General features: G+C 41.7%; 2 protein-coding genes across 7 annotated transcripts; one reads left to right on the top strand and one right to left on the bottom strand.

The window, feature by feature from the left end:
• Positions 1-222,139: 222,139 nt before the first annotated feature.
• Positions 222,140-547,898, top strand: KIAA1217 (KIAA1217 ortholog). Of its 4 annotated transcripts, XM_036844417.1 has the most exons (21): positions 222,140-222,209; positions 232,082-232,365; positions 378,300-378,498; positions 429,165-429,363; positions 433,305-433,398; positions 470,122-470,954; positions 497,399-497,503; positions 497,976-498,025; positions 504,470-504,636; positions 515,988-516,163; positions 519,669-519,799; positions 520,341-520,488; positions 523,021-523,450; positions 525,872-526,055; positions 527,948-528,111; positions 528,912-529,073; positions 540,060-540,179; positions 544,265-544,342; positions 544,455-546,050; positions 546,572-546,694; positions 547,404-547,898. In XM_036844417.1, exons 1-21 carry the CDS (start codon positions 222,140-222,142, stop codon positions 547,896-547,898), a joined length of 5,808 nt encoding a protein of 1,935 aa, XP_036700312.1. The 4 variants fall into 4 exon arrangements, with proteins under 4 accessions (XP_036700312.1, XP_036700313.1, XP_036700314.1 ...); XM_036844418.1 differs by lacking the exons at positions 497,399-497,503; positions 544,455-546,050 and having other exon boundaries at positions 527,951-528,111; XM_036844419.1 differs by lacking the exons at positions 497,399-497,503; positions 544,265-544,342; positions 544,455-546,050.
• Positions 433,441-445,875, bottom strand: LOC118890948. Of its 3 annotated transcripts, XM_036844422.1 has the most exons (3): positions 445,745-445,875; positions 436,058-436,276; positions 433,441-435,602 (listed from the first exon to the last, which is right to left on the bottom strand). In XM_036844422.1, the coding sequence occupies exons 1-3, from the start codon at positions 445,845-445,847 to the stop codon at positions 435,589-435,591; spliced, it is 336 nt and encodes a 111-aa protein (XP_036700317.1). In that variant the 5' UTR covers positions 445,848-445,875; the 3' UTR covers positions 433,441-435,588. The 3 variants fall into 3 exon arrangements, 2 of the variants coding, with proteins under 2 accessions (XP_036700317.1, XP_036700316.1); XM_036844421.1 differs by having other exon boundaries at positions 433,441-436,276; XR_005018865.1 differs by lacking the exons at positions 433,441-435,602; positions 436,058-436,276 and adding an exon at positions 443,132-443,275.
• Positions 547,899-576,716: the final 28,818 nt, after the last annotated feature.

The raw sequence follows: 576,716 nt of genomic DNA, 5'->3' as shown, positions 1-576,716 counted from the left end.
AGTGTTCTTCCTATGTTTTCCTCTAGGAGTTTTATAGTGTCCGGTCTTAAATTTAGGTCTCGAATCCATTTTGAGTTTATTTTTGTGTATGGTGTTAGGGAATGTTCTAATTTCATTCTTTTACATGTAGCTGTCCAGTTTTGCCAGCACCACTTATTGAAGAGACTGTCTTTTCTCCATTGTATATCCTTGCCTCCTTTGTCATAGATTAGTTGACCATAGGTGTGTGGGTTTATCTCTGGCCTTTCTATCTTGTTCCATTGATCTATATTTCTGTTTTTGTGCCAGTACCATATTGTCTTGATTACTGTAGCTTTGCAGTATAGTCTGAAGTCAGGGAATCTGATTCCTCCAGCTCCGTTTTTTTCCCACAAGACTGCTTTGGCTGTATGGGGTCTTTTGTGTCTCCATACAAATTTTAAGATTTTTTGTTCTAGTTCCATAAAAAATGCCATTGGTAATTTGATAGGGATTGCATTGAATCTGTAGATTGCTTTGGGTAGGATAGTCATTTTCACAATATTGATTCTTCCAATACAAGAACATGGTATATCTCTCCATCTGTTGGTATCATCTTTAATTTCTTTCATCAGTGTCTTATAGTTTTCTGCATACACGTCTTTTGTCTCCCTAGGTAGGTTTATTCTTAGGTATTTTATTCTTTTTGTTGCAGTGGTAAATGGGAGTGTTTCCTTAATTTCTCTTTCAGATTTTTCATCATTAGTGTATAGGAATGCAAGAGATTTCTGTGCATTCATTTTGTATCCTGCAACTTTACCAAATTCATTGATTAGCTCTAGTAGTTTTCTGGTGGCACCTTTAGGATTCTCTATGTATAGTGTCATGTCATCTGCAAACAGTGACAATTTTACTTCTTCTTTTCCAATTTGGATTCCTTTTATTTCTTTTTGTTCTCTGACTGCCATGGCTAGAACTTCCAAAACTATGTTGAATAATAGTGGTAAGAGTGGACATCCTTGTCTTGTTCCTGATCTTAGAGGAAATGCTTTCAGTTTTTTACCATTGAGAATGATGTTTGCTGTGGGTTTGTCGTATATGGCCTTTATTATGTTGAGGTAGGTTCCCTCTATGCCCACTTTCTGGAGAGTTTTCATCATAAATGGGTGCTGAATTTTGTGAAAAGCTTTTTCTGCATCTATTGAGATGATCATATGGTTTTTATTCTTCAATTTGTTAATATGGTGTATCACATTGATTGATTTGCATATATTGAAGAATCCCTGCATCCCTGGGATAAATCCCACTTGGTCATGGTGTATGATCCTTTTAATGTGTTGTTGGATTCTGTTTGCTAGTATTTTGTTGAGGATTTTTGCATCTATATTTATCAGTGATATTGTTCTGTAATTTTCTTTTTTTGTAGTATCTCTGTCTGGTTTTGGTATCAGGGTGATGGTGGCCTCATAGAATGAGTTTTGGAGTGTTCCTTCCTCTGCAATTTTTGGAAGAATTTGAGAAGGATGGGTGTCAGCTCTTCTCTAAATGTTTGATAGAATTCGCCTGTGAAGCCATCTGGTCCTGGACTTTTGTTTGTTGGAAGATTTTTAATCACAGTATCAATTTCATCACTTGTGATTGGTCTGTTCATATTTTCTATTTCTTCCTGGTTCAGTCTTGGAAGGTTATACCTTTCTAAGAATTTGTCCATAACTTCCAGGTTGTCCATTTTATTGGCATAGAGTTGCTTGTATTAGTCTCTTAGGATGCTTTGTATTTCTGCGGTGTCTGTTGTAACTTCTCCTTTTTCATTTCTAATTTTATTGATTTGAGTCCTCTCCCTCTTTTTCTTGATCAGTCTGGCTAACGGTTTATCAGTTTTGTTTATCTTCTCAAAGAACCAGCTTTTAGTTTTATTGATCTTTGCTATTGTTTTCTTTGTTTCTATTTTATTTATTTCTGCTCTGATCTTTATGATTTCTTTCCTTCTGGTAACTTTGGGTTTTGTTTGTTCTTCTTTCTCTAGTTCCTTTAGGTGTAACGTTACTTTGTTTATTTGAGATTTTTCTTGTTTCTTGAGGTAGGCTTTTATAGCTATAAACTTCCCTCTTAGAACTGCTTTTGCTGCATCCCATAGGTTTTGGATCATCGTGTTTTCATTGTCATTTGTCTCTAGGTATTTTCTGATTTCCTCTTTGATTTCTTCAGTGATCTCTTGGTTATTTAGTAACGTATTGTTTAGCCTCCATGTGTTTGTGTTTTTTACGTTTTTTTCCCTGTAATTCATTTCTAATCTCATCGCGCTGTGGTCAGAAAAGATGCTCGCTGCACTTCCTGGACTTGGGTGGCTATTTCCTTTCCAATGTTAGGGAAGTTTTCGACTGTAATCTCTTCAAATGTTTTCTCTGGTCCTTTCTCTCTCTCTTCTCCTTCTGGGACCCCTATAATGCAAATGTTGTTGCGTTTAATGCTGTCCCAGAGGTCTCTTAGGCTGTCTTCATTTCTTTTCATTCTTTTATCTTTATTCTGTTCCGCAGCAGTGAATTCCACCATTCTGTCTTCCAGGTCACTTATCTGTTCTTCTGCCTAAGTTATTCTGCTACTGATTCCTTCTAGTGTAGTTTTCATTTCAGTTATTGTATTGTTCATCTCTGTTTGTTTGTTCTTTAATTCTTCTAGGTCTTTGTTAAACATTTCTTGCATCTTCTTTATCTATGCCTCCATCTTCTCGGTCTATGCCTCCATTCTTTTTCTGAGTTCCTGGATCATCTTCACTATAATTATTCTGAATTCTTTTTCTGGAAGGTTGCCTATCTCCACTTCATTTAGTAGTTTTTCTGGGGTTTTATCTTGTTCCTTCATCTGGTACATAGCTCTCTGCCTTTTCATCTTGTCTACCTTTCTGTGAATGTGGTTTTTGTTCCACAGGCTGCAGGATTGTAGTTATTCTTGCTTCTGCTGTCTGCCTTCGCAAGTGTCTTTTTGAATTATGGTTTTTTCTGGGTATATGCCCAGTAGTGGGATTGCTGGGTTATATGGTAATTCTATTTTTAGTTTTTTAAGGAACCTCCATAGTGTTCTCCATAGTGGCTGTATCAATTTACGTTCCCACCAACAGTGCAAGAGGGTTCCCTTTTCTCCACACCCTCTCCAGCATTTGTTGTTTGTAGATTTTCTGATGGTGCCCATTCTAACTGGTGTGAGGTGATACTTCATTGTAGTTTTGATTTGCATTTCCCTAATAATTAGTGACGTTGAGCAGCTCTTCATGTCTTCTTGGAGAAATGTCTATTTAGGTCTTATGCCCATTTTTTAATTGGGTTGTTTTTTTCATATTGAGCTATACGAGCTGTTTATATATTTTGGAGATTAATCCTTTGTCTGTTGATTCGTTTGCAAATATTTTCTCCCATTCTGAGGGTTGTCTTTTCATCTAGTTTATAGTTTCCTTTCCTGTGCAAAAGCTTTTAAGTTTCATTAGGTCCCATTTGTTTTGTTTTTATTTCCATTACTCTAGGAGGTGGGTCAAAAAGGACCTTGCCATGATTTATGTCATAGAGTGTTCTGCCTATGTTTTCCTCTAAGAGTTTTATAGTGTCCTGGCTTACATTTAGGTCTTTAATCCATTTTGAGGTTATTTTTGTGTATGGTGTTAGGGAGTGTTCTAATTTCATTCTTTTACATGTAGCTGTCCAGTTTTCCCAGCACCACTCTTTAAAGAGACTGTCTTTTCTCCTTTTATATCCTTTCCTCCTTTGTCATAGATTAGTTGACCATAGGTGTGTGGGTTTATCTCTGGCCTTTCTATCTTGTTCCATTGATCTATATTTCTGTTTTTGTGCCAGTACCATATTGTCTTGATTACTGTAGCTTTGTAGTATAGTTTGAAGTCAGGGAGTCTGATTCCTCCAGCTCCGTTTTTTTACCTCAAGATTGCTTTGGCTATTCAGGGTCTTTTGTGTCTCCATACCAATTTTAAGATTTTTTGTTCCAGTTCTGTAAAAAATGCCATTGGTAATTTGATAGGGATTGGATTGAATCTGTAGATTGCTTTGAGTAGTATAGTTATTTTCACAATGTTGATTCTTCCAATCCAAGAACATGGTATATCTCTCCATGTGTTTGTATCATCTTTAATTTCTTTCATCAGTGTATTATAGTTTTCTGTGTACAGGTCTTTTACCTCCTTAGATAGGTTTGTTCCTAAGTATTTTATTCTTTTTTTGCAATGGTGAATGGGATTGTTTCCTTAATTTCTCTTTCTGATCTTTCAATTTTAGTGTATAGGAATGCAAGAGATTTCTGTGCATTCATTTTGTATCCTGCAACTTTACCAAATTCATTGATTAGCTCTAGTAGTTTCTGGTGGCATCTTTAGGATTTTCTGTGTATAGTATCATGTCATCTGCAAACAGTGACAGTTTTACTTCTTCTTTTCCAATTTGGATTCCTTTTATTTCTTTTTCTTCTCTGATTGCTGTGGCTAGGACTTCCAAAACTATGTTGAATGATAGTGGTGAGATAGACATCCTTGTCTTGTTCCTGATCTTAGAGGAAATGCTTTCAGTTTTTCACCATTGAGAATGATGTTTGCTGTGGGTTTGTCATATATGGTCTTTATTATGTTGAGGTAGGTTTCCTCTGTTCCCACTTTCTGGAGAATTTTTATCATAAATGGGTGTTGAATTTTGTCAAAAGCTTTTTCTGCATCTATTGAGATGATCATATGGTTTTTATTCTTCAATTTGTTAATATGGTGTATCACATTGATTGATTTGCATATATTGAAGAATCCCTGCATCCCTGGGATAAATCCCACTTGATCATGGTGTATGATCCTTTTAATGTGTTGTTGGATTCTGTTTGCTAGTATTTTGTTGAGGATTTTTGCATCTATATTCATCAGTGATATTCATCTGTAATTTTCTTTTTTTGTAGTATCTTTGTCTGGTTTTGGTATCAGAGTGATGGTGGCCGTGTAGAATGAGTTGGGTGTGTTTCTTCCTCTGCAGTTTTTTCGAAGAGTTTAGAAGGATAGGTGTTAGCTCTTCTCTACATGTTTAATAGAATTCACCTGTGAAGCCATCTGGTCCTGGACTTTTGTTTGTTGGAAGATTTTTAATCACAGTATCAATTTCATTACTTGTGATTGGTCTGTTCATATTTTCTATTTCTTCCTGGTTCAGTCTTAGAAGGTTATACCTTTCTAATAATTTGCTCATTTCTTCCAGGTTGTCCATTTTATTGGCATGGATTTGCTTGTAGTAGTCTCTTATAATGCTTTGTAGAGAAATGGAAACTTTAAAAAAGAATCAAATGGAAATTCTGGAGCTGAAAAGCACAATAACATAAATGATAAAAATCACTGGATAGGCTTAACTGCAGATTGGAGACAGGGTCTATTAACTTGATTTCAGAGCAACAAAAATTATACATCAGAAAGAAGAGAGAGGAAAGAACAAACAAAAATTAAATGAGAGAAACAATGGAGCAGAAAAAGTATTTAAAGTAATAATGACCTTCTGTTGTAATCCTGGCATTGAGTCTGAAACAAATAAAAGTATGTTTTAAAGGCATTAAACAAAAAAGAAACAGTGGCCCCCAAAATCCCTAAATTCATGAATAATATTAATTTACAGATCAATATATCTCAAGAAAACAAATTCTGATAAATCAAGCACATACACATACTTAAGTGCATCATAGTAACAATGCTAAATAACAAATATAAAATTCTGAAAGCAACTGAAGGACGGTGATACATTATATACAGGGAACAAGGGTAGACAAGAATCCTTACTTTCTCCACTTCTATTCATTTTACTGGAGACCTTGGCCAATGCAACATGCCAAGAATAAAAATATATATAAAAATATACACACACAAATATATACACAACTGACCCTTGAACAATGTGTTGGTTGGGATGCCAGTCTCTGTGCAGTTGATAATCCATGTATAAAATTTGACTCCCCCAAAACTTAACTACTAATGACATAAACCGATAACATAAACAATTGGGAAACACATATTTCTTATGTTATATGTATTATATACTGTTTTCTTAAAATAAAGTAAGCTAGAGAAAGAAAAATGTTATTAAGAAAATCATTAGGAGGAGAAAATACACTTACAGTTTAGTACTGTATTTATCGATACCATAAGTTTACATTTACAAGATAAATTGTCTGTCAGTACCTACGTCAATATTGTCTTATATGGTAAAAAACAGTGTAGATGTTATATGTATTACTAACACTAGACATCAAAAATGAAAGATAATGTGAAAAAAATTCTTATTTACTTACAGATATAACAATTCACTCATAGAAAATTTAGCAGCAGCAATATGATTGCTTTATGGTCACCTAGTGTGATTGATACAATCACAGTTGCCTAGCCTATACACTAATGAATGAATCATTATAAAATTTGTATGCCATACAGTATTATGTATTCATAATACAATATTGGAAACATTGTTACATTTTTAAAAGCCAATTACCTATAATAATAGCTTCTCCAATTGTGAGAGAGGCATATTGTATGGCAATGTAATTCTTTGAAAGCAGAGTTATAAAACAGCAAGAAAACTAACGCATTATTAATATTATATTAAATATCAGTCACCTTATGCCTGTGTAAGGATAGGCTAGCCACTTAAATATAAGTCTTGCAAGAGATGTTCTACATGTATGTTTTTGTATATTTACTGAAAAAAAATCCGTGTGTAAGTGGACCTGTACTGCTTAAACCCGTGTTGTTGAAGAGTCCACATGTGTGTATATGTATATGTATAAAGTATACGGCACTTCCACAAAATGGAAGTATAAGGAAAGTAAGGAAAAAATAAGAGTTAAAAACTGTCTATATTTACAGATGACATGATTTTTTTTAGAAAATCTACAAATTTTCTGAGCAATCTACAAATCAACTACTATGACAAATAAATTTACCAAGATCTCAGAATTCAAGGTCAATATATAAAAATCAATTGTGTATCCATCTAGTAGAAGCACACAATTGCAATGTGAAATTTTTTAAATCAAAAAACATAAGCTAATTAGGAATAAATTAAAGAAAAGTGGTGTAATACTTGTACACTGAAAACTATAAAATACTGCCAAAAGAATTTATAGAAGATCTAAATAAATGGAGAGATATACCATGCTCATAGGTTAAAAAGTCAATATTGTTAAGTTGTTGTTTCTCCCAAAACTCATCCACAGGTTCAGGGCAATTTTGATCAAAACCACAACAGGGGACTTCCCTGGTGGTGCAGTGGTTAAGAATCCACCTGCCAACACAGGGGACACGGGTTCCATCCCTGGTCCAGGAAGATCCCACATGCTGCGGAGCAGCTCAGCCCGTGCGCCACAACTACTGAGCCTGTGCACTAGAACACGTGTGCCACAACTGCTGAGCTCATGTGCCATAACTACTGAAGCCCACGTGCCTAGAGCCTGTGCTCCGTAACAAGAGAAGGCCCCATTCGCCACAACTAGAGAAAGCCCGTGTGCAGCAACGAAGACCCAATGCAGCCAAAAATAAATAAATAAATAAATTTATAAGAACATACACACACACAACAGGCCTTTTCTGAATAGAAATTGAGAAGTTGATTCTAAAATTTATATGGAAAAATGAAAGCCCTAAGTTAGTTTAAAATATCTGGAAGAACAAAGTTGGAAGAACCACACTATCTGATTTCAAGACTTCTATAAAGCCAAAATAATCAGCATAGTATGGTAGTATGATAAGAATAGACAAATAGAGATGGAAAAGAATAGTCCAGAAATAGATCCATATATATATATATATATATATAGGTGATCGATTTTTTTCTTTTTTACCAAGGCACCAAGGTAATTCAATAGATAAAGTCTTATCTGTCTTATCCACATATGATGTGGGGAAACTGGATACACAATGAAAAGCTAAACTTCGGCATCTACTTCATCCTGCACAGAGAAATTAATATTAGATGGATCTAATAATAAAAGCTAAAACTGTAAAGCATCTTAGAAGCCAACATAAGTCAATCTCTTCACTACCTTGTTTGGCAAAGATTTTTTTTTCAGAAAGGATACTAAAAGCTCTAAATGTAAAAGAAAACATTGATACATTGTACTTTATCAAAATGAAAAACTTCTGCTCATCAAAAGATGACAAGCATTAAGAAATGAAAAACTATATTCTCTGTACATAAGAAATTCTACAAAATAATAATAAAAGACAGAAAGACAGTGAAGAAGTTGGAAAATGAGTTGAATACATACTTTATCAAAAAAGGTATACAAATAACAAATAAACACATAGAGAAGTGGTCAACATCCTTGGTCATCAAGGAAATGTTAAATAATTCCACAATAAGATATCATTTCACACTAACTAGAATGGCTGAACCTAAAAAGATAGGTGACACCAACTGTTGATGAGAAGATGGAGAAATTGGAAGAGTCATGTATTGCTGATAGAGATACACATTGGAAAAGTTTGGCAGTTTCTTATGAAGTTAAACATACATCTACTTTATGATCCATTAAGTCCAGTTCTAAGTAATTAAACAAGAAAAATAAAATATACATCCACAGAAAACACTTCTACAAGAATGTTCATAACAGCTTGCTTCATTATATCCACAAATAATGCAATTTTCATCAGTAGGAGAATGGATAAACCAATTGTGATATGTTCATACAATAGAACACAACTCAGCAATAAAAAGGAATGAAATATTGATACCTACAACCACATGGATGATTTTCAAAACCTTTAACGAAAGATACTGGACACAAAAGACTGATTACTATATTAATCCATTAATATGAGGTTCAAAAGGAGCTTAGCACTAATTTGTGATGTAGAAATTTGAACAGTGGCTGCTTTTGGAAGGGGTGGGAATCGATTGCAAAAGGAGATAAGGAAACTTTCTGCGGTGATGGAAATGTTTTGTATTTCAATTGAGAAGGTGGTTACAGAAGTGTATATGGTCTTCCCTAGGTATCCATTGGGGGATTGGTTCCAGGGCCCAACCAAGATACCAAAATCTATGGTGCTCAATTCCCTTATATAAAATGGTGAGCATTTGTACCTGACCTACCCATATCCTTCTATATACTTTAAATCATCTCTAAATTACTTATAGTATGTAATACAATGTAAATGCCATGTAAACAATTGTAAATACAATGTAAATGCTAGGTAAATAGTTGCCAGCATGCTGCAAATTCAAGTTTGGTTTTTCGCAAATTTCTGCAATTTTTTTTCAAAATTTTGTTTGTATTTTTTACTGAAGTATAGTTGATTTACGTTTCAGGTGTACAGCAAAGTGATTCAGTTATATATATATATACATATAAAACTGAATCACTATATATTCTTATATTCTTATATGTATATATATAAAAAATGAATCACTATATATATATTCTTTTTCAGATTTTTTTCCATTATAGGTTATTACAAGATATCGAATATAGTTCCCTGTGCTATACAGTAGGTCCTTGTTGGTTATCTATTTTATATATAGTAGTCTGTATCTGTTAATTCCAAATTCTAAATTTATCCCTCCCCTTCTCTCCCCTTTGGTAACCATAAGTTTGTTTTCTACATCTGTGTGTTTGTTTCTGTTTTGTAAAATAAGTTCACTTGTATCATTTTTTTAGATACCACATATAAATGATATTCTATGATATTTGCCTTTTTCTGTCTGACTTATTTCACTTAGTATGATAATCTCTAGGTCCATCCATGTTGCTGCAAATGGCATTATTTCATTCTTTTCTATGGCTGAGGAGTATTCCATTGTCTATATATACCACATCTTCTTTATCCATTCATCTGTCAATGGACACTTAGGTTGCTTCCATGTCTTGGCTATTGTGAATAGTACTGCTGTGAACATTGGGGTGCATGTAAATATCTTTTCAAGTTAGAGTTTTCTCTGGGTATATGCCCAGAAGTGGGATTGCTGCATCATGTGGTAACTCTATTTTTAGTTTTTTAAGGAACCTCCATACTGTTCTTCATAGTAGCTGTACCAATTTACATTCCCACCAGCAGTGTAGGAGGGTTCCCTTTTCTCCACACCCTCTTCAAATATTTTTGATCCCTGCTTGGTTGAATCTGTGCATGCAGAACCCTCTGATAGGGAGGGCCAACTGCACATTTATCAAAACACAAAAAATTACATTGAAAATCTGTGCAAAGTAAATTTTATCTCAAAAAAAAAGAACAACCAAAAAACCCCCTCATCTCGGAACACTAAAGGGCTATCAAAATTCTTTTATTATGCCAGAGAGATTTTTAAAATCAAATATCTCTTCATTTAAAATAAGTGGTGCATTTGCTGAAACTTGTAAATGATTCTCCAGTATATTTAGTTTCTAATAGTGGTAATACTTATTAGTTTAAGGGTCCATTTCTGTAGGATTCTGCACATATGAAATTACAGGACTATTAGCAAGAAAGAAGTAGAAGGTCTGTTCTGACGTATAAAGGCTACCCACAGCTACAGAAGGGCTTTTCAAGTCTCTGTACCTGTTTTCAGCTCTCGGGTAACTGTAAAGTCTGGTTTGTACACCCTGAGAATATTTGGCTGTGGAACTTAGTCTCATGATTAGTAAAGGTGTACATAGATAATAGTTATAAACCACACAGAATTCTTTCCGGCCATACCCACTTCATGAAACACGGCTAACCCTTCTTCTGGGCAGTTTCCCATCCTTCTCCACAGGTTTTTGCCTGAAGAAATACACACAGGCTGTGTGCCTCCAATGTCTGTTCTATTAAAAAGAAAAAAACAAAAAAAAGTAAGGGAGCTACTTGGCAGGTAGAAGAAAATATCATGTAGAAAAACAACCTGACTAAAATCCCATTAAGGCTTCCTGATTTATTTCAGGGTCTCAGATTGTGTGTTTTTTAAATTATGTATGTATTTATTTTAAATCGAACTTTTACCCATACACACAGCCATGGTTGAGTTTAAATTCACCCTTCCCATAACAACAATTTTTCAGGCAAATGCAATTGACATCTTCACCTTCCAGAGAAATGAAAAAACTGTAACATAGAACAGCCCTGTGTAGAAATGATCACTGCTAAGTGTTGTTTTCATCTTTCTTTTCCTTTTTTATTATTCTAATACTTAACCTGGCAGGACTTTATCATCACATAAGAGTCTACATATAGACTCTTCAAGAGTCCATAAAAACCCATCTTTCTAATGGGTGAAAGGTTTGTGTAATATTCTGGTTTGAAGGGATGGGGGAGGGGGAGGAGAGAGTTTGAAAAAACCACTTTATTCCTAGTAGAATTAAAATGTAAAGATCAAATGTGTATGCATGTGTAATGAAACATTTGTGACTTGAAAAAAAATGTAGTTAAAAATATTTCAAAGGAGCCTTTGTTTTAGCTGCCCCAAATCTGTATTATGACTTTTAAGCGGTGAATATTGATCTCATTAGCTAATTCTCCATTTCTACGACTTGTAATTAGAGTAATCACATTATATGCAATCCGTAGATAAACATCCCAAGGTTTTTTTTAGCCAATCCTATACATTTCATCCCATAACAAAGCTTTTCACCTAGTTATTCAAAGCAGTAAAAGTAGCATTTTTGCATTTCATAATCTTTCCTCTCCTTCTCTCTTTTTTTCAACAAGAGATAGTAATAGGTGGTGACTGCAGTAGAGTTAAAATTGTAAAATTACCATTAAATTCCTTCATTCATTCATTAAGGTTTTATTGAGTGCCTTACCGTGTGGCTGGCACTGTTCTTGGCAAGGAGATAACAGCAGGAAACTAAATAGATAAAAATTCTGCCCTCACGGAGTTTAAACTCTAGTATTGTGATACGAACAAAGATAAGTACATAGGTGACATCATAGATGGTGATGATTAATAAGGGGGAAAGTTAAGAAGAAACATCTAGATAAGGGGAAATGTACCTAATCCAATTTTGGATAATTGAGAAATTACTGCATTCCCGTCAACTCCCAGCCATAACAGAGAAGAGGATCTTTTTCCTTAAAGCATCAACTCGGATCCTTCCAACACTGGTCATTTACTCAGTTACCTTTCACCCACTGCCACATGGAACAGAGGCTTTGCAACATGTCTGTGACCTAATCTGATCATCTTCTCCGAGTTCTATATACAAAAATATTACACATTGTCCATTTGTTTGCCTTCATGAGGTTAGTTCATGAGAGTGTGCTGCTGGTACCAATGGAAACCCAGTAGAAACATGGGAAGTTAGCCTGTCAGTAGATAAGGGCTCAGATTCTAGAGAAAACTGCCTTGGTTCAAATCCCATCTCTCGCCAGCTGTGTGACCACAGCAAGATACTGAACTTCTCTGTGTTTCAGTTCAGTTATAGAGTGAAGATGATAATACTTCATAGCATTATTGTGCTAATGTGTACACAAAGCACTTAGAACAGTGCCTGACACGTTGTTTATTAAATAAAACAATACAGAGAAGACCACTTGGGGTATTTGTTCAGCAGGGTTTCAAATTTAGGTTGGGTTGAATGTTACGTTCAATACCACAACCAAATGCTATTTTGTTAATACCTTGAAGTGATACTGCATTTAGTGAAGTTTTCTTCTAGACTTAAAGAGGTGAGAGATGCTGTATCTCTTAGTTATGTTGTGGTTTTGAAAAGAAAGCTGAGTCCCTGTATATCAGAAAAGCTTTATTTGTTCTTTACTCTTTACCGTCATTTTCCTTCCACTAAAAGGTAAGCTCCATGAGGGCAAAGATTTTATTTTTGTTCTGTTTCTGTTTTTGCTTTTTTGTTGTCTTGTTTTGTTTATAGGTGTATCCCAAGTGCCTAGAATAGTGTTTGGCATGTGGTAGGCATTTAATACATTAGATAAATATATGAACAAAAGAATGAAAGAATGATGAATGAATGAATGAGTGAATGAAGTACAATGTAAATAGAAGTCTGAGGAGCTGGGTTTAATTCTGGTTTAGTCACTAATCCTGATAGGGCTTTATTACTTATCTAGCTGTAAAATTTACTCATTTTTAGAACTTTTTTGAATGCCAGTCTATACAAGTTAATCTGCTAGACTGTGAGCCCTCAACAGGCTCACAGTTTGGGAGCATAGGTATGAAAGGGACATAAATAAGTAACACAAGGTAGAAAGAACTAGGTATTCTGAAAAGAAAAAAAAAGAAGTGAATGTAATAAAGTGGGAGAGATAACTGGAGGGGTCAGAGAAGATTCTTTACTGGCCTTTTATCTTTTAGGGATGGTTGGGCTGATTCGTGTGATCCTCCCATGAAGTCTTCTTAAATAAATCTTTTGAAAATTAAGATATTTGCCAAGTTCACAAACCCTGTGAAAGCCTGACAGAAAACACATGGGGAGTTCTAGTAAAACAAAATACTCTCATGTGCAAAAGTAAATAAGCAGTGAGAGGACAGTTGTTTTCTAGGGGACTCTGATGAGATTTTGTAAGTCTGATTATTTTTCGGTTGGTTCATATATATTTACACCTCCAGTTGTTTCGTTACTTCTCAGAGTTATTTATGTTATTTAATTTGTAGAAATACACAAGATTGTATGACATATGCAGAGTGAGAATGTGTTTCTCTGACAATGATACTTATATCCATACAGAATAACATTACAAATGCATTAAATCCAGATACCCCTAAAGAAACTGCAGCTATAATTTTCACTTACCAGAAAAGCAGACATCAACTTTCCTTTATTTTTTACTTTTCTTAGATTTAATCTTTATAATATCGAAGAAAAGATTGTCTAGTTTTTTTTAAAAACCACTCTGCTGAAAGTCATTTATGATCTTGACAATGAAGGTCCTGTGAATGAAATTTTTATTTTAACCAGTTGAAAAGTGTTCAGTTTTGTGCAGATAAAGCAATGGAGAAATATCAAAATGAGAAAATTGTAACTTCTTTTTAAAAAAGAGTACCTATCTATCTATCTGGCTGCGCCAGGTCCCAGCTGCAGCACGTGGAACCTTCGTTGCTGCCTGCGGGATCTTCATTGAGGCGTGAGGGGTCTTCAGCTGCAGTATGCAGGATCCTTGAGCTGCGGTATGCAGAATCTTTAGTCGCGGCATGTGGAATCTTTAGTTGCAGCATGCGAACTCAGTTGCAGCATGCATGTGGGATCTAGTTCCCCAACCAGGGATCGAACCCGGGCCCCCGCATTGGGAGGGTGGAGTCCCAACCACCGGACCACCAGGGAAGTCCCGTAACTTCTTGATAATTAAAATTCTCTGGTTTGTTTGCTAAGCCATCTTCAGTTGCACAGGAAGTGAATGCAGTGGGAGAGCATGACAATCTGGAATCAGAATAACAACAGTTAACGTTTACTGAGCACGTCTTATGTATTAGACACTCTTCTAAGACTAAATTTTTAAACTCATTGGATTCTTATAATAACCATGGGAGGCTGATGATTTTATGATCTCAGTCATATAGATTAATTAATCAAATGAGAGGCATTAAGGAAACTGCAATCTTCCAGGGCCACTAAGTGGCAGAGCAGAAATTTAAACCAAGATCGCACTGCCTTTAACTCTTTAATCCCTAAAGACTCTGTATCAAATGTGTTGACCCACCAGGCAAATAGTAGTTATGTAGTAGTTGTAATTATGGCAACTATCTAGCCTCTGTCTACAAAGTTTAGGACATTTTTCTCTATAAGATTATTAGGATTTTTTGGTAATTCTTACACTGAAGTGTTGTGAGAATTCTATGATTGCTTTATGAGAAGACAGCAGTTAAGATCAAGTTCAAGTGCTGAATGGTGGAGTATTTCAACATTTTTTCTTGTATGTTTTCATAGTGTTAGCTTTACATTTCATCATTTCTGATCCACGGAAGTTTTAAAGACATAAATGACAGGACTCAATCGCAGACAGGAGGATGGGGGGAAAGAAACATTTAATGAGCATGTAATTGGGCCAGGCTTGTGCCAGGGCCTTTACTGGTATTATCTCAAACAAAACACAAAGTAATTCTGTTATTCATTTATTCACTAATTCATTCACTGGGAATGGTGATGGAAATGAATTTCAAGTTGGAGAAGTACAGATGAAAGTGGGGTAGGGTTAGAGACTGGGATGGGGCTGAGGTTGGGTCCAAGAATACAGAAAAGGATAGGATGGAGATGGTTTTGTGTTGGGAATGGGAAGAGGTTGGAGACAGCATATCACCATCTGGCATATTATATGTATTACTTATTTGTTTATTGTCTCTTTCCCCCTACTAAAATATGAGCTCCATGAGGGCTCAGATTATTTTTGTGTTTTCTCTACTGTTGCGTTTCTGTGGTCTAAAACAAGGCCTAAGCTATAGTAGGCGTAAATACTGAATGAATGAATGAGTGAGTGAGTGAGTGAATGAATGAACAATTTTATAAATATTCATCTTGCTGTGCCAATACTGGAGTGTCCATGATAAAAGAAACTGCCTTGGCTCTTAATAAACTTACAGTTGAGAGATGAACACATAAACGGGATATTACCATTGATGTGAAAGGTATTACTGTGACAGGAGGAATTCAGGAGGCACCTCTGTGATCCCGTGAACCTAATCCAGCCCTAGGGAGGCAGAATGGCCTTCCTAGAAGAGACAAGAGCATCTAAGCTGAGACCTAAGGCAACATAGCAGTAGCCAGAAAAGCTAGAGGGAATGATATTTCAGTCAAAGGAAACAATAAGAAAAAGGCTGACAAGTAAGAAGAAGCAAGGCAGGTTCAGGGAACTCTTAAGATTCTCTTAATGTCCTTGTTTTAGTTTTGAGAAGATTGAAGGTCAGAAAATAAAATAATTGGCCCTAGGTCACAATGAATCAAGATTCCAACTCAGTTCTGTCTACATTCAAATGCCATAGCTTTTCCAGTCTGCTATATCCATATGACCTCACAGACCTGAATCTCTTAGTGTATCAAACGCCCTCTTCCTGTTCATGTAGCTATAGCTTTCCAAATGGAAAACATTAGTCTCATTTCTTACCATTTAACATATTCCTTAGAGAACCACAAAGCTAACTTTTCTGTTTTTTCCCATGCGATGCAGAGTGGGACCAAGCTAAACATATAGGGAGTTGTGTCCACTTACTTAGGACACTAGAGATTCGTTTTGTGGACTGAAATGTACATTTAATCAATGTAGCTTAAAGGGTTGGAAGAATTCATGCACCATCCAAAAAGGTTGATTTTCTCCTGGGAAATAGCTTGCACACAGGGAGTATCATCCTTGTTCCAGGAGATAATTGCTCGAATTGTTGGGCCAAACTCTGTAATAAGCAGAGACTAACTGATGGAAGATTGGCTTGTGTCCAGCCAGTACCATGTGCATTATGCAGCCTCATTCCACATCACCTGTTGGCTAGCTTTGCCTTCTTCTGGAGACTTCATTTGTCCTTACCCACAGAACCACACACTTCTGAGTTGGAAATGTTTCTGTCCTCTTATTTTACATTTCTGCTATAACCATCACCACCCATGTGCTCTAGACCTTTCTGTCTCCCCGTCATTTCTGTGTACTCAGCAGGTATCTTACAAAGGTAGGAACGTAGTGAGATTCAAGTCTGTAAAAGGCAGTCCTATTGCGATCTGTTCTTGAAACCATGGGGGCTGTAATAGTGTCCACTGCTGAGAGAAATTGCCCCCGACTGAATGCTACAAACAGGGCAGTTCTAAATACCTGGAGTCAGCTAGGGATTCAAGAGTTCTTCTATCATGGCAGTGTTAACAAGACTCTTCAATACTCTTCTGGGCCATTTTCTTCCATCTAGCAACAAGGTACTAGGATTTGGAAAATCTGAGTCTCAGCTTTAGCTCTGCCGTTTAGAATTCCATAGTCTTCATGAGCCTCAGTTTCCTAATCTATGAAATGGGGACAGTATTACTGGACTTGCCTACTTCCTAGTGTTGTCAAAAGGAACAAATGAGATAGTGTGTGTGAACATAACCTGTAAACCATAAAACATTCCATAAATGTAAGCCGTTAACATTATTATTATTATCCATGGGTTGCGATACAATTGGGTGTTTTTATTCAGCTCTTTGACTATGACCAGCCATCATTTCAAGCAAGAGGACTTGGCTCAATGATGTATCAATAGAAACGTATTGCTGAGTGTCGGTGGCACCTCCGAATCACTTGGACCTCCTGAGCTCACAAAGTGAGGAAAGGCAGCAACACAGATTTCAGGGATTTCACACAAGGGGTCCTATTAACGCCACTTCTTGTCTACTCTCTGGGAGAAGACAGTCGAGAAATTCTATAATTCTGTTTGATGATATCAAATATTATTGAAAGACTAATTTTAGGACTGGGCTCTTGGCAAACATGAGGTACGTGGTCTAGAAGGTATCATATCATGGCTGGAAATATGGGCTCTGATGTCTGCCTGATATTCTAACACAGTGTTTTAGTTGGGTTTGTACTTGCTTATGCTACAGGAACGAATTAATCTTGAAATACCCATGGGTTAACATACCGTAAGTGTATTGATCTTTTATGTAAAATCTGATGTTCCCTTCCATCTCCAGTGTCTCAGGAATTCAGGCTCCTTCCAGCTTGAGACATTGCTATCTCAACATGCAGCTTCCAAATTTGCCAAGAAAAGGGGAAAAGCTGGTATAAAATTGACACATCAGCTCTTGAATGCCTTGGCCTCTACGTATCACCCATCACTTCCATCCATGTTTCATTAGCTAGAAAAGTCTAATGGTTTTGCCTAACTACCAGAGTCTGGGTAGCATAGTCCTCCTGTGTTGCCAAGAAGTAGGGGAGAACCAATATGGAGAAGCATTAGGGGTCTCTACTGTACCCAGCCTTATCCCCTTCTTAGCCAAGTGAGTTTTGGCAAGTTAGGTTTCCTTATATATAAAATAGAAGTAATGATAGTTTCTGCCTCATGTGGCTATTGCACTGATAGATCAAATGAGATAATGAATCTAAAACACTTAGCATAATACCTGGCACAGACTAACTACATAATAAATGTTAGGTATTATTATTGTTGTTATTGATGAACTGATTGACCTAAGAGTTAATTGTATTAGGAGCTGACTTCTGAATTACTTGGTGGAGAGCCTTCAGCACAAGAGTCAGTTTATTTCCAGGAGGCTTTGAGTTTTTTCCCAACAACGATTAAAACATTATGAGTTTTGTAATTTCTAAATGAAACTCTTCTCTTGCTATGAAACCGATATTTTCTTGATTTAGGTCAGTTTTATCCAAAGGCCAGATGAAAATGCATTTGTGTGATAAGATGTCAGCTCTTTGAAGGGTTTGTCATTTTCTGCATCCATTGAACAAGGCTGTGGTGTGATTTTTTTTTTTTTTCAGGTGGCTATTTTGTTTTTATTTAAACCCATCTGGAGCTTTCTTCCTCTAGTAAGTCAATTGCCAGAAAAATTAGAGCAGGTATAATCAGCAGGCAGGAAAATTCTTATGCGTCCTGGCCACTGGTTCACTCCTCAGTGAAAAGGGAGGGAAAATGAACACATACTGACTACCTGCTCTGCACTGAGCACTTGATGTGTCATTTCAATTAATCATCACAGCACATTTGTGAGGTAGGTACCATCCTTCAGTTTACAGATCAGAAAACTGGATCTCAAGAGGGTCCAGTCACTGGCTCAAGGTCTCAAAGCTAGTAAATGGCAGGGCTTGGATTTGAACCATGGTTTGAGGGAGGGGGAAGAATAATAGAAAGAATGTACACTTTGCAGTGAGGAAGAGCTGAGTTTGAACCCTGGCTTTGCACTTACCAACACTGTATCTAGATTAAGTTACTTAATCAAGTCTATCCATCTGTATATAATGAAGAGAATAATACTACCAACAGTAACACCAACACATAGAGGGGTTCTTGGCAAGGATTTTTACACAGGGCTTACTATTCCAAGTTCTTTTAATGTGCTTCATGTATATTAACCCACTTAGTCTACACAACTGTCTCACTGAGATGGGCAACATTATTATCCCTATTTTACAGAAGACAAAACTGAAACATTCAAGGATTAAGCAACTTGCCCAAGGTCACATGGTTAGTAAGCAGCAGAGTGTGAATTCAAACCCAAGCATCCTGGCTCCCCTCAGTGGGGGTTCTTAGCTCCTAGCTGTCCTCCACTCAAGGTGATAACGTTGTGCAGTGCAAATAACAAATGAACAAATGAAGTGCAGTGCCCACCCACGGGAGGGCCTCAGCAAATACACATCATTATCACCATCACCTTTCCACTCTACAATCCTGAGATGATATTTCCAGCAGATGATATTTCCTCTGAAAAGGGGCGATCTGGTCTGGGGACCACTGACCATTGGCCCAATGATGAATGACTCTTCACTCCCTTTATCCATCAGAAGGCCCCTCTCCTGCCCTTTATAGTGTCTTGGATGCTGTCCTCCATGGACCAGACATTTACAGTCACTCTCACCATAGGGAAATCATGTTTTGGATGTCACTGTCTGGCCTCCATTATCCGTATCAGGCAGGTTGTCTGCCCCATGGAAAGGCTGTGGGTGATGACATGCAAGGAGATTAAGGAAGCAAAACATGGCATTTGAGACCATCCACCAAATGGCAAGTTAGCTGGAGAGTATAATTGCTTGGAGATTTTATCATATATTTGGCTTTTGCTAATGGAGAGCCTTAAATAAATACAGTCCTCTTAAATTGATTCGCCATTACTCGTGTTGTTAGCCTGGTAGGTAAGAATGGTTCCTCATTTCCTTTCAGCCCATTTCATCACAGAAATCTATGAGACGAGGAGAAATTCTGTTTTCAGATGAGCAGTTGAATGGACAGGAGCAATAAGAGAAAATGTGACGGCCTGAAATCTTTAGGTTAGATATGGCGTCTGATGAATTTGGAGGAAACGCTGAAAGAGGGAACTACTTGCTAGCTGAACAAAATGCTAATAAGCTATACTGACTACGGAGATCAGTCATAGTAAGTTACTACGAAAATATTTTCCAAACCTCCAGGCAAAAGCACAGACTCAGTGAAGACAAATAACTCTCAGAGTCGTTTTGTTAGGTGAATCCATAAGGGAGCTACAACTTATGAACAACTCTAATGGCCCCATTTTATCTTCTTCCTTTCTAACACGGAATAAAAAAAGTAAAAGTTGGGGTTAAGTGAGAGCGTGGCCTTTCTTGGTACTTTTGTGTTCCTAGATCTTTTGACATTTTTACCCCACATTTAAGACCTAAAAAATATACAGTACACACACACACACACACACACACACACACACACATTAGTCTTAGCATTATTGTATATCCTATGAATGGCTGTGTGTCCTTGGTAACTTAGGAGGAACATTACAGTAGTTCAATATACATCATTGCAGACATATTATGTTCAAGGCAGTAGGCTAATTACCTCACTGCATTAAGATAAGATGTCTTTAGCAGTCACCTTTATGCACCTTCTAATCAGTTACCAAATCCTGTGGACTCTACTTGGAGGACCTTCCCCACCCCACCTCCTCCCTGCCTTCCCTTTACCCTCAGGTCCTGCTTCTCACCCACCTCCCCATGCCTCTTCCCTTCCTTTGAACAGGCGCCTGTCCTTTAAAATGTAAATCTCATCATGCCCCTCCCCGACTGAGAACTATTCGGTGGTACCCAGCTGCCCTCAGCATCACGACCCTATTCACCTTGACCTTACAGGATCTGGCGTGTGCTGCCCTCACGTACCTGGCCAGCATCCGCGTGTTCCTGGTCCAGCTGCACTGTTCTCCAGTCTCACTTGCTCTTGGTCATTTCCTCAAATGAGCCCTGTCCTCTCCTGCCACATCTGCTGCTTCTGCCTGCGCAGATTTCCACCCTCACTTCACCTAGCTAACTCCTATACGCCTTTCAGGCACTCTGTACTGTACTCTGTGTACTCTGTGCTGTGACAATGTCGCCATCATCACAGTTTATTTGCATACTTAATTGTATAATTAAGTTGCAAGTCCCACAAAAACAAACTCCCAGACCTTCATGAGGAGGTGATTGATTGCTGTATCTGCAGCGTCTAGCACACCTCCCCACGCACAGAGATGCTAAATGTTTGTTGAACGAATAAATGAAATAACTTACTATTCTTGGAGAGCAAAAGAATATTTGCAGCTAACCTAACAGAAAGCAGAAAGAAAGCCACCTTGTGGAGTACAGATAAGATAGCCATTCATTCCCTGAGGTGGGACTGAGAAACTCTCCATAGATGAACAGGGACTTGTAAGGATGAGCAGAATTCAGATATGCCAAATAGAGGGAAAGTTCCTCCCATTCAGAGAAAAGCACGTGGCCAAAGGCAGGCAAGCACATGGTACTTTGAGGAATGACACGTCTAGTAGAGCTCAGATGTAAGGGGCTATATAGTGGCAGGTTGCTGGAAGGGAAGGTGGCATGGGAGATGGATGCCACACCAGAAAGTTGGGGCAAGTCTATAAATAAGAGACAGCCTTTACTGTCCTTGTGAGGGAGAATAGCATGACCCCAGATGATTTTAGCAACACTTCCTAGGTGAAAAAAAAAAAAGAAAGCCTGAACTTGGCTAACGGTGAGAATAAAGCAGGGAACAGATGCAAGAGAGAGTGCAAAAACTGAGATTTCTTTTCACATTGAAATCAAATGCAAGTTTCGCATAAGAATTTCTTGAGAACAACAGTGACTTTTCCCCTGTGAATGATTCATTTATTTGAAACAACTCTTTCTAACTTTTCTAGGAAATGAAAGAAAGAGAGAGATGGAGAAAGATTGGTTGGTTGTTTCGGTTGCAAGAGAGATGAACTTAACCCCACTAGTTTAGGCAAAATGGAGAATGTATTGGCAGCCTGTCGTGCTGTAGAAAGGCTAACTTGCTGCTGGAGACTCTTTTTACTTCTTGTCATTTTTCATCTTTGTTTTACTTTGGGTATCAGTTTTACTCTCTCAGCTACTTTCTGAGCTTTTTCATGCAAAAGTTGTTACCATGCTTTCTTTCTTTCTTTCTTTCTTTCTTTCTTTTTTTTTTTTGGGCCGCACAGCTTATGGGATTTTATAGTTCCCTGACCAGGGATCGAACCAGGGCCCTCGGCAGTGAAAGCGCAGAGTCCCAACCACTGGACCGCCAGGGAATTCCCCACCATACTTTCTTTAGATGTTATTCGAAAATTCCTAGAGAAGTGCTCTCAGTGACCTAGTTGGGGGCTGTACATGCACTCCTGGGGCCTAGAAGAGGTGTGCTATGACAGCCCCTCTCTAGAACCATAAGCTTGACGTTGTCTGGTGGAATGGATCTCTAAACGAAGAGGAGTTCCATTAAGGAAAGAAGGAAAAGGTCTGGTGAGACAAAACAGTAGATGTCTCCTACACACACTGTGGCATACAGCATCTGAAGTGCTGGATATTGTCACATATCGGGGTGCCAGAAATCAGCACAGCTATTCACATGTCTCTTCCTGGCATTCATTCACATGTCTTAAAATAATCGACAATACCTTCTCCAGCATGCCCTGCTTGCAATTTGAAGAAAATAGAAAAGCTTTTTTAATTTTACTCTCTTATGGATCTTGGGCTTGGTTAACGGAAAGGTTATGCTCTTCTTTTAATGAAGTTGGAGAGCCCTCTTTTCATTCCAGAGATAAAAGAATATTTGTGAAGAAAAGGAAATAACTGAACACAATATTTCTGCTGCTTCTGATTCTACTTTGTTTCATAGTTGAATAATGTGCTAGAGGGCCAAGGGGAAATAAATAAATGGAACCAATATTTCACTTAAGAAATTTAAACAAAGCAAAACAAATACCCATTAAAGCTCCCAGAACCTAACCCTGTTTGACCCATCCTAATGGGTTCATTAAGGCTTTATTCCCCTATATATGTTCAAAATAATTCATTTTACAAAGAACAGATGAATATGGGCTAATTGCTCAATAGCTCATCTTATATTTCATGTAGTCACTCTTACATTATTTATTTTATAATAGCAAAATAAGATTTGACAGATGTGGATTTGAACAACTATATCTGAGGGCAGATAATTTAAAGCACGTTATACTTAAAAGAGATATCTTGATATTCCTAAGAAGCCAAAACCACTAAAATATGAGATTACAATGCATTAAGAATGTTCAAATTATATTTTTTATGGTTTATAAATTGCAAGATTTTTTTCACAAAGCCTCCAGGGGATTTTAGAATTTGCATTGGAAGCCATTCTGTGGAATTCATAAAACACTTTAAAGATAGGAGTGTTCGTGGGTCACTAAGGGCTTCTGTAGGGCCCCATAAAAGTGCAGTTTCCATAAAATATCATATTAATACATTTAAATTTATTTATCTTTGTGCCTTTCCTCCAGCAGTAACCTAACAATCATCCTGTCTTTTACTTTTTATGTTATACTACCTTATGCTTGTATTCAGATACAAATCTCTACATTCATTATATTTCATATGGCCTTTTCCGGACCATGTTATCCAAAGATAATATTTGAAATGGCACTGAGAAACATTTTTGTGAAGCTATCAGCCAGCAGTGCTGTGGGTCGGGAGCAGGTTGAAATGAAGACTTTTAAACATTTCCTAATAAGAATATTATACAGCAACAAATTTCATGACAGTTTCTATAATTAAAAAAAAAAAATTCAGCAAGCATTGCATTCAAAGTTGTTCCCTATTCCCTCTGTGTGTACCATAGGTTGGCTGGTAAAAGGGCACTTTCTCATGTGTCCTCACACCTAGAAACTATCTTAAAAATAATCCCTGTGCTTTTTTTTTTTTAATGTGGCAAATTGAATGAAACATCTAATGAAGTCTAGGAAAATTATTCTTTTGAGAAGCAGCTGAGCTAAGATGGTGTATGAGTTTGCTAAGGCTACTATAACAAAGCATCACTGACTTCCTGGCTTATACAGCAGAAATTTATTGACTCGCAGTTCTGCGGGAAGAAGTGCAAAATTATGGTGTCAACAGGGTTGGATCTTTCTGACGGCTGTGACTGAAAGATCTGTTTCAGGCCTCTCTCCTTGGCTTGCAGATGGCTTTTTTCCTGTGTCTCTTCACATTGTCCTTCCTCTATGACATTGTATTTCCTGACATTGTATTTCCTCTATGAGTATCTGTCTCTGTGTCCAAATTTCCCCTTCTTGTAATAACGTCTGTCATATTGAATTAAGGTCCACCCTAATGGCCTCATTTTAACTTGATTACCTCTGTAAAGACCTTTTCTCCAAATACAATCATATTCTAAGATCCTGGAGGTTTAGGACTTAAACAAATGAATTTGGGGGGCACTCAGGTTAACTTGTAACAGGTCGGTTGGCCTGGCTATCTGACCACGTTGGCCTGCACTGGCCAAGGAACTTCTTAGGTGTTATTCTCGTGGAGAGTGGTTGAGAGAGTAGGTCCTGGAGTTGGAGGGCCTGGATTAGAATATTGCTTCTGACACTTGTTATCTGTCTGACTAGGGACTAATACTTAACCTCTCAAGATCTCAGTTTCCACATCTGTAAAATAGGGGTAAAAAAGAACCTGCCTCATTGGTTGTTCTGAGGCTTAAATGACATATTCTACAGAAGTGCTTAGTAACTGGAATAAACTCAAATATGGTACCTCCTCTTATTATTTTTATCATCATTACATTTTCTGTCTGAAGTTATGGTTGCCCTCCGTTATTGGAATGTTTCAATAATAACACCTTTTATAATTATGTTAACAAAAAAAGGAGGTCCCTTGGTCTATTTGAATATTTGTAGTTTGGATGTGCATCAAGGAACTTGAATGAAGCTACTGTGTACCATGCCTGCAATCTGATTATATTTAGAAAACTAGTGGCAGACTGAATGGTCCCCTCCTTCCATTCCAGCGAGTACATATAAAAGTTCTGATTCCATCTGTGACTTAAAAAAATTATCTTGCACACATAGGACTGGACTGAAAGTGAACTGGACTAGAATTTCTAGTCAAGATTCTGCTACGATCTCTCTGTATTTGTTTCCTCTTCCGTACAAAAGAGGATCCCTGACCTGAGGGTAAGATTTTGTCATTCAAACCTGAGCAGGAAGGGCTTCTCTTCAAACATGGCCACTAGTTGCCTATCATCAGACAGAGCACATGAGGAGGGGGGTGCCCAGGCTCAGATCTTGCTTCATTTGTGTTGGGTATTTTACAGACAAAATCTTAATAAAATATTAAAAAATTGAAAATCTAGAAAGGAAAAAAAAAGGGAAAAGATTTTCAGGTCCCAGGTAATGATCTTCTTAATTCAAGTATTGGGTTGAACTGCAGTGAAATGGACAATATTTGACCTTTTTTGACCCACAAAAGTAGCAGTTTCATATGGAATAGATGAATTCTCAGAGAAAGGAAGTGTTTCACCATGAACGAAGCTGATAGGTATATGCTTAACAGGGAAGGCTCTCCAAGAGGTACGTGTTGTTTATTTTCATTTCTTTATTCATGAAGTCTGGCTTTATGGAATTTCACTTCTGGAAAGCACCCAGAACGATCTTTTTTGTTGTGATTTTTAATAGTTTTATTGAGATATAATTCATATACCATACAATTCACTCATTTGAAGTGTACAATTCAGCACAACGTACTAAAAATTATATTCACAGAATTGTGCAATCATCACAATTGATTTTTGGCCCCCTGAAAAGAAATTCTGTAGCTCTTAACAGTTAATCCTCATTACCAACCAATTTCCTAGTCCTACACAACCACTAATCTACTTCCCATTCTATGGATTCACCTATCCTGGGCATTTTATATAAATGGAATCATACAGTGTGTGGTCTTTTATGACTGACTTCTTTCACTTAGTATAATGTTTTCAAAATTCATCCATCTTGTAGCATGTGTCAGTTCATTCTTTTTTTATTGCCAAATAATATTCCATTGCATGGATATACCACATTTTATTTATCTATTTACCAGTTGATGAAGATTTGGATTGTTTCTACTTTTTGGCTATTATGAATAATGACATTACAAATATCTGTGTACAGGCTTTTCTGTGGGTATATCCTTTCATTTCTCTTGGGTGCATACCTTAGAGTGGAATTTGGGGGTCACAAACTACGCTTAACATTTTGAGGAACTGCCAAACTGTATCCTAAAGTGGCACCATTTTACATTCCCATCACAATGCATAAGTGTTCTAATTTCTTCACATCTTTGCCAACACTTAATGTCTAATCTTTATTATAGCCATCCTACTGTGTGTGAAGTGATACCTCATTGTGATTTTGATTTACATTTCCATACTGCAGGTTAAGCATCTTTTCATGTGCTTATAGGCTAATTTGAGATCTTCTTCTTCATGTGCTTATAGGCTAATTTGAGATCTCGATGTCTAATGAGAACCTTTGCTCATTTTTCAATTGGATTATTTATCTTTTTATTATTGAGTTGTAAGGATTATACATATTTTTTTTTCTGGATACAAGTCTCTTATCAAATATATGATTTTCAAATATTTACTCCTATTTTTGTAGGTTGTCTTTTCACGTCCTTAATGGAATCATTTGCAGCACAAAAGTCTTTAATTTTGTTGAACTCCAAATTACCTGTTTTTTTTCTTTTGTCATTTTTCCTTTTGGTGTTGTATCAAAGAAGGTTTTATCCATGGTGACAAAGATTTACTGCTGTGTTTTCTTCTTAGAGTTTTATAGTTTTAGCTGTTATATTTAGGTCTATGATCCATTTTAAGTTAAATTTTACTTACGGTATAAGAAAGGGGTCCAACTTCATTCTTTTGCATGTGAATATCCAGTTAATCCAATACCATTTGTTGAAAAAACTATTCTTTCCCTCATTGAATTGTCTTGCCAGCATCACCTTCTGAATATTCTAGAATCAAATGTTGATCGATGGTCCATGAATTTTTTTGGTTATTTTGTTAAACAAGAATTTCCTTTCTTGTGAGAGAATTTACATAAAATTTACATTACACTTCATGAGAAAATTACCATGTAACGTTTTGTTACACTCCAGTTTTCATACACATTTGTCAGTATTAAGATTCTGCTTGAATTGAAAAGCCTCAGTTTGAAAGGCTATATACATGTCTTTGATTTTTCTCTATCATTGTAAAATTGTGATACCACTTTGTCAGCTGATGCTGATGAGTTCAAAGTTTTTTATGTCCTTGTTATTTAGGTGCAACGAGAATTAAGTATAGGAGAAAAAACAGCTCTAGAGAAAGAAAAGGGAATTACTAAAGAATGTTATTCTGATCATCATAATCATAGCTACCATTTATTGAGCACTTACTCTGCACTACGCATATTGTCTGATTTAATCCTTGAAGCAGCCTATTTTACAGATTAGGATCTAAGACTAGACAGATTAAGTGATGTCTCCAAAGTCATGCTATTTATAAATGGTAGAGCTGGGATTCAAAGCCAGGTCTGCATGAATTTAAAGTTCAAAGACAGCTTACTGCCCATTTCTGAAATGGTTTTCAGCCTCACAGAGGCTCATGCTGAAATCCCATAAAATGGCATCCTATATTAGGGCAACAAATTCATGTATTTGTCCAGATAAAAGACAGTTATTTTGCCCAGGTTGAGAAATACCAGTTAGCAAATTCATAACCTACTAAATATACTTCAAACAAGCACACCACTCGCTCCTGCAAAAGTTCTTCTTCATCACAGGCAATCAGAGGTAATGCTGAGAAACTGGCTCTTGTTGTGAGTCTGTTTGCTTCTGTCAAGTCTTAGATTTCACACCAATCTTGATCAGCAGGTTTTTTCCCCATGGGATCAACTTCTGATCAAGACAGAAAGTATGACTCAAAAACAACAACAACAACTCTTATTTCAGCTCAGGAAGGAAATGCGACCACGTTCCGAATGGGCTTGCATGTTCAACACTCTGGAACAATCCTAGAATCAGATGTTAACAAAGTAACCTCCAAATACATAACCAAGTTTGCCAAAGTTGAAAGTGAAAAAGGATGTGACTGATAGGGAAGGCAACTGAGGTTAATTCACTGACCGAAAGAAAGGAACATTCGCATCGACTGTGTATACCCCAGATTGAAAAACACAGCTTAAAAGGCTTAGCCCCTAGCTTTCTGGGGCTCATTATTAATAAGCTGCATAATGAAGGTTTTATACTGGGCAGAGGAGTAAAAGCCTGTGCTGTGAAGGACTGGGTTTGAAGTCTATGTCCAACAATTCCTAAGATGCTAACCTTGGAGAAATTACAGAGCCTCAAATTACAGTTTCCTTGTCCATAAAATGAGGATGCTATGAACTGTTAAATACGTAGCCTGATATAGAGATCAGGGACCTGGGCTTTGTACTTATTTACGCCAGGATCTAAATCCTAGTTCCTCTTCTTATCAACTGTGTGATGCTGGGTAAATAACTAGCCTCTCTGAACCTCAGTTTTTTCTTCTACAGATGGTGTTATTAATACAGAGGGCTTGTGGAGATTAAGTAAGATAACATGGATAAAGCACATAAAATTGAACTTGGCTCATATTACATGCTAAAAAATACACGTACCATCTGTTGTTTATTATCATCACTACTACTACTGTTTGTGCTATGTGAAACACCTAGTACAACGCCTACTGTGAAGAAGAGCTCACTATATATTACTCCTCTCTCCCCACTTCATAATTTGAAAGAATATTCATAAGCTTAATGATTATCCTTCCCTCCTATGGATGGGTATTTCCTCCTTGGCCATCATGTAAACACAGAAAACTTCTGTCTCCTTTTCGTGAGTTCTGGGTGTAGCTGTGTTCTTTCTTTCTCCTTAGCAGTTACCTTGAGAGATTTCGTTTAATTACTCAAAGCACATTGCAGAAAGCATGGCTTTCCTGGGTCAGTGGTGCACACAGCTGATACACACAGAAGTAGAGGAGCTGGGGTGATGGCTTGCTAGTGCCCCTTCTCCTTACATGGAAAATACGCATTTTCAATTAAGAATCTCTGTGGAAGCCACTGGCTCCAGACGCAGAGACTATTTTTATCAGGAGAAGCTGGTCCCTGAAACTTTCTTTGCCAGCTGATTTTACGGCACCCTCACTCCTCTTGTCTGGCTCCCTGCATTCCTTTAGACTGAAAGTGAGATCAGGTTTCAGGGAAATGCTTGGCAGGCAAGCAGGACACATTTTATAAAAAGCAAGTAGCTGAAATTAAGATTTCAACCTGCTGTCCCCACAGCAGCGTCTTCCAGCTGTTCGTTTCTACTCTGAAACAAAATTAGAAATACCAAAAGTTCCTTTGAAAATAAAAGGTAAAAGACGAAGCACTTCATTGGTTCTGATGAAAATGCACAGGCCAGTGCTTCCCTAACTTCCTTGTATGAGTCACATCACGAGGAACTTACAAAGAGGGACTCACATCACTTACCAGGGTAGAAGTGACTCCCCATGGAAGATGCTGCCGGTGGGAGGAAATGTGAGGGTCAACTATTCCGAGCTGACTTTGAGACCCCAGCGGTTATACTCAGAGCCTCACAGGTACAAGGGTCCCACCCTACCACCCAACAGCACACCTCCGTATTGGGTTGAGTTCCTGGAGATTTCTGATCCTCTTGCTGCCCTTCACTTCTGAAAATGTCACAATGGATCCTTGTAATAGGGGTTATTCATCTGGAAATAGAGATGTTTCCACGTGACTGTTACCATCCCATGCCCAATTCCCTTTTTGACCCACTGCACCTGTTTTCCAGACAGCTTATCTGGGCTGGCCACGCAGACAGTGAGGCACTCACCTGTCTGTGTACGGACTGCACCTAGTAGCAGTTTGTGCCTCTCTCTCTCTCTCTCTCTTTTTAATGTATTTTTTCTAAGTCTTTATTGAATTTGTTACAATATTGCTTCTGTTTTATGTTTTGGTTTTTTGGCGACGAGGCATGGTGGGATCTTAACTCCCCGACCAGGGATCAAACCCGCACCCCCTGCATTGGAAGGCGAGTCTTAACCACTGGACCGCCAGGGAACTCCCTGTGCCTCTCTTTTCATTCATCCTCCACAGATCCAGAATGAACTCAGAGACTCCCGGTTCAGTGTCAGAACTCACATCCACTCATTTTTAGATGAATTGAGTCTTAGGGAGATAAAGCAATTAATCTACAAACACCCAAGCAGTTTGTGGCAAAACTGGAGCTAGAAATCAAGACCTTTCTTCATCATTCCAGACTGCCCCGTTTCCTGTTACCAAGCAGTGGGGTAACAGGAGTTACCCCACTGAGTAACTGAGTAACAGCTTAACTGGATGTATTCTTCCTCTACAAGGTTAGAAATGGTCTAGTCTCAAAGGAACTGCGACTGTTACATCATTGATAACGACTTAGGCAATATTAAAATACGATAATTTGTGCCCAAAGGCACAACTGCTATTTCTAGGCAAATGACACATACATCTCTGCCAAAACTCTCCCTCTTGACTCAGGCTCACATAATATTTTGTACACAAGAAAATTATTCCTTAATACTCCATCAGCACAGATTTAATGAGTACCTTCAATTTAATGAGTACCTCTTCTAGGTGCTCTAGAGATTAGAGGAAAAGACAAAATTGTCAATACAGATTTAGAAGGAGTTTCCTGTGGAGGAAAGTTAGAAGGAAAATGTCCAAAGACTTTGGTTCCCAAAGACATGCTGCATCTGGAAATGTCAATGGCTGCTCGTGGGCAAGTACGGATCAGAGATTTTATATAAAGTCCCACTGAGGACAATGTTATATCACACCGACCAGGTCAAGGGAAAACTCTTGATGTTTCAAGATGAAATATACTTTGGTTAAATCAAGACTCTGTATGTGGGTTTAATTTGTTCTAAAGGGGTACAGGAGCAAAGTCAGTTGCAGCCAGAGAGCTAATAAAACCCCATGAGACACCACTCTCTTTCTCAGCGGAATAATAGCTAAAAGTTAAAGATGATTATGACTTTTAGTCTTCAAGCCTTTCTGCTGACACAGGTCTCTTTCATTATATACGGAACAAGGGGTACCCTTGAAAAAATGTTGCCTCTAGAATTAGGTCCTTCTTGGTTCCATAAGGATGATTTGCAACCCAAGGTTTGAAAAGAATTTTGATTTAGTTGAGAGAAGAAAAGCATGTTTTGAAATGGTTTCAAACTTTGTCAGACTTCTTTTCTTTAACCAGTTCTGTACCATCTTTCAACCCTAGTTTTCAGAATGTTATAAATGTATATAACTCTGAAGTTTATAAAACACTTTCATTTCCCTGCTTAGAGAGGAGGGAAGGGCAAGCATTATTTTTTTTCCCCCCTAGTAATCAGTACTATTTATTGAGCATTTACTATGTGTCAGGCACGGGTTTTTGTTTTGTTATTTTTAACATCTTTATTGGAGTATAATTGCTTTACAATTAGTTTCTGCTGTATAACAAAGTGAATCAGCTGTATGTATACATATATCCCCAATCCCCTCCTTCTTGCGTCTCCTTCCCACCCCTCTAGGTGGTCACAGCATGGAGATGGTCTCCCTGTGCTATGCAGCTGCTTCCCACTAGCTATCTATTTTACATTTGGTAGTGTATATATGTCAATGCCACTCTCTCACTTCATCCCAGCTTACCCTTCCCACTCCCCATGTCCTCAAGTCCATTCTCTACGTCTGCATCTTTATTCCTGTCCTGCCCCAGGTTCTTCAGAACCGTTATTTTTTTTAGATTCATATTTGTTTTTCTCTTTCTGATTTACTTCACTCTGTATGACAGTCTCTAGGTCCATCCACCTCACTACAAATAACTCAATTTCGTTTCTTTTTATGGCTGAGTAATATTCCAAGGTATATATGTGCCACATCTTCTTTATCCATTCATCTGTTGATGGACACTTAAGTTGCTTCCATGTCCTGGCTGTTGTAAATACTGCTGCAATGAACATTGTGGTACATGACTCTTTTTGAATTATGGTTTTCTAATACCATAATATTCTAATAATATGGTTTTCTATACCATAGAAAACCAGGGCATATGCCCAGTAGTGGGATTGCTGGGTTGTATGGTAGTTCTATTTTTAGTTTTTTAAGGAACCTCCATACTGTTCTCCATAGTGGCTGTATCAATTTACACTCCCACCAACAGTGCAAGAGGGTTCCCCTTTCTCCACATCCTCTCCAGCATTTATTGTTTGTAGATATTTTGGTGATGGCCATTCTGACTGGTGTGAGGTGATACCTCATTGTAGTTTTGATTTGCATTTCTCTAATGACTAGTGATGTTGAGCAACCTTTCATGTGTTTGTTGGCAATCTGTATGTCTTCTTTGGAGAAATGTCTACTTACGTCTTCTGCCCATTTTTGGATTGGGTTGTTTGTTTTTTTGATATTGAGCTGCATGAGCTGCTTGTAAATTTTGGAGATTAATCCTTTGTCAGTTGCTTCGTTTGCAAATATTTTCTCCCATTCTGAGGGTTGTCTTTTCATCTTGTTTATGGTTTCCTTTGCTGTGCAAAAGCTTTTAAGTTTCATTAGGTGCCATCTGTTTATTTTTGTTTTTATTTCCATTTCTCTAGGAGGTGGGTCAAAAAGGATCTTGCTGTGATTTATGTCATAGAGTGTCCTGCCTATGTTTTCCTCTAAGAGTTTGATGGTGTCTGGCCTTACATTCAGGTCTTTAATCCATTTTGAGTTTATTTTTGTGTATGGTGTTAGGGAGTCTTCTAATTTCATTCTTTTACATGTAGCTGTCCAGTTTTCCCAGCACCACTTGTTGAAGAAGCTGTCTTTTCTACACTGCATATTCTTTCCTCCTTTATCAAAAATAAGGTGACCATATGTGCATGGGTTTATCTCTGGGCTTTCTATCCTATTCCACTGATCTATATTTCTGTTTTTGTGCCAGTACAATACTGTGTTGATTACTGTAGGTTTGTAGTATAGTCTGAAGTCAGGGAGCCTGATTCCTCCAGCTCCGTTTTTCTTTCTCAAGATTGCTTTGGCTATTTGGGGTCTTTTGTGTTTCCATACAAATTGTGAAAATTTTTGTTCTAGTTCTGTGAAAGGGATTGCGTTGAATCTGTAGATTGCTTTGCATAGTATAGTCATTTTCACATGGTTGATTCTTCCAATCCAAGAACATGGTATATCTCTCCAGCTGTTTGTTTCATCTTTAATTTCTTTCATCAGTATCTTATAATTTTCTGCATGCAGGTCTTTTCTCTTCTTAGGTAGGTTTATTCCTAGGTATTTTATTCTTTTTGTTGCAGTGGTAAATGGGAGTGTTTCCTTAGTTTCTCTTTCAAATTTTCATCAGTAGTATATAGGAATGCAGGAGATTTCTGGGCATTAATGTTGTATCCTGCTACTTTACCAAATTCATTGATTAGCTCTAGTAGATTTCTGGTAGCATCTTTAGGATTCTCTATGTATAGTATCATGTCATCTGCAAACAGTGACAGTTTTACTTCTTCTTTTCTGATTTGCATTCCTTTTATTTCTTTTCTTCTCTGATTGATGTGGCTAAAACTTCCAAAACTATGTTGAATAATAGTGGTAGAGTGGGCAACCTTGTCTTGTTCCTGATCTTAGAGGAAATGGTTTCAGTTTTTCACCATTGAGAACGATGTTGGCTGTGGGTTTGTCATATATGGCCTTTATTATGTTGAGGTAAGTTCCCTCTGTGCCTGCTTTCTGAAGGGTTTTTATCATAAGTGGGTGTTGAATTTTGTCGAAAGCTTTTTCTGCATCTATTGAGATGATCATGTGGTTTTTATCCTTCTATTTGTTAATATGGTGTATCACATTGATTGATTTGCATATATTGAAGAATCCTTCCATTCCTGAGATAAACCCTGCTTGATCATGGTGTATGATCCTTTTAATGTGCTGTTGGATTCTGTTTGCTAGTATTTTGTTGAGGATTTTTCCATCTATGTTCATCGGTGTTATTGGCCTGTAGTTTTCTTTTTTTGTGACATCTTTGTCTGGTTTTTGATATCAGGGTGATGGTGGCCTCGTAGAATGAGTTTGGGAGTGTTCCTCCCTCTGCTTTATTTTGGAAGAGTTTGAGAAGGTTAGGTGTTAGCCCTTCTCTAAGTGTTTGATACAATTTGCCTGTGAGGAATAAAGGTGCAGACCTACTAGAGAATGGACTTGAGGACACGGGGAGAGGGAAGGATAAGCTGGGACAAAGTGAGAGAGTGGCATGGACATATATACACTACCAAATGTAAAATAGGTAGCTAGAGGGAAGCAGCTGCATAGCACAGGGAGATCAGCTTGGTGCTTTGTGACCACCTAGAGGGGTGGGATAGGGAGGGTGGGCAGGAGGGAGACGCAAGAGGGAAGAGATTTGGGGATATATGTATATGTATAGCAGATTCACTTTGTTATAAAGCAGAAACTAACCCACCATTGTAAAGCAGTTATACTCTAATAAACATGTTTAAAAAAAAAAAAGAATTCGCCTGTGAAGCCATCTGGTCCTGGGCTTTTGTTTGTTGGAAGATTTTTAATCACAGTTTCAATTTCAGTGCTTGTGATTGGTCTGTTTATATATTCTATTTCTTCCTGGTTCAGTCTTGGAAGGTTGTGCTTTTCTAAGAATTTGTCCATTTTTTCCAGGTTGTTCATTTTATTGGCATAAAGTTGCTTGTAGTAATCTCTCATGATCCTTTGTATTTCTGCAGTGTCAGTTGTTACTTCTCCTTTTTCATTTCTAATTCTATTGGTTTGAATCTTTTTCCACTTTTTCTTGATGAGTCTGGCTAATGGTTTATCAATTTTGTTTATCTTCTCAAAGAACCAGCTTTTGTTTTATTGATCTTTGCCATTGTGTCCTTCATTTCTTTTTCATTTATTTTTTATCTGATTTTTATGATTTCTTTCTTTCTGCTACCTTTGGGGTTTTTTTTGTTCTTCTTTCTCTATTTGCTTTAGGTGTAGGGTTAGGTTGTTTATTTGAGATGTTTCATGTTTCTTGAGGTAGGATTGTATTGCTATAAACTTCCCTCTTAGAACTGCTTTTGCTGCATCCCATAGGTTTTGGGTCATTGTGTTTTCATTGTCATTTTTTTCTAGGTGCTTTTTGATTTCTTCAGTGATCTCTTGGTTATTTAGTAGTGTGTTGTTTAGCCTCCATGTGTTTGTATATTTATTTATTTATTTATTTATTTATTTATTTGGCTACATTGGGTCTTCGTTGTGGTGCACGGGCTTCTCACTGTGGTGGCTTCTTTTGTTACAGAGCACGGCTTCTAGGCATGCAGGCTTCAGTAGTTGTAGCACACAGGCTCAGTAGTTGTGGCTAGCGGGCTCTAGAGCACAGTGTCAGTTGCTGTGGTGCATGGGCTTAGCTGCTCCGTGGCATGTGGGTTCTTCCAGACCAGGGCTCAAACCCGTGTCCCCTGCATTGGCAGGCGGATTCTTAACCACTGCACCACCAGTGAAGCCCCATGTGTTTGTATTTTTTACAGTTTTTTCCCTGTAAGTGATATCTAGTCTCATAGTGTTGTGGTCGGAAAAGATACTTGATACAATTTCAATTTTCTTAAATTTACTAAGGCTTGATTTGTGACCCAAGATATGGTCTATCCTGGAGAGTGCTCCATGAGCACTTGAGAAGAAAGTGTATTCTCTTGTTTTTGTATGGAATGTCCTATAAATATCAATTAAGTCCATCTTGTTTAATGTGTCATTTAAAGCGTGTGTTTCCTTATTTGTTTTCATTTGGATGATCTGTCCATTGGTGAAAGTGGGGTGTTAAAGTCCCCTACTATCATTGTGTTACTGTCGATTTCCCCTTTTATGGCTGTTAACATTTGCCTTATATCTTGAGGTGCTCCTATGTTGGGTGCATTAATATTTACAATTGTTATATCTTCTTCTTGGATTGATCCCTTGATCATTATACAGTGTTCTTCTTTGTCTCTTGTAATAGTCTTTATTTTAAAGTCTATTTTGTCTGATATGAGAATTGCTACTCCAGCTTTCTTTTGATTTCCATGGATTATCTTTTTCCATCCCGGGCAAGCATTATTACCTTCATGTTACAGATGAAGAAACTAAGCTTCAGAGACGTTAGGACACTTGCCCAAGGTTATACAGCTACTAAGTGGCAGAGTTAGATGAGGAGAGAGGTCTTTTCTGATTTCATCCAATGTTCCTTCTGTCACACTCCAGTAGCTTAGTGTAGAAGGAAGGAAGGGAGGGAGGGAGGGAAGGAAGGAGGAGGAAGGTAGGGAGGGAGGAAAGGAGGGAGGGAGGGAGGGAGGAGGAAGGTAGGAAGGAAGGAAGGAAGTTAGTTAGTTGAGGAAAGGCAAGGGTTAGGACTGATGGATACCTACTAAGGTAATCCAGCTTCCTGAAAAGCAAAACAGTTAGAAATGAAAATCCTCTCCATTTTTATATGTTTTAAAGCCCTCACCAGTGTCATATAGAATGAAAAATTAATGAACACCTGTAAAAGATTTTATTGCCCAGCTCCCTGTGGCCATGATTTAAAGGTAATGTTATTTTCTATATTAATAGCTGTTCCCAATGATGTTTCCTTTTACATTAATGCAGATGCCAGGTAATTTGGAAGAGACCAAATAGACCATGAGGAGCAACTCAAATTGCTCACTCAGCAGCCCTCTAATTTGAAAAGAGAGCTTCAGGAGCAGTTACTACCACTGGGACCACGTCTGGGGTCATTAGGTGCACACAAGCTACTCCTTAAGAATAACATCCCCTATTTCTTATCCTTCGGAAAAACTTGTGGTCTCCTAGTAATTGTGGACTAGAATTCCATTATCACAATACTCCCACTCATTTTCTCTGCCACTGCTCATTTCTCAAACATTTTCCTTAAACATGACTGCTTACCCCAGCACAGATAAGGGAGTAGGATGACACATTGTGCTCATAAAACGGCAATGATCATCATCATGGTGATTTCAGATGAAGAATGGAAACGTCCTAAGTCTGAGATCCAAGCTGAGTATTCAGAGACATCCTCAAAATTTTGCAAACTCTTAAGCCATGTCTTTATTCTGAAAGAGCTGAAGCTGCAGCACCTTCCTTTAACCTTCAGCCTGACCTCCCTCAAGGAAAGAGAACCTTCTGAATGTTCCCAGGTTCTTTGCTCCCCCTCTTCTGATCAGAAACGTATTTCTCTGAACAGGAAACAAAGGAAATGTATGGATGTCTTTTCTGACACTGGTTTGAAGTTACTCTGATAAATTAACCTAAATTAGAGTGGAATTTTTCAAGTATGGTGAATATTTCACGTTGAATTCATGTTGGAGGTTTGTATATGCCTTTGGCCTTTGAAGCACAATGCTATGGGGAATTAAGGGACTAGCTGTAGAAATAACAGACTCCAAATATTTCCAGTAATAGATGTACCTCCATCTATGTAGAATGTGCACATGTTACTCTACAAGCATGTACTAATACACAAAATGCTTTTAAACACACACATAGAAAATGCAGGCTGAAAGATGACATAACTATAAATAGGAGTTGTATTTTTTTCTTTACTTTTAAGAATCATCTTAAGTTCTTCCTTAGCCAAACTTTTAAAATCCTCTTATGAGGTCACGGGACTAACCATCATGTTCTATCCGCCATTTGCTCTCCAATTGTCCTGTGAGGATTTGGTAAGGAAAGCAATCTTAATGTACTTTACTTGAGTTATTTCTACTTGCTTGTTACCTGGGTAGCAAAATGAGCATGGCACATGGATGGTGGCACAGTTCCCAAATACCAGGAACATTAGGCAAAGAACAGTGGGGCAGAGACCCAGCTGCATCTTTCCCTCAAAGTCATGTCTCCAATGAATGACTATATGTCTTTGTTTTTTTTTTTTTTAATTAATTAATTAATTAATTTATGGCTGCGTTGGGTCTTTGTTGCTGCACATGGGCTTTCTCTAGTTGCGGCGAGCGGGGGCTACTCTTCATTGTGGTGTGCGGGCTTTTCATTGTGGTGGCCTCTCTTGCTGCGGAACATGGTCTCCAGGCGCGCAGGCTTCAGTAGTTGTGGCACGCAGGCTCAGTAGTTGTGGCTAGCGGGCTCCAGAGCTCAGGCTCAGTAGTTGTGGCACACGGGCTTTGTTGCTCCGTGGCATGTGGTGTCCTCCCAAACCAGGGATCGAATCCACATCCCCTGCATTGGCAGGTGGACTCTCAACCACTGCGCCACCAGGGAAGTTCCTGTTTTTTTTTAAAAAACAATTTTTTTTTAATGTGGATCCTTTTTTAAAGTCTTTATCAAATTTGTTACAATATTGCTTCTGTTTTATGTTTTGGTTTTTTGGCCTTGAGGCATGTAGGATCTTAGCTCCCCAACCAGGGATTGAACCCATACTCCCTGCATTGGAAGGTGTAGTCTTAACCACTGGACCACTGGGGAAGCCCCTATATGTCTTTTTTTTTTTTTTTAATTTATTTTTGGATGCATTGGTTCTTCGTTGCTGCGCGTGGGCTTTCTCTAGTTGCGGTGAGCGGGGGCTACTCTTCATTGCGGTGTGCAGGCTTCTCATTGCAGTGGCTTCTCTCGTTGTGGAACACAGGCTCTAGGCATGTGGGCTTTAGTAGTTGTGGCACGCGGGCTCAGTAGTTGTGGCACGTGGGCTCAGTAGTTGTGGCTTACAGGCTCTAGAGTGCAGGCTCAGTAGTTGTGGCGCATAGGCTTAGTTGCTTTGCAGCATGTGGGATCTTCCCGGACCAGGGCTTGAACCCGTGTTCCCCTGCATTGGCAGGAGGATTCTTAACTGCTGAGCCACCAGGTAAGGCCCTCCCTATATGTCTTGATTTAAATGCTCTTATATAAAATCACTTTGAACCACAGAAAATAGAAGAGAAAAGATATTACTCTTCCCAACATTCATTAGATTTATGGACTTGAGATTTCAGCGGAATCTTAGAAGTGATTTTGATGTTCTCACTGAGTTCCAGAGAAGTTGACTGATGTGCCCAAGTTTACATAGCCAGTCCCAGTGGGTGGCAGGTCTAATGCTCAAATCCTTCTCTGCTCATTCTCACTCTAGTAGAATTTATATTTTAAGGTGGAAGAGTGTTAATTCCCGGGGCATGTAAAATCCCACATTTTATGCTCCCTTAAAACCTTTTTCTCTTCATGCCTTTCCTAAGGGAAAATATATTGTAATAAAGTCTCCTATGTGCCCTTCTTTTTTTTTCTGATTTAAGCTAATTTTTTCCATTTTATTGTAAAATAAAACATAGATACAGAAAACCACACAAAACCCATATTTTTTGTTTGTTTGTTTTCCTAGGGAGGATTTGAGAGCACGGTTGCCTGACCCTCAGCAGGTTAGCGGTGCTGCCTTTCCCAGCCCTGCCCCTCTCCCCACACAGCTGTCCTCTCCCATCCGGTGCTCTAGTGGGGAAGCCAACTTACAGCATCACAGTAAACCCCGCTCCCTCCAGGGCCCGCCCATCCTCGTGTCTCTGGATGGGCTGCTGCAAGGCTCTCAACCTGGAATGTTCCTTTGCTGATATCAACTGATTTTCTATTTTAAAATAGGACTTCCCTGGTGGTCCAGCAGTTAAGACTCCACGCTTCCACTGCAGGGGGCATGGGTTCGATCTGTGGTCGGGGAAGTTCCGTGTGGTGTGGCCAAGAAGAAAAAAATAAATTATTTGTTTCTTAGTCCTCATCTCTTTGCCCTGCTTTCTGGAGGATTTATTTAACTTTATCTTCCAGCTTGATTATCATTGTTTAAGTTTTTAATGATTAACCTTTTAAAATGTTGACTATTTTATTTTCCAAGAATTCTTTTTTTATTCACTGATTGTTTCTCTTTTATGGCCTCCTGGGTTTATTTTATGGAGACAATATTTTCTCTATCTGATGATAGGGTTGAACATATTTCAAGTTTTCCTCTATTCTTTGCAGTTTCTCATTTTCTGATGTGATTTTTCTTCTTGGCGTTCGTCTTAGTCTGTCTCTTTCAGGAGGAGGCTTTTGTTCAGGGTCTGATGACCTCGGCCATCTGCCCTGTTTGAGGAGTGAGGGGTCTGAAAGCTAGATGGAGGGTTCATGTGGGGAGGGCTGGCTGTGCTGACAGGTGAGCATCTCAGGTGATCAGGGGACCGTACAAACAGGTGACAGATGGTGTTATCTGGAGACTACCTCTCTGAGGTCTTAAGTGTCTGCAGAGCTGAATCATCCGATTTAACTGGCTGGCAGCATTCTGGAAACAAGACCAGGGAAGGTGTCCAAAGATCCCACCATTCAACATGTAGAGTTTCACCTCATCTTGTTTTGAGTGCTTCTCTCCCTGGCAGTCTTCACTCCACCTGGTGCTTTGAGCCCTGGGTTCATCCAGAAAGAGTGCGTCAGATTTCCTGTAGGCAGAGTGTGTTGGGTGGGTAGAGAAGGAAGGGGACAGCCATCTGGTAAGGCATCAGAGAAGCCCACAACTCTTTCAACCATCCCCCTACTTTGGCCTTCTTCCCCTTCTAAACCCCCAGCTTCCTGGTACCTGGTGTCTCCAAGAGCTCTGCTTCCATCACTTCTGTAGGGAGAATCAGCTGGCTTACTTATTGGCCTGGTGGGCTCTTGAGCCATAATTCTGCTCTGCACAATCTGTTATCATTCCTCTTTCGTTTTCCTTTCCCTAATATTTGTTAAAACTTCTCATCTTTGCTGTTTACTCCATGTTTTCATGTCTGTATGGTTAGTGCCTTTTTAGGTTTTACAAAAGAGAGGAGATAAATGGATGTGGTTAATTTGCTATTTTAAAATCTGGTATTGGGACTGCCCTGGCAGTCCAGTGGTTAAGACTCCGTGCTTCCAGTGCAGGGGGCACGGGTTCGATCCCTAGTTGGGGAACTAAGATCCCGCATGCCACACAGTGTGGCCAAAAATAAAATAAAATAAAATAGAATAACTGATATCACTAGGCTTCATTTGCCTTCTCAATATTAGCCATTATCTCCATAAAGGAACTTCAGTTATATGGTCAATTGCTCAAGGTTACTTAAAAATTTTAAATAAAACTATATTTAGACCAAAGTATAACATGTCATTTATGTGCCAGGGGATCCTTTAAGACAACAGAAAATTTATCGCTTGCTCACATGGCAGTGATTTTAAACTGGCAGAAACATTTATCGATAGCATCTATATGAGATTTGTTTGGGTACTTTTTGAAATTATAAGGAAATTTAGTTTAATTCAGATATTCATTTCAAATTATAGCATTTTAGATTGAGTCTTCATTTTAGAGAAATTTTCCTGAAATAATTTCTTTGAAATTTTAACAACTTCATCTTAAAATTATAACCATAGCTTTCCTCTTTAGAAAGCATTTGCTAGATTTAGGCAGCCAAAACTTTATCTCACGCTCCTTGTTCAAGAGGAAGAGGTTTAATGCCAAACACATTTGACAGATCAAGAATGGGAGGCACATAGCAGTCACTAAACAACTGTAATTCTGCAGTCGCCCTGTGAAAATGTTGCCAGGTCATAAACAAGAGAGTGTTCCTTGACTGGTCCCAGTTCTGCTCCCTGGGAGCAGCCCCCAGTACGTGGTTCTCCATGGCTCTTGGCTCTACCTGACAGGAGGTCCTTCCTTTTGGATCATCTTTCGTGGCCACATCTGAAGAAGGTTGTATTGAATATATCCTTCCTGGTAGCTGAGCAGCTTTCTCTGCCACATCCCTGCCTATGGACTGTTGGTTCCCCTTAGGTCTTTTTACAGCCTAACAGTCATAGGTTCTTTTAACTAAAGAACAATATATAATTATCTCAATATAATTATCTCAAAAGCTTTGCAGGTTTTCCATGTATTTGATTCCAGTCAATTCCTTGTGTTTAAGCCACACCCACCATTCTTTTCCTGAGGCGGTGTCTTACCGACTTCATCTTTGATTTGATAAGAAACAGTTTCATTTCCAACCCAACAAGTCCCCAAAACTTCTGGGCTCTCTATTCTGTTCGCAAACTGGCCTTTTCTGAATTCATCTCTTTCTTACAGTACTTTACCAAAGGAACTAACTCATTCTGTCAACATTTTGCCTCAAAACTTTCTCACCCAACACGTTATTATGAATATTCTCTGTGCTCTAAATTATCACAGAGGACAGTCTTATCAGTTGGTTTGTCAGTTCCATAGCATAGGTCACAATTTTTCCATTCTCCTATAATGATTTCCTCATTTCCTGTCAGCTGATCTCATAGCCAATGCTGCAGTGATTTCTGTTGCTAGCACTCTACTTCTAGGTATCAATTTCTGTGTTAGTCAGCGTTTGCCATGTAACAACCAAAATCAAAATCTTAAGGTGCAAAACAGCAAGTATGTATTTGTCTTGCTCATGGTTCTTCAGGTTTGCTTGACATGGCTTAAGGCTTTAGGCTGGGTTCAAGTTGGCTCCCCAGGTCTCCTCATTCCCTTTGGACTAGTGACTACCTGAAACATGTTCTCATGGTGGATCACAAGAGGGGTGGTCAGAGATGCATGATGCCTTGTAGAGTCTTGGGTCAGAAGAAAGTCACTGTCACTTCTGCCCCAGCTCTCTTGTCCAAAGCATGTCACATGGCTAAGCCCCAAATCAATGCCTACTTTACTGCTCTGCAAGTCATGTGGCAGAAAGAGGAAAAGAGTTGAGACAAACAATCAATTTATCTTACATTTCATAATGTGCCTTTGTTTTAATATAATTGCTTAAATATTTACCCTGAAGACTTTAAGTAAAAGTGATATTCCAGGATTATTCCATGGCTTTGAACACTTCTGATAGTCTACCGAATGCCACCTCCCCCCACCTCCCAGTACATTTCGTCCAATTTAGAAGGCAGAGCTTCAAAAAAGTTGTGCCTCAAGCATTGGGATGGACGATGATCTTGCAGGTCCCTTCTGATAAGTATATTCTGATTCTGTGACAAGGGATAAAGGAGACACTGAATACTTCATCTAGTTCACAATTTTGCCTTAGGCTGGTTTGAATCAAATTATGTCACTTCTGAAATCTGGCCTCACATGCTCCCTTTTTTCCAGCAACAAAATTATGAGGAGTGAGAATGAATGCGAGAGAAAGCCTTCCTTTGAAAACATGTACAGATTGTTCAGCCTGTGAGCATTGCAAAAGGAACAATGCAAGAATACAATGTCCTTTTACTCATTAATTCATTCATCAAACACCTTTTACACATCTGTCACGTGTCAGATGATGATGCTGGTGGCTAAGGATGTGATGTTGCGGTGGTTAACAAAGTGGTCTAGGGATCCTGCGTGTCCCTGAGAAATTTCAGGTGGTCTTCAAAGGCCAAGCTATTTCTATAACAATCCTGAAAAGTTATTTGCATTTTCACTCTTGTTCTTAATATCTTAATAGAAGATAGAGAAGTTATCATTTATTATACCAGATACTTAAAAGATTTCCAAAAATATAAAACAATGCCACTCTTCTCACTACTTTTTGTTTTATTTTAGAAAAATATAGCCATTTTTCATAAGGGGTATTATATGTATGTTACTATGTAAAGATTTCATTATTGTTATTTTAAATGAATTGGTAAATTAACACTGTTAAATATTCACAATTTAGTTTTCCATTGTGGTAAATATTGGTAGATATAAGCCATATAAACAAAAGCTCTCATGGGTATCCTCAGAAAGTTTTAAGAGTGTAAAGGATCCTGCGACCAAAAAGTTTATGAACTCTGTCAGTAGAGAGAGTACAGGAAAGCAGGATGGGTCCTTCCTGTTTGGAGCTTGTATGGAATTATCTGTAGGCAGCCTCGAAACACTCCCTTCTACGCACCGCCCACTATCACGGGAGCTGGAAGCCTGAGAACTCATTTCCCAGAATCCCTTGCCAGGAGGGCTTCAGATTAGATTCTGCCAATGAGACACATTCTCACAAGATGTGGAAAATAGACCCAAGCCACAGCGCTACTCCATGGGCGGGCATCTGGGCTCTAGTAGATGTGAGATTTTCAACAGCTCTTGGTATTGCTATAATTACTGGTTTTGGTGATTCAGGCAGCTATGATTATCACCAATCATTTCCTGTACTTCCAGAAAGTTCCTGACTCTCTTAAAGCTAGTGGCAAACTTTGCTTGTCCTCCTCCCGTCATTTCAACATTTTTGTAACCCTTATTTTTATCTCCTTCTGCTTGGAATTACCTGGAGAAGTTCTGTTTTCCTGAACCAGCTTACTTTATAGCTGGAGAGTCAAAGACCAAATGAACAAATAAATTACAAAATGCATGCAGACTATAAGTACCACAAGAGAAATAAAACGAGTGCTGTAATATAGACTAAGAATGGACACTTTAGGTTAAAAAATGTGTACATGAGAACTATATAATCTGTTCATTTATGGTGCTGATTCGGTATCTGTTTTTTGTTTCCTAAGAAGGCATTCATTTTTTTTTAAAGTTTCAAAGCGTGAGGAAATAAAATCATAAAATTATATCAGAAAAATGACATTGACTTTAAGAAATTAATACCAGTGTTCCTTGTCACAATGATTTGTGAATGTGTTATAAAATTTTACAGACTCTTACCATATGGAAATGTTTTACATAGAAATTCTTGGGAACATAATTTAGAATCTTGTTACAGAATAGCTTGATATAAAACATTGATTTGGTGATGTGATTAATGAAAAGCAAAATTTCCATTAATTTTATTTTCATTTCTGAGAAAATTTCTACTTCATTAACTCTTCCAGAAATATCAGCACAAGCTAAGTCCTGTGAAACATAACTTCCAGTAACTGGAGAGAAAACTTAGATTGTAGCAACAAAATATATCATACCTCAGCTTTGCAGAAATAAGTGATGTTCACCGTCAGTAATTTATTTAATTTAAATATTTTGCCAAAGTTGGAAGGAAGACAGATGTTGCAATTATATTCATCAGAGAAAATGGATGCAGGGTGTTTGTCTGTGTGTGTGTGTGTGTGTGTGTGTGTAGTAGAACTAGATTTCCCTGAAATTTAGAGCTGTCTTCTTAGGTCTATCAGACAGAAAATAATGTGGCATGGAGGTACACACGTTTGTCATTATAAACAGTCTTAGAAGTCCAATACCAAATCAGTTCATTTTCCAGATTTCAAAACCCGACAGGGCTAGTGACTGTTCCAAGGGGACACCCAGAATGCAGCCACTGCCTCGATTCTAGAGCAGTTAGTGGAGCCCAAGATCCACCAGCCACTGAGAATTTTCAGAGCCAACTTTCTGGAATTTGTATTATGAAAACAATAGACCTTTAAACCTTTGTCTGAATATAAAATTTACTATAATATTTTAAATACTTTTGAATAACTCTGTCACCCTTCTCATTATGTCATGTATAATGAAGTTTAGAGATATTAAGGAGCTGAGTGTATTGCAAATATATTTATTGGGATTAATTCATTGATGATAAACGATACAAAGAGAAGGACTCTTTGATTAAGTGTATTGTCTCCTAACTTCAAAAGTGAATCATGGCACTTTTTTCCCAACTAAGCAGGTGCTATAAAAAGTCCCACCTGAGCCAAGGGATTGGATTTTCATAGTTTTATTTGTGAATTCTCCTTAAACCCTTTTCTACTTCCCTTTTCTACTTCTTTTCATTAAAGCCTTTAAAAATCATTTTTATCTCGTTCCAGTAAATATCAGTATAACTCCATCACTATTGTTAATATCCTTTTAAAAATGAGGTGGTTTTTTGGTTTATATTTAATTGCAAGAATCCACATTCTTTTCCTAATTCGGTTTCTATGGGTACCTTTCTCTTCTAATGATGAGTCATATCTGTGGGTGCTGAAAAGAAAGGAGGCTATCTAAAATATATTTAAGAAAAGCACACACTTTATTTTTTTTTCTGTGTTTTTTCCCCCAAAGGAGGCATATCTGTTTAAAGTACCACTAGCTTTGTAAAATCTAAATTACTATAGGAGGAATGACAGAACCATGATCAAATGAAAACTGAGGAATTGTGTTTTAATTATTTTTAAATTGCTGCTCTACATCATTTTTACAAGAGGTTCTGATGAACAGACAAAATGACTTTTTTACCTGGTAGCAATGGGTGTTACGGGTAATAAATTGATGAATAAGGTGAAAGTCAGAGAGAGAAGAAGGGCTAAAGAGAAAAGAAGTAGGTTATAAGGGCGTAGGTGCTGGAGGTAGAAAGAACCTTGCAGAACAATTTAATATTCCAAATCCCTCATTTTATAAATGAGGAAGTCGCAGGCAAGTGAGATAAAGTGACAATAAAACAGAGAACCTGCCCCTGGAGAATCAAGGGTTATCTGACTTCGTCTGTACGTGAAAAGCAAAGTGAGAAATGGAGACCCTTCTCTCTGCTAAAATTACATTTAGAACCAGAATCATCAAGTTGTGCTAAGTTGATTGGGTCATCAAACTACTCGGGTATTTTCCCGATTTCTACTAACAGTTGTGCTTTGCAAACCCAGCCTGTGTCTGTACAGGAAAGGAAAGGTCAGATCCTGCGACCCTGAGGCTACCTGGACAGCATTTAACGTCACATACAGCTCTGCTTTGTGCTGAAAAACGACCTTCCCGCAATCCTGTTTACATTGGCTTCTCTGCTATTTCCCATGTACTCCATCATCTTAGCACCCGAGATGGGCATAGCCCTGGGTTCAGTGCTTAATGGGAATATAAAAGTCCAAGGAGCTTGCAATCTAATTAGGGGAGAAATTGATGGGTGCAGAAGTGAAGTGACAGATCAGGTGCCTCTGTGTGTGTGAGAAGTTCAGCAAAGGGAGTGACTTCTGCACACTGCCCTGGATTTGAGCTGGACCAGGAAAAGTGGATAGATTCTAGGTGTATGAAGTTGATGGGAACTGCATTTGAGGGAAGGAACAACATGTGTACACACTTTACGTTGGTAATAAACACCATATATATCAGGATCCAAAAGGAAAAGTATCTGTAGGGGAATCACGGTTTCATAGTGAGGAATAGTTAGGCAGCTCCGTTTTACAAGGACTTGAATACCAAGCTGAAACACTTTATCTAGTTAAATACAGCAATCTTACTACCTCTTCATGGTGGAAAGTAGGAAAGATAAATTGCCTTGCGATCCATTAAAATAATGACATGAAGCCAAGTTGCATGATTTCCCAAAAACCCATCATTTCATGAGCTACTCCTCGGGTAAAATTACTTTTCTGACTGTAACAATATAAAAGAATACTCTCCAAACCACAGCATTGAAACAAGCTGGAGCGCTTTGGGTTGTGCTCCCCGGGTGGATTTATAAGTCTTTATTGCTTTTTCATTGTGGAAATTGTTTTGGCAAATATGTATTCAGAAGTGCATTCAAAAAGCAAAAGCTTACGAAGTGGAGAGACTAAAAATATAATGGATCTGACAAAGCAACAGAGAAATAGAAGTGACGGGGCTTGAATTTCCAGTAAATGTATCAGTATTTTGTGTGACTGAACCAAAAGGAGATGAAACACCCTGCTTACCCTATAATGACCTCTTAAATGTGAAAATGAGACCTGAGAGAAACAGGAAAGTGGTGGGGCAGATGGAGGGAGCCTCTAGAAGGAATCACTTGAATATGCTCCTGGCATGATGTGAGGGTGAGGATCCACCAGGATAAGGGATGGTCCCCATAAGATATGTTTATTTGGCAGAGAACAAACGTCAAGGGAACCAAGTTCCATCATTTTTTCTTGGCCGCCCTCATGCTGGGATGTCTCAGCCAATGGTCTGGAGGGAGCCTTTGAGGTCAGGATATGAGCTGTCACGGCGTCCCATCGTCCCCTATCACTGTGAAGCTCAGCATCCCTGTTGGTTCCTACAAATGGGCCAGAAGAGCCAGTTTGGGGGTTGTGGCTAGGTCACACAGCTTGTCCCACTCCACTGAGCTTGCAACTCCAGAAGGGACATATATGAAGGGGGGTGGTAGATGGGGTGGAGGAAGGGAGGGCAGACCCACTTAACCAGCCAGATCAATGAGTCAACGCTTCAGGATAACAGAATCAGTGATGTCACAGCCAGCTTTCACTTCACCCTTCTTTGTACAAACATGTCATTTAAGACACTTGCAGTCACTTCTTCCCATGGACTCTGATAGCTTTATTTTCATCCCCAGCTGCATACGTTGACTGAATAGCAAGCCTCGGGGCTCCTGCTGTGGTCTTCACTCCTTTCTTGTGCTGGGCTATTTGCTCAGCCCCTGGTCCCAGCTGGAAGCAGTCAGAACCTTCAGGACCTCCTTGTGAAGCTCTGGTGACCAGGCCACTGTCCAGTCATCTCAAGTGTCTCAGAGTCAGGAGCTTGGCTACGTGTGGGCAGACTTTTCTAAAGACATGCTGGCTGGAAGCAGGTCTTCTGAGTTTTCCTGGGGCTCAGCCCGGGCTCTTAGGCATTCAGGAGAACAAAGAAATGTTCCAGAGTTTAAAAGCCCTCCTGCTTCTCCCGGGTGGATGGGGTCCTACTCCAAGTTTAATGACTGCTTCAGCTCATGGTAGATTTGAGGATCCCTAGAGGAAAAGGGAGAGATGTGAGTGACAGAACCAGCTCTCTTTGAACTAACCTGGTAATGACTGTGTTGTATTCCTAACCCTGCCTAGCCTAGAGAAAGCCTCTTGTGGAAAAGCCTTCCTTGATTTTGAAACCACAAGTTCATGCGGCTGAAGCCAAACATGACCTCAGTGGTCCTTTAGCTGCCATATCACATACCTGGCTTGGGAGTGTGAGGGTGTGGGCATTTGAGGAATGGGGGGGTCAGGGACGCCGACAATAGGAAACTTCCTTTGCGCTGATTTTAGGACCTAGGACAGTCCCGCTATTCAACACCATCTCGCACATGGGCAGTCAGTGTTGCTGGGTTCGTTGAAATCCTGAATCTCCCGCACAGGGCAGGCTTTGGAGAAGTGGAGCAGAAGAGATGTATGAAAATTAAGGAGGGGCCTGAGACTAAATTTTTATAAGTCTAAACCCAGAAGGCTTTCTTGAAGGGGTTGCTGTGGAAGCCAAAGATCTGATCTGGGGTTGACCCCCAACTTGAGGACGTTTCTGAGCATCGTTGAGCATGGCACCACCAGGGGGCAGTGTGAAGCTGCGTCCGGTACTCATCATTTCAGTCTTGACCGAAGTCAAATCGAACCCACGCAACCCTTTCTGTCCCTGTACAGGAGCTTCAGAGAAAGCCCTCAGGTGGCATTTAAACTTGAAAGCTTTGGCAATGATTAGTAAATCTGACAGCATCATTAAGAGTATGCTGGATCCTCCCCTTGAAACCAATACCAAATTCAGTTTTACTGGGAGTATGTTGCCGTTCATTTTCTCGTCTAAAATGGCCATTTTTCGCTGGTTTCACTGTCTCAAATAAGAATGTAAATTTAAATAAGAATGCATTATGGAATGCTCCTGCCCTAGGTTGTAAAAAAGAAAATTTGCTTTCTTATGTCATGTAAAGCTTTGCTTCCAATCCATGTTATTAAAATTTAAAAGTCTCCAAGGTCAGTACGGTATACTAGAGACGGATTCACACTCAGATTAATGTTTTGTTCGGCTCTTGCCATGTGTCAAGCATTGCCCTGGGAATGGCATGGGGAACTTACGGCCTCCCTGGGCATCAGAACTTATGGCCTCCCGGGGCATCAGAACTTACGGCCTCCTGGGGCATCAGACGAAATAACAGAAGAGCCAGTTCCCTGGTACTCTGTTAGCTTTTAGGAAATAACTGGTCAATTTGGAAAATGAAAGAAGAAACAATAGAATAATTTCTGGAACCATCACAGCTTAGGGAACCTGACATGTTCATAATCTCAGATTTTGGGGTAGTAATCCTCAAGTGAATTTTCTACTCTATCAATTCCATCCCAGCCAAATTAGGGTAAACAGCTTTCCCATTATTAAGAGAGCCTTTCCCCTTTTCTTAAAGTTTTCATTATTTCCTCACTAGTATTAAGTATTTTCTTAGGGCAGTTTTGCAAATATATGATACTTAGGAATAGACACAGGTTGAGGTGGTGATCCAGGACTGTCTCCTAAAAGCTTTGAGAAGTTTGGAAGAACATTGAGTTTTTCAATTGAAACAGCAATGAAATAATGTCACTGTGTTATGAACAGGTGCTGCCTTCTTGCCTAATGTCTGTTAATTCTAATTAGTTAAATAGCAAAACTGAGCCCTGATTTTTTGGCAAGGTTAAGCTTATGGTTGAGTGCGCTCGGCACAGGATAGCAATTTACAAACTCTGAATCCTGGTCCCAGGTCTATTATTGACATTGGGAAAGTCATTTAACCTCTTGTTTCTTATTTCTCTGGAGTGAAATGGAAGTAATAAAATGGGCCTGGGAGGCCGTGATTAATGTCACAAATGATGGAAATATACTTTGCAAATTCAAATTGGTATCGCAGTGCTGGTGTGAACCCCTAGCAAAGGGGCATGTGTCCTGTTTCATAGACAAGGAAACCCTTTTCCTCCTTCTTTTGCCCACCTCTGTCCTCTATGTCCAGACACTCCCAGAACCTTACCCAGCCCTTCTCGCCTTTATGTGAAGCAAACATGCAATAATTTCGAAGACATTTAGAAAGCATCTCATCTTTACATTCTTCAGGAAGCAAGACTGTGAAAGTCAAGTTACTGTAGCTGTGCTTGCACCCCTTCTTGCTTCAGAGTGATGGGGAAGGGGTGGGGTTTGGGGAAGATAGGGACAAAGTGGCTTTATTACGTACCAGTACCTCTTGCAGTGGATTTGCTCTCACTAGACAGTGAGCATACAAACTAGAACCAGGCGATTTTCCTTTTTATTGTGTACCCAGCAACGGGCACAGTGCTTGACACAAAATAGCCACATGATAAATGTCTGTTGGAGGAAAGATGGGGGAAAAATCAGCTGATTCAGTTGCAATGCTAATAGTCACACCAAAGTGCTCAGAAGCTGCATTTTCCGTGAAGATCTAAATAATGATATTCTCATGAAATAACAGAAGTAATACCAGTCAATTTTATCTCAATGTATGCATAAAATAAAAATTTAATACATTAATAAATGAATTTTAACTTCCATCTTTGTTGTTTTTTTGGAGGTTTTTTTAGCAGTCAAAATTTTCTACAAGCCTGAGTGCCAAGAATACAAAAAAAAAAAAAAAAATGAAGAGAGATGCTAGTTTAAACTTACACTGTGGAATTTCCAACTAAACCTAGGTCACTCACATCGGAAAATGTAATTTCAGTCAGATGGATTTTATTCTTGTTTACTTCTAAGCATCCAAAATATTTTAAAAAGTAAAGGTATAAAGAGGAGATGCAAATGCCTTCAAAACCCGTGTTATTTCTCAGAAGCCCAGCGTTGCTTGAGAATTGAGAAACAGCATAGCTTGGTGGTCTAATCTTTTTCAAAAGTAGAAGTAATTCCCAGGTCTCACCTACAGATGATTTGTACTGGGATTTCAGCAGTTTGTTCTTTCAGTGTTCTCTTGAAAAGAAGAAGCCACATTTCAAGACTTTCTACCAACTCAGAGAAAGTTCTATCATGAAAGGAAAAAAGAACTAGGTATTATTTCGAGAGAAGAGTTATATTCTCTCAGATTACCGCGTGTCCCCAAAAAGCTATTGTTGAAGGGAAAATAGATGATCGCTTGGGAGAAAATGTAGGCTTAAAGCCATTTTCAAAAAAATGCTTTATTTTTTTTTTTAATGACTTGGATCCATATTCAATAAAGAGCTTTGCTAATCATTTTTCCTAATTACTTTGGCTAATTCATATTTGATGAAGAAAATATATTGTGAAGACTGCAGTAAAGTGTAAGTTGCTCTCCCATGTAATTAGTTTGTTCTGGGAGCTCATTTTTATTATGAAAATAATTTGCAGTAAGTAGTTATAAGGGAGGGGGCTCAAGCTGGAAGGCTTCGGGATAATATTTCCTGTATGAAACCTTCCCTACCATGACAATTCATTTTATTCCTTGGAAGTCAAACATCTACTTTACATCTAATTTCAGATCAACAGACTCAACAAGCTCAGGCCCTCGACTGTCTGACAACATTTCTGTGGCATTCCAGTTGTGAAGGGAATTAAAGGCTTCAGGCATCAGTGGCCGTGTATTTCCTTCCAGAGTACCTATTTCTGGTGTCCTGTTTCTCTTTCTAGCTTCTCTCTCCCTCCTGGTGCCAAATTGATTGCATGAAAGATACAGGGACTGATGGAGGATGGAGGGAGGGGAAAGCCATGCCCATACCTGAGTGACTACCCTTTGGAGACATTGAACACTTTTGTTCATGGTACCCTGAAGCCAGGAGGAAAAGGGGAGGTGCTTTCATTTTCTTTTCTAAAACCAATCTCTCTGCCACTGCTCCGGATCCTATCCATACCAACCCCCAGGAACTTTCTCTCAACTATTTTCAATTTTATCCTCCACTTGGCTCTTTCTCCTTTGCCTTCAAACATGAGTAAGTTCATTTGTATTAAAAAGAAAAAAGAAAAAAAAGACTTAATCTTACCAGTCTTCAAACAAATGTTCTTTCCCTGGTGCTTCTCTTTCTTTGTGATTCACTTCCTGACTTTTATGTACTTTGCAGTTTTGGCCCTATCCTGAAATACCTTTATTTCTAACGTGTTAACTCAATAAAATCAAACCTCAGTACAGAAAAGAACTCCAAGAGACGATCTGATCTCAATCCGTAACTTCAGGCATCGGTGGCCATGCATTTTTCCCCCAGAGAACCTATCTCTAGGACCTTATTTCTTTTTCCTACGTCCTTCTACCTCCCGGTGTCAATTTGACAACGTGGGAGATGGATGGAGAACGATGTTCTGCCTGTATCTGCAGTGATTCCCCATGTTTCAGATAAGGCACTGGGACCAACAGCCAGGGGAGGCTGTGTCTTTGGATAAATCTTAAGGTGTTGTCTCATGCTTTTCAGTCTTTTAACTATGTTTGATACAGTTGAAAGACCAGTTGTGTTTCCAGGACATGGTGTTTTGAATTTAATTTTGAATAATAGGAGAGAACTGGTTAAGGACCTGGACACTTATAAAAAGTCACAATAATCCTGTGGATCGATAAAGAACTACCATAAACAGAGGGCCTTCTATGAGGAAAACCACCGGCATGATTCTAAAAGAGAAAGATGACTGACTTAAAAACGATTCAGAGCTGAGTCATTGTTTAATTAGGGTTCTTTATTTAGACTCTGGAAATATTTCCAAGAGAAAAAGGGGGCACTGACTAAGTTACAGTATAAAAGACACTATGTTTAGATATGTATTCAAATACGCACAATTTAATCTCTTTCATTGGGATAGTTTTATAGTCACCTTTCCGAGAATAGTTCTATCACTAAAATAGCCATATATAATTTTTTCCTTTTTTTTTTTTTTGACTTTTCTTCTGGCCACTAATATTAAACAGTTGGTAAGAAAACTCTGCATTGCATCTTAAAATGAAAATATATATCAGTTAGATTGCCTTGTTGTATGTGTATTTGGTGGTGTTTGTTTTGGTTAGTCTGTTGAGTGATTCAAACAGGAAAATTGAGAAGAACAAGATGAAGGCTGTGTATTTGCTCTGGGGAGAGTTCCTAATCACAGGAAATTGCAGGAAGCTGACCTGGCCTAGGAGACTGAGGGTTCGCAGACTCTGAGCTGCTAAGGCCCATCTTGGACCCTGGGCAGAGCCAGCTGGGCTCTGACAATCAAGGAGCCGGAGCAATGTGACAAGGGCAAGGCCACTGACATCCTTGCCACTACCATTATATATAACCATCCCATTGTCTTTGAGTCATTCCCTTGGGGTTTAGAGAGGAGCTCAGGTCACCTGCCTGGGCTCTGGCTGCCAGGACTGCTGAAAAGTGTTGGGGGAAAGGGAAGGAAAAGATCTGAGAAAGATTACTCTTCCAGCTTCCTTAGATTGGAGGATGAGAAGACAGATTCTCTCAACAAGTCTGTACAGTGGAGAGAATTTCTCTAGAAAAGAAAGGGGCCTTGGATTTTGGACAGCTCCCCCTGCTACCCTCCCCCACCCTCAGTATTCATTATAGAGAGAAAATGTATTCGAAGACTCTGGCTAATAAAAATTCCATCTGTCCTCTGTTGATTTATTAAATTACTATAGAACTCATAACACTGTTCTAAGCGTGGTTAATATTGAATATATTGTAATAATTTCTAGCATTGTATACTTTTGTAATCCAACTCAGTTAAAAGTACATACCTTTACACAATTAGAATCAGGCATTGAGGAATATAACATGCATGTTTTAGGGGGTGATGTCATTTCAGCTTCAGCTTCAGATATCACCCTTGTTTCACATTAAACCAGCAATATCTAGCGAAGAGTTTAAATGCTTTATTTAATAGGAACTAAATTAACAAGATCCTCTGACCTTTATACTCTTCAAATAATATTTCTTTAACTCTGAATACCATCATTTCACATTTAGGAGAAATTTCATCTTACATTCTTGCATTCTATCTAGTGCAACCAGTTTGGATTTCTCAAATGAGAAAATTTCATCGTTAGCCAGTGGACCAGAGGGAGAAATTCAGCTGCAAAAAAGGGCAAGTTTCACAATTGCTTTTCTCACAAAGATTATGCTGGTAGAGGATAACCCTCTGATAATTAAAGTGTCACTCTGAATCGTAGAATGTTTTCCATAATTCTGCTACTAATAGTAATTTGCAGTATCAAACAATAACATTTCATTCATTCAGACTCAGTAGTTTCATATTCCTCTTATCTCTAAGTCTCTAAATTCTGAAATAATTTGGAATACAGCTGGTTTGAAATCAATATTTACTAAGCAAACTCTCTCTTCCAAAATCTTACAAACCGGGTAGCAATACTCAAAATGTTCTAGGGGCCTCTTTATTTTATTCAAAGACAAGATTTTTGGGTAGTACCAAGTATTTGTATTTTTTTTAACAACCAAATGATTGCAAATGGCTATTTTAGGGTCAACAATTAAAAATGTGTTTGTGACACATTTTAATTGTGTTCAATGAATTTTTTTCATAGTTTCATCCATGATTTCCTTTCCACTTAGCAGTGTGTTTCTCTGGTTATTAAGAAGGGTCGATGTAAACAGATTTCCATTTGGGGAAATGTTGTCCTAAAGGGTTGTACTGTTCTGTGTGCCCTCAGTTCACTGACATCAACTAAACTACCAGAACTTCTGGCAGCATAGAAATCTGCTGACTGTAGGGAAAGATGGCAAAGTCAAGTTCTACTTTGGAGGGTTCCTCAGTGATCCTGAAATCTTCCTCTGCAGACGAGGTGCCTCTTGATCTCATCCGTAATTTCAGTATCTTTACGTTGGGCAACTCATGTTCTTCGGTGGCCCAGCCTCCTGCTACGGGTCCTGAATCCCGTGGTTATTTCCCATTTGGTACGGCTGATGGAATCCAGGCATCTCTGTGCAGCAGGCTCTTGAAATAATCCAGCAATCAGAGCTGCCCATCACTCCCAACAAAGGGAGCAGAGAGGCCCATCAGAGGTGGCCCAGCCATTCATTCAGTCTCTCTGATTCTCAATTGGCCTTCCTGATTTCCTTCCGCCCCCAACTACACAAGCCTGCCCTTATTTTCATGGTTGATCTAGTTTAATATGTTTCCATTCTTTGGTAGTGTCTAACTTAGGTTTTGTGAAAAACTGGAAGTTAAAACCTCTGGCTTTGGGTAACTTGTACAAAGGCGTATGTGGGATTACGAGGCATTCTGTGCTACACATCATACATGTATACGTTGTACTCTTTGTTCTTCCTGTGTTTTTTTAATCAGCATGAATCTCTAATTACTCAGCAGTTGCTGGGTGGAACCATGACATTATTATTTGTATTTTTCAGATGGAGAGACTGAGGTCCTGAATTTGTACTGGTTGTCCTGTGCACTGTGTGTCCAGAAGACGGAGTTGGAGTCCCAATCCACAGCCCCTGGGTGTCGCCCCAAAAGACTGCGCTACTTATCGGTGGAGGACGCCTCCTTCTCATTTTCTTTCTAGGTAGGTCTATCTTTTTATTAAATCATAAAGCGAGCATTCATCATCTTGACAGTGAACGAATTATGAGCTAAAGGCCTGTCTCTAAAACTTGGCTTCTGTTAATTCCTCCCTAAGCCCCGAGGAACAAAATGTCTGAGTTGAACTGTTCACTTTTCCTCCAATGTGTATTTATTCTGATATGCAGCTGTTTTATTTTTTTTAATCCATTCTTTCTTTGAGCTTGCAGGCAGTGCCGTCGATATAAGTATTGCTTTTCAGGCTATGTTTTATGTTAGCCTGTCTTTGTGTTCAGACTCTGGCTTGAAGCCATCATGATGACTAAAGAATAAGAGAATGTTCAAACATCATGAACTTTTCGCAAACAATTTGTGAACCTCTGTAGGTATCTGATGACTTCGTGTCTACGGAGTGAATAGAATGAATCAAAAATAAGAACCCTTTTAGTCCTACCCCATGATATGATTTTGATCAAATTCAGGGTCCCGCAAAAGTGGCAAAATTAATTTGCCAGTTTCATTGAGGTTCTTTTACTTTGCCCAGATCAGCCTATGGAGGTGGACTTGGGTGTCTGGAATGGTGGGATGACCAAATTGACCTCCAGCTTTAGCTGTACTCATTTGGCCCAAATTCTGATCATAAATCCACCAGTTCAATACTTTATACTAATAAAAGCAATTTCCATTTTGAGTTTTCTCCCATTGCAGAGGTCCTCATAGAGCCCTTACCATTCCAACACCACACTGTAAAATTTTGATATTCGATCCAGAAGAAGCTAGGAAAGAGAATAGATACATACTGTCCCAGTACAGTCCTTATCAACTTGGATTTGCTTTAGTGAGCTGTGTGAATCAACACTCAGCCTCACTGCTTGTTATCCAAGAACATCATGACTTGAGAGTCACTGGCAAGAAGTCATTGAACTTAGTTTCAGCAACCTCAGAATCGGTAATTCATGGCTTCCATGTTTGTACCGGCTCTGATGCAGGAAATTCACTGAGTCATACAAGAGTCAGACTTACAGAACAGCTCCTGAATTCAGGCAACCAAAGAGGGCATTTCCTCCCCTTCTGTAAAGTGACAGTGTTGGTGGAGCACCATCAAATAAGAGAGAACCTGTGGATGCTGGACTTTGTACAGCTAGAGAGCTGGTTAGTAGGTCCTAGTTACTCTCAGCCAGAAGCTAAAGCTCAGAAAGGGAGTTCAGGAGTCCTCTTAGCTCCCGGTGATTTACTCTGATTTCCCTTCGTAGGCATATGGAGTCAATTTTCTACTGTCTCTATAAATACTGTTGTGTCTGTCTCTCTGCCAAACCAGCTACCTTCCTCACCCCAGGGAGAAGCCAGAGATCAGACATTCCTACACTACAGCCCCATTAGACATCATAAGGGGAGGGAGCAGATTTGGCAGTCAAAATGATGTGTGTATTTGAATCTTGAAAGAGCCAGGCTAAACTTAGAGTCAGTGGGCTCCCATAAATAACCTGTGTTCCTCTCTCTTTGTGTGGTTTGGACTAGAATGCCTTTCTCTTTAGAGTTGTACAAGCAGCCGGAGATCAAAGAGTCACCCGTTTATGGATGCGTAGTTCATCACAAAGTCATCATGCGCAGCGGGGGGACTCGGGCCCCAGCACTCATACTTTTCTCCTGTTACTATTTTGTTGCATAGATTGGGTCTGGAGGGCACTCAAAGAACTTGCAACTACTTTAAATAACTTTTTTTAAAAAGAGTACGATGAAAATTCACTTTCAAAGGAGGGTTAAAACTTAACTGGCAACTTTCTGGGCTATGGAATGTGGTAAGAGGGAAGAGGAAGTAAAGAAATTGACCCATTACCACATGGAATGTGGTTTAAAAAGAATAATAGAAGGCAGAACAGTATCCTGTGTAATTGACTTACCCTTGAGTCAACATTACGGAGAGCCTTTGATAAGCAAAGCAGAACATATACAGAGATTTTTTTTTTTTTTTTAAAGCCCAAACTAGATAATGTATTTGAAAAACAGACTTGGAACTAGTTTGCTAGAATGTGAAGAATAAACGTGTTTCAAAGTATAGCGTTGGTGATGTTAACAGTCCCCGGATTGTGGTTAATCACAGTGATTCAAACTAGTGACTACTATTTGTTCAACGTCTACTGTGTGCGTGTGCTGGGCGGTATACGTGGTATCTTTTAATCCTCCCAGCCACACACAGGGAGGTGTATTCTCCCCACTTATACACAGGGAAACGGAACTGCACAGAGTTTAAGTGCATTGCACAAGGTCACTCAGTCGTTAAGTGGTGAGCCCAGAATCTCTGGAATGAATCAGAAGTGGCGGCCAGTTAGCCTGTAGTTAGCGTTTCTGAATCCCCACGCCTCCTCTGGCCTCTGTTGCAGGAGTTATCGGAGCTCCTTTGCTTTCTGAGTTGGGGGGCTTTGCAGTCTTGTGCTTGCAGCCGTTCAAGCCAGGGTCCATCATCTCCAAGTCCTGCTTCCCTGCCTTCCCCATTACCTCACCCACAAGTCCCGCTCTGGCTTCTAGAACTACCACCAGCCACACGCAGGCCTCCTGCAGGGAGCAATCCCTTGAAGGCACGATGAAGAAAGTGCTTAAAGAAAATACTTTGTCAGGTCTATTGCCCTTCTCAAGGGCAATAAGGGATCCTTATTAGACTTCTTGTTTAATTTGTATACAGTATGTCAAATACTTTCTTTGAAAGACAACTCAAGATACTGAATGAGTCTGTGTGTTTGTCCACAGGCGGTCAGACTTGATCCCTGCCCCTCGTACAGCGTATTGCATAGCTAAGGTCCTTGATCTGGTGTTTTTGCATGAACAATCAGGGACTACGTATCTAGTAAAATAACTCCTATCACACGCTTGATCAGTTACAGTGATGGCCCGAAGAACATTTCTTCAAATGTATTCTTTTAACAGGAATCATGTTCTAGTTCCTTATACTTTCTTACTTAAATCTTAATCGAAGCTGAACTGTGTGAATCTAAAAAAAAAAAAAAAGTATGTGGTGTAATGCAAAGAACTCAATGAATAGAGTCAATACAAAGTCTCAGTGGCTATGAAATCTCTGGGAGCCTTGTCCTTGTCACAGGTACAACCTGCATCACAGAGATGCCACAAGATCAAATAATTCAGATGATGGGAAAACTACAACCCTCTACAAATGTTACCTTCTTTCTGTTCCTTTCAGTGTTATTACCTTTCGTCCATCCCATCTCTTTATACTGCTTTAAAAAATAGTTTAAAAGGGTCAGAAATAGAAGCAAATAATCAATCGATTCTTTTTTTACCAATTTAATTGAAAAGCAATTGAGAGCATCATCCAAAATCCTGTGGCTCTTCCCCCCTCCAAGTTTTCTTGAAAGATTTCACACGTGCAGCGTAAGAAATTGTGAGTCAGCCTTCTCCGATCCTGACTTTAAGAGTTGCAGAAATCATCTGCCAGGCAGCACATATGTTCTTAGTTCCATGAGAGGAAGAAAACACATTTGCTGAAAAGAAATGGAAATTTTAAAACCAGTTGAGTTGTAATAAAGACACTTCAAATTTTGCTAGCTTCTTTTTCCCTCTGGTGCCTGACTGCTTTCCTGGCCCTGACAGTTTCTCCTGCTCATGAGGCATCTGTCACCCCAACTCTCTCTCCCTGGGGCGTGGGCTCCAGTTGGCCGTGGAGGGAAGGCACAGGAAGTGCAGAATGACAGAAAGGTGGAATTATGATGCAGAAATAATAAGTCGACAGTGACTACTTCTTGAATGCAAGGCACTCAAAGGCTGTAAATCCATTTTCTTATTGAGATCTTGTAACAATTCAATGTGATAATAACCTTTGGTAATAAACTGCAGTCTGCAGTTAAGGGAACATGGCCGTAGCAGATGAAGTCACTTGGCCAAGGTCACACAGCTAGCGAGCCAGGCAGAGGTGAATCATAACGCCCCTCGGTATAACATTACATACGGGACCTCCAGACGTGGGGGAGGTATTTTCTTATTTTCTCCTGGGCAGTTGTCTTCAAGGAAGCATACTCATGACCCCGTAACATCCTAAAGAACCGACTGCTGGCCAGTACTATTGCCTCTATGTTAACATTGCAGAAACCAGATGCCAACAAGTTGTGGGTTTCTTTTGAAGCAAAAGAAATCAATTATAGGGGAAATGAAACTCTCAACTCAGTGCTCTACTTAAGAAATTTTAAATTCATTTTGTGATGCTTTTTGCCCTTCTTCACCTCTCACTGAAGCTGTTCTCTTCCTCGGTAATTTACTTGGTGGTTCTCGTGGATTGTCAGTCAGCATGTTTTTATTCATTAAAATGTGTGAGTAAAAATCGATGCAATGGGAGAACCATGGCAGCCTCAGCCACAGAACAAAGGCTTTTCTAAACCAGCATTTCTCCCATCACATCTGGGTAGATGTTTCATGTGGGTTTTCTTTCCCCAAGTATCCAATGGCATGATTGCATGTTTAGACAGAGTCGACAGTGACATCTTCTTCGACCAAAAAAAAAAAAAAGAAAGTAATGAAAAAAAAGGAAGAAATTTCTACATTTAACTAGAAAACCTAAAGGCAAGTTGAATAACGCTTTGAAAATTTATTTCCATTTTGTGATCTAAAGCAGACCTAAGGTGTTTCTGCAGACAGGTGGTACAGTTGCAGGTCTGCTGTGAGTCCTTGGGTAAAGGATTGTGTTGACTTTCTGAGAATATTTCAGGATTCACCATCACAAAGGACTTTGAAACATGGTGTTAAACTCCATTGAAATGGGTCACAGTGTAAATGTTAAAGAGAAAACCAACCCAGGTAAACCCAGGATCTTGGCTCCTTGTCAAACCTCACCATTTAAAACCCCAGCTCAGGGACTTCCCCGGCGGTCCAGTGGTTAAGACTCTGCGCTTCAAATGCAGGGGGCTCAGGTTCCATCCCTGATCCCACATGCCATGTGGTGTGGCCAAAAATAGTAGAAACCCCAGCTCAGCCTTCCAGAAGTCCTCCAAGGGAGCCTTCTCTAAGCCTGTCCTTGTCACAGACACCAGCCCTGTGGCTTCCTTGATCCCGCTGAAACTTAGCCAAGAAGCAAAAGCTCAGAGAGTGCCATTTTGCATAAAACTATCAGGCAGGAACGAGCACAGCAAGGGAGAAATTCCTTAGTCACAGAAATCCGAGGGGTTCGATGGTAAGACAGTAGTCTCTGTCTTTCAGATGAGTGGGGAAAATTCTCCCTTGTGCCTTTGAATGAGGGATTTCCCTAAAGACAATACTGAACTCTGTGTTTAGTTGCTGAAATTCTGCAGCCCTGGGATTTTTTTTTAAAAAGTCAGAGCTTTCGGAGGAATGTAATGCCCATTATAATGAACTGTAACTTAGGAGCACCCAGTAGATACAAAAGAATTGAAGGCTTTTTAAATACGGTCTTAACCAAAATATTTAAACTTTGGCTAGATCAAGCCGACACTGATTTCCACATGCCTCAGTGAGTAGAAAAATGTACCTTTCAAAACTAGAACTTTTTTTGGTCACTGATAGCATCTTAGCCCATAACATTTTTTATGATTGAAATGCAGTTAATCTTCATTATTCACAGAGTCTGTATATGCAAATTCGCCTGCTCACTAAAATACATTAAATCAATACTTAGGTGCTTTCACAGTCATTCAGGGACAAGTTGCCGAAAACGCACACACGTTCCGAGCTGAGGTGCACCCTCTGCCTCCCTGTTTGGCTCATACTGTAAGAAAGTGTCCTTTTCATGGCCTCAGTGTCACATTTTTCACATTTTTGTGCTGTGCGTTGATGACATCACCATTTAAAATGGCCCCCAAGTGAAGTGCGGTCGTTCTCCCTAGCGATCCCGAGTACAGGAAGGCTGTGACGTGCCTTACAGAGATAGTATGTGTTCGATATGCTTCGATCAGGCGTGAGTTACAGCGCTGTTGGCGGTGAGTCCATGTTCATGAGTCAACCAGATATGTTAAATAAGATGTCCTTTGACCGAAACACATAAAACAAGGTTATGTATTCATTGTTTGATGAAAACTTTGTGACCAGAGGCTCTCATGAACCGTACCCTGTATTCTCCCCTAGGAGCAGTGGTTTAGTACCTGCTAACTCAGTATTCCATGGATACTATAGAACATGAGTACTGCAAATAATGAGAATTGGCCGTATGTGACTGAAAGCTCTGTACCATCTGCTCACTTGAGTGGCTCTGTGGTGTGTAGATAGTCTTCACTTACCATCTCAGGTGGGACTCAGAAATGTCCTGCTGTGTTTGGGACGGGGGTTATGGAGACTGGATGAGAATCCAGTGAATTTTATACATGAGGCAAAGAAAGGGAAGCTGGTACTGGAATGTGGAGAGAGAAGAGAAACGTGGCCATAGGTCATGGCCAGGATTGCCATAAAGGAAGGGAGGTGGAGGTGGAGGAAGAAACTGAAGAGAGAAATCTGAAAGTAGAGGAAAAAATGCATGTGTTCATAGTGAAACTCAGAACTGGTACCCAAGATAATGCCATTAACCTAGGGATGTGTCATTGAAAGTGTTCAACATCCTCCTCCCACTGGACTATAGAGCAGGAACATTAATGTGCATAAGATGTCATCTGTTGTATTTTCTTGAGAAGCAGTAGGTGAGATACCGAGACATACAGCAGAACTTAATGACATCATTTTTACATAAACTGAGCTTTGTTTGTTTTTTGTTTTGTTTTGTTTTGGTTTTGCCTCGTGTAAGGTCATGACTCTTTGTTTCACGGCTATCCAGAAGAGACAATTTTGATTTTGAATAGATAGCATCTGTAGAAATGTTTCTCTTAAGCCAGGGGCACTTGGATGCACTTAAGGTAATGGAATTTTATAACCTATTTAATTCGCAATGGCAAGAGAGAGATTTTTACTAGCTAACTTAGAGAAACGACGTGTTCTCATATTCATGCAAAAGGTAATTTTTGTTATAGGCAGGAAATAGAGTTTACAGTTTGAAATAAACAAATCATTGCTTTAAACAGTGTAGGAGAAAGCATACTACTTCAGAAATTATTGCTTGTTTACGGGCATTTGCTTGTTGGAAACAAAAGACTGAAATGAGAGCCCCTGTATCATTAGTCTGCTATGTGAGAAATGAGAAAGTATATACAGGAACCCAGAACAGGAGAGAGAATTTCCCATAATCCCATGTGGACATGATAAATTGTACCATTTGGCCACTTACTGGTATATTAGATCAATACAGCATCTAACTCATGAGCTTCAGTTAGAAATCTCAAGTCTGATGGAAAAGTATTTTTTTGTATTTCAGGAAAGATTCTCAAAACTTTAGGAAAAATCAGTGCTGACGAAATATGGCCAAATTATATCTTCACATATGAAAAAGGTACTATTTTTTTCTAGGAGTTTGAAAGTCATTTTGAGCACTAAGATTTTTTTTAAGCAGTGTTAAAATCACATTGAACTGCTGCTAATGAGTTATATCATACTCATATTTTTTGAAAATTAAACAAAATAAGGCACAAAATATACAAGACAAAAATTAATACAAATTTTTCAGTAAGTATTAGCTATTATAATAATATTGTTGTTATAGTGAATGTTGACCCTACAATAGTATATAATTATCTAAGTGTCCTAAACCAAGTATCATTTTCTTTTGATTATCATGCAAATGACCTTGTCATTCTTGAAAACCCCTAGAACCAACAAAGTAAAAGATAGGAAATAATGAAGCAAAAGGAAATTTTGAGGGCTACTAAGATACTTTCCTGAATCCTCCAAGACATTTCCTATAAAAGACTATGCATTGATTTTGCTGGTCTGCATTCATATCTGCTTTGTTAGTCAGGGTAATTAAAACTCACTGCTATAACAAGCAACTTCAAAATCTCAGTAGCTTAAAACACTAAAGATTTATTTGTTGCTAACGTCACAGTTATGTAGAGTCCGGTGACTCCTCTGGGGGTTCTCCTTTAAATGGTTTCTTCCACCTTATAGCTTCCCCAGTCTCAGAGGAAGGGAAAGAGTTTGTACTGTCGTTAGGGAAGTTTAGGGCCAGGCCTAGACATAACAACATACTTTCCACTCACATTCTTTAGACCAGAATCTCATTCTAAGGCCACAACATAACTTCAGATTATTCTGGGAAGTGCTGTCTTCCTGTTTGCATGGAGAAAAGAAACAGGATATGCTTTACTGATTCTAAAGAGATACTAAAGGTTTAAACTTTCCAGTGTGCTCTGTTTATTTCTTAGCATGCCATTAAATAGGGTTAACAATTTATTATAAGGGCACCATTTGACATCATAATTTTTGTATCTCAGCATGCACAGTTGATGTTGGTCCAAGTCTTCCCTGAAGCTTCCCTGATCATCTCACCATGCCCTATAGTGACCCTCTGATCTATGCTGTTATAGTGACGTTTAGCAAATCATCTTTGTAGTCTTTATTCTTTCTACTTATTATACGTATTATCTTCCTATTAGACTCTAAGCTTCTTACATAGTCTAGTCTAGTCTAGTCTAGTATGATATAGTACCATATCATATAGTATTGTATGGTAGTTAATGACATGGTCTCTGCAGTCAGACTGCAAAGGTTTGAATCCTGGTTTCATTACTTACTAGCTATTTACCTTACCTAATTATCTAACCTCTTTGTACCCTAGTTTCCTCATTTAAAAATAAGCATAGTCACTAAAGTGCATACCTCATATATTTGTTATGAAATTGCACATGATAAAGTATGTAAAGCACTGAGAATAGTAAGCATTTAAAAACTCCTAGTGAGTCCTTGAGAAATGTCAAATGTAATTACTTATACAACAGAACTATCACTTTTTATTCTTGAATCCTCTACTGCAGCTAGCATATAGGCCTGCCCACAGGAGGTCACAAGAAGTGTTTACTAAGAGAAACAATGAAGATTTTTGATTGATGAAGTAGAGAGTCTTCTACTTCCACATAAGAATCCTTCCTCAATATATTGCCTCCAGTTCCACACAGATACCAACATTAAGGTATAATGTTTTTTCTTTATAATTAGGAATTAACCTTAAAATGGCTTTTTTTTTCACGTAAACAATGCAACGCACTAAACTTTAAGTGAAACACTTCCTGATATAGCATGTCTAAAATTCGGGATCAAATAAAACATCTAATTAATTTTCATGTATACCTGAGCTGTTATGAACATAAAGGAATACCTGCAAAGGCCACAGATTATATGAAAGTGCAATTCCACAGAAGTACAGAAATTCATTCTGAGATGTTTGCCTATTCCTTGTGACCTGGAACCTGGGTTCCAATGGTTACACACAGCAGATCAGAAACAAAGCCTAGGACAACAGAAGAGTAAGAAGATAGATCGGAGACATAGATAAAAAACAAGAAGGGGGATTAGTATAAAAAAATCCCACATCTCTTCGAGAATTAATAGAGATAATTGCTTGCCCCAGCCTTCATTCACTCTGAGAGGAGCAGGAGAAAGAAAATAGCCATCTTCAAAATGCCTAATCTCAATCCTACCAGGTAACCATTGTAGCCACCAAAAAAGGGCAGAATTTGAGTTCAAAGTGGCATCAAGTTGATAGTCTCCCAGGTACTTGACAGGAGAAATGCAAATCTTCTCTGAAAGAATGCATCTTAAACCTAAGCCTCACATTTAGGAAAAAAGTTTCCAGGGAACATGAACTCACACACAAAAAAATTACCAAACAAAAGGGAATAGAACACTATTAGCAAAAGCCAAGAGAAACAGCAAAGTGAAGAATTTCAAAATTGGAGTTTTTATACCAGGAATATGTAAGTTTTATATCTTTAGTACTCTCAAGAAACTAAAAGCATATAGCAAGTGTCAAAGTTACATGACATTAAACTGTGGAATTTGGAAAATATTAACTTTCTGGAAATGAGAGATGTAATAATTGAAATCAGAAACTGCTTTAAACATCAGGTTAGACTAATTGAAGAAAGAATGTGTAAACTAGAAGATAGATTAACAGTAATAATTAAGAATGCCATGTAGACAAAGAGGAGGTAAGCATGAAAGAGGAGTTTAAAGGTGAAGAAAATATAGAAGGGAAGGTAGAACACATGTCAAATTGGAGGTATAGGACAGGAGTGGGCAAATTGTTCCTGTAAAAGATCAGAGAGTAAATAATTTAGGGTCAGTGGGCCACAAGGGCTCTATCAACCCTGCCATTGTAGTGCAAAATGACACTCTGAGAAATACTCAACTCTGTCATTGTAGTACAAAGCACCCATAGATAATAACATAAACAAATGAGCCTGGTTGTTTACTTACAAGAAAACAGCATACTTGATTTGGTGCATGGATCATAGTTTGTCAACTCCTAGCCTAAGAAATAATAGAAAATCAGGGCAGAATAAAATTTGAGAAGATAGTGGATTACATCTCAACCAACATGCCCTCCCCCCAAAAGTAAAACAATTAAATCTCAAAAGAAAAAGAAAAGGTACAATAATGGCTGGGAATTTTCGTTAAATAATAGAACACAACAATTCTCAGATTCATAAGACCAAAAAATCCAAAGCAGGGTAAAGTTAAAATAAATTCACAACTAGATAAATTATTGTGAAACTGCAGGACAAGAAGGACAAAGAAAGATTTTAAAAGTCGCCATTAAAAATTATTAAATTCATTCCCCTAAAAAGATGTAGAAACTGGACAAAATTTTCAAAAATATATCAGGGCCCTGGAACTTGACCTAAGATAAACAATAATTGTGAAGCATTTATTCATGAAAAACTGCTAGAACTTTGAGCGAGAATGGTAGAAATCTGTGATCTTCATACCTGGAGTTAGTCCAGACACCCCACTACCAGCAGCAGCTTGGCTGATGCTATCTATAGTTTTACATGAGTGGGGTTGGATGTGAAAACCAGAAGTTTAACTGTCAGAGAGGAATGACTTGGAATGAAAGGTGAAAACCCACACTCAAGAGTTTTGTCAGTAAAAGTAGCAAAGTTGATAGGAAATGAATTGGAAAAATCTGGTGCTCTTCACCTTAAACTTGAGGTCCCATTTGAGTGAGCAATGGACAAGCAAGAAATTTAATAATGAGATCTTGAAAGTGAGAAAATCCCAAAGAAATGACAAAAAAATTCTTGGAACTAATAAGCAATTATAGCAAGGTAGGAGGATGCAATATATAAATAGTAAATCATATTAATATTAATATAATTATATATAAACTAATATCAATAATATATAATATAGTAACATATTGTATAATAATTATATGATATACAATTATTAATTGATGTGTTATTAATAATTAATATTAAATTAAGTTGATGTTAATCTTGATAATTAGTTATGTGTTATGCATTAATTACATAAATTAGTATTATTATAAATTAATTAATATTAAAAAGTCAATTGCTTTCCTATATACCAGCAATGAACAATTGGAATTTGTAATTAAGAACACAGTACCAGTTACATTAGCACCAAAAAAGTGAAATACTTTAGGTATAAATCTAACAAACTATGTACAGGATCTATATGAGGAAAAAACTGTAAACTATGATGGAAGAAGTCAAATATCTAAATAGATGAAGAGAGATTTCATATTCATGGGTAGGAGGATTCAATTTCCTAACCTGATCTATAGATCTGAAGATTTGCATCCAAAATGTACAAAGAACTCCTGAAACTCAACAGTGAGAAAATGAACAACCTGATTTTAAAATGCGTGAAGTCTCTGAACAGACATCTCACCAAACATGATACACAGATGACAGATAAGCATATGAAATGATTCTCAACATTATTTGTCACTAGAGAATTGCAAATTAGAGCAATAATAAGATACTATTAAACACCTATTAGAAGAGCTAAAATACAAAACACTGACAACAGCAAATGCTGACAAGGATATGGACCAACAGGAACTCTCATTCATTGCCAGGAGAAATACAAAACGGTACACTCACTTTTCAAGATAATTGGCAATTCCTTACAAAGCTATACGTGGGCTTACTATAAAATCAGCAAATGCATGCCTAGGTATTTGCCTAATGAGTAGAAAAAATTATGTTTACACAAAAACCTTCACATGAATGTTTATAGCAGCTTTTTTCGTAATTGTCAAAAACTGGAAGGAACCAAGTTGTCCTTCAGTAAGTGAATGGAGCAACAAATTGTGGTACATCCATACAATAGAATATTACTTAGCAATAAAAAGAAATCACCTATCAAGCCATGGAAAGACATGGAGGACACAAATGCATATTACTAAATGAATTAAGAGTTTGTAAAGGCTACATACTGTATGATTCCAGCTGTACAATATTCTGTAAAATGCAAAACTATAGACACTAAAAAAATCAGTAGTTGCCAGATAGGAGAAGGAAAAGGGAAGAGAATAGGGATGAATAGGTGGAACATTAGGAAAATTTTTAAGGCTGGGAAATTATTCTGTATGATACTCTAAAAATGGACACATGACATTATGCTTTTGGCAAAATCCATAGCATTGCATAACACAAATTGTGAACCATGATCTAAACCATGGACTTTAGTTAATCATTATATGCCAGAATTGGTTTATCAATTTTAAATGTACCACATTAATGCAAGATGTTAATAATAGAGAAAATTTTGTGCAGGGGGATAGAGGGTATATGAGAAGTGTCTGTACTTTCTGTGTACTTTCTCTATAGACCTAAAATTGATTTTTAAAAAGAAAGTCTCTTAGAATGTTTTTAAAGGGATCAAATGAAAATTCTAGATTTGAAAAGTAAAATAATCAAAATGTAAAATATTTTGGATGGTCTCAACAGCAGTTTGAGATGCTAGAAAAAATAATCAGTGAACTTGAAAATAGATCAATAGAAATTATCCAGTCTGAATATTATAGAGAAAAAATATTTTAGAAAAATGAACAAAAGCTCAGAGCCCTGTTGGACAACATCAAATATACCAATATGCATATAGTAGAAGTCCCAGGAGGAGAGGAGAGAGTCAAACAGGCAGAAAATTAATGGCCCAATACTTTCCAAATTTGATGAAAATTATTAATATACAGACCCAAGAAGTTCAGTGAACCCCAAGTAGGATAAAGAGAGAATCTCTACAACTAGACACATCACAGTTATTTCTCTGCTGAAAAAGCCAAAGATCAAGAGAAAACCTTGAAAGCAACAAGAGAAAATTAAGTTATTATGCACAGAGAATGACAAAATAATTAAAATATGACATCTCATGAGAAACAATTGAGACCAGAAGGTAGTGATGACATTCATTCAACGTACTGGAATAAAAAATTCTCAACCAGGAATTCTCTATCCAACAACACTGTCTTTCAAAACTTTGGGGAAATAAAGACATTCCCAGATGATCAAAGACAGAAAAGTCATTACTCACAAATCTGCCTTACAAGAAACATTAAAAAAAAAAAAAAAAAAAAAGAAGTTAGTATGAAAGAAATGACACCAGACAGTAATTTAAATTCAAAGGAAGAAATGAAGAGATCAAACATAATAAACATGTAGGTAAATATAAAGCCGGCTATATTTTTTTTCTGTTAATTTTTGTAAAAATCATAAAATTATATGAAGCCATAAATTAACACTGTATTATTGGGCTTATAACAGATACACATGCAAAATATATATGACAATATTAGTGCAAGGGTGGGGGATAAAGCTATATTGGAGAAAAATTGCTTTATTTTACTAGAATTTAGTCAATATTAACTTGAAGTAGATCATGATAAATTGGTATGAATCCCTAGAGCAGCCCCTAAGAAAAAAAACTAAAAAATAAAGCTTAAAAATAGTAAAGGGGGCCTCTCTGGTGGTCCAGCAGTTAAGACTCCATGCTTCCAATGCTGCGGACCTGGGTTCGATCCCTGGTTGGGGAACTAAGATCCCACAGGCTGCATGGCGTGGCCAAAAAAATAAAAAATAAAAAAAACTTTTAAATAATAAAAAAAATAATAAATTAATAGTAGTACACTGATGTTTCTTAAACACAAAAGGCAGTAAAGGAGGAAAATAGGAAGAAAAAAGACATGAAACATTTAGAAAACAAATGACAAATAATGTATAGGCATCTAACACCAAAACCCCAAAATACATGAAGCAAAAATTGGAAGAGTAATAGGAAAAATAGATAATTCAACAATTATAATGACAAATTTCAGAAAGAAATATAGTGGCAGATTTCACAGAGAAAAGATAAATCATCCAAAGGAACAACAATTTGACTATATCTGATATCTCAATAACAATGGGGGCCATACACAGTAGAAGTATCTATAAGGATATGAGGAAAAATAACTGTCATGCAAGAATTTTATACCTAGCAAATTATCTTTCAAGGATGAGAGTAGAAGGAAGACATTTTTTTCAAAATAATAAAAAAACCTGGAGCATATTTTACCAATAGGACCTCACTAAAGAGATGTACTGTACACATCAGAATGATAATTTGAGATACGAGTATTAAGATCTGCCTCTTTTAGTATGTGTGGCATACTTCAGTAATTTTTAAAGTCACTTATGTTTCCATATAACAGGAACAAATAAAAAAACTTGAAAATGATATCATTTTCAATAGTGCAATCAATATAGGCTATGTAGGAATACATCTAAAAAAAGGTGCATAATTCATAGGCTATTATAAAACATGATTAAAAGACTTTAACTCTTAAATAAATATGGGAATCAATCTAAACAAGCAACTATAAAACTGTTAACAAACTGACAATTAGACTGATGATGATGTTTAATTTATACTTTAAAAAAATCAAGGGACAATTAATCTTAGACCCCACTAGCATATAAATAAGGAGGGGATGATTGAAATAATATTTCCTGGGGCATTGCGATTGTTCTGAAGAATGGGGAAGGGAAAATATTCATTATTTTTAGAGTTATTAAAGATAAATATTTAAACACATAAGGTAAACATTAAAAATAGCATGTATCTTTCCAAACTTATAGAAGAAAAGGTTACAAGAAAGGAGAAGAAAAAGTCTAAGCAAAGAAAAAGGATCAAAGAAAAATCAAACTAAATAAAAAGGGCAAAGTATGAGAATACAAATAAATCTAAATGTATCAGAAATCACAACCAATATAAATGAACTATTAATGTAAATCATTACATTAACAGTTTAAAGGAGCAAAACTATGATTATTCCAAAAGATTCAAAAAGAAAAATAAACGAAAGTGCATGATAAAATTCAGCAGTCATTCATGGTCAAAATTTATAGCAACTAAAAACTAAAGGAAATATATTTATACTGAAAAAAGAATCTACAAAAATCCTACAGCAAATCTGACCATACTGAAGTATTAAAATAATTATCTTTATATTCAACAATAAGACCCAAATGCTTACTATGACCATTTTATTTCAAAATTGTACTAGTGAGCTTAGCCATCACAATAAGAATAGAAAAAGGAATAAAAGGTGTAAGGATTAGAGATGAAGAAACAAAAATGTCATTTTTTGCTGATTACCTACCTAGGAAATCCAAATGAATTCATATATTATTAGAGTTAATAAAGCAGTTGGTAAAATTGCTATATGTAAGATCAAGCTAAGTTAACGTTGTAGTTGAGCATATAAAGAAACTGGAATTCTCCTTCTTTGCTGAGTAAAGAGTAAAATTTTACAACCATTCTGACAAACTATTTGTCTTCATCTATAAAGCTAAATACATATAAACTCTGCAACCCAGAAGTTTCCCTTCAACACATACAGGTATAATTAAGGGAAATAAGTGCTTATGTTCTTCAAAAGATGTACAAGAATGTTTTTAGCTGCTTTACTCATAATATAAAAAAATGAAGGAGAGGAACCAAGATGGTGGAGTAGAAGGACGTGCTCTCACTCCCTCTTGTGAGAACACCAGAATCACAACTAGCTGCTCTACAATCATCGACAGGAAGACACTGGAACTCACCAAAAAAGATACCCCACATCCAAAGACAAAGGAGAAGCCACAATGAGATGGTAGGAGAGGCACAATCACAGTAAAATCAAACCCCATAACTGCTGGGTCGGTGACTCACAGACTGGAGAACACTTATACCACAGAAGTCCACCCACTGGACTGAAGGTTCTGAGCCCCATATCAGGCTTCCCAACCTGGGGGTCTGGAAACGGGTGGAGGAATTCCTGGAGAATCAGACTTTGAAGCCTAGTGGGATTTGATTGTAAGACTTCAACAGGACTGGGGGAAACAGAGACTCCACTCTTGGAGGGCACACACAAAGTAGTGTGCACATGGGGACCCAGGAGGAAGAGCAATGACCCCAGGGGAGACTGAACCAGACCTACCTGCTAGTGTTGGAGGGTCGCCTGCAGAGACGGGTGGTGGCTGTGGCTCACCGGGGGGACAAGGACACTGGCAGCAGAAGTTCTAGGAAGTAGTCCTTGGCGTGAGCCCTCCCAGAGTCTGTCATTAGCCCCACCAAAGAGCCCAGGTAGGCTCCAGTGTTGGGTTGCCTCAGGGAAACAATCAACAGAGAGGGAACCCAGCCCCACCCATCAACAGTCAAGTGGATTAAAGTTTTTCTGAGCTCTGCCCACCAGAGCAACAGTCAGCTCTACCCACCACCAGTCCCTCCCATCAGGAAACTTACACAAGCTTCTTAGATAGCCTCATCCACCAGAGGGCAGACAGCAGAAGCAAGAAGAACTACAATCCTGCAGCCTGTGGAACAAAAACCACATTCACAGAAAGATAGACAAGGTGAAAAGGCAGAGGGCTATATACCAGATGAAGGGACAAGATAAAACCCCAGAAAAACAACTAAATGAAGTGGAGATAGGCAACCTTCCAGAAAAGGAATTCAGAATAATGATAGTGAAGATGATCCAGGACCTCGGAAAAAGAATGGAGGCAAAGATCGAGAAGATGCAAGAAATGTTTAACAAAGACCTAGAAGAATTAAAGAACAAACAAACAGAGATGAACAATACAATAACTGAAATGAAAGACACACTAGAAGGAATCAATAGCAGATTAACTGAGGCAGAAGAACGAATAAGTGACCTGGAAGACAGAATGGTGGAATTCACTGCTGCGAACAGAATAAAGAAAAAAGAATGAAAAGAAATGAAGACAGCCTAAGAGACCTCTGGGACAACATTAAATGCAACAACATTCACATTATAGGGGTCCCAGAAGGAGAAGAGAGACAGAAAGGACCAGAGAAAATATTTGAAGAGATTATAGTCGAAAACTTCCCTAACATGGGAAAGGAAATAGCCACCCAAGTCCAGGAAGCACAGCGAGTCCCATACAGGATAAACCCAACAAGAAACACGCCGAGACACATAGTAATCAAATCGGCAAAAATTAAAGACAAAGGAAAATTATTGAAAACAGCAAGGGAAAAACGAAAAATAACATACAAGGGAACTCCCATAAGGTTAACAACTGATTTCTCAGCAGAAACTCTACCAGCCAGAAGGGAGTGGCATGATATACTTAAAGTGATGAAAGGGAAGAACCTACAACCAAGATTACAACCAAGATTACTCTACCCGGCAAGGATCTCATTTAGATTTGATGGAGAAATCAAAAGCTCTACAGACAAGCAAAAGCTAAGGGAATTCAGCACCACCAAACCACCTCTACAACAAATGCTAAAGGAATTTCTCTAAGTGGGAAACACAAGAGAAGAAAAGGACGTACAAAACAAACCCAAAACAATTAAGAAAATGGTCATAGGAACATACATATCAATAGTTACCTTAAACGTGAATGGATTAAATGCTCCAACCAAAAGACACAGGCTTGCTGAATGGATACAAAAACAAGACCCATATATATGCTGTCTACAAGAGACCCACTTCAGACCTAGGGACACATACAGACTGAAAGTGAGGGGATGGAAAAAGATATTCCATGCAAATGGAAATCAAAAGAAAGCTGGAGTAGCAATACTCATAGCAGATAAAATAGACTTTAAAATAAAGAATGTTACAAGAGACAAGGAAGGACACTACATAATGATCAAGGGATCAATCCAAGAAGAAGACATAACAATTATAAATATATATGCACCCAACATAAGAGCACCTCAATACATAAGGCAACTGCTAACAGCTATAAAAGAGGAAATCGAGAGTAACAATAATAGTGGGGGACTTTAACACCTCACTTACACCAATGGACAGATCATCCAAAATGAAAATAAATAAGGAAACAGAAGCTTTAAATGACACAATAGACCAGATAGATTTAATTGATATTTATAGGACATTCCATCCAAAAACAGCAGATTACACTTTCTTCTCAAGTGCGCACGGAACATTCTCCAGGATACATCACATCTTGGGTCACAAATCAAGCCTCAATAAATTTAAGAAAATTGAAATCATATCAGGCATCTTTTCTGACCACAATGCTATGAGATTAGAAATGAATTACAGGGAAAAAACGTAAAAGAAACACAAACACATGGAGGCTAAACAGTACGTTACTAAATAAGCAAGAGATCACTGAAGAAATCAAAGTGGAAATCAAAAAATACCTGGAGACAAATGACAATGAAAACACGACGATCCAAAACCTATGGGATGCAGCAAAAGCAGTTCTAAGAAGGAAGTTTATAGCTATACAAGCCTACCTCAAGAAACAAGAAAAATCTCAAATAAACAATCTAAACTTACACCTAAAGGAACTAGAGAAAGAAGAAAAAACAAAACCCAAAGTTAGCAGAAGGAAGGAAATCATAATGATCAGAGCAAAAATAAATGAAATAGAAACAAGGAAAACAATAACAAAGATCAATAAAACTAAAAGCTGGTTCTTTGGGAAGATAAACAAAATTGATAAACCATTAGCCAGACTGATCAAGAAAAAGAGGGAGAGGGCTCAAATCAATAAAATTAGAAATGAAAAAGGAGAAGTTACAACAGACACCGCAGAAATACAAAGCATCCTAAGCGACTACTACAAGCAACTCTATGCCAATAAAATGGACAACCTGGAAGAAATGGACAAATTCTTAGAACGGTATAACCTTCCAAGACTGAATCAGGAAGAAATAGAAAATATGAACAGACCAATCACAAGTAATGAAATTGAAACTGTGATTAAAAATCTTCCAACAAACAAAAGTCAAGGACCAGATGGCTTCACTGGTGAATTCTATCAAACATTTAGAGAACAGCTAACACCCATACTTCTCAAACTCTTCCAAAAAATTGCAGAGGAATGAACACTCCCAAACTCATTCTACGAGGCCAACATCATCCTGATACCAAAACCAGGCAAAAAAAGAAAATTACAGGCCATTATCACTGATGAATATAGATGCAAAAATCCTCAACAGAATACTAGGAAACAGAATCCAACAACGTATTAAAAGGATCATACACCATGATCAAGTGGGATTTATCCCAGGGATGCAGGGATTCTTCAATATACACAAAGCAATCAATGTGATACACCATATTAACAAATTGAAGAATAAAAACCATATGATCATCTCAATAGATGCAGAAGAAGCTTTTGACAAAATTCAACACCCATTTATGATAAAAACTCTCCAGAAAGTGGGCATAGAGGGAACCTACCTCAACACAATAAAGGCCATATACGACAAACCCACAACAAACGTCATTCTCAATAGTGAAAAACTGAAAGCATTTCCTCTAAGATCAGGAACAAGACAAGGATGTCCACTCTCACCACTGTTATTCAACATAGTTTTGGAAGTCCTAGCCATGGCAATCAGAGAAGAAAAAGAAATAAAAGGAATACCAATTTGAAAAGAAGAAGTAAAACTGTCACTGTTTGCAAATGACATGATACTATACATAGAGAATCATAAAGATGCTACCAGAAAACTACTAGAGCTAATCAATGAATTTGGTAAAGTTGAAGGATACAAAATTAATGCACAGAACTCTTTTGCATTCCTATACACTAATGATGAAAAATCTGAAAGAGAAATTAAGGAAACACTCCCATTTACCATTGCAACAAAAAGAATAAAATACCTAGGAATAAACCTACCTACGGAGACAAAAGACTTGTATGCAGAAGACTAGAGACACTGATGAAAGAAATTAAAGGTGATATCAACAGCTGGAGAGATATACCATGTCCTTGGATTGGAAGAATCAATATTGTGAAAATGACTATCCTACCCAAAGCAATCTACAGATTCAGTGCAATCCCTATCAAATTACCAATGGCATTTTTTACAGAACTAGAACAAAAAATCTTAAAATTTGTATGGAGACACAAAAGACCCCGAATAGCCAAAGCAGTCTTGATGGAAAAAAACGGAGCTGGACGAATCAGACTCCCTGACTTCAGACTACAAAGCTACAGTAATCAAGACAATATGGTACTGGCACAAAAACAGAAGCATAGATCAATGGAACAAGATAGAAAGCCCATAGATAAACCCACACTCCTATGGTCAACTAATCTATGACAAAGGAGGCAAGGATATACAATGGAGAAAAGACAGTCTCTTCAGTAAGTGGTGGGAAAACTGGACAGCTACATGTAAAAGAATGAAATTAGAATACTCCCTAACACCATACACATTAATAAACTCAAAATGGATTCGAGACCTAAATGTAAGACCAGGCACTCTAAAACTCTTAGAGGAAAACATAGGCAGAACACTCTTTGACATAAATCACAGCAAGATCTTTTTTGATCTACCTCCTAGAGTAATGGAAATAAAAACAAAAATAAACAAATGGGACCTAATGAAACTTCAAAGCTTTTGCATAGCAAAGGAAACCATAAACAAGACGAAAAGACAACCCTCAGAATGGGAGAAAATATTTGCAAATGTATTAATGGACAAAGGATTAATCTCCAAAATATATAAACAGCTTATGCAGCTCAATATTAAAGAAGCAAACAACCCAATCCAAAAATGGGCAGAAGACCTAAATAGACATTTCTTCAAAGACATGCAGATGGCCAAGACGCACACGAAAAGCTGCTCAACATCACTAATTATTAGAGAAATGCAAATCAAAACTACAGTTAGGTATCACCTCACACCCGTTAGAATGGGCATCATCAGAAAATCTACAAACAACAAATGCTGGAGAGGTTGTCGAGAAAAGGGTACCCTCTTGCACTGTTGGTGGGAATGTAAATTGATACAGCCACTGTGGAGAACAGTATCGAGGTTCCTTAAAGAACGAAAAATAGAACTACCATACAACCCAGCAATCCCACTACTGGGCATATACCCAGAGAAAACCATAATTCAAAAAGACACATGCACCCCAGTGTTCATTGCAGCACTATTTACAATAGCCAGGTCATGGAAGCAACCTAAATGCCCATCGACAGACGAATGGATAAAGAAGTTGTGGTACATATATACAATGGAATATTACTCAGCCATAAAAAGGAACGAAATTGAGTCATTTGTTGAGACGTGGATGGATCTAGAGACTGTCATACAGAGTGAAGTAAGTCAGAAAGAGAAAAACAAATATCGTATGTTAACGCATGTATGTGGAACCTAGAAAAATGGTACAGATGAACCGATTTGCAGGTCAGAAGTTGAGACACAGATGTAGAGAACAAATGTATGGACACCAAGGAGGGAAAGCCTCGGGGGGGTGAGGATGGTGGTGTGCTGAATTGGGGATTGGGATTGACATGTATACACTGATGTGTATAAAATTGATGACTAATAAGAACCTGCTGTATAAAAAAATAAATAAAATAAATTTCAAAAATTAAACAACAACAAAAACCCTGAAAACAGAATAAATAAATAGTAACGTCATATAATTAAATACTACATAACAATGAAAAAGCAACAAACACATACAACAACATGGATGAATCTCACGGACTTTATAGTGAGCAAAGAATATAGGAATGAAAGCATTCATAATATGTTATTCCATTTATGTGAAGCACCATAAAAAGGCAAAAAATAAATCTCTGTTGATAGAGATCAGAATAGAGAGTACTTGGTGGGGGAGTCTGTATTGGCTCAAAAAGTGCATGATAGACCCTTTTGAGAACCTGGACACAATCTACATCTTGAACCAAGTGATGGATGGTTATGCAGGTGCATACATGTATAAAAATCAATCACTCATAATATTTTTATTTTTAAAAAGGTAGATAGTTAAAATCTCCGGACCTGTATCTATTTTTATTTATTTTAATTAGCTTTATTGAATTATAATGCACAAATAATAAATTCACAATGTTAAGTATACAATTCACAAGTTTTGTTAAATATATGCAGTCTTGTAATCATTACCATAGCCATGATATAGAACGTTTCTACCATCCGCAACATTTCCATCCTGCTCTTTTGCAGTCAATCTCCTTCATCCACCTTGGCCATAAAATAAATGGAATCATACAGTACATAGGTCTTTGTTCCTGATTTCTTTCAGTTATATCAGTGCTTTTGCTTATCAGTAGTTTATACCTTCTATTTTTGCATAGTATTCCATGGACATTATTTTTACCCACTCAGTAGTTGATGGATATTTGGGTTGCTTCCAGTTTGGGACTTTTATGAATATAGCTATTATGAGCATTTGAGTACACGTCTTCATGTGGATGTGTTTTAACTTCTCTTGCATAAAAACCTAGGAGTGGAACGGCTTAGTCATAAGGTAACTGTCTATCACATTTTACCAAAAATTACTAAACTGTTTTCCAAAGAGGTTGTATCATTTCACATTTCCACCAGCAATGTATGAGAATTCCATTTGCTCTACATTCTCACCAACGTTTGGTATTGTCAGTATTTTTAATTTCAACCATTCTAATAGGGTTTTAATTTACATTTCCTAAATGAGCAGTGATGTTGAACATCTTTTCATGTGCTTATTTGCAATTTATAAATCTTGTCTGGTGAATTAAGTGTTCAAATATTTTACTTATTTCTAATGAATTTGTCTTTTTATTATTGATTTGTAAGAGGTCTTTATATATTGTGGATGCAAGTTCCATTATCAGATATATGTTTTGAAAATATTTCTCAATCTTTGGCTTACCTATGTAAGTGTTACTTTTAAGGAGGAATTTTTTAAAATTTCGATAAAGTGCAGTTTAACAGTTTCTTCTTTTGTGGTTCATAGTTTTTGCATCTTACCTAAGAAATCTTAGTCTAACATAAAGTCATGTTTTCTCCTAGAAGTTTTAAGCTTTTCCATTAACATCTATGATGCATTTTGAGTGGATATTTGTGTTTGGTGTGAGATTTGAGTCTTGTGTTTTGCCTATGATACCCAGCTACTCTAGTGTGACTTATTGAAAAGACTATCCTTTTCCCCATTAAATTGCCTCAATGCCTTTTCCAAAAATCAATTAACCTGACATTTATGGGTCGATATCTGGAATTTCTATTGTGTTCCATCGGTGTGTATGTCTATTCTTATTCTAAACACATTCTTGACAAATGTAGCTGTGTAATAAAATCTGACACTATGGAGAATAGGTCCTCCACTTCTGCTCTTCCTCTTTGAAATTGTGTTGGCTATCCTAGTTTTGTTTTTCTTTTTTACATTTCTATATATTTTAGAATCATTCTCCAATTTCTACAGAAAAGCTGGCTAGGATTTTGATTGGGGTTGCAATGAATCTACAGATAACTCAAAGCAGAGCAATAGCTAGCCTTTAATCCATGAATGTGGTATGTCTCTCTATTGATTTATGTCTTCCTTAATCTTTCTGAGCAAAATTTTGTAGTTTCTGGCATACAAGTCTTGCACATATCTTGTTAAATTTATCTTGAAGTATTTCACATTTTTGATGCTATTATAAATGGTATTTAAATTTTTTAATTTCCAATAACTCTTTTGCTAAAATATAGACATTCAGTTAATTTTATTTTTTTAATTTTTTTTAAGTTTTTATTTACCTTCCCTTATTCCTTCTTTGATACTCTTCCTTTCCTTATGAAGATTTGAGTTTCTGACCTGTATTATTTTCCTTATCTCTAAAGAACTTCCTTTAACACTTCTTACAAGACTGGTCTACAGGGAACAAATTCCCTCCATTTTTGTTTGTCTGAGAAAGTTTTTTTTTTTTTTTTTTTTTTTTGGCTGGTGCCTCACGGCATGCGGGATAACTCCCCAACCAGGGATCGGACCCACGCCCCCTGCAGTGGAAGCACAGAGTCTTAACCACTGGACCACCAGGGCAGTCCTAACATTCAGTTAATTTTATGTATAGATCTTGTCTCCTGTGACCTTGCTAAACTTATTGGTTCCAGTAGCTTTATTGTAGCTTCTTTTGGATTGTCTACATAGAAATCATGTCATGTATAAAGACAGTGTTACTTTTTTCTTTCTAATCTGAATGTATTTCTTTTTCTTGTGCTGCTGTACTGGCAAAAATACCTCAGTAAATTGCTGAAAAGAAATAAGAGCAAACATCTCATCAGAGAGAAAGCAGTCATTCTTTCACCATTGAGATGTTAGCTGTTAGTGTTGTTTTTGTTTGTTTGTTTGTTTGTTTAATCAATTCCTTTTATCAGATTAAAGGTGTTCTCTTTTATTCTTAGTTTACTAAAAGTTTTTACTGTGAATGAGTGTTGACTTTGTTCAAATGCTTTTTCTGGTTCTACTGAGATGATCATTTTTTTTTCTTTTTTTAATCTGTTAAAATAGTGAATTACATTGATTGATTTTCAAAAGCTAGAGTAACTTTGCATTTCTGGGTTATATCTTTCTTAGCATAATATATTATCCTTTTCATATAGTGCTAGATTCAAATTGCTAAAATTTTCTTAGAGACTGTTACATATATGTTCATAATAAAGTTTGGTCAGTAGTTTTCTATTCTGATAATGTCATCTAGTTTTGGTATCATGTTAACTTGGCCTGATAGAATGAGTTAGAAAATATTCCCTTTGCTTCTATTTTTCTGGGAAATTGTGGATAGAATTTGTGCTCTACTTCCTTAAATGTTTTTTTTTAGAATGAAACAATGAAGTCATCTCAGTCTGGAATTTTCATCATGGAAAGGTTTTTAATCACCAGTTCAAGTTTCTTTATAGATATAGGAATATTACCTAAATCTTCTTGAGTGAGTTCTGATAGTTTATATCTTTAAAGCAATTTGTACATTTCATCTAGGTTGTTAAATTTATTGGTAAAAAGTTACTCGTAACAATTTCTTTCTGTAGTGATGCCCTCGCCTCCATTCCTGATATTGATAATCTGTGTAATTCTTTTTTCTCAATTAGGCTGTCTAGAGTCTCATAAATTTTACTGATCTTCTCAGAGAATTACCATTTGGTTGCATTGATTTTTCACCATTACTTTTCTGTTATCTTTTTCATTGATTTTTGTTCTTCATTGCTTAATCCCTTTTTCTTCTTACTTTAGATTTAATTTTTTTCAAGGTTGAAGCTTAGATCATTGTTTGAGACCTTTTTTATTTTCTGGCAAAAATACCCATAATATAAGGCTATATATAATGCCATAACCTTCCTTTTAAGCATGCTTTAGCAACATCATTCAAGTTTTTTATGTCATGTTTTCATTTTCATTCAATTTAAAATATTTTATAATTTTCCTTGCTATTTCTCCTTTAACTCATGGGTTATTTAATATTTGGAGATTTTTAAAATAGCTTTCTGCTACTGATTTCTAATTTAATTCTGTTATGATCAGAGAAAATACTCCATGCATTTCCATATCTCTGTGCAGCACCCTCCTGTGATATGTTCCCCTAAAATGTTTGCCTTTGCTTCCCTGAACTTTGAACTCTGTCTCCTCAGCTCAGAGATATAGCTGGCCTCAGTTTGAGTGTCCCTTCCCTTCACTGTGGTCTGGAAACTCTCCCAGACAGTAACCACAGACATTTGTTGGGCACTCCTCATTTGTTTTTATTCTCTCAGCAATCACTTTCCTGTGTTGTGCATTGTACAGTGTCTGAAAACCATTGTTTCATATATTTTGTCTATTTTCCTAGTTGTTTGAAGAGGAAGGGTAAATCTGGTCTCTTTTATTCTATCATTGCCAGAAGCAAGCCATAAACTGTTTAAAGTCAATTGTGTTTCCTCAAAACAGCAACAAACAGAAAATGTAACTTTAAAATGATACCTTTTTCAGTAGCAGAGATAAGATAAGGTACCCGGAATATATTTAACAAAAGATGTGCAATTTGTAGAATATTATAAAATATGCTAAAAATAAATTATTTAATACCTGAATAAATGGATAGAAATATAATGTTAATGGATAGGAAGACTCAATCACATAAATTTATCTGTAGATCAATGCAATACCAATGAAAAAAATTTTCAGCTTTATTGAGGTATAATTGACATATAACATGTAAGTTTAAGGTGTACAACATTTGCATTTGATATATTGAAAAATGATTACCATGATAGCATTTCCTTTGCTGTGCAGATGCTTTTTAGTTCGATGTAGTACCACTTGTTTTTTTGCTTTTGTTGCCTTTGCTTTTGGTTTCAAATCCAAGACCCATGTCAAGGAGCTTACCCTCTTTTCTTCTAGGAGTTTTATGGTTGTAGGTTTTTCGTTCAAGTGTTTAATCCATTTGACTTGATTCCTGTGTATGGTGTAAGATAGGGGTCCAGTTTCATTCTTTTGCATGTGGCTGTCCAGTTTTCCCACCACCATTTATTGAAGAGTTTATCCTTTCCCCATTGTATATTATTGGCTCCTCTGTCATGAATTAGTTGACCATATATGCATGGGTTTTATGTCTGGGCTCTCTATTCTGTTTAATTGATCTATATGTCTGTTTTAATGCCAATACCATTCTCTTTTGATTACTGTAGCTTTGTAATATAGTTTGAAATCAGGAAGTGTGATGCCTTCAGCTTTGTTCTTCTTTCTCAAGATTGCTTTTGCTGTGCAGGGTCTTTTGTGGTTCCATACAAACTTTAGGATTCTATTTCTGTGAAAAATGCTATTGGAATTTTGATAGAGATTGCATTGGATCTGTAGATGGCTTTGGGGAGTATAGACATCTTAGCAATATTAATTCTTCCAATCCATGAGCACCGAATATCTTTCCATTTATTTGTGTCTTCTTCAATTTCTTTTATCAATGTCTTACAGTTTTCTATTTCTGATAGTTTGTTGTTAGTGTATAGAAATATAACTGATTTTTGTATATTGATTTTGTATACTGCAGCTTTACTGAATTTTCAAATTTGTTCTAACCGTTTCTTGGTGGAATCTTCAGAGTTTTCTGTATATAATATCATATCATATAAAATAGAGATAGTTTTACTTCTTCCTTTCCAATTTGGCTGCCTTTTATTTTTCTTGCATAATTGCTCTGACTAGGACTTCCAATACTATGTTGAATAAAAGTGGGGAGAGTGGGCATCCTTATCTTGTTTTTGATTTCAGAGGAAAAGCTTTGAGCTTTTTACCATTGAGTATGATGATAATTGCAGGTTTGTCATATACGGCCTTTATTATATTGAGGTATATTCTCTCTATACCCAGTTTGTTGAGTATTTTTATCATGAAAGGATGTTGAATTTTGTCAGATGGTTTTTCTGCATTTATTGAGATGATCATATGATTTTTATTCTTTATTTTGTTAAAGTGATGTATCACAATGATTATTTATAGACGTTGAATCATTCTTACATCTCTAGAATAAATCCCATTTGGTCATGATGTGTGTTCCTTAAAGTACTGCTGAATTCAGTTTGCTGATATTTTGTTCAGGATTTTTGCATCTGTGTTCATCAGGGATATTGGCCTGTAATTTTCTCTTCTTGTAGTGCCCTCATCTGGTTTTGGTATCAAGATAATTTTGGCCTTGCAAGATGAGTTTGGGAATGTTCTCTCCTTTTATATTTTTTTGGAAGAGTTTGAGAAGGGTTGGTATTAATTCTTCTTTAAGTGTTTGGTAGAATTTACCAGTGAAGCCATCTGGTCCTGGACCTTTCCTTGTTAGAACCAGTGAAAAATATAATAGCTTTTGTTTTGTGTGGAACTTAGCAAGATGTTTATAAAATTGCATGAAAGAGCAAAAGACTAGGAATACCCAGGACACTCCTTAAGAAGAACCCTTGCCCAACCAGATATCATGATTTATATGAGTCAGATTTGCACAATCTCTTTGGATAGATTGGGTTTCTAATCCTGCCTAGATACAATTTATTTCTCTGAGCCTCAGTTTCCTCATCCATGTAACAACAGTGACCACTTCACAGGGTAATGATGAGAAATAAATAAGTTACCATGTAAAAAGTACTTGGAACAGTATCTGACGTATCATACATGTCAACATGTATTAGCTATTTTATTATTATTTAGTTCTAATCATTAAGCCAGCAAAGACAAAAGGGTATTTGTCTATTAAGGGATAGACAAGTAGATAAACAAAACATATTCAAGAATTCAGAAAAGACTCACACAAAAATGGAAACGAATAAATGACAGAGCTGACATTGCAGATCCATGGGAAAGGATGTATTATGGTGTGGTGTAATTGATTGCTTGAGTATCTATGTGGAAAAAAATAAAAACGGATCCTTTCCTCACCCTAAAAACAAACCAAATGTTCATCAACTGCAGAATGTAATATGCTCCAGTCATGGGCCACTATATAAAGTGAAAATGGATGAATTACAGTTTGTCATGTACATACATATAGGAATCTCAAGAAACGTAGTGCTGAGCTAAAAGTAAATCACAGAAGCACAAATATTATTGAGGTCATTTATATAAAGTAAAAAAAAAGCAAAGCCAAACAATATGTTTATAGATACATGCACATTTGCAAAACTATGAAGAAAAACAAGAGAATCATTAAAACTTAATCCATCAAAGCTGTCACATCAGGGTCCAAGGGGCATGTGACCTATGGGAAGCACTTAGAGGATTTCACATTCTCCAAAGGTAGTGTTTTATATCTAAAGCTTGGCAATAAGTGTGTGGGTGTCCTTGTATTTTTTTTTTATCTTTACATTTTAGTATAGATCCTTTTTATATTTGCTGTATCTCAAAATTTTTAAAAATTATCTGAGTAGTACCTAAAAATCTAAATATCATTTATGTGGTATATCAATAGTTTCCCACTTCCATAAATAAGTGTTATATTTGATATTTTAAAATTTTAATACTGTGTAATAAGCTCTTTGCCATAACCTGAAAAAAAAAATTCTATGTTATAAATATCCCATGAAGTGCTTTTCCAAACAGCAGATTTTCCAGGGATTAGAATTAGGGGTCTCCTAAGGACATAAACAAAGACGTCAAAGAAACAGAAGTGAAGGAAGCCAAGGGCTGTGAAATGACGTTAAAATATAATGGAAAATGAACTTGTATTTCACAGTTTTCTTAACTGCCCATAAGTGGGTACATTTTTCGTCTATGATATATTTTTTAGGGAGGAAAACAATTATCTGAATAATCCTACCTTGGATTGGAGTTGCAAAACAATCCAAAAAGAGACCTTTAGAGCCTCATCGGTTTTGGAAATTAGAAGTGTCTAAAAACTGAGAAACACCAAACCTCTCTTTAAGATACATACTGCTCTGTTTCTCTGCATAAATATCTACATTGCCTTGTTTTTGAACATGGGTCTGCAGAGATATGAGGGTTATAGACTGTTCTTGCACAGCATGGCATAAATTCTTTCTTTCATCCACTCTAAAGAGTATTCGGTGACTGGGGTGAGCTTCTTTTGCTTCATAAAACAAATGCAGACTGCTCAGTGGATCTTTATTCACTCAGAAAAAAAGTGGGACACTCTGGTATAGGAGCTTCTATAATATAATTCAGGGCAAATTTTGGAAAGTTGAGGCCAAAGCATTTGCTAGCAAGGATTCTAAAGCCATGAGGGGAACCTCTCCCTCACTTCGAGGAGGGTGTGCTATTCCTTTCAAGAAAAAGAGATGCTCTCTAAGGAAAAGAAAGGACAGTGGCAGGGAAGCAGAGATAGGAGACAAGTTCTGGAAGGGTGGCTTTAGAGTCTTTCTGAGGCAAATCCATCTCTAGTCTTGCTCATTACCGTTAGAGTAGTCATTTGCATTTGTCTTTGTTAAAGTAAGGAAGAGAGAAGGGAATTAAATTCCAATTCCAAGGGCTTTGCATCCGCTGTTTGCAATGTGGCTGTGTGACAGTGCAAGGGGACTTGTTGGGTCTGCTGGCAGCCATGGTTTGGCCTCACAGAAAACAATCACATCTCTTTTCTGGTAGCAGAATGGCTCTGCGCATCTCCTTAGATCCATCTTGCGAAAACAGAATTTGCATCTAGGCATTGCCCAGGGACTACAGAAGAATGGAGAGAGGGAGAAGGTGGACCATTGTCTAGCCCTAGTTTCACAAGGAGAAATTACAGCGCCAACTGTGTACAAATCTGAATATGAATAATTTTTATTGTGATAAAATATACCACTTTGACCATTCTTAAGTGTACAGTTCTGTGGTAGTAAGTGCATTCACACTGTTGTGCTGCTATCACCACCATCCACCTCCAGAACTTTTTTATCTTTCTTAACTGAAACTCTACCCGTTAAACACTATTCCCCATTCAACCCCCTCCACAGCCCCTGGTAGCCAGTGTTCTACTTTCTTTCCCTATGTATTTGACACTCTAGGTGCCTTATATAAGTGGGATCATACAATATTTGTGTTTTTATGACTGGCTTATTTCATTTAGCATAATGTTTTCAAGGTTCATTCATGTTATAGCATATGTCAGAATTTCCTTCCTTTTTAAAGCTGACTGATACTCCATTGTATGCATACACCACATTTTGTTTACCTATTCATCTATCGATGGACAATTAGGTTACTTCCATCTTTTGACTACTGTGAATAATGCTGCTATGAACATGGGTGTACAATTATCTGTTCAAGTTCCTGCTGTCATTTATTTTGGGTATATATCCAGAAAGAGAATCACTGGAGCATATGGTAATTCTACGTTTAATTCTTTGAGAAACCACCAATACCATTTTACACAGTTGGCTGCTGTATTTCATATTCCCACCAAAAGTGCACAAGGGTTCCAATTTTTCCACATCCTTCCCAGTCCTTGTTATTTTCTGATTTGGGGGGATTTTTGTTTGTTTATTTGTAACATTAATCCGAATGGGCATGAGGTGATTTCTCATTGTGGTGTGTTTTTTTGTCTGCGTTGGGTCTTCCTTGCTGCACGGGGGCTTTCTCTAGTTGCGGTGAGCAGGGGCTACTCTTCGTTGCCGTACGCAGGCTTCTCATTGCGGTGGCTTCTCTTGTTGCGGAGCACGGGCTTTAGGCACGCAGGCTTCAGTAGTTGTGGCACACGGGCTCAGTAGTTATGGCTCATGGACTCTAGAGCACAGGCTCAGTAGTTGTGGTGCACAGGCTTAGTTGCTCTGCGGCATGTGGGATCTTCCCGGACCAGGGCTCGAACCCGGGTCCCCTCCATTGGCAGGCGGATTCTTAACCACCACGCCACCAAGGGAAGTCCCCTCATTGTGGTTTTGATTTGCGTTTCCCTAATGATTAATGATATTGAGCACCTTTTCATGTGCCTACTGGCCTTGAATAATTTTTAAAGGTGTGCAATCTTATATTCAAAGAGCCGTTTTTTAATTTCACTATGTCTTGGTGGCTGGTTTCTTTATTACTTTTGTGTAAAATTTACTGTGGTTTGAATAAAGAGAAAAGAGAATTGTAATCTTTAAACATTTAAAAACAACATTTGTGTTGTCTTTGGTTCTGGAGCACATCTCAAAATGTTTAATGTTTAATGGATGCACTTTCTCCTCATCTTGCATCAAAAGTTAATTGAATCTATTGCATATTGTTAATTTATTCACTTTTCTTATTCACATCATGATTTCTTGAACCCCTTACCACCATTAAATCAGAGCATTTTAAAGCCTATGGAAACCAGAAAGGATTTCTCTGGTATTTCAGAAAAGCAGCAGGTATCTGTTGAACTAAATGTCATTCTATATTTCCACAAGTGCCTGGAAGTTCTGAAATAACCTCTTCTTACTTTTTCCTTTTTTAAGATTTGGCTTTTACTAACCTGGAATATTCAACATGTTGGATGTTTTATAATAACTAAGAACATGAGCAAGATAATTTGAAATTATACACATGGAGCCCCATCACCTTTTTAAGTTACTGCAAGAATTAATAAGCTCATGTACTTGCCAAATAATCATTGTGTGTTGCTTGCCTCCTTCAAGTCTTCATTGGATTTATCTGGTTTTTTTTTTTTTTTTTTCTTCTCAGAACTATATTGATCTAGTTAGGATTCTTTAAAGGGAAGGTGGGCGGTGTCCTCCATCACCATTGCCTCATGTGCATTTTAGAGTAAGTAAAAGGTACTGCCCATTAGAATTACAAGTATTTTAAAACCTCACGGATGAATCTGAATACACTATTATTACCAATAAGTCATAAGAATAACTTTTAGGTTACTCAGTGTTTTCTAACTGTTATATTTTAAGTTATACTTTCAATAATATCACTGAAGTCCAGCCTAATAAGAAATAGCTTATCTTTACTTCAGGATTCTACTGTTAAATATAAAATTTTAACTTGCACTTAGAGCAGATATGATTCTTAAAATGGCACATGGGAAACCAACCGTCTGTAACTACTGAATTCCAGCCTCTATCACAACCTGGCCGTCTAACACATTTTTGGACAACTTTTTCAGGCTGCTTCCAAATCTACGCTTGGTTCCGATAAGTTGTTCTGCCTCCTCTGTATGGGAATGTTTTGCAATAAAAACCAAAAAAGTTCTTCTTGGCACTGACAATTTTATAACATACCGAAGCATGTCCTAAATAACTTTAAGTTTTTTTTACAATATAGAAGCGCAGATGGGTGACATCATGGTGTAAAGCAACTTTTATTGAGCTCATAAAAAAAATGCTTTTTAGAGGATTCTTAGAAATTAGAGTTGTTAAATCAAGAAATCTCTCTGTCACATTTAACTAGGAAATTGAAGAATCTGAACATACAAGCCTTTTTCTGGAATCTTAAGCATGAAAAATTTTACAAGGTACGTTCAGACCACAGACTCAGTTATTCAGGCATTCAAACTATTCCTCCGTACATCTAGCAACCTATATAAATTAACTATTGGTACAAAATGGCAAAGCATGGTAGAATCCAGCCGGCCAAAATGGTGGGTGTTACTCCTGGTCCTGTGTTTTGTCATTGTTAGAATCAATATTGGCTGTTCATGGAGACCATCGTGAGACTTACCTTGAGTCCCTGAATGTGATGTAAGGTCTAACTAGAGGGAGGTAATTTGAGAAATTGTTCACGTCTAGATTTGGAGCCAGAGCACAGTGTGTTCAGTTAGACGTAGAATGAGGCAAGGAATCCATAAAGCAGGTTTTAGTCAAGGAGACAGGACTCAGAATGATATTGTCATTCACAGACGGTTAATTGGCTGCTATAGAACAGAGATCAGCAAATAACAGGTAACTCTGTCACACCTGGTTTTTTTTTTTTTTAAGATTTATTGATTGATTGATTCATTGCTATGTTGGGTCTTCGTTTCTGTGCTAGGGCTTTCTCTAGTTGTGGCAAGAGGGGCCCACTCTTCATCGCGGTGCGCGGGCCTCTCACTATCGCGGCCTCTCTTGTTGCAGAGCACAGGCTCCAGACGCGCAGGCTCAGTAGTTGTGGCTCACGGGCCCAGTTGCTCCGCGGCATGTGGGGTCTTCCCAGACCAGGGCGCGAACCCGTGTGCCCTGCATTAGCAGGCAGATTCTCAACCACTGCGCCACCAGGGAAGCCCACACCTGTTTTTATAAATAAAGTTTTACTGGAACACAGCCTTGCCCAATCACTCATGTTTGGTCAGTGACTGCTTTCACACTCTGATAGCAAAGTTGAATAGTTCCAGCAAGGATCATACGGCTCTCAAAGCTGAAAATGTTTACCGTCTGGCCCCTTACAGAAAAAGTCTGCTGACCCGCTGCTATATGAAAGGCTCTGCTGGGATACCTAAGTAGTCTTCAGGAAGGACAAATAGGAAAATTCATCATTTACATCCACAAAAATTATTACCTTTAATTCATGTGTTATTTTACAATTGTCAAAGTGCTTTCATATTCATTATCTTACTTGATCGTTGCAACAGCCCTGTGATAGAAACAGAACAGATACTAGACCTTTTTCAAGGTGATTTGGCTGTGAGAGGTGAAGTGACTTCTCTGTGGCGACATAGCAAATGGGGGTGTTTCTGTAGGCAGGGTGAGCTCAGAAGGCAGACCAATCTTACCAAGTTGTTCTGCTTGACATGTGGCCAGAGAGCAAGATCAGGAGGCAGGGACAGGAAAGGGCAAGACGCCTGGGAGGCGCTGGTACCCAGGCTCCTCTCCTCCTCGGGAGAGCGCGCTGCCCCCTCAAGTTCCTTCTCCCCCAACCTTCTCCACGGGCTTGTTGGCTCCACCTCAGAAGCTCCTCACTCACACCTTCCAGGCGGCCGCTCTCCTGTCCGCTCCCCAATGCAGGATCTGTGCTTCCAGCCTGGAACTGCTTGACCCCCATGACTCCAGACTCAGGCACACATTCTCTGCGGGAACTCTTGCAGCTACGGGCTTGCGGTGCATTCAGGGGTTTGGCACGACATCTAAGAGGACAGAGGCACTTTTCCCAGGTCACCGCTGTGACTAAACAAGCACTGAATGTTCACACTTGCTGTGCAGTGTGAATTACAATCAGACTTTTTGATGTCTAGAGCTGAGGGCAGACTCTCAGGCCAGACTGCATTCAAATCTCAGCTTCGGTACCTTCAATCTGTGAGATTTGAGGTGAGTTTCTAGGACTCTGAGTGCCATAGTTTACTCATCTGTAAAATGGGGATGAGAACACACACCAAATCGGCCATAAACATGGTGGTCCAGAGACCAGGGATGTTCATGTTTGTCCGACGAAAGTGTTGCTCAGGAAACCCTAACATCTGTCATCAGTTTTCTCCACGTTCTTCCTCTTAGGGTGACTGTGAGGGATAAATGACTTAGAGCAGTGTTGTGTATATAAAAAATGCACAATAAGTGTTAACAATCACTATTAATGATCATTACTCTCTCAAGGAGAGCCAGGGTCCTGTAGCAGCCTGTAGTATTTTCATCTTGGGAGGCATCTCTATTGTCTTGGGGGACCTGTTGCCTTTACCCTCTGAATTGGACATGCATTATCATCTACAATTTCTCACCTACCCAAGGGACATCCTGCAGGTTGGGATAACTCAGTCCCTGTCTGCAACTCCAACTCCAAGGTGCACTGGGAAGACACTAATCATTCCAACTTCTGAGGCAGTGTGGCTGCCTGGGAAGGTGGCCAGGGCCGATGCAAGTCTCCAGATCAAGGGGAGAACCTCAGTTAGACAGGACACAGAACTCTCATCATGCAAGACGTCTCTTATGGATCATGAAGAAATGAGGGAGAGTATTCCCTTATGGATGATCTCAATTTCCATGTCAAAACAAGAGAAAGTTTGTTCAAAACCTATAGGAGGGATTTGGGTGGTTACAAAATCAGAATTCAGGAGCTATAGCACAGGGTCAGAGCCAGGAGGAAGAGAGTTCCTGGGAAGAGCTGGCCGGTTTACCCAAGCCCCGTTCTCCAAACATCATAATGATGTCTCTTTCGTGAGGAATTAATGTCAGCAGAATGTGGATTTTTAGGGGAGTGGGCGGAGCTAGAGGCACCCAGATGTGAAGCTAAATAAAGATATATGTGGGGAGGGGGTCTGGGAAGAGCAAAAGTACAATGAACACTAGTGATGAACTTTTAGTGATAACACTAACAATGGTTCAGTAAGATGTTCTCATACTGAAAGAGTGGCAGTGGCTAGTTTAAAATAGGGCATTTTAGAAAAGGAAGAAAACGTCTTTCTGAAGAGGATTATCAGTCAATCCCAGAGGTACTGACAGTGAGATTGTGAGACTCAGGGAGAAAATCTAGAGTGCCTGGGGGGTCAAGGTCATCATCAGTACATGTAAGAAGTTTGTTACAAAGAGTCTTAAGTAGAAAGCTAACATCAAGGTCCAGAGTGTTGACCAGTGCTGTGATTAGGTCATTGTGGGAAACAAGTAGGAATAAAGCCCAAGAATTCAAAGTAAGCCTGAGTCCAAAAACTCAGCTAGGGAATGATCTTAGTCTGGAAGTGTTGTTAGGATCTGGAGTAGATGGACAAGTTGCCTGTTGATCACAGGAGAGAAATTGTCTACTGTAGATTAAAGGAGCTTTCTTGGAACAAGCTGATAGATGAGTACTATTTCCCAGAGAAAGGGAAGGTTTGTTCTGTATGGGCTGGTCTTTGCCCTGAGGTCACTCACAATTCAAACAAGGATCCTTGTGATCCAATGGCAACTACCTAACTTTGGAATCAAACAATGATAAAATAACATAGACCACAAATTTTCCTCTTTCCCTTTTCCCTTTTGTGCTAGGAATCTCGGAGCCAAATTTGCTATCTGTCTGAAGCGTGGAAATATATTTCCATGTTCTGACTTTTCTTCCAGCCTCTATTATTATTTATTTCTTATTTTAACTTCACATTAACTTCCGTCTAGTAGTGTATGTATTTTGTAAGTCAACTAAGATCCTTTTTTGAAATGAGGCAAAGAGAGAAAAAAATTAATAAAACCTCTGCTCTTAATTTCCATCTTCCATTTTTATAAGGGTTTTGTTGGGCTGGTTTGGGGTTGCATGGGCAAGCAAATGCTTCTGTGTCAGCTTTCACTTATTTTCTTGGTTTAAAGTAAAAATATACCACCATTGTTGACCAGACTTTATGATGGCCTGAGGGTTTGATATATACAAACTGACAAAGCATCCCAGGACACTTCCAGTGAGTAGAGAGGAAAGATATTGAACCATGTGGTGTTCCTCAGTGTGCTTTAAAATATTGATCTTGTGGATGAACTAATGTTGTTGATTTTTTAAAAATAAATTTATTTATTTTATTTATTTATTTTTGGCTGCGTTGGGTCTTTGTTGCTGCGTGCGGGCTTTCTCTAGTTGTGGTGAGCAGGGGCTACTCTTTGTTGCCGTGCGCAGGCTTCTTATTGAGGTGGCTTCTCTTGTTGCAGAGCATGTGCTCTAGGCACACGGGCTTCAGTAGTTGTGGCACATGGGCTTAGTTGCTCTGCGGCGTGTGTGATCTTCCCAGACCAGGGCTTGAACCCGTGTCCCCAGCCTTGGCAGGCGGATTCTTAACCACTGCGCCACCAGGGAAGCCCCCTGATGCTATTTAAATGGATGCATTTTTCCTGCAGACATGTGAAGTCTATTGTCTGAGTGACAAGGTAAGACAAGTATTACAGCTGAAACCAAGTATGTTTACTGAAACTCTGATTACTTGACAAGTGAAATAAGTTTGGTGTTCTCAGACAGTTTCCCTGGAACCCCCATAAGGGACCCACCAGGTGACCTGCTCATGACAGGTGGTCTCTAAAAATGGAAGGAGCAAAAGGAGCAAACAGCCCTGCAGGTGGCCCTCCCCGCTGAGGTGCAGCAGCACCCGGAGGGCAGCCAAGAAAAGCGTGGTCTGGGCACAGGGAAGGGAGATGCCCTAGCACGGCTCCAAAGCCTGCTGCGCATCAGAGTCACTTGAGAATCACTTTTGTAAACTTCTTGGAACCCCTCCTGGGTGTTCTGCACCATTTGAGTCCCCTGGGCCTGAGATGGAGGGAGCCTCAGGGATGTACGTGTATATATATATATATATATATATATATATATATATGTCTGTGTGTGTGTGTGTGTGTGTGTGTGTGTGTGTATACACACACACATACATACACATTTTTTCTCAGGGGTCTCCAGAGAAACAGAACCAATAGAAAATGATAGATAGATATAAATATATACATAAATAAGATGTTTGTTATGTATATACACATATACATACATATATATGTGTGTGTATATTTAACAGGATAGATATAAATATATATATATATATGTGGGATGTATGTTTTATATATATATACACACACACATACATACTTATGTGTGTGTATATGTTTAACAGGATCGTTAGATACAAATATACATATAAATAGGACGTATGTTATATATATACAGATATACATACATATATTGTGTGTGTATATATGTTTAACAGGATAGATGGATAGATAGATCTAAATATATATATAAGTAGGGTGTATATTTTTTTTTGGGTGTATATTTTTTATATATATACACACACATATGTACGTGTGTGTGTATTTGTAATATGTTTAAAGGATAGATAGATAGATAGATAGATAGATAGATAGATGGGTCCTATTGGTTCTGTTTCTTAGGAGAACCTGACTAATGCAATCCCCGCCTGTACAAGTAGCCTGCTCCATAGTCGACCTTGTGTTTTCTCTCTCCTTCATAAAATGTGTCTAATTATACTGGGCTCTCCCAGAGAATGAAAGTGCACTGTAATGAGCCGTAATTCCATTCCTCAGAAATGCTTCTCTCCACGTTACACAGGTAAACCACCTGCTTCCAGTGGTGTTAGGATGACATTACGCGTCTTTGCTCGTCCTTATCCTTCCAGCCAGCTGCCCAGGCTGCAGTCACTGCCGTGCACCGTAGGTCTTCAGCATCCTTGTGCTTTGCACACCTCAGGGTCCAAGATATGTCATTGTTGGTCATGGTTCTGAGGTGTGATTTTTTTTTAATTAATTAATTTATTTATTTATTTTTGGCTGTGTTGGGTCTTCGTTTCTGTGCGCAGGCTTTCTCTAGTTGCGGCGAGTGGGGGCTACTCTTCATCGCAGTGCGCAGGCTTCTCATTGTCCTGGCTTCTCTTGTTGCGGAGCACAGGCTCCAGACGCGCAGGCTCAGTAGTTGTGGCTCACGGGCTTAGTTGCCCCGCGGCATGTGGGATCTTCCCAGACCAGGGCTCGAACCCGTGTCCCCTGCATTGGCAGGCAGATTCTTAACCACTGTGCCACCAGGGAAGCCCTGAGGCCTGTTTTAAAATGTGAGCCTGGCCTTAAGAGTGGTCACTTGGCTGGTGAGTGAACTTTTCTGACTGCCAGATCCTATGTCTCAACTCTGATGTTCTCCTCTTGACTGTCTATGATGTGGTCAGAGTCAGTTTCTTTATGAAATCTGTTCTTGAAAAAAAAAAGCTGACTGCTAGTGCTGGTGAAGAAAATGAAGAAACCCACAGAGGCCTAAGAAAGCAGTGTTCTCAGGCAGAAGTAAAAGATAATGTGGATAAATTAGAGCATGGAACTATCCTATTTGGACAGAATTATAAAGAGTAAAGGGGTCACTTAAATTTGGTAGTTATACTTTCTGGTATTTAAAGAGATGGATTTTATGATAGCACAGTATTTGCAAATGTAGTGAGTAGCTCATTTTGTTGACAGGACGCATTTCTCATATTATCAAGGGTCTTCTCTCACATTGCTTTCTTCCAGATCTACGGGTTGGAAATCAGGAATGTAATCTCACAGTGGTCTCTCTGGTCTGGGTCAAGGATTTGATTTTGTAGCTCTCATATTTTATAAGGCTGTACTAGACCTGTTGGGAATCATTAAAACTGTAAACTTTTAGAAGGACACAACAAGGAAATTCACAATTATTGGGTGCTATCATGTGCCAGACAGACAAGGTGCAGATTTGTCACTTTGGTTGAATTACTATCACAATTTTATTGATGAAAAAAAAAACAACTTGCCCAGGGCCAGGCCCACATTTAGAATTTAGAGGTAACTTTAGGTCCAATTGATTCCAAAATTTATACTCTTTCCAGCTCATAATTCTGCCTCTGAAAAGTGCTAAGTAGCTGAGCATTAATCAACTATAAATGGGGAATAGCACGGTATTTACACTGGGAGTGGAGTAGTGTGATCACATATTCCCAGAATCTTTTTATAGTTCATAGAAAGTTTGTGTAGACTCTCCCTAAGGGAAAACAGAATAATTGAGGTTGGAAACAGCTTAACCCCAGTCATAAAAATCTCTGACATGGGAAACTAAGAGGAAAATGGTTGCCCTTAGTGGGGAAAGGGTTGTGTGCCCCTGATACAGGCTGTGTGTTCAGTTGGTGGAAGGAATGTCTTCAGCCTCAGAAAATATGACCCCTTGAACACACTTTGTTTTTATATCACTACTATTGGTCTTTCAGAAAACATGGTAATTACAAGTATTCATTTGTTCATTAGAATGAAGTCTAAACTCTTTAAAAGGTAAAATAATTTATATCTTTTCCTCAGACGCCCCCCCAACCTCACACATACACACACGCACACACAGACACACACCACACCACATCTCACTGACACACAACTCCCCTTATCATGAATTAGTAGGTATCCCATGGCAGCCCAAACAGGTATGGAAATTACATTCTTCTGTTTTCTCTCTTTTCCATGGTGCTACATGAGTTCTGTAAACAGCAGAAGTAATTTGTAGGTGGGCCTTCATTATATGGTCAGCCCTTGGAATATAATATAGAAATGTGCTAAAGTAAGGAAATATTTGCTTGAACTAATGCCTGGAAACTGAACGTGGTATGCACTTCATCGTAATATAAACTGCATATCTATGGGGATATACGTATGCGTATAGCTGATTCACTTTGTTATAAAGCAGAAACTAACACACCATTGTAAAGCAATTATACTCCAATAAAGATGTTAAAAAAAAAAAAAAGAAAAAAACCCTGCACATCTGGCTTATTTTCATATATTGTACCTGAGTGGGTGGGGTGATATTTACATTCTTTTTCCACTTCTGAGCTGTCCGGTGTCATCCAGTCTGTGCATGCTAGGAAGTTGTGTGTGTGTGTGTGTGTGTGTGTCTGTTTTACATTCCCTCTTCCAGCATCTGCCGTTCACTCTGAGTTGGAGCATGTACCATTGCAAAACTGTCACCGGCATCTTCGAAACACACATGTACATTCCACAGGTCAAGTAAATGGGCTTTGTGACTGCATGATGGCTTTTTGTTTAGAAGAAATCCAGGTGGCAAGCCCAGCACTTTCCATCCAGCAGCACTTTATACTGTTAACTGTGGCAGCTGAAAAGTGAAGCTCAAAGGATTTTTTAGAAGCTGCTGCCCCAGCAGGTAGCATTCTGGGGTTGGTTCTTTTTATTGTTGTTTGTTTTTTTTTTTCTTCTGCTGTTTAAAATGTCCAAACCCTCTCGCTTGGCTAGACCTTTCTTTGCTAATGCAGCTTCTAAGCTGCCAACATCTAGAAGGGATGATTTAAACAGCAAACAGAAAAAAAACAGCTTAGGGGAGAAGATTTTGAAAACTGGAAGAGAAGGAAATTTGGTCAAACAGCAGCAGGTGCAAACGGCAGCCACTCCTGCCCAGCGGAAGACTTCGCCACACAAAGGTAATGTTTTAAATCAGCTGCTTTTGTCAGTTTAGGCTTAGAAACTTCTTTCTTAATAATACTGCCACGTAACTTGAGTGAGACTCTTTATGGTTTCAAAAACTTATCTGTGTGAGCGTGGCATTTTCTAAAATCCTAGAGTGCATTGCTAAAATAACCAATAATTAGGAAGATGGAGGTATTAGAACTTTCTTTCGTTAATTAAGGAATGATCAAAGAAAAACTGATTACTTTCCCTTCTCTTCGAGAATGAGAGATTTTACTCTTGGTTGTGTTTCAGTCTTTCTTAATCCAGTTATATACACATGAAGTTTCTTTTTTTATTGCTTATCTGTATGAAAAGAAACAAAAGAAGAAATAATACGTTCTAAAAACACATCATTAACTAGCAAAAGAATTTTTACATGCTTAGTTTTTTGCAGTCTCTTTGAAAAATGAACTTGTATCTGAAATGATAATCTAACGATATGGTTCCTGGCCAAGCATGACAAAAATCTCTGCTAACGTTGTTACCGGAAGCATTTAAATGAGTCTTCTCAGGTGATTATTAGAATGTTTCACTGAGCAAGAATATTGTTGAGTTTTTGACATGGAATTGAGAAATGGAGCAACCAAATAAAGCCATCTGTTGTTTTTGTGTATATAATCACAGAGGGCAATGAAATCATAGTTTAAAATATCATCATAATTTCCTTCATTATACCAAGAGCCACATATTCAATCACTAAACAACATTTATAATAGTTATTTTAATACATTTTGAACTCTCTATCAAAAATGTAATATTTTTAGCCCTGTGATTTTATACTAAAATAAAAAATTGTTCTAATATACTCATTCTTATAAATAGAAGTTTTTATTTTGTAGAAAAAAATAAGTTCATTGTATAATTTTAATCCTGACCTCTTCTCTATTAAAAACTGTTACCAATGAATATGCAGTTATACATTTTTGTGCCAGGTGCTATTTTAAGGATGCAAATTGCTGTCTGGAAATTTAAAATTTTTTCCTTGATGTGGCTTATTATTGGTTTATCCCCTGTGATCAATGAAGTGTTTGTACAAAAACTATTTCGTTAACCAAAATGCTTTATAAAAGACACATACAGTGAGCACTGAAGGACTTTAAAATGCTTAATAGGCTGAATTTCAGCTGCCTAAAAGGAAAGTTCTCTTTGATGTTATAATAGTCTAAAAAATTCTTCTAAAAAGGAATGTCAATCCCCTCAATCTGAAGAGTGTCCAAACATTTATATGGTATATATATATATATATCTGTGTCTGTGTCGGGTATACTGGGGAGGGAGTTTTTAAACAAACAATCTAAGGCTAAATGCTTATCCCGAAGATTACTCAAAATACTGACCTTCTTTCAGCAACCTATGGGGTTTGAATGGACTTAGTGCGTGAAAATAGTTTTTCTTTAATAACAAATTTGGTTTGGGGGTTAGTTAAAAGTTATTTGAAACCAAGAATGATTATCAAGGTACAAGGTCCATATAGATAATGCACGTTTTTGTAAAAAATAAACTGGGGGCCGATTAAAAAATAATATGGTGGTATTTCCTTTGAGTCTCCCTGAGAGGAGGATCCAGGCTGTCCAAAAGGAAACTTCAAGAATTTTGAAATTGGCAGCAGGACTGGATTATTTGGAACGACAATACTCATCAGAATGTATATTTGTTTTTCTTTTTAATCAGAATCCTTTTTTCATGGCCACACGTCATATCATACAGAACCAATAGAAATCTATAATTGTTGGAGAACAGGGCTAAGGCTCTCTTTATAGGATAGTCATGTTGTATTAGGCTTTTACTTAAAGTGGTTATTATAAGATCAAGAAATCCAAATAATAGTCATGCTGTCTTAGGTTGTGTTGAGTTGGTATGCATTCTTACCCATGGCGATAGGACCTTAGTGTTCGTTCTTTAGAATGTTTATTTCATGTGATCCACAAGGTTTAGTTTAGTCTCTTTATGTAAGTTCTCATGGACCTGACTTCCTTTTTTCCCTTGTGTAATTTGTTTGGTAATGTATGTGTATTCTGGTACCTTTTTAACTTAAAAAAAAAAAAAAAGTTAGCCTCTCATTTAGTTTATTCCTTAAATTAGTGCAGTGAGCTTTCCCTTTACTTCTTTTCTGTGCCCCCCTCTCTACCTCTTAAATTTTATCTTCTGTACTTTTGTTTTCTTATTAAAAAGGTTGATAACAGTTATTTTTTCATTATCATAATTCATGGTTTATCTATAGGCTAATTCTAAAAGTTGAAAATCAATAAAGTGTATAACTAATAAGAGTTCATAAATATTTTCATTGCTAAGCCAAAAAGTGTGCTGTCATCATTTTCTCTTACAGCCTTAAAACTCTTTTTAGTCTTCTCTCCTCAGCATTTCCGATTCTCCCAAGGACAAATGGATCTGATCCTGTTTATAAAACTCATTTTCAGATACTTGTCTCAGTCCTTTTGCCCTACTTTTTCCTGACTGATTTCCAGAACCCCTGGACAGGTCTCTCTTCTGGAGCACATTCCCGAAATACTTCCTAAGAAGAGCTAAATGGATGTAAACTTTCCAAGTTTTTACATGTCTAAAAAATATCCTTACTCTCTTTTCCCTCTTCAACAGTAGTTGGGACAGGCATAGAATTTTAGACCCAAAATAATTTTCCCCCCATAATATTAAAGGCTTTTCTCCATAACCTTTCAGGATCAAGAAGTGTTGATGAGAAGTCCCATGTCGTTCATACATTCCTTTGTAGGTGATTTTTTCTCTCTCTTGAAGCTTTGAGGATATCCTCTTTATCCTTGATGTTCTGAAATTTCTCTGAAGTATTAAAAAGTGTGGGGTTCTTCTCGTTCACTTTTACTGGATATTTGATGAACCCTTTCAATTTAAAAAGTAATAGTCTTCAGTTCTGGGAATTCTTTTTTATTATTACTTTGATAATGTCTTCCTCTGTATTTGCTCTAATTTTCTCTTTGTGGATCTCCTATGAGTTGGCTGTTAAATCTACTGTATCAATTTTCTCATACTTATCTTTCCCTTATATTTTTTATCTCTGTCTTTTTATGTTTTCTAGATTCTTTTCGACCTTACCTTTCAGTTCTTCTAAGTTTGATCATCATCATATTTTTAATTTCTAAGAAGTTTTCTTCAATTATTTTGAGACCTAAATACATGGGGGTTATTTTCTATATATAAGCAGTAGATCTGTGTGCTTTATTTACCTGATGTAGTTATCTTTGTCTGTTCCAGCTTGAAGGTACAATTCATCCAAGTTTATTGATGTGAGTAACCACATCACTGTGATGTTGGTGTGCTTTTCATTCTGAGCCAATAGTCCATATTGGCCCCTAGAATAGAAAAGCTTGGCAATCAACAGACTTTAGGACAACAGCATTAATATCTAATTTTCACCATGAAGAACTTTCTTCATTATGAAAACTGTCCACATGGAAGATGAATGTTGAAGTGTGTGTTGAGATGTACCAACAATTTTATTCAGAATCAGGGTACGAGTCAGCATCTGAGAATGTGACATTTCTTCCCGAGTTTTCTGTACTCCCCTGAATTCTGTTTAGGTATATTCCCTCAAATTGTCTTGTCCTGATTTTATTCATTTATGTAGCCTCTTAACTCTTCTAAATAAAGGAAAGCATTTTTTTCAGAAGTGGCAGGAGCACTGACCACTATCTTGGTTTGAAAAAATATCTTCTGTCTCCTGTACATTTGTAATGATGATGATGATAGACTTCAACCTTTATTGAGTTCATCCTATGTGGCCAGCACAGTTCTAAGCACATTATAAATATATTACCTCATATAATCTTTAAAACAATCCTCTGACATCCCTAGTTTGCAGATGATAAAACTGAGACAAAGAGTTTCAGTTATTTTCCCAAGATCGTAAGGTAGACAGAAAAAGGTAGAACCAGAATTCTGCTTCTAGCGCTTTTGACTCATGAACCTACATACTTCGCCACTATGCTAAAGCACCTTTCTAGACAGAAAAACAATTCTTTCCTCAAAGAAGTTATTAAAAATTAATCAAAACCTTGAGATTGGATGGACTGGTCCCTGAAAATAACTGTCTGGTGACATTTTGTAGTTCAGAATATGCTCTTCTGTTTTCAGCCTTTTGATTTGTTGCCCAGGGTTGCTGTTTCTCAGACAAAACAAAGAAATGAAGAGGGAAGAGAACAAATTTCAGAGTTAATAAATATATCACAATACTGTAAATGTTTTTCTAATATTGAGGCATGAAAGGATGCACTGAATATAGGACCTTGCAATCCCAACATGTACACTCTTGCCTACAGACTTGAGTGTGTATGGGTGCGTGCGCACACACACAGAAACACAAATACTCTGCGTACAATTCTAGAAAGGCTCTTCCATCTCATGTGACCTGGTGGTCCAAGTACAAGCCTGTAGGCCAAAAATCACTCAAGTCTAATTCTTTTCTAACACAGGCTACCGACGTGGCCTTGAGCAAGGCAATTATCTCTCCTGACTGAGTTTCATCAACCATTAAAGAATAATAATATGTGGTTTATGGTGTGAAGTCGTGGTGAGGATTAATGACTTAGTTAATGTGTGTCCAGAGCTTTCAAGAGCACATGTGCTGCGTGAATACTCTAAGTCAAGCACAATGGGGTCTCTGTTTACATTCAGTTGCTGTGGAACTGTATTTTTTCACAGATATCACACATGTACTCCCGCCAGGAAATCTCCATAATCAACCCCTGATTGCATGCCTTACGCTCTTCTGTATGAACACGGGGTAACCCCACGTGCATCTTATTTGCCAAAGCACATATCGACTGAGACTGTCTCTGGATACCTGGTGTCCAGTATTGTCTGCCTCTGTAAGTCAAAAAGATTAATAACTGGAGCACAAGTGTGTTTTCTCTCTAGTAGCGTTCAAATTCATTCTGGATACTGCTGATGACTACAGTGACATTAAGCCCTTGTACATTAGACTTTTGCACAGGGAAGTAATATGGAAGGTAATCACGTCTATAGGTAGGCAGTGTTGCTAAAAGGTGTCCTCAATGGACTGCTTTTACATGTAACAAGCTGATAATACCAGTGAACAGTCATCAACCACTGGTAGGGCCTGCACTTTGTCTAGTACCTTCCAGAAGCAGCAGTGGTTTTGTACTGATCGTGTATGTCCTTTATCTGGTTGCCTTTGTGACCAACACCTCTCACTTTAGAGGAGAGTTGAGGTCAAGTACACAGTAATTCTTCAACAAGGCAGTGGTAACATGCTCACACAGTTAACGGAAATCATACTTTTGGCTCTTTATTGATACCGTTCAGTCCAGAGTCATGCATTACACATCTGTATAGCTCAGTAAGTCTCTCTCCAACCTATCATTGAAACTCACATGGCCTACCTTGGAGAGTTGTTTTACAAATAAAATCTAAACATACTTAATGCTGCTTACCAGTACTTAATGGCATTTTTTCTTCAACTAGGCACAGTATGCACTATGACTGTGTGAATATTGAAAATGAACAATTTCTTCTAGAGTTCGCCTTACTTTCCTTGATTTATCTTATCTATATTTGTCTTCTTCTACCTAGTAAGATGAGAAGAAATATAACATGTATTCCCATATTTCGTTTGCTTACTTGATGCTGTTAAAATGTAATATGTCAGAAAAGGAGTATGAGACCACCTCTTAAAATTAATCTGGGATTTTCTTTGAGTAAATCTGTGTGTTATTAGTTACTTTGACATAGTCAATTTATTCTAGAGGGGTCAGTAACTCACAAGTCTGATCAAAAATGAAATGCCCCTGTACCAAAGAAGCATAGGCCACTGAGGAAAAAAAGAATTAACAGTCTCAGAACTTTAGAGTGGGATAAAAACTTTAAAATCATCTAATTTATCTCTCTCTTTTGGTACATATGGAAAAAGCCTAGAGTTACTTCTTTTGATCAAGACTGAAGGTGCACTGTTTGAGCCAGTGTCTTCCAACTCAGTGCTTTTTTCCCTTTCCTTTAGCCTACATGGAAAAGGCAAAAACTACTAGAACATCATGAAGTTTCCCTTCAGATGTTTGCTTCCTTGACATGGACTCCTTTTGACCTCTGATATGTAACATCTCTTGTGCTATGCAACCTACACTCCTAGTTCTCTGTTACTTGCTTCTTCCAAGTTCAAGATTACTGGGCAATGGTTGTGCTAATTCTTTATTGGATATTATATATGTAATTAAATTATAATCAGAGCTCATTTAATACTGAAAAGTTGTGAGCACTATCTCTTATTATGTTTATGTTTGATTGCTTATCTCTAATGAACCTGATAAAGAAATATATGTCTTAGCTTGATAAAGTTAGAAAATCATAAAATGATTTTCTGTCTCTCCTTTAGCTAGAGTTGAAACCTAAAGTAACAAACTATTTTTACAAATCTTTTTCTCAAATCTGTATTATTCAGTACCTTCCAAAATTTAGATCTGTGTCCCAGTGAAGTTTTTCTTCTATAAAAAGCTTAAGAGGTTGTATACAATCACAAATGAGAAATTTGCCAACCTCAATAGAATATTTTACTACCTGAGCTACTTTTTCACTTTCATTCCCTATACTCAGGTTTTTACTTTGTTGTGTATATTGCTTCTAACTTTGAGCTGTCAGGTCTAATGAGCCAGATTATCTTCAAAATCCTTCTATTCCATTGGGTCTATTTAAGCAATCAGAACTTGGCCATTTGAAAAAAAAATCAGAATTAATATAGATGAAAGAGTTTGTGGTTACCTTGCTATTTGGGGATATAGTTATAAAAATTCTTCCAAGCTAATAAATCATCTCTGTATATCATTATATGCCATATATGTTCTTAAGAATAGTTTCATTGATCGTGGCCATTTAGGAGCAAACTACCATGAATCTCTACTTGTCTGTCTGCCTACAAGGCACTTATCTCTTCTATAATCACATAATACCAAACATCTTAGCTCATGGCCAGATATGGGTAGGATGACTGTCTGGGAATTTGAAAACCTTCACAGAAGAAAGGCCTTCTTGGTGATGCTGCTATACCTGGTTAACTATTACAGCTTCTTGAGTTAATCATCTCTAGGGTCTTAAATTAAGTCAAAAACTCTACCTCTGTGTTTTTTCCCCGCCTTTTTGCAACAGGAAAAAAATCTCAAATGGGTTCAGGTTCATTTTATTTTCCATGTTTCCAAAGTGTACATTTACATTACCAAAATAAACTAGAGAAAACCACAAACAAGTAAAGAATCCTTTCTTATAGAAGAAATTTCAGTTGAATGTTATCTGTCAAGAATAGAATTTTTGTTATATTTTGTACTTCTTGATAATTCATCTTTACAAATACACAAGTTAGACTTTAAAGGAAATTAATTTTTTAAACATAAGTATTTATTCAGACCGTGGAATATTATCCTTATATTTGACATACTTATCATATCATGCTTATATCTGCATATGCTTATCATATGCATTATGAATATGTATAATATGCTGGTATATTATATGTATTCATTACTTTGAAATTAATAAACTTAAGAAGTTCCATTTGAACATATGTTCGATAGATAGACCTTTTTGAGCCAGTATTTGAATACTTGATCTTGGTAATTAGGTTGTTTTCTGATAATATAATTGCTACAATCCCTTTACTCACCTAAAAAAATAACTCACTGACTATCTACTCTATGTCTGGCATTGTGCTAAATACTAGAAAATTAAAAAACAAGCAAAACAAAACCTAAAACATGGTTATTGACTTTGAGGAAGATCATATTGAGATATCCAGGTTATCTGATCTAAATAGAATTCTCTGAATAGATTTATATACAACATTGAAATGAGTGCATGGAAAAAGCAGAGCAGGCTACTTCCCCCAGGTAATAGGAGTTTACCAGGTAGGGAAGAAAGGATTATAAAAGACCACATTGCATTTATAAAATGGCAAAGTAGACCAGTGTTGACGGAGTAAAACAGAACTGGGGGGAAAAGTGATGGAGGGAGGGAGAGGGCTATTCGGAATGATTTCAGAAGAGAAAAAGATGTTCATATTTCCATTCCTTCAGTAAACAATTATTGGGCCCCTACTATTTGTCAGGTGTTCTTCTACGCTCTAACCAACTTGAAGGCCATGATAGATGAAGGCTGTGTTTCCATAGGGCTTACTTTATAAAGTGGGTTCTGTGATAAACAGTAAACAAGGCAAAGTCACAGAGTAATGGGAAGCAAGGCAAGGAACTGAGAAAGTCAAAAGTTCTGTTTGTGATGTGAATGTGGACCGGCTAGTCAGTATTCAAGAGACAATGCCAGAAAGGAAATTAGAAACGTGGATCTAGAGATCAGGGCAGGGCAGGGGCTGCTGACACAGATAAGTGGATCACCAATATATAAATATTATTTAAAGCCATGGGACTGGATGAAATCACCTATGGAGGATGTAGAAAAGAGACTGTAGCCCATGTCTGAGAAGAGACGGTGGCCCAGGACTCCAGAGCACCCCAACATTCAAGGGTCAACACAGGGACAGGGGGAGGACCAAAATCTTAAGGCTCGTGTACACCAACTTGAGAACGTTCTTTTAAAACTCCAGGCCAGAGTATTCTAAACAATCTCTCTCAGCAAGACAAATGCATTCATGCCCCCATCTGTGGATACAAACAAATACCCCAAGTAGGAATTTTCTTTGAAATGTTTTATATTTAAAATTATACAAGCCTGAACTCTAGACCATGCTATTTTTTTTTGAAGATTTTTTTTGATGTGGACCATTTTTAAAGTCTTTATTGAATTTGTTACAATATTGCTTCTGTTTTATGTTTTGGTTTTTTGGCCACGAGGCATGTGGGATCTTAGCTCCCCGACCAGGGATCGAACCTACACCCGCTGCATTGGAAGGCAAAGTCATAACAACTGGACCGCCAGGGAATTCCCCCATGTTATATTTAATATAACATCATATTTAACTGAATTACCATGAGAATTAAAATGTTTTCGACTGTGTTTAACTTATAGCTTTAGGTATCCACAAAAGCCTATTACATATCACGGGGGTGCCCCTATTACACTTTAAGAAGAAAGATTCAGCAATGGGGAGCCATTAAGAGACTTTCAACATCATTTCATTCTTATTTGCAATTTAATATTTATATCACAGAATTATTTTATATGGCTTATTACTATTTGGCTGGCTATTCTTCATATATCCCTGAGAGTAGTGTTTTCTGTTTTTTGATTATGAACTTCTTTCTCAGAAGGTGAGGGTTCATTTGCTACTTCAATTTCTAGCACAACATAATGTGAATTTTTTTATGGTGAAACATCTATTTTCATTCTTCGAGATTTGTGAAGACACATCTGGAATATTTAAAGATAATACACTAGGAAAACCTCAAATCTGTTCTGTTTGCGCCCTATCTATTAATTTCACAAAGATTTTTAAATAGCTGTAACTAGAAGAATCAACAACAAGTAATAATGGAAATAGTACATAACAGATGTTCAGAGAATGCCCTCCCAGGAGAACAAAGCTAAAAACAACGTTTTTTTTAAAAATACCATGTATATCTTTTGTAATGCCTGGTTAATCTGACAGGAAAACAAAAAACAAGAAAGCTTCAATGCAAAGGAATAACTGAAAGCCAGACCCATCATTTGCTGTAATGGTGTCTGTCCATCCCTTGTGGCCCAGGAGATTTTAATAGACACCTCCAATGGAGAAGAAGTAAATCCTGAGTGCCAAGAAAAGTGGTAGTCATATTGGTAGAGTGGTAGAGTCATAACCTCTACAAAATCAGGTTGACACCATCAGCGGATGAACAAGGAAAATACCAGAGGGGGACCCTTGGAGAAAGCTCTTGACTCAACCTCAGCTCTGTGTGGAGAAGAATGAAAGAAAGGAATGTCCTGAGTATGTCTGACCTTGTGTCTTCACTCACATAGTCTTGGGGCCTAAAGTTATATTATTGTGGAGTAGGGAAAAATCCAAACCCTCTCCCCCACCCCCCCAAAAAGCCAAAAGTATTATATAATGGTAGCAGACTGGCAGTGTCCCCAGCTGCCTAGTGTCAGAAGACAAAAGTTATCTTGAAAAAAAGACACTTTATATCCAGGTATCTAAGAATTCCCACAGGTAAAAGTCCAAAAACATGAGCCCCCAATAAAAATTCACAAAATATGTAAAGGAACAAGTGACCATACGTAAGAGTCAGAAAGGGAAAAGAATTGCAGAATTTCAAAATCTACATAAATTGCCAATATTAGAATTATCAGATATAGACTATGAAATAAGTGTATTATATATATTGAAAGAATAGATTCTAACAATATTGACCTGTAACATTTGAACAATAGATTTTCTAGGAATGAAAAATATAATAACTAAAGAAAAAACCCAGTGGACTTGTTAAATGGCTCACTAGCATGATAGACTTTTAAAATTCCTAATAGTACAGCGCTGAGAGACAAAATGATGGAAAATATGAAATAAGGGTTAAAAATACAAACAATAGAGTGAGGAGGTCCAACATAAGTCTAATTGGATGTCCAGAAGAAGACCATATGGAGACTAAGAGAGACGCATTACTTGAGAAGATAATGGCTGAGAATATTCCAGAGCTGATCAAAAGACATTAATATCTGAAGTCAAGAAACCCGACAGTTCTTAAGAAAGATGCGTTAAGAAGGAAAACACTACCACACCTAGACAGAAAAATTATGATAAATAATTATTTAATTTTTATATCTATGGAGGGTTATGATCAAACAGCAGTTGATAGATCGGTATACAGCAGTTCATTAATTTTAATAAAATGTGTCCTCTGTAGATATGTCTATGGATAATACATTAACATGTAAGTTACTAGTTACTAGTTCTTGTTATAATTGGACCAAATACATTTGAGAGATGTGTGTTTTCTGGCCACATCTTGCTTTTTGACCCAAGCAGAAACACAATAGTTAAAACTCAACGTAAAGTGTAAGAGCTACCACCTGTTTTCCCATGGGGGCGGGGGAAGGAGCATCAGTGCTAATATGTTCAAGTTTTGCTGTAAGTGTTTTCAACTCATTTCCATTTGCATACTATCAGATGAGAGAAAGGTTGAAAAAAGGGGAAACTATATAGAGAACACTATGCAAATGGGCATTAGAAAATGGAATTCTAGAATGAATATAAATTGTTTTATACTCAGGGCATGTATATGCATCACTGAAAGCATGTCTCTATGGAATTCAACAAGTAGCCATGTCGCTTGGATGACATTGTAGTCTTGTTAATATTTGTAAGGATATTGCTATAATCATCATGTCTTGAGTATTCGAGAAAGTAGATGCTATATCTACTAAATAAATCACTATATGTGTTAACATACCTATTGAAACCGATTAAAGGGAACACCGTACCATCACTGAGGGAATTAGAACTTCCCTTAATGTATAATCCCCAATTACTGAGATATTGTTTCTTTTCCAGTTATCCATCTAAACAGCTAGAAATTCTAAAAACTGTGCAGATAATTATGTAATCCTCTTCTCTGTGAATCAGGAGTGCACAAAATATTGCAAGTTTTGTTTGTAAAACCTTCATTGGGGAAAAAATGGTTTGATAAGTACTTTTATACTCACTGGTTCATTTATACATTTAAAACTCTACCGAGGGGCTTCCCTGGTGGCACAGTGGTTAAGAATCCGCCTGCCAGTGCAGGGGACACGGGTTCAATCCCTGGCCTGGGAAGATCCCACATGCCACGGAGCAACTAAGCCCGTGTGCCACAACTACTGAGCCTGCCCTCTAGAGCCTTCGAGCCACACCTACTGAAGCCCGCGTGCCTAGAGCCCGCGCACCAAGAGAACCTACCACAATGAGAAGCGCGCGCACCACAACGAAGAGTAGCCCCCGCTCGCCACAACTGGAGAAAGCCCGCGTGCAGCAATGAAGACCCAATGCAGCGTAAAATAAATAAATTTATTTAAAAAAAACAAAAACAAAAAAAACTCTACCCAGCTGAACTTCATGCACTAAACATTGGTCGTCCTAAGGCTATCTTTCCTCTTTCCACTTGTACTCAGGTAATCTCAGTGTTTCTCCAGATCTGACCCTTAATTCCTAAGTGAAATCAGCAAAAATAGAGAAGAGGGGGCGTTTTAAAATCTTTCTTTATAACTTAATATTTTGTTAAATAGACACCTTGCTTAATGATTCCTGATTTTGAAGCACATGTTTTGGGAAGTCACGTTTCTGCTTTGTTGATCCTCTAATGCCAAAAAGTGAGTAAAAGATCAAGTATTGTACATACAGCCCGGTGTGGATTTACACAAGATGAAGAGCATATTTACACCGTGCTGAATGGTTAACTAAATGCCATCAGTTATCAGATGACTAAACGTGAACCATGAGTGCAGCCATAACCCTGAAAAGGCATTATTGCCCATCATCGTCAGAATGTAGGGAGGAAATGTAATGAGCATTGAGGAAGGAATGGGGAAGTATGGCACAGAAGGAGAGAGAGAAGCGAGATAAGGAAAATATATTTGGAAAATGACAAAAATAATAGAATATTATTTTGCTTATTATTTCACCATCTTTAAACTCAGCAGACAGAATCCTTGATTCAGAAGTACTTCCTGAGCATTACTTTTTACGAATGTTACTGAAAAGCAAAAAGGGAAAATGTCTACTCTGTTTTAATAATAAAATCCAATTCCAGAGGAGAGATATCTTGAGAAGCACTAATTTAGTAAAGACATCCTAAGTGGAAGATTGGTCAATTCATCAGGAAAGAAGAAATAAACATTGTTCTTTCCTAAATGTATAAGGTGAACATAAATCATAATAACACGATCATTTGTGTGCTGCTATTGAGATGTTTAATCTGAGGTTCTCAGTAACATGTTACCTTTGTAAAATTCATTGAGGGGCAGTGTGTGCTTCCTGACAAATGTGGTCAGATAGCTTCAAGGATCATTAGGTCATTCAAAGGTCAAATGACAAGTGTCATTATTAAGTAGCCACCACCACAGAAGCCTTAGCTGTGCTTCAAACACTGATAATTCAGCAGGACCTGGAAGACTGCTGAGAAGGGGGTGAGTGACATGATCAAATTTATGATATCAAGGTAACTTTGGAAGCAGTTTGGAGGATTGGGAGATGGAGATTAAGAACACGGACAGAACTAAAAATAGAATTACTAGATGATCCAGCAATCCCACTCCAGGGCATATATCCAGACAAAACTATAATTCAGAAAGATACATGCACCTCTATGTTCATAGCAGCACTATTCACAATAGCTAAGAGATGGAAACAACCTAAATATCCATCAAGAGATGAATGGATAAAGAAGATGTGGTACATATATACAATGGAATACTACTCAGCCATGAAAAAGAACAAAATAATGCCATTTGCAGCAGCATGGATGCAACTAGAGATTATCGTACTAAGAGAAGTAAGTCAGAAAGAGGAAAATCCTATATGATATTACTTATATGTGGAATCTAAAATGTGACACAAATGAACTTATCTACGAAACAGACACAGACTCACCGACATAGAGAACAGACTGGTGGTTGCCAAGGGGGAGGGGTCTGATGTAAACTTATAGAATGGATAAACAACAAGGTCCTACTGTATAACACAGAGAATTGTATTCAGTATCCTCTGATAAACCATAATGGAAAAGAATATTAAAAAAAAAGAATGTAAAAAAAAGAAAAGAACACAGATGGAGAGTAAGTAAACCCAACAAAGAGGGACAGGATCCGGGGCAGGTGAATCTTTTCTTTCACTCTCTTGGGGAACTTCTCCTGCCTCTAGGAATCACATTCGCTTTCAAGTGTACAGAGCAGCTCTTTCAACCTCCCTAACAGTCCCCCTTTACAATGAGGAAACTGAAGCTTAGAAAAGTTAAGTGCCTTATTGAGAGGTCTCAAAAGTTGGAGAGTTGCAACCCAAACTCAGGGTCCTCTCTCCCCTGTTCTCTCCTGTCCTAACCAATAACATACAATAAAAGCCTGTTCTCCTTATTATGCTAAGAGAATACTAGAAAAGAGGTAGAGAGACTTGAAATCTTGTGAGTTCAGAAATTTTTAAAAGGATGCTATTATACTCTCAGATGTAATAAGTTGAAATTACTATTTAAAAATTAATAGTAAAAATACTATTTAAAGGAGATTCAGATGTAAAGGACTATGAGGGTCAAGGGAAGAAGCATTATTTCGGGAAGAATTTGGCCCAAGGAATTGAACTGGGCCTTGGGGTTTGGGGACTGGCCACTATTACAGAGAGGAAGCCCAGATGGAGTGGTCCTCTGGGGACCCTGAGAAGTCAGGCCACCTGTAGAAGGAACGTTTGCTTTTTTTTTCTTGGCCGTGCCATGCAGCTTGTGGGATTTTAGTTCCCCAACCAGGGATAGAACCCAGACTGCCAGGGACTTCCCTATGCAGCTTTAACATACTAGCCTGGCAACTTTCTAGGATTTCTCCTCAGCAAAAGCCAAATCTATTTACTTTGAATGAACTGTTTTTCTCTCCTGTGAGAATCTTCACATTGGACATTCACCAGCAGTGCCAATGTGTGGGCAAGTACCTGGGCTCTAACATTGGTGTTTCCTACGACTAGCTGAGTGACCCTCTCTGAACCCCAGTTTTCTCGAGTAGGATGCAGGGCACAGTAGATCGTTGGTTTCTAAGTTTCCTTCCATGGCTTTCTTTTTTTTTTTTTTTTTTAAAGAAATTCACGTTCTTTTATTTATTTATTTATTTATTTATTTATTTATGGCTGTGTTGGGTCTTCGTTTCTGTGCGAGGGCTTTCTCTAGTTGTGGCAAGCGGGGGCCACTCTTCATCACGGTGCGCGGGCCTCTCACCATCGCGGCCTCTCTTGTTGCGGAGCACAGGCTCCAGACGCGCAGGCTCAGCAATTGTGGCTCACGGGCCCAGTTGCTCCGTGGCATGTGGGATCTTCCCAGACCAGGGCTCGAACCCGTGTCCCCTGCATTGGCAGGCAGATTCTCAACCACTGCGCCACCAGGGAAGCCCCATGGCTTTCTTATTCCATGAGAGTGTGGTCAGTGCCGTGGCACTTGGGATCCTCTTGCCTGTGGAACACACTGGAGGGTTAAGTTAACCCCCTTCATCCCTCCTTTGATGGACTGATTCAGGAAAGGATTTGTCAAGTGTCCATAATGGGCAGGGATTGTGGGAAAAGACAACTATGAAAGAGACATGAGTAAAGAAAACAAATACTGAAAGGCAGAGAAGAGGAGATGTCCCGGGATGTGTAACTGTGAGGTTTGGAATAGAGACAGAGTGTAGGGGCAATGGGAGAGCAGCAGTCACTTACACCCCCAAGGAGGGCATGTGAATTTATCGTAGGTCCATGAGGCAACTCTGAGCACCGGAGCTGGGTTTGGGCCCTTCCTGTCCACACCATTAAGCCCTCCTGACCCACTGTTTATCAAACGACCACCTCTTATCATTTTCTCTCTGTATGAGCGGGATAGCCATCTCCTTTTCCCTTAGAAAATAAATGGCATAATACCATTTTCCCCTTCATGGTATCATATTGTCATTAAAAAGAAATAAGGTAAGCCTATTTAAATACAAACAAGGTATCTGATTATTCCTATTCCTTTGAAATACTGAAACAGGCTTCCTGTAAAAGATCTATGGTTGCTCTTGGATAAGAGATTACCCATTCCTTGATAGAACGTTTTCTTGCACCCAGATTGATCTTTTGCAAAGGGGAGTGCCACTCCTGACACTGTTCATAGATAACTTTTGGGATGGTGGTGCAGCTCACATCTACATCCTTTTCACCCATAGATGTGGCCCCGACGTCTATAGTAATATTCGCATCCCCAGCGCCAGACTATAGGTGACCCTACTGAAATGAAACACTGATATAACAGATAATCTCTTCTGAAAATTTAGAATTGGATCTGAGAGATGATAGGAAGTTTCTGTTGGTACTTAGACCAAAATATCCTGGCACATCCAAGTTTGGCCCAGTGCATAGAGAATCAGAGAAAAACAGTTTACAGGGAGAAAAAAATAGAGACGTGCAGAGACACAGATGAGAGAGGCAGAGACAGATGAGACTGCTGAGTCCAGACTCTCCTGTGGTCCTTCTGTGCATCTCTGTGTCTTCTATGAAATGTTGCCGCATCCTTTAAATCTTTTCGCTTAAGCTAGCGTCAGTGGGTTTCTGTTGTGTACAACCGAAGGATCCCTCATTAAATATCTGGATTTCCAACGCTTTCTCTACCTTTCTTATTTTTGTTTAAGGCTTCTTGTAGGTGTGTCAGTTCTGGCTAGCAGGGTGAGAGATGAAAACAGGCTCATTGTACTAGTATTGGCTGTTGGCTATGCAGGCTTTTTCAAACTCTGATGATACTCTAAGCTGTTTGGTTGTTTATCCAGTGCTCCTGGGTCAATGTTTGTCCTTAGTTTTTTTAAAAAGGATGGAGGAATAAGCAGGGATACTCTGTCCTTGGCATGACTAGCATTGCTCAGTGGCACATCTGTTTTCCTAAGTCATTAATGGGTCCTTCCGGAAGCAGCCAATCCTTCCTCAAGCATTAGGTCAGCAATCCTGATTAGAATCGCATCAACCACCCATGAAACTAGAAGCTTCACTGTGATTTATTGTTACAATAAAACCTCACTAATTAATCATAATTAGGAGGAAAAGCCTGTCTCAATTTTAAGGTTCTGAAAGAAACAACATTTTAATTTCTTCCAACTTTACATAGTGATTTAAATTAGGTTAACAAAGTATATTTGACTTGACGTATAAATAAAAATTATTTCTAGATAGCACATCGACTTTATATGTGCATTTCTGGTATGTAAATGGTCTTTAAGGAACAGATTGTTTTTTCCAGGCAATTTAAACATTCTGCTTACACTTTTAGAGTATTAATAGTTCAGGAAGTGCTTTTTCCCATTGAAAGCACAATGGCTAACTTAATCTTAACACGACATGCAGAGAGACAGATGAGAGAGAGACAGATTATTTTTAAAATAATCTGTCAAAATTATTTTTAAACAAGTAGGTTCTGAATTGTAGAGATTATTGTTATTTTTGTATCAACATGACAATGATTAGGGGAACAAATAGGTTAAGTTAGTATCATGAAAGCCTGTTTGAAAGCTTTTCTATATTTTTCACAGGGGTTTACATCACAGTCAAAAATAAAGCTGATTTATTTAAGTCTAGTGGGATGATTGTGTTGTGGATGTGCTGAAAATTGTCTCTCCTGCCCATTTGATAACTCTGTGATCTTTACACTATGGTTCCAAGTTACAGAGAGACAAGGGTACGTGCAAATAAGCCTGGGACAGAATGTTTGGTGCCCCGTACGTATCATTTCCCCTGATTGTTTATTTGCTTTTATGAAGTCTAAAGAAAATGAGCTAGGAAGCCAAAGCTGATGCTGTGAATAGAGCTATCTTAAAAGCTATGCTAATTTCAAGCCTGCAGGAATGTCTCTATAGGACACCTGATGTGTGCTCATTGGGCTATCATGGCCCAGAGTTTTTATTTTCTGTTTGGGAAACAGATAAAAGCTGGGATGAGGGAGCTGGACACAGCATTTGGATTGACCCTGGGACCACATTTGCTGAGGAGTCCAGAGGACCTGACTTGTGCTGGCTGTTCGTCTCCTGCTGGTGCCCTCTCCCCACCTCCTCTTCCTTCCCGTTACATTGGATGCTGTCAGCTTCCTGCCTCACTTTTCACCTGAGCCCATAAAATTATCTGCACAGTCTAGTAGGTTGATGCATGCTTGAAAACTAAGGCAGGTTTTTAGAACTCCTTGGAAAACTGCCCACATGCTGGTGTTCCTTCCCCTAGGACGAGAAGCTGCAGCCTTGCCCAGTTGGGCCCAGAAGAGCATCTTCCGACTTCACAGGGTCAAGTCTGCCAGAGGTGTACCCCCCTTGGCAGATCTCCCAGGCAGGTAAAGACAGGGCTAAACATGGCCTTAACGTTGCCAGAATTAGTACAGAAGATGAAAAGAAGCTTTCTGTCCTTGAAAGCCATGGGGCTTTGTCCCCACTTGCCTCTGGACAGGAATGACTGAGGAGTGCAGGTAGCTTATCCTCCAAGGAATTTACTATGCTCGCTCAGGGTACCAGCTTCTGTCCCAGTTTTGGGGGGCTTCCACATTTTTGAGTATGTGTGTTATTTGTTTGCCACCCTTACTTCCTTTTTACAACTTTTTACTTTAGAAAAATAAAGCATGTGTGAGATACCATGATCAAGTTTTCCTAAAGAGGGACAGGAGGCAAGCAGGGCCTATGGCATGAGCACAGCCTTCCTTCCAGGGCCACACTGCGGTCTCTCTCCCTGCTTTCCTCCAGTCGTGGTTTCCTGATCACAGCGGGCACCTGGCCTAGAGGACGCTGCTGGCACAGAGCCCCTGAGCGTCAGCCTGCCTGGGCTCTAATCCAGACCCTACTATTTGCTATTTGCATAACCTCGGCAGACTACTTCTACTCGCCAGGCCTCGGTTTTATGAAAAATACAACTGAATGATATAAGAGGATGTGCTCAATAATCGCTAGTTAGCTTCATGACGTAAGAGTTAGGGTAATAGATGGGCCTTTATATATCCGGGGGGAGAATTGGTCTCCACATCTTCCCAAGCACCTCGACGCAGTAGAGGAATAGCACTTTACGTTTCCGAGTACTTGGACATACATCTCAATATTTTGTTCATCGACTATTAATTAAATTATGTTTGCTTAACTGGTGAGGTGATAAAGCAAATTTAAAGCTAAATGTAAATCTAAAATTACTTCGTTAAGAAATTGCAACTAGTTCCATAGAGGGGAAGGGGGAGGAGGGAGCTGAGGCTGCCCTGGGTTTCAGCCTCAGGTGGTGAGTGATGACGGTTCTTTTCACCCAGGCAGGGATCGCAGGGGAGGGCGCCACAAACAGGTTGATGATCATCAGTCTATCTGAAGACCTGTTGAGTTTCAGGTGCCCCGGGAACATCTAGAGGGGATGTCTAATTAGAGGCTGGACCTCGGGAGAGAAACCTAAGAGCTAACACGTTATAGTTACTAATTGTTTAGTCTTTGCATTTGCCTGCTTCCTGTCTGGAGCACTCTCTTCAGGAATCGCCACAGTTGGCTTTCTGTCTCCTTCAGATCTTTGCTCAACACATCATCCTTGCAGTCAGACCCTTGCGGGCACCCAGTTTTAATGGGCAAGTGTTTTCCACCCAAGCACTCCCTGTCCACCTTCTCTGCATCATATTTCCCCCATAATATGTAGCATTATCTAAACTACTGTATATTTTCCTTATTTTTACTTAATTATCTCCCTTACGATATTCTATTTATTAGAATGTAAGCTCCATGCAGGCAGGGATTTTTGTCTGCTTTGCTTACTTCTGTATCTGCAGCAGCTAGAATGGGGCCTGGGACATATAAGCTGTCAATAAATAGTTGCGTAAGAGAACGAGCCCTTCCTGTGTGCCTGACAGTAAATGCTTTGTATGTACTCTCTCCATCTCGGTGAGAGAAATAAATTTAGGAGCTACAGCTTTATAGTTAGCAATGAGTGCCATGAAAATGAATGAGATCTGCAGAGAGAAGAGGACCTAGAACAGAAAAATAAAGGACGTCATCCTTTCAGAGACAGGCAAATGTGGAAATGGACTACACATAGGAACCCAAGAAAAGTCACTCAGAGAGCAGGAGGAAAACCAAACTGCTGTTTTGCTGTCAGACCAACTGGGGGACCATTTCAAGAGGGAGGAAGTACCTGCAAGTGTTGGATGCCGCAGAGAGGTCGACTTAGATAAGGCACGAGAAGTGATTAAGAGGGATGAACCTGTAGAGTCTCCCCAGCTTGTCCGCTGCATCTGATTCAGATTCCTACTGACAAACCTCTTACCAAAATGGGTGGAGTTGTTTTTACTATCTCCTCTGACAAAGCATATTGCAAGGATATAAATGGCAGAGTTTACTTTTAAGCAAAATGTAGGTAATGATATATAGTTCAGTGGTTCCTAGACTGTGGAATATCAAAAAATACAAACATCTGAGAAAAAAAAAATGGGTCACTGAAATATTAGATTGCCTTGCCAATCATCTTGTTATTCTGCTCAGTGCATATCGGGCAGCCTGACCACAGGGAAGGAATAAATTCAGAATCATTTAGGAGACATGACACCCAGACAACAAGATCATTTCTGTTGGCTTGGCTTCTGGGCCTCAGTGTAAGTCAGAAATCCTTTTGGGAAAAGGGTATGGCTTCCGGTCCTTTGCCACCAACAACTCACCCTATTGCGGGCGCTCTCATTTGCCCTGCTGCTTCCTTTGCCTTTGCCTTAACTCACATCTGTGAAATTCTGGATTGAATCAGAGAAACAGTGGTTCCTAGAGGTGCCAAGGAGTAGCCTGCGAAGTCTTTAGCACCTTTGACCAGTAATCTCCATCAGTCTCCCCACCCCACAAATAAATACACAGCCATATAATCTCAGTTTTTAAGTGTATTTGTTATGTCACTTGAAGGCAAGTCCCCTGGCTGCCCTCACTGTCCCCCTACACACACACACACACATACACTGTCTCTCTCTCTCTCTCTCACGTGCACACACACACACACACACACACACACACACACACCCCTAGCACTGGGCAGGTGAGATTCTATGTGATGTGGTGGTCTGGTGCTGGTTGTTAATAGAGTGAGGCTTTAAAAGGAGGAAAATACTGAAAACAGGGCAGAAGTAACTCCAAAAAAGAGCCTTGACAAAGGAGGCTTTTTTCCAGAGGCTTTTGGCAGTAGAGCAAATTAGGCATTCCTTTTGCTTCTGACAGTATTTCAAACCAGTATAGCTTCCCTCATTTTTGGAGAGTACAGATACTCTTTCGTTATCAGATTGACATTAGCCAGAATATTTTAATGTCAACAAAGACACGTGAATGATTGTTCCCCTAATTATTTCTTATTTCCCCTTTAGAAGTTTCCATGTGTACAAGATTTTAAATAAGGAGTATGTCCAGATTAATTTTTTTTTGGTTCTTGTAAGAATCCTGAATTTTATCAAGGATGCAGTTTAAGTGAACTTGGAATAAAGCTTTAGTTTCATATTTTCTGGCTAATGTTCCATAAATGTCATAACTTTGCTGTTTAATGGGGAATGTGTTTTTTTATATAATAGATACGCCAAACATTAATGAAGGGAAGAGAGGGAATGACTGAGAAATGCCATCTCAAGCTCAAGAACATCAAAATTAGCAATAAAAATAGAAGTTTCTTATCACCAGGAATGGGAGGAAAATAGTCACAGACATTGAAACAGATACAGCTCAGTCCGTGCTCCCAGTTTCCCACGAGTCCCTCATGGGGTGACCTTGACCCAGCAGTTCAACTATCTCATGCCTGTATTTCCCTCATCTGTTCATCGGGGACTAATTGCCTAAAAGACACGGAGGTTTCCAGCTGGTGCAGGGGGGTTGTTACAGTGCTTCCATGACATGGACCTAGGTCACCCCACTGTCCTCTAAGGCCCTGGGTAGGGGCACTCATCTAATCTGGAGATTCATGCATGACATCCGTGGTCTCCAAACTCAGCAAATCTATTAATCCTTAACTGAAAGCCACTCTGCAGGAAAAGTTTTAATACCAACCATGACTAAGGGCAGCAGAAAAAGCATTGGTGTGATTTATTTGGAAGTATGAATCCTAGAAAAGCTTTAGGAAATGTAGTTTTATTTCTTTGACAGATTGATAGTAACTAGGATCAGGTTAAATCTGGCCTAATGGCAATTCTTTAACAAACACTGAGACACATTTTTAAGAGTGGTCTGCTTTTAATGTGTTTTCTTTGTGTGCTTCTAAAGGTACCTCTAAAGTGGGGGTCCTTGAAAATTACGGTCCTACATAATTTGCACATTCTTCTATGACTATATTTATGTTACTCTTTGGCTTAGTAAGTATTTATTTCAGTGTTAAATTTTACATACTTTCCAAATGAGTCTCAAATTGTTAACTAAAGGGGTCCAAATATATGAAGTTTTATTATTGTGATAGTTATCTTTTAGCCCAGATTTTCTCTGCTCATGCAGTGCTTGGCAAACATAATAAATGTTTGAATAAATGAATTAGTGAATAAATGAATGAATGAATGAATGAATGGCAAAAGGCCATAGATTTAACCCTTATACCCCATAGTTGGTTTCATGTTATTCCATTCTGCAGAGACAGAATCCTAATTCTGACCATCTATTTAGTGCCATCTGCAAAGTCCATTTGTACAATCTAGGCTTAGTTCAGGCTGCTATAAGAAAGTACCATATATTGGGTGGCTTATAAACAACAGAAATTTATTTATCAGAGCCCTGAAGGGTGGAAGTTCAAGATCAGAATGCAGCATGGTCAGGTTCTCGTGAGAGCCTGCTTTCTGGTTCACAGATGGCCATCTTCTCACTCCGTCCTCACATGGAGAAGGGTGAAGGGACCTCTCTGGGGTCCCTTTTATAAGGGCACTAATCCCATTCATGGGGGCTCCACCCTCATGACCTAATCACCTCTCAAAGGCGCCAACCTCCTACAGTCATCACATTCAGGATTAGTGTTTCAACATATGAATTTGGGGGGGACCCGAACGTTCAGTCTGTAACAGCCACAAAGGAGAGCATATTACAGCCATGTGACATGGGGTTCCATCACAGCAGAGCTTCTTGCTCATGGTGACAGATCTCAGCACGCTTCACATTTACACATTTAAGAGTAGGAGGGATTAATAGGGGTATGCACTTCCTGGATGCACAGGAGTTAGAAAGAGCACATTGTGAGTCATTCCCTCTTTACACCAGACCAAGCTGCATTAGGTTACCCAGGCCTTCCCTGATGGGATGTGAAGGAGCAGGGCATCTGCTGGTTTCCCAAACCATGTGAGTGGACTGTCCACTATTGACGAGGTAGCCCAAATGTCCCTGCTCTGGGCTCCCTGGTCCATTCCCATTCCACATCTCCCAGTGGCCCTAAAACTGTGTTGGCATAGGACAAACTTCAAGGATTAGGATGAGAATGGCTTTTCCCTGGAGAACAGGTTTATGGCTTTGGGACACATGGCTTTGCTTCAGCCAGGCTCAAGGAGTCCTTCCAAACTCACATTCTCCAAGTCTCTGAATTCTTTTTTTTTAAAATTTTTTTAAATGAAGTGTAGTTGATTTACAATGTTGTGTTAGTTACTGCTGTACAGCAAAGTGATTCAGTTATACGTATACATATATATATGTACATTTTTTATTATTCTTTTCCATTATGGTTTATCATAGGATATGTATATAGTTCTCTGTGCTATACAGTAGGACCTTGTTGTTTATCCATTGTATATACAAAGGCTCACATCTGCTAACCCCAACCTCCCACTCCACCCCTCCCCCAACCCCCTCCCCCTTGGCAACCACCGGTCTGTTCTCTATGTCCGTGATTCTGTTTCTGTTTCATAGATAGGTTCATTTGTGTCATATTTTACATAATTCAAAAAGATACATGCACCCCTATGTTCATAGCAGCACTGTGAACATAGCAGCATTATGAACATAGCAGCACATAGCAGCAGCACAATAGCCAAGACATGGAAACAACCTAAATGTCCATCGACAGATGAATGGATAAAGAAGATTTGGTACATATATACAATGGAATATTACTTAGCCATAAAAAAGAATGAAATAATGCCATTTGCAGCAACATGGATGGACCTAGAGGTTATCATACTAAGTGAAGGAAGTCAAATAGAGAAAGACAAATACCATACAATATCGCTCATATGTGGAAAAGTCTGTGCTGTAACGCCTCTTGGCCACTCTGCCTTGCTCTCTGCCTTCTCCACTGGGGACACCCCGATCACTCACTGATATTCAGTCTCTGTAGACGCTTTCTTAAACGTGTCTTCTCTAGACTTTCCAAACAGAGCTAAGCTTCCCTTTCCTGTGCTCCGCAATGACACAGATCACATTGGATTCTAGTCTCTCCTTTCCGAGGGCATTTGTGACAGGGGCGGGGGAGCGGTGGAGAAGTAGGAAGAGAGACTGTGAGCATTTTGAGGGGAGGGTCTCTCTCTCACCCACACCAGATCCCCAGCCCCCAGCATAGAGTGGCTGCTCTGGAGATTCTGGAGTGATTCAAAATCAAGCAACAACTTCATAATCACAGAGCTACTTCCTAACATTCTCAGCCCCGCTTTAATGGTGCTAAGTATTTGGAAGGAATTTCTCAAAGGTATACACAAATGTATTTATAGTATGGCAGGCTTGCAATATGTAACAGTGTGGCTGAGAAAATCAGAACAATAACCAAAAGTCATTAAAGCACTAGTCACCTGTGTAGATTATTTCGGGATTCACAGCCCAAGTTGCCATCTGCAGAATTCTTCCCTGGTTATATTAGACTTATGACTGTCTTCAAACCTTTTCCAAAAATAAGAGGTTATGTTTCCTGACGTTAAACCCCTCATTTTTTCAGGTACATTAAAATGAGATTACTGCAGCAAGTTCTTTTGTACAGAACTATTCCACAAAACATTTATTGGTTCCTATGAGTTTTGAAGGCATTAAATCGGATATCCAACAACTAACTGGGTTATTATCAGTCCTGGCTTACAAATTGCTCTGCTCCATCTCACAGTGAGGCTTTATGGAATCTGAGTGATTGGCTGGAGTCATTCAAATATCCCCTGAAGGTCTTAAATCCATCACTTCATCCACAACCTATCCAACAACGTGCATCATCATCATTCTGGGTGATAGAATGCTCTTTTTCTGAGTGGGTCATTCTTGTTACACTATTTTCTTTTTAAGGGTAGAAATAGAGGAGGAAAAAATATAGCCTGCTTTACTCATTAATGAGTCAGAGGAAAAGTCACCACAGCTTCGAATTATCAGGTGTCAATGTCAGGGTCTCTAACAAGGAAACATGTTTATTTTATCAAGAAGCCTGGCTAAGATGCCAAACTGTACAAGGTTAGGGGAATTTCCATGATCATGTCACCTGCCCCCAAGTCCTGTACATACCCAGGTCCTGTGACCTGGGGACTGTTTGGTGACTTGGTGGTTATTTGTGACATTGAGATCAAATTTTGAATATCAGAAGACTATTTTTATAGAAAATGAGGTGAAAACATACCTCTGGGGATGAATCTGTAGCTTTTCTTCTTTTCCTGGCACCTGCTTCATCACTGCTGGACAAGCAAATGTGACAGACTTCCTCCTCCAGAGATGGTGATTGGCTCTTAGAGAAGAGAGGGAGCATGATGTAATCATGAGACAGTCCGGTTGGGGTCAAGGGTTTATGTGGTTGGGTCGTTTGAAAGGTCTGACCTTGTCCTCTACTGTCCCCTGTGAGGTCACTTTAAGGTCAGACTAGGGCTTTGAAAGGCTCGTGGCTTTCCTGCTCTCTCAGTAAGACGGAGCGGGTACCTCCTTCGAATCAAAAGCCAGTCCCTCCCAGCCTCTCAGCAATCTTACTCTGCCCTTCTCCCCCACGCCCTTCTCTTTCCCTCATCTTCAGGCTCTCCCTGTCTGCTTTCTCCTTCTCACCGTCATTAAACACACGCAAGTCTTTTTTATCTTTGGGTTTTATCTTTCAAACCCTCCCTCCCATAACCTCCAACCACAGCCCTGTTCAGCATCTCCGTGTCAGTTAGAATTCTCCAGAGCCTTGCTTTCACTTACTGTATCCCCCTCCTCCCTTCTCTTCTACTTCTTAACCCTCTCCAATCCTGTTGTGACCTTACCACCTCTGCAAAACTGCGAAGTCTTTACAATACTCATGATCATCAAGTTAAACATAGCAGCTTTACTGTATAACTCAGCAATCACACGCCCAAGAGAAATAAAAACTTATGTTCAGGCAAAACCTGCATACGAATGTTTACAACAGCTCTATTCGTAATCAACAAAAACTGAAAATTGCCAACGTATCCTTCAACCTGCGAATGGATAGACAATTTGTGGTATATGTATCTGCAAGATGGAATACTACCCAGCAATGAAAAGGAATGAGCTACTGATTCATGTAATAACATGAATGATTCTTAAATATATGTTGCTATGTGAAAGAGGCCAGGTCCCAAAGGCTACATATGTATGATTCCATGTGACATTTTGGAAAAGACAAAACTCTAGGAGTGGAAAATAAATCAGTGGTTTCCAGGAGTGGGAAGAAAGGTTGAACTACAAAGGGATAGCGTGAGGAAATCTGGGGGCAAGGGAACTGTTCTGTCTCATGACTGTGGTGGTGGATACATGATTCTTTGCATTTGTCAAAACCCAGAGAACGCTATATAGCACAGAGTAAATTTTACTGTATATTAATTTTTTTAAATATCAACTAGGATATAGGGGACCAACCCAAATGGAATTCAAACTAACAAATGAAAAAACAACACTAAGGACCCCCATGGCCCCATGGTGCATCCAACACCTTGACAGACTTTCTGCCCTTAGCTTTCTGGGCAGTGCACCCTCTTACTTTCCCCCTGCGTAATCGGCTTCTCTTTCCTGAACCTCCTTTGCAAGCTCTTTCTTCTCTCCTCAGCCTTTCCATGTGGCCGTTTCTTGAGCCTCAGGCCTAGGCTACTCTTTTCTCACTGTACAGGGTCTCCCTAAACAACTTCATCCACCCCCATGGTCTCAATCACCAAATACACCCATGAATTTCCAATTTCTGTCTCACACTGGGACCTCTCTTCTGAGCTCTAGACCAATGTATGCTACTGCCTGCTAGAAGTATCCACTTTGGACTAAACTGTCCCAAACTCAGCTTCGCACCTAAGGCTTCCCCACACTCATACCTGCTTCTTCTCCCGGGCCCCCAACTCATTAAAGGCTAAGAACTTGGACTTCCTCCTTAACTTCCCTCCCCGTCTCTTCCTTCTCCTCACTGCTGACCCCGGCATCTCATTCTCTCTTGAATCCACATGTTTTCTCTGCTTCCACTGACGACCATGGTACCACCCTGGTCCAACCCACCCCATCTGTTGTCTCCAGTACCACCCCACCCCCCCATTTGGTCACCCAGCAGCGTCGTCTTCAAACCTTCTCCACTGTGTAGCTGGAGTGATCTTTTTAAAACACAATCGTTACATTTCTCTGCTTCAGACCTGTCTGTGGTTTCCCATTGCTTTTATAATAAAGCCCAAATTCCTCAACGCATCCTCCCAGGAGTTGCGTGGTCTGCCCCCTGGTGACCTTTGGCCTTTCTTTCCCACGATGCTTCCCCATATCTCTCTGCCCCCTTCCCTCTTCCCACAGATGCATCAGACTCTTTACCCCATCAGGCCCTTTGCGTACACGGTCCCCTTCACCTGCGCCTCACTAATTAATCATCATTCCCCCTTCAGGCTTCAGCTTAAATGTCATTCTAGGGAGGCTTTCCACGATCCAAGAGACCAGCTTTGCTTCCCTCGTTACGTGCTTTCGCAGTTTCTCTTTCTGAGCATTTATCTTAAATATCAGCCCCCTTCTCTAAAAGACAAGAAGGAAATGGGTCTGCCTTATTCATTTCCCTAGAGCTAAGGATAATGTAGAAGACACTGCAGGCACGGAACAAATATCTGTTGGCAGGAAATAAATGAGTTTAGTAATGCACAGCACAGTGCATTGCATACAGGTAAGGGTGCACCACTGAACGCATCGGTGCATGCGAAGAAAAGAGGAGAATGTGTCAAATGGTATTAATTTAGTAGTCATGGGCAGGGGCGATTGGGGAAACCTAAAACACAGAGATGACCATATGATAGGCAGAGTATGGGGTAATAGGATTCTGGGTTAGAATGGTGACAGTACGAATGGAGAGGAAAAAAGACATTATAGGATTGGATGACTCATTGTATTTGGAAGTGAGAAGGGAAAACATAGAATCAGAAATTAGGGTCTGGCGATTTTTTAAAAATAGTAAGACATTAAGAAAAGAGAACTAGCTTTCAGAGGAAGCTAATGATGTCAGGTCAGTAAATTGTCCTGGGGACGGTGAGGCTTACAAAGAAGAATTCCAAGTGGTCTAAAAAACAGAAGTCAGATTTCAAAGACTGTCTGCATGCCTTTTCCAAATCAGGACCATCTGCAGGGAGAGCTGGAGTGAAATTGTTGTTTATGCAGATCATTTTCTCCGCAAGTGGTCCCCTTCTCTTGGGCCTGGGGGGCGGGGATTGTGTGCGGCCATGGCCACCGCAGCGTGGGAGGTACCTGCACTCCCTTCCAGGGAGACTGCCTGGAACTGGAAGCCGCAGTCTCCATAGTCCAGGGCGTCCTACCCTCCCTTCCTCTTGCCTTCCCACGAGCTGCCACCGGCCTTTGGCATAGGGTGACGCAGAGGAAAGGCCAGAGAGCTCCAGACGATAACGCAGTGACCTGTGAGTGTGTGGGTTGTGGGCCTGGTAAACTCTGGCTTTCCGAGGCAAAGGGAGAGGAGTAGCCGTCACTAAGACACGTGGATTCTATGGAGACGGCGAAGCTGAGGGGGCCCTGGGCAGGGTGGGACTGGAGGAGAGGTTGCAGAGACCTGTCTCAGTGCAGGGGCTGAGAACTCACCCAAGTGCGGACGGGATGGGACTCTTTCGCCTAACTTAGAGTGAGGGGGGAGGATAGAGAGCGGTTTTAGGCTCCACAGCCTGGAGAAAGGAGATGTCTGAATATGGAACTGAGGTTTGCAAAAAACCAGTAGGGCCGGAGCCAGGACTGCTCAGCTGAGCTCTGCCGGGGTGGCTTCTGGCCTGGGAGGGGAGAAGGTTTTGCCCAGCTATGTCCTCAGAGACCAGAGGCCCAAGTTTAGGGCTCAGACACTCTAGTGGAGCAGGACCCATGCCAGTCACTCTCTGGCAGCTCTGGAACCAGGGGAAATTCCCTGAGCTCTGCGGGGAGCTGGGAAGTGGGTTTAACTTGGGCTCCATAGTGTCATTCTTTGTTCAGACTCCAGACTATTTGACTATCTAATGAGAGCAGTTTGTAGGTCTCATCTGTCTGAGTGAGAGAGAGAGAATGTGTGTGTGTGTGTGTGTGGCCGTGAGATAGAGAGAGAGAGAAAACACTTCTGTTTGAATTTGCCAGTGTCCGTCTTGGCAGGGGTTCAAGACCAGACTACACCCACTTGAGTCCAACCACGGCTGAAAAAACAACAGCAAGAAAAGCTTCAAGGCTCCCTCTCTGATCCCGCTCATGAATCCTACTCTTGTGTCGGCAAATCATTTCCCAACTCATAGGAGGAAGCCTTTTATCAATATTATCCACTGCAGAGGTCAAGTTTCCTAGTTCTGCCACTGGGGAGATTATTCCCACCTGCAACACAGCCAAGCTTCACCTTCCTGAAAAGGAAGACTTTATTTTATTTACTTGTGTCTTGTTTGCTGGCCAATATATCCTACCTGGTAGGAGGGTGATGGTAGCTATTAATACGTCATTAGGACAATCTATTTCTTTATTTGGCCTCCTTTTCGCTCTGGTCCTCACTCTAGCAATCACCCTGCAAGATCCGTGTGTCTTATTGCAGTGATCTTCAGATCTTTGAGGGTTTTTTCATCACTCCACCAGGAAACAAGGGTATGAGACTGCTGTTAGGAGAGTTATGTTGGTAACGAGCCCAAGTTGTTACTCTACTTGGCCGGTAACTTCTGAGGACACCAGGGTGCACGTCTGTCTCAGGGACTGAGAATAAAAGGTGTCTCTGCAGATGGCAGCCTTGTGGGTGTATGTTCTAAAGGTCCCCAGAGAGAAGTCTCTGTAACTCCTGGTACTGAGTCAGGGAAGCAGCAGTAGTAATTTGGAGAGATTTGTCCTCCCCCAAATACTGTATATTCCATACTTTGGGCCCCAAAATTATCAAAAAAAGAATGACAACAAAATAAACATAACTAAAAGTTGCCAGATTATAACATACACTTTCTCAAGTCTATCTACCGATCCTCAGCTTTTACCGTAACTAGGATGCGTTTTCACTCTTATATAAGGCTAGCACTTAATACATAAAGTGAATATTGCTTTTAGCAAGACTGTCATTTAGTTTGTGTCCTGGCCCAGTTTAGAGAGTTGCCTTAAAGGCAAGAAATATTATTAACTCTTCTCTTTCCAAACAATTCTAAAAGGATATCAATTTTTACAATAGAGGATATATTTCTAGTAGAGTGCAATTTGTATTATAAATAATCGAAATTATCCCAGATAGTTTGCTTCTCCATTTTCTTCCTTTTAGTATCAGTTTTAGGGAAATTGTTTTGTTGACATGTTTCTCGTAAAATGGGCTAGGAAAAAAAAAAATTAGCTCTGCAAGCCTGTTATTAACTGCTCTAAGAAAATACATGCAAAGAATATATCCAGGGGACCTAGAGGGGGTGTTCAGTAATAGGAACTTCCTGGCCATTTTGCTGGAAATTTTAGCTCTGCTAACAAGCATTTTTTAAGGTTTTATGATTTTTTTTCTTTTTCTTAAAAAAAAAAATGTTCCACATGTTACTATTGTCCAAAAGAACTAAAACAACAAACTGCAATTTGCTCACTCAAATCACAATAACAGTCAAGGTCAAGATAGAGTCACAGCTTGGAGAAAGCGGCAACCCTGTGTTGATAGCAGACACTCCTGCAAGAACCCAGCTGATAGGACATCTCAGGAGGAGATGCTAGCAGAGGGCACACAGGATTGGCACGAGTTCCATGTTTTTTTTCTCAAATGAGTGTTAATGGAGCTTTGTAATATGTTTATAGATTATTCATGAAATCCCCTAACAAGTTTAAATGCTGTAAAAAAAAAAAAAGTTTCATTAAAACTAGTTTTAAGTATTTAAGTAATAGTTAATGGCAACCGCCCAGGGCACCCATTCTTATGGAGATGGTTACACTGGAGGATGCTTAGATCCAGGATTTGAATGTGATTTGAAAACGTTTGCAGTTTTCATCGATTCATGTTTGGCTGCATAATATTATTCCTATGCCTGGGAGCTGATTTTCAGTTAAATTGAAGGGCTAGAGTCACCAAGATTTTCTGAAACAATTCAGTGATCCAAATATCCCGATGTAAATATTAGATTGAGCTGTATGAGATTGCCACCGTTAGGTCGTTTTGCCTATAAAAATGACAGTTGCATAGTGTTTAGCCTAGTATTTTTTCACTTGGAAATCAGTCATATTGTGCTTTTTTCCCTTCCAGTTTTATTGGAAATATAATTGACATACAGCACTGTAGTAGTTTAAGGCGTACAACATGACGATTGATTTACGTACATCATGAGATGATGATCACAGTACAGTTAGTGGACATCCAGCATCTCATATCAATACAAAAGAAAAGAAAAAGAAAACACATTTTTTCCTTGTGATGAGAACTCTTAGGATTTCCTCTCTTAACGACTTTCATTTATCACATACAGCAGTGTTAATTATATTAATCATATTATACATTACAGCCCTAATACTTGTTTATCTTATAACTGGAAGTTTGTACCTTTTGACCACCTTCATCCAGTTCCCCCTCCCCCTGCCTCTGGTGACCACAAATCTGATCTCTTTTTCTATGAGTGTGTTTTTTGAAGTATAATTGACCTACAACACTATGTTAGTTCCCGGTGCACAACATAGTGATTCAATATTTCTATGCATTTCAAAAGGTTCACCATGATAAGTCTAGTTACCATCTGCTACCGTACAAAGATATTATACTATTATTGACTGTATTCCCCACGCTGTACATTTTTTCGTCATGACTCATTTATTTTGTGACTGGAAGGTTGTACCTCTTAATTTCCTTCGTCTATTTCACTCACCACCCCCCAACCCTCTCCTCTGGCAACCAGCTGTTTGTTCTCTGTATCTACGATTCTGTTTCTGTTTAGTTTTGTTTGTGCATTTGTTGTTTAGATTCAACATATAAGTGAAATCTATTTGTCTTTTTCTGTCTGACTTATTTCACTTAGCATAATACCCCCCAGGTCCATCCATGTTGCTGTAAGGCAAGAGCTCATTCTTTTTATGGCTGAGTAATGTTCCATTTTATATATATATATATATATATATATATATATATATATATATAATTTTATACATATAATTATATATATATCACATCTTTATCCATTCATCTATCAATGAGTTTCCATATTTTGGTGATTGCAAATAATGCTGCAATGAACATAGGGATGCATATATATTTTCTTTTTAAAAAAAATTAATTTATTAATTTATTTATTTTTGGCTGTGTTGGGTCTTCGTTGCTGCACGCGAGCTTTCTCTAGTTGCGGCGAGCAGGGGCTACTCTTCGTTGCAGTGCGCGGGCTTCTAGTTACGGTGGCTTCCCTTGTTGCAAGCACAGATTCTAGACACGTGGGCTTCAGTAGTTGTGGCACGTGGGCTCAGTAGTTGTGGCTCTCGGGCTCTAGAACGCAGGCTCAGTAGTTGTGGCGCATGGGCTTAGTTGCTCCGCGGCATGTGGGAATCTTCCCCGACCAGGGCTCGAACACATGTCCCCTGCATTGGCAGGCAGATTCTTAACCACTGCACCATCAGGGAAGCCTGCATATACATTTTCAATTTAGTGCTTTTGTTTTCTTTGGAAAAATACCTAGAAGTGGAATTGCTGGATGTAACTATAGTCCAACCAACGAGATTGAAGTGGTCTGTTGTACAGGACTTCAGGAAAACATCTTCAAAAAGAGGGGGCAAGAATTTGTGACAACATGGAAATAAGTCAGACAACGGAGGACAAATACTGTATGTTTTCACTTACATGTGGAATCTAAAAAGCAAAAAATATATATAATAAATATAACAAAGACAGAAACAGAATCACAGCCATAGAGAACAAACTAGTGGTTACCAAAAGGAAGAGCAATGGGGGAGGGGCAAAATAGCTGAAGGAAATTGTTTTGTACAAACCACCAGTTATAAAATACCTAAGTTACAGGGATACAATGTACAGCACAGGGAATATAGTCAATATTTTACAATAACTTTGTATGGTGTGTAATCTATAAAAATGTTGATTTACTATGTTGAACACCTGAAACTAATGTAATGTTGTAGGTCAACTATAATTCAATAAATTAAAAAGTAAAAATTAATTAATTAATTAAAAGAGGGTGCACAAACATCTTCCTCCCTTTCTCCTTCCTAGAATGCAGATTTAGCAGATGGCACTCCAGCAGCCATTTTGTTCCAGGAGGTGACTTGGAGTCTGAAAGCCAGCTCTTGGATACTAGGTTATAAAGATAAAAGAGAACTGGGTCCCTGAGTATGTGTCTCTCCCATTCAAGCCCTGAAATGCCTATGAGCTGACTTCTTTTATATGACAGAATAAAACCCCTGTGTGTTTACGCTTCAGTCTTGGGGGTGGGGAAACTCACTTACCTTCAGCTGAATAATAAGCCAGGAAAAAGGTTCTCATTGAATATCTCAGCTTGTCTCGCCTTTCTGTTATCAAGAGTCTATGCCAGATGAACAACAGAATACATCTCAATCTGCTCTGGTCAGTTCACATATTTTTCTGCCTAAATGCACAGGATAGAACCAAATCCTCTTGCAAAGTCCCCATCAGCTATTTCATAACCCATATAAATATATATAGTATATCTTGGAATGTCTTGGTACACCAAATCTCCTAGCAATCAGAATCTTTTTCCTGATAAAAGGCCCTTGCACTCACAGAAGGGATGAAGAATATTGCTTAGTGTTGCGAAGGGGCAGAATAGTTCTGGCAAGGTGCTGGCTGTGATATCATTGATAAGTTACTTCCTGTTAATTGTGGAACTGATAAAGTGGAAGAGAAAAAAATAAATGAAAAATTCATGGTTTGATCACATTACTCTGCGACATGGTTGGTGACTCAGTGGAGTTGCTCACACAAAAGCAGGTCTGGGGTTGCACCTAGGAGAGGGTTCAGAGCACCCAGCAGGCATCTTATGTCAAGGCAGGGAAGAGGGGGTAGAGAATTAGCAGCCAGGAAGGTTCTGGAAGCCTCCAGATGTCAGATTTGACCTCTTACCCTAAGGCAGACCATCTTACTTTATCCACCAGTTGTGAGCAACTGTGTAACCATAGGGATTGTTTATAACAGAAGGAAACCACACATCTTCAGAAAAATACTAACCTTGATTGAGGCAGGGACAGAAATGCTAGGATTACCTCAGAGCCAAAATTATTTAGGTGGCAAAAATCAGATAAAGCCACCTGATAATCATGTTATTAACTAGAATTCAATGACTGAAGGGCTCTTGAGCTTAAAAATACATTGTAGGCTGGATAGTAAATAAGAGCTAGAGGGAATCGAAAAAATGTGGCACTTTAAGTTTTAAAAGATGTTAGCAAAATACATCTTAGAATTTACTGCCCTGAAAGCCTGGCTTAAATCTGTTGTGAAACAGTTGAACGAATATTAAGAGAAAAAAAACCTTTAAGCCAACTAAAGGTTAGAGAAACCTGGAGTTAGAAATCATGTTTTTTACTAACTCGATTGCTTTTTCATGGAATGATAAAATTAATGGATAAGGAGAATGCAATAGACATAATATACCTGAACTTCCAAAAAGCAGTTTTTGTGGGCTTCCCTGGTGGCGCAGTGGTTAAGAATCCGCCTGCCAATGCAGGGGGCACGGGTTCGAGCCCTGGTCCGGGAAGATCCCACATGCCGTGGAGCAACTAAGCCTGTGCGCCACAACTAATGAGCCTGCGCTCTAGAGCCTGTAAGCCACAGCTACTGAAGCCCGCGTGCCACAACTATTGAAGCCTGAGCTCTAGAGCCCGTGAGTCACAACTACTGAGCCCATGAGCCACAACTACTGAAGCCCGTGCGCCTAGAGCCCGTGCTCCGCAACAAGAGAAGCCACCGCAGTGAGAGACCTGCGCACCAAAACGAAGAGTAGCCCCCGCTGGCCGCAACTAGAGAAAGCCCGTGTGCAGCAACAAAGACCCAACGCAGCCAGAAGTAAATAAATAAAATAAATAAATTTATTTTTTTAAAAAAGCAGTTATTGCCAAGTCACTGAATTTTCCTGGATAAGTCAACTCAGACTTGCCAAGATCTAAATATGTCCCCTGGATTAAAAAGTAAATAGAAATCTTGGTAACATCTAATAATGATGATGGAGGTAGGGGGGGTTTGAAAAAGTAAAGAGCTCCCAAAACTGGCTATAGCTTGCATTTTACTTTATTCATCACTCTTTTCCTTAAAGATCAGAGAAATGGGATCAACACTATGAATAAAACAAAAAAAAACAAACAAAATGCCACTATGGATGTTTAATTTATTTAATGCCACAAATGGAAAGAAACGTACTAACTCTTTTGTCTACCTTCCCAGTGGCCTTTTTAATTTTTCATTGTGATAATTACCTTGCTTTATGTAGCTAGTTGAGTTCATTAACTTTTCAGTTGAATTGTGGTCTTTTTTTTTTTTTTTTTTAAACACTGTAGAGTTCACTGGGTATATTACTGGGCAGTATTTACATTGATCCACAGCTTTATGGTCTCTGGATGCTTCCCACTTTCTGTCAATCATTCTCTGTGTGCCGGAGAAAACCAGCCAAAGGGCGAATAGATGGAAATTGGGTGATGGAGTGGAAAGTAAGCTAAAGGGGATCTGAAATGAACAGAAATCCAGATGGACATTCAGGAGGAAATGAAGAATGTTGAAAAGGAGAGAAAGAAAGCTTAACAGTCAAAGGATGAATGGAATGCTGGATCCAGAAATAAATATAAAAAGAAACAGAATAAAAAGAAAATGATGAAAGATGAAGCTATGATAGAGGGTTTAGAACAATAGAGGATTTGGTTTGAGAACAGTTTGGACTTGGGGGTTATTGAAATAAAAATTGCATTTGATTGCAGCTGATAATTCATATGTTTTTTTTTTCATTCATCATTTTTTTACATACCCGTCAAGTGCAGAATGGCTCTGGTATAACTATGGTTGAAAACCGGACTTTGGGACAGTCTAACAGACTTGAGTTTGTACAAGAGAATTGTAGTTCATAATTTTCCTTCTCAATATTGGTAAATCAATTAATCTCTGTCTTCACATGAAGATGGACTAGTTGTATATTTTTATCCATCGTAAAAAAGTGAAGTATCAGCACAGATGTTCAGAGCTCTCCTTTCTCCATATGTAAAGTAGGATGATCTGTGATTTTATTCATTGGCCTCAGGGAGCAAAAGAAAAAAAAAGCGTAAAAACGTGAAGATTCATTTTCCAAAAGAGTTTGTATTCACTATTAGTGATTGCCATGATTGGGCAATAAAAACGTACAAATTTCAGGTTGGCATCCCTTTAACAGTGAAATGAAAGTATGTAATTATGCAGCTGGAGAAGAAAAATACATGTAGATTGGGGCATATATATGCAAAGTCCTGACCAATAGCTTTTTTCCTGTCTTCCTGTGGCTCCACCTAAAGCAAATAGATTATAAACCTTTGTTGAAAAGTGTTATGGGAAATAATTCATTAATAAATGTTAAATGTTACCAAATGGCAAAATGGCACAGGTTTTAAGTGCCTATTACGCCAGTAATGTTTCTGCATTGTAAATTTGAATTTTAAATTATCAGGGGATAAATAGTTAGGTTAGAACAATGCAAGTTTTAGTTTCCTCAAAGTGCATATTAAAAGTCAGGTAATTTGACAGCTATTCACCAAAACCTATTTTCAAATTATTTTTTTCAGACATGACATACTTTTAATACTTTTTTCTTTATGCATTCTATTAACTTAAATATTCAGCATGTTAATAGCTACGATGGGCATTGTATTAACATTTTTAGTGACACATTAATGTATGCCAAGAATGATTGTGTTATGTGGTTTGTTATACCAGTAGTTATTTTTGATGTTAGCTATTTGGTGCAAAATACAATTCTTACATGTTATGGGAACATAAACTTTATTGCTGTCTCATTACCATGCAGAGGCCAAATATGAGCAAAAGAATAGCATCCTATATTAATCCTCCAAAGATTGGTTATGGGTAACCCAAGTGATTATATTATAGTTTAATTAGTGGAATAGGAGGGAATGAATAGGTTCAGTGCTGCCTGATAAATGTAATTCTCTCATGGAAAGATTTGTACAGTGAAAAACAATAAAGGAGTGCTGATGGAATGGCTTTTTGTCTAGTTCAGTAATGCAATCATCTCTTCTATGCCCATAAAAAAAAAAATCTCCATCCTAAGGCTATATTTTGTAGTGTCATTTTAGGTATTCATTTTGGGGGAAAATACTTGCTTCTTCAACTTTAAAGAATTAGATCCCATTGAACTAGAAATAAAAAGCATCTAAAATAGCTTAAATTGTTTTTTGTTTTGGAAATGCAAAAAGTCATCACACTGTACATGTGTGAAGTGGTATTAGTTTCAATGACTGTGTCTGACATTTTTCTGCTCTGCACAAACACTTGTCCTTTGCTGATGGTCCTATGGAAATTTCCCCTGGGCAGAATAAAATCAGAGGGGTGCATTCATGGAGGAAAAAATTTAGATGAGGGGGTTGGTAGTTTTGAGGGTTTATTTGGGGTCAATTATGGGCATTTCCCTGTAACTTTAAGATTTTCTGACCACAAATGCATTGGAAGAAAGCCAGGCATTACTATGTATACAGAGTGGTGGGTACCTGTACGCATACTATGAGTGTTAGGATGTGTCTGAAGGTAAAACAAACTGCAGTGTCTTTCCCTTCCTTCCACACCAGTATGCTTACCTGTAAGTCTTTCTAACCTCATGTGTCTGTAGCTGTTTGGTTCAGCTGGCCGGGAACAAATAGCCATGAGGCCAAGATGTTTGACTTCTCTGTAGGCCAGATAGCCTTATTTTGTTCCATAGGCTGCAATCTGTACCCTGGTGGAGTGGGTTGAATAGTGTCCCCACAAAATACACATCCTCCCAGAACCTCAGAATGTGACCTTGCTTGGAAATAGGGTCTTTGCCAAGGTTATTAAGTGACAATGAGGTCATAGTGGATTAGGGTTGGACCTGAATCCAATGACTAGTATCCTTATAAGAAGACATGAGAACCCAAAATTAGAGAGGAGAAAGCCATGTACAGACCCAGGAGGCAGAGGTTAGAATAAAGAATGCCAAGGAATGCCAAGGCTTGCCAGCAACCACCAGGAGCTAGCAGCGAGGCATAGAAGAGATCCTCCCTCAGAGCCCCCAGAAGGAATTGATTCAGCCTCACCTTGATCTGGGACTTCTGGCCTCCAGAACGGTGAGCGAATAAAGTCCTCTTGTATTAAGGCACCGAGTTTGTGGTATCTTGTTGTGGCAGCCACAGGTCACCGAAACACCTGGACGGACAGCTTGTTCACATTCTACCTGTCACAACGGCATCCCGGTGAGACTGTAGGCAGGTATGCTTCTAGGTCCACCAGTGGGAGTCAACAGTCTACCAGTCAGGAAAAGAATGCATCTTCACAATGAAAGGGTGTAACTAATGTGCCCTCGTCCATCCCTGCCAAACAGCAGCTCCGGTTCTCTGCCTCAGAAACACCACGTCCAGAACAGGGAACCTCAACGTGACCGCTAAATTCTAACATCTCTCCAGTACAAAGTCTGATGGTAAAACACTGAGAAAGCTCTCTCAGAAGCCAGGCTTTTCCTCCAGGTGTGTCCTTAATGAGGGATTCGTATGGTTGAAGATAATGGAATCCGCTCTATTTTAAACAAAAAGGGAATTTTGCTCAAAAAATTGTTAGAGAGCCAGGGGATCAGGATCTAGGCTGGGCCTCAAAAAATGGCTCCTGAAATAACCCCCTCCAGCAGACCCAGCCTCCCTCTGTCACGACCAGGAAGATGAGGACCAGGGAGCCACCGTCCCAGCTGGTGACTCCTGGATCATGGCCCCTGAGGCAACATCCAGAGCACTGGAGGCAGTTGACACACCTGCAGCTCTGGGAACCCATGGCCCTGGCTTCCTGCAGAGTGGAAGAGGCTGACCCCAGGACCACTGGCAGGACCGGCGACGTAATTTGTATGGCCCAGCGCCAAATGAAAATTCAGGCCCCTCATTCAGAGTTAATTAAGAATCGAGACAGCAACAAAAAGCATTAAGCCAAGTGTGGGCCCCTCTAGACTTGGGCCCGGTGTGACTGCTCTGGTCACAGCCCAGGAAGCTGGCCCCAACTGTCGCCATATTGGCCTGCTAATCGCACCTGCAAAACAGATGCATCCTGGACCATTGCTCCTCCCCACCTACATCAGGACCAAATCCACGTCTGTGAGAGCGCAGAAGCCTGCAGAACCCTGGCTGCAAGGGCATCTGAGAAAAGCATCCTTTCCGGCGGTGCAAGCTCTTCCAGAGGAAGCACTCTAGGAGGAGCTGGGAAAGACGCTGTGAGCTGCTCTGCTTATCTACCCAAACGCTCAGACTCCAGAAGCAAAGATGCCTTTTGCGGAGCAATGTCTTCTCCCTCCGTTGTTTCGAGACCCCTCCTGCTCTGTTGTGGCTTTTCACTCATGACATCTGACGCACGGCTGACCGAATGGCACGCGTGCCTTCTCTGTGGGAGGCATGTGTTGGGTGCTGGAGATGCCGTGGCGATGAATGAAGATCAGGTCCCCGCTCACTGGAGTCTCCCTCAAGTGGGTGGAAATGAAAAATTAGCGCCTGAACAACCAAGTGGGATGACGTCAGGTAGCCATTTCTGGGGGGCAGAGTTGCTATATTCCAAAATACATCTCAAAGCCATTCTCTCCCCTTGAGCGTCGGTGGTACCATTTTATCCCAGCCAACACCATCTCTTAGCTGATCTCCTCATTTTCACCCTTACCTCCCTCCAATCCATCCACCACGGCGCAGCTAGGGAAATCCTTTTGAAAACCTAAATCAGATCATGGACATTCCCTCGCTTAAATCCTTCCCCTAGTTTTGGCCTGCCCTTGGAAAAAGTCCAGACCTCCTCATCAGTCCTACAAGACCACATGCCAGCTGCTCTCTGCCTGTCTCTAACCATCCCCCGCTTGCCCACTATGCCGCACCAGTGTCCTTTCTGCTTTTGGGGACATGCCAAGTTCCTTCTGACCTCTGTCTTTGAACTTACAGATCTTATAGTTCACGGGACACCGCAATCCTTCTCAGCTTGCGGCATTCAGCTGACGGGTCACCTTCTCAGAAAGGTTATCTCTGGCCGCCTACCTAGGGCAGAATCTTCACCCCACCCCACAGTTACGCTACAGCATGTGTTTCTCCCCAAGCATATCACAGTCTGAAATTATCCTGTTTATCTGTTTCTGGGTTTCCCCTTCCTCTCCATGAGGTCAGAGACGCTACCTATGCGATTCAGTCCTTCACCCCAAGCTCAGCACAGTGCCTGGCACATAGTAGCAGCTCTAGAAATATTTGTTAACGGGCTGACTTTCTGACAGATGGATGAGTGAAAGCATAGCTACGCTCACGGGGCCTGGAAAGTTGGATCAGCGCTGCTTATTTAAGGAGAAGGAATTAAACTTAAAACCTGAGCAAGATTTGGGGTGGCTGGAGAGTTTGGGAAAATTGAAGCAGAGATTTCAAAGTGACAGGCAGTAATCAAATCATGCAAGTCAGCTATTCTGGAAAAAATGCAGGCTGGCTTCGGGGTGAAAAGGCCAGGCCAACAACTGTCCAGTAGGACGGATGATCTCACACTTGTTCACGGGTTGTTTTCAGGTTATTCTCTTCCTGTGCACATGGTGCACGTTGTCACAGTGAAATCACTTGCTCACTGGAAACAGATGCCCTGTTCTTCTCCGGTGGCTCCAGTGGCCCCTGTAGCACTGGAGCGGCTCCCTGCTTCTTATACAAGCCCCCTAAGGACAGAGGGACTAAGTGCTGGAAAGGCCCAGCTGCCGTACTTGAGGGTTTTCTTTTCAGGTTGATTTCCCAGCTTTCTGCCCAGCCCCAGATTAGGGCAGACAACTGTCCAGATTCCTTGGGGCCGAGGAGGTTCCCGGATGCCAGGACCTTCGATTTTAAAACTAGGAAAGTCCAAATTGGGACAGCGGAGTCACCCTTCCACCAGGCCGCCGAAAGAAAGTGTCCAGCATCCTTATTTTTTCCTCAAGGTCTTAGTCCTGGCAGCTTGTTGCAGCCACTTCCCACTCCACATCCTGACTTGTGACTGATGTTCATTGTTTTTCCCTCCACTTACGGCTTTATGTGCTTCTCACTCTCAGCCCTGCTTCTTTGGCTTCCCTCCTTGATGGTGTCCGGATTCTGCCTCAAAGTGTGTCATCCTACACCACCCTTATATGGTCTGATCCATTTTGTCCCCCGGGAGCTCGGGGTTTCACCCCCTCCTTGTAACCCCAAGAAGCCCTCCTGCCACGTCTACTCTGGGAGGAGTGGGAGAACGTTTAGGGGCATTCCTTAAATACAATTATAATCATACCTCTGACTATACAACTCAGGGAAAAAAAACGCCTAAGTATTCATAGTAGTGACCCTCTGTCATATTAAAGATGGGTCTGCAAGCTTTTTCTGTAAAGCTTGCAGTAATCTTTTAAGCTAGACAGTAATCTTTTAGGTTGTGTGGACCATACAGTCTCTCATAACTACCGAGCTTTGCCACTGTAGCACGAAAGCAGCAAAAACAGTATATGAACCAATGGGCCTGGCTGTTCCAATAAAACTTTATTTACAAATACTGGCAGTGGGCCTAATTCAGCCCCTGGGCCATAGTTTGTGGATCTCTTATGTAGAGCATGCTTCCAGATAATTAAAACATTTTTTTCTTAAGTCCACAGAAGCTTTCTTTATCCCCACCACACAGATAGGCCATAGCTCCACGTACACCTTACACACCTTCTTCTGTATTCCTGTCTTTACCTCCTTTGATCATTCATGCCATCACTCAGCTGGGCTTATGGAAACATCTGTCCCACAAAGTAAATTCTTGCACAACGACATTGACATGGAAAGAAAGATCACGTGGAACTTACTTTTAGAGGATATTTGACGCCAGTTTGTAATATAAAAGCTGGATATGGAGTCTGAGCCAATAACTAGGATAATTGAGATTGCTACCTAGTTGATGCTTTGTCAATGGGATTGCTAGATTAACAGGGTAAAACTCCTCTGATGAGCGTAGTGTCCTCACCGTCACCCCAAATAGTGGCTTTAAAGGGAGGTTTTGAGATGTTCGCTGTTTCTGGTTTTGTTTTCCAAACTAAAGAGTATTAATCTGTGGGGTCAGGGGGCAGGCCTCTGTAGGCGTGAGTGGCTTACTAGAGCGCTGCTTTCATCATATGTGCAATTTGATATTCCTGAGCCAACCAGCATCTTCGTAACATATTTTGAGATGTGCTGTCCTTAGAAGTATACTTTCTTTTCATGTGCCCCTTGGCCATCTGTATGTCTTCTTTGGAGAAATGTCTGTTTAGGTCTTCCACCCATTTGTTGATTGGGTTGTTTGTTTCTTTGATATTGAGCTGCATGAGCTGTTTGTATATTTTGGAGATTAATCCTTTGTCAGTTGCTTCGTTTGCAACTATTTTTTCCTGTTCTGAGGGTTGTCTTTTCAACTTGTTTCATCACTAATTATTAGAGAAACACAAATCAAAACTACAATGAGGTATCACCTCACACCAGTCAGAATGGCCATCATCAAAAAGTCTACAAACAATAAATGCTAGAGAGGGTGTGGAAAAAAGGGATCCCTCTTGCACTGTTGGTGGGAATGTAAATTGATACAGCCACTATGGAGAACAGTATGGACATTCATTAAAAAACAAAAAATAGAACTACCATATGACCCAGCAAGCCCACTACTGGGCATATACCCTGAGAAAACCATAATTCAAAAAGACACATGTACCCCAATGTTCATTGTAGCACTATTTACAATAGCCAGGATATGGAAACAACCTAAATGTCCATTGACAGAGGAATGGATAAAGAAGATGTGGTACATGTATACAATGGAATATTACTCAACCATAAAAAGGAACGAAATTGGGTCACTTGTAGAGATGTGGATGGAACTAGAGTCTGTCATACAGAGTGAAATAAGTCAGAAAGAGAAAAACAAATATCATATATTAACGCATATATGTGGAATCTAGAAAAATGGTACAGATGAACCTATTTGCAGGGCAGGAATAGAGATGCAGACATAGAGAATGGACATGTGGGGTGGAAGGGGGGGAAGGGGATGGTGGGATGAATTGGGAGGTTAAGATTGACATATATACACTACCATGTGTAAAATAGATAACTAGTGGGAACCTGCTGTATAGCGCAAGGAGCTCAGCTCAGTGCTCTGTGATGACCCAGATGGGTGGGATCAGGAGTGGGAGGGTGGGAGGGAGGTCCAAGAGGGAGGGGATATATGTATACACATAGCTGATTCACTTTGTTGTACAGCAGAAACTAACACAACATTGTAAAGCAACTATACTCCAGTAAAAAAAAAAAAAAGCATGACAAAAAAAAGTATACTTTTTTAAATTGAAGTATAGTTGAATTACAATGTTGTGTTAATTACTGCTGTACAGCAAAGTGACTCAGTTATACATACATATATCTATATACACATTTTTTTTCATATTCTTTTCCATTATGGTTTATCACAATATATTGAATATAGTTCCCTGTGCTGTAAGAAGTATACTTTCAAATGGAGAAGGGGTAGAAGGGGAAAGAAAACACTGGTAACATTTTAAATTAATTTTCAGAATATGATCCATCAATCGCAAAGTGCACGTACATGGAAACTGTTTATCTCAGGTGAGAAATCAAGAGGTGAATGTGAAGAGACAGGGAGAAAAAAAAAGGGGAAAAGAAGCTTGTATTTCAGCAGAACAGGGTTATGTGCGTTTACCTGTCCCAGAGGTTGGATGTGATTGGAACAGGGGACTCTGACAAACAGGGCACTAACATTCTGTTGACCCTCTTCCTCCAAGTCCTCTCGGCTGGTGGGGTTATTGCAGAAGAAGAGAGCTCTCCGCAGAGCAGCAGCAGCCCATGTGGGCTCATTGCTGAGCAGATACTGCTGAGTCTAGAAAACGGAGAGCCTTAACAAGTAAATTCCACACCCCCTCGAATTTGTGCCTCGGTAGGGAAGCCTCAGCAGGAAATCCTCCATATGTTTTCCTTTACTACAAGGAACTTCAGAGAATGAGTTCATGCTCTTCCAACATCCTCTCATTGCTGTAAAACGGCACCGGTTGGATGATGAGAAATGTCACCAGGAACCCGAGAGGACGCCTACAAACGGAGATAGGGGAGCAGTTACTCTTCTGAATTAGATATTAGTTTGGGAGAAGTTTTATTTTTCCTTTGCTGCTTACATTCTGGACTTCGTGGGCTTTTTTCATTTTGGTTTTTTTTTTTTTAAGGACAGTCTTTTGTTTTTGACTGCTTCCTAGTAGAGCTTGGTTACTTGGAGAAATAAATATCGAAAGAAGATTTCTCAAAGATTTGTCCTATGGAGGAATGGAGCTTACCCTGAGGACCAAAGGATTACAGCTCAGATTAGCCTTTGCTCTTAAACAAAAAAGCCAAATTTGAAATTCAGGATTACTTGAAAAATATCACTGCAAGTAAGTACTTCGTCTTTGTCTTCTTTTCTTCCTTTTTAATCTCCTAATAAGCATCTTTTTGGCATATTGTAATCTCAGTGAAGTTAACAGTTGGATTCTAAATATAAGTAAAATGATTTTGCTGGCTCGTAAATTAATTGCAAGATGAGATATGAAGTGCTCTGCTCTTAACACTGTTTAGCAGGTAATATTTATAGAAATGTTTATGTTATCATGCCAAGAATCACTTAATTTCATTAACATTTCAAGTGAATATCTTTTGCCTCATTTCCTCCAGTAATATAAACTCTATTTTAGATTGGAAAATAAGCCAGTAAAAATGTCTTCTGAAAAGAGCATGGCTGCCCTAGTAAGCAAGTCAACTTTTGTTGACTTCTCTGGAATATTAAGGGAGATTTGCTGAAGGACCTGTAAATTTACAAAGTAAAATTTGCTACAACTCTGACTCTTGTGAACCCCTTTTGAAAATAGGATGAAATCAATGTAGCAAATGTGAAAGAAATCTTAGTGGCAAAAGGGCATTGAAACATTAAAATATTTCAGCTGCTATTACCTTTTCTTGATTACACTATTAAACTGAGCTCCAGCTGTGCATATGTTGTTACCTACTCAGGACTCCAGGAGTCAAGAGCTGTCAAGCCGATCTAGCAGGATGTGGTAGACGGTGCACAAGTCATCAGGGAGGAAACTAGAAGTGGCCAAGATGTCCTGTTTCCCTCCAGATTCCTAATTTCCACCACCCGTCCCTCTGCCCTCCCTTCCTGATGGGGTAACTGCATCAGTTTGTTAGGAGGTGTCGTGCTCCCTCCCTGGCAATCGTAAACAAAGAACTGGCTGCTTTCAAAGTCAAGCCATGTCTGATTGATCTTTGGACAAGAATGAACATAGGAATGATCTGTGCTTTCTCTGCACTCCAGTTCCCCCACTGCACCACTAAAGCCATCCTCCGGGCCTCAGCTTTCCATACACCAGCTGGTCTGAAACGATGTATTCCAAAGAAAGATAATCGTGAAAGTCCCTTCCATGAATGGAGCGTGTTGCACTCCTTCCTCCCTCCAATTTCCCCTAGTCTGTAGAGACTGTCTGCCTTGTCCTCTAAGAAACATGATTCCTGTTCATCACTGGTTGCCAAAGCCAAGTTCTCCCAGCACTGGCCTCATTACTGTGTAGCCTGTCAGTTAAAGATCATTATCTGCCAAGCCATCTGTTATTTTCCCTTAGGAGAGGGTGTTATTTCAGTTCTATGGGTATCCTTTCAATTTTCCCTGCATGTTGTGTAGCAGCTAAATGTAGTCCAAGGGTTAAGTCCTGTTGATGGCAATGGGAGTCTGTGTCCCACTTTTGAAAGTGTTAGCGGTAATGGTGTAATCTTGACTGGCCCAAAAGGGAAGGGTGAGCTGGGGACTGTGAAAAATGCAGCCAGATGAGAGGCTGGTCTTTGCCATCCTGGAAGGTTGTTGCTTTCATTTTATTTATTTATTTTATTTTTAAATTTTTTTTAGAAAATTAGCTATAGGTAGAATTGTTTGTTTGTTTGTTTATTTATGGCTGCATTGGGTCTTCGTTGCTGCCTGCAGACTTTCTCTAGTTGCGGTGAGCGGGGGCTACTCTTCGTTGTGGTGCATGGACTTCTCATTGCGGTGGCTTCTCTTGCTGCGGAGCACAGGCTGTAGGTGCATGGGCTTCAGTAGTTGTGGCACACGGGCTAAGTAGTTGTGGCTCGAGGGCTCTAGAGCGCAGACTCAGTAGTTGTGGCGCACAGGCTTAGTTGCTCCGCGGCATGTGGGATCTTCCCAGACCAGGGCTCGAACCCGTGTCCCCTGCATTGACAGGCGGATTCTTAACCACTGCGCCACCAGGGAAGTCCGGGTTGTTGCTTTTAGAGGAATTACTTGCTTCCTGATTTAGTTGTGCCTAAGGACTTGTGCTTCTTTTATGGGGCATCGTGTTGTCCTAACAGCCCCTGTTATGGATGCTGGCTACCCATCAGCCGTGGCAGTTTGGAGGCTTGACCCTTACAAAGGAGACCCATGAAGAATGTGAGCTTTCCTACTTGTCACACTCCTCCTTCACTAGTTAGGAAAAAGATTTTGCCTTCTTTAAGTGGTCTATGATCTATCTGCTAAGTGAGAGTGGACCTCTATAACTTCTCCGCCTCAATAATGGAACTTACATTGCTGAATTTCAAAAGCCATCAGGTCATCTATGCAACCTTGGAGAACTTTCCTTTGTAAAGAGAAAGTTTCCTTTGCTTTGAGCAGCTCTTTTATAAACTTACGTCCTGGACAAATCTGAAGTACCCTGTCCTGTGGTACTAGCAGGTGATGACGATGACGATGACGATAATGACATCTAACGAGTATTGACTGCCATCTTTTGCCAGGTGTGATACTAAATATCTATGACACTTATGACATTAAATCTTCCCTGCCTTACCTGTAATGCAGGTAATGTAGACAGCCTCCTTCACACATTTCAATGGAGGAGGAACAAAAAAGATCCAAGAACGTTCCTATCAACTAGCATCCTGTCTTCTTTTTGTTTGTTGTCTTTGTATCTTTCATTCAACTGTCTAATGACCAAGGTTATGCATTGTCCAGGTTCCTTTCTGTATGACTTTAATTCATGGATAACATTTCTGGCAGAACCTAGGCAGTGGACTGGGGTGGAGTGACGGGAGAAATTGGGACTTCAGCAGTGAGCTTTAGGACATGTATTGGAAATGGATTTCACTTCTTTCTGCTCTGCATTAGACTCTATGTAACATAAAGTGTGGCTTCACCCCACATCATGCTTCTCTATGCTTCACTTTCTGCAGGGTTATGGGGATAATTAAACTTTGTTGGCTTAAAAGCATCAAAATCCTGGGGAGAAAACAGCGCATTCGTGAGCAAACGTGTTTTAACTGCTCATGTTGGGCCAGGTTCTCATTGGGAGCAAATAATACACTTAGAAGATAGAACAAAGTCTTTCAAATTACCAGAAGGTGGGTAGTATGGAGGGAGAGGGTTCAGATTTTTTTTTGCAATCATAAAACGTATATTTTAAGTAAGGTTTACTATTAATATCTACTGTTATAAAGATTTTATTAACATATGACAAATTGGGATAAGCTGGTTTGTAGATGATGATTCAGGACAAATGACATCTGAAATAATCAATGAGTAAATGAATAAATAATACATTTATTAATTGGGAAATGGAAGTCATTGGGGATTTAATAATACTTTTTTTGCTTTTTGATATTGTTTCTAATCTGGGTCATGGAAACATTTTAAGATAATTTGCTGCCTTGATTACATCTTTGATTCAATGATTGTTTATTGAGTATCATTTAGGGTATCACTCTCTGGAATAATCCATGATTACATTTGGGAACAAATGTAGGGCTATAGGGTGAGTGAGTATATTAGATGAGGAGAGAGAACAATTGAATTCAGAAATACTAACCTCTCACAACTTCAGATTCACAGAAATTTGAAACTAGGATAGATTTTGGATCATCTTATCCAACTCCTTTACATTATATATGAGGAAACCGAAGTCAAAAACTGATTTACACATCACTAATTAGCTACAGAACTAGGATGAGAATTCTAGCCTCTGGCCTCCAAATCCAATAGCTTTTTGTTTACTTTTCAGTTCTATGTTTTTAATATATTATTTTTTTAATCATTCAAAAATAAAGGTATGCTCCATGATCATGCCAATTGCGTTGCTCTTTCGCCTTTTAAATATCTTAATGTAAAATATCTCAAACACACAAAAATAGTATCATGATTATCTGCAAACACACCACCAAGATTAAATGTTATTTTGCTATCTTTAGTTCAGATAATGTGTAAAATAAAATGAAGCACATTACAAATACAGTCAAAGCACTATCCCCACCTTTCCCCCCTCTTCCCTCCCAAGAGATAATTATCCTTAAATTGCTATATATGATTCCTATGTACTATACTTCAGTACTTTTACTATGTGTGTGGGTTTGTATATGTGTGAGAGGGTGGGTTTTTAGGTCCAGACATGGATGTATCTTTGTGAGGTTATATCTAACATCTATTTGTGGTTATATTATTGCTTTGTGTTCAAATTTTAAGATATATAAAGCATTGTCTTTATATATTTATATATTCTCTAACTTTTTTTATTCAAAGTTGTTTTGGAGATGTATCCATGTTGATACATAGGTATCTAGTTGATTTTGTTATAACTGCAGGTTAGTATCACATTGCATAAATCATTGAAGGTTGATTTATCCATTTTCTTACTGAGGGAAATTTGCATCGTCTCTGCAGTTTTGCTATCTAAACAGTACAGCAATGGTCTTTGTATGTATCTTCTTACACTTGTGCTAGGATTTCTCAAGAAGAGTTCAACCTAGAAGTAAAACTGTCAGGTCATAAGGGTACACATTTTCAGTAGAGATTGTTAAGCTCTTCTGCAAACTCTACTGGTTTATTTGACCACCAACAATGTTGAGCAGTAGTTCTAAACTCTGCCTGCAGAAAGAATCACCTAAGGAGCACTTTAAAATTACCAATGTCTAAGTCCCACCCCAGACCAATTAAACCAGAATCTCTGCAGATGGAAGCCAAGACAGTTTTCAAGTTCCCTGGGTGATTCTGATGTACAGCTAGGGTTAAGAACCACTGATTTAGCATTTTTCTGTTTCCCCTCATGTTTTCCAACATTTGGTATTATCAGACATTCTGTTTTGCTAATCTCTGGGTGCAAGGACTTTGTAATTACTGGTGAAGCTGAGTATATTTGTATAATTTTATTGAGCATTCCAGTGACTTCCATTGAGAATTATGTGTGGCATATTTCACCCATTTTTTTTCTCTTTAATTGTCTTTTATTATTGATTTGTAGGCACTTTCTTTACATTCTGGACAGTAATTGTGAGAGGGGGGCATGTAATTGCCAAATATCTACCCTAGTCAATAACTTATCTTTTCACTTATTTGTGCTACCTATCATATATAGAAGTTTAAATGTTTTAATATACTTAAATCTGTCAATATTTTCCTTTATGCTTTGTATGATGAGAAATCTTAAATACTTTCTACATGATTTTGTAAATCTATGTTTCTATCTTTTCTTCAAAAAGTTTTACAGTTATACTTTTTCCCAATGAAGTTTTTAATCTGTCTAGAATTTATATTTCTGTATGGTGTAATGTATTGATCAAATTTTATCTTTTTTTTGGTTCTAGTACAGTTTTCTAACTAGTCCATCTTTTCCCAGTGACATTTAGTGCTATTGAGACCTCATATGTCGATTTTTTCCATTCCATCCTTGTACCAATACCATGTTTTAATTATTACAATCTTATAATAAATGAACCACTGTAAACTATTTTTCCAAAAATGCGCATTGCCTATTCTTGAATATTTACTATACCATATGAATGTACATGCAACACCGTTTCAGGTTACATGAAAGACAGTGTTGTGATTTGGCTTACAATTGCATTGAATTTATAGATTATTGGGGGATGATTTCTCTATCTAAATTCGAGTCTCCCCATTCATGTACATAATTTAGCTTGCCATTTATTTAAGCTTACTTTCATGTCTTTCAATATATTTTATAATTTTCCCTACAAATATTTTCCAGATTTTTGTTAGATTCATGATTGTTGTTGAAGTGAATTATTCTTATTGTAAATTTTATTTTTTCCTGAAATGTTCTAACTATTGGCTGACGGTTCATAGAAACATACTAGATTTTTGTTTAACTCTTGTTTCCAACCATGTTGAACTCATTTGTTTTAAAAGTTTATCAATTACTTAGATTTTCTAAATAATCATATATACAAATAATAACAATTCTGTTCATTCTTGTAACATTGATATGTTTTATTTTAATTTAACTGAGTATAAATTAAAGATTTAATTAATTAATTAATTTATATTCTATATATATTTTTTTCTACTTGCTATCATGATTAGGCACTCCTGCACAAGGTTAAATAGAAGCATTGACAGCAAGCATCCTGTCTTGTCCTGAGTTTTATATAAAATTCCTTTGACTTTTTCACGATTAAGTATATTTTCTTGAGTTTTTACTGGATATTTTTTATCAGGTTAAGAAAAAGTTTCCTTCTAATTCTTCTTTGCTGAAATGTTTTATTAGGAAAGTATTTTGAGTTTTATCAATATTTTCTGCATCTGTAGAGATGAATTTATGGTGTTCCCCTTCTAATATGTTAATTGGTAAATTACATTAATAAGTTTTTCTAAAATTGAACCATCCCTGTATTCTGGGATAATGCCTACTTGATCATAATTTTTAAAATATTCATTCTAAGTTTGGTTTGCTAATATTTTGCCTAGAATTTTTATATTTATAGATGAAACTGGCCTGTAATTTTTCTTACTCGTTGTACATCAGTTTATCTTCTTATGGGTTAAAAAATGATTATCAGCTTATTCTATTCTATGGAAACATTTAAATAAGATTAGGATTACTTTTAATTTGAAACTTGATAGAATGTATCTGAAAAAATCCTAGGTCTGTGTGTGTGTGTGTGTGTGTGTGTGTGTGTGTGTACAGACTTTAGTGATTCCGTTTCTCTTAATATTGGTCAATTAAGGTTTTCTCTTCCTTCCTGAGTAATTGTTAGTTACATTTATAGTGAATTGACCATTTTGGCTAGATTTTCAAATGCATTGACATAAAATTGTTCCTGATATTCTCTTTTTTAACAATTTCTACCTTATCTGTAGTTGTTCCTTTTTTTCATACTAATATAGTCATTTGTGCTGTCCCTTTCTCTCTTTTTAAATCAGTATTGCAAGAATGTTATCAGTTTATTAGGTTTTTTTCAACTAATAAACAATTTTTGGTTTTCTAGGATATCTCTGTCATTAATTGGCAAATACCCTTGGCAGTCAAACCATAATTTAGTTGGGTATATTATTCTAGATCGGCAGGTATTTTCTCTAATTCATTTTATTGGGTTGGCCAGAAAGTTCATTCAGGATTTTCCGTAACAACTTACAGAAGAACTCAAATGGACTTTTTGGCCAACCCAATAAAATATTCTATTGATTTCTGTTACTTATCTTTGGTTTTGAAAGTCTACTGTGCCTATTGTTATCCCTTGGTGCAACTTATCTTTTCTCTCTGGATACTTTTAAAATCTCTTTTAAGATCTCTTTGTAGTTCTGCTGTTTCACTACAATGTATCTCATTGTGGGTTTGTCTTTTATTTATCTTGATTTCTTCTTAACTCATAGGAATCATATATTTAATCAATTCCGGGACATATACAGGCCTATATCTTTGCATATTGATGCTTTGATAATTCTGTTCGCTTTGTGAAATTAATATTAGACATGAATGTTTTGTTCATTTCATGCTCTCTGTCTCTTAATTTTATATTTATCCCTTTATCTCACTGTGCTGCATTCTGAGTTGTTTCCTTAAACCTGTCTTTCAGACCATTGATTATGTCTTCAGCTGTGTCTATACAGCTGTTTCACTTCTCCATTGAATTTCTCATTCCATAGCTATAGTTTTCATTTCTAGATAGTCTACCTACCATTATTTTAATACCGTGTTTTTCTTTTCATATGGCTTGTATTCCTTTTAGTGTTAGTCATTTAAAATTTATGTGAAATAATCTCTTATTTTGTTCATTTATCCAAAGTCCTTAGGGTTCAGAGTCTTCTATTTGTTGTGTCTGGTGGTATACTTCTTCTGGTGGATTGTTTCTTCATGTGATGAGTAATTTAGGACAATGAGCTCATCCTCAGTAGGGAATACTGTATAAAAATATGCAACCAGGGTGTCCCCTTCAGACATTTTGCATTTGTTTTTGCTTTTTGTGTCCTAGGATGAATCCTTAGGCTAATTTCTTGATTCACGTATTCCTGGACCACACAAACAACCCTGATTATAAATTCTGGCACTATCTTTTCCCTTCACTTGGTATCTAGATAGAGACAGACAGGCATCTTTACTGTGTCCATTTGCTGGGACTCTATCACCTGTCCATACCCTTACATAGGAATTTAAACCCAACCTTCTGGGTTACTGAGACGTGTAAGGTTCCCTGATGCAGACCACAATCTGTTTGTGCCCTTACCATACTGCTTTTTAGATCCACATGTCTTACACCCGGCCTTCTCTCTTGCATGCTCTTTCTCTCACTCTTGCTTTCTTTTTTTGCAAGCTTAGTAATGCATTTAAAAGAATAGTGTCTTTTTATCTGTTTTTTCTAAGCATTTCTAAGTGGGAAAGTTTTCAAATTTTCTTGAGAAAAAAATTCAGAACAAGAAGTCCTAGTTTGGCCTTTTTGACATTAAAAAAAAAGCCTAAGAATTTCACAAATCATATTCTCCATGCAAAGTTTTCTCACTAGCTTCTGTAGAAATGTAGTTTATCCAAAAATCAGCTCGAAAATTATTAATGCAACTCTGAATGTTTTGCTGTATAACTGCTGAGGAATTGCATTCCTTTGAACTTCTACGATAAACTCAGCCACAGCCTGGTGTGTTGAGAATGATGGGGTGAGGAGGGGCTATATCCTACTTTGAGAAATTTTTCAGGGAGTGTTCTGTAGAGGAACAAATACTGTTTTCTGAAAAAGTGCAAGCATCATTTGCTTTTTCTTAGTGAGAGACCAGAAGGATATATATTTTTAAAGGTTATAATGAAAACCCCAAAGCCCTTTCTGGCTCTATAATTCTGTGTTTTTTTTACTATCTTGAGAAAGTTTCCCAACAAATCTTACAGCCTGTGTGCAGCTTTGTAACCAAATCCTAGGAATCAAAGTTCCTTAATCTTCCCAAGATGCTCTCCTGTTCTCTCTGTCATTCACCATAGCATCTTAGCAAGTCCATAGATATGAAAGGGACTGGGTTCAACTTTTTTTTTTGCTGTTAATATTTTTTGAATTGATTTTTCCACGGGATGTCAAAGAATACATTGCCAAACAAAACAATTAGTTGACTAAAGAGAACGTTAATTATTGAATACTATCTAAACATGACATATTTCAAAGTATACACTGTTGGAAGTTTTCAAAACTTCCGTTGAACATGCTATAATTTTGAGATATTTTACCCCAAAATTCTCTTTGGAAGCAACAACTTAATAATAAGACACAGTTGAAATAAAAACAAAGGATTCATTTAAAAAAATAGCCAATGTTCTTTCAACACTCGATACCCAAAGTTATTTCCGAGGCCTCACCATATTATTTTAGATTAAATATCTAAAACAAATTATTACAAAAATAAACCCATCCCTTCGCTGGATTTCATTCTGTGTTTGGATTGGGGTGGAGTCAGTTGTTAGCTGCATGATCAGAGCACAGGCGCTGAGTCTTTTTATTTTCTTAATTATGAATTACCGTTTCAAGCCCTCATTGGTGGTTTACCATGGCAGCAATCCCTACCAAAGCAGTTGTTCCTCTAGATGCTAAGTGGTTTGCTAGAACATTAACCTCGACTTGACCCCTGATGGTCACAGGAGAGATATACAAGGGTCAATAATTCCAACTTCTAGAAAAGCTATCAAGGAGGGACTGCACCCTGAATTATGTTACTTGCCTTTAAAAATAATTATAGTGTGTTTGTCATTCAGAAGCCCTAGGATCAGCAAGACTAATGAAAATGTTTAAATCCTTATCAGTTGGAATGAAAAGGGCTGGCTCCAGAAAGTGCCGACCTTGGAATTTTTGCGCTGCCTGTGTTGATCCTGTGTGCTGATGCACATGACCCACTGATGTGTGGCTTGGCAAGCCATAGAGGCTTATTCACCCATGCTGGATGTGAAAGGGGCTTCCGGGCCGCTCCCTGTGCTGTGGCATTCCTCTAGTTCTCTAACAAAGCTTTCAACTGGCGTCTGTGACTAATGAGCATGCAGTCCCAGGAGCAATGGAGCATAGTTTTCCGTCACCCATTAAGACGAGCTCTAAGCCCCAAGCTTATCAAGCCTGAACCAGGAGAAGCTAGGGCCAAAGGCTGAAGATAAAACAGTCACTAATAGTTTCATAAACTGCGTGAATCATTCCGCGTTAACAATAAATACTGCATGTTTAGTGACATTACCTCAGCCCTTATAGCCAAGGTGCTCCCTGGCCCTGGCCATTAAAGGCAACATAGCTCTTTTCAGGAGAATCTGAATTAACCCTACTTTACATAAAGTTCAGTCTGAGGACATTTCTCCAAGTAATCTTCCCCCTCTTTGTGTAGACAAGCGACCTCATTCTGCCTGGGGTCACGTGGGATGAAGTAAGTGCTAGAGGTGGGCCATCCTGAGCTGGTGGGAAATGTACAGAAAATCCTGGTGCAGATGATTCTGCCTTAGGATTTCAGTTATTTTTGCATTTTAATTTAACCTTTCAATTATGTGCCTTGCTGCAGTGTAATCGGGGAATAAATAGATTAGAGGAGAAGCAGGACGAAAAACTACTCATAGTCGTTACCTATTATTTATTCTATTTGGTCAAGGATGTCAGAAATATAAGGTCATTAAAAATCAGTAAGTTGTTGGAAATGGGAATGATGGGGAGGGGAGTCACACCCCTTCCCTAAGACCTTAACACTGATGTTTGAAAGGACACTTGAAGATCCTATTTGGCCACTGGTATATTGTAGACTTCATACTTATAAGTGGCATAAGTTAATACGGAGACCTACTCAATAAAAATATTTTAAATGTCTTTAAAGTACATAATCATTAATTTTTAATTCTAAAGCTGTTATATTCTTCCCCACTCGCATTGGTGATCTTGATTTTACACAGCCATCCCTGTACTATATGGCTCTACTATTTTTTGTCCTATATATTTGTATCCTACCATTTCTACTTCTCTGTCTCATTTATTTCACAATTCTGTTTGAGAATCCCTGGAGACCTGGCTTAAACTTCCTTTCATCCTGTCCAGATTGGCCATCTCCTTCCAGTTTTTCATTGAGCTCTTCTTTCTTTCCTCTATCATGGCATTCCATTGGCCCATCGTTGCTCTTAATCAGGTCTGGATTCACGGTCACAGGTCTCATGGGTCTCTGCCCATATACACTGTTCCACGTTACCTTTGATGCCCCCTGCCTCCTTCTTCCTTCCTAATAGGACCTGCATCCTTAACATCTCCAGACTAGTTGAGAAACTTGTTGATCATTCTCTCCTGCCATCTCTCACACAAAATGTTTCTTTGCACATCCCCTCTGCCCTCAGTATATAAAGTATAACTCAACCTTTCAATGTAAACTTACTTGATTTGGGACTTTTGGGTATTTGAAGTATAACTTGAGCAACACTCCTTTCCTATGTTAAAATATGTGTGATTGACATGCATTGGGAAGGCTGGATTTGACTGGATACCAGATTATAGGCAATTGTAAGGCAGTCACTAGGTTTCATGTTCTGTAGCATCGCGTGTGAATCCATGAACTCTTAATTTGCAAAATCAGTATCACAGCAGCTGATGGTGGTGGTATCCAACCCCCTAAATGAACTTCTAGCAAATACATAGAGTTGGCAGAGTGCCGTGGAGTTCTAGCATTATTTAAATTATTTTTAAAAAAAGTATCCAGGAACCACCCCAAACAGATAAATCATCCAGATGCTTATAAAAATCGGAACAGTATCCCTTGGAATTACCTTTTCATGCACCTAGTGATGGGCATATACAAGTTCTCAATAAATATTAAATCTATCATCATTGGAATATGTTTTCAATACCATATGATTGATCACCATCATCAACTCTTCCAGCAATTTTTCTATAAAATCTGTAGCTAGTTTATGGTTACGTCAAGAATCCCAAAGCCACTGTGAAATCAATGCAGCAATTGGTGGTCACAGCTCCTTAAACTGAAGTTCTTTAACCTAAGGGTGCAAGCTTCCATCTTCCCTTGGTATGCCTAAAAGATACAAAGTTAACATTTTTCAAGATTGATGAAACAGTGATAACAGTTCTTCCTCATGGAAGAATGAAAATATACATCTTTAGATTACTACATGAATGATTTAATTCAAACATAAAGAATTATCACAGTTCAGCGTTATTAAATACTGAAACAGAAGTAGAAGATATGCAATCACCTTTCTTATATTTTATTAAAAATAGGGTAACACATTGAGATCCAAGGTGGATTTGGAGACTAACTTAAGCTCTACAGACCTAGGATTTTATACTTATCAATAATAGTTCCCCTGTTCTTTGATTACGTGTGTTTCTTTCAAGTTATTTTTAACTTTAGAACGCTGAAGCAAAGATGTTCAAATTCAACCTGGGAATTTAATACATCATCTCTTTCGCCAGAGACATTTCACTGATCCTGTGTTATTTAAAGGCCAAATGGAACTGTTATGGTGAAAATCTGAAAAGAATGTCAGAACTAACACAGTATGGAGATCACATTTTCACAGAAATAATGATTCCAAGTCTTGTAATTTAATTTGCATGGTTGAATGAACTTGTCTTCCTCCTACTCCAGAAATACAGCCTACCACATCCCGAACTGCAGCCCTTTCGAAAAGAGGCCAAGTCCCTGAGTTAGCATTCCACAATCATGCCCACTCCACAACTTCAAACCCAGTAACAATTTTTTAATTAAAAATGAATTCTAAGCCTACAAGCTTATCCTTTCTGAGAAAATGATGGGAGAAGGATGGAATTGCTCTATATTTCTTTTAACTAAAAATGAAGTCACTTAACCTAAAAATTTATATCTCAGGTGGGGGCATGCGAACTATCACAGAAAGGAATAGGTCGTGTTACCCGGAACCCAAGGACCACTGGTGGTACCTTCTCAGGACAGCTGACAAAATTCTTCCTAGGAGAATTTCCCTAGGTTGCTTTCATGAGTATATTATTAGAATCTAGCCCTCTGTGTTAGTGGGCATAGTTCTATAATAAACAATATCCACATTTCAGTGGCTCATCACTAAAATGTGTGTTTATTACTCACAACGTAGTCCATTGGTGTGAGGATGAACAAAGCGTGAGGGTTCTGCTCTAAGCAGTCACTCAGGGACCCAAGCTACTTACAACATGTGACTTTGCTATTTCTAGGACCCCTACCTTCTCTGCTTTCAGCCCACCAAAGGGAGCCAATCACAGAGGACTTCCTGGGAGGTTACCTGGGGCCAGATCTGAAAGTAGTGTATGGCTCTTCTGTCCTCATCCCATTGGCTGGAACTCAATCATACAACCCCATTTAACTGCAAGGGAGACTGAAAAATGAAGCCTAAACGGCTGCCAAGAGGAGACTGAAAAATGAAACCTAAATGGCTGCCAAGAGGAGAAAAAAATAGGATCTGATGAACACTGAGCAATGTCTGTCACATCTTTAGTAGTTTTGAGTTGGGGTTGATTAACGGGGTATGTGAAAATGGCCCCATGGTTGGTCTTGAACACTAGTAGCTATAAGAAAATATTGAACCAAGGGTGCCCATCCCAGGAAGCTGTAACTATATGTTCCCTACTAGGGAGGGTGCTCAATTTTAATGTTGTGAGAAATATAAGATGAATCAGATATTGTTTCTGCCCTCAGGCAGTATATAGTCTCCTAAAGGAGTAGGCTATCTGTATAACTAGCTGTGTTCTAGCTCGTATAACAGGATATTAAATTGGAAGTTTTTACTAAGACTCCTAGATCTAATAGACAGGAAATGCCAAAGTTAAATACCAGATCAAGGTTCAGATTTTCAAAGAGCTATCAAAAATGGGTTCCATAACCTAAAATTTTCTGAGCTACAAGTAGGATATAAAAGGTCTCTGAGACTGAAAGTTGAGAGAGGATATCCTGAGGAGGATTTCTGCTTAAAAAATAAATTAAAAAAAAAATTTAAACCATGCTGTGTTTTCACCCACATCCCTGAGGATGAGGGCTGGGGGCTGTCTGCCGCCTCACCTCAATTCTAGTAAGACTGACTTCTACAGAACCATCTAGAGAAGTTGACCTGTACCTCCTGAGGTTGGGAGAGGGGACACAGTAGACTGATGTCTCCCTCAATTCTGAGAAAGCTGGAGGGGGATACACCATGACTGGTTAGCTGTTCTGATGGCAGGAGCAAAGGGAAGTTGTTGCTGGGTTGAAATCAACCTGCATGGTGGCATCTTAGATTCTGTCCAATATGGCGGCCCAGGGGCGATGGGACCTCAACAGAGAAATGCTGGAGGTGGACCGCTAGATGTCCAGGGGCTAAGAAAGGAGCAGGAGGCTGGACTAGAGCTGCAGTGACTGAGTCAGCAAGTCAGGGGAAGACCTCAGAGTGGGAGAGTGAAGAACCCACAAAAGTGATCTTAGAGAAAAAGAGTCAGCTTTCAATATTGGCCACACCCTCTTATGATTCTATCAGTCAAATAGATCTTTCCTGTCCCTCTTATCTGTCTTCCATACTTCAACTGTGGGGATGGAGGTTGGTCAGCAAAAGCAATTAGTGGAGGAAGAAAGATGGAAATGAGGGACTTCCCTGGTGGCGCAGTGGTTAGGAATCCGCCTGCCAATGCAGGGGACACGAGTTGATCCCTGGTCCGGGAAGATCCCACATGCCGCAGAACAACTAAGCCCATGCGCCACAACTACTGAGCCTGCGCTCTAGAGCCTGCGAGCCACAACTACTGAAGCCTGTGTGCCTAGAGCCCGTGCTCCACAACAAGAGAGACCACCACAATGAGAAGCCCATGCACCACAACGAAGAGTAGCCCCTGCTCACCGCAACTAGAGAGAAAGCCTATGCACAGTAATGAAGACCCAATGCAGCCAATAGATCAATAAATACATAAAATTAAAAAAAAAAAAGAAAGAAAGATGGAAATGAGACAGATGGAGGAAACCAAATGCACTCTTTATGCTGAAGACACCAGCTTGCCTGCAGGCAGCCTTGGATGGGAGATGACGATGGTTCAGCTTTGAGTGATGGTTCACGGCTGATGAATCCCGAGCTGGGCATTCTCATTTCTGAATTGAGACTGTGTTTCGTAACCGGCAGAGAACGTAGAACTTTTCCTTAACTAGGGATGAAAAGTCATAGCTCTGCAGGAATTTTCATCTGGGGCAGGGGAAGAGCTAATTTCTTTGATTAGGCTTAAAGGGACAGTGACAGGCAAAAACAATGCTCTTTTTAAAAAAATTTATTTATTTTATTTTTGGCTGCATTGGGTCTTTGTTGCTGTGCGCAGGCTTTCTCTAGTTGCGGCAAGCGGGGGCTACTCTTCATTGTGGTGCGTGGGCTTCTCATCATGGTGGCTTCTCTTGTTGTGGCTCGAGGGCTCTAGAGTGCAGGCTCAGTAGTTGTGGCGCACGGGCTTAGTTGCTCCATTGCATGTGAGATCTTCCCGGACCAGGGCTCGAACCCGTGTACCCTGCGTTGGCCGGCGGATTCTTAACCACTGCGCCACCAGGGAAGCCCAACAGTGCTCTTTTATGACTACAGCTGACATAGCTGATTTGTTCAATGTGCCATTTATGTTTGAATTCTGGTGAAGTGCCCTAGGAGAAGTACAAGTAAAGTGCTCTGGGAGGCCGTATAAACAGTGCTTGCTTCTAGCTGGAGTGGAAGTGTGCCTAAGGTAGGGATGTGTGGAGAAGAAGGCACATGCAGCAGACCTTAAAAATAAAGGGATTTAAATGTGCAGAGATGTGGGATGGGCTAGGGAGGGTAGGTGGCTGTTGGAGCTTTGTTACAGGCATTTCTAGCAGAGCAAACAATAGAAAAAGCAAAGGATGTGTCAGTGTACATTCATCCTTGGTAAAAAAACAAAACAAAACAAAAAAGTGCCATCCTCATGAGGGATATTGATAATGGAGAAGGCTATGCATGGGTGGGGACAGAGGTATATGCGAAATCGCCTTACCTCTCTCTCAATTTATTGTAAACCTAAAATGCTCTTTTAAAATTGTCTTTTTTAAAAAAGGTAGGGAGACAGAAAAACATAACAGATGCCTATAGAATAGCAATTAGTTCCATTTGGCTGAAGCCAAGCATGGGGCAATAATAGAAAATAAGATAGAAAGTGTTGGGCTACAGCTTAGGTAAAAAGCATCAGGCAAGCTTGAAACCTCAGCAAGGAGTCTGCAGAAAAGGCAAGGAATCAAGGACGAGGCAGGCTACCAGGGCAAAAGGAGAAGCCTTGTAGTTGGGCTGACCTTCATGGTAGGCGGCCAGACGTCTACCTTACAGTGTCCAGCAAGGTACAGGGCATTAGTTTGTATCTACTAGACCACATTGATGTCCAAGGGGGGATAATGTGATAAGTAGGGTGTGAAAACAAGAACCTGTAGGCAATGAAGATGATAAATTCAGTAAGTTGTACCTGAAGGTAGGAATTTCATCTTGGATTAGGTTTGGGAATCAAGTCTATACAGATAGGAAAGGCTTCTTTTCAGAAAGGCAGCTCCAACACACCAGTTCTATGACCTCTGACCAGTAATCTAACTCCTCTAAGCCTCAGTTTCCTCATCTATGAAGTGGTAATAATAATAATATATGATAATTCAGTCCACACACAGATTACCCAGCATGGTGCCTGGCACATTTTTGGTGACCAGGAAAAACCAACTCTCTTCTCTCTCCCTCAAGAGGAGGAGGCTGGAGATTCCTAATAAGCAGACTGCAAATCAGGTTATGGTCCCCGTCTTGGTGAGGGAACTAGAGAAAAAACTCTGTAAGCCACAGCAGATGCTCCGTTTCATGGACCAAGCCAGTGGGGGGTGGGGGTAGGGGTGGGAGGGGGGCTTGAGAACAGTGGGTCTTTAGATTCCCTTCATACTGAAGTTAGAGCAAAGAGCACCCACCTTGTGGCAGTTCTCAGCCTGCTGGCCTTGGGTGGGATTGGCTGAGGGACTGGGTAGGGCTGAGTTTGCAAGTCTCAAGTTCTCAGTGTTTTAAGGCTGTCTGGGAGGCAGGAGAAGAATGGAGAGTGGAGAGCAGGTGTGCAAGCCAGGAAGTTTGAACATGATTCCAGTGCAATCTCCAGCTTTCAAGGAGGGCAGAGCTGGAAGAGGGGAAAGACCTGAGACTTCACATGTCCATGCAGCCGAGGAGATGGCAGGGTGAGCTGGTGGGGCGGCCCCAAGAGTGAAAACAGCATGGACCATGGCCTGGAGGCAGAAAGAAAAGTAAGAGTCCAGAGATGGGCTCTAGTCATGGTTCTGCCGCTAAGCTTTCTGAGCCTCGGTTTCTCCAGCCATCAAATGCGCTTACAGTGACACTTTACTTACCCACAGGCTGTGATCTGAAACTTCATCTATGCAGAATTCAGCCAAAATAGAAAAGTAAATTAAGATGGTCTTTGGGCAGTCAGTGTAGACATGATTACAACCTTTATGCTGAAAACATGAGACAGTACTCCTCTCCAGTTTATTCATCAAGGACTATATACTTAATTTGGACACAATTTTAATATGCTTGACATCCTAGTTACTCTTCCCAGGAAACTGAAGATGCAAACAAAGAGGGGGCATTAGAGTAGGAGAAGAACAGAGGAACAAGCAGGGACGGAGAGCCCACTGCAAATAGGAGATAAAAGGAAGTAAAGGAATTATTTTAGAGATAGCAATGTGGATCCACTCAGTACAGGGACAAACAATGTGTGTATCTCCATGTGCTCTGGGGACTATTCAGATTTGTGCTCTAGTTTCTGGAATCTGCAAACAACATGACTAATCTATGTTTGATAATTGAGTCCTCAAAAAATGGATAAATTATAGAAGAGACAGAGCAGGGAAGTAGAATATATTTTTAAAGTACTATTGAAAATTATAGAATTTTTAAAATTTGGGCCTTCCAAGGCCCAAGTCTTCATTATATGGATATATTCATTTATCCAATATTTGTCTTTTATAGATCTCAGTATTCTTATACAGACCCACTGTGACTATAAGATGTTCAGACTGCTTAAAAAAAAAAAAAAAGAGGAAACAGGTATACCAGAACATAGTCAAACGAATGGTCATATCGGGAGGCTATAAACTTACATTGATAATCCTACCATTAGGGAGAATTTTTTGTGTGTCATTTGTATTTATTGAGTATATATAGCCTTTTAAATAAGTTTATAATAATATAAGGCAACAGCTTCCTTACTTTAGAATCTCAAGTTATTATTTACAAAGAAAACCACCAATGACAACATATTTTAAGCTTGGTTCTTCTAGAAAACACTGGCTGAGCACTTTATGCCGTAAGGACACACTGGCTGGCCCTTGAAATTAGCTCAGAGTGAGGCTGAATTATTCATATTGTTCACTTTTTGATGACTTTCAAGACATTAGGCCTACCCTAAAGGTCAAAATCCTGCCACCACTGAAAAGATTAGTTTAAAGGTACCATAAACCCTAGTGTCAGGATCCAAAGTGGAGTGTCAAAGATGGTTTGAATGATGGTGGCATCATTAAAATAAGGTGACTCCTTTGAAGGGGACAGTGGTCATTTAGTGTGTAAGTTCTGGCATATTTGTTTTAAAAATGCATCCCATGGAATCACACTGGAGAAGGCATTGATCATTATTAGTCCCTTTACAAAAGTAAAAAGATTGTTGTCATATTGGACGCTACCTTGGAGCCTGCAGATTGCAGAGGCTCAAGTTCACCCTCATTGCTGCCGGCAGGATTAGAGTTCTCTGTCTGCCCCCGGCAGCTGGGCAGGTTGATGACTGAATCCTGCCAAGACCCAATGACTACAGGTGCCCGGGCTTGTAGCAAAGCATCCCTGGGCCCTCAGGAAAGTGCTTTCCCAGTGGTGATTGAGAACAGAGACCGACACCTGGCAAATAGCCTGCTGTTCCACCTACACCTGCTTTGAAAGGCCACACCACGTTTGAACGAACCTGCTTTTCCTGAAATGTCTAGCACCATGAAGGTGGGCCGAGAGCCAGAACTTTTTGCCCAGACTTTCTGTCAAATTGTTAGGAACTGAGTTCATTTTTTAAGCATGTAGTTTTAAAACATAGAGTAAGATCATATTATTACGTAAAGTATTGTAAGCCATTTATAACTCTACCAAGATGTGCCAAGCCTGAACCTGAAAACTGTGAAGATGGTTATGTTGTATTTGGAAGGTTTTAGCATCAAAAATACCTTGTTCACCCTAATGACTATGAAGCATTAAGGTTTAATTATCTATGTGTTCTCTGATTAAACTGATGTCATGACATCTTATTAAAAACACTTCTTGGGACTTCCCTGGTGGCGCAGTGGTTAAGAATCCACCTGCCAATGCAGGGGACACGGGTTCGAGCCCTGGTCCGGGAAGATCCCACATGCTGCGGAGCAACTAAGCCCGTGTGCCACAACTACTGAGCCCACCTGCCACAACTACTGAGCCTGCGCTCTAGAGCCTGCGAGCCACAACTACTGAAGCCCTCGCACCTAGATCCCGTGCTCCACAACAAGAGAAGCCACCGCAATGAGAAGCCCACGCACCGCAACGAAGAGTAGCCCCCGCTCACCACAACTAGAGAAAGCCCGCGCACAGCAACGAAGACCCAATGCAACCAAAAATAAATAAATTAAAATAAAATTAAAAAAAAAAAACCACTTCTTTTCTACTCATGGTCTTAAAAAGCCAGGTGTAAGTAGACATGTCAATTCATATTCGGCAATTCTTTCAAAAGCACAAATGAATTCTGTTGGGATTTTTTTTTTAATTGCAAAGGGCATTTGTTTTGCTTTAAATAACATAACTTAAAATATAAAACTAATATATTCTTAATGTAGATTTGAAAAATAGAAATTTAAAAAATCTGTAGATAATGACTATTAAAAATTGGACTTGATCAAAAATTAAAACTTACTCTGCAAAAGACACTGTTGAATGAATGAAAAGGCAAACTATGGACTGGGAGAAAACATTTGAAAATCAGACAGTTGACAGAAGACTTGAATAATGAACAGAAGACAAGAATAATGAACACTTAAAACTCAATAGTTAGAAAACAACCCAATTAAAAAGCAGTGTGTGACCACCTAGAGGGGTATTGTGACCACCTAGAGGGGTGGGATAGGGAGGGAGGGTGGGAGGGAGATGCAAGAGGGAGGGGATATGGGGACATATGTATATGTATAGCTGATTCACTTTGTTATAAAGCGGAAACTAACACACCATTGTAAAGCAATTATACTCCATTAAAGATGTTTAAAAAAAAAAAGAAGCAGCAAATGACTTGAACAAACACTTAACCATAAAGAAGCATTTATGGCTGGCACATAAGCACATGAAAAGGTGTTCAACTTCATTAGTCATTAGGAAAAGGCAAGTTAAACCATGATAAGATGCCACTGTTAACCTATTAGAATAGATAAAATTTGAAAGATTGACAATGCCATGTGTTGGTGAGAATGCAGAGCAAATGAAACTTTCACATACTGCTGGTGGGAATGCAAAATGCTGGAAAACAGCTTGGCAGTTTCTTGTAAGGTGAAACACACACTTACAATATGACCCAGCAATCCCACTTCTAGGTATTTACCCTAGAGAAATGAAAACTTGTGTTCACACAAAAACTACACAAATATTTATAGAAGCTTTATTTGTAATCTCCAAAAACTGGTAACAACCCAAATCTTCTTCAGAGGATGAGTGGGTTAAACATACTGTGATAAATACTGCTGACCTGAAACAAATAGACTGCCAAGTATTTCTCCAGCAAAGATGGGTTTATTTGGGATCAGCAGAGAACTGCAATCTGAGTCTGCAAGCCATGTGCAAGTCCTGGAAGGGCAAGGCAAGGAAAATGCTTTTACAGAGGGGAAAAAGAAGTTGGGAGGGCTACAGTAAACAAAAGTCCATGGCTTGTCATTGGCTGAACCTTGCCAGGTCTTTCTTCTTCCTGTTGGGCTATGGACACGGGGTATGAGAGCTCCCCCTTCTGGTCGCCCTATTCTATTTAACTGAGGTTTCTGTTTATAAATTGTTTTACAATACATATAGGGGAATAGTCCTCGACTATAAAATGGAATGAAATTTTGACACGTACTTGTGTAAATCAAACAACTTGTATAAATCATAAAATAGTTATGCTGATTGAAAGAAGCCAGACAAAAAAGTTTACCTAATACATGATTCCATTTGTATGACATTCTCAACAGCCAAAAGTATAGTAACAGAAGATCAGTGGTTAGGTATTAGGGAATTGTGACTGCAGCTGGATAATAAGAGGGAATTTGATGGGTTATAGAACTTTTAGGTTTCCTGATGGTGGTAGCAGTTACATGGAACTATATATGTGTTTAAATTCATAGAACTGTTAAATTCATAGAACACACATGCACAAAAGTCAATTTTATTGTATATCAATTAAAAAATAAATAGTATCATGAGTAGGCATAGGTACTAGAATTCCTATGAGAAAAATTAATTTTACTATTAAATTATCACAGCATAGATAATTTTAAAGTAGTTCCAGACTTTTAGTTGTCTTCAGACTATAGGCTACAGCATATTTGAGAGCAATAGCCACAATTTTGCAGAAAAAAACTGTCCTCCCCCACTTTTCCAACTTCGAAATCTTTATTTTGTAATGTTCAGGAGATCACAGAATTTTTCCAGTCATCCAGACTAATCTTTTTCATGCAGTCACTGAGCAGTGCTGGCATGTTAAATTTGATAATGGAAAGAGTTACTTGATTAAGAAATTGAATCTTTCTTCAAGGGTCTCCTGAGGATTTACTCAGTCATGGGAACAAAATGGTCCAAGGCACAAACAGGTAGAATGCTTGCCTTCCCAGACTGTACGCGGACAGGAGAGAGTGTGGGGGAAGTAGAAGACAGCCCCTTGGAAACAGGAGGAATGATTTCTGGGTCAAATATCCTCTTCAAGGTCCAGAGAGTTCCATTGTGTTGAAGAATAATCCTGCCTGCTTGGTACAAAATTGCACAAAAGGAAGTGGGGTTGTTTTTGGTGGGGGGATGGGGGTGGCAGGGAGAATCAGCTCAGGACTTAGTGAAACGCAAATTCTTAAATTGAAATGAGATCGTTTTCCTGCCCTGACTATGGATTCAAGCCCCCAGGTGTTCAGTGGGAGAAGGTGTTCTAATCTCTGCTGGTGTGTTCTAGCTGGAAGACTTGTTTGGAGGAGGCATCTGGGCTCCTTTCAGTTGTGGCTCTGGCACAGGTGACTCCACGCTCACGCCTCCGTGATCTGTGTTGAGGCTCTTGGGGTTTTTATGACTTCATGGCAGCCCCTCTGAGAAATAAGAACTGGGTGATTTCTTTAAGGGGATGTTGAACCTTTAGGTATGTGATTTTGGCAACACTTTAAAACAACAAAAATCTCCATGAGAAATAAACTTTAGATGTATTGTGGACAAGAATGAAAATGACTCTTTCTTCCAGAACAAATGGGTGGGGGAAAAAAAAGGGAACGGGGAGAGTTAGTGTTGATCTTGCAACAGCATTTAAATATTTGGGTTGGTTGGGTAAAGAATTTATGAGCAATGTTCTTCACCCTCAGATGGTTATTAGCACTGTAAATTAGCATTGTTCTTAACCCTCAGCTGACTCCATTGGAGAGGGTCAGATCATGACTCCAGAGAATTTCCTCCGAATTCTGAGTCCAGTCACTGGATTCAACAGCTGTGGTCTAATGATATTCAGCCACTGTTCTCTAACAAATACATATCTGGGGTCCATCGAACTTCTGATGCCAAAAAGACATAGATGATAAAAGCAAATTGAATCTGATCTCTACTTTTGATCATTCAGAAGGAGCCAAGATCAACACATACATATAGTACAAGCTTACGGAGCTGTTATATTTATTTTTTAAATGTTATTTTAATTGACTTATTAAAACTTAGAACCAAGTAACGCATAACAATGATGTTAATATAAATAATGATTAGATTCTTAGGCTATCCTTTGAGGATCTATTTAATCTATGACAAAGATGGACTATGGAAACTTGTCACACACAACCTTACTTCTCTTGGAAAATGAATTCCAATTTGAGACACAAAATAGGCGGTGCACATTGTTCCATCCAGGCAGCTAGAGAAGGACCCCTCTGCCCTCTCAGTGGATTCTCTGGTGGGCACACTACACATTTTCTTAGGGTAGAAACAAAGCAGAAACACTAAACTCCTTGCTATGGGGTGAATATTTGTGTCCCCCCAAATTCACATGTTGAAATCCTAATTCCCCAAGGTGATGGGACCTTTGGAAGGTACATAGGTCATGAGGGCAGAGCCCTAATGATTGAGATTAGTGCCCTGATGAAAGTACTGTTCTCAATACTAAAAAACCAGTATATATACAGGAAGAGAAAAAGAATTTATTACTAACGTCAAAGACCAAAACTACCATAATTCCACAGCAGGAGAAAGACATGAATCTACACCATACTGAAACTGTTTTCTTACACCATTAAAAAGTAGGGCAGAGAGGAGAAATAGTAAGGAGCAATTCTCTGGTTGTTTCAGGTAGATTCTTTAGGGTTGCAAAGGGCACAGTGATATGCACTTTACCTTAGTTGAAGAACATTTAAAGTTAAATAAAGAAATAAGGAGGGAAGTGTCTCCATAGCTGTGTGGAGACCTGGTGGAACAGGAAAGCAGTGCAGGATGCACCTGGAGTCTTGCTGCCCTCTGGTCACAGCAGCTGTAACGACCCGGTTATCTTGTCAGCTTGTAAACCTGTGCCCCACCGTGTTAGGGGCTCACTTACCTTCTGTTTCTACTTCTACTTATTTTGCTGCTGTAACCTACTAGTGAACCTTCCTTCTGTGCCCCATACTCGGTCTCACTAAGAACCAGGGTTTGAATGGTTCAGCCAGTCAGCCCTGAGATGTGGCGGTCTTCTTCACACCCTGGCCTCCTATGTGAGCAGGGAGCCTTTGGATGAGTAAAAAGTAATGCACATGTTGGCTGTCTGCATCATTAGACTTGAACCTACACAATCTAGACAGAGAAGTGAAAAAACAAAGGCTCCAGCAATAAATAAGAAACTGTAATAGAATTTTTAAAACTAAAAATAGAGTTGCCATATGATCCAGCAATCCCACTCCTGGGCATATATCTGGAAAAGACAAAAACTCTAATGTGAAAAGATCCATGCACCCCAGTGTTCATAGCAGCAGTGTTTACAATAGCCAGGACATGGAAGCAACCTAAGGGTCCATCAACAGAGGAATGGATAAAGAAGATGTGACATATATATATATATATGTATATGTGTATATATATGTATATGTATATATATATATAATAGAATATTACTCAGCCATCAAAAAGAATGAAATAATGTCATTTGTAGCAACATAGATGGACCTAGAAATTATCATACTAAGTGAAGTAAGTCAGACAAAGACAAATATTATATGATATCACTTATATGTGGAATCTAAAATAGTACAAATGAACTTATTTACAAAACAGAAACAGACCCACAGACATAGAAAACAAACCTATGGATACCAAAGGGGAAGGGTGGGGAGAAATAAATTAGGAATATGGGATTAACACATATAAACTATGACATATAAAATATTCAATAGATAAACAACAAGGATATACTATATAGCACAGGAAACTATATTCAATATCTTGTAATAACCTATAGTGGAAATAATCTGATATATATATGTGTATGTATGTGTGTGTGTGTGTATATATATATATATATAACTGAATCACTTTGCTGTACACCTGAAACTAACACAATTATAAAGCAACTATACTTGTTTTTTAAAAATCTAAAATTTAAAGGATCAGAAAAAATTTATTAAATAAAGAATTTTATTTTTATTCATGCATACACTCAAACTTTAAAGTATGGTACTTTTCAGTCTTCAGTAAGGGACTAAATTTTCAACGTATGTATCTCACTTTATCAGTCATCTATGACATATTGGTAATTCAGAAGCCTTTAATTGATTAATGTTAGGAAAACCGAGCAAAAGAATATTTATGTAGCATCTCTTGTAAAGCAAAGGCAAAAGGAAATAAAAGGAAAGATATGAAGCAAAAATAAATGTAGAGTGAGCCCTGGTGAGAGTAGAAGGGATGCAGATTTTAAAATGTGTTTGCAAGCCTCACATCTGCTCTACCCTCGTGCTTCCACGGTTGGTTACAAGGATGAGAGGGGAAAATGTTATTGACTCAGTTTTGTGATTCATGTAAATTCACAAAGAGAAAGCAATGTAACATGAGACTGACTTTTTAAAGTAAGAAATTAAGAAATCCGGGCGTTAAGGGCCACCAGTACGAAACAGGATATGTAATCAGTATCTTTACTGAATAGATAGGAAGGAGGTGATGTATTTTTAAAAGACGTCTTTTTATAGATCCAAACTGAAATGGCAGGATTTGAGTACAATGGCAGATCGAATTGCCCTGGGACGATTTCCTACAGTTCTGCTATATTTAGATGTTTTGTGCTTACTTCTTCCTTACGTCCTACCGTAGCCTGTCTCCAAGTTACTCCATGCATCTGCTTTTCCCTCTTAACCCCACCTCTCACATCCTTTATAATTTATATATCCTGCTTCTCCGTGAGTTTTCCAATCCTGGACAAAGAGTTATTTACAAGTGCCAAGTGGGCACAATGGTTTTGTAAACAGGGAACTCATTTGAGTTAATGATTATCATCTTATTTGGGTTTTCGCTGCAGATCAAAGAACACTTTGGAATTTGCTTTACTATGAGATTGAACATTGTAGAGGGTCTCTTTTGGAGCTGCACAGAGAGAAGAACGCAAGCAAAGTCTCCCTCCACGTGAACTGGCTCGTGTTCCCAAAACCTACCTCTGCGGTTCCTATTTATTTTATCTCTGCCCCATCAGCAGCAGTTACATAAACAGGTCTTGAATTGTTAGAAAATCGGGATAACAACCTTAAACAATTTGGTCAAGGTTAACTCTGTCCTATTCTTCCTTGTCTGCTTCACTGGAGTTTCAGGCCTTGCTCACAAACACATCCAGTGTTGATAATCTGAGATTACTCAGGAGCTTAAATTATAATTATTTTACACACCTATACAGGTGGACCTTTTGTAAGAGCTATTCTGGCCATTAATTCTTATAAAAGAATCATATAAACACGACTTCAAGAAAAGCAAAGCCAGAAAATATGCGTTGACTGAGTAACCAGCATATGTTTATGCTTTTTTTTTTTTTTTTTTCCTTTGTAAGAAATTCAAGGTACTTCCCTGGCAGCCCAGTGGTTGGGGCTCTGTGCTTCCACTGCGGGGGCGTGGGGCACGGGTTCAATCCCTGGTTGGGGAAATAGGATCCCGCATTCCGAGCAGCTCGGCCAAAAAAAAAAAAAAGAAAGAAATTCAACCTTCACCTTATGAAAGGAGACAAGCATCTACCTGTGATAAGAATCAACCGTTAAGTTTTGCATTTGTAGCATTTGGTCAGGAAAGATAGAATGATTGCACTCCCCCTGCACATTTTTCTGTTTTTTCAGCACCTCTTAAAGTATTTGGTGTGAATACCCTTTGATGTTTGAAGAAAATTCCAAAGTTGCCCATTATCATTTATAGACTAAGTTTCTAAGTTGTATAAGATTTATAATTTCTTTTTAGAAATTATCTCAAAGAGAATCTAAGCACTGTTGCAGGAACCATCAACTTGATCTATAGAGGACCTGCATCGCTAATTTCACACAATCTGATCATTATCAAGAATTTATTAATTCCCTGATTGAAATATCAAACAAGGTGAATACAGAAGCCTCATCCTTTGTCTGCTAAGCCCTGATGGGAGAAGATAGGCCAGGACGACCCACCTTTCTACCTCCCAAATATGGAGGAAGAAGGGAGTCACAAAACAGATATGTGTAAGAGAGAGAGCTGCTTGGAAAACACTTGGTGCTTCTTTAGGGATCTGAGGGTTGCTCTGTCTCTTCAACATCCTATGCTTTGGCTTACAAACTTCAGTGCACCTAAGAATCACTTACGCATCTTGTTAAAAAAAAAAAAAAATTTCCTGGAGATTCTGATTCCAATACAAAAAGATTTGGTGAGGTCCCAGGATCTGCAGTTTTAATTAGCCTTTCTCAGCAGTTCTGGAAGAGTCTGGGTAATAGCTTCTGCTGGTTGATAAATGTAGGACATCTTGTTCTGTTCTACCACTGTTTTCATTGCAGAGATCAAACAAGCACCCTGTTTCCTTTTGAAAGTTTGCAAACTTAGTTTTTTTATTTTTGTAATTCAGTGAGGATAGGGTGGGAGTGAAGAGAAGATGATCTTTATTTCTCTAAATACATTTTGTTTTCTAGGAAAAGAAAAACATTTCAAAGTGATCTATATTGTCAATTCTTAGAGAGCCTCCCTAAACCTTGAAAGCACCACGTTGGAAATTCTTGGAAGGGTCCAGTTAATATCAGAGTTTTAGAGAGTAAGTTGTCCAGCAGATGTGCTGTGTCTAAACAGGGGTAAAATCATCGTAATGTCAGAGATGTACATTGAACAAAGTCATTTAGTCATCCGCAAAATGAACTTTCTACTCTGTGACTAGATTCACTTTGCAATGACGTATTTTAGAAAATACAAAATAAAAGCTATTAAACTTAATGTATGTGTTATTGAAACACTGGTTTTTAAAAATATAAGGTTAAAATATTGTCTTAAATATAAATAGTCACTTTTGAGCATATAAGTCCAAAAGAGCTAAGGGGTTTTTTTTTTTCTCCACCTTCCTAAAAATAAGTTGCCTTTGAATAAAAACCATATATGGAATATTTATCCCTAAAGGAGATTTTTTTCTTTCTTTGTTTTAAATGACTAAAACTATTTTGCATTCTTAACTACAGCATTCATTCCTATGAATAGATTTGAATTTTTTCTTGCACATATTTGAACTGAGCTTTATAGAACACTATGTAGTGTTATGTAGAAGAACTGCTACTTCTGATGCTAATCTTTTACATCTAAACAGAAAGACACCGGTTTCTAAAGCTAAAAATAAAGTTAAACTTAGTATTTTTCCCACTTATATTTAATTGTACTAAGAAAAGATGTATACTTTTTTTATCTGAATATATATTTTCATTTCTATAAAATGTTTATTCCTGACCCTCAGACCTTAATCTCTTTTGTGTGTCAAAAAATAATATGAAAACTGCAGTGAGTTCTTATTGTTGTTGACACAGATAACCTCATTCTGTGCTAAAGTGAGAATCTTTGGGTTTTGTAAACCCCCTGCTTACTGCCTGGCATTGGGTTTCCCTATGACATCGTCCTTAAGGCCTCCTGGATTTTATAGATGCCCGGTGTGAATGATTTGATAGAACTGACCATTTATAAAAGGGTATAATATCAACAACAAATATTTGCTCCTCAAGAACAGTTATGTGTGTGTGTGTGTGTGTGTTTTCATGTAAGAAAATAGAGGTGGCTTGTTTATAAACGGATACTGGATTTCATGTGTGAGCTTGAAGTGTCTGGAGGTAAGAAGAAAAATTTAAGACAGATTTTCTTTTTCAGTAGGACTGCAAGAAATTCTGTATTTTTCTTAAGCATTTTTTTAGAAGGCAGGAAGACCTTGTTCACCAATGTGTCCCTAATTAAGAAGAGAGCCAACACTGAGAATTTGTTTAAGAGGATGGGCAAGTCTTGCTTCCATATCTTCAGGGACTGGTCTGATTCTGGGTCCACTGGAGAGTGTGGGCCCAACTGCGGAAGATCTATGGGGACGGAAGGGCTTGTTTAGAAGCAATCCTGGAGGTTCTACTGATTTTCAGGACTAGCTTTCCCTCCCTCCTTCTACTCTTTCATGCATTCTTTCAATTGTCTGCGTGGAGTTCAGCTATCAGATCTCTCTCACTTGCCAGGAGCAGAAATCAGCATAAATTGGCCTGGGGGTGGTATGAGGTAAAGATAATAATCAATTGATTATGCAACAAAATGACTGCGGATATATCAGCATCAGGCATGTCTGCCTCCAAGGTCACTGTCATTGGGAATCTCTTCCCCTCCCTCCTTCTCTAGGCTCTTCGTGTCTTTCGGTGACTTATTCTCAATAAGTGGATGATCTCCCAGAGCTGACGTCTTAAAAAAGGGCATACTTTTCCCATGAGGATTTCAGTAGTTGGAACTGGAGAGTGTTATCCCTACTGGGAGACACAGAGGCAAGACTGGCCTGGTCGGCAGCCTTGAGAATTCTGGATTCCAGCTCACACCTGAAATGGACAAGCATGTTATCCGTAGGGACCAGGAGTAAGATGAGCCAGGGGATGAGGCTTGGAAGACTGGAGAAGCTGAGATCAGACCTCCGGATCCTGGAGATGAAGCCAAATGTTCAGAAGCCCGTTGTGCCTGGAGCTGAACAGAGAGAGATGATAAGTCAGAAGGAGGGAGGCACACTTGAGGCAATTGCTAGAACTAAGTCCTAGAGAAATGTCCCAGTTCTTGTATTTGTGAGAGCTTTGTAAAGACAGACATCACATACTTTGCAATTCCACAGTAGTTTGTGCTACTCAGATCACATTTGGCATATTTTACCTGGTTGAATAAAAACCTCATGTTAAGGATCAGGAGACGGAAGCCTTGAGAGGCTAAGAAAGTGACTTGCCCAACGTCACTCTCCCCAGGCAGGGCTAGAATCTGGCCAGAGGAGGGATCTTCCTGGAGTTCATTCATTGAGCATGTAGCACGTGCCAGGCATGCTTTGAGATTCCATGATACAAGCTGGAAGAGAGGTGTCCCAACAATTCAATGCTGTCACATGTTTAAGAGAGGGATGGACCCAGTGCTGTAGGGAGTGGTGTCATCTGGGTGTGAGCGCTTCATGAGGACGTAAAAGCTCCCTGGAGAGAGAACGCTCTCTTGTCTCAGGAAAGAATACATCTGTCTTCCTCTCTACTTAATTTCCTCCCTAAATTTTGCTGAATGTCCCGTTGAGGGTCCTTTGCTAGATGCACTATTAGCTTTTTGTGTGGCTTTACCAGAGAACCATGGGCTTATAATGCTACACAGAGGGACTTCCCTGGCAGTCCAGTGGTTAAGACTCCAAACTTTCAATGCAGGGGTTGAGGGTTCGACCCCTGGTTGGGGAACTAAGATCCCACATGCCATGCAGTGCGGCCAAAAAAAATAAAATAAAAATAATGCTATATAGACCCAAGGGAAGGATTTAATCCAGTCCCCTCATTTTATAGGCTCAGGAACTGAGGGCCAGAGGGATGGGTGGATTACTTGAGGTCACACAATGGGTTAGTGGCAGTGCTCACACGTGAATCTAATTCCAAATTTGGTGTTTTTTCCATACTAACCCCAATCATGTAAGTTTTCAGATAAAAGTTAAGTCCCTTGCTGTTAACCAAAGTAGTGAAGTTTTGTGACCATAGGCCAGACCTGACATTTTAGGTTAGAACAACCTTTCTCTCTTATTCTGCCTCCTTCTTTCCTCCCTCTTAACTTCTTAACTTCCACTGTCGCAAGAATGCTTTGGTTCTTGGCTATGGATAATAAACTCTCTCTGTCTCTCCCTCTCTCAGCACTGAGTATATCATGCAATGAGTGTATGATTTTCTTCTGATGTGCTTTTATGTATTTTAAACTCTGGTTTGACTAGTGTGCATTTGCTGTAAATGCCCAGATTGCAAATGGTAGCGAGGAGCTGTAAAAATAAAACGCTATTATTCTGGTAAATATCCACAGCTAGAGACAGAGCACCCGTTCCCATTTCCTTTCCTTCTCATTTACTGGATAAGTACTTAGCCTTTTAAAAACCCTTCCTTGTGAATAAGTATGTAAAATATTTGCTGTATGTGTCAAAACTGGAAGTTAATGAATTACAAAAAATTCTTATTTTGTGAAATAGCATTTTCTAGCTCTTTCTGCATGAAGGATACAGAAATAGGCAGTGGCTTTCAGTGTAATGATGGTCTTTACAAAGGGGAGATTATGTTGCTTCTGTGAGACTTCACAATCCCCCTCAACATCCAGTAAATCTCCTTTTGGACTAAATAAGGCAGAACATATTATGCCTTTTTCATTTATTGTCTAATACTTTAAAAAAAAACAAACTTTACCTTATACTTCCTATTCCCTTTAAAAAGTACAAGTTCTCTTTGTCAAGAAAGATTGTATTGCTTTATTTTAAAAGCAATGCCAAATGTTTTAGCAAGAAGGGAAGACTCTTAAGTTTGGATTTTTTTTTTTTTCTCATTAAAAACAATCTCTTCCTAGAAATTGTGGAATGCTCTCAAGGTTCTTTATTAATGAATAAATAAGTTTCATAAGACCCGTAGAGAAAAGGAAACAAATTCATGCATGCTGGAGTTAAGAATAAACCTAAGAACAGTTTTGTTTGGAAAAAAAAATAAATTCTTGAATGTCAACAAAGCTGACTTAATAGGGTGCCTGCTGGGTGCAAATCCAGTGTTCTTGGACCTTAGGGCCTATTGTCACCTTCGTGAACTGTTACCCTAAAGTCAGTAGGCCCATCACAGGCAGGCCCTTTATCCTTTCCACCATGAGGTCTGGCTGCGGGACTGACTGTCTGGTTCACTCTGGGGTTGATTGACTACAGCTGGTCTTGGAAGCAAATGTTCCTTCATGTAACATTAAGGATTGCAATCTTGCACCCTAGGATCCACCAACAGCTGAAACAGCAACCGGGAAAGGGTTAGTTTACGCTTTTGAGGGTAAGAACACCACTTGTGGTTATGTCTGTCTGGAATCTTATTCTGTGTTTTCTAGAGACACTTCACTCTAAACATGGGAAGTAATAAAAACATAGACAGTGGTTACACGATATTATGCTTGTTTCAGGAAGAGCTTGGAGCTTTACACATTTTCTCGAACTCATTTTTATTTCACCTTGGTTTTAGGAATAAACCTAAGTAATATAAATAAACACACACACACACATAATTTATAGAGATGGGGAGACTGAGCCACTAAGGTTTTAGAGGCCTATTATAGTCTAATCAGGACTGGCAGTAATTCCACTGAGCTATATACTGTTGTCCATCTTCTGTCCCCACTTTGCTAGATCACTGCCTTTTCACTGACTGTGTTATTATCTGATTACAGTAATGGAAGGATTAGGGCTGATCTATGTTTCAATCCTGGCCCACGGATGTGGTAGTTGTGTGATATAGAGCTCCCCACTCAAAGTCTTAGTTTGTTCACCATTTTTTAAAAAAAGGATAATTTCTACTGTTTGGAAGGATTAAAGGAGATAATATAAGAGCACTTGGTACTGTATGATTCGACTTATATGAGGCACCAAGAGTGGTCAGATTCATACAGACAGAAAGTAGAATGGTGGTTCGCCAGAGACTCAGGGGAGGAGAATTCGGAGTTATTGTTTAATGGCTTCGGAGTTTAAGTTTTGCAAGATGAAAGGAGTTCTGGGGGTGGATGGTGGTGATGGTTGCCTAACGATGTGAATGCACGTAATGCCACTGATCTGCACCCCTAACATTGGTTTAGGTGGTATATTTCACGTGAAATGTGTTTTCCACGTGTAACACTCCATGCATTGCCAGGCCACTTTTGTTAAGCTGCCACTCCTGCACCCTTTCCTCGTCTTCCTTTTTGCCCTTGGCAGCTGGCTGACCTCACTGGAGATCTGATCAGGTGTTATCTGGAACTCTCTCAGCAGGGCAACTTGGGCAGATCCATGTAACCCTAAGTCGCAATGCTGAATCCACTCCTCAGAAGCTCAGAATCACAGATTGTCCGAGATGATGAGCTCAGAGAATATCTAAGTCCCACGTTTTCACATTAAACACAAGAAAACTGAGGTCCGTAGAAACGGAGTTTTTTGCCTAAAATGACACACACGGAAAATCAGTGGTGGAGCTGGATCTAAAACCCAAGAGTATAAATTCCTAGTCCAGTCTCGGGAATCCTTTGCTTCCCAAGAGATCATGGATCTGTGGACATCCCTAGACATCATTTGGGCCCCTCTGGTACCTCAAATCGGGGTAAGGGTTTTCTGTACTCTGATAAGATAACCTCGGAGACTAGGATGTAAAACATTACCTTGAAAGGCAGTTGTTCTAAACAGCTTTATGGAGGTATAAATGAGCTACAGAACTATACACATTTAAATTGCACTATTTGAGGACATATGGAATATTCAGCTCTTTATAAAGCCAAACCCATCTATCTTTTCCTTAGTGATATGTTCTCCCACTTTGAAATTCAGAAAGTCTTTGTCTACTGGAGTTTATCAAAGATTCATTTCATCTTCAAAAAATAATAAATTGTACAATCTGATAAGACTTGTCGTATGTATATACCGTGAAGCCATCACCACCATCAAGATAATGGCATGCCCATCACCGCCACAGTTTTCTTGTTCCCGTTTTTAATGTTGCTCCCTATCCTACCTTATTACCAGGCAACCACTGATCTGTGTTCTGTCACCATAAATGGGTTGGCATTTTCTAGAATGAATGGAATCATACATACTCTGTTTTTTCTCCTTCTTTCACCCAGCATAATTATTTTGAGATTCATCTATGCTGTTGCATTTATCAATAGTTTATTCCTTTTGTTGCTGAGTAGTAGTCCATTGTTTGGATATACCACAATCTGTTTATCCATTTAGCTGTTAACACGTATTTAGGTTGTTTTCAGTTTGAGGCTATTACATATAAAGCTGATATGGACATTCATGTAAAGTCTTTGCATGGACATCTGATTTCTGTATTAACCATGTGTTTCTGATGTTACGACATCTGGTGATCTTGGAGAGGCTGCCCCCAGGTCAAGTGTGCATTTCATGTCCAAGCTAATCAGTCCAGAGCACTTACTCCCCAATGCCTCTTTTTTGGTGCTCTTACAATCTGGGCCACTGTCCACCTGCACTAACTACCCCCAGGCCAGGTATCAGACAACTAGGAGCAACCTCCACACTTTGGAGACTGTTGAAATCATTCATACTAGCCAGTCCTGACCCCGCCTGGCCGGCTTACCCTGACTCGCTCATTCCTTCTCGAAAACACCACAGTAAAAGCTCTTGCCTTTATCTTCGCCTCGCTCCTTTTGCCTCCTGATTGAGCCAAGTGCTTCCTGGTGTGGTACCCCTGCATGGTGTGCCATGTCTCCAGTTTCTAGGCAAGTGTGAGTAAACCAGCTTCCTTCATGACAGTCATTTCTACGTGTGCATGTCTTACCAGACCTGATTAAAAACAAATCCCAGTTTCATTTTTAAACACTTTCATCGCTCTCGAGTAAATCCTAGGAGTGGAACGGCTGGATCACATGGTAGGTATATGTTTAAGTTTTTAAGAAACTATCAAACTGCTTTCCACATTGCTTGTACCATTTTACATTCTCAACAGCAGTGTAGGAGAGTTCTAGCACCTCCATTTCCTCACCAACCCATGGTATTATCAGTCTTTTTAATTTTAACCATTCTAAAAGCTGTGTATCTCATTGTGGTTTTAATCTGTGTACCCTTAATGAACAATTCTGTTGAATATTTTTGTATACTAATTTGCCATCCTTATATCTTCTTTGGAGATGTATCTGTTCAAATCCTTTGTTTACTTTTTTATTTTTTTTATTTTTTTTATGGTTGAGTTTTGAGAGTTCTTTATATATTCTAGATACAAATTCTTTATCAGATACATGGTTTGCAAAGATCTTCCCCCAGCTCCTGACTTATCTTTTTGTTCTATTAGCAGTGTCTTTTGAAGAGCAGACGTTTTCAATTTTGATGAGTCCATTTTGTCAATTTGTTCTTTTATGGATTTTGGTTTTGGTGTCAGATCTAAGGAATCTTTGCCTGACCCAAGGTCATAAAGATTTTTCTCTTCTGTTTTCTTTTAGAGGTTTTATAGTTTCAGGTTTCACAGTTAGGTCTATGATTTATGTAGCACTACTTTTTTATCTGGTGCAAGATACCAGTTGAAGTTTTTGTTTGCTTTTTTTGCATATAGATATCCAATTGTTCCAGCACCACTTGTTGAAAAGACTGTTCTTTCCCATAGACCTGCCTTTGTATCTTTTTCAAAAAGCGGTTGTCCGTATACATGTAGGTCTGTTTCTCAATTCTCTACTCTGAGATCTCTTTGTCAGTCTTTCTGCTAATTCCACACTGTCTTGATTACTATAACTTTACAATAAGTCATGAAATCAGATGATGTTAGTCCTCCACCTTTGTTCTTCTTTTTCAAAGTTGTTTTGGTGACTCTAGGTCCTCTCCATTGGATATACATGTAGAATCATTTTGTCAATTTCTACACAAAAACCTTCTGGGATGTCAATCAGAATACATCAATTTGGGGAAAACTGATATCTTAACAATATTAAATCTTCCAACCCACGAACACAATATATGTCTCTCCATTTATGTAGGTCTTTTTAACCTTTCAAGCAATATTTTATTGTTTTCAGTGTACATGTATTGCACATCTTTTGTGAAATTTATCTTTAAGTATTTCACATTTTTGATGCTATGTGAATGGTATTCTTAATTTCAACTTCCAATTAGAAAAAAACTTGTTATATCAAACTTGAATGCTCTCTTTCCATAGAGAAAAGTAAAACAATGGTTTCCCTGTTCTATTTTGGCCCCTATCTCTCTTTGTTCTATTTTGGCCCCTATGTGTCTCAAGAAGTTCTACAAATGGATCTTCCTCTCTGCCTTTCAAACTAAATGCCATGAGTCCTATCGTGAGGCTGAAAATGTAACCATATTGCCCAGAAGGAGCTAACTGTGCTGTCCTCTTTTGCAAAAGGAGCGCTGCAAACTGAGTATATCAGAAACACAAAGTTCTAGGACTTGTAAGAATTCTGTCAAGAGTGCATAATGGGGATAAATTACTCTTGCCGTGAGAACTTCAACTTTTGCACTTCCTGGCTTTACTATGGCTAAAATTGAAATACCAACGTGGTAGTACCCAAAGTGCTTGAATTTAATACCATTAATTACCAAGTCCCCACAAGTCTATAAATTCTTATTCTAAAATTCAACTTTTCTATTTGTAATTCCTAAGAGTGCTTAACTTTCAGCTCCTTACCTGTAAACTTTACAAAAAGTAAACAACCTCGCATCTGACATCAAATCTTTATAAGAAATGAGTGAGCAATTCTGTCTCCCCAACGAAACAGTTGCCCTCACAAGCTATCTCTTGGTCAAAATTTGGCTGACTCTTATCTCTTTCTTTTCCATAAAACTCTTACTCTCTAGGAGCCCTGAGGAAATGTGTTCTGGTAAACCTGTTCAGCATAACATATTAAGAACAGAGAGCTGGTTAATAATCCTAAGAGTATTTGCATTTCAAAAGACTATCACTGTAATGCAGACATGTATTGTAATCGTGGATTTCAGACATTGTGGGAGGGAAGGCTACAGAGGGGCAAGAAAGCTTCCAAGATTCCCTCATATCTCATAGTTAGTCATACCTTCGGGTAGTTCTGACCCAGCCTTCACCTCTGACTGTGTGACGGTTGGGTTTTAACTCTTGAAAGACGTTACTGATGCACACAAGACTTTTGTGTCCCTATGTCCCCAACTGTGTAACTAGTAGATCACGGATCTTCCTTCCTTCCCTCCCTCGCTCCCTCCTTCCCTCCTTCCCTCTTTCCTTTTCCCTTTCTTCCTCCTTTCCTTCCTTCCTTCTTTCCTTCCTTCCTTTCTTCCTTCCTTCCCTCCTTCCTTTTCTCTCTCTCTCTCTCTTTCCCTCACAGGAAAGTTGAGAGGTAGCACACGATATTCAAAGACACCCTAAAGAAAGTTCAGACCCAAGTTGAATTGCCATGATTACCATGATTCAACTCCTTCCTTACATGCCAGCCTCTCAGGCACTGGCACTATTTGGTGACATTTATTAAGCCCCCACTGTTCAAAGTCTTGAATGTCCTTCAATTCAGAGAATTAATGTGGGGAGCCGGAAAAGACACCCCCAGAGACAAACAGGATGTTGAACCAAGCTCAGATCTACTCAAGCGTGAGGACTAGTGGTAAGAAGGAGAAGGGTAAGAAATGATACTAACTAGATAGCATCTCTTTAGAAAAACTTTATGAATCTAGTGCGCTCAAACTGATATCTGAAGAAGGAAAGAGACATAGTCTAGCAGAGGAACAAGGGTAGGGTGACTCAGGTGCCAGGTGGTGCCTTTAAGACCCAAGGCACACCAGCATAAGTATATTCCATGCCCTAAATTGCAATTTTTAAGAAAGTATCCACATACCTGGAACGGGTTAAGAAGGTATGAAATTTGAGTTCATTGACATCTTCAAAAATCTTTTCCACCAAATCCAGGGCAGGGAAAGAGCAGCCTCTGGAAATTTGCAGTTCTCTGAAAGCGTGAAAATAGCAGCAAGACTGTGCATGTTTAAAGGAAGTCTGCCTAAAGCCATGCTTTATATTCCCTCTTCTCTGTGAACATGAAACTACTGCCAGGCCTTTGTTCCAGGTTTTCCAAGGGAAGTTGAACACCGGCTGACACCTGCCATGAGTTGTCCTTAAGGAGGTGGTGTTGGTGTTCGGCAGGACCCCACTCTCCCCTCTACATCCCAGTTGGCAGAGACTGAGCTGAGGCAGGTCCTTGAACAGAGCAAGTGTGTCTGTCTCTCTCCTGTGTGAGAAGGGCTGAGAAGATGGAGTTATCCCTGAGTAATACAGCCCATCACATGGTACTGAGGATGATTTAGAAGAATTGAAGCACTCTGCCTGTATCAGTTACCTTTAGTGGCACAAAAAGTGACCCCTCAAGATGTCAGCCTAAAGAGCAAATCTTTATTATCTCACAGGTTTATGTGTGTTTTTTGCGTTAGGAATCTGGAGCACTTTAGCTGGGTGGTTCAGGCTCAGGATTTCCTATGAGGTTGCAGTCAACCTGTTGGCTGGGACTGTAGTCACATGAGGCTGGAGGATGTGCTTCCAAGCTCATTCATGTGTTGCTGGCTATTGGTTGAGTATCTCGCTTGCTCGCCATGTGGGTCTTTCCATAGGCTGTCTCAGCATCCTCACACCGTGGCAGCTGATTCTCCCCAGAGTAAGTGAACCGAGAGAGAGACCAAGATGGCAGCCACAGTCTTTTATAACCAATCTTGAAAGTGGCATACCATCACTTCTGCCATATTCTGTTGGTCATCTAGACCAACCTTGGTATAATGTAGGAGGGGATTCTAGAAGGGTGTGAATATTAGGAGGTGGGGATCATTGGGGGCCATCTTGAAGGCTGCCTCCACCATAGTCTAACTGTGCTGAGAACACAGTTGGCCCTGGTGTTTGGTATAATGTATATCATGTAACATGTCTTAGCTTAGAGATCCTGCAGTGTAGTGGCGAGACTTGTGGACTTGGAGTAGAGGAGTTTGAATTCAAGTTCAACTCTGGCAATTATGAATGCTATGTGAATTTGGAATGCTGCTTAACATTCCAAATTGAATATCTGTTATCTCATCTGACATCTCAGGGTTTTCCTTAATAATGTCAAAGATATCTTTCAGCTCCAAAATTCCATGCTGCTAAGAAATAGGCTATTTGGGGCATGAATGTTATGAAGGCAATTTTAACAAAATGAGCAATTCTAGTGAGAGTTGTCTTATTTCAAAGTAATAAGCCAACTGGAGAAATGGCACCTTAGAGCTTTCTTGGACCTTATTTCTTTTTCATTCATGATCCATATTTTATTCTAGTAAGTAAGCCTTACAATAGCATATTTTTATTTTATAATGCTTTAAGATATAACATACAAATTTTAATGTGCAAGTAAATTCATCTGTAAACCCCATTGGAAGATATTAGGCATGGGAAACCTTATAGCTCTGTTCTTCCAGTTCCTGGTGGCTGATGTCTACGTGGGTGACAGTTTGGCCAGAGCTACTGATAAGGATGCTTCCTGGCACATGACCCAAATAAATGGATGGAATGCTCACTTATGAAGAAAAGTAAAACTTCTAAGTCTAAAGAGACAGCTGTAGTGGCCTCACGTATACAGGTGTACTAGGACCAGAATGAACAGTGGAGTTCTTTATCTCACGTACTAGCCTGGAGCAAGCAGAGGACAGGGAGAAGCATCTTGGGATGTTTAAGTCTAAGATGAGAATGGGAAAACCACCACTTGGCTTATCTTAAACTCCTTCAACATGCCAAACAAACTCTCCTTTCAGGGCCTTTGCATTTGCCCTGCTTGGGAATCATTTAGGTCCAGTTTGGTGATCTCCCCTTCAGATAAGCCTTCTCCAGCCACCAATCTTAAATGGCACCGTTCTCCTTGTAACCATTCTACCCGCATTTTACTATCGCAGAGCGCTTAGCACTATCTGAAATCATCTTGCGGGCATACCTGTTTAAGGTGTTCACCTCCAGTAGACTGTAAGCTGAGAGAGGTCACCCATCCGTCCCGCTGCTGCCGTATCCCTGGTGCCTCCAACAGTTCCCAGAGCAGGGTAGGCACTCAAGAGATATTTGTTAAATGGGTGAATGAACTGGGCAGTCTAGAAAGGCTTGTGGTTTGATGGAGGTCAGTTTCAGGAGATGTTTGGATTGGTGATATGAGAGAATATTAACTGGGCCTTTTTCCTCTTCCCTTGGAATCCATAACTAGGGACTGAATCTGAGAACACAGGCTCCAAGTATCCCACACACCAAAGATAACCCCCAAGAAGTGGAAGCAGACACCTTCCCCAAGGCTTCAGGAAGAACAGGCCCAGCTACTAGAAGCAACAACTGTGTTCCAGGAAGGGGAGAAGAGGAGAGAAGGGTTTCCTGTAGTATCGGGGACCATGCCATGAATGCATTGTGACAGAGCAGCCTCTCCCCTGGAGACAGCAGGGATGCTTTTCCCTTCTTAAAAGCCAAGGGAAGATTGACTTTGAAGAGAAGGGTACTGGCAACAGGGGAAGACTGGCACCCCTCTCGCTTGCCACCTCTGCTTAGGTGACAGGCCAGCCAATCAGCTTCTGTGCCTGGTTGACCTGGGGAGACGGAATAGGAGAAAGATGGCAGAACAAAGCAGAGAAAAGAACTGGCCATGAAACCAGTGGTACTTGCAGTGTGTGGGTGGCAAGGATGGGTAGGTTTCTTGCGTGGACCATGGGGGAGGGCAGGCTGGCGCCATCTTGAAAGTTCTCCACTAGCAGACAAGGCTCCCAAGTTTCTAAGAGGATGCATGTATGGGGCTGGGGGTGGGGGCGGGGACAGAGGCAGGGGAACGCTGCTGGTAGTGGGAGCTGGGGGTGGGTGGATGGAAGAGATTGAACAAGGGCCTGTTCTGCCATCTCCAGGAACTGTGTAGGCCCTGCAAAGTTAGCCAGAAGATTCAGTCAGGTGCTCAAGGGTCACATTTACACAGTAGATGCTAAGAGCTTGTCCGTGTCAGCCCAAGAAGCAAAGAAAACTACCCAGAGAGATTTCATCTGATCCCTTCTCACTGCCCCAAACCCACTGAGGAGTCAGATTTTGGAGGAGGTGGGGGGGGTAGAGGAGCCCAGAGGCAGACCGTGTCCTGTCCCCACGGGGTATCCCTAGAGCCACAGCCCAGCCTGTGCTGGGGGACAGAAGAGATGAGATTTTGATTGGATACGAGATTGGCGTTTTAAACTGACCTGGATTTTTTATAGGGGAAAGCGACCAGCAGTCTATAGCATCTAGCAGAGTTGTCATTAAGGGACAGGCAAAAGGTATTTGACAGAGCATGGTGGAAGGCAGGAGCAGGAAAAAAAGTAATATTGAATATTAAATTAAATATTAAATTTTCAACACTGAGTTCAAACTATCCAGTCGCCTAGTTACAGCAGGAAAAGGCAGTTCGATGGACCTTTATTAAGCGAGTTTCTCAAGCCTTTGCTTTTTCTTTGTGTGAACTATTGCTGCTTTTTGTCAGAGGCTAAGGTGACAAGACAGTTTATAAAATCCATGATTCAAGACACACCCTTTAGTACTGCAAATTCAGTTACCTTTCCTTCTTCCACGCACCCTCCCCAGGAGAAGACTAAATGCTAATTTTGTGAAAATCATTTTCCTACAACTTCAAAAGATTTTTTTTAGATCTTTGGGCAAATCATTTTTAAAATTTCAAAGATACTTTTTACTAAAATGGAGTGGCTAGGTTGAAAGAAAAGCACCTCACTCGTTCCCTCCTTGCTTGATAAATAAATCACCAGGAAAACCCGTCAGACTATTCCCAAAAGGGGGGATGTCCTGGGAAGGCATTTCCTGTTGCTGGTAAAAGCTAGTTCAAGGGAGGACCTACTGAAATCCATGTTCGGAACAGCCTGGGTCAGAGGCAACAGTTTGGTTGTTGTTAGCTGAAAGAGAAAGTTTTCTGGAAAGGAATGATAGTTGAAGAAGTTAAAAGTTAACTGTATAGCTTTGGGTTTTACATAATCTATTTTCAAAAGGAAAATATGTTTCTTGAATAGTTAAAAAAAAAAAATCAGAAAACACACTTACTTTTAAGGGGTAGCAAAGGTATCTGATGACAGTAAACTGGTAAAACTGTCTTGCTTGGACCTCTCTAATCTCTGCTGCCAAGAACCCCTTTCATCTTCCTGATAAAAAGCACTGAATAACACCTACACCTACGAGAGACATTGGAAAGTTTGTGTGTGTGTGTGCACGAGTGGGGTGTGTGTGTGTGTGTGTGTTACTTTAGATATAACAAAAATGTGAAGCAAAGCAATGCCCTGTGTGTGTCCTTTTCAGAATTTTGTGGAATTCGAAAACTTTGTCATGGTATTTGTGCAGTCGTTAGTTGGTTAACAGCCAAAAGTCAAGGTGTCTTTATTTTTCCTGCAGTTTATACGTGAAAAACCCAGCTTGAGATGGAGAGGCCCCTCTCTGCCAGGCATGGGATGGTGATCTTGTCAGGGGCCAGGTCCCCTGGCCTTCCCGCCTCCGAGACCCCGAAGCTTTTTCCACTCTGCCCAACACTGACAACTGTGAACTACTCATTGGCCTTCCGTTATATGATTATATCCATCAACAAACCCCTTTCCTCACTGACCCTACTCCCCTCCCTCACACAAAACCAATATTTTCTTGTTTTTTTTACGTGTTTTACTTCTTTTTATTTTAATTTTTACTTTATCTTGAAGCATAGTTGACTAAGAATGTTGTGTTAGTTTCAGGTATACAGCAAAGTGATTCAGTTATACATATACATGTATCTATTCTTTTTTCAAATTCTTTTGCCATTTAGGTTATTACAGAATATTGAGCAGTGTTCCCTGTGCTATACAGTAGGTCCTTGTTGGTTATCTATTTTAAATATAGTAGTGTGTACATGTCAATCCCAAATTCCCTAACTGTCCTTCCCTCCAACCCTTCCCCCCTGGTGACCATAAATTCGTTCTCTAAGTCTCTGAGTCTGTTTCTGTTTTATAAATAAGTTCATTTGTATCATTTTTTTTTAGATTCTGCATGTAAGTGACATCATAGATACTTGTCTTTCTCTGTATGACATACTTCACTTAGTATGATAACCTCCAGGTCCATCCACGTTGCTGCAAATGACATTATTTCGTTCTTTTTAATGGCTGAGTGATATTTCATCGTATATATACCACATCTTCTTTATTCATTCATCTGCTGATGGACATTTAGGTTGCTTCCATGTCTTGGCTATTACAAACAGCACTGCAGTGAACATTGGGGTGCATGTATTCTTTTGAACCATGTTTTTCTCCAGATGTATACCCAGAAGTAAAACCAATATTTTCTAGTCGTCATTTAGACCCAGTATAGGAACTAGGTTTTATCTCCTTTGATAGTTGCCATCTGTTGTTAGAGGATGCTGGGGGTACAGAGTTGAGAAGGATTCTGAGCAGGATTCCGGGCAGGACTCTGTGGTAAAGAAAAATGTGATGGACGGAAGAAGTCCTGGGGCAGAGAGTGGTAACATGTTTATGAAGCATTTGTCTTCCCTGATCTAGGCATTGTGTCTTCCCTTAAAACCTCGAACTTTGCTAATGGAGAGACCATCAGGATCCTGACTCTGGAAGACTTTTCCTTCTCAGACTGCTGCTGAAATTGAACCTTTGGAGTCTCTAGGCACATGTAACATAGGGACCTCAAAATTATAAGATTTAAATTGTTATTAGTAACAGTAATAAAAATGTTAGATGATTATTAAGAATAGTAATAAAATGAATTATTATTAATAGTAATAAAAATTATGCCCATCAAGAATTTTCTACTAGACGCTAGGTAATATGTAGATACGGATGTAGGTAAGGCTACAGGTACATAACTTCCCGTCCCTAAAGCCTACGTATAAGGAGGGAATTATTATTTTTACAGATGAAGAGACCGAGGCTTGCAGAAAGTATGTAATTTGCCCAAGGACACACGCGAGTAGGTAGATAAGCTGGGATTCAGTCCTGAGTTTGTCTGACTAGAGCACGGCCTCCTTCCAAAGAAAACTTTTCAGCAGGAGCTGAAGTACTGCAGGCCGTTTCATCTGGGCTGTGGAGACCTTTTGTGGAGGGGTGGGCATGCCGAGAAGTCTCTCCCTCTATGGGATCCCTGCATTTTCTTTTTTAAGAGAAACATGGCAGAGTGAAGAGCTGATTATTAAAGAATGAGGTTCCTTTCTGAATGGTACAGTGAGGTGGGAAGAAGGAGCCGGCTCGCCCAATATATCAGGGGGTTTCCTGACTCCCCCGCAGAAGCAGAAGGGGCTGCCCCCGTTCAGCCCGTGCCCTGGGCCAGTCTCGGGCTCTCCCTGGTCGCTGCCTGACATTGTCAGCGTTCACGTGTGTTGGCATCCAAGGACACCCTGCATTCCAGAGCACCCCACCTCTCAGTTGCTGGAGAAATCGTCCTTCTATTAAGCAAAGAAAAACCCCACAGTCTAAAGAGGCCGTTTTTCGTCTGGACCATCAAACAGCAGCTCTCAAGGTGTACATAAGTCCCCTCTTGGCTGTGCCTGCCAAGCTCACGATCCAGGGGCTGAAGGGGCATAATTCACGAGATTCTGGCTGCCAGCAGGGCCTGGAAGCAGGCAGGAAGGTTGGCCGCTCTAACCAGCTTAGTTAACTCTTCAGAAGCATGAGATACAGCAACACTTCCAAAGATCCTCCGCATATTGAATTTTTGTGCTGTGGCCACTTTTATTTTTAGTTACCTTTAAATTAGCAAGGACATTAAAACTCAGAGCTTTGGGGCAAGAAGGCTCTTGATGAATACACTACCGCTTCTCATCAGCGCGCAGCACGAAATTTACGAGACCCTCACGGTTTGGCCGGGGCTGGACCTTCCTGACCGTGTTCTACCACTCTCCCCTCTGTTCTGTCTTTTCTGGTCTCTCCTAGAGACTTCCATGGTGCTCTCTGTGTTTATCAGATATGCTTTGCCTCCAGACGTTTGAGTGTGTTTGCTGTTCCTTCTACCTGCAACGTTTTTCCTCTAGGTGCCAGCGTGGCTCCTTCTACTACCTCATGTAGGTCCCCGGAGCATCAGTGTTACCTCATCAGAGACATCTTCCCTAATCTCCAGCCCCTGCCCCCCAAAGCACACTGCCGTCACTCTCTACCCCTTATCCTGCCTTGTTTGGCTTCCCTGCTTGTATCAGTCCTTGTTTACTGTTGTCTGCGCGACCAGAAAGCTAGCTCCATGAGGACAGGGAATGCATTTTGTTCCCTACTATGTCCCAATGCCTAGCCATTATTTAATAAATTTTTTAAAAAATCATGGTGAATGAAGGAACGAAATACCGATCTGGAAAAGATGTTGGTACACAATCAGTCGGCAAGTCAGTCAGATTTTACTGAGGACTTAACCTATCCTGGGTTCACTGGGCCAGGGTCAGGCATCCTAGATTGCCAGGACTCTTCCAAGGGAGAGGGTGCTCCTCTTAGAAAAATGGGATTAAGTTTCTGTTCTCATTTTCGTTGCCATCTTATTTTCATGGCAGCCTGTACGTGGCGCTTCTAACGCTGAGCCATTTATAGGCAGTAAAGCACCCAATGCTTGTAAAACAGGGAAAAATCCAAGCTCACTACATTGCTATTTTGCAAGATAATTTACTAATATTCAAAAGGCTTTAAGGGATTTTTTTTTTCCCCAGAAACAAGCTATACTTAATAGCAATAGTTGAATATATTATGCCAGTTCATCTCTGCTAACCATGGAAAATGTACAGATTTTGTCCTAGTATCGAGGCTATTGGGTCTGGTTATCTGCACATGTTCATGCATTATACAAAATCCCAAACTAAATTTAGAATAACATTTTCCAGTGCTAGTTTGTTTTTGTCCTAAATACAACAGCGTTGAAAAGACTTTATTTCATTTGCTGCCCTTTGCCTGGCGGCAAGTTGAGACTTTAGAGCAGAGAAATGGAGTTGCTTCCGAAAGCAGAGAGGAAGGTGGGAGTCCCAGGGGGAACTGGCCTTTGTGTTTGGACGAGCGAGTCTTTTTCAGGTATCTCTGTTCTTTGCTTTTTAAAGGAAACAGAGGCACTCTCCCATCTGTCCCCAAGTCCATTGTGTGAAATTTGCCTCGTCTGGGGACTCCGTTATTTTCCTGGCTGTGAAATGGAGAGTCCCTGGGATTTGCAGGAATGTGCTGTCTGGAGACGTTCCCAGGGGAGATTCTTCTTTGGCAGCCTTCCTCATAGTACAGTCTGGGGACGAGCGCTCAGTAAATAAGCCCAAGTTCCATGACAGAGAGAGGACAAAGGCAGTGGTGAATGGATACAACAGTCAAAAGACGCTCTCCACTTAAGACTTTTTGTTCATATTCTTACCACCTCTACTGCTGTAGGTAACAAAAGGTTGAAGTTGTCACCATCCATTTCTATTCTGACTTGACTAAAGCTGTGTTCATCTAAAAGGTGCCATAAAAACTTGAAGAAAAGTCTGCAAGGTTTGAAAGTTAGAAAAAATTTTAAAACTAGTGTGGTTTATAGTTTCATGTCCTCTGGTTGCTCTGACTATAAAACTGCCTTGAAGGGGGGTCCCAGATGGACCTGCTTTTTTCAGGGTAATATCCGTGGAAAAGCGAAGTTCCATTGTTTTCTGAACACCCTCTTTTCTCTAACCTGCATCAGCAAAACTGAGCCTTACCAACCCGTTTAGGAGAGCTAGAAGCTTAGATTGACAGGACCAATTTGCCAAACAAGGCATAATGCAGTTCATTCACTCAGAGACTTGTCTTCATACCACTGGAATTTCAGAATTATCCTCAGCCAAATTAGGCACCGTTCCAATGTAAGTACTCAAAGAGAAAAGGTTTGTTACTGTCATCTTCATCACCATCATCATCACCTTCATCATCATTTTGTAGTGAACTTGTAACACCAAAATATACTGCCCTGACAAGAAAAGTTCCAAGAAACATTTTTGTTGAAAAGATCTCATGAGTAGGGGGTATAGTGTGCCTGGAAGGGACTTCGCTAGGCTAGATATTTACAAAAAGCTCAGAAATTCTTTTTAAATAAACAATCTTATTAAAATTTTTAATAAAAAGCATTTGAACTATTTAAAATAAAATACTGTTTTCCCTTCGATAATGATGATCAACATCATAATCCAAATCATAGCAAATAGCTAAGAGTTTTTGAAATCTTCCTACCAACCAGGAGCTGTGGGGAGCAGTTTACATGCATTGTTTTAATTTAATCCTCACAACATCCTCTGAGGTTGGTGCTATTTTTATCCCTATTTTACCAAAGAGAAAACTGAGGCTTAGAGAGGGCAAGTGACTTGACAAAAGTCCTATTGTTGGTTTGTGATGGAATCAAACTTTAAACCCAGAAGTGTTGGCTACTGTACTGAGTGTGTAATTCACACAGGCTGGTACAGAAAAGAATTGAATAAATTTGACATTCTGGGTTTTTATTGAGAGAGCAGCCATTAGAATGAGATATAGAGGTTTGTTGTGACTTGCCTTGAAGTGGTGAACAAGGAGAAAAGTTTTAAAGGAAAAGCTGTCCAATAATTTGTCTTTCCTAGAGGAGCTATTTTCCTACTGCTACTATACCAAGAAGGTATTCTTTCATGTCCAGATTCATAGAGACAGGATAAATAGCCTGCTCCAGGATTCTGGAAGTCAACAGCTCAGTCACGATTTTGAGAAGTCTGTGTAGTTCCTAGAAGAGCACAAACCCTGGAGCCAAACTCTCTGGGTTCAGGTTCTGGCCCCAGTACGTACTGGCTGTGTGACTTTGGGAAAGTTAGTCAGCCTTTCTGTGCCTCCATTTTCTCATCTGTAGAACTGAGACAATAACAGCACCTATTTCATTGAGATTTTGAGAGGATTTAATGAGTCAACATTTGTCCAGTGCCTAGAGCATACAAGGCACATAGTAAGTACTTAATAAAGGTTGGCTATTACTAGTGCCTACACGGGAATAACCCTTGTTTAAGGCCCAACAGTTGACCAAAGAGTTCAGTGCTGTTCATGATTCCCTATCTGTCCACAGGTTCAAACTCAGAATCTCTGTGCATCTTGTTCTTCAAGGTGTTTAGGGTCTATTTATTTGCTACTCTTTTCTCCCTTTGACATGATGCTTCAGACCTGCTTTCACCTTCCTGGCTCATTCTTAAATGAACATGGACTTTTCCTTTGTTCTGCCCCCAAATTAATGTGTCAGTGAAGTTAATTAACAAGATCATTCACAGAAGCATAAGACTCAAAAGTTACCGAGACTACTTAGATGATATCATAAGAGTTACAGAGGCTAAGGATTCCACTTCTAAACTGATCTGGTTCAATCCTCTATCTAAATGGATGGTTCAACTTTGTCACATTAAAATGTTCTGTAAGAGGTTAACCTCAAAGGAAGCAGGAGACAATTTTGGGTGAATGAGAATGTTTTGTATATTGACTTTGGGGTTGAACTGTATACATGTATCCAAACTGTCACTAATGAACACACTAACATGTATAAATTTTACTTTATAGAAATTGTCTTTAAAAAATAAAGGAGAAATGAAAATAGTAAAACAAAAAAAAATGTTCTGTAGGCATTCAAAGTGGAAACTGCTTCTAAAAATGGAATTTTTCCTAGATAATTCTAAAATTTAAAAAGCTTAAAATATGGCCTGGTTCATAGGAAATAATTAATAAATATCAACCAAATTATTGATATTGGTGTTAGCATTAGTTTGAGTAACTCAAGTCTTCTGCCTCCCAAGCCTGTGACTACAAGAAAGTCATATCACCCTTTTTTTTTTTTAAGGAATTCCTTTATTTTTTTAAAAAAATTATTTATTTATTTATTTATTTATTTTTGGCTGTGTTGGGTCTTCGTTTCTGTGCAAGGGTTTTCTCCAGTTGCAGCAAACAGGGGCCACTCTTCATCGCGGTGCGCGGGCCTCTCACTATCGCAGCCTCTCTTGTTGCGGAGCACAGGCTCTAGACGCACAGGCTCAGTAGTTGTGGCTCACGGGCCTAGTCGCTCCGCGGCATGTGGGATCTTCCCGGACCAGGGCTCGAACCCGTGTCCCCTGCATTGGCAGGCAGATTCTCACCCACTGCGCCACCAGGGAGGGAGGCCCCCGTATCACCTTTTAAATTTCCAGTATGAAGCCTGAGCTGTGTGGATTTGCCATGAGATTACCAATTTCCATGTACCCCTCAGGCATTTCTGAACATCCCTTCGGGGCTTTCGTGTACCCTCAGGACCACGTCCCTCGTGACCTACATCATGTTCTACTAGTTGTAGACACCGTGGCCTCAGCCTTGGTAGCACACCATGGAAATGTCCCATCTCTGGGCCTGGTTGCTCTTTACAAGGTCACTGTCAAGTCCACCGCTACCCTGCCTCTGAAGAAGGGACTCACGGCCCAGCGGGGGCAGGACCTCACTGTGAATGGAGACAGGCTTCCTGGGCATTCCATGGAAATGTAAGGGCAGTTCGATGAGGAGCACAAATTATTGTCAGTACTCCTGCTTAGAGCCCCCAGACCCAGGTGTTTCCAGGTCTGCTAGCTCCAGGCTTGCTGCCGTGTGACCTGGCTAGATTTACCCTCATCACAGGGTGTACACCAGGCATCTCCATGTCTCAGAGTGCGCACCAAACCACCACCAGAGCCTCGGAGAGAGGAGGACACCCCCATCCCCCCCAGCACCCCTCCATCACACACCTGCAGCCGCATGCACGCCCACACACCCAATTTCCTGTCACAGAAAATGATTCTCCCAGAAGACTGAAGAGCAAGGATTCCACTTCCTACTTAGTAAAACCACATCCTCCTAAGAAGACGGTGTTCTTGCCTCCCCCAAGCAAATAGTTTACATCAGAACATACTGTTTCAAACTAGTACATCTGGGTTACAGCTCTGCTAAAATATTTAAGTTGCGTAATCAGACCACTTAATATCTCACTCTGAAATATCTGCATTTGGGCATTTCTTTAGTACTACTTTTTTGTCTTTCCCTTGCTTACATTTCATTGGTTAAAAAGCCCATTGTCTGTCCCAAGGTTAAATTCAAGTCTCTAAAACTCTATAAACTGCTTATAACTTGAATTGATCAAATTAATTTGATTTTAAAGCTTAGTCTACAATCTCAGGGAATCCCTTGAGAAGGGACAGACAAATAGGTACGTACCGACCCACAAACGCACATACGCATGCAGAATAATTAAAAGTAGGGAGAGAATATTGAGGATTTGATGTGCTATCCCTTAAAAAGGAGTCACTACAAACTTCTTCACAGGGCGATGGGTTAGCGGGATCTTCCAACAGTTTATGTGGGAGGAGATGGTGACTTTGACGATGTGGAAGCAGTGGAGGAGGGGGAAGGGGTCACATTTGGGATATATTTTCAAGGTAATGTTAAAAGATGTTACTATGTAAATTGGATATGGGATGTTAGGAGGCAAGAAGTGATTTTGATTTTGTGGAATATTATTCAGCTATAAAAAAGAAGGAAATTCTGCAACAGTAACAGTATTGGGAGAAAAGGCTCACACGTGCCTTATGGGATCATCTCATAAGATCAGATCTGTTTGGAACTGTTATGGAAGATGTCCGTGTGCAGGTGAGTTATGCACCACAAGCCAAGATAGGCTTGGGGCTACCAGAAGCTGGAAGAGGTAAGGAAAGATTCTTCCTTAGAAGCTTCGGAGGGATCACGGCCCTGCCGACAACCTGATTTCAGACTTCTAGCCTCCAGAATTGGAAAGAACAAATTTATCTTGTTCTAAGCCACCCAGTTTGCTATAATTTGTTACATCAGCCCTAGGAAACTAATACAGGAGCTATAGACGTTTTGACATATTACACATATATGTGTAAATCTGTGTAATAAAGGTATTCTACTACTTTTACAAATATCTCAAAGGATGGCATTTTAAAAAATCTCAACTCAGAAAAAAAAATGCACAAAATCCAATTCAATGCCCGTATTTATTTTTTCCCCAAGTAATTAAATTTAAGGTGGTGGCAGAGGCTAGCTTCCCTTGATTTCCAGTGACTAGTGTTGATGAGTCAGGACCATTATATCTCTCAGAAAATGCCCTACAAAGCAAAATCTGAGTGTTGTGTTTACTAAAGTGATACCGTATGTCGGTTGATTAACAAGTTGTCAGAATATTAGAAATTCTTGTCTGATTGCAAGAAGGAGCATCTGTTTGCTAAATCTTTTATCTAATATGTGTACAGATATCAACAGGTTTGGCACTTTTCCTAAATATCAGATATAAATTTTTGCAGTATTTAGCCTTCAGAGAGTGACACTGATGTACTGCTGGGGTTTAAGATATTTATTCTCAGGAAAGCAAATGGAGTGAGGCCAGTGAGACAAAGTATACACTTAAGAGTATTATGAGTCATTCATAATTGTTTCACCATTTAATCTCACATCATCTCCTACAACTAATGTTTCCTTGAGTGTCACTTGCATAGTAATTAAGGAAAAAATAAAGATTACATCTCCTTTAGAACTATTTATTGCTTTATGTATTGATAGAATTTAATAATGCCTTCTATTTACAAAGCGACTTACAGTTTACAGATGCTTCAGTAAGGTTGCTCCCAACCCTGTAAGGATGGCAATTAATCGTATCCCCATTTCACAGATAGAGAATCTGCAGTTGAAATGAGGTAAATCAATCCATCTGGCTTGGAAGTGATAGAACCAGGACATGCAGCCTGGTCTTTTGGGCTCCACCCCTGCACCACCTGCAAATTCCATATGTAGAAGTTCAGGAGCAGGTTGTGGGTACAATAACAGGATCTAGTTAGGGTGAAATTCTGGAGTTTTCCTTTGTACCTTTTTACACCCCCTCCCCCGTTGATTCAATCAGCCACCATATAATAGACTGTTCCATTCTAATTCTAGCAAGTAGATTTTGTTGAGGAGGAAAAAAAGACTTTTCCTCTACCCTCTTAGGTTCAGTGTGTGGGGTCTGCAAATTTAATTGACAAAAAAAAACAGATTAAGAGGAAAAAGGAATATAAATTTTATTAATATTTTACATGCATGAGATTTCTCAGAAAAGAAGTGAAATTCAAAGAAGTGGTGAGGCTCAGGGACTTATATACCATTTTAACAAAAGCTTTCTTTCCTTTGTTTGGGCTTCGAGGGATGATAAATTGTGGGAAAGTGACTAGAAAATACATGGGGGGAACTAATGGAAGATAAGGGTTATTTTAGTAAGGTTTGTTGATGCAGACTCACCTCAGTGCTGACTGTCTCCAGTGATGAGAGTTGCTCTCCTCTTCCTGGTACAGGAATGGGGGACCCCTTCACAAAGGGAAGTTTATGCCCTGCTTTTAGGTTGAAAGGGGGAGGGCAGAGAGTTCCTCCTGCAGCTGCCTTTTCTCAATTGCCTTCAACTCAAAATAATCCTTATGCCAAAGTGGCATATATTGGGGTGGCATGTTCTGATTCCCTTCATTAACTTCGAGGACCTCTACAGTCAGGCCCTTCCCTATATTTCCAGTCATATCCCCAACCACTCTATTTCTGAACCTTCTTTTCAGCAAAGTGCTTCACTTCTTGCCCTAGACTTCCCTTCCTCTGAACTCGTGCTCCTACTTGTGTATCTGTCTACAATGCCGTTTTCCCTCCTCCTCTTCTTTCCAACATTAGCCATCCTTCAGCACAAGATCAAATTAATTTTCCTATTTTAATACCTCCTCTGACCTGCAGCCACGTCAGGTAGCTGCCTCTTCTAACCGTTTTGGGCTCTCGTTGTCTGAGGAATACATCTGACAGTCTGTCATTTAGTCCTTCAGATTTTCCGTGGTTGTTTGAACAGTTACATAAATCATCTCTTGTTATTTAACTTCTCACATTTTGCTCCCTTTTGTCTCTTTAACCTCAATTCTGGTTCTCTCCCCTTGCTCTCTGTATCCTGGAGTATTGCTTTCCAAAGTGTGAGCCCAAGACAGTCTGCATCAAAATATCCTGAGTTCTTGTTGAAAGGTAGATTCTGGGACTGACCGTGGTCTGCCGGTTCACTTCCCAGGTGATTCTTCTGCACGGTAAAGTTTATGAATCACTGATATAGAGAGCACGTCATTCATTAATGCATTCATTCAACAACTATTTGAGCACAAAGTAGATGCTAGGTACCTGGGATGCAGCAATGGTTGAGGCAGACAGGGTCTTTGTTATCTTGGAATTTCTAACCTAGTTTGGGAACTAGACAATGAAGAAGGACATAAAAGTATGATGTGGGTTACAAAGGAGAGCTGTAAAGACCTGTGCGGCTATCTAAGAGGGGACTTACAGGGGCAAGGGTCAGGGACTACTTACCCGAGGATGTGGAGTTGAGATCTGAAGGAGGAGGAGAATCTGGCTAGAAGAAGAAAGAGAGGGAGAAAGGCAGAGGCAGAAGGAATAGCATGTGTGAAGCTCTGAGATGGGTAAGAGTGTGGCCTCCTCTTTGGAGGGGCAGGGAGTGTCATGACTTGAGTTCTCGAGCACGAGGGGGGAGTGACAGGAGGAACAGCCCGAGAGTTACCAAGTGGCCAGATCATGCAGCACCTTAAGGCTAAGGAGTTTGGAACTTATCCTAAGGGCAGAAGGAAGCTATCAGAGATAACTTTTGTCTTTCAGATCGTTTTGGTTCTAGAATGGAGCAAGCGTGTACCTGCAGAGGCTGATTGGGAAGCTTCTGCGAATGTCTAAGACAGAGAAGATGATAGGTTTGTCCAGGGTGGTAGCGGTAGGGTGGATTCAAATGGTACTTAGGAGATGGATAAAGTAGAATTTAGTTATTAATAGTATACTGGGGTGAAAGAAAGGGAAACGTAAGGGATGTCCTTCATTTTTGTTTTGGTAACAGTTGTCGAAGACTTGTAACACTGGAGAGGACCAGGGCATGAAGATAAAATTACAAGTTCAATTCCAGGTATACAGATTTTGAAATACTTGTGAAATATTCAGGTGGTCCCTGTCATGTACTTTTTCATATTTCTCATGGAAGAGGTGGAATTTAAGTGGGCTTTGAGAGAATCGTGGAAATAATTAGTACCAGTGGGGATCCAGTTAGAAGACCACAAATATGTTTTTCCATCAAAGGGATTTCTTTGTGTCTTTCTTCTTACTTGGTATTTGGTGTTGAGCTGAGTTCTATATTTTTTCAATTCATCTTCAGAAGTGACTCATTTCTTCAAGGAGATTATGATGGCTTTGTTTATTTGCTTTTAATTTTGTTTTGTTTAGGAAGTGGTTTGGCTCTTTGCATGTATTTGTTCCTTTGGTTGAGGACAAGCTTAATAAAGGTGTGCATGTTCTTAAAAGTTAATCTGTAAATACAGCCTGTATTTTTCTTAAGGTAGCATATTAACCAGTTACAGATGAGCTCAAATATACTAGAAGATCTGAGAGAACTTCCATGAAGAGAACAAATGAAAACAAGGGGTCTGTCTTTTTGTACCAACATTGTAGTACTGCTGGTGAAAATTCAGGTCCCGTGAGAGATTTTAGGAGACTGTAAGAGAGAGCTGGTCTTTGATGTACTTCAGTTGTGCAATGCTTTAAATTTGATATGATTATTCAAATATAGCCTAATTTCCAAGAAAGAGAGGATAATGGAAGGCTGTGGATTCTCCTTCTACCCTCTGATCTTCCTCCCCTGTTTCTGTTCATCATTGGCTTCTCATTTATCTTCACAAAGAGAATAAGGAATAAAGAAACAATGGGGCTAAATTACTCTTTTTGTCTTAAAAATAATAACCCCCAAATCATTATTCTCTAAGTTTCAAAAATTACACAAAAGGCTTTAAACTAAGCATGCATGTAAAAATAGGTCATTTGGTTGGTCCTGCATTCCAGGATGAGAAATCTCCACACACAATTCCTGAGCAATGCTCATCTGGCCTCTATTTGGTTATTCTTAGTGGCAGGGAGCTCCCCCTCTATTTTAGGAATCAACCAACTTTGTTATTAAGTCCAATTAGACAGAGTATCTTTCCTAGAATGAATCAAAATGAGCCCACTTGCTGACACTGGTTCTGCACCTCACAGCAACACAGAGTAAATCTATTCTGTGTTTCGCGTGACAGCCTTTCAAATGTATTAAGACAACTGCCGTGTCTCCACAAGCCTTCTCTTCTGCAAACGAAATCGCTCCAATTCCCTCAAGTACATTTCTTGCAAGGCTCAGTTTCTACATCATTCACCATCTTTATAACAACGTCTCTCCTCTGGGCCCTCTCCAAGGGCAGTCACCCCCTTCTAAGTGACAGCCGCACTGACCAGGGACATGTCCGGCAGGACGGCTGCCTCTTTCTTGTTCTTGTGCTTATGTTCAATGACAGACGCTTTCGTTTTAAACAGAGGACAATGAGTAGAGACCCAGGGCTGTGTGTGATGCATGTTGTTTTTAGAACTCTGAGGCATTCCACGGTAGGTGGAATATTTATGTTTGGTTTATAACAGAGTGGTTTTTCATTTGTGGGACTTGAAATGTGCTGATGAATCCCAGTGGAATGACTCGGTAATAAATGGGAGGGATTTTAAATTCCATCAGAGTAAAATGGGAAGATATTTCCCTTTTTCACTTTTTATGTGGCAGTTGTACCTTAATCTGCTTTTAGGCACAGCTGTTATGACAGATGTTCATTTTAGATGCTATCTTTTTTTTTTTTTAGTATACCTAGCAAAATCCTTTTCATGAAGAGATGTTTCTGAAAGCCCAGATCTTTTTTCTAATGCAAATAAGCTTCCATTTGTATAGCATATTCAGTCTGTCACCCACACTGACTAAGCACCTTCCAACCTTCCTCCCTCCTGGCTTCAAGAAACTTTCAATGTCCTGACTGCTGTCCGGGCAGGCTTCCAGCTAATGAGGAGGTCACTGGCCAAAAGAGTAGACTTGATGGGAACAGGAAAGTTGGCCCCATAGCTGGGTGTATTAGACTCAGAGCCAGGAGCAGCATAACATTGTTCTTTTTCCTAATGAGCCTCATTTTTAAATTTTTTATTTTTATTTTTTTATTTTCATTTATTTATGGCTGTGTTGGGTCTTCGTTTCCATGCGAGGACTTTCTCTAGTTGCAGCAAGCGGGGGCCACTCTTCATCGCGGTGCGTGGGCCTCTCACTGTCGCGGCCTCTCTTGTTGCGGAGCACAGGCTCCAGACACGCAGGCTCAGTAGTTGTGGCTCACGGGCTTAGTTGCTCCGTGGCACGTGGGATCTTCCCAGACCAGGGCTCGAACCCGTGTCCCCTGCATTGGCAGGCAGACTCTCAACCACTGCACCACCGGGGAAGCCCTAGCCTCATGTTTAGATTTGGGGCCCTAGCCCCACAGATAGTCGTTAAAACAAGAAGGAAATCACAGACATGCTGGTGCAGGCCGCTCTTGGTTGGTGGAGGGGCGAAAACTCTGTTACCTCAGAGAAAAAAGTATTTCTCTCATTACCTACTGTATATAATGTAGATGCATGTACCATTTATAAAATAGGCGTTTCTATATGCAAAAAGAGAAAGAGACACGTGCTGTAATAGTATTTTTCAAATCACTGACCTAAAATGAAACAGGAGACCCTCAAGAAGAGGTTCCCCTTCTAACCTCTGGTCTCCATTTATTTATGATCTAAAAGGGGACATTCTTGGCTCAAGAGTAGACTCCTGGGATCACCATTTACCCAACTGTCACTAATGTGAAAGTCTTCACACTTGCACTGTGTGCCCATAAAACCACAGGTAAGATCCCAATTTTGAGTAATATCGATGCCCCCAGAAGATATGCCATGTGTTAACCCTACAGTATAAGGAATTCCAGTTGAAGTAACTTACAAGTGCATATACCAGGACACTACTCAGTTCCGCTCTTTGGTTGGTAAAATTTTAATTAGAATCCCCTCCAAGACATTCTCTCTTTAGCATTCTCCTTGGAAGTCCTGAAGCTCTTCCTTGTAACTGTTATTTATTTTTTATTTATCTTAAAAAGTAACCTGTAGTAACGTTATTCAGCCATGATAAAGAAAGAAATCCTGCCATTTGCAACTACATGTGTGGATCTTGAGGGCTTTATGCTAAGTGGAATAAGCTAGACAGAGAAAAGCAAATACTGTATGATCTCACTTACATGCGGAACCTAAAAAAGCCAAACTCAAAGGAACAGAGAGTAGAATGGTGGTTACCAGGCACTGGGATGAGGGAAATGAGGAGATGTTGTTAAAGGTACAAACTTACAACTAGAAGATGAATAAGTCCTGGTGATCTAATGCACAGCATAGTGATTACAGTCAACAATACCGTGTTATAAACTGCCAAGTTGCTAAGAGACTAGATCCTTAAATGTTCTCACCACAAAAAAGTAGTGATAATTATGTGATGGTAACACAATGGTGGTAATCATATTGCAATATATAAATATATCAACTCAGCACGGTGTACACCTTATAACTTACACAATGTTATATGTCAATTACATCTCAATTAAAAAATTAAAGAAAAAAATAACCTGTACACATGATTTTAAAAAATCAGAGTACTAATCCATACATCTATTACCTGATTTACTAGCTTTAAGGAATGCCTTTTGACCCTCGATGTGAAAAACAAAGAAATCAACATATGTACCCTAACTTCTAATCTCTCTCCCCTCCACTTTCCAATACATGTTAGCAATATTGTTAAATTCAGTGGCCGTTGTTCATAAAATTTATGTTCTGAAATTATAATTTTTAGTACCAGATGGATTCTGTCCTCAAGGCAGCTCTTTGACTCCGGTTTTTTCAATTCTCTCTTGGATGACTGGGGTTTGCTCTTCCAATATTTCTGCAAAAGGGCTTACAGAAGTTATTTACCTGAATTCTTAAAATTGAAAATCCTTTGCCTTTCTACTTGAATGACAGTGCTGAGTGTAAAATTCTCGAGTCACACTTGACATCTCTGAAGCCTTTGTGCTATCACCCTCTGCCTTCCAGAGTTGACTTTTCCTCTCATGATTTATTTGATATGCATCCGTTTTTTCCTTAGTCTACGTTTCAATCTGTACATTCAAGTCTTATTTCAGAAAAGCTTCTTAAATGATCTCTGGATAGAATTATACCTTTTTCTCCTCCTTGGTCTTCTCCAGAGATACCTATTATTTACAAGTTGGATCTCTTTGGTTTTCCTCATCTATGATTTTTTGTCTAATCACTTTTCACCCTTTTTTCCCCAGTTCATTTTACTCCGTTTTCTCAGCTCTACACTATGACTCAGATTGTGTTTCCAGCATCATAACCTCCTCCTCTTTTCTTCTTCCAGCGTTGTCTCAGTTCTAGGATAGCTTTATTTATGTGCCTTTGAAACTTTCCTCACAACCCTGACCTCTGCCCACTGTCTTTAGGATCTGTTCCTAAACAGTTTCTGTTTTCTTTTCTTTTTTAAAGAATAAGAAGTGGATTTTATTTTATTTTATTAATATTTATTTATTTATTCATTTATTCATTTATTTGGTTGCACTGGGTCTTAGTTGTGGCAGGCAGGCTCCTTAGTTGCGGCTCGCCAGCTCCTTAGTTGCAGCTCGTGGGCTCTTTAGTTGCGGCATGCATGTGGGATCTAGTTCCCTGACCAGGGATCGAACCCAGGCCCCTCTGCATTGGGAGCACGGAGTCCTATCCACTGAGCCACCAGGGAAGTCCCTGTAAACAGTTTCTGAAAACTTGATTAGGATCCATTTTTCACTCAGTTTTTCCTAACCTGAGCTTCCTCCGTAGTCACAGCATTGCGTGTTCACTAAGCCTCTTTCTCTCATTCTTTTCTCTTTTATATTTGCTCACACAACTTTTGTAGCTGACTGAGCTAGTCATAATTAACCTCTTCACAGTTCTTCCCCCGCCCCAAACCTCGCCTCCCAGGTCATCTATTTCCTTTCTCATTCTGGAAGGTCCAGCTTCTAGAAAATATCACTGTCTCTATGTGTCTGTCTCCCTTCACTAATTAATACATTCTTTGCCTTTTAGCTGTCCCTTCTCTAATTAATACATTCTGTACTTTTTAACTGTTTCCACCCAGTTATGAAGGAACCCCTATCAGCAGAGAAAAGAGAAGTACCCTTGGGAACTCAAGGGTGTAAACCCTGAGGAAGGTGACCTCATGCATGCAGTTTCTTTGAAGTCCAGCGTTTTATCTTAAAAATAAGGCAATATTTTTATTCAACTTCATAATATCTGTGTTTGTTTTCAATGTCTGTTTGAAGTGTTGTAAATTACTTCGCTATTAAATTACTTAATTCCCCCACCCCACCTCTAATCTTTTGAGTAAAATTGAAGCCTCAAAGAGACAAACCATAATAATAATAATGAGATTTCAAGAACTTTCTAGGATGCCACTGGGGGATCCCCAGGATTATGATGATCACAGCCATGAATAAATAACATGTTTAAAAGGGTCCCTCATTTGCATCTTTGAGTCCCTGGCCTCTGGCACAGTACCAGGTGCAGATTTGGCAGTCAGTAATTGTTTGTGGAATTGACTGGCATTGAAGTTGCAAGATTTCTTCACTCCATTCGGTAGCTGCTGCCTATTCTGGCTGGTTCTTGGTGCTTTTCTAACTAAAATGCAGTTCTCCTTTGTCCTGAAGGAAAGATGGAGGTGGGGCCTTAAAGAATCAGTTGTGACATGTGTTTATACTTTGATCATCAGGAGTCAGCTATTGAAGTAGGTGTTTTCTGGTGGTTCCTTCCAGCCTCAAGAAGACCAGACACTGTCTTGAGTACTTGAAGGAGTACAGTGGACTGTTTGGGAGCCTGGGCTCTGCAGTCAAATTGCCTGATTGCGAACCCTGGCATTACCCTGGTATCTGTGGGCTTCCTAGTTGACCTGTCAAGGCTTCATTTTCCTCAGGTGTAGTACGGGGCTGATAATGAGACCTACCTCATCAGGTTGTTGAAAGGGATAAATGACGCCACCTATGAAAACGTTCAACATAAATCCTGAGGCAAAGTCTGCACTCATTAAAAGGCAGATGTTCTTACTACTAGTTGACTGAAGGGGTAGAGAAGTCATAGGATGAGCCCAAAAGAGTTCATCTAAAAATACTTTGAAAAGGTGACCCAGAGACTAGGAAGCAGCTCTGGACAATAATTAATTGCCTTGGTGTAAAATTCCAAAATTCCCACGATGAATATAATAATTTAAAGTATTTTGGCACTCTCCACCCCTCTGCCATACACACATACACATACACTCTTCACCAGCAATAGTAAAATAGTAGGGGAAGGTTTTGCCTAATAGAGGAAGGTCTTACGCTGCAGCCATTTTTCATCCTTTTCTTCTAAAGCCGGAACTTCCCGGAACAGCTTGGTGTGCATGGGATGCAGAACCACCTAGCTCGTGGTAGAGTGGTGAGCAGCCTTGGACTCCCGCCGAGATTTAGAAGCTAGCGTTAGAGCTTTCCCGTGGCAGGATTGCCCTGGTGACAAACATAAGGAGCCCCAAAGTTTCTCCTACCCACAGATTTCCCCATTCCCCCATTCCCCCATATGTCCTGGGAAAGCCCAGCGCTATCTAGGAATTCCAGAATTAGAATGCGCTACTGAAGGTGTCATATTTAAGGGTAGGCAGGCTGCCGACTAGTTATATTTTTTAACATCTTCCCATCCTTTGGCATGTACTCCAGGAAACGCCAGCCAGAACTCTCTGATTAGCTACCATATGGATAGAATTCTATAAGAAAACACTGTATAATCTGTATCATTTAAGTGCTCTGGTGAACAGGTGATTTCATGGTAAGGAAAGGATCACAAGCACATCGGTTTGGCCTGCTGTCTTCTTAAAAAGTTATCAGGCAACCTTGCACCACTATTTTTTTCCTAGCACAGTTTTACTCTGTTGAATGTGATTTAAAGACCTGCATTTTTACCTGATTGATTGGGTCAGGAGTAAGAAACATTTAATGCACAGAATAGAAAAGTTTTTCATTCAAGAGAGGTATTTATGGTTTTGAAATTCCTGCAAAAGAAATCCAGATGGTGATCAAAGACCAAAGCAGTGAAATAGTCATTGTGACCTCATTTTCCAAAGACATCCCCACAAGGTTAAGTGCTTCACATCCCCCTGTTCATGGCCCAGGCTTCTAAGAGAGGCATATTGGAGACAGGTGACATGGGGCCATGCTAGGGTCCTCCAACCAGAGCTAAAGGTCACACCCAGATGAGGACTAGCAAGATCCCTAAAGGCCTGGAGAAAACCATAGGGTCTAATGAATTCATTCTGTGTTTGTGACCAGAAGTGATGTAACAATGGCTTGGGTAGTGCCTCCCTCAAGACTTTGGGAAGCTTACCCTGATTATGGCTAAACAGCTCTAGCTGCAAAAATCCCTCAGGTAACTTTCCCCTAGTCTCAAACAAACCTTACAGCTCTGGTTTTATTGAAATCCTGTGGATTTACCTTGTTACCAAATCAAACTTAGGTCTGCTCGTCCACCATGCAGCAAAGCCAATTTACTGACACCAGATTGTGGTGAAAGTACAGCATTTATTTCAGGGCCAGCAAGGAGTCTGGGCAGCTCACACTCAAAAGACCTAAACTCCCCAGTGGTTTTCAGGGAAGCGTTTTTAAAGGGAACATTTGGGGTGAGGGCTGCAGGGTGCCTTCTTCTGATTGGTTGGTGGTGAGGTAACAGGGTGATGTTCCAGGAACGTTAATCGTCAGCCTTCTGGTGCCAACAGTCTGGGGTGTAAGTGCTTGTGCTCAGCTTGTAGTCAGAATCCTCTACCTGGAGTGGGCCGGGAGGTGTCTTTGGTTCCTACAGAACAACTCAAAGATATCCTTCAGATTGTTATGTGTATCCCTTGAGGAGGAACTAGGACTCTCTTTTATCGCTGAAGTGTTGTCATTACTTTTCTTGTTTAAACTGCTTTTCCTTTGTTTCTGCATTCCCTCACTTCCCTAATTAGTTACTGCCTGTGCCTGCTCTTTGGAACTCAGGAAGGGCCTAGGAGACTAAAGCCGTTTTCTACAAACAAGAAATGGGGATATGTTGCAGGAAGGGGGACCCCTTCCAGGGCCTGAGAGTGGGCTCTTGTCTAACACTCGGAAATGAATTGTCTGAGGAGACGCACGTGCTGGCCAAGCAAGAGACTTTATTGGGAAGGGGCACCTGGGCGGAGAGCAGGAGGGTGAGGGAACCCAGGAGGACTGCTCTGCCACATGGCTCGCAGTCTCAGGTTTTATGGTGATGGGGTTAGTTTCCGGGTTGTCTCTGGCCAGTCATGTTGCTTGGCGCATAGTCTGACTCAGGGTCCTTCCTGGTGGTACACGCATCGCTCAGCCAAGATGGATTCCAGTGAGAAGGATTCTGGGAGGTTGGTTGGACATATGGACTGGCGTCTTCTCTCTCCTTTTGACCTTTCCCAAATTCTTCCGGTGGGTGGTAGCTTGTGAGTTCCGCGTTCCTTACCAGGACTTCCTGTTGTAAGATAACTCATGCAAGTGGTTACTATCAGGCCTGGTCAGGGCCGGCAGTTTTGGTCAGTGATTCCCCTAAAAGATAAGGATGGACTTTTGTACCCAGAGGGCCCTGCGGGGTCCTGCTTGTTTTCAATCTGGAGAGAGTATTGGCTATGAAGCAGTAGAGGTCTGATACAAGATTTTGTGCCAGTGACCAGTTTAAACAGCTCCTTGGCAGTGTCCCTCCAGGATCCAAACGCTGAGCCCTATGTAGACAGGAGGGTCTTGGCTGTCGTACGGATCGTCTTCTGTCCTGCTGGGTTATAAATACAGCATGAGAAACTCCTTCCTCATCTTCTCCACCATCAGGTCACATAATACTTGTCTTCCTTTAGCTACAGGCGAGAATTCTCTAAATCGTTGCCATCTAACCTGAACAAGAACGATGGTTTAAATTGTCTCTCCTTGAGGAAATAAGTATGCTGCTAGCTGCCCTAGTCCAGATAGCTCTGTCTGTGTCAACAGTAGATGAGAAAAAATGTTCTATCCTTAACATTTGAAGGGTGAGAGCAGATCTCAGCTCTCAAGAAAGGGCATTTCTTTTGTCTTGGTGGTTTCTCCCTCTTCTGTGTTTTCTTCACAAAAAGAATAGTCACATACGTGCACTTTGGTTTGTTGATTTAAAGAGAATTTTTAAACTTGGTTAGGAAAAAAATGAGAGGATTATACCACAAAAGAAATTTGAGCAGAGGCAGCATCGCCTTGAAGTAGTTTTTGGGCTCTACAGGTGGAAGTGAGCTTGAACGCCAGTTCCTCCCCTTCCTAAGGATGGGAGCTTGGTCGAGCTAATGAATGTCTTGTTTCCTCATTTGCAAAATAATAATAATAGTAATACCTTCTTCCTAGGACTGTAGGGAGGATTAAATATGAAAGCACTTTTTTAAAGAGTTTTTTTAAAGAGTTTAGAACAATGACTAACACATACTAAGGGATAGTTTGTGATTTTAAAAAGGCCCCACTTTCCTTACCCAAGTTCTGAACAAATTAAGTGTAAGACAAAAGGAGACTAAAATACTGGGGACTTCCCCAGTGGTGCAGTGGTTAAGAATCCTCCTGCCAGCGCAGGGGACAACGGTTCCATCCCTGGTCTGGGAAGATCCCACATGCCGCGGAGCAACTAAGCCCATGTGCCACAACTACTGAGCCCTCATTCTGCAACTGCTGAAGTCCGCGTGCCTAGAGCCCGTGTTCCGCAACAAGAGAAGCCACCGCAATGAGAAGCCCACACACCACAACAAAGACTAGCCCCCGCTCACCACAACTAGAGAAAGCCTGCGCGCAGTAAGGAAGACCCAACATAGCCAAAAATAAATAAAAATTAAAAAAAAAAGGAGACTAAAATATTAACTTGGTTCCTTGATAAAGTCAATGCTGAAATATAGCTGAGGGTTAGGGCAGCAGTGGGCTGTACCCCAGAATGAGGCTAACATTCTCACCAGTTCCATTCTCACCAGACACATGTGGGCCATCTTAAGCCTTCCCACATGGGGGCCCAGAGAAAGACTGAGAGACACAGTGTTAGACTAGACAAGCCCCATTCCTCTCTGGGAGAGAGGGAGGAGCTGGGGAGAGGGTTTGGGGGGAAATCCCACTTTCTGGAAAGTCAGGGAGTGGAAGAAGTGCCTCCCTGCCAACGTGATCATTTATTGTGAGCAATTATAATTCAACCGTGGACCCTTCACGTTTAATCTGCGTCATTATGTAGTTGAACTGGACATAGGGACCTCCAGACGATGCTTCTGAAGGGATCAAGGAAGGAGTGCTGTGCCTTTTGCTGTTTGTTTTTATTAAAAATCTCCAAGGAGACTATAAGTAATTTGCCATCCCTTCTAGGAGACCTTCCCCACCAATCCTGGCCTTTATTTTCACCCTCTTCTCAATTTCCAACCCAGGAGTCTGTAGGGCTCGCTTGGGCCTTAGCACAGGTGAGCTGTATTTGCATCGATTTCATATACCTGTTCTCTCTCTCCGCCCACCTCATCCCTCCGTGTTCCTCAGCGCCCTGTGCATTATGGGTGTTGCACCATCTCCCCAGATTTCGTGACATTTCCCGCTCCATGCAGAGGCCAGAGGGAGACCCTGGACATGTATCAGAGGAGATCAGAGCAGAAGTGAGGGCTGATCCATGGACCTTTCTGGACCACAGTGTCTCTACTCTTCACACTGTTTCTACCCCCAAATTGGTGAAGTTGCTACTTAATTCAACAACCACTTAATAAAAACTGGTGGTCAAGGAGAATGAGACAGGCCCTCCCCTCCCCCCCCCGCCCCCCACAGGGTCACCCTCTGGGGAGACCACACTCAACCAGGCAGCCCCCCGGAGCTCTCTCTCTCCAGGCTGCACGAAGTGCTCCCTCCTCTTGCTTTTTCAGGCCTAGAGAAGGTAAGCGTCCCCATGCTGACTGCAGCATCCCTTGTGGGCATGTGTTGGACCCTGCCCACCCCTATGGAAACACTGCGGTCCCTTTATTAAGCTCTCCTCAGTTACCAGGTCCGGGTGCCATCTCTTCTCACTCCAGACCCTGCCTGAACAAAATGTTAGGCAGATGGCCCGGGAGCACGTGTCCTTGTTTAAACTGAAACCGGAGTCGTCCTTGGATGGTGTCTCTGAGCCTGCCCGCTGCCCGGGACGTGGCACCAGGAGCACCAGGCTCTTATGCAGGCGGCGGCTGTGTGCCTCTGCCCCATCCTCAGGGCTCTCTGGGTGTCAGTTGTTGCTAAAGGGTTTTTTCCAGGGCATCCACCAACAGAAAGGCGGGTAAAAACAGAGGGGAGGGAGGGATCAGAGGGCAGCAGAGCCAGTAAGGTGATGTGTGAAAGTGCTCCCGGGAAAGTAGGGATGTTGGGAAGTCTGACGATTCCAAGGTGGGTGAGGAAGTGGCAGAGTGGGGAGAACAAATGAGGAGGAGAGGCAGCTAAGAGATAAAATGGGCCCAAAAGGGAGCCATGGGAGATATATATGTATATATATATAAAGAAGTAGGGCTTTGCTATTATATTATTTTAAGAATATGTAACTGTGTTGAGTTTCTGCGAGAAGCTGGTCTCTGTGCTAGACACAGAGGACCCAAAGATGAGCTTCGGACAGGATAGAGGCCTCGCCCCGGAGGGCTGGGCAGCCCGTGCCGTGGTTTCCAACCTTGCTTTTGCTTCCATATATAGGAACTTCCATATATTTATCCCCTCCCTTCTGGCCCCCGCTGAGAATCACTGATCCCCTGGCGCACACACACACCTACCTGAAGTGCTAGGCAGGCGCGATAAGCTACACCGCGCAGGTAAGCGTCGCCCTAACAGCACTGAAGAGGAAGCAAGAGGTAACATCCGAGCCGGACCTTGAATAAGGAGTGTGATACGGGTGGTGAAGTGAGCAGAGCATCCCAGACGGGGGAAGTGGTGTGAGCAAGGGCAGAAGAGTGAAGCACCCAGTAGGTCCAGGAAGAGCAAGCACCCTTGCACCCCACGCAGGAGGGGTTGCTGGGTTCAGTAAATAAAAATAACAGATTGTCCCCCAAATTAGGGCAGATTGATATTTTAAAAGTATTCATTGTTTATCTGAAACTCCAATTTGACTGGGCATCCTGTATTTTACCTGGCACCCCTACCTGACCCATAGGGCCTCTGGGCACACCTCCTGGCCCCTCTAAGGAGCATGTCCGGCCCCAGGGCTTCCAGGCAATTTGCACAGGAAGCCGCTCAAAGCAGTGGCCTTACTGAGACTTGCTTGGCCAGCGGTGGAAAATGTTCCTGACTGTGTTCTGGTTTCGTTTTTAAATTATGATTAGCACAAGAGGAAAGCATTGCCAAAGGTGGCTATTTCAAATAGCTCGGCGGTGAAATCATACTACTGTTCCTGCTGTACCAAGTACTGGGGGCTCTTAGTAAAAAGAAATGCTGCATGGGAAGCATGGACGTTTCCACCCTGCAAAGGGCAACGCTGACATCCAGAAGCAGGCTTTTGACTCTCTTGCCCTCTGGTGGCCGAATATCTACACAGGAATTTGAGTTCCTGCTCCTCAGTCTCTCGTGCCCTTGGACTAACTGCTCTATCTCTGCAGTAAGTGACATAATTAAGGAAGATGCAAGCAGTTGCAGGTCCAGGCAGATCCTAAGCCCCAAAGCCAGCCCGAGAGGTGCTTGGATCCGGGAAAGAGGCGTAGAAGGCTGTGTTTCTCTTCTGTAGCCTCTTCGTACTTCATGAAGCTCCTGGGCCAGGTTTCAGGCCCTGGGGATTGAATCTGCCCACCGTTGCCTTTACTTTCATTCATTTATCCGACAGATATTTCCAGAGTGCCTGTGATGGACCAGGCACGGTGCTGGGTGCTGGACGTAACATCTGGCGTATTTCATTTTGATGTGGAGTTAAACCAGAGGGTTGGCACACAGCTCTAGAAATCGTACTCAAGGCAAATTGAACACATCACTAGGCACAGGAATTTTAGAGTTGCAAAAGCACCTACATGACTAATACATTTTTCGTTGACTCCAATTTTCCTGCCACATCCTTCCTTTATAACTCATACCTACAGCATCTTTTTGATAAACGGTCCTGAGACTTCTTGGCAGCCATTCATAATTTGGCACACAGTAATCAATCAGACTGCACATAATGCAAAATTAATGCCATGTGATGTGCCTAGAGCTATTCCTAACTTTATGAAAAAAGAGGGTCTTGGCAGAATGTTGGATTTTTCCTCCTTTCCTAGAACATGCAATGCTCAGTTGCTGACAGTGAAAGAATGTACCAACAGAAAGCTATGAGAACAGTGAAATTGTTTTGGAAAGAGTTGGGTCTGTTTGTGGTCGTACTGACCCAACTACATCAGTGTAAAAACCTAGGTGGGATGTTGATACGTCACCTGAGTTTGTTCAGCTCTACAGGGTCACGTTCCCAACTTCTGCCACCCCACATGCAGTTCATCTTTACACCATGCCAATTTCACTTCCTATGTAGTTCTCCGATCTACCTGCTCTTGATGCAGATTAGTATCTATAGGATGGATAAACAACAAGGTCCTACTGTCTAGCACGGGGAACTATATTCAATATCTTGTGATAAACCATAATGGAAAAGAATATGAAAAAGAATGTATATACACGTGTGTGTGTGTATGTGTATATATCTGAATCACTTTGCTTTATGCCAGAAATTAACACAGCATTGTAAATCAACTATACTTCAACTAAAAAAAGAATTTTTTTTAATGAAAATTTGCCTTCAGCTTTCCCTTGAAATTTAAAGCACTCATGTTTCAAATCAATAAATACTTTCTTAAATGACCCAAAAAAAATCTACCTGCTCTTTTAATCCTTACTTCCTCCTTAGGTCAGATTCTTGCATCTTTTTCCCTGAACTGTTACAATAGACACTTTAGTGTAGTCCGTTTTCCTGCTTCTCTGAAATACATTCTCCACACAGATTTGTCTAAAACACAAATCATGACTCTGCAGCACTTACAGGATAAAGCAAACTCTCTGTGCATGGAACGCGTGGGACCACCACCTGTCTAGCCGCATCTAACATCACTCCCGCGTCCTTCCCATTACGTCCCTGCTGGGGTCTTGTAGCTGCTCTGAATTGGTTTGTGGACCTGTTAAACGAACATCCAAACATAGATACCTACTTCTGTGCTACATTGCTTAAGGGTTTTCTCCCTTATATAACCAGGTAGCCCTGAGGTGACCAAATCCCATTCTAACCATACTATGAATCTGTCCTGACTGTGTTTTCAGAGTGCTGTCATCCATGAGTACTGTGTTTGCCAGATTCCAGGCTTCCTGCCTCCCCCTCCCCTGGCCCCAGCTGTGTAGGATTCTCTGGCTAATTCTCTTTGCGTCCCCAGGGTTGCATGAATTGGATTTTGACCTCAACGTGGAGTAAAAATCCTTTGGTTATAAAGGCCTATAACCTTTTTTTTGGAAAGGTTACTGGTGGGGCAAGGGTGGGGATGCCCAGTCTCTCTAACTGGGGAACAAGTTTGTTCCTGGCAGGTGCTTCCTACACTAAATTTCAACGTGTTCTAACTTTCCCAATCAGTCTTGCAAACATAATGTCACTGGGCATGCCTCATCCAAATCTATTCTTGATATTTCCATTATGTTTAGATTACTGAGGTCACTGCATTTTATTTTTGTTGAGAGCGCTACAGACTTTGAAGAAAAATGCCAAAATAATTTCCCTGAATTTAGTAGAGAGGGAATAGCTACGTGTATCACCATGTGGGAATGACCTGATGAATACCAAGGAATCTCGGGGTTCTGCCCAGGAGCGTCACTTTCTACTTTGACCCAGCAGCCTTAGTCACCTGTCTGGCTCTGTTGGGGATCATGGCCCACATGGGGATGATAAAGGATGGTGTATCATGTTATCACTGAGATCGATAGCATTGCCTATCAGGTTCTATTTATTCATTTACCACGCTAAAATGGCACTTACGAGGTGCCGGGCACCGTTCTTCTTTTATCCTCATAACAACCCTGTGAGGTAGGTACCTATTATTATGTCCATCTTATTGGTAGGAAAACTGAAGTCACTTGCCCAGGTTGGCATAGCAAGTAAGGGATGGAGCAGAGACTCAGAGTCTGCGCTCTCTCCATGCTGACACCCCTGGAGAAATAGGAGCAGCTCAAGGTGACTAAAGCCACGTGCTTCTCCTCACCTTAGAGCTCAGTGTGTACCCCGCTCAGCCTCTGTGTAAAGACGAGGCCTCAAGAACTAGGCTGTAGCTTGTATGTGCAGACAGCGTGTGTACTCAAGGTAGAACACTGAGAATAAAGCATAAGCAACTCTCTGCTCCCTCCCATTAGTACAGCTGGGGCCCCGGAAGGAAGAGCTGCTTACAAACGAACAGGCTCCAGCCTGAGTTATTATCCTGCTTCCCAGTATGAGCCTGGGTTGTCTGCAAAAGCTGTAGTAGAAGAACTGAGATATTAGGTTATCATTGCGAGGGGTCTCAGAATTTATCCAGCCTAAAGCCTTCATTCTACAGGTGAGAAACCCCAGGGCCCAGGAGGTTAAATAACCACTCATCCAGGCTTCCCTGGTGGCTCAGTGGTTAAGAATCCGCCTGCCAATGCAGGGGACACGGGTTCAAGCCCTGGTCTGGGAAGATCCCACGTGCCGCGGGGCAACTAGGCCCGTGAGCCACAACTACTGAGCCTGCGCGTCTGGAGCCTGTGCTCCGCAACAAGAGAGGCCGCGATAGTGAGAGGCCCGCGCACCGCGATGAAGAGTGGCCCCCGCTCGCCGCGACTAGAGAGAGCCCTCGCACAGAAACGAAGACCCAACACAGCCATAAATATAAAAATAAATAAATAAATAAAAATTAAAAAAAAAAAGCAAATCAGCTTTATTAAAAACAAACAAACAAAACCACTCATCCAAGATCACACAGCTCAAGAGTAAGCGTGAATTTGCTTCTGTGTAAATTGAGAACCTGAATAAAACAGCACTTTGTTAATTACTAGTTTGCTGCCTCTGTTTTGTTATCTTTGGATTTTTTGTTCACCAGGCCACACTTATTGTTGTTGATTTTTTTTTTCTTATTGGATAAACATAGATGCTGATCTACGTAATTTCTGTGTCATAGTGACTCAGACTTGTGTGAAATGGATGAGCTTTTCCTTGGGAGAGTATTTAAATCAGAGTGGGCAGATCGCAGAGCATGTGCTCTTGTGAACAAATACGCAGAGAAGGCGGGAAGGGGTAACAGAGAGACATTGCCCATGACTCCAGCAGACACACCATGAAACGGTTCGTTTATTATAGCTCCTAACTAACTGCCCTGCTGCTCATCTCCCCCCTCCCCGCCACTCCATGCAATACAGCCTCCACTGTGCCAACAGAATCACTTTCTAAAGCACAGATTTGGTCCATTCACCCCTCATGGCCTACAGATTACAATTTTTTTAAAAAAATTATTTATTTATTTATTTATTTATTTTTGGCTGTGTTGGGTCTTAATTCTGTGCGAGGGCTTTCTCTAGTTGCGGCAAGCGGGGACCACTCTTCATCGCGGCGCGCGGGCCTCTCACTATCGTGGCCTCTCTTGTTGCGGAGCACAGGCTCCAGACGCGCAGGCTCAGTAATTGTGGCTCACGGGCCTAGTTGCTCCGCGGCATGTGGGATCTTCCCAGACCAGGGCTCGAACCCGTGTCCCCTGCATTGGCAGGCAGATTCTCAACCACTGCGCCACCAGGGAAGCCCTACAGATTACAATTTAAACTTCTCCTTTGAAATGCAAGAACCCTCAAAATGGCCCTTACTTGTATTATCAATCTTCTGCCAATCCCCATCCCCATCATCAATTTTTAATTTATTTTTTAAAAATTAAAAAAAAAATTGAACTATAGTTGATTTACAATGTTATGTTAGTTTCAGGTGTACAACATAATGATTTGATATTTTTATAGATTATACTCCATTTAAAATTATTATAAAATATTGGCTATATTCCCTGTGCTGTAGATTACATCCTGTGCTGTGTCTTATTTATTTTATACCTAGTAGTTTGTACCCCTTAATCCCCTTCCACTATCTTGCCCCTCCCCCTTCCTTCCCACGGGTAACCACTAGTTTATTCTCTGTATCTATGAATCTGCTTCTGTTTTGTTATATTCATTCATTTGTTTTATTTTTTAGATTCCACATATAAGTAAAAATATACAATATTTGTCTTTCTCTGTTTGACTTACTTGACTAAGAGTAATACCCTCCAGGTCCATCCATGTTGCTGCAAATGGCATTATTTCATTCTTTTTTATAGCTGAGTAACATTCCATTGTGTATATACCATATCTTCTTTATCCCTACATGTAATGATGGACACTTCGGTTGCTTCCATGTCTTGGCTGTTATAAATAATGCTGCTATGAACATTGGGGTGCGTGTATCTTTTCGAATTAGTGTTTTCGTTTTCTTCGGATATATACCCAGGAGTGGGATTGCTGGATCATATGGTGCTTCTATATTTAGTTTCTTGAGGAACAGACATGCTGTTTTCCACAATGGCTGCACCAACTTATATTCCCAGCAACAGTGCACAGGGGTTCCCTTTTCTCCACGTCCTTGCCAACATTTATTATTTGTTGTCTTTTTGATGATAGCCATTCTGACAGGTGTGAGAGATCTCATTGTGATTTTGGTTTGTATTTCCCTGATGATTAGTGATGTTGAGCGTCTTTTCATGTACCTGTTGGCCATCTTTATATCTTCTTTGAAAAAAATGTCTATTCGGGTCTTCTGCCCACCATTAATTTTTTAAAACGTCTTCATTTTCGGCCATTATTTGTCACCATCCCCTACTCCTCACACCCCCTAACACATACCCCACAACTCATGCTCTCAAGGCATTGGCTATTATTGCACTTGGGTTCCCTGAGTTGAAATGCTCTTTCCCCAGAGATTCGCCTGGTGACACTCTATTTATTCTTTGAGACCACATGGCACCCTCTCTCCCATCTTTCCTGTTCTTAACAAATATGGTTGCTCCTCCTTCCATGCCCCTGGTTTATATCTTTACTAGAAATCTTCTCATCTTTCTCTAATTAAGTCAACATAGATATTATCTTCTTAGTCTACGTGGTATCATCATTCCTTCATTGATCCCACCATGCAAAACATTTTCTCAATGTCTCAGTGGGCCAAGGGCTGTGGTACGAGCTGGGGATTCAAAAATGATCTAAAGCTATTCTCACTCCTTTGAGACCTTACAATCTCATGACAGAGGCTCACGTATGAGCAAATAAATACTGTGCAGTGTGATAAACATTCACAAATCTATGGCTTGTCTTATCAATTCCTCCATCCTTAACATCCACCAATGGCAAAGTAGTGCTCGATAACTTCTTGAACAAATGATGCTATGAATGAATGATGCCATGGATGGATTGGTCACCTTTAACCTAAACCAGTACTCCACACTGCAGTGTCTTATGAGGCGCTTTTAAGAGTTACACAAACAAAACATTTTACTTTTAAAAAGCAGTTATGTGTCTACTCTACTATATGTAAGAAAATGTATAATTATTTATCAAACCCATACTTCTAACAATATTATAGATGAGAAAAAGCTTAATCTTTTTGAGTCAATATAAAGTCCATACTAATATAATGTGAAAATTTGGTTGCAGAAAATAAATGGCTGAACTTTTAGAAATACTGCCTTAAGCAAGGTAACTTTCAGTTTCCTTTTTTCTTTTTTTCATAAATTTATTTATTTATTTATTTATTTATCTTTGGCTACGTTGGGTCTTTGTTGCTGCGCGTGGGCTTTCTCTAGTTGTGGAGAGCGGGGGCTACTCTTTGTTGCAGTGCGCGGGCTTCTCGTTGCGGTGGCTTCTCTTGTTGCAGAGCACAGGCTCTAGGTGCACGGGCTTCAGTAGTTGCAGCATGCGGACTCAGGAGTTGTGGCTCGCAGGCTCTAGGTGCGCGGGCTTCAGTAGTTGTGGCACACGGGCTTAGTTGCTCCGCAGCATGTGGGATCTTCCTGGACCAGAGCTTGAACCCATGCCCCCTGCATTGGCAGGCGGGTTCTTAACCACTGCACCACCAGGGAAGTCCCCACTGTTTGCTTTTCGTAGGTTTTGTTCTTTTCCTCAATCCAGTCTATATAAATTTACCTTTAGAATTTGGGGAACCTCTTGAAATCTTTTAGTGTAAAAACTTGCAACCAAGGGCAATTTAAATATTCAAAAAGATAGGACAAAGAAAATGTGTGTGTTGAAGATGTACCAAACCATATTTATATTATTTTATTTCAGAAGTGATTCTGTAAACTCTTCACTTGGTTGTCCTGATTTTCACAGGTGAGACCTGTTTAGATGACAGGGGATAGAACTACACATAGGCTGGGTTGAGGAGGGAGGAAGATTAGGGAATGGCTTTGCCAGGCATCCTGAGCAGTTGGACATGGTTCTCTGACATTTATTAGGTACAGCAGTAGCTACACGAGGATGAGGATGACAGCAACTCTGGGAAACCAACAGGGATCTGTCCTTGTCCTCGTACAGCTGTTTCATGCCTACCTGGTCTTTTTTTCCTGTGGCTGCTGCTTACTCTTTTTTCTTTTTTTTTTGGCCGCGTGGCATGTGGGATCTTAGTTCCCTGACCAGGGATCAAACCCGCGCCCCCTGCATTGGAAGCGCAGAGTCTTAACCACTGGGCCACCAGGGGAGTCCCTGCTTACTCTTTATTTCTCCCTTCTCTCTTCTCTCTCTCTCTCTCTCTCTCTCTCTCTCGTCCATGGCTTTTGCCTGCTAACGTCTCCGTTTGTGGGTCTCAGCTTTTCACCCACCATATGCTTGCATCTGGGGTGACTAACTCAACCCAAGTTCCCTGGGACTTCCCAGGTTTTAAGCCCCGAATTTCCACATCCTGGGAACACCCAGAGTCCTGGGCAAACCATCTCTTTTCTATATGGCTTATATTCAAATTCTGTAAGAAAGAAGAGGGAAGACCTGACTGGGTCTCTTAACCCCTCCCCAGCCCAGAGCATCTGAGCTCTCCCACCAGGCTCTCCCATCAGGGTGCTGATCCCTAGTGGCTGGACCAAGGTCAGGCTTGGGGGTGGCATAGAGAAGCTTCCCCAGCGCCTTCCTCAGAAGGCGCTTGTGAGCTGGGCAAGCCTGGAAATTGCTTTGCTGGTCCCCTTTTCACTGTACACACCAGTTTGTCATTTATCAGGGTCCTGGGGTTCTTATGCATATTGACTGTGGGTGTGTTGAATGGCGGATGTGTATATGTGAGGGACCAGGTAGAAACTACCTGTTATCATTTCATTCCTTTTATTTTTATGAAATCAATCATGGTACACAGATTAGACTCCTAATATAGTGTTATGGAAACCCTGGCCCAACTTCTAATTATGATCCCAACCCTGTCCACTCCAGAGAACGTAAAGTTTGCAAAAAGGTATGTTTCAATAGCAAAACAGCATAACCTGGGAAACGTCGAATTTTAAGCACATGGGGATGAACACAAAATCCCCCCCCCCCCCCCCGCTGGAAGGCAGAGAAGCTGAGCCGCGGAGTGGTTGGTAAAGGCCGGAGGTCTTCATCTCCCTCCCCAATTTCAGCACCCCACCAACCCACTTGGCCCCAAAAATTAGGTCGGTCCTTCATTATTAAACTGTTTTTCCCATCTGCAAGAAACAGAAGTTCTCCCCGCTTCTTAAATTCTACGGGCCGGGTTGGGGGAGAGAAAAATGAAATCGCTGTAAAAATACTTAAGTTCTGAAGCACATGATTGGTTTTCAGGAATTGACCATAAAACTAGAGGGTGAATACGCTGGAGGGCTGAGGCTCGGGGCGGGGCGGGGCTGCTGCAGCGTCCCGCACCCCATCGCACCCCCGGGGCAGCCCCCGTCCTAGGAGCACCCCGCGCCCTTGCAGCATCTGCAGCGCCGCACTCCACGTGCGGGGTGAACTCGGCCAGCTCCGCGCCATCCCGGCGTCACGGCGCGCCCCTGTCGCCTCCCCTCCCCCCCTCCCCCCCCACCTCGCGGTAACCGAAGGGCCGTGTATTTGCACTGACCTTTCCATTCTCTGCTGTCGGTGGCTCTCTTACAAATAAAGTTTGTGGCTGTTACTCACCAAAGCTAAGAACTGATGAGAAAACTGAAAAAACAAGTCTAGATGCATTATTGAAACAAAGTCTAGTTGAGCGCTTACTTGGCACTGAAGCATATGGAGACCATCAGTCCAGTTTGAAATGGGTTCCCCTGCCCTGGTAGGAAAGGTGAGGAGCTCTGAGTTCTAGAGGCAGGGGTGGAGGAGAGCAGAGGCTCAGGGGAGGGAGCAGTAAGGACCATCCCCTCCCCTTAGGGCCCCAAGACGCACGTCTGTAGACCTGGTTTCTGCTGAATCAAGGTCACCTCCAGGGCAGGCTCTCAGGGCCCCACACCCCACCCCTGTACTGTACAGGTGTGCCTTCCTGGCCACGCCTCCCCCAGCTCATCTCACGGGCTCTTTCCCCTACTGGCCATGTCCAGGCTCCTCTCCGGCACCTCTGATGGCTGGTCCCAGCCTCGCCTCCTCAGGGAAGCCCTGCCCACCTGGGACGGTCCATGGCGGTGCAGAACCAGCCCACCGGCTGGCACACACAGCACCCACCAGGTCTCAGTGAGCAGCGAGGACGCCATGCCTGATGCCGCGCGGCTTGTACAGCAGTGCTCCCCGAGTAATACCAGACCCGATTCTACAGTTGAGGGGAGAGGGATTTTAGAAGCTGGGTATAACCTCCCCTCTACCAACCCTGACCTGATTCTTCATTTCAGTAGAGCAAAAGGAATTAGAATAATTGAGAGACCCCCTAGGGTGGCCGTGAGAAAAGAGGATAAAAGATCCTAAGTAGGGGGGAGGGATAAATTGTGAGATTGGGATTGACATGTACACACTACTATATATAAAGTAGCTAACTAATAAGGACCTACTGTTTAGCACAGGGAACTCTACTCAATACTCTGTAATGCCCTATATGGGAAAAGAATCTAAAAAAGAGTGGATATATGTATACGTATAACTGACTCACTTCGCTGTACACCTGAAACTAACACAACAATGTAAATCGACTATACTCCAATAAAAATTAAAACAAACAAACAAACAAAAGATCCTAAGTATTCAGCAAGTTTAACAGGGCGAAGGCTGACCAGGGTACAGGAGAGACAGGACCCTGACTGGCATTAACGCTCCGGGCCTCAGTTTGCTCATCTGCAGAATGGGGGAGGCCAGTGGGGAGAAGGGAACCACAGGATCCCAGTCTTCTGGCTCTGTGATTGGCTCCCCTTAGTTCTTGTTCCCCCCCACCCCGACCCCCGACAGCTCACTGCAGCTTTTGAGGGAGGCCATGTGGAGAAGCCCAAAAGCAGAAATAGGCCAGTAAAGTCCCTTTCCAGTGAGGCCTCACTAAATACTCCATACTGAAAGGGTTCATAATGGTACCACTGGGAAAAGCGAGGAAGCCAGCAGGGCGCTTACGTCTGTGGAAGTTCTCACATTCCCGTGGATTCCATCCTGGGCCTTTAGGAATTCTGTGGACTCTGTCGTGGTTTAGTTCACTCTGGGAGAAAAGGCGTGATCATATACAAGTTGCAGTTTTCACTTAAAAGCTGCCACCTGGGATCCAGACCGGGTCTGCGGTGACCCCGCGAGAGCTCCTCCCGGACGTGCTGTACACATGGCAGCTTAGCTGCAGTGTTTTGCAGAGGTCTGTGCTCTCCTGTATCTAGCAACTTAAAAGAGATAAAAAGAAACCCCAATAAAAACTAACATCAATGGATTCTTTTGAAAAGAAAGCAAATCTGCTTAAAGCGTTAACACATTGGATCGAAGTGTGGCTCGTGTTTATAAACGCATGAGGAATTTGTTATGACGTAGGGGAGGAAAGTTCCAGGACATCGGAATAGAGAGATTTGAGTGGAGCGGGGGGCTCTTGGCCACCTCCCTTCTCCTTGGCCAGCAGGGTCTCTTTGGAGCAATTGGGATTTTAAGAACTGTAAGGAAGGTTGGTTATTCTGTGGAGAGATGCTGGAGCTATAAATGCTTACCTGGTCCCATCTGTGAGATGTTTGCCCTAAACACAGAAAGGAAAATTCTGTTTTGATGGATGAATCATACAGAATATCGTATTGTAGAATTTGTGTTTCTTGATGTGAAATTGTTGGTGGGGCTTGTAATACAGAGGTGAGGTTCACACCTTTAACTAATGCTTAAGTTTCTCTTAATGAGGTCTGTGTTGGGAAACTCAAGCAGCATTATTATGTTCATTTTGTATTTGGAAACCAGAGGAGTACGTAGGGCTTATCTTGGACTACACTTGAGTGACCATCTGTGCTGGTTTGCCAGGAACAGTCACAGTTTCTGCATCGTGTCCTGTTGTCATTATTAATGGTGTCCCCTTTCCCTATCACAAGTGCTCTGGTTTATATTTAAGTATACGGTCACCCTACCCAGCTGACACACAGCTGGCAACAGTAGGATTGAAGATCCTCCATTTCATTCACCAGATCACCCACTGAAGCAAATGTTTTCCCAGTTGTCAAAAGTCCTTTATTTCTGACTTACAGAGTGAAACACAACAGTGTGTCCTTTAGAAAAGGAGGTGGGTGACACATCAGACATGAGGTCTCTGGTTGAAACATTGTTGCTTGTTTTTCACTTTGTTTTGTTTGACTTTCACAGTTATCAATGCCTTGGAAAATTATATTTTATGACTTTGCCCAGCATTAATTATTTCTTTTGTGTCCCAGTGTCATATTTTAAGCTCTCATGTTCTTAATAGGGTTTAAAGTTAAAAGAAAAGAAAGAAAGAAAAGAAAACAAAAATTGAAACATAGCAGCACAATTCCACAAATGCTTGATTCTAGCCATGATTTCTCTCTTGAAAAACTTACACAAAGGAAGTTGACATGCTTTCCTCAGCCCTGTAATTAAATAGGCCTGCCGAGAAGTCATACACAACAGTTTGATTTTTGTGATTAATGCCCAGCATGGCAATGCCTGTTGAAATTCTATTATCACAACCAGTAATGGCCCAGTTGAGTCATAGGTTTGCTCTGAGTGCGAAATCACCATTTGCCCTTACATCACTCTTTTATCTCATCAGTTGTCTTTCCTTTTATTTTATTTATTTTTAAATCGTCTTTATTCAGATGATACGATTTTTTTTTTTTTTTTTTTTTTTTTGGCCATGCCACGTGGTGTGTGGGATCTTAGTTCCCCAACCAGGGATCGAACCCACGTCCCCTGCGTTGGAAGCATGGAGCCTTAAACACTGGACTGCCAGGGAAGTCCCATCTTTCCTTCTAAATGACACTTCTCTGTGTCTTAGCTCATTTTGAGTCATGAATTGCCAACATATGGAGCCATTAACCAAGAAATCGTCTTGCACCCTTCCTGGTTAACTGAAATGGAGTTGAAAATATAGCCTGCTGGTAACCTCTTGTAGCTCTCTATGTGACTGCGAGAAAATCACATGTCAAGTTCTTCCCGCTTTCCTTACGCCTTTCACAGCAAATTTCAAAGTCTGGTAGTAGGCAGATTGGTTTGTCCTAGCAACTTTTTAATCCAGAAATTAAATTAAACTGAAAAGCCTTGTATACATCTAGTTCAAATAGTGTTTCTTCCAGAAAGAACATCTCCACAGTAACGGCAATGACAATAATAGTGTGTTTCATGAAGATATGAATTACTAGACTAATGTAGATTGTAGAATACAGTTACTGTTTTCCAGAGACCCCTCTCAGAGAAACTGACAATCAACGAAAAGTTCTTAGTAAGGGCTGTGTGTTTTGGGGAGAGATGTATAGAATAGTGCCATGGCATTAACACAGAGCCTCTCAAAGTGTTTCCAGTTCCTGTTCTCAAGGAGGAGGAACAAAGGGCCAGTAATGAGTAGAGAAGAAGCTTTTCCCCACAGAATGGTCAGAAAGTTTGACTCCAGGAGAACATGTTTTACTGTAAATATGTCTAAATTTTGTGGTCCTTAATGATTTATGTTAATGATCTACACTGCTAATGCCTTTTTCTTTTGTGCGTTCCCCAGAGAATTCTGCTTCGAGGAATGTCTACAGAGGCAGCAGTCTGCTTTGCTTTGGGGGAGGGGAGGGTTCGATCAGCTAAGACACGTGGTCCCCCAAGGGGGTTCCTTGGGCTGCCAGGAAACTAAGCAGAGCTCAAGACGGTTGGGAGAGCTGCCCCCATCTTGCTTATCCGGGAATCAGCAAGAGGAGCTCATCTGCTCTCACACTTTCCAAACAGCCCCAGGCAGGCATAATCTGCATCTCAAAATGAATCTTTTCTGCCTGGATTGAGCTAGTGTGGAAGGGCCCCAGGTAGGGCAGGGTGCTGTTGGTTGTTGAGGACCGCCATTGTAGGTGCCTTGCTGTCTCCTTCATCCTGGGACCCTGTACTCTCCTTTGCCTCTGTACTGTGTCAAGTGACAGGTAGCAAGTGCCAGGAGCAGGCTCTGCACACGCCACATCAAGTCGGGTTGGTGTCCGAGCCCAAAACCCAGGGACGTCTGGTTTAGGCTGGTGATCTGGTGCTGCAGAGTTGCTGTCTCTCCCCGCCCCCATCCTTTCTGGCGTGAATCATCTGAAGACAAATACACAACATCTATACAAGGATCCGGATAATCTGGACCTGGGGGCCTGAACACAGATCCCTCCTTCATAAGCACTTTGTACCCAAGGAAATAGTCAGGTTAAAAGGAGATTCGTCTGGCTTTTGCCGCAGGCCACCAGTACAGAAACTGTTTAAGATTAGTTCCTCCTTAAAGCAAGAGTACCAGGTCATTCTGTTGCAAAGTCACGGAGTCCTTGAGTTACCTGCCCCTTCAAACCCAACTGCCTGCCTTCGTGCTACCAGGCTTGGCTTTAACTTTCTGGATGATCTACCACTTCTTGGGTTTCAAGAAAAATTCTTTTAGGAGTTGAGGGGTCTCTTCTTCCCTTCCTGATGTGACTTGAGCTCACTTCCCGGCAGGATGACTTTTCTTTGTCCTTTACAGCCTTCTGAATCTTTTTTCTCCTAAATGGCCAAAATATGTCCCCCACGCTGCCAAAGCACACAGGTGACTCAAGGTCAGAACCTGGAGGATAGGCCAGCCATTGTTCTGTACACATTCTTCATCTAAATTTAAAACCTTGCCTGAATGACCTGTAAACTGGGTCAAGTTATGGTCAGCAGCCTAACCACTGTGTTCCCCACCCCCCAAAATGATGGGGCTCCTACAGATTAAAATATCACGCTCTCCCAACCAGTGAGTGTGTTACTTGTCCATATCTGAAACAGCAGCACCCACATTGCTCAGATTATTTTCCCGTATTTTTTGTGTGTGTGTGGATACTGTGCCTCCTCTTTTCACTTTCTGGGAAATTTGCCAGTGTTTCAAGGACTGGGTAAAGAACAAAATAAATATTTGTAGGTAGTTTAAAGGGAGAATGAGTAAGTTGGATGTAACTCTGTCCCTTCCAAAGAAAAGCATTGAATCCATTCAAATATTTTAAAGTAATTAACTGGAGAGATTCAAAAGGTTGATTTTACTAGTTTAGTTTTCAGATTTGTGATCAACGTGTGTGTGTGTGTGTGTGTGTGTGTGTGTTGGGGAGAGGAAGAAGAGTCGAGAAAGTGTAGGGAAAGGAGTACAAACTTTTAAAAGTCCAGCTGAAGACATTGAAATTGATTGCGTGAAAAGTCAGCTGCCTCTTTGTGTCTGTTAATCAAGCTCTAAACAGTTGGTGCCGGGAAGTGTTTACTCAAGAACCTTCAGCATATACCCTGTCTTTCTCATTGTCCTTTTAAAATGGGATTTCACTGAAATTTGGGACGTTCCGCAGTCGGCTGTTTATTTCTCTGGATATCAGCCTATTGGGGAGGCTGATTCTGTGTCTGAGATTAAAGAGACGGGAGAACCGGCTTCCAGCAAAGGCTCCTGCCGGCGATCCTGGGAAATGTTTTCCTTCCTAGGCTGCGGAGTCGCCGCAGTTGGTGGCAAGGGCCACAGGCCGTGCGGGTCCCGGGCAGGAGAGCGCATCACCTGTTGGGGCCGACGGGAGCGCGCGGCGCGGGGCTGGCCGGGGCACAGCCCGCGTTCCTCGGGGGCCCGGCCCGCGGGCGGGCGGACAGACGGACGGACGCGGGGACGCGCGCGCGGGGGGACGCGGGAGGCCCGGCGCTGGAATGCAGTTTTCCCCGGCGAGAGAGACTTTGTACCGGAGTGGAGAGTAGTTTGGGGTGGGGTTTCGCACCGTCCCCTCCTCCCCACCCCCGGGCCCCCTTCCAGGCGCTTTCTGGGAGCTTTTTCAGAACTGCGCTCTGAAGTTTAAAGACCAGCGAAGGGCCTGGGCCGTAGGCAGGGACAATGGAAGAAAATGAAAGCCAGAAATGTGAGCCGTGCCTTCCTTACTCAGCAGACAGCAGACAGATGCAGGGTAAGTAACAGGCTCATTCAAAGATGGAGTTACGGTTCCGCGTGTCCCTCGCCGCTGCTGCTTTTAGAACTGCAGACCGGGTGCCTGGCACAGAAAAGGCGTATTTCTTGGGGTGGTGCGTTTCCCAAACTGAGTGGAGAGCTGTGAGCTGGACTTTATCTCTGGAAGGATTTGCTTAAGCAGCAAAAGAAGTGGCGGGGTGATGTCACGTTTGTAGCCCCGTAAGCCGTCAGTACGTGCTAGATCTCTAGGCAATGACAAATATATCGCTAAAAGCAGCTTTTCATACTCACTGCTCCAGCCGTGGGAGAGAGGAGCTCTTTCTGGAAAGCTCTCTCTGGGACGGCAACACTTCCATTCATTGGTTGGGGGATTCCATGAGGCAAAGGCACGTTGGATGCAAGTTTTGTCGTATTTGAGAGTTAAATCGCAGAGTTTGGGGCTGTTTTCTTTTCCAGATCGGAACAGCAGGGGTGCACTTGTCCAAGTGGGGGAGAGATGGAAAACTCGGTGAATTTTCTGTATGTTTTAATTCAAAAGTTGGGAGCTGTTAGATAATTTTGGTAAAATTTCTCCGAGCAGTTTCCCTTTGTGTTTATAATAGACTTGTGTTTTCCGTAGGGAATTTCCAGAAGCTTATGTTGTTCCAAAGAAATTTTGCAGTGGGGTTGGGTTGCAGTGGAGAAAGGACTCCTTTGCTGTCCGGTGTCTGACGTCTGTGATTCCAGAGCCTACCCTGCAGTATCATACAGGCAGCATGTTCGGACACCAAACAATCGAGAAGCCCCCAGCCCCCAGCCTACCCCAGGTTCATCCGGGGGCCAGTTAGTAATGGTGTTTGCGGGGCTGCTGTGATGTGCGTGGGAGAAGCAACAATGCACAGGGGAAAAGGTGTGTGTTTTTTAAAAAGGCAAAAGGGAAGTAACAAATGACTCATCCACACCGAAAATGCAAAACTAAGCCAGACAGAAGAAAATGCAATTAATTAGAAGAGATAGACACACACACACTCCCAGCCCCCCACCAGTGAAATGCAGGAAACCTTAAGACCAGTAAACCCTGGAGAATCCCAGTCGCGTAGCCATCAACTAGCCGGCTGTGTTTGTGCTTCCAAAGCACCACGCTCTCCTCAGTGGGGCTCCCTCGCCTCCCTTTCTCTCCCCATTTTGATAGACAGGATCCTACAGCAAGAATTCAACCTCTGCGCTTCTGTTGAAATAAAAATACTCAGAATCTAGAGGGGCAACAAGAGTGGGACCGATTTAAGAAACGACTTTCAAACAACCATAGCAATTCGAAGATACTTCAGCGGCTGGAGACGGTCAGACTGAGTGTGATCACTTTCTTTATTCATTCATTCAATGAATATTGAGCGTCTGTTACTTGGGAGTTACTGTTTTAGCTGCTGGGGATACAGCAATGACCAAAATAGACTAAAAACACTTGCCTTCATTGAATTTTTATTCAAAGGGCCAAGTTTGGGGGGAAGGGGAGTGGTGGAGCTAGACAATGAACAAATAAGGAAAATAGATGGCATATTAGATGGCAGGGTTACCAGATTTGGCAAAGAAAAATACAGAATGCTCAGTTAAATTTGAATTTCAGATAAATGGCAAATAATTTTTTAGTATCAGTATATCCCATGCAATATTCGGGACATACTTATGCTAAAAATTATTTGTTATTTATCTGAAATTCAAATTTAACTGGGCATCTTTTATTTTAGCTAGTAACTCTGTTAGGTGGAAATAAGGCCGTGGGGAAAAATAAGGCAGGGAAAGGGAGGATTGAGTGTGGGGAGGGGGCAGGGGGTGAACCCATAGTAAGGTCATTAGGGAGAACGTCACTGCTGTGATATTTGAACAAGCATCCCCGAAAGAAGTGAGGGAAGGAACAGGAAGAGCATTTTCAAAGAACAGAGTGGGGAAAGGACGGGAAGAAAAGAGGTTAAGAGATAATTCTAGGCCGTATCAGGTAGGGCCTGTGAGAGTGTAGTAAGGACTTGGGCTTCCGTTTCAAGGGAGGTGGGAGCTGCTGGCAGGTCTGAGCGGTCTCATAAAGGGTAGATCCTGGGTGCTGTACTGAGAGTCACCCCAGTGGGAGTGGGGGAGGGCAGGGAGCCCAGTTGGGAGGCTTCCACAGTAAACCAGGCCCTAGCTTGGACCAGCGGGTAGGGTAGTAGAGTATTGAGGATGAAACCAAATTTGCCAAGGGATTGGATGTGGGGTATACGAGAGACAGAGGAGTCAGAGATGAGTTCAGAAATTTTGGTCTGCGCCTTTGGGGAGTTGCCATTTACCTAAATGGGAAAGTGTTTGAGAGGAGTAGCTGAGAGGGTGTTTAATGGCTTGCAAGTGGGTGTAGAGCAGAAAATCTTATGGATTTGGTAGGATCGAGAGGCTTATCAGGCATCCAAGTGGAGATGTTGATTGCGATTTGGATATTCATGGCTGGAATTGAGGAGAGGGGACCGGGGATTGTGAAAGATGGATTAAGATTGGGTCCATGTGCAGAAGGAAAGGTCTCAGAGATGCGCCCCAGGGCACACCAGCATTTAGAGGTCAGGGAGGCTGGAAGTGGTGGCTGGAGAGATTGTGGAAGGGAGCTAAGTATCCCGGTTAGATTTCTAAGATCCGGTTGAGTCCTGGGTGAAAATGGTGCTGTGAAGGAGTGTGGCCTCATCTCCAGTTCTTTGATGCGCAAGAGGCCCACGCAAGGGAGGCCAGGCCTGTGATGCCCGCATCACCCGAGATACCACACGCCCATTCCTATCCTTGCACACTTGATCGTATTTGGCATCGTAATGCCGGTGGCAGTGTGGTGTTCGGGGGCAGAGAACATGCCTTCTTTGTCTTCACATCCCCAGCACCTAACTGAGCACCAGGCATGAGACAGGCGATCAAGAAATACGCGCTGAACTGAAGGCTAATTATACCACCCCCGGGCTTTGAGTTTATCAATCTACAATAGATAAGGATCCCTTGGGTGATCATGTAACTTGTTCAAACCGAGACAGTTTTGAGAGTGAAAGGGGGGAATGCTATAAATAATTTCGCTGGGACGACAGTTGTAACCCAGAACTGTTTGGCAAACTGGGCGCATATGGTCACCTCGAGAATAGCTCTTATAAATGAGGCTCCCAGGGCTAAATCGTCAGCTAGTGAGTAATAACAGTGTGAAAGGGTACTTCCAAGTGCAGAGAGGTGCTTAGTAATTAGCAGTTGAATTTGAATCTGACCGTATCACACTTCCTTTGGAGGCCCTGGGCGCCTCAGAGTGGTCCTGGGGGTTCCCGGGGGTGCACGTCTGCCCACAGCAGCCCTGAGGTGACTGCTTTCGCTCTGGCCTTCAGAGGTCTTGAAACCCCTGTGCAAGTGAAGTGCAGTCAGCCACCTGCTTACCTCTACCAGCCCTGATTCTCCCGTGTCTTAAGATACTAGTATTTACTATGGTGGTAATCATTTCACAATATATAAGTGTATCAATTCAATACATTGTACACCTCAAACTCAGACAAGGTTATATGTCAATTATATCTCAGTGAAGCCGGAAAAAAAAATAGTATTGGCAGCTCCACAGGGTGCAAGCTCGGGGAGTCCCAGGCATTTTGGTCTCTGCTCCGGTCTCCTCTGAAATTACCCCATCAGTTTCTGTCTCTTATCCTGCTTTACCCTTCAGAGCACTTATCGCTATGTGACATTTATATACACATTATCTGTTCGTTGTCTGTCTCCCTAATTATAATGTGGATCCTCTTTGAGGGAAGGGAATTAAGTCTGTCTAGATCGCCATTTCACTACACTTCCTAACCCCTTTCAGTGTTTGGAGCAGTCACTCAATAAATATTTGCAAAAACTGAATCGATCAATTAATCAGCAAACCAACCTTTGAGACAAGAATGCTTTCCTGGGTAGGGGAGGGGCTGTTGCTATTTTGTCTAAAATCTCTACCAGAAACCTTCTCTTTTTTAAAATTTCGTAAGGTTTTTAGAGGAATGTACATAATGATCTGGTTTCAGCTGTAATTTCTGTGCCAATTTGTCTCTGGTGGTGATCTTTATGATATTAGCAAGAGAGCTGGCAAACTGAGGAACCCTGTGGGCCCCCAACAGAATATGTGATACATAGGAGTCAGATAACCTGATTGCTGTAATGTCTGTGGGTTAGCATAATCAAGGTTAATTTTTTTGAACGCAGTGGAACGTGGACATTCTTGGCCGAGTGGATCTGCTGGATGGTTTACCTGCAGGCCACCCTGGGACCTAGGTTCCTTCTGTCTACTTATGACGCCATTCCCCAGGCTCTGGGAGGCTTCTGCTGGAGCTTTTGCATTTAACCGGCCAAAGGGGAAAGAGAAAGGGCACGGAAGATTATTCAGGAGGTCAGGGGCCAGGACTACTGGTGGCCCACGTCACTTCTGCCCACATTGCATTGACCGGGATTAGAACAAGGCCCCAGCTAGATGAAGGGGACTGGAAAATGCACTTTTCTTCTGTGTGCACAGGAGTATGTTATGGTTTGAATACACGGACAGACAAAATGTGGCTGCTGCCGTGGTAGATCCAGATAGATTGTACAGCGAGTCAAAGCTGCAACTCCCCGCGATGTTCCGATGCAAGAGAGCATCCCGGCACAATTGAAAAAGCGACACCTTAGAGACAGCTGACCAGCAGCCGCTGTGAAGCAGTGGGGGACTCCTTCCCTAGGAGGCCAGGGCCTGCCTAATCTGACCCAGGAATACAGTGTCAGGAAAGCCATCAGCCCTGTTCCTGGCTCTCAGGTAGCAGGCAGGCGTGGAATGCCTAAATGATGCCAGGTCCAGATCCCGGACTGCAGGTCAGCCGACCCAGCCCAGGCAACCCGAGCGGGGGCCAAGAAGCCAGTCTCGGCAGCTCCCGCAGTCTCCCGCCTGCAGGATGATTTGCTGTGTGGGTGTTTACCTTTGGATGACCCATCTTCCATAATCCACCACCTCCCCAGCATACCTGGTACATACCTGCCCCTCCCCATGTCCCCACTTTCTACTTTTCCTTTCCAGAAGTCTCCATCCCAGCCAGGAGGCCCTTTGAAACTCAGAAGAGTCTCTCTCTGGCACTTCTGCCCTCTTGATCCCCACCCACTCCTGCTTGGGAAAGGTTGGAGGGGCCATTCTCCACTGGAAGCTCCCGTCTTGCTCTTGGCCCTGCTGGAAACGAGCTGCTGGGAGGGATGGCTCTGGGCTGGGGAGGGGCAGGGAGGGAAAACTGGAAGCCTTGTCTTCAGGCTCCAGCTTCATTATTTGTTTGACACCGATTCCCAGAATAGCAAACAGCTTGACACACCCAGACTTAAATGTTAGCACCAAAGCGCACTGCAGGCAAGGTTAGAACTGTGTTTCTGTTTCCACGCCTTGGGCAGCATGTCCACGTGGATAGTGCGGAATGGGTGGGACTTGAGACCTCTGACTCCGCGCTGAGGAACTGTGACCACACACCCTCTGCTGCTCCCCTTTGTTTGTTTCCTGCTCGGCTGAAAGATCCCGTTCTCCCCGGATGACCGGAACGGGAGAGCCGTCTCCTGTCCCTCGGGCGTGGGAGTCGGTAGCTTCCAAGAACTGAGTCTCATAGTGGGAAAGGCTCCAGTGACCGGGAGGCTTCGTGTGGGAACGGCGTCGGGTTGTTATGGGTGCCGTGAAAGTGGAGCAGGGGCCTGGTGGGGCCCCGTGAGCAGGTGGGGCCCAGAGCTGAGTGAGGGGCAGGCAGGTGAGGCCGGGGAGGGAGTGGGCGCCCAGGGCAGTTAGATGTCTGCCCCGGGCTGTGCACTGGTGCCATTCGCTGCTGTCCTCCACCTCGCCTTAAACCTCCGTAAGCCCCTGGAGACATTTTAGAAGAATCCACAAGACAGAAAAAATGGAAAAGTAACCTAAGATTGACGTGACCTTCTTAGTGGGCAGTGTTAGGAAGGGTGGGGCTTGGAGGGTCACAGAGTCGGGGGCTGCTCAAAGGTGGACGTTGACAGATGGACTCTGAACTCCAGCTCTGCCCCTCCCCGCCCCTTTCCCGATTTATTTCAAAGAACGTGCAAAACTCTTTTCAGTCTCCAAGGGACTGCTGTTCTGGCTGTTTTGACCCCTTCTGAGGATCCTGAGATGAAACAGAATAGTTCTTGTGAGTCTGTGTGGCAAAGCAAGGCCGAGTGGAACTTTCTGCCCTTGTTGGTAGCTGAAGAACAGGAGTGTTTATCCTTATGGGTGGATGGGGATATTTGTGTGTTATTTCCAGGTGAAGAAATCACCTTCCCAGCGATTCTGTCCTGCTAATTAATCTAGGTGTCCTGGATGACTTTTAAAATATATTATTTTTATGATGTCAAAAGTAATCAAAGGCATTTCCTGGCGGTACAGTGGTTAGGACTCCGTGCTTCCAATGCAGGGGGCACAGGTTCAATCCCTGGTTGGGGAACTAAGATCCCACAAGCCGTGCGGTGCAGTCAAAAAAAGAAAAAAGAAAAAAAAAGTAATCGTAAAAATCCATTTGGAAGTCAGCTGTGTTATATCACGTATATAACAATTTTGGCTAATACAAAACTCACATGCACACACTCACTCAAAAAGATAAGGCTGAACCTCTTCAGATTGCCCACATATTTACCAACCTGAGATACGGCATTTTCTGCACCTGGCTTTATCCCGTAGATCCTGTTACCTCTGTGTCGTTAGAGAAGAAACCACAAATAAGGTAGCCATCACGTGAGCCCATATAATGAGAAGGTAAACTAAATGAATGGAATGATAGTTAATCTCCCAATATCTTTTTTTTTTCCCCAACCCGAAGGTCTTTATTGGATGCTTACTAATGATTAGCATGGGCTGGGTGCTAAGGGAAATTCCAAAGAAACACATGCATGAAAGCTCGTAATAAACAGTCGAGTTCTCTTCTCACAATTTTCTTATTGATCCTGCAGTATCAATAGCACAGGTAATATTATTGAACTCTCCATTTTGTAGGTAGGAAATCAAGACAGACAGACACCAGACGGCTTGGCTAAAACCACATGTGGAGTAGGCAGTGGAGCAGGGCCTAGTACTCAGGGCTTCTATGTAATTCCTACCGCCATCCCCTTCCCTATTGAAAAAATACTTCACTCAATAATTGCGTAACTTGAGGTGCTCCCATGTTCAAAGTGATTTTCAGTGGAAGACTCTTCTCATCATTTGAGGAAAAGGGAACAATTTCCACCCATTCTTCCAGATTTCAATTCCATTATTTCAGGAGTGAGTTGAGCCTCCCTGGTTTCTTACTGAGTCCCAGAGCCTTTTTATTTACTTGTTTTCTTTCAATATCTTTTAATCCAATAGTTCTGTCATTTCCCCTTCTAAACGTACTGCTGAAACTAATGAAAAGTAGAATGAACTAATTGGGCTATTTTTTTCCTTCGCTTTCCTCATCAGTATCTGATGGAGATGCTGTAATTAGCCATGTAATGAGAAGGGAAGGGTAAACGAGAAGAATTATTCCCAGAACACACATCTAGGGGTGAAAAACTGGAGCAGGACAACGAACCAAAGATTACAGTATTTTCTGTGCCTAAGCAAGGGCGTTGTACCTACAGTTCTAGACACAAGCATTTCTAGGTAAAGAAGAGGGAAACTGTATTAGTGTCATTGCCTCTGGAGGAGCTAGTTTATGTGTAAACTCTGGACACGTGTTGGTTTATATCACTGGCATCAAGATTTAGTTCTCTGAGACTCTAGTCTAGAACTCTTAAATATTGGGTGTATTTTCTGTACTTAATTTTTTTTTTTAATTTTTATTTATTTATTTATTTATTTATGGCTGTGTTGGGTCTTCGTTTCTGTGCGAGGGCTTTCTCTAGTTGCGGCAAGCGGGGACCACTCTTCATCGCGGCGCGCGGGCCTCTCACTATCGTGGCCTCTCTTGTTGCGGAGCACAGGCTCCAGACGCGCAGGCTCAGTAGTTGTGGCTCACGGGCCTAGTTGCTCCGCGGCATGTGGGATCTTCCCAGACCAGGGCTCGACCCTGTGTCCCCTGCATTGACATGCAGATTCTCAACCACTGCGCCACCAGGGAAACCCTGTACTTAATTTTTAAAGATAAATAATTAGCAAATACACTCTTAAATTGGAAACTTATTTTTTAAAATAATTTAGAGTATATTTATAATAAAAAAATTTTTTTTAAAATTTTTAAAAAGTGGACTTCCCTGGCAGTCCAGTGGTTAAGACTCCATGGTTCAAATGCAGGGGGCATGGGTTCAGTCTCTAGTCAGGGACCTAGGATCCCACATGCTGCGTGGCGTGGCACAGCCAAAAAATAATTTAAAAATTAACAAATAGAGAGTATTTAAAAGATTTAAATTTGCATATCTAATACCAGTTCAACCATGCTTATTTTATTAATGAAAACAGTGAGGCTGAGAGAGGTCCCGTTGTTTGTCCTCAGTCTAGGATTAAAGGCAGGACTCCCTAGACCCAGCCCTGTCTGTGCTTTTTCCAGGGAATTCAGTGGACAAGGATACCTTACTCTGCCTGCGTCTGTGTTACTGTATATGAACTGCTCTACATGAAGAGAACTTGCAAGCTTCTGAAGTACTTCAGAATGCTTATTACTTCCTCTTCCTATTCTGGTTTTTGTTCTGTTTTGTTTTGGGTTTTTTTTTAAGAAGTAACTCCTGGGACTTCCCTGGTGGCGCAGTGGTTAAGAATCCGCCTGACCTTGTAGGGAACACGGTTTCGAGCCCTGGTCCGGGAAGATCCCACATGCCACGGAGCAACTAAGCCCGTGCGCCACAACTACTGAGCCTGCACTCTAGAGCCTGTGAGCCACAACTACTGAGCCCACGTGCCACAACTACTGAAGCCCACTTGCCTAGAGCCCGTGCTCCGCAACAAGAGAAGCCACCACAGTGAGAAGCCCGCGCACTGCAACGAAGAGTAGTCCCCGCTCGCCGCAACTACAAAAAGCTCGCACACAGCAATGAAGACCCAACACAGCCAAAAATAAATAAATAATAAATAAATGAATTCATTAAAAAAAAAAAAGTAACTCCTCTTTCTCAGTTAACTGAAATATTCAAACCTGACACTCCATTTGCCATCCACTGAGAATGAGTGGAGATTCCCTATGCGTGGTCATTGCCGGCCTCAGTTGCTCAGTTCTAAGTAGGAATCACTTGTTCTTACCTGGCCAGCTCAGAGGCCAGGTGTCTGGGTCAAGACCTTCAAAATGCACCATCTCTCTTCCCTTTTCATTGAGTATTTCAGATAAAATCTGTTTCAAGTAAAACGTGTCTAAGCCTTTACATCCCCTTGATTATTACCTGTAATAATATTCTTCTGCTTGCTTGGTTTGTGATAACAGGGAGAAATTGAATTTTCAAGTGGTTCACATGTCCATGATTATAATGGCTATTTTTGGTCTTGGAGATAAAACAAATGTTTCAGAAACCACCTTCAGATTATAAAAATATAAAAAATCCTGTTACCAGGATGAAACTGTGTTTAAAAATAAAGAAATAATCAGAATCACGGAAGTTAACTTTTCTGTAATTACAGATGAAGGTGAAGGGTAACCCAAATTGCCTGCAAACTAGTCCGACCAGGGGTTCTCGTTTTGAATAACCTCAGGGAAAGAGTCAGAAATTGTAGAGATTTTGCTGCAACATCTTGATTTCTAAAGTGCAGTTTTGCATATTTCTTTCGATTGGTGATTTGCTCCCCTTCTTGCCACACACACACACACACACACACACACGCACAAATGTGCTAAGTTGCATTCATGTATTAACAGCTGCCACAAATGCTCTTGGTGCTCTGTAAATGAGATTTCTAGTGTGAAATCATTAATTGTGAGGTGTATCTTTTTTGTTTTTCAGAACAAGGAAAGAGCAATCTTCAGGTAGCATCCTTAGAAGATGCAGAATGTCGCAGAACCAAGGAACGCCTTTCTAATGGAAACAGTCGTGTTTCAGCTTCCAAATCTTCCCGAAACATCCCAAGGAGACACACCCTAGGTGGACCTCGAAGTTCCAAAGAAATACTGGGAATGCAAACATCAGAGATGGATCGTAAGAGAGAAGCTTTCCTAGAACATCTAAAGCAGAAATACCCCCATCATGCCACAGCCATCATGGGCCACCAAGAGAGGCTGAGAGACCAGGTACAAATATGCTGCCATTTCACTCTGCAGAGCTCATTCTTTTTTTTTTTTTTTCCTTTTTCTTCCACTTTTATTGAGATATAATTGGCCTATGGCGCTGTACATTTAAAGCATACAGCATAATGATTTGACTTACATTCATCATGAAATGATTATCACAGAAAATTTAATGAACATCTATCATCTCATTTAGATACAAAATGAAAGAAATAGAAAAAAATTTTTTTTCCTTGTGATGAGAACTCTTAGGGTTTACTCTCTAAACAGCTTTCATATATAACCTACAACAGTGTTATTACGTTTATCATGTTTACTTTACATCCCGAGTACGTATTTATTTTATGACTGGAAGTGTGTACCTTTTGACCACCTTCATCCGATTCCCCCTCCCCGTGCAAAGCTCATTCTTTAATGAACATGAGGGAAAGTAAAGACCTTCAGTTTAAAGGGGAAACAAATAGTTGAGTGGATTGTGCCCACTGTTGCGTTGTCCCAGATCTCTTTGGGGGGTTATGGGAAGGAGGCAGATTGGTTTGACCCGACGGCTCAGCCCTCTTTACCAGCAACAGTAAGAGAACCGGAGGTGAGAGAAGAGAGACCCGGAGAATATGCAGTTCCCCTAAAAGAGCGTCCCAGCTTCAACCACAAATACATGTAAAGTGCAGGCAATGCACGGGTATCACTTGACTGAGTAAAGCACGGGACCAACTAATGTGTACCCCGATAGCACTGAGTGCTGGGCACAGTGAATGAATGAATACATGCATACCTACGTACATACATTTTTCAGGCTAAAACAGAGCATGCAAAGGGGTAGACTTGTGATAAACCCCTTTTCCTTAAAAAGCTGACATTAAGGTTTTGTTTCCTGCTCTTTTTTCTTTCCTAATCGGAGATGTTTTCCTTTTGCATGCTTGGCTTTCTGCTGTCATCAGCTACCTGTTTTCTCAGGTTATCTTGACAGCCATACAGATATCACCCGCCTGTGGCTCAGGATGTTTTTGTTTCTTGTCTGTGTGTAGTTACTTTTTAGCAGACAGCGTGGGTTTGGGGTTACAGGAGATGGGGGGGGGGCACCCTCCTCTGTACCCCTCACAGATAGGCGTCTCCATCTGCGGATGGAGACCATGGTAACGGAAGCAGAGCACACTTAGCCATAGGACTGGTCGGGGACAAGGGCAGGCTGTTATTGATTTCGACACTAATTGAAATTAGTAGAGAGACAGGTAGAGACAAGCTCTGTGTTTTAAGTCTGCTCTCTTGCCAGTTAGTTACAAAAGCGATGTCTAACTCGGCTTTTGATCGTCCGTGGAAATGGAGATTGGCACCATCCTGAGTAATTTAAATCTATACTTTATCCTCAATCTCCTGTGCCCCTTTAAGTGGAAGCTTCTCTTCTATGAAATCTTTATCAGAGTGCCTAAAAATGTGAAATATGCCTCATGAACTGCATGTTGAAAAGTTCACATTCCCAAGAGGCAGTAGGCCCAGAAGAAGAGAAACAAAAGAAGAATCCGGGTTGATGTAGAGATGAGCAGATTAATTCTTCAGTAAATAAGAAAAGGATGGCCATCTTCATTTCAAGCATATATAGAAAATACCCCATTTTCTTTTATTTCTATTTATTTATTTTTTAAATTTATCTCCCCACCCCAGTTTTATTGAGATATAATTGACATATAACAAAAATACCTCTATTTTCTATTGATAGTTGGACACTATCCATTTAATCAATGGAGTTTGTGCCTCTCTCTGTGTCATAATATGTGAGGCATCGTACTTTATCCAGTGCTCTTCGGATTGAGGAAACTCAGGACAGTTACGATTATACAATTTGCTAAAGAAAAGTTGGAATTTGAATCCAGTTAAGTCTAAATCCTTGTTTATTCCACTGTTCTATTAGTTGAAAATCATTGCGTATAGAGCAGATAGTATGGTCTGTGTATGGGGTGTAAGGGACATGGGGTGTGTGTGTGTGTGTGTGTGAGAGAGAGAGAGAGAGACAGAGACAGAGAGAGAGAAAGAGACTATAGGGACAGCAATCTGGGTGAAGGAGGCTAGAGAGTTGATTTGTGTTGAGTGAGGAAGGCAAATGTATATTTTTGAAGTTAAAATGTATTATTTTGCAAAGAAATATAGAAATTAGTCTGTCAAAAATGGTAAATTTTCCATTTAAAAGTTTTTTCAATTGCTGTAACTGTTATTATTTGTGATGTCATAATTGTCGCTACTACCATGATGATGATGGCTTTGGATAAAGTTATTATATGGGGAGCCTAAAAATAACCAGAAGGTTGTAAAGGGCGATGGTGTCAAAAGACAGAGAGTAATGAGTGTGGCTGAGTGGCCTCAAGCTCCAATCTCGTGTCACTTGCATCTCCGCCATAATGTAGTCTGGCCATGGCTGGTCAGCTGCCCCATCGTTGGGTAATTTGAGATGAGTTCTTGTGTATTCCAAGCTGACTATCCAAAAGGGGAAAGGCTGTGACGCTGGATCTGTGTATACATTTTTCCTTCTGCTGCTGTGTTGCAAAGGAACCTTAATCAGCATTGTAAACAGCAGAGAGAAGCTTAGGTGACGACTTAGGAAATTCCTATGGACAGCACTTCACCTTCTGTCTTTTTCATTCTTTTTCTCCTACTGCCCATTTCCTCTTTCCTATCCTCTTCTCCACAACACCCTTTGTTCCTCCCTGACCTTCTGACAATGGATTATTCCAGGCTTCTTTTACAGGAAGATCACGTGACCGGCCATAAGGAGGAATGCAAATATCACAAGTCTGATGCACTTTCCAGATATGGAGTTTGTAAACACCACATACTCTTCTGGTGGCTGTTTTCTTGGTTTCTTCCCATAAAGGTGGCCTTAGTGAGAAGAGTGCCAGTGAGAGAAATCAAGAATAACGTGACGAAAATGCTGTATCCGGTACTATACATGAAATATCTTGGTGCTAAGGGAATCCAGGTTCTAATTCCTTGGTATCAAACATCAGGAGAATCAGAGCACGCCTTATGTTTTGAAATATGAATTCAAACACTTGGAAGATTCCTGGTTGAAAACTTATAGTGGAGACTTTGAAAATAAGTCAGTCAAGAATTTTCTTCAGTCTAAATTATTGAAAAGCACAAAGGTTTCCTTTAGTCTCTTCTACTATCTTTAAAAAATGCAGATGACAGTATTACAGGATAGAGCTTATCTGCATGTAGTAGACGGAATCTTTATTACTCCCCAGCATACTCCTGTGAGGCGGTCAGGCTGTGAAGCTGCATCATCTGGCAGTGAAAGGCTTGGCTCTGGGGTCCGGCAGGACTGGGTTGGAATCCACTCTCCACCATATGCTCGGTGTATGATTTGGAGCTGATGACTTAATCTTTCTGTTTCAGTTACCTCATTTGTCAAGGGAAGATAATACCTATATCACAGAGTATTGAGAAAGAAAATGATGGATTCTCTTCCTGTTTCAGTGGCAGCTCTTAGCATTACAGTATTCTGATTTGTGATGTCCAAAAGAAGAGTCTCGGAGGCTCTCATTTTCCAATTAGTGTTTAAAGTCATTTCACTTTTTTATCAACACATATTTGAGTACCTGAAGGTGTTAATTTTTCCCATTGTCAGAGCACAATTTTGTTATATTTCTGAAATTCGCTTGTATTTTTCCTTCATTAAAAGCTTCAAATTTGGATTTCTTTCACTTATTCATCCCATGTATATTTATTTGGCACCTACCATGGAAAAGGCATTGTGAGAAATACAGACAAAGAGGCACGGCCCCTGCCTTCAAGTCAGTAAAAGAAATAAGGCATTCACATACAGAGACTAATCTTTCCAGATCCAGCCTAAATGTCACACCTGCTGAGCTGGTCATAGCATCTTGCAGTACCTGTATTGTAGCATCTAATCGTGCCTTTATTGTGCTTTTACTTATGTTTCTTCTCCCATCTAAAATATGCTTTTGGAGCAAGAACTTTGTCTGAATCACCTTTGTAAAGTCAGCATTTAAGGGAGCACGCAACCAAAATTAGGCATGATTAATTTTTGTTGAATGAATAAATGAACGAGTGAATATTTCTAATACAATTAGAATGTGATGGGTACCATTTGTTTGGTACAGATAGAGAGCGGTGGGGAATCCAGGGGTAAAGAGATTGATGACAGTTTGGTCAGTCAGAAGGGACTGAGGCTGAGAAGCTAAGGAAGGCTAAATAAACAATTACCCTCAAGTCAAGAAGCCAGCAGGTCGGCCAGGGTCTGAATTTCCCAAGTCTGTGGTCTCTCCATTTGTTATTGACCTTGGTATTTGCTTCCTCTGCCTTTCATTTTTCTAAAGTTTTGATAACAAATTACGTAGCTCACAGTGGGTCAGGCAATAGAGACATTCATTCCATTGCCATTTCTTTAAAAAGAGAAATCTTATTCAGTTCCCGAGCATATGAGATAACCATAGAAAATAGATTCGAGTATATATTTTACCTTGACAGAAAGTTACTTTTTTGAAATAGCTCTGAGTTCAGAAAGGTCTGTAGTTCAGCCATCTCTCGCAGTCATCGTCACTGTGTCACTCTACAGTTTGGAAATGCTCTTCTTTCATGTCTTTTCTAGTGAAGAAACAGATGTCCAACTGGCCTCTCTCCTACAGAAGCCAGCTGTCCGCTCCTAGTCTCAGAAACCCTTCTGAAAATAATTTTTCAGTCCTTATTCCTAGTTACACACAGAATTTCTATTTAACTAACTAGGTATATAGTATTCTACAGAGTATTAGTTTATGTGTATTCTTATATCTAATGTGGTCAAATCTTTGGAGGAAAGAGGAACACAGTCGGCCCTCCGTATCTGCGGCTTTCACATCCTTGGATTCAACCAACCGCAGATAGAAAATATTGGGAAAGAAAAATTCCAGAAAGTTTCAAAAAGCAAAACTTGAATTTACTGAGCTCTGGCAACTACTTCTATAGCCTTTGCATTATATTTACAACTATTTATATAACATTTCTATTGTATTAGGTATTATAAGTGACCTAGATGATTTATGGTATATGGGAGGACGTACATAGGTTATATGCTAATACTATGCCATTTTATGTAAGGGACTTGAGCATCTTTGGATTTTGGTATCCGAGGGGGGTCCTGGATCCAATCCCCCATGGCTCCCAGGGACCACTGTACATTTTAACTTGAAAGTCTAATGTGTTCTTCCATTCAGTACAAAGAGTGAGAGAGCTATAAAGGTTATTTTCCTTTAACGTGAACATTGTGGAGGGTTAAAATAAGGAGATAAGTACATGAACAATGACAGTATCTGAAATGGGGTCCGTAAGTCCAGGAGGCATTTTGTCCGACCTGTCGCTGTCTCTGAGTGCCCCTCAGGTCTCCCTAGGTCTCTCTTGTGTGTCCGTGTGGAAATGACACTAGAGCTGTTTTCTCCGTTCCTGATGAGTTGGGCACCACTTCCACTGTCTACTGTATGTAGTCCAGCATATCTGGAGCCTGCATGTAATTATGCTGCCAACTGTGGAAGTGAAGATAAGGAAGATATCTATCAGTCTGTTTACTCAGAACCATCTCAAGTTCTAGTTCATGCTAGTCTTTTAAACAGCCTCTAAAGAACTTTATCCATTAGTGAAGAGCTGTACTATGGAACTTGGAACTAGAGTTTCAAGTTCAAGCTCAACATTATCCCTTCCTCCACTATGGAAGACAGTATGGAGTGTCCTTAAGAAACTGAAAATAGAGCTACCATATGATCCAGCAATCCTACTCCTGGGCGTACATAGGAAAAGACAAAAACTCTAATTTGAAAAGATAAATGTTCCCCAATGTTCATAGCAGCACTATTTACAATAGCTAAGGCATGGAAACAACCAGAGTGCCCATCAACAGTCAGTTGGTTTAAGATGTGGTATATATATGCAATGGAATATTACTCAGCCGTAAAGAAGAATGAAATAATGCCATTTGCAGCAATATGGATGGACCTAGAGATTATCATACTAAGTGAAGTAAGTCAGAGAGAGAAAGGCAAATATCATATGATATCACTTATATGTGGAATCTAAAAAATAATACAAATGAATCTATATACAAAACAGAAACAGACTCACAGACATAGAAAACAAACTTTTGTTTACCAAAGGAGAAAGGGAGGAGAGGAGGGATAAGTTAGGAAGATGGGATTAACAGATACAAGCTACTGTACGTAAAATAGATAAGCAACAAGGATTTACTGTATAGCACAGGGAACTATATTCAATATCTCATAATAACCTATAATGGAAAATAATCTGAAAAAACATATATATATAACTGAATCACTTTGCTGTACACCAGATACTAACACAATATTGTAAATCAACTCTACGTCAATTAAAAAATAAACATCCATTCCTTTGACTGACATCTCCTTATCAGATGGTATATAACTGATTTTGTCAAGAATCATGAAGATCACACAGTTAAAGACAGAAGACAAGAGAAGTCTTAACTGCATTTGAATCAGAAGAGCAGGTATTAAGAAGTGAGCACTGTTTCCAGGTGGTAGAATGAAGGCATTCTTACCCCTGTTCCTTAGTAACTCACTGAGAACAATTAAGGGTATCAACAATGGAAAGAAAGAGGGGGGAAAAAAAACCAAAAAACCTCTGTCTTGCAAAAAACAAGGAAATTATCAGGACCTATGGAATGTTTCTGTGAAGTATACACAGAATGTAGAAAGTGAAATAGTTTTTAAAAAGCAAAGTGTGCTACCAACTATTTGTATGATCTTGACCTTACCTTCAGTAGAGGAAGCTTTCTGGATGAAAAGCCAAGTTCATAGATGAGAGGAGGCAGTGTTACCAGATCAAAATACTGCCAGTCGCAGGGAGCCTGTGATTTCAAGGGCTGTGCTCTGTGCCTCCCAGACGAAGAATGAGGGTAACACGATTTTAGGGCAAAGCAAGTAACATACTATTGTGGGGAATGCGTTTGATGTCACAAATCACAGATGAGGGTGAAGGTTACCTCTGCTGACTTCTCCCCCCTGCATGCTAGCTTTCAGTAGCTGGCTGGCCCCATTCAAATGGGAGTTATAAAGAGAAAGGAGTCAAGAAGAGAGGTATACCTTACAACTGATGTGTTAATCAGGATGGTCTTGATTATGCTGCATAACAAGTAAACCCTGTAGGTTTTCTGATATGACACAAAAACGTTTTATTTCTCATGCACACAAAGTCAGTTATTTGCACACCTCTCCAGAGAAGCTGTCCTTGCAATGACTTTGTGGTTCAGGCTATAACCATGGTGTGGTGATGCCATCTTAACACATGGACTCCAAGTCACCATGACAGGGAAAGAGAGAGCCAATGGTTCTGCACAGCCTCTTAAATATGTTGGCCCAGAAGTGGCATCTGTCACTTCCCTTCACCATAGCATCTTGGTTCTAGCACCTACAGGGATATTTGGTTTATGCAGATTTTGGCTGTGGAATTTAGTTTCAGAAAGAAATCCTCCCCCACCCCAATTTCCTTATATTAGCTTTCCCAAATGTAATGAATTGTTTTATCTACTTTGTTGTACATAACACTTTATGCCTACCTGTACACTAGAATCAATCACATTTATATGTAATATAAATATATTAACATATATTTACATCTGCATATAATGGCACCTTTTTTCATTGAAGTATAGTTGATGTACTATATATATATATATTTGTTTTTTGGGTTTTTTTATAAATTTATTTATTTTATTTATTTTTGGCTGCATTGGGTCTTCGTTGTTGCGCGCAGGCTTTCTCTAGTTGTGGCGAGTGGGGGCTAACTCTTCGTGCAGTGCATGGGTTTCTCATTGTGGTGGCTTCTCGTGTTACAGAGCACAGGCTCTAGGCACGCGGGCTTGAGTAGTTGTGGCTCGTGGGCTCTAGAGTGCAGGCTCAGTAGTTGTAGCGCACGGGCCCAGTTGCTCCGTGGCGTGTGGGATCTTCCCAGACCAGGGATTGAACCCGTGTCCCCTGCATTGGCAGGCGGATTCTTAACCACTGCGCCACCAGGGAAGTCCCCTATATATATTTCTTGGCTGCACTGCATGGCTTTTGGAATCTTAGTTCCCTGAACAGGGATCCAACCCGTGCCCCCTGCAGTGGAAGCATGGAGTCCTAACCATTGGACCGCCAGGAAAGTCCCGATGTACAGTATTATATGTTACAGGTGTACAAGATACTGAGCCACAATTTTTAAAGGTTGTACTCCATTTATAGTTATTATAAAATATTGGCTGTATTCCCTGTGTTGTACAGTATATCCTCGTAGCTTTTTTTATCCATAATGGTTTGTCTCTCTTAATCCCCATGTAATGACATCTTTAGACTTATTTTTGATGAATTTCATTGTGTCATAGCAGAACTTCTATCACACTGGATCACGCCTCATGCCATGGCTTTCAGGCTATCAGTTTATACCTTGGGGATAGATGTAGTCCCTCCGTCATGTATGAAAAGCTCCAAATTAATCAAATTTTTGTCTATCCCATTTGTCTTAACCCTGATCAACCCAGATATGTGAAGTGTTCAAAATTCACAAATATGCATTGATATTCATGGATCAATGTATCAGCAAAGCCTGGAAGGGAAGGCTAATGGGAACTACAGATACACTAAGACCATAGACATAGTGGAGGGCTTGGGATCTGGTAAAAGGCTAACGTTGTAGGGGGATAGGTTTTGTACAATTATGCATGTTTTGTAAATAAATAAATACACAAATGAAAAGCTTATAAGTTATAGTAAAGGAGATAGACCCCCAGCTAAGAATTTCCTCTTTAGAGCTATTACTTTATCCTAATCCAAAGTGGAAGATGACAGTAGAATAGCCATGTTTAGCATCAGAAACATATTTAGCTGTTTAAACTAATGACCGAATTGGGGTTTACAGACCAATTTCTTGCCTAAATCTTAAGGGAAAAGGAAACAACTTCTTGGCAGTTAAGAAATCTAATACAGTGTATGCAGAGCAAATAATAATACCAAGTCAAAACAGGAAGAGGGAAGAAATACCCTTACACAGACTGCCGTGCACGTAGAGAATCTTAGTTAAATGTTCAGCTTTTCTTTAGCACTGTTTTCTCAGCTGTTATTTATCGTGGGAAAAGTGGAGAAGACTTACAAGGACTACAGATTATTGGCAGCCGCCAAAATTGTGACACCGTTGCAATTTACACATATAAGTATAGTCCATCCTCCCCCAAACCCAGTGGGGTAGGCATTATTTATTATGAACTTTACTTAACAGAATGGCACAGAGCAGTTAGATCTTGCCCAAAGTGACACAGCAGGTAGGTAGCAGCACCAGGACCTGGGTGTGGGAGCCTTGCTCTTATCCTCCAGATTATCCCATCTTTCTGATGGGTGACAGAATCCAAAGATACTCCAAAACATTGAAGAAATAAGGAAGGACTGGAATGGGGGAGCAGTTTGCCCAGCATCAATATGTAAGAAATTCAGTGGTGATCCCAGAATGGCTGAAGTACCAGCCTCCTGATTAGATCAGCCTTTAATCAGTTTGGGGAAGAAAAGGAATTTGGCACAAGAGAAGCAATGGCATCAATCATGGTGTGTATCTGAGAAAGGTAGAAATTGAGAAAATGTTTCTATTGCCAGAGCAGTGCCTCCAGATGAAAGGAGCACATGTCATAACGGGATTACACAGTGTATTTGGAGAATGTATATTAGTGTATGTGTGAGTATGTGTTTAATGAACTACCAGAGGCTTGTGAATAAAGAATATGATAGGACTGAAAGAATCAGTATAAAAACATTTCTTGTTCTCAGAAATTGCAAATACTGTTAGATATGTCAAAGGGAAACAATAGTCATCTAAAGTTGGATGTGATGGAAAACAACAGTAAAAAAATATGCAGAAGGAGCGCTGTGATACTTAACAGATGATGCTACTCAAGGGACCAGATGAAGGAGCTGGCCTGGAAATACTTCCCAGAAGACTGATATTTTGCATTGTGGCTTAGAGGGTGGGGGAGGTGTATTTCAGCAGATTTGGAAGATTACGTGGTACGATGTGTGGCACGGACTCAGTGAAAAAAGACTAAATTCAAGGGGGTGTAGTTTTTACTTGTAAACTTGACATCCAGTTTACATTAATCATACAGGATACAGAAAAAGAGAGAAAGAATACTGAATGTGGGGATCATTCATAACGCATGGCTTTTGATCCATGTTTAATTGGGTGCCACCAACCCCCGCGTTAGCTTTCATTTTAATTAGTGTTGTGGAAGAGCAGGAGAACACATCTTGAGAGCAGTGCTATATTAAGAAGGGCTTTCCGAAAAAAAAAAAAAAAGAATCAAAATAAGATTCTACTGGAAAATCTGCTGAAGGGTGCCTGGGAGTAGGTGGGAAAGTTGGGGGAAGTCAAGAACTGAAGTAGAGCTGTGCAGTGGCAGGAGACACCTGGGAAGTGGTAATCAGTAAAACCTAGAGAAAATTGCCACCAAATTAGATGGAAATTTTGGTATTGAGGAATCGGAAAAAGACCGGTGTGATGCAGTCCACACATTGATGCAGAAGTTATATTGCAAACGTCTGAATTGTCCTAACTCTCCTCACTCATCAAGCTCACTTCTTTGCCGTTATTCATCCTTCCCCCTGCAGTGTTTTCTTGGATTAATCCAGTCAAATGGTTACTTATCATGGTCCTACGCTATGAGCTTGGCATTGGGCAGTATGTAAAAAATACAAAACACAACACCTGCCCTGCCAAGTGTACATCGCTTTAGTGGAAAGAGTACCAACTTTCGGATCCGATATGAGTGAGTTGAAACATGCTAAGACACTCAGCTGTGTGACTGCAGGACAGTCAGTCCGTTTCCCTGAGGCTTTTTCTTAACCATAGAAATGAGACAGATAATAGTGTTGGGGTGCTGATTACATGAGATAATATATCTGTACTGTAGCAGGTGTTGAACGCATGTCAAAACTCTTCTCATCAAGGAGAGCATTCTCCTGGGGAAGTCAAGGCCAGTGCCATTAGCGCAGCACGAAACAGTGTACGTTCTCAATGGCAATGATCAAGACCAGCATTTTGTAAAAGTATGTTCTACAGAATCCTAGATCCCTGGGCTGTTAATAGCTGTTTGGGGAATGGGGAGAAAGTTTCTAATTTGGGGACATTCTTGGTTAACCACAGTTAAATGAATTTCTACATTGCAGGGCTGGTCAGATCTTTTAATATGCCAGAAGGCATTGTGAATCCCAGGTTGGAGATTTGGGAGCAGGTGGGTGAGGAATGAAGTAGGCAGTGTTTCCCAAACCTATTTGCTGAATACTTATTGTTGGGGACTCTTGTTTCATGGGACACATTAGAAAGTGGTGGAATGTTATGAGAAAGCTTGTATTCAGAGCAGTGGGAGATTTCAGAGAGGGAAGGTTTCATACAGGAGATCAGATGTTGAATGGAGTCTCATGGAATGATTGAGGGTCTTGGCGACAGGAGCCTATCCTAATTATCTATTTCCTCAATGCCCAGTATATAGTAGGTATTCAGCAAATATCTATGGCAAGGTTATTGACAGATTATGATCTGAATGATATGATGAAGATGTGGAGACATTCTGATGGAGGGGAGTGGCCAGGAGAGGCAGTGATGTGACAAGAATGGAGGTGGCTCCCTGGTGAGTCAATGAGTAGGCCAGTCTAAGTGAGGTGGGAGTGCCATTTGGACAAGGGGGGGGAGGTCAGTGGAGTTAAGTAAAGGGAAGTCAGATTGTACTGGACCTTGAATGTCCAGCAGAAAGCTCAGAATGGCAGGCACAGGGTACCACTGTAGCCTTGAACCCGGAACTGGAATAAAAGCCAAGTTTGAAGGTTAGCTTTCCAGTGCTATGCAGGAGGGACCATGTGAAAAGCCTGGGTGCTGGCTGGAAGCGGATGGAGTGTCCCGGTGGCTGTGATAAGGTCCAAGGTAGTGGCAGTAGGCATGGTACTCAGCCGGAATGGAAGGATGATGACACATCAGATATTCGAATGAAAAAATGAGAATGAGGACTTCCCTGGTGGCGCGGTGGTTAAGAATCTGCCTGCCAATGCAGGGGACACGGGTTCGAGCCCTGGTCTGGGAGGACCCCGCATGCCGCGGAGCAACTGAGCCCGTGCGCCACAACTACTGAGCCTGCACTCTAGAGCCACAACTTCTGAGCCCGTGTGCTGCAGTTACTGAAGCCTGCGTGCCTAGAGCCCATGCTCTGCAACGAGAGAAGCCACCGCAATGAGAAGCCCATGGACCACAGCGAAGTGTAACCCCCGCTCGCCGCAACTAGAGAAAGCCCGCGTGCAGCAACAAAGACCCAACGCAGCCAAAAGTAAATAAATAAATAAATAAATTTTTTTAAAAAAGAAAAGAAAAAATGAGAATGACTTGGCGACTCATTAGAGAAGGAAGAAGGTACGAAGAACTGCAGCGGTGTAGCAGAAAGGCAGGAACACCCAGGGAGGCCTGGTTTCTGGTTCCCAAACCCCAAGACCTGGTTTCTGGTTCCCACTCTTCTCCCACCTGTGCCAGCTCCTTGTGCAAGTCACTAAGCTGTCTGCATCCATCCATATTGTGTGACCCACTGAAGATCTAGAGAAGTACCACTGAAGGTTACAGCCACCATCACAAGAGGAATGGGGAGAAAAGGACACCAGTGTTAACTCTTGGGATCTGATGTTGGAGGTGGAATATGGGGGGGAAGATCTGGTCTGAAGCTCAGTGGATTTTTTGACACAATTCTATAGTGTCTTCCTTCTGAAAGGCTCTCAGATTTGCCCTCGCAGGGCCCCGCTTTGCACCAGCCTCATTTTGCATTCCCATCTCGGCATCTTTGTCGTGTCCGGCCTTTTCTTTCTCCTTCCCTTGCCCTAATCTGAGGTTTTCAGACCTTGCGCAGGTGTGAAGGTGAATCGTGAAGAGTGAGTTAATGTCGTGGGCTGTCGGATGGAGCTTTGAACCGAGGTGTTGATTTTGACAGAGTGTGGAGGGAGATGCAACTTACTGCAATTAAGTAAGAGGCCTCGCTCCATCTCCTGCTTGCACCTAAGATGTACTTAGGGGTTAATGAATGTGTGAGGACTTTGTTTCATGAGTACTTACTGAGACCACCACTGGGGCAGTCAACAGTTCTACTCGGACAGCACCGAGATGCTGAGGGGAGAGCAGGTGGTTGGTGTAATACTTTAGGTAGCGATGTACCTGAGAAAGGAGCAGGTGTATGCACTGTAATTACTGCGGGTGGATTCCATCTTTTGGGTCCTTCTGCCTCCCTCTATCCCTCCTTTCCCATTCCTTTGTTCCTTCTTTCTTTCCTTTTAGCTTTTAAACATTTCAGTTAGACCGGAACATTCTCATATATGAAAGAGTGCTGAATATTAAAAGTGTGAGAACCGTTGCTCTTCCAAGTCAGCCGTGTACTTGTCCTATCTCTGTGATTCTTTCTCCAGCTGCTCTGTACAACATCTGTTTTACTTCTGGTTAAGTACCAGGAAGCTTAGTGCCCATACAGGCTTCTAGAGAACAAATGTCATTTGTGTACTCTCTTGGGTTTACCTGCTTTATTCGTTATTTCAAAGAATCAGTTTGCATTTATTTTTCTTTTCCATATTATTTGTTTGCTATCTTGTTACTCTCAGCTTTTATTATAGTTAATGGCCTTTTCCTAGTTTTTTAAGTTATCATCATTGTCTTTTATACTTTCTTAGAATGTGTATTGAGTTCACTTATTTTTAGTATTTCTTATTTAATAATGAAGGCATTTAAGGGCAAATATTTCCTGACGCCAACTTGGGCCATGTCCTGCAGGGTTTTTTTTTTGTTTTTTTTTGTTTTGTTTTTCTTTTTGTTTTTGGCTGCACCGTGCAGCTTTCAGGATCTTAGTTCTCTGACCAGGAATTGAATCCCGGCCCTGGCAGTGAGAGTGTGGAGTCCTAACCACTGGACCACCAAGGAATTCCCTGTCCTGCAGTTTTGTATGAAATATTTTCTGTTTCATTGTTTAAAGAAAGGTGAAAATTACAGTTTTGATTTTTCTCTTTTATTTAAGGATTGCCCAGGAATATTTCATTTCCAAGTAGTTGAGATTGTCATTATTTATTTATAATTTCACTGGATGTGATCAGAGAATGCAGTCTGTAAAGTTCCTACTTTTAAATTTGTTTAAGGATTTGTTAAAAAACATTTTTTTGAATAGTCAAATAGGCAGTCAATGTAAGTATGCCATAAATATTCACGGAAAATTACCTATTTTATGTTTTTTATATATGCCGCTGCATGCACATATATATGTCAGGTTTCTTGTTGTTGTTTTGTTTGTTTGTTTGTTTTTTAGGTTTGTTGTTTTTATCACTCATTGTTTCTCAGTCCTTATTTTGTTATTCTACTGCTATTCAGTTTTAAACAAAGTATAATAAAATCACTCACTATACTTGTATTTTTATCCTGTTTTTGCATTCTTTTTTTTTTTTCCTGGTTTATTTATTTATTTATTTATTTATTTATTTATTTATTTATGGATGTGTTGGGTCTTCGTTTCTGTGCGAGGGCTTTCTCTAGTTGCGGCAAGTGGGGGCCACTCTTCATCGCCATGCGCGGGCCTCTCACTATCGCGGCCTCTCTTGTTGCAGAGCACAGGCTCCAGACGCGCGGACTCAGTAATTGTGGCTCACGGGTCTAGTTGCTCCACGGCATGTGGGATCTTCCCAGACCAGGGCTCGAACCCGTGTCCCCTGCATTGGCAGGCAGATTCTCAACCACTGCTCCACCAGTGAAGCCCCTGTTTTTGCATTCTTAAGAATTTTTGCTTTATAGTTTTTTAGTTGTTTTATTTGTTGCAAACAAATTTGCGATGATTAGCCCTTCTTCCTAAATTATGTCTTTTTACATTCTGTTTAGTGTGTGGTTAACTTTTCTTAATATTAACATTGTCACTCTTGCTTTAAACTTGTTTGCATTTGTCTGGTATGTTTTACCCATATATTTTCAAATTTTATTAATGAGTATGTATTAGAAATGACATATAACTTGGCTTGCTTTTTTAGCCTAATGTATCAGTCTTTGTCTTTAATGGGAAAATTCAGTCCTTTGATATCTAGTGTAATAACCAATGGACTTGATTATATTCCTTCATCTTAATTTGATAGCAAATATGTTTATTCTTTATTAAATACCATTCACACTCACTAATACTAAACAGTTACTCAAGTTTTAGTCTTGGGACTTCTCTGGTGACGCAGTGGTTAAGAATCCACCTGCCAATGCAGGGGACATGGGTTCGAGCCCTGGTCCGGGAAGATCCCACATGCCGCGGAGCAACTAAGCCCATGCACCACAACTACTGAGCCTGCACTCTAGAGCCCGCGAGCCACAACTACTGAGCTCGCGTGCCACAACTACTGAAGCCCACACGCCTAGAGCCTGTACTCCACAACAAGAGAAGCCACCGCAATGAGAAGCCTGCGCACCGCAACGAAGAGTCACCCCCGCTCGCCGCAACTAGAGAAAGCCCGCGTGCAGCAACGAAGACCCAATGCAGCCAAAAATAAATTAAAAAAAAAAAAAAAAAGATTTAGTCTTGACAGACCGCACTTGCCATGACAGTAGGAGCTCCAAGTGAAAATGACTGTTACACAGTCAGAGATAGAAGAGGACTAGGACCTGAGCCAGGAAACAAGACTGGACAGAAGCGTACTGGCAGTATCTGCTCGATTAGGGTTCTTCAGAGAAACAGAACCATAGGTTAGAGATAGAACAAGAGTGAGCATGAGAGAAAGAGACTGATTCAGTTTAAGGACTTGGCTCCCACAGTTGTAGGGAGTGGTAAGTTTGAAATCTTTAGAGCAAGCTGGGAGGTTGGAAATTGAGGTACGAGTTGATGTTGCTGCCTTGAGTCCAAGATCGGCAGGCTGGAAACTCAGGCAGGGTTTCTGTGTTACAGTGTTGAGGCAGAATTCCTTTTTTGGGAACTCTAAGTCTTTGCTCTTAAGGCAAAGGCTTTGACTGGATGAGGCCCACCCACACTATGGAGGGCAATCTGACTCAAAAGTGTGCTGACTTAAATGTTAATCACATCTAAAAATACCATCACAGCAGCATCTAGACAGTTGTCTGACCAAACAACTGAGCACCATAGTCTAGCCAAGTTGACACATAAAATTAGTCATCTCCTCAGTACCATAGAAAAAGCTGACTAAATGTGAATGGATAATTTCTAAAGCAAATGACATCTACAAACAAAAACAGAACCACAGATCAAGGACTTAGCATTAGGCAATTACCACAGTTGGTTTCCATTGTTTCATTAAAAAATCCAAGTGTTCTTAAGCTTTTGGTGATACTCTATAGTGTGCTCTTGATTTACAAAATGTATCCTTGTTTTATTCTTTTTAATGTTGGTCAGTTTTTCTTTACACCAGAACTTCAGGTTGAAGATGCTCTTTGAGAGTGGGCTGTTTTGTTAACCTTATCTGTTTCGTAGTGGTGCTGTTGGTCTCAGGGTTATGAGCTGTAACATGTTAATCCTGCTCCGTGAAGTCCTTGCAGGCCTCCACACAGCCCAAAGCTAAACAAATGCCACTGCTCCACCGACGCTGCTATGCTGATGGAGTAGCTCGGTCTGGACAGTTCCAGCCCCCATACCAGCTGTTGACTTGGTATATATGAGAGGACGTGCAGAGAGTCTGTGTTGCCGTTTACAATCCAGTATAGTCAACATTCCTTATCTGCGGGTTTTGCATCCATGGATACGGAGGGCTGACTGTACTACACCATTGTGTATAAGGCACTTGAGCATCTGCAGATTTCGGTGCCCACGGAGGTCCTGGAACCAGTCACTGGTGGATAACAAGGGACGGCTGTATATATTTTCAGATGAGTCTGCTAAATAAATCTTTTCAGCATAGCTTAGTTTAGTTACTATTTAATATCTCCAATTATAAGCAAATTTTTTTATTGGAGCATAGTTGATTTACAATATTGTGTTAGATTCAGGTGTACAGCAAAGGGATTCAGTTATAAATATGTGTATATATATATTTTTCAGACTCTTTTACATTATAGGTTATTATAAGATAATCAATATAGTTCCCTGGGCTATACAGTAGGGCCTTGTTGTTTATTTTGTATATGGTAGGGTGTATCTGTTAATCTCATACTCCTAATTTATCCCTCCCCCCTTCCTCTTTGGGAACCATAAGTTTGTTTTCTATGTCTGTGAGTCTGTTTCTGTTTTGTAAATAAGTTCATTTGTGTTACTTTTTAGATTCCACATTTAAGTGATATCATATATTTGTCTTTCTCTGTCTGACTTAGTATGATAATCTCAAGGTCAATCCATGCTGTTGCAAATGGCAAAATTTTCATTCTTTTTCACAGTTGAGTAATATTCCATTGTGTGTGTGTCTGTGTGTGTGTGTGTGTGTGTACCACATCTTCTTTATCCTTCATCTGTTGATGGACATTTAGGTTGCTTCCACGTTTTGGCTATTGTAAATAGAGCTGCTTATGAACACTGAGGTGCATGTATCTTTTCAAATTAGAGTTTTCACAGTTTCTGGATAGATGCCCAGGAGTGGGATTGCTGGATCATATGGCAGCTCTCTTTTTAGTTTTTTAAGGAACCTCCACTGTTTTCCACAGTGACTGTACCAATTTACATTCCCACCAACAGTGTAAGAGGGTTCCCTTTTCTCCACACCCTCTGCAGCATTTATTGTTTATAGACTTCTTAATGATGGCCATTCTGACCAGTGTGAGGTGACGTCTCATTGTAGTTTTGATTTGCATTTCTCGAATAATTAGCGATGTGGAGCATCTTTTCATGTACCTGTTGGCCATCCGTATGTCTTCTTTGGAGGAATGTCTGTTTTGGTCTTCTGCCCATTTTTTGATTGGATTATTTGGATTTTTTGATACTGAGTTGTATGAGCTGTTTGTATATTTTGGAAATTAAGCCCTTGACGGTCACATCATTTACAGATATTTTCTCCACATCTGTAGGTTGTCTTTTTGTTTTGTTTATGGTTTCCTTTGCTATGCAAAAGCTTATAAGTTTGACTAGGTCCCATTTGTTTATTTTTGCTTTTACTTATTTTGCCTTGGGAGACTGATCTAAGAAAACATTGCTACGATTCTTGTCAGAATGTTTTGCCTGTGTTCTCTTCTACAAGTTTTATGGTGTCATGTCAATTATAAGGAGTTTTATTAAACTAGGGATAGCAGTGCCTAGTGGTTAAGCACATGCGTTTTGGTGGGTTTTTTATTTTATTTTATTTTATTTTTTTGGCTGCGCCACGCAGCCTGTGGGATCTTAGTTCCCCAACCAGGGATCAAACCCGTGTCCCCTGCAGTGGAAGCGTGGATTCGTAACTACTGGACCACCAGGGAATTACCAAGCACATGAGTTTTGGATTCCAATCTTGGATCTGCCTGGATTCAAACCAAGATTCCAACCCTTAGTAGCCATCACTCAAATTACCTAACCTCTCTTAGGCTCACTTTCCCTTTCTCAACATGGGGATATCCATCATTCTTGCATCATACTACTGTTATGAGGCTTAAATGACATAAGGATTGGTTATTTTCATTATGAAAGTACTATTTTTTTTCTACTCAAAAGTGGTATTCCTTTTCTACGTGACACTTCTAACTCATGTTCTTAAGAAACAAAAATTCAGGCCATCAGTGGTGAAAGCCAATGTCTTTCCCAAGTTATTTGTGTTCCTATCTTTCCATGGACTTTTTCAGTGAGCAGTTTTCTATGTCTGTTATAAAATAGGTTTGATGAAACAAATTCAAGAGAAAGAATTTATATGCCATCCAAGTCCATCATGGATACCTAAAATGTTGCTAAATGTAGAAACAAAATAGCCCAGGAGTATGCATATATTGAGCTTTGACTGGGTTACTGTGGTGCTAAGTTGCTATCAGGCAAATCGCAATGCTGCAATGCTGTTAAAGCTTCGTCCTACTTGATGGTTTCCTCATTTTGGGGATGGTAGGAAAAATCAGAAACAGACTGGTCACCTTTCAGCAAATCTTGGCCTTTCTGCACAACCCTCACATGTGTTGTCCTTACTGCCGAGATTACTGCTCAAAACTTTCCCCACTCTAAATAGTTCAAGATTGTCACATATCATAATGATGTCATTGTTTGGGTTACAGAGTCTTCGGTCAGTGATGAATGAATGGGTTAATCAAGCTGCTTTCACATCTGAGTTATTTGTGGGACTGTCTCCACTTGCCTGACTTTCAGATTCTGACTCTTCTCCCTCTCTTTTCCAAGCTTGAATTCAGTAAGTAAAAGCTGAGCTATTGTCATTTCCTAAATAACCCAAAGGGAAGATCTGGCATAATTTATAAGCACTCTGTTGGCTCCATCAACTCTCCCATGCTCCTCTCCCTAATGGAACTTTGAGGAATAACCCTAACTGAATAGAGCCTCCACTCCATCTTTGAATTTCACCGAACAAAGCCTAGATCTGGTTATTTCTTGTTTTTGTTTGTTTCGCATTGTTTGTGCCCCACTGGGTAAAGCACGAGCGTGGCCTTCATCTGGATGTGTTTTCATCTCACAGAGGCAGTAACTGAATCTCTGACATAGTCTTGCCTCCGAGGAGTGTTCCAACTTGGGCTGCTATCTTAAACCCGTGTAGTTCTTGGTTCCCTTAGAAGGTAATGTCCCATCTGTGGACTGTGAAGGATGGCGATGCAAAACTCTCAGAAGAGTCAAGGCTGGGGATCCAAAGCATCTACTGTTCCTTCCATGCAAAGAGCCATTCTGAGTTTGTGAAGATGGTGCTTTTACCTATGACCCTCTCTGCAAATACCTGGGCGGCTTCAGCACGGGGCCGGGGAGTGGGGGGGTTAGTATTTGCTCTCTGACCTTTGAGGACAGAGTTCTTGAGCCTGTGTCAGTTTGCAGCAGGAGCTATGGCAGATTAGTGCAGACTGCCCTCCCAGCCCCTGCTGCTCCCAGGACCCTGCAGTGTTATAGTAGATGCTACTGGAAGCTGCCTTCAGGTGCTTCCCAGCTCCCCGCTCAGCCCCACTGAAGAATTTTCCATGACGGCATTTGACAGCCATTTGACAATATTATTATAAATTCTCACAGATTTGGAGGAAGGTCCCATTCAAACCTTTCTGGTATCTTGATATCATGGATCTTGGACTTGGGGGCATGTGGTGTGTCTGGGGTGAATTTAGAGGTGAGAAGAAAAGGTGCTGAGCCCAGTGTCACCAAGAGGGGTTGGGCACAAATTTGGGGACTCCATAATATCTGGGATAGTGAAAAGTGAATGAATGAAAGAAGGATTGAATATCTTAGAGTCTAATGACCCTTCCCAAGAAAAGTCAAGAACATGGATTTCAGTGCTATTGTGGTAACATATATAAACTAGGACAAACGTACAAAAGATGTGAGTATGTTAGGAAAGAGTTAAAAAAATTCTCAACACCTTCTCCTACCACCTCTGCAAACACAGAGGCCAAGAGAAAATGCACACACACACACACACACACACACACACACACACACACACACACACACACACACACACACACACACTCTCTCTCTCTCTCTCTCTCTCTCTCTCTCTCTCACATTCCAGCAAAGAACCTGTTTTGCAAGTTTTGCTGGTAAAAAGCAGGAAGGGGGTTGCTGGAGAGTGGAGTGGAAAAGCCTTAGAAGTATTCGTAGAAGGTTTTTCAAAACCCAAGTTTTCAACGTAACTTTATCCTGCAGAGAGAGGCACATGGCCCGCTGTAGGTTTTTCTTCAACCGATTAAGCGCATTGTTGGACAGGGAGGGGCAGATTAACGAATGCCTATAATTTTGATCATTGTTTTCTGCAAAACAGCTCAGGCTTTGAAAATGAAGCCATCGTTCTTGGCGGAGTTTCTGCCAACAGCACAAATTATACTGTACAGAGATCCAAAGCCCCTAAAAAGGTTTCATTAATGAACAATTTCAGATGATTGTTTAAGTCTTCGCCCGACAGGTAACGTTGGCATGTAAGCAGGTGGGGTTAGGGTTTCCGTGGAGATTTATGATGTCATGCTTGAAAGAGCATGTCAAGACAGCCAATTTAACAAGTAACTACTCAAAAAGTCCTATAGGCTGGAAGTAGCTTTTATGCAAATGACAAAAGAGTTTCACTGGGAAAAACTGCAAAAGAAAACTGTAGAGACATGGAGGGGGGTTTACCTGACAGCTCGGAAGGATGACCCCGGAGTCCATTAGAGACGAAAACTTCCAGAAGCCGAATTAGATTTTTCTGCTTTAACGGCCGCTTCACCTGTGGAGCTCCAGGTATGGGTAAATATGGGTTTTTTTTTCTTCTGAGTTATTGCCAAAAATTATTTGGAAACATTGAGGTCTCTTTCTCTGAATTGTTCTCTTGGCAGGAAGCACTGAATCAATAAGCATGGCTTTCCCACACTGAATATTGGAGTGTTCATGCTTCAGGGCTGTTTTTTCAGGGCTTTTTTATTGAATGAACTGAGATTTTTGAATAGAGCTGAAAAACAAGTGATGCATTATGCGTTATGCTGATTCTGCCCTGTGAATAATGCTGTAAAAATGCGTAGGTAAGGATTAGAAGGACGATCTGAGAATTGAGATACTATATGTATTTGTGGATTATTCCCAGATGTTGGTTTCTTTCTCTCTTTTTTATTTTTTTCTTTAACTCTTCGAACAGAACTGAAATTGGGACTGTGTATTTCTGTATTTTCAAGTTGCAAATTGCCAAAAATACAACCCCTGGAATATTACAGAAACAGGTTTATGAACATTGCACTTTTTTTTAAGTGCGTCTGTATATTTTTTCTCACAGAGGCATTTTATAAGACTAGAAAAATATCCTGTTTGAGATATCAGAGTTTCTGGACTTGAGGGAAGCAGGAATTGTAAATTCTAAGACAGATAAAGGCTTCTAGGGTGGGGGAATGTTTGATAAAAGTAGTTTTCAAAGCGTGCTTTCAGAAGGAAACCTTACTTTGGTGGTACGAGGTTTTCTGTTTGCATCAGTTACTAGCAAGACTGAGTAAACAGTCTTGCCTGCGATATGGATGTGATAACAATCGCTGAAGGTAGCTGTGTGTCTGCAAAGTTGACTTAAAGGGGTTAGTTTGGGGACATCAGGGTGCGATATGAGTAGTTAGGTCCACCAAGCTTAAAAGGCAATGAAAATCATGTTTTTTTTTCTCTTTCATACACTGCATAAGGTGAAATCACAGAGTTAAGAAGAAAGGTAATCTGTGCAATGGGAATGTGGGCTTTTGAAAGCAAAACTATTTAGGAGCACATGGACAGGATTTAAACTATTTTAAAAACTGACTAATGTCTGAGAATGAGAGCCTCCTGAAATTTGGCCGTCAGCTAACGTAGATTAGCACCTGCATTGATATTCATGTTACATGGTCGGGTTACCACAGTTACTGCAGAAGATTCGAGTGGCAGGGAATTCTGCCCCTAACATCAGAATGCCTGGGTGTTGAATCCACCTCCTGCCTGTGCAACCTTAGAAAAGTAAATTCATGTCCTTCAGCCTCAGTGTTCTACTCCGTAAGATGGGAGTGATCATTGTGGCGTGGTGAAGATTAAATGACAAAATACATATTGCACAGTTCTCAGAATACATGCTCCACGTGTTAACGATTGTTTTTATTTGCTACTTTTGTGGTCCTGGACTGTTTGTAAAGTGTTTGCATCTTTTCCTTCATCTTATCATTGTAACAGCCCAGTGGGATTAGCAGGATCTTTTCATTCCCACTTCACAGACCAAGAAACCCTGGTTCAGAGAGATACTGAAATATACAACACGATAAGCCGTCCTTCTACATTTCCTGCTATTGTTTTCTCCTTTTAGGGATCTCTAAAAAAAATTAATGTGTTCCTGAAATAACTCCCAGTGGCAACTATTATTTCTATAAAGTAATTAAAATACAAAATGTTAAGTGTGTCAAAGGAGCTAGGATATTCGCGTTTTTACATTAATTATATGTGACATTTTTTTCTTGACAGGCTAGAGAAGTGATATTAATTTACTTTTTACTGGCACCTACTGATAGGAGCTTATCACTTCAGAGACTTAGATGGTTAACTCTTACCTGCCTGTGATTTTTCTGGGCCCTGCAAGAAGAGTCAGGTTTTGCTGTTACCTGAGCAGGAAACCAAGTCACCAGGAGGCCGTGGGAATGGCCACAGAGAGCTCGGGGTCGGACACACTGTCTTTTCTCCTTTGTCTTCTAGACCTTGGCAACTCCCTCCCTTGTCTACCTCCCAGACCAAAACAGCCCATAATTATATTCTACATCCATTGTGTGTCAGAGACAAATATGTTTTTCATTGTGTTATTTTTAACAGCAGGGTTTCCAGCCAGAGAAAACACTCTGTTAGTTCCAGGGTTTCCTGATGACTTGTCCGACGTTACCAAGTTGTCCGCATCAGACCGTTCAGAATGGTTCGGGTTCCCCACTCCTAGAAGAAGGCTCTTAGCAGGAGTGGTGGGTAGATTCATCGAGTGGAATCCTGAAGGCGTTCTGATCTCTGAGCTGCTGAGGGCGAACTCATTCTGTCCCAGATAATTCATTAAATGTGGTCATCTGAACGGCAGCAGGCTGTATGGTGCCCAGTGCTGTTTTGGGACCCTGGGAAAAGCTCTGATTATCTCAAGGGCAGATCTCTGAGTCTGAAAGCAAAGATTGATTTCATTCAGAGTTTCAATTCCAAATATGAACCACCACGCTGCAAGCTGAAAGTAGAAACCAGTCATGAAATCAAACAGCCACAGGGTGCTGAAATTCTACATAGGTTCGGAGTCACTCATGTATATTCTTATAATTTTTTTTTCCCCACAGACTCTGTTTTAGAAGTCCATTAAGCTTTTTATTACACTTAATTGTTGTATTGCTCAGAGATTATCTGCTGACTCATAAGTAGTGATTGCATCTAGAAGCAGATTTTGCACCCAGTGGGGTTTAATAAAGATTTATTGAATCACAGGGACTGTGCACACAAGGGTTCAAGGGCCAGGTTTCCTGGGTTCGAATCTTGCCTCCATTACTTACTAGTAGCAAGGTTTCCTGTTGAAGAACATACGTAGGTCTCTTCATATTACAAATAAAATGTAACATCTGAATTTTAAAAGCCTCTTAGCGCAGGGATTAGTGATCTTTAAATACAGTTGACCCTTGAACAATGCGGGTATAAAATCCATGTATAACTTTTGACTCTCCCCAAATTTAACTACTAATAATAGCCTACTGCTGACCGGAAGCCGTACCGATAGCATAAACAGCCAGTTAACACATATTTTGTATGTTATATGTATAATATACTGTATTCTTACAATAAAATAAACTGGAGAAAAGCAAAAGTCAAATAACCATAAGGAGGAGAAGATACATTTACAGTATACATATGTATTTATTGAAAAAAGTGGACTGACCTAGTTCAAACCCATGTTGTTCAAAGGTCAACTGTATTACACTTTTCTCTTTTAAAAGCGTTTTGGAGATTTTTTCTTCAGAAAGAAAGGCACTGAAATCTCACAGTTCAGGAAGTGGAACCAGGACTTGCTCTGGGGGAGGTGTGCGTAAAGCTCTTCTGAGTGGGAGTGAAGCTAGACGCTGCTTAGGGCTCAGGCCCATGTCCTTGCTATTCATCAATTTAACTTTGTCAGAAACACTCCTGTTTAGAAGCTGATGGGGAGTTGTTTCCAAAAATCTATTTATTTAAAAAAAAAAAAAGTCCTCCTGGAAAACGGTGGCATCCAGCTGATGTTGCTTTTCTCTTCAGTGTGAAGCCATGAAGGGACCAGGAGGTAGACTGGGAAAGGCCTTCCCTCCTCCTCTCGGGTTTCTTTCCTTAACTTTTTCTTAAGCAGGAGAAACGTAATTCACTGGAAGCAAAAATTCCTCAGGGACCTGAGTTTGGGATTTGTTTTTATGATGAATTGTGAAACACCGTGGCCGGGCTCTGAGTATGAATTCTGGCCATTTTGTATTGCAGGGTGAAATTTCCTCAGAAATCATTCCGATATGGATTGCTTTCTTGTAAACTTCCCGTCTTGTGCATTTAACTTGTAACCCGATGAGAGAAAATATGGGAGAGAAGGCTTTTTTTTTTTTTTTTTTTCTGGAAGCATAATATCAAGGTAGACAGGATTCTGAGGTTACCAAATCTGCTGTCCCCTGTACAACCAAAACAAATCCTCCTTGGTTTGTGCAGACGGTTGTGTAACATCTGGGCACCTGGAGGCCTTGGGGCCCGTGGGTTGTGGTGGAAAGGATGGAATTCCGGACGACCTTAGGGAGGGAGGGACCAGAGGGGGACAAAGGTTGGAGACTGGGATGAGCTTTGTACCAATGACAGGAAGTTCTGCTGCTTTTGCGTCCAGACTTACAGGCAGCGGGAAGAATTTTGAACTACTCCTTTGTACGAATGGCAAGAGTGAATGTAAAGTATTACACGTTTGGAGAAATCCCTTCTCTAGAGATCTTCCAGAGAGGAGTGTACAGCTGATTTTATGGGATGACCTGAAGACAGTCAGTCCAAGGTAAAGGCAGGTGATAGCTTTTCTGGCCTCTTACAGCCCTAGGATTCTAGCCTGTGGTCTCCCCTCACACATGGTTCACTTCACGTCCACCCCTGCCTGCTTGCTCAAGACTAAGCAACAGAAGTGATAGTGGGTTTCCCATCAACATTTTCACCAGGGTTCACAAATGCAGGTGGTCACGTCAGTCCCCATAAACCCGACGGTGGCACCGTCCTCCAAGCTGTTCAGATGGCACAAGACAGAAAGCAAAGACCCCATCAGGGGGTGTTTTTACTGATCCATAGTGGGCACTGTGAACTTTTCAGAAGGGACGTTCTTCGGCCTTACTACTTGCCACTCAGAAGGAAAGCAGTCTGCTGCCACACACACTTTTTGGAATAGCTGAGAAACCAGATTCGGATGGACCCTTGGTCATTTTCAGTCTTTGACAATAAGAATGTTTGTAAACACCCCTGAGAATGTCACATGGACGTCAAGTCACGATAGGCATTAGTCGGGTACATGTGCCACCATCACGCAGCCTGCTGGTGCAGAGGGACAATTTTTTAAAATCATCCTGTTTGAATTTTGCACCAGGAAAGGTTGCATGGGCCCCCTTCAACTTTAACTGTACCTTTATTCGAATCCTTTTTCAGGATAAGTTTTAAGACTGCAGAAGAGGGCAGCTCCAGCCCATTGACTCATAAAGGACCATTTGCAATTTCTTCTTTAGGGACTTTGTGTGTGTGCTTCTGTGTGTATCTGTGTGTATATGTGTGCATTTACAATGGTGAGAAGAGCCCAGACTGATTTAGAGCTATTCTCTCTTCAGAGCAATGAAAGTAGTACCCTATAATCTATTAACTTGACCCTTCTTACTTGCTGTTTCGATTGCTTCTTTTTTCTCTCCCTGTTATGAACAGCACTGCGGTGACCTTCTATGTGGTTGTGCACATGTCAGTAAATCTGAAGCACAAATTCCTAGACGTCAGATTACTAGTTTTTTACTATTCATTTACAGGGCTTACTCACATTGAAAGGTATTGCCCAGTTTTCTCTCAAAAAGACTTACCAGTTTATTCTGTCAGTATGAGTGCTTGAGAGTCGGTTATGGTATGTTCAGATAATACAGTTCTCTGCAGTCATGACAGTAGATGAAATAGGCTGGATGTGCAGGTGTGGACAGGTAACCAAGCTATATTAAATAAACAGTATTTTTCACGGAGCAGTGTAGGTAGTGTGATCCCATTTATTTTTAAAAGGCTGGATCCTGTTTGTCTGGAAAAGCATATCCATTTTCTGGGTACTTATTTTTCCGTTAAACATTTCTAGAGTGACGCCTAATAAATCAGAAAGAAGGACCAGTGGGCTGGTGAGGACGGAAGCTTTTATTTTTAACTTCTAGACTTCTCTACTGTTTATATTTTTATCATGTGCATAATACTTCCCTGGAGGCCAGCCGTTTCCAGGTGGGCTGAGAAAGTGACTTTCTCTGTCTCATGCACCAACCCATGAGCAGATTTGTGCTTTGATGTAGTTGTCCCTTGAAGAAGGAGGTGATTCTCTTTTTTTCCTTCTTCTTGGGAGCAGTCACTTCTGATGGCACTAGTAGTCTTATTCCCAGCAGAATTTTCCCTAAACCATTTTATTCCAGTCGCGATCCCATTTATTTATTTATTTCTAAATAAATGCTGTTTGGGGTTCTGAACCTCAGGTGTGTTTGGATTAAATATGTTTAAGCTGCCTGAACTTGTCAACAAAAGCACTAAATTCACCTTCCCTTGGTCAAGTCATCCTCTGACCAATGGTATAAAACATTCACTTCACGTCCACATGAAAATACTTTACAACCAAACTTCACCCCTTGCCCGTTAGTGGGGATCCGTTTGGGATAAAGGGTACTTAGGCTTTTATGTTAAGTCTGTAACTGTATAACTATGATTCAGTTTCCTCGGTGAAAAAAGAAAAAGCCCTGTTTTAACATACAGAATATCTAGATTTGAAAAGATTTTTCTTTTACAAGTCAAGAGTAGAAAGCATCCTGTCAGAGGCTGCCTTTTAAAAGAAAAGAAACAACATTTTTTTATGCTCCCAAATCAGTGAAGAAAGCTTTAGACGTTATTTTAAACTCCAGCTCCTTTTTAATTCAGGTGCCCGGAATTCATTAAAACCGCGAGTGATGTCTGCATTCCTTTCACACAAATCAGTACAGATCTCCACTGTAATTAGGCTTTTCTTCCTTTCTCCTTCTCCAAAGCTACTTCTGAAACTTCACATTCTTTCCTGGATATATATCTTTTTGCTTCATAAAATATCACAGTTCTGCTGCTAAACGCAAATATTTGCAAAAGAGAACCGATATAAAATAAATGCCTCTTAATGTGGTAGTCTGTGAATAAGTGTATGCCTGGCATTAGTTGGTTAACCAAAGAAATAATGAGGAATAACTATGCTTAGAGAGAAAAGGGTAGGATAGTGGCTGTGATGTGCAAAACGAGGAGAGCTATAATTTAAGCAGTTCTGTTAAAGAGAATATAATTACTGTAGCCCCAGGGTGGTGGCAGGTCGCTCGTAAGCCTAACTGAACTTTTTCTGTATCATTAGAAAAATGGACCAAACTTTGGTATCATGGGGTAAATACAATATGTTCTTCCTCCAGATTTTAAATACCACTGGCTTTTTAAGACGTATACATCCAAATCTCAAATGCCTTTATGCATGCCAACATAATACATTAAAAAATTTCCCTGTATGTGTTCAAACCACTGCAAATAAATACATTCTAATGCCCGTAATTATTACTATATGCTGAGACTTTCACCCAAGTTATCTCATAATCCTCTAAATGTAAATTAGGAAACCAAGGCTTAGAAGAATCTAGAGAGTTGATTCTTTTTTTTTTTTAATTTAATTTTTATTTTATATTGGAGTATAGTTGATTTACAATGTTGTGTTAGTTTCAGGTGTACAGCAAAGTGATTCAGTTATACGTATACATATAGCCATTCTTTTTCAGATTCTTTTCCCATGTAGGTTATTACAGAATATTGAGTAGAGTTCCCTGTGCTAGACACTAGGCCCCTGCTGGTTATCTGTTTTAGATATAGTAGTGTGTGTATGTCAGTCCCAAGCTCCTAGTTGATTCTTTAGGCGACCGAGCTGGGATATGAACCCAGCATTTCTGCTGCAAACCTACAGCATTTTCCTGGGACCCTGGAGGTGTTCGTTATGAAAAGCGTTGTTCCTTTCACGAGGGTGTATTTCCAAACAGGGAATGATAATCACGCAGGGGATGATTTACCTCTTGCCTCTGTGGTCTCACATTCTCTTTTGCACCTCCTACCCTTTTTGCCATTTCAACATTACTCCAAAGGGTGGTCTTGGAGAATCTGAGGGGTTGGAACAGCAGTTCATTTTGTTACTTGTTAGCAGGTTTTCTGAAGTCAAGCCTGGAGCTGGCGCGTCAGGAATGCACTCTCGAAGCAACCTTCCTCTTGGCGTTAGAGGAAGAAGGCCTCCTGCATGCCTCAAATCCCTTCCTTCAGAAGCCTGCACTCTGTGTTCAGACCTTTAGAATTCACCCTAGAGGAAGAATAGGACCTGGTGGTTCTTAGAAAATGAAAATTTACAAAATGGTGTGGCTCACACCCTTTGCATAATAACCTGCCAACACTCTCTCTCCCATTGCCAGTATTTTTACGAGAGATTGCAAAAGTTCTTACTGGAATTGAAGGGACAAATTGGGCAACTTTCATAGGTAAATTCCTGGTGCAGGCCAGAATAAGTATGGGTCCCAGGCACCAGGCCTGGGGCCGGGTTCTCCAGACAGGCCTGGGCAAGGGCTTCTACAAATTTCGATAAGCCACCGAAACTTGGTAGAATCAGGGGTTTTTACACGCGAATCAAATTTCTTACATTAGGAGGGGAAAAGGAAATCAGATGATCAGTAGACACTGGACTCAAATTCCTTTGTTAAAATTTCTCCTAGAACTACGTTGCAGCTGTGCCATTAAGATGGGGGGAGGGTAACAGATCCTTGGGATCATCACAGCCCTCTACTTTCTATTTATTTTTTTTAATTTTTATTTTTAATGTTTGTTTATTTGGCTGCACTGGGTCTTAGTTGCAGCACGCAGGATCTTTAGTTGCAGCATGCAGGATCTTCAGTTGCAGCATGCATGTGGGATCTGGTTCCCTGACCAGGGATCGAACCCGGGTCCCCTGCATTGGGAGTGTGGAGTCTTAGCCACTGGACCGCCAGGGAAGTCCCAGCAGCCCCGTACTTTCCATCCCACACCTGTCTCCCTTACCTGCCTGACTCACATCGTGGATAGCCCCACCGTTTTTGTTTTGTGTGGGCTTGCTCCATGGGGCACTGTTGGTGGGAGGAATCTGGCCTTTGTTGTTGGACAGAGTTAGGCTTGGGAACTGGTTCTGCCAGTTATTCTTTGTGTGGTCTTGGGCAAGTCCCTTAATCTAAGGAAGCTTCCATTGCTGCATCTGTAAAAAAAAGGCTAAGACCTCCTACCCAGCCAGGTGGTTTGCAGATCAGAGACAGTGTGAGAAGTACTTACCCCAGTCCCTGGCATGTAGTAGATGCTCAATTCACAGAAACGACATAATGGAAACATCTCACAAAGCATTTTATAAGAGAGGATCAGTGTCTACCTGTCAAAGTCTTAAATACTCATAGGTTGTTCAAGGTGGGAGGGAGCATAGAGCTGCCTCACAAAACATCCTGGCTTTATGAAGAAGAACTCAAAGCTGGGAGTTGACTTGTCCCAGGTTACTCTGTTACTTCAAGGCAAACAGGTCCAGAGCCAGTGACTTGCCACTGACCCACACGGCGGCCTTAGAGAGTGGTTTTGAGGATTAGGAATGTGAAAGTGCTTCTTGAATTACCGAGTGTGAGAATAATAAGGTAGTTTTGATTAGCATGAAGATGCATAGTGACTCAGGATTGTCGGATTTAGGAAGAATGAACTGTCATCCTGTCATTCATTCATTCATTCATCAGCATGGATTGAGTCTCTCAGTTGGACCGGTCCTCTGATTACAGCAAGCGTGACAAGGCCACTGCCTTCAGAGAGCTTAGACTCTAAGGACCGGGTGGGAGGGGGAGGCAGAGGAGAAAACAGACACAGGGATGACTTCAGATTGAGAAAAAATGTGAAGGAAATAAGGAGGGCTGTGTGAGGAGGAGCCCGTCATGCAAACAGTGGGATGAGGCCCCAAAGAGGGGCAGTGACAGAGGGGCCCCAAGGCAGGAAGCGCCCTGTGTGTCTGAAGAACCAGGTGACCTGGGAGAGGTGGTTGAAGTCCTAGTTAGAAGGTTGGGCTTTATTCTTAGCGTAGTGCAAAGGGTTGTAATCAGAAGAGTACAGAATAATTTTAGCTTTTGTTCAGATGCTATTTTAGGCAGAAGTCCCTTTGGGGGAACGGGACTTTGAACTAAGCGAGTCTCCCCTGCCTCCGTCTCTGGGACTGTCTCCAAAGGGGCTTTTTGGCTCTCCAGAGCCCCTCATAACACGTGGTAGAGTCCCCAATGCAGGCAGGTTACAGAATCCTGAGGGTCTGTGACTTGCCCACCCAGGAGCCCTCGCCTGGTGTCCAGAGACAGGATTCAGTGTTCAGTTCTTGTCATGAATCCAAAGGCCGAAGGCTGGTACTTCTGTTCTTTTTTTTTGTTTAAATTTTTCGTAATTCTCAACACTTCTGTCAGTCGCACTCTCAGGTCACCAAAATGTCTCCCCCTGTACCACAAAAAAGGCATTAAGTCGATGAAGTACTGCCTGAAACAGGATACGTGCGTCATGCGTCCCTGAGTTTGGGTTTTTCCAATGACATTGTGATACATCAAACTTTTGCCCTTTCATCTGCTTTCAACTAAAAAAAAAAATCATTAGTTTGTATTTCAGTCCAACTCAGCTTTTTTGTTTTGTGATAGTTGATATGAGGTCAGACAGATATTATCAACAGCAGAAACCACCAGCTTCCACATGGAGCCCACCAGATGGCACCCAGGGAAGGCTGGCCGAACCGTGCAGTGTAGACAAAGTGAATCCCACTAGCACCTTTAATACGGGGCATTGTTCACTTTGGGTTTGTTTGTAAAAATTATGGAAATGCTGGAAAGGTGAGTAGATAGCATTCAACGCCCTCATTTTACAAGTAAAGAAATATTTAGAAAAGTGATGTGAATTGGGTTAACCTCACACTTTGTGGGGTCCAGGCTTCTGATGCCGAGTGACCCCTGCACACCAGCTCATGTGCTTTGGAGACCACATTCTGAGAATGGTCAGGTGGGGTGGAGGGCCTAACATAGGTCCTGCCATCAGGACATCAGGGGCGTGTCCTTTGGGTGGTTCTCAACCCGTGGGTATCATAGCCTCCCCACCTCTTGATTCTATCCTAGAAGTTCCAGCCTGGTGGCGTTTGAGGCAGATATGGCCAAAGATGAAGCATATTCACCATGACTGCACTGCCTTGAGCATGAAGCAATTTGATCAAACGCTGATGTGGAGACACTTGGCAGTTTCGGTTCTGGCTCATGATGGTAGAGAAGCTATAAATACATTTCCATGTGAACTAAGATCTGAAACTGCATCTGAACTTGCACTGTCCAATTGTGCTGATGATCTTTTTATTTATTTTTTTGATGTGGATCATTTTTTTTTTTTTTAAAGTCTTTATTGAATTTGTTACAGTATTGCTTCTGTTTTATGTTTTAGTTTTTTGGCAGCGAGGCGTGTGGGATCTTAGCTCCCCGACCAGGGATCGAACCCGCACCGCTGCATTGGAAGGCGGTCCACTGCCTTAACCACTGGACCGCCAGGGAGGTCCCATGTGCTGATGAACTTTAGATGATGCCTTCCCACTCCGTTCGACTCGAATTTTTTTTAATGAGTGGTGGGCAGGCCGAGCCCATTTGGCCAAGTGAAATTTATGGAAAAGAGGCCCATCTTGCCCTGCTTTTTGGTGTCCACATCCAGATTTATCTAAACCCCACCCAAGTTGCATTTGCGTAGCTATGAAAAACCGGTATTTTCTATCCGTGAATCACACTCCAAATCCTCTGTCTGTCAGACCTCTGTCTGTCAGGGGCGCGGCAGGCCAGCTTCCGGGAAGGGGGGCCACGGCCGAAGGCGAGCGGAGTGTGGAGCGAGCAGGTCCCGCTGCCCGGGGGTCGGGCAGGTAACTGCTGGTGTCTGCTTTCGGATCTGGACATAGAGCCATCCGTGTGCCCTCCTGTAGAAAGGCCAAGCAAGGAAGGAGGCGTCCTGAGTTTCTGCTGCCAGGGGCCCTGCCATGCAGCGGACAAGAGCGAGATACAGAAGTGGCCTGATTCTGGGGGTCGCCACCCCTCCCTGGGGTCTCTCCTCTGCTGTGTAATGCATTCCTGAGCACCTGGGCATCTCACCTGGGACTGAGCTCTTCCTGGCCACTTAGTGCTGGGAGAGAGCTGGAGAGGGTCATGGGTCACTGTGGTTTCTTTTAAGTTAAATTATGCTTCGGTGCCGAGGATGATTGCCCACAGCAGTTAAACCTTATTTAATGGTAATTAAATTTCTTTTCTTTACTCTGAAAAATCTCTTCATTTTCTGTACAAAGGCAGGAAGCGTTTTTCTTTGATTATCACAGGACGTCTGCAGGTAAGGTGTAATCCATCTTACCACACTGGACTCTGAAAATACTGAGTCTGTGGAATCCTGATTTGGAAATGCCACAAAGAATAGAAAACTGAGTGCTTCCGGTTAAGAATTTTCTCAGAAACCAGAAAAGCTGCTTTTTCCTCCTTCCTCCTCCCCCTTTGGTTCAAAGTTGTTAGGAGACTCTCAAAACATGCACGGCTGCTTCTAGGCCGGTCTGGATCACCTTTTCGAAACACAGAGGAGTTTTGGCGTGTGCCGTCTTGTTCCCTCCTGACTTAACCCCTACGCACAGGCAGTGCTGAGCTGCTGTGGGAGCCTGCAGAGCGTGGACAGTAGAAACCTCACCTCCTCCCACTGCTCCAGGAGTTGACCAGCTCTCTTCCCATGAGGAAAACGCCTTCAGGCCGCAGGGGCAGCAAAGAGACTTTGGCTGAAGCCCACATTTAAAAAAAGAAAAGAAAAAGAAAAATTTCAAGAATGAAAAGCCCTAAAGCAGGAATTCATTGGATGAGTGCTATCATTTCATGTGCCTGACTTCCCACTGCCAGAATCAAGGTGTTCTGAAAAGAAGCTTTAGGAAATGGGTCACGGTTACCAAGTTTGACGGAGGGATAGGATGGAAGGAAAAACTGACTTCTCATGAAGGAACTGAACCAACTGTAGTTTCAGAAACCCGAGTTTTAAGTTTTATTAGAAACGTTTGGCAATATGAGGATTTGGGGGCCTTGTGTGTGTTTTGCCTTGTGTTTGAGCACTGGAACACTTCGGTTCAGACTTCTGTCGCCCTCTCAGTCTTGGAGGTTGGTTCCCTGGCCCAGTGTGCCTTGTTCAGACGTTTTGAGCTGCTGGCAGCAGAAGGGCTGGGGATCGAGGTATGGGATGTCGGGCCTGCGGGGAATAATTACAGAGTAAGACGCACAAGGTCATGGGCAGGAGAAAGAAGATGCTAGTCATTGATGTGGAGAAGAAAGAAAGGCCCAGGAACCAAGGACCGTACAATTTGGACTGGGCAGAGCAAAGGAGTTTGAGTACATATAAATGTATTTAACCAAGATGGTCAGAAAAAACTTTTTTCCAAGAGGGTACGAGTGGAGTGAGGTCAGGGAATTCACAGTCATGGTATTGGTGGCATGATAAGGAAAGGTAGTGACTTGAGTTCTGCCCCCTTCCAGAATAGAGGATTCAGAGCATCCCGTTCTAGAGAGGACACTTCTGTTTCTACCTGGTTTTCTTTTGGCCGCACCTCGCGCAGCTTGTGGGATCTAGGTTCCCCGACCATGGATTGAAGCGGCGCCCTCGGCGGTGAAAGCGCCGAGTCCTAACCACTGGACCGCCAGGGAAGTCCCCTACCCGGTTTTCTAATGGCTTTTAAAACTTGGGTCTATGAGGAAATGCAAAGGAAGCTATCATTAGAGTTGGTTGGCCGGAAGTGGCAAGCATATTCTTGAGGGAGGATGGAGCGGTGTTCGGGGGGTGGGGGGCGGGCTTGGAACCACACTCCGAATTCCCCAAGACTGATCACAACCTGGGTCCAGCTGGACCCCTGATTCCCTCATGCAGCTCCAAGACCCTTTTCTTGTCTGAAACTAACTCAGAGCAAACTCTAACTCAGAGAATCAGAGAACACAGGAGCAGGAAGTTGTATCCAGCCATTTCGCAAGTGACACATGGGGTCACGGAAGCCAGAAAGCTTAGGTGACTTATTCAGGGTAACAGTTCAGCCTTCCTGAGAGTCTTGTGAGAATTTTACCCAGTTTATGACCCTTCTTGAGGAAGGACAGAAGGATACGGAGAAGGCAGGATAACTTGGGAGTCCCGGGTGGCTTGGGCACATACCCTGATGGCTCCCCTTTGCCCCAGCATCCTGCCTTCTGAGGCTCCTTGGCCTGATTCAGGCCTTGCCTCCTGACTCCGCTTCTGGCTCTTCCTTCAGTGGACCACACAGGGTACCACAAGAAGCTGAATGGTGGTCCCGCCCAGGCAGCACCTTTCCCTGGGCTTGTGCCTCTGTCTGTTAAAAACTCTGGTGACGAGTACTGTCTGTGACACGTGTTATATGCCACACAGTTTCTGGATGGGGAAAGGAAAATGATTGTAGGTAAAAGGGGAAACTATCACATACTTAATTTTTTTATGGTGTTATCCAGACCTCAAATGCAGACGTGCACACACACACACACACATAATGGGATGGGATGTTTGAAATCCTGACTGGCTTTGAAAGTCTGAGGCTAACAGTTGTACTAAGTGAAAGGTGACTATAAAAAGGCAAATTTGCAAGGACCTCTCAGTTTAGTCCTGAACAGGTTTTTCCTCCAATTGTCCCTCTACTTGTACTACTCAGTGTGTAAAGGTATATAGTTACACCACCCCCTCGATTTCCTCTAATTGTTTCATCTATTGTGCAGTGTTTAATACATTGCACCCTTAAAGCTGTCTGCCAATTTATCTTCATTTCAGAAGTCCGAACGTAGGGCCAGCATACACTTATGTTCAGTGTTGGTGAAATCTAAATGTAAGTAAAATAAAAATAGTATACCCATGTTAAAAAAGGGGCAAATTTGTGAAAGATCCAGGCTGAGAATAGGGACCTGTGACTCGGCCTACAGTCTGTTATTGAAGATGAGCATTATGGTGATTAAAACCAGAGCCAGCCCAGGTGCAAACAGCGCTCAGAAAATTCCTGTCATCCGGGGGCTTACGGTTTAATGAGCCTGTAGATACCTATCAGCGTTGTGTCATCACAGAGGTGATAGCTTTTTCCAGCAAGTGATTTTTCCCTCAAAGCCCAGGGCTCAGGGGCAGCTCTTCGAAGATAAAGCCCCGCCTGATTCTAACAGACGCACGTGAGCAGAAGTTAAGCTGCTTCTGCCCTGTTCAACTATGATGAGATTCCAGCTCAAGTCAGTCAGCAGGGGATTGTGTTTGCAGAGGACTCTGCTATTTTTTTAAAAAATAGAGGTATCTATCTGTGTGGCTGTGTTTGTGAGCGTTTCTTTTCTTTTCTTTTCTATTTTTTTTTTTTTGACCGCACCACATCTTAGTTCCCCAACCAGGCATCGAACCTGTGCCCCCTGCAGTGGAAGCACAGAGTCTTAACCACGGGACCGCCAGGGAAGTCCCAGCATTTCTTTCAGTAGGAAAATGCAAGCGCAGATTTTTCACAAATTAAATTGGGAGATTTCTCATAGTCTTTCCTAACTAAAAGCATGCTTGCCAGCTCGCTTGGAGTTACCCTAATAAGAACTTTGTCAAAATACTTGGACCCCCCTATTTGGGGTTCCCTTCTGGAAAGTCCTGAAATCTGTAAGTGAACCCTGTGTTTCCCCTCCTCACCCCTTCCAAGAGTCCAAGCACCCCTGAAGATGCCATACTCACAGGGTAGCCTGGGGATGGCTCCCTTGCTCGGGTCCCACCTCCAACGGCCCTGCAGAGGGGTCACTCCCAGGCATGATGGAAAATGTCCTGTCTCAGTGCTTCCCACCCCCCTCACTCTTTCTCCCCTAGATAGAGGAAGGAGGGTGTGAGAGGAAACGCAACAGACTTCTGTTTCCTTCCCTGCCCCCAGGCCCAACCCCCAACAAACACACACACACACACACACACACACACCTCCCAGGGTTGAGATTCTTTCTCCCGTGTAACTGGATTGTGAAGGGCCAGACCATTCCATCTGTGTTTTGGCTCAGTTGCTCAAACGAGCTCAGGTGTCTGAATCCAGAATTTTCCGATGGTTTTAAAATTTGGTCCTGCAGATCTGTCCCCACCACGGGAAACCGAGGAGCCTTCCTTGGATTTGTTTTTCTCACCCTGTAAAGAAAACAGAAAGCTTTAGACCTCGTTGGAAGAGCCTAAGTAGGAAGGAAAGATCCTTTGAATCAAAGCAGTCTCATTGTAGAGTCATAAACCTGGATTTCGTGTGTGCGGTGCCAGCCGGAGCAATGAAGACAGGGGTCGGACCTCTTGGATGGATTAGGAAGAGGATGCAACAAATGAGCAGTTGTGCTTCAGGCAGCGTGTTTTCATACATATTCCTTGCAAGGGCTCTCTCCAGCTGGATAGGGAACCTCTGACTAGGGAGATACCAGGAAAAACAAAACAAAGTATTTGCTGTATTCATTTGTGCCACAGTCAGCATCTGAATTGCATATTTAAAAAGACAATTTTGAGATGTAAAACGGTCTACTCTCAGCTTTATTGAGACTACCCCCTGTTCTCTAGACTTGATAGAAATTGTTAAATACTGGAATGTGACACTCTCTTGCCTCACCTGTTCTGTCAGTGGACAGAGGTGTGTGTCTGTTACCTTAGTCTGCCGGACTTCCGTGAGGAAAAGTGAAGTAACAATAGATTCACAGTGTTGGAGGTGGAGGCTCAAAATGCCTCTTCATAGAAGAGACCTCGTTACCGAGCTGTATGACAAAGTCACCGTTCAGTGTGTCAGTTCTGGGTAGTGGTTCTCGATGCCACAGAAACAAGGTACCGGGACCTCTCTGCCCTTATACTATACGTATGTCATTCCCCATATGATTGTTTATGGCTATAAGAGTGTATCTTCTAAGCTGGTTGTATGCTACCCACCTTTCAAATAGTGCTGTAGAAGTGCTTTTAGTCTACAAGTTAGCTGATCTCCAGTGCTCTGGTTTTTCTGTTGTTTCTGTGGGAAGTGGGTCCTGAGTTCTAATTCTGTACTGGGACTAGTGAGTGCTTCTTTCCCTGGCTGGGAGGTGGAGGGTGGGCGATGGGTACGTGAGATGGGAGCCGTTCCCCTGTGCTGGGGGTCAAGGGGCTGTGTTATGGTTTTTTGGTTTTTTTTTTCTCCATGACTGATTTTTTTTTTATTGGAGTATAGTTGCTTTACAATACTGTGTTAGTTTATACTGTACAGCAAAGTGAATCAGCTATACATATAAATATATCCCCTCTTTTTTGGATTTCCTTCCCATTTAGGTCACCACAGAACACTGAGTAGAGTTCCCTGTGCTCTACAGTAGGGTCTCATTAGTTATCTATTTTATACATAGTATCAATAGTGTATATATGTCAGTCCCAATCTCCCAATTCATCCTATCCCCCTCCCTTCCCCTTGGTATCCGTACATTTGTGCTCTACATTAGGGTCTCATTAGTTATCTATTTTATACATAGTAACCATAGTGTATATATGTCAGTCCCAATCTCCCAATTCATCCTATCCCCCTCCCTTCCCCTTGGTATCCGTACATTTGTCCTCTACGTCTGTGTCTCTATTTCTGCTTTGTAAATAAGATCATCTATACGAAATTTTTCAGTTTCCACATACATGCATTAAAATACGACATTTGTTTTTCTCTTTCTGACTTACTTCACTCTGTATGACAGTCTCCAGGTCCATCCATGTCTCCACGAATGACCCAATTTCGCTCCTTTTTATGGCTGAGTAATATTCCATTGTATACATGCACCACATCTTCTTTATCCATTCCGAGGGGCTGTGTTGTTGGTGAGGGCCTTCCTGGGTTGTATGCCAGGCTGGGAAGACGAAGCTTCTGCAGTGGTTCTGTCTCAGGAGGGGTGTGGGAGAGGGGAGCGGACTCTACCTGTGAAGAGGGATGGGTGGGGCTGCTGGAGGTTGGGGTGCACCTGTAAGCTTGGTTACCTGCAGCCAGGGCCCTGAGGAGAGACTGGGGCCAGCTGATGGCCAGAGAGAGTTGGAGGGCCTGCTGCCATTCATGGTGCATGGAAAGGACATTTGTCTGAGCTAAGCCATGGGAAAAATCTAAATTTAGAGACCTTAGTTCTTTCCAGCAACTAAGCCAAGACACAGTAGACAAAATGATTTGGCCTTTGAAAATCTAGTTTTTGATCTACAAGGATCCAATTTCATAGGAGAATGAAGCCCCTCAATGCTGTGTGCATATGAAAAAAAACAGACACGCAAAGATCATTGCAATGTGTGGGATCCGCATCACCGTGTTCAGCGCATTTGAGTTATCACAGAGGATTCAGGGAGGGAAGGGGGACAGATGACAAAGGAATGGGGTCATCTGTCACCCTTCCTATCTGTCACCTATTGAAGAGAAGGCTGCCAGTGATGTGTTTGTTGTCTGGGAGTATCAGAGGGATTGCTCTGGAGAAGATTTAGGCATCATTTCAAACGTCCAGAGAGTGCCACACAGGGAGGAAAAGACTTGAAGGCAAAATATTCGTTGACCCAGTTGGACAAGTTGCCGTGACAAAACATTGGCCTCTGTTACCAATTAGGCAGGTGGGCTATTGCTGTTTTAGAGGCTGGATGATTGTCTTTTTTTTTTTTTTTAACTTTCTTGGAGTATAGTTGATTTACAATGTTATGTTAGTTTCAGGTGTACAGTAAAGTGATTCAGTTACACATATACATATATCCATTCTTTTTCAGATGTTTTTCCCATAGAAGTTATTACAGAGTATTGAGTAGAGTTCCCTGTGCTCTACACTAGGTCCTTGTTGGTTATCTATCTCATATACAGTAGTGTGTGTATGTTCATCCCAAGCTCCTGATTTATCCCTCCCGCCCCACCCTCACCTTTCCCCCCTGGTAACCATAAGTTTGTTTTCGATATCTGTGCGTCTGTTTCTGTTTTGTAAATAAGTTCATTTGTATCATTTTTTAAAATTAGATTCCACATATGAGTGGTATCATATGATATTTGTCTTTCTCTGTCTGACTTTCTTCACTTAGTATGATAATCTCTAGGTCCATCCATGTTGCTGCAAATGGCATAATTTCGTTCCTTTTTATGGCTGAGTAATATTCTATTGTATATATGTGCCACATCTTCTTTATCCATTCGTCTGTCGATGGGCATTTAGGTTGCTTCCATGACCTGGCTATTGTAAATAGTGCTGCTATGAATAGAGGGGTGCATGTGCCTTTTTGAATTATGGTTCTCTCCGGACCCGTCTTAAAGAGTAAATATTCATGGGAGTCTCAATGTAAGGGGCTAGGGAAAATGGGAGTTCTTCCTGGGGTACCTTCTAAAGCACTCGTAACTTTATCATGGAGGGGGGTCAAGGTCCATGGAGGGGGGTCAAGGCCCATGGAGGGGGTCAAGGTCCACGTGTGAAGTGCTCCCAAGAGGAAGGCTCTTCTCTCTGTGCCTCAGCACCTCCTCGAGCTGAAGTCACATCAGTCTTCCTGCTTCTCCATCTCGGACACTCGTGGTACGTGAGTGTGTGCATGTGTGTGCTTGGGCCTCACCCAGAGCCTGGCACACTCACTCACTCTCTCCCTCTCCCTCTTTCCCACTCCGTCCTTCCTCTTCTCCCCTCTCTCTCTGTCTGTGTAAATGTCCATAGAAGATTAGCATCTATTTTTACATTTTCCAACTGTAGAGAGTCACTGCTACTCCTGTTTGGTGGTAGCTGGGAGGCAGGTGTCTACATGAAGGTGGCTTCGAACTGAAAAGGTGCAAAAATGCTAGGCCAATTTGGGGGAGGAGAAAAGGCTTGAAAAGAAAGGCTTAGGTCCTTTGGCTGTGCTGAGCTTTTGTGAGAAAGGCTTGCCACGCTGCTGCGTTGTCCCCGCCTGGGTTTCAGCCCACGTGAACGGTGTCTTTAATGTCTTACGGAAGGGATTTGGGCTCTTCAAGGCCAAAACGGGCTTCCCCTTCCGCCACTTCTGCCACCACTGACTCCTCTTGACTCTCAAAAGACATCAGAACCTCTGAATATCTTGTTTTCCAGCCAGAGATAAATTAGCTGTCTCCCGTTTGCATCTGGAAGACTGACCACTAAGCATTAAGTTCTTTAGGTTTGAGGAGCTCTTTCTTGGATGCATTGTTCTTGGCTGGCCTTGTTCCCCAATTGAGTGGAGTTATGTTTACAATTCTGTGGAGAGCCTCTAACTTTTTTTTTTTTTTTAAGATAGAAGTTACATTTTTTTATGTGAAAAAAAATAAAGACACCAACACATTGTGCATCACTAGACAATGTACACACAGCCTTTATGCATCATGGCTGGGATGACAATCTCTGGGTTTTCTATGCACTTTTTCCTTTCCTTGAGGGTGGATCTTTTTGCACTAAGTAACTCAGCCTCGAACTCAGCCTGATGGGCTGAATTTATAATATCTGCAGGTGGTACCATTTTTCCCTGGTAAATGAGGAGATCCTCCCCTATTGTCCAGCCGCTAGTTTTAAATTTAAATTAATTAACGTTAAATTAAAATTCAGTTCCTCAATCATGGTAGCCACAATTTCAAGAGCTCAATAACCACATATAGCTAGTGGCTACTGTATAGAGCCTCTAACATTTTTTATTTTAAAACTAATTTTTTAATCTATTGAAGAGTAGCTTTGGGAGGAGTATTTAAGGTTGTGTAGGGTAATCGTAGATTTCGTGGTAGATATACTCTGTCCATCATACACACACCTCAGATCCATAGAAGTGCAGGGTGATTTTTCTTTCTCTGCTCTGAGGCGAGCAGGCTGAGTAAAACATATGTAATAAAGGCCAGAGCTGTGTTAGGCTGCTTGAAATTCAGTCTTTCCCTGTTTTTGTTATATTTTCCAGGCACAGAGAGGGACAGGATAAAGATGCCTTATAAAAGGATCTGCTAGTGAACATATAACCAAATGGTAATTTGGGAAAGGGGTGGGCAAAATGAAACAAAAGCAGACAGGTTCTGATTTTATCAGGTTGACTCAGTTATGTAAGGAGATGGAAGATAAAGTTTGTGATAATGTGTTGAACTAGTAATACCAGGTTTAGAGTTAAAAAAGAAGAAGAAAAAGGAAAGCACAGACAGAACATTCCACAAAATCACTGAACTGTGGGTGATAACATGCTTCCTTCTTTTCCTTCAGAGATTTGTTTCAGAGGTTAGCTGGGGTAAGGACCAGTACTGTAAAAACAACACAGGGGATCTGTAAAGAACAGGGGAAGGAACTGTCTGACACGACATTGATTACCAGCAAAGTTTTTAAAAATTTAATCTGAATTTACTACAGCATTGGTCTTGATATCTCAAAGAAACTGGCCATGGCCTTCCTAATTTTCTGGACCTGAAGACTTGCTGTCTTCAACCACAAGTAATGCTTAAATTGGCCTCATCCATGGTTTCAGATCCACCAGCGTTTCATTCAGGTCAAATAACAATCATCTTGGTAATGCCAGTGTGGGTGAACGTGGTCCTTTAGAAAATATTAAAACATGGGAATTCTCTGGTGGTGCAGTGGTTAGGACTCCACGCTTCCACTGCAGGGAACACAGGTTCCATCCCTGGTCAGGGAACTAAGATCCCGCATGCCATGCAGTGCGGCCAGAAGAAAAGAAAAGAAAAGATTAAAACATCTTTTGTAACTGACAACACTTTCGCCCTCATGTTAGTTCACACTCCTTAATCCCACAACAGCATGCACCGTCCTATGTTCAGCCTTCCTCTTAGCTTTCTTTCCTAAGCTCATTTTCATCCCAAGACAGTGTCTGAACAAAGACTCTTCTTTCCTGAAGCAGCTCAGAGTGGGAAGAGTAGAAGGTGAAGAGACACTGGCCGTCCCACCATCGCTGTCTTAATGTCATTGTCTTGCAACCGTCTTCCTGTGAAAGTTCTCCTTTCCCTTTCCTCCCTTTTATCCTCCACTCACTGAATAAAAGATTGGATATCTGTTTTGTACTGGGCACTGTGCCAGACAGTGGTCATAACTCAGCGAGCAAGATGGACAAAATTTCCATCTTCTTAGCAGGGATTAAAATATTAAGTAATTACAAGGATGGTGAGTGTTTAAAATAAAAGATAAGAAATGTCAAATGAGGGACTGACATAGTCTGCGGGTAGGATTGAGGAGTCAGGGAAGTGTGAATAGGTAGAACCAGAGAGGAAATCAAAGACCTCTAAAATTTATCTTTCGAGGAGAGGAAGGAGAAAGCAATAGAATTCCAAAAGAAAAGGGCCAAAGATGCTTTTTTTTTTTTTTTTTTTTTTTTTTGCCTCGCTGCACAGCTCATGGGATTTTAGTTCCCCCATCAGGGATCGAACCTGGCCCTCGGCAGTGGGAGCACAGAGTCCTAACCATGGGACCGCTAGGGAATTCCCAAAAGATGCTTTTTTTATACAGAACATTGGAGGCTACATTACATTCAATTCCAAGTCTGTGCAACTGTGAAGACTGATCATTTTTTATTGGTTTTCCAGATACTTCATCTTTTCTCTTTCTCAGCTAACAGTACTTTTGACCATTATGCTACTCAACAAACAGTGTCCTCTGTGACTAGATGACAGGAATCCCGCTGCTCCCCCCACCCCCAAATCTGCCAGTGTGCTGCTGTGATCATGTGAGTAGCTGTCATTGGAGGTAAAAAGTTTGGAGTAGAAATTTGTCGACTTTGATTACAATGAGACTGAGTTATTTATTTTTTTATTTTTATTTTTATTTTTTTAACTTTTTTTGTTTGTTTTTATTTTTGGCTGCGTTGGGTCTTCGTTGCTGCACGTGGGCTTTCTTCTAGTTGCAGCGAGTGGGGGCTGTTCTTCGTTGCAGAGCACGGGCTCTAGGCACGCGGGCTCAATAGTTGTGGCACGTGGGCTCAGTAGTTGTGGCACACGGGCTCAGTAGTTGTGGCTCGCAGGCTCTAGAGTGCAGACTCAGTAGTTATGGTGCACAGGCTTAATCGCTCCATGGCATGTGGGACCTTCCCAGACCAGGGCTCGAACCCGTGTCTCCTGCATTGGCAGGCAGATTCTTAACCACTGCGCCACCAGGGAAGCCTGAGACTGAGTTATTTATAATTTTTTGTTTTTCCTCTTCATAAATATAACAAAATAAATTTTCATCAAGCATCCACCAAGAGCGAAGAATTCATGTAGCTGGTGGGAACATAAAGATTAATAAAGATGATTTGTGTCCTCAAGGACCTTCAGTCTGGTGGCAGAGACTCATATCTATAGAACTGACAGAATAAATCTTCTGCGGGGAATATGAATAAGGCATTATAGGAACCCAGAGGAGGAAAGATTTCTCCCCAAGGGAACCTGGAAGGACTTCAGAGAGAAGGAGGTATTTGAATTGGTCTTAAAAGAATGATAGCCTGCTAATACAGCTAGCCAGGCTTTTTTAAAGAGTCAAATTATTTTTGTAGTTAATATGAGTAATAATGCGGGTAGTAATGCTATAAAGAGAGAAAAAGCACCAATTGAAGCAGATCTGTTTTCTTTTCATCTAGGTGTCACACTTGGCATATGTTGGTCTAGAAACAGCTTGATGTTTTGCTCACTGCTACGGGTTTGCCTATCGTTGCACAATAGATGGAGTCTTGAAATTTGGGTGTCGGTTGAACTTTCATAAATCAAATCGCATTTCCCATTATCTTACATTTAATTAAAGAGGTGGTGTGCTTTCTGATTACCCTGTAATTGGCAGTGGTAGTTGTCTCTTTAACTCTGTTTTCCTGCCCTAAAGCTCTCTTCTCCAGCAGTTAAACATCACTGCCCTTAGACTAACAGCAAGTTACTAGGGGCGATGCTGTTAAAAAAAAAACAAAAAAAACTGTCAGTGATTCTGGTGCAAATCACCTGCTCCCTAGTTCTTTTGGGTAGAAAGGTCAGTTTTCTTATACTGGATTTTCATAAAACTGAGCAAACTAACAGTCCCCCATATCCAATATGTCAACAACATGTTATATTTGAAATTACTCTTTAAAATGAGGTATAAAACTGCACTACACTTTCTCCCTGTCCATTAATTTGACTTGCTAACCTCCTGCCAAGATTTGTCCATTTTAAACATGATAGCTTTAAACATTCATCAGAAAGCATATAGCAAATTATACTCTGGCAGAAACATGAAGGCTAATATTTGGATCTGACCAGCCACTCACTCAGGGTTTATCACACTGAAGGCAGAGTGAGTGGGGTCGGTTTTCTCTTGGAGGAATGTTGCTTCGGGACAAAGAGTTGTTGGTCTTTGTTCTGTGCAGTCCGCCACCATAGAATAGGTTTGGTTCTGTGATATGTTCAAACAATGCAGATATCATCAAGGGGCACTTTCAAAATTAGCAGAGTATCAAATGGTCCCCCTCACCTAAAGATTGGGGCCCCGTGCTATATAAAATCCTAAATAAACCTCAATTCTGTGGCTGTAAGAGACCGGGAGAGGGCCCCTCATCTCTTTCCAACATGTCACCACCTGCCGTAGGCTCAGGCCTAAATCAGCACAGGTAGGGAGGGCTCTCCCCCACCGTGGGAGAGAGCAGTGGGTGATGGAACCAGGACCCAAGTCAGATTGCTGAGTTCTGGGGTCAACCCAAGTCACTGATCTGGTCTGTTTCCCTAACTTGCCTAGGTGTTGGCAATGGAAAATGCTCAATACGCTCTTTGATTTCCAAAAGAGAACCATCAGTTTTCATCATCTCTCTCAGTAACTCTTTCCTGTTTACGATGATCCTGGACTGATACCCAAGATTGTTGTTGATGTAAAGAGTAACTCTGGTCACTGAGCACTGTCCCTTCCAGCTTGGTGACACTCGCATGCATTCTGTCCTGGGCAGCTCACGCTCATCCCCTTGTCAGGCTCTGATGACTCTTTTTTGTTACAAGCAGGATGTTAGATAAAATACTTACAAACCATCCCTCCATCGTTATAAAGGCAATTCATGTGCAGACACTCTGATGAAATAGAGCACACTGTCATTAGATTACATGAAGTATGACACCTTTGTTTTTTTCATCTTTTTGCCAATTAGCAAGCATGAAAAATAAAGGTGACGGGTTAAGCTACTACGTGGTGGAGAAGTGTAGTTTAGATTTCTTCTTTTTGATGATACACAAGAGTAATCCTGGCATGTGCCCCCCTTCCCATTTCCACTGTAGAGTAATATTTCCTTGAACTAAAACCCACAACATATAGTTCTCTATTTATTCTGCTGAAGGGAAATGGGTGAGATTGCCAGATTTCTCTGAGAATTACAGGGTTTTCAAATCATTGTGAAGAAAATTACTGAGGTTCAGTGTCAATGGAAAAAGCATATTCTTAATTTGCCTGTAATTTTTCTTTTAATTGGTACTTTGGTTCCACTTTCAAAGCACTTTTTTCTTTTCCAATTTGGCATCAACATTATTTTTAAAAACGCCGTTTCATTTTAGGATTATTTTCTATTTTGATTGACATAAAATATATCATTCTGAAGGGAAAAATATTAACACATTTTGGGGTAAGGAACTCAGATAAATTGAGCTTTGTAATCACTTTCCTAGGAATGCAGTTTCATGGTTATAGATATTGGAAAAACCTCACAATATAACCAACAAGCTGTTGGAATCTTGGTTGAGATTCCAGACCGTAAGTGCTAATTTCCGTTCTAACAATAACCATTTCACTAGTGAACACTGGCCTTTTACTAAGAGAGTAAAGAATAGGGATAATGAAATTGTACACACACAGGCCTTTTAACAAACTTTTCCCTTGTGCATAGCTCATTTTAAATATATATATATTTCTTGCCCCACCTCCTCACCTCTTCACATGAAAATCGTTTCATTCAAAAATATGACCTGGCCCCATACAAGATAAAGTAGCACTCATTGTCAGGTTCATGCAGAACTCACCTCTGTTTTAGGCTGGTCACAAGAAGCACAGAGGGAGCAAGGCCTGTGGAGATACTCAGAAGATCGAGAAATGTGGGCCGGAGCTCTGGGCTGGGGAGGCAACCTGGCATTGCTCTATCCTCCATCGTATGTCTACTAGCAATGGCATTAGAAGGTCCCTCAGGCCTCTCTCTCCCTTCTCTCCACATGATCAGGGTCCCATTCCTGTAACAGATGGCAATGTGTTTAGGCAGTAAAATGAGGTAAGAGGGAACCAGCAGGAGAATCACTATCCACTTAGGGATGGCAGTGATGCTCTCTACAGACCCCGGTTAGTGATGGAGCCGCAACCAGGAGGGCTCTGATCCAGCCTTGTCCTATTTCGAACGCAGTGTGTGACATCGGTCACTTACTTTCTTAGGCCTCGGTAATCTCATCTACTGGAAAAAGTGTTCGAATTGCGTAGATGATGAAATGATGTCTGAGGTTTCTTTCAACTCTAAAAGTCTTCAGGGAGAGACCATTGAAAAGAGTATAAATTCCTGAAGTCACACTCTCAGGAGCCCTACCTTCACCAAGCCACTCTGTCATTGTTGAGAATAAAATGCGGAGGTTGCCTGTCAAATTCTAGTCAAATTGAATGTACATACACAAAGTTTAGCCACCTTCTAGTGAAATTGAGATAGCTGTTAAAATAGTAACAGATTTATTTAATAATTGTCTCTGAAATTTTTCACTTATTTCTTTCAAGGTAACCATTAACAGCCATCCTGGAATTTTAGCAGAGATCTGCTTTCACATACTCTTTAATGATCCCTGTGAAATAAATCATATTGAAGGGTTTTTTTCTCCTTATGAGTTATTTGCCTGGAGGAAAAATTCTTAACTTTCTTTTTCTTCTAAATGCATGCTAGAATAAAGTGTCCTTTGAAAAGTCTTAATGAAAAGGGCAAACATGGGAATATCTTCCACCCCAGTTCTTTCTGTGGGCTCTAGGCTCTGAGAATGAGGTCTCTGACTGCAGGAGGAGTGTCAGGGGACTCCCACTGTGTAACAGTCCACACCCTTCTGCCCCTTAGACAGCTGGCCTGTTGACTACTTATGGAGAGCAGCCTTTGGGAAGAAAAAATATTAAAAATTGGTTCATTTTCTATGAGTTATTTTAGCCACACTAAATATACAAGAGAGAGGCTGGCATTTTCTATGTGAGATGCCTCTCCTCTTTCCCCAGCTCAGGGGAGAGAGTAAGAATTATGTTTAGAGACTGATAAAGCTTCCTGTGGTTACTATCAAGAGAGCAGAGTCTTACTAACTTTTGCCAAATGGGAACAAGGAAAAACATTTGAAAAATAAACATTAAGTTATTACTCTCTCCTTCGTTCCCCTTTCTCTAGAGATATTCTTAGGGAGTCCATGCTAGGCATTAACAGTCTTCTTTGAAGCAAAATATACCCTTGCTACTGTCATGTTATTTTTTATTTTATTTTTTTTACCAGTTCCCCCTTTTGGCAGAATCTCTCACATCCAGCTCACTATCCCAACCCAGTGAGGATCCCACAGAAAGGCCTTTTGCTTTCTTCTGTGTACAACTGTCCCACACCACATGCTTAATTAGAACCCCAGGTTATCTTTGAGAGGGTCATGGTGCATCCCTTCCCTATGTCGATTTGAGAACATGGATAGTACTCCCAAACTTAAACACTGAAGATCTGGGGCCTGACTAGAGCAGACATTTAGTGCCGCAAATTTTCCAATACAGTACCAATGAGTTAGAACTACATACGTTAAACAAGCAAACAAAAAACAACTGAAATCTCATAAATAATAAGATAATGGTTTCCATTCCACATCCTACCAGAGTCGTCCTAACAGCACACATACATATGAACTAATTTTATGCAAATTACTAGAAACATTTGTGTCAGGGGAAGACCTGAGGTGACTGGTACTTATTTTCAGATTGGTTCAATAGTAGTGGATAACTTGGGGGGGAATAACGTATGTGTTCTAGGACTTGGTGGTAAGGAAATTTAACTATTGCTTACTTAAAAAAATTTGGTCATAGATTTAACAGTGTGATACCCAAATCAGATGACAGTGGTTAGTTAAAACTGTGGTAAATAACTTTTACTTTGTCTCTGTTAAGAGGATTTGTCTGTTTTTATTCTAACAATCACGCTGTTGAAGCTGAGCTTTCCATAAAAAATAGGTCTTGGAGACCAGTGGCAATGTGATGTAGGCTGCATAAGCACTCCGTTCCTGAGTGGAAGCAGTGGCCTAACATTTCATATTGCTTTTGTTAAAGATCACCTTTGCAGAGTGAGCACATATTAGTCTTTGTTTGCAGAATAGGTTAAGATTAGACTTGAGGTCCTGAAGTCTTCACTCTCCAGTGAATATGAATCATACGCTTGTGAAATCCTCATTTCAAGGAAGCCCATTTTGCAGGTGGTTAAGAAGTGTAACCTTCTCTTTTTTAAGCTGAAAAATATACATTATGTTTATCAGTTAATCATAATAATTATGATTAATTGCTAATAAAACATCACAATTTATAGAGGACTACGTAAGTAGTAGCTGGCTATGTTCTCCCCAACGCAAGCCAGTGATCAGAAATTGGCAAATTCTTAAACCTGCAAAAAGTAGAAAAGAACCTACTACTTTGCTTTTTTCCTCCAAGTCCTGTTTTATGTACTTACGGCATTTTTGCTGTAATTTGAAAACACAGTTCATTCTTGTTATTCGCAGTAGTTACGTTCTATAAAGTTGCTACAGACACTGAATTAGTAAAAACTGAATTCATGAATATTGAATTTTCTAGGGGAAATTCAGGTTAGGTTCCTGTGAGCCTCTGGTCTCAACATTTTTTGTCAACTAGTCAACACAAAGCCTTGTGTGTGTGTTTCTGTCTAAAAACACCTTATGTAGGATATATTGTTGATTCATTAACATTGAACCCATGGCCACTGGCACTATAGTTCATGCCTGAAGGAAGCTTATCTAAGACACATAATTTTGTCCATAAAGCACGTCATAGCCTTCTTGTGCTCAGGACGCCAGACACTTCAGCAGGCATGGGGGCCTTTTTATTTTTTGGCCGCACTGCTTGTGGGTCTTAGTTCCCCGACCAGGGATGGAACCTGGGCCCTCGGCAGTGAAAGCGCCGAGTCCCAACCCCTGGACCGCCAGGGAATTCCCTCGGGGACCATTTTAAATAGTGAAATCACACACCAAAAAAAAGGCAAAAAAAAAAAGCAGAAATTGTGGCCCTACATAGCCTGCAAAAAAGGACACTTTTTTACAGTATGAGCTGGAACAAGAAAGCAGAGTGTAGCCTTGCTAGACTCCAGCTGGGACCACGCTCTACCTGCAACTCAAAAACTGTTCCCTGCTCTGTGAATGTTGGTAAATGACAGCAAAAGTGCTGGGAGTATTATTTGGGGGTTGCAAATAAATTTGAGCAGGTAGGTGAGTTTGTAAATATAGAATCTGTGAATAATGAGGATTGATTGTATAATAATACAGTGGTTTCTGGTATCTTTTTTTTTTCCCCATTGAGCTTTTGCTTGAGATGCAGGTGAATGAAGTACACTTTAAATATCTTACAATTTTATGGGTCAATTATACCTCAATGAAAAAAAAAAATGCAGGTGAAATTGATGCTGCTGGCTTGGTTGACTTTAGCATCAGTGTAATTGGCTCCTGATAGAATTTTCCAAAGTTGAGTCTACTCGCTATTATGGCAGCGGGAGTCCCAGCCATCACTTCTACTTTCTTGGCTTCTTTGATAGATGTTCTTTTCTAACCTGTCCTTTTTGGCTCCACCCTCCAGTGAACTTGGCAGTGTTGTCCTAAACGATGCAGCGCAGGCAGCCTGCCGCCCCAGTCCCCACCGTTTCTCTTTCTGCCCAGACCTGCTCAGAATGTGGAAGAGAAGTGGAATTTAATTCATAAATTCAACACCTTGAGTACTGTTGCTTTTGCTCTGATTTAGTGAGACGGTCAGTGAATTGGGCCGCAAGGTCATTGGAATCAGTGCTGTTTCATCTCAGATCATTTTACGTGTTATTGTTTTGATAATAGTGCGAACGGCGTTCCGTGCCGTTTGCTGATCTTTCATCTTCTTGATGTCATTAGGCAGAGCCCAGAAACACAAAGGGCATTTCAGCTTTGATGTCCTCTGAATAAGGAAGATCTTTTCAGAAATGTACAATTCCATCTAGTTCTGCCTGGCTTGAGAGCCTCCTTTCCTATTCCTGGGATACCTACTAAATCCTGTGGAAACCTGGGTGTGAGTTTTTCAAAAACTTTCAAATCTATAGTCAAATGTTTCGACTATACAATCCCATCCCTAGTTATGTAGACTGGAGATTCTCACTTTGTTCAAACCAAGTCTTAACTCTAACCTGATTAAAAGGTGGCAACTTTTCAAATACAGGCCGTGTCAGTTACTCAGCCTGGATTTGTTACTTGTAGAGTGTGGCTTTTTCAGAATTGCTGAATTTCCTTCCAGTAATTCAGATGTTTCTGAGGCAGACCCTGGAGTGGCTCTCACACGCAGTGGTGCCAGAAGGTCTGTGGCAGGTCGTCCTTCTAGAGGGAAGCCTCAGAGGCGAAGTGGGGGAGAGGCTGCCCTGAGTGGCTTTTGAAGAAGAAGACAGGAGGCTGTACTAGACTGGAGCTAGCTTGCCAGCCAGCAGCCAGGCCTGGAGGCCAGCCTCCCCCTGTGCTAAAGCAGTGTGTGCTGGCTTTGCTTTGTGATCCTTGTGGGTGGCAGCTGTGTGATTTGTGCCTTTTGTCCTGCGGAGGCCTGGTCTTGGCACTTCGAGGGGGGCGTCATGGGTGGGATGCTTTAAAGCGTGGCGACGCCGTCTCTTAGGCTCTGTGTGAAAACAGCGAGGAGAAGCAGGCCTTGAGGAGCCACCTGGGAGAGGGCCACGGGTGCCATGGAGAAGCACGTTCCAGCCACAGTGAGGGTGCAAAGGGTCAACTCAGCCACTGGCTTCTGGCAAGTCTTCATCTTTGAAGGACTGTCCAGTGGAAGATGGATTAGAGTTACTCTGAGAGGCCGATGCCTGGACCTCTGGTCATTGTGCTCCGGCTACCGGGAAAGGCAGTGCTCACAAGGAGTTGAGGACGTTTTGAAGCTACACAGACCTGGTTTTCAGTGCACATACGAGCTGCGTGACCTAGAGAAAGCTGTTTAATGCCCCTGACCTTCGTCTGTAAAATGTCCAAAAATAATACAGAGCTTGCCGAGTTGTGTGGCTAAGAGATAATCGAGTCCAAGCATCTGGCAGGTTGCAGGCTGTAGTGGGCGTTGGTCAGTGGCAGCCTCCTTATACTGGGTCTCATTTGTTCATTCTCTCAGTGTTTGCGTGCTGACTCGGGTCTGGGTGTTCTCTTCAGCACGGGAGAGACAAAAGGGGTAAGAGAGGCAGGGGAGCCTGGTGTTCACGGGCCAGCGGGGACAACCAACAAACAGGCGGCTAAAATAGCCTCTGAGAAGTGCTGTGATAACGGAAGTTAGTGACATGAGAGCGCAGAGGAGGGGCTCCTAACCCCGTACTTGTGGGGCTAGGAAACTTTTCCATGAGGCTGAAGCATCTCCCCTGAGCTGTAGAAGAGGAGCTGAGTTAGCTGTCCAAGCAGAGAGAGGGCTGGGCTTCCACAGACCAGCATCTGCGGAGACCTGGCGGGAAAAGAGAGCATACGTCTTTAGTGGAACTGAATTAAGGTCAAAGCACAGGAGCACAGGTATAACGGGGCGGGGAGGGGGGTTGGAAAAGGTAGAGAGAGGATGAACAGAGCCAGGAGGCCGTGTCTAGATTTTATGTTGAGGGCGATAGACAGCCATTGAAGATTTGCTTTTAGAAAGGCCACCGACTGCAGGGTGGAGATGGGATGGGAGTCCAGGGCTGTCGGAAGACAGCAGGCTAGTGCAGAAGGCCGTACGGGAGAGGAGGAGCGCCTGATTCAGGGTCGACTGAGTGGCAGGGAGGATGGAGAGAAGCGGATGGGTTCAGGGTGTATGAGGGAGCTGAAATCAACAGGACTTGGTGAATGGCGGAGAGGGTGGGGGAACAAGAGGGGGGAAGGGCGACTCTTCAGTTTCTAGTGCGGACATCAGGGTGGATGATGGTGTGTTTCTCAAGATGAGGGAGCAGTCTGAGAGCTTGAGGTAGATAAGGACTTCGGTGTTGGGTGCTGTGTTTGGGATTATAGAGCACATTCAAGGGGAGATGGCCATTAGGCAGTTAAACAACACAGGTTGAAGCCCAGGAGAGATGTGTGAGCTAGAGGGACCGATTTGTGGCTCATTGACATATATCTGTATGCATTACACATATCCATAGGTCACTTGAAGCCAAGGGGGTGGATGGGATGGCCAAGGGGAGTGGGCAGAGCGAGAAGATGAGGGCAGAGGACCACCCTGCATACAGAGGCGCCCAACCAGAAAAGTTGCATGCTCTGTCGGAGACTCCTTCGCATTTTACCAAATTTGATCGGCTATAACAATCATCTCATACGGGTAAACAGAAAGGTTTTAGGGAACTTTCTACATCTTTTGTTGGCTGATAACAGCAAAAACAAAACTGTATTTTAATAAAGCAGATTTTGAGAAGTTTAGGGAAGCAGTGAGGAGGACTTAACAGAGACAAAATATTCTAAGAAAGTAAGGGAAATTATTTACATAGATCAAGGCCCAGCAATAGCAAAACTGATGTTGAAATGCTGAAGGGCTTTGCAATTAAATGTCGTTCTTTAGGGGATTATGAATTTTCTCCCTCAGGGTGTAGGATTCAAGTCCTCCTAACCATGCCTCACTTTCACCTCTTTGCAAATAAAATAGAACAAAAAGAGTTCAATTCTGCAGGTAAATACAGTTGTTTATAATTGTATAAGTGTTCCCTTCAGTAACACGGAGGATATTTTAACTGAAATCCCCGAAGTTCTCCAGGTTTGCAGAAAGGGTGCTGGAATCAAAATGAATGTTTCAGATGCTTGGCATTTATGTTCTACTTTCAGTCTTGCGGAAGATTTCCTGTATAATTAGTAGTGAGGATAAGTTCTCTGTGTGCCCAAGAAGGAAGACTCCTTAGCCTTCACTGGTGTCCAGCTTAACATTTTTAAAAGTCCGTGCTGTGGTCCAGGTCAGGAAAGGCTTCACAAATACCATCCAAAATGCATATTGGGAAAAACGATGTTGTGTCTTTGAAAAACTTACTCTGATTTTATTATCTCTAAATTGCATTCCTATTTGAGGCACTTAAAGTAGTTTCTGTAGAGGAAATGGGCACAGAGGTAATGATCTAGATCTTACAGAAAGTAAGAATATAGAATGAATACATGTCCAACACACACTTTAATTTCTTAGTAAGGTAACTCAGACTACAAGGGGCCGCTGGTAATCCCCTCCTGTGCCTCAGGTTACAAGTTAACAGCACCATAACGTCAAGGGCTTTAACATCTCAGCTAGTTTACAGTGAGTGTGTTGCTTCTATAATTAGAGGTTAATAAACAGGTTGGAGATGAGGTGGTGTCACACACCTCATTTATGTGTGAGGTTCTGGTGACTAAGAGGCCATGCAAACTCTTTCTTGAGCCTGAGGGAACTTCAGGCTCCCTGCCATGGGATCCTAAGTTGTTTCAGGCAGCTTCTTGGTCGTCTCTAAAGAAATTATAGGTGGGAGCAGTTCCCGAATTATGTCTGTTTGGGCAAAATATTGAAATACTATGAACTTTGCTGAAAGCTTCTCCTGAAAGCGTTTTTCTTGAAAGTCTTGCCCAGCAACTGCCTGTCAGGTGAACTCAGGTTTTGCATTTCGACCTTCTCCACACTCTCTGTACCTTTTCATGCCACATCCTTTCTGTCCGGGCCCATTCCGCCCGCCCAATATAATACGCGTTTCAGAGGGAATGATTCTAAACCCAAGATTCAGTTTTGTTAGGAAAGTCATCACTAAGTTTTTTTTTTGGGGGGTGGCATCAATGCTTGTTAAATTTTTTATTGTATTCGGGGTAAAAATGTTGGAAAAATATGAAAAATACTCCCTCGTAAACCTACCCCCAAAAAGTAATCCCTGTTCACATTTTTGTTGATAATTTTCAGTATTTTATTGATGCAAAGATATTTTTAGACAAAAGTAGCATCTTTTGGTACACTCGAATCCTTTAAATTTGTCAACATTTCATGAGCATATTCTCAAGTTGTCAAAATACGGGATATAAATTAACTTCGCTCACATCCTCTTAAAACTGAAAATTCATCCTATTTCAGCTCTCCGATCCCTGTTCGGCAAACCCCATCTTAGAGGCTGTCTTTAAGCAGTAAATGTAAAATTACCTTGTGGTAACACCCTTAGAAATAATTATAACTCTTCTACCTTACTTACACCAAGATGTCAGGTTAACTATGTGAAGGGCAAGTAGAGTCCCTTCAGTTGTATTCAGTTGTAGAAAATCATTGCATTCCGTTGTAGAAAATCCCAGGCGGATGTGTAGCATGTCATAATTGTTTCCCTCTCCATCAGAAAGCATTAATTGATCACATAATTTACAAAGTATCCCAGGATCAATAGGAAAACTACACTGCATCACCTCAACCTTTAAAGACTTACTACTGTAGGCAAATGAGCTCCCAGTTTCCTTCCCTCAAACATGGCTTTGGCATAACAAGGGCCAGTATTGCTCCTGGCTCCATCACACATAGGTTGGCTACTGTAAATCACTGATGCCAGCTCAAGGCACAAGGTATGTTCCAGAAAATCAGAATTGTACCAAAGCACAACGGTTTTTGAGTCCACTAATTCCAACAGCCTGATATTCCTTGCAGAATGAATTGGGGGTTACCACCCCCATGCTTTACCACATGATGCTAGATAGAAATTTGCCTCCATCAAGTGGCCACTCATCTCTTTGTTTTCAAATAAAAAAGAGATTGAAGTAGAAGTAGAAGAGGTGAGACAGTTGAGTCTGCTGGGGTTGAACTCAAATTAATGGGCATGATTCGGGATAGGGCAGAGTAGGTATAAGGATGTATGCTTTCTTTCTTTTTTCTTTAAAACAAAGTATGGTTTATTTTGATGCACAAATGCAAAGTGGAAACTCAACAAAATTGAACTTAGTACCATTTAAGCAGGTTTCTTTGTAGGGACGTATGCTTTCTTTTTCTGGTCCTTTATGTCTGTGTTTTGTAGGTGTGTCCAAAGAAGAAAAGATTTGCAGGGTCCATCATATACCACAGTAGCATCCTTGATTTCAAAGTCCTCTAGCATTAATGGCATTTGACTCAGACATAATTGTCTTTAATACATCACTGTAAAATCTACCTTATTACACAAGGGAGGTGCTACCGTTTAACTGGGAGATGCTACTGATTAATGATTATATGTTAAATTTATCTAGAAAATGAAGTCTTTGTGAAAAGGAATGACGGATGTTTGCAAAAGAGTGTATGAGAAAGATATTATAAATCAAAGGTTTATGAATTCTGCATATTAAATATGAATAGCTATTAAAATATTTACTGTGTTACAATTAAAAAGAGTAATTAAATTAGAGCCTATCGTGAAGAATTTGGAATTTGTGTGAAAACTTACAAAACTTAAATGTAATAAATCCAAAACAGAAAAAAATTTCACCAACTGACTCCAGTTAAAAAAGCTTCCTGCTTCTTTTTGCAGTACCAGAGGGGAAGAATTATGTGATAAACACATTATTATGGGAAAAAAGTGAAAATAATATTACTAGTGGACAGAAGAAAGTGAGAGGTAGTGAAAGGGCTCAATTTCATCTGAAGGTTGCAGCTCTGATGTTCTAAGGAAGGTCTCGGTCATTTGATTTTCCAGGTTTAATGTGTGACTTTTTGAAAACTAATTTGAAATTTCACTGTGTACAGGGCTCAGGGAACTCATCTTGTTGAGGAAATGACTCACTAAAATAAATGAACGTGTGGGCCCTTGACCATTTTTAACGCCATGGAGGATAGGTTTGAAGAGGTCAGTGTTTGTCCTTTGTGCTCAGATTATTGGTGACGCTTCTCTAGGAAAGGAAGGTTGAAGTCTTTCACATGGAACCACACGAAATTGACACTTAGATATGTCAAAAATAGGCGAGTATCTGTAGTTTCATGTAGTTCATGCTAACAAATTCTAAATGGGACTAAGACCATGACTTGACTGAGTTGAAAAGGAAGGAGGTCCGTGTTTTAAGGACAAAACAACATTTGCAAAAATGTAATAGAAAATTGAAAGAAGTAAAACAGTTTTGCTTTGCTGGAATTTCTGGAATAATCTGGGGTACTAATGGTGGACTTTGGGTGATTACCATGTGTCAATGTATGTTCATCAGTTGTCACAAACGTACCACTCTGGTTGGGGTATTATAAAGTGATAACCTGCTGTCAGGTCAAATGGGAGGGTGCTGAACTTCACCGTTAATTTGAAATTTGCCTAGATTATAAATTGAAAATGACCTTTCCCCATCTGTAAACAAATTATTTCCTTTTTTTTTTTTGAATTTATTTATTAAAAAAAATTTTTTTTCCAAATTATTTCAATTAAAAACCTAATTTAATTATAATTCTTCAACTTAGGAGAGATATTTTTCTTTTTTTTTTTTAAGATTTTTTTTTTTTGATGTGGACCATTTTTAGTCTTTATTGAATTTGTTACAATATTGCTTCTGTTTTATGTTTTGGTTTTTTGGCCACAAGGCATGTGGGATCTTAGCTCCCCGACTAGGGATTGAACCCGCACCCCCTGCATTGGAAGGCGAAGTCTTAACCACTGGATCGCCAGGGAAGTCCCACGATATTTTTCTATTTAAGAAAACATTAGGTTTTTTTGTTATATGAGATACGCGAGAAAAATTTGTTTATTCTTAAATAGTGTGATCTCAACACATGTGAAGGTCAGTGTTCCTTAGATTGGTGTGTTGATAGCTTATTTCAAATCAATATTTTTTATTTATTAAAACTAGACTTCTGGGAATTCCCTGGCAGGTCCAGTGGTAAGGACTTGGCAGTGAAAGAAAAAAAAAAAAAAAAAGCCTAGACTGCCAAGGCACTATTCGGCAGAAAATAATGTGATTTTCAAAACTTCACTTACATATTTAAAATAAACTTTTTAATTTTAGAACAATTTTAGTATCACAAAGATCATTTAAAAGTTCCCATTTACCCCACACACAGTTTCCTCAATTATTAACATCTTGAATGGTACATTTGTCACAATTCATGAACCAGTATTGCTAGATATTATTATTATCTGCAGTCCATAGTTTATTCAGTTTTCCATAGTTTTTACCAAATGTCCTATTTCTATTCCAGGATCCCACAGTAGATTTAATTGTCGTGTCTTCTTAGGATTCTCTTGGCTAAGAGTTCCTCAAATTTTCCTTGTTTATAATGACCTTGACAATTTGGAAGAGCACTGGTCAGATATTTTGTAGACTTCCCCTCAGATGAGCCTTGTTTGATGTATTTTTAAAATATGTTTGTTATTAAGACAATATTTTTAGAGCAGTTTTAGGTTCATAACAAAATGAGGGGGAAGTACAGAGATTTCCTATATACCCCCTGCCCCCCAACAGACTGGTACATACGCTACAACTGACGAACCTACACTGACACATCGTAATCACCTGAAGTCCATAGTTTACCTTATGGTTTAGTCTTGATGTACGTTCTGTGGGTTTGGACAAATGTATAATGGCATGTATCTACCATTATAGTATCATATTTTCACTGTCCTAAAAATTCTCTGTGCTCTGGCTAATCACTGTTAACCCAGCCCCCAACCCCTGGTAACCAATGATTTTTTTAGTTTATTCTATTTTTTTACTGTCTCCATGGTTTTGCCTTTTTGTAGAATGTCACATAGTTGTAACTGTACAGTATGTAGCCTTTTCAGATTGGCTCCTTTTACTTAGTAGTATGCATTTAAGGTTCCTCCATGTCTTTTCATGGCTTGATAGCTCATTTCTTTCTAGTACTGAATAATATTTCACTGTCTAGATGTACTGCCGTTTATTTGCCATTCACTTACTGAAGGACATCTTAGTTGCCTCGAAGTTTTGTCAGTTGTGCATAAAGCTGCCATAAATATCCACATGCACGTTTTGTGTGGACATAAGCTTTCAGTTCTTTAGGGCAAGTACCAATGGGCACAATTGCTGTATCACTTGGTAAAAGTATGTTTAGTTTTGTTAGAAACCACCAACTGTCTTTCAAAGTGGCTGTACCATTTTGCATTTCCACCAGCAATGAATGACATCCTCACCAGTGTAGGTGTGTAATGGTGTCTAATTGTTGTTTTAATTTACATTTCCTTGATGACATGTGATGTGGAACATCTTTTTTATGCTTATTTGCCATCTTTATATCTTCTTTGGTGAGGTGTCTGTTCAGATCTTTTGCCCATTGTTTTTTTAGTTGGCTTGTTTGTTTTCTTATTGTTGAGTTTTAAGAGCTCTCTGTATAATTTCACTTATTTTTCACAACCGAAATACTCTACATATTTTAAGACACCTTAAGTGCTATCATCAACTTTCAATTGTACAAGATTTCTTATTAATTTAAGAATAAGGTTTACACTTCCTCTATTAATACAGGTTAGAAGGTTTATTTATTTAGTTTCAACAAATACATATTTGTACACATCAAATGAGCCAGACAAGGACCCTACATTTAGAAGTTTACAATTCAGGAAGAGAGAATCAAAGGGAGGTATTGTTATAGATTTAATTTGATGGGAAACAAAGCAGAAAGTTTCAAGGACAATTAACCCCTTAAGTCTTCCTTATCCTTGGCTGATTCTGGCTTTAGAGACTTCAGAAGTCTTCCCCAGACAGTTCTGTATTCTCTGAAGGAATGTTAAAAATCCTAATTCTGGGTAATTTTGTTTTACTCCAGACTCTGAGCGCTAAGGTTAGTTTCTCAAGCAAAACATTCTGTCCCCTCCAGGAATGGAAGCATTGATGAACAGAAAATATCCACCCTCTCTTGATTCTTCTACTTAGCAGTATTGGAATAACCACCTGGTCAGCTTTAAATCGTAATGGGGGGGGGGATGTGTAATTATGTTTGATTCAAGCGAATAATCCAAAATTCCCCAGTCCATGCCTATGGATTTGGGTTTAATAGCATCCTGTACTTTACCTCTCAGAAGCTTTTCTCACTTGTCTTCAATTAGGATGTTAGGTCAGTGAGAACTTTGGTGAGTTAAAAAGAACCACATTGATATTTGAGAAGACCTAGGCTGACAAATCAAGTTTTTAATGACAGGAAATAATCAGAAACTACTGTAGATGCAATTAAAGGCCTTTTTCTTTGGGGGAAGCTTGTTTGTCTTTTATATTTTTTTCCCTAAACTCATTATAAAAAATACTGTACTCTTTCATGCTTATAGCCTGAACTCTATAACTTCCTGCTGTGAATATGGAAATGAATTTTGTCGAAATCAAAGAAATTAGTTAATAGGATTTTTTAAAGCCTGTTAGTAGAAGTGGTTTAACATTTTTAAAGAAAATGTTTGCTTTGTTCATGATTAAACTGAACTAGACACCTGACCTCTGATAATCTCTCAAATCCCATACCTCTCTTTCTGTAACCAATGAATTGCTTTAAATTTTACGAGTTGAGAATTGATTAAATAAAACCATAATTTGATTCTCCAAACTGGTTAAAATTCAAATGTATAAAGTATAGCTCACTTAATAACATGAGAGTTTTTTTGGTTTTCTTTTTTTTTATAACTTTTTTTTAAAGTGAATTTCCTCCCGTGTACTTGTTGTTGTTGTTTTTTTAACATTTTATATTTATGTATGTATGTATGTATGTATTATTTATTTTGGCTGTGCCTGGTCTTAGTTGCGCCACAGGGGATCTTCGTTGTGGCATGTGGGCTTCTTAGTTGTGGCATGCAGACTCTTAGTGGCGGCATGCATGTGGGATCTAGTTCCCGGACCAGGGATCGAACCTGGGCCCCCTGCATTGGTAGCATGGAGTCTTACCCACTGGGCCACCAGAGAAGTCCCTTGGTTTTCTTTTTAAATGGTCACTTTGGCATTTGGTAGCTACCAGAGAAACACATGGGTTTAGAAGGGCATCTTAGGTCAATTCAAAAGCCTGGAGAAGAACTGAGTTGGCAGAATATAATCTTGCCAGTTGAAATTCAACCAGCCTTTGAAATTTATTCTCATCTGAAAAGTACTACAGGATTTCAAAATAATGTAGCAGACATGCTACTTAGAAGCCCACTTCCTAATATTCCTCTAATTACCCAGTTGCCAACCCAGCTTGTTTATTTGAAAGATATTAGGATGGAGGTTGGACAACATATATTATGATTACTTTTCTTCCTGTGTATATTTTAATTTGAAAATGTTAAAGTATATTACAGAGTATTTTCCTATTTCACAGATTTGTAGAACTAAGATTTTGATGGGCTTATGCTCCCAGGGCTAGATCTTCCTTTGGCTTTTTCTTCTATTATTCATTGCAATCCATACAAGGCAGCCGCCCTGTGAGCATTTTCCCGGCATCCTCCTTGTGTTTACATTCCTACTGCATTTATATACAGGCATACTGTACTCCATGTGGGTTTGGTTCCAGACCACTGCGATAAAGCAAACATCACAGTACAGCGAGTCACACGGATTTTTTGGTTTCCCAGTGCATATAAAGTTATATTTACACTACACTGTACTCTGTTAAGTGTGCAATAGCATTATGTCTTAAAACAAACAATGTGCATACCTTAATTTAAAAATACTTCGTTGCTAAAACTGCTGACCATCATCTGAGCCCCCAGCGAGTTGTAATCTTTTTGCGGTAGTAACATCACAGATCACTGGTCACCCTAACACATATAATAATCATGAAAAAGTTTGAGATATCGTGAGGATTACCAAAATGTGATACAGAGACATGAAAGGAGCAAATGCTGTTGGAAAAATGACCCTGGTGGACTTGCTCGACACAGGGTTGCCACAAACCTTCAATGTGTAAAAACAATGCAATAAGGTGAAGCACACTAAAACAAGGTCCGCCTGCATTGGGCAGCACCCACGTGGCAGACAGTGGAGCTGCACGTGTGGGCAGTGCTCATCCCTCGCCCTCAAGTCTCTTGGGGGAGGTGGCACAGGGTTGCTATGTAGGATGTAGGTGCTGACTCGAGGGACAGAACATGCAGTGGGACCTGAGCGGGGGACACCTCACAAGGAGATGAGAGGCGACCAGGGAAGGTTGCCCAGAGACGCTGACCCTGAAGCTGATTCTTAAAGAATGAGTCAGAGTTTGCCAGACACAGAAGAGTCAAGGGGAAACAAAGAGTCATGATGTGTCCAAGAAATGGCCTATAAGTAGTTTAATGAGCCTGCAACTCAGCGTGTATGTGGGGACTCCTGGGAAGTGAGGGAGCTGGGGCCGGATTAATGAAGTGCTTGGACATCAGGTCAAGAAGTCTGGATTTCATTCTGTGGACAATGGGAGCAAGTGAAAGATCATCCTTAGGGAAGCGATGTGATCAAATGTGCATTTTAGGCAAGTCCAATGAGAAGGGTTTGAGTTACATCTTATAAAAAGCAGCTTCTAGATGCCCTTCACACTTATATAGCTGCCATGTATTAATCCCCTACTGTGTGCCTAGGCATGCCCAAATATCTTTTTTTTTTTCCCCTATACTCTTTATCCCTTTCTCTCTACTGGCTTTTATCTGCCTCATCCCATTCCAAGTTTATAAACATGACTAAGTCCAATGTTATAAATAAAATAATGATACTAAGACATTAAGGTGAGGTTATTGCCATCGCTGTTGGATTCAGCAACGGTGAAGCCAGGCAACCTTGGAAAGAGCCGTTTCAGTTGAGGGATAGGAGCAGTGGGTCAGGAATTGCTTGGCAGGTCAGGAAGGCGAAGTGGGGAATAGAGATGCTCTTTCTGGGAAACTTACCTTGAAAGGAAGGAGTTAAGCATAGAAGATTGTAAGAAGTGTGTGGTACCCAAGGGAGCCTGGGAGGAGAGAGCCCGAAGGCACGAGAAAGTTGGTGGATGGATTTGTTTCAAGAGGGGAAAGAGGAGGCAGAGGAGGGATGGGAAGGTCTTTTCCACTGTCAGTAGAAGATGGCTGGAGGCTGAATGTAGATTGCCTGTGGTGTGTTGGAAGTTGGGCAAGTCTTACCACCTGCCTTCGATTTTTCCGGTGAAGATCTTCTGCTGAGAATGGAGAAGAGGCTGGTGAGAAAGGAATCTGAAGGGAATGGGCAAGGTTTGAGGGAGTGTTTGTGTGAGAAGGAGAGGGACATGTTGAGAAGGATGATCACCAGTGCCCTGCGGGAGCCCAGCGAGGTTGGGCACCACAGGCCGGATGGGGCGCCATGCAGCGAGGCTGGTGAATTTCCTTCAGCGTCATCAGCAGACCGGTGAGGGAACAGAGAAGGTCTGAGTGGAGGTTGAGGTTTGGTTGTGTGGGTCAAAGGAGGTGAAGGGTTTGAGAAGAGTGTGGAGACGTGATAGATAACAGCATCCAGTCCATTTAGGAAGAGATGCTTAACAGGGAGGAGACTGTAAGGAGACAAGACATAGTCAGAGGAGGCAATCGTGAGAACTGAAAGGTTGTGATCAGAAGTGAGGATAAAAGAAAGCTGAACATTTCAGACCCGGAGCAACAGTTGTGGGCTGAGCTCCAAGGGATGGCCGTGAATGTGGGTGGAGAGCTGGCAAGGATCCTCTAAAGCAGAGACCCAAGGGACTTCCCTGGCGGTCCACTGGTTAGGACTCTGCGCTTCCACCGCAGGGGGCACGGGTTTGATCCCTGGCCAGGGAACTAAGATCCCGCAAGCTGGGCTGCGCGGCCAAAAGAAAAAGAGAGATAGACCCAAGATCCTGGAGGCAAAGGTGTGCAAGGCTGGTCCTCAGGGCACTGGAGCACCCAGGGTGGTGGCAGAAATTAGAGTGAAGACAGAGAGGGGAGGAGAGCTCCAAGCATCGGTGAGCGATGGAGTCATTATCTGAAGGGGAGTAAAGGCTCATGTAACGTGGGGTGTGTCCCTCTGTAGAAGAAAGCTTCTTCCTCGCATTCAAAAAAATTAAATGTAACTCGTAAAATCTGATTTTCATCACAATTTCTCACAATGGAAACATGACCCAAAGTTAGCATCTATTGGAATTCTGGAAGTATCCTGAAAACCATGCCTGTAAACATCCCCTGTCGTTCATCTCTCAGGTGACGTTTTATAGGTTCCAAAAAAAGAGAGAGAGAAGGGGTAGTTCTTGCTCCTTTGCTGAGTTTCATCTTACTGGCAGAATACAACAGGAAGAAGGCTTTTCAAAGCATAATATGAACAGACATTTCTCCTAAGACCTTTTATTTTGAGAGGATTAAAATCTATCTAGTAGGGATAGCCAACTGTCCTCTCTTTTCAAAGCTTGGTTTCCATCCATCACCTGTATCGGTTGTTCTGTTTTATATTAAGTTGTTCAGTGCCACCGCTTCCACCTCGACTGCAGTTGGTGTTGGAATAGGAAGCATAGACCCTGAGATGGTCAAGGACAAGGGGATGCAGACTGCCTTTTCTTGCCACATACCCACTGGCAGCCCCAGAGCCCAATCCCCAGTGGGAGGGAAGTTCCTACCAGCTTTTATCTTAGAAAACCTTGACCAAACATCCCACTTCTTCTGTTCCTCCCATTCCTTCTTGGCCCGTGAGGAAACTTACTTTTTTTTTTTTTGGTTTTTTAATTTTTGGCTGCGTTGGGTCTTCGTTGCTGCACGTGGGCTTTCTCTGGTTGTGGCGAGCGGGGGCTGCTCTTCGTTGCGGTCAGCGGGCTTCTCATTGAGGTGGCTTCTCTTGTTGTGGAGCACGGGCTCTAGGTACGCGGGCTTCAGTAGTTGTGGCACGCGGGCTCAGTAGTTGCGGCACGCGGGCTCAGTAGTTGTGGTGCACGGGGTTAGTTGCTCCTCAGCATGTGGGATCTTCCTGGACCAGGGATCGAACCTGTGTCCCCTGCGTTGGCAGGAGGATTCTTAACCACTGGACCACCAGGGAAGTCCCTGCATGGGGACACTTCTAAGGCAGTCTTTGGGGACAGTGACATGTATGTTCCTGTGTACTCATGAACTTTTATCAGAAGTATGTTTTTGGTCAAACTGCAATGTTTATTTCTATGTACTACCACGGAGTTAGTATTAACCCATTTCATCTTGCTTTTCTACCCCCATTTGAACAGAATCCTACAAAGGATCATATATCCCTTGCAGATTTTTTAAATCAGGAGCTACTGTTAAAATGCAAGGGATCCCCAGAGTCTAAGACTGAAGGCTTTAGTTTCATCTACTGCATGTGAAATTCTCCCATATATATAGACAGGGCTTTAGGTAAATCATAGTTAATGTGTGTCCCTACTTCTCTGGCAACATTAGAGGGTTTTTGTTTAGTGGCTTAAACATTCAATAATACTTGAAACACTTGTCCAGGTCTCTAACGGAGATGCTTTGATGAGTCCTCCAGCGCTTGTCTAATCAGGAAAGACTCACGGGAGGATTAAGCAGCGCATGCGTGAGAAAATAAAACAGTCAAAGCAATGCATTATTCTGGGTATGAAGTGGATTATTACGATGGTATTAAAAAAAAAAAAAGGACCCCAAAGAATTAAGTTGATGCAGTTTGGAGTGAGGACTAAATTGTCACCACAGTTTGCTGTGGGCATTGGTTAACTGATGGAAGACTCCAGAAGATGGGTCCAGGAGGCACTGAACTGGACCCGTGTGGACCAATAACCTGGAGCTCAGTCGCAGACTCTGCCCCTCCAAGTATGCCTTCCTCTGCCCTGGCAGCTTGGGCTGGTCCAGCACACGTTCCCCAAGCCCCTCGTGGTTCTGGCGCTGGAGGAGGGTCTGCTTGCCTCCCTGGTCAGAAGGCAAAGGGTTTGTTCCATGAACTGCGACCAGGCTAGAGGGAAGGGTGGGAGGGCTGTGCGTGTCCCGACGGTTCATCTAGAGTTAAACGTACGCCATTAACTTCTTAAAACCCTGGCGGGACTTGCCCCAGACTATCCCTGGTGCGCTGCTTATCTGCAGCGGAATTACATGTGTAGTTAATGTGCTGGCTCCAAAAATGGGGAAAACCGTTGCACTGCTCTGTCTCCCTGATAAGGAAGAACTCCCAGGTCGTGGTTGAGGTGGACCGTCTGAAGAGATCAAAGCCTGAGTCAAGTTAAAATTCAGGACGTTAGCTCCTGAGTGGCAGACACTGCCTATTGCGATGGGGAGGGGATTCAGAGCACATCCTTGGGTTTAAGAAGAAACAAACAAACAAGCAAAAAAGCTGGTTTAAAATATTCTTATTTAAGTAATCTCTAGAAATATACAGACATCTAGGACTTTAGTTGCAGCAGCCTATGAACCAGAAATCTGACTTCTGCTTGCTGCAAGTTGCGCTTCAAAATGCATCTAACTGTAAGCTCGGAAAGTCTTTTTCAGTGGCAGTAACTAAATGAACTCTGTCTTGCCCTCTCTGCCCCTGAACTCACCGCCCCCCTCCCTGCCTTCTCCTCCCTTCCCTGTCACTCATCAGAGGAAAGCACCTGGCATTTTGCATCTTTCATTGTACCCACAGGAAATGACACAAATGCTCAGGGACTTTTCTTCTAACTTGTCACCAGGTGTGTTTGTTGGGCTTGGCAGCCATCAGGATTAGAGGGACTCAATTTAAAAGCTTCCACTGTGGATCTCCACCCCCAGCATGTGCGTGGGGCTTAGAGGTCCAGGATGTCTGGTGTGTGGGCTTCAGCCTCTGAAGCCCCCTGTTGTCTGCTCTTCATCAACTGCATCATCAACAGTGTCTTCAATTAATAGCTTCTCTCTACCAGCTGTCACCTTGGTGCCCATGAATGAAACTAACACATGGGACAGAGGAAACCATGCAGGGTCTGTTTTATGAGCATTGCTAGCACCTGTCGTGAGAGTCCCCACAACAGTCCTTTTCATAGTCTGCTTCCCCCAAGGGGAGGTGGGTGGAACAGGCCACCTTGGGGCTTCATCTCTGCCAGGTTGGTCCAGACGGTTTCCTCCTATTTCATGTACATTTCACTCTTTCCCTCCACTAGTTTGCATCCATTCAAGTTCTTAATGCAACTGTCTACTCAGATGAATACTTCTTTTAAGAGTCAATCAGTTAAAGACTCCAATTTTTTCTTTTTGAATTTTATTTTATTTATTTATTTTATACAGCAGGTTCTTATTAATCCATTTTATACATATTAGTATATATATGTCAACCCCAATCTCCCACTTCATCCCACCACCCCTCTTTCCCCCTTGGTGCCCATACGTTTGTTCTCTACATCTGTGTCTCTATTTCTTCCTTGCAAACCAGTTCATCTGTACCATTTTTTTAGATTCCACATATATGCGTTAATATACGATATTTGTTTTTCTCTTTCTGACTTACTTCACTCTGTATGATAGTCTCTAGGTCCATCCACGTCTCTGCAAATGACCCACTTTCGTTCCTTTTTATGGCTGAGTAATATTCCATTGTATATATGTACCACATCTTTATCCATTCGTCTGTCAATGGGCATTTAGGTTGCTTCCATGACCTGGCAAGACTCCAATTTTTTTATGTCAATGAGATGGAGACAGAACACTGACATGACACATTTTCCGTCCCTCGAGGGGCATGCCGTTTGCTGCTTCCATTAGGCAAATTCATGGCTGTTACACACTCTCACACGGAGGAGAAAAGAGACTACTGAATATGTATTTCATAAACAGAAATGCAGTCGGTGTATCTGTTTCCTTAATGTTAGAACGTAGTCCTGCTGCCCTGTACAATTCCACAAACTGCTTCAGGGCGAAATTATTCCTTAGAAGAATTTTCACATAATCGGCGTTCGGAAAGGAACATGGATACTTTCCGATCTCCATTCGCTTCGCTGCACATTTCAGGGGCTTCTGCTGTCTCTCGCTGAGAGGGGAAAAGAGTCAGTGGTCTGAAACTTTAAGATCCAAAAGGTAGACACAGTTTGGAAATTGTCCACATTACCGTGGTGTCAAATCACAAGATATCAAGCCTGATAACGTGGTAATTGGGGGATTTAAAGTTAGAATAATTTCTAACTTGGAACACCTTGCATCCTCCCACTCTGTAAACTAATGTTTTGGAGGCAGCCTCTTACTCTTTTTCAAAGCCAGACCCTTTTCTCTGGAAATACATCTCTTTCTAAGGTGACCTAAAACTAACAGAATGCCAGGCATGGGGGTCAAGGAAAATGTGGTTAATGACACTGAGACCAACTCTTCTGAGAATGAAAAATGACGGAGTATTTTGTGTTAGATGGGACATTATTCATTCATAACCAACTTAAATTTTAAGTCTCTAGAAAAAAAAAATGACAGCATTTCTTAGTTATTTCTGATATAACCCAGGAATGAGTGCTCCAAGACCATTATAACTTTTAATTCATGCACTTATCTGTTTTTCCCAGACCTTTTAAGAAATGCTTATAGCTTTGCTTGTCAAATTGGGAGAAGGTAGATCATTATTCAAAGGAAAGCCCAGTATAGGAAATTCAGATATAAATGGCTCAGCATTTTTTTTCTTGTCAAAGATTTATGACCGTCTCTATTTCAGACCTTCCTTAGCACTCTCTGGACTATTTCAGTAGCCTCTTCATTGGTCTGGAGCCTCTGTTTCTCGTCCTTCATCCCTCTGTCTGTCTCTCCCGCTGCTCTGTGGATAGTTGTCATGAGCTCGGTTCTAGATTTCCTGATTGGGTGTCCTGGGTGCTTCTCAGTGTTCTTTCAGCCTGGCTTTCCAACGCCGTCTTCCACCATTTTATTCACACCTCCTGTAGTCATTACCTCCTAACGGGGAAGAGACCTCTCCTTCCTCACCTGAGTACACCACACTTTTTGATGCTGTCCCTTGTTGGCCTTGGTCCCTCTGCCAGCCCTAGCCTCTCTGTGGCCACATGCCCAAGCCTACATCCACTAAGGAACCAGCCTAAATGCCACCTTCTTCACCATCCCTCCCCAGACACCCAACCATCCCCAAGTCAAGAGTCATTCTTTGACCTTGAATAGCGCCTTATGTGTTGTGTCACTCTTAGAGCAGGTAGCTCTTCTGTTTACTTGGAAGGTATATATATATCTCCTGACCTAAACCATGAGTGCTTAGAAGGCAGGGTCTGTGTTGGTTTATTTGATTCCCTAAAGCTCCTTGTTACTCAAAACATGGTCTGCTGACCAGCAGGGTCAACATTACCTGGGAGCTTGTTAGAAATCCAGAATCTCAGTCCCCATCCCTAATCTGACGAATCAGAACCCACGTGTTAACAAGCCCCCTGGGTGATTACAACACACATGAAATTTCAAGAAGCTCTGCTTTGTTACATTGCACAGACCCTGGTGTGAAGCAGGCACCCCGTGGATATTTGTTAATAACTGGGTGGCATTGAAAGCTGAGGTTGTTCTCATTGACTTATGGGAAGATTATCTCATAATCAGACGTCGAAAATATAACTCAGCATACATCATTTTTCTGTGGCCATTTTTAGTCTTAAATCATGGAGACCCTTTTCTCCTTTTAAAATCTTTGATTTGTTACTTTCAGGTCACCTCAGTCGTTGTTTGGGGGGTTTTTTTGGTGGGGGGGGCGGGTTGGGCTTTGGGTTTTTTTGTTTTTCATTAAAAAAAAATCCCCTCAAAGGGCAGTACTGTATTGGCCTTTGGTGAATGAGTATAGAAAGAAAGCTTGCTAATTGGGTCTAAATATAGATTATGTGCAAAAAATAATTGCTAACGTCTGAAAATAAGCATTCATATGGCGTGTATCGTGTTGTCATCTTGGCAGCTATTTCTTCAGGAGCAAGTCAGGGACAACTAAAGGCTAAGGGGATGCTCTCTGTCACTATGTCAAAAGCTGAGTGATCCATTTCACACATATTTGCTAATAACCACGGAAGAAGATACATGACAATATGATATGCTGGGATTTTTAAAGTGCTGAAGAATTTGATATTAAAGTATCCTTTGCTGCCTGGGAATAAAAGGAGAACAGGGAGAAACTTGTAAAGTAAGGAGGAGTATTGCTACAGCTTAGAGCAGTGGAAAGTACCACCCATTGCAAGGCCATCTCTACTTATCACAACAGCTAGAGGGTAGCATTTGCATGGGTGCCACCCAGGGATGCTAGATGCCCTGCAATGCATAGGATTGTCTCACGCTGTGAAGAATGGTCCCCTGTGAGGCCACGACTTCAGAACACACTGGCCAGATGTTTCGGGGAGGGGGTGTGAAAAAGTGTTTATATCACTAAGATCGAAACCTATTTTGTATATTTTTTGTATTTTTGTATTTTTATTTATTCATATTTCATATAAATAAATGTTTTATGTAAAATGTTTATATACATGTACATATGTATGTATAAAGCATCATATATTTGTATACGTATGTATACAAAAAGCATTTTAAATACATGCTGAATTTTCCAGGAACGTGGCCACTGTATTAATTGAGAGGATATTATTTTTTGTTTTATTTTTTTGTTTTATTTAGAACTTTCCTATATGTTTATTTCAGAAAGATCATGTCGCGGCTCCTGTCGGTCTGCATCGGTAGCTGTTAGATTGATACCGGTCTCACCTAGAGGTGCCAGCATCCTCCTATTTTTTATTTATTTCTTTCTTATTTTTGGCTGTGCCACGTGGCATGTGGGATCCTAGTTTAGGATTTCCAGTCCAGCAAATTTGTGACTTTCCCGTGGCAGCTTAAGTGTCATTGACACATGTTAGTTGTTGCTGCTGTTGTTTTTGAGAGTCACTACAATTTTATGAAGGATGAGGAGATGAGGAAAGGTATTTCCTCAGGCACTCTTTTCCTCCAGGTCTTCCTCAATCATCCCAGAACCCACTTGGTGCTGAGTTCTGTCCTGCAGCCACAGGGCTTTTCTCTCTGGATTCCACCTGTCACCTCCTTAGGAGACTTAACTAGAATTAAGTCTCCCTCCCACTCCAACTTCCCTGCCACCCCCGCCAAGCCATTCTTGGTTTCCTTCTCTGTGTACCCCCAGAACCTAGGCAAGCTTGGGTCCAGCAACAACTCTGCCTATAGATTTTTTCCTAGTTTGTTTAATTTCAGATATAAAAAGGGTGGACTTCCCAAGTGTTCCAGATCTTTTTAAGAGTGGCTTCACTTTTCCCTTGGGGGTGCTAAGGCTGTGCAAATAGTGATGCTTTGCTGCCTCTTCCCCTCCCTCGTCTGGAGCTGGGGTGGGGATTACTGGAGACAATGTGAGTTTCTAAGACAATGTGAGTTACTATTTTGCATTAAAATTCCTTTTTTTTTTCTTTCTTTTTTTTTTTAAATGAGGCTTTTTTTTTTTTAATGTAATTTTTTTTAATTTATTTTTTTGGCTGTGTTGGGTCTTCGTCTCTCTGTGCGAGGGCTTTCTCTAGTTGTGGCAAGCGGGGGCCACTCTTCATCGCGGTGCGCGGGCCTTTCACGGTCGCGGCCTCTCTTGTTGCGGAGCACAGGCTCCAGACGCGCAGGCTCAGTAGTTGTGGCTCACGGGCCTAGTTGCTCCGCGGCATGTGGGATCTTCCCAGACCAGGGCTCGAACCCATGTCCCCTGCATTGGCAGGCAGATTCTCAACCACTGCGCCACCAGGGAAGCCCTAAAATTCCTTTTAAATGATAATAACGAAATGAATCCCCTGCTTTGTAGAGAAAAGACATGGCTGCTTAGGTCACTTTGGGAAGAATTATTTCACATTTCTTTTGAAAGTTAAATGCTCATCCTTAGACATGACACCATGGCCCCTTGAGTCTATTCTGACCTTTCTGTCCATGTTTTTTTTTCTTCTCCACCTCTTTATTCACTTGTCACAATGTGTTCACAGGTTCCTTCTGTTCATGTCTTTGGCAAGATTGTCTTTGGTTAAGTGTGGTATAAATATATCCCTCTCCGGTCCCATTACAAAGGCTGCTCTTAGTATTTCAACTCTTGTCTGCGTTTTGGGTGACATCTACCTTCTTAATGCTGCTTCTAAGCTTTGGCATCTCAGCCAGTAAAATCCAGTGCATCTGGGGCAGATAATGCCCTCTGCTCTGATATTTCTCTTTGGTCTTGGTGTGTTAAAGTTAGACCCAGGTCATTATTTTTGTAACAATGACATTTTCATAATGCACTAAGTAATGAAGTGTTACGAACACCCAGAAAAAGCCTTAAAGGTGCCGAGAACATTTCCTGAAGCATTTAATATTAAGGCTATTAACTTTTTACATCTCTTTTTTAATATAAATTGATCATAAAGCATATTGAAAGTGACTTTACACCAAGGTATTCAGGATCAGGAAAATTGACATTTAATTGCAATCTGCCCCAGATCATCGCAGTCCCATGCCCAGCTCCGGCCTTGGTGCTCCAAGCACCTTCCACTTCGAATCCCAAATAGTCCTAGGTCTTCTGTCTGCCTCTCCCCAAAGCCCAACCCTCTCCACCTGCTGAAAACCCAGCCAGGTCCACGATCACCCTAGCTGGAAAGTGGTTTGCCCTTTTCCGAATTCCACAAGTCTTTTGCTTCCAAAAATGGCAACAAAGTTTCCACATTCACTGTTTTATAGTCACACTCTATCTTCCTGAATATAATACAGTAGAGACTCCATGAGGGCAGGCGATGACCAGTTGCTGTTTCACTCTACGGTGTCTAATACTCAGCTTGTCAGTCACTACACAGTGTGTTTTGAATGAGGAATCAAATAGACGTCTCTTCTGCACTAGCTATAGAGTAGCATGTGAATTGACTTTTTTAAACGGAATCCTTCAGAGAGAGAAGCTCATTGTTTAAAAGAAACTTCCAGAGAAGGCAAATGATCCTTTTTTTTTAGCATAATGAGTCCCTATCTAAATGAACTATCTTTGATCTGGCATTTCAACTATTATATACATGTCTTGCTTCTCTTATACCCTTTCATTTATTCAGCATGTATTTAATAAAAGCATATCACATACCACTGTGCAGGTGTGGGAACACAGTAGTGAACAGGACAGAGGACCCGCCCTCTCAGCACTAACTTCTCAGAGAAGAGGGGCAGGCAATAAACAAATCTAAGAAATGCCATGTGGTATAAAGGCTGTGTAGAAAAATAAGGTGGGATAAGGGAAATGGAGAGACAGGGGGTGCTTTTTATAGAGGAGGAATTTCAAATGAAGGGATAGTCTGAGCAGAGACCAGGGAGGACGGAGGGTGGGAGGCCCCCAGGCGGGTATCCGTCAGAGGAAGAGCCCAGGCTGCAGAGGAAACAGCAAAGGCCGGGGATGGGCAGTGGGCATCTGAGGAACAGGGTGCAGGGAGGCCATGTGGCTGATGTGGCTGAGGGACCGGTGTGGGGCGGGTCTTGAGACAGAGCTGGGCAAGGTCAGTAGAGCTAAGGGTGGTAAAGACTTGAGTTTTTAGTTAAGAGGGGCTGTCATTGGACATTTGGAGGACCTACATCCTTTTTTTATTTTAAAGAAGACTGAGTTCGGCTGCTGTGGAGAGTAGTCTGTAGAAGCAGGAAGACCCACAAGGAGGCTCCTGAATAGGAGACAACAGGGACCATGACTAGGGTGGTGGCCTGAGGGGTAAGAAGCCATCAGACCCTGGTTCTTAGAGGTGATGGGATCTGCTGCTGGTCAGACTGTGGAGGCCCATGAGAGGAAGAGGGAAGTCAAGAGTAATCACAAACAAGGCTTTGGTTTTAGCAGCTGGAAGATTCATGTTTTCATTGACTGACACGGGGCAGGTCTGAGGAGGATCGAGTTTGAAGGACACACTCAAGTTGGGTGTTAGACGGATTGTCGAACATCCCAGACTGTTGGCTGTGAGTCTTTCTTCCAAAACTGTGAGTCCTGGAATTCAAGGTCATGTCTTGGTCATCTTTGTGTTCTCCAGTTAATTTGCAGAAGTTCTCGCTCATAGGACCCCTACCACTTGTGTTTGAGTTCATGGAATTCAGATTTGCATACGTGGGAGTTTCTGAAAGTGGCCTGTGGTTTCACTTGCATTTTTGTATTCCTTTTCATCATAACCTGGAAAAGCAGAGAAGAGACAGTTGGAAAAAAATGCTGTATGAAACTTGCTGGAAACGGGTAGAACCAGAAATGATGCTGACAAGAGGTTTAGAAGTACAAAATAGAGAGTACTCAGACCAAATATAAGTAAATTAGCATAAATCATCAATCTCTGATTTCCATGCCTGTCTTCTCCGAGTTGGCTGACTCAACAGCTGCTTCTGTGACTACAGCTGTATAATTCCTCCACATTTCCTTTTTGCATGGAAAAAGTATTCCAGTTTGTCATTGCTTCATCATTTGCAATTTTATATTAGGTTCTCGTTTTTTATTTTTTGGGCCTGACCATATGGTTAAGAAAGTCATGCAACTGTTATCCATTCTGAACTGTTTTGTTTTTACTTGGGGTTTGGTTTTAGGTCCACTTGGGGTTTTATTATTTGCCCTTGGGGTTCTCCAGGCTTGGAAATGCTTCTCTCAGTAAACTTCCTGATCCCTGGTTGAAACTTGCAGGACGGTGGGGATTCCAGGTAGAGAAAGCCCTCACAGGCAGAGAGAAAAGCAAGGTGAGGGCAGGTGCCTAGTTTGTTGTGGTTGCAACATAAGCTTCATAGGGAGTGTGAAGAGAGTGAAGAACACGTGATGAGAAGGTAATAAAGGTCGTTACGGGGACTTCCCTGGTGGCGCAGTGGTTAAGAGTCGCCTGCCAACGCAGGGGACACGGGTTCGATCCCTTGTCCGGGAAGATCCCACATGCCGCGGAGCCACTAAGCCCGTGCACCACAACTACTGAGCCTGCGCTCTAGAGCCCGCGAGCCACAACTACTGAGCCTGCGTGCTGCAACTACTGAAGCCCGCGTGCCTAGAGCCCGTGCTCTGCAACAAGAGAAGCCACCGCAATGAGAAGCCCGCGCACCGCAACGAAGAGTAGCCCCCGCTTGCCGCAACTAGAGAAAGCCCGCATGCAGCAACGAAGACCCAATGTAGCCGAAAATAAATAAGTAAACAAATACTTTTTTTTTTTTTTTTTTTTTAAAAAGGTCATTATGGGCTATGCTAAGGAGTATAGAAAACGAGGAGCTTCAGACGCTTAGAGTCTGGAAGTACTGTGATGAGATTTGTATTGTAGGCAAAGCTGCTTTGACTGCCATAGGAAGAGCAGACAGGCGTGAGGGAGACAGGTAAGAGGTTCTGGTGATGAAGGCAAAAGATGATGAAGGTCTTGTAAAGTTCTTAGACCAGTGACTGGCACGCATTCAATAATATATCAGTCTTTATAAAATAAAATTAAACAAATGAAAGTAGAAATACTTGTGATGGGGAGGAGAACACCACATTAGAGAGACATCTTACAGGTGGAATGATTGCAACATCTACTTGGGTGAGTGGTGATGTCATTCCACGACAAGGAGCAGGTGGGGTTACGGGGAGCTTGACCAGGTGCCATGGTTCTGCCTGGACGTGCGTTCTCTTTGTGGAGCCCATGGAGCACCCATTAGACGGCTGGCAATATAGCTCTGGGACTCAGCTGAGACTTTGGCTTGGACGGACATGTTTGGGACATGTGTAGAAGTCTTCAACATCTTGATAGGAAAGAAAGAAATCACTCCAAAAAAGGAAATAAAGCAAGGAGAGTCTCTTATCATAGCAATGAAGTTAAAAAAAAGTTATCTCCAAATTCTGGTTGATATAACCTCTTATTAAGATTTTCTGGGTAACCTACTGGTACCTGTTCCAGGAAAATAGTACCTTATTATTATTATTATTTTTTTAAAGAATAGAAGCTACTTATTTGATCACCCTTCAGGCAGGGCTAGGTGGTGTCCCTGTCAGCAGCTTAATAATGTGCCCTTTCTGGTCTGAAGACCCACCACAACTGACCTGGAAGTGCAGTCTTCATAGAGGATCACTGCATGATCCAGCTTCCCCAGAGCACCGGGAATTTGCAGCTTTGGGCATGGCTGTCCCATTTCTGGTATTGTACCACCCTCAGTGGTACATGAGCCTTCTGGGATCTCAAGGAGTTGAAGCAGAGGATCATTTTGCCCCCAACCTAAGTGCCACAATAGAAAACTAAGCAGCCTCCTCTTAACCGCAGTGTAGATTCCCGAAAGATATGATGGAAGAATAATAAGTGCGTATGTACGTGAATTCTCTCCAAAACTCCGTGGCATGGTGTTTAAAGCTGCCTTTCTGGGCACTGGCGTGTCTCAGTGACTTGCAGGTAGAGTCGGCCTTTAGCAGGAGTGATTCTCTGAAGCCGTAGCGTGCATCAGGGCAGGCAGGACGCGTACCACATGCGCGCCTGGGAAACATTGCTTTCGGCAGCAGCATCTTCCAAGTGATAAAAATAACTTCGCTTTGGTCAGTAGCCCTGGAGCCAGGTGTCCCCTTTCACTTCCTGTTCTCTGTTGGGTCCTGCAAAGGGACATCTCGTCTTCCACAGCTTGGAATGTGACATTTCTGGTCTCGCCACTTTAACTGTCTCATATCTAGCTGTCTGTTCTCCTCTTGTTGTGTATTTTGAGGGTCCTCTCCTCTTGAACCTTTGCATTTTACATCCTCATGTGTACTGCTCATTCCTACAGGGGGAGATTGACAGCTCCTCCCTGCCAGACACTCGATAACCTAGATGTTTCTACTTTGATTTCTGTCATGTCCCCACTTTTTAAAGCCTAAGCTGTTTAATTACGGGGCAACAACTTTCCTGTCCGTGATTCTCTTAAGAGTCTTACTTTATCTTATTTCCCCGTCACAGAAGCTTCTTTCTGGTCCTCTGTTCTGATAATAGATGTATTTCCTGCACAATCTTGGATCGTCTTTTAGATTCTGAAGTTCTTCACACGTCTCCTTTTTGAAACTGTTGTTGACTCGCGAGTCTGATTTCTTCTTTTCCATGAGCTCCAGGTCAGACTCTCCTTCTCAAGAGTTCTTACGTTCTAAAGCCTTTGTGAGCTCGGAGGGATGGATGGTGGGTGTGATTAATCCCTGAAAGATGTGGCTGCGGGTGGGGTTATTTCTGTGTCAAGCTTCCCACTGTCAGACCTGGAAGAGAGCTGACGCTCTGGGGGGCCGCCTTCGTGTGGACACTGCCCGACCCCGTGCTCTCTCTCCTTCCTTCCCGTTGGGATAGAATCGTGTCCGTCTGCACCCAGCACGCCAGAGCAGGAAGGCCGTCTCACTCCCCGTGGAGAAAAACCTCCTGTGGACCTGCTAAAGTAACTGCTGCGTGGTTTTTTACTGCAGGAGACAAAGGATGGTTAAGTCTCCTGAGTCCTAGCTTGCTAGTCCGTAGGTTTCTCTGGCGTGAGCCCTAGAAAATTCCTCTTGATTTCAGCAGCCATATTTAACTGACCGTTGACATTTAAAATTGTAACAGAAAACTATAGCCCAAGATAATTGGATACAATAAACCAATTTATCTTATCTGTGAGGACATGTCAAAACCGTGGTTTGGGGACTGTGTCCTTTATTGCTAGGCAATGTATGGAGCTTTCCTTGTGCACCCCTGGCTCTTCTTCCCCATCATTTCCTCAGCCGTGTCCCTTCTCAGCCTCCTGGGCTAACTGATAGCACATGTGTTTCAGAATGGAACCTGGAAAAGGAATGCATAGGGCCTCGTATGGAAATGCCATTCCAGATTCCATACGCCAATCGATAATACACTGGCTAGACTGTCGAGAGTCACCCCAGAAAGGAGGAATTTGGATTGGAAGGGAATCAAAGGAATTGTGGACCTAGTATAATTGATTGCAGTGAAGCAGTAATGGGGTGGTCTGGACAACTGGACGCAGGCCAAGTTCAAAATCACAAGCAATTCCCCCTACCCTGTGAGAATGAGGTGAGGTCTACTGAATAGAGAACAGGGTGAGTCAACAGCTTTCTTATGGTTTAATTCAAACCTGGGCCCTGAGCTTTGTCTGTTGTTTTTTGAAAGGGACAAAGGTGTTGAATCCAGCCAGAAAAACCTGTGCTTATCCGTCCAATTACTTCTTTTATCCCCCCCTGCCCTTCTCTCTCAGAAACAGGATTCTAAAGTAAGTTCTCGGTTGTGTCTGATAAATGTCAGCTGATATCCAGGGCTCATTTATTTTCTTTGTCCCAGGCATAATGTCTAGCATAACATACTTTATAAATGAATGAATAGCAATGGTGTGAAGAAACAGGGAAAATGTTAGTGAGTGGAAGAAAGAGTGAAAACAAATCCTGGTGTTAAGAAGAAAGAGTTTGCCCTTGATGCCATGGTGGAAGCAAGATGGTATGACTGTGGGGTTACCAAACTCTATTCCATGGAACAGTAGAGCATCTCACACGCACACGCACAGGGGCTTCCATGATGTGACAAGTATTGCACACTATATCACACTGTGGGATCCACAGTATAGGTTTGCATACTGAAGTCTCTGAAAAGACCTGCAATGAAGACAACCTGGTTAACCTTTATTTAACTCAGCTTTTCTCCCAACATATTTGGCTGTGGAATTCTCTGCCTTAACATCTCCTTACATCCAGAACCCACCGAACACACTTTGGCCAACACTGGTAGAAATTTACAAAATCGTCATAGACTTGAGTCCAGCTGACCTGGGTTTGAATCATGGCTACCATTTTCTGTGTGATCCTAAGTCGAATTAGGTAAGCTCTAGTCTCCTGTTTCCTCATCTACAAGATCAGGATAATGTCCACTTCCTGAAATAAGAGAAATAAAGCAGATAATGCAGATAAACCATCTTCTGGGCACCTAGCACAGGCTGACTCCTTTGTGGCTGCTTATTTCCACACTGATGCACTGCATTTCTCTGTACCACGCTGGTACCCACGTACAGGGGCTTCTTAGGATGCAGCCTATTCTCCTTAATCCTTACAACCAGTGGCAGACAAATTGTTGTTTGCGCTTGTAAAATGTGAATAATTAGTCTTTTTTAAGAAACTGCTTTCCCAAAGGAAAATTATGGCAGAGAGTTCATAGTTACTTTTACATTTGTTGGTGCTATTGGCTCCTAAATTCTGGTATCATTATTGCCCAGTTTTTTTTCTTGGCTCTCCAGGTTCTTCTAAATTAGATATTAAAAAGGAAGAGTCTTTCTGGAAATGTCTTATTAACCCACCAAATAAATGGCTGTTCAAAAATTATACGTAACAAGAATACCAGCCATGAGCATTTGTTTCGCTTTTACCATGTACCAGGCACCGCTCTGAACTCTTTATGTGTATAACTCATTTAATCCTTACAGCAACCCAGCGAGTATGCACTGTTCTCTGCATTTTGCAGATGAGGAAACTGAAGCTTTCAGAGAAGTATGTCTGAGGCCACCAGGTAATAAAAGATGATGGTGACTCTGAGTGACTCTAGTTGTGCAGGTTAGCACAGACAAGGACCAGCTGAAGATTGGAAAGCCAACTCGTGGTCGACCTTGAGGTTGTTAATTTCTTGCCTAGTCTAGGTGAAAACTTTTCCTTTTTTTTAGGAAATAAAAGTTATGTATCCTATATTAGTCAGGGTTCTCCAGAGGAATGAGCCAACAGGATATATATATACACACATACATACACACACATACACATATATATAAAGAAATTTATTATAAGGAATTGGCTCACTCAGTTATGGAGGCTAAGATGTCCCAAGATCTAGAGTTAGTAAGCTGGAGACCCAGGAGAGACAATGGTAGAAGTTCCAGTGTGAAAGGGGTAGGTGTAAGGCCCAGGAAGGGCTGATGTTTCAGCTCCAGTCCCCAGGCAGGAAAAACTGCTGTCCCAGCTTAGGCAGAAAGGTAGGAAGAGTTTCCACTTATTCTTGTGTGTGAGAGGTCAACCTTTTTGTTCTATTCAGGTCTTCAACTGATTAGTTGAGGCCCACCCACACTAGGGAGGACAGTCTGCTTTACTCAGTCTACCCATTCAAATGTTAATCTCACCCAGAAAACACCCTCGCAGACACACCCAGAATAATGTTTAACCAAATATCCAGGCACCTTGTGGCCCAGTCATATTGACACATGAAATTAACCGTCACACAACGCATGGTTTTAAATCACAAATTAGACATCCTCCTCTCTTGTTTCTGTTTTCAAGCAGACTAGTTGAACCCAGTGGGGTTCTACTGAGTTCAGAGACCTCCTTCCAAAGGTTCCTCCAAAACTTTCATAAGACATGGATAATTGAATATTGTCAGATATTCAAATGTCAATGACTAGTAATTTAAATACATAAAGTTTGAGCAGGGGGTCTCCTTAAGTCAAAAGCTACTGTTTCCCATAATGCCAGCAATCATAATAGGGGACTCCAGGCTCTCTGGGGGGATCCATAGTGACCCCAAATTCAGAGCTTTGTGCTCTGCATGTGTAATGAAGCCCCAGGATCAGATATGCGTTAGGTCATAGCCTGTGCCCTGTGACCATTGGGAGAATGAGTGAGACTGATTTATGTTTGCAGAGGTGAGGAAGGAAGCTTTCTTTTGCCAGCTACTCTGCTGTTGTCTAAGCATCCTGAAGGCAGTGAACTGATCTTAGTTGGACATGTGTCTGAGCTTCACACCTTGCCTTGTACACAGGAGTCAAGTAGTAAATATTGGCTGAAGGTATCAGTAATTTTGTAGGTATCCACTGTAATCTTCTTTGATATTTGCTTGGGAGACGGTGATGAGAAAAAAAGACCGCGGGACCAGTACAGAGCTGTTTTCTGAGTGAATCAGTGACGCCAATTATGTTACATTTCTTAGCCCATGGTTGCAGCTGTATGTAACTATTTCTACCTGATTACCTGAAAGAATCACCTTCAAACCCTGATAACTGATCCCGTGCAGGGCAGTACTGCAGCGGTGGCCTCTCAGTTTGAGTTAGGGTTCCTTATATCTCACTAAGAGACACATATTCTTCTGGAGTCAGGGTGTTAAAAATCATTTGTCTCTTTTCTGTCATCTGGGAAAAACAAGACTCTTCCAGAAAATAAAAATGTCTCCTTTTTTACTTCCTAAAGGTGAAAAAGAAATGCAGTTGGAATGGGTAGGGGCTTTTTATAGACAAGAAAAGTGACCGACTTGACAGATGACTCCTGAACTTTGTTCAGCAGCAGAGACAGGAGGAAGAGGGCAGGAACACAGCAGCTTTTTTAGACTCACTGACCCTATGGCCCACTGATAAGAAGCTCTGTGCCCTGCAAAGTGGACTCTTCTTGCAGCGGAATCTTTTGTTCCTCCCTGGGCCGGTGTTGGATTCTCTGGATACCTGAGGTGACACAAGGAGAAGCAGATGATGTCAACAGTTTATTTGTGGAACCTGGGCCTCCTCTTCAAGGCCAAGGCTCTTCCTCCAAAGGAGGGAGACTTATGCCCAGGCTGCCTGCTCCCACACGGAGGCTTTCGGCACAAAAGCAAGAAGAAGATTCCAGCTAGTGGGGGCCAATCCACAAGTCATTTCAGGAAAAATGGATATAAATAGAAGCGCCTGGAAGGCTGAATATGTTTTCTGCTGTGGGAAGGTTAAAGTGGAACCCTAAGTCATAGATATTCTGAAAACCAGCATTTAAGAATATACCAGGTGTGGAAACTGGTAAGAGAGACTTGGTTTAATAACATGTGCAGGGAAATTTAGCACCACCAATGTTCTCCTTCCCTCCATCATCTCCTCCGATGAACCTCTTGATGAAGATCAACAGGAAACTGGGACATATTTTGCAGTTTTGCAGTTGATTTGCAGGGAACCTGGGAGGGTAGACTTACAAATGCTTCTCTGAGGACAGTGCCGGGGGCCCTGGTTGTCAGCAGGGCTGAGGGTGAAGCTGTCGTTCCGTCTGCTGGCAAGCACTGATATTAGCGCGGGATAGAGCGCTCTCGTTGGCAGGCGTGGGAAGAGTAGCCTGGTGATTAAATGCTCTCGTTACAGAGTGAGCGGTGTGACTGTGTTCAGAAGAGCCCATTAATGTTGAGTGTGAGGCTCATCAACAGCCCAATTAAGAGGAAAGGAAGTGGAAATATCAGTGGGTTGTGTTGCTAAAGCTGCCTGGGTTTAGAGCCAAATGGAACTTTTCAGTACGAAGTCGATACGAATCTCTGGTGTGTTTTCATGTCAGGTGCCCTTCTACAGAGGGGGGTAAGTTTTAGAGAATGATTGTTTTGCTTCTTTGGGTACCACCTGCAGAAATGTGTTTATTTTGACTATTTTGTAGAAACCTGGTGAAACAGCCTTGTGTGAGAGAGGATTCTTTGGATGGGGGTTTTCTCATCAGGTGACAATGCCCAGCTTGGAATTGCCACCAGGCTAAAGGTTATAGGCCGTGATACTGGAGCTGAGTGTTGGTTTACAGAACGGCTGTAATGGTTTTGGTGGGCGTCCTTGGGAACGATGGGGCCAACCTTATTCGCATCTGAAAGACAATCCTCAGCAAGGGAGCTTCAAAAACACCTATTATTCCATACTTTCATTTAGAAAATAAATGCTTATTGCCTTGTTAAGCCTTATGCAACTCCTCCTCTAGTTCTGTTTACATGTTATAAAATGAAGGGAACACACTGCATGGCTCTGCAGAGGACTAGCCCCATTAATCTGTGCTAACGTCTCTGCCTGGAATGTAAGCATCTTGATAACAGGGTGAAGACTCATGGGGCGGGGCAGTTAAGGAGCAGCTCAGGACCATTTTACAGAGGAATAACCCCTTAGCTCGGCAAAGTTGTGTCATCTGTCCAGGGAGGCACTTGCACAGGTGCTGCAAGCACAGTTTGTGTGTGGAAGGAGCCCTGCTACAGTTCCACTTAGCTCCCTTGGTTGTTGATGGAAGTTCAGATGTGTTATTTGATCACGTCTGCTATCTACAAAACAAGCCCATTGTTTACCCAGGAACCCACGTGTGTCTTTTGGGTGGCTCTTCATCTAGCCTTAATGTTGACCATCTCTAGCACTGAGGGTCTTCCGTGGGACCCAGCAATACCCAGAAGCATCTCTGGAAGGCTAATGCAGAGAAAGGAAGGGGTGTGGAAAAGGTTAACGGTGCGGGGAGGGATGCAATGTACAGGAACCTTACAAAGAGGAGAAGGTGGTACAAAGCAGTCAGGAGCAGTTGCCTCAGCTACTGATGTTAAGGATAACTGCAGAAAATCAGTGCTGCTATCTTAAAGAAAGGGAAAACCAAATTTGAGGCAGAGAGTGGGTGTTTTTCAAAGGTGAAAACGAGCCCAAGAGTTTCACAGGATTACCAGGACAAACAGGAATTCTTCTCTGTCTTTGTCAGATCTTCTGCTTCAAAAGTGGAAATCCTGTAGTTAGAGGAGATAGAACACAGGGCAAACTACATGCTTTTCCACCTCGTTTCTAGAGAGTGATCCTGGGTGTTGGAGACTATTTGAAAGGGAGAGGTGAAGCTGTGGTGAATCCTGAAAACAGCACTTCTCTGTTTTCACAGGGGGCAGATTTATTCGCTTCCTGCCTTGACTCAGCACATCAGCCGGATCTCCTGCCCCTGGGCTCTTGAGTCTTAGTATGTTTTCAAGTGAGATATCCACTGATGGAAACAATTGTCATTTTGTCTGTTGCCAGAATGGGAGTTAAGTATTTTAAAAACATGAACAGTGAAACAGTATCAGATTATACTAAACGCATTGTGTTATTTTCGATGATTTTAACTTTTGATCATTTAAACGGTAACTGCAAAGTTTATCGTGATATTATCTAATAGTGGATAAAAGGAGTTTAACTAAAAGAGATCTGATGTAATGATGACAGTAAAGAAGAGAGTTATCTACTGAACTGAAAATGCTTTCTTTAAACACTGTGGGTATCCCTTTCTACCTAAAGATGAGCTGGAGCCCAGTCTGGGCCATCTTCAGCTAGTGCTTTTCATAGGTTCAGTACACATCCTGATGATGTAGGAAATACCAGGTTTCCTTCATCTGCTTTAGGTAATGCGTCTACTCCAACAGGTATCCCTCAATCTGGGCTCTTCATCGGTTGCTGGATGGCTGTGATTGGAGGCACTTCAAAGTGAGGTCAGCTGCCAGCAGGAGCGATTTTATAGTATTATGTGGAGGGTAGAGTATCTAACTGCCCTGTCCCCCTCTGCCAGCAGAGAGGGGGTTCCCGGGACATGGGACTTCCAGTTTTCATACTGGGGAAGTCCTGGGCAAACCAGTATGAGTTGTCACCCTGTGTGAGGTAATGCATTTGACCATAAACTTCAACATTACACTTCAAAATACTAAACGGTTGAAATTCTGAATGTTCTTGAACTTACTTTACAGTACAGAGTGGACTTGTTCCCCAAATACCCTGTGTCCATGCCTAGCTGACCCCATCAACTCTTGACGCTCTCCTTCTAGAAAAGACCACCAAAATGGCTCCAGAATGCATCTCATTCCCCTTCAATGGCTCTTTGTTCTTGCAGACTGGGGCGGAGGGCAGCCTGAGAAGACAGGGAAGCCCCTGACCCCACCCCCTTCTTCAACCAAAATGTCATCACTTTTACCTACCAAGAGGAAAGCTTCCCAGCTCAGATTTTTAAAAAATAGTACATTTTCAGCACCATGAATGGACCTAGAGATTATCATACTAAGTGAAGTAAATCAGAGAAAGACAAATATCATATGATATCACTTGTATGTGGAATCTAAAAAAATGATACAATGATAGATCTGTGAGTCTATTTCTGTTTGGTAAGACTCACAGGTATTGAAAACAAACTTACAGTTACCAAAGAGGGAAGGAGGGGGGTGATAAATTAGGAGTTTGGGATTAACATAGACACACTACTATATATAAAATGGATAAACAACAAGGACCTACTATATAGCACAGGGAACTATATTCAATATCTTGTAATAACCTATAATGGAAAAGAATCTGAAATATATATATGTAGGTATGTATACATATGTATAACTGAATCACTTTGCTGTACACCTGAAACTAACACAACATTGTAAATTTTAAAAAATAATATATTTCCAAGCCAGTGACTAGATGCCCACATATATCCCTTCTCGCTCCAGTACTTTGTGGTCTTCCATGGAGAACTGCTCATTTTCCACAGGCTTTGAATGAAATGAATTTAAAGAAAACTGCCTGTTCCAATGGTTCTTATGCGAGAGATACTGACTGTGTGGTCCTTTTATTCTTAGCAATAGTGTTGGAAAAATCAGGTTATGTTTACTCTGTCTGGGGGGCTGGTGAGATTGTGTAGTCTAGAAAATGCTGGAATTATAAATTATTATAAATGTCGACCGGGTGGAGAAATTCGTCTATGAAAAAAAACTGTAATATACAAGTCAGCCTATAGGTTTTCCCCTAGTTCATTGTCCAAAAATGTATACATTGGCCAAGGAGAATAAACCAAGAAAGTACTTTCACAGAGAAATATAAATACGTTTCACTGTGCTGTTCTTTTGTCAGATGTGTTTTTACATCATCTTTGTTGCTCATCCCAAAAGCCCCAGTTTTGAGTTTATTTATTTCTTGCTGCCTTCGTTGTAAATCTCATAGTGCGAACTTGTTTTTCTATTAGATAAATACATTCAAACTGTAATACTTCCTGGTTTTTAACATTAATCAAATATTTTATGGACGTTCTCTGAGTTATCGTTTATTTTTAGCCTTTTGATGTTTGTTTTCACTAGAATACTGAATTTTGTACAGGGCTGCCTACTTCTTTAGGTATCTGGAGGGCTGATGATAGCAGCATTCACTCAGCTGGAGCCAGAAACCCCATTTGAATGGGTTCGCTTATTTTATTTATTTATTTTTCAAAATTTTTATTGGGGTATAGCTGATTTACACTGTTGTGTTAGTTTCAAGTATACAGCAAAGTGAATCAGTTATACATATACATACATCCACGCTTTTTTAGATTCTTTTCCCATATAGGTCATTACAGAATACTGTGCTACACAGTAGGTCCTTATTAGTTACCTATTTTATAGATAGTAGTGTGTATATATCAATCCCAATCTCCCAATTAATCCCTCCCCCCTGCCCCCTTACCGTTGGTAACCATAAGTTTGTTTTCTACATCTGTAACTCTATTTCTGTTTTGTAGATAAGTTCATTTGTACCCTTTTTTTAGATTCCACATATAAGGGTTATCATATGATATTTGTCTTTCCCTGTCTGACTTAACTTCACTCAGGATGATAATCTCTAGGTCCATCCATGTTGCTGCAAATGGTATGGGTTGGCTTCTTTTAAATGGCAAACCTACTGCCCTCAATGAATAAGAAGTTCCCCTCCTTGAGAGGGAAAAATCACATTGCCTTGGTGTCTCAGGAGTGCAGTTCCATAAATATTATCATGCATCATGGAACACATCTTTATTCAATAGAGCAGATATTGCCAACAAAAATGAAATAATAGAGGAAATAACTTCTAGTGGTTTCCAGCTTTAATTATGAGAAATAAGTGAAAAACAGAGTTTTCAATCAAAGTTTTCTGTACGGTGACGGTTTACTATCTTTCCCTCAATGATGCTTATGCTCTCGGGGGAAAACAGATAAAATGAATGTTTTGGTTTTGTTTTTTTCTTTTTTTCAGCATTTTCTGCCTTTGGTTTTTGCTTTATAAGGTCAAATGTTACACTTGTCTTTTAGGCCACCCACAGACTCAGCTCTTTGGGTGGGGCTGGGCTCATCACTAGAACAGAGGGAGGGCGGGGGCGGGGGGGTGGGTAGGGGGGGTGCTCAAGTTCATGAGTATGGGATGACCTCATCATGTCAAGACTCACTTTCATGAAATTTCTGCCTTCAGAATGTTTCACTAGAGGCAATACTTTAGAGTGTTGTTATTTTCTAAATCAAGGAGAATTTCCCTTAAAAAGAATCCTTATTTATCACCAGGCTGGGTACTGTCTCTAAACTATCTTGACTGCTTTTTCTAAATACGAAGACATGGAAGAAGTGAAAAATAAACATTACCCACTAAAAAATTATAAGCCCATAATTTGTGACATAGGTAAAAATCATTGTATTATACTGCTTCAGGAGAGTGCCGTGATGTGGGTGGACTGAATAGTTAATGCGGAGGAAGAGTGGTGAGGACTAAAAAATACTTTGTTGGAAGTCAGACTGACAGTCGATTTCGTGGAGGAAATAAGAAACTGAGTTTCGGAACATTTGAGGTGAGGTAACTGTGGAAATTCTCCTCTTTGGAATATACATGTATATTGACATGCATTTAGAACCTACATGTATATATATATATATTTTTTAAATTAATTAATTAATTAATTTTATTTTGGGCTGCATTGGGTCTTCCTTACTGCACGTGGGCTTTCTCTAGTTGCGGCGAGCGGGGGCTACTCTTCGTTGGGGTGTGCGGGCTTCTCATTGCGGTGGCTTCTCTTGTTGCGGAGCACGGGCTCTAGGTGCGTGGGTTTCAGTAGTTGTGGCACGCAGGCTCAGTAGTTGTGGCTCGCGGGCTGTAGAGTGCAGGTTCAGTAGTTGTGGCACACAGGCTTACTCCACGGCACGTGGGATCTTCCCAGGCCAGGGCTCGAACCCATGTTCCCTGCACTGGCAGGCAGATTCTTAACCACTGCACCACCAGGGAAGTCCCTAGAATCTACCTGTATATTGAAGTGCATTTAGGACATATGCATATTCACAAACATTTAGAATATGTGTGTCTGGATTTGGGGAATACAGGCTGGACTGCAGCCATCAATGTATAGGTGCGTTCTTTTTTTTTTTAACATCTTTATTGGAGTATAATCGCTTTACAATGGTGTGTTAGTTTCTGCTTTATAACAAAGTGAATCAGCTATACATATACATATATCCCCATATCTCCTCCCTCTTGCGCCTCCCTCCCACCCTTCCTATCCCACCACTCTAGGTGGTCACAAAGCATATAGGTGTGTTCATCAGCTTTTTCTGTTCACGATATTCTCAGTGCCCCTAGGCCAAAAGAAATACCTAACAGCTCTGTTCATTTAGGCAGTAGAGTCCATACAACTTAATTAGAATTTATGTCCTAACAATTTAGTGGCCGATGGAAAATATAATTGTACACATTGAAAGGAAATACATATATCTTTTTCATTCTTAAGTGATGGTTAATTTTATGTGCCAACTTGGCTTGGCCACAGTATCCATGTGTTTATTTGGTCAAGCACCAGTCTGGATGCTGCTGTGAAGGTCATTTCTGTATGAGATTAACGTTTGAATCGGTAGGCCTTCAGAAAAGCAGATTGCTCTTCATAATGCGGGTGGGCCTCATCCAGTCTCCCTGAGGCCTTAAGGGAACAGCCAGGATCTCGGGAGGAGGAGGGAATTCTGCCTCCAGACTGCCTTCAACACAGTGGTTTTTTAAAATTAATTAATTTATTTTATTATTTATTCTTGGCTGTGTTGGGCCTTAGTTTCTGTGCGAGGGCTTTCTCTAGTTGCAGCAAGCGGGGGCCACTCTTCATCGCGGTGCGCGGGCCTCTCACTATCGCGGCCTCTCTTGTTGCGGAGCACAGGCTCCAGATGCGCAGGCTCAGCAGCTGCGGCTCACAGGCCCAGTTGCTCCGTGGCACGTGGGATCTTCCCAGACCAGGGCTCGAACCCGTGTCCCCTGCATTAGCAGGCAGACTCTCAACCACTGCGCCACCAGGGAAGCCCCAGACTGTCTTCAGACTCAGCTGTGTCACCAGCTCTTCACGACGTCCCCAGCCTGCTGGCCTGCCTTGCAGACTTGGGACTTGCTCGCCCCTACAAGGGCATGAACCAATTCCTAAAATCAATCTCTTTCTCTCTGTACACACATACATACACACACACACACACACACACACACATTCTACTGGTCTGTTTCTCCGGAGAAAACTTAGCAATGGGATGTGTGTACCGTTGGATACTGCACAGCTTCTCAAGCATTGGAAACAGATGGGACACCGTTTCTTTTTCCACCTTGATTTTTGTACAGATCTTGCTTTTTATCACAACTACTTCTCAGGACCCCACTTTGCAAAGATGACATCATCCAAGGGAATGTAAGTGATCTCATGTTGAAACCGGGAGCTACCTCAAGCTCATATTTTGCACAGTGTTCAACAAGGGTTGAATATGGCTGTGTTTCCCTCCGAAATATAATGCATCCCACAGCGCATCTGTGCACTGGCTGTGACCTCAGGGCAGCTGCACGCACGGTTTGGGAACTGCAGGTACCAGTGTGGCAGTAGTCATGGGGATGAGATTAGCTCACACAGAGAGCAGAGATGAGCCCCAGAAAACACCTGCAAGGAAGAGGCAGTAGCAGAGGAGCTTTTGAGAGGAGAGTCTAAAGAGAGACTCGAGACACAGGAAAAAATTCATACGCTCTCTGAACAGAGCAAGGGAAATATGATCCCAGCTAAGAAATGAATCCAGGCGTAGGACGGAAGGCAGGAGGAAATATTCTCTGATTCTTACGCGGTTGGGGAGTTAGGGTGATGGGGCTGTGGTAGTGTTTTCACCTTTTTCTCTCTTTTCCAACATTTTTTCACATGTGTGTCTTCATTGTATAATGAAAAAAGATGTTTACAACCATAAAAAAAAAATGCTTTCTAGCTTTCCTATTACTCAACATACCCAGTCTTTTTTTTTTTTTCCTTTTATTCTGTTCAGTTCCAGCATTCAACTGCGTGTGTGTGTGTGTTCGTGTTCGGGGTGAGGGGGTGGGCAGGAATAGGTAGGAGGAGATAGTTAAATAAGGACGTAACAGAAAAAAACTTCGAGGTTTGCTTTCCTTCATGAAACATTCAGTAGAATTGGGGAGGTAAGATGTGAAGCAGGTTCACAGAAGTCCATACAAGGAAGCCACAGATAGAAGCCAAGGCCACGTGCAGTAGAGCAGGAGGTGGAAGGTGGGCAGGGCTGGAGCAGGCCCTGGGGAGGGCGTGAGAATCGTACAGGTGAGTAGAGCTGGGAGGAACGCCCTGGCTGAGCCTTAGCACTGCACTTGGGCAAGACCCCAGCAAGGGGCCTGAACGGATGGTCTGGGGCCCTGCTTTAATTCAAAGCCGTAGTTTTCCCAAGCCAGCATAAAAGCCATCCGTCTTTGCCAAAGCACTTTAAGTTTCTTGGCATTTATTGAAATTAATTTACCTGCAAGAAAATTCATGTATCTAGCTTTGTGAAGTATACATTCAGGGAAGTTTTTCTTTGCATTAGCTAAAGCCCATATTACTGATACAATAATGTGACACAACAGAAAGGTGATATAATTAAGCATATAAAACTCCAGATTTTTTTGGAATTACTATCATCTTGACACTGGTTGTTTCATCAGGTAAAAGTAGTGATTCCAAGAGTTATGTGGCTGGAACCAGTGGGCTTATTTTGCATATAATATGAAACTATTTGGCATCTATTTTTATTTTGAGGAAAGAATAAAGCACAAGAAAGCATCCTGTTCCAAGTCTCCAAGAAGGTTGTGATTTTAATTACACACCACAGAAAATGCAAAGAAATTTGTAATTACACTTCATGCATAGAGCTCTGTAGAGGAAAAATAAATTGGTACCCATCTACCCCAAATCCATAAATCAGACATAGAATGGCTAATCACAGATATGAATTGTATAAATTGTATGCTTGGTGCTGATTACTTTCTCCTCAGTCTGTTGTGGGCAATAAAGAATTTAGCTCTTAGGCTGGCTGTGCTGCTTTTGAAGTGTGACTCAAAAGCAAAAGTTCATTTTAAATTCTCTTAATCCTGGTTTACACTTTTCATTCCTTTTTGGTTGAAGTATTATCTTCAGGAGGCCCATATTAAACTGTAAGTACCAACTTGGGCTGTTTTCAGAGTTAATAGGATGGAAATGGTTCTAATGGGCCCAGCACTGGTTTTGCACGTTCTCATTCTCATCCCAGACATCCCGGAACATCTTAAAAACTACAGAATAAATGATGCAGCTGCTAGGAAAACAGTGTGGTAGTTCCTCAAAAAAAAAGTTACAAACAGAATTACCATATGACCCCACAATTCAACTTCATGGTGTGTACTCAATAGAATTGAAAGCTGGGACTCAAAGAGATTTTTGTACACCCGTGTTCATGGGAGGATTATTCATGACAGCCAAGAGGTAGAAGCAACCCATGTGTTTACCAGTGGAAGAATGGATACACAAAAGGTGGTCTGCACATACAATGGAATATTATTCAGCCTTAAAAAGTAAGGAAATCCTGTTACATGCTTCAACGTGGATGAACCTTCAGGACATTATGCTAAGTGAACTAACTCAGTCATGAAAGGACAAATAAGATTCCACTTTTATGAGGTACCTAGAGTAGTGAAATGCTTAGAGGCAGAAAGTAGAATGATGAGTGATTATTAAATGGGTACAGAGTTTCAGTTTTGCAACATGGAAAGAGCTCTGGAGATGGATGGTGGTGATAGTTGCACAGCAACGTGAATGTACTTAATGCCACCGAACCATACACTTAAAAATGGTTAAGACAGTAATTTTATATTATGTTTATTTTACCATCATTGAAAAACCAAAACCAAAAACGACAGAGGAGTGAGCTCCACCACAGAAATTCAGTTTCGGTTAGTCTGCAGCAGGGGCCAAGGTGCAGCGATTCGGGTCTAAGGCGTGGCTGGTCTCTGGAGTGGTGAGGCCTGAGTGGTACAGCCAGCAGTGGGAAGCCCACGCCGCCCTATGATGGGAGGGGAAGGAGAGAATGGAGCGCACAGGGCAGGGAGACCCCTGCAAAGAAGACCCTGCCTTGGCCAAGGAGTTAGTCCAGTGAGCGGAATTTCAGGCATTTTGGAATAATTTGTGCACATGGGCCAGAAGGGTCTTTCAGTCACATCTGAGCTACTGTCGTTCAAAGCACGCAGAGTGGGTGGGTGGATGTCTGTCGCGCCTCCAAGAAGCATCAGCTCTGCCCTGGGTCTCGCCTCACTGGCTGCTCAGGTGAGAATCTGGAAAATAGTGTATACGCATCTGCTCAGAGTGAAGCAGAGGTAGAAGGGAGGCCCAGAATGAACAGACCACGCTACGGACCAGCGACTCGTGACTGAATAAAACAACTTTTTTAGATGCTTCAGAGAGAGACGAGGTGATGTGCCTTACGAGTGGTCCTTCCCTCTTTCATTTGTGAGGACATGAACCTGGGGTCAGACCTTTGTTTCCTCATGAGCCTGGCCTTCTCCTGGCGCAGAAGCACTTTACTGAACATCTGATTAATGGAGTGACGTGTGCATCCATTCAATTAATACACGTGCTCAGGGAGTTTCATGCGTGCTGCAGCGGCTCACCAAATAAGACGAACCAGAGTTCAGTTGAGTCAGTGCTTCCATGCCAGGAGAAATCTCTGACAAGGCTGCATTTCTCCTTTGCCAGAGAATTTTATGGCAATCAATAATAGCTAGCCCTGGTGTCCCTGCCGAAGCCCTTTATTGAATACAATTCATTTTAAGTGACCTTTGCTTTTCTGGAACAGTTCTTTATTTGTGAAGTGCAGATTGCAAACAGCCTAATCAGCCCTCTGGCTTTTGGTTATTAGCATTCCATCTGCTTTATAATGCCGTTTAAAAACCAGCTGTGCTAGGGAAGAAAAAAGTACTGACTGAATCTTTTTCTCTGGAAGAAAAATTCGTGTGACATTAAGATTGCCAAATGGCAATGTCTTCTTTTGGGTGTGTATGTGTGTGTGTGTGTGTGTGTTTGTTTGTATGAGTGACTTAAGGTGTTTGTCATATTTCTTCTTAAAGGACCAGAGTTCATGTGCCCTAGTTAATGTTAGAATTATGAACAAAAATGTTTCTAGAAACCAAAGGAGGAATAATAATTTAAATAATAAAATGTTGTAAGTAATTTTATTATAAATGATACCATGTTACAAAGTTAAGTATTAGATCTTGGGCTGAGGAGCCAATGTAAACATGGAGAAGAAAATACGGATGAACGGTTGAATGCAGGGTGGGAGTATTATGAAGAATTCTTGGATTTTTCGTCCCAGGGTGTGGCTCATTAGTTGTTTATTTTGTAGTTCTGCTTCTTCAGTACTCTTTGTGTCTTAGACCGACCGTACTCTTTTAAAAGGTGATGTTGATACTTGTTTGTATGCTGGTCTTGTCAAGTCCTGCAAACTTGTACTGCTGCTGTGCTAATTGCTTGGATAGAAGCCTAAAATCATCATGTGTGTTCATAATGATGCTTATACCTGCTTTTATTCAGAGACTGCTTGAAAGAGCCTTGCCTTCCTGGATTGATCATGGCTTGACCCTCCTTCGCCCCCCACCCCCCCAGATACTTGAGTTGGGGAAGATATAAGCCGGTGATCATCAAGGTGCTGGTCGGGTGCCACCATCTCAACTTGAAATAATCCTAGAAATTCTCATTTCTGTTTATCAAGGAACAATGCCAAAGTCACCTGGAAATGAGCAGTAAATTGAGGCTCAGTTTTCTGACTGGTCTTCATTCTCCCAACATTCCCTCATTACAGACATGTGGGACCATGATTTGCAAGTTCTCTGAAGGTAGAGTCTTGCCTTTGGGATTTTCTTTTCCTTTTCAGGTTTGGAGCTTAGCTCTTTGATTTCAGGGAGGAAGACTCGGACAGGCTATGGCAGTTCAGCTCTGTCCGCTGGCATCAGTTCCTGGAGTTATGGATAAATTGGGAATTATTAGGGGGGGTATATGGAAGTGCGATGAGATGAGAAAGAAAGGTGTGTTTGGTCCCTGGGTGAGCATCTAAGAATGAGAGTGGGAGGGTCACCCTGGACTCAGCCCTTCACCTTACAGATGAGACCCCGGAGAGAACACAGGGTTCTCGACCAAGCTCCCAGATAGTTAATGGCAACTCAGCCACCAAACCCCTTACTGACTACATTTTACGCCACAGTATGGATGGATCCTCTTATACCTCTCAGACAAGACTAATTACAAGCAGCCAGTTGATCCTCTAATGCACCGATTGGTCTGGTCTGGCTATAAGATGAGAGAAGATTATGCTCTTGATGCAGAGTGAGGGAAACAATGATGTAATGGGGCAGAAGCTTTGGTCTGCACTTGGATCTGAGTGGACATGGATGGGCATGTATGTACACTTTGGCGTGGTGATGAAGAAAAGGCAGAAATCTGTTAATTTGCTAGTTTCTCTCCTGAATTCAATTTCAGTATTTTGTAGTCTTTCTATCCCGTGCTCTTTTCTTGTATGGGTTTGTGTTCTTTGCGTTATGTTTTCTGGGACTAGATTTGGTGTTCTTGTTCTTCAAATCCAGGGTTCTAGAATTATTTGAGCTTACAGGTGGGAAAGTATGCACTGGTTAAGTCACTTGTCCACTCTAGTCGGTTGCATTGATGGTTTACAGTTGTGGGTCTGTCGGTGACAAGGGTGGGTTACTGCCACCTCCCTCCTCAATACTCTTTTAGGTTACTCATGGGTCCATTGCATAACTTGTTAGACAAAATGGGCATGTTATTGAAAAATTGGCTCAAAATTCTACTCATCCTTTTGATAACAAAAAGAGTTTATCCTGAACATTATTCCCTACATTGGAATTCAGAGGAGATGGCATAAGGATGATTCTCGGATATGCCCTTCCCCCCCTTGTCCCTTGTCTGCAGTACCGGTCTTCTGCCTCTTTCTTTTGTAAGTTGTGCGCTGTAGCCTCTAGTCTCCTTTTCATACACGCTATGTATGTTAGCATCTTTCAGGATTGTCTCTCTACCAGGCATCCCGCGGAGGGCAGGCAGGTCCAGATCCCAGGCCTGCTCAGGAGGTTTCTAAGAGAACACCATTGTTGCTTTTTCCTAGACCCACCAACCCAGAATGAACAGAGGGTACCATTCCCAGCCACCTCAGGAACTTATCCTGCCTCCTTCTCAGAAGTTTTACCCACCATGGCATCCATGCATTTGAGAGAGGAGCCACTCTCTCTAAATGACCCCTCCGATAAATTTGTAAGGAAAAACCTCCTTTGGGAATGCCAAGTAATTACACTCAGATTTTTGTTTTAAATTTTGTTCATACTGTATGTAGTCTTGTTCCGTTTATGTGTTACATTGTCAATGAAATAGCATATTCTCCAGCTAAGTAATTTCCAGAAAATTGCTAGGTGTTCATGTACTTAGAGCTACTCAGCTAAAGGATAGGTCATCTTCGTAAGAGCTAAAATGTTTTGGTTTCACTTCATCAAATATATATATAACTATTGCAAATAGTTAGGTTGAACCTGTATTGATTTGCCAGGCTGGTGCAATGGCAGAAGAGAGTGTCAAGGCAGATGAAGATTACTGGCAAGGAATTGATCATAAAGTTGGACCACAGACTCTAAACTGGGTGTGGTGAAGTGGACAGTGGATTGGGATTGAAGGATAAGATCCATGTGGGTCAACGAATCGTTGGAAAGTGTTTTCGATGGTTTAATCATTATGCCTTCAATTTGTTATGACTGTGCATTGTTTAAACTATGCCCTGTGTGGCCAACTGTCCTGAAGTTGCTTGGTGGGGTAGCTGGTGGGGAGGATGGATGTCCGTAGGTCCAATAGCCAAACTCTCATATCAGGAAAAAACTAGGGAGCATGGTTTTTATTTAAACGACTATGTTAGCAATTTGAAAGATGATAAAAGTGGGTTTTTTTTGTTTATCAGCCTTTATTCAGTTTGAGGTTAGTAATTTTTTTAAAGCTCAGCTATTTTTTAATAGATTTTTAAAGATAGCTGTCCCTTTTTATTTTTTATTTTTATTTATTTATTTATTTATTTATTTATTTATTTATTTATTTATTTATTTTTGGCTGCGTTGGGTCTTCGTTGCTGTGCGCAGACTTTCTCTAGTTGCGGCGAGCGGGGGCTACTCTTTGTTGCGGTGCGCGGGCTTCTCATTGTGGTGGCTTCTCTTGTTGTGGAGCACGGGCTTCAGTAGTTGTGGCTCGCAGGCTTAGTTGCTCTGCAGCATGTGAGATCTTCCCGGACCAGGGCTCGAACCCGTGTCCCGTCCCCTGCATTGGCAGGCAGATTGTTAACCACTGCGCCACCAGGGGAGCCCCTGTCCCTTTTTAAAATTTCATTTTTACTTATTTGAAGAGTAAATCATAAGTAAAGGTGAGAATTAATATTTAGTCCTCTGGAAATAATTTTTTAAAGTAAATCACATCCATTATGGAAATTCAAAAAGTTCAAAAAGCATTTTAAAAAATCCTGTCCTACAGATAGACAGAAATGTCTTTCTGTTTTTTTGGCATATTTTAAAAATAGTAGTTTTTATTACCTAATGTCTTGTCATTTTATTTTTAATGGCTGTAAGATATTTGTGTTAATTTTTTAAATATATGAAATTATTATTGTTATTAGACATTGAAATCTTTTCACATACATGTATGATATGATGAATAACTCATCACTGAGCCCCAGAAAGGGACTATCTTAAGTTGTAAATATACCAATTAAAGGGGCTGTGACCTTCCCTGCTAAGGCCTTGCTGGGAGCACTGTTTCTATTTCAGCAAGTTCTAGGACTGTCTAGAAGAAAGTACCACTATGAAGACTTTGGATACCTGCGAAAGTAAAGAGACCTTACTTTATATCCAGTTTTTACTTCTTTATCTTTTCCATCAAACTCTTTCATCACTAGAGTACCTGTTGGTTGATGCTATTAGATGTTATAAGTTGTAAAGTTTCCTTCCTATAGGCTGTCATCTTACATATCTCCAGGATCTTGAAATTAACATCTTATAGGAGAAAACCTTAAATCACAAAAATTCTACTTGCTTCCTCTACCCCATCCCCCACTAAGAATTAAAAAGAGTGCTATTTTTAAAATTTTGATGACGGAATACTTTGGTCTAGCTCATGCAATGCAAATATTTGTGATAGCCTTGTTTGAGAAAAACAGACAAAAGCTCTTTATAACACAGGCATTGTACTTAACGAATTCATTTTTTCCAGCGTGCTCTAACATTTCTCAAATGTAAAGGTGTGAAGGGCATGGTTACCAAAAACAAATAGATGTGATCGGTACTGTGTTATTAAATGTCATGCTTCTTGATTTGTCGGTCATGTATTATCTCAAACAAAAATGGATTTTCCTACTCATGCTTTTGCAGTTTCTCAACTGGGCTATCCACGAACTGGTTTGTGGCATTCTTATTTTGCAATGAGGAATGAAAATATAAATTGCTTTGGTTCCTTTCCCAATTATATGAATTAATACTGGTTCTGAAAATTCTTATATATAAGAAAGGTACAGTTGAAGTAGAAGGGTGTTTTGTTGGTAACGAGGGAAGAGAGTGATGGAACAGCTGATGGTTTGTAAATGACGCTTAATAATTTAAGCAGAGTAAGGTGGTAAATTCTTGTCCACATTGGAAATGTTTTGTGCATACCACTTTTAGATTTCCTTTCATTGGATTATACTGGTTTCTTGGCATTTTCAAAAGAGAGCATAAATGTTTGGTTTTTGTTTTCTGGAAGATGAAAAGTGCAAAGTCATTGCATTTATATTAGAAAGGGTGCAAACTAGTTGTAGTCTTCTAAATTGGTTTCGCTTCTCCTTTGGTAAGAACTAGCCTGAGTATTGTCAGCATTTTAGAAAACCTTTCCATGGGTGTTGCCTTCAGAAGGCAAAGTAAGATGCCAAATAACAGATGTTTCAGAAATGTTAGTTCAACAGGCTAGCATCACTGTGGTACCCAATTTTGACATATCAAGAAAGTGAGATGTTCAACAGTCTTTCCCAAACTGTGACTACCTCTGTGATTTTTAGTGTATTTCTGCTCTTTTATTAACTGGTATAAAATCCCCTTTCAGTATAAATTTAAGGTAATTGCTCATTGAGTCCTCCATACTTTCCACATTATTATGTATTAATATCTCTCAAATACCCTTTGTTTTTATTCCCATTTCACTGATGAAGAAATAGAGGCAAAGAGGATATATGTAACTTTTCTGGGATCACAGCTAACAAATGGCAGAGCCAGGATTGAAGTTCTAGTTGTAGAGAGTGTAATCTTAAATCTGTGTATTGTATTTTTTCAGTTGCAGGATTCTGGGACCTAATGTGCTCTGTCTACCACATGCTATTGTGGTACACTCTGTTTTGGAATGTTAGTCATCTTTGTGTGTGACCTTGTGACTCTGATTGGGATCCAGACTGGGCCACTGAGCAGTCAAACAGCTCTATTAACAGAGATGGCAATGTCCTTATTTTGTATTTACTAAGAATAAATTAGTAATTGATATGTTGTTTTCAGATTTCCATGACTGTATCCCTCTTCTCCTCTTTATATCTACAAAATTTCCTAGGAACAACATAAATAATATATAGCTTTATCTCTTTATTTTTGAGACCCACACTTATATCTCTATTCATAGCTTGTCTTAGGATCCATGCAATTCTATGCACTGAACTGGTCACCATAGATATCACCGTGTAAGCTGGGATCCCAGTTTTATTAACTGAATTTGCAACATGGGATATGAAATCACTGTCCTTCTGTATGTATCTTTCCAAGTTTCAAAACTAATGGCATTTTTTGATAGGGTTCACTAGTAGCATTGTTATGATTTACACGATATTACATTTATACTATCTATCCCTTTGTGCCTGTTACTCAGAGGAAAATAAGAATTCTTTTACACTTAAGTAATGAAAAAAATCTCTTCTGTGGGTAAGACCCCATAGAGTATTCCCCTTGCTCCAGAGCCAAAGGAGAGAGGTAAATTGCCTTACGGTGTAAGTACATCTCTCGTCCTTTTACTGACCTGAGGGGGCAGCGATCCAATGTCCCCTCTGATGGAGCACATCAGTGAGAAGTTGAGTGTGAACACTCCTGTATTTAGTAAACCAGACGTTATTTAACTTCTCTGAGCCTTCATCTTCTCACCTGTTAACTAGGATCAAGAATACTTATCTTGGGACTTCCCTGGCTGTCCAATGATTAAGACTCCATGCTCCCAATGCAGGGACATGGGTTCGGCCCCTGGTCAGGGAACTAAGATCCATGCTGTGTGGCACGGCCAAATAAAAAAAAAAAAGAATGCTTATCTTACTGGCTTTATTGACATTTAAGTATTTCATATAATGTGCTTAGTACTGTGCCTCTCTCCTAATGTAGGCATTTAGTAAGGAGTAGTTACTTGATTTTTAAAAAATATTTATTCATTTATTATTTATTCTGTGGCTGCGCTGGGTGTTAGTTGCGGCACGAAGGATCTTAGTTGCGGCATGCGGACTCTTAGTTGCAGCACGCATGCAGGATCTAGTTCCCTGACCAGGGATCGAACCCAGGCTCCCTGCATTGGGAGCTCAGAGTCCTACCCACTGGACCACCAGGGAAGTCCCGTTACTTGATTATTGATTATTAGTAGGCTACCAAAAGGAACTAGAGCAGGTTTGGAGAATCAGTCATTAGCAAAGAAATCATAATGGAAAATGCACTTAGGCAAATGCACTAAGCCAAGTAAGTAGTGTTTCATGGGTTTGCCTAAAACATAGGAAATATAAAAAATAAAAGGAAAAATAGGGATAAAGGAATCTCTCCTGTTGACTTAAGGCCTTGTTTGACTTGTCTCATGTGTAATTTATGTTTAAGACTCCAAAGTGTGGACTGTTTAAGAATAGGTAGGACCTTGAAAAGTAAGACTGTGTTACCCTTTGCACAATTCTTTGGGTGACTTAAGAGGGCATAAAATGAGGTCATCAGACAGAAAGGTTGTAGTTTCCAAAGAAACACTTTAGAAAAAGCAAAGGGAACCCTTTCAAGGAATTTTGATGCCGATCTCTCATTTAAGAGAAGAGGTGGACAGGCTTTCTGAACCTCTGAGCAAGTCATAGATCTGGACGGTGTCAGGGATCTCCTTGCCCTCTTCTGCCTTATAGAGCCAAATCAACTCCTAGAGAAACAGGGTGGTCATTCTGGAGAAGAAAGAAGAAAAATCAAACAGGATGACTGGCCTGTTTGAAATTAACTATTACAAACGTAGGAATTAGATGAGTGTCTAATTGTGAAAGATATTAGTATTTCTTAGGATCTTCAATGACTAAATGTCAGCAGTATTACTAAAGTTGAATTTGTGAAAGAGGATTTCAGGTATTTACGAGGAAACTCTCACTTACAGAGATTGAATAGAAAAAGACAGGAGAATCCCAGTGGTCCTGACGGACCGCTTTAATGAAATTCGGTTACAGGAAACAATGAGAGGCCAGTCCAACGAAGGTAGGGAAGGTAGGAGGAAACCCAACAGGGTGAACAAAGAGCTGCTTGAATAGCTGAGACTTGATCAGGAATGCTGCCACAAAGCAGGGGGTTGGCAAAGGGCCAAGGAGGAGTACAAAGAAACAGCAACAGAGTGAAGCAGGCAAAGCTCTTGCAGGAAATGAGAAGCAACTTTCAGAACACATCAAGGAAAACCTTCTTTAAATACATCAGAAGCAACAAGACAGGGAAATGTCGTTTCTCTGTTTGGTGGAGGGAGTTGATTTTAAATGACAGTAATAGGTCAAGTTGTCTACCTTCCCTCCCGCCCCGCCCCCCCCCCAAAAAAAACACAACTTCTTTGTTTTAAAAGAGTCTGATAGTATTGGCTGGGAGTGGAGGGAGGCAACAGTATTAGAAGAGCTGGGGGAAGGCTGTTTTAGCAGACTGCTTATATTAAAATCTGTAGGCACCAATGGGTACTGGAATAATCGTTTAGAATGATAGCCTCAGAGAACACCAGCTGTAGAGAGAATATGGAACTAGGGAAAGAGCAGCATGCCATTTCCAGGTAACACAGAGAAGAAATGACCTTGAAATAACAAAGCCGGAAGCTTTTATGACTTGGAAGAAAAGGGGGTCAGGGTTGGTGGGGGGGAGACGTAGTAGGTATCATCACAACATTGATTTGGAAACACGCTGCAGACTGAAAGGTAGCAGGGGTACTAGTGTGATTTGAAAGAGACCAAGTTCTGTCAGCCTAATGCAGTCTCTCTCTGTGACACGGTGGCAGCCCGGTAGCTTGAGGGAGAGTGGAAGTGATCCAGTCTGATTTTAGGAAAGCTGACGATGCTCCTCCACTGGTCACACTTAACGGGACCTCAAAGAAATGATGATTTTTCACTACACCACTTTCGGGCTGAGCGGCTACCACATTGGAGCATATTGAAAGTGTGTTTAAATAGGAACTGATGTTCATGGCGAAATAGGTAAAAGGGTCATAGCAAGACATGTTCTAGAGTGATCAGTACCAGATCCAGTGCTTATTCAAAATGTTCTGTAACCTGTAGGATGTGCAAGAAACACAGAAAATGACCAGGCTGTTGGTGGGGATGGGGAGGTGGGAGGGATTTAGGTCAGAATGGTGTTGGCCATTTGGGATGCATGGTTGAAAATGAAGTAGTGGAAGGTGATGTCAGGGCAGAAGGGTAACACTTACATTTTCATATGTAAGGGTCATGATGATCATGATTTGAATGCACGCTCAGAAGGCATACATTTTGAGTTTATCTGATGGTTTGTTTTTTCCCCAAAGCAGTGTTGAGTTGGTTTCTTTCTGAGCCTTGTAAGTTGTTTTTTTCTGGGCCAACTACCCTCTAAGAATAGTTTAAGAGAAGATTGTATGGGTGTAAAGTTCAGAATCAATAGGCCAACCTTCAAGGTCGGGTAACAAAGTACCTTGTACTAAGTTCAGGTCTTAGTCTTGGGTAAACAAGGATCTAGTCTTAGCTCTACAAGAAAAGGAGTGGTTGAAGACGTTGAAAATAGTCACAAGGATGTTAAACAAATTAGGAAAAATAAGGCATCCAGGCAAAACAAAACTTGAATTCAGTGTGGAAGATGTTGAGTGATAAGTTATTAATGTTAAGTATCTGAAGGACTTTTTTTTAAAGTACATTTGTGATATGTTTTATATTTCTTCTGATGACAGAGAGGGCAAAGACTTACCTGAATAAAGGATTTGGAATAGATTTAAAGGAAGGACGTGTGACCCTTATTAAACTTTGAGATAACGTTGTGAGGAAGGATGTATGTCTCCTCCTAAGAGATCTTTAAAATTATGAGCAATTATGTTTTGGGGATGAGTACATTTGATGTATTTATAAAATGTTTGAGTTTGGACTTAGGCAGTGAAGGAGATGAGCCCGTGGATCGCTTTCAACTGTATGTATTTGTATTTTTTTTTAAGGACTTAGCCTTTTGTTAGAAAGTTTTAATTGCCATTTTCCTCTTCCTACTACAGCTGTGTGCTCAGCTGTCTTCTGATGACCGTGTCATTCCTTTATGGTAGTATTTATAAGCTTTTATTATATTTGTTTGCTTAATTAACAATCTCCTTGATGCCTCTCAGCTCTGTAAACAGACCATGTCTATCTTGTTCACCATTATAACTCCAGTTCCAACCCATTACCTGGCACGCAGTTGTAATATTTGTAGAATGAATGATAATGTTGAATGAAGCATGACGTAGAAGGTTGCAGGCTTAGAGGGTTGTCATTTTTAGAATGATTTGTTGGAGGCTAGAATATCGCTAAAATGGATTTCCCAATCTTGAGCATTTTGTTGAAGTCCTGTGTCATTTGAATGAAAGAACTTCCTCTCTAATCATCTTCTTTTAAAATGCAAATGGAATCCACACAAAAACTTGTACATGAATGTTCGTAGCAGCATTATTCATAATTACCAAAAAGTGGAAATAACCCAAATGTCCATCGATTAATGAATGAATAAACAAAAGATGGCATACCTATGCAATGGAATAATATTTGGCGATAAAAAGGAATGAAGTACTGATACATGTCACAGCATGAATATATTTTAAAAACACTATGCTGGTCACAGAGGGCCACCTAGTATATGATTCCATTTATGTGAAATGTCCAAAATAGGCAAATCCACAGAGATAAAAAGTAAACTGGCGGTTGCCTAGGGCTGAGGAAGTTCGGGGGAGATGGGATGTGACTGCTAGTGGGCATGGGGTTTTATCGTAGGATGATAAAAATGTTCTAAAACTGACTGCCATGGTGGTTGTACAACCCTGTGAATATACTAAAAACCATTCAATTGTACACCTTTTTTTTTTTTTTTTTTGCAATTTTGAAAACTCTATTTTTTGAAGTATAGTTGATTTACAATATTATATTTGTTTCAGTTGTATAAGATAGTAATTCAATATTTTTATAGATTACACTCCTTTTAAAGTTATTGTAAAATATTGGCTACATTCCCTGTGCTAAACTGTACCCTTTAAATGGGTGCATTCCTGGGGCACCAGGCACCCTGGTAATAGGCCTCTAGCAAGAAAAAGAGCATGAAGAACATATTCAGACAGCACAACATTCAATTTTTGTCTACTGTCCAGTTGTGCCTTTGGCTAAGGGTATTTAAGAATTATATTTGGCAAAAACCTTTTCTACAAAACAAGCATTGTAGAGCATTGCTGTTTTCCCTTAGAATATGTGCAGATCTCCTAATCTTGCCCTTAGCACAAAAGATCTTAAGTGTGGGTTTCTGTGTCTGTCTCACCCTTCACAACATGGACATGGGTATGTGATCCCATCCTGTTCAGCACTCTGTCCTTGTTGATTTACCCAGGACCTGGCTCAGGGTAGGAGGACCACATTGTTGCATTATCTATAAGTAATAGGTAAATATTAAATATAAAGGTCTGTGCAGATTTTGCTTTAAGATATGGTACAGACTCTGTTATGAGCTTGAGTTGCTTACTTAGAAAATGCTTTTTAAAAAATTATTATTTAAATGATTTTCAATAAGCATGCCAAGACTGTCCAATGAGGAAAGGACAGTCTTTCAACAGATGATGCTGTGGAAACTGAATATCCAAAACTTGGAGCCTTACCTCACACCATATACAAAAATTAACTCAAAGTGGATCAAAGACATAAACATAAGAGCTAAAACTATAAAACTCTTGGAAGAAAACATAAGGGAAAAATTTAATGACATTGAATTTGACAGTGATTTCTTGGATGTGACACCAAAAACACAGGCCACAAAAGAAAAAATAGATTAAATTGGATTCAAAATTTAAACATTTGTGCAACAAAGGACACTATCAGTAGAGTGAAAGGCAACCCATGGAGTGGGAGAAAATATTTGCAAATCATTTATCTCAGAAGGGATTGCTATCCAGTTTATATAAAGAACCCCTACAACTAAACAGTAACAACATTTTTTTAAAACCCAGTTTGAAAATGCGCAAAAGACTTGTAAAAGGAAAAACTCTTCCTTCTCAATACTTCACTTCCGACACTAGATATATGGGGTTTTCCACATCAAACAATTCTCCAATTCTCAGCAGACACCAGTTTCTTATCCTACAATTTAACTCTCCAGAGTTAGTACAGACCCCACAGATTAAGGGCTCAGTTCCACAAGTCTGCCTCCCATCCTGCTTCAGACTCCAGTCACAGGTAGTGGGTTCCAGGTGACCCGCAACTTCTGCCTGGCCTGGCTACCAATCGGAGGTTCATATTCCTCCCTCCTCAGGTTTGATAATTTGCTAAAATGGCTCACAGAATAGAAGGAAACAGTTGAATTACTATTACCAATTTATTACAAAGGATGTATTAAAGGATACAAATGAACAGCCAGAAGGAGAGGTGCGTAGGGTGAGGTCTGCAAGGGTCCTCAGCTCAGGAGCTTCTGTCCCTGTGAAGTCTGGCATGTGCCACCCTTCCAGAACATCAATGCATTCTTGTTCACAGGCCCAGAAGCTCTCCAGATTTCTTTGGTTAGGGTTTTTATGGCGGCTTCTTTGTATAGTCGTGATTGATTAAATCACTGGCCATTGGTGATAAATTCAATCTTCCTTCCCTGAAGGTTGGGGGGTGGGGCTAAAAGTTCCAACTCTCTAATTACAGGGTCGGTACCCCTGGCAACCAGCACCCTCATCCCATGGGCTTTCCAGAAGTCACCTCATTAACAACTCCAACGTGCTTGAAAGGGGCTTGTTATTAATAACAAAAGAGGCTGCTTTCACCTTTATCATTCTGGAGCTGTTGCAGGAGCTGGGGACAGAACCCAAATATTATAACAAAAGATGCTCCTATATCACTTAGGAAATTACAAGGGTTTTAGGAGCTCTAGCCCAGAGCAGGGAGCAGGGACCACTTTATGTTTCTTATTAGAAGTTGAATAAGCATTTCTCCAAAGAAGATATGCAAATGGCCAATAAGTACATGAAAAGATGGTCAATGTCATTAGTCATTAGAGAAATGCAAATCAAAACCACAATGAAATAATACTTCACACTCTTAGGATGGCTATTGGAAGGAAGGAAAGGAGAGGGAGGGAGGGAGGGAGGGAGGAAGGAAGGAAGGAGGGAGAGGAGAGACAGGAAAAGAGAGAGGAAGAGAGAGCATGCAAGTGTAACAGTGTTGGTGGAGATGTGGAGACATTGGAACCCTTGTGCATTGCTGATGGACTGAAATGCTGCAGCCGCTGTGGAAAACACGATGACAGTACCTCAGAATAGTAAACATAGAATTACCATCGGATCTAGCAAATCCACTTCTGTATGCATACCCAAAATAAGCAAAAGCATGGACTCAAACAGAAATCTGTGCACCCATGTTCGTAGCAGCATTATTCCCAAGAGCTAAAAGGTGGAAGCAACCCACCCAGTGTTCATCATTGGGTGAATGGCTAAACTAAGTGTGGTACATACGTACAATGGAGTATTATTCAGCCTTAAAAAGGAGGGAAAATTCTGACACAGGCTACAACATGAAAAACCGTGAAAACATTATGCTAAGTGAAATAAGCCAGTCACAAAAAGACAAATATTGCATGATTCCACTCATGTGAGATTTCTAGAATGGTCAGATTCTTAGAGACAAGAGTAGCATGGTAGATGCCAGGGGCTAGGGGGAGTTACTGATGAATGGGTACAGAGTTTCATTTGGGAAAGCTGAAAAGGATGATGGTGATGCTTGCACAACAATGTGTACGTACTTAATGCCAGAACTGCACCCTTCAAAATGGTTAAATTGGTAAATTCTATGTAATATATTTTACCACAATAAAAAATATTATTTTCAAATGAGGGCCTTTACGTATACAGACAGAAGTCTGCCATAGAAGTCCCATGTCACCTGTCCCAGCATAAGTATCCTCAGTTGCTTCTTCTAGAACATAGCAAGCACAGTAAGCATCGCCTCACCCAGATTCTTTCACAGCTTTTACTACAGAATTACTGAGTGAGGGACTTCCCTGGTGGTCCAGTGGTTAAGACTTCACCTTCCAACGCAAGGGGTGCAGGTTTGATCCCTGGTCGGGGAGCTAAGATCCCACATGCTTGGCGGCCAAAAACCAAAACACAAAAGAGAAGCAATATTGTAACAAATTCAATAAAGACTTTTAAAAAAATGATCCACATCAAAAAAAAAAAATCTTAAAAAAAAAGAGAAAACAAAATTACTCAGTGAACCAACCAGTAATTGACAACATTTTCAACAGTGCTTCATAGACTATTGTAAACCCTGGGATTTGTTAGTCATCACCTGGACCAAACTATGAGATTCCATAGTGTTGTTTTGTATTTGTTATAATTTTTCATACTAATTTATTCAATTCAGTAATTTAAAAATATATTTATAAGTAATGCATTTTTGAAAGATAATACTGCATCTCATAAGCTATTTCTTACTAGAAACCAAAGACTTCCTGATAATGATGGAATGCAATTTTGATGCTTGGAAAGGGGTCTGGAAAATGGATGCTGTGCACACATTATTTCTCCCATGACCTGTGGCTTATCATCTTGGGTTGGACTGTTCATGCATACCTCGCTTTGTGGGAGCAGGACGCATAGCAATTTGTTAATCTGCAGACTTAACATTTTTGCATTTGTCTTTTTCCTAGACTTTTTGCCAAGTTTCAGCAATGAATTGGACATTGTAATCTCTCAAAGTGTTTTCTAAATTTAACTTAAGTGAGTCTGAAGTCTAGAAGGCAACCAACAAATGCTGAATCCGGCATAAAAGTCACCAGAAGTGAGGAGTAGTCTCTGTCCCAGTGTGGGTTATTTTCTAGGTTCTTCTGTCAAAGATTCCTTCAGGAACCTTCCCAGGTGATTCTGGTATCTGAAGTTCAAGGCCTTTGGCTGTACCCTTCAGAATACTTACCATCCCATTATGGGACTTCAGCAACCTTCTTAGCCCGCATCCCCCAGTCCTGGGGGGTCTCACCTAAGTGGCACTGAAACAAATGACTTGAATGGCCCCTTCCTTCTGGAGGACAGACGGACTCTTCAAGTCCTGCAGGATGTGCACATTCTGGAAACAAGCTCATGAAATTATTGCCTTCAAGCTTGGCTAAATTTAATCCTTCAGAGACAGGCAGCTATCAAGTTTTTAAGATGTCGAGCATATTTATTTTATAATTTTGACCTGGATGCTCAAGATATTCCTCTGTGTCTAACCTAAAACTGGTTTGAAATGGGTTTTCTTTTCACATAATATAAATTATATATTTTACATGTTCCTTTTAAACAATTGTCAATTTTTAAGACATTTTATATCCTTGGTTCTTTTCTTGTGGCTTTGAAATTTAGACAGAATTGATTCTTACAATACAAATGACTCTTAAGGAATTGTAATTTCATCTTAACAGAATCATGTGGAAACTCTTTTAGAACGACATCTAGAAAAAAGTAAACTATTGTTTCTAGAATAAATTTTATTTTCATGGAGAAGGAAAACTTTGGGTCCAAGTGACACATTTAGATCCAGGTTTATGCCTGAACCAGCTTTTTAAAGCAAGTTTTCAAGCTTGGTTTCCTTATCTATAAATTGAAGAAACATATTTTTCTCATGTTTGTGTGAACTGAATAAAATACTACATGTGAAAGACCCTGATAGGAATCAGGTACACAAAGTAGCTTCTCAAATAATAATTTCTCCTCCCATACCTTCTCCATCTCTTCTTAACTTCTTTTTCTTACATATATTATCCCTTTTTAGACATTTCTTTATCAGCACAGAAAATATGTTTTTTTCTGGGTTGTAACATTGCAATTCAGTCATTGAATATATTTTTCCCCTTTTGGGTATTGCCACCCAATTTTTGGCCTTTCAAAAAAATCTTCAAATATAATTCATTAGTTATTACCCGAATCTAAAATTCCAACTTAAAGAAAATCAGCCTTCTAAGTGTAAAGAAATCCCGTGCCATCCTTTGTAAAGGATTTGCTTTCTTACTGTCAAAGTAGTGTGTTTGGGGCTTGGCCTTAGCCTTCCATGGACCTGTTGAATTACTAGGTCCAGAAGCTAGTAAACTCACAGGTAAGATGATAATCAGGAATTTTGGTACTACTGGTACCAATAACCAGGAACTAGATCACGTGCGTTATATGTGTTTCAATTCTAATCTTCCCAGCTCTCCAATGGGTATTATTATCACTATTTTACGGAAGAGGAAAGGAAGATCCTTAGAGGTCGGCTAACTCACTCAGGATGGCACAGTGAGAAAGTTCTAGACCAAGACTGCACCGGGTCTGCCTGAGACTTTTAGTATTTTCCACAATTTGATTATATTTAGGGGGTGTAGTTACGGGAGACATAGCCTAGCATGCGGAAGAGCAGTATCCCATCAAAGCCAGGGTTTGTCTCACAGGACAGAGTCTTTCCTGGCCTCTGACGCCGTCTTCTCTCTGCTGCCCCTTGCTTGCCAGGATAGCAGGGTCATAGTTGCGAGTGTGTTCATCAGTCTAGCTAATTCCAAGGACTGACAGTATCATGATGTCCTACTGCAGGCTGTGCAATTCTACATAGAAGGAGAATCTAATCAGGACTTGATCGCTAGGCCGTTTGGGATCAGGTAGGAAGGAGGACTGCCTGGTCTGTTCACTATCCTGGAGGAGCGTGAATTCAACCACAACTGCTGTGCTAATTCTCTCCCAACTCGCATCTCTCCCCTCCCATCCCCACGGTGCCCATCATGGGGCCGAAGCCAGGCAAGGCTCCCCTGACCCAAACAGACTGATTCACGGTGAAGTCTACTCCTGGGAGCCTCCTTTGGCCTTAAACTGCCATCAAAAGAACTCTCCAGACAGCTTCCTTCTGTCATTGAGTTGATTATCTCACATTTAGTTGAATGTTCTTTTCTTCTGTGATAGCCACCTCACAAGGAATCATAGGATTTGCTTGGACATTATTTTCAAGTTATTTTCAAGTAAGCAGAAATAACTCAGCATTCAATCCAGCTTTTTAATGGTGGAAATATTCTTTGACTGTGTGTGTGTGAAAATGTGTCTGACACATGTTATGTGGAGATAGTTCTCTGTCATATAATCCTCAAAATACACATCCTGTTCTCTGACTGCTTTGCTCTTCCCTTCCTTGTAGATAATTGTGTTATGCTCACTAGGATGCCACGTCCATATGGATTAGAGCTGCTTGTAATCGTTCTCCTACTCCGGTCAAAATAACCAGCCATCATTGTGCAAAAGGAAAACCAAGAAATGCATTCTTCCTGGGCTACCGTGGGACTCAGGGTCCCAGCTTGCAAATGAACTTATTCTTTCTTTCTAGAAGCATTCTGTCATCCTATGTAATAGGATTTCCTTTTTCATGTCTTCTGCATGTAGGCAAAATCTTTATCAAACCCCTGTTGAGATGACAATCAGGAGGTCACTTGGGAGATTGTCATGCCAAGGTGATTCCTACTCCTCTATTCCTGAAAAAGAGAGTTCACAAAGTTGTTTTTATTTAAATTGTATTTAAATCACTATGCAGAGTTGAGTTCTCCTTTTGCTTTCCTTTTCAGTGGAGACTTGATGTTTATCTCATTACTTCCACTTCTAGATAAGTATAGATTCTCCCTTATCTGAACCCAACACTCCTGGGAAAACTGTAGGAAATTGAATCAGGAAAACAAAGTATATTTCCTTTCATACTGTATGTCATATCCTATGGCTCTTTTAATATTTATTTTTATGAACTGAGACTGTAGTTTAGATTTCCTCAATATGGTTTTTAAAGCAAAAAAGCACAAAACTGGCATTCGGGAGATCAAGGATTTCCCACTGGCTCTGCCAGTTGCTAACTGGTGACTTCAGACGCGGCATTTAACTTTGGTTCCAGTCTCTTCAACGTGTGGGTTGAACTGGATGGCCTCGAAAATTCCTTTTAGTGTCAACATTCTGGGACTCTGAACTAAAGATAGTTGCATAGAGTAAAAATATCCTTTGTTCCTAGAAGATTGCCCTTTGTAATAATTAATGTTGCTTGAAAGGAGTGCCGATATACAGATCTTGGACAAATAATTAAAATTTAAGGAAGTCTACCAGACTGTTATTACGAGCATGAAATTATGCTTCAGGGCATAGCCCTGTGGCCTTTGCAGGAAGTCAGCTTGTTTTTGAGAAGCACCATCCGCTGTAGACCTGAGAGTAGCCGCTGAGCTCTGTGTTCAGATGTGTACAAGGTCACCAGCGCAGAGAACAGCAGCCACAAACATCTGGAATATAGCCATAAATTCAGATGTGGAGAAAATGATTGCCCCTACGCCTAAACATTTCAATTAGAGCGACAGCCACCTACCTTATACACTTGCCCAATTTCGTAGAAGGCTATGACAACAGAAAGATGGCAGCTGACAGCAGAATGGAGGCTAATTTTTTAAATTAAATGTAACATAAGTACATGGTAAAATCTTCAAATCATACCTGAAGCCCATGCATACACCCACAAATTAAAAGCTTCTACCCTCAATTCTCAGTCCCTCTATCCAAAAGTAACCATTGTTAATAATTTCTTGTTGGATCCTTTCTAAAGATGGTACATGCATGTCCCAGTAGATACATGCATAGCTTCTTTTTACGTTTATATAAATTATATACAGTTGTCCTATACTTTGCCTCTTAATGGTGCATCTTCGAGATATGACCACATATGACGATCTTCTGTATGACCACATCAGGTTATACAGAATCAACTCATTCTTTAATGTCTAGATTGTTTACTGCTGTATAGATTATCATAATATTAAATCAGTATCCTGTATAGAGTATCGTAATTTTAAATCAATGATCATTTCTGTGTTTCCACCTCTCTCAACCTGCAACACCTGTGTTTTGGTCACTGTTCTCATTCTGTTCATGTATCTAAGTCTTTTCCCCCAGCTGTTCTATAGGGTAAATTTCTAAAAGTGGAATTGATCAAAACATTTACAGATTTTTACCAGAAAGTTTGAACCAACTTAAATATCCCTGCAACATATAAGGATGCTGTTTTCTCTATTGTTGCTACCCTGGGTATCAAATTTTTAAAAATTCTGCAAATCTAATAAGTGAAAAAAAAGACACTCATTGTTTTGATTTATCTTTTTAAAATGAGTGATGTTGAGGTTGATTTTCCTATTAATTAGTTGATTTGTGTGTGTGTATAAGGTTTCAGTTTGTGGTTTTGCTCATTTTTAATTGGATGATGACTCTTCGTTGATTTGCAAGACGGAGTCATAAACTAAGGAATTAACTTTCTATCATACTTGTTGCAAAGAGTTTTCCAGTCTGTCTTTGGATTTTGTTGGCGGAAATTTTTTTCCCTAGAAATTTAAAAATTGCGTGTAATCCAATTTAGAAATCTTTTCCTTCATATGTCTGCCTGTAGAGTTGTGTTTTTAGGGCACCCCTGTTGAAATATGACATATTAAAAAATTGTTTGTGTTTTATTCTAGTACTTTTCTTTTTTTTTCAAATGTATTTTCCAGCTCTGTCTTTTTTTTTTTTTTTTTTTTTATTTATTTATGGCTGTGTTGGGTCTTCGTTTCTGTGCGAGGGCTTTCTCCAGTTGTGGCAAGTGGGGGCCACTCTTAATCGTGGTGCGTGGGCCTCTCACTATTGCGGCCTCTCTTGTTGCGGAGCACAGGCTCCAGCCGCGCAGGCTCAGTAATTGTGGCTCTCGGGTCTAGCTGCTCCGCGGCATGTGGGATCCTCCCAGACCAGGGCTCGAACCCGTGTCCCCTGCATTAGCAGGCAGACTCTCAACCACTGCGCCACCAGGGAAGCCCTCTAGTACTTTTCTTTAGAGTTTAACTTTCCTAGGTTGTAATATTTGACCCTTCTGAAGTTTGTTTTGAGGTAAGGAGTTTGATAGGCATCCAGCCTAATTTCTTTTTCCAAGTGGCTAATCAATGGCGCCACTACCACTGACTGTATAATTAATCTTTTCCCTGCTGATTTGAAATACCACCCTGTGAGAGCCAGATTCTGCTTGTTTCTGAGTCTGTTCCTGAGCTCGGTTTGGTTCCGTTGAACTGCTTTTTTTTTCCTTCTCCAATTCCAGTATGTTTGAGTTGCAGTAGTTTCAGATATGAGTCAAGCAAGGGGAAGGTTCTGTTCTGCTCCACTCATAGGCACCCCGTTTTGAGGCTACTTAATGAAGGGACCTCTGTTTTCAATTGTCTCTATTAACATCAGAACTAATGTTCATGCCGACATCGTGTCATCCAAAAAAGAATTAACTTTTGCCATGATACAAAGCTTAGAAAGATTGAGTGTATGCCAAATTAAAAATAAATAGGGTGATTTTTTAAAAAATAGCATCTAAAAAGATATTTTAAAAATCTTATCTGGAAATCTCACTTCTGTGGCAGTGTTCTGTAAATAAGACATTACTGTATCTATTTGCGCATTTGTAGATCAGCCAGGAAAGTATTAGTGTTTCTGTGCCATGTCTTTTAGTATGTGGCATATCAAATAGAGTTATGGGTTGCCCTGATCTCATTGATTTCGTTTAAAGGTCTTTTTTGGCAACGTTTGGGACCTCTTCACTCTCCGAGGTAAATCTTGCAGAGCAGGAAGTTGAGGTTTTGGGGTAGATTCCAAGAGTCAGTTCTGATCTTATGGTTGGGGAATGTGGAAACCTAACGCTTTACTTAATAATGTGAGTAGTGAAGGATCTTTTTCCCCCTGAGCTAATTAAGTATTTTCTAAAAGAGGGTGAACTTTTAATAATAGGAATATAACTTTTAACTTTTTATTTTACACAGATCTGTGCTTAAACGTGGTCAGAGAACAGTCCCTGCTTTAAAATCTCCTTATTTGTACATGTTATAGTTCAAAGGAGAGACCTTACCATTTATGTGGAGAGAAAATAAATGAGATTTCTTTCTATCTGTCTTCCATATGTTTAATGGTAGGATTTGTGTCTTGGATCCTACTTTGAGTTAAAACAGACGGTGGATTCAAAGAGTTGCTACAATAAAGAACTGTTCTTATCTCAGAATCGGCCCTGCAGACGATCTCCGAGAATCCCGTATCAACTGTCCAGGCGGTAGATCCATCTTAATCTGAACAGGCAGTTTGATTGCTTCTTTTCGATTAAACAAACATGGGTCCTTATTAGTCCCAGACCCCAGTCAGAGAAGCAGTGTGGGCGAGACACCAAGCATAGTGATTTCTGCACCGACAATTAGCACTGAAAATGAACACCTGTGTCTTCCTTCGGTACGTAAGAAGGGTCAGTGAAAAGCTATGGCAGATGGTACTTGAGAGACAGTTGTAGTGCTTGGCTTGAGTTCCCCTCAACCCAGCATGGAACTGCCCACTTGGTACCAATACGACAGTATTTGCCTGCACATCACACTCACCTCGAATAAGAAGGGCCGCATAGACTAAGCACAGTCTTACCTCAGCGAGCTTATCCAAAGGGCATCCATACATAGTCCAGCATTTGGGGTAAGAGCATGGTTAAATATCTCAAGGAATCAAAAGATTGGGGAAATACCAAAGGGACCATCAGGCCAAATGAAATGTAGCCAAGATCTTCATCGAACTTGATTGGGTCCAGAGCCATGTCCCTCTGGAGCAAGCCCTTAAGGTAAGACTTAGCTTTCACTAAATACACAGGCAAGGACTTGCTCCCACATCACAAATGATATGCTAGGAATAATTTGCCATTTGAGCCCTCCTTATATATCTAGATACTTTGTAGAGAACCCTGGCTAGAGGTTACTTTTTCTTGTTCACTTTTTTTCTCTCTCTCATTTTATTTATTTTGACAGTTGACAGGATTTTATTATTTTTAAAATACTTAATTGTGGTAAAATACACATAACACAAAATTTTTACCATCTTAACCATTTTTAAGTGTACAGTTCAGTAGTGTTAAGTATATTTACAGTGTTATACAGCTAATCTCTGAAACCTTTTCATCTTGTAAAACTGAAACACTATACCTTTTAAACAACAGCTCCCCAGACCCCTTCCCCAGCCCCTGGCAACCACCATTCTACTTTCTTTCTTTCTTTCTTTTTTTTTTTTTTTATTGCAGTATAGTTGATCTACACCGTTGTGTTAGTTTCTGCTGTACAGCAAAGTGAATCAGTTATACATATACATATATCCACTCTTTTTTAGATTCTTTTCCCATATAGTTCATTACAGAGTATTGAGTAGAGTTCCCTGTGCTAGACAGTAGGTCCTTATTAGTTATCTACCTTATATATAGTAGTGTGTATATGTCAATCCCAATCTCCCAATGTATCCCCCCCCTTCTTTCCCCCCTGGTAACCATAAGTTTGTTTTTTACATCTGTGACTCTATTTCTGTTTTGTAAATAAGTTCATTTGTACCATTTTTTTTGATTCCACATATAAGTGATATCATATATTTGTCTTTCTCTGGCTGACTTACGTCACTCAGTATGACAGTCTCTAGGTCCATCCATGTTGCTGCAAATGGCATTATTTCGTTCCTTTTTATGACTGAGTAATATTCCATTGTATATATGTACCACATCTTCTTTATCCATTCATTCCTCTGTCGATGGATGTTTAGGTTGCTTCCATGTCCTGGCTATTGTAAATAGTGCTGCAGTGAACATGTGAGTGCATGTATCTTTTTGAATTATGGTTTTCTCCAGATATATGCCCAGGAGTGGGATTGCTGGATCATAAGGTAGCTCTATTTTTAGTTTTTTAAGGAACCTCCATACTGTTCTCCATAATGGTTGTACCAATTTACATTCCCACCAACAGTGTAGGAGGGTTCCCTTTCTCCACACCCTCTCCAGCATTTATTATTTGTAGATTTTTTTTTAACATCTTTATTGGAGTATAATTGCTTTACAATGGTGTGTTAGTTTCTGCTGTATTGTAGATTTTTTGATGATGGTCATTCTGACCGGTGAGATGATACCTCATTGTAGTTTTGATTTGCATTTCTCTAATAATTAGTGTTGTTGAGCATCTTTTCATGTGCCTCTTGGCCATCCATTCTACTTTCTGTCTCTGTGAACTGACTACTCTAAGTACCTTACATAAGTGGAATCATAGAGTATTTGTCTTTTTGTGACTGGCTTTTATTTCACTGAGCATAATGCCCTCAAGGTTCATCTATATTGTAGCAAGTTTCGGCATTTCCTTCTTTCTAAGGCCGAATAATATTCCATTGTGTGTATAGACCACATTTCGTCCATTTATGTGTCAATGGGCATTCAGGTTTTTTTCATTTTTAATTAGTAAAATATACCCACACGACTATTACCCATGTGAATATGTCTGAATTGAAAAGTTTTAGAATCTGAAGGGACTTCCCAGTCAGACTTTTACTGTTGTCAGTAACTGTGAGATGGCTTAGTAAGTGTTCAGGCACAGAATAGGAGTCCAGATGATTGCTTTAAAAATAAATTACAGCAATCGCTCACTGGTCTCGAGACCTCAAGTCTCCCCCATTTCAAGTTCAGGCAGCCACGGGATCCACAAGAGAAGTCAAAGGACAAAAGTGGCAGCCACTTGGTGAGAGATGTTTACTTTCTTAAATTGATTTCCCTCTACCTGGCATCCAGAAAGGTGTGTTTTCCATGGACATTTTCAGACCTCGAAGCTTGAGATGTGGATTTATTTCCTCAAAGACACAGTACGTGATCTTTCTCACCAGACGCTCTTGAAGGCTCCACCAGATAAACACTCAGAGGTCTGGAAAATGGGAGGAAGGGGAGCCGTTTAGATTATTTCGCATCCTCTGCCCTGGAGTACTTGTCTTACTCAACACTTTCCTCACATTTCTCAGAGGAAGAAAGACATGGAAACTTGGTACATTTATTTTTTACATACGTGCCAGCTTTGACCGCTCTTGGCACTGGGTGAGCGGTAGATTAATGATCCGGGTTATGCCGTGGAAAAAGCCATACACTTTTACATCACAATTTTTGTTTTTAAGACATTTTGTTTTCATAGCTGGGTATTACTCTATTAACATGGGGGGAGGGAGAATGAAAAATATGTAATAGAATAAAAGAGAGAGTACTAATTTAAAAAAAAGAAACAAAACCCAAAGTACAAAGCACGCACATACACAAAAAGATACTCAATTTCCTTGTCGGTTTTGTGAAGAAATGCTGAGTTTTGAGGTGAATAAACAGGATAGGATCCCTGTGTATATGCCGTTCACATATCATTCCTTGACCTGGGGAACACTGCTATACAACTAAGAGGTAATTACTCACCCAGTGAACTTAGGGTATGATTATTCTTATCCTGAAAGGATTACCAATAAAGTTACTTCTAAAAGAGAAGTTACTCTAGTTCATTTCAATATTGACATACTAGACTCAAAGTTATTTTACAGCTGTACGCTAAATGGTGAAAATTTAACTGAAGATAAATTACAAATGAAAATAAAAGCATTGGTATAGTCCTAATAATTAACTAGTTAAGAAATGAAAACTATAATTCCATTAAAATTTGTTTGACTTTTATGCAACTTTGGGGGAACTTCCTGCTATATAACTTGATATACACAAGTAGCTAGAAATGTGTAAGTGCATGTGAATTGTTATTGCTCGTGGATACAGTGGCTTTAGAATAGTGTAGCAAATGGACATATATGTTGACCTTGAGTATATGCTCACAACAGATAGCTCTTTGCTTTATACTCTGTATTTATAAGAGTATAAATACTCTTTATTTATATGAGTATTTATATATCTTATTATATGTAAGTATATAAGTATTTCTATTTACTTATCTAAGTGTATCTTATTTATATGAGGGTGTATCTATCTATATATGTATCTATATATATATACACACATATATACATATATATGATTTATATAAGGGCATAAGAGATCTTTTAAAATTATTTTGTATTTTTGGTAAAAACTACCTAAGGATAAAGGGAAGTGATTACATTTTTTAAAAAATTAAAAATTAGTGAGAGCTTAAGAATTAGATCTTGGGGAAAAAAGAAATATCGTATATGGTCAGGAAAGCCACCTCTTGCACGTTCTGTAGGATCTTGTAGATAAGGAAACCAGAAAATCTAAGTTACGAGTAGATCTCAAGAATAAGCAGACCAAAGTCTCATACCCATTCCTTGGGAAGTGGGTTCAATGAAAACCAATGACTTTGGAGAGAAACATGGGGCCCCAGCAAGGGTACATGGTGCTCTGGGCAAGTTCCAGCTCACCAGAATAAGCTGGGCTCCAGTATTTCTATAGGGGGTTACACTGATTATCAACAGATACATATTCACTTAGAGATTTTGTGAAGAACGTGTAACCTTGGTCATTTGAAAGAAAAAATGACCGCCAGAATCAGCCAATGTGTAATATTGAAAACCACCCCCATAGCCTGGGGATCCCTTAAGATCTCTGTGTATTCTAGCAGGGTTTGTTGGAATGAGCAAAGCAAAAGTATTTATTGCACATGGACCATGTGCCAGGCACAGAAGTGATTCCATTTACTCCTCACTGAAACTCTGGATAAGCTACGTGGTGGTTTCCCATTTTGCAGGCAAGAAGACTGAAGCTCAGTCAGGCTAAGTTATTTGGTAGGCAGTGTATATATCCTGGACAGTCTGATTCCAAGCCTGTGCCCTTTCTTAAACACCCTCCTGCGCCACCTGGCCAGCTGGTTCTACCAGACGCACTGACGTGGCACCTTCCTCATATAACCTGAGGCTGTGTTACCTCCTCTGCTTGGAGTAGTGGAATTGTAAACGTTGGAAGGGGCATGCCAGTATCTGAAAGCCATTAAGGGAAAATGAGTCACTTGCTGGATGCATTGAACGTCTTTCGATTATGAGAGTTTCATGGAGAAAGAAAGCACCCAATGATTTTTCTTCTTAAAAAGAATTGAATCTCTCTCCTGAACAGAGATCGTTGGCAAGTCCATGTGCAATCATGGTCAGCAGAAAAGAACTTTAAGCAATAATGAAAAGCTTGTGGGCCCAGAATGCCTTTACCTCCTCCCTCCCCCAAACAGCGCTGAAGAGCAGGCCTTTGCGGGGACCAATGTTGAAAAGAATTCTGATCCTGGAGGAAAAGACAGGTAACAGAAAATAAGAAGATTAAAAGCAGGCATGATAGGTAGTTACTCATCACCCCTGGGTTACGTGGTGTACATCGCTTTGTTTCACCCCCTATCCTCCAAATATTTTTTTTATTGTTGTTAAAGAAAGAGAAGAAAATATTTTTGAGGTAACTCATTACCTTTTGGCTTTAGGCCTAGAAGCTTCAGAAGTTGAAAGTAATTTTATATGCTGCAGATGCTTCCTGGTTTTAAAAACTATGACCTGGCCTCCAAACAATGATGACATCAACTCAGAAGGATAATAATCTTCCATATCGTGTAACTCCAGTAGCAGCTGTGGGGTAGTCTTTATGAAATGAGAAGGAGGGGAGGCAGTCTGATTTAGATCATGAAATAACCGAATCAAAGTTAGTTAGTGTGACTTCTATTGTATGTAAAGATAATTTTTTATTGCATTTTCGTTCTGAGACAGTTATTTGATAAACCTATCTTGCCTGTTTGTACTTTTAAAAAGTCTTTTTATGGACTACATACTTTCGATGTGTTTTCACGATCAGTTCAGACTACCCAAGACGACCATAAAACACCAGTAATTAAGAAAAACTCTCCTTCAGAGAAGAATCAAGGAAACTCTGCTTCCATTATTTAATTTTTGACATCTCTGGAGGGACACAGTAAATTTTTTTTTAACCCATTAAGAGTTGACCTTGAATCAGGATGTGGATTTCCTCTGTAGTGCGTTAGTGAGCCTCAGTTTTAGTCTTGTTAGCATGAGGTTAAGTGTTAGAACCAAAAGAAATTTCATAAAACAGCTGGTTTCCAAATCCCATCCTCCTACATTCATTGGAGCTAGCTAACAGTAGATATGTGATGTTTATGGTTGATGAGACCTTAATGGGCCATATATTTCAACTGCTATTTTTTGGAAGAGTGAATATGTGGTTTGTAAATAGATTTTTGGAATCTAACCCTTCAAAGATTTCTAGCTGGCTTCCTTTCTTCCCGTCTAAGAGGCCTCATTTTCTTCCCTGCCCTGGGCTTCGTTGTTTTCTGGAGCTCCTGCCAGGCTCTGTAACTCTGCCCTTCACAGCACAGTCCAAGGTCAGCATCATTCATGTCTTCATTTGGTCGTTCACCATATGGGGGGTTGAAGCTGTGCTCTGCCACTGCCGGCAGGGGAGGGATACCAACAGTCTCAACCACAGTCTGACCCTGTTGCCCAGTGTAAGATGGGGAGATTCGTCCTGTAGCAGACGGGGAGATGGAGAGCCCGTGAGAATACTGGACTTTTTCCCACCTTGGGTCTAGGCTCGTGAACTCATGAAAAACAATGAAGAAAGGAATAGTTGCCTTTGCACCAGTGATTTCGTTTCTGGATCCCGTTTCCCGCACCTTACCAAAATCTCCTCTCAAGAAAGGCTCTCCTGAATTATTGACACTAGTTCTAACTATCTGATAAGGCTGCTGTCGTTTCTCTCCCAGTGGTATCTGGTGCTTTTAGTGATGGAGTCCAAAGCCCCTGCTTAGCTGGGCTAGGGATCTGCAGGGTTCTGCTGTCAGGTTGGTGGGGCATTCCTGGAACAAGATGATGGTTCCTTAGTGCCCACGAAATCACCCTCTTCCTCTCGCAACCCATCCACAAGCTACTATCCTGCCTGCTCATAGGGCAGATCCTACCCTTGTGGTTGGTGAACAGGACAAGGGTCCATATACACTGGTGGATGGTGGTACAATGGGGAAGAGCTGTGTTGTCCTGCCTGGGGGTGTAATGCAGCTCTGTGCCAGGAATGAGCCTCCCATCAGCATGACAGCTCTGTATGCCCAATGGAAGCCTGCCTTCCCCCTCTGAGCCAACGCTGGCGTAGGAAAGAAGTGAGCAGACAAATCTGCAACAGAGCTAAACACTGGATTCCACTTCATCATAAATCTTTTCATCAAAGATCTGCATGATGAATGGGGAGGAGGGTGGCTCACCAAGATAATCTTTTTTTTTTTAAATAAATTTACTTATTTATTTATTTATTTTTGGCTGCGTTGGGTCTTCGTTGCTGCGCGTAGGCTTTCTCCAGTTGCGGCAAGCAGGGGCTACTCTTCATTGTGGTGCACAGGCTTCTCATTGCTGTGGCTTCTCTTGTTGTGGAGCATGGGCTTCAGTAGTTGTGGCACACGGGCTCAGTAGTTGTAGCTCACGGGCTTAGTTGCTCTGCGGCATGTGGGATTTTCCCCGACCAGGGCTCAAACCCGTGTTCCCAGCATTGGCAGGCGGATTCTTAACCGCTGCGCCACCAGGGAAGTCCCAAGATAATCTTTAAAGAGTGATTGAGTCCATAGAAATTCTACCTTCTTTCCAGTGTTCCACATGGAGCAATCATGGGCCACATAATAGTTCTGCACTACATGCAATTAATTGCAAGGTGTGGTGTATATTTTAAGTAAAACTTAAAAACTATGCTTTACGCTTCTTATAAATGGGCGCTGATCTGCCTGTTGTAGATTATGGTGGCCAGAGCCCCACCATTCCCTTAAAATCTTTTTTTTTTTTTTAATTGCCAACGAATCAAATGCTTTATCTGCTTAAACTCTGTTCTCTGCTCTGGATTTTAAAGCTCTTCAGTCACATTTCAGAATCAGCTATGTTGAGAAGGTGAGTGTCAATCGAAATAAATGGAGAGTCAAGGTTATTCTTGCTCTGCAGTCTTGCCTTGAAAGAGTGAGTAGCTGTACCCAGAGGCAAAGGAACTGCCACTGTGCTTTAGTTGATGCTTTGCAAGTGGGATTTATTAACTTTGTGAAGGAAGTAGAAGGCCATCGTGATACTTGGTAAATTATGAGAGAGGCCAGTGGGTCAAAAAGAGGGGGATTCCATGCCAGACATCTTTGGCTAAGAATTGAAATACCGTGGAGCAAATAGTCTGAAAACTGTGAGTGACCTTCTCAACTTTATCCTAAACCCTCCTGCCTGGGGGTGCGAACCCATGGACGGAGTGTGACTTGGCCGGGATTTGCGGGAGGGGAGAATGGTGGCTGGCCAATTTCTTGGGATTCTCCAGGGAGTGCTGGAGGGTGAAAATGATGTTGAGGCCTCCCCGTGAGCCCTAGAATGACCACATGTGCCTACACAGCAGCCTAAGACCCACGGCAGCCTCAGACCCATGGCAGCCTCGTGGGTCTTCCTGGCAGAAGAGGAGAGACATTTGCACGCAGGATGTATTCAGACCAGTGAAGAGTACTCATCTCCATGGTGTGGTTTCCTCTTTGCTCCCTGACTGCAGTTCCCCCATCCCCTTTACTGCACCTCAGAGCTGCCAAACCGGACCTCCTTCAGAGGAGGGAAGAGAAGGCCACTTCACCCCGTGCTGTTAACATTCGAGCATTGCACCTGCCCAGTGTTCTCAAGGACAGGAGGTGGGGCAACCCAAGCGGATGGTCCAGATGGAAATGCCTGTGACCCATTTGGAGCTTATTGATGGTGAAAACCACCTTTACAGTAGCTCTGTATTTTGTTTGTAAGTCACAATTTCTGTTTTTCTTTCCCTTTCAACATATTATTCCTCATCGGGTTTGTTCCAACATATATTTTCAACATATTTCTGTGAAGTTTGGATGGGAGGAGTGTCAAAGGAGTTCTGCATTAAGGTTTTTGTGCCCTAGTTCTAGAAGGGTAGTTGGTAATCTTCTTAAATGATTTTTTTGAAAGCTTTTTAATGGCACCACCCAGTGTCCTGCTGATTGTGAACTGTGGTTGCAGCCCAGCTCACAAAATTCCATATTTACCATGATGAATAGGAGCTCTACAACTTTTACTTTTGCTAAAGGGCTCTTTTCTCTCCTCTGAGCACAGTCTGTCAGTTTTTCAGTGTAAGGCTAGAGGCTGTTTGTGTACTTAGAGCCTGTTTTCAACTTTTTACTTCTGCTATTTCCAAGCAATTAGGAAGGTCTGTTTAGAGTTGAATTGTTATGTGCACACATTCTATTTTAATTCATTGTAATTAGAGGGGCGCGTATTAAACTTCTTCAAGAAGAACTGCTAGGATCCAACCTTCTGTTTCAAAAGATTATTTTATGAGCAAAAATTTGACTGGATATTAAAAATGAGAGCCAGTAGTATTCACCCACCTAGAAGAATGTATGAACTCTACTCCTGTAATCTCAAAATCATACTAGAGAGCTACAGCTGGGGGTTTTTTTGTTGGTGGTGGTGGTGGTGTTTTTGTTTCTCCAAGGATTATTTACCTTAATTGCAATGTTAAAAATACTAATTTGTAATTATGGCCTCGATCATGTTGTATTTACTATAATGATGAGGTTTGATCACACACACTAGCTATTGATCATAGCCTGTGTTCCTTGTCTATTTAAGTAACAGTAATCCACTTCTGAATTTAAGAAATGGCATCACTCTCTTATTTGTTTGCTCTTAGCAGTGAAATGGAACTGTCAAGAAGAGTATTTGTATAAGAAGGGATTTTTCTCCCAGTAAAGCTTATTTGTTTTCACAATAATTTTCAGCCCCTATAATGTATTTGGGCTGTTTCTGGAGAATAATAGGCCAGAAGCTGGGAAATGAGGTCGGAGGCCAGCCCTGAGCTCTCAGTAGTGTGGGCTGGGTCAGGAAGGTTGGCCAAGCCCCATCCACAGGGCTCCACACACCCGTGGCAGCAGAGAACGGGAGATCCAACCAGGAGTTAGGTTGGGGTCGGGAAGCATTGCAGCTCCACGGGAAGATGGGTCTCGGGACCTCAGGACAGCAAGTCTCACGTCGCGGCCCAGGCCCCCAGCTGGGGATGGGGGTGCTGACCTCCGCCGCCTGGATTTTCATCTGCTCGTGAATTGAAGCTGCGCGTTGAAGGTCTTGTGTCCCTGCTGCAGAGCCAGCTGCGATGGGCATAGGCATAGCCAAACCTTGTCCTTGAGCAGCAAAACATTTTAGCAGCTCTTTTCTGGGAGCATGCCTCAAGCTCCTTCTCCTTAACAATAACACCGCTGCTTTATTATTTTTAGAGCCTTACAGTTAGCAGTGCTTTTGTCTGCTTTACCTCATTCGTGCTTCTTGGTGACCTTGTGAGGTCTGCAGGACGGCTGGTGCCGTTTTGCAGATGTGGAAAGGGAGACTCGGTTGGTTTAATGGGCCCCATACAAAACCTAATGTCGGGTTAAATCACTCCTTCAAAGTAAAAGAGTTAATGAGGGCAGAACCTTGGTCTTGAACCCAGGACCTTCTGACTTCAGGTTCTTCCCCCCTGCGTGTGGAGCTTTGGAGATGGAGCGCTTGCAGCTCTGGCCCAACATGCTAATAAGCCTTCCTTGGGAATGACTTGTGAGGGGCTCTCTGGTGTGACAGGGGTGCTGAGGGGCAGTTGCGTCTAGAGCTAAGGTCTGCCGTAGAGGTTGACTCTGTGCTTTACACGTAAGGCAGTTGAGGACCAGGCTGATGCTACCTTACGTTGCGTGGGCATCTCCTACTCTCGGCCCAGCGCTTTCTGGACCACTGAGTCATACCCCCGCCTCACACAGGGTACAGGACCCCCCTTGATAGTTCTGCCAGCCATCCTGGAATCTTCCAGAGTAGATGTGTGTGGAAAGGCCAGCCTCTGCTCACTATAGGTCAAGGAAGACAAGAGTCTCAGAGTGGTGTGGACGCCAGCGCCTGGGAAGGTGTGAATCAGCACACTTCTGACGCAGGTTTGGGGATCTGAGAGGTTCCAGACTCTGTGCCTGTTTTCTGTGGGAGAAAAAGGGGAATTAGAATTGCCTTCCCAACTGGCCTCAGTAAATGACCCCATTTCATACCCCACCTCCCCTCCCTATTAAAATTAAATTCTCTTACCTCTCCGCCCTATGAAAATTCTTTTTTTAAAAAATTTCTATAAGGTTTTAAATTTTTTTTTTAATCAGTCATCAATTTTATACACATCACTGAATACATGTCAATCCCAATCGCCCAATTCAGCACACCACCATCCCCACCCCACCGCAGTTTTCCCCCCTTGGTGTCCATACGTTTGTTCTCTACATCTGTGTCTCAACTTCTGCCCTGCAACCCGGTTCATCTGTACCATTTTTCTAGGTTCCACATGCATGCGTTAATATACGATATTTGTTTTTCTCTTTCTGACTTACTTCAGTCTGTATGACAGTCTCTAGATCCATCCACGTCTCAACAAATGACTCAATTTCGTTCCTTTTTATGGCTGAGTAATAGTCCATCGTATATATGTACCACATCTTCTTTATCCATTCGTCTGTCGATGGGCATTTAGGTTGCTTCCATGTCCTGGCTATTGTAAATAGTGCTGCAATGAACATTGGGGTGCATGTGTCTTTTTGAATTACGGTTTTCTCTGGGTATATGCCCAGTAGTGGGATTGCTGGGTCATATGGTAATTCTATTTTTAGTTTTTTAAGGAAAAGGTTTTAAAATTTTTTTTAATTTTTAAATTTTTCTTGGAGTAGAGTTGATTTACAATGTTGTGTTAGTTTCAGGTGTACAGCAAAGTGATTCAGTTACACATACACATATATTCATTCTTTTTTCGATTCTTTTCTCATATAGGTTATCACAGAGTATTGAGTAGAGTTCCCTGTGCTAGACGGCAGGTCCTCGTTGGTTATCTACCTTATATAGAGTAGTGTGTGTATGTTCATCCCAAGCTTCTGATTTATCCCTCCCCCCAGCCCCGAAAATTCTTACCTTTTGTCAGGTCTCGAGCCCGAGAAGGCTACTCCCAAGGCACGGTCCAGTCAGATCACGGCTGAGGCAAGGGCTAACTGGCGCCTGCCTTTCCGGCACAAAGCACAAAGCTGCTGCATCTGTTGCACTTTCCCGGACTGGCCCCTATTAAAGCAAGGGTGGAATGGATTGCAAAGCCTTTGTATAATGAGGGAGAAATGGAAACTTCCGGTTTGGAAGGCCTTTCTCTTCTTGAGGGGTTTGGAGTATTTTTGATTAACTTGAGTTTCGTGTTCCAGGGCAAGAGGGTTTTGGTGAAAATGGAAGAGAAACCCTGCCCAACAGAACTTCCGTATCAGATGGAGATTTTCCTCCTTTCGAGAAGGTGTGAGAGCAGCCGAGGAGCACAGAGCACGGGGGAGTCGGGGTGACGGGCTGGCAGGCTCTGATGGGGCATGAACGCCCTGATGGGGCATGAATGAAGCAGCGGTGGCTGGAGAGGCTGGCGTGAGTGCGCCCGAGCTCGCCCACCTGCCGGCTGTAGGCACGGCCCCTCGGGCACATATCTGAACTCCTCACACCCAGCGAGGTCATTGGGTCCAGGGGGAAGCCCTCAAGTCAAGAGGCTGCAGGAAGCCCAGGCACCCAGAGACCACCACCTCCTCTCCTCCAGCCTTCCATCCATTCATTCTAGAAGGGAAGTCTGAGCCCTGGAGACACCCTGCCTTCCTGGTGGTTACACTCGTGTGTGGGGCAGGGGGGCGCCGGGGAGACAGACAAGAAACCACCAAGGAAGTAAAATATCTAGTGTATCCGGTGGCATTAATGCTGCGGAGGAAAAGTCAGCAGGGTTCTCAAGGAGCCGGTCATGCTGGTGGCCATAGGCTGTCCCCGGTGGGGGGAACACCTGTCACCCTTGTGGAGATGACCCGGGTTAGCTCTTCCCAAACGCTCTCCACCTGGCAGGCATATTTCCAAGCCAGCTGACTTCCGTTTCCCTCTTTGTTATGTGGGAACGTGGAGGATCGGGAAGGGACTCGGAGATCTGTTCATGAGACACCAGTCAGTGTTATAAATAGCTCCCCGAAGCGTTTGTTATCCTACGGACACCTTTCATTTCCATGAGACTCGACTCTTTCAAATTCCTCATAGATATATTGCGTCACTTAAGGCTCCTGCTCTAGGAGGTGGGAAGGGTGGAGATTGAGACACCAAACGGAAGATGTGCGACCAGGGTTAGTCTTAGGACAATTGAGAGTCGCTGTGGCACAGGCTGTCCTATGGGAGCAGTGACCGTAAACCAGGGTGGTAGCTGATTCACTTTGTTATAAAGCAGAAACTAACACACCATTGTAAAGCAATTAGACTCCAATAAAGATGTTAAAAAAAACATGGTGGTGCAGCTCCAGGGAGAACTGGCTGAATGTCTGCCCTGCATGTGGCAGGTTTGCTTGCTTCCTTCACAATCTGTTTTTGCAGACAATGGCAAGGTCATAGAAAAAATTGTGTGACCCTGCAAACCCACTACTTTGAAGACCAGCACTCCACTGTATGCATAAGTATACTAAGTTTATTTGGGTTTTGTTTTTCTTTAAAGCAGACTCGTTCCCACCATTTGACTCATGAGAACACGCGCAAAGAGGGGTTAAGACACTTTCCTTGGCCCCATACTGGGTAAGAGCCATGGCAATCCTATTATTTATCAGGCTCTTATTAAGTCAGGTGCTGCCTTATTGTATGCTAGGCACTGGGGTTAGCGTTTTTCATAAGTTATCTTATTTCATACAACAAACTGTAATTTAAGTCTTATTATTAATATTTCTATTATCTTATGGATGAGGAAGCTACAACATGACCAAGGAAGGTAGCATTTCCAAGGTACATGGCCCAAAGTCTCACAGATATTAAGTGCTGAAACGGAGGCTCAAGCCCAGTTTTCTTTCCAAAAGAAAAGAAAAGTTGTTTTCCCAACCACTGTCCTAAATTCACTACAGAATTACTTCGGATTTTTAGTTAATTAGAAATTCTTAAGATTTCTTAAGATTCTTAGTTAAAAAAAAAAAAAAAAAATTCTTAGTTAATTAGAAATTCTTAAGATTTCTACCCTGAACTCTTTCTGTGACATGTTGCAGCCTTTTTTATTTGTGTGTTTATCCTTCAGAATCCTCAGACGTCATCCTACATTTTAAGCTTACGGTTGACCCAGGAACAGCATTGGGTTTGAGCTGCGTGGGTCCACTTATACGTGGATTTTTTTCAATAAATATATTGGAAAATTTTTTTGAGATTTGCAACAGTTTGAAAAAAAACTTGCAAATGAACCGCATAGCCTAGAAATATCCCCCCAAATTAAGAAAGAGGTATGTCATGAATGCATAAAATATATGTAGATATACATATGACATGCACAATATGTGTTAATCAACTGTTTATGTTAACAGTAAGGCTTCTTGTCAACAGTAGGCTATTAGTAGTTAAGTTCTGGGGAGTCAAAAGTTGTACATGGATTTTCAGCTATGCAGGGGGTGGGAGGTGTAATGCCTCTAACTCCCCAAGTTGTTCAAGGGTCAACTGCATTCTTATATCAATTATAAATCTTAGCATGACTTAGAAAGCCTCACACGTCCACCTAATTTGATTCCGTCTCTAATATTTTAAACATTTTTAGAAGAAGAATTATATTACACTTGGGTTTCTCAGTTGAGTAACTTTTTTTTTTCTTTTTAACCCCAAATAACCTGAAATTGCTTGGTCTCCAAGCTGATAGAACTCTGTGTCTTTAGGATAGAATTATTTCTAAGACTGTTTCCCCAACATTTGCTTTTGTTGGGCTCTTTAGTTTTGTGCCACAGTGGCTACTAATGTTAAATCAACTCTCTTTCCCTTCTGTCATTGGTAGCAGCTACACAAACGGTCAGCCCATTGTGGTTTCTTTCGAAGACTGGTTACGTACCTCCAAAGTGAGTTTGTACAGGGGACTCTGTGAGGTATACTGAAGAGGGTGAAGACTGACGAAAAGCAGTTAGTGTGGAGTGCGACTTGTTTCCTCCTAAGCTTGGGACGTCAGCTGCTTCCTTCCATCATGCTGGCGACTGTATTATCGTACTTGCTAAGTTCAAGGCGCCCCCTTGTGGTGCAACTGATACTAATCAACATGAGAAACAAAATGGCGAGATTACAAGTGATACAGAGGCAATGCCTTTGGATATAATCTTATTGCTCTCCTCATTTTTAAGGCTCTCAAAAGAATAAAACATTTTTTCTCCTTTTGTTTTAAATTCATCCGTAGCTATTCAACTCATATTCAATGCTAAGTTTTTTGGAGGTAGAAGCGAATCAGAAAAGCAAGCGCAAATAATTTGATGCCAAATCCCAGGTGACTTTTAAAAATAATTTCGTATTTTTTATTACAAAAGTAATACTTGTAAATTCTAGAAATGTTAGAAAGAACAGATAAAGAGTAAAAGAATCATTTACCCTCTCACAACCCTCATGGATTAACGTTTTGTTATGTATCTTTTTTTTTTTTCAGGCATATAGACTCAAAAGAAAACCAAACGTGCCATTTTTCGAACATGATTATATGTGTGAACTTCATTCTGTGTTGTTACAGAGTCAGCTACTTCATCATTCTTAGTGTTGCTTGATTTGGTTGGTTCCATTGTGTGCACACCTTAAAATATACAGACACAACACCATGTGGAGTTTTCTTGTAGGTTATTGTAGATTTCCTTATGATTAATTGCTCGAAATAGAATGGCTGAACCAAAACGGTGTACAAAATTTTAAGACATTTGACATTTATTGCCTGGTTATTTGTTAAAAGTAAGGCATCTTTTTGACAACGCAATTTTTTTTTTTTTAAGTTTCAAATTCCTAGCATTTGCCTTCTTAGTCTGTGCCAAGAATTGTGCATCGTGTTTTACATGCCTCAGTCTCAGTTAATCCTCACAACAACCATGCGACTTAAATACTATTAATGTCCCCACTTACAGATAAGGAAGGTCAGGCTTAAGGAAAATAAATCGCTGTCACGTGACTTCAAAAGCAGGAAGACAGTAGCAGGCTTTCAGAAAGGTGATTAAAAATAGCGCTTTGCATCCCTCGAATCTTGAACTAAGTGGAAACTAAGAGTGATAATTTTCTATTTGTAAAATAAAGACAGTAAGAGAGGAGGAAGAGGAAATGTGCTTCCATAAATTTAGAAACATGAATAAAAATCTAAGTTGAGGCTCTGGCAATTAGATCTTCATGTGAGAAGATATGGTGGACAACTTAGTGATTACTGTGTAATTACAAACTCTAGGGAACTCCTAATATAGACATGTTTTCACTAGATCTTTTCATTTTGTTCCTGAATGCATTTTCTTTAACCACAGTTAGTCTTCAGACTGGTTCAACCACTCCCAAGTAGTCAAAAGTTGACTAAAGGGAAAGTGGTATCAGAAAAATCTCCAATTTCTGAATGAAACCAGAACTTTTTTGTGAGTTCAAAGAATTTGGCAATCTCCAACCTTTTTGCAGTTCTTCTTCTCTCATTGTTGCTCACTAGAGACTTACATTTCACTTTTGCCACCTTTATCCATACTCTTTGATTTTTCTATTGTTATATAACTCTTTATTATAGAAAACTCAGACACAGCAAAACAAAGAAAATAAATATCCCCCATCAGTGTTACAGATACTGTGTTTATTGTTCATCTTTGGTTCTCTCTGCCACATCTGGGCGTTAGGCATTTGCCCAATATTTGCTATTCCTGGTCAGCTCTTCTTGGGCTCATCAGCATTGTTTTTATTCTTAAGGAAAAAAAAAAAACTGTTGAACCTGTTTTCCTTCCAGCTACACTTAGCCTTTCAAAGACATTCCAAGTACCATTCAGTATAAGAGCAACATCTGTAGTTTCTCTGCCATTTTCCTCTTCGGATAGCCATTGGATTTATTAGGAGTCTTTGAGGTAATTAAAGTGTCCTTCTGTTTAATTTTTACAGCGTTACTATTTTTGCCGCTCCAGCTGTTTCCTTGTGGTGGTAAGCTGTCGGTTTTTTTCCAGTTACATTTCCCTTAATCTTGATGTAACCTCACTATATTGATAAAGTACTTGACTATCATTATAATTCTCTGAAGTGACTTGCAGACACTTGACTCCTTTCCCACCCAGTCTTTTTTTTTTTTCTTTAAGAACAATTTTCTAGTTTATAGTCAAATCCATAAATCAGGCTTATAAGTTCTACGCATTGATTTAACGGGAGTATGTGAGTGGCCTAATAAAATCCACTTTTCTTTCTCTGCTTTCTTACTGTCGGGCTCAAAACCTGTAGGGCTCAAAATATTTTCCACGCAGATGGAGCCTGGCAAGAAGTGAAAAAGTTTCCTGTGAGTTTCATTTTGTAATCCTGAGAAAATTTATATCAGTGTAGAGATTAATGTTCCTGTGACCTCAAGTTCTAGACCCCTTTCTCTGTAGGAGCCATTGCATCTTCTGAGATGGACCCCCCCCCCCCAGCATCCCTGGGTCCTTCCTGCTCTGACACAGGGACACTCCTCCAGCTTTTTATTTATTTATTTATTTATTCTTTTTTTGGCTGTGTTGGGTCTTCGTTTCTGTGCGAGGGCTTTCTCTAGTTGCGGCAAGCAGGTGCCACTCTTCATCGCGGTGCGCGGGCCTCTCACTGTCATGACCTCTCTTGTTGTGGAGCACAGGCTCCAGACGCGCAGGCTCAGTAGTTGTGGCTCACGGGCCTAGTCGCTCCGCGGCATGTGGGATCCTCCCAGACCAGGGCTCGAACCCGTGTCCCCTGCATTGGCAGGCGGATTCTCAACCACTGCGCCACCAGGGAAGCCCACTCCTCTAGCTTTTGCATTTCCTGGACCTTAGTCAACGAAGGCAAGAAAGACGCAGCCACGGTTGGGTTTGCTCCAAGCATGGAGCGTTAGACCATTTATGTGATTCTCTTGCCCTTTCTTCCTTGGATTTCAGGTGATTCTCACCTAAAGGAGCTGCTGTAGTGACTTTCTTTGTCCCCTCTTGTCCAGCTTTTCTAAGCTTGTTGCAGGTTTCTCTGCTGAGAGTCGCCTTGCAGAGAGAGGTTGGGGGTCTCTGCCCCTCCTGGCAGCCTCACGGTTGGGGCGCTGGTCTCCTCCAGCCCCTTCTGTTCTCTGTCGCCTGTGTGCAGGGCTGTGTCCCCCCAGGTCCTCTGCCCTCAGCCCATTTTATTCCCCATCTCCTTGAGATGGAAACTCTGTGATTTTCTGTACCTCTTTCCCCCTTGTCTGTCCACAACAGCTCTTCAAATCTATCCTCCTGTTTGCATCTTGCACTTCTATTTATCATGCACCTACAGGGTGTTATTATTTGTGGTCTACACTGGGGTATTTCTTTCATAGTTGATGAAACCTATAAACTTGGGAACAGGAGAATCAGAGGTCCTACAGCAACCCTCACCTTTCAAAGGAGAATATATTCACCTCAAAAAGAACCTTTATGAGGTCAGTCTAGCTAATAGTTCTTCTAATGGTGTCACTCCCCTATTCTCTTAAAAGTCTCTTCAAAGTCTTTTCCTTTTTTTTTTTTAACCCCCAGGTGCATTCTGGGTAGAATATTTTAGTACTGTTCTTGTCTGGAGACCTGTCTTCTGGCTTTTGGAGATAGCTCTCTGAATTCAAGTGTTCTTTTTCTTGTGGAGATTTGTGTCTGATATGTGTGAGACTAGGTTCTAAATAATACAGAATTATTCAGAAATAAAGGACATACATGCATAGTACATATCTATATCTAAGTCTATCATGGTGGTATGAATCATGGATATTGTATAATTCAGTTATGATGGTATTTAGGGGCTCTGTGTGTGCTGGTTATCCATATGGATATATCTGTATGCATATGCAGTAACTTATGAAGTGAGCTGCCAAATCGTGACACCTCATTGGCTGATTTTTTTCTCTTTTTTGCCTTTTTCTTTTGAATTGTGGAAAAATATACATGACTTACAATTTAGCACCTTAACCATTTTTAAGTGTACAGTTCAGTAGCGTTAAGTACGTTCACGTCGTTGTACCGCCAACCTCCAGAACTCTTTTCATTTTACTAAATTGAAACTCTGCATGCATTAAACAACTATTCCCCAATCCCCCTTCCCCAGCCCCTGGTGACCACCATCCTACTTTCTATCTCTATGAATTGACTGCTGTACATACCTCACGTAAGTGAACTCATACAGTATTTGTCTTTTTGTGACTGGCTTGTTTCATTTTGTATTATGTTCTAAAGGTTAATCAATGTTGTAGCATGTGACAGAATTCCTTTTTAAGGCTGAATGTCTTTCAATATGTATAGACTACATTTTGTTTATCCATTCATCTGTTGATGGACATTTGGATTGATTCCACCATTTGGCTATTGTAAATAATGCCACCATGAACGTGGTGGTAGAGATATCTCTTTGAGACCCTGCCTTTCATTCTCATGGCTGATTTTGGATGCAAGAGTAAGTCATTCTTCTTGCATGAGGATTATGAAATTTTCATGTTTTAAAACACAAAACCATCTTTCCTTCATGGTTTTTTAAAAAAATTAAGTTGTCCGAAAGTTAGTCAGTGGATCAATAAGAATTGAAATGTTTGAATACTGGTACAGTAAGCATAGTAAATGGAAGACATCCTCCAGGGTCAGCCAGGTTCAGATGTCAGAATTTGTTCCCTGAACTATAATTCTGATCTGCTGTTCCTGTAAGTATTCACCTTGGATCTTCTCGTGAAGAAGTCTTGTCATCTGGTGTGGCACAGCCCAGGCACAAAAAGTCCTGCACTCTTGTCTTCATAGAGCAGCCCAGTGGCCAGTGGCCCAGTGGCCAGTGCCAATCAAGATGGCAGGCTGGGGCTCACCACCAGACTGCATTCTGACTGAGGAAGGTATTTCATTCTGGCTCTGGTCACCCGCCTGCAACCTTGAGACACCCTCAAGGACAACAAGGCAGTGTGACATATTCTCAAATGACCAGGTGAACTTAGAAGGGCCCCGCTGTAAGATATGTCGGGGACAACTCACTGCCAGTCAGGGCTGGCTTTCACCATATCTCTCTAAATCCTAAGGATGGAACTGCCACCTTTCTGTCTTTCTTTGTCTGGGGAGAGGGCTTCACGGTGCTGCATTCTCATCATGAACAAATAGATGATTCCTTTGGGTCAACTCTTCTTTTTCTGTTCCTGTTTTCACCCTTTTTCTTTTCTATTTTTTTTTTCTCTCTTTTTCTCCTGATACACAGGCTTTGCAGCACATGCTGATCTCTCTTCAGGCAGAACTTGACATTCAAAGGTACTTGATGAAAATTGAATCATCTCAGCGAGTTAGTACTTCACCTTTTCTTCTCTGCATTGAGTCCTACCTCGCCGCATGCCTTTTCGCTCAGCAGCGTGTGGCATTCTAATGAGTGTCAGCCTCTCCCTGTCCCCGTCTACCCGGAGCCTGGGTTTAAACCTCTCAGAGCCAAATGCTTGCAGCATTCCTAAACTTGTGCATTTTTTTTTTTAATCATGAGAGTGAATATTAAAAATGAACACTAATTGCATGCTTGCTTCGAAATCTGTCATTAACTTTTCCACAGTTTGAGTTGTGTGATCAGCAGTAACGCAACAGCAATTCAGAGATCTCTGCACAATCCTCTGAAAAGTGGGGCTCTGGCCGCAGCAGCTTGCTCAAGGCAGAAAGTTTCTGGAAGTGGAACAGAAACCTGTCCTTCTAACAGCCTCAGAGCTCTGGGACTCTTCCTTCGCTTGGCTCCGAAACATCCATTATGGGGTCCAGACCATTTCACTGGCATACATCTTAATAATAAAAATGATAGGAACAGACATATTTATATAAAATTTACTAGGCACCAAGCACTGCTCTAAGTGCTTTACAAGCATTAACCTCTCACACCAGCCCCATGGGGTAGGCATCCGATGGTCCCCATTTTATAAATGAAGAAACTGAGGCACAGGGAAGTTCAATACCTTGCCCAGGGCCACATAACAGGTAAGTTAGAGTTGGGACTCCAAGCAGTAAGGCCCCAGAGTCAGTTTCAATATATTATTTATTTCCCCATAGTCCTCAATGGCCCCTATTTCATAATAGGTCGGTTTAGAATGTTCCACCTGGAAGGGAGTGGAGAGTTTCCAGTACTTGGACACCTGGCTTGGCATTGGATACCTGTACCAACTGACCCATTGGCACACGGCCACCCGTATCCTTTTTGTCCCCCAAACGTGGCCTGTTTCTTTATTGACTCCGGAGCTTGCCCAGATGAGAACCATTTGGTCTTTACTGTGAGGCCCAAAGCACACTGTGCTTAGGAAGCATCCAGCGGTCTGGCTTTAGTGCATCTGTGACTTCCTGGCCATTCGGTCAGTCTTCAGTGACCTCTTCACCTTCCTTTTCTTAATCATCAGTCTCTTTGATCTTTTCTAAGGTCACAAGCTCAAATTAGAAAGTTCCTGCCCAAACGAACAGACATAGTAGGAAAAGTGGGGGGACATATACTACAGAGACCCATGGTCCTACTCCACACCAGCTCAGTTCTGATGAGGTGTTTACCTTTAATTTTTTCCACGAGTTCTTACTTGTTTTCACATCTGTATAATTCATGCAAAATAGAGCTGTCTTTATGATTTCTTTGCACACATATTGTGCACCAAATAGAAATGCAGAAAAGGAAGCATGGTGAGCTCTTCCCCACAACTCTACATGCTGCCATTATCTGCTCCTTTCTACTTTCAGAACAGAGACTTGACATCGTGATGTAGGGTTTTCTGCAGAGTTTGGGGTCCCCCTCACTGTTCTTTTAAAGCCTGAGATAAATTCTCAAGGCTAACTTTTATTTTTTGACATATCAGCAAATAATGGGATATGTGTGAATTTTTCAAGAGCTTTCTTTTTTAAGGCTTTAAACACAAGTTACAGTGACAATGGTGTTTTTTGGAGAAGGAGTGGGATGAAAGTTCAGGTGGGAAATGGAAGATGTTCTTTCTTCTCTTTGATAAAGAGTGACTCCCAGAGCCTCTGAGGATGTCACAGTCTCTATTTTGAAGTTGGAAGTAATCATTTACCGACTTCAGGCAAGGTGGTGGCAGTAAGAGGTCGGGTGTATCCTCTCCTCGCACACAGGACCCCACAAACCGTGGGACCTCCTGACCACAGCAGGGAGCCAAGCCATGTAGAACCATCCTTACGAGAATGTACTACATAAGAGCAGCTGAATGCTTTCCATCATTTATTGTTGACAAATTCCTGTGCGTTTTTTCCTCAGTGACTCCTCACCACAGTTATATCAAGCAGATACTCAGATTTTTTTTTTTATAAAAGTGAGAACTAAAGTTCAAAGAGCTTCCCTAGGGGATCGCACTGCCAGTGCATGGCAGGATTGGAGTCTGTGTTCTGCAAGAGCAGCGTGATAAAAAGACTAAAGTCCTCTCATTCTAAATCTTGTTTTCCTTCCATCTCTCCAAACTCTGGTATTTTTTCTTATAGCAGAACTAGAGGGAAAAAGAACCTTTGGCCTGAAAAGCTCATGGGAATTTTCACAAGGTGTTTTTTCATTTGAAAATCAATGCAGGGGGAATTGGGAGGGCAGTTGGTGGTGGTAATGGGCTGTGTGTGTTTAGAAACGAGAGTTTGAAAACTAACAGCAGCTTCTACTCCCAGGATGTCCGGAAAGGGTCTGGCCTCAAGCACTGAAGCTTGGTGACCTCAGGCACCACAGTATCCCCGCTGATACTGAAGGCCAGCTCCTTCTTCACTGTGAGGATGGAGATCTTCAAATCTCCCAGGACAGGCTGAGGAAGGGGGGCCTCTGCTATCGGGGAAACCTCTTTGGTTTCACAACAATGTAGTTAAGCTCTAGGGGCATCACCCCTGGGCCTGGGGTCCCACATCCTCTCCAAACTGAAGTCTGGGCTGCAGAGATGAGCTTAATAATGGCTTTTGTAAGGAGGCCTTCTAAGGTGCATATTTAGTACTAAGTGTGATGCTGGTTGTATTTTACTTGAAATTTCAAAGCCTGCAAGCAGGTCCCTTTCCTTTCATCTCTGTAATAACACATCCTCACGGGGACACCTATTATCCTGAAGCCTTTTAACTGCATTCCAGGCACTCTGAGTTGCAAAGGCACCTGCTACCTTGCTCAAGCCCCTCCCAATGCGGACGGTAGGAGCCAAAGCCTCGGAAACTGTTTGTTTGTTTATAATGCACACCGTCTTGGTTCACGAGTAAAAGGAAAGAGAAAGAAACGTATTGGATTGATTGACTTAAGGCAGCTCACAATAAAGAGACATGTGCCTTCAGGTGGCTAAACTAAAAGTCGAAAGGGAAAACCTCATAAGAGGAGGAGACAAAGTTATGAATATGGCTAACTCTGATTAGCTTGAACATTAAATTTAGCTTCGACTTTTCTGATATATGCTGTATTTTATATATATTTGATATACTTCTCATTATAGGACAAAGTAATACTTATGACTCCCTCACAAGGCAGAATTATTTTCCTTGTTTTAAATAATAAAAGAAACATTGTTTGCTCATGCCTTCAGAAAAGGGACATCCATCAACGTAACAGACAGGATCAACAGGAAAACAGCAGTATTCTTTCTTCATCTGGCCTTTTATTTTACATCAACTCCTTCAAGATGAAGCACAACACTAAATAATAATTGCAGGAACGTGCGTCTGAAAGGGGTGAGGGGCTGAGTTAATGAGATCCAGTTTTGGAACTTGCTGATGGTGTAAGTTTCTAACTTGATGGAAGGATGCTGAAGAGAGATGATGGCGAGCCAGGCCTCATCGTCTTTAAATATGATTTATCTCTTTCTGTCTTTGAAGGGAAGTCAGAGAGCAGCCGATTCAAGGTGTTATATCAGAAGCGAGTCTATGTCACATCCCAGGTAGGCCACCAGGCAGGCAGCTGGCAGGTTGACATCCAAACATCCTGGAAGTGGGAAAGGCTACACCTTATCTGTGGGTCAGCCCACTTTGGCCTCTTCTCCAGGCACAGTTAAACCTCTTAAAGGAAAAAAGAAAAAGAATCGCATCATCTACATATTATGAAGGGATTGGAAAGTAGAAAATATCCAAGAGATGGTAGAAAATTGCTAAAGTTCCAAATTTACCTGGAGTCAAATTGTAAAAGCCTTAAAATGCAGTTACTGTAAGAGTGTCGGAGCTCTGGATAGGAGAGTCTGTCTCCTTAAAAGGTGAAGTGCATGATCTGCATGTCCAAAAAAATTGAATTGATGGCTTTGGGCTCTTCTTTCTTAATCATTTCTTTTTTGAAAGTGGAAGTCTATGCAATTTTGGATTCCTGCAAAATTTTGCATGGCATGAAAATGGAAATGCGTCTTTGTTCCCATGTTTTCCCCATGAATTTGTGTCCTCATTTCAGGGGCCATCTATGAGGACAAACCTTTTACCTGGAATCTAATTGTAGGAAATAACACATGAGAAGCCCAGATGGGCATGGGTATCTTCAGATCACCATAGACAAGAATCCTTCTGGATTCTAAATGTTTTGTGAGAAAGTCTTCCCTTCCCCTGATCCACTCTATAAAAATATCATGCTTACCCAGTAAATCTCTGATTTGCAAAAGCAATATTATCCTCATTTTGGAGAAATAAAGAAGAAAGTATATTACTCATAATACTACTGTGTAAAAGAAACCAAGGCTAATATTTGGGTGTATTCCTTCCATTTCTTAGATTATGAAAAAAAAGTTCTTTAAAACACCTTGATTATGACTGCATAGTATTCCATAGTGTGGCTCCATTGCGATTTGTTAACCAGCCTTCTCAGTTGTTTCTAGATTTATTTATTCTATTAAAGATGTAATATGTACAGATTTGTTCCCTGACCCTCAACTATAGTAAGTATCACTCTTCTTCATTTTTGTATATCAAATTAATCTGGCTTGGCTTCAGCAGTTATTGAGAAATGTGTTCTCGTCACTCGGGGTCATAAAGAAATCCTAGGGATCGCATCTAGTCTGATAGAACTGGGTAAGGTTTCTGGGTCTCCTGGGACTCAGCAGATGGCCTCCTGGTGGTCTGTTTGCAGGTGGGCTCGCGGGGCTGTCTGCCAGGCTAAGCCAAGGCACGCCCTTCAGCCGCTCTGAGCACACCACACACCCCCCTCCACCCGGGCCACTCCTTGTAAATGGAATCCAGGCCTCCACAGTTTGAAGAACATCATCACCCATCACCACCACCAACAACAAAGCTAGCGTCCTCTTCCTGGCCCTGCAAAGCCACTCACCCCCCTCTTCCTGCCCAGCTAGCAACCTTTCTCCTCTCACACTGGGGGGGTCGGGGGTGGGCAACCCCAGACTCATCTTCCAGACACCTTTACCCTCTGAGCCCAATCTAGGGAGGGAGTCTTTGGGGCGGCCTCTATAGCACTGAGACACTGATCACAGCCCTTCCACCTGGGAAGACCTTGGAACACAAAGGCTTGGCAGTTGCCCCAGAAAGTTGGGGATGTGGGTAGATGTTCCATCATGTGTGTTGCTGACGGCCACGAGGACAAGATAAGTTGTTAATATCTCAGAAGAGTCGTCTGACGCACAGATACCTCGAAAGAGAGTGTCTGTGTCGTGTGATGCTTCTTGAAATAGTGAGGAAGCATCCTTGTCTGAACACAGGTGTCCTTGTCATGCGTTCCTTGGCATCTGCAGGAGGGGGCTTTGCATGGTGAGAGCGCGTTGGCAGAGGGACCCTGCCTGTCTCACTCGGCTCTGTGCAGTGCCTGCCTCGCCGCAGGGATGCCTGTGGCCGGCTCCGGCCGGGGAGGCGAGGGGAGCTGACTCCTCAGCCTCACGGCCTTTTCATCTTTCTGATCTGTTAATGAACTAATAGGCACAGTGAAGGAAAAATGGGGAAGCAAAAGACACAGCTGTACTTTGCTCAACTGCTGAATCGTCTGATTTTAGTCCAGACCAAACATCTTTTCTGTTTTCACAGGTGAAAATCATGAAAAATGTCTGGGTACCCTTTTGGTGGAAAGAGGGAGGAAGGGGTTGAAATATTACCCTTGAAGAAACAGGGTGTAAACTGAGTTTATCAAGGATAATTCATCGAAATAAATCCTAGAGAAAAATGTATCCCCTTTGTCCAAGCTGGGGAAGGGAAATACTGATTTGCAGAGCTAAACCTAAGTCCGTCTTTATGAGAATCTCAGATATGCACAGTTGGAAGTTGGTATTAGAATGGGAGGTGTGTATGCATATATGTCCTTCTTGTTATAAGGCCCAGAAATACCTGGTTACCGGTGAACCTGGCATGTGTCCACAAACTACTCCCATGAAGCACCCAGATACACATTCAACACTGTATCATGTGTGTGTGTTACCAGCAGGACCCTTTTGTGCTTGCACCCAAGTTTTCTATTAAAAACAAAAGCTGATTTCTTCTCCTCTGAGTCATTAGCACCAGGGCCACCCCAAAATTACACAGTTGTTACAAAACTAAGTACAGTTCTCTCTTACACTTGTATTCCGATTCTCACATCAATCTGTCATGTTCTAGAACCGGGATGTCCTAGGTCTTTTCCCCAATTGACCATCAGGATAAGACTGGCCCTGAGGAGATGTTGGCTCAGGTTTCGTTACTCTGGCCATCAGCCACGGAAGTTGTGAGAAGTTGCCAAAGAGCTGTGGGGAGACCCGGTCCCGCTGCTTTCGAAGCACCCCAGGGTGTGGGTCCCCGGGTGCACCTGAGAATGGCAGGTCCTCGGTGCTGCGGCCACCTGGATGGGTTTATGTAAGGATGGAAGCCCCAATGGGAGCTCTTGGTCTTCGCATCCCCAGACCCAAACCCAGCAGAGGCCTTAGACTCTGGAAACAAGGAGGGCCAGAGAAGGGAGCAAAAGGACTGCACTGTGGTTCTAGAAAGCACTCTGAGCAAATTTCAGAGCTTAAACCTTCCATGGCCACAATTTGTCCGTTCTCCTGAGGCTAGAGGAGTGCAAAGCGGGGATGGTAAAGAAAACTAAAGTCTGGGGATCTTCCAGTGTTTGTGAACTTCAAATATTTTGCTCCTTTTGTCTTTCATAAGAGTGCATAGCACCTAGAAAAATCTCTTCAGTTGACGTCACAATTTTGACTGGATTTTGAGTTGAAAGCTTCCCAAGTGCAAGAAATGGGGTGAAAGTGTCTGAATGTCATGATTAAATTAACCATGTCAATTAGTGAGTATTAAGATAATGAGTCATTCTGAATACATTTGCATTTGCATGTGGGAAGCTTTATTCTATTTCCGAACTCTCTATGGAAATTGGGCATTCATTAAAATGAAGTAAAATTTCAGTAAGGCAACTTTGGGTTTTCTTTTTAAAATAGAACATAATCTGATGCGACGCGTACGCCCTGGCTAATCAGACACCCCACTGTTGCCAACAGTTAGCGTCTTACATAAAGGTACATTTGCAGGCTTTATTTTCTGGACCTTGGCATTTCAAATTAGAGTTTACAGGGTCTGAAAAATGGGAATGACGAAACATCATCAATGCCTCCAGCTCTAATTTTCTTTTCTCTTTGCTTTTAGTCCCCAAATACAACATTGCGTAGAATAAGAACACATTTGATCTCCTAGCAGAGCATACTGCTTATGGTGAACACTTCAGCAAATGTTTGTTCATGACCTTATGCATGTATGGCAGCCTTTTAAAAATTAATGCTCTGCAACTGTGTTGCATGCACTTGAGGAGATAAATGCAGGAACCTGGATCTTGGTGCTAGCTAGCTACATATTTCTGTAGAGCAAATGCAGTAGGGGAAATCATTTGGGGGAAACCATTTGAAGGAATCTCAGTAAACTAAAGTTTTCTGGGTGACATGATTTTTCTTCTTCTTTGTGATGTGTATCTTAGAGTGATGAAATTTTAGTCCTGAAAGGACTAACTACCAACCAGTCAACCTCTGGTCTTACAGAAGAGGAAACTATGACTTAGTGAGATTGTACGTTGCCCAATTTTGGTACAAGCTGGCCGACAGACTCCTGGTTAAATGACTTTACCCCTGTCAGCTCTGGAATCCTGCAGACTTGGTCCCAGTTCCTTCTCTAGCTAGAATTTTCGGGCAAGTTGCTTCCACGATTTGTCTCCTCAGTGTAGCCAGTATTATGCAGTGGCAGTGAGGGTGAAATGAGATGACCACACAATCAATCACAGTGCAGCAGGCACTGAATTTGTGAGTTCCTTTCTCTCTCCCCACACCCCTTCACTAGGAAGACAGTCTTCCTAGAGAACCGGTCTGCACATGTTACGGATGAACCAGAGGAGGGATCTGCCTGAAGCCTCTTACCCCAGCATCCCTTGGTGATAGAAAGCCCTTTTTGAAGAAGTAAAGACTAGAAAGGATCAGTGGGGTTCAGGTGGCCTGGTTACACAGACTGCCCCTTCCTGCATGACCCCAAAGGACTTCCTGTTTGGGTGGTAGGTTTGGGATCACCTGATGATTTAGGGGAAACATCTAGAAGGTTGTGATGGAAACAGGGAGGTGGTCATGGGTGTCCATGAAGCACTGAAATCCAGCTTTCCAGGCCCTTGAGTCCTGCCCAGGTGGCTCAGAGAGCGTTTCCACCATTCTCTGCTTCCTGAATCTTCCCAGTTAGGGGCAGCTCTCCACTCAGAAGCTTAGGGCAGGGGCTCCAAACACCATGCTGTAGACGACGCATGACCAAGAAAAGGCTTCTCCTGAGCCAAAATGAGAACAGTAACTCCCAACAGAAAGACTTTTTTCTTAAGCCAAATCTGAATTGTGTGAGTATCCTGCCTCCCATTTTGTTGGTATTAAAATATATCTCCTTTCTCGTGGCAACATGGTACCATACAGAGGGAAAATTTCAAGAGAGAGGGCATTTTTGGATGCCCCTTACTTTGTAAAATAAAATCTTAGTAACCCTGTATTGTGCCCTCCCCCATAATTTTTAAAAGAATGTTTAATTTGTGAAATACAAAATAATGAGAACAAATGCTCCAGAGAGTTTAACTTTCTCCACAGTTATTACCAATGTTATAAACCTGTGAGCCTCATAGCTGCCCAGGCAGGGGAGCTGTTAGAATTGGTCTTTGTGATGGTTTGCTTGGAAGACACAGAGTCAACCTCAAACTGGTTCAAGTATAAGAATTGAATTAGTTGGAAGGAATAATTCGGAAAGGCCTCACCGTGTACTGGACTCAGGAGCTGGGATGCCTAGGGGCCCAGATAGCTGTTCTATCTTTTAGGGTCTCCCATTGGAGTCATGGGGGTCTCTTGTCTCCCTTTTTCTGTACAGATCTGCTTCATCCTTTCTCTGTACTCTTCTCTCTCTGTTTCGCATTCCCTGTGCATGTCAGCCACAGCTTCAAATGACCTCACATTTTAAGCTCTCAGTGGATACAGACTGAAGAACTTCTTTGTCCCAGGGCTCCATTTCCAGGAAGAGCATGTGATTGGTCCAGCCAGGTCAGGGGGCTACTGTTTGGTCCAGTCAGCTGCGACTGGGCTGGGAGTGGGTGACCATACACTGCATCACTCAAACCAGGATACCTTTGAGAGTGGAAGGGAGTTACTACTAATACTTACACTGGGACAATAGGTGCAAAGCAGAACGGTCCAGGGATGCTACAATGTGTATTTACCCTGGATGTGGGACATTGGACATCAGGAACTTATCCATATGGGCAGGGAGGAATTCCGCAGAGAGGGGGGCATTGTTGGAGGGCCAGAACCCTTTCAAAGATGGCTAAGTGTCAAGTCAAATAACAAAAGGGGAACTTTGTCACGTATTCACTGTTCCTGGAGAGGGGGTTGCCTGTACAAAAAGACGACTTGGTACTCAGCTGCTTCTGGATGGTGCATCTGTTAGCTCATTTGAGAGAGCAGAGAGGGACCTCAGAGTGGGCATAGGGGGGGCAACTCCTTTAGAGGCCACCAGCTGTCCCACTCCCTCCTCCCGTGTGCCCCCGAGTGCACACAGACCTGAGACCCTCAGTGGGTGACTTCGCTCAGACCAGCCCTAGCACCTCCTCACCTCTGCTCTCCGTCCTCTCCCGACCCATCCTGTAATGTCAGCGCTTATCCCCCAAACCCCGTCCTGCCCTGCGCTGTCACAGTGACACACCTCTTAGCGCTTCCTGTCCAACTGTTACACGTATATTATCCTTGGCCCCAAAAGATACCTTAAATGCGTTATGAGCTCAAGAACCACATACAGCACATAGAGCACCTCCCGAGCCTCACACCGTGCTGAGTACCAAGTCCCTGTTTCAAATGCTTTTTGACTTTTTTTTTTAATACGTCAAATCATAGGGTATCTGACACCAGTGTCAGCAATTTTCATTGTCTTTCCTCTGCCCTAAATGATGTCTCAGCCTCGAGCTGGCATCTGAGGGGAGAGCACGGTGTGAGAAGATTGCTAATATGCAGTGATAGTTTGCAATGAGAACGTGAATGACATAACAACGAGAGCAGGAGTTTATATTTGGAACTGAATAGCTGTGTTTAGGAAGCTTAAAAAAAAAAAAGAAGATTGAGCCCTTATATCTTTATTTTTATACATACTCCAGCCACGATGACCCTGAACAAGAAATAGAAATTTGATTTTGATTTTCTTCAAGGATTATTGCCTTTTGCAATGGAAAATGACAACTCATCAAATGCATTGCGTCTTCCGTGGGCTGCAAAGATGACCAAACACCAGAGGTTGTCATTGTAGCCATGTTGCTTCAAGTAATATTATTTCTTGGCTATTTTGCTAAACTGAATGTATTTTCTTTCTTTCTTTCTTTCTTTTTTTTTTTAAGTCAGGGATGAGGACATTTGAGCTTGATATTCTGCTGAGCGTAGTAACCAGCTATCTACTTCACTGAAGACCATATGAATTTACATAACTCTTGGTGAGCTGGGCAGTGATTTAGGGTTGGGTTTTTTTTTTAAGTCTGGTAATACTCTTAAAGAGTGCCAAAGCCAGATCCCAATCTTTGTAACACAAGCAGACTTTATGAAAAATAAACCTCTTCGGGACCTTGCACGGAAACATTAACCCAAAGCAAAGAGACAAGTTAACTGTTCATGGGTGTCCTTTCTGGCCATGATAATGGGCATGTCATCTGAGCTGAGAGTTTCCTGTGGAACACCGAGACTGGCCGCCTCCATGAAGGGGGTGCAGGGGGCTATGTGCTGACCTTACTCCTGTTTTCTTCTGTGCAAATGTCCTAAGAGGTGTAGCAGGTGTGGGTGTCTAGATAATACAGAAGTGCTCCTGCCAAGAGGGGTCTCCTGGTACTTTTAGCAAGAAAAGGGAAAGGAACTGATCATCACATCCTCAAAGGGCTCCCCTAGAACATCAGGCACACCTGGGGCATCCCTGAAAGAGTTCTGTAGCTGAAGCCTTGAGGCAGGACCGGCTATATATAATTCTTAGTGTACTTTGTTCCAAAAAATTATTAAGGGTTTCAAGACAGCCACAGCAGAGCATGAAACCAAGCCCAAAACACTTTTAAATGCTGGGTCGGTTGTACACCCACAAAGCTGGTCCTACCTTGACAGTTAAGTGTTTTTGTGTTTTTAACTTCAAAATGCATCCTTAGGAAGACTTAGAGGACATTAAGGAATGCAAACCACCCCCCCTCCCAAAAAAAAACTGGCTCCTGGGGACTGCCTGTGTCCCACCACCAGCCCATCAGCACCTTGGGCATCTTAGTAAGAGAAAACTCACCTGCTGATTAATTCAGATCAGTTTGCCCTCCAGAAGGTGCCTGGAATCATAATGAAAGCAGGGGCGGGCTTTGGACGGAGGAAAGCTGAGATCATGCATTCATTCAGCCTAAGCCCCCCAGTTTCACTGACTCCCTTTCTTTGACCTTCTACACGTATAATCTCCAGCCTCCACACAATAGCCCAAATGATCTTATGAAAAATGTATCTGATCCTGGCCGCCTCCCCCTTCTCCCTGCCTCAAAATACCTCAGTGGCATTCTGGTATCTTAGAGCCACATTGAAAATTCTCCCCTTGACGCCAAGGCTCCATGAGATCTGGGCTCTGCTGGTCTCCAGTCCCACCACGTCTCCAGTGCTTGCCACTTCTTTCTGCCTCGGGGACTTTGCACATGCTGTCCCTTCCACCTGGAATGCCTTTTTCTTTTCACCCCACCCGCTGGCTTGCCCCCTCCTCCCAACTTCCCTCATCCTTGAGGTCACAGTTTACTTGCTTTTCCAACTTTCCACCCACATACACCCCCTCCCCAGCCTGGGTTACACACTGTCAGTGTCTTCAGTGTCTGTCCCCTGACTCGACTGTAAGCACCATGAGGGCAGGATCGTGTCTCTTTTGTCTGTCGTCCTGTTCCCAGTACCTAGCATGTGCTAGCATGTACCTAGCAGGTGCCTGGAACATAGTAGGCACTCAGTAGGTGTCTGTTGAAAGGATAAATGGACGTACCACACAGTTCGTGGTTTAAACTTAATTATACATTATCTTGTGTTATTTGTTGTCCTTCACTCATTTCACCAATTAGTTTTGAAACTCATTCACATCAGGCAACGTGACATCTGTCTGTCTCTGAATCGCCCACAGTGCTCAGTATATGTTCAAGGAATGTTATTGACCAACATAGATTATGAGTGTTTTACACATTCGGTCCCTTGCCATTACAGTATAGATAACCAAGCGAGAAATTCAGTTTTGTATTGTGTGTGTGTAAGTTATTATGGATACTGTCTGTTGATTGGCGAGGTAAGTAATAACCAAAACTAGACATAATCCAAGTTATGGGATTTCTGCCTCAAAAGAAGAAAATCAACTGTGATAGAAATATCTCCCTCACAATCATATTTTACTGATTTTGGAAACAGTCTTAATAGAAGAGTTTAAAGAACTGGGTGTGTTCAGTTTAGTCGGGTGCGAGTGCATCATGCGTGTTAGGTGATACAAACGTGCACAATCCCATCTGCTGTGATCATAACAACCACTAGAATTTGTCTGGCCAAAGGAATTGATTTGCCATCGTTCTTTCCTGTAATGTGGCTTGTCCTCAGTGCCTTGCTTGAAATGGCATTTGCACAGTAGATGTCCAGTGATAAAAATCTTAAAATGGAATACTCAGGGACTTTTTTCTCTCACTAACTTTCACAACTGATACTTTGACCCACTGTGTCTTTATTTTTGTATCTAGTCCTTCCGATGGACTTTTTCTCGTTGCCATGTTGTTTTTCCAGATTAGTAGACCTTGATGGCATTAAAAATATCTTCAGCATAATTAATAATAGGCTATTTTCTACTTTCTTTCAAATGCCTTTTGCAGACAAGAAGCCCCAAACTGTCTCACAGTCCTCAACCTCCCAACGTGGGTGACCCAGTGGAGCATTTATCAGAGGCGTCTGCAGATTCTTTGGAAGCCATGTCTGAGGGAGAAACTCCAAGTCCTTTCTCCAGAGGCAGCCGGACTCGAGCGAGCCTTCCGGTGGTGAGGTCGACCAACCAGACGAAAGAAAGGTCTCTGGGTAAGCTTCAAAAGGCAGTTTCTAATTTTTATTACTGCATGTGTGTATGTTTATACTTCTGAACACATACCCCTGCATCCGGATGTTAATTTGATCTTGATTTGTAAACACACAAACTACTCAGAGACTCTGTTGATTTAACATCAAGCCTTGAGGAGTTACCTGCTGAAGAAGCAGCAAGTCCAACCAGTCTTTGGGGCTGGGCACATTCAGAACTGGCTGGGGTTAGTCACTCAAACAAGAGACTAGCAGTGCCTGTCGATATTCCTGGTATAAGGAACAGCAAGGGCCGGATTACAGAATGAGCTTCATTTCTTAGGGAACCTCCTCCACAGTTTCCCAATTGTGGACGGATGGGGTGTGAGCCCCATTCCACTGTCTGGCCGTCCAGGAGAGGACATGAATGGCTCCAGGACGAAGAGGTACAAGGTGGCCAACACCCCCATGACTGGTAAGGAAAGCCAGAAACACAGGGCTGTTTTCTCTGCCACCACATGAAACAGTGGAGGGGTTTGGCAAGAGTTTGGCATAGCCTTGTCTTTCAATAAGCTTTTAGGAAAAACAGGATTCTATCCTTCTGCCTTCACTTATCGTTTGCTTTTTCATATTGGATATTCACTTTGTATCTTGCTGTGCTTTTTTTCTTCCTCCTAGCCCCTTAACAAAAGGTACAGGCCATAAAGATTTAGACCTTTTTGCAAATTGTGCTGGTGTTTCATATGCTTAACCTGCCATCTCAAGGTTCTGAGTCGGTACCTGTGTTTTTCAGCTGTTTGTGGGCAGGAAAAAGAGGGGACAGAAACAGGGTCAACCCACAGAAAGCTTCAGGGTCTGGCCTCTGCAGAAGAGAGCTGAATTCTGCCTCTGAGCAGATGCCTTGCTTGAAGAAGACAAGAGAGGGACGTGGGGAGGTATCCTGATTTTGTTTCCTCGGTTGCAGATGATAGCCGGAGCAGATTGGGTTCAGACATTGTCCTAGCTCTTCTGAACAAAAACAAAAAAAGCAAACAAAAAAAAAACCCTGTTATTAATTTTTAACGTTCAACTTTGTATACTTCATCTTAGTTTAATAATCCAGGGTCGTCATTTTACAAATGAAAGATGAAAGCCCCAGAAAATCTGGTTTCTGTTTTTTGAGGTTGCAGAGTTAATTAAATGGCAGAAGTGGGAAGTCCCTCCAGTTCCTATTAACTCCATTTACCAATGAAGGCACGGGACTTGCAGGGGTGTGGTGCACTCAGGGAGCATACAGGGCTGGGGCAGTGTCAAGATGACACAGGCTGGGGCTTTCCATCTGGACGACAGAGCTTAGTGTTCTCTTAACCCCACTCATGCTTGAGGCAGGAGCACAGGAGCCTGCCAAGGAGTGGGATTTCTCCTCTGTGCTTTGCAGGAAATGAATGAGGTTCAGGTCTCTGTAAAGAGAGCCTGTGCTTTGCAAAGTAGAAGGAAAGATAAGAACAAATGCCTGTGCGCTCCCCCATACCTGGGGAGCAGCGAGCCTGTGGAATAACGGACCCTCCGTCTTGCAGGCAGGAATTTGCCCCACAGCCAAGTGCACTTGGCAGTGCAGGTAGATACTGGCTGCCTTTAGGAAGCAAGTCTCTGGGTGCAGGGGCTGCAGGAGCCGATGGCAGCCTTGCCCTAGGGATTGCTGAGGGCGGCTGCTGTTTTCTCCCGGGGTGGCTGCACTTGGCGAAACGCTGCTTTGCGCTGAGCGCACCTTGCTGGGAAGTTCTGGCGAGTCCCAGCGCATTCGGAATGCACAGGAGGTACTTATTCTTCCAGCTCCAGGAGAACGTTTTTGGCCAGTGATTGCCACAACTCGTGGATAGAAACAAAGGAACACAGGGAGAGGAGAGGAATGAGAAGTTTGCCCCAGCGAGGGGAGCGCCGGGGCCAGAAAATGAGGCTGGCCCTGGGCCGGCGGCTTGGTGCTGCCCCTGACCGCCTCTCTGTGGCCGATTTGCGAATGTCCTCGCGGCAGCACCTGGCCTTCACAGCATAATTCAGTTGAGCCGGGATGGGAAATAAACAGGAAAGTGTGAGTCAGGGAGAGTCTAAACACAATCTCCCTGCCAGGGGCCTTGCTAGCCTTGTGTTCGGGAAAATCCCCGTGCGCCTGGCTGTGTTTAACACACAGACGTGGGGTCCTGGGAAGAGCAGGCTCCCCAGAGAGCCTCGGAGTGGGAGCAGCGGGGTCCCCCAGCATCTCGGTGGCGAAGCGCAGCTGGGACCCCAGGCCTCAGAGGCTGCAGATGGAGACTGAGCTGGGACCTCCTGCACATCCACTCTTGGTGCCACCTGGAAGGCCAGCGTTTCCGCTGGGATCTGTACAATGTCATTTTATCTTTTTTAAAAATTCTATTATTTTTTTTATACAGCTAGTTCTTATTAGTTATCTATTTTATACATATTAGTGTATATATATCAATCCCAATATCCCAGTTCATCCCACCACCATCACTCCCCAGCCCCCCGCCCCGCCACTTTCCCCTCTTAGTGTTTGTTCTCTACATCTGTGTCTCTATTTCTGCCTTGAAAACCAGTTCATCTGTACCATTTTTCTAGATTCCACACATATGCGTTAATATACGATATTTGTTTTTCTCTTTCTGACTCAGTTCACTCTGTATGACAGTCTCTAGGTCCATCCACGTCTCTACAAATGACCCGATTTCGTTCCTTTTTATGGCTGAGTAATATTCCATTGTATGTATGTACCATGTCTTCTTTATCCATTCGTCTGTCAGTGGGCATTTAGGTTGCTTCCATGACCTGGCTATTGTAAATAGTGCTGCAGTGAACATTGGGGTGCATGTGTCCTTTTGAATTATGGTTTTCTCAGGGTATATGCCCAGTAGTGGGATTGCTGGGTCATATGGTAGTTCTATTTTTAGTTTTTTAAGGAACCTCCATACTGTTCTCCATAGTGGCTGTATCACTTTACATTCCCACCAACAGTGCAAGAGGGTTCCCTTTTCTCCACACCCTCTCCAGCATTTGCTTGTAGAATTTCTGATGATGCCCATTCTAACTGGTGTGAGGTGATACCTCATTGTAGTTTTGATTTGCATTTCTCTAATATTAGTGATGTTGAGCAGCTTTTCATGTGCCTCTTGGCCATCTGTATGTCTTCTTTGGAGACATGTCTGTTTAGGTCTTCTGCCCAATTTTTGACTGGTTTGTTTGTTTTTTTAATATTGAGCTGCATGAGCTGTTTAAATATTTTGGAGATTAATCCTTTGTCTGTTGATTCATTTGCAAATATTTTCTCCCATTCTGAGGGTTGTCTTTTCATCTTGTTTATAGTTTGCTTTGCTGTGCAAAAGCTTTTAAGTTTCATTAGGTCCCATTTGTTTATTTTGGGGTTTATTTCCATTACTCTAGGAGGTGGGTCAAAAAAGATCTTGCTGTGATATATGTCAAAGAGTGTTCTTCCTATGTTTTCCTTTAAGGGTTTTATAATGTCCGGTCTTACATTGAGGTCCTTAATCCATTTTGAGTTTATTTTTGTATATGGTATTAGGGAGTGTTCTAATTTCATTCTTTTACATGTAGCTGTCCAGTTTTCCCAGCACCACTTATTGAAGAGACTGTCTTTTCACCATTGTATATCCTTGCCTCCTTTGTCACAGATTAGTTGACCATAGGTGCATGGGTTTATCTCTGGGCTTTCTATCTTTTTCCATTGATCTATGTTTCTGTTTTTGTGCCAGTACCATATTGCCTTGATTACTGTAGCTTTGTAGTATAGTCTGAAGTCAGGGAGTCTGATTCCTCCAGCTCCGTTTTTTTCCCTCAAGATTGCTTTGGCTATTCAGGGTCTTTTGTGTCTCCATACAGATTTTAAGATTTTTTGTTCTAGTTCTGTAAAAAATACAATTGGTAATTTGATAGGGATTGCACTGAATCTGTAGATTGCTTTGGGTAGTAGAGTCATTTTCACAATATTGATTCTTCCAATCCAAGAACATGGTATATCTCTCCATCTGTTTGTGTCATCTTTGATTTCTTTCATCAGTGTCTTATAATTTTCTGAGTACAGGTCTTTTACCTCCTTAGGTAGGTTTATTACTAAGTATTTTATTCTTTTTGTTTCAATGGTGAGTGGGAGTGTTTCCTTAATTTCTCTTTCTGATCTTTCATTGTTAGTGTATAGGAATGCAAGAGATTTCTGTGCATTAATTTTGTATCCTGCAACTTTACCAAATTCATTGATTAGCTCTAGTAGTTTTCTGGTGGCATCTTTAGGATTATCTATGTACAGTATCATGTCATCTGCAAACAGTGACAGTTTTACATCTTCTTTTCCAATTTGTATTCCTTTTATTTCTCTTTCTTCTCTGATTGCCATGGCTAGACTCTCAAAACTATGTTGAATAATAGTGGCGAGAGTGGACATCCTTGTGTTGTTCGTGATCTTAGAGGAAATACTTTTGGTTTTTCACCATTGAGAATGATATTTGCTGTGGGTTTGTCATATATGGCCTTTATTATATTGAGGTAGGTTCCCTCTATGCCCGCTTTCTGGAGAGTTTTTATCATAAGTGGGTGTTGAATTTTGTCAAAAGCTTTTTCTGCTTCTATTGAGATGATCATATGGTTTTTATTCTTCAGTTTGTTAGTATGGTATATCACATTGATTGATTTGCATATATTAAAGAATCCTTGCATCCCTGGGATAAATCCCACTTGATCATGGTGTATGATCCTTTTAGTGTGTTGTTGGATTCTGTTCGCTAGTATTTTGTTGAGGATTTTTGCATCTATATTCATCAGTGATATTGGTCTGTAATTTTCTCTTTTTGTAGTATCTTTGCCTGGTTTTGGTATCAGGGTGATGGTGGCCTTGTAGAATGAGTTTGGGAGTGTTCCTTCCTCTGCAATTTTTTGGAAGAGTTTGAGAAGGATGGGTGTTAGCTCTTCTCTAAATGTTTGATAGAATTCACCTGTGAAACTATCTGGTCCTGGACTTTTGTTTGTTGGAAGATTTTTAATCACAGTATCAATTTCATTACTTGTGATTGGTCTGTTCATATTTTCTCTTCCTCCTGGTTCAGTCTTGGAAGGTTATACCTTTCTAAGAATTTGTCCATTTCTTCCAAGTTGTCCATTTTATTGGCACAGAGTTACTTGTAGTAGTCTCTTAGGATGCTTTGTATTTCTGTGGTGTCCATTGTAACTTGTCCTTTTTCATTTCTAATTTTATTGATTTGAGTCCTCTCTTTTTCTTGATGAGTTTGGCTAAAGGTTTATCAATTTTGTTTATCTTCTCAAAGAACCAGCTTTTAGTTTTATTGATCTTTGCTATTATTTTCTTTGTTTCTATTTCGCTTATTCCTGCTCTGATCTTTATGATTTCTTTTCTTCTACTAACTGGATTTTTGGTTTGTTTGTTTGTTATTCTTTCTCTAGTTCCTTTAGGTGTAAGGTTAGATCATTTATTTGAGATTTTTCTTGTTTCTTGAGGTAGGATTGTATTGCTATAAAGTCCCCCACTATTATTGTGTTACTGTCGATTTCCTCTTTTATAACTGTTAGCATTTGCCTTATGTATTGAGGTGCTCCTATGTTGGGTGCATATATATTTATAATTGTTTTATCTTCTTCTTGGATTGATCCCTTGATCATTATGTGGTGTCCTTGTAACATTCTTTATTTTAAAGTCTTTTTATCTGATATGAGTATAGCTACTCCAGCTTTCTTTTGATTTCCATTTGCATGGAATATCTTTTTCCATCCCCTCACTTTCAGTCTGTATGTGTCCCTAGGTCTGAAATGGGTCTCTTGTAGACAGCATATATATGGGTCTTATTTTTGTATCCATTCAGCGAGCCTGTGTCTTTTGGTTGGAGCATTTAATCCATTTACATTTAAGGTAGTTATCAATATGTATGTTCCTATGACCATTTTCTTAATTGTTTTGGGTTTGTTATTGTAAGTCCTTTCCTTCTCTTGTGTTTCCTGCATAGAGAAGTTCCTTTAGCATTTGTTGTAGAGCTGGTTTGGTGGTGCTAAATTCTCTTAGCTTTTGCTTATCTGTAAGCTTTTGATTTCTCCATTGAATCTGAATGAGATCCTTGCTGGGTAGAGTAATCTTGGTTGTAGGTTCTTCCCTTTCATCACTTTAAATATATCATGCCACTCCCTTCTGGCTTGTAGAGTTTCTTCTGAGAAATCAGCTGTTAACCTTATGGGAGTTCCCTTGTATGTTATTTGTCATTTTTCCCTTGTTGCTTTTAATAATTTTTCTTTGCCTTTAATTTTTGTCAGTTTGCCTACTATGTGTCTTGGCATGTTTCTCCTTGGGTTTATCCTGCCTGGGACTCTCTGCACTTTCTGGACTTGGGTGGCTGTTTCCTTTCCCATGTTAGGGAAGTTTTAGACTGTAATCTCTTCAAACATTTTCTCAGGTCCCTTCTCGCCCTCTTCTCCTTCCGGGACCCCTGTAATGCAAATCTTGGTGTGTTTAATGTTGTCCCAGAGGTCTCCTAGGCTGTCTTCATTTCTTTTCATTCTTCTTTCTTTATTCTGTTCTGCGGCAATGAATTCCACCATTCTGTCTTCCAGGTCACTTATCCATTCTTCTCCCTCAGTTATTCTGCTATTGATTCCTTCTAGTGTATTTTTCATTTCAGTTATTGTATTGTTCATCTCTGTTTGTTTGTTCTTCAATTCTTCTAGGTCTTTGTTAAACATTTCTTGTGTCTTCTCGATCTTTGCCTCCATCCTTTTGCCAAGGTCCTGGATCATCGTCACTATCATTATTCTGAATTCTTTTTCTGGAAGGTTGCCTATCTCCACTTCATTTAGTTGTTTTTCTGGGGTTTTATCTTGTTCCTTCATCTGGTACATAGTCCTCTGCCTTTTCATTTTGTCTATCTTTCTGTGAATGTGGTTTTCATTCCACAGGCTGCAGAATTGTAGTTCTTCTTGCTTCTGCTGTCTGCCCTCTCTTCTTTTATCTTAATCCACAGAATTTTAGGATCTCCCCCCCAAGTCCTGTTGGTTTTGTGTTTATTTAAAATGGTCCTAGTTGGTTCATCATGGGTTATTGCATTAATTTTGATTTTTAAAAATGTCTCATTAAAATATTATTTTATTTTGATTATTGAGTTTGGTGGGGAGGAGCCTTAAATTTTGCACCCAAGGAGAGTGCCTCACTCTCCTCACCCCAGTAGCTGCCTGTGTGTCACCCCAGGGACTTCACATCTCATGGGGTGACCTCCAGCCACAGAGCCCAGAAGGGGCAGAGTTGGGAAAGCCCAGCTCCCAGGCTTCACTTATGCACATACGCATTGTGTCACTGGAGCCGTCCCCCAGCTCTGGGAGCCACATCTGGACCAATCCACCAACCACTCCTGCTCCCTGGAGGGGATGCAACCTTGCTGTCTCTCTAGGCAGCCTGTGCCTGGAGATAAACCTGCCAGCTTAATCATTTTTCCACTTGGATAATCCCTCCTTTCTACTACTTTGGCGTAGTAGAAAGGGAGAAGCAGGGGGAGGCTGGGCTTGGTGCATTGCACAGAGGCTGTTAGAAGCCGTACAAGAGAGAGAAGGTTTAGCCCTAAGCTGCTGTTTAAGACAGAGAAGTTAGACATTGCTGGTGTCTGTATATATTCTTTCTCCGATGCTGTCCTGCATGCAAGGTGTGAGCTTCTCATTCTGGCACTTCAGGCAGGACCAAATGACAGCAAAACCCAGAAATCTTTCTGATGCTGAGGGCCAACTAGTCACTCTTGGAGATTTACAAAGCAGAAAGGTAAAGAAAGAATTTGATCAGTGGCTCTGATTTAGAACGTGACCGGGTTCCAAAAACCTATCACCTCTAAATCTTCACTTGTACAGAGTGGTGGGGTCCCCAAGCCCTCCACCCATCCAGAAACCAAATGAAATTCTTCTCAGTGGAATTTATGCCATTTCTGCTTCCCTCTCTCTTCAGTGAAAAGAGAGACCATTAGGAGAAAGGAAGTTTACAAAAGAAAGTAAAAACAGTTTTGCAGTAGATTTGGGTTTTAGAAATAATTTCCGTGAAAAATTGTCCCGCTGATATTAGGTCTGGGTCTTAATGATGGAGTCGTTTCCTTTTAATCATTGCTGTCTTATAAATGTCTGTCTGGAATGCAACCACGGGCAGGGGCTGCTGTCTGGCTTCTTTGTGGTCGGCCTCGGGGGAAAGGATAGCCACAAGATGTTCCCACCCTTCTGTGTACCCTCAGGAATTTGAAAATAAAACTCATGTGAAAACAAGAACAGCAACTTCCTTCTCCCTGCAGCCAGATGCCTTGGTTGACCGTATCCTGAATGGTTAGCCTTGGAAAAGACACCTCCCTTACCAGCCCATCAGCCAGAGGTGCTGCCATTTCTGTAACAAATTACCTGTTAAACACTCAGACTCAACAAGCAAGAATGATTTTAAAAGGCTCGGGAGTATTTTAAACTAATTGAAGGAGAACTTGCCCAACGCGTGTCACTTCTTCGTGGCTGTTCTTTTATTTAAAGGTGGTAACAGTGATGGTGACCATTTGCTGGTGGGGGTATTTAAGGAACAGAAGGTTCTCTGTTGTCAGAATCGCCCCTCCTGCGCAAAAGAGTGGGTAGGAGGTTAGAGAAAAAGATGGCGGAAACGTCCATCTGTAAAGCGGAAAACCAAGAAGGTTTATGGGCAAAGACTGTGAGCTTCGTATTAGATTGCGCATGAAGAGCTATCCCTAGGCTAGTTAAAAAAAGATATGAATTTCAGACAAATGGAAAGGTGTGTATTGCTCTATAGAGTAAGTGAAGCACTTATGGAATTTGCTTTCCTAAGTGCCAGTAGTGATTGACATGTAATATTATAAAAACTAAAATTTACGGAAGAGAGTTTGATTGCAGGTCAGTAGCTTTGGGGCACGTTCCTGACCTTTTTAAGGTGCAATCAAAGAAAAGGTCAGAGGATCGTCTCTAGCTTGGGAACTCAGTGGGCAGGGTGGGAGGACTTGGTGACCAGCTGGCGTGGTCCACTCCAATCTCCTTCTGGCGTGCCTCCCTTTACTTTGGAGGCTGGAAGGCAGGCCCATTCTGGAATAGAAGATGCGCTGGGTTCTGGAAGTAGGGACCAAGGCATTTGTGGAGGCTTTGGGTTTTCTTTAGTATCATTTGCTGAGAGGTCTCTAGGCAGTCACTCGCTTGATAGGGTTGAAAGTCAGGGTGCCAGGCATCCATTCTTCTCCTTCCGAGGGCGCAGGTGTGGTCTGGCTTTTCAGCAGGACCAGCAGTTTCCTGACTTCCAAAGTGGAGTCACAGTGGTCCAGGGCTGTGACTCTGGACCGGAAGCTTCCTCCTCATCAAACGGGTTCTGCAACGTCCCAGTTCTCCAGTGAAGTTTCAGTTCAGTGATTCCACAAGCCATTTAATAAATCTGTTTGGGTTTTTTGTTTGTTTGTTTTTTTTTTTGCTTAAAGCTGGAGTTGGTTCAGTTGTCTGCAGCTGAACCCTGACAGATACATGGGGTCTGATTTGCTCTTTTTGTAGAAGTTGTAGTGCCTGCCTCTTCTTCACGTTCTAGAAAATATGGCAAGTAGCGGTAGATACAGACTGATGACTTTTAGAGACTTGGCAGTGAACTGGAGAATGAACTGGAGGTGTGGTTTCCCAATTGTGTTCCTCAGAGCTCTGGAGTTTTGTGGAGTTTTCTCTACTATAAATGTTGTACTTTCATATAAGATTTCATTTGACAAATGAGCTATGCTGAACTGCTAACACCCACACAGTAAAAAACATTAAGTAGACCAAGGGGCGTTGGAGAATAAGGAAAGAGAGAAGTTATGAAGAAATTTCCTTTCAATAACGGGAGTCCTCGAGTACTTCTATTTGGCTATATCGGGTGAGTCAAAAAGATTGTCTCTTAGGTTTTTTGCACTTGATATCATGAATGTCCTGAAAGGTAATTTTTTAAAAAAGTGAATCAATCTTTAAGCTAAGGGAGAAAAAATGGATTTGGGACTGGGAATTAACCACTGAAAGGAATATTTCAAGAAATCCTCTGGTATAGCAAAACATGTTTTTGTGATACAAGTAATCACCCCCCAATTTTCCTTTATAAGCTTGGATTTTCATATATGAGGTTTTCTGAAAGAAGGGAGTACTTATCCAAGTTTACCCACTTGGCTCTTAAATTCACCCATAAGAAAGAATGTTCTTGCAAAAGATTGTGTAGACTCATGATTTGTTTGTACTTACTTTAAAAAATAAAGTTAGTCAGATGTCTTTCGAAATCCCTTGCTATTAACATTCCTGGGTTGAAACTTTAGGACAGATTTCTCAGACTTTGAGGAAATGATGTAGTTAATGCGGTACCTACAGAGTTCCGTGCCCTTTACCGACATCTCGAGGATTGCTTTGCAGACAGGGTGCAGGTAGGGAAAGCATCAGTGAAGGTGAATAGAAGGTTTGGTGGAACCTGAGGGTCGGAGCCCTCCCCAAGCCACCATTAATTTACCGTCTGTTGGCTGAGTACCAATGAAAAGACTTGCGGAAGACTTGAGGTGTACTGTTTCTGTTCCCTCCTTTACAGCTGGGGTGTTGCTAAACCTGGACCACGGTCACCTTTTTGTAAACTTAACAGCAAACATTTCTAAACTGCAGGTGGAGCTATAGGGCTAAATAGCTGGAAAGGTGACTTCAGTTTCCTAAGCTATTACAGAAAATCAATCTGCCTATAAGCCAGTGTGAAATATTTCTCTCTCTCTGTCACAGCCATGAAACCCCATTCAAACCCAGAGATCTAGATAATGTTTATGCTTTTTTTTCTGATGTTAAAATACCCTTATTCAAAAAAGAACTCTTCATCAAGTTTCATAAGACAACAGAAGAAAGCAAGGCAAGTTTTATCTGTATAAGGTATAAATTACTTCTCTACATCCAAAATAGATTTGATTTGGCTTAAAACAGTAATAGTATATAAGAACCATTAAAACAAGAATTAATACAAGTAGCAGTTGGGCATAATATGTGTGCCAGGAAAATTAGGATAAGAATAATTGCTGTAATTACAACTGAGACAAAAAAAGAAGATAAAAGGAGAAACGTAATGAGCTCCATGAATTTCATGATTTAAGAAGAGGTTTATAGCAGCCCATTTAGAACATTATAATCCAAGAACCCCTGTATCTTAATGTTGTTGACATCATATTATGTAATAGACAGTTATATTTAACAGTTGTTTTACGGAAAGTTTCTTTGTCTAAAACTTCAAAATCCAAGGACATAGTATGAAACCATCCTATTAGAGGTTATGTCTTTTGGACTCTGTAGGTTTCTAGTGATCTAATCTGATACAGGGAATGAGTTCATACTGTCTTGATAATTCACCTGGCCCCCCAGGTGGTTGGCCCTTGGCTATTAATCATCTCATCAGGGTGGGTAACTTCAGATAGAGAGGAAAATTTGAGAAGCATGTCATGGCTGAAGGCTTGAAAGGAAAAAGAGAGTTGAAGAAGAAATCTCTCCCCGAATTCCAAATTCCTAATAATACCAACTGTTACTCTATACTCTCTCCAGGGATGAGCTTGACAGTATCTGGATTGAGATGATGTACACTGATATACTCTGCTACAGTTTGGTTGGAACAAGAGATGAGACATTGAACTACTTTTGGGGAAAAAAATTTCATTTACCGGTTGCTGTTGTTTTCCTTTGCCTCAAAAACTCTACCTAAAATCTGTTGACTATGCCTTGCTATTTTTTCTGGTAAGTGCAAAATTCATTGCACCCTTAAGAGTTTCTTTCCAAGTTAGCTTGTTTTGTCAAAGCTGACTTTAAAACATAATCCTTTACATGCATCTAATTCTATAAGAGTTCGCACACATTTTTTGCACCTGCTTTTAAAGACGATTCTATGAACTGCTAAAAATAATATTAAGATGCAAGCCAGCTTTATGTCATATACCCAAGTAAAATTCCATCCTTGGTGCCCTCATCCTAAACGTGGCCTCCAGAGAGCCGCCTGCTGACATCTGGAAACTGAGATTTGTGGCAGCTTCTTCTATTTCAGGCAGAGTGTAAGAACAGAGGGAAATTCACATCTGCGTTGTTAGAGGGTAGATGTATATCTTCTTAGGCAAAGGAATTGGTGATTTTCCATCGAATTTCTCAAGTAAGCTCTGTGACAGGGGATTGCAGCTAAGTGGCTTCGGGTCTGGAGATGAGGTCCTGTCTGCACCTCACCTAGCTGCATGAGGTCCAGTCTCCATTCCAGAAGCTGCTTTTGAGCACGACAGTAGGTGAGTGCCACGGCGCCACCACGATGGTCTTTAGTTTCTTATCAGTTTGAGCCACTCTCTGAGGGACTGTTATTGGCCAAACTGTATCTTCCCCTATTCCCCCACCTCCAAGTTCGTATGTTGAAGTCCTAACCCCTAGTACCTCAGAATGTGACTGTCTTAGGAGAAAGGCCTTTAAAAAGGTAATTAAGTTAGAATGAGGTCACAAGGGTGGGCCCTCATCCGATAGGGCTGGTGTCCTTATAAGAAGAGAAGGTTAGGACACAGACAGGTGCAGAGGGAAGGCCATGTGAGGACACGGGGGGAAGACTGCCATCTATGAGCCAAGGAGAGAAGCCTCCGAAGACACCAATCCTGCTGACACCTTGGTCTCAGACTTCTAGCCTTCAGAACAGTGAGAGAATAGATTTCTGTTGTGAAACCCCCCAGTCTGTGGAATTTTGTTATGGCGGCCCCCACACACTAACACAGAGACTCAGGACACTCTTTTCCTCCTACTTCCTTTCTCATATGAGGAGACAGTCAGGTTTATGGCAGTTGTCACAAACTTAAAGTATTTCTTTCTTCAAGACAGTAAAATTAGATTCGTCAAGTTTTCTGTTTATTTTGAGTTGAGTTTTATTCTATCCTCTTCCACCTTTGCTCAGTGCATCAACTTGGTTTCTTAGCATTGCAAGGGAAAATTTTAAACTCTTGGGACAGATTCATCTTCCATGACTACTTTTCTGTCTGACATCTCCCCAGCCCCATCCTCAGATTTAGCAAATGAAAGTTGCTTCACATCTAAGTGACTTAACTGGATTCCATCAAGAAAAGCTCCGAATGTCATCATGCCGAGTTTGAGGTCTCAGAAGTTTGGTGATGTCATTAAAAATGATATTCCCACCAACTTTCCACTTTCAGAATTTTTCTAAGGTGTTAATTGGCTTTCAGGCATCTCTGGCTAAATGTCTCCCAGTAATATTAAAGCTAAACATGATAAAAATAAATCCTTCATTTTTTTTCCTCCCCAAGTTTTGCCTGTTTCTCAATTTTTTTTTCTCCATTCATGTATTTATGCATTTATTAAGAATCTGTTCAGTTCCTGGCACTGTTAAAGGTGTCATGGTGAGTTATTTAAAAAATATATGAAATCTGGTTCTTGTATTCAAGGAATTTTCAGTAAACTAAAGACACATGGTAACCATGTAAGGTCTTTAAAATATACGTAAATCAAAGAGTACACAGATGAAGCTGTGCATACACCCAGCCATACTGGCCTCCTGGCTGTGCCACATCAGGGATAGACCCATGCTGCTCTCTCTGTCTGGACTCAGCCCCCATTCACAGGCCCCCATGTCTGCACGGCCCCTCCTCACTTCATTCAGAGCTGAGCTCAAATGGCCTCATCCGAGAGCCCTCCCCTGCGTAAGATGGCACCCACCCTGCCAATCCTTTTTGCATCCTTTCTCATGACACATCATTTGGGACAGTGGTTCTCAAATTTTAGCCGAGATATTATTAAAACACAGACGTCTGGCTCTGCTTATTGCATTTATGGTTCAGTGGATCTGGGGTGAGACCCAAGAAGTTGCAGCTCTAGCTAGTTCCTAGGTGATGCTGGCGCTTCTGGTCAGGGGATCACTGATTCAGGGTGATATTGTGCCCTAGGAAAGATTTTAACGTGTCATTACAATGTAGCACCACATGAGGGCGCTTTAATCGGTTCACAGTAGGGCATGGAAAGTAGTCCTCATACTTTGGCAGGAAAATATGGAGGCCTTAAATGTCTGGCCTGGTTCACGTCCTTGAACTAGAGTATTTAATTCCAGCTCACGTGACTGGCAGGACCCTCGCAAGAAGTATGGGGTGCACATCCTCCTGCAGCAAGCTGTAGAGCCAGCCTGCTAAGCTAGGGCTGTCTTGCCGTCTGCTCTGCGCATTTCCTATTTTTGATCCCTATTTGATCGGTGAACTACCTTTATCTTCCACCTCATCACCCAGCTTGACACACTTGGAAATGTCGGTAGAGCCAACAATGGAAAGGTAGCTGGACTTTTCACAGGACTTCATGCCTCTCTCTACCATGTTCCAGTTTCCTCAGTTCAGGTGTTCCCCCCACCAGCGTCCTGCCCTTGTCTGCCCCAGGGGAACCCTGGCCCCAGTCATGGTCAGTTAGCACCCAGGTATTGGTACTGCTTGTTGTACTGACAAGGCAGAGGCAGATGGACGAGGCCAGTGCTGAAGACTTTCCTGGAGGAGAGAGTTCCCTTGCTTTTGCATGATTCTAGAGCAGCGTTCTTTCATATGCTTTCATTTGCCTTCATAAAAAGAGTCAAGTAATATAGGAACATTTTTAAGAGTAAAAGAGTTCAATTTAACATATTAATTGAGTACATTTTAATTTTTATTTATTTATTTATTTTTGGATGTGTTGGGTCTTCGTTTCTGTGCGAGGGCTTTCTCTAGTTGGCGGCAGGTGGGGGCCACTCTTCATCGCGGTGCGCGGGCCTCTCACTATCGCGGCCTCTCTTGTTGCGGAGCACAGGCTCCAGACGCGCAGGCTCAGTAGTTGCGGCTCACGGGCCTAGTCGCTCCGCGGCATGTGGGATCTTCCCAGACCAGGGCTCGAACCCGTGTCCCCTGCATTGGCAGGCAGATTCTCAACCACTGCGCCACCAGGGAAGCCCTTGAGTACATTTTAAATACCTGCAATACACATGGTGCTGTATTAGGTAGGAAGAAAGAAAATCATTCTTTTAATAAATACTTACTGAGTTCCTACTAGGACAGCCCTGGGTGCAATCGACAAAAGAGTCACAACCCTCTGATCTTCTAGAGCTTCTATTCTGTTGGGAGAGGCGGAGGATAAACAAATAAAATAGAGAACAGATGGTACAAATACTAAGGAGAAAAATAAAATAGGGGCAGCGGTATAGGGAGTGCTGAAGAGATGAAGGTGTTAGGGTTGTCATTTTGAAAAGGATGGACAGGGAGAGCATCACTGAGAAAGTGGCACGTGAGCCCTGATCCAGAGCACATGAAGATGTGAGCCGCACAGATGTCTGGGGGAGGAGAATTCCAGGCAGAGGGATCGGCCAATGCAAAGACTTTGAGCAAGGGCACACCAAGAGCATTCAAGGAGCAGCAAGGAGACCACTGTGATTGGAGTCACTCTGTGACAGAGGAGTAGGGAATGAGGTTGGAGGAGCCACGGGAGCCGAACAGGATAGGGCTTCGACAGCAGCAAAGGCTTGGGCTACGCTGTCCTCAGCGTGATGGGAATGGCTGTATTGCAGAATTATGAGCAGTGGCATCGCTCCCATTTTAAAGATTGTATTGTGGCTGCTGGGTTTGGAATAGACTAAAGGGAGTCTGGGCACACGTTGCGAAGACCAGTTAGGAGTCTTGGCATAATGTGGGGAGATGAGAAGTTTAGCAGTGGAAGCGGTGAGAAGAATTTGGATTCTGTAGGTGTTCTGAAATTAGAGTAAGAAGGATCCCTGCCATGCAGGGGGTCTAATGAAGGAGGCGTACATATAAGAAATCACCATAGCAGCTAATATTTACGAAGCACTCACTCTATGCCAGATATGCAAATCTAACACATGGTACAGCAAAACCAGGATCTGAACCCTGGCAGTCTGTCTGCAGAGCCCACATGCTAAACCACTATACTGAAAAGAGAAAGCAAGAAGTAGTCAGAAAACAGTGGAATAATATCTTCAAAAGCCTGGGGAAAATATGACTTTTAATGAATATTTCTTTAACCGGCAAAATTATTACTTAAGAGTGAGGGCAAAAAGAAGACATTTTCAGGTAAATGGATTAACAGTATTTAGCATTCACAGGCTCTGGCTGAAAGAACTAGTAGCATATGTATTTCACACAAAAATCCTCAACAAAATATTAGCAAATCAGATCCAAAAATGTATTAAAAAAAATACATCACCACTGAGTGGGATTTATTCCAGGTATGCAAGGCTGGTTCAGTGTTTGAAATACAATCAGTATAATCTACCATATCAACAGGCTAAAGGAGAAGAAATCATATGATTATATCAACTGGCACATAAAAAGCATTTGAATAAACCAATACCCATACATGATTCTTAAAAAACTCCTAGCAAACTAGGAATGGAGGTGAACTTTCTCACATCATAAAGAGCATCTACAAGGAAAACCTACTGCTAACATCATACTTAATAACGAGAGACTGAAAGCTTTCCCTCTAAGTTTGGGAACAAGGCAGGAATGTCCAACCTCACGACTCTTATTCAACATAATTCGGGAAGTTCTAGCCAGTTCAGCAGACAAGAAAAAGCCATTTGGAAAAGAAAATATAAAACTGTCTGTTTCCAAGTAATGTTATCTACATAGAAAATCCCAAAGAATGTACCAAAACAACAACAATGACGACAACCCTCTTGTAGAATAAGTGAGTTCAGCAAGGTCACAGGATCCAGGATTAACACACAGACTCAACTGCATTTCTGTATACCAGCAGCAAACACCTGGAAGCTAAAATAAAAGGCATAATAGCATTCACAATTGCTCTGAAGAAAATTAAATATTAAGTATAAATCTAACAAAACATGGATAGGATCTGTATGCTGAAAATTACAATATGCTAAGGAAAGTAATCAAAGACCTAATAAGTGAAGAGACACTGTTTTCATCGATTGGAAGCCTCAGCAAAGTAAAGATGTCTGTTTTCCCCAAATTGATCTATGGGTTTAAAACAATTCCTGTTAAAATCACAGCAAGATTTTTTTGAAACATAAACAAGCCTATTCTGAAATTTATATAAAATGGCAAAGGAGCCTTTTATAGACTATTTAGAATAGCTAAGACAATTTTGACAAAGAAGAATAGAATGGGAGAACTCAATCTACCTGATTTCAAGCCTTACCATAGAGCTATAGAAATCAAGACTGTACCGTATTAGCAGGGGGGTAGACACATAGATCAAGGAAACAGAATAGAGGACCCAGAAATACCCCCATAAAATTATGCTGAACTGATTTTTGACAAAATTGCAAAAGCAATTCAATGAAAGAAAGACAGCTTTTTCAACAAGTGATACTGGATCAATTGGACATCCACAGGCAGAAAAGAGAACTTTAACCTAATTCCCACACTTGTACAAAAATTAACTCAAAATAGATCATGGACTTTAATTTAATATGTAAAACTGTAAAAACCTTTAGAAAAAGATAAGAGATGTTATTCAGGACTTGGAGCTTTGTGAAGAGTTCTTAAACGTGACACCAAAAGCACAATCCATAAAAAGAAAAACTAAAATAGACCTTATCCAAAAAAGTGTCCAAAAAAATGGACCCTGTTAAGATGAAAATATAAGCTACAATCTGGGAGAAAAATATTTGTAGTCATGTAACTGACAAAGGACTAATATTTAAAATATACAAAGAACTCAAACTCAACAGTAAAATATCAAACAATCCAATTAGAAAAGGGACAAAATATGGTAAGAGACATTTCAACTGGAAAGGATGTACAGATAGTAAATAAGGACATGGAAATATGTTCATCACTAGCTTTTTGGGAAGTGCAGATTTAAATATAGTGCAGAGATATCACTACACATATGTCAGAGTGGTTGAAATTTAAAATAATGATAACACCAAGTGTTAACAAGGATGCAGATAAACTGGGTCACTCATACATTGCTGGTGGGAATGTAAAATGGTACAGTCACTCTGGAAAACAGTTTTACAGTTTCTTTTAAAACTAAAAATGGACTTATAGTATGACTCAGCAATTACAGTATTTGGTTTTTATCTCAGGAAAATGAATATTTATATTCACCAAGAAATTTGTACGTGGATGTTAACAGCAGCTTTGTTTGTAATACCAACAGCTGGAAACTATGCACATGTCCTTCAGTGGGCGAATAGTAAGTAAAATGCAGTACCTCCATACCATGGAATACTGCTGCCATAAAAAGGGACAAACTGTTGATTCTTGCAACATCTTGGATGTACCTGGAGGGAATTATTCAGTGTCTGTGGGGCTGGGGGGTGGGGGGAAGCACCAATTTCTAAAGGTACTATTCCATTTATATAAAACACTATTTAAATAAAATTATACAAATGGGGAACAAATTAGTAGTTGCCAGGGGTTAAGGGGTTTCTACAAAGGGGTAGCATGAGGGGAACTTGTTACAATGATACAATTATGTATTGTGATTGGGGTAGTAGTTACACAGAGTTAAATTTCATAGAATTACACACACGTGTAAATCTGAGTAAGCTCTGTGGGTGGTTCCAACGTCAATGGCCTAGTTTTGTTATTATACAAGATGTCATCATTGGTGGAAGCAGGGGAAGGGTGCATGGGACCTCCCTGTATATTTCTTTCCAACTTTCTGTGAATCTGTAATTATTTCAAAATTAAAAAATGAAAAAAAATTTACTAAGAAGTATAATAAACCTAGGAGGAAGAAGCAGTGTATGTGAAGTGATGGTGAGAAAAATAAATTGGTAGTCGTGTTTTCCAGAAAACTGTAAATAAGCGTCAGTCCCAATGAATTCTTTATGGGAGTTAAAAGCAGAATAAAATAAAAATACCAGAGAGAAACAAGGTAAGACCAGAGAGCGTGATCAGAGTAAACGCATTCTGAAAGCTTCCTATTGTCTAAGAGGACAGAAAACCAAATATTTGAAGTGTCTTTATGATGAAAAGGTAGGACAGCATCTAAACCAACAATGCTATTTTAATTCATGCTAAAATCACTTACTGAGTGTCTGCTGTGTGTCTGGAAACCTACTAACGTCACTAGTTCTTATCATAATTTTGAAAGAAGGTCGTTTTATCCCCTTTTCATTGATGAAGCAGAGCCTAAATGGGGGTGAATGACATATACGAAAGGTCATAGCAGGAAGTGGCAAAGCCAGGATTTGAACCCTGGGCTCTCTGATGCCTAAGCCTTTGTTCTTATAACTCCACTATGCCCTCCTGGGCATGATGAATATTGAAATAAGTTAATTTTCTAAAGAGAATGCTTGCAGCGTTTTGAAGGTGAAATATTTTGACTTCTTATGGAATGAAATATAAATCATCTCTAAATTATGGGAAAAACAGAAAGCTTTCAAACTATGGGCAAAAACTTACTGCAAAATAGAAAGCTTTCAGGACTTCCCTGGTGGCACAGTGGTTAAGAATCTGCCTGCCAATGCAGGGGACATGGGTTCAACCCCTGGTCCAGGAAGATCCCACATGCCGCGGAGCAACTAAGCCCGCGTGCCACAACTACTGAGCCTGCGCTCTAGAGCCCGCGAGCCACAACTACTGAGCCCACGTGCCACAACTACTGAAGCCCACGCGCCTAGAGCCCGTGCTCCACAAGAGAAACCACCACAATGGGAAGCCTGCTCACCACAACAAAGAGTAGCCCCCGCTCGCCACAACTAGAGAAAGCCCGTGCACAGCAACAAAGACCCAACGCAGCCAAAAGGAAAGAAGGAAGGAAGGAAGGAAGGAAGGAAGGAAGGAAGGAAGGAAGGAAGGAAGGAAAGAAGGAAAGAAAGAAATGTATTTAAAAAATATTTCTCCCCCCAAAAAAATATAGAAAACTTTCATGTCTTCCCTTTTCCTTTGTCAGTGCTAAACAATCCTTGTGAAGCTGGGTATCTCAGGAGCCTATACTTCAACTAGTTGTGTTACCTGGAAGTTAATAGCATCAATTAACATTCGAATTTAATATTTTCTCAGTAAAGCTATGAGCATAGAAATATAATTTTTAAATCTTATCCTGTGTGGATGAGAAAAAGGTGATTTTTAAAATTTAATTTAATTTTTAATTGAAATATAGTTGATTTACAATGTTGTGTTAATGCTGTACAGCAAAGTGACTCAGTTCTACATATCTATATACCTTATTTTTCATATTCTTTTCCATTATGGTTTATCAGAGGATATTGAATATAGTTCCCTGTGCTATACAGTAGGACCTTGCTGTTTATCCATTCTGTATATACCAATTTGCATCTGTTAATCCCAAACTCCCAATCCATCCCTCTCGCTCCCTACTCCCTCTTGGCAAGCACCAGTCTCTTCTCTATGTCCATTCTGTTTCTGTTTCATAGATAGGTTCATTTGTGTCATATTTTAGGTTCCATAAGTGATATCATATGGTATTTGTCTTTCTGACTTAACTTCACTTAGTATGATAGTTTGTAGGTCCATCCATGTTGCTGCAAATGGCATTACTTCATTCTTTTTTATGGCTGAGTAATATTCCATTGTATATATGTACCAGATCTTTTTTATCCATTCATTCGTTGATGGATGTTTAGGTTGTTTCCATGTCTTGGCTCTTGTGAATAGTGCTGCTATGAACATAGGGGTGCATGTATCTTTTTGAATTATAGTTTTGTCTGGATATATGCCCAGGAGTGGGATTGCTGGATCATATGGCAATTCTAATTTTAGTTTCCTGAGGAACCTCAATACTGTTTTCCATAGTGGCTGTACTAACTTACATTCCTACCAACAGTGTAGGAGGGTTCCCTTTTCTAGGAGGTGGTATTTTGAAGATCAAAGAAAACCACAAGTCTATCAAACTATTGGTTAATTTCCCATTTGTAAATCTTGTTTCTGTTTCTCCTGATGCTAAAATGATCTTGAAGCCCAAGTGTTCTAAGATACATTTTCACACACACATATATTCACAGAGCATGTGGTGAGAACACACACACATGCACAGGCACGCATACACACACACACACGGGTTGATAATGGGTCCTTAGGAAAGAGGTGTTAGAGCTTAGTTTCTCCTGTTTGTTGACAGGTGTGAATAAAAGAAACCTGAAGATTCATCTTTGATCTAGCAAACTTTTTCTCCTTCTTTTAGCCTGGAATAAATGGCTAAATAAAGCTCTCCATTTTATAGGACTGAAAAGAAGGAGTACTTTGATCTTACTTGAAACATTGTTCAGCAGAAGCTTCTATTTACTGGCTCATAAAAGATTTTATGCCTCATCTGTTGTACTTAGGATGACTCTAGCAAATGTACTGGGAAAAGATTTGAAATGTGTTGCTTCCTGAAGTTAGAATTATAATCAGGTGTATTATTGAACCATCCAACTTTCCTTAATGTGTACAGATTTCTGCACTGGCAGGAAGTCTTGAAGTTAAACCCAAAGAGAACATTAAGCAAAATGTAGCCTTAGACTCTGAAAACATGGATGATCACCCACCTCTTTGAGCACAGACTTCAGAATGTGTGTGCCCAGCTCTTCCACAACAGTTTTATCTGATGAAACAACAGAAACACCTGTCACGGGCTGAGCTCACTGCCATCTATGAAAACATCAGGAACATTCTGATCCCAGCTCTGTTATGGAACAACTCAGAGACCTTGGGCAAATCTTGCCTCCTTCTTAGGCTTCAATTTCCTCATCTGTAAAATATTGACCCATTTCCTAGGAGATCTCAGAAAAAGATTGGCACTAGAGAGATGGTTATGAAAAACAGAAAATTTTCCAGAAATTCTTAGTGATAATTTAAAAAGGGGACCATTGGTTTATGTTGTGCCCTTGTTAAAGTGAAGATAGCTACTCTTTTAACAAGGCAAAAACAAAAGGAAAGTACCAGAAAGAAAGAATTCCCCAAAAGACAGGCAGCCATGGCCCTAGTGCTCTGATTCTTCATGTCCAGCCCCGTTTTAGAGTCAGTGCTTTTCCAAAGGGTCACCTTCAGTGCAATCTTAACAACACTCACCATTCACATGGCCATGGGCATGAAGAGTGACCAGGGAGCTCTGCCTTATCCAAGTGGACCTATGAAAAGTGGCTCCACTGACAATTGGTTTATCTTTTTCTTTTTTCTTTTAATTGTTTTTCTTTATTTCTTTATTATTTATTTTTGGCTGCGTTGGGTCTTTGTTGCTGCGCGTGGGCTTTCTCTAGTCGTGGTGAGCAGGGGCTACTCTTCATTGCGGTGCGCGGGCTTCTCATTGTGGTGGCTTCTCTTGTTGCGGAGCACGGGCTCTAGGGCTTTAGTAGTTGTGGCATGCGGGCTTAGTTGCTCCACAGCATGTGAGATCTTCCCGGACCAGGGCTCGAACCCGTGTCCCCTGCATTGGCAGGTGGATTCTTAACCACTACACCACCAGGGAAGTCCCTGTTTATCTTTTTCTTAACAAAAGATAAAAAGGTATTTCTGAAATTTTTGTTTGAGACTCTTAATTTTTTAATGAATGGCCATTAAAATATTTTTTCTCAATTTTTTGATTCAATAAGATTCACCTGGTCAACATAGTTATTAATTCTCTTATACATTAACCTTGAGAAGTCAGATAGCATATACTTAAAGCACAGACTCTGAAGCCAGATTGCTCGGGTTCACAACCCAGCTCCATCATCTACCACTATGTTATGCTGGTCAAATTACCTCACTACTCTTTGCCTCAATTTCCTCATCTGTAAATGGGAATAGAAGTAGAACCTACTTCACAGTGTTATTGTAAGGAGCAAATTAGTTTATGTTAATTGCTCAGTGTAATGCCTGAACCATAGTAAGTACTACATAGTTGGGAACATTATTAAGTATCAATATTTCTTAAAACCACTGTGGGCAGATAAATCGTGAGCTATCAGCTCACCTTCAAAATGTATCTAGAACCTGACCACTTTTTACCTCCTCTGCCCCGTGTCCACCACCACTTCTTGCTAGGCCTATTGCAGTAGCCTCCTAACTGGTTCTCCTGCTTTCTCTCTTGCCACCAACAATCTCCACAGAGCAACCTGAGTGGTCATCCCAACCCCCGAGTCACATCACATCACTCCTCTGCTCCATGTGCTTCATGACCCATCATCTGTTCAAAGTACAGGCCATCCACCATCTGGATGAGTTCAAGTTTATCCACCATCTGGCATCATCTTACGCTACCCTGTTCTCGTCCCCCTGCTCCAACTACTGACATCTTGGTAGTTCCTTTTATTTTTTTTAACATCTTTATTGGAGTATAATTGCTTTACAATGGTGTGTTAGTTTCTGCTTCATAACAAAGTGAATCAGCTATACATATACATATATCCCCATATCTCCTCCCTCTTGTGTCTCCCTCCCACCCTCCCTATCCCACCCCTCTAGGTGGTCACAAAGCACTAAGCTGATATCCCTGAGCTATGCAGCTGCTTCCGACTAGCTAGCTATTTTACATTTCGTAGTAGATATAAGTCCATGCCACCCTCTCACTTCGTCCCAGCTTACCCTTCCCCCTCCCCCTCCCCACGTCCTCAAGTCCATTCTCTACGTCTGCGTCTTTATTCCTGTCCTGCCCCTAGGTTCTTCATAATGTTTTTTTTTTTACATTCCATATATATGTGTTAGCATATGGTATTTGTTTTTCTTTTTCTGACTTACTTCACTCTGTCTGACACACTCTAGGTCCATCCACCTCACTACAAATAACTCAGTTTTGTTTCTTTTTATGGCTAATATTCCATTGTGTATATGTGCCACATCTTCTTTATCCATTCATCTGTCGATGGACACTTGGGTTGCTTCCATGTCCTGGCTATTGTAAATAAAGCTGCAATGAACATTGTGGTACATGACTTTTTGAATTATGGTTTTCTCAGGGTACATGCCCAGTAATGGGATTGCTGGGTCGTATGGTAGCTCTATTTTTAGTTTTTTAAGGAACCTCCTTACTGTTCTACAGAGTGGCTGTATCAATTTTACATTCCCACCAACAGTGCAAGAGGGTTCCCTTTTCTCCACACCCTCTCCAGCATTTATTGTTTGTAGATTTTTTTATGATGGCCATTCTGACTGGTGTGACTGGTGTGATACCTCATTGTAGTTTTGATTTGCATTTCTCTAATGACTAGTGATGTTGAGCAACCTTTTATGTGTTTGTTGGCAATCTATATGTCTTCTTTGGAGAAATGTCGATTTAGGTCTTCTGCCCATTTTTGGATTGGGTTGTTTGTTTTTTTGATATTGAGCTGCATGAGCTGCCTGTAAATTTTGGAGATTAATCCTTTGTCAGTTGCTTCGTTTGCAAATATTTTCTCCCATTCTGAGGATTGTCTTTTCATCTTGTTTATGGTTTCCTTTGCTGTGCAAAAGCTTTTAAGTTTCATTAGGTCCCATTTGTTTATTTTTGTTTTTATTTCCGTTTCTGTAGGAGGTGGGTCAAAAAGGATCTTGCTGTGATTTATGTCATAGAGTGTTCTGCCTATGTTTTCCTCTAAGAGTTTTATAGTGTCTGACCTTACATTTAGGTCTTTAATCCACTTCGAGTTTATTTGTGTGTATGGTGTTAGGGAGTGTTCTAATTTCATTCTTTTGCAAGTAGCTGACCAGTTTTCCCAGCACCACTTATTGAAGAGGCTGTCTTTTCTCCATTGTATATTCTTGCCTCCTTTATCAAAGATAAGGTGACCATATGTGCATGGGCTTATCTCTGGGCTTTCTGTCCTGTTCCAGTGATCTATATTTCTGTTTTTATGCGAGTACCATACTGTGTTGATTACTATAGCTTTGTAGTATAGTCTGAAGTCAGGGAGTCTGATTCCTCCAGCTCCGTTTTTCTTTCTCAAGATTGCTTTGGCTATTCGGAGTCGTTTGTGTTTCCATACAAATTGTGAAATTTTTTGTTCTAGTTCTGTGAAAAATGCCATTGGTAGTTTGATAGGGATTGCATTGAATCTGTAGATTGCTTTGGGTAGTATAGTCATTTTCACAATGTTGATTCTTCCAATCCAAGAACATGATATATCTCTCCATCTGTTTGTATCATCTTTACATCTTGTGTCTTATAGTTTTCTGCCTACAGATCTTTTGTCTCCTTAGGTAGGTTTATTCCTAGGTATCTTTTTCTTTTTGTTGCAGTGGTAAATGGGAGTGTTTCCTTAATTTCTCTTTCAGATTTTCCATCATTAGTGTATAGGAATGCAAGAGATTTCTGTGCATTAATTTTGTATCCTGCTACTTTACCAAATTCATTGCTTAGCTCCAGTAGTTTTCTGGTAGAGTATTTAGGATTCTTTATGTATGGTATCATGTCATCTGCAAACAGTGACAGCTTTACTCCTTCTTTTCCGATTTGGATTCCTTTTATTTCTTTTTCTTCTCTGATTGCTGTGGCTAAAACTTCCAAAACTATGTTGAATAATAGTGGTGACAGTAGGCAACCTTGTCTTGTTCCTGATCTTAGTGGAAATGGTTTCAGTTTTTCACCATTGAGAACGACGTTGGCTTTGGGTTTGTCATATATGGTCTTTGTTATGTTGAGGTAAGTTCCCTCTATGCCTACTTTCTGGAGGGTTTTTATCATAAATCGGTGTTGAATTTTGTCAAAAGCTTTTTCTGTATCTATCGAGATGATCATATGGTTTTTCTCCTTCAATTTGTTAATATGGTGTATCACATTCATTGATTTGCATATATTGAAGAATCCTTGCATTCCTGGGGTAACCCCACTTGATCATGGTGTATGATCCTTTTAATGTGCTGTTGGATTCTGTTTGCTAGTATTTTGTTGAGGATTTTTGCATCTATGTTCATCAGTGATATTGGCCTGTAGTTTTCTTTCTTTGTGACATCTTTGTCTGGTTTTGGTATCAGGGTGATGCTGGTCTCATAGAGTGAGTTTAGGAGTGTTCCTCCCTCTGCTATATCGTGGAAGAGCTTGAGAAGGATAGGTGTTAGCTCTTTGCTAAATGTTTGATAGAATTGGCCTGCGAAGCCGTCTGGTCCTAAGCTTTTGTTTGTTGGAAGATTTTTGATCACAGTCTCAATTTCAGTGCTTGTGATTTGTCTGTTTATATTTTCTATTTCTTCCTGGTTCAGTCTTGCAAGATTGTGCTTTTTTAAGAATTTGTCCATTTCTTCCAGGTTGTGCATTTTATTGGCATATAGTTGCTTGTAGTAATCTCTCATGATCGTTTGTATTTCTGCAGTGTCAGTTGTTACTTCTCCTTTTTCATTTCTAATTCTATTGATTTGAGTCTTCTCCCTTTTTTTCTTGGTGAGTCTGGCTAATGGTTTATCAATTTTCTTTATCTTCTCAAAGAACCAGCCTTTGCTTTTATTAATCTTTTCTCTTCTTTCCTTCATTTCTTTTTCATTTATTTCTGATCTGATCTTTATGATTTCTTTCCTTCTGCTAACGTTGGGGGTTTTTTGTTCTTCTTTCTCAAATTACTTTAGGTGTAAGGTTAGGTTGTTTATTTGAGATGTTTCTTGTTTCTTGAGGTAGGATTGTATTGCTATAAAATTCCCTCTTAGAACTGCTTTTGCTGCATCCCATAGGTTTTGGGTCGTCGTGTTTTCATTGTCATTTGTTTCTAGGTGTTTTTTTATTTCCTCTTTGATTTCTTCAGTGATCTCTTGGTTATTAAGTAGTGTATTGTTTAGCCTCCATGTGTTTGTATTTTTTACACATTTTTTCCTGTAATTGATATCTAGTCTCATAGCGTTGTGGTTGAAAAGGATACTTGATACGATTTCAGTTTTCTTAGATTTACCAAGGCTTGATTTGTGACCCAAGATGTGATCTATCCTGGAGAATGTTCCATGAGCACTTGAGAAGAAAGTGTATTCTGTTGTTTTTGGATGGACTGTCCTCTAAATATCAATTAAGTCCATTTTGTTTAATGTATCATTTAAAGCTTGTGTTTCCTTATTTATTTTCATTTTGGGTGATCTGTCCATTGGTGAAAGTGGGTTGTTAAAGTCCCCTACTATTATTGTGTTACTGTCGATTTCCTCTTTTATGGCTGTTAGCATTTGCCTTATGTATTGAGGTGCTCCTATGTTGGGTCCATAAATATTTACAGTTGTTGTATCTTCTTCTTGGATTGATCCCTTGATCATTATGTAGTGTCCTTCTTTGTCTCTTGTAATAGTCTTTATTTTAAAGTCTATTTTGTCTGATATGAGAATTGCTACTCCAGCTTTCTTTTGATTTCCATTTGCATGGAATATCTTTTTCCATCTCCTCACTTTCAGTCTGTATGTGTCCCTAGGTCTGAAGTGGGTCTCTTGTAGACAGCATTTATACGGGTCTTGTTTTTGTATCCATTTAGCCAGTCTGTGTCTTTTGGTGGGAGCATTTAATCCATTTACATTTAAGGTAATTATCGATATTTATGTTCCTATTACCATTTTCTTAATTGTTTTTGGTTTGTTATTGTAGGTCTTTCCCCTCTCTTGTGTTTCCTGCCTAGAGAAGTTCATGTAGCATTTGTTGTAAAGCTGGTTTGGTGGTGCTGAATTCTCTTGGCTTTTTCTTGTCTGTAAATGTTTTAATATCTCTGTCGAATCTGAATGAGATCCTTGCTGGGTAGAGTAATGTTGGTTGTAGATTTTCCCCTTTCATCACTTTAAATATGTCATGCCACTCCCTTCTGGCTTGCAGAGTTTCTGCTGAAAGATCAGCTGTTAACCTTATGGGGATTCCCTTGTATGTTATTTGTTGTTTTTCCCTTGCTGCTTTTAATATTTTTTCTTTGTGTTTAATTTTTGATAGTTTGATTAATATGTGTCTTGGTGTGTTTCTCCTTAGATTTATCCTGTATTGGACTCTCTGTGCTTCCTGGACTTGATTATGTATTTCCTTTCCCATATTAGGGAAGTTTTCAACTATAATCTCTTCAAATATTTTCTCAGTCCCTTTTTATTTCTCTTCTTCTTCTGGGACCCATATAACTTGAATGTTGGTGAGTTTAATATTGTCCCAGAGGTCTCTGAGACTGTCCTCAATTCTTTTCATTTTTTTTCTTTATTCTGTTCTGCAGTGGTTATTTCCACTATTTTATCTTCCAGGTCACTTATCCGTTCTTCTGCCTCAGTTATTCTGCTATTGATTCCTTCTAGAGAATTTTTCTTTTCATTTATTGTGTTGTTCATCATTGTTTGTTTGTTCTTTAGTTTTTCTTCATCCTTGTTAAACGTTTCTTGTATTTTCTCCATTCTACTTCCAAGATTTTGGATCATCTTTACTATCATTACTTTGAATTCTTTTTCAGGTAGACTGCCTATTTCCTCTTCATTTGTTTGGTCTGGTGGGTTTTTACCTTGCTCCTTCATCTACTGTGTGTTTCTCTGTCTTATTTTGCTTAACTTACTCTGTTTGGGGTTTCCTTTTCACAGGCTGCAGGTTCGTAGTTCCCGTTGTTTTTGGTGTCTGCCCCCAGTGGCTAAGGTTTTGGTAGTTCCTTTAACAGCCTAGCTTATTGCTACCCAAGGCTTTATATTTTCTGAAATGTTCTTCGAATAGACATCTGTGACAAGGGTGGCTTCTTCATTCAGTCTCTATTTACATGTCATCCTATCTGAAGTGAGTTCTTGGCCACAGTTTCTGAAATACCATTTCCTTTGCTGTTAGGTTTACTCTTACCTGCTTTATATTCCTTTTGTGAACTACAGATCTTCCCTGGCTTATGATGGGGTTATGTCCTGATATACCCATAATAACTGCAAAATACCATAAGTTGAAAATGGGTTTAATACACCTAGCCTACCGAACACTGTAGCTTAGCCTAGCTTACATTACACGTACTCAGAACACTTACATTAGCCTACAGGTGGGCAAAATCATCTAACACCAAGCCTGTTTTATAATACAGTGTTGAATAGCTCATGTAATTTATTGGATACTGTACTGAAAGTGAAAAACAGAATGGTTGTCTGGTACTGAATGGTTGTAAGTGTCTTGGTCGTTCCCCCTGTTGATCACATGGCAGACAGGCAGCTGCAGCTCTGCGTCTGTGCAGCATCACGAGAGACTATCTACCACATATCACTAGCCCAGGAAAAGATCAGAATTCAAAATCTGAAGTACGGTTTCTACTGAATGCATATTACTTTCACACCGTCATAAAGTCAAAAAATCGTAAGTCAAACCATTTTAATTTGGGGACCGTTCGTAATTACCGCCTGATGTGGTATATGCTCGTGTGTGTACTAGCACATCCCTGACTCTCCCCAACTCGCGTAAAGGATCCAAGAGAGCAAATGTCTTGTTTCATTTGCTGCTCTTTTACAAGCTCCTAATATGGTGCCTACGTATAGTTATATGCTCAATAAGTACGTGTTGAATGAATTAACGAACTGGAGTGAGAATGTAGTTGTTTATATTTGAAAACACTTTTACATGCACTATTTTATTTGATTCCACGAAGTAGGAATCAACAGGGGGGCAAATTTCTTTTCTTGCACGTTACACCTATATACAATGGGTCCGATCCCAAAATGATTTCCATAGTGACAGAAAGCAGATCAGTGGTTTCTCAGGGGATGACGAGGATCACAAAGGGGACGTGGGAATACTTGGGAGCAATCAGATATTCATTATCCTCATTGTGGTGATAGTTTCATGGGTATATGCGTATATCAGAACTTTCCAAGTTTGTACATTTTAAATACGTACAATTTATTGTATGTTATTTTCCCTCAATAAAGCTGTTTTGCAAAAAAGCACATTAGATAACTTTCAAGATCGTGCAACATTTTAATGGCAAAGTTTGGAGCCACATCGGCAGATTCCTTGGGTCTTTATTAACAGTAACAATTTACAATTTTGTTTACATATTCCTCCGTGTTGAAAAGGGAACTTTGATTTTAAAGTTTGGAGATGTTCTCCATCACTTACGTTTCATCCCTTAAATTAAGTGAAAATCAAATAGCCAGAAGTAATTGGATAGTATTTGAAGAATTGCAAGTTTATAGAATTTTCAGACGAGCAAGTTAGAGAATTAAATGATTGGACCGAGGTCATCTAGAACAGCAGGTTTGGCACAGGAATTAGAAGCTGGATAATGCTGAATTTTGTTTCTCAGCATAAAAGCCATATTTCTCTTCCTTCCATTCTTTATTGACAAATTGTAATTTTTTCCCCCCAAAGTACTGAAAATATCTGTTTCTCAAAGTCCTTTGAGTGTGTTTTCTTTTCCTCTTTTGTGAATGAGGCGTTCTAAATGCCTTCTGGCATGTACAAGACTCACTGTGAAGCTCTTTTTTTTTTTAATTTACTATTTAAGAGAGGGACCCTCTGTTGAAAAAAAAATACCAATAGAACTGAAGTCAGTAAAGATATCAGCAAGATGTATGTGTCAGGTCAAGTTAAGGCTGAAATCCCATCTAATGTAGTCAAATAAGCCACACTTTAATTAATAAATCTGTTCCTGAGAAAGCAACTCTTCTCAAATTGATCAATATTTTTCTATTTAAGTGGACACATTTTTAAAATTTCCTGCTGTATGCTACTGAGTACTTACTGAATGCGGAGTATACAGAGGGATACAAAGAGGTCAGCCTAACTCTCAAGGAGATGGAATAGAACAAATGACAGGTATTTTGGAATGCAAGGAGTATATGTTTTTGAGATTCTTGAGACCATTTTTTTTGTTTTGTTTTGAATTGTTACTGACTCTTTACCTTTTAGCTTTAAATTGATTGGTTTATCCCCTTTATTTCACTAACATTCCCAAGACACTTGGTCAAATAATTTATAATTGTGATTTTTAAGTGCATTTGAGTACTAATAACTACTTAAAAGGTATGCTTGGTGAATTCTTTCATAATATTAATAATTACTCCTTGGTTATTTATTATGAGAAATTGTGTTTATGCATGTGTATGTGCATATGCACATATGCGATTTGCTTAAATTGGGACAACCTTTTCCATTATATTTGCAAGCATCACACAGTAATCTTAGGCAACCCTATTCGGGCAGAGAGAAAGAAAACAATGGAAAATTAAAACTCCTATGTGATTATTTTTCCATTTGCATCACTTCTCACATCTAAACAGGCACTAGGATGTTTCCTTATGTCTAGCTGTGAACACTGAATATTTTTAGTTTCTCTTTAGAATTGGAGACTAGACATATCAGTAGGAAGTTGCTAATGGAAATTGATGCTTTTGCTTCTGGCCAAGCATACCACAGAGATCATGGAGGTAACATCCAACTCATGCACAGAACATGCCTTATAAACAAGAGAAGTCATCGACCAGGGTAGATTAGTAATATCTGTGTAGAAACAAGCTCTAGTTGTATTGCCAGATACCACTGTGACTAAAAGTTGTTTGTGTCTGCAGAATTCTAAAAGAAAGATCCCTTGCAATTTTTTACATTTGTTATAATTTTCCATTAAGGTTGTAACAATACCACAAAAATGTTTGGTCAAAAAAAAAAAAAGAAATCTGAATCTTCTAAAAATATTTCTCATATTACTGATGGCATTTGAGCAGTGTCTCATATGACTTGCTTTGCCAGTCTTCCGCAATCCTTTGGGACTATTTTGAGACTGGATTACCCAATGCTTTAGCTTAAGTTCTCCATATTTTACAAAATCCCCTTCCAGCTACGTGACAGAACGACTAGAAAGTTCTCTATAAGCACTGTCTCCAATTCCCCTCCTGTGGTTCCTCTTGAACCCGTCCATTCAGAACTTTAGTCCCACCACTCCATACAAACAGCTGTGGTCAAGGTCACCAGTGACTGCCCCATGTAAATCAGCCCTCTTTTCATCTGACTTGTGAGCACTCAACATGCTAGGACTTCCTGTCCTTAAGACATGAACTTCTCCTGGCTTCCTGGACGCCTCTCACTCTCAGCCATCTTCTGACCTCACCGGCCGCTCCTCTTAGATCTTCTTTGTTGACTCCTTTTCAATTTCTCACCCTTAAACACTGGCCTCAGCCCCCAGACCACTTCTGTTCTCAGCTATGCTAGTGCCCTCAGTGGTCTGACCAAGCCTCCTGGTGCCAAATGTTACCTATATGATTGTCTTGGTCAGCTCAGGCTGTCATAACAAAATACCATAAACTCAGTGGCTTAAACAATGGAAATGTATTTCCTCACAGTTTGGAGGCTTGGAAGTCCAAGATCAGGTGCCAGCATGGTCAGATTCTAGTGAGGCCTCTCTTCCTGGCTTGCAGATGGCCACCTTCTCAGTGTGCCCACCCATGGCCTTTCCTTGGTGCCTATGCATGGAGAGAGAAAGAAGGCAAGCTCTCTGGTGTCTTATTTTATAAGGGCACTAATCCCTTCATGAGAGCCCCACCCTCATGCCCTCATCCAGACCTAATCACCTCCCAAAGGCCCCACCTCCAAATACTGTCACATTAAGGTTTGGGGCTTCAACATATGAATTTTGAGGGGACACAGACATTCAGTGCATAACAATATAATGACCCCTCTGGCCCAGACCTCTCCCCTGAAGTCCCCAGATACAATTTCACATCACCTACTTGACATCTCACCCTTAAGAGGTCTAAAAATGACCTTCTGATTCCCCCAACAAAACCTACTTCTCCAACATCAGTCCATTGCAGCCCTCCCCTGCCAGCTGCTCACACCAAAACCCTGTCATTTTCCTTGACTCTTTTTTTTTTTTTTAAATCTCATTTCACATCCAATCTGTCGGGAAATCCTATTCACTCTCTTTTCATGCTATATCCAGAAATCTGACCACTTTTTACCACCTCTAATACTCTGCCCAGGTCCAAACCACCATAATTCCTGTGGTCTCCTGATGTTAACCCTTGTCCTGTTTAGTCAGTTCTTAACAAAGCAGCCCTGGTAAATAAATCACACCTTCACCTTGTCTCACCTCTGCTCATAACCCTCTGTTGTTTTCCTAGCTTATCGAGAGTTAAGGGTCTACAGCGTCTGACCACTTGCTTCCTTCCTAATCTCATCTCATCCATTCGCTACCTCTCTCACTCTCCTCCAAACACACTAGTCCTTTACTGTTCCTGGGACGCACCAGGCACACTCCTGCCCTAAGAAAACTTGCTCCTCTCTCTGTCTGGATTGTGCTTCACCCAGATATCTGCAAGCCTTGCTCCCACCCTTCTGTCAAATATTTTATCAGCAGGACATCCAACTACTGGGAATAAAATAGCAATGCCCCACTCCCGCCCCACTTCTCTCTGCCCCCCACACTCTGTTTTATTTTACTCCCTGTTATTTGACATATTGTCCACTGTCTCGTCTATGAGCTTATTGTCTATTGTACATCAATAGAGGGCTTCCCTGGTGGCACTGTGGTTAAGAATCTTCCTGCCAATACAGGGAACCTAGGTTCAAGCCCTGGTCCAGGAAGATCCCACATGCCGCGGAGCAACTAAGCCCGTGCGCCACAACTACTGAGCCTGCACTCTAGAGCCCGCGAGCCACAACTACTGAGCCCACGTGCCACAACTACTGAAGCCCGTGCACCCAGAGCCCATGCTCCTCAACAAACAGAAGCACCGCAATGAGAAGCCAGCGCACCGCAACGAAGAGTAGCCCCCGCTCGCCGCAACTAGAGAAAGCCCGCGCACAGCAACGAAGACCCAACACAGCCAAAAAAAAGACTGTTAGGAAACTTTTGTACATCAGTAGAAACTCAGATCTCTGAGCTTGCCGTTGTACAGCTTACCTGTATTACACCCAGGTACTCAATAAGTATTTATAGAAGGACCGAAATCTGTCTTTCATGCTAATTCTGCTGAAGTGAATGCAGGGCTGCTGCTCTAAATCTGAAAGAGCCTCGAGTTTCACCAACGTTTCTCCCTCCTAAAGTTTTCATTGTGGGATCAAAATAACAATTCAGCCTGCTTTTGCTCTTAGTTGTTTTAAACGGCACAAACACACTGTGTAGGTTGAAGTACTTGTCCCGTGGAAAGGGTACAGAGTCTATGATTCTGCCTTCTGTTATGCTTGTTTTAAAGCATAATGTTTATGTATCAGTTGAACTGCTATTATAGAAGATAAAGCCGGGAGAATGCACAGATGCCTGGATGTGATAGTAATTTGGGTTGGGTCTTTTTTCTCCAGGTTACTTCCAGCCTAGGGGAGGGACTCTACTTGTCCAATGCCTGTTGTGATGGGGCAGCCCAAGACGATTGCTTGATAAATTCTTTAGCTCTTAAAGCAAGTAGAGGTATTATGGGCTTATCACTTCTTTCCCAGGGCTTTCAGTAGGAATACCAACAATTGTCATTTTGATCTTGAGGCATTTAGGCGTGGGTTGGGGGGACTCTTACCTCTGAAAGTAGGGAGAAAGGTTATTGACGGTATGTCTGGAAGCAGGGCTTGTATTTTGCTGGCAGTGCTGGGAAGACCTGGGGACATGGATCTGAGCAGGACCACTTTGTCATCACCGTGCCTTCCCAGCCACCACTCCCAGAGCTACTTTTGCCACCCTTGGACATCTGTTCTTTATTGTGATCGTGTGGTGGAGAACAGAAGCTACTTTCAAAAGGCAGCACTGCAACTTCAAAGGGAAATGGGGAGGAAAAGGAAGTAGCCATGTGTCATGTCTCTTAAATGCCTCTTCAGCAAGTACCAGAGGAAACAGAAGGTAAAGGTACGATAAAGTCTCTTGGGGTCCTTTGAGGGCAGACTGGAAAGCTCAGATTGTCAAGCCCAGCCCTGGAGACTCATGTCATGGGAACCAATGCCCAGAGCCAGCCACTGCGGGCTGGAGGCGGGGCCTTTGGGGGAGAGACTGTGGCTTCATCTTGTTACCCTCTTGCACCTAGAATTCCACGGGCAGCAACTCTCTTTTTCCACTTGCTTGTAAAGCAAGAACAGGCGTACAAGGATACCTCTGTCAGAGATTAGATAAACCTTACAAAAGCTTTGTAAAGCCCCCTTCCAACCAGGACAAGGGCCACCAAGTGACCTAGGTTGGCACGCTTGACCGGCAGGCACATCTCAACCCCGTTCTCTCTTCTCCGTGGCTCACACCCTTGAACACACGACTGTGATCTGAGCGCCCATCCGGGCCTCAGAGAATGCCATGTCTCTCGGGACCCCCTTTATTCCTCTGGCCAGGGCTGAGAGAAGGACATTCCAGATCTCCCCAGAGGGGCAGGGTGTGGAGAGGACCAAAGACAGGAGACACAGGAGAGGCTTCCAGAAGAGCCACACCCTCTGGCCTGGGCCCAAGGACACAGCAGGAAAGACACAGGGAGAGGGGAGCAGGCAGGCGGCCAGGGACAGGCCTTGGAAGGGCCTCACCCACCTCTCGCTCCATCACTGCGCACTCCAGGCTGGAGTCCGGCTGGATTTGTCTGGGAGGGTCCACAGGGCAGCTGTGGCCTGTCGTGGTGGAGGGGAACATTTATTATAGCCTGGGAAAGCCTATTGAAAAGCTCAGAAGAACCCAGTGGTGAACAAATAACAGAATAATTAGCACATAATCATCATGGTGAAAATGTGAAGCTTAAATTGTCACCGAAGCAGTTCACCAATGTATACAACGTGGAGACACTAAAAGCAGCTCAGCGTGACTCAGCTTTCCTGCCAACATTCAACCAAAAATAAAGTAAGCAAATCTCTGGAGAGGTAGAGGACACTCAAGTACCCTGGTGCGTGAGGACCGCTCAAAAAATAAACGTAAAATCACCTGTCGATAGAAGCTTCTATTCCTAGCGCTGAGGCCGATGTTCAGGAAACGTTCCTCATCCTGTGTCACAGAGCCTGCCTGGGGCAAGATCACAGAAGCTCCTATACTGTGTGTCTAAATATTTTTAAAGCTGTAAATCAAGCCAACAAACTATTAGATAGAACATGCTCTATCCTCTCATGCTTTAACCAGTATACCTTCGTAACAACGTAGAAAGGCAGTTTTGCTTTTAGTGTTTTTGAAATTCTCAGCGTCCTCTGCTGAATCATGAGGCAAAGGGGGGTCCCCCTCACCCCCTACCTGCAGCAGTGCCCCTTCCTCCTGACTCTCCCTCCGGCTCTTCTCTCATTTCACTTGTGAGTGATGCCCGACTGCAAACACAAGCTCCCTCCACACGCCCTGCAGGCGCCCGAGCCTTGATCCCCCCCTCAGCACTTGGGGTGCACATGCCGATGTGGGGGGGAGGAGGTGCTCCAAAGTGTGGCCCCCGGGACAGGGCCCCTCTGCCACCTCCTCATCCAGCACGTACTTCAACCCTCATTCCATCAGGACTTAAACGCATAAGCCCTGCCCTTGCATCAGATATATACGCGTGTAACTGAATCACTTTGCTGTACAGCAGAAATTAACGCAGCACTGTAAATCAACTATGCTTCAATTAAAAAGAATCAGATCACAGGCATTGAGGGAAGCTGACCATTCCTATGAGAGCTGGCTGGGTGGGTTAGTTCCTTTATGTTTCTCATGTGATGGAGCAAGTCTCTTGTTTAAGAGCTTTGAAATGAAGGCCGGTGAGATGTGAATTCCCCTAATGGCCCACGCCCTCTTTCTCACCACTCTCCACAAAAAATTCTGAGCCTCCCCCTTGACACCTAAGAAGCTGAGAAAAAGCAGCCCCGAGGAGGACCGGCCACTCAGTGCCTGCCTCACCTGCCAGTCAGTCACATTTCCAGCTGCACCGCCTTCTCCACAGACCTGGGAGCAGAAACGCAAAGAGTGAGATGTGAGTGTTCTGGAATATTCGTCAGTGGCTGCCTGTGCTCAGAGTATCACCCTTCGACCAAGGCCCTCCCGGCTTTCCGGCTCCATTACCTGCGTGGGTGCCCCCCCACCCCAGGCCTGAGGGTGGCAAAGGCCAGCTGCTTGCAGACAGATGGCTTTTATCCCCCAAATATTTCACTGAGGCGCTGGGGGACGGATGCGTCCCATGAGAGTCACAGATGGACAGAGACCAGAATTACTGGGGCCAAGAGCCCCGGCGGGAGGCTGGGCCTCCAGAGGAGACCAACATGTGGGGTCCAGGAATGAGAGTGAGGAAGGGAAGGATGTAGGAAGAGGTGGCGCCAAAGGCTCTTTGGGGTCCAAGCATCCCACAGTTATTGCTTTTAAAACATGAATTTGAAAAAGTGGGGGGTCTGTCTAATGAAATGGAACCCACAGATATGGGTCTACTGTCATTTGTTTACAACATTTGTCATCAAAGGATGATTTTTATTTTTTGTCGTTCGCGTGACTTAGGGCGTACAAGTATAAGGAAGCAGCACGATTCCCATTGACCCTGAAAGTTTCCTCTGGAAATTGTTGACGATCCTGAGGTTTGCTTACCAGAGGAGAAAAGAAGTTTGTCCTATCAACACCTCCCAGTGTCTTTCTCCCCCAGTTCAGGGACCGGACAGGTTGTATCTTTTCAAGTAGAATAATTGTCATATAATAATAGAAAATAAAAGAAACTATGAACAATAAAATTCATAACACTATATATGGGTGGGTATTTTTAAATCTACATGTAATTTATATAAAAACCAGCATTTCATACTGAAAGGTTTTCTAAAGATATATTCATTCATCCATAATAATTACTGGTTATTATTATGTAAGACACTAATAATTTAGCATAGAAGAAAATAAATTTCCGATTAACTCAGATGGTTTCTCACTAATGTCCATAACCTCTGGGCTTAAATCTGCTAATCAGTATGATTGAAGACCATGCACGATGTATAAATCTCCTACTGGGATGGGTATATATACATTTTGATTTATAGTCAAAGTCTTTCTGATACTTGGAAAACATTCATTGGAAATTCTGTAAAAGTTGCACTTTTCATATCCATAAAAGGCCAATTAATTTTTTTCTGGGACCATGATTATTGTACTTTTATACTTTTGTTCTTCAAGAAAATCTGCTTCCTTTTGTGGCCTTTACTCTTTGGGTCTGTATTATAGAATTTCAACACCCACTTTTTTATCAAAAGCCAAGGAAAACTTCCAAATTTCCATAACTACATCCAGGTTTAAGCTCCTAGGTCAGATCTGGGTGCTCTGTGGAAGCAACACTATTTAGATAGTATTATTTTAACATTAAAAAAAATGATTTATTCTTTAATTTTTTTGGTTGGAAAAAGTACAGAAAACCTAACAATATAATAATATAGTAGACATTACCGAAATTAAACAGATACTCGCATCTGTTTAACACCTAAGAGGCAGAGTGGCACAGTGGTTAAGATCATTAGCTGGGTGAGTCATACAGGTTACTTCTCTTTGCCTCAGTGTTCCTCATCTGTAAAATGGGGATAATTACAATAGCAATCTCATAAAGAAGATTAAATGAGTTAATCTGTTTGGAGAAGGTTTAGATCAGTGCCTGGCACACAGCAAGTGCTATGTAAGTTGTCAAGTTTTATTTTTTTTATTCCCCCACCCCACCCAAAGCTTATCAAAATATAGTTAGGCTGACCTCTGGTGGCCCTCAAATTTTAAAAAGAAAGTTAATATTTCTATAATAGCTTCAGGCTTCATATGTTTTTAAAGAAGTAAAATGTAAAACCCCATCTTCTCTCCTCCCTCCTTCTTCTTTCCCAGAGCTAACCGACCCCTACAGTTGGAGAGTATAGCTGCCATGCAAGTTTTGGTGCTATATTTGGTACACGCATAAACAATATATATTACTAATTTGTGTGTTATAAAACTTTACATAAATGGGATCATACTGCATGTATCCTTTTGTCACTTTCTGTGTTCACTCAACTTTATCTTTTGGAGATTTATCCATGTTGGTAGATGTGGTTCTACTTCATTCATTATAACTGTTGTTGACAATTCCATTATATGAATGAACCACTGAGAACAAATCAATGAGAAATAGTGCCACAATGAGCACCATGGAGCCGGTGACCACACATGAGATTTTTATCTGTGATGGATAATTTACAAGAAATAGTCATTTTACAGGATGCACATCTGACACTTCACCAGGTGTCCTAAAATGATTGTGCAAATTTGCACTTTCACCAGCAGTGAACAACAGACCCCATTTTCCCATGACTTCGCCAGTAATTGAGGTTATTGGATTTACTGACTTCTGCCTGTCTGGTGGGTATAAAATAGTACATCATTGTTTCCATTTTTATTTCCATAATTACTAGTGAGATTGGGCATTTTTATATTTATTGGCTGCTGGGGTTTCTTCTGCTATGAGTTGCCTATTTATATCCATTTTTGCATATCCACTATTGCCCATTTTCTATTTTCTTATTGATTTATGAGGGTTCTTTAATTATTCGGACTACTAATCCCTGGTAGAGCATGTGAGTTATAAATATCTTCTTTCAGACTCTGGTTTGTCTTCTTTACTTTGTTTTCAATGTCTTTTGTAGTACAGAATATTCATTTTAATTAAGCAGTACTTTCTGGGAGTTCCCTGACAGTCCAGTGGTTAGGACTCTGCACTTTCACTGCCAAGGGCCCGGGTTCAGTCTCCCTGGTCGAGGAACTAAGACCCAGAAAGCCATGTGGTGCAACCAAAAAAAAAAAAGGCAATACTTTTCTTTGTGGTTTATAGTTTTTATTTCTTTTAAAAGTCTTTCCCTCTACCAGTATGCAAGGATACAACACCATGTTTTATTTTATTTCATAGTTTAGCTTCTCACACATAGGTCTTTAGTCCATTAGGAATTTATTTTACTTACGTTGTAAGGAAAGGATATATTTTTTACTTTTTCCATATGGTGCACCAATTTTCCTGACACTGTTTATTGAATAGTTGTTTCTCCATGGACTTGTACCACCACCTCAGTCATATCAAGCTTTCATTAAAACTGTGTCTTCTTCTAGGCAACCTATTTTGTTCCATAGTCCTGTTTGTTCTCTCCCTGTGCCAAAACCACACTGTCCTAATAGTGTTGATATCTGGTAGGAAAATACTCCCTCTTACTATTGTTCCTCAAAATTGATATATTGTTATAAGTGGTATGTTTTTATCAAACTATATTCTCTGATTTTTTTCTAGTATTTGGGGTTGCTCTCGAGTCTCTATGTTGATCTTATATTATTCAGTCATATTGAATCCTTATGAGTTCTAACACTGTGTCTGCAGGTTTCCTTGGATTCTCTGTTATATAATCTGAGAATAATCACAATTCTGACGATCCCTTCTAATCCACATGCCTTGTATTTCTTTTTCTTGTATTAACTGGGACTTTAACTGCAACGATAGCAAAATTTCTGAATTTGAAGAGAATGCTTCTACGATTTCATCATCAAGTGCTATGCTTGTCGAAGGTTTTTGGTGGATGCCTTTCACCACATTAAGAAAGTTCTCTTTAATTCTTTTTTTTATTTTATTATTTTTTAATTTATGTATTTTAATTTATTTTTGGCTGCGTTGGGTCTTTGTTGCTGCACATGGGCTTTCTCTAGCTGCAGTGAGTAGGGCTTACTCTTCATTGTGGTGCGGGGGCTTCTCATTGCAGTGGCTTCTCTTGTTGCAGAGCACGGGCCCTAGGTGCACGGGCTTCAGTAGTTGTGGCACGTGGGCTCAGTAGTTGTGGCTCATGGGCTCTAGAGCACAGGCTCAGTACTTGTGGCGCAGAGGCTTAGTTGCTCTGCGGCATGTGGGATCTTCCTGGACCAGGGCTCGAACCCCTGTCCCCTGCATTGGCAGGCAGATTCTTAACCACTGTGCCACCAGGGAAGCCCGTTAATTCTTAAGTTATTGTATTTTTTTAAAAAATTATGGATGTGTTGGATTTTTCTTCACATTTTTCTGACACCATCAATTATCAAGATTATCAATTATCAATTGATAATTATCAATTATCAATTATCAAGATTACTGTAAAGTTTCTCTTTACTTATTTGTTATTGCAGAACATATTAGTACTAAATTTTCTAGTGTTAAACCATCTTACACTCCTGAGATAAACTCTTCTTGGTCATGTTGTACTTTTTTCATACATCGCTAGAGTTGCTTTGCTATTATTTAATCTAGGGGGTTGCATTTAAATTTGAAGTCTTTCCTTTTATTACTTTCCTAATATCCAGGTGAATACTAGCCTTATAAAATGAGTTGATATGGCAGTGTTTAATTTAACCAGCAGTTCACCCTAAGTGTAAGAAAGAATCCAATTACAGTTTTAGTATACCCACAATCAGTTATGTTTCTCACAGCATTTTCTTATAATATATATTTTTTATAATTTCTGCTGCTCTTTTTTTTCTAACTTTATTATTTTTTTTGGCTGCATTGGGTCTTCATTGCTGCATGTGGGCTTTCTCTAGTTGTGGCGAGCGGGGGCTTCTCTTGTTGCGGAGCACGGGCTTCTCATTGCAGTGGCTTCTCTTGTTGCAGAGCACAGGCTCTAGGCACGTGAGCTTCAGTAGTTGTGGCATGCGGGCTCAGTAGTTGTGGCACGTGAGTTCAGTAGTTGTGGCTCGTGGGCTCTAGAGCGCAGGCTTAGTAGTTGTGGCACGTGGGCTTAGTTGCTCCATGGCATGTGGGATCTTCCTGGACCAGGGCTTGAACCCATGTCCACTGCATTGGCAGGTGGACTCTCAACCACTGCGCCACCAGGGAAGTCCTTATAATATGTTTTGCCTTAATTGTTGAGTAAGCTTTAAGATTAAATTATTGACCCAGCTGCTGTTGCTCTGAGTGACTTTGCGCTGTAACCTCTTCATAGTCAAGTGTCTAACTCTCCATGTAAGAGGGCAGTAAGACCCACTGGGAAGGACTGGCTCGTGGCACCAGAAATCAGCATCTTAGATATGCACATCTTTAACACAGCTTGAACTCCAAAAGTTATCAACAGATATCAGTGTTTTTTAGAGAAATCCTTTGGGATGCTCACTTCAACAGTATTATTATTTCACTTGAGTCCCAACTGTACTAATTTGTCTGGAACAAAACCAAGTTAAGGGATTAAGCACTAATGGTGCCGTTACTAAGACTCTGCGTCAAGAATGAGTACCTCCCAGAAGGATCTCTGTCCATTGACTGCTGTCAGTCAGGTTGTTGGGTGGGCAAGACTCTATCATATTTAACTTTTATACAAAGTTATTTTTTAACACATCCTGTCATGATTCTAACATGTGTTGCTCCACAATTATGACTCTTTAAAGCACATTCTAAATTAGAATTTCCCTTAAAATTGCTGTTGCAATTTTTCAGTCCCTCATTAAGACTTTCCAGAGGGTCTTCGTAGTTCTCCAGTTATAACTCATAGAAGGTAAATTAGTTAAAAGACTTAACAAAGTCTTGCCTTGTCTTTAAATATCACATGTCTGAAAGAAATAAGAAAATATCTGATTGATATAATCCATTTCAGATACTGCAGCAAAGATTTGGTATTTACCTAAATCAAAGACACTAAAATCTTAAAGTTATTCCCCCCAACCGCCCAAAAAAAAAAAAAAAAAAAAAAGAGCATCCAGACTTTCTGTGGAGAACAGATTTTCTATTATCTTTTTCCTCCACGCAAGGCAACGCTCAACATCTTGCTTTGTCACCTACTTGAAAAGCTATTCCGTAGGAAGGGGCATGACAGCATGAGTCCTCTCCGGGATGTGAAATGTTTCTGACATCAGAGGGCATGCTAGCACTTTTCAAGGAACACATGTGGCCTGGTCTTCAAATTACTGCTGTGTCTGAAACAAAATGTCAGCTGGTGTTGGACCTGAATTGTTAACTTCTAAATAACAGTGTCATTTATGGAACCACTGTGTGGGTTAGAACGCAGGGTGTGACCCTTGGTTTACCACTGTACCTCCCATTCCTGGCACAGTATAGAGGCTGGTCTCTTGAATGAATAAAGCCATCTCTACAAGTCCATCCAAGGTACATCTCAGTGCATTACACTTCTTTTTTAAATCATAAGACTCTTAAATTCAGTCTCTTAAGGATAACACGACGACATTAACCATCCTAGAATCTTTCGCTTATATTAAATACCAATGTCTTCCCCATTTCAGATGCCAATTTATATTCTACCAGCTCCACTTATAGTTTAATATGTTCCCCTCCCTTGGCCTATCACTCCTGGCTTAAAAAATTAACCAATTAACTGAATAGGAACCCTAATTGGCCAGTCTCTTTAGATCTGTGCGGGTCATCTTTTAAGATGATCAAATCAAAGCATGCTAATTTGAGAAAATATAAAAATTACAGAAAATCATGAAGAAAAGAACATCACCCAAGAACTTACCACCCAAAGACAACCTCTCTGGACATTTCATCAAATAGGAAGACTTAACCATGAACCTGATGAAACCAAGGTTCAGGCCCCTATAAATAAATGATTTACTTTCATAATGAATTTTATGTTTCTAACTTTGTATTCTTATTCTGAAAGAGGTCCCTCAAAATTGTAATAAGCTTCAGGACCCACAAAACTTGGATCCATCACTGCCATTAAGGTGATTAATTGATTTTTTAAAAATCTAGTTCCTTTCTGTTTTATAACATACTTTGCCACTTGACAAAATACAAATTTTTTTCTCATTGCCGTTTTCTTTTAGAATTCCTTTTAATAACAGTGTAGTGTTCCAGGGAATGGATTTATTATATGAATTGATTTATTAAATGAATCCTCTAATGTTGGAATCCACTCTTCCTCCTCCCCCACTCCCCCGCTTATTCTTATAAACGATGCTTTATTGAGCATCCTGGTAAGTATATCTGTGTGCATAAATGTGTAGAAGTTGAATTACTGGCTCAAACCATATGTATATTTTGGGGGCTTTTGACACATATTGACAAATAGCCCTTTGGAGAAGTGGTATCAACTTACTTTCCCAACAGTGGTTTGTGAGGGAACTCATTTTCCCAGCTCCTGTCAGCACTGTTTATTTTATTGTAAAAACTTTTGCTAATTTCATGGGTGTAAATTATTACTTATTACATTATTACTTATAATTATTATCTTATTATTTTAATATTTATGTTTTTCTTATTAAGGTGAAAATTGTTAGTTTTCCATCAGAAAGTACTCTGAGAGCTCTTTATATTTTTAGGGCATTAGCCATTTGCCAGTTCCAATGTGTATTGATTCGCCTAGTCTTAAACTGGATTTGGAGAAACGGAGGAATTTAAGTCGAGGAATTTAGGTCATTTGGAATTGTCACCATCATCTGCCTGCAGAAAATGCCATTTAGGGGAAACTGTAGAAGACATTCCAGAAGGCAAGCCTACGTCTGATTAAGTTGGCCATGTTACGGGGAGAATTGAATTCATTTCAACTAAAAGATATTTGAGCATCTATTATGTGCCTAACACTTTACTATCTATTACCCTTTGATGAATACAGCTAATTGTAATGCAGAATTTCGCAGAAATGCAAAAGCCATGCTTGCAATTTCAATAAGACATATTTGAGAAAAGTTCCTCAATTCTTAATGGAAAAGTGTTGGCGGAGTGTTTGGGGAAGATGGCTCAGAGATAGAGCACGTGCTACGCAAAGAAGTGGTGGGAAAGTCCCCCAAGTGGGTGGCACAGCGTGGAGAGCGAGCGTGCTTCATAAAGTCACAGAGCAGCAAAATGTCCAGTACAACTATGATGTCCTAGGAATGTGGCGTGATTTGGGGTAATAAGGCAGCAATGGGAGGCTGAGGTCTGTTTTAGTTGGTTTGGGCGGCTGTGACAAATTACTGAAGATGGGGTGTCTTCAACAACAATGTATTTCCCACAGTTCCAGAGGCTGGGAAGTGCAACGTCAAAGTGTCTGGGGAGGACCCACTTCCTGGTTTGCAGTTAGCCATCATCTCATTGTATCCCCACAAGCCAGAGAGCAGAGAGAGAAAAGAAACTCTCCCATGTCTGTTCTTATGAGAGTGCTAATCCCATTGCGGAAGGGGCTCCACCCTCATGACCTAATTACCTCCCAGAGGCCCCACCTCCAAATGCCATCACAGTGGGGATTAGGATTTTAACATGAATTTTGGAGGAACATAAATATTCAGTTCTTAGCAAGGTCACACAGTGAAAATCCTTCCATGCCATATGACGATAAAGAACATTTTAGGGCTTCCCTGGTGGCACAGTGGTTGGGAATCCGCCTGCCAATGCAGGGGACACGGGTTCGAGCCCTGGTCTGGGAGGATCCCACATGCCGTGGAGCAGCTGGGCCCGTGAGCCACAACTACTGAACCTGCGCGTCTGGAGCCTGTGCTCTGCAACAAGAGAGGCCGCGATGGTGAGAGGCCTGCGCACCGCGATGAAGAGAGGCCCCCACTTGCCGCAACTAGAGAAAGCCCTCACACAGAGACGAAGACCCAACACAGCCATAAATAAAAATAAATAAATAAATAAAATTTTAAAAATACGTTTAAAAAAAAAAAAGAACATTTTAGAAGATGTCCCGCATTCTGGAATGGATTCTGAGATTCAGAAAATTATGAGGATGTGTAACACGATGTGACCTGCCAAGTGCACTTAATTTTTTGCAAAATGTCACCAAGAGTTCTTGGTGACAAACACACGTTCCATTTGCAGAGCCATTGAGATGGAAGAACCCAAGTGTTCAGGCTTCTCAGAAGGTCTGCAAGTGCTGTGAGGTTCCTTTCAACACTCTCGCTTTCAGGGCTCTGGGCCTTCCCCTGCTCCCCCAGCATGTGCGTTATTTCTCACCATGTGTCATCATTTACTTCAGTTGACTTCAAGACAGGAATATTTTTTCCAAGCTGCCCCCATGTTGCTGCCACATCTTCAAGCAGATGGTCAGGCTAAAAGTGTGAGGACAGCTAAGATGGTCCAGAGAGGCCAGCTGGAGGGGATGGATGTGGCTAAATGCAAAATTTTAGAGGCTGTGTGCTTCCAGGGAGAGATTGTGGCTTCTGCGGATTGACAAAGTGGGGTATATAAGTTAGTTAAGCCATTTTACCACCTGTAACTTGTGGCAAGTTACTTGGACCTTCTGAGCTTCCTTCTCCCTATCTGTGAAATGGGGCCATTACACCGACCTCATCAGAGATGCTGATTCAATGAAATTACATGTGTACCGTTCCTGACACAGAGCAGACATCCTATAAATGCATTTCCCATGTCCTCTTCCCTTCCTCATAAAAAGGGAGTTTATCATCTAAAGTCCTTCAGACTTCCTCTGAATCTGGAACAGCCAGCGCTAACTCAGAGCGAGGGAAGAATGCCAGAGCATGCTGCATCTCATCACCGTGCCGACAAAACGCCCTCGTAGATTAAGAGAATTCCTTCTGAGTTTAAGCGTTTCTAAATACCTTTCCTGAACTGAGAAGGCAGACTGAACCCAGTGTAAAAAGACTATTCTCCTGTTTGTAAAGGCATCTTTTCCGTCTTCTTTGGATTTTCATGATCTGTAACTGGACTTGTGTACCCAGCTGGCAGCTGCACCAGCCAGACCCTGAGGTAACTGTAGTTTAGGCCCAATTGTTTTTTTCACTCAGAGCAGCCTACAAATTCTATTTCAAGCACACACATGTACAGAATGCAGATGTGGGAATGAAAACCAGGCCCTTTTGGGGGAATGAGGCCGTGATATTTGACTGTAGTGAGGCCACTAGTGGCCCATGTACAGGGGCCCCACCCAGGCATAGTTGGGGCTCAGACCTCAAGAGTGGTTTTGGCCTTTGGGTATGACATTAGCGATCACATGGACGGTCACCACATCTCCCGTTTGGGGCACAGACGTTGCACAATCTATGGTCAGACAGGCTTGAAAGGCTTTTTCTGTACACTGAAAAACGTGTAACAGCACGGAAATTCTAGAAAACTAACTCTCTGAAGAAGCTAAGTATCTTGCAAAAGGTCTACTCCAATCAAGGAAATGGCCACTTCAGAATGTGGTTCTCATGTGTATCCAAACCAGGAACGAGATCCCTAGGCTGTTCACATCATGCAGCAAAAGCTCTTATAGCCCAGATGGATCCCAAAATGAACATTCCTTTTGGATGACTAATAAGTCATTTATTCATTCATTCATTCATTCAACAAATATTTATTAAGAACCTACTATATCACTGGTAGTATCACAGGTACTAAGGATACCCTGGTGAACATCAACAACAAAAAACATTTTTTTTTAAACATCTTTATTGGAGTATAATTGCTTTACAATGGTGTGTTAGTTTCTGCTTTAAAACAAAGTGAATCAGCTATACGTATACATATGTTACCGTATCTCTTTCCTCTTGCATCTCCCTCCCTCCCACCCTCCCTATCCCACCCCTCTAGGTGGTCACAAAGCACCGAGCTGATCTCCCTGTGCTATGCGGCTGCTTCCCACTAGCTATCTATTTTACGTTTGGTAGTGTATATATGTCCGTGCCACTGTTGCACTTTGTCACAGCTTACCCTTCCCCCTCCCTGTACCCTCAAGTCCATTCTCTAGTAGGTCTGTGTCTTTATTCCCGTCTTACCACTAAGTTCTTCATGACCTTTTTTTCCCCCTTAGATTCCATATATATGTGTTAGCATACTGTGTTTGTTTTTCTCTTTCTGACTTACTTCACTCTGTATGACAGACTCTAGGTCCATCCACATCTCTACAAATAACTCAATTTTGTTTCTTTCTATGGCTGAGTAATATTCCATTGTATAAATGTGCCACATCTTCTTTATCCATTCATCCGATGATGGACACTTAGGTTGCTTCCATGTCCTGGCTATTGTAAATAGAGCTGCAATGAACATTTTGGTACATGACTCTTTTTGAATTATGGTTTTCTCAGGGTATATGCCCAGTAGTGGGATTGCTGGGTCGTATGGTAGTTATGTTTTTAGTTAGTTTAGTTTTAGTTATCACAGGTACTAAGGATACCCTGGTGAACATCAACAACAAAAAACTTTTTTTTTTTTTTATTTTTTATTTATTTTTTTTTTCAAAAAACATTTTTAAAGAAATCCCTGGCCGAATTCCCTGGTAGTCCAGTGGTTGGGACTCTGCACTTCCACTGCCGAGGATGCGGATTCAGTCCCTGGCGGGGAACTAAGATTCCGCAAGCCGTGAGGTGCAGCCAACAAATAAATAAATAAATACATAATAAAAAATTAAAAGGAGACAAGAGGAATTGGATATTTTTTTTTAAATCCCTGGCCTCATGGAGCTTCCATTTCAGCAGGAGAGACTGACAATAAACAGTAGTAATAATGAAAATATGAGTTATAGTGTATAGTGAAAAACACTCAGGAAGAAAACGAAGCAGGGATGGGGTATGAAATATGAGACAGAGTGGGTGCTGAAATTTTGGAGAAGGTGGTGAGGGGAGGCCTCGCTGGGAAGCTGACTTTAATGAAAGACTTGATTGATGGTTTGGATAAATATAGACTTAGATCAAAAATATTTCCTCCCGGATTTTCAAGGCTGTGTCTCCATTGTCTTTGGTTTCTGGGCTGCTGTTACGAAAGCGAATGCCCTTCTGACTCCTGCTTCTTCCTTTGTGACTTTTCTCCACACCCGCTGGGAACTTGTAGGAACCTCTGTTTTTCCCCTGCCATCTGGAAGGTCTCAGTGACAAGCCTGAGTGTGTTGAGCATTTCATGAACGCTTTCAGTCTCCAACCTCATGTCCTTCAGTTTGGGGAGAAAAGAAAAATCTTATAATACTTTTGGAAAACTGCTCTGTTTCTCCTGACCTCCTTACCCAAATCCCCAGTATTAGGAATTGAGAGGCTCTGAAGTAATTCTCTATTGTGCTTACTGCTTCTCACCTTTTCCCGTCTCTTAGTCGTTTTGCTGCCCTTTTTGACATTTCGTCAACTTTTTCTTCTCTGCTGAATTTGTCATTTCTCTTCTCATGGTTCCCAGAGCTCGCTCTTGCTCTCCAAATTTCCCCTTTACTTGGACTGTCTCGTCTCTTCTGAGTTTCTGTTTTCTGTTTATTTCTCACATGAAAGAGGCTTTATGAAATGTCTATTAACCCTTGCTAGTCTGTTCATGCATAAGCGAGGCACGGTTGTACTCAGTGGAAGCTTTTATATACGGCCCAGGATGCTTCACGATGGAGTGACCGGACAGAATCTAAACCTTACCCTCAAAAATCTGTTGCTCTGTTCTTGGAGGACAGTCAGCTTTCCTCCAGTTTCCTGACCAAGATGCCAGCCCTTTGCCAGAATTTTGTCAGAGGGCACCTCATGCACCTTCCCCTGTGCCTCGTGACCCAGAATCCAGTCCGTTGGTTCAACCTCTTCAGTGGTTCTGCTGTGGCTTTGGGGAATCGCTTGGCTGAATGGGGTAGACAGGGGGGTGGGGGAAGCTTGCTGCACCGTTACAAAGATTCAGCCGGCCCCCATGCTTTCCACTCACTCTGCATTCTTAGCTTCAGAAGGATCTGGTGCCTCTTCTCCTGAACTTCCCTGGCCCTGCCGTTATGCAGAGTTCTGTGCTTGAAGACCTACGTGTCAGCTTTCTCTTGTCTGCTGTTGTTTCCTCTCTCATCCCCTTCATTCTTTGATTTACGCTTTTTTAATTCTTCATTGTCATCTGAATGGAATTTCAGAAGGAGATGGACATAAATTGGTTACATGAACTGCCATATTTAAGCACAAGTCACATGCCGTTCTGTTTTGAGTCTCTCCTGCCAAAAATTACTCTATTGGTACTGGTAGAGTGCCTCAGGAGTTTCTCACAAGAAGTAGGATTCAAACGAAATGTCAGGATCTTCCGTCCCGACCCAGTTATCTATCTCAGAACAACAAGTGACCCTCAACATAGTGACCTAAAACAACCACAATTGTTTATTTGCTCATGATTCTGCCATTTGGGCAGTGTTTGGAGGGGGCATCTCATTTCTGTTCCACGGGACATCGGCTGGGACAGCTCTCCTGGGACTGAGGGTTCCCCTCTCAAGGTGGTGCACCCACATGACCGGCCAGTGGTCCTGGCTGGAGAATGGGTGCTCAGTGGGGACCATCAGTCAGGGCTTCCGTTCTTCTTCATGTGGCCTCGGTTGGACTCCATGGAAGCTTGGTTCCGTGAGGGAGCGTCCAAGACCACGCTCACCAAGAAGGCAAGCTCTCCTGTGCAAACTCATATCAGGCTTCCATTTTGCATCACACTTGCTAGTGTCCCATTGGCCAAAGCAAGTCACATGGCCCAGCCCAGACTCCACGTGGGGAGGGACACTCCACAGGGGCATGATGGCTGGGAGGCATGGTTCATGGGGAGCCACATGCCCCCTGGAAATTTAAAATGCTATGACCCTGTGCTTGTGTTGTTCTTTGTGTAACTGATATGTTCCATTTTCTTTCTGACACATTGGGGCACCAGACTCTTGTATTGTAGACATTTTCATTTGATATAAACATTCAATATGTATTAGAGCCACAGAAATATTGTAGCGTTTCCACTTAAAACGTTTCTGAATGGACGTAAAGACATAACCTATGTTGTTTACCTATTGCTATAATGATTGTGTTCCTGGTTAGTGAAACACATGGGAAAAAATTCACCCTATGGGGTCCAATTCCTAAATATACCTTTCAAGGGAATTGAGTATTGTCTTTTGCCTTAGGTTACCAAAGGTTAGCTTCTTGTCCTTTTGGTTTTAAAATAGTTGAAAATGAGCCTCTTTAACACCTGCCCGGACTCCAAAGAATAAAAGTGGGTATTTACGTCATAACCAGAGAGTGCGTTTCTTAGAAATTCCAAACACATGTCTCTTGTGACGTGCTTTGCAAGCGTGTCCAGAACATTCCTGCCTGTGGTAGGGCAGAAGTGGCTTAGCTTGTGCTGTGTGTTGTGTGAGTCTTGGTCTGTGACTGATAGCTGTGTCCATCTTGTGTGCAGGGGTTCTTTATCTCCAGTATGGAGATGAAACCAAGCAGCTCAGGATGCCGAACGAAATTACAAGTGCAGACACAATCCGTGCTCTCTTCGTAAGTGCCTTTCCACAGCAGCTCACCATGAAAATGCTGGAGTCGCCCAGTATCGCCATTTACATCAAAGATGAAAGCAGAAATGTCTATTATGAGCTAAATGATGTCAGGTAAGCAGTTACGTCATTTGCTCGTGTGCGTGTGTCTACCATCTTGCGTTGACGGTTGGTACCGACTCCCTATCTCTTTGTGTTCCAGTGAAGAAAGCACACCTGTTGTCCTGATGGGCAGGTTTATTTTACCAAGGTGTGAAACCACTATCTGGTTTTCTAGAACTCATTGACAAGGTTTGGTTTACAAAGGTGAGGACAGACTTCTCCCACACAGATCTTTGCATGTTACATCTGAAAGGAATGGAAGAAATGAGCCAGTCTGCTATTTATCTAAGAGTTAGGGGAACTAAGGCCCAGAAAGATCATATGCGTTGAAGGTTATACTTACAGGTGGAACTTAACCAACTCCTTCTCAAGGGTTCTTGTCGTCACAGACAGAGCCTGTGGACATTTTAGGTAATGATCTCACTGGGCCTATTCTTTATACGAACAAGTTAGAATAAAAGCAGTGGACTCTATGCTATTGTCCACAAGAAAGGAGGCTAAGAAGTATTCTCCTTTTCCATTTGTTTCTTAAATAGTTGGCCTTTACTAGAGGATCCCACTTTCTTGGTGAGCTTTCTCCTGGGCTCCTAGTAATATGTACTCTAAAACGAGGCTAAATGGAGTCATGCTGTGGCAGGTGGCACGGAAAGAGAAACATCTTTATCGACCGCAGTGGTGTTGTGCATAGAACAGAAGGGACCATCTGAGCTCTTCTAGCCAAACAAGCCTGAGAAACAGGACTTAAATCAACACAAGCAAGCAGTCGCTAGTGTAGCCGCTGAACATTTTAGAGCTGAAAAAATGATTGAGCGACTCATCCAGCCCTTTCATTTGATGGGACCAGAAACTCAGATGCATAAAAGTTAAGACTTACTCAAGATCATGTAGCCAATTAATTTCTAAGCCCAGACCCAAACCTGACTGTCCATATTCTTGGCCAAGAATTTTTTATTCCCTCAGAATGTTCTCCCCTCAACTCATCTGGGCCCCAAGTTGGATTTCTGGATCTCTTCCCTGTGGGGATAGCAGACTTTCCTGTTTCTTCATCATGGGATTAATAGGAACTACTTTTTTAAAATATGCCTTTAGTGCATAATAAATGTAAACTGATAAATATCTAACAGTGATCTGAAATGACATATTTAGGCGTGTACCAAGGTGTATGAGTAATTTAGAGCTTTCAAGGTTCGACACATGCCCTAAGGTATAGATGCTATATCTGTTACCCAACCTTCCTGCTTTTTAAAAACATGTTTAAATATTCATGGGTTTCAGAAAATTCACGCTTGTTTTTTGAAATAAATTATTAATCAAGCTGTCACCAAAAAAATCCTGAATTTACAAAGCATAAACTTAAACGTGAAGTAATCACATGATATTTAGAGAGTATGTTCACAGTAATATAATCTCATGTAGTGTTTTAACGCGGACAACCATCTTCTTGAATTTCTACGTTTTGCAGTTAGAGAACTTGAGGGATATGGTAATAATAAATATACATGAAACTACACAAAGCCACTTTTGATTGTGGAGCTCAAGGCTGATGAGATTATTGTAAGCAGTTGGACCCCACTGTCTTGCAGCCCGTGCAAGAATTTTTGTATTACAATGAGTCATGATTTTCTAGAGGCTTTCCCAAGCCTCAGAGTATGACTACTAAGACTTTCTGCACACTTTCTTTGGGAATGTTGTGACGTAGTCACAAAAAGAGAAATGGGAGGGACGACAAAGAGGAAAAGGTACCCAAAACTTCCAAACTGAGATGATCCTTCTTGATGCAAATTCAGTTGATAAAATATTGGACTGGCCAAAAAGTTCATTCTGGTTTTTCCGTAAGATGTTATGGAAAACCTGAATGAACTGTTTGGCCAACCCAATAAATGAAAGCAGAGCTTTAGAGAAGTAATCACTTTAAGCAATAATAATTTTCAGTTAGTTTGTTTCTATTTGCAAAAGTGATGGTCTCCTTGATTCTTAGGCTGCAGTACTGATAGCCTGATTTTTTAAAAATCTCATTTAAAATGTTTAAGTGGAAAGTCATTGGTTTATAAATTTGTCTATAATTTTACTTTTCAGTGTTTTTATTTACATATAAAAAGTAGATCTAAAAATATTTAAGTGGATAAAATTGTTTATGTGGTGATGATTATAATATATATGTGAGATGATCACATGTATGTCCTTTCCAAAGAATTATTATTCTTTGCTTTTATGCATAAAATGCCTCAAGTATATTTTATTTCACCATCAGCATTAAATAGAACCTCACTCCTTGCAAGAAAAAAAAAAAAAAATGTAGCGTGTAGATTTTACCGGAAGGCACTGGCTTTAGTCTTCTAAACCCAGAGACAAATTTCATTTCACATCCAGTATTTTTGAAGTGACGGTATATTTGTTAAACATTTGGCTCTTTCATCATGGTGTTGGGTTCTCCATCTTTTCCCTAGGGAAATGCTACAGAGAGTTTAGGCTGAAATTCTGTGTTGTAAATGTTGCCATGGTAAACGCAAGCTGGGCCTTTACTGTTGGTTCATCTTGGATGAACATGTTTCTAAATTAATAACTCAACCTCCTGTGTTTTAAATACCTTCAGACCCACACTAAGTTTGTTTCATGGCTCAAGTAAGGTTTTCAGTTTCATCGTCCCTTGGGACTTTGCCCCCTCCTCCTCCCAGCCACAGGGTGAGTTCCTGCAGTGAATCCCCACATCCTTTTCTTCCACAACCTCTTCCCCTCCTAGTAACTTAGTCCCTTCTAATAACAAGGACCACACGCCTCCCCTTAAGCAGACTTCTAATGAGCTGCTTGAAATTCGGAGCAACCGTGGAAGCTGGGGCTAGTCATTGCTTTAAAGCAACCACTGATGGATATTTGATGGAGGGAGGCAAGCCCAGTCCAAGGATGCTCCACTTCGTTGAAAACAGGAACACAACCCAATAACCCCAGTGATTGCGATCAGCCCACAAAACACGTGGCTGCAGCTGGAGGAAAGGAACGTGTCTTCCTGCACAGGGTTCCCTGAGCTCACCACGCTGGCGCTGGCAGGAATCACAGTGTAGACGGGGCTAAACGTTCCTGGGGGTGGCCCTTCTGCTGATGAAAGCCGCAGATGGAGGGCGAAGGACTTCGTAGACATTCCTAAGCTCTTAAATAATTTTGAGGTAGGCTCTTAGCGAATTGTGGTTCTGTCCTTTGCAGCAGTACGAGTGACTCCAGGGTTCTAAGTGGGTTCAGAGGGAGAGACAGACCAGTGGAAGAATTTATCCGCTGCTTTTCCTGTAATTCAACTTGTATGTATAACAGTATTTTTAAAAATCCACTATGGAGAGAAGAATCTAATGAAATTTTTAAATGCCTTCAAAAAAAAAAAAACAGGTCCACTATGGAAGAAAAAAGAGGCATCGTAAAGATACTAGTTTTGATCTTTGTGGTACTTTTTTTTTCTGGACTACAAATACATTTTCTTTCCCTTGCTTAAGGTGTTTGAAGGAAAAAAAGCATTTTTCCTTTGCATGTATTCGTGAGATAAGCAGAAAACCAGGTGTCTGGGCAAAGTAAACGATTAAATATTTAAATATTAACCAAATCCCTTTGAACGTATTGTAAATATGGGAGCTTTATTGTTTCTTAAAGTGTTAGCTTTCACTGCCCAGAATCTTGAAAGAAGGTTTATGCTACCCGATATTTACGGGTGGAGAACTACGGGGAAAGAATAATACTTTCCTGAGGAACCAAAAAAAAAGGAAAGGAAAGAAAAGCTGAAGTCATTTTTCTCCTTTGCCATATTTATTTTTGCCTATTTTTATGGTAAAAGAACTTTTTGCCTGGTTGATTGCACACAACGGCTAGATTGTCTGTGGATGTCTTTTACCTGATTCTTACGGGCAGGCGAAGGAAATGGCCAAAATAAGGCTCCTTTCATCTGCCATAGTTATTGATGTTTTTGATTCCAGGAACATTCAGGACAGATCCCTTCTCAAAGTGTACAACAAGGATCCTGCCCATGCATTCAACCACACACCGAAAACTGTGAACGGAGACGTGAGGGTAAGTGTCCCGGTTCTATTTTTACTTTAATTCTGTGGGTTGAACCATCCCTCCTCCTGGCGTGTGGTCCCTGTGTAATCACACCCAAACACCAGATTTAGGGGGTTCTTGTCTGATAACTCATTATTTGTTCATTGGTAGAGAAATCGGATTTCCTGATCATTTGGAGTAAAGGGATTGAAACAGGGCTTCACACATCCTAATTCATCTCTAAGCATGGAGTTTAGTTATGTCCTTACTCCAGGGGGGTCCTGAAAATCTGTACATGAAAGGGTTCTTGGTCCATAATACATTAACTTATTCAGAGGATCTCTTGCTGTTTTTTCTCCAGTTAAAACAAGGCTAACATACCAACAACAACAAAGCCCATGCATAACTGCATGTAGAATCTATTAATATCCTTCTATCTGCTATTCCAAGTACTGGCAGCCTAATTAAATTATTCACCTCCTAATTCAGGACTGTTTGCTGTTATAACAGCAAATAGTGTTAGATATTATCAAATGTCACCTGAATTGTGTTGAGGGCAAAGTACAAAAATCTGCATGCTTTGTGAGCTAAAATTCTCTAGATTTAGATCATCGTAGAAGATTATCCAGACATTCAAAGCACACAGGGATATTTTGAAGAATAAAGAACAGGGAAACTGAAAAGGCAGATTGTAAAATCACACTAATGCAAGTCCATTAGAAAGGGATTGAGTTTCTAACCGTAGCGCTACATTCCTCTGCAGTAAAAATGAGAAGAAAAAAAGATTAACTTCTCCAGATGCACCTTCCCCCCTACCCCACTCCATCGCCCCACACAAATTTAGAAGATGCCTCGCCATTTTATTTCATCCTTTCTGAGGATTAGCACTGGATGCTGAAAAGAGTTTAACTAGAAGAAAAGTAAATGAGTAGGTTCTATCGCCAAAGAAACCCAGGCACTGTCTGTCCTAGAGTTGCAGTAGCGTTCTTCAAGGTCTTTGCTTCCTGACAGTGGTATTAGTTTTTCTACTGCTGCTGTAACAAATGATCACATATTTAGTGGCTTAAAATGACACAGATTTACTATCTTACAGTTCTAGAGGTCAGAAGTCCGACATAACTCCAGTGGACTAAAATCAAGAGGTCACTGGCATTCCTTTCCAGAAGCTTGGAGACAATATGTTTTCTTTTTTTCTCCAGCTTCTAGAAGCCACCCCCATTCCTCATCCTGTAACCCTTTTCCTCCATCTTTGAGCCCAGCCAAATAGCATCTTTCTGACCCTGCTTCCCTCATCACACCTCCAGCCCTCCCTCTTCCTCTGTTAAGGACACTTGTGATAACATTGGGCCCAATACTCCAGAATAATCTCCTTGTATTAGGGTCGGCTGATTGGCCACCTTCATCCCCTTTTCCGTGTAGTCACAGGTTCTGGGGACTAGGACGAAGACATCTTTGTTCTGCCTACCACGCAGGGTCTGTGAGTTTAGGACCAGGAGGCCAGGAGGTAAAATAGAAAGTGCTGGGAGAATTTCCATGTCATTCTGGACTGGACGATGAGTGATGGCATTGTGGGATCAGAGCCTACACACTTTTGGAGGAAGAGGCCTCTCACGTTCTCCACGGCTGCTTTTTTATGTCATAAATAATCTGTGATTTGAAGTGGAGGCTGTGCTGCTACTTCAGGAGAGCTAGAATTTGGAGGTTTGCTTTTAGGCAGTTACACTTTCAGTATAAACCAGCTCCACGTGAAGACCGATGGAATCACGCTATTCACGAAGCCTGCGCCGAATATTATGGTACGCTTCGCTTTTCATGACCTCGTTCTTCTCTTTCTCAGTGACATTCTTAAGAGTCTTTGCTCCCTTGGAGATCCTTACTTTTTGAGACATCTAGCCTTCAAAGTTTCATGAGTTTCAGAGTTCTGTTTTTGCTACGCGCAGTCCACACAGGGGCCCCAGAATCGCCTCTGAAAATCTTGTTTATGGCTGGGGAGGACACCTGTTTTTAACTCTTGAGCAGATGTGGTATCTCCATAAGGCGCAGCAGTGAGCACGGAGAAAATCAATTATTAACCATCTGGACAGAGTCTATGAGGATTCAGAACGTTGGCTCTGGGTTTCAGTAGAGTTGTTCAGTTTTTACTTTTAGACGAGACCCTGGTGGGTCACTTTCCGAGTGGCCCACAGCCTGCTTTAGACAGCAGTGTTCTCTGGAGGAAAGTCAGACTGTTCGCCCTAGAGGAGGAGAAACGAATGTTCACCATCCAACCCACAGAAAAACTTGCAGGTTTCAGTGAAGACGACTTAGACGTGAGAAATAGAACTCAGTTTTAAAACCAACTCAGTGTGATCGTGCCTGCAGTTTGCAACTTGGCCCCTATTGATGGATTCCAGAAGCTAAAAGACCTGGAATTCCTTCCGCCTCACCTTTTGGCTCTGGGGGTTGGAATTCTGTCTCCCTCTTGATGAAGGTGGCTGCCTTGCTATTAAAGGAAAGGAAGCTTTGTTGAGTCCTGCCAGGAACGCAGCTGCATAAGCCCATTGCTCATGGTAAAGAACAGAAATAGAGAACAGAGCAAGGCTCAACTGCTGTAGACTAAACCAAGCTGCACGGTGGGTGGAGAGCTCCATCTTCTCGTATGTGTGCAACGCGCACGTGGCCGGGCAGGAATTTGACGGTAACTGCTCACCTGAGGCAGTTGTGCAGCCCTGCGCCTGATGTCGCTGGTCTTCATCCCCCAGCCTCCGGAGGCAGCCTGGGCCAGACCTCCCAGCTGCCCACTCGTTACCGATCCACGTGCGTGTCTTGGAAAACATGGTTGGGACCACGCAGAGGCACAACAGCGGCAATGCCAGCGCTTTGTGGTGGCCTCGGAGACTTTCCTTAGACAATGCATTTAATATCTTGCCTGTGAGAGAAGAGAAAATGTGAGACTCTGGATCCAAAACGGTCAGTTATCCAGAGCAGTGATGGTAGTGGTGTTAGTCATGAAGCGTGGGAAACTAAAGTATTAACGCCGAGGTTTTGGGCCTTAGGGCGTGCGTGGAATAGATGTTTGGTGGGGAAAACACGTGTCGAGTTTTTCATCGAGCATCTAGCTGAGCATTTTTTAAATTGATTTATTTTTTTAACTGAAGTATAGTTGATATACAATATTGTGTTAGTTTCAGGTGTACAGCAAAGGGATTCAGTTATTTTTTTCAGATTATATTCTATTATAGGCTATTATAAGATATTGAATATAGTTCCCTGTGCTATACAGTAAATCCTTATTGCTTATCTATCTTCTGTATAGTAGTTTTTGTCTATTAATCCCATACTCCTAATTTGTCCCTCCCTTCTTCCCTCCCTCTCCCGTTTGGTAAACATGTGTTTGTTTTCTGTCTGTGAGTCTGTTTCTGTTTTGTATATAGATTCATTTGTAATATTTTTAGATTCCACATATAAGTGATATCATATAGTATTTGTCTTTCTCTGTGTGACTTCACTAAGTATAATATTCTCTAGGTCGATCCATGTTGCTGCAAATGACAATATTTCATTCTTTTTATGGAAGAGTAATATTTCATTGTGTGTGTGTATATATATATATATACATATACATACATACACACCCCTCATCTTCTTAAGCCAGTCATCGGTTAATGGGCACTTGGGTTGTTTCCATGTCTTGGCTATTGTAAATAGTGCTTCTGTGAACAATGGGATGCATGTATCTTTTCAATTTAGAGTTTTTGTTGCTTCCTGAGCTGAGCACCTTTGAAGCTAGTCTATCCAATGAGACTTGTGGTTCTCTGCTGGAACTGAGCATCCCCTGATTCTTTACATGTGGGTGCAAATCACCCAGATCTAAATGAATCGCCTGGCTTTTGTTTCATCACATTAGATAGTAGCTTTGATAATTAAGTTCCCAAGGGGCTGAGCTCACCACATGGAACGGGCCCTTTTGCCAAAATTACATATGTACTCATGGGTTTGTAATTCACACATGTACAACTCAGAAGATGAGCTCTTCCATTCCGTGGCTCTCAGAGGGTACCAGGGACTTCCTGTTCACCAAACCTAGTGGCTTTTCCACAGTTTTCAGGCTTTTCCACAGTTTTCAGGCTTTTCCACCTTCTTGTGTGCTTTGAGATTACTTCCCAAGGTTCTTTGCTCCAATCAGTCAGTTCTCTCCTTCCTGTATGTCTTTAATTTTTACTTGCATGTAAGACAGCTTCCATATTTGCATAGAGAATGCATTCCCCAGAATTGGCCCTGCATCTTAAATTACTTCCTAATGGCCAACTCACTTACTGCCCCCCAGACCTCTTCTATCTGACCTCTGCATTTCACTGTGATGGGTGGTCTCCTTAGAAACCTTGGTTCCCATTACACTGCCATCTCTAAATCCCTTGCCTACATGCAAACACACCCCAGCCTCCTTCATTTACTAACTCTTCTTCTTCCTCTTGCCCTCTACCTGGTCTTCAGTGCCTTCAGGCAGGCTTCACCTGTGTGTGTGTGTGTGTGTGTGTGTGTGTGTGTGTGTGTGTGTGTTTGAATTTGCTTTTTTTCTTTCATCTGCACCTTTTCACTTGTCATTTTTGTCTTACTACTGATTTAACCATTAGGTCAGTGTAGGTGACCCTTAGAACTCTGTCCCTAACTCTGCCATTTCTCTAGAGTTCAAGACCAATGTTCAACTTTCAAGTGGTTGTCTCCACATGGATATTCTTCCAGTGTGTCCAGTGTATCCTGTCAAAGAAAAAAGAAATCCTAATCTTTTTTTTTAGCCCCAAGCCTTTTCCTCCTTGTTTTTCTGTCTTTGTGAATGAGGACATGACTGCTCATGGTGTGTATGTGTGTGCATGTGCCTGTGTGTTTTGAAGGGTGAGAGAGAAGAGATTTAAGAAGTCGAGTTATCAGTGAGTCTTCAACGGCCTAACTCCTGTTTCTCCCCCCATCCCACCAGTGCCCAGAGCCCATCCATTTCACTCTGCAAGGACTCTTACGCACCACCCTGCCGCCCCGGCCTGCACCATTACTCTCACGATAGCTAACTTTTTTGTGCATTGATGAAGCACGTTCACGGGTAATTTCATGTAAATCCTCCAGGCGCCATTTTGAGGCAGGTATTGGTACAAGCCCTTGTATTTATAGCTCAGAAAACAGTTGCTTAGGTCTGTTGAAGACACCTGCCCAAGGCCACACAGCAAGAGAGTGCAGAGCTGAGATCTGAATCCAGGCAGCTTGGCTGCAGATCCCAGGCTCTTAGCAACACTGCTCTGATGCTGTAGTTCTGGCGTTCTTTATTTTTCTATCAGTCGGTTACGCAACAGCCTTTAACTGGTCTCCCCGACTCTTTTTACTCCAGTCAATCAGCTATTTGCCGAGTCAGGTCCCTAAGCGCAACTTGCCATTGTGCAAAGAATAGCACAGGCTGATGGTCGATATCATCTCCATCCCAACAGCCAACCTGAGCCACCTCAGTTCTTGCTCCGAGTCTCTGAAATGCACTGTCCTTCCCCACATACAGTAAATCCCCTATATACAAATGAGTTCCGTTCTGAGAGCGAGTTCGTTAAGTCCAATTTGTTCGTTAAGTCCAACCGAGTTAGCCTAAATACCCAACTAACACGATCAGCTGTATAGTACTGTACCAGCTACATCACCACTGCTTTTATGCTTGCTTCCGGACATCCTGGGCTTGAAATAAAGATACTGATTACTGCACCGTACACAGTAGTGTACAGTAAAGTACACAAAAGCACAGCCATTTGTAGGGGATGCACACACCTGACAATGTATGCCAGACACGTGAACTAACTTGCGTGATTGGACATGCAAACGCACGTTCGTATCTTTGAAAGTTTGCAACTTGAAGGTTCGTATGTAGGGGACTTACTGTCTATACCTTCTGAAATTCCACGCATCAAACATACTACAAGACAATTGCTCAATTATGTCGACAAGCTGCTGGCATGAAAAAAGGGTGGGAAGGGACACTGTTCTATTTCTCAGGTCTCTTCTATTCCCTAACAACCAAAGGCCATGTGTGCACCATGTTTGGATCCTGATTGGAACAAACCAACTGTAAAAGACATCTTTGAAACTATTTGGGAAATTTGAACATGTGTTAGGAATCAGATGATATTAAGGGATAACCAGTAATTCTGTTGGGTATAATAATGGCTTGGTGGTTATGTTTTTAAAAATGAGACACACTAAAGTATTTACAGGCTAAAACGGCATGACTGCTGGGGTTTGCTTTAAAATGCTCTGGCAAAACAAACCCAAAAAGTGGCAATTGATGAAACAAAATTGGTAAAATGTTGAAAAATGTCGGAGCTGGATGATGGGAGTTCATTATATTATTTTCTCTACTTATTTTATGGTGGAAATGCCCATAATAAAATGTGAAAAAGTAAAAACTTGCTATTAGAGGCCAAATAAAAGACCGCCTACTCTATGAAGCCTTCCCTGTCAGATTTAATCTTTCCTTTTTGGGGAGGCATGTTATACATTCTCCTGGTGTTTTAATCCTTTAGGTGCATGCTTATCTTATCACACAAGATTGTAAGTTCTCCGAGGGCACACACCAGCTCGTGTTCATCTCAGAAAGCCAGTGGCGAGTGTAAATGCTTGTTAAGCAGATGCTTTGAGTGCTAGAATCTTGGTGCTACAACTGGTGTATTATTCATTTTCTGTCATTAATGAGAACCCACTGTAAAAATATCTCTCTGTTCTCATCACCAGAAATAGTTGTGTTCCTCCTGGTTTATTTTTATCACATGGACACTTTGAATCTTGTAAGTGATCATTTTCCCTCTTTGTGTTGCTACTCTAAAGCTTAGAATTAAATTCATGGCTCACCCACAGCTAGCGTACAGGCATTTACAGCGTGAGTGTTGGTGGTGTGCTGGCTTCGTGCCTGGACTCTATTTTTAATTTTCCTACTTTCATCTTCTTTCTGTCATACATTCCAATTTGACTTTTTCGGGGGGTGCAAAATTGTAATGATTTCTGTGAACTCTATTAATTTCTTTGTGGAATCAGTCAGGTTATAGGTAATGTTCAGTTGGGACTTCCCTGGCGGTCCAGTGGTTAGGACTCGGCGCTTTCATTGCTGAGGGTGCGGGTTCAATCCCTGGTCGGGGAACTAAGATCCTGCAAGCCGCGCGGTGTGGCCAAAAATAAATTAATTTATTTAATTTAATTTTCTTTTAAAAAGTAGTATTCATTCTATACCATTGTGTTTCTAGATATGATAATAGACCTTTTTGTGTCCCTGTAGAAGGCAATGTGTTAAATACTTCACATGTTATTTAAATTAGTCAACAACTCTACAAAGCATGTAAGCTGACTCAGTTTTTACAGATGATAAAATTGAGGCCAGTGACGTCTTTCCCAGACCCGAATAGCTGGTACATGTCAGACATGGGATTTGAACCCAGTTCTTTCTGACTCTTTGTACTCAGCCCAGAGGCTCCCTTCCTTGACATTCCATTCAGGTTTTGCAAGTTTTGAAATGATGCTCTTAACAAGATTTTAGAACATGTAAAATATCCTTTATAAATATTTGTCTCACTTCTTAATTCTATTATGTGTCTATTTCCTGGCATCTTTTTACATTGAACATGCTCCATTCTATTCTATTCTGACTGGGCTAAAAGGATATCCCACCAAAAAAAACAAAAAACAAAAAAAACGGAGAAAGAATAGAAGAAAGAGAAAGAAGAAGTATGTACCGTTTAGTATGTATGTTTGAAATGGCCCTTCCACAGAGCTCAGAGCCCTCTTTTCTACAGGGCAGTGCTCTGATTGAGAAGAAGTGTTTGGGATTTGGGGAAGGATAAAGTAATCCTACAGAAATGGAAGACAGGAGAATCCCTGAGAAATAGAAGTTTCAGAAACCACTCCTAACTAATTTTCTCTCATTCACTCAAGATCCTCCTTGACCCGGCCACTCTGGTGTCCCCTTCACTCACACAATGGCAGTGATATTAATAACTAACATTCATGAAACACTCTGTGCCAAGTACGGTGCTGAGCATGGTGCTCAAAATCACTCTCATTTGTTCAGAACAACCCAGTGTGAGAGGAACTCTTATGACCCCCTGTTTCAGATGTGGAAACTGAGGATCAGAGAGGTTAGGGAACTTGCTCAAAGCCACACAGCTCATCAGAGATGGAGCTAGATTCGGAGCCAGACAGGCCGGCTCCAGAACTGACCTTCTCACCACTACAGTGCTCACTACTGCCCTTCCCCACGCTACTGTCTTCATCATCAGTGTCCACGGGCCACACATTTTTTTAATTATGTAAGTTTCAGGTGGGCGGCATCTGTATAGACTCCAGAGCAATCACTACCGCACATCTAGTTTCCATCCATTATCATACAGTTGATCCTCTTCCCCCATTTCACCCTTCCCCCAACGTCCTTTCCCCCTAATAACCACCAATCTGTTCTCTGTATCTGTGAGTTCGTTTTTGTTTTATCTTGTTTGTTCACTGGTTTTGGTGGTTTTGTTTTTGTTTAGACTCCACATATGAGTGAAATCATATGGTGTTGGTCTTTCTCTGTCTGACTTATTTCACTTAGTGTAATACCCTCCTGGTCCATTCATGTTGTTGCAAACAGCAGGGTTTCATTCTTTTTTATGGCTGAGTGGTATTCCATTGTATGTATGTATGTTTATGCATGTGTACATTTCACAGCTTCATCCATTCATCCACTGATGGACACTTAGGTTGTTTCCATATCTTGGCTACTGTAAATAGTGCTGCAGTGAACATGGGGGTGCAGATATCTTTTCAAATTAGTGTTCTTGTGTTCTTTGGATAAATACCCATCCGTAGACTAGCTGGGTCATATGGCAGTTCTATTCTTATTTTTTTGAGGAATCTCCATACTGTCTCCCATAGTGGCTGCGCCAATTTACAATCCCACCAGCAGTGTGTGAGGGTTCCCTTTTCTCCACATCATGTGCTGCCCATTTCTGAACTCAACAGCCACTATCTTCTTCAAGCCTTTCCTTACTCCTCTCGTCTCCAAGCCTCACTCACTACTGTCCCTTCTCTGATTCCGTAGAACCTCACCGGTCCCCCCCCCCCCGCCTCTGATCACCCTCACCTTTTCCTGTCTGCATCGTAGTTACTGATGTGCACATCTTAAGTTCTGTTCTAAACTCCAGGCTTCAGGCGGCAAAGCCCCTATTCCATTCATCTTCACACTCTCTGTTTCCCTGAGAAAATGTCCTGCTTTGAGGAAATTCTCATTAAACGTCTGGTTGGAAAAGGGGCTCATGTCAGCACTTTTCGTATCACAAACTTTTAGTTAATAACGTTCTCTGCTAAGACCAGTACAGTGATTTGCACATGTAAACATTTGAGATTTACAGCACATCCCCTTGTTTATCCCAGGAATAATTCCTGACCAAAATGAGAACTAAGGATGTCTATTCTAACAAAATTACCCATCCTATAAATATAATTTTATCACAGTTAATTACCCTATAATTTAAGATGAGAGTAACAGATTTGTCAGATTGAACTAAGTGATTGTCAGAAATGCACACATACCTGCATTTTATTTTCAGGAGTTAAATTCACCCGTGGTAGAAAGTAAGCAAATCTCTGGATAACAAATTAAATAAGACAGATCTTGGTTTACTGTATTTATAACTCAGCAGGACAGATCTTGCTTTTAGACTGCATGGGAATCAGTATTTCAAATACCTCCAAACTTATCAAGTAGGGGTGATGATTTTGGAACAGTTAACCTACTTCCGTTATTGTGAAGTTTCGCTAATCCACTCACCCAACCATTATGCATTGAGTCCCTCCGATGGTTCAGGCTCTTGTACAAGACTCCGAAGATATAATAGTGACCAAGTATGGTAACTGCCCTCACAGATCTTCCAATCTAGTAGAAGATCAGAAAGTCAATAATCAATAATGATACAGACATCTGTAATTTTCACATCCATTACAGGCTATGTGCCATCTTGCCTTCATCCGATTATTTGCTGGAGTTAACACTATGGAACTGGCTTTCGAGGGATGCACCTCCTTATGTCCCTTTTATGCCCTTTTATGACGTGTCTTTCTTTTTTTTTTTTTTAATTAATTAATTTATTTATTTATGGCTGTGTTGGGTCTTCGTTTCTGTGCGAGGGCTTTCTCTAGTTGTGGCAAGTGGGAGCCACTCTTCATCGCGGTGCGTGGGCCTCTCACTATTGCGGCCTCTCTTGTTGCGGAGCACAGGCTCCAGACACGCAGGCTCAGTAATTGTGGCTCACGGGCCCAGTTGCTCCGCAGCATGTGGGATCTTCCCAGACCAGGGCTCGAACCTGTGTCCCCTGCATTGGCAGGCAGATTCTCAACCACTGCGCCACCAGGGAAGCCCTGACGTGTCTTTCTGACAGGCGAAAAGATGTTTCTGTTGCAGTTGGTAAGGAATTACTCTTACTGAAATGATTAGCTGGGCAAACACATTCTAATACAGTGGCTCTCCAGAGCAAGGTATTTGCTTCCTTCCTCCCTGCTTCCAGCTTTATTTTTTAAGATGCCAGAAAGAGTAATATATGCATATCTGATAGGCAGCTTCCAAGTGTTACAAATCTCATCTTTCCTGCTGTGTGGCTGCTTGCTTTTCCTTGCACTTTTTTTTTGGTCGTTGAGAGGTTATGACAACATGAGCCATATTGTATTTATAAACATCACGTGCTCCCTTGATATGGCTTGCCGTTTCTGCCAGACGGAGCACATGGAAGAAACATTTCTTGTTAACTCAGCATTGGTTTTTAGTTATGCTGATTTCCGGGACAGGAAAAATGCCTTCCTACTCAGATTTAACTTTCACAGAGGAGAAACAAAACCTCTGAATGTCCGTGAAATAGTTTTAACAAGGGTGGATACAGCTCCTTTAAACCACATATTTTGACTAAAACTTCCTTCTGTAAAAAACCCCAAGCCTTGCGTTTAGTTACCATCAAGACAGGCAGAGCTGGAAGCATTTGAGAGATGGGTGGTTTCAGGGTCTCTGCACGTCTAGAAAGTTTCTTCTAGAAGAGAACGGTTCGTGGAAGATGTAAGGTAAGAACTGTGCCTTTATAACAAAATAAGATTTTCAGAATTTTTTGGTCCTGCTGTAGCACACTTACCTCCATTTGAGTTAACTTTTCTGTATTCAAGTTCAATGCAATGTGGAATTTAAATGCTAGGTTTTTATTTTAACTTTTTGCACACTGCTTAGAAGGAAACTTCTTTGTTATTGGCATTAGTCTGTTTTTTAAAATCCACTTAAGTTACATTGGGCTGTCTCCAATCTATAATCTCATGATCTAGTTTCTGTTTAACCTTACAATTTAGAAAAGGATTTCAAGTGTCAACCTTGTTTGCTAGTACAGATCTCATTGATATATGTGTTTTGTGACAATTTTCAGTGTTTTCACAAAGGTATTGGACTTGCCTTCGGTTTCTGAGACAAATGAAAATTTGAAGGCGTGGTACAAATTGGGGGGAGCGGAGGGGGCGTTAGTATGCTTCTTTCAACATTCAAGGAAAACGTTATTTATTGTATTTTCCTTGTGAACATCACTTTACATTTTAAAATATAAAGTGCTTTTTTATCTGGGTTTTTAAAACTTCTTTAAGAAATATCAATTTAAGCCTTATGTATAACATTAAAAATGTCTGCAATTTTTATATAACAGATATAAGCCTGTTATTATCAGGTTTAATGGAAAAACCTGGAAAAAAAATCTTTGGCAGAAATTATATTTACTTGAGATAACTATTCTGTCTTATTCTTGTAATAGTTCAGTCACAATGTTTTGTATTTATTTCTTTTAAAGACATTTAATGAGAGCAATGTCCTTTTAAGACAGTCTGTTTCCTTTTAAAGGTACATGTGTGCGTGGATCTGTTTATCTTTATCCCAATTTATAGATGAGTTAGTATGGATGAGAAGTTGTTAACCAATGTGGTCTCAATAATATATATTATTTCATTTAGTCATCGTTATAACCCCAAGGCATAGGTACTTTTATACCCATTTTAAGGTTGGAAAACTGAGGCTGAGAGAGATTAAGTGACAACTCACACACTAGTGAGGAGCAAAGCTGGGATTCAGCCCCAGGCTGACTGTGTCTATAGTCCCTGTTTTGAAATCCCACACTGCACACCCTTCCTTACCAGTAGCTAAGAACTCCCAGTCTGCAGTCAGATACAGGTAACTTATCTTGAAAATAATCATCATCAAAGAGCAATACTTATTCGGCTTCAAGAGAAATTATTTTGTACAGTTTGGGGATTTTTTTGGTTCTATCTGTAGCATCCAAAACCCTAGTATCAGACTGGTTGTTTATCCGGGGACTTGGTTGCAACTTACTTGGAGTAAGAAGAACACAGTGAAAGTCAGATCGTGTGGGGATTGCAAAAAGCACCGTGGATGAACTACGCTCTCCTCCTTCCTGCTTCCTTCTTTGCTTCATGTGCTGCGTCACTCATAAAAACCGTCTTCCCGGGACAGGGCAGGGAGCTGATTCATGAGCCTGATTTGGAAGTGAGAAAGCGTCTTGGAATGGAGATTTGCCTACATGTGCCTGCCTGCTGCCCTTTCAGGCTTCTGGCAGAGCTGTTAGGAGAAGGACAGCAAGAAAGTTACAGAACATCGGAGGTGGAGGGTTCTGGAGTGGCTAGCCAAGCCACCCCAGAGGCAGGGACTGTTGCTCTCCTCAGCACACCCTCCCCCCCACTGCCCGAAGATTGAGACATCCCTCGGCTGCAAAACACATCCTGGTGATTTGCGATGAGAAGTAATTACTGCCAACAGCATCAACAGGGATGCAGCTGCTCATCACGGCCCTGAACTTGGGCTGCAGGATCAAGGCAACTTGCTTCCAGCTCCGTGGCTGCATAAAATCCAGGGCTGGCCAACAGCCAGCAAGTTGGATCAGAACAGGACTTTCCTCTTCCTTCAGCACGGGCTGGGTTGTTAGCCATTGCTGGGGAGGTGCGGAGGGCTTTACGCCACGCCCTCTGCCCTTTGATCTCCAAACCGCGCCTCTTGGCTTGGCTTTTGTAAATACAGATGTTAGCAGAAATTGCCTCTGACGGGGAGTTTATTAAATCCTGGTATTTTCAGGTTGTATTCTTTGTACCCACATGTTGCTTTCTTCCTGGGGTTTTGTTTTTCTGTCTTCTCCGTGGGTCCCCATCAGGGAAGCCCAGACTACAGGAGATTGCATCCAGCCACCTCAGCACAGGTTCCCTTGGTCCAAGATCCTAATTTGTAGAGAGCTTCCAGGGGACTATTCTTTTTTTATTTCTTTTTTTAAATTGAAGTATAGTTGATTTACAGTATTGTCTTAGTTTTTGGGTGTACAGCAAAGTGATTCAGTTACATATATATATTTTTTCAGGTTCTTTTCCCTTATAGGTTATCATAAGATATTGAATATAGTTCCCTGTTCTATACAGTAAATTCTTGTTGCTTATCTAATTTATGTATAGTAGTGTGTATCTGGGGACCATTCTTTTCTTTACACTTTTTCTTACATTTCTCAGCATGTTATATAAATGCTTTTATATAAATAGTGTTACATATATATATATATATATATATATATGTATATATATATATATATTTGTTGGGGGAAAAGCACATGTTAATTTTTTATTTTTTAAGTTTTTAAGCTATAAATCACCTGGTGCTAAGCCATTTCCTTTTCTTGCCCATGGGGTCTGCATGTAACTTGCAGGAGCCATACGTCTGCCCCTGAGACACTTGAACTGCTACTCCAGACTGGTGGCTGAGGAAATACACCTGATCTGTGTCATTGATGTTACCTCAAGAAACAGGCCTGGCTGACTTGGAATCATAGAGTTTCAGAGGTGGAAATTAGGTCTTACAAATCATCTTTTATAACCCTTCACCTGTCAGCTGAGACTCCGGAGGCCTGGCGTGGATGGAGTGACTTGGTCCAGATCACAAAATTAGGAAGTGACAAAAACCTCAGACCAGCTCTTTCTCCATGTCTAGTGCCCCCCTGCTTTAGTTCTCACCCCCACTGGATCCCCCAAGGTGTGTTTTCTTGGTTGATTTAGGAAAAGACTCTACATCTGACTTCCCTGAGCCATCCGTGTTGCAGTTAAGTGTATAGCCAGGTCCCCCTTCCTGTTCAGATAGCAGCCCAGCCCTGCAGTGGGACCAGAGCTCATTAATTGGAAATGCATGGGCCTGGCCCAAAAAATAAATGGATTTTGAGCTAACCAGATTTAGATTATCCAATATTTTTATTGAAAGAGAATAGACCATCAAGTCAACTGAAGAAACAGCAGCTGCTTCAAATTATGAGATGCTTTGAATAAAGCAATCTTGGCTTAAAAGAGCTGGGAAGTATGATAGCATTATTTGCAAAAGTCAGCCTCTTTGCTGAAGCAATGGCTCCTATGATAACCCTGTTGGAAACTCCCACGTATCCCTACTCAGAGTACTTTGTAAGTTGTTCTTCACTTGGAACCAGTGATTTTTGACAGCACACAGAAAAACAGATTCCTACATTTTAATGATTATATAATGTTGTTGTATGGAGTATTGGAAAGATAAGTAGCACAAAGAACCTGAGAGTTAATGAATATGATTGTTCATCACAACTAGGTAAGAAAGAAAAGGTCAATTTAAAACTGACATCAAGAAAAGCATTAAAGAGTAAATAATACAGCCGGTGTGAGGATGTGGCCGAAATTGTGACAGTCTCTTGTGACTGAGCAAAGTGTAGAAACTAAGGCTTTAAGGTAAAGCCCAAATTACAGAGAGGACAGAGCAAAACGTCATTAAAGATTATACAGTTGACAGCCATGAACCGTTCTGGTGTCAGAATAAAATCTAATTCTTGTGTAAGGGTCCTCAGGACCTCTGGTGTCTTGTTACTTGGCCCAAAAGAAAAGCTGTTCAGTACATCATTTTTGTGCAGATTTATTTATTTAAGACCTGTCCAGATAAGAGGTGTGAACGCCGAGTGCATCGTTTCAGCTGGAGGACCACTGCTCCTCGCTCAGGCTGCGCTAACTCACCCCATATCCCTGAAATAGGAAGACTGTTTCCCTCAGTTGGTTGATCGCCACATGTACTTGATTTCTTTCTTTTTATTTTTTTTTCTTTTCCTGTGAAATCAAAGGTCATGCTTTCCCTTGTTCTGATTGAACTCTTTGAACCTGTTCCTTTTTGCTTGCCCTTGATATGGTATCAAGAGCTGCCAAAGGAAAACCGAAACAAGAAATGGTAATGATGTCAATGATGAGGTAATTCAGACACAGGGGGGACCTGATCTACAAGGCACTTAAACTTCAAAGCAAACGCCTCTAAAGTGTTGGGTGTCACGGTCAGGGTCTGATGGCTTCATACAGATGAGCAGCTAGGGCTGTTCCTTGTATTCCCTTCCAAGGAGGAAGGCAACTGAATGGAACATTCTGTAGGTGGGTCCCTACTCCCTTGCCAGAGAGACTGAGGGAACATTCTGGTTACATATCCACAAAGTGGGTATCATTTTTGCTTGCCTTGAAAAGCAAATCTAAAAATATATTTCCTAGCAGCTGTGTAACTGCAAAACAAAACAAAAAAAATCTGCTCTACTGCAGCACAAATTACTCACTAGATATCTCCAGGGTTCAGATGTTAATGCTTCAGAAATTTGCTGCAGATTTTACTGTATATATTTAGACCAAGGAACCTATTAGCTTGCGATCCGCTAGAACCTCTACATTCTCATGAAAATGAGAAATGTGCCACTGTTGGCAACTTAAGGCTATAATTATGTTAATCTCACCATTCTAAGACTGAAATACGTTGTTTTAAAATGTTTCTGTATTTTTTATTATTCGTAACAGTGATCTGAAGAAACTTGGTGAAATGCTAATAAGTTTCTATTCAGTATCACTTTGTGACTAGAGCATAAAAATGAGTCAAACGTGGTATTTGGATATTTTTAATTTGGGCAGAGAATTTTTATCTACAGATATGTACTCATATACACAGTGCATCTTAATAATATGAAAACTACCCAAATGTACTTTTATATTTTAAATGTAGAGACAGTGCATATACATGCAAGGCCGTCTCCACATATATTCCCAGTAACAAAAATTTCAGCGTTTGCATTGAATCACCACACTTTGCTATACCAAAAAAAGGAAAGGTCAAAAATCATTTTTTGAGCAATACCACAAGGTAAATGTTTTTCTATCAAGAAGTATTCTAAAGCACATGGGTCCCTGTTTTTAATGTGGGACCGGACTAAAATGGACTGTATAGTTGAAATTCTGAGCACATCCAAAAACTTGCCTTTAGCTACTTGGTTCAGCTTCCTCCTCACCAACCAAAACTTTTATTCCAGCCACAGTCAAGTGATGACATGGATTCTCTTTTCATTCCCAAAGAGAAGTTCTCCCCAATGATAAGATAGGAAGGGAAGAAGAAAGATCCAAAACAAGGATGTGGGTCATCACCCATCTCACAATTTTTATAAATAATTAATACTTGAATCTGCTAGTTGAACCAGTATCTAGTGGATGGAGAGTCTTATGTCTCCTGATCTGGGTTCAGGATCACCAATTCATGTGGGAATGGGAATGAGGAAAAGCGCCTCCTTGAAATGCGAGTTGATCGCATATGAATGGACTTTTTTTCTCAAGGATGAGGTCTTTGGAATATAATACAGCATGGTGTTCTTGTGTTGGCTGCTTTCAGAATCTTCTTTCTTTCGTGAGCTCTTGTATCTCAAGAAGAGAGTGTATCATTCTCTTTACCCTTCTGTGCGTGTGTTAAAGTGGGGATTAGCCATTCTATTCGTGTTGCTCTCACGATTCATGGGGTGAGCCCGTGAATATTCATCGTACTGTGTGTGGACCATGCGCTTCTGCATGCAAAGTCACAGAAGGATAATTCAGCCCATTTGATGTTCACAGCACCAGCAGGGTAAGTACAGAAGCTGTTCCCGAACTCACGTTGCAGCAGAACCAGTGGCAGGACCACAGTCACCGCCGTGAGACCACAGCCCGAGGAGATCCTCGGGAACAGAAACCAAGTCTTTTCATTCATAATCCAGCATTCTCTCCACCACACCCTGCTGTCCTCCTTCTGTATCACGGTGAAGAAGGGGACTGATCAGAGAGGGAAGATGACGAAATCTTTTTTAAAAAAAACTTTGGAAACTACTTTGTGGGCTTCAGCACATTGAAGAAGTTGAGAGTTGAGGGTCTCTGGAATCAAGACAACGTCTTCTAATTTTAAGAAACTCCCTTTGTCTGTTGATTGACCCATATCTTCCTGTCCTCTTTTGGAGAAATTTTGCCCCAATGTTGCTTTTCAGAGAAAGGAAGAAAAGTGAGAGAAAGGATGATACAGAGAAGGAGAAAAAGAAAGCTGGAGGTTGGCTTGGGCAGTGGGGGAGATTGAGCTACTTTGGGGTCGGCCCGGAGCCTGTTTCTCTTTGAAGGGAGTTGCAAGCTCTTCCTGATAATCGTGAACTTCGGAAGGCACCCCATAGATGACACCGCATTTTTGTCACCTGTCTCACCCCCTGTGTGACAGGATTCTTTCCTTTCAGGGGGCAGTGTTTGGAGGTGGGGGGGACACAACTAGATCGGGGCTGCCCTTTTGCCTGATGTGGGCACCTTGTCACATGGCACGCGACTTCCTTACGTACTGGGCCGGTAGCTGTCCATTTGGTTCCTCGTGGTTACTGCGAGTCAGGAGTGCAGGGAGTTTCTTCCCTACTGAAATTCTGCTCAAGGGGAGGAATGCTCAGAGGCTCAGCGGTGTGTCCCTGGATGAAGGGAAGCAGATCTTGTGTCTGGCAGGGAGGCTCCTGGCCTGGTCAGAACCTGGCGGGGAGCAGGGGCTGTCAGTGCAGGGTGAGGCCTGGCAGGGCGTGGGCAGAGAAGTGCGCCAAGCCCAGCCTCAGGGTGTGCTCGACTCCCAAACTGGTTGTCTTTGAGGCTGTTATTTATCCAAATAAGGAGAGGCAGTGGTTTTGCTGACCATCTCAGATTCCAGGGCTTGTCCACTGGCTGGCTGGTTGGCTGACTTGATATTTGAACTGAAAACACAAAGGTATTCCTTTGAAATGGAGCGCTCCCGTGGGGCTCCTGGGTGCCCTGGAGTCAATGTTCGGAAGGCAGTTATCTACCCACATTCGTAGATAACAGTAATATGGTCTGATCTATGTTACTCTCCTCTCATGCCTCCTGCAACATTCAATCCAGATGACTTCGTTCAGGTATTTCTGGACCTGATTTTAGACGGGAATAATACGGACCTTAGTGATTCTTGAACCACTGCCCTCCTTTGAACCTTGAACCATTCAGAGAAAGTCAGGTCTCTACACTGATTTCCTAACCCTAGAGTTTGAGATTGTTCTGGTCCTGGTATTTGACTTTGTTCCTTCATCTGTCAAATGGGGATTATATTGTTTATCTGATGGGAGTGTGCTAGGGATTAAATGGAAATGCATTTGGTAAGTAAGAAGTCTCCAAAAATATTAGTTTCCTTTCCCTATTTCCATCTTCTCCTGGCAGATGTAATTGCCAATATTTACAGATGGAGAAACTCTAGGTAATTATGATTGTCACCCAAAGTTGAGTAAGGTCAGCTTTCTGAATTAGGATTTAACCAAGCCCACAATAGAATGGAGATTTGGATGTGAGCTTGCCTCTACCCTTTCCTCCCTAGAGCAGGTTTTGTCAAAGAGTGGTCCCTGGACCGGCAGGTCAGCATCATCTGGGAACTTGTTAAAAAGGCAAATTCTCAGGCCCCACCCGAGTCCTGTTAAATCAGACACTCGGGAAGTGGGGCGCATTAATCTGTGTTTCAGCAAGCCCTCTGGGGGATTCTGATGTTGTTGAATTACGTTGAATTTGGAGAACCACTGCCCTAGAATAATTTGCTGGTTGGATCAGAGGTCTAGTCATTCCCCAGGACACTTGACACTTCCCCACCTCTGGTCTATGACCATGCCTTTCTTCCTGCCTGGAATTCCTAAGAAAGGAAACTCTTTCTTCCCTACTGAAATTCTGCTCATAATTTGTGGACTCAGTTAAATCTCACCTCTTTGGAGAAGTGTTCCTCAATTATCCCAGCCAGAAAAATCTTATTCTTCTAGAGATTCCAGAGGGTTTGTCTGTTGCACTTATTTGACACTTGCCACAGTTATTCTTGCTTTTTGTCTTATTTTTATTACTCATGTACATGCTTCATCTTCTCTACTCTTAAAAGGTAGGAATTGTGGCTTAAAGATTCTTTTTCCTTCCTCAGCCTTAACCCTGGGCTTTGCATAGCTTTGCATACATAGTGACTACTCACATATTTCACAGACCCACAAAATGTTGCCTTTGGAATGGGCCTGAGAGACAACAAGAGATCAGACTTCTTGCTTACAGGTAAAGAACCGGATCTTAACACCTGGATCAGAAGTCAGGTTCCGTGATACCCAGTTTGGTGTTCTTCCTTCTCCACGTACTGCATTGACTGGTGAGAGACACCTGACTGGGATACTCGGGGCCACTGGCCTGGTCCAGACTAGCAGATGTTCTTGGTTTGCTGCCACAGACTCCAGCTAAACCCAAGGAAAACAGAAGGGTTTTCAAAGGTATATTCATGTAATTTATAAACCTGGAACCTTTTCAGTTCTTTCATAACCAGTGAGAATTGGGAAAGTTCACAAGCCTATAAAATTATATAACAAATGGCATCTATTCCCAGGCATACATGAGAGAATTTTGCCAGTTCACATACTCAGTATACCTGGGACACCCATGGAACTTGTTTTAGTTTCAGGAGTTGCTGTTAAGAGTAGAAAGAAAGTGGCTCTTCTGAACCCGGGAAAAATATGCACAAGGGCTGTTTTCATCTGGATCGCCATTCTTGTTTTTTCATGTTTATTTTGAGGGAAAAATTGAATTTGGTGGATTTGTTGAATTATTGTCCCTCAGTGTTATCCTCTGGGGCTCTTCGCTCACACAACCCTTTGTTCTTTTGACACTGGCTAATATTGTGCAGCCGAGGATCCAAAATAATGGCACGGCTGAAACACCTTTCATCGGAAGTCATCCATCAAATTCCCTTTAAAATGGGCTCTGCTGACATAGCTCACCTTATATTGTGTTGTTTGTTCTATCACTTGGTAATAGAACCAGCACATATCCTACCCCGATCAGTATGAAAACAGAGCAGAATGCAGGCAACGGGATGATTCCAATAGAAGGGCCATGGTTATAACCCAGGTACACAGAGTTGATTCCAGAAAAGTTGTGAGGAAGGAAGGGGGAGAGGGGCAGGGGAACAGGAAGCAGGCCTGAAGGGGTTAAATCTACCAGGGAACGCTTGGTGTTAAGAAGCCGAGGCTGTTTGAAGCCCTGAGAAAGGGGCTGATGGCGATTTGAGTAGCTACATTGTGAGCAGGCAGTGGCAGACCGAGAATAAAAGACCATTTGTTTTCCAACTTGGCATCATCCATTCATCAGTTTGTTTACCAGCATTTTCTCCAATGGTCTCTGAAGAATATCTGTCCTTTAAGCTGTAGCTGTAGAGCGTAAAATTCTAGGTAGATCGTTGTCAGTTCGCTGTTTAGGTTTGGATACGGTGAGGATATGTTGTATCATCAAACTAAACTTTTTTTTTTAATTCTTACATTGTTGTGAGCATCCTAAAGCTATATAGTGTTGTCTCAGCTTTCTTTCACTTACAACATAATCACCTAGATCCGTTTCCTGAATGAAAGGTAAGTGGGACATAGGGCACAGTGACAGAGGTGGAACGCATCTGAGAGATGTGGTCCCAGGAATGTCACCCAGTAGCGGAATCGGGGTCCTAATGGTAAAGAATGTTAATCAGATGAGGCCCAGATATTTTATCCCATAAGTAATCTGGTGTCTGTGACTAATGAAGACATATATATGTGTGTATACATATACGTATATGTGTATATACACGTATTTACACGTATGTAACTGGCGATGTAATGATACCCATATAGTGATAATTAACTAGTGGTATATAGTATATAATACCTGAGGATATGTAAGTATATTATATATAAGCATTATGTATACTAGTTAAATACAATGTATAATTAATTATATAACTAATTTTGAGGCAGGAAGATAAAAATTAATAGTAAGTCAAGAGAGTACCTGTATCATTATATCCTAAAGCCACTGAGGTGTCCTGTTACTCTTTTCCTTTGCCCTGAAAATCTGGACCTAAAAGGCGAGCAAATGAGGTACGTCCCGAGCGGAGTTCACCAGACTGCCCACTCGTGGTCAAAACTCAGGGGCATAAACCCTCAGTAGTTCTGTAGGGAAGACCTTGGGAGCATGAGTCCTCGCAGAGCTGCTCAGCGACCTGAAGGACGTGAGATTTCACACTTAAACAGAGAAGGAAGTAGTGACAGTGTTGAGGCTGAAGATGGGGATTCTTGCTGCTTTGCTACTTAGTCCTGCGTGAAGTTGGACAAGGTCCTTACCTCCTCACACTTCCATTTTCTCACCATTCACATGTGGAGAGTGACACCGGACCTCCTGACCTGTGCATTTCACTTCGTTCTGTGGCTCGTGAAATAAAATCACCATTGAAAGCACCGTCTAAACTGCAAACTGCTGGATGATGACGATGATGATGGTGTGTGTGTGTGTAGCCATCTTCCATCGTACCTTCACCCCATGGAGTTACCTAGATTTTTCTTGGCTGTCATCCCAAGATAAGAGAAGTGGAGGAGAGGGGAATTCCCTGGCAGTTAGGACTCCACGCTTCCACTGCAGGGGGCACGGGTTCAATCCCTGGTCGGGGAACTAAGATCCCACATGCCTTGCGGTGCGGCCAAAAAAAGGAAAACAAAAAGTAAAAACCCTTCGTAGAATAAAAAACATTATAAATAAATAAAACAGTATATTATATATTGTAGCATGTTATGTTGACCAGTGAAATAGGAGTTTAGAGACTTGCCCTAAAAAGAAAAACAAAATCTAAGGCACTGAACATTTGTATTTGGGTGATGGAGATGACTTATCTCGGAGCACCAAAAGGGAGTTGTGTATAAAAGTAATTGTCTGTGCGGGAAATGGGTGGATGTGCAGAGATGAGATAAATAATGAGGAGTTCTTTGTACCGTCCGTTGCAAGTGGTAGCAAGAAAATATCCTTTTACAAACTGTAACTATTTTAGATATAAAAAGAGGTTGTCCTTGCCTGAGTATCCCAACAGAAGATTGTGTCGGTATGAGGACATTGTTCTTTTATCTGTGCTGCAGCTTCGCACGGTTACTGATTGTGGCTTGGAAGTTACATGATGTATTTCATGTTTCTTGTTATGCGTTTCCATCCTGAGATCTTGAGTCACCACTGGGCACAGTTTTAAGTCAGCCAGCGGGTCTGGTGCAGGAGGGCTCAGCAGAGTTGGCTGTGTCAAAATATTTGTGGGAATAACACTCATCTTAAATATAGCCAGAAGCTCACCGTGTCTTTCCTGAGAATTAAATAATTTTGGCAACAGTCTGTCTGTCTCGTGTCTGGGAAACATTCCATTTATGACCAAATGAAACGTTAATAGACCTTCCAAATGACCATCTTTCCAATTTTAACAGTGTAAGAAAGATGAATTTGAAATTTTTCCAGCATCAAAATCACTCCCCTTCACAATAGCATCTTCGTGTTTATAAGAGTGGTTTAGATTTTCTTTTAGCATATGTACGTTTTTAAAAAGCCAATAAAGCAGCGAATGCGAAAGGGGAAATAGGAATAAATTTCACAAGACCGTTAGCCTTACCAGAGCATAAAAAGTATTTCCTGTTGAGGTAATGCTGACTATTTATTAGCATGTCTTTCCTTAATACTCACTAGAAATAAATTGCTTCCACTTTGCCTGTAGTGCCAGTCAGTGAAAGGAACGGGGAGAATGAATAGTAGGACACTTAACACGCTGCTGGGAAGCGCAGGTTCACAAAGGCTGTGGCATCCGAGCTAGGCAGCTGAGAACTTGGCCAAGTAACAGAACCAGAGCGTGGGATGTTGGTGGTTGGGTCCACCCAGAATGAGCCAAACTTTGCAGTAAGTCGTCCTGTAAGAGCCATTCTCTGGAGGGCATGAAGCTGAGTTCTGTGGCACCAGAATCCTGTTTAGGAAATTACCTTGCCTGATGCCCCAGCCGGCATTGGGTTACTGAACTCCTCTCTGTCTTGGGTGAGCTGGGCACTGAATCCTTACTAGAGAGCATTTAACTCATCCCGATTCACCACGGGATTGGGCCAGCTTTCACACTCCTGACGGTGGATTACTGCTCTAGTCCTGACCAAGCCATGCCTCTCCTGCCCAGATGGTGCCCTGAAGCATTTTGAGTGTAAAAGAAAATTGCCCTGAACATGGCAGGAAGGCAGAGATGGGAGAGGTGACCGGGACCACGTCTCACCTTGCACCCGCCGACTCCCAAGGTAGCAGGGTCCACAGAAGCCACCTGCCGCTAAAGCGGCGGACGTGCACTCCCGTGCTGAGCTTGGCGGGGTTCACGTGGCCAACGGCAGTGACAGCTTAGTGCTTCCGGGCTGGGGGGCAGGGCCAGCAGAACCCAGACACTGCACATTCGTTCACCTCCCAAACAGCCCTACACATACGAAGAGCCAGGTCAATCGTACAAGAATGCTGCTGGGTAGGACATCTTATGCCCACAACCGGGGCTTTGGGGAGGCAGTCGGGGTGGACCCACAGCTTCACCGGACCAGAAAGGCCAACCCCTCCATCCCCCTTCCTGGAAAGCACGCGCTTGACTGAGGGAACAGGACCTGCCAAATGTATACCAGATGTGTCAGGGACCAAGGCTGTGTGCTTCCCATACTCTGGTGAGAAATAACAAACTCTTGCCAATTAGATTAAAAATCAAAACAAGGCTTTTCACATTCCGTCTACTCTTCTCCGACCTCTTAGGTGGCATCTGTTATGACCACTTCATCCAAATATTGTTTCGAATGAGACATCTTAGGAGGGAAGCAATGTCATGGGCTCCGTGTTCTCCTTCCTTTAATCACCACAGAGCTTTTTGATAGCAGTAAACAGTTTTTTTTTTTTTTATAGAGAGCCCGCGACACTGACTGGATTTGAACTTAAGAAACATCATGGAATTCTTTTGGTCAGCAAGAACGACCTCTAAAGGCCTTAAAATGTTTGAAAAATGCACGTGGTTGTGGGGTGTGGCGTGAGGCCAGCAGGGCCTCCAGCCCAGCCTTCTGAGCTGTTTGTCCGCGGATTCCCACTGGAATGGCTTTGTGCTCCATTCGGTCCCCGAGGGCTCGGAAAGCATGATGGTGATTAAACAGAGCCTACCTGGGAGCTAGGGAAATGCTTCCTCGCTCTCACCTTTTGTTGGTAACGTGTTAATACCTGTCTCCTCCGAGGGCTGCACAAGCCACTTCTTGTTGGGGACACAGCCCTCTTAGTGCCTGTTCCCCTGGAAGAAAAGAGCTGCATTGATGGCGGTTGCCCACGGGGGTCTCTGGAGCCTGCCCTGGCCTTCCCCTCCTCTGTCATGTCGAGGGTGAAGCAGAAGGACTCGGGTTCCCTTTCCCAAATACCCTCTTTGCTTAGCCTTGGCTGGCCCTCTGTCTCTTTCCCTCCCCTTTCAGGTATGTTTTCTAGAATGATTGCACTTGCTTACCTGGTGCTGCCTAGGTCTGGTTCATGGCTGCTACTCAAAGTTCAGCTTGGTAAAACCTGGTTAATTAATAGACAGCCTCCTTCGTCACCCTCGTGTTTACCCGCCGGTGTTATAAACCAGGGGGAAAGGCTCACGTTTCTTTCGGTTGTCAACCCACAGACTTCAAAAGTCTGGCAGCAGAATGGGCATTGGGTGCTGGCCCATCTGGGTTTTCTCAGGAGCCCCCCATCTCCAGCAGAACGCTGAGAGTTGAACTTGGGGAAAATGAGCATGTTGGGTTTTCTGATGATTTTGTTTGTTGGTGGCTGGTCGTTTGCTTGTGTTCGTGACCCTCTTCGCCTTAGTAAGATCTGTCTTGTAATATTTCCTTCATTGTCACCCCACTTACCTAGGCCTCTCTGAGTTCATTTGTTGGTGTGTGTGTTCCGTGTGAGCAGTTGTTAGAGGACTGAGTCACCCGTGCGGTAGCCTGTGGTTGGATGTGGGCTGAGGTTATCCAGTGACTAATATCCAAGGGGAGGAGAAATTGGCTTATCATGGGGAGGACGTCTTTTTATCCATGCCTGTAGCAGCTTCGCTCAGAAGACCGGGGTAAAACAGAATGGTCGTTACTGGTTGTGAACACCAGGGAACATTTTAGGATCTGTGTTTTTGTGTGTGTGCTTTCTTCTCTGGAGAGAAAGCTGTCTAAAATATCCACGTGTGGAACCGAGGACTGAGATGAAGCCAGCAAACAAAGGAATCGCGTGATTGGGAGCTCAGCCAATGTGCTTTTTCCCGGCGTTAGCTGGACAGGTGATTTCCTTAAGAAAAAGTAAGTGGCTTTAATTCTTTGAGGATGAAAGAGTCTCCTAAGAATCATTTTCAGTTTTGTCTGGTGACTTCACTGTATGGTCTGATTGAGTGGTGTGTTTACAAATTCTAGACTTGGAAGGGTGGGGTTTGAAATACAATAAACTGTACATGATATTCCCTTCCGCAAAGAATATATATATATATATTTTTTTTAAATGCTCCATAAAGAGACATGATTACATGAGACAGTTTCCCAAATCATTTGAAAGAAACATTTTTCATGCTAGATTTTTTTTTTCCCAGAAGCCACTGTAAGTTTTTTCTCCTCTTTTATATTCGAGAAACTTGTAAATGAGTAATATTGGATTTAACTTGCAGTGTCTGGGGGGAAACAAAATATAGGTATGTTAGGATTCCTACCTCAGACTTCAGGTGATGAATTTGAAACTGCCCCACATTCGTTCTGGTCTTTACAGAGAGTGAGCCAAGCAGTGTATTGAGCCGTGTGCTATGAGCAGGGCAGCGGCCTCTCAGCTGGGGCCACGGTGCAGAGGCTCTGGAAGAAACTATGCTGTTTACAAGAATTGGAAGGACTCAACCAAGAGCTGGCTGTAGTTTGGGCAGTAATGGAAGGAGGGAGACAATGCCCAACAAAACAGATGAACGATGCCTCATTCATGCGTTGCCAATATATCTAGCGCAAATAAATGAATTTTTTCTTTGTCTGGGCCGAGGTGCAGGGAAATAAATATCCATGTTGTGTCCTGGGGAGGTGTTAAAAGAATCTTTCTTGCTGTAAAATGAAATTCTTTAAAGCTCACATAAAGACGTGAGGGTTGAAATTTTCTGGGCTAAAAGTGTCAGTTATACAACATATCAGATATTTTCAACTTTCTAAGAGTGATGAAATGATACAGAAGATTAGTGACCATCAGGAGAACTGGTGGGAGAATAAAGGATTCAGGTTTATTACGGTGAATAGCACCTGTGGGCATGTGTGTGTTTTGCTTATTTATTTTACATTTAAAGTTTAATATAAGTTTCTCCTAAAAGGTCTGAACTTTGAGTAATAGTATAGGAAAAACCTAGCATGTATTTAATGTCATTTCTTTACTCATTAGCCAAAACACGGTTAAAATACAAAACAAAACAAGACCATGCAAGTGCCTGATTCTAGGAAGATATCTCCATAGAAAGAACACTAATACAAAGGGCTGGGATTTTTTTTAAACTATGAATTATAGAATCTTAATGGTCATCCTGGTTCAGTCAGTCAGGCAATGAGTATCTCCTGTATATAAAGTCCACTTTTTATTGGAATAGCAAGTGGACTCCTTGGAAGATCACACTGAAGACTTCAGAAAGATTCTTTCTTTTTGTCTCCCCATACATTCTGCCTCATCCTAAGAGTGGTTTGCCTTTAGTTGAGCTGTATCCTTTAGTGTATGAACCCAAGTTATCTAATTTTAAGGGTTTATTCAAGCGGTAGGTTTAAAACATTTTCCCACTATATCATGGGAAGATGATGTCCTTCTCTACTTGGGCTCCATGTAGAGCCAAGGATGAAATTATCAAGGTTCTTCTCAAAACTCAGTCTTGGAAAGTCAGTCCTGGGTTGGCAAACCAAAAGAAGAATTTTGCCAAAGGCTTCCAACCTCTAGGTCACCCACATTGATGGAGACATTCAACCTTAGATGACCTGTTTTGGCATAGCAGAATGCTTGTATTCACCTCCACTGTGGATAACTCAGGGGGACAGTGGTTCATTCAGTGACCCTGTTGGATAATGGCAGGATTATTTCGAAGTGGACAAGGCAGGGCTGACATACAGCATTACCATCAGGTACGTAATGTTGATTGCTTGTGGCTACGATCCATCCTCGTTGGCCGAGGTCCCATTCTGGCTGCTTGGTACTTATGTGATACTGGCTGTTGGATGTTAAATATTTTTACTATCACCTGCATTTCCCATATGAATGCACAGTGTATCTGAATTATTGTTAACTAATTGTTACATTTCTTTCTGAATTCATCTGCACAAGGCATCCAGAAAGTCTAATGAGATTTTTCTAATGAGTTTTTTTGCATGTGTTTTATTTTAAATTTTATATAACTTCATTTCATTTAGTTACATAATGTGCCTCCTAGCCATTTCTTTTCACATCACCAAACATGTTTTTAAAACACCTATGCAGGCACCTCTGTTGTTTTAAAAGAAATTTACTCAAATTTTTATTAATTAAAACTAACTTTACATTTTTCTTTCATTAATACTGTTTATTCTTCTAGACAGTTCTGTACTCCTAGGAATATTGATGTCTCATTTTGCTCTCTTACCAGAAAAGGAGGGGTTCTCTATGTGTTCATTTGGTTCAGGATCCCCCAAATCCAGATGAAGCCGGATGAGGAGGAAAAAGAGGACAGGGAGTAGTGACTAACCCCGTTAGGATTATTGTTCATCCTAAGTGGGTTCTAGACATTTGAAACCCTATTCTTTGGGGGGAGGGGGGATGAATAACAATAATGACAATAGTACCTACTATTTGTTGAACCTGATTGACCTTGAGCACCATGTGATGCTTTATACACAGTGGCATGTTTGAATTCATCTTTACGTGTGTTTGGGTTGATTATTGCATTGTGTGGTCTGATTGGGTGGGGAATTTGGCCAAATATGCACTGCCGGCTGAGTCAGTCCCTCTTGTATTTTATCACCTGTGAAGCCCTGCCTTGCTTACCACTGAGCCAGACCTTTCTTTTCATTGAGCCCTGCATTGAGGAAGACAGGGTGGGAGAGGTATTTACAGAGGATCCATGTTGATCTACTACAAAACTTTGGTTATATGGTTGCTCCAGCCATTCTGGAATGGGAATCAGGTATATTATCACACAGTGACCTTGGGAATGCCCTCCTGGTCTATGGCCCTGAGCCCCTGAGCCTTGAGAGTGCGTGGGCTGGAGCATCGGGACTGGGCCATGTGGTGGAGCGGACACACCTGGAGGCTGACCTTGACCTCACCCTAGGTGTGACTCCCCAAGGGCTAGGAGCTGGGGTGAGGGTCCCAAGGGTGAGGACAGCTTGAGGATATCCCAAGTCCGGTTTAGAGGGGGAGAACAGACTAGTCTACTGTGGTGTGTGTGCGTGTGGTGTGTGGTGTGTGTGTGGTCCGTGTGTGTGTGTGTGGCATGTGTGGTGTGTGCGTGGCATGTCGTGTGTGTGTGGCGTGTGGTGTGTGTGTGGTGCGTGTGTGTGTTGGGGAGGCAGGGGTAGTGGAGATAAAATTGTAATGTCGAGCGAGGAGCCTGCATACTCGGATCCCCTAAGGGGGCTCAGGAGCCAAGTCAGTGGTGCTTGGATAATGTACCCCTCAAAGGGCTCCTTTTGGTTGCTAATATTTGCATTTTGCTTGCATTTTTTTGTCAGTCATTTCTATTATGAAATCCACCATAATGTGTAAAACTCCCCAGGTCAGGGATTCTGCATTGCTGGGTCCTTCCAGTGACGAGATGAGGAAGCTGTGGGAGACCAGCCAGTTCATCCCCTGCATCCTCATGACCAGATGCAGGCAAGAACGTATCCTCTCAAGAGCAGGAAGTTCCCCTCCAGGGCAGGAACTTCCTGGCTTGTTTAGAGCTGTGTCCTAGAATCATGCTTGGTTCTTAGCAAGTGTTTGGTAAATATTGTTTACTAAGTGAATGAATTTATAAGGTAAGGAATCAATATGTATTCAGGGCATTGGGCTCTGTTTCCTTTTCAACCTTCTTCTTGTTGCCTCTTCTATGTCTTCTCTCACCCACACTATGGGTCTCTCAGCTGCTCATCTTGATTTTCGTCCATTTAAGCCCATCTCCTCACTCCTCACGCCCCTACCTCACCCACCCTCCAATCATTTATACCCTCCTTGTCTGTCACATCTCTGAGAAGTCCAAATGGAAATGTGGCTTCTGTGACAGCACAAATCAAACTAGAAGACAGGGCTTGGGAGGTGCCACTGGCTGTCTGTCCCCTCCCTTGTAGCCATTTGGAGAATCTCAGTGAGCAAGACCCTCTTGGGCTTTGATCAAACAAAAAGTACCACCTCTTCACATCCTGAATTCATTTGTATTTTTGATTCTGCCCCTTGCTAAATACAATAGTGCACTTGCAAATTAGTTTCCTCTTTTGCTATTAACTTGATTCCTTTTTTTAAAATTAAGATCTAATTGACATATAACATTATATTAGTTTCAGAGGTAAAACATAATGGTTCAATAGATGCATATATTGCGAAAAAATGACCACACTAAGTCTAGTTGACATCCATCACCACACATAGTTAACAATTGTTTTCTTGTGATGAGAACTTTTAAAATCTACTCTGTTAACTTTCAAATACAATACAGTATTATTAACTATAGCCACCATGCTGGACCTTACATCCGCAGGACTTAAATGTATTTTATAACTGCAAGTTTGTATCTTTTGACCATCTTCGCCCATTTCACACACATACCCCCAGCCCCCCGGGCACCCACCTCCTGCGTCTGGCAGCCACCGGTCTGTTCTCTGTATCTATGATTCTTGAGTCACTGATTCTTGAGTCATTGTTTCTTCTAAAGGAGAGCTAGTGGGAGAGTCCTAACTCTCCTGAGCTGGGTGGTAATGAAACAGCCCAGCAATCACTGCTGGCTGGGCAAGTCCTGCGGGGCTTATGACGACCTCTCCCAGCATGCTCCTCATCATCACGTGGCAGCCCCGGAGGGTGTACTGTTAGCCTTCGTCCTCCCCGCCATGCCTGGGATTCCCTTCCCTCTTCTATCTCTTGCCATCCCTACTACGAGTTTGCCTCCAATTGCACTCATCTCCTGAATCATTATTTCCTCCTGACCTCTCAGATCTTGTTTCTCATAGTAAGGCATCAGCAAATGAGTAAAACTTCCCTCCAAACTTTTCCCATGCATCTCCTTTCTCTCTCTGGCCATGTCCCTATATTGTATCAGCTTGAAAAGATGGGAAAGATGCTTACTATCTATTTTCCAGGGCTACCACTCGAAAAATGTGCCCAAGCTGAGCTTTAGAAGACAGTTTAGCACTTTTGGTACATTAGACCCACATAGTTTCTTAGTGTCTCTAAGAAGCTATGACCTCAGTATTTAAACCGCTGCACTGTTTTTTCCCTCAGACTCCACGATGTTGAGCTCTACATCAGGTATATTCATTTCCGGTGATTGCTGTGACAAACTACCACAAACTTAGTAGCTTAAAACACCACAAATTTGTTATTTCCCAGTTGTGGAGATCAGAAATACAGAATGGTTTCACCGGCCAATACCAAGGTGTTGGCAGTGCCACACCGCCTCTGCAGACTCTAGGGGAGAATCCCGTTCTTTGGCTTTTCCAGCTTCTAGGGGCTGCTGCATTCCTTGGCTCCTGGCTCTCTGCTCCATCTTCAGAGTCAGCAGTGTAGCCTTGTAATAGGGAAGAACCTTTTGTGTTCTATTACAAGCTAGCTAATCACTAAAGGGTTGTTGCCTATAAGCTTAAATTATACATAATGGCCCATCTCTGGGAACCCTGCCTCCCAGGTAATGAGCATTAAGTTAAAATAATTTTTTTTAGCTCACAAGAAACATCTTGACCAGACCCACCTGTGAATGACTGCAGGGAGAAGGAAATTAACACCTCCCCTCTGGAGGCTGACCGGAAACAGGAAGTGTTTGACTTTACTCCCTCCCCTTTTACTATAAAAGGAGCCTCAATTGTAACTCAGGTGAGATGGCTTTTCGGTGGGGGCGAGTGTGAGCACGTCGTCTTCTCGGTCTGCTGGCTTTCCGAATAAAGTCGCCAGTCCTCACCCCAGCACCTCATCTCTTGATTAATTGGCCTGGCGTGGGGCGAGCGGTATGAGCTGGGACTCAGTAACAAGTTTCGGGGAGCCATCCATCAGCCTTGCTGCTCCTGGCCAGCCGGCCCCGGTTGGGGAATTTTCCGGTAAGGCCCTAGCAGCTGCCGGGACCACTTGTCGTGAGGGTCTTCCCTTCAAAGTTCCTCGAAGCAGCACCGGCTGCCCCAGCACTTGGCAGTTGGAGCAAGGAATTGACATCTGGGAGCCGATGGGCTCCATGCAGTAGGGTAAGTCGCTCCAGTGTGTACAGCCGGGAACTCTACTTCCTCTTCATTTGGGGCCTTTTCTCCGGAATAAGCCAGTTTGTTCTGTATTTGAGAGGGATACCCTGTTGGAGAGAGGGAAGAGTTGTTGGGCTTCTACCCTATTTGTCAACTGGTTTGTTTGTTTCTTTGGATGCTAGCATGTGTCTGCCATTTGTGTTTTGTTTGTCGTGAATTTCTATCTTTAAAAATGGGGAATGTTTCAACTGTCCCTAAAGAAAGTTCTCTGAGGTGCATTTTGGGTAAGGGATTTGATTACAGCTATGAACCCATGTGTCAGAGGAAGATGATATTTTGTTATAATAGCGTGTAGCCACAGTACCTGTTAGGATCTCTACAGGGGGGTTAGGCAGGGTTATCTTGCGGCCCTGTGCACCATGTACTGTTACCCTTGCTGTATTAATTATGTCATTTATGGTCTCCTGTGTCGTTGGTATATGTAAAAACCCAAGACCAAACTTGAGGGTTTATTTAGGATTTTCTGTTTGTTCTTTGGTATTTTGGTTTCATTTTGTTTGGTACCGTTTCTCCGTTTACAGCCAAATCAGTTTTGTGATACTTTAAACTTTTACTGATGTCAAATGGAGAAAAGGAATGGAAAAAAAAGCCTGTCTGCTCTTGTCCAAGAGTGGAACATTCCGAGGAAAAGAAAGTTTCCACTTGGTTCGTAAAATCACCAAAAGCTACAAATAGAAATAAAAGTCTTTTCCATAAATATTACTAAAAAGGGTTTAGCCGTCTGTACAGGTGACCTTGATTTGTCCCATCTGCCAGAAATCCAATCTGCATCCAATCTTTTGTAACTGATGGGTTTTACATTGTTGTACCTGATACACGGCTAAAATTTTGGAATGGGAACTATGACGTCCCTGTGTGTGTTTGTACGTGTGTTATAGATGTGTGGCATTGCCAAAAATAATTTGTAAAAGAGCTCTATTTAATTGGTTTAAAGGAAATTAAGTGCTTATGTGAATACTCAAATATAAAAGAAACTGTCCAGAATGAGTTTCAGGCTCACGTCATCTAGGAAATATTCAGTATTGAATTAATATCTGGTGTTAAAGTTAGCTTAAGCTTCTTGGTTTGATACAGGTATGTCATTAGAGTCATCAGCATTAGGTATAATACTTTCATTGTACCTGGGTTTACTAGAAATCAAATAAGACCTTATTATTCCTGTTAAAAAGTTTGTCAGCAAGAAAAATAATGTGACAAAGCTTTTAAGTAAATAAAATAAAGGTAAATGAAGTAAAGAGTTTTGGGTAAACTCTATGGGAATAATGTTCTGGAAACGTCTGTCTGGAATAGTCTCTCCAGATTGTCGTACCTTGAAACTAAACTTAGTTCTAAGATAAGATTGAACTTAATTAAGAAAATAAATCTTGAAGGTAAAGTGGTACAAAATCTGAATTTGGTTCTCTAAGAGGACAAAGTTTTCTTAAAATATTGAACTCCTTTTGGTAATAGATCATGAGTTTCTGTTTAAGTGACCTGTATTTGCCATTGGGATCTTTTATCACTGGTTAAAACTTTTGATATTTTTGACAAATGTCCCAAAGATCAAGTTCTAAGTGGGATTCATTTGACCTCTGGCTAACGTTGGGGTTTTCTGGAGGGTCTCTGGAACACCTCAAATTACTTGTTTTCTCTCCATCTCAGAGAGAGGAATATTAAACTAATTGGGCTTATTTGGTGTGATGAATTGCATGGGAGGAGGCATTGTCAAATGGGTGGTGATAAAACTTCTTAGGTTGTACCGTATGGGTAAATGTTATTAACATATATTCCAGAAATTATATGGAACTCCTAAAATTCTGGCACATCCTGGTAAATGATATCAGTCATAATTTTAGTAATTACCTTATTGTCATAGCCACAGCAGTAGTCAATTTTCTATTCAATTGCACTGTAATCCCAGCTGGTTGATGCCAAGGCAAAAAGACATCCTTTTAATGGCTAGATGATCAACTGCTATCTATGGTTTTACAGTGGCTTTTGAATGACACTCTAGCTATTTTGTGAAGAAACAGGCAAGAATAGTGAAATCCATTATGTGCAAGCATTTGTACTATTCCCAGGGAAAATAACGAAGGGAGCGAGAGGATGTGTTGCTTCAGACCTTAACTCCTCTGGCTGAGCTGGCTGTCCCAGCCGCTCTGGCCATTATGCCAGTATATCCAACCCTTACACCACCTTCCATTCCTATCCAGGCCCAGTTCCTGACACTGGGGCTCAGGACTTCCCTCCTTATAGGATCAGTTAGAAAATGCTGGGAATTCCCTGGCAGTCCAGTGGTTAAGGACTCGGCACTTTCACTGCGGTAGCCTGGGTTCAATCCTTGGTCGGGGAACTAAGATCCCACAAGCTGTGCAGCACGGCCAAAAGAACAAAACAAAACAAGAAAATCCTGTGCTAGTTTCTGGGGCACAGGGACTTGGTCTGGAATCGCCATCTAAGACCCAACAGGGCACCCAGTTTGGGCCTGGAGCCACTTCCGGGACAGGGCTATTTTCCTTACGCCATCTATCTCATGGGGGGCCTAAATGGAAATGACCAGCCGGCTGGGTTTCTCAGACTTGTTTAGTTGGAAAGATTGCAGCCCTCCTTATAGAGAGGATGCTCTACACCTGAAGCCCACTTGCCAGCACCCACAGCTGAACCGAGTGGGGGCCCCGGTGAGGGAAGAAGGCCCTTATGAGAACACTGCTCATTAGTGCATCTTGGCAGGGCCTTGAAAGGGGAAACCAAGGCAAAAGAGTTTGAACAAAATTCAAGAAATTTAGCAAAACAAATGAAGACCTCTGAATTTTTGGAAAGGATTTATCAGGCCTACACACATCATACTAATGCAGATCCCGAGGCCCCTGCAAATATTAGAATGGTAAATTTGACCTTTTGGGGGAAAGTGCCTCAGATTTCAGGAGAACATTGCAAAAATTAGATGGTACATTTGGAATGAACCCTTCTCAATTGGTAGATGTTGCTTTTAAAGTGTTGAGGGAACAGCAACAGAAGAAAGATGCACAACAAAATGCCACTGTTTTGGCGGTGGCATTGGATTCCCGGAAGGCAAGTAACCCGAAGAGAGGTAGGCCACCATTGGGGAAGGAACAATACGCTTATTGTGAGGAGGAGGAACACTGGAAAACAGATTGCCCTCGGCTAAAACAGAAGAACAATAGAAGACGAGAGCCTCTCATGGTGGAGAGGAATACTCTGAATGAAGAGACCCAGGGACTCCCTTGGCCTTGAGGCACCCAACTCCCCACAGGAGCCCGGGGTGAAATTGACAGTGGGGGGGATGACCTGATTGACTTTCTGATAGACCTCACCCTGAAGTTTTTCACCACAATAGCGTGACATCTGAGTCCCACCAGAACATGCTTTAAGCCAACAGATGGTACTCATGAACGTCCCGGAAGAGGAGACCAAGCCCTTTCCCCCAGAGTCTTAAAAATAACCCAAAGACTGCTGTCAGACCTCCCAGGTGGGGATTCAACACAGAGGAACCTGCCCCACCGAGGACTGACAAATATTTACTCAAAGGCCTCAAGCCGCAGGAAATCTCAGATAACTGCTAGTGTTTGTGTGGACACTTTTTCAGGGTAGATAGAAGCATATCACACCCAGGTAGAAAAGCCTCCGAAGTGGCTAAAGCCCTCCTTAGCGAAATTATCCCCTGATTTGGATGAAGGCATTAAAACTGCATTCATTCTGGAGACCACAATCAACAGGAAAAACCAAGAAAATGAATCATATATCAGAAAGGAACGTTGCTAAAATGTCAGGAGACATTTAACTTGGGATAACCTTGCTAGTTGCCATGCTGCGGATCAGTGGCTCCCAGAAGCAGGCTTAAATTAAACACCTTTAAAATATTGTATGGTACTCCATTCCAGGTGTGTGCCCAGGCAGGAGAATCTATAAACGCTAGAAGACCTAGCGGTTGCCAATTACATTAAAACTTTGGACTCTATACTGACCTCTGCTCATGAGTTTGACTCCAACAGTTCTGCCCATCCAACTGAAGTAGATGGGAATTCCATTGCAGCTGGAGAAGGGGCAACCAATTTCTTTAATTGTGTCCAAATAAATAGCACAGGAATTTATGTGTATTAGGAACTGGAACCAAAACCCCAAGTTCAGTTATGAATTAGACAACAAAGTGCTAATAGGTTTCATCGGGTTCAAATAGTTGTAGATAAGCAAAGGCTGACAAAAGATTCTAAGGAATATTTGTCACCTCCGTTCAACAGGAAGTAACCAGCCGGAGTCGTCTTCCTCCCTTTTCCCACAAGATTGTGGAATGGACATTGACAATGGGCAATTATTATAGGGAAGAACCTTTTGTGTTCTATTACAAGTTAGTCACTAAAGGGATATTGCCTGTAAGCTTAAAATATACATAACGGCCCATCTCTGGGAACCCTGACTCCCAGGTAGTGAACATTAAGCTAAAATACCTTTGTTTAGCTCACAGGAAACATCCTGACCAGGCCCACCTGTGACTTCTTTCTGCGGGGAGAAAGAAGTTAACACCTCCCCTCTGGAGGCTGACCAAAGCAGGAAACGTTTGACTTTCCTCCCTCCCCTTTTAGTATAAAAGAAGCCTGAATTCTAACTCAGGCAAGATGGCTCTTTGGGGAATGAGTCCACCATCTTCTCGGTCTGCTGGCTTTCCAAATAAAGTCACTCTTCGTGCCCCAACACCTCATCTCTCGATTTACTGGCCTGTCGTGGGGCTAGCAGTATGAGCTTGGACTCTGTAACAGCATCTTCCCATTCTCTCTCTCTGATCCTGCTTCTGTCATCACGTCTCCTTCCATGACACTGACCCTCCTGCCTCTTTCACATATAAGTGAATGCATTGCATTACTTTCACATAAGTGATTGTGATTGCATTGAGTCCACCTGGATAATCTCCCCAACTCAACATCCTTAACAGGGGGCATCTGCAAAGGCCCTTTTGCCCTGTAAGGGGACATGGTTACAGGTTCCAGGGATTAGGGCCTGGACATCTTGCAGGGGCCACTCTTCAGCCTACTTCATCAGGGAAACCACACTGAGATGTCTCTAAAAACATGAATATCAAAGTAGATTTTCTAATTTCTTGTTTTCTTTTCAGATGCAGAGAGAAATCGTTTATGCAAGAGGAGATGGCCCTGGTGCCTCTCGACCTGGACCCGCAGCTCTTCTACCCCACGCCATTCCAAATTCTCCACCGTCCACTCCTGTGCCACATTCCATGCCTCCCTCTCCATCCAGAATCCCTTACGGAGGCGCCCGGCCAATGGTCATTCCTGGTAACGCCACCATCCCCAGGGACAGACTCTCCAGCCTGCCGGTCTCTAGATCCATCTCTCCCAGCCCCAGCGCCATCTTGGAAAGAAGAGACGTGAAGCCGGATGAAGACATGACCGCCAAGAGCCTCGCGATGTACCGAAACGAGGCTTTCTACGCCGATCCTTACCTTTATCACGAGGGGAGGATGAGCATAGCCTCTTCGCACGGCGGCCACCCGCTGGACGTCCCCGACCACGTCATCGGGTATCACCGCGCGGCGGTTCGTTCAGCCAGTGCTTACTGCAACCCTTCTTTGCAAGCGGAAATGCAAATGGAGCAGTCACTGTACAGACAGAAGTCACGGAAGTATCCGGAGAGCCACTTGCCTACTCTGGGCTCCAAAACGCCCCCGGCCTCTCCCCACCGAGTCAGTGACCTGAGGATGGTGGAGATGCACGGCCTCCATAACGCCCACGGGCCCTCCCACACCATGCAGTCAGACCGGGTCTCACCCAGCCGCCAGGCCTTCAAAAAGGAGCCCGGCACCTTGGTGTACATTGAGAAGCCACGGACCACCCCAGGATTATCCGGAATTGTGGACCTCGGCCCTCCTCTAGTTGAGAAGCAGGTGTTTGCTTATAGCACGGCTACGATACCCAAAGACAGAGAGACCAGGTAAGGCGGTGAGGGTGGCCAAGGGTGGTCCCCGGCCACGTGCTGGTTTTGAGGGCTGCTTCACAGAAGTTGAACCAAGAGAACAGTGGTCAGCTGAGCGCCAGCCTTGAGCCCTGTGCCCTGTGGGTACTGGCCGTGGGGGGTAGGGGAGGAAGAGGAGGATCAGAGGCCTGCTGTTGTCAGAAGAGAGTTTCTAAGTCCGGTGGTCGAGTGAGGCTGGGCAGTAGCCAGGATAAAGGCAGGCGGGCAGGCACCCCGACAGGAGAGGTCAGACGGGCCTCCCGAGCGGGGATCTAACGGCAGCATCGTTAACATGAATCTGAATAATTTGGAAGAAAATTATGATTTCAGAAACCATTCAGACAAGTCCATCAAAAGCTGATCATAACTGGTCTACCACTGAAAATACGGAGTGAGTGGTTCAAGTGTTAACCGTTTGAAATGGCAGTTTGTGTTCTTCCTTGTGAAGTGCAATTTTGTTTTCTCATCTGGTTAGGAGAAATGAAAAGGGCGTGTCACTGTCTGTCATCCAGGGTGATAAAAACATGAATTTGCATAAAAATAGGATGGTGTCAATGTAATACTCATTCAGGAGTGGTACAGAGATCAGCAAAATTTTTCTAGTGGATGTGACACTCCAGGTATTTAAATTTCTTTCTGAGTTTACATGTGTTTATAATTTACCAGCCCAGAACCTTCATACTACATCTTGAAAACCCTCAAGTTTGTAGAGTAATAGAAAAGCTGATCTTTTTTTTTTTTTTAATTTATTTTTGGCTGCATTGGGTCTTTGTTGTCGCGCGCGGGCTTTCTCTAGTTGCGGCGAGCGGGGGCTTCTCCGTTGTGGTGCGCGGGCTTCTCACTGTGGTGGCTTCTCTTGTTGCGGAGCACAGGCTCTAGAGCGCAGGCTCAGTAGTTGTGGCGCCCGGGCTTAGCTGCTTTGCGGCATGTGGGATCTTCCCGGGCCAGGGATCAAACTCATGTCCCCTGCATTGGCAGGCGGATTCTTAACCACTGGGCCACCTGGGAAGCCCCAGAAAAGCTAATCTTGATAGAGGGAATTTCTCTACCCTGAACTGGTTGACAGAAGGCAGCATAATAATTATAATCATAAAAATCTAGTCAAAGAAACTGAGTCCAAAGGAGGTTAAGCATTTGACCTGTTGTCATATGGGAATTCAGAAGGGGCGTGAAAAGTAAAATTCAGATATTCAGCCACTCAGTACCTTATTGGAACCACTCTTCCCTCCTTACCAAAACCGATCATGTCACTTTCTATTACATAACCTTGTAAAAAGAAGGCCAAAATTGTGACTGGAATGTGATAGTATATCTTATTATCTTAATTACACAAATCAGAAAGCTCTGTCCTCACTGGCAGAATTTTATCATGAAAGGGCCATCTCTTATCTGGTTCCAGAAGAAAGATTCCAGGAAGATGGAAAGAGAATAAACCTGGAAGTTGGGGGATCATCAATGTACCAAAAAGCTCTAACCCTCTCTACACAGCTTTAAAACAAACAAACAAAAAAAAAAAACAGCGGCAGTGACTGGCTTGAACTAGGGTGAAGTGGTTTATAGACAAGAGCTACCAAATATTCAAGGAACAAGAGGTTACAAATTGTCTTTGCTCTGCTGCTGTAGTACTAGGTGTCAGGGCTACAGATAACTTGGCTTGTTAGTTAACTGCTTGCGAGATCACGAGGCGCCACATCTGATACCGACGCAGAAGATTGCACATTTCCCAGAGGTCCTGTAGATTGTGCTGGATTCCATGACAGAATGAGACTTTGCATTGTTTCCCTTGTGGGGGGAGGGTATATATTCTTTGTGTGGAAAGAAGGATGAAACAGGTATTTGCTGACAGAAGAACAGATGATGGCAGAGACAAGGCTATGTGGTTACCAAACCGTATTTTCTTTTCCTCTGGGGCACAAGACTATCTGCATCTCCGAGCCTCCTTTGCGGTTAAGTGTGGCCATGTGAGTGGGTTCTGGCCAATGGCAAGTGGGTAGAGTTGATGTAAACTGTCTGCAAGAATAGTTCCTATTAAAAAATCTGCTGCATGGGAAACAAAACAAAACGGTGACAGGCTTGATTATGCAGGACTAAGAAAAATGAAGACTCGGAAAAAAGTATTTATTCTCTCCAAAGTCCTTAGGAAGTTGAATTCTAAGAATCAAACAAAGGGATGCCTCTCATGACCATAGAAAGCTGAGGGGTGTGGGATAAATACTGAGGCTCTTTGAACAGACCAGTGTCACACCAGAGGGAAATCTACCAAGACGTGCCTTAAAGCTAGGGAGCTTGCGCCCTGTGCTTCTAAGAAAGGGTAACACATCTGCCACGGCGGGCTGTGAGGGGCTCATTGGGAAATGTGTGTCACTGATAGGAAGGGACTTGGAGTCATAAGAATTTAGTCCAGGAAAAAATAAGAACTATCCATCTCCAGGGCCGGAATCCATCCTCCCCCATCACCCTGCTGACCCACCTTGTGGGAATGAGAGGATTGTGAGCTTGATTCCACTGTTTATCACATCAAGCCGTGTGCACTCTGCTGAGTGCCAGGCACACTTTGGCCAGCGATGGCATCTGGCTTCTCGCTCAGCACCTAGTTCCTCGTCATGCATGTGGTTACCACGTGTATATCACCGAACATCACTGAACCCAGTTCCCAGGATTGGGTTATGGGTGGGACCAAAACGAAGGGCCCTCTGCTATGTGGAGTTGCCTCTGTACTGCTCCCTGATCAGAGTCTTGAAGAATTTTAGCCTTCGGTAGCATCAGTATATTTTCAGGGCCTCTGCTTCTTCAGAGGTTTCTGTTTTTTACCGAAGCTCAGAAAACGCTATGGATTTCTGTCTTACGTGTTAGCAACTCCTTTTAGAAAATCCAAGTTCTTATTTCTAGAAAAACAAGGATTAGGAAAGTTGACTAAAGATTAATGTTCACCTAAAATATACTGCCATGATCACTGCCGTATTCTGACATATGGTTGTAATTCGGAATATAATTTTACATTTTTGAATTCATTCCTGTAAATGTGAAATAGCAGAGGAGGAATTTTATCTCACATCTTGCCTAGGTGATTCCTCACCACAGGCTAGATTCCCTTCTCCTGTAGCCCTATGCACGCGCGCACACACACGGACACACACACAACCTCTACATTTAGAGTTGGTGTTACTGAAACACCTCAACGTTCCCACTAACTCAACCCAGGCACATGGCAAAAGTATGTAAAGAATGATTCTCTAGTAAAAATTTGAGTCTGGACATTGTGCTGCTAACACTGCTACCCACCACCCCACTGTTACGTAGACAGGTCGGAATGTGCCGTACTTCCTCCTTTTCAGCTGCAATTCTAAACTCTTGGAAAGCTTGATGTCTAGGCTGAAATGTAGTACTGCTGGGTAATATAAGAACACTGACGATAACTATCATTTATTGAGAGTCTTTTATGGACCAAGCACGATGTTAAGTAGTTTCCATACATCATATGATGTAATCGTCATGACGATCCAGTGCGGTATGTACTATCATCATCCCTATTTTACAGATGCAGAAACTGAGCTCAGAGAGGTTAAGTAACTTGCCCAAGGTCACAAAGCCAGTAAGTGGCATAGAATGTCCAGGTGCATTAAAGAATCCATACTTTTTACAGCTGTGCAATATTCTGCCTGGTGGGTGAGAACTAAGAGCCCGACCTTCACCCAGCAGAGAAGTGAATTCGGGAGTGAATTCTAAGCATTTCAACCAGGACAAAATGCTAAGTAGCTGCTCTGAAAGGATATTTACAATCATCAACATGGTAGAATTTGCATAATTATGCTGCTAAATATATACATGTCATTTAAAATATAACTGTCCCAGCTAGTATATTAGCACAATTATGCAGAAATAGGGGAAGAAAGAAGAATCTTGGTAGATTTTATTTTGAAAAAAATGAATGTGACTACCATGTCAAAGAAAATTTTAAAAACAACACCAGAAACAATTACTGAAGTACAAAATTATAATCCATTGTTACACCTATACCGTGGTGCTATTTTAGATATATTTAGTCTGTGCAAGTATTTGTAAAGAAGCTTCAACCCCTAAAAGTCTTAACTTAATGAGTACAGGGTCCTATAACGTGCCAAACCAATTTCTGTTGCAATTTCATAATATTAAAAAGCAAATCCAGGTGTTTTTTATATGAAACTCTCAAGTGAAATTTTACATCTAAGATGTGAAGCTACAGAAACACAGGAGGGAGACTGAGAAATCTGTAGAGATGCTTTCTTTTGGGCACTGCTGGATTCATATACTCTTCAGAAGACCACTTCTATGAAATAGCCCATTAACTGCAGAGTGTTTGAAATCAGAAAAATTTTCTTTCTCATCTGTACTCAGGAGACTTCCAATGGTAGCTTTTTTTTTTTTTTGAACGCAATCTTCTAACAGCTCTATTGACTTGAAAATGAGTTAAAGACAAAGTAATTTCACCTTGATCTTGTACGTAGCTCATGTGCTTCGATTTAATGAATTTGGCATCTCTTTTCTTATAAAGATGCTTCCACAAAGCATCTAGCGATGACAAATAATATATAGGAGATCTGGAAAAAATAGTGTAGAACATATATGATGGTAGCATCTTCCTCCCAAGACGGCCATGGACTTTGGGGTAGGAAAGCGGATTACAACTGCTTTGACCTTCAGAATAGTATGGTCATCTCTCAGTATCCATGGGGATTGGTTCCGGGAACACGTGGATACCCAAATCCGCAGATGCTCAAGTCCCTTATTGAAAAGGGCGTAGTTCATTCAGTCAGCCCTCCGTATCCGTGGTTCCACATCCACGGATTCAACCAATCTGCAAAATTCAATCTGCGGTTGGTTGAATCTGAGGTCGCAAAACCTGCGAATATGGAAGGCAGACTGTGATTCTCAAGTCTGAGCTTCTAGAAAGAAAATGACCTTGAGTGATGCGGTGGTTTTACCCAGATGATGTCCTTTCAGCGAGGACTCCAAGAAGAGGGCGGGTCCGTGTGACTGTGAGGCCCTGTGCAAGGGAGACAGTGTGTGACAGGTAACTGAGGGCGTGAGGCTCTGTCTGGCCAAGGTTATAAAATTACTTCATTAAACAGCATCATTATCCCTATCCACGGCACATAAAACAGCCCTTAAGAATTGTACGACTCTAGGACATTTATGTTTTGCTATTTTGTATTTATAGCTTGGCTCGTATAATGTGAAATATCTCTATTGAAATAACACTCAAAATTCAAGGGCGCTCACTGCAAAATGACTAATAGCTCTCCTCCCAAAGGTATAACAGCTTCCTCCTGATAAAGTATTTTTCAAGACATGGTAAACTTGAACTGAGATCATACTTTTTACCCTACTCTGCACCTACAGTAGCTAAATTCAACAAACTAGTCAAGAATTCACTTGGGAGCAAATTCTTGCCTGTCTGGGCACCTGTATGTGGAGATAAAGAAGCCCCATGACATCTGCTATGATTTCTAAGGCATCGCAGATGTAGAGAAGTAGAATCCCGTGCCTTAGAATGAAAGGGAAGGAAAATTTCTATGTACAGGAGGAAGCCTGCATGCCAACTGGTAGCTTGGGTCTGTTCTTAATCATTTTACATCACTTTGTCATTTTATGAGCATTAACTATTATTGTGTTGGTAGCTTTGAGGAATAGGATGCATCCTTGGTTTACGAGTTAATTGAAAGTCTAAATTCATATTGGTGTCATTTTAAAATGTTCACAGTGCCTGGCATACCTTTGAAGATTTTCTAAACTATGTTAGATATCCCGCTAGAGAGGTGATTCTGAAAAAGAATGGTTAATTTTTTTCCTTTTCCTGATTGTATAGTCAAAAGGGAGCCATATCAGACATCTCGTAAGTAGTTAGACTTGGGATCTTCCCAGAGCAAGGTTTCTTAACTTCTGCCCTTTTGTTATTCGGGGCCTGTCCTGTGCATTATGGGATGTTTAGCAGCATCTCCAGCCTCCCCCACTCCCACTAGATGCCAGCAGCAAACTCCCCTGAAATGCTGCCCCAGTCGCAACAACCGAAGATGTATGTCTCCAGACATTGTCAAATGCTGTCACATCCAAAATGTGGCTCTTGATGATGATTACCTCAGTTCTACCCTTTCCCTCTTGGTAAAGCAGCTTCATTATTGTTAGAACTTGCTGTTACCTTTGGTTCAATCAACGTGTGATCAATCATTCATTGAGAGGCAGTCACGTGCCATGTTTATGAACACGGTCTCCAAAGCCAGATAGCCTGGGTTCAAGTGCCTGTTCTAACACTTGCTAGCAGTTGTAAACTTTGACAGATCACTGAGTCTTGCTCTGCCTCAGCTTGCTCGTCTGTAAAATAGAGATAATAATAGCACCTACCTCATAGGATGGAACAACTCATTACAGTTAAGTGCCTTGTGCCATGCCTGGCGTAGCATAAGTGCTGAGTTCCTACTTTGAACAAAGCACTCCACTAAATGCTACTAAGCCCAGAGAGGAATACACAGAAATGGCTAGAACAAGGACTGTGCCAGAGGAAGCAGGGAGACAAATTGTTAACTATGATGCTAGGAAAAATATAAAGCGCGGGGGCGGGGGTACAGGAGAGAGTAAAAGTAAGTGTGCACAGAGAATGGAATTAGGTGGGATGAGAGATCCAAATGAGAATGTTTAGACTATCAAAGCCACTTTTCAGTCCATATCAGGAGAATAGTGGGGGTCGTACGTTGTCTTGGGACCAGGTGCAAAGAGACAAGCCAGGATTACAGCATCTTCTTAAAATTGCACCTGAGCTGTATGACAGATGATAAGAACACCTAACCAGGTAGCGCTGAAATTATTAGGTTATCTGATGCCTGTTTCGATGCCTAACAGTGCCTGACCGATTCAGTTATTGTCGGAATTGCTTTCCTGGGTAGCTCTAATTAGGGATCAATAAATGGTTATTGAGCTCCTCTTTGTGTGCTTAGCTGGGGACTGATTGCTTTGCAGGTACAAAGAAACTTAGATGTGTCCCCACCTGCAAGGAATACGAACTGGGAAGACAGTCAGAAAACATTAAAAGCATAATACGAACGTGTAAGCAATGCCACGGTTAAGTGCAGGAAGCTTCCGAGCTACGAATGCTTATTAAATAACTGGTTTTTAAGAACAACCACAACAATAGGATTTCATTCGTAGGTGTTGCCCAGGGGTGATCTTCTTGTCACCCTAAGAGTGGCAGTGTCTCCTGGTGAAGTGGAGAGAAGGGAGGAGGCTTTACAAGTCACTAAAGGGGGCCGGTGCCTTTCCCTGAGGCTGGAGCTGCAGGGGGAGATCTGTTCCCAGTATCTCCCAAGTTCAGCTGGAAAGTCAGGACACGTTTTCCTTGAAAACAATGAGGAACAATGAAAGGACTAATAATACACTGTAGGTTAAAGAGGCTTCCGTGGGCCAGCTGGAAATCCAACCACCATTTTATTCCAAGTTCTAAACAATGAAAGTAGACGAAAACTTTGCAATTACAAGCCTACCATAATTTGGGGACGGCTTGTACATAATTCCAAAGAAGTGATACAGGGAGTAATTGCTGTGAGTTCAGAAACAGGAGCACTTTCCTGAACTTAGGCTGGGCTGGAAGACTTCATGAGAATGCCAAGACGGACTCGCATTTAAGGAATTTACATAATGGAATGAAAAGATACCATTTGGAAAGACAGATTGATCTCTATCCAAAATTTGCTGTATTTCTACCATTATGCTACCTATGAAAATGACATCTTGATATGATGTTTTGGCAGCCTCAGAGCACATAGGTGCTGATAAATTGAATTATGATTTCATTCACAGGAATATAACTTTATGGTTAAGTAATATTTGCTAGTCATTCCTTAGGCTGCTGAGTTCATTCAAGAGCTATCTGATAAACGTGATATTCAACCAACTGACAAATGTCTGAAGATAGCCCTACTCTTATCCAAGGGATATTCTATCAAAAATACCAGTGGAATGACTGTCACAATCTCTGTGTTACTTTGAACAAATCAGTTTCTCAAAAGGGAAAGCCATCCTCTGTCACTAATTAGATGACATTAAAATGCACCCCTGTATCTCCTTTGAATATTCACGAGGTGCTGTCAATCAGACGCCTTAGGTCTGAAACCAGAATCTAAGTCAGAGCAACCTAAATTCTGTGAGATTCAGGTAAGCCCCTTTCCTTGCCGACTGAAACCTCTTTCTTCAAAGAGAAGAGAAATAAATGTTTAGGTACAGGTTCAGCCTGGCAAGATCAACTCACTGCAGAATCGGTGTGACTATGACCCAACCTGAAGATGGGGCTCATCTAAATAGCCTGACGGCCCAGCAGCTGAATAATCCAGGGCTGCCATGATGTCCCAGCCATTTAACCCCTCTTGTGATTAGTCGTCCTGCTCTCTGGTGGAGTTCACAGAGATTACACTTGTCCGTATTTGAATTTTGGACTTGATTTTTCATGAATGAAGTCATTCCAAAATATAGCCAGGTCTAAGCATTAATTTGAACTTCTAAAAATTGTGGGTCTTAAAAAGTCTGTATTGACTCTTACAGAGCCAACATATATTGCCAGTAATACCTACACTTTCTCCCTGTCCATCTTCAGAGCTGAAGGGATGCAATCTCTTTTTTTAAGTTTATTTTCTTGAAGTATAGTTATTTACAATGTTGTGTTAATTTCTGCTCTACAGCAAAGTGATTCATATTCTTTTTCATATTCTTTTCCATTATGGTTTAATCACAGGATATTGAATATAGTTCCCTTGTTGTTTATCCATCCTATATATAATAGTTTGCCTCTGCTAATCCCAAACTCCCAATCCATCCTTCCCCCAACCCCCCTTCCCCTTGGCAACCACAAGTCTGTTCTCTGTGAGTCTATTTCTGTTTCATAGATAAATTTATTTGTGTCATATTTTAGATTCCATATGTAAGTGATATCGTATGGTATTTGTCTTTGTCTGACTTACTTCACTTAGTGTGATAATCTCTAGTCCATCCATGTTGCTGCAAATGGCATTATTTCATTCTTTTTTGTGGCTGAGTAGTATTCCATTGTCTATATGTAACACATCATCTTTATCCATTCATCTGTCAGTGGACATTTAGGTTGCTTCCAAGTCTTGGCTATTGTGAATAGTACTGCTATGAACACTGGAGTGCATGTATCTTTTTGAATTAGACTTTTCATCTTTTCTGGATACATGCCCAGGAGTGGGATTGCTGGATCATATGGCAACTCTATTTTTAGTTTTTTAACTGTTTTCCAAAGTGGCTGCACCAATTTACATTCCCACCAACAATGTAGGATGAAGGGATCCAATCTCTTAATTGCAGACTTTTAGAAGAAGAAACAGGACACTTCCCAAAGGACCAATGATTGCTACTTCTCTAGTCAAATGATGTTTTCACTATCATGCAGCCTCAGGTTTTTTTGTCTTTGTAATAAAGGCAGTGTGTCCCTACTCCTGCAACAAGCACAGGGATCTAAGAAGACAAAAAAAAAAAAAAAAAGAGAGAGAGACAGAAAGAAAAGAAAAAGAAAAGAAACCCATGAGAGAGACCAAGTATAGGAAATGCCTTCCTTCTTTTCCCTAGGAATCATTATCTTATCTCTTTGGAGTCCACCCTGAGAATTTGTGGATCAAAAGCAGGTAGGAGGGGCTTCCCTGGTGGCACAGTGGTTAAGAATCCGCCTAGGAGGGGCTTCCCTGGTGGCACAGTGGTTAAGAATCCGCCTGCCAATGCAGGGGACACGAGTTCGAGCCCTGGTCCAGGAAGATCCCACATGCGGCGGAACAACTAAGCCCTTGTGCCACAATTACTGAGCCTGCACTCTAGAGCCCGTGAGCCACAACCACTGAGCCCACACGCCTAGAGCCCGTGCTCCGCAACAAAGAGAAGCCACCATAATGAGAAGCCCGCACGCCGCAACTAGAGAAAGCCCGTGTGCAGCAACGAAGACCCAATGCAGCCAAAAATAAATAAATAAATAAGTTTATTTTTAAAGAAACAGGTGGGAGTGGGGAGCTTCCTTCTACAGCCCCCGTAGGATCACTCAAGAGACCATCACCCCGTATCCTCTGATACCTTCACTCATTGGAAGGTCAAATACAGGTCTGTATTCAAGTAGCCAGAACATGAACAAACAGCTATTCATACTGGTTTGTACCTGTACCAAAAAAAAAAAAAGTGCTCTGTCACTTCCAGAGCAGGAATATTAAAAATTGCCCTCAGGGAAGAGAAAGAAAATGCAAAGCAGGTGATATCATAAGGCAGGGTGTAGGCTTGCCCTGGGGAGCGAAGGCTCTCATCAACTGGCAAGTGGAGCCTCACCCCAGATGGTGGGTGAGTCACGGGAGGTGGCCCAGAGCCCTGCTGGGAGCCCTGGATGGGCGAGGGGGTACACGTGGCCGGCTGTGTTTCCTTAGACCCTGCCTCGCCAGTAAGCCTCTGTGTCCTTGTTGTGACCAGGGGATGGCAACTAGGACCTCCGACGGGTTCTGTTGAAATGAAAACGGGTGTAAAATCGCTTTGTGAACTGGAAAGTTCTCCATAAATACGAGGCTTTACGACATACACCGTGAAGCCATAGCCCCTTTGCATAAAGGAGCAGTAGCGCACGGGCCATTTGGAGACTGTGTGTCTGAGGCGCCGTGTGTCCAGAGGCGGGCTTAGGTCCGTATTCTGGTCTCAGCCAGAACAGCCCGCCCAGACAGTACGTTGTGAAATAGATTAAAGGCGACCTGGAGTTTTTCCAGGTGCAGTTGCCTTGCTGCGCGGAACCCTCCCCTCACCGTGGTCGGCCATGGTGCCCGTCAGGAGCGCAGGCCCGGGTGTGGCTGAGCTTTGCCCAGCCTGCTGGGCCTGCCACGCATTTTTTTTTTTTTTTTTTGCTTCAGTCAAGATCACCAGACCAGAATGGAAAGAAAACTGTGGAGTCTAAAATAAGTTCCCTCTAACTAGACAATTGTGTGAGTCCAGAATTCTGCACCTGGCAGGGTGCGGTTCTTCTTGGGTTATGGGGGTAAAGAGCAGGGGCGCCTCTATTTAACAAGGGGTGGGAGCCCCTTGGGGGAAGGTGGGCCCTGTTTCCTGTGTGTCAAGTTCATTCAGCTACTTACGTTCCCTGCCATGACCTCGTTCACTGGCTTCCTGTGTTTGAACTTCTTGGGACTTTTCTTGCCTCTGGGATTTTGCATTTACTCTTCCTTTGCCTTGCGCTTCCTTCCACCTTCATCTACCTGGATGGCTCCTCCCTGACCTCAGGGTTTCACTGGAAGGCCATCAGCTCAGCAGGGCACACCTGCACACGTACCCATGCACATACACAGAACCGTGTAATTAGTATATCGATATTACAAATAATATATTATTACATTATAAATAAGGAATATCTGTATATTTATATACATATATATGGGCTTGGCTAAAAAGTTAATTCAGGCTTTTCCGTGATATTGTATGGAAAAACCTGAACGAACTTTTTGGCCAAAGATAGATATATATATATATATATATATATATATATTTTTTTTTTTTTTTTTTTTTTTTTTTTTAGTTATTTAGTATGTTGTACCATTACTTTCAACCCCTAGAATGTAAATTCCACCAGGGTAAGCCCTTTGTTTTATTTATTTATTTATTTTATTGGAGTATAATTGCTTTATAGTATTGTGTTAGTTTCTGCTGTACAATGAAGTGAATCAGCTATATGTATACATATATCCCCTCCCTCCCACCTCCCCCCCCCATCCCACCCATCTAGGTCGTCACAGTGCACCGAGCTGAGCTTCCTGTGCTTTATAGCATGTTCCCACTTGCTATCTGTTTTACATATGATAGTGTATATATGTCAATCCAATCTCCCAATTCATCCCACCCTCCCCTTCCCCCTGTGGGTCCACATGTCCCTTCTGTATGCCTATGTTTCTGTTCCTGCCCTGCAAATAGGTTCCTCTGTACCATTTTTCTAGATTGCACATAAATGCATTAATATACGATATTTTTCTCTTTCTGGCTTACTTCACTGAGTATGACAGGCTCTAGGTCCATCCACATCTCTACAAATGACCCAATTTTGTTCCTTTTTATGGCTGAGTAATATTCCATTGTATTTATGTACCACATCTTCTTTATCTATTCGTCTGTCAGTGGTCATTTAGGTTGCTTCCATGACCTGCCTATTGTAAATAGTGCTGCAGTGAACATTGGGGTGCATGTGTCCTTTTGAATTATGGTTTTCTCAGGGTATATGCTCAGTAGTGGGATTGCTGGGTCATATGATAGTTCTATTTTTAGTTTTTTTTTTTTTTTCAAGAACAAACTTTATTTTGAATTTTTAAAATAATTCAAAATAATAATATGAATAGTATATAGTAATTCCTAACACTATGTGCCAGCCACCACCCTAAACACTTGATACACATTAACTCATTCACTCCGCACAAGTACCCATTTTAGAGGTGAAGAAACTGTGGCACAGAGAGTCTAAATAACTTGTCAAGGGTCTTACAACTATTAAGTGACCTAGCCAAGATTCACACCCAAGCCTCCTGGCTCCCAACTCTGTGCTCTTGCCCACCTGCTGTATTGCCTCTCAAATGCCAGATATTCTGACAGACCACTGCAGCCTCTGGCAATCTCCCTTTAACAATGTTTTCTCATAACTCACTTTTAATGCAGAGCAGGGCTGAGATCCAGGAGATCTGTAGCTCTGCTACAAGTATCTGTGTAGTAAAATAATAATAATATTATTTGTCAAGCACCTACCATGTGCCAGGCACAGTGCTAAATTCTTTTTTTTTTTTTTTATATCAAATTGTGAGCATTTTCCAATGTCATTATAAACTCTTTTTTTTTCACACACACACTGTATTTTATTTTTACAAGAGATAAATAGACTGACACCAAGCATTGTACATGGATGACCACAACAAAAGCAACAATGATTGCAATTACCAAACATGAAACACACTCATACTATGTCATAATATTGACATTCAGTCCAGTAATCCTCCACTGTAACAGCTCCTTTACTTTGCAGTGAAAATTGATTTGTATGTTCTTTGCCTCTGAGTCCTTGTGGGATTTTTTTTTTTAATTCAGACAGAAAGTCACAAAAATTATACTCATCATCATCAGTTCACTCAGTCCCATGTAATTAATTTTTTTTCATCTTTATCTTTTGTTAGCACTTTTATGAGCTCATCAGTTTTTCATTAGAGTTCTGAAAATGCTTATTCATTCAGTTCAGCAGTACAGTCAGTTACCAGAAACCTGTACTTGTCAGAGTCTTTTCCATGAATTTCCTGACGATGAAACCCTTTTATAGGAACATATTTACAAAAGCATCAGAGTACACCCAGAACTGTCTGTAAATGACAAAAGACTTAAAAATGACCATGGTTAAAGACTTGATGAAAGTTCAGAATAATGCAGTTGACAAGAAAATTAGTTATTTCTGAGATATACATTTTAAAGTAATAACTAGGATTATGACATAACATTATACCAGAACATATAAGATTTTTAGAAATTTCATGTAATGTCTGAAACATTTATATTAACATATTTCCATACAAATAACCCAATGAAAGTTTAGTATTAGTTGTTTTGTTTGTTTGTTTATACTGCAGGTTCTTATTAGTCATCAATTTTATACACATCAGTGTATACATGTCAATCCCAATCGCCCAATTCAGCACACCACCATCCCCACCCCACCGCAGTTTTCCCCCCTTGGTGTCCATATGTCTGTTCTCTACATCTGTGTCTCAACTTCTGCCCTGCAAACCGGCTCATCTGTACCATTTTTCTAGGTTCCACATACATGCGTTAATATACGATATTTGTTTTTCTCTTTCTGACTTACTTCACTCTGTATGACAGTCTCCAGATCCAGCCACGTCTCAACAAATGACCCAATTTCGTTCCTTTTTATGGCTGAGTAATATTCCATTGTATATATGTACCACATCTTCTTTATCCATTCGTCTGTCGATGGGCATTTAGGTTGCTTCCATGACCTGGCTATTGTAAATAGTGCTGCAATGAACATTCGGGTGCATGTGTCTTTTTGAATTACGGTTTTCTCTGGGTATATGCCCAGTAGTGGGATTGCTGGGTCATATGGTAATTCTATTTTTAGTTTTTTAAGGACCCTCCATATTGTTCTCCATAGTGGCTGTATCAATTTACATTCCCACCAACAGTGCAAGAGGGTTCCCTTTTCTCCATACCCTCTCCAGCATTTATTGTTTGTAAATTTTTTGCTGATGGCCATTCTGACTGGTGTGAGGTGATACCTCATTGTAGTTTTGATTTGCATTTCTCTAATACTTAGTGATGTTGAGCATCTTTTCATGTGCCTCTTGGCCATCTGTATGTCTTCTTTAGTGAAATATCTATTTAGGTTTTCTGACCATTTTTTAATTGGGTTGTTTGTTTTTTTTGATATTGAGCTCCATGAGCTATTTGTATATTTTGGAGATTAATCCTTTGCTGCTTTGTTTGCAAATATTTTCTCCCATTCTGAGGGTTGTCTTTTCATCTTGTTTATGGTTTCCTTTGCAGTGCAGAAGGTTTTAAGTTTAATTAGGTTCCATTTGTTTATTTTTGTTTTTATTTTCATTACTCTAGGAGGTGGGTCAAAAAAGATCTTGCTGTGGTTTATGTCAAAGAGTGTTTTTCCTGTTTTCCTCTAAGAGTTTTATACTGTCCGATCTTACATTTAGGTCTTTAATCCATTTTAAGTTTATTTTTGTGTATGGTGTTAGGGAGTGTCCTAATTTTCATTCTTTTACATATAGCTGCCCAGTTTTCCCAGCACCACTTATTGGAAGAGGCTGTCTTTTCTCCATTGTATGTTCTTGGCTCCTTTGTCATAAATTAGGTGACCATATGTGCTTGGGTTTATCTCTGGGCTTTCTATCCTGTTCCATTGTTCTATATTTCTGTTTTTGTGCCAGTACCATATTGTCTTGATTACTGTAGCTTTGTAGTATAGTTTGAAGTCGGGGAGCCTGATTCCCCCAGCTCTGTTTTTCTTAAGATTGCTTTGACTATTCAGGGTCTTTTGTGTTTCCATACAAATTGTAAAATATTTTAATTATGTGAAGAATGCCATTGGTAGTTTGATAGGGATTGCATTGAATCTGTAGATTGCTTTGGGTAGTAGAGTCATTTTTACAATATTGATTCTTCCAATCCAAGAACATGGTATATCTCTCCATCTGTTTGTGTCACCTTTGATTTCTTTCATCAGTGTTTTATAGTTTTCTGAGTACAGGTCTTTTGCCTCCTTAGGTAGGTTTATTCCTAGGTATTTTATTCTTTTTGTTGCAGTGGTAAATGGGATTGTTTCTGTAATTTCTCTTTCTGATTTTTCATCATTAGTTATAGGAATACAAGAGATTTCTATGCATTAATTTTGTATCCTGCAACCTTACCAAATTCATTGATTAGCTCTAGTAGTTTTCTGGTGGCATTCTTAGGATTTTCTATGTATAGTATCATGTCACCTGCAAATAGTGACAGTTTTACTTCTTCTTTTCCAATTTGGATTCCTTTTATTTCTTTTTCTTCTCTGATTGCCGTGGTTAGGACTTCCAAAACTGTGTTGAATAAGAGTGGCGAGAGTGGACATCCTTGTCTTGTTCCTGATCTTAGTGGAAACGCTTTCAGTTTTTCACCATTGAGAATGATGTTTGCTGTGGGTTTGTCATATATGGCCTTTATGTTGAGGTAGGTTTCCTCTATGCCCATATTCTGGAGACTTTTTATCATAAATCGGTGTTGAATTTTGTCAAAAGCTTTTTCTGCATCTGTTGAGATGATCATGTGGTTTTTATTCCTTAATTTGTTAATATGGTGTATCACATTGATTTGCGTATATTGAAGAAACCTTGTATTCCTGGGATAAATTCCACTTGATCATGGTGTATGATCCTTTTAATGTGTTGTTGGATTCTGTTTGCTAGTATTTTGTTGAGGATTTTTGCATCTATGTTCATCAGTGACATTGGTCTGTAATTTTTGTGTGTGTGATAACTTCGTCTAGTTTTGGTATCAGGGTGATGGTGGCCTTGTTGAACGAATTTGGGAGTGTTCCTCCCTCTGCAATTTTTTGGAAGAGTTTGAGAAGGATAGGTGTTAGCTCTTCTCTAAATGTTTGCTAGAATTTGCCTATGAAGCCATCTGGTCCTGGACTTTTTTTTGTTGAAAAAGATTTTTAATTTCAGTTTCAATTTCATCACTTGTGATAGGTCTGTTTATATTTTCTAATTCTTCCTGGTTCAGTCTTGGAAAATTGTACCTTTCCAAGAATTTCTCCATTTCTTCAAGGTTGTCCATTTTATTGACATATAATTGTTTGTAGTTGTCTCTGATAGTCCTTTGTATTTCAGCAGTGTCAGTTTTGATTTCTCTGTTTTCATTTCTAATTTTATTGATTTGCATCCTCTTCCTTTTTTTCTTGATGAGTCTGTCTAAAGGTTAATCAATTTTGTTTATCTTCTCAAAGAACCAACTTTTAGTTTCATTGATCTTGGTATTGTTTTCTTCGTTTCTATTTCATTTATTTCTGCTCTGATCTTTATGATTTCTTTCCTTCTACTGACTTCGGGTTTTCTTTGTTCTTTTTTTCTATAGTTGCTTTAGGTGTAAGGTTAGATTGTTTATTTGAGATTTTTCTTGTTTCTTGAGGTGAGATTGAATTGCTGTAAACTTCCCTCTTAGAACTGCTTTTGTTGCGCCCCATAGGTTTTGGGTCATCCTGTTTTCATTTTCATTTGTGTCTACGTATGTTTTTATTTCCTCTTTGATTTCTTCAGTGATCTCTTGGTTATTTAGTAGTTCACTGTTTAGCTTCCATGTATTCGTGTTTTTTACAGTTTTTTCCCTGTAATTGATTTCTCATCTCACAGCGTTGTGGTCAGAAAAGATGCTTGACATGTTTTCAATTTTCTTAAATTTTCTGAGGCTTTCTTTGTGACCCAAGATGTGATCTATCCTGGAGAATGTTCCGTGTGCACTTGAGACAAAAGTGTATTATGCCACTTTTGGGTGGAATGTCCTATAAATATCAGTTAAGTCTATCTGGTCTATTGTGTCATTTAAATCTTATGTTTCTTTATTAATTTTCTGTCTGGATGATCTGTCCATTGGTGTAAGTGGGGTGTTAAAGTCCCCCACTATTATTGTGCCACTGTCAATTTCCCCTTTTATATCTGTTAGCATTTGCCTTATGTATTGAGGTGCTCCTGTGTTGGGTGCATATATATTTATAATTGTTATATCTTCTTCTTGGATTGATCCCTTGATTATTATGTAGTGTCCTTCCTTGTCTCTTGTTAACATTCTTTATTTTAAAGTCTATTTTATCTGATATGAGTATTGCTATTCCAGCTTTCTTTTGATTTCCATTTGCATGGAATATCTTTTTCCATCCCCTCACTTTCAGTCTGTATGTGTCCCTAGGTCTGAAGTGGATTTCTTGTAGACAGCATACATATGGGTCTTGTTTTTATATCCATTCAGCCAGTCTGTGTCTTTTGGTTGGAGCATTTAATCCATTTACAGGCAAGGTAATTTTCGATATGTATGTTCCTATTACCATTTTCTTAATTGTTTTGGGTTTGTTTTTGTGGGTCCTTTTCTTCTCTTGTGTTCCTGCCTAGGGAAGTTCCTTTAGCATTTGTTGTAAAGCTGGTTTGGTGGTGCTGAATTCTTTTGCTTGTATGTAAAGCTTTTGATTTCTCCATCTGAATGAGATCCTTGCCAGGTAGAGTAATCTTGGTTGTAGGTTTTTCTCTTTCATCGCTTTAAGTATATCCTGCCACTCCCTGCTGGCCTGCAGAGTTTCTGCTGAAAAATCAGCTGATAACCTTATGGGGATTCCCATGTATGTTATTTTTTGCTTTTCCCTTGCTGCTTTTAATATTTTCTCTTTGAATTTAATTTTTGTTAGTTTGATTAACGTGTTTCTTGGAGTGTTTCTCCTTGGTTTTATCCTGTATGGGACTGTGCTTCCTGGACTTGGGTGGGTATTCCCTTTCCCACGTTAGGGAAGTTTTCAACTATAATCTCTTCAAATATTTTCTCAGACCCTTTCCTTTTCTCTTCTTCTTCTGGGACCCCTATAATTCGAATGTTGGTACATTTAGTGTTGTCCCAGAGATCTCTGAGATTGTCTTCAATTCTTTTCATTCTTTTTTCTTTATTCTGCTCCTTGGCAGTTATTTCCACCATTCTGTCTTCCAGCTCACTTATTCGTTCTTCTACCTCAGTTATTCTGTTATTGATTCCTTCTAGTGTATTTTTCAGTTCAGTTATTGTATTGTTCATCTCTGTTTGTTTGTTCTTTAGTTCTAGATCTTTGTCAAACATTTCTTGTATTTTCTCGATCCGTGCCTCCATCTTTTTCCAAGATTCCGGATCATCTTTACTATCATTACTTTGAATTCTTTTTCAGGTAGGTTGCCTATTTCCTCTTCGTTTATTTTGTCTTGTAGGTTTTCACCTTGCTCCTTCATCTGTAACATATTTTTTTGTGATCTCAATCTTTTTTTTTTTTTTTTAATGGGTGGGATTGTGTTCCTGTCTTCCTGGTTGTTTGGCCTGAGGCTTCCCGCACTGGAGTTTGTAGGCTGTTGGGTAGAGCCGGGTCTTGGTGCTGAGATGAGGACCTACAGGAGATCTCACTCTGATGAATATTCCCCGGGGGTCTGAGGTTCTTTGTTAGTCCAGTGGTCCTGACTCAGAGCTCCCACCATAGGAGCTCAGGCCCGCACCCCGGCTTGTAAACCAAGATCCTACAAGCTGCGCAGGGGGGCAAAAAGAAAAGGAGCAGAACAATTACAAAGAGTAATAAATAAAATAAGATGAGAAAACTAACAGATATGTTAGAAAAAATTAAAATATAGATGAAACAACAGCCAGAAGGTAAAACAGAACCACAATAGCCAAAAAAAAAAAAAAACAGCTGGAAAAGGCCTTGGCTGTGGGGGGGCGGGGCTTTGGCAGCGGCAGGGTTTAGGCCAGGGCGGGGTCTAGGTTTAGAACCACGTTTGGATGGAAAAGGCCCTGGGGGGGTGCGGGGTGGGGGTGGGGCTTAGCCTCAGCAAGGCTGGAGGGGCCCAGGAGCACTTCTGGCCTCAGAGGGCAGAGGAGCAGGCCCAGGACCCCAGCAGGCTTTCTGGGCCCGAGTGGGCAGGGGAAACACTAGGTGCGTTCCCCCCATCCTCTGATTCTGGAGGCTCCTTCCCTATTCGTCTCTCCTCTTCTCACTGCCCACCCCCCCCCCCCCCGCCCCTATGACCCACGCAGCTGGAGGGGGCCCTGAAAGGCAGGGGACCAGGTCCGGAAGCCCACCAGGCTTCCCAGGGCCCAAGTGGGTGGGGGAAACTAGCTGCATCTCCCCTGATCCTCCAATCCTGGAGGGCCCCTCCCTGTCTGCCTCTCCTCCTCTTCTCCCCCTCCCTACGCCCCTAGGACCAGCATGGCCGGCGGGGGCCCCAGAAGGCAGAGAACCCAGCCCGCGACCCAGCAGGCTTCCCGGGGCCTGATTGGGCAGGGGAAATGCTAGCCGCACTCTCCCCTCATCCTCCGAGCCCCCGAGGGTCCCTCCAGGTGTGGGAACCCCTCCCCTCTCCCAGCCACGCCTCAGGGGCACCGGTCCCATCTGGCCTCCACTTTTCCTCCCCCCTCAATCCCCGCCATGTCCTACCCAGTCGCTCGGGGCTTCCTCCCGTCTCCTTGAGTGTCAAGGTCCCCCAGCAGCATCTGGTAGGTGCCCTAGTTGTGGGGAGACGTGGACTCTGTGTCCTCCCACTCCACCACCTTTTCTCCACCACCTTTTCTCCACCAAGCCCTTTGTTTTATTCACCACTAATTCCCCAGCAGTTAGAATTGTGCCTGGCATAGTTGATGCCAGAAAAATCGTTGCTGAATGAATGAACTTGAAGGGATAAAAGGAAGCCTTACGTATCCATAAGGTTTTGCCTGTTATAATGTGCTTGTGCATGTATTTTCTCCTTTGCCCTCCTTCCCCATGTCACTGTAGGAGGACAGCCCTGTGGGACAGCTAAGGCAGTTGTTATCCTAGTTTGATGGTTGAGGAAACTGAGACTCAGAGACATGCAGTGATTTATGAGTGCTAATTTGTATCTCCCCTTGAATGTCTGTTGGTCAACTCAGCATGTCCAAAAACGAACTCCTGTCTTCCCATCTCGGGTATGACTACTTCTTTCATCCATTACTTGGGCCAAAGGCCTTGGTGTCTTATTGACGCTGTCCTTCACATTCCACACCAGACAGCAGAGGATGCTCTCAGAACTGTATCCGAAGATGCCCAGACTCCAGCCCTTGCGCTCGACCTCACTGCCACCACACCAGTCAATTTCTTCTCATCTGTTCTGCTCCTCAGTCATTCAGGGGCAAAGTCATACCAGCAGAGGGACAGCAAGGCTGAGAAAGAGGTCAGGACAGTGGAGAGTATGTGAGGGGGTCCACCAGGTGAGGAGCAGGAAAATTAAAAGGAATCCCCACACAGTATTGATGGCTGGCAGTGAAGGAGGTAAGGCCAGCATGCAGGCAAAGAGCTGGTTTGTGTGAATAAGGGAACAGAAGACAACCAAAGATTGCTATTCTTAAAGGGGACTTTGGAGTTTCAGATCTAGAATGTAAAACTGTACCAAGTAAGAATTTAAGGTCAGAGAATGTCTGAAGAAGAGTTTGGGGATCTTAGTGCCAAATTTCTGAAAGGGTTATTGGTGTGGATGTTGAAGCTATAAAAGGTCATGGCCTGGGGTGTGGCAGCCAGGAGGCCAGCTTCCTGTGCTGAGGTCATCCAAGGATGTGAGGGAATTTCCTGGATGTGGTAGGGAACTTAAGGATGAGTAATTCAGAACTCAGAAGCAGGGGAGATGGTGAGAGTTTGGACAGATGATGGATTGAAGTGGCAAAGGGAAGATAGAACAGCCCTAGTCTCCTTTCTCCATGAGCAGAGGGCAGGGGGAGAGATAGCAGCCTTCAAGGTCAGGGTTACAGATGATATTTCTTCCTGAGCCTCTGTGTGCCCCGTCCTCCTCTAAGGACTGAGGATGCAAGAAAAGGTGCAAGACGCGGCTGTTATCCCTAAGGAGCATGCGGTGGTACCCAGGCAGTACTCTTGCCTACGAAATATTTAGAGGTACATGTCATTGCAGCCCCATTGCAGTTACCACTAATTCTGTCAATATCTCCTCAATAAATCTAGATGTTTCCATGAGAAGTTAAATTTATTGGGCACTTTTAGAAGAATGTCTTTAGTTATCAGCTCTTTCACCAGTAGGTTAACTTTGGGCAGAAATAGGAAGCTCATGGCTCAGAATCCTCTTTAAAGCTTTAGCACAAAGTCAGATCATTTGAATTCCAGTACTCTGTGAACTCATCTAAAAACACTGTCTTCAATTACTCTGGATTTTTTTCCCTCATAGCAAAGAATCGGGGCATGAACAAACAAGGGCATGGCCTAGCTTTAAACCTGTTCACTGTTCAAGTTCTGGGAAAAACGCCTTCAGCACTGCCAAGACGAAAGGGTTTTAAGTCACTTAGATTGCTCCTAGAAAAAAAATTGACTTTGTGAAAGGCAGGCATTGCTTAAGGATGATGATACTTGCCATGTCCACAGCAGCTCACATGGTGCCTAGCACATATTAAGTGCTCAGAAATGTTTGTTGATGACTCATTGACCATTTATCACTTTCTGAAGGGGAGAGAGGTGACAGGGAATGAGCAGGAACCAGAAAAATAATTACAAAATATTAGAACTAGAAGGGAATGATGGACCACCTAGCAAGTACTCTCAGAAAGCCAGCCCTGGTTACTACAGTTGTTACTGACTATCCTGTACACTACGTTCCAAAGTTAGTAACTGGTTACCAAGGTGAACGTGGACTTGGGACCTTATCACATCAGCTTGGTTGGCTGGTGTCAGCCAGCTCCCAGCACTTTTGGGTATTTAACAACATTTCCTTAGGGGTTTATTATAGGGGAATTCCATTCTTATACTACTTGTTTTTTAATAGCCATTAATTTACCTAGATACACAATGATAAAGACTTAATTCAGGCTTAAGGAGGCCTCAGTCAGTCCAAAGACAAGTCCCCAGTCAAAAAACATTGACAGTGAAAACTTAAATCAAAAAGTCGTATGAATGGACTCACTGGCTAAAAATATCTCCCCAAATGCAGATTTTTTTTTTCCTTCCCTGGACTCTGCAGACAGAGAGCAGACCACGAGCAGTCTGGGTTTTGCTTCATCTTCACAGGCAGACATGAGGCTTGCAGGAAAGCTGGTTGTAGCAACAGGAATTTAATACTGGGATCAGCACCTTCTCTGGATTGGATTTGAATTTTTTATTAATATTATGCTTGGACCCTGAGAAAATTCATTCAGCCAGCCTGACTTATGACACTAAATGACTAGTTAACCATACATACTAATCACATAAATATGGTTTATGGAATGATATAAAATGGTTTATGAAATCACTTTTAAACCGTCTTTTCAACAGTAGTAATTATACCTGCCCTGGAATACCTTAAACCAAGCGATACTGGCAAGAATTAACTTGAGCATCTTTAGTATTCTGGTGATTATCGTACAAAATTGCCACTGCAATAAAATGACAGGGTCGTTTTAATTTCTCTTCCACTGCATTTCTGTCTTTTCCCCTTTCCCATTAAAACATACTTCATAACATTTCATCATAGAAGTCTGCCTAAGTTTCCAGTTGCTGAAATTTAGTTAAACCATAAAATTGTTTCCAGATTACCAACCATGAAATGGAAAGACAATCTTATTTATGAATTTATAGATCAGATAATCTCCCTCAAATGAATCCTGAAACCAGAAGCACTTTGATGATTAAACAGGAGGGAAAAAGTTTTCTCATTACCATGTGTCAAAAGAATTATATTTTTGTGAAGTGGATTTGGCCAAGACGGTGGAACACGCATGTGCAATCCGTGTGCACGGCGCCTGGGGCATGCACTGTTTCCTGAGCAGGGGGAGAGAATCGCTCTCCCTTGACCGTCAAGCTCAAGTGTACTGAACTCTCAAGGTTCTGACAGATCATGTCTCCTTCCTGGTGACCCCACTGGTGACATAGCCTGGAGGAGGCCACCCAAGGAGCATCCAGTCCTGTCCTCACAGATACAAAAAGGAGAACAAGTGTGTGTGTATCCGGACTAGACACACAGATACAAGAAGGAGAACAAGAGTGTGTGTATCCGGACTAGACACACAGATACAAGAAGGAGAACAAGAGTGTGTGTATCCGGACTAGACGCACAGATACAAGAAGGAGAACAAGTGTGTGTGTATCCGGACTAGACGCACAGACACAAGAAGGAGAACAAGTGTGTGTGTATCCGGACTAGACGCACAGACACAAGAAGGAGAACAAGAGTGTGTGTATCCGGACTAGACGCACAGACACAAGAAGGAGAACAAGTGTGTGTGTATCCGGACTAGACGCACAGACACAAGAAGGAGAACAAGTGTGTGTGTATCCGGACTAGACGCACAGACACAAGAAGGAGAACAAGTGTGTGTGTATCCGGACTAGACGCACAGATACAAGAAGGAGAACAAGTGTGTGTGTATCCGGACTAGACGCACAGATACAAGAAGGAGAACAAGTGTGTGTGTATCCGGACTAGATGCACAGATACAAGGAGAACAAGTGTGTGTGTATCCGGACTAGATGCAGGGCTTTTGTTCCACAGCATCCAGACCCTCATCCTATGTCAACATCATCCCTGGGGAGTCAGGAGAGTGGGGTGCCATTTGGGGGTTTTCTTTCTCTGCATCCTAAAACCATTGTCTAGCAGAAGATGGGTGAGAAGCCAGGTACCTACTGAGCCAAGGAGGATGCCAAAGGCATGTATGAAGCCCTGTGGACACCCCTCTGAGAGGACCCACCTGTGCTGAACCATTCGGCAGTACTCACCATGGTGATGAATCTGTTGACGGTCAATGTCTTGAATCTGGAATGATTCTGGTGCTTTGTTTCAGTTTTTAATGCTGCTGCCCTCCTTTGTTAGACCAGTTAATGAAAGCTGGTGACCAGAGAGGGACCAGAGAGTACACTGATTTAGCCCTAATCAGGACCGTGCCTAGGCCAGCATTGGAATCCATCTGCCGTTTCTCTCCCACCACACTCTTGCTTATTCTCTGCATCTGTGGACTTACCTACTGTTTACATCTCTTAATATTATTGCCTCTTGAGTGTAGTTAGTCTGTCTCCACACCTTCGTATCCTGCACTACAGCTTCACAGAACCCATTAAGCCTCTTCCTAACCAAAGCTGTCTAGACCCTAAGAATGTCCTGCCATTTTAAAAGAAATGACATCCTTTGCATTTGCCTAGGATTGAATAAGAGCAGTAAACTCGTACATCTCGGGGTAGCTCTCCGCCGCTCTTAGGGCCTTGAGTTTGGCTTCCAGCATTACTGTGGGAAGAATGGGGGTTCTGGACAACTTCTACCTGGAACTCAGCAGGTCCCCCCAGAAGTGGTCCATTTCCCAAGAGCTCATTTGTGTGAGTCTGTTCCCCTGACCCGTGGAGACCAGCCACCACCCCATCGTTTCCAAGGTGCCATGCAACTTGGGTCTGATAAACTTGGGATCTCCAGTGGGTATTTACTAACCTGCTTTCTTGAGTGGAATTTCTTATTTTTCTCTTTGGCAATGCACTGCTTAATGGCAGACAGGCCGCCAAGAATACACGTATAACTGAAAATGCTCTGCAGCTCAGAGGTTTAGCGTTCACAGCTATGCCTGGAAACACTTGGAAAGTCACTCCGGGTAGATGCATATCTCTTCTCACTGTTTGAGATTTCTTCTTTCCACACTATTAGAACAAAGAGATCATACTATTAATACTTAATTTTTCCCCCCAGTGGGTTGACAACCATTAACTCTCCAGACTGCACGACTTACATCCAAAAAACCCAATATTATGACACAACCATCCATTTTAAACTAAAGAAAATGCATGGAATTCTGTAGTCAGAAGCTTGCAATTGTGAAATGAATCTCAATGTTTTTTTTTACGGCACTAAGAGTTATATTCCAAAGGCAAAACGCAAGACCAAAAAGTTGTGTATGAACAAAATTACCCTTGAAAATCCTCTTGATTGCCATGAAGTTCAAGATACAGATACAGCATCTCTCGTGAAGTCCAGCATAACCAGTTATTTTGTTCTAGTGAAAGAACAGGCCACCATGACTTTTTCTGTTGGGTACCAGATAAAGTAGTTGGCTTGTATTTAAAAGCCACAGTGTCTGAAAGTGCTGTTTGTAGCCCAGGAATCATCACCATTGCTCATACTACAAGAGGCCCGTGGGACTGAGACCCCCAGTGAAGAATGGGGTCCCTTTTCTGTCTCAGGCTGGGACTAGACACTTGCTGATGGGATACGATGGTAGTCCAGGTGTCCACACTGTTCTGACTCTTCTCCCTTCTCTCTTTTATTGTCTTGAACTACCAAGTAGGTATAACTGAATTCACATGCCATTGCGTGTGTGATTGCTGTCCTTAGCAGAGGTCACTCTGTGGTGGTGATTTGATAATGTGTTGGGAATACTGGTAATAGTTCCATGGCACTGCCATTGTCTGACATACAGAAATGTGAGCCAGTTTCAAAAGCTACATGAATTGTGCATAGCACTGGAGAGCCCTGAACAGAGAGGTGTAGTATCTGTGCATAATATCAAAATTGGGAAGAGTTTTTATTCAGATCTTGAGATAACCAAGTTGTTAGGCGTATTTGTTTTCCTGCTTGATCCTGTAAAAGCCCCCAGGTTCCTATGACATTGATTTGAGGACCCTCTACCCTCAAGGAAACATTGATTTCAAGCACACTTTTCCATGTTCGTAAGAGACATTCGCTTTGTGTTGCTCTTGGGCTTTACAACAAGTTTTACTCCAAACACACAACGAACATCTCCATCATTTCCACCAAAATCAGTCAGCAGCCTCCCAGCTGCGGGGAGGAGCACAGCTCAGAAGTGGCCTAGGGCCCCGCTGGTGCAGAGGTCAAATAGTAAAAGAAGGGCAGAAAGGCTCAAAAACACAAAGATGCACAAAGAGAATTGTTTCCAAGCTTTTCCGTTTTCCATGAGGCCTCTGCTGGTCTGTCCAGTGTCTTTTCAGTAAGGTCATCGGGTTAATACTAAACTCTGACCATCAAATCTTGAGCTCAGTGGGAATTTGCAGGCTCGTTAGCTTCCCCAAGCCAGGTTGGGGTGAACTTTGGAGGCCTGCTTAGTGGAACTTCTGTAACCCTCAGATGATCATTCACCTAGACAAACCAGTCTGAAAGTCAACATAAGCGTTAACAAACAATTCTCTTGTTTTACAGAGAGAGGATGCAAGCCATGGAGAAACAGATTGCCAGTTTAACTGGCCTTGTTCAGTCTGCGCTTTTTAAAGGGCCCCTTACAAGTAATAGCAAAGATGCCTCTAGGTAAAAAAAAAAAAAAAGAAAGCAAACCAATTCAAAGTAATTCAATCTGTTTCTCTTTAATGATTAAGATCATTCATTCATTCCAATCGTTTTCTTGTAATCATTTCAAGGCTGAAAATATCCACATCTCTATGAATCATGGTTTGTTTGTTTGCTTGTCTATTTCCGGTAATTCTTTGGCCCAAGAAGGGTAAATGGGCTCCCCAGTGCATGTGGCTTCATGGACCGCTGTGCCGTGCCTGCCGCCACCATCCACACGTATCCACATCCTCCGTCATCTGAGAGCCATGAGCGTGCCTCAGCTGCACACCTGGGAAGCCTCTTCCATCCCGGCCAGTAGTGGTGCTGATGCTGAAATACCTTCATTGCTTAATACCCTCACTAGCTGCTGCTGATTGCTTAGAATAGTGAATGGAAGGGGGGAAACGCATTTGGGAAACTGTATCGCTGACGCTCTTTTTCTTTTCTTCAGCGAGAAAATGATGAAAACCACAGCCAATAAGAACCACACAGATGGTGCAGGTGAGTGTTCTCCAGACCTGCAGGAGGCCTGGAGGCTGCCTTTGATGCGCCTGGTTTGCTTGCAGATGTATTAACCTCTCCCCAAGTCACCTATTTGGTGCAACTTCAGAGGCTTCTGGGGTAACTCCCTACACCACCCCTTCCCTGCTTAATGCTGAAATTCCAGACGAGTCATTAATTTGCAGGGGGCGTCTTTAGTCCTCTCCCTTCAGTCTTCATTCATTTATTCACTTCCTCGTTCATTTATTCATTTATGAGGCCATATATCCAACAGATACTTCTATGCCTGATACTGGACCAGGACCATGGGCATCACTAGGGCAGGGCTCCCTACTCCCTAATCCAATGCAGAAAATGGATCTGGGACAGGTCATTATATGTGTGCTGAGTGTTAAGAAAAAGTGCAGGATGAATGTTTACCCAACAGAGCTGGCCTCAACCAAGGCCATTTCCCTGAGGAAGTAAAACAAACTGAGGCCAAAAGGATGAGGACAGAAGGAAAGAGCCATTCAAGTAGAGAGCAAAGCAGGTACAGATGCTATGGTGAGGAATTTAGATACTATTCTAAGTGCAAAGGGAAGGCAGTGGGAGGTTCTACCCTGGGGAACGGCCTCAGCCCAGCTGCAGGATGTGACCGGATGAGAAGGGGGCACGAGCTGATAGGGAGCCCCCATGGGTCGAGGCAGGAGAAGAAGGCATGCTTGGACCAGGGCCTGCTTTCAAATGCCAGCGCCCCTCAAAGAGGCCCCAGTTTCAGTCCCTGTGCGCTTTGCTAGTATCCAGGTATGTTTGATGTCCGTCGTATCCTGCAGACTCCAGGTGGGCCTCTCTCAAGAATATGAGGTCTTCCCTTCCCTTGGGTTACAAATAGAAATCGTCACCAGGGACATGCTTGGCTACTGGATTACTCAGTAAGCATGTGGCAAGTTGGGCGAAACGCCTAATTTGGAGGAAACCACAGAGCGTAGTGCCACATGGTAGAATGGACAGAACTGGGGACTTAAGTTGAGACGTCTATCGGTCCTGGTTCCGCGCTAGCCACGTTCAGGCCCTTCAGCCGTAAAGCCAGCAGGGCTGCTCTTCCAGCATTCCCAGTCCTCATGGGATTGGTTGGCTTACTTAGAAATCAGTCAGTGACCTTGGTGGCAGCCGGAGAATTGTTTCATGGAAATTGCTGAGCTTGTCTTCATAGCAACTGCCAGTTTGCTTTGGAGATATTTATTCATCTATTTTCTGATCTATTATGAACCTAGAGAAAAAAAGGCACTTACTGAACTTGTAGAAACAGCAGAAGGGTGGTTGCCAAGGGTGGGGGACATGGGAGATGTTGGTCAAAAAGTACCAACTTCCAGTTAGAAGATGAATAAGTTCTAAGGTACAGCATGGTGATTGTAGATAACAGTGTTGAACTATGTACTTGAAAGTTGCCAAGAGAATAGATCTTAAGTGTTCTCACCCCAAGAAAGACATGGTAATTATGTGACAGGATGGGCAAGTTAGGTAATAATCGTATGGCAATATGTAAGTGTATCAAATCAACACATTGTACACCTTAAAGTTGTACAGTGTTACATGTCAATTATAAAGTTGGGGGGTTGGGAGGGGGAGAAGCTACCAAAAACTAAAACATTTTACTCCTCTGGATTCTATTCTAGAAATGATTCATATCCAGTACCATTGTTCTAATCGATATATACATGCTGTTTTGTATCCTTCTTTATTCCTTTTCCCTTTTGGTAAAATAATAATTAATAGTAATAATAGGAAGCATTTAGTGAAGTTTCCTATGTACCAGGCACTGTTCTAAGTGCTTTTCTAACCTGAACTTGTTACCCCCTGACGCAGCCTCATGGGATCGGTACACTCATGATTCCCATGTTCCAGATGAGGACACTGAACACACATCCATACACACATGACACGCATCAACATGCTCCAGCAACCTGTCCCGATATCTCATCCTTTTGTGTTAAGGTGCCCCAGTCCCTTTAAAGAAATGTAGGTTGCTTCATTTCTTCGTTTTGAAAAAGTTTGCAAATGTCTTTTTTGAAGCATGGGGGAAGGAGCAGGTGTAATTTCTTTGGGATGCATTTCCCAAAGTGGAATTAATAAATCCAAAGGGACAAACAGCTGAGTAGCACTGGTGACACACTGCCAGTTTTCTCTTCTGAAAGGCTGGGCCAATTTTTGATGCCAATGGCAACACACACGTGGGTTTGCTCCCCTGCGTCTCTGCTGAGGTTGGTCTTTCTCATTCTAATCTGTCAGGGCTACATGTGGTCCACAGGGCTTTCGTTGCCATAGGAGCCTTGTACAATGTGCAAAATATATTCTTCCAGAATCCTAGGAAGTTAGCGACGAGAAGTATTATCCCTGTTCTATAGACAAGTACACAGAATTATGTAGTAAGTCAAGGAAGCTCATTTGGCCAAGGGTACATGAAAAAGGGAAACCCAGACTTCCTGTTACTTTAGGAATATTTGGTTTACTGTGGGTATAAGAGAACAGACGGAACTTCCCATTTCACAGTCATCGCATGTGTTTTATAGTGTATTGTATCATTTAAACACATAGCCCTGTAAAGAAGATGTTAGCTGTGGAGCTAGTAAGGCTCGCAGCCAGTCTGGCCAACCCCAAACCCATTAAATTCCCATCAAATGTGTACTTAGTAAGATTTATATTAAGATATACCTGACTGAAGTAAATTACCTAAGAGCGGACTTGGTAGGAGGAAGAAGAGGCCGTTGCCTGGAGAGGGTGAGGTGCAGGGAAGGGAGGCTCTGAGGGTAAACTGCTTGCTGACTCTCCTCCCTAGACTAGCATGTGACCACCCCACGTGTGGGTTCAGAGAGCAGGTCCCAGGTCCCGTAACTAATCTGAAGCAGAACTCATTTACCACTCGGGGTCCCCACCCACCAGATCCAGCTCCATCCATAGATTTTGGGGCACCTGCCTATAGCTCTCAGCCTGTCACCACTGCCACCTGCTGCCACTCCAGGTGGGGAGTGGAGGCCAGCAGGGGCTCCTCCCCCTCACTCTGCTTAGAGAAATAATCACAGCCAGGGCTTCCCTGGTGGCACAGTGGCTAAGAATCCACCTGCCAGTGCAGGGGACACGGGTTCGAGCCCTGGTCTGGGAAGATCCCACATGCCGCGGAGCAACTAAGCCCGTGCGCCACAACTACTGAGCCTGCGCTCTAGAGTCCGCGAGCCACAGCTACTGAGCCTGCATGCCACAACTACTGAAGCCCACATGCCTAGAGCCCATTCTCCACAACAAGAGAAGCCACTGCAGTGAGAAGCCCGCACACCGCAACGAAGAGTAGCCTCCACTCACCGCAACTAGAGAAAGCCCGCGCGCAGCAACGAAGACCCAACACAGCCAAAAATAAATAAACTAAATTTTTTTAAAAATTTAAAAAATAATAATCACAGCCAATCACAGTGGGGTCCTTCTGTGCCAGACACCAGGCGGAGCAGTTTATATGTGTTAATTCCATCATCCTGCACAATCACCCTTACACCCATTTTACAGATGAGGAAACGGGGAGAGAGAGAGAGGTTAAGTCAGTTGCCCAAGGTCACACAACTAGGAAGTGGATGCTGAGAATGACTTCCAGGTTTCTGGTTTAAATACTTGAGTGAATAATAGTGCCATTGGCTAAAATGAGTTCAAAAGAGATTTGGGGGAAATGAGTAGAAATAATGAATTCAACCTGCTTGTGGAAAAGTCCTGTAGCAACATGAAGGGATGGGGATGTAAAGAGAATCGTGTGCTGGAGGCAAAGATGTGGAGGACCTTGGTGGGTGGCATTGTGGAAGTGAGCTCCCTTGAAGTCATGTCCAGTGAGAGAAGAAGCAGGCCAGGATTCAGAAGGTTGGCCGAGGAAGAAATTAGGAAAGAGGCTGACCAAGATGGGCTGTGGAGAGGGAAGAAGACGAGGGAAAGGAAAGTTTCAGTTACTGAGAAGGAAAGGAGTGACAAAGCCCAGCATCACATCAGGGTGCCATCATGGCAACCCAGAGTCTGTTGGGTTGACAGCTGACCACTGGCCACCTTCTGAAGGGCCAGTGCAGTGAATGATGGAGTTGGAAACCGGATTTAGTGGATTAAGAGGTTATAGATGAGGAAATTTTATACATGAGGATAGATTCCATAAAGAAACTCGGTTGTGAAAGATATATTTTAAACCCGTTATCGGTATTCAACTCTGGCAGATGGCACGTAAACTTGAGCCTCTCCTCCACGGAGCATGTCGGCGAGGTGCAGTGGTGACCTCAGAACATACACGGAGAAGCACGATTGTTGAAGGAATACGTGCCTTCATTTGGCTGAGGAATTAGCAGGACAGTTCTCATTACCGAACAGGAGTAGCTGGCTACCACAGTGTCATTTTTGTTAGAGAAACACCTTGATGGTGTCATTATTTGTACAGATGAGGTTGTGTGGTGAGGGTAGGTGGGTGTGCGTGCACGCGTGTGTGTGTGCGTGTACACACGCACCTATGCCTGAGAATGTGGAGTGATGATAAAGTAACTTGACTGAGTCTTAAAGGAAGACTTCCAATTCATTGTCATCCCCTCAGAATACTTGTTCTCGAAGGTGCTGTGTTAACTCGGACAGGCTGCTATTATTGGAAATGTTACTGGATGTTCTTTCACTGAGGACCTTCACAGTTAGAGAACACTCTTTGGAATAATTACAGAGATGGCAAATCTTGCTCTTCTGAGGGTGATTTTGATCTGGGGGGGATGGTCAAAAGTCGGTCAGAGTCATGACTGGTGATGACGCAAGTGGCCAGTTGGCTCATAAAGATAACAAAAAGCTCACCGTCTGGTCTGCTGGGTCTCCTTTGTAAATCCTTCAGATGCTTTCCCACGTGTCCCCCCGACTCTCCAAGGGGGCCATGAGAGCTGGGAGACCGGTTCTGTTGGGACGGGCACCCAGGGGTGAGGAATTTGGTGCTCCGTCAGCTCTCCGTTGGCATTGCTGAGGCCACGCAAGTAAGAGGACAGTTTCGAGGCACTTCGTTGCTCTCTGGCGCGCCATCCGTAGCCGTGGCAGCAGCTCTGGGAGGCTCGCGGGGCTGTGCGTTCTGGGGAAGGACAGGCTTCCACGGCTGTTGAGCCTAGATGGAAAGAGAGGCCGCTGTGCTCTAAGCACTCCAGGTACACAGAGCAGCGAGAAGGTTCTGCCGTGCGAGGCCGGCCTGGACTAAGCAAACCTTCCACTTTGTCCCTTACAGGAAAGAGAGCTGAACAGCCCCTTCAGGTGTGAGTGAGTGTGTGTGTGTCTGTGTGTTGTGGATTCCTTGTCTACTCTCTACTTGAAGCCTCTTCCACGAATTACATTGTCCTAAAAAGGAAACAGCATCTCCTTTTGATTCCCACACCTTGCTGATCCTGTGAGCACTACTTGGGATCCTTTGTGGGGACATTTTTAAAACAGACTTGCTCAGATCAGGCCCTTCCCAGATGGACTTAGGAACTACGTGAGGATGATTTAAGTTGCACTCAGGGAGCAAAAGTTTATGGCAGCAACAAAACTGTTGAGGAAGAGTTTCTCTCTGCTGCCTTTTTTTTTATTCTTCTCCTAAAGAATATTCGCATCATGCCTGATTTTCTCACTAAAGGAGATGTATGCAGAGGTCCTGCTTCTTTTGGGCTGGAAACCCGAAGGGAGTACCCAGTGCCTATTAGTTTCCCCTTGGTGATTGGCCAAGTCTCTGCCCAGAACTAAGTGGGTGTTCTTGGGCTACATCTGCCTGTAGGGAATAGTCACAGTAGGCAGCCTGTGTTAGGGCCCAGAGTTTTAAGTTATTTTTTCTATTATAAAATTATAGGGAATTCCCCGGTGGTCTAGTGGTTAAGACTCCGTGCTACCACTGCAGGGGGAATGGGTTTGATCCCTGGTCTGGGAACTAAGATCCCACAAGCTATGTGATGCAGCCGCCCCCCCAAAAAATTATAGATATTCACTATGCAAATTTTAAAATACAAAAAGTAGTGATATCAAAAATAGAAAACTCACAGAATACCACCAGCTAGAGTTACTGTTAACACTTTGTTATATGTACATCTGTCTTTTTTCTGTGCACACCCGTGTGTTTAAAGAAGACACATGGGTAGATAGACAGACAGCTGGTTCCTTAATACGGCATCATGTTGTACATACCACTCTGTGATCTCCCTTCCTATAGCACCAAACTTCTAGAACATGACTTCTACAGACTACACACTATAACACTGCATGCACCTTCCTTAATTTATTTAAATTCGATTCCCTCTTTTTGCCCTTTAGAGAACCAATGTCATTTTTTAAGATTTTTTTCATCATGAAGGAAATGGGCGTTTTCAGAGTTACCAGTAGTCTGTTGGGATGGGACTTGCAGCTTCGACTTTCCTTCCTGACATTCTCAGGAACTTTGCTGCTCTTTTCTCCTAGGAACTCCCCAGGTTTCCGGCGGGAAGCCTCTTGGCGCCCTGGAGTCCTCGGGGCCCCCCAGCCAGCTCCCGCCTGCTGGCACCTCCGCCGCCCACATGAGCCTGCTCGACATGAAGAGGAGTGTGGCCGAACTCAGGCTCCAGCTCCAGCAGATGCGACAGCTCCAGGTACAGACCATGTTCCCTATGGATGGTGTCCGCCGACTTAACTGCCCACAGTCAGCTTCCTCCTCCTCCCATCCGCCTCCTTCCGCATCCCTGGCCCCATGGCACCTTCTCGGGGTTCTTTCCACCATCCTTTCTAGGGATAACTGAGGACCAGGATGCAGGCGCCATTCCCCAGTGGTCTCCTCTCCCACACACGTAATCTTGGTCTAGAGCCTTCCACTGCAGTGGTAGTCTGTAGCCACTTCTTTAAGCTGTGTGTGCTTTTACCCATGAAAAAAGCATTAAGCCTCTGTTTTCTGGAGGAGAGCTGAAAGCAGAGGAGCCCGCGGAGCGTTCTAACAGCCAGTTATGACTTCCTGCTTCACTGAGCATGTGCAAAGGTGCTGCAGGCAGCTCAGGTTTTTTGCAAGGAGCTATGATGTATTTAGAAACAGGAGTTCGGACCGGAGGGTGAATTCATAAGGAAAAGGAGCCATCGTGGATGACTTGAGAAAAACATCTGCATTTTATTTGGATAGTGTGTGTGTGCCACAATATTTTCCTTACTCATTCCCATTGTTAGGAATATATGAACTACACAGGAATCAAAGGGTAGGGAAAAATGACCCTTCGTGTCACGAGTCTTGGTGAACAAATCCCATAAATCTGACGAGGCAGGGTAACGTGTGCCCTGGTTCAGGGTGATAAGGAACTGGGAGGGCGTATCTTTATGAGGTCATCTGTCTCCTCCACGGGTCAGTCTCACGCCTCTCTGCCCTTGGTGGCAGGCTGATGAATGCGGAGGTAGTGCTGGCTCAGACTATTCCCAGGCTTCCTCCTGGACTTCGAGAAGCTCGTAGTCCAAACGTTAGTAAGAGGCGCATGTAGCCAGGAGCAGTCACGCAGCCGTGGTGCCCTCAGTGGGGCGCAGGCTCCTGGGCTGGTGAGTCCAGTAAGGAAAGGGCTTCAAAGCACAGCTGCTCTCTCCCTTCAGCTCGCCGATGCATGAGTCCTGCCTTTTCCACAGCCTGATTAAAGCTTAGAAGCTGATTTCCCCTTGCCCTCTACCTACTGGAGAACAAACAGAAGGGAAGGTAGCTTGAGAGCCTGCCTTGAGGTCCCATCACCGACCAGGCTGCTCAGGCTCAGGTCTCCAAAGGCTACTCTGCCTCTCAGGCAACGTCCCAGACTCCTGGACAGCCCGTGCACATTCACTTAAATCCTCTTCTGAATCGTGTCACCGGGGAAGTTCCCCATCCTTTACATTCGCTTCTCCTTGCTTGGTGATTTTAAAGACACTTTGCAGTGAAATGAAGTGTACAGGTTGGGCTGAGGGTGTGTGCAGGGTGCGAAAATCCAGTGCCCACAGTGTCTGGCAGTAACTTAGGTGAGTGGACGAGAGACAGTGACAAGTTGGCCCCTCTAAAGGACAGTCGCCACTCAGCTCCAGGCAGCTCTTGACCTGGTAGAATGAGAGTCCATTGTTTCTAGATGTTTTAGTATTTCAAGAGAATCTGGAGGTTTTATATGAAATATCTTACTCATTCTAAAAATGTTGGAAGGTAATTTAAAAATCAGTTATTTCGTACTCTACAGGCCAGATGACGCATGTGCAGGCCAGAGAGGGTCTGTGGGCTCCCAGGTTCTTACCTGGGGTTATGGAGGTTAAGCCCCCATCTTGCGCTGCATCTGCCTTTTAGTGCCACCTGCTGGTCATTTGGAAATTGTGCACTCCTCATTGGACCCTCACAAGAAAAAAATTCCTAAATGCGTCGTGTGTATGGTAGTTCCTACTGCTTTCAAAAGTGAGCATTTGCTGGTTTGGGGCAGAGGTGGAATTGCCCTGGAGTGTGGCGAATTTGATACCTAGGCCGTGATGTGTGAGGCTGCAGCATCACCCTGCTGGTGGCCGGCAGTGTTTGGTCCTCTGGCCAGGAGGGAGGGGTCTCCCACAACTTGCCGCTCCTTGTAACCCATGAACTGGGGAGGCTCAGTTGCAAAATCACAGCTTCTCAAACAAAGAGGTTCTATAGTCAAGTCCGGGACACTATCTTAACCACACAGTTTTCTTTATTGCCCCAGAGCTGCTCAGCTTTCCTGGCTTTCTGGGTAAAGAACACAGAGCAGGTGTGCTCTTGAGCTGAGATGGTACAGTTCTAAAGCACAGGCACGTGGGGAAAGAGAAGCACTTTGTTTCCTAACCTGGATGCTCTTATTTCTACCTTGGTCTTTGCATCCTCCGTGCCCCCATCAGCTTTAAGGGGAGTCTATTTGAGACAAAACCAGTTTAGAATAATTAAGCTATCCCAGCACCAATCCCCCCTCAGCACATGTATTATACACCAAAAGTAAAGTGCAACCCCCCAAAATGATTATAAGCCCAATAATGGAGCTATCATTAGAGAGCTCCGAAACTCCAGAACAGTCTCAAAAGAACAAAAATTGAATTAGAAATTCAAATGTTCTTTGAACTGTGTTATAAAATAGTGAAAACGAATGAAATCTGTTTGTGCTTGGCAGCCGGCTCCAGTAATTAGATAATTAAATCAGTGAGAAAATCCTAGACTGTCAAGCGTAGTCTGTTTGAGTATTTCATTTGCAGAATTGATGGATTATTCTCCAAAGCAGAAATTTGATGCAGGCACTGTGGGGCATATAGATTTAAATAGGGCAAAGAGAATGTTGAAGGGAGGTGAAGGAGCCTGAGAAAATGATCAAAAAAAACATGAAAACTTTGCTCCTGTCTTTCCACTCCTCAGTCTCGTGTGAATTACCAGTCTCGGAGAACGGTTCTTAACCCTGGCTACCCATTAGAATCACCTGAGGCCTTTCACAGAAATACTGATACCCGAACACCCCTGCCAGAGTCTGACTTCATTGGTATGGATCGAAGGCCAAGCACTGGTGGTTCTAGAACGTTCCAGGGTGAGAACTAGTGCTCTCAGATATTATGAACTCTTGGTCCATTGAGATGCCTTTTGGAAATTGAGATCTCAGCCAGCTATCACAAGGGGTGAAGCAGAAACACCCTGTAAGCATGAAAAACACACCCGGTGACTTCAAAGCCCTGATTCTAAACAATGCGCCTCATTCCCAGTGGCTAATCAGACGTATTCTCTACTTAGTCATAAATGATAAGAGCTATATGGAACTTTTATACTGTGATGGTCCCACTCCCAGGTAAGAGCTGCACCTGCAGTTAGCTGGCAACAACGGAAAAAGAGACAGGGGAAGGTCTGGCACCTAATAAATGTGCCCTTCAAAAGATGATTGTCTTTGTCTATTACCTTTTCTGGTACGATTTAGAAAAAAAACAAAAAAAAGTGATGAGCTACATCTTTTTTCCAAAATGCCACAATACTTGGGTTTTACTAAGGTCATCCAGTATCCACAGAAGTGGCTGCAGTTCTGCCCCTCTTTGTGGGCTTGAGGGGAGAGAGAAACTTCTGGAAGAGCGGGTTCAAGTTCCTTGGGGGGGCAGATGAGACTTGGCCTACTTTTTCAGTTCCCACAATTTTTTTCTTTGTCCCTTATCTCTTCCTTGTGCTTCCCGATAAACTAAAAATTAGATTATTCTGAACTTAGTGTTCCATTTTTAAGACTACTGAGAACTTACTGTGTGTTCCCAAGAGAGGGAAGAGGTAAAACATCAACATAAAAAGGAAACATAGCAGGACACAGAGCCATTGTATTTGAAATGATACAATTCAGCACAGTTATCTTAAGGTGTCTTTTTATAAGATAGTGCCTCATAAAAATGTGCCAGAGTCTCATTTATCTTCTGACATTCAAAATAACGGTCATGGGAATGTGTGTCCCTGAGAAAAGCACTCGAGAGGTTGGCCCATGCTGAGCAGGCCTATTTCTCCCCACCAGGCAGAAATAATGAATGGAACTAGCACAGGAGCTGACAATCAGGCTGCCATACAATGTATCAAGCCCTAGATAGACCTGCACACACAGGCTGTCTAAGATGGGGCAACATCTCCCAGATAACATGTGCTTGTGACGAGGCATCCTATACCTGGTTCCCTACAGCCTGGGGGAGCTAACCTGGGTGGTCAGGAGTCATTCTGGGGTCTGGCTATTATGAAACTTCCTGATCTGTTGTACAGCCACTGTTTACTGTCACTGCTGGACAGCAAAATCAGTTCAATTAAACTACACTGTTAGCAAGACTGATGGTCTTAAATTTTACCTGAGAAATCAAGATGAGTATGTGAGGTACATGTCCATTTTGAGGTGGGTGGAATTAGGTTTAGGCAGTTTCCTAGCTTCTCAGTGAAGCTGATATGGATAACTTATTTGGTCCACTTAAATTTTTAATAGCGAAGAGCGTTACTTCTGTCTGAGTATTTTTATAAAAACGTCAAGGCACAGAATTTACAATAAACTGAAGTTTCCAGAGATGAAGGGATAACTACAACCGTACTTGCCTTCCTACTGTTGACCACTAGAACACTGAAAAATAAATAAATGTGTGAAACAACTCTATTCAGACATTGGACAACAGACAACACAGGAGTGTGATCCTTAGGAGAATGGAAGGAAAGGAGGTGAAACCTGTCACTTCCTCAGCTATCTGTCTGGGGACACTTTTTAGATTGTGACACAGAGAGGGATGACCCAAACAGAGCACTGACCATCCAACTGAGTTGAGGGTAAAGAGCTGAAGCAGCTAGAAGTTGTGGAGCGAAGTACCAAATAAAAGGAAGGTCTGTGGAGAAAGAAGTATGTAAATCTGTGGATCTGCTGTCTACTAGTAATCCAAGCATGTGTATTGTGAAAGACCACTAAGCCAGACACAAAGTGGGAGGCTGTACGCCAGAAATTTCCCAGAGCTCACACAGGGAGATGTTTATGTCTTAACCAGCAGGCACAAAGAGGTTTTATTAATCACCTGGGGCATTCAGTAGCAATCAGAGAAAGGCCATGCTTCAGTCTTAAGACTAAACTAGCCCTAGAGTAAAGGCTACCCTAGATTCACCCTGACAAAGCTTAAACACAAGCTTCTAAAGAAGAAGAATGTCCACAAGGAACTAAATTGTCTGCCAAAGGAAGTCTAACATCTGTAAAGGAAAACAACAAAATCCAGAACTCCATGTCCAGCATTCAATCAAAAGTTACTAGACAGGTGATGATGCTGAGAAATGTGACCTGTAAGCTTAAGAAAAATCAGTCAGTGGAAACCAGTCAGAAATGGCAGGGATAATGAGGTCATCAGCAAGGACTTTAAAACAGCTATGATAATTATTCTCAAGGATTCAAAGAAAAACATGAACACAATGAGACCAAAAAAAATGGAAGACATTTTAAAACTCTAAGTAAAACTTTCAAGAGCTGAAAAACACAGTATCTCAACAGACTTAATAGAACATTAGTCACTGCTGAAATGAAATATCAGTCAGCTTGAAAAGATAGCAATGGAAATGTCCAAACTGAAGGATAGAGAAGAAAAAGTCTGAAGAAAATGAACTGACAGTGGTTCTTGGGACAATATTAAGTGGTCAAGGGGGAAGAGAAAATTACTAGAAGAAACAGTGGCTGAAATTTTTCCAAATCTGATGAAAGCTTTAAATCTACAGACCAAAAAAACTTAATAAGCTCCTAAAAGGATAAGCACAAATGTAACCACAGCAAAAGCAAAAGCAAATTGCTAAAAACCAAGAATAAAGAGATAAATCTTAAAAGCAGCCAGGGGGAGGTGGAGGACACATTACACACAGGGAAACATAAATAAGAACACTGACTTCTCAGAGACAAAAGTTAAAAAACAATGGAATCACATCTTTAAAGTACATCTTGAAAGTAAAAAATGCCTTCAGAAAATAGAGGACACTTCCCAACTCATTTTATGAAGGCAGAATTACACTATGAGCAAAACCAGTCAAGGATATTATAAGAAAAGAAAGCCACAGACCAATATGCCTCATGAAAATATATGTAACAAATCCTTAACAAAATATGAGCAATTGAATCCAGCAGTATATAAAAAGGATAATACATTATCCTGGATTTTATCCCAGGAGTCCAAGATTGTTTTAATATGAAAAAAAATGAGTCAATGTATTTGACCTTTTAGCAGAATAAAGGAGACAATCATATCATTTCAGTAAGTGCAGGAAAAAACATGTGACAAAATTCAATACCGATGATAAAAGCACTCAGCGCTCTTGGAGTAGAAGGAAACTTTCTTAACCTGATAAAGGATGTCTGAAAATCCTACAGAAAACATTATAGTTAGTGGTGAAACACTATCACATTCTCCATAAAATCGGGACCAAGGCCAAAGAAGCCTCCTCTCACTTCTGTTTAACTCTGTACTGAATATCCTAGCAAGTGCAGTAGGGCTGGAAAAAGAAAAAAAAGGCACGTGGATGGGAAAGTTAAAACTATAATTGGCATTACTCGCAAATCACAATCATGATTGTGTAATATCAAATCAAAAAAGATGCTTCCAGGGGCTTCCCTGGTGGCGTGGTGGTTAAGAATCCGCCTGCCAATGCAGGGGACACAGGTTCGAGCCCTGGTCCGGGAAGATCCCACATGCCACAGGGCAACTAAGCCCGTGCACCACAATTACTGAGCCTGTGCTCTAGAGCCTGCGAGCCACAACTACTGAGCCCACGTGCCACAACTACTGAATCCCGCGCGCCTAGAGCCCGTGCTCCACAACAAGAGAAGCCACCACAATGAGAAGCCCACAATGCACAGCAATGAAGAGTAGCCCCTGCTCGCCGCAACTAGAGAAAGCCCACGTGCAGTAACGAAGACCCAACGCAGCCAAAAATAAATTTTAAAAAAAGATGCTTCCAGAAATAAGTGAATATAAACAAGATCATCAGAATCAAGTCAATATGTAAAAACATTAAAATGTTAGTACAGGCAACGTACTAAATCCATACAATAGAATGCCACTCAGCATGAAAAACAATGAACTACTAAAACTCTCAACAGCATGGCTGGATCTCAAAAACAATATCCTGAAGGAAAGAAGCCAGACACAAAAAATTTCATAGTGTACAATTCCATTTGTATGACATTCTAGAACAGGAAAAACTAATCTAGAGGAACAAAATGCATATCGGTGGTTTCCTTGAGCTGAGGGTTAGGAGATTGCATGCAGAGTGTCATGAAGGAATTTTCTAGGGTGAGAACAAATGTTGTCTCCCTTTTTAGTGGTGCTTCCATCAGTGTATACATTTGTCAAAACTCATTGACCTGTGCACTTAAAATGGGTATATTTTCTAGTTTGTAAACTATACCTTAAATAGAGTTTTTTTAAAGTTAATTGGAATTTAGAATCCCTGCTAAGCAAAACTAAATGTCATGTTTTAAAGTGCTGGTGGCTAGTTTATTCGAAGCACTTAGTGAGAGATGTTGGCACACTTCCTGCCTTCAGCACTGCTTTTTACACATGCTGGAAGTCCTCGAGACAGTGGTAAGGACACCAGGCAGGGAGGGCAGGGGACCAGGGGACAGTGGAAAGAGAACCTGTGTACGTCTTTATTCCTTCATGATTAACTCATTGTTGCCCATGTGCCAGCCAGTGTGCTATGGGAATTCCCTGTTTAGTCTCTCTCTAGCTGGCTCCAGGAAGCCCCTCTTTCTGGGAAGGAAGATCATACAGCCTGGAACTCGAGGCAAGCCTCTCCTTGCCTCTGCTTTGAGTGGAATAATTTGAGTGTGATCTGACCCTGTTACCAGTTGAATAATTTGAATATTACATGCAGTTGTGTTCTTCTGATATGGCTGTAGGCATCTCAGAAACGTTATACATATGATCCGCAGTTGATTGAATCTGCGGATGCAGAACCATGACTGTGGAGGGTGGGCTATAAAGTTATACCCGGATTGTCGATTGCGTGGAGGGTAGGCACCCCACCCCTGCATTGTTCAAGGGTCAACTGTATTGTCATTCATACCTCAAATATGTGTTGGGTACCTACTGTGTGCCAGAAACTGCTTGTGGCTGGGATTAAAGCAGACATTGCTATGTAGTACTCTGTCTAGCAGATGGTGATTGGAAAATCACTGGGTTGAATTTGAAAGACCCAGTTCTCATGCTGATTCTGCCCCCGTGCAACTGCTGAGTGACCCTTAACAAGTATCCTAACTTCTCAGGGCCTCACTTCTCCCATCTTTCAAATTTCAATTTTAAGAACTTGAAATATTCTAGCAATAATTTCCGGCTTCATAGCCACTGTCAATATGCACTGCTGATTGGACCATAACTTCATTGGAGCTTCTCTGTGAGTCTTGGGCAGGAGGAGGGTTAGGTGCAGAGGGCCGTGCCACACAGCGCATGGCACAGTGACGTCATCTGTCCATTCCTGAGCCCTTTTCTTAGACCACAGTGCTCACCCTCGGTGGCACATCAGAATCATCTAAGGGGTTTAAAAAATTCTCAGTGCCAAGGCTGCATCTCAGACCAGTTAGAATCTTTCAGGGACGGACCTCAGCATCAGTCATTTTTGGACACATTTAATTGTCTTCTTATTTGTGCCTTACGTATCCGTTACCATTCACCCTCAACCCCCAAAGGAAATAGGTCTGTGGGATCTGACACATGGCATTGAACTTGAGCGTACCACTTTGATAACAGCTGACGTTACTGTGTGTATTTAACAACTACAGTCAGAGCAAGTCAGGGCATCAGCACTGAGCTCAAGGCATAGCTGAGCCCATGGGTCACCCCACATTTCTACCCTCCGGGAAAGGATTTTGGATACTCCATTGTCTGTTATTACCAACATCATTGCTTAACTCAATTCACGCATTCAACAAATATTTATCAAATGCCTGCCATGTGCCAGGCACTTGTGTCCTGGAGACTCTGTGGAGAGCAGAAATTAACCAGGTAGAGGGAGTAGCACATGCAAAGTCCCTGTGGCAGAAAGGAGGTTGGGCAGTCAGAAGAACTGAAAGGATGGTCCTGTGGCTACAGCAGAGAGAGTGCCAGCTGCACACAGGGCAAGGAGGCTGGCGATGTGGGAGAGTGCCAGCCTGCCCCACACCTTGTGGGCAGAGCTGTAGCTGCAGAGAGCATGGCGGGAAGTCACCGTCTGTGCATCGTCTCCAAACGTGTTGCCTTTCAGCAGTAGACTGACTGTTTTTAAGACCTTAATAAAAAGATATTATTAGCAAGAACAGTGTGAAACCACAATCATGAGTCATACAGAGGAGGTAACCCAAGGGCAGCACATTTTTATTTGGTTCCCTCCCAGACAGGCCAGCAGGTCCCGCCCCCAGGGTGATGCCCCCTGATAACAACAGGTCATCTGCACCGAGAGCTCGGTTTGTGCCAGGCATGACTGCAAGCACTTTATTGCCTCTCGAAGCTCCATTACCAGTCTGTGAGATATGAACTATTACTATCCCTTTTTTTGTTTTGGAGAGACACAGGGAGATTAATACAGTAAGTCCCCTGCATACGAACGCATTTCGTTCCAAGAGTGCGTTCATAAGTCCAATTTGTTTGTAAGTCCAAGAAAGTTAGCCTAGGTACCCAACTGACACAATCGGCTATAAAATACTGTACTTAATAGGTTTATGTATATGTATACATAAACATATGTATATGTATACATATGTACAATATGTATAATGTTATAATACATTTCACACAAATAATACATAAAAAACAAAAACACAAAAAATAAACATTTTTAATCTTACAGTACAGTACCTTGAAAAGTACAGTAGTCCAGCACAACAGTTGGCATACAGGGGCACGTCTGCATCTTTGAAAGTTCACAACTTGAAGATTTGTGTGTAGGGGACTTACGGTAACATAACTGCACTGATTTCCCACTAAGTGGGAAAACTCGGAAATGAACCCAGGCAGTCTCTCTCTGGATGGCCAGTTGATCGTGGTGCCATGTTGATGTTCGAACATGATGGTGGTTTTGCTTGAGTGGTTCGTGTTGAAACGTTTTATTTTTATTCAGAGAAAACGGAAGCCGTGATGAGGCTTCAAGCGGGTGGTAGGTTACACGGTCAGGTGGTATTTCCGCTCTGTTTGCACAGATGATGGACAGTTGACAGAGGCATCATTATTCCTATGAGGTGATACACGGTGCACGAAACCAGAAAACGAAGAAAACAATAACAGCTAATTGAAATTTCAGGGGAACCTTAGCTAATATAATAGGTATAATATAATTACTGGTTTTGAGGCTGATTGAATGAACTCACTTGATGTATGTGCTGTCAGAAAATTGTCCTGCCCCAGGAAAGCACTTAACGCCTTGTTGGAAACAGGACTCAAGTGTTTGGCTAGATTGTTGTGAAGCCTGGATTCAAACTCACACATCCTGTACTCTGGGGTGAGAAACAAGAGTGTTCTGGAAACTACATGGAAAATTATATGGAAATTGTGGTCTTATGTATGCAAGCAAGCTACGTATAATCCAGGGAAATTAGTTAATTGCCAAGAGCCTTGGGCTCGTCTGGAAATTATCATTGCCACCGTCAACATCAAGTTCTGTGTTTTGGGAGTTTTTCATTTTATTTTTTTATTGAAGTATAGTTGATTTACAGTGTTGTGCCCATCTCTGCTGTACAGCAAAGCGACTCAGTTATACACACACACATTCTTTATTTAATATATTCTTTTCCATTATGGTTTATCACAGGATATTGAATATAGTTCCCTGTGCTATACAGTAGGACCTTGTTGTTTATCCATCCTATCTATAATATTGAATAGTTTACATCTACTCATCCCAAACTCCCACTCCTTCCCTCCGCCACCTCCTCAATACTGTGTTTTGATGGTCTGTGATTACAGGGCATTTGGTCCATGGACCCATTAACAAGAGGGACACAGATTCTCTTTTAACTGATACGCTGAAACAGTCCACACTCCAGTCAACTTTCGTTGAGTACCTTTCTGTACCAAACAGTATCTCATTTAATTTTCAGACTAGCCCTGGCCAAGGAAGTGAATCCCCATCCTTAGAGATAAGGAATGTGGCCAAAGTCTCACAGCGCATCCGGGAGAGGGTTTAGGGTTTGATCCAAAGTCAGCTTGGCTCCAGAGCTGGTACTCTTGGCTCTCCCTAGGAAAACATGTCAGTGAGACTTTACACCCATTGCCAGGATGCACTACCAGCGTACAGAAAGGACCCTATTTTTTTTGCAGACAGGGACGTGGAAGTCTGGTTGTCAGTTGGCTGCTAAAACTCGGATGTTGGCTGAAGCAGCAATATTATATACGGTCTGTGCTCCCTTCCCTCTCTCACTGAAATAAAGAGAGACTCAGCTGCAGGGCTGTTTATCCGAACCCGCGCTTGGAGCCTGTCAGGCGGCTCCGGCACCCCCGTGTCAGCCCTCAGAGCCAACGGAGGGTGGCTTCTTTTGTCCAACAGCTGCAGAACCAGGAGCTGCTGAGGGCGATGATGAGGAAGGCTGAGCAGGAAATCAGCAGCAAAGTGACTGAAACGTTGAAGAGACTGGAGGACCCTGTGCAGCGACAGCGGGTCCTGGTGGAGCAGGAGAGGCAGAAATACCTGCACGAAGAGGAAAGGGTCGTCCGGAAGTTGTGGTGAGTGCGGTCCCTTGTTGCGTGCTTAGCTGTTCAACCTGGAAGGCAAGCCTGTCTTTGCCAAGGAGGAGGCCCTTCCTAGACGGTGTTCTCAGCCTCTTTCTTTATTGAGCACCTACTGTGTACAGTTAGGGTTCTGCTGGTTCTGGGTATCCGTGGACACTTAGCTAGTGCCCCTCCATCCAGGCCCAGGAAATTCAACAGCCCTTGGGAGTCTGAGCTAGTCTCTTTGAAGCCGGAGCATCACACTGTTCTATAGGGCTTGGCAACGCATAAAATTAAAAGGAGCCAGTGGCACAATCCAGTGATAAATGGGAAGTCTGCATTTAATCTCAATAAATTAAAACTAATAGCCAAAATAACACAGCGCCAAAATTATCCTCCTATTATTCAATGGTAGTTAAAATCACAAAAGAAGAATTTAAATGTAAAGTATGTCTGATCCAGAATGAAAGATGCTTCCTTGAATGTTACCCATCTTCTGTGGTTCTTATTGAAAGCATCTATCAAGTCCCACTATTGAAATGAGCAGAGTTTTATTACGCCCCAGTCACTGGGGCAGGCCCGTCTTTTATGTTAATGTATGTTTTGTTATGCGATGAAGATTTATCATAGAACAATTTCACCTTTTAGCATAATGAATAATCATTTGCGTGGGTTCTTCTAGTGTTGGTAATTTTTTTTTTTTTTGAATTTCATAAAGCCCTTTTTTAAAATTATTTTTTAAATGTTTTATACAATTTTTAAAGGTTATACTCCATTTATAGTTATTACAAAATATTGGCTTTATTCCCCATGTTGTGTAATACATCCTTGTACCCTATCTTTCACCCACTAGTTTGTACCTCCCACTCCCCGCCCCTTACATTCCCCCCTCCCCCCCTCACTGGTAACCACTAGTTTGTTCTCTGTATCTGTGAGTCTGTTTCTTTTCTGTTATATTCACTAGTTAGTTGTATTTTTTAGATTCCACCTATAAGTGATATCATACAGTACCTTTCTCTGACTTGTTTCACTTAGCATAATGCCCTCCAAGTCCATCCATGTTGCTGCAAATGGCAAAATTTTCATTCTTTTTTATGGCTGAGTAGTATTCCATTGTATATAGGTAATTCTGTTGTTTCTTGGGAAGCTTAAACCTCCCAGAATGGGACTGTAAGGGAGCAGCTTCCAAATTCTTTTCATGACCAGAGTCACCAGAAGCCTACAGCATGATGGAGAGTACTATCCTCTATCACCTATTTGATATTTGAGCTGTAGCTTATGTCACCTCAGATGCCAACCCAATGTGCCTGATTAAAATTAGAATACCCCTCTCAGTAGCAGTCTAGAGGAAGAAATCAGTTTGAGTTATTATTTTCCTGAAGAAGAAAATTTGACGACTGTGCATCATCTCAAGAGTAGCCTCTAAATTTTTATTTAGTTCATGCCTTTATAGACAGTTAATCACCCACCATGAAGTAAAAAGGCTATTATTTGTCTGCAACATTTCTGTGACAGCCCGATTGTCTACAACTACATCTCAAGGTTCTCCTTGAAAAGTTCTTTTAAAAAAACATAGACTTTTAATATTTTTATAGAATTGCCAATTAAATGATTTTTCCTTCCAGCTTAACTGAGATGTACTTGTCATACATCACTGTAAGGGTTCAAGTACAGCGTAATGATTTGACTTACACACATCTTGAAACTGTGGCCACAGTAAGTTTAGTGAGCATCCAACATATCATAAAGATACAAAATTAAAGAAATAGAAAACAAATTTTTTTCCTTCTGATAAGAACTCAGGATTTCCTCTCTTAACAGCTTTCATATATAACCTACAGCAGTGCTAATTATATTTATCGTGTTGTACATTACACCCCGAGTACTTATTTATCTTATAACTGGAAGTTTGTACTTTTCTCAACCTGCTGCCTACCCGACGACACTCAAGGCTCTGGCAGTGGAATAGTTGTTCGCTTACTGCCACCTAGTGGTTCTTCAAGTCAAAGCTCTGTTCCTGTTTCTTTAAGAGGGGTTTTTCTATTGTTGGATTTACAGGCAAACTGCAAGGGTGGGGTGAGGTTATTAATGGGCCGAGGCGACAGGATGTTATTATTGGTGTGTTTGTTGAAGTAGGAGACCTTAATTTAGTTCTGTTGGAACTGGCAGTACCCTAAGAGGTGTGTGTAAGTGTGTGCACACACCCCAGAAATCAGATCTGTGATCATTTCTTCTCTTTGTAGCCTGGAGAGGACACTCAATCCTTATTGACAGGACAATTGGTATAAACCAGAGGTTCTCGGTCAGGGGCAAGTTCGTTCCCCTCCCCTCCCCCAAGGACATTTAACAGTGCCTGCAGACATTCTTGTTTGTCACAAGTAGGGGAGGTTGCTACTGGCATCTATCATCAATGGGTGTTGAATTTTGTCAAAAGCTTTTTCTGCATGTATTGAGATGATCATATGTTTTTATTCTTCAGTTTGTTAATGTGGTGTGTCACACTGATTGATTTGTGGATATTGAAGAATCCTTGCATCCCTGGGATAAACCCCACTTGATCATAGTGTATGATCCTTTTAATGTGCTGTTGGATTCGGTTTGCCAGTATTTTGCTGAGGATTTTTACATCTATGTTCATCAGTGCTGTAATTTTCTTTTTTGTGGTATCTTTGTCTGGTTTTGGTAGCAGGGTAAATGGTGGCCTCATAGAATGAGTTTGGGAGTGTTCCTTCCTCTGCAATTTTTTGGAAGAGTTTCAGAAGGATAGGTGTTAACACTTCCCTAAATGTTTGATAGAATTCACCTGTGAAGCCATCTGGTCCTGGGCTTTTGTTTGTTGGAAGTTTTTTAATCACAGATTCAATTTCAGTGCTTGTGATTGGTCTGTTCATATTTTCTGTTTCTTCCTGGTTCAGTCTCGGAAGGTTGTACCTTTGTAAGCATTTGTCTACCTCTTCTAGGTTGTCCAATTTGTCGGCATGTAGTTGCTGCTCCTGGCATCTAGTGCGTCGAGGCAAGGGGTGCAGCTAAACATCCTGCAGTGCACAGGACAGCCCCCCCACACACACCCACACAGAAAAGAATTACCTGACCCCAAAGGCCAAGTGCCAAGGTTGAGAAGCCTGATCTAAAGCAATCCGGCCTCCTCCTTTGGCTCCCTCCGTCCCTCTCTCTCCTCTGTCACGTCGCAGGGTGCACACACCCTCCCTTAGCTGGCATCAGCAACACTGAAAACGAAGAGTGGGTCCTTGGTCAGCCAGGCGGCCAACCTGGGCCTCCCCGTGGACAGCCCCGGGAAAACGGCCTCACACCTGCCTCATACCTCAGCAGAATATCTTAAGCCAAACCAAGCTACGCCTGTACCAGCTGCTTCCATCGCCTCCGTGGGCGTGGAGGGGGCGGCCAGGACGCGGTACAGGAGGGGAGGCCAGGCGGTGAGGCTCAGGGGGCCCTCTGCTCCTGCACTGTCCTTATTGAAGGCCCCAGCGCTCACTCCATCTGTGGTTTGCACTCCCCCCAGTGACCTGGAAGACTTCGTTGAAGATTTAAAGAAGGACTCTGCCTTGGCCAGCCGCGTGGTTACTCTAAAGGATGTGGAAGACGGGGCTTTCCTCCTGCACCAGGTGGGAGAGGCAGTAGCTTCCCTGAAAGGTGAGCGTCCTCCTTGGGGGGGGGGGGGGGGGGAGTCTGAAGCCTGTTTCCTGGGGTGTTTGAAAATCCATCAGACAGTGAAGGATTCATTCGTGCCCATGGGCAGGTACTCATCCAACACCTCCGTGTGCCAGGCACTGTTCTGGGCACTTGGGAATACATCACTGAACAAAACACGCGAGCACCCCTGTCTTCTGGGAGCTGATATTTCAGTGGTGGCTGTAATATTTAGGACTGCATGACTCTCAGAACCGTCTCTCTTCTCTGGGCTCTTACAGTGCCCCAGGCACCTGTACCAAATTCATGAAACACACCCCAAGGGCCGTGTGAGTTTATCCCAGACATACAGGCAGGAAATGACAGGCCTGGGGGCTCTGCCTTGGCCCAGGTCACGCTGAGCCCAGCTCGGCCTCAAGGCAGTGAGCTGCCCTGTGGTGGGTGAACCCCACGCTTCTCAACCCTGTCCGGAGTCGGGGCTCGGGACAGGGGGCTTGCTGCTCTGGCTTTTCCCTGCAGCTCACCAGCTGCTCTTGGCCCGCAGGAGAATTTCCAACCTTACAAAACAAGATGCGGGCCATCCTGCGCATAGAAGTGGAGGCCGTGCGGTTTCTGAAGGAGGAGCCGCACAGGCTGGACAGCCTCCTGCAGAGAGTGCGCGGCATGACCGACGCCCTGACCATGCTGCGCAGGTGACCGGGGCTGCCTGGGGCTGGCGGGGCACGGGGCTGGCAGGGGGCGGGGCTGGGGTGAGGACTGATGGTTTGACGCCAGACTTCTTGTTGGTTCTGATCTCACAGCCAGGCAGTCAGCCGTATGTGGACGTTCTGTCTGCTCCAGCCCTGGTGGTGTTAGGTGTCGAGAATATAATAATAAACCAAACAGGACCCCTGCCCTTATAAAACTTCCTTGCCCACGTGGGAAATAGACACGACTACCACACATGAACCACTTCCCAAGAGTGGCAGTCCTGAATTTTCTTTTTTTTTTTTTAGTAGGACTTGGAAATTACAGAGATGTTACCCTTTAGATCTTGGACCAGATTTGAGAGCAGGTCACAAGCAGAAGTAACATATAAATTCTTGGGAGAATTTTAATCACTATAATCTTTTGATCAGGTTTGTAGGAGACATATGTTAAATGTGCAGTTGACTTTTAGATGAATTATTAACCATAAGGAGCAAGTGAGATTTTTTTCTAGTAACAGTGGCCTCAAAAAGAACCTCTTCCGAGATGCTGACACTACAGAGTGCTCTGTAATCACCTGTGTAAGTTCCAGGATGCCAAAAATCACCTGGATTAAAACAACAATGGCCTCTTCCTGGGGAGCCCTCATCTGCCTGGGCACAGGAAGAAACTGTACCTGAATTGCATTTTCTCATAGGTTCACTCATTTTAAATTGCCAGAGTGAACTTTTTCTTCCAGTAGGATAAAAATATGTTCAAAGAATGCTTACTTAAGCTCTTACCTAAATGTGGTAACCCACCCACAAAGCCTAAAACAAACCATCCTTATTAAGTGTTTGTTTAAAGAGGGAGCAGGCTGTCTGGTAACATTGCCCACCCTCCCTTCTCTTCCCTGAAAAACAATTTTTAAAAAATTTTAGAGCCAGCACAGATGAAGCTGGAGATATTTATCTTACCTCCATCTAAAAAAAGATGGGATTGTGTGTCTTGAATGTTATAGGACTTTTTGTCCCATAAATGCTCAGTGGTGAGAATGATAGATAAAGCCAGTTAAGTAACTTTAACAATAAAAATAGAAGAAATATTAGCTGCCATCACGCTGCTCGTCACAGGCCTTTATACTATTAATCTTTTCTTGGTATCTTTCCCGTATAACATTTTGTACTCAGCACTGTGGAAGACACAAGAAGGAAGGTAGGAATATGCACGACCCCAAGGACAGGCACATGTCCTGGTGCCTGATAGAGAAGACAGAGCGGGTGACAGTCACAATTCAGAGCAACTTAGCGGCTTGGGAAGATGCTGAAGGGATTTGGTATGTGTTGACTTTGAGGTGCCGGAAGGATAGCAAAACAGAGCTGCCCATGAGGCACTTAGAATGTGGACCAAAGTTCAAGAGGCAGAGTTTAAGGGAGTCCCTGCCTAACTCGGAGGGAGAGAGGGAGGAGAGATTTAGAGTTGGAAGTCGCCTTCATGAAGATGATTACTAGCGATGACTATGATAGAATGAGAAGGAAAGGAGGAAAGAGACCCTTAGGCCTTTGGGACTGAAGAGACGGGGTAGGTAAAGAGCACAAGAAACAAAGAAGTGAATAGAAGAGGAGAGTCGTAGAAAGCAATGTATTCTTTCAAATCAAAAAAAAAAGAGTATTTTGCTAAGAAGGGAATGAGGGACTAATTAAAAATTATGGGTCGAGTACCATGTGTGACCAAGTCTTCCATGTGACTTCATTGATCGTAGCACCCAGCCCTGAGGAAGGCATTGAACAGCACTGTCACCAGCATTATTATAATCTCCAGAAAAGTATCTGAGGCTCACAGAGGTGAAGTTCCCGTCATTGCAGAGCTAGAACATGGTAGAACGGAAGGTCATGTCTTTTCCACTGGACCATGGGTGGAGGCGGACAGACAGACAGCATCAAATGACCCCCCGCCCCCAAAGCAGAGGAGGAGGAGGACTAAGCCGGCGGTTAGATTCGAAGTCACTCTTGATGTTGCAGAAAGGCTGGTCAGGTCCAGGTGGGGCAGCCAGATGGCACGAGGCTGAGCTGTAGGAAGAGCAAAGCAAAAGGAACTGGCATATAAACCACCCTCCCAAGATGTGTAGCAGGGAAAGGAGGAGAGAATGGAGGGTTTGGGAAGCTTTGGGTTAGAACCGAGCATCTATGAGAGCTGCCCAGGCCTGGATCCGGTGCAGGAGTTATTGTTAGAATCGTGTGTCCACTCGATGTCACCACCCCCCAAACAAACAGTGACGGGACTGCATCAGTCTGGACACAACAGTGCACGTGGAAAGGGAAAGACAGACCGTGTCCTGAGGGAAAAAGCAGGAAAGCAGCTGCCAGAGAGAACTAGGAGGCAGTTAGGTTGCTACGGGAACCCTCAACTCTAAGCTGCTGCTCCGGGTTTTAGGATGTCTTAATTCTGCACAAAATCTTGCCTGGCTTTGGGATGACACAGCACTCAAGCATGCCATACAACTAAAATGCACGTTACCTAGTTCACCAGTTCATGCTGCTGTGTGTGGTTTCTCCCAGGCATGTCACTGACGGGCTCTTGAAAGGCACAGACGCAGCCCAGGCCGCACAGTATGTCGTGATGGAAAAGGCCACGGCCGCAGAAGTCCTGAAGGCCCAGGAGGAGGCTCCCCGCGCCTCGGGCCAGCCCCTCCCCGGTGCGGGCGTCCCCGGCGATGTGAAGTCGGAAGTGGTGCCCTTGACCGTTCACCACGCTCAGAGCTCTCCTGTGGTCATCCAGCCGTCCCAGCTCTCCTCCGCGCTGCTGAACCCTGCCCAGCACTTGCCAGGGGGGCCCGGGCCTCACCCGGCCAGCCCTCCCGCTATCACACAAGAGGTGACCTCAGCTCTGCAGTCCCCGCAGATGCCCGGGAATGGTTCCTCCGTGCAGAGCCTGTTCATGGACGAAATCCACAGTGTGAGTGCCAAGAACAGGGCAGTGTCTATCGAGGTAGAGTCCTATTTCCATTTTTCATAATTCCGTAAAGGAGGAAAGGATGTGGTCCTTTCCCTCCAAGAGTGTACAGTCTGGTTATGGAGATAATGCATATATGTATCAAAGATATATGTTTATCAAATACATTATCAAAAACATGTAATTTTATATTTTAATCAAAAATATATATAACTTTCTATCTTATATACATACCGATTTTTTTAAACTGTAAATGGGTTTCGATGGCCAGATTGAGAGAGAGGCCATCAGATTTCAGACAAGGGTCAGGCACCCAACCTGTAGGAAGGTGAGGCAGTGGTGTGCTGTTAAGTGTTTAACAACCGGCATTCTGATGGGAGAAGCCTGATCTGTAGTTATCTGCCAGTTTCTGTGGTGGAAAGACTCCCACCATCGCTGACATCACTGACCATGCTGGTGGGAAGAAGGGTGACAGTCAGCCCTCCCGAGCCAGTGTGAGCTGGGGAGGGTGTGCCAGTGACCTTGAAAATGAAGTAGAATCTGGGTAAGCAGAGGGTGGTAAGAACATTCTAGGACAGAGGGATCCTGGGGCAAAGGCTGGACCTTGGATAAACCAGTTTAAGTGGAACAAGAAAGAGGAGATAAGGCTGGCAAAACAGGCTGGAAACTGGTTTGGGGCAGCTTACTCACCAGTCCCATGGGGCCAAGGTTCATTTCGTTAGTATCAGAGAAATGCTGTAGCTTGGACCAGTGGTAAAAAATGGCATCTTCAGAAAATTAATCTGGAAACAATATGCAGAATAGATTAAGGTAGTGGGTCTTAAATTAAGGGTGCAGGATGGGAAGTTGTTACAGAAGTCTCAGAAGGAAGGAGAAAGAAGGTCTCAAGGTCACACAATATAGAGAGAAAACTTGCTGTGTTCTTAAATATTCTTTTCATCAAGAGCTGGTGTAGGTGCTCAAGCAGCACACTGCGTTTCCCTGGCTCTCTCCTTCCTCTTCCCTAAAATGTTTCCTCCACTCATTACTGTGTCCTTAGCCACCTGGTCCGCAGTCAGCAGTGGATAACTCTGGTTTCAGGAGGAGATGACCTCTTAAAACCACTAAGGCCACAGTCATGGCCACCAGGCCTCTGAACACTAGGTAGCTCCCCTCTGCTCCAGAGTCAGTGGCTGTGCCCCCTAATCCAAGTTAGCTGCTTACAAAATGCATAAGATGGGGTGGAATGTGATTGGCTGATGATGATTCTGCCTATCAGGGTCAGGGAGGGGACCAAAAACACATTTCCTCCTGAAAATTAGTGGATCTGCCACTTTAAACATCTCTACATTTAAAGGATGTCAGTAGGATGATTCTTTTATTTAAAAATGTCTATTGAGAACCCACTAGGCATAGTTACCATTGTTATGTGTATATTTTAAGTAAGTTTTGACAGCACACTTACAAGTCATCTCTGAAATGCTTTGATCCACAATAAGGAGGCCTGAGTCTTCCTGACAGCTCTGCTATGGAGCTTCATTCACTCAAAAGATGTTACTGAGTCCCAGTATGTGCCAGGCCTTCATAGGCTCTGGGGGTGGCAGTGAACAGAAGGGACCAAGCCCAGGCTCTGGTGATAATAAATGCTGCGAAGGAAAAACAGAGGAGGATAAGGATGGTGACAGTGGTGGCTGTTACTCATAGAGAGTGAGTCTCGGGCAGATCCTTCGTCTCACTGGGCCCCAGTGTTCTCGTGTGGGAAATACACTGATTCCGTGATCTCCTGGGTCTTCTCCAATTCTGACATTATGGGGTTCCACTAATCCTGGTGCTCATTTCCACTCTGTCCTCCTGGAATGATTAACGTGGCATCTCAAAATCACAGGAAAATGCTCTTTAAAAAAATGTACTGGTACTTAAAAATGCATTTTATATACTTCTCCCTCCTGTAGAACTTGATGGAGCTTAGAGATCATCTCAATAGCCCCTCCTTTTGTAACCAGGAGAATGTGACCCAGAAGATCATATAGCAATTCTTTGACAGCAGTGGAACTGAGACATAGGATTAGTGAGTGTTTTGGTGTTTGTTTCTGTTTCTTTGAACATCTCCTCTACAACGAAAACTCAGTGTAGAAAAACAAAACCTTAGTTATGGGATACATGCCTTTGAATGCATATATCCCTGTGTCCCTGCCAAGAGTGTTGGCAGAGTATGTAGTAAGTGCTCAGTAATAATTTAATGAATGAATGATTGGGTTTCTGAGCTTGCTTCTCTGTGAATGAATACCACTTGGGCTTCAGTGGCAGCCTGTTTAAAACATGTAGCAGACAGCACAAGGGTCAGGTTTGTCTGATGGGCAGAAGTGTCCCTGGACACAGAAACCAGAGCATCACTTTACCAACACTTTAACTGTGTTATACTTCCTCCCGCCCCGACATGAAATCTCAAAACTTTCTTTACTTGCTGTTGTCCTTCAGAAAGCAGAAAGGAAATGGGAAGAGAAAAGGCAAAATCTGGACCACTATAACGGAAAAGAATTTGAGAAGCTCCTAGAAGAAGCCCAGGCCAATATTATGAAGTCGATTCCAAACCTGGAGATGCCGCCAGCCTCAGGCCCACAGCCAAAGGGCGATGCTCCAGCGGACAAGCTAGAACCTTCAGGTCAGGCGCTACCAGAGCTTTGTGGGCTGCTCACGCTCGGGTCAGTGTGGTGCCACCCACATAGGCACATGCTGGCCAGTGGGACCAATCTCTCACTTCCTAAAAACCTTATCAATTAAAACAAAAAAATTAATTGGGAAAACAAGCCCCAGGTGTCCCTAGAGCCTCCCTACTAGTTTTTGTTGTTGTTGTTTTATTGACTACTACTTTTTAGTTATAAACCTAGCAGGGAAGCTGTGTTCTGCGTTAGGAATCTAGAACAACGCTCACTAAGGAAAAATGTAGCTCCCCAGCTTCTGCCTTTCCTACGAATTTATGACCCTTCACAGCACCAGCTGGGAGAATATGAGACCTGCGTTTAAATTGAGAGGTTTTCTTAGAAAACGTCAGCTTTTATGAGCTCCCAGAGGGATATTAGATCACAAGGAGAAATCGCATTTTTTAAATCAAAATTATTAGATGGTATATTTAACCAACCAAAACTATGGAAATTAAGCATCAGTGTGTCAATAATAATATAAAAAAGCTGTTAAAAAACTCAAACTGCTAAATCTTCAACCAATTACAAACCATGTGCCGTATTCTCATCTTAAAATTACGGACGAAGACATTATTTTACTTGCAGCCCAGTGTATCTCAGGTTGGTCAGAGAGGGGGCCTTTGTCATTACACATGAGAGGGAGACCAGGGCCCACCTCCAGGGCCCATCAGCCTGTGCCCGTCCCCAGAGGCAGCCATCCCGAGGCCAAGCTGCTGGCCTAGGACAAGACACATGTCCCAGTGGTGCTGGTGCCCTGTAACCCGGCACCCTCTGCATAAGACGGGAACCGCCCACTACAAATAATCACTGGCTTGTCACCCTGATGACTTAGCCAAATCTTCATCACAGCTTTCAGTAGGAAGTCCTCAAGCACCTCCTCTAAACAACTCTGTTTCAGTTGCTCAGAAAAGACACACACACTCCTGGGAGGCCAGGCAGGCCTGTGTGTCCCCAGAGTTGGGACAAAGGCCAGCTGGAAGCTCTGATCCCGAATTTCTGGTTTTACCACTTTTGTGAGCTCTTAGGTGTAGAGTGTTGGTAAAAGGCTGAAGTGAAGAATGTTGGTAAAGGGCAGGAGTGAAGCTCTTTGCGTTTTGAGAAAGAAATGCCTTTTTCGGGGCATTTTTCTGGCGAAAGCTCAGCAGACAGCTTCATCTCCTAACCTTTGGTGTCAATACTGATTTATAATTCTGCATTTCTGAGAGAAATGAGAATGAGAAATTCTCATTTCTGCATTTGCTGCCTCCTTTTCTTAGCAGAGAACCTTTTCTAACCACATAACCGTGACCAAAAAGATCCACTTTCTCCCTGACTTTGTCCTCTGACCCCATCTGCCTCTGGCTCTTCCTGGGCCAGATTCTACTCTAACCTCCTCTACATGAATCCTTCCTGCCAACACTGCTTTCCAGACTCAGGGATGAAGGCTCTGGAAGCCATGCAGGGAGCTCTGACCCTTCATCTCTCCAAGTAACACTCAACTTTTTGGGGTAACGAGATTTGTTTAATAATAATAGGTAATACTTGCATAGCATTTACTATAAGCCAAGCACTCTTCTAAATGCTTTATGTATGTCAAGCCCATTTGACCTTCACAACACCCTGGTGGAGATGATATTATTAGAATACCCATTTAACAGATGGGAAAACTGAGGCAGAGAGAGGTTAATTAACTTGTGCAGGGCCTTTCTGGGACTTCGAGCCAGTCAGGCTTCAGGGCCTGTATTTTCAGTTGTTGCACTATGGAGAGAATAGAGAAATTTTTAAGTCAGATTGCATCGAGTTTCTAGAAATTCATTGGGCTTTCTGGATGTTATCGCGAAAGATGATTTTGCAATGACACACTGTTTTCCAGAAGACTCTCCAAATTCAGAACAGGACTTGGACAAGCTGGGGGCTAAGTCCCCGCCTCGTCCTCCCCCACCTCCACGGAGGAGCTACCTGCCAGGATCGGGGCTCACCACCACGAGGTCCGGCGATGTGGTCTACACCAGCAGGAAGGAGAATGCCACCACAAAGGTCTGATGGGTGAAGCCCTGGTAAACTGGTCTCTGGGTTCAGATGCTGCCCTTAGACAAAGTCTTCTCTGCTCTCATTTAGAACATAAAAAGTAGTGAGGCAGAGAAGAGAAGTAGAGAATAAACTAGGTCTCCAAGGAAGTGCCACTGAGCTAGGTGCCACTGCGTTCCCAGGTGGTACTGAAGTAGGCTCTCAGGCACCTTTAAGGCGTGTGTAAGGAATGCCCATTGCACAGAATTGCACAGATGGGAAAATGTCAGCCACTGCTATAGGACTAGACTCAGCACCAGGAGTTTTATCCTTACTTGACTTTTAGCTGTAACTATGTGACATGCAAATCACCAGCTACTCCCCCAGCAAAGCACACTAAGATTGAAAACAGGGGCCTGAGGGGCAAGCAAAAGAAAGATCATCTTACAAAGGTAACTGAGATTAGCTAACATAGTTGTGGGAGTCTTCAGAAATAGGTTCAGAGAGCTTTAACTTCCACTTAACCTGGCAAGTTTTGTCATGTATGTTAAATGTAAAATACAATTTCCAAGGAGGGCCTTTCTTAAAGGCACTGAAGTTAACTTACAGTCTTATTATAATTCTTCAATCTGTTTGCCAAAATGACAACGTTGGGCAAAGAAAAACCCAAACTAAACACAAGTAGACAAAGCAGCCTTTCAGCTCGATTTGAAGAGCTAGGAAGCCAGGGCACCAGGCAGTGACAGAACGTGTGTTCTTTTGCGATCTGTCCCTCTTTTTCCAGCACCTGGGGGTGTTAAGCCAGTATCTGTGGTTTGAATCTTTCTCAGGCAAGCAGTGAAGATGCTGGACCAAGCCTGCAGGCTAGAGCCACGAAGTGTCCAGCAGAGGAGCCTGCTTCAGCCTGGGCCCCATCACCACCACCTGTCACTACTTCCTCCTCAAAGGATGAGGAGGAAGAGGAAGGAGACAAAATCATGGCAGAACTCCAGGTATGTGGATGAGGTAACTGACGTGGCTGCCTGCCCTTCCCATCTGGGACTCTGGCTGTGTCTGTCACCGATTCATTAGCTAGAGAGGGCTGGGGAAGAGCCCCGTGGCCCTGGGCCATGTAAGCTGCATCTCTGGCCTTGGCCTCCACTTTGCCCAGGCGGCACTGAACTAGGCTCTCATGCACCTTTAAGACATGTGTGAGGAATGACCATTGCACAAAACAACTCGGAAAGTTGATACCAAAAAATCAATTCCAAGCTTTCCTAGCTCTGGCTGCTAGGATTGCCTTTCCTTTCCTTTCTTTCAGTGTGAAAATAGTCCCTGCTTCATTTTAAAAGCACTTAAGATGGGGATTAGAAATACCAGCCATTGTCCTGTCTTCCCAAGGACTGATTAAAGCCCCCTTCAAGTGGGGTCCCCTTCTTTGGCTTTAATTCTTAGAATGACAGGCCTGGAATCATATGGCCGTCTGTCCTCCATACCAAGTTTCCAGTCAGTGTCAATGTCATCTTTTCAGGTATTCCAAAAAGCTTAATAATTTTGTTTCCCGTCTTCTTTGTTCTATTTGAGAAATGATTATTTTTAGATTTTTATTTGTTAACTAATTGCCACAGTCTACTCCTAGGACTAAGGAGGGGGTACAGGGCTACACCCAAAGCTGATCCCACATTCAGATCATGGTGTGAATCTGCCCTAGGTGTACATTTTAAGAACTTGTCTAATCAGTCATAAAACGCAATTCCTAGACCACAGTCTGTTGATAAAGTATTTCATTTTGATCCATGAATTAACGTAGGATTTTTTTTTGCCCATGTGATGGTCAGGTCACAGCCTCCTTCGGGCTCCAGAACGTGTTCACTAAGGTACTGCTGATTTTGTGCAGGCCCAAGGATCTGCCTTCTTCATTTGGAGGAGGGAGAACATTCTGACCATGTCACCTCCACCTCAGCTCTTCTGCTTCCCATGGAAATAATTGCCAACATTAAGCACCTTGGGTTTTCCAGGGAAAACAGGGCTGCTGGTTTACTTGTCACATGCCTGAGCCCTGTCCAGCCCCATTAAAACTCAGACTGGCCTGAGACATCCCCTCCATCAAACAGTTTGCTTACAGGTTTTTAGATTGGTCAGAGAATTTCATTCATAGGAACCATAGATTTATAAAGTTACTGACTCATGAAACAGTTGAGAGCATGGAGGCCTCCATCAGTTATCCACTGAGGGCCCTCTGACTAAGACACTGGTATGTCAAAGCTACATATTGCTGGGCATTGGTGCTTCTCCTAAGATGTGTAGGCAGATGCTGGGGCCATTCATTGTAGCATTTGCCCCCAAATTATGGTATAAATAACAAATATGGAGGGAGAAAGAACAAGATAGTGGAGTAGAAGGACGTCAGCTCACCTCCTCTCACAAAAACACCAAAATCACAACTGACTGCTGAACAACCATCAACAAAAAAGACTGGAACCTACCAAAAAAAGATATACTACATCCAAAGATAAAGAAGAAGCCACAACGCGACGGTAGGAGGGGCGCAATCGCGACAAAGTCAAATCCCATACCCACTGGGTGGGTGACACACAAACTGGAAAATAATTATAGTGCAGAGGGTCTCCCACAAAAGTGAGAGTTCTGAGCCCCACATCAGGCTCCCCAGCCTGGGGGTCTAGAATTGGGAGGAGGAGACCCCAGAGTATTTGGCTTTGAAGGCCAGCGGGGCTTGGTCGCAGGAACTCCACATGACTGGGGGGAATGGAAACTTCATTCTTGGAGGGCACACACAAGGTCTCGTGCACTCCGGAACCCAGGGAGAAAGCAGTGACTTCATAGGAGCCTGGGCCAGACCTACCTGCTAGTCTTGGAGGGTCTCCTGGAGAGGTTGGGGGGCAGCTGTGGCTCACTGTGGGGTCACAGACACTGGTGGGGGCGTACTGGGAAGTACTTGTTGGTGTGAGCTCCCCGGGAGGCTTCCATTTTGACCTGCCCCACCTGACAGCCTGTAGGCTCCAGTGCTGGGACGCCTCAGGCCAAACAACCAACAGGGTGGGAACACAGCCCTAGCCCAAAGCCACCTCTAAACACACCCCTTGACACGGCCCTGCCCACCAGAGAGACAAGATCCAGCTCCACCTACCAGTGGGCAGGAACCAGCCCCTCCCACCAGGAAGCCTGCACAAGCCTCTTAGGCCTCATCCACCAGGGGGCAGAGACCAGAAGCAATGGAAAGTACAACCCTGCAGCCTGTGGAACGGAAACCACAATCACAGAAAGTTAGACAAAATGAGACAGCAGAGGAATATGTCCCAGGCGAAGGAACAAGATAAAACCCCAGAAAAACAACTAAGTGAGGTGGAGATAGATAGGCAATCTACCAGAAAAAGAATTCGGAGTATTGATAGTAAAGATGATCCAAGATCTTGGAAAAAGAAAGAATGGAGGCGCAGACTGAGAAGATGCAAGAAATGTTTAACAAAGAGCTAGAAGATACAAAGAACAATCAGAGATGAACAATACAATAACTGAAATGAAAAATACACTAGAAAGAATAGCAGAATAATGAGACAGAACGGATAAGTGAGCTGGAAGACAAAATGGTGGAAATCAGTGCTGCAGAATAGAATAAAGAATGAAAAGAAAGAAATGAATACAGTTTCAGAGACCTCTGGGACAACATTAGGTGCACCAACATTTGCATTATAGGGGGTCCCCAAAGGAGAAGAGAGAGAAAGGGCCTGAGAAAATATTTGAAGAGATAGTAGCTAAAAACCTCCCTAACATGGGAAAGGAAACAGTCACCCAAGTCCATGAAGCACAGAGTCCCAGGCAGGATAAACCCAAGGAGGAGCACACCAAGACGCATATTAATCAAACTGACAAAAAGACAAAGAGAAAATATTAAAAGCAACAAGGGAAAAAGCAACAAGTAACATACAATGGAATCCCCATAAGGTTATAAACCTGATTTTTCAGCAGAAACTCTGCAGGCTATAAAGAAGTGGCATGATATATCAATATTTAAAGTGATGAAAGGGAAAAACCTACAACCAAGATTTCTCTACCCATTTGACAGAGAAATCAAAAACTTTACAGACGAGCAAAAGCTAAGAGAATTCAGCACCACCAGACCAGCTTTGTAACAAATGCTAAGTGAACTTCTCTAGGTGAAAAAGAAAAGGCCACAACTAGAAACAAGAAAATTACGAATGGGAAAGCTGACCAGTAAAGGCAGGAAATCATTCACACACAAATGTGATATCAAAACCAGCAGTCGTGAGAAGAGGAGAGTACAAGTGCAGGATACTAGAAATACATTTGAAATTAAAAGACCAGCAACTTAAAAACACTCATATATATTATACAGACTGCTATATCAAAACCTCATAGTAACTGCAAATTGAAAATCTACAATACACACAAAAAAGAAAAAGGAATCTAAACACAACACTAAAGTTAGTCATCAAATCACAAGAGAACAAAAGGAAGGGAAGAAAAAAGACCTACAAAAACAAATCCAAAACAATTAACAAAATGACAATAAGAATATACATATCTATAATTACCTTAAATGTAAACAAATTAAATGCTCCAAATAAAAGATATAGACTGGCTGAATGGATACAAAAACAAGACCCTTATATATGTTGTCTACAAGAGACCCACTTCAGATCTAGGGACACATACAGACTGAGAGTGAGGGGATGGAAAAAGGTATTCCATGGAAATGGAAATCAAAAGAAAGCTGGAGTAGCAATACTCATATCAGACAAAATAGACTGTTATAAGAGACAAAGAAGGACACTACATAATGATCAAGGGATCAATCCAAGAAGAAAATATAACAATTGTAAATATATATGCACCCAACATAGAAGCATCTCAATACATAAGGCAAATGCTAACAGCCATAAAAGGAGAATTCAGCAGTAACACAATAATAGTGGGGGACTTTAACACCCTACTTACAGCAATGGACAGATCATCCAGACAGAAAATCAATAAGGACACACAAGCCTTAAATGACACATTAGAACAGATGAACTTAATTGGTATTTATAGAGCATTCCATTCAAAAGCAGCAGAATACACATTCTTTTCAAGTGCACGCAGAACATTTTCCAGGATTGATCACACATGGACCACAAAGTGAGCCTCGGTAAATTTAAGAAAATTGAAATCGTATCAAGCATCTTTTCTGACCACAGTGCTATGAGATTAGAAATCAACTACAAGGAAAAGAAAAAAAAACACATGCGGAGGCCAAACAATATGCTACTAAACAACCAATGGATCACTGAAGAAATCAGAGGAAATCAAAAAATACCTAGAAAAAACAACCCAATCCAAAAATGGGCAGAAGACCTAAATAGACATTTCTCCAAAGAAGATATACAGATTGCCAACAGACACATGAAAGAATGCTCAACATCATTAATGATTAGAGAAATGCAAATCAAAACTACGATGAGATATCATCTCACACCAGTCAGAATGGCCATCATCAAAAAATCTACAAACAGGGCTTCCCTGGTGGCACAGTGGTTGAGAATCTGCCTGCCAGTGCAGGGGACACGGGTTCGAGCCCTGGTCTGGGAAGATCCCACATGCCGTGGAGCAACTAAGCCCGTGAGCCACAACTACTGAGCCTGCGCGTCTGGAGCCTGTGCTCCGCAACGAGAGAGACCCCGATAGTGAGAGGCCCACGCACCGCGATGAAGAGTGACCACCACTTGCCACAACTAGAGAAAGCCCTCACACAGAAACGAAGACCCAGCACAGCCATAAATAAATAAATAAATAGTGTCTCTTAAAAAAAAAAAAATCTACGAACAGTAAATGCTGGAGAGGGTGTGGAGAAAAGGGAACCCTCTTGCACTGTTGGTGGGAATGTAAATTGATAACAGCCACTATGGAGAACAGTATGGAGGTTCCTTAAAAAGCTAAAAATAGCACTACCATACAACCCAGCAATCCCACTACTGGGCATATACCCTGAGAAAACCATAATTCAGAAAGAGTCACGTACCACAGTGTTCATTGCACCTCTATTTACAGTAGCCAGGACATGGAAGCAACCTAAGTGTCCATCGACACATGAATGGATAAAGATGTGGCACATATATACAATGGAATATTACTCAGCCATAAAAAAATGAAATTGAGTTATTTGTAGTGAGGTGGATGGACCTAGAGTCTGTCATACAGAGTGAAGTAAGTCAGAAAGAGAAAAACAAATACTGTATGCTAACACATATATATGGAATCTAAAAAAAAAAAAAAAAAAAGTCATGAAGAACCCCTAGGGGCAGGATGGGAATAAAGATGCAGACCTATTAGAGAATGGACTTGAGGATGGGGGGCGGGGAAGGATAAGCTGGGACAAAGTGAGAGAGTGGCATGGACATACATACACTACCAAATGTAAAATAGATAGCTAGTAGGAAGCAGCCGCATAGCACAGGGAGATCAGCTAGGTGCTTTGTGACCATCTAGAGGGGTGGGATAGGGAGGGTGGGAGGGAGGGAGATGCAAGAGGGAAGAGATAAGGGGATATATGTATGTGTATAGCTGATTCACTTTGTTATAAAGCAGAAACTAACACACTATTGTAAAGCAATTACACTCCAATAAAGATGTTAAAAAAAATGCCTAGAGACATGAAAATGAAAACAGGACAATGCAAAACCAGTTCAAAGGGGAAGTATATAGCAATATAATCTTACCTCAGGAAACAAAACTCTCAAACAACATAACCTTACACCTAAAACAACTAGAGAAAAAACAGACAAAACCCAAAGTTAGTAGAAGGAAAAAAGTCATAAAGATCAGAGCAGAAATAAATGAAATAGACACAAAGAAAGCAATAGAAAAGATCAGTGAAACTAAAAGCTGGTTCTCTGAAAAGATAAAATTGATAAACCTTTAGCCAGACTCATCAAGAAAAAAAGGGAGAGGGCTCAAACCAACAAAATTAGAAGTGAAAAAGGAGAAGTTACAGTGGACACCACAGAAATACAAAGGATCATAAGAGATTACTACAAGCAACTATATGCCAATAAAATGGACAACCTAGAAGAAATGGACAAATTCTTAGAAAGGTACAGTCTCCCAAGACTGAACCAGGAAGAAATAGAAAATATGAACAGACCAATCACAAGTACTGAAATTGAAACTATGATTTAAAAACTCCCAACACACAAAAATCCAGGACCAGATGGCTTCACAGGCAAATTCTATCAAACATTTAGCAAAGAGTTAACACCTGTCCTTCTCAAACTATTCCAAAAGATTGCAGAGGAAGGAACACTCCCAAACTCATTCTATGTGGCCACCATCACCCTGATTTGGAAACCAGACAAAGATATCACAAAAAAAGAAAATTACAGGCCAATATCACTGATGAACATAGATACAAAAATCCTCAACAGAATACTAGCAAACCAAATACGACAACGCATTAAAAGGATCATACACCATGATCAAGTGGAATTTATCCCAGGGATGCAAGAATTTTTCAATTCTGCAAATCAATCAGTGTGATATACCACATTAACAAATTGAAGAATAAAAACCATGTGATCATCTCAATAGATGCAGAAAAAGCTTTCAACAAAATTCAACACCCATTTATGATAAAAACTCTCCAGAAAGTGGGCATAGAGGGAACCTTCCTCAGCATAATAAAGGCCATATATGACAAACCCCCAGCTAACATTATACTCAACAGTGAAAAGCTGAAAGCATTTCCTCTAAGATCAGGAACAAGACAAGGATGTTCACTCTCATCACTTTTATTCAACATAGTCTTAGAAGTCCTAGCCATGGCAATCAGGGAAGAAAAAGAAATGAAAGGAATCCAAATTGGAAAAGAAGAAGTAATACTGTCACTGTCTGTAGATGACATGACACTATACATTGAAAATCCTAAAGATGCTGCCCGAAAACTATCAGAGCTCATCGATGAATTCAGTAAAGTTGCAGGACATAAAATTAATACACAGAAATCTGTTGCATTCCTATACACTAACAATGAAAGATCAGAAAAAGAAATGAAGGAAACAATCCCATTTACCATCACATCAAAAAGAATTAAGTACCTAGAAATAAACCTACCCAAGGCGGCAAAAGACCTGTACTCTGAAAACTATAAGACGCTGATGAAGGAAATCGAAGATGACACAAACAGATGGAAGGATATACCATGTTCTTGGATTGGACGAATCAATATTCTCAAAATGACTATACTACCCAAGCCAATCTACAGATTCAATGCAATCCCTATCAAACTACCAATGGCATTTTTCACAGAACAAAAAAAATTTTTTTAATTTATATGGAAACACAAAGGACCCTGAATAGTCAATGCAATCTTGAGAAAGAAAAATGGAGCTGGAGGAATCAGGCTCCCTGACTTCAGACAGTACTACAAAGCTACAGTAATCAAAACAGTTTTGTACTGGCACAAAACGAGAAATATATTCAATAGATCAATGGAACAGGATAGAAAGCCCAGAAATAAACCCATGCACCTATGGTCAGTTAATCTTCGACAAAGGAGGCAAGAATATACAATGGAGAAAAGACAGCTTCTTCAATAAGTGGTACTGGGAAAACTGGACAGCTACATGTAAGAAAATGAAATTAGAACATTCTCTTACACCACACGCAAAAATAAATTTAAAATGGATTAAAGACCTAAATGTAACACTGGATACTATAAAACCCTTAGAGGAAAACATAGGCAGAACACTCTGACACAAATTGTAGCAATATCTTTTTGGATTCACCTCCAAGAGTAATGAAAATAAAAATAAGAATAAACAAATGGGACCTAATTAAACTTAAAAGCTTTTGCACAGCAAAGGAAACCATAAACAAAATGAAAAGACAACCTACAGAATGGGAGAAAATATTTGCAAACGAAGCAACCAACAAGGGATTAACCTCCAAAATATACAAACAGCTCATGCAGCTCAATATAAAAAAAAAAAAAAAAACCAGCTCAATCAAAAAATGGGCAGAAACATTAAAAAGAATGAAATAATGCCTTTTGCAGCAACATGGATGGACATAGAGATTATCATATTAAGTGAAGTAAGTCAGACAGAGAAAGACAAATATCATGATATCACACACACAAAATAAAATTCCAAAATCCCACCAGGGTATTTACTGTTGCTTTCTTTCTCCAACAAGTAGTTATTTTCTTTAATTGATTAATTATTAGTGATGTCTTAATAAAGATTAATCAACACATGATAGTATTTATTGTAAACTCTACATTTATTAAAAAAAAAAAACAATGGGCAGAAGATCTAAATAGACATTTCTCCAAAGAAGACATATAGATGGCCAAAAGCACATGAAAAGATGCTCAACATTCCTAATTATTAGAGAAATGCAAATCAGAATTCCAATAAGGTATCACCTCACACCAGTCAGAATGGCCATCATCAAAAAGTCTACAAAACAATAAGTGCTGGAGATGGTGTGGAGAAAAGGGAACCCTCCTACACTGTTGGTGGGAATGTAAATTAGTACAGCCACTATGGAGAACAGTATGGAGGTCCTTAAAAAACTAAAAATAGAACTACCATACTACCCAGCAGTCCCACTACTGGGCATATATCTCAATTCAAAAAGATACATGCACCCCAATGTTCATAGCAACACTATTTACAATAGCCAAGTCATGGAAGCAACCTAATGCCCATGGACATATGAATGGATAAAGAAGAGGTGGTACATATATACAATGGAATATTACTCAGCCATAAAAAAGGAATGAAATAATGCCACTTGCAGCAACATGAATGGACCTAGAGATGATCATACTAAGTGAAGTAACTCAGACAGAGAAAGACAAATACCATATGATACCACTTATACGTGGAATCAAAAAAAAAAAAAGTGATACAAATGAACTTACTTACAAAACAGCAACAGACTCACAGACTAAGAAAACAAACTCACGGCTGCCAAAGGGAAAAGGTGGCGGCAGGGGAGGGATTAATTAGGAGTTTGGGATTAACATATACACACTACTATATATAAAATAATCAACAAGGACCTACTGTATAGCATAGGGAACTCTACTCAATATTCTGTAATAACTTAAATGGGAAAAGAATTTGAAAAATAGGTATACGTGTAACAGAGTCGCTTTGCTGTACACCTGAAACACAACATTGTAAATCAATTATACTCCAATATTAAATAAAGTATGGTATAAATAATAAATAAATCATGGTATAAATAAATCATGACCTGGTTTGTTTCAAATGGATGACTAAGCACTAGATAACTTCTAATTTGTGAAAGGTGAACAAGCACTAATAAAGAAGTGAGGCTTTTAAGCTTGTGAATAATCCTGCACTAGCCCCCCGAGAGAAGTAATTTTTGTTCTAGCCACTCAGAGCCCATCACTTGAGGATATTTCCCTCCACTGAAATCTAAATATCTTTGATGCTTTCTTTGACTGAAAGCTTTACAAAGGCAGAGTATCTGGCTTCTTGTTATATTATTGGTGGCCAGGTAACAGTGGTGAGTGAAGTACTCTAACCCTAAGGTAACCAAACCCCATTAGCCAGCCTGCTGCATCAGGGAGTCGGCCAGCGGCCATGCTGGAGCCTTTGCAGGCTCTCGAGTTAGACAACCCCCCCCCCCCCCCCCCAGCCCCTCTGAGGCAGGACAAGAAGCAGCTGCAGCCCCCTGAGTGTGATCGTGGAACAGCTTTCCTGCTGTGCGTCTCCAGGCATCAGAAGAAACCACAGGCTCCCGAGTCCAGGGTCTAACAGCCCAACGGAAATGCCGAGTGGCCTTAGCAAGCGGAGCCCCGGGCACCTCCAGGGGCCGCGAGGACGGGGTGGGTGTCTAAGGGGGGGAACCGGGAGCCAGCAGAGGGAGGGAAGAGCAGGCCGGGGAAGGTCCCAGGCATCCGCTCCGCTAGTATTTTTAAACCTGTGCTGGAATGTTCACCTGGGGAATGCATGGGGTATTCTTTGGGCCTGCAGTTATTTCCAAATGACAGTATTTGACATGAAGGAAATAGGCGATCAGTTGAAATTATTCACTTCAATAACTGCTCTTTAATCCTGCCTGCACATTAGAATAATTTGAGGAGTTAAAAAAAAAAAATCCTACAGCCCAGAGAGTCTGATTTAATTATGCTCTGGGTGAGGCCTGGGTAACAGTATTTTTTTTTCAACTGGATGTCATGTAGCCTGATTGAGAACCACCGATTTCAGGACATTTCGCTGCTTGGGTCGCCGTCTCTCCTGCTCTCGCGATCAGATATATTGTCACTTCTTTTCTGCCCTATAGACGCAGCAGATGCTTTCTCTCTGAGAACCGACCTCCCTCACTCAGGGTTCACAGGAGTGGCCCTGGGCTCCTATAACTACGATCCATCATTAGTTTTCAGAGACAAGTCTTCGGGGGCCAGGCAGCTCCCAGGCCGCTCAGAATCCCTTGCGTGCTAAAGAGCTTGCTTCATTCTCCGTGAGCGTCAGAGCCACCCAGAGCACAGGAGCTTGTTGCTACTGCAGACAACGAGTTGTTAAGGATTACTTTCCTTTTAAGGTTTAATGGTTTGCAATATCTTGTGCCCTTTTATAATGAAGAGGAAAAAAAAATAGCTTCTTCTTAATTCATTTACATATTCAGCATTTTTTAAAGGTCAAAGCCCTTTAAAAGAAGCCCTACTAAATGCAAATCAGGTTCACCCAGACAGGAAGGGGCGTTCTTTTCAAAGGCTCTATCCATTTAATCTCAGTCTGGACCAGAAAATAAGGAAGCCTTTGCCCCGGGCTTTGCTGACCTGAGGTCAGATGGGGAGCCGGTTTTCAGGGCGCTGACGCCCTGGCGTGACCCGCATGTAGGACCGGGCCGGGGTCTCGACCGGGAGATCCTCTGGATTCCCTGCCTGTTCCCTCTGACCTTCTCGCTGCACTCGGATCCCTGTTAACCTCAGTGTTTTAATTCCTTAGGCATTCCAGAAGTGTTCCTTTATGGATGTAAATTCAAACAGTCACGCTGAGCAGTCCCGGGCTGACAGTCACGTTAAAGACACTAGGCCGGGGGCCACAGCCCTACCCAAGGAGAAGAAGGTAACGTGGCAATTACACGTTGGCCGCCCGGTGGGCCGTCCTTCTTTCCTTGCTCTGACACTAATACCGCTCTGTGCTTGAGCTTCTGTACCTTCTCTTTTTTCCTCACCCTTCTTTTTTTTTTTTCTTTTTTTTTTTAAAACTAATGGAGACACAGCTTGGGGCTTCACCAAAGATCTCTGGCTCAGGTTTCCTGAGCGGATGCTGTGTTCCTGTGCACAGTACACAACAGTGTATGCAGAATTCAGGCATTATCTTCCCAAACCAAAGATATACATACACCTTTCAAGATTTTCTAGAACAATGCTGGTGGAACAAATGGAAACATCAACCAAGTAGGTAGCACTTTTTCTAATTTGTAACATGTCTTCTGGACCAAAGACATCTACATTAAAAGTAGGTGAAAGCTTTAGATTCCAGGAAGAGAATACACAGCAGAGCTGTCTACCTGCCATCCACAGGTGTATCCATGGAAACAAACACACATGTATTTGCACACATGTTCGAGGATGCCAAAAGAGTTTTTGTTATTACTCTTAGAAATTCTCAAAGTGTACCTTCCAAGATAGTAAGTTCAGTATCGTTTTAGTGCTACTATACTTTGTGGCATTCTCATGGCTTCCAAACAGACGTCCAGGCTCTGAAACAAAGGTCACTATCATGACATAGAACTTTAAGGAGCAGAGATTAACCTGCATATTTGAACCTCAACTTTGTAAGTTGAATCTAGAGCTTTTGTGATTTTTGGAAATAGAGCCATCTTATTTAAATGAAGCCTCTGTCTAAATTTCAGGGTAAAAAGCTTATCATGACCAACTCAAGTCTTAACATTTTTTGCCAGGAACTTGTATCTTAGAATTCAAAGGTTCTAGCGTCCTTTAAATAAAGTCAAACGAATCAGCCATAATATATAGCCCAGTAGTCACTCCATGTAGGTACCTCAGTCCAGATGTAAGTCAGCTCAGTGAAAGATACAGGATCACACAGTCGGAGGGCTATTCTAGCACAGTCCTTCAGGGGATGCAGTCCCGGGGCTTACAGCTCTCAGCCGTGCAGCCCTGCCGCAGAGGCTGACCTGCTCCTCCCTGGCTCCCGGCAATCCCAGAGCCCTCGTGTAAACTCCGCCTGCCACGGATCTGGCAGGTGAAGCTGTTAACCAGGTGATGGGGATGGGGGCTCTCTAGGCACAGGAGAGATTAGGAGATTGTCTTGATAAATCCTTCTTGTGAGGGAAACCTCCTGTTAATGGGAATTGAAACCATGATCATCACACTGGAAATAACGTTGCTTCTTCAGTCTGTGGACTTTCCTTCTGTGGCCTTATTAAAGCCAATTCACAGAAGGTCCTGGCGGGTCCTGAGTTATGTGCTGTACTTGGGCCAGTGTGACCGTTTCTTTTGAACACTGACCCGGAGCTTCTCGAAGATCCCTCTGGAGACAATCATCATCTCATTGTAGAATTTTGCTAATTTGCTAAAAAGCTGCATGGGATTTCTTGCCCTGCAATTAGAAATCCATATTCCATCGATCACACTGATCTCAATCAAGGGTCCATCAGATACTAAGCAGGTCTGTACTGAATGCCCAACACCAGGGCATTTAACACTAGGTTTAATTACAGATGCTTTTTCTGGATAATTATACTCAGCAGACTGATCTACTTCATAATAACCGTGACTATCAGACCTGTCCCCAAATTATTGTCATTATTAACCTCTTCCTGGGCTGTTCATCTACCCTTCTATAACTCAAATGTTTCTTAAAGTTTCTTTCCTCTTATTATGAAGTGCTAGCCTAGCACTTACTTTTATGCAATTATTCTATAACTTATGTTTCTAATTTTGGTTTCTTGCCCAAATGCATGTGGTCCCTGCTTCACCAGTTGTCTGAACAACCCAAATCTCGGGGCTCCAAAACAGATATTAATGAGGCTTAATTACCTTTCCTGCAGAGTCTTGACTATCTAAGACTACCTAAGGTATCGTTGTGAGATTACATGACGACCGTGAACAAGTTACCCTGGACAAAGTTGATGCACTTACTTTGATCCATGCCTTCATTTTTCTAGCCCAGTGCCAAAAATGCTAGGTCATGTGAAACGTACACTTGACATCTTTATCTTAGTGACTTTCCATTGGAGGATTCCTGCTACTAGATCTGTTTTAAAATAACATATATTGCTGGGTGGCATTTGAAATATTTAACAATGGGTATGACACGGGCCCTGGCCAATCAGAACAGATGTCAGCCCCAACCCCCCAATAAATGAGACCAGCAGAAGAGCAGCCCCGCAGATGCCAAGTCCTCCTTTGACTCAAGGGTAAAGTCGCACTCAGGTCCTAGCACGATATGCTGACTCCCTGTTTGGAGCTGAAACCTTAAGCTGAAACCTCATTTATTTTTCTTCTTGCAACTTTTACTTGATGCATTAGTTGTTGATTCCAAATTTAAAATCCCACCAAAGAGATTATATTGTTCCACTGTAGCAGCTGAATCTCGTTGCTCTTGTTTGGGGCCTGATGCGGCTGAGGGGAAGTTAAACAGGAGGTGTTTGGTGGCTATGCACCTTGGATCCTGTGCCATATTTCCATGTGATTAATACTGACTTTGTTGTCTCTGTGCGTTATTGCTTGAATGTGTACAGACATTCTTTCTGGTTTTAAGCAGGCAGTAGGATCGCTCTAGGCTGTCTTTGGTGGGGCCTGGGTTCTTGCGCTTCGTTATGTTGTCACTGCTTTAACCCAACAGCCTTCTTGGGATCGTGTCCCATCCTGTTCTAATCACCTCTTCCTCTTGGGCTTCTACAGCAAGAAGAAAGGGCAGCAGTGCCTTGGAAGTGACAAGGCATGGCTAGTGGTAGCATGGTGGCAGGGCCCGAGGCTACCGATACACCCATGCCTGGTGGAGCATTCTCCATACCCGGTTCTCACTGCTGGGTTCTTACCTTCTGAATCTTGGTGAGAACCTCAGAAATGCATCTTTCCTCTGCATCAGAGCACACAGAGAATCAAAGCTGAATCACGTAGTTAAAATATTGTACCTAATTACCTATTTGGTATAAATACCCAGAAATGAGAATTGAAATTTCTAGGTCAAACAGAAACCATTTTAAAGGGTTTTGATTTGTTTGTACCACCAAAGGGCCAAGCAGAAAAACTGTAGAGTACCCAGATCTTCATGGATGAAAGCTAGAGTCTTTGTTAATGGGTATTATATTTAAAATTCTTGTCTCTTCAAAAAAAAAAAGCTGAATCATGACGTCACAGTCGCCACTTGAGCCTCAAATGTCTGCTTTGTAAATGTTTACATGACATCTTGGCGGCATGGGGAGCGCTGTCACTCTGAATTGGGATTTGATCATCTTGGCTACGATGAGTTTGAAGGTTATTTTGACACTTTACTTGGCAAGTTTAAGTACAAACTGCAAGTATGTTTTCAAATCTGTGATTTGACCAGGGAAAAATGGGTTTTTTTTTCAATCTCAGAGTACCATACCCAAGCAATGCAGAGTCGTTATAGGACAATCCCCAAACAAGAGCAGAGATGAGGCTGAAATATGAAATAACTAGTTGGCAGAGACGTGAAAACTTTCCTGGTCTAGTTCCTTGGTTTATAAGCAAGAAAACTGAGGCCCAAGGAAGTGAAATGACTTGCCTAAAATAACACAGTTAAGTGGCAGATCTGGGTTAGAATCAGAATCTGCCTGCTCATGTATTGTGCTTTCTACGATGCCATGCCACTCTTCTGGTTTTAGAGTCGGCTAAGCTCACAATCAGATGTTGGAAAGAGGAGGCGTTGGTCCAGAACTGGTCCCTTTATTCTCTTAGCTGCTCCTCCCACCAAAATTTGAAATCCTTGAAATATTTTGCTAATTGAGATTTTCATCTTGTGCAAACACAGGGCATTTTTGGAAGTTGGAGAACCAAGCCACCCAAGGTAAACAGAGCTGTAGGCTTTGGACTGGTGTGTAACGAATGTGCTTGGCCCGCGTGTTTTGGGCGTGTAATTAAAGAAACAGTCTAGCTGTAGTCCACTTTGGGGGGGTGTGGTTTTGTGGAGTAACATGTCCTACACTATTCTACCAGAATTTGGAATTTTTCCACGAAGACGTACGGAAATCTGATGTTGAATATGAAAATGGCCCCCAAATGGAATCCTGGAAGGTGAGTCCACCAGATCTGTGTTCCAACTGATACCATGCAGATTAATTCCCTTCCTTTGCAGATCCATTTCTGATCACTATGTGTGGTTTCCCTCCTCCACTCTCCCTCCCAGGTTACCGCAGGGGCTCCCATACCTAGTGACCATCCTAAGTGGGAAAGAGGAATGGAGAATAGTATTTCTGATGCAGCAAGAACATCAGAATACAAAACTGACATCTTAATGAAGGAAAGTTCCATATCCACTAAGAGTTTACTTAGAGACGGTAGAAACTATTCCCAGAAAAATGTGTCTAGGGTCAATTCTAGTTTCTCTGGCGTTAGTTCATTAGAAGATGAAATCAACAAAGGACCTAAAATCTCAGGGCTGCCGTACCCTGTATCTGACACTGAGAATCAGAAGATGAATTATGGGACGACAAAGGGGGTGAGTCAGCAAGGACAAGAAAATACAGATAAGTGTCACCTTCCCTCTCCCACTAGATCAACCGAATCGACTATTCGTGATGTCAAAACTCAAGACCGAGAGGTTCCCATGACAGAGTTTGGCCAAGTTGTCCTAAGACCGAAGGGAGCGAGGCATGCTAACGTGATGCCTGATGAGGATGGGGAGTCAACACCAGGTTCTCCCACTGAGGAGAATGCAACCACCGACAACATTGCCTTCATGATCACCAAAACCGCGGTCCAAGTTCTCTCCAGCGGAGAGGTCCGCGATATAGTGAGCAAACAGGGGGAAGATGTACAGACGGTCAACATTGACGCCAAAAAAGAGACAACTTCCCAGCAAGAAGGCACGGACAATGAAGAACCGGTCGTGTGCCTGGACAAGAAACCCGTGATCATCATCTTTGATGAACCCATGGACATCCGGTCCGCATACAAGAGACTTTCAACCATATTTGAGGAATGCGATGAGGAACTGGAGAGAATGATGACAGAGGAAAAGATAGAGGAAGAGGAGGAGAGTGGAGATACTGTGGTCCAGAATAACACTTCCCAAAAGCTTCCTAAGGAGGGGGCCTCGGGCAACCTCGGAGCAGGGCGGGAGACTGAGAGTAAATTCCAGCCACACTTCCTTTCAGCGGAGACCGGAATGTCAGGAGGACAGGAAGTGAATAAAACCGAGCAGAGCAAGTTCAACCAAGCCGATTCTCCAAGTTCAGAAAGCCAGGGTGACACGACCGATGACCAGTTTGAAAACCCCAAGAAAAAGTTCAAATTCAAATTCCCGAAAAAGCAGCTTGCCGCTCTCACGCAAGCCATTCGCACGGGAACCAAGACGGGGAAGAAGACGTTGCAGGTGGTGGTCTATGAAGAGGAGGAAGAGGATGGCACTTTGAAGCAGCACAGAGAAGCCAAGCGATTCGAGATCAGTGGGTCTCAATCCGAAGACACCCCTAAAAGTATGCTCAGGAGGCTAGGGCAGCCCAGTCTGGAGAGCACAGCTCCGATTTCGAGAACTGATGAAATCAGAAAAAATACCTACAGAACGCTGGACAGCCTGGAGCAGACCATCAAACAGCTGGAAAACACGATCAGTGAGATGAGTCCCAAAGCCCTAGGTGATACCTCGTGTTCCTCCAACAGAGAGTCTGTTGCAAGCTCGTCCCACATGGCCCAGGAGGCCTGTCCCCAGTCCTTGGTAGTCCTGGATGAAGCTCCCACTGCCCTAGAGCCCCCCTCGTCTGTACCTTCAGCTTCACGTAAGGTATCTTGGTCTGATGGAAAATGAAAAGAGCCAGCTGCTTTCTTAAATCTGCCATAATCACCATTAGCGAAAGGTGTCTTGTGATTTACTTGCTTCCTTTCAGGTGGCTCGTTTTGTTTTGTTTCGTTATCTGTTCGCAATGATCCTTTCTCTCACACTTTCTCCCTCGCCTTCAGAACAACAACAACTAGGTGTCTAACAGCTAATTGATTCTGTTTTTATCTCTGTTGCTGACTGGTGTTGGGAAAACCGCAAGGATGCTGGGTCAGCCATTTGCCGTTGAAGTGATTGCTCTGATACTCACATTAAAATCCGTTTGATCAGTAGTGGAGCAGTGTTATTCTGTTTGATTCTTCGAATTAACCCCAGTGGTGTCTCCTGATGTCCGTCTCCTAGATCTGTCCTGCATGTAGGGCTGTGGCTTCTCACGTTGAGCTTCTCTGCGCACAGTGGGGCGGCCTCGGGGATAAGCCACTGACACGCGTCCTCTCTCTCCCCCCCCTCGCTGCTCCTCCCCACAGGGCTCCACTGGAACCCCTCAGACGAGCAGGATGCCGATTCCCATGAGTTCCAAGAACAGACCAAGCAGCCTGGACAAACCTGGCAAGCAGTCCAAACTGCAGGATCCCCGCCAATATCGTCAGGTAGTTTTACCTTAAACCCAATATTGGATGGACACTCTTGCGCTTAAGAAGCAAGTCACTGACTTAGTTTATACCAAATATTGCATTTTTCTTTGTAAGATACGGTTTACGTAGACATCCTGGATCTGGGGGCATGAAGAGAGTCTAAAAGCCTCTGTTGAATTTCTCACCACTCTTTTGCATGCTCGCAATAAAACATCTTTTACTGTGTGACTCTAAAGTTGACCTGTTAACACCAGGTGGCAGGCCAGGTGGCTTTCCTTGGGGGAGTGTAGTGGTTCATCAGAACACCTTGGGAAACCGAGACAGACAAAGCTGCCCTGAAAGTCGCCAGCACTAACGTGTACGTGGACGGCGTCACACTAGAGGCGCATTAACAGCCCGTCACGATGCCTCACCCCCGCCCCAATAACAGCCCTCACGCAACCCTCACGTCTCCACCCAGCACCCGGAGACGGTAGTAGAATGATGTGCCTGTTCTCACAAACGCCCTTCTTCCTTCTTCCCTGTTCTGTGCATCCTCTGCTCTGCACTTTGGGGGTTTCTCCCAGGTCCGGTACAGCACGACAAGACTTAGCTCAGGCCTTGAACTGGTTTGGTTTGGTGTCTTTGATTTAATGATTCTCAGAAGGGCTGTGTTGCCAGACCCTGTGGACTGATGGTGTTACCAGCTTTCTGACAGACTGTCTCCCGCCATCTTTATTTGCAGGCTAATGGAAGTGCTAAGAAAGCTGGTGGGGAATGTAAGCCTACTCTCCCCTCCTTGCCTGCTTCTAAGATTCCAGCCCTTTCTCTCAGCTCTGGGAAAAGCAGTTCCCTGCCTTCTTCTAGTGGTGACAGCTCTAACTTCCCTAATCCACCCACTACTAAACCATCGGTTCCTTCTAACCCTCTCAGCCCCCAAACAGGACGATCTGCTCCCTCTGCCTCCCTCATCCCCTCTGTCTCTAATGGCTCCTTAAAGTTTCAGAGCCCCGCTCATACAGGTAAAGGTCACCATCTCTCATTCTCACTGCAGACTCAGAATGGCCGAGCAGCCCCTCCTTCCTTCTCCTCCTCCCCGCCCTCCCCTGCCTCCCCAGCTTCACTGAATCAAGGTGCCAAGAGCATCAGGACCATCCACACTCCTAGCCTCACCAGCTACAAGGCACAGAACGGAAGTTCAAGCAAAGCCACCCCATCCACAGCAAAGGAAACCTCTTAAAGGCCAAATCCTATTAGGCACAAGTCGGAGTTACATTTAAGAAAAAAAAAAATTTTTTTTAACAGTCTTCGACAAGTGTTTTCACAAGAGAATGTAACGTATTGCTGTACTGTTTGAGGTTTAATGCTAAGTATGTGCTAAATACTGGATTAATAGATTTCAGTAAAGCTTGTTTGTTCTTTTACTTTGTTGCTGTTATAATTACATAGTGTTTACTGTCTCTATTCAATACCTGTTAAATGAAGTAAGCATGTGTTACCAAAACAGAGTATGGCAGGAGAGAAGGGTGTGGTGAGACAAGAAAAAAAATGTATTAAGCATGTAAAACATGTATGATTCCAGAATTTTAGTATGTTTTGTATAAAAATATTTTTCATTACGGAGACTAGACGTGAACAGAGAAATACACAAGTGTGACTATACAAATTGTAAAACAGATACTATAATATTTCCTTTTATTTTAGTGTTATTTAGCTTTATTACAGATTTCTATTTTTGTCAAAACTTCATGGTTCCTTTCGAGATCTTTTTTGCCAAAACATTTTGATACTGTAGCATTGTACATTTGAAAGTAGTGTGCTAGACAATAAGCCAATGAACTTCTACACAAGCCAACAAGAGGCACATGTAGAAGGCAATTATCAACCCTACTGCACTGCCATGAAAATTATGTATAATAATTTGCCGGCCCAAGCAAGCTAGTTTTGTTCTGTTTCTTTTTCCTCTTTTCTAACATATTGGGATTCTCTAGTTGTTTTCTTTGCAGTATCTAAATCCTTCCTTTGTTTTCTGAGACCTGGTAACCCACACTATTGCATTGTGGATTCTAGAATGTACACTTCTGTACGGTTCTGTAAACTGATCAATTTTTGTAAATATATAAATAGACACCAAAAATACTGTATGTGACAGCACATAGAGTAGTTTTCCCACACCAAAGTTAATTTTTATGCATGCTTTAAAAATATATCTTGGGGTGGGCAGAAATGGAACTTCCTGGACATTTTTAAAAAGCAACAAGTTTGCACAGCTAGAGTGTTTTTGTAAATAAATGTATTTGTATAACACAGTTATGTAATATACAGAACTATAAGCAGAGACTTCGCAAAACTAAATAAAGGGCTGCATGCTTATTATTTTTTGTACCTTGTCCCTCTAACTACTTCCTAGTCAAAGAACAAACGTAACCATTACCAAGTTAAAAGGTTTTGGCTTTGCGGGCATGGTAAGTAAACATGTAACCAGATGCAAACTGCTTTTCTGAAAGTTCTGCTTTTCTTTTTTTCTTTTTTTTTTTTTTTAACATCTTTATTGGAGTATAATTGCTTTACAACGGTGTGTTAGTTTCTGCTGTACAACAAAGTGAATCAGCTATATGTATACGTATCCCCTCCCTCTTGCATCTCCCTCCCACCCTCCCTATCCCACCCCTCTAGGTGGTCACAAAGCACCGAGCTGATCTCCCTGTGCTATGCGGCTGCTTCCCACTAGCTATCTGTTTTACGTTTGGTACTGTATATATGTCCATGCCACTCTCTCACTTTGTCCCAGCTTACCCTTCGCCCTCCCCGTATCCTCAAGTCCATTCTCTAGTAGGTCTGCATCTTTATTCCCATCTTGCCCCTAGGTTCCTCATGACCATTTTTTTTTGTTTTTTTTTAGATTCCATATATATGTGTTAGCATATGGTATTTGTTTTTCTCTTTCTGACTTACTTCACTCTGTATGACAGTCTCTAGGGCCATCCACCTCCCTACCAATAACTCAGTTTCGTTCCTTTTTATGGCTGAGTAATATTCCATTGTATATATGTGCCACATCTTCTTTATCCATTCATCTGTTGATGGAAACCCATGCACATATGGTCACCTTATCTTTGATAAAGGAGGCAAGAATATACAGTAGAGAAAAGACAGCCTCTTCAATAAGTGGTGCTGGGAAAACTGGACAGCTACATGTAAAAGAATGAAATTAGAACACTCCCTAACACCATACACAAAAATAAACTCAAAATGGATTAAAGACCTAAATGTAAGGCCAGACACCATCAAACTCTTAGAGGAAAACATAGGCAGAACACTCTATGACACAAATCACAGCAAGATCCTTTTTGACCCACCTCCTAGAGTAATGAAAATAAAAATAAACAAATGGGACCTAATGAAACTTATAAGCTTTTGCACAGCAAAGGAAACCATAAGACGAAAAGACAACCCTCAGAATGGGAGAAAATATTTGCAAATGAAGCAACTGACTAAGGATTAATCTCCAAAATTTACAAGCAGCTCATGCAGCTCAATATCAAAAAAACAAACAACCCAATCCAAAAATGGGCAGAAGACTTAAATAGACATTTCTCCAAAGAAGATATACAGATTGCCAACAGACACATGAAAGAATGCTCAACATCATTAATCATTAGAGAAATGCAAATCAAAACTACGAGATATCATCTCACACCGGTCAGAATGGCCATCATCAAAAAATCTACAAACAGTAAATGCTGGAGAGGGTGTGGAGAAAAGGGAACGCTCTTGCACTGTTGGTGGGAATGTAAATTGATACAGCCACTCTGGAGAACAGTATGGAGGTTCCTTAAAAAACTAAAAATAGAACTACCATACGACCCAGCAATCCCACTACTGGGCATATACCCTGAGAAAACCATAATTCAAAAAGAGTCATGTGGGCTCCCCTGGTGGCACAGTGGTTGAGAATCTGCCTGCTAATGCAGGGGACACGGGTTCGAGCCCTGGTCTGGGAAGATCCCACATGCCGCGGAGCAACAAGGCCCGTGAGCCACAATTACTGAGCCTGCACGTCTGGAGCCTGTGCTCCGCAACAGGAGAGGCCACGATAGTGAGAGGCCCGCGCACCGCGATGAAGAGTGGCCCCCGCTTGCCACAACTAGAGAAAGCCCTCGCACAGAAACGAAGACCCAACACAGCCTAAATAAATAAATAAATAAATAAATAAATAAATAAAATTAAAAAAAAAAAAAGAGTCATGTACCAAAATGTTCATTGCAGCACTATTTACAATTGCCAGGACATGGAAGCAACCTAAGCTCTGCTTTTCTGAAAGCTCTGGGGTGATGCATGGTGAGTTCCTGATAAATTCATCGCAAGTATGGTGCCTTCCCGTGTAACCTGCTGACCCCTCTTCTCCATGGCTTAGCAAGGTTTGGCTGACAGCAAGCAAACCAGATGCAGTTTCCACCACCCCCATTTACCAGACAGGCTCTTATTACTTTCTTTTTTTAATTTCCAGTATTAGTAAAGTAGAAATAAAATGCCTTTATCACTAGGTTTTTTTGTTTTTGTTTTTTTGAGTTCTCAATTTTAAAAAATATTGTTGGTCTAGAGGGAAATATGCTAGCTAACATTACACTATATGTATTCATTTAAAAAATCAGGAGAAAAGCTAGTGAAAATAATACCAAGATTATGAATTGACTGTAAGAAATCTCAGGAACCTGCTTATCATTATTTTTTGCCCCCTCCCAATATTTAACTTGACTTGATGTGACTTGATGTAAAGTACAAATATTACTATTACTTTAGCAACTGATTTTTTTTTAATTTATTTAGTTTTTTTATTTTTTGGCTGCGTTGGGTCTTCGTTGCTGCACGCGGGCTTACTCTAGTTGCGGTGAGCAGGGGCTACTCTTCGTTGCGGTGCACAGGCTTCTCATTGCGGTGGCTTCTCTTTGTTGTGGAACACGGGCTCTAGGCACGCAGGCTCAGTAGTTGTGGCGCGGGGGCTCTAGAGCACAGGCTCAGTAGTTGTGGCACATGGGCTTAGTTTCTCCGTGGCATGTGGGATCTTCCCAGACCAGGGCTTGAACCCTTGTCCCCTGCACTGGCAGGTGGATTCTTAACCACTGCGCCACCAGGGAAGCCCAGCACCTGATTGTTAATGTTCTCAAACTTCAGGTTTACTGAGCTGGGATGCCTTCACCAGTAATATGTTAGTATGTCTCTACTCATTATATTAATTGTAATCACATATTTCAGGGCACACTCAGGAAAGTCATTATCTTTTTTGCCCCCTTTTTTGTCCAGATTTATTATATAATTGACATATAGTGCTGTATAAGTTTAAGGTGTACAGCATAATGATCTGACTTACATACATCATGAAATGATGAGCACAATAAGTTTAGTGTCCAAAGAAGACATACAGATGGCCAATAGGCACATGAAAAGATGCTCAACATCACAAAAAGAGAAATGCAAATCAAAACTACAATGACGTACCACCTCACACCAGTCAGAATGGCCATCATGAAAAAGTCTACAAATAACAAATGCTGGAGGGGGTGTGGAAAAAAGGGAACTCTCTTACACTGTTGGTGGGAATGTAAATTGGTGTAGCCACTATGGAAAAAAATATGTAGGTTACTCAAAAAACTAAAAATAGAGTTGCCATATGATCCAGCAGTCCCACTCCTGGGCATATACCCAGACAAAACTATAATCTGAAAAGATATGTGCACCCCTACATTCATAGCAACACTATTTACAATAGCCAAGACATGGAAACAACCTAAATGTCCATCGACAGATGAATGATAAAGAAAATGTGGTACATACATACAATGGAGTATTACTCAGCCATCAAAAAAGGATGAAATGATGCCATTTGCAGCAACATGGATAGGCCTAGAGATTATCATACTAAGTGAAGTAACTCAGAAAGAAAAATACCTTATGATATCACTTATATGTGGAATCTAAAATATGACACAAACCAACATATCTATGAAACAAAAACAGACTCACAGATATAGAGAACAGACTTGTGGTTGCCAAGGGAGAGGGTAGGATTGAGAGTTTGGGATTAGTAGAGGCAAACTATTATATATAGGATGGATAAACAACAAGGTCCTACTGTATAGCACAGGGACCTATATTCAATATCCTATGACAAACCATAATGGAAAAGAATATATATATGTATGTATAACTGAGTCACTTTGCTGTACAGAAGAAATTAACATTGTAAATCAACTATACTTCAATAAAATTTTTTAAAAATTTAAAAAATAAGTTTAGTGAAAATCCATCGTCTCATATAGATACAAAATTAAAGCAATAGGAAGCCATTATCTTATACTTTTTAGGTATAAAAGGTTCCAACATTTCAATCATGTCCCATAATCTCAACTATATTATATAAATTATAATGTATATATTACAATGTATACATAAAATATAGCTAAAATATATACACAAGCTAGCTGTTCATGTCAGTTTATTTGCTCCTGTGTGTGGACAAGCTGATAATTCTTTGTGAGAAGCTATACAAAGTTTTCAGTTGACCTTCAGACTTACCAGAGCTCCGGCCAGGATGATGGTCAGTTTCAGCCAGTGTAATAAAGACTGGAGCATGTTCACCAGGTAAGGAAAAGCATGGCTCCAGCATTACCTTGCCCAAGACCCAGCCAAGCACTGCCTGCCTCCAACACCATACACAAAAGTAAACTCTAAATGGATTAGAGACCTAAATGTAAGACCGGACACTACAAAACTCTTAGAGGAAAACATAGGCAGAACACTCTTTGACATGAATTGCAGCAAGATCTTTTTTGACCCACCTCCTAGAGTAATGAAAATAAAAAAAATAAATAAATGGGACCTAATGAAACTTAAAAGCTTTTGCACAGCAAAGGAAACCATAAACAGGACAAAAAGACAACCCTCAGAATGGGAGAAAATATTTGCAAATGAAGCAATGGACAAAGGATTAATCTCCAAAATATACAAACAGCTCATGCAGCTCAATATCAAAAAAACAACCCAATCAAAAAATGGGTGGAAGACCTAAATAGACATTCCTCCAAAGAAGACATACAGATGACCAACAAACACATGAAAAGATGCTCAACATCACTAATTATTAGAGAAATGCAAATCAAAACTACAATGAGGTATCACCTCACACCAGTCAGAATGGCCATCACCAAAATATCTACAAACGATAAATGCTGGAGAGGGTGTGGAGAAAACGGAACCCTCTTGCACTGTTGGTGGGAATGTAAATTGATACAGTCACTATGGAGAACAGTATGGAGTTTCCTTAAAAAACTAAAAATAGGGGCTTCCCTGGTGGCACAGTGGTTGAGAATCTGCCTGCTAATGCAGGGGACACGGGTTCGAGCCCTGGTCTGGGAAGATCCCACATGCCGCGGAGCAACTGGGCCTGTGAGCCACAACTACTGAGCCTACGCGTCTGGAGCCTGTGCTCCGCAACAAGAGAGGCCGCGATAGTGAGAGGCCCGCACACCATGATGAAGAGTGGCCCCCGCTTGCCACAACTAGAGAAAGCCCTCGCACAGAAATGAACACCCAATACAGCCCCAAAAAATTAATTAATTAATTTTAAAAAAAAAACCTAAAAATAGAACTACCATGCAACCCAGCAATCCCACTACTGGGCATATACCCTGAGAAAACCATAATTCAAAAAGACCCCAATGTTCATTGCAGCACTATTTACAATTGTCAGGATGTGGAAGTAACCTAAATGTCCATCAACAGAGGAATGGATAAAGAATATGTGGTACATATATACAATGGAATATTACTCAGCCATAAAAAGGAACGAAATTGGGTCATTTGTAGAGACGTGGATGGACCTAGAGACTGTCATACAGAGTTAGGTAAGTCAGAAAGAGAAAAATATATATTAACGCATATATGTGGAATCTAAGAAAAATGGTATAGATGATCTTATTTGCAAAGCAGAAATAGAGACACAGATGTAGAGAACAAACGTATGGCTACCAACGGGGAAGGGTGGGGTGGATGAACTGGGAGATTAGGATTGACATATATACACTACTGATACTATGTATAAAATAGATAACTAATGAGACCCTACTGTATAGCACAGGGAATGCTGCTCAATGCTCTGTGGTGACCTAAATGGGAAGGAAATCCAAAAACGAGGGGATATATGTATAGCTGGTTCACTTTGCTGCACAGTAGAAACTAATACAACATTGTAAGGCAACTATACTGCAATAAAAATTTTAAAAATAAAGTGGGTGATGTTAGATTGGGTGAGCTCCTGGATTTTCAGATTTTATTAAACCACTATTAATGGACCCTCGCTACATATTATTTTAAGCTCGTCATTCAACCAACAGATGGTTGCACCTGAAAAAAGATTCTTAGAAATAAACCATGGGGGCTTCTCAGATTCATTCACCAATCAGTCCATCAACCAGTGCCACTCACTGGCTGTGCAACCTTGGACTTGTCTTGGTTTCCTCATCTATTAATAGAAAATAGTATTGGAGCCTCCCTCACAGGATTGTTGAGAATATTAAATGTGACGTAGTACAGAAAACTCTTAGGACAGAACCTGACATATAGCATACTCAATAAAGGTCAGTTAGGGTGGTGGTTGTCCTTGTCACTGCTGCCATTATGACTGGACACTGTCCCTGCCCTTAAAAGGCTTCTGGTCTGGTGGAGGAAGGGGGTGGCACAAACACGGACACCCAGGGAGTAAGACAAGTCTCACTGTGGCTGGAAGAGTCCAGAAGAGTGATCACGTCATTGGCAGTAAGGGCATCTGACCCTCGCAGGTACAGTACAGAACTTTTAATAGTGTCACAGCACTAAAGAGGCTGCTTTTACTTTAATGCTGCTTGAGACTGAATTCTTTCCAACGTAAACAAATATGTACACAGACTAGGAGCCAAGCCAAGACCCTGGAATTGTGGTTACAGAAAAGGGGTCCTTTGGTGAGATCTATTTTCCATTTTCAGGCATGGGAGAAGGTGCCCTCAAATCACCCCACCCAGACGCCTTGGGTGGTGAGAGGTGCTGGTGGCCATCCCTGAGCTAAGTCCCATGAGAAAAAGTGGACACATCCACTGGGGACCGAGAGCAGGTTTGGCCGTGCCCCTCCTCCAGCCAGATTCACGGCAAACCCAGACCGCCTCCACCAACCGCCTTGTAATTAGAACTAACTTCCCTCTCCGTGGTTCTGTAAATGCAAATGCATTTGAGAGCAATCAGGAAGCTTTTTTGGAGGGAGTCAAGGAATCAAAACTGCTTCAACTCCAAATTCAAAAGTTAATTTTGCAGAAGTAACCAGGTGACATCATCCAGGAAAACACGCCACTGACCACAGGCAAGCACGCACTCTCTGATCTATGCTCCTGACGGGAGGCTGTCCAAAAGCAAGGAAGTGATCACCAGCGCTTCTGAGGAGAGAATCCCAGACTCTTCCAGGGCTCCTGGCCCTCCAGCTCCAGAGCCAAGCTCACCCTGGAGGCAGGAAGTCCAAGTTATGCGCCACACACACCACCAGGAAGGCGGGGGAGCTTACAGAGCAGACCTTAGAGTCACACACAATGCTTTATTTGTTTAATGGCCTTGAATACATGGGAGAGTCTTTAGTCCTCATGTCTGTGGACACATCAACAATAACTGCCATCTGTCGCCTATCATGGGCCGGGTTGTGGGCTAAAGTGTTTTGCATATATTGCCTTTTAATCCTCACAAAAGCCCTGTGAGAAAGTTCCTGCCGTTATCCTCCCCATCCCGCTGCGGAACACACAGGCTGGGTAAAAGATGTAAAGTGCAGGACGGCCGTCTGGGATGAGGCTTGACCATTTTGCTCAGAGTGGACGGTTTTTCATTCCTGAACCAAACGAATGAGCTTCATTCAGAAAGTCGTCCATTTAGGGATTATTGGACGGCAAATTTTGGCTGCCTCACCTTCGAAAGAAGGGGTCGGCAGGAAGGCGCTCAGCTCAGGGGTCTAAGGGTCCCATCCTGCATCCTTGGAAGGCAAGTGAAGCTGGGTCCCTAACTCAGATCGTGACTCCTTTCTCCCTGAGCCCCAGGAGGGCTGAAACCCGAAGGGCAAGCGGCAAAGCGCAGAAATCCAGCCACCTGACGCGACAGGCCCCGCCCTTCCCGACCAGGCCACGCCCCCTGTTTCCCACGCTCTGCCCAACCCCTGCGGCCACGCCCTCTAGGCCACGCCTCTCCCGCGGCCCCGATCCTCCTGGTACCTGGTTGAACTGCCCCTTCTCCAGCCCTGAGGGTAAGAGGCTCCCAAGTGGCCCCTAAAAGAACGTTTCTCAGGGATTTGTTTCTTGAGGCTTCCCAGGCACAGACGTGAGTGGGCAGTTCAGCCCCTCAGAGAGAGCCTTTGAAATGCGAGGACGAGGGTCTCAATCCTACCAGATCCTAAGCTTGCTTTTAAATTACAGATGTTTTGCACGAGATAAAATGCTTGACGGCATATCCTACCTACTCTCCTAGTTTCCAAAGCAAAACGTAATATAATGCCCTAACTAACGGTAATATAAGGAAGCCGTCACACGCCCGCACAGATAAGCAGAATTCAGCAACAAATGCTTTTGCTGCATTTGGAGACAAACCCCATGTTTGCTGATATGACTTTTCCAAAATAGTGAACGACTCTGTTTAAAGCTTCAAACAAAGTACGATTCTTCCTCATATTACACGTTCCTGGAAATTTTACTGCCTATTTTAAGAATGCAAAAAAAAAAAAGCTTCTTATTTGTAAAACAGAACTGACCTCTAGACTCAGATCATTATAAACAGGTTTTTCGCTACGTAAATGTCCCGTGGGACATCACACAGTCCTGCTGGAGGGGACAGTTCTTCCTCAGCAACTCACTGTAGGACATTGAGCATCCCTGGCCTGCCTCCATGAAATGCCAGTTTTGCCTCCATCACTGTGACAAGTGAAAAAAAAAAAACCAACCTCTCACAGATACCCCAAATTTCCTCTAAAGGGCGCTGCTGCTTTGGCTGAGAACCACTGGCATAGAATAAGGAGCAGACTTTACTATTGCAAAAGGCAGGGCAAACGCCAAAGGCACAAGGATCCAGCCCAGAGACACCCTCCCCCACAAAACAACAGCACTTAGGGGCCACGTGCAGAGCTCGGGGCCACGTGAATGTCCTTCTGCCTTTTCTGGACATTTCCCATGACGCTGCTATCCTTATTAGCATTTATGCTCTTTCATTCATGCCTGGAAGAGCAAGTGATTCACAACAAAAGAAACCCAATCTGTAAGCAACCGTAAGGAGGAGAGGGAAGGTGGGTGGGAACGGATTTTTCTTTTCTAAGTGCTGAGCCTCTGGGTTTAGCAATGGGCTGTGCATTTAGAATGAGGGCCCTAACCTGCTACAGATACTATCTCCTCTCTGATTTAATGTGAAAAGATGGGGAGCCAGGTGGTGGCCCGTGGACTACACCCCAGCAGGCCCAGTCTTGCACTTGGGATAACTCTGACTCATGTTCCAAGTTCTCAAACATGGCTGCAACCTGGGATCACATGGAAGACTTTAAAAATGCTGAGGCCGGGACTTCCCTGGTGGTGCAGTGGTTAGGAATCCGCCTGCCAATGCAGGGGACACAGGTTCGAGCGCTGGTCCGGGAAGATCCCACATGCCGCGGAGCAACTAAGCCCGTGAGCCACAACTACTGAGCCTGCGCTCTAGAGCCTGTGAGCCACAACTACTGAGCCCACGTACCTAGAGCCCGTGCTCCACAACAAAGAGAAGCCACTGCACCGCAGCAAAGAGTAGCCCCCGCTCGCCGCAACTAGAGAAAGCCCACGCGCAGCAACGAAGACCCAACGCAGCCAAAAACTTAATTAATTAATTAATTTTTTTTTTTTTAAATGCTGAGGCCTGGGTCCTACCTGCAAAGATTCTAAATCAGGGATCTGAGGTGTTGCCTGTGCATGGGGACTGTCAAATCTTTCCAGGTGATTCTAAGGGGAAGCCAGGGCTGAGAATCACAGTCTTACACTAGGAAAGCAGCGACCCCAGGAGCACTGAGAAGAGGCTGTCTCTTAACAGTAAAAGGTGACTCTTACCACGTGACAGCAGATTCACCCCTGGAAAGTATGATGTTTTTCAAGCTTTCCAACTGTTTAAAAAAAAAAAAACAATTTGAATTTATAGACTTTTTTCCCCCTTCCAGCAGATGTTGTCATCTGGTGCTTTTTAGAGTTTTTCTTATGTTTTGACACTTCCAGTGCAGTCAGGGTCTGTCAACACTGGCTGAACTTGGAGCTTGTTTGGTTTGCAGGTAGCTAACATGTACAGTATTCAAGTGCCTTTGGAGCTGGAGTAATTTAAGGATCTGACTTAAAGAAAATCCAGATGTAGCTCCCCCGCTTAGCTTCTGGAAATCCTGGAAGTGCCCAAAATGGTTCCCAGGGTTTGGTTAAATGAGACATTTCAAGTGCATTTGTTACAGAGGCCCCACTTGATGGTGAATATCTTTTTAGTGATTATTTCAAATGTTGCATCTGGGTCTCTGTTTGACATATTATGAACGTAGAAAGCCGAAAAAAGCAGAAGTGGGGAACTTCTCCTCCTGGGGAGCGGGCCAGCGGGAGAGTGGCTCATGTAGACATGAAAACTATTCAGGTGACGAGGAGTCTGGGGACAGGAGAGTTCAGAAACAAAGATGTCCACGGTAAGCAGAGGAAGACTGGGCGGGAGAAAGCCTCTCTCCGACCTCACCCTTACAGAGTAAGAAGGTAGGGAGGGTGGGATGGAGACTCTTCCAAGAGGCCCTTCGCCTCTCCGAGAGCCCCTCATCCTCCCCTTAGTCCTCAGAGGATTAGCTCTTCCAGCTGGCCCCTGCCCACCTCTCCCACATCCTCCTCACCCAGAGTCCTTCCCTTCAGCACGTAGATGGGTTGCCCAGTTCCTTGCCCAGCCCCCAATTTCTCTCTTTCCTTCAGAGAAGACCTTCTGCGGAGTCTCCAGCGCCCTGCCCTCGCTCCCACAACACTGCACCCTGGAATGGATCCCCCCAGTGGTACCCAAGCCTCCATATTGCCACGCCCAGTGCACATCCTTCAGTCCCCATCTGTGGCTTTATTTAAAGGCTTTACCTACTAATATTCCCTATTAGACAAAGAGATGAAGTCCCTTTTCTATGACGAAGGGCAGCAGGAACCAATTTGCACCTTTACCAACCCATATAGGGCAGTAGGAACACAGACTAAAAACAGAGCTACCATATGATCCAGCAATCCCACTCCTGGGCATATATCTGGAGAAAACCATAATTTGAAAAGATACATGCACCCTAATGTTCATTGCAGCACTGTTTACAATAGCCAAGACATGGAAACAACCTAAATGTCCACTGATAGATGAATGGATAAAGAAGATGTGGGATATATGTATATAATGGAATACTACTCAGCCATAAAAAAAGAATAAAAATAATGCCATTTGCAGCAACATGGATGTACCTAGAGATTATCATACTAAGTCAGACAGAGAAAGACAAATACCATATGATCCCACTTGTATGTGGAATCTAAAAATATGATGCAAATGAACTTATTTACAAAACAGAAATGGACTCAGACTTCAAAAACAAACTTATGGTTACCAAAGGGGAAAGGTGAGGGGGAGGGATAAATTAGGAGTTTGGGATTAACATATACACACTACTACTATATATGACATATACATACACATACATACAATATAACACATACATACTATATATAACGTATACATATACTATGTATAACATATACATACTACTACTGTATACAAAATAGATAGTCAACAAGGACCTACTGTCTAGCACAGGGAACTCTACTCAATATTCTGTAATAACCTGTGGGAAAAGAATCTGAAAAAGAATGGCTATATGTGTATGTATAACTGAATCACTTTGCTGTACACTTGAAACTAACACAACATTGTAAATCAACTATACTGCAATATAAAATAAAATTTTTTTTTAAAATGTTGGCCAACACAGTCCTGCATTAGTTAAGTGCTTCTCCATAGCAGGTACTTAATCATATTCTGTTTGAGCCAGCTCTTAAAGTGGTTTTCAGTGCTGCCTCTTAGGGCAGATTAGATCTAAGATTATAGGCAGATTAGAGGGCTAAGCTTCCTTAGATCTGTAAGGAAGATGAAGTCTGTCTTTGAGCTGTTCAGTCTCCTTGCTTGAGTGTCTTTCCCCCTTTCTGATTTTGCGATCACTGGACCACACATACCACTGCCAGTGTCTGGGGCCCTGGTGCCTCTCGCCTCCCCACCCCTGGTCTCCTCTAAGCCAGAAAAGAGCCGTATGGGCCGGCTCTTTCTGAAACAGAGGGCCCTGAACACCTCCTGTATCTCAAGAAGGGCTTTTTTTTTTTTTTTTTTTTTTTACCCCTGCCATCAGCTCGGGTAAACCAAGCCAAGAGAGAATATTTTGCACACAAGAAAGAGTTCACCCCCGTGAAGATGGAGTCAGGGAATGAGACTTTCAGGAATAAATAGGTCATTGTATGGTGGTTGCAATCAGACAGTCTTCATTTCCGCAAATGAATAGAATCACGCAGCGGAAGGGGTCTGGCCAGGTCTGACACACCTTCCAGGTCCCAGAGAAAGAATGTCCTTTCATTGAGTGACCCCAGAGAAAGGGGCTATGCCCTCCTTCTGCCCCGTGTGTCCAAAATTCCTCAAGAGACGCTCCCAGGACACTCCTGCCCTAGGGGGTCTGGCTGTTACCTGCCCTTCATCTCGGCCCACAGTACCTGCCACATCACTCCCTCTGCTCCAGCTGCCCTGCTGTAGGTTCTGTCCATCAGACAAGCCTGAGCCACAGGCTGCTCTCTCTGCCTGGAATATTCTCTCCAGGAAGCCTGGATCAGGACCCCTGCTATGAACACCCTCTCCTGCATAATCCTTGGGAGAGCTGAGAATCCCCCAAGTGGTATGAAGTAGTCCGTAAAAATTTAAGAAGTACAGGGATTCAGGTCCATCCATACACACAGAGAGGCCCATAGCAGTGAGGCAGGAGATAGATGGGCCCCAAGCTAAACAGATAAAAGACAGAGACCACATATTTCTCATTCCTGAGGTCAAGGAGACCTTCCCGACTACACATGCGCAGAAAAGCTCCTCGGAGGTCAAAAGGGGAGTGACGTCAACCTACCCATAGGCCCCTCTGCTGGAGTCCATCTTGGCTAAGAAATGCACGCACACACGGGAGGGCCCTGAGATATACCAAGTACAGACTCAGATTCAGGCAAAGCAAGATGACTGGCCAAGGAAACCTGAAAGAAATGCCCCATATAAGTGATTTAAACTACCACGAGGACACGACTCTCTCTGAGTCCGCCCGTGTGTCTATCCTCCTAATAAATACTTTAATTGTTTCACTACTTTCTGCCTTTGTGGGAATTCATTTCTGCAAAGCCGAAGGGCCAGGGCCTTGTCACTGGTCATTGGTCTAGTGGCTAGGATTCAGTGCTCTCACCATTATGGCCTGACCTCAATCTCTGGCCGGGAACCAAAATCCTGCTTCAAACCACTGCAGGCCAAGGCCACCCAAGATCAGCAGGACCTGCTAAAAACCATGAAGGACGATGCTCTTCTGTGGAACCTGGTGGAAGGGGGCTGGGAGGCTCGTATAGTTTCCCCCATCCATGTCATCCAGAGCTTAAAGACTCCCTCCGAGTTCAGCAGCGTTGCTGCCACCTGGTGGTCATTTCTAGAACTTCCTCCAAGAGACTTGCAAGCCCTGCTCCTCACTAAATCCAACTTCCTTCATCTTAGTTTTGGCCACGGGTGTACAAACGTACAACCCACCAGTGGTACGCAGCCACGGCCCTGGATGAATGTGTGAGGCAGGTGGCATTTGTACTCATTTCAGGGCCTCCCTTTCAGAACTACTCAGTACCTCTCATCATTCCTATTTGGGGGAAAGTGATAAACTAAAGCACTAGAAAACTGTTTCCCTCTTATCACCTTAGGGCTATAGGAAGACGGCAACGTTTAATCAAAGGGTCGAGCATCCAGTGGTGGAATTCCAAGTATCAGAGGCCAGAACTGTTATGGACTGAATACTGGTGTCCCTCCTAAGTCCACGTGTTGAAGCCCGAACGCCTACCATGATGGTATGCGGTGGGGGGAGGGTGCCTTTGGAAGGTAATGAAGGTTAAATGAGGTCATGAGGATGAGGACCTCCTGTTAGGATTAATGCCTTTCTAAGAACACACACCTGAGTCTGAGAAAATATTTGAAGAGATTATAGTTGAAAACTTCCTTAACATGGGAAAGGAAATAGTCAATCAAGTCCAGGAAGCATAGAGAATCCCATACAGGATAAACCCAAGGAGAAACATGCTGAGACACATATTAATCAAACTATCAAAAATTAAATACAGGGACTTCCCTGGTGGCGCAGTGGTTAAGAATCCGCCTGCCAGTGCAGGGGACACGGGTTTGAGCCCTGATCTGGGAAGATCCCACATGCCACAGAGCAACTAAGCCCATGCGCCACAACTACTGAGCCCACACTCTAGAGCCCATAAGCCACAACTACTGCAGCCCACATGCCACAACTACTGAAGCTCACGCACCTAGAGCCTGTGCTCCGCAACAGAGAAGCCACCAAAATGAAAAGCCCACACACCGCAACAAAGAGTAGCCCCTGCTCGCCACAACTAGAGAAAGCCTGCACGCAGCAACGAAGACCCAACACAGCCAAAAAATAAATAAATTTATTTTAAAAAATTAAATACAGGGGCTTCCCTGGTGACGCAGTGGTTGAGAATCTGCCTGCCACTGCAGGGGACACGTGTTCGAGCCCTGGTCTGGGAGGATCCCACATGCCACGGAGCAACTGGGCCCGTGAGCCACAATTACTGAGCCTGCGCATCTGGAGCCTGTGCTCCGCAACAAGAGAGGCCACGATAGTGAGAGGCCCGTGCACCACAATGAAGAGTGGCCCCCACTTGACACAACTAGAGAAAGCCCTTGCACAGAAACGAAGACCCAACACAGCCATAAATAAATAAAAATAAATAAATTTTTTAAAAAAAGTTGTCTTTAAAAAAAAAATTAAATACAAAGAAAAAATATTAAAAATCAGCAAGGGAAAAGTAACAAATAACATACAAGGGAATCCCCGTAAGGTTATCAGCTGATTTTTTCGGCAGAAACTCTGCAGGCCAGAAGGGAATGGCAGGATATGTTTAAAGAGATGAAAGGGAAAAACCTACAAACAAGATGACTCTACCCAGCAAGGATCTCATTCAGATTAAACAGAGAAATCAAAAGCTTTACAGACAAGCAAAAGCTAAGAGAATTCAGCACCAACAAACCAGCTCCACAAAAAATGCTAAAGGAACTTCTCTAAGTGGGAAACACAAGAGAAGAAAAAGACCTACAAAAACAAACCCAAAACAATTAAGAAAATGGTAATAGGAACACACATATCCATAATTACCCTAAATGTGAATGGATTAAATGCTCCAACCAAAAGACACACACTGGCTGAATGGATACAAAAACAAGACCCATATATATGCTGTCTACAGGAGTCCCACTTCAGACCTAGGGACACATACAGACTGAAAGTGAGGGGATGGAAAAAGATATTCCATGCAAATGGAAATCAAAAGAAAGCTGGAGTAGCAATACTCATATCAGACAAAATAGACTTTAAAATAAAGAATGTTACAAGAGACAAGGAAGGACACTACATAATGATCAAGGGATCAATCCAAGAAGAAGATATAACAATTATAAATATATATGCACCCAACATAGGAGCTCCTCAATACATAAGGCAACTGCTAACAGCTATAACAGAGGAAATCGACAGTAACACAATAATAGTGGGGGACTTTAACACCTCACTTACACCAATGGACAGATCATCCAAAATGAAAGTAAATAAGGAAATGAAGCTTTAAATGACACAATAGACCAGATAGATTTAATTGACATTTATAGAACATTCCATCCAAAAACAGCAGATTACACTTTCTTCTCAAGTGCGCACGGAACATTCTCCAGGATAGATCACATCTTGGGTCACAAATCAAGCCTCAGTAAATTTAAGAAAACTGAAATCATATCAAGCATCTTTTCTGACCACAACGCTATGAGATTAGAAATGAATTACAGGGAAAAAAACGTAAAAAACACAAACACATGGAGGCTAAACAATACGTTACTAAATAACCAAGAGATCACTGAAGAAATCAAAGAGGAAATCAAAAAATACCTACAGACAAATGACAATGAAAACACGACGATCCAAAACCTATGGGATGCAGCAAAAGCAGTTCTAAGAGGGAAGTTTATAGCTATACAAGCCTACCTAAAGAAACAAGAAAAATCTCAAGTAAACAATCTAACCTTACATCTAAAGGAACTAGAGAAAGAAGAACAAACAAAACCCAAAGTTAGCAGAAGGAAAGAAATCATAAAGATCAGAGCGGAAATAAATGAAATAGAAACAAAGAAAACAATAGCAAAGATCAATAAAACTAAAAGCTGGTTCTTTGAGAAGATAAACAAAATTGATAAGCCATTAGCCAAACTCATCAAGAAAAAGAGGGAGAGGACTCAAATCAATAAAACTAGAAATGAAAAAGGAGAAGTTACAACAGACACCGCAGAAATACAAAGCATCCTAAGAGACTACTACAAGCAACTTTATGCCAATAAAATGGACAACCTGGAAGAAATGGACAAATTCTTAGAAAGGGATAACCTTCCAAGACTGAACCAGGAAGAAACAGAAAATATGAACAGACCAATCACAAGTAATGAAATTGAAACTGTGATTAAAAATCTTCCAACAAACAAAAGTCCAGGACCACATGGCTTCACAGGTGAATTCTATCAAACATTTAGAGAAGAGCTAACACCCATCCTTCTCGAACTCTTCCAAAAAATTGCAGAGGAAGGAACACTCCCAAACACATTCTATGAGGCCACCATCACCCTGATACCAAAATCAGACAAAGATACTACAAAAAAAGAAAATTACAGACCAATATCACTGATGAATATAGATGCAAAAATCCTCAACAAAATACTAGCAAACAGAATCCAACAACACATTAAAAGGATCATACACCATGATCAAGTGGGATTTATCCCAGGGATGCAAGGATTCTTCAATATACACAAATCAATCAATGTGATACACCATATTAACAAATTGAAGAATAAAAACCATATGATCATCTCAATAGATGCAGAAAAAGCTTTTGACAAAATTCAACACCGATTTATGATAAAAACTCTCCAGAAAGTGGGCATAGAGGGAACTTACCTCAACATAATAAAGGCCATATACGACAAACCCACAGCAAACATCATTCTCAATGGTGAAAAACTGAAAGCATTTCCTCTAAGATCAGGAATGAGACAAGGCTGTCCACTCTCACCACTATTATTCAACATAGTTTTGGAAGTCCTAGCCATGGCAATCAGAGAAGAAAAAGAAATAAAAGGAATACAAATTGGAAAAGAAGAAGTAAAACCGTCACTGTTTGCAGATGACATGATACTATACATAGAGAATCCTAAAAATGCCACCAGAAAACTACTAGAGCTAATCAACGAATTTGGTAAAGTTGCAGGATACAAAATTAATGCACAGAAATCTCTTGCATTCCTATACACTAATGATGAAAAATCTGAAAGAGAAATTATGGAAACACTCCCATTTACCATTGCAACAAAAAGAATAAAATACCTAGGAATAAACCTACCTAGGGAGACAAAAGACCTGTATGCAGAAAACTATAAGACACTGCTGAAAGAAATTAAAGATGATACCAACAGATGGAGAGATATACCATGTTCTTGGATTGGAAGAATCAATATTCTCAAAATGACTATACTACCAAAGCAATCTACAGATTCAATGCAATCCCTATCAAATTACCAATGGCATTTTTTACAGAACTAGAACAAATCATCTTAAAATTTGTATGGCGACACAAAAGGTCTCAAATAGCCAAAGCAGTCTTGAGGGAAAAAAACGGAGCTGGAGGAATCAGACTCCTTGACTTCAGACTATACTACAAAGCTACAGTAATCAAGACAATATGGTACTGGCATAAAAACAGAAACATAGATCAATGGAACAAGATAGAAAGCCCAGAGATAAACCCACGCACCTATGGTCAACTAATCTATGACAAAGGAGGCAAAGATATACCATGGAGAAAAGACAGTCTCTTCAATAAGTGATGCTGGGAAAACTGGACAGCTACATGTAAAAGAATGAAATTAGAATACTCCCTAACACCATACACAAAAATAAACTCAAAATGGATTTGAGACCTAAATGTAAGACCAGACACTATAAAACTCTTAGAGGAAAACATAGGAAGAACACTCTTTGACATCAATCACAGCAAGATCTTTTTTGATCCACCTTCTAGAGTAATGGAAATAAAAACAAAAATAAACAAATGGGACCTAATGAAACTTCAAAGCTTTTGCACAGCAAAGGAAACCATAAACAAGACAAAAAGACAACCCTCAGAATGGGAGAAAATATTTGCAAATGAATCAACGGACAAAGGATTAATCTCCAAAATATATAAACAACTCATTCAGCTCAATATTAAAGAAACAAACAACCCAATCCAAAAATGGGCAGAAGACCTAAATAGACATTTCTCCAAAGAAGACATACAGATGGCCAAGAAGCACATGAAAAGATGCTCAACATCACTAATTATTAGAGAAATGCAAATCAAAACTACAATGAGGTATCACCTCACACCAGTTAGAATGGGCGTCATCAGAAAATCTACAAACAACAAATGCTGGAGAGGGTGTGGAGAAAAGGGAACCCTCTTGCACTGTTGGCGGGAATGTAAATTGATACAGCCACTATGGAGAACAGTATGGAGGTTCCTTAAAAAACTAAAAATAGAATTACCATATGATCCAGCAATCCCACTACTGGGCATATACCCAGAGAAAACCATAATTCAAAAAGACACATGCGCCCCAATGTTCACTGCAGCACTATTTACAATAGCCAGGTCATGGAAGCAACCTAAATGCCCATCGACAGATGAATGGATAAAGAAGTTGTGGTACATATATGCAATGGGATATTACTCAGCCATAAAAAGGAACGAAACTGAGTCATTTGTTGAGACGTGGATGGATCTAGAGACTGTCATACAGAGTGAAGTAAGTCAGAAAGAGAAAAACAAATATCGTATATTAACGCATGTATGTGGAACCTAGAAAAATGGTACAGATGAACCGGTTTGCAGGGCAGAAGTTGAGACACAGATGTAGAGAACAAACGTATGGACACCAAGGCAGGAAAACCGCGGTGGGGTGGGGATGGTGGTGTGCTGAATTGGGCGACTGGGAATGACATGTATACACTGATGTGTATAAAATTGATGACTGATTAAAAAAAAAAATCTTCCAACAAACAAAACACCAGGACCAGAGGGCTTCACAGGTGAATTCTATCAAACATTTAGAGAAGAGCTAACACCCATGCTTCTCAAACTTTTCCAGAAAATTGCAGAGGAAGGGGGCTTCCCTGTTGGTGCAGTGGTTGAGAATCCACCTGCCAATGCAGGAGACACAGGTTTGAGCCCTGGTCCAGGAAGACACCACATGCCGTGGAACAACTAAGCCTGTGCACCACAACTACTGAGCCTGCGCTCTAGAGTCCAAAAGACACAACTACTGAGCTCGCATGCCACAACTACTGAAGCCCGTGCACCTAGAGCCTGTGCTCCGCAACAAGAGAAGCCACCACAATGAGAAGCCCGTGCACTGCAATGAAGAGTAACCCCTGCTCGCCACAACTAGAGAAAAGTCTGCGTGCAGCAACAAAGACCCAGTGCAGCCAAAAATTAATTAATTAATTAATTTTAAAAAATTGCAGAGGACGGATCACTCCCAAACTCAGTCTATGAGACCACAATCACCCTGACACCAAAACCAGACAAAGATATCACCAAAAAAGAAAATTACAAACCAATATCACTGATGAACATAGACACAAAAATCCTCAACAGAATACTAGCAAACCAAATATGACAATGCATTAAAAGGATCATACACCACAATCAAGTGGAATTTATCCCACTTGACAGTGGAATTCAGGGATGCAAGAATTTTTCAGTATCCACAAATCAAATCTCAAAGATGCAGAAAAAGCTTTTGACAAAATTCAATACCCATTTATGATAAAAACTCTCCAGAAAGTGGATATAGAGGCAACCTACCTCAACATAATAAAGGCCATATACAACAAACCCACAGCAAACATCATTCTCAATGGTGAAAAACTGAAAGCATTTCCTCTAATATCAGGAACAAGACAAGGATGTCCACTCTTGCCACTATTATTCAACATAGTTTTGGAGGTCCTAGCCACAGCAATCAGAGAAGAAAAAGAAATAAAAGGAATACAAATTGGAAAAGAAGAAGTAAAACTGTCATTGTTTGCAGATGACATGATACTATACATAGAAAATCCTAAAGCTGCCACCAGAAAACTACTAGAGCTAATCAATGAATTTGGTAAAGTTGCAGGATACAAAATTAATGCACAGAAATCTCTTGCATTCCTATAAACTAACAACAAAAGATCAGAAAGAGAAATTAAGGAAACAATCCCATTCACCCCTGCAACAAAAAGAATAAAATACCTAGGAATAAACCACCCAAGGAGGTAAAAGACCTGTACTCAGAAAACTATAAGACACTGATGAAAGAAATCAAAGATGACAGAAACAGATGGAGAGATATACCATGTTCTTGGATTGGAAGAATCAATATTCTCAAAATGACTATACTATCCAAGCCAATCTACAGATTCAATGCAATCCCTATCAAACTACCAATGGCATTTTTCACAGAACTAGAAAAAAAAGTCACAATTTGTATGGAAATACAAAAGACCCCGAATAGCCAAAGCAATCTTGAGGGAAAAAAAATGGAGCTGGAGGAATCAGGCTCCCTGACTTCAGACTATACTACAAAGCTACAGTAATCAAGACAGTATGGTACTGGCACAAAAACAGAAATATAGAACAATGGAACAGGATAGAAAGCCCAGAGATAAACTCGTACACCTATGGACATCTAATCTATGACAAAGGAGACAAGAACACACAATGGAGAAAAGAGTCTCTTCAATAAGTGGTGCTGGGAAAACTGGACAGCTACATGTACAAGAATGAAATTAGAATACTCCCTAACACCATACACAAAAATAAACTCAAAATGGATTAAAGACCTAAATGTAAGACCAGACACTATAAAACTCTTAGAGGAAAACATAGGAAGAACACTCTGACATAAATCACACCAAGATCTTTTTTGACCCACCTTCTAGAGTAATGGAAATAAAAACAAAAATAAACAAATGGGACCTAATGAAACTTCAAAGCTTTTGCACAGCAAAGGAAACCATAAACAAGATGAAAAGACAACCCTCAGAATGGGAGAAAATATTTGCAAACGAATCAGTGGACAAAGGATTAATCTTCAAAATATACAAACAGCTTATGCAGCTCAATATCAAAAAAACAAACAATCCAATGAAAAAATGGGTGGAAGACCTAAGTAGACATTTCTCCAAAGAAGACATACAGATGGCCAAGAAGGCACATGAAAAGATGCTCAACATCACTAATTATTAGAGAAATGCAAATCAAAACTACAATGAGGTATCACCTCACACCAGTCAGAATGGCCAGCATCAAAAGATCTACAAACAATAAATGCTGGAGAGGGTGTGGAGAAAAGGGAACCCTCCTACACTGTTGGTGGGAATGTAAATTAGTACAGCCACTATGGAGAACAGTAGGGAGGTTCCTTAAAAAACCAACAATAGGATTACCATATGACCCAGCAATCCCACTACTGGGCATATACCCAGAGAAAAGCATAATTCAAAAAGACACACACACCCCAATGTTCATTGCAGCACCATTTACAATAGCCAGGTCGTGGAAACAACCTAAATGTCCATCAACAGACGAATGGATAAAGAAGATGTGGTACATATATACAATGGAATATTACTCAGCCATAAAAAGCAACGAAATTGGGTCATTTGTAGAGACCCAATGGATGGACCTAGAGACTGTCATACAGAGTGAAGTAAGTCAGAAAGAGAAAAACAAATATCGTATATTAACGCATATAGGTGGAATCTAGAAAAATGGTACAGATGAACCTGTTTGCAAGGCAGAAATAGAGACACAGGCGTAGAGAACAAACGTATGGACACCAAGGGGGAAAAGGGGGTGGGGTGGGATGAATGGGGAGATTGGGATTGACATATATACACTAATATGTATAAAATAGATAACTGAGAACCTGCTGTATAGCACAGGGAACTCTATCTACTTCACTTCGCTGTACAGTAGAAACCAACACAACACTGTAAAACAACTATATCCCAATTTAAAAAAAAAAAAAAAGACACCTGAGAAGATGGCCATCTGCAAGCCAGGAGGACAGCCTTCACCAGAACCCAGCCACCCTGATCGCCAACTTCCAGCCTCTAGAACTGTGAGGAAATAAATGTCTGCTGTTTAAGCCACCCCGTCTGTGGTATTTGTTGGTGACCAGCACTAAGAACCGAGGTGGAATCCCCTGGGGACTCAAATCCCACCAGCGGGAGTGTGAATCCGTGCAAGGCAGCCCTGTCTCCCACCTCTGCTCACCATGAACTTGCTGCCCTTTTATTTTTAGTTGTGGGACTTCTGGAAGAAGTTGTGCTGCCCACAGCAGGGGTGAAGGAGCCAGAAGCTGCAGACACGTGGGTGAGGAAGGAAGCCAGGGAAACCGAGGGCCTGACTCAGGTGTGCTCACCGGAACAATGGTTCAACCCAGAAAAGGCAGTCAGCGAGCAGGTGACGGTGTATTTTAATTGAAATCTGAACAAAAGGCTCCAGGCAGAGCCTAGTGAGAGGGTTCCCGCCCTTAGCCTGAAGATTCGGTTTCTATTCGAGCTCCCCATGACTGCATTAGATTCTGAGCAGCAGGACCTCACAGTTCATTCTCGGGTGTCAGCAAAAGACAAACGTGCGCAAATGCCAAGCCACCCAGCCCCGTTCTAGACTGTGCAATTGATACTTTGTACTCAAGGACGAATTTACACGTCTCCCTGTTGCATTTCCACCTGTTAGAGTCAACAGATCATTCCAGGTGCATTAAATAAAACGCAAACCCTTTACCGGGGGCCACGGGGCTCTGCTATGCAGCTCCTACCAACATCTCCAACCTGCTCTGCAGACGCTTGTGCTTGAATGCAAGGAATGCAAAGATATTACCTCTGTCTTTCAGTAACTCTTAGCTGGTGGGAAACCTTTATTGTGCCCCAGAGCCCTATCAGGATGGCGGGGGAGGTGTGTGGAATTTTCATCTGCAACAAAAGGCAACGTGCTACCAAAAAAGGAGGAGAAATTCTGCCCTGGCGTCTTTTTGAAGTGCCGCTGCCAGCACCTCACGCGTCCAGGCTCTCGGGTGTCAGCGCACCTGGAGGCCTGATCAGGCGGAGTCGGGGGCGGGGGAGCGGGGGAGGGCGGCGTGGGGTGGGGGGCGCGGGGTGTTCTCACTGCGCATGCGCTGAGTCCCCGCTCGCTCCGTTAACTCCCCCTCCCCCAGTCCCTCCCCCCCGCCGGCAGAGAGGATCCCCCATCTCCCGGCGACCAATAAGTCTGTCTCCCGGGTTCCCAACCAGAGGGGATTTGCCCCCAGGAGACAGCTGGGAATGTCTGGAGACAATTTTGGGGTCTCACCATTGTGGGTCCTGGGGGTGCCACTGGCGTCTGGTGGGTGGGCGCCAGGGTCCTGCCGACCACCCTACAACGCACAGGACAGGCCCCCAGAAACAAGAGTGACAAGGCTTGTCAACACTCACCTGGGACGGCCTTCCAGTCTCTTCACAGCCGAGGGCCCAGGGAGCATGGCGTCTGGCTTGGACGGATCCGGTTCTCGGCCGTCGGAAGACGCCAGGGAGGGAGTGGGCTGTATCCCACTTTCCAGCCCAAAACCACTCCTTTTCGGCGCAGCCCCTTCACGGGCAGCTGACCGTGACATTGTGGCCCCCAGCGGGGAAGAAGGAAGCGGGCCTCCGGTTCCCCGGGGCACCAGGCCTCCTTCCTCTGGCCTTCGCACGCCCCGCTCCCTCTTTTTTGCCACCACCGTTTAGCCTTTTCTAACCTTGGCCCTTCCGTGTTGGTTTTAAGCTACGTCCGCCGTCACAAGTAGGGCTTGGGTGGGAGGAGCCGGGGGCGTCCCAGGCTGCAGAGCCCGAGTGGGCGCAGCTGGGCGCGCTGAGCCATAATTGCGGGGCGTGGAAAGCCCACCGGCCGGGAATTTGCTGGAGAAGAGGATCAGCTGGAAGCTCAGCGAGGAGGAAAGGGCTGAGGACCCGGGGGCGGCTCTACGGAGCTGGAGAGGCAGGACCCACCCGGGGAAGCCGGGCCCGGACACCCGCTGTTCGGCTGGGTTGGTGCCTGAGAGAAGGAGCAGAGGCGAAGTAGTAAATGTAGGTTGCAACCAAAATCAGACAGGCCTTGCACGCGAAGCCACAAAGGCAGTGCTTTTCCTAGTGGGCGAAAGGGAAGTATGAGCGGATTTTAAGCAGAAAAGGGACGCGATTTGCACCTTGAGCATTTTGGAAGAGGTGTGGAGAGCGATGAGAGGGAAGCAGAGGCTCAGAGGTGGGAAGGGCCCGTGAGTGGGCATGGTGCCCGCGCAGCAGCTAAGGGGACAGATCACGAAGAAGTGACTCCATCTGGTCCTAACTGGAGGTGTGGGTCTGTGTGTTTCCACTCGGCCCAGAGTCTCACTTCTCCTGCCCCTTCCGTCCACCTCTGCCTTCCGCAAAACTAAAGCGCACTGCTCGCCCACGGATGACATTCACAAGAGGGAAATCTCCGAATTCTATCAACTGTAGCCATTGCCTATGCGGCCAAGCACGCGGTCTGCATTCTGTTGCCATTGCAATACCAGATGCTTCTGGGAAGATGGCGGTACTGAGAAGAACTGACAATATTTTTTCTTTTTAATTTTTTTTTTTTTTTTTTTAACTGGAGACCAAAGTTTTGAAGAATTAGCTCAATTACTGTGTCAGGTTCAGTCACACCAAAGCCTAAGGAAGGACAGACCTCCCGGCAAATACCTTGACGCGTCCCCAGCTTTCTCAAGGAACCAGTATGATGGGGGCAGCCACGCAAGTCCACCTACCACCCTGGGCTCTAACCACCCGCTTCTCGGTCAGGGCACAACTGTCCTGCCCTAGCTGCTTCCAGAGAGGATGCCACCCACTTCTGGTTGCCAGTTCTGGGAAGAAGAGCACAGTCCCTTCAGGTGAAGACCCGTGTGGCCTGCAGCCCGGCTGACGGGCACGCCCACAGGTGACACAGGTCAGCTCCAGGCCCCCCTGCAGCTCAGGCTGCCCTCCTCTCACGAGAGCACCAGGGCATGGAAGTGGCTTTCTGCCACACTGTCTTCCTGCCTCGGAATCAGAAAAGACAGGGCGTCGCTTTGAGCAAAGTGACCCCATCCGCTCACCTCTCCCAAGACCTCTCCTCACATCTTTCCCAGTGGGAACCAGGGCTGGAAAATGGCACCTGAGGGGAGATGGCCTACTCCAGGGATAAGGGGGAGAAGGAGGGAGGTGACTGAGGGGACAGGCACTCTGGGGTGATGTGATGGGGGCAATTATGGCTCTCAAGTCAGGAAGAGCGGCACTGATGTCAGTAGGCAGCTTCCAGAAGTTGAGAAGCACCAAAGAGACAAGAGAGGTTGAGTCAAGGAAGATTCCAGGTGACGTGTGCAGAGCCAGAGGGTTTGCTGCCCACGAGAAAATAAGAGGAGCTGCCCTAGAATGTGGCAGCGGAACGCACGCCCAGGGCTCAGTTCCGGTCCGTACAGAGCTGGTATGTTCTGTTTTGTTTTTGAGAAAAGAAATTGCATGTACCAAGCTATTGTTTGGATTTCAAATGAGAATTGAGGTTGGCGGTATTGCTTGGTTTGAAAAATTGAAAATATATATTTTATCTAAGAAATGATTTTTGTTCCCAGAAAATAAAAATATTCAAACAAATCAAAGCTTTTTTCTTGAGGGAGTTTTATTTCTCAGAATTTGGCTTTCCTACGGAAAACTGAGATTGCTTATGGAAATGGCCCAGAGTTAGTAACTAAAAGCAAGTTTAAGTTATGTATGTAAGAGAAATTAAAAGTGCTTAAACCATCGAAAGTCATGTTCTGATGTCCTCTATTTCTTCTGGATACACCTCCCGAAGTAAATTCTCTCATTTTAGAAAAACCTCCGATAGATCAGTCTAAAATCCTCAAGTGACTAGTAGGTTTTATTCAGATACATAATACTAACCCGATGTTTTTACTTTTGTGTTGTTAGCATATTATAAAGAGAGAAATCTCTACATTAAGTTCTAAAATTCTGCCTTACTAAAACAAAAACCAGAATCATTGGAGTCAATTTAATGAATCCTAATTCCACTGCTAGGTATGGGACCACACGTGGTACATCTGACCTGGGTGGAAAACCATTTGGCATTCTTAGCTGCAAAATCTTGGACCAGTGGCTGAACCTCTCTGCCTCAGTTGCCTCATCTGGAAGAGAGGGATATCATAGGATATTATACTTCTGGAACATCTAGGACTAGGTTCAGCTACGCATGCCAGAAAACCCCAAATAATAATGGCCTAAACCAGAGAGAAGTCTATCCCTCTGTCATGCCCAGGCCACCTAGAGGTGGGCTCCACAGCTGGTGTGGCAGGCAGTCCACGGGGTCAGATGTGGAGGCTCCCCCTCGAGGCTCTCTCCTGTTCCCGGTTACCTCATGGTTCAAAAGGGCTGCTGAAGCTCCAGGATCCATTGGTGAAAAGAGGAAAGCAGGGAGAAGCACATGCCCCTCCCTTTAAGGAGACTTGCTGGAAGTTGCATAAACCACTCCTTTTAGCTGGTGGGCACATGGCCACACCTGGCTGGGAGAGAGGCTGAGAAGTGTGACCTTTACACTGGTGAGAAGCAGGACTCTGCACCACATCTGTTGCACGGTACATCTGTGCAGTCAGTGTTGTTGCCTGGAAAACACTGAGAACGCTGTGGGCCTGGCAGTCGCTGCACCTCGTGTGAGCCGCTGTCATCGCACATGCAGTGGTGGAGGCGTTGAGGAAACATCCGTCCAGGACTTCCTTCCTCGGCTGTCCTTTTCTGTTCTTTCTTACTCCTGATTTTAGACACTGGGATTGGGGTTGGTGAGAAGCCACAGTTGTACTTTCTTTAATCAAGGACGGCTTATCCACTCTAGGTGTCAGGGTGGTAATTTAGGGCTTAAAGCAGAGACTGCAATGCTCTGTGCAGTGGCCCCAGGCTGGTGGAGGCAGGGGTGGGGGGCCTGGGGGAGCCAGAAAGCTGTAAGGAGTGGCAGCTACCCAGTTTCTGTGGGAATGTGGGTCTAGAGGAACCAGAGCTGCCAGATTTTCCAGTTTTAAGAGAATCTGGATTCTTATGTGACATCTCTTTTTGTTCACTGTGAACACTTTTCTTATTATGGCCACAGGCAAGCAATCCGTCCACTAAGACTGCATGAGATGAAAATAATTAGGTAAGGGGCAGGCTGGACGAAGTGATCAGGAGCCGCAGCTGGAGGGCGCGCTTGTGAAAAGTGCACGTGGAGAGACTTGGGGGGAGGTGCGCCCGAGGTCCTTGAGTACGCAGCCCCTTCTTAGCAGGATGAGGAACCCAAGGAAGGAAGTTTGAATGCTTAAGCTATAATTTTATGATTTAAGAGCTTTGTTTGCATGTCTATTCCAAGGGGCTGGAGGAATGGGAAGATTACTGTTTCCTAATATTTAAAATGGTATCAGGGCTTCCCTGGTGGCACAGTGGTTAAGAATCCGCCTGCCAATGCAGGGGACACGGGTTCAAGCCCTGGTCTGGGAAGATCCCACATGCTGCGGAGCAACTAAGCCACAACTACTGAGCCTGCGC

This window comes from Balaenoptera musculus, chromosome 2 (assembly GCF_009873245.2).
Source record: "Balaenoptera musculus isolate JJ_BM4_2016_0621 chromosome 2, mBalMus1.pri.v3, whole genome shotgun sequence".
Classification (NCBI taxonomy): domain Eukaryota; kingdom Metazoa; phylum Chordata; class Mammalia; order Artiodactyla; family Balaenopteridae; genus Balaenoptera; species Balaenoptera musculus.
This window is presented reverse-complemented; position numbering and strand designations above follow the sequence as displayed.

Coding starts and splice junctions, on each gene's coding strand:
- KIAA1217 (XM_036844417.1), top strand. CDS start 222,140: ATGGAAGAAAATGAAAGCCAGAAATGTGAGCCGTGCCTTCCTTACTCA. Junction 504,637..515,987: donor AGCAGATGCGACAGCTCCAG/GTACAGACCATG, acceptor TTTGTCCAACAG/CTGCAGAACCAGGAGCTGCT. Junction 526,056..527,947: donor GGACAAGCTAGAACCTTCAG/GTCAGGCGCTAC, acceptor ACTGTTTTCCAG/AAGACTCTCCAAATTCAGAA.
- LOC118890948 (XM_036844421.1), bottom strand. CDS start 445,847: ATGAAGCAAAGAAGGAAGCAGGAAGGAGGAGAGCGTAGTTCATCCACG. Junction 436,277..445,744: donor CTGTGTTCTTCTTACTCCAA/GTAAGTTGCAAC, acceptor CTTCTCTCACAG/GCAAGATATTAAATGCATTG.